Source organism: Mesoplodon densirostris, chromosome 19 (genome assembly GCF_025265405.1).
Source record: "Mesoplodon densirostris isolate mMesDen1 chromosome 19, mMesDen1 primary haplotype, whole genome shotgun sequence".
NCBI lineage: Eukaryota > Metazoa > Chordata > Mammalia > Artiodactyla > Ziphiidae > Mesoplodon > Mesoplodon densirostris.
In genome coordinates, this window is record NC_082679.1 from 31,318,908 (window position 1) to 31,895,623 (window position 576,716).

Genomic DNA, 576,716 nt, shown 5'->3' on the forward strand with positions numbered 1-576,716 from the left:
GAGTCCTTTCTCTGCTAACAAGCAGCCGAGGATACAAAGTATCTTCAGCTAATTAATTTGAGCGGTGTTTTCCGAGCAATACTTGCCAAATTAAAACTACCTCCCCATCAAAAAAAAAAAAACTAAAACAAACAAAAAAAACCTTCCCCCCTCTCCAAAATAAAAAAAGGGGGGAGGGACATATTAGATTTCAGCGGTTGTAAAGATTCAGATGGCGACTCAGAGGAGGAAGATACTTCACATTATACAGTGAAATGCAAAGTTTCTTTTATATAAATTGTAGGGAACATGAACATGAGGGTAAGAAACAATGACAAGGAGTCTCTCTTGATTACTGCCACTGGAATGGGGGAGGCGAGTTTATTTTTGGAAATGGGAGTGCGCAGAGATAAGCGGAACTTACTTCTCCTAGAGGAAACGGACAAAGTTGTCCGACCGCCGGGTGCGCACCTTTTACCCGGATACAGCTGGGGAACATGTAGGAAGTTTCAAGTCGTGCCGCTTTCTCGTCCTCTAAAGTTCTGCCTCTTTATCATTTTCCCCTCCTGCCTTCGCCCTCTCCCTGCCTCCATTCCCGCGATGAGCCAGTCAGAGGGGAAATACGAGGAATCCCGAGAAGGTCGAGTACTTCCAGCCCCCCATCAAGTTTCCCCGCTCCAGCTTGAGGTATGCTCGGTCGCCTTTCTCCATCTGGATTAGAACTCCGTTGCTGGCGGCTTCCCGGGTCACGTCCTGGTCACCAGCGAAGGCTGAAATCACCGGCCACCCGTTTAACATGAGGCTCACCTGAGAAAGAGACAGGCCCGCTTCAGAGGAGCAACCTAGGCGGGTACCGAAGCGGCGATAAAGCCGCGAACCTTCGCCGCTTGGCTAACAGCCGTAAGGCCTGGAAGCAGGGGGCGGGGGTGGGGCGGGAGAGCGGAAAGAAAAGGCGCTTTGCAGTTTACTGCTGAGGGTCCAATGAGGCGAAAGACGGCCCATCTGGGTGACAGGAAGGGTCTGCCCCCAAAACAGGAGTCACTTTCATTTCTTGGACGCGCCAATAGAATTCTGATTCGCTCTTTTATCCAGTTTAATGAACCCGTAGGTGGCTCAAGCGCCCAGAGACCTTCAGCCTCGCCCTCCCCCCCAGCCTCAAAGAGAAACTCAGGCAACTGGCGCTTCCGGGAACACAAACAAATAGAAACAAACAAAACGCCTGGCTCCTCCCGGACCCGGCTGCCAGGACACAGCAGAGACGCAATGGAGGAGCCAGGCAAGGCTTCGGCTGATGAGAAATCTCGCGCAGAGCTGCACTCTGCTTCATCCCCAAACCCCGGGCTCAGTTCCCGTCCCAGATCCAGCCTCGCCCGCCACCGCCTGGCTTTGCCCTTGCGGTGGCACCAGAAGCCAAAGGCCCTGCACCCTCTCCCCAACCGCGCGTTCCGCCTTCTGTCTCTGCCCAAAGGAATCCTGGACACCTTTGGGAACCTGGAGAGCCGGTGAGTGCTGGCTAAGGAAAGGCTGGAGCCAGGAGGGAGTGGCACTATGCCCCTCCCTTCTGTCTCCACCCTTAAAGTGCTATGGCTCGGCGCTGCTCGTTCAGAAATCCGGAGTCGGCCCCCATAAAGACGCCAGGAGAGCCCCCGTGAGCGTGGCGCTGAACGCAAGCGCACAGGCGTCTCGCGGGCTTCAGAGCTGGGATAGGGTCGGGGATACTGTCCGTGGTGCTGAGGGCGAGGACTGCGGAAAGCTTCCCGAAGCGGGAACTGTCCCTGATGCTAACAGAAACCTCTAAGGGAAATCCCTGGAGTCCCATAGCGGGAGAACCTCTCTGGAGGGTCCCAGAAGGCAGAGGCAGAAAACTGTGCCTGGGGATGGGAACAGGTTCCAAGAACCAATGACAGGGAAGGCAAGGGAGAGTCCAAGCCACAGAACCGTGAGAACCTGCTACCCGTCCCTCCAAGCAGCCCGGGCACATGCAGCTGCCCCTCATCTCCCACCCCCACAGGGCTCGCTCACTCCCGCGGCTAGTAGCCCCCTACCGGGGCTGGGGCCTGGCCCTGAGGCGGCAGCTGACCTGGATGGTCTGTCTGTTGTAGACTTTTACCACGTGGAAGTTAAAACTGTAGATCCCTTTGCGCGGGGCGATGAAAGTGCTGCGTTCTGAATCAAAGTTGTTCCCGATGTTCACTAGTACCTATAACGAGACGGGAACGAAGGGGAGTAGGCAAGAATCTGTCCCGAACTCTTGTCCCTGCGTTTCCGCAGAGACCTCGGAGACATCTACCTACCAACTCTCCCCTAACCTCCACCAATCCAATCTTCCCGGAGCACTCACCTGGTCAAAGTAGATGATCATGGTGCGATTACTCATCTCGGACGGCTCGTGGTTGGTGCTTCTGATGGCAGAGAAAGCCACCTTAGCGCTACCGGAGCGCACAGAGATGCCCAGAGCTGTGCCCGTGGGATCGGACGTAGGGTTGGAGTCGCAAACCACCAGGCACTTGCCCTCCAGCACGATGGGCTCCGTCTCATTCTGCCCGCGGGCCGGGCCCGCCAGCCATGCTGCCCCCAGCAGCAGCAGCTCCACGACGCCCAGCATCGCGGCTCCGGCGCCCACCCCGCCCCCCACCCCGGGGGCTGCCTGCGCCAGCCGCCCCCCCCGCCGCAGCCCCGCTCCGAAACCCCCTCCTCAGCTCCGTGCGCAGCTCTACCGACGCCGCTCTGGACACTTCAGGTCTTCGTTGCACTCCTGGGCAAGCGTGCCCCCCGCGCGATGCTCCCGGAGCCCTGCCCGGGCCTCAGGGGTACCGCGGCTGCCCAGCCGCACTTGGATGCATAGCCGCTGCCGCTTGATCCCCGCTGCTTCCGCCGCCTCCTTCCCGCACCGGCCGCTCCCGCCGCCGCCGCCGCTCTGAATTATTGATGCAGCCGGCGATGCAGCCGGAGCGGGCGGAGAGCGCGCGCCGGGCACAAAGGCGCGGACCGCGGCCTGGCCCCGCCCCTGCCACCTCCCTCTCCAGCCCCGCCCCCGCACCGGCAGAGGCTCCGCCCCCTGGCCAATCCTGGCGCGCCGCGCTCCCCGCCGAGCCAATGGCGGCGCCGTCCGCGCGCGGCCACCTGACCCTGGGCGCCGTTGTTATTAGGCGCGGCGAGGCCGGCGGCGCGCGGCAGCAGGGATGGGCTCTGGCCGGGAGTCGACGGAGAGAGCGAGGGCCGGGAGCGCGCGCGCGCCCGCGCCCGGACCATCTGCCGTGGCCGCTCGCTCTTTCGTTTCCCGCCTCCCGCCTCCCGCTACGGTCTTGTTCAGCCCCTCAGCCCTTCCGCGCACCTCCCTCGCCGGCCCTCAGGTAGGAGGCGGCGCGCGCCCAGGGTCCGGAGTTGAGTCGCAGGGAGCCGAGAGACGCCCGCGTGTGGGCGCGTGGGGCGGGAGGGGAGCGCCCTCCAGCGGGCAAAGGCGCGAGGGGCAGCGGGTGAGCCGTGGCGTGCGGGCTGACCGGGCTGTTGGGCTGCAAGGCGCGTGCGTGCGCGACGGGGCGGGGCGTGCGCCAAGGCCTTAGTGGGAGGAGGCGCACGTGCAGCCGCCGGGAGCTGGCGCGGCGGGGCCTGGAGGCCACTGTCAGCATCCCGGCCTCGCGGCTAAGAGCGTAGCGCTGGGCCGGCAGCTCTCTCTCGCTTCTCGATGTGCCTGCTCTGCGGCTCGCGGAGTCGGATCTAGCGTTCACTCATTCATTCGTTCGTTCATTTATTTGAGATAGATCCCTTGAACACTTACGAAGTGCCAGGCACAGGGCCACGCGCCAAGGATGTAGTGATGAGCAAAAACAGACGAGGCCTGTATTCGTGCCTCTTACATGAGGCAGTGACAAGTCCAGTGGCGTCGCAGGCAGGCTCATTTCCCTGATATCATTTTTATCTTTTGCACTTAAAAGTTATATTTTGCATCCGTATTTTTTTATTTACTATGCACCTTTGCGGCATGTTTTATCCACGTGTACTTGCATATTATTGCCTTGAGTATAGACACCAAATCTTGTGATTTATGGGCGATTTTTCAAGGGTGATTTTGAAATTTCAAGGCGAGTGAATTTTCGCCTCACGTATTAACTTAGAACTTTATACACAAATAGTCACAAACGTGAAAGTGAAAATGCAGCTTTGGTAAGTGGCAGAGAGAGAGGAACAGCTGACATGGTAAGAGGAAAGGCGCGTTCCAGCCTGGGAGCGAGAAGGCAAGAGACCTGGAGATGCACGCCGGCGGTTAACCCGGCGGAGGCTGGAGGGCGAGCGGACCTCTCCGTCAAGTCCAAAGCAAGAGCGCGGGCTTCGGACGCCAAGCAGAGGCGGGTCGGGATGCTGCCCACCGGGGTACCTGGAGCTTTGGTCCCCGCCGGGCGACCTTGAGCCTGCGTGCTCTGCCGAGCCGGAGCAGACGTGCGGCCGGCGGCGGCGGCCTGGTGCGAGCCCGGGGATCTGGAGAGACTTGGGTCGCGGGCTGACAGCACCTCCTTTCGGCTTCCGGGCTCGCCGCTGGCGGGGTGTGCAGTCGCCTAGGGTACGCTCTTCCCTACGCGGGAGGCTGCCTTGGAATCGCCAACAGCCACACCTTTCAGCTTCGCAGCCTCCTTTGTGTCTTTGTGACTTAGCTAGCTGTTAAGAATCACCTGGAGGTACCCCATGGCCGACCCTCGCTTCCGTTGGGACGCCTGCCTGCCGGGGTCACTGAGTTCGCCAGGAGAAAGGGAAGGAGCGGGGAAGAGGCAACAATTTTACTTTAAATTAAGTTGACACAAAACTATTCTTTCAACTCAGATCTTTTTGAGACATCCCCAGAAAACGTTGCCAGCTGTGATTACACTTAATGTGAGAGCATGAACTAATTGAAGAGGGGAGAGCTGAGTCATGAGACTGCACCCAGTACAGGCGCAGAGGCTGGCAGCTCCAGCGGTGGAGGGTACCTGGCGAAATACCCGTGTAGAACCAACAGCTGCGCTCAGTGCCCTGGCTCTACACAGGCATTCCACAGATATTTACTGGTTGCCAACCCCGTCTGGTGGGGAAGCCTGTTTTCATGGAGCTCACAAACAGGACTGAGGTTACCTGGAGGGACCCCCCTCCAGCCCCCTCCTTTTCTGTTCCTGGGGAGGCTCTGGCAGGCAGTGCCCAAGCCCGAACTGCCATCTGTATGCCAGGGATGGGGATCTTGTATGGGCAGTCGCCGCAGCCTCCCTGCATCCTAGACCAGTCATTCTAAGGGCCTGCTGGACCTCTTTTGTTTATATATCCTGCAGGCATCTTTAACTGACCCATAATTTGCCTCCTTCCCTTTGTCACCCAGACTGTCTCTTCCTTCTTTCCCTACCCCAGTGACAATAGCTACACCCACCTAGGGATCCCCACGTCTAACTTGACTCTATCTTTACGTCCTATTTGAGCCATTCTTGTAGGGCTGCCTGTTTGGGGTTCATCATCTCTGACCTGGGATACTGCAAAAACCTCCTAATTTTATCAGTCAGGGAATTTGTATAGGGATCACCTCCTGGCTCTGCTATATAGTGTTTATTCTTTCATTTGGTAGTTATCTATCAAGTGCCCTGAAATATGTAACCCCCACTTTTCTCCCATGTAAGGGAGACTTCCCTGGCCACCATACTTCAGAATAATTACTCCCCTGGCATTTCCTGTCCCTCTTCCACAGAGTATGCGTTTAAAAAATAATGAATTTAATGTTAATGGATATGTGCTTTCCTGAATTGGGAGGATTAAATAAAGTAATGCATATGAGGAGGCAAATTCATTAGAAACCTCAAAAGCAGTCATGTTTCTTTTTAATGTTGTCACATTGTTACACTCAGGATTCTTTTAGCTGCAAGTGACAAAACCAATTCAAACTGGCTTAAGTATAAAGGATTTCATTTAATTGATGAAAAAGCCTATAGGTAGGTCTTGCCAGTTAAAGTATGGTTGGAGCCATCAGTCAAGTTTATCAGGATCTGTTTCCTGGTTTTGGCTTCATTTTCAGACAAGTTGTTTCGATACAATAGCCCCTTAGAAGCTACTGCCAACTCAGAACAAGGAAAGGCGAGCACTTTTTCTTCAACATTTGCTGCAAAAGTCCCAGAGCTGTTCTTACAGGGGCATCAGTGTCACTTGACCCTCTCTGAACACGGAGAATGGACCGTTCTGCTGACTAAGCTTGGATTCAGATGTCTTCCTCCAGAAAGGGGTTTGATGTTAGCTCCACGTTATCTGGAGTAGGGGAGTTCTCCAAAGGAAAATTAGAGGAAGGTTGCTGGATAGGCAGAAACAACACATGTCTATTTTAGTCCCTCTCAAAGGGTCAACTGCAATATATTTCACCCGAAAAGAATGGTGATGAAGAGTGATGCAGTAGCCAGAACAATAGATATGTGTTTGTTTTGGTCCTGTGGGATCTTTAAGATCTCAGCTAAACATGCAGTCAGGTACTGGCAACATTGATGCTACCGAAGGGTTAGCTTTGAAGTCTGAATGCGCTTCGGATGGTAGAGCCAGATGATTATAAATAATTAAGTAATTTAACATTCTGTTCTAAAAGATTTCTATGGCAACATTTTGTTGGAGTTGATTTTTTTTCCTTTTCATTTCTTAGGCTCCTAAAAAAAGTGAAAATCTACTTTCTTGGTGGATAGGTACCTAAAATTCATCATTATTCACTGATTATTGAAAACAAATGAAAATTTGAGAGTCTAAAAATAAAAGGATTTAGTGATGTCATGTCTGAAATTTAAAACTAGAGGTTTTAACTTGCTGAGGCTTTTCAGGTGTTGAAATGTTGGTAAAGTATTATAAAATCATCTGTCTGAGCCTTTTTTTTTTTTTTTTTTTTTTTTTTTTGCGGTACACAGGCCTCTCACTGTTGTGGCCTCTCCCGTTGCGGAACACAGGCTCCTGCCCATGGCTCACGGGCCCAGCCGCTCCGCGGCCTGTGGGATCTTCCCAGATCGGGGCACGAACCCCTGTCGCCTGCATCGGCAGGCGGACTCTCAACCACTGCGCCACCAGGGAAACCCTGTCTGAGGCTTTTAAAGTCGTGTGTTATAGAGATTTCAGGAACTGCAAGATTGCAAGTAATGAACTTGTACTGTTGCTGTTGTATCCTTTACCTACTGCCTTAAATGCAGATTTATATTTTGGTGAAGTCAAGGTTTATTTCCCCACACTGCACTCTGAATTTCTCACCACAATGCATTTTGAGAAATAAACACAACAGCTATCTTTATCCCTCCACCTCCACCCTGGAAAAAAAATAACAATCCCCTATTGTAGGAATGAGAGCATTTTCAGGAAAGGGGGAATATTTTGTCACGGGATATGAAAAAAACTCATCCTTTTATAAACTCAAAATGGATTCTCTAATGTTTATACACATCAAATAGTATTTCCTCTCTTTTAGCCTTGGTTCAAAGGCCCAGGCAGTACCATTCCCTAGTATTTAGTTCATTTGCCCATGAAGCAGAAGAGAAAGGCTATTTTGTTCTGAAGAGTGTTAAATATAGGATTTCAATGGTCAAGGTCATTTCAAATTAACGTTTGGATCAAGACTATAAAATTTGGGAATAATTCTAAGTTGTACAAAGTATGAAATTATATTTTAACTTTCACCAAAACCTTGGTCTTCCTGTATATATCTTTTTTTTTTTTTGCCTATTCAGATTCACTTTGGATATATTTTTGCTGTTTAAGTTTAAAAAGTATGTTACAGGGCTTCCCTGGTGGCGCGGTGGTTGAGAGTCCGCCTGCCGATGCAGGGGACACGGGTTCGTGCCCCGGTCCGGGAAGACCCCACATGCCACGGAGCGGCTGGGCCCGTGAGCCATGGGCAGGAGCCTGTGTTCCGCAACGGGAGAGGCCACAGCAGTGAGAGGCCCGCGTACCGCAAAAAAAAAAAAAAAAAAAAAAAAAAAAAAGTTACAAAATTAACTTTGTAATTGGACACTTTCATTAAATGCAAAGAAATGCATGATTATTTTTCAGTGAAGGCCAAGTTTATGGTAACATTTTAATTCTTAAAAGAAACTTTGATCTTAAAAAAAATAAAGAATATATTCAAAATATCTTTAGCTCTTAATACCAAATTATGCATTTTCCTAGCCACTTGACAGTGCTAAATTGAAAGATGCTGGCACCATTTTTAAAATGATGCCTTGAATCTGCTGTGGTTGTGCTGGTAGGAATTTTGTATAAAGCTGTTATTCAAGTATACGACATTAAAGTGAAAGGAAAAAAAAACATAAAATAATGTAATCCTACAGAGCTGCTCCTGAGAGAGAAAGCACATAGGTGACATCAAACACTAGTTGGAATTTTTCCAAGAAGTAATTATCTGTGTGCTTTTGGGGTGGTGATTATGGGGACAAACCAAGGTTTGGCCAATTCAGCAAATATTTATTGAGTGCATGAAATGTGAAAGACACTGTTTTAGGGCCTTGGCTACTGAAAAGATGAATCGCACCTGATCCCCGCACCCACCACCCCAGACTTTATGTTTGAGGGTGGTCAGGGATGCATCCTTGGGAACCTCCATTTAAGATCCTTCTGGTTCTACTGAGAAGGCTTCTTAGTAGTGGTGCTACATAAGTTCTTACATGGTAGCTTTGATTATTCTCTGTATCTGTTTACAATTGCCCTATAATCAGAAGTTTCACAAAAATTATGCACACGTGCAAAATTAATAGATGAGAGAACATTCAAACAAATATTTCAGGTGTTACTTCAAATGCATTTGACATCTGTCAAAGAAATGGTGAATGATATCATCTGTGGGTGGCTGGATTGAGATTGCGGAAAAGTTGTCACCAACTTTAATGGGATCTTAGGGAAATTTACTGGATCTTGCATTCGTTGACAATTGTGTAAAGACTTCCCACAGTTCAGAAAGCTCTCAGGATGAGGTCTTAGAAAAAAGTCTGCCAACTGGAGGGCTGGTTGAACCAAACACCTCTGTGTTACTAGGAGGTAAATGAAAGGAAGGGTTTAAATAAAACTTGAAGGGGAAACAACGTTGAAGAAAAAAGAGGGTTTTGTATTTTTAAAAACTTATTTTCCCAAAATGATATTTCCTGGTAGACTTCTGAGAAATGAGATCAGAGAAACACATTTCATCCTGCCACCCTGTGTCAGGCCTCAGGGGCGGTGACGTGATTAGCTTCCTAGTGCTCTGACGCCCCCTCAACCCCCGCCCCAGAGCCATTCCCTTTCCTCTTTGCTGTTCTTGCCCCTGAAGGCTGACTCCTTCCAGCTGGCTTCTGGTTTTGGCCAACAGAAGGAAGGCACAAGCAGGGGGTCAGAGAGAAGGGACAGAGAGAAGTTGGGGGTATTTCTTCCAGATCTCTCCCTGCTTCAGGGCAGGCGGTGTGGACCAGTGACCCTGAAGAATCTCTGGCGGTGCTTCCCCTTTTCAAGATTGTAGCTCCTGCCCAGCACCCCTCCTCCCTTCCTGGGCTCCAGCTCTCACTCCAGTAATACTCTTTCCTCCCTCTGTATCTTCAGCCTGAGGATGGGAGGTTTGCCATTCCCTGGGTTCTCAGCATCTTGTGCTGATTCCTCAGACCCTGCCAACACCTCTGTAGGTTGTCCCTTCATTAAAATCCCTCCATTCGAACTATCTGAGTTTAATTCTATTTCCTCCTGGGATCTCAGGGATAGACTGTATTAGTACAAAATCTTGCTTCACCTTCAGAACCAACAGATTTGATATATTTTATCCTCTTGTGGAACCATTAGTTCTTTAATCACTAGTTGTATCATAGAAAAGATCACTATGAATTAAACCCTAATACATTTCAAATTCAGATTAGGTGCATGATGTTACCAAAGTTATATATTTCAAACAAAACTATTCATCATGAGTTTTACAGATTAACCGCTGATAAATGTAATTGTGCTGTTTTCAGAATATTAAAGTGAAAAAATCAAAAGAAGCATATTTTAAGATAGCAAATACTCCACATAAAATACATCCTATGCTTGCAATACAAGGATATATTAATATCTTGAGAAAAATACAATATTACTTTGTGAGTTTTTAAAATATAAAAACCTTTTAAAATATGAAAATGTGTTTTTCTTATTGAAGAGCATGATAATTACTGCTATTCCATTTTTTAAACTTGTAAATTTTATCTGTGCATGTTCTCAACAAATAAGGGCCTTACTCTTATTCTCTAAAACAGGTAATGTTTTAGATCTTAAAACAACAGTTTGAAAGCAAGCCACAATAAAGTATGTTTCAATAGATTGGTACTTATGAGGGAATCCTTTTAGTCATCCATTCAACTTAACTATCCATTTCACACCTACTGCCTAGCATTGTTTGAGGTCCTTACCAAAACAGTATTAAAGGCTAGTTAGGAAATAGAAAGCAGTTGGGAAGTAAGATTTGACCAGTAGGCTATCCACAAATGGCAACAAACGTTAGGATAAATTCAACTAAAATACCTATTCAATTCTAGTGTTCACTGGTCTAGAAGAACAGGCTGGTTAAATTCCTGTTTCTTTTGGTTGTTGTGGTAACATGCTGCATTCTGTAAGTGTTTTAAGTGATTACAGATGTATTGAGATTTATCTATGGTTTTGTCAGTATATTATAAAATTTGGTGAATACACTCTTCTGTCCTCATGATGAAATTGGTCCCAATATTTAATGCACCAACAATATCAAGATGATAGGGTATTAATGCAGTGAGACCTCTATGGTCTTTTTAGATAAATAAAGACCAGGATTTTGGATCTTCAACCTGGAGTATCTTGAACCCTAGATGTTGAACCCTAATTCTTAGCAAGTCAACTGCCTGCATTTGGCAGACGGAAGCCCAGGGAGGGTAAGTTCCTCTGAGAGAGTGGCTTTTGTGCAGGCTCCAAAATCAGAATGCAAGGGCCCAGATCCCATGCTGCTGCCTCGTAGGCAGGAACCCTTTGATAAGGTATGTCATCTCTCTGCCTTTAGTTCCCTCATCCACAAAGCAGGAATAACAGAAAGCGTTTACCTTAAAGGCTGGTTTTCAGGATGGAATGAGCTAATCCATCCATGTGATTAGCCTACACCTGGCCCAGGCTGTCCATGCATGAGCGCTGCTGCTTGCCTCCTCGGGTGCCCAGGTGGTCAGAGTGCTAGAATTAGAAGCCCAGGTGCATTCCCCATTGCCCCATGCTTGTTCCAGGCTCATCTTGAGGTTGGCCAGCCACTCCCCTGGCTCTCTGCCAATGTTTTCTCTTCCCTTGCTGCACAGAAGTCCAGGCCAGAATGTCTTTGTTTGATTTCAGTAGATATATTCCATTGAAAGTCCTCATTTGCAAATTTAAAGCAAAGACTATTTAATGTACCTCGATAATAGTATACACACAGTTGGCACAGTTTCACAAACATATCATGCACTCCTCTTTCTGTATTTATTTATTCATTCAACTAAAGTGTATTGACCACCTACAGTGTGACAAGTATTTGTTGTGGGCACCGGGGATACATCAGGGAACAAAACCGGCAAAACTTCCTGACGTCTATGTAAGTTATCTGAAGGAGAGATTTGATTTTATGACAACCATATTCTTTTCATTATGAATTTTAACACCTTGATATTAAAGCTAAATCATCCTCACCTCATTGGACCACACAATTATGAGGCCACAGTTTTTTCTGCTGAAACATCTCACGACTCGGGAGTTGGCTATCTTTTTTTTTTTTAATGACATCAAAATTTTTTTCTATCTTGAGATTTAATTGGAAAATCATCAACATTATAAATTTTATGTTGTCATTTCCATTTTGAAATGTAAGCAGATTCGAGGACTGTGAATCTGACTGCCTGTAAGTGAAAGTTGAAGGTAATTATTATGTTGCCATTTTTTGGGCACATTTTTGTCGATGGAGAATGGCTTGCTTGGTTTTCATCTGTGAAGTTTTTACAATAAATTTTAATGTGCCCTTTAAATATATATTGTTTTAAAGATATTCCATTTTAAAACATGCTAAGAGAAGAATTTGATATCTGTGCTTGAGGTAAAAAAAACAGGGTACACAGAGCCTGTGTTACTGCTTTAGACTCCTTCCTTCCCTCCCTCCTTTATATCAATGCCTTTCTGGTCTCACAGCACACTCTTGGGCTCAGGAAGTATATGTGCATATCCCCTTTGGAAGAGCTTCAATTTTCCCAGTCCTGTGACTACAGGAATACTTTTTGTATGCCTTTCCTCACAAAGGAACACTCTCCTCCCCACCCTCTTGGGGAACAGGAAAGGGAGGCCCTGACGTTGTGCTTGTGTAAACATCATTGAAAGCTTTCCCTGTCTCTCGCATCTTCATAAGTGATTTTTTGTATTATGCTGGGACAGTAGTTCTTTAAATAGAATATTCTCCCATGGAAATCACCCACAGTGCTGAGAGTACACCTTGCAAAAGGTGAGTCTGGCATATAGGGTTCATCCTCAGCATTGCCTAAGAGCTGAAGTTAGGGCTCTCTGGAATATCGCAAACAAATTTATAGCAGTTCATTAGTGTAAGGAATCAGGAAAACAGTGTGCCGCCATCCCCCGTGGAAGAAACAAAGAGCTTCCACACCAGCGCAGACATGAAGCTCTGAAGCTGAAGCTGTTTACATGAGCTTTCATTTATTCTAGAGAAACCCACTTGCCTATTTTGAACCTGTTTTCTTTATAGCATATGTCTCACTGTGGGACCAAAATGGTGTTTATATCCTAGTCACTTGGCAAAAATTCTGTCATTGCTTCGGAGAGATCCATTTTAAGCCTAAAGCATAGAGCTGGTCAATAGACGGGCTTTGGTAGTCTGAGGAAATGACCCTACTGCAAATTTACAGAGTTGTTTTTTTTCTTTTGTTCCCTGTAATGTTGTTGCTACGTGGGGCTACATTTTTTAACTAGATGATAAATAGAGGCCTAAATCAGTTTGGTTATTTCCACTCATTCTAAATAAGAACTTTGGTTTCTATTCAACAAGATGGGAAAAATTAGGGGCTCTTCATGACCTTTCCATTGTCCACTAAATTATTTCAGTTGAAACAGATTTTCCCACGTATCCAAGACAATTTCCAAATTATTGCTCTCTAAAGTCTGTTGATATTAAATGGGAAGACAGCAAAATGCAAAATTATATTTATCAGACATATGTACAGGAATTATAAAATTTATTTAAACTATTTATAGAAGATGACTGGTGGAGTATATTAATCAGCATATTAATTGATAGTTGTCTTTGGTTAGGATTATGATTTTTTAGCCTTCCATAAACTTCAATAAATGTATTTTAATACAGTTTTTTTAAATGCCTAAAAGAGAATTTCCTTTTAAGAATATTAAAGTCCATGCAACGTCCATTGGTACCACCAAGGCATTTTCCGCTCTTCCTTGACCTGCAAACCACACATGAGGATGCTCATAGCAGTGCCTCTCAGACAGGCTATGATATGCATTCATCAATAAATCATCTGTAACTAGAAGTAGAAATCTTCTCTTCCCAGCACAAATACATCTCTTTCAAAAGTAGTTCTCTTTTGTGAATGATGTTTGATGTCTTAGAAATGAGGATAACCTTTATTATGTGCATTGCTCTTATCAAAGCATTATTTTGTGTGGTGGACTCAAGGTTACATGTTTAAGAAAAGCATCAGGTGAATCCCAGTAGGAAAATCATCTTATTCATAAACCTTTAACCATTTAAAAGACCATTAGGCACTTATACGTATGTAAGTTGGATAGAATTAAATAGTATATTTGACAATTGGCAATAGAAAACCATAGCCTTCATTTGCACAGTGCTATCTATTTAAAAACCAGTAAACCTTTGATAGACACACCTCAACATGAGGCTTTCAGATAGTTATTATATCCAATTTTTGGATGTCAAAATGCAGTCTGGCAGAGATAAACTAATTTGCCCAAACTCATTCAGCTGGCAGAGGTGGGATTATTTTCTGTCCCCTGTTCTAAAAACCTGTCCACTTTCTCTGCAACATTGCCCCTCTAAAAAGGCACTCCCACTGAATCCAGTGACGGTGACGTAGTGCTTCTAGCTAGGAGTTAGCGCTATTAACTTTAAATGTGAATTTTTTTTTCCTATTAAGCAATGAAGTTCAGTTTTCAAAATGTCAAAGATGATAAACCTCTCTTTTTTTCTTCCTTTTTCTCTTTTGCCCCTAAATAGTGTTCCATATATATTACTGTTAGAAACAGATTATTGGCATTCGTGTTACGCTTTTCCATAACTTTTAATCATTTTTACAGCTGTTCACATGACAATTACATATCCATTTTTTAAAAAATATTAAAAAGATGTGCAGAGAAAAGACAACAGCAAAGGAATAAACTACAAGCAATTACCTAAGTGATATTTTTGTGATCTGACATTTTGGGGAATGAGGGGTAGCGTGTTACTGAAACAGCATTACCTTTTTTTGTTTGTTTGTTTTTTGTTTTTTTTGTGTGGTACACGGGCCTCTCACTGTTGTGGCCTCTCTCGTTGCGGAGCACAGGCTCCGGACGCGCAGGCTCAGCGGCCACCGCTCACGGGCCCAGCCACTCCGCGGCATGTGGGATCTTCCCGGACCGGGGCACGAACCCGTGTCCCCTGTGTCGGCAGGTGGACTCTCAACCACTGCGCCACCAGGGAAGCCCAGCATTACTTTTTAATATCCAGGTTTTAACCTTTTACTGGGTGAAGGTGAAATTCACATGCCATAAACCTGGTCACAACATAATGATAGGACATTTCTTTTTCTAATTTTCACACCATCCAAATTTTTTACCTGTAGGAAGATTGCTTACTTTGTACCAGGTTACATGATGGTACCTAGAAGGAGATGTGTATAATTTACAAATACGTCCTTTTGCAAAACGTATTAATAACATACTGAGAAGTGGACACTGTGCAAAGTGAGCCAATGGGTTTAAGTGTATAGACTGAACTCACTGCTCTTCCCAGTCAGGCATTTAACAGGATTTGACCCATTGGGTTTATTTGTGAATCATTTGTCTTGTCATTTTGAAGATTTAAGTTTCAAATATTTTTTAAAGCTCATTTTATTGTGATATGCTATTAATGTTTCTTTCTCATCCCTTAACAAGAAATCCTTTATTCTCTTGCTCCTTTCCCACCCCATTTCTGTACGTACCAGTGTTCTTTTTACCGTTGCAAGCTGATTGGCCTGACACATCTATGACACCACTCAGAGAGCTTCATCTTATAAATACCAAGCTTATTTTTCCTAGATGTTTTGAGCACATGGTATAGATATATAGAAACGTATGTGGAATATGCCCTTTCTTCCTGTGGTGTGTTGAGATGAGTAACTTTGGAAAGTGTCATTGTGATCATTGTGTAACATGGACCCAGAAGTCCCTCAAAGATCATGATTTGGGGTAGAAGCACCCAGGCATCCAAACTAACCTAATGAACTTAAAAAATTCTAAAATTTAGTTAATCATGAATTTGAGATGTGTAAGACTTTGCTTAAAGTGTGTTTTTGTTTTACTCCTCTTTTGTTTTCCAAAATGCATCTGCCTTATTTTCATACTATGTGAGAACTTTAGCATGAAGGAATGTGCCCATGAGGAGCGGTAAGCATACGTTAACAAAGTTACTGTTGTCACATACGTGCTTAGTTTATAATTTTATAAGTTTTTCGTTTATAGTGCTTAATATTGATTTGGCTATCATATAATATCCTTTTTTTGTTAACAAACTCTAAATCAGAAATGTACTTAACCGTGCATTTAGCAGACTGAAAGTAAGGGGGAAAGAGCATGGCAACAAAGTCTTAGATGTTTAAATCAGAATGATTTGATCATGAAAAATACCTAAAATAAAGTCCTCTCTCTCCCACTCAATGTTTCCTCATCAAGTAAAGTTCAGTTTGCTCATTGAATTCCGTGCCACCAGGTACAATGTTATAGTGAACCATGGTTTTAATATCCTTTGAGAAATGGTACATCTGTTCTGTAGTCAGTCTACCACTTTTAGCCTCTGTACAAAATACAAAGGAGTCCTTACCAACCAGAAGATCTAGAACCTGGCAATTCAAATACCATTCTGAGCAAATATTTAATCTAATAACTGGAACTAAATGTTAGGCCTCATGGCAGCTCAATATCCACTAAACAGGTTTTAATAACAGGGTAAGCCCACTGTATCCAGAGCAAAGAGAAGCATACCACGTTTACACAGCCAAATCATTAACCTTTTATGTTCTGACTTTAGCCCTCTGAAAGGGCTCAGGACTATTGCAGTAAGCAACAAGTTTATTTTCAGTGCCTTAAACATCTATAAAATACTCTGTATTTTACATATTGCTTTTAATAGCCAACATAATAAGTACCAAGGACCAGGCTAAATTCTCTACATGCATTGTTGCAATTAGTCATTGGGATGATCTTATGATTTTTTTTTTAATCTCACTTTCAGATGAGGAAAGCAATAGTAAATAGATTGCCCAGGTTGAGCTGCAATGTGTTGAACAGGGATTCAACCTATTCAGTCAGACAGTTAAACAACACAAATTTCCCAGGGACGCATCCCATGAGCCTCATAATCAACTCTGACATATGCAGGATGAAGAGTATTACCCCTGTTTCACAGATGGCAAAATCGAGGTCCATACACTGCAGGTGACCTACTCAGAATACAGGATAATGAACAGTGGCACTGGACCGTAAGCTCTATGTGTGATCCTTTCCTATACCACTACCACTACTTAGATTTCTTCTGACACTAATGAGAGTGTGTTCTCTACATTTGTGTTTCTGGCTTGGAATTTAACACTCTGTGGGTCTCTGTGTTGATCAGCAGGGATGGCATAGGATACCTCCATGTGCAGCATCTCTGTTCCCGCCCCAGCCCCAGAGCTGTAATAGGCAGAACTGTTGGCCAAACATAGGAGAGGGGCTTGGCCTTGGGCACTGCTGCCCTCCCCCTTCTCTATCTTTTGTTTGACAGGGACGTTCCTTCCTCTTTTTTAGTTCGTTAGTGCCTTTATGTTCCTAAGCACCTCCCCACCATAAAAATAGAAAAGAAGCTGTTAGTCATTTACATTTTAGCCTGGCTGTTTGTGCCTAACTTTTTCTCTAACTATAAAATGAAAGTCTCTGAAATATCCTGGTTTCCTCCCTGAGAAGAATGAGCTGGGAGTTGGTCTAGACATCAGGACCACCAGAGACCTATTGCCCAGAGATACTTGGACTGTGTAATTGTTGCAGATCAGGCATGTGGAGCAGCTTTTCCTGAGCAATGGGACTCTCTCTTCTCCCCTTTCTGCTCGAGCCAGGTGTACTCTCGCCCTCCACCCTCTTCCAAGTTGTCAGGAAGCCAGAGAACATTCTCCATTTTCCCAGTGATCCACCTCCCAACAGCAGACATCCAGCTATCAGAGTTGGAATCCACTGAAGGTGGTCCCAGGGCTGTGGACAGAGCATCCATAGACTTCTGCTTCAGGTGTCTTAGGTGGCAGAGGGAAGGCAGAGAGCCTTACCTGCTTGAGACTGTCTTAGTAAGGGTTTCTGTGTCTGTGCATTTAGGATTAAGTTATTCACAGCATCAGAGAAGCCCATCACCACGGATGGATAGAGTAGGTGTGAAGAATTAATAACTAAGAAGGGGGAAAATGCTAAGCATTTGGTTTGTCTGAACACAAGTAAAGGCTCTTACAGTCGTTGTGTATTACTTATTAATGTCTGATTACAGTGCTGCATAATAATGATTATGCATGTCATTAAATATGTCAAATTAACTTTGTCATAAAATTTATGACCATATTAAGTTTTATTCACATGCTCAGCCTTCATAATTTATTGCTTATGTGGCATGGTTATGACTTTTAAAAAAATCTCTAAGACACTGTTGCTTTGATGACTGTATTGCTTATCTCTGAGTCTAGTTTCTCCATTCATTTGGGAGTTTCATATTACATGGTAATAGTCACTGACTCTGCCTCTAGTGCTGCTGGTGGCAAAGCAGTTTCAGTTGCCCAGTTACTGTGGCTGAGAGTAACTCCCCTCTTGCTGTGAGTTCTCTTGCTGTATAGTACAGATTAATTCAGTGAACTTCTATTTGCCCCCAGCCATGTAACATTCATTGTGCCAGAAGATGTGAATTTAGATACGGATTAAAGCTTATCCTGTCCTCAGAGACTCATGGTCTAGTAGAGAATCACACCACCTGATAGATGATTGTTCAAAAAGGGAGCAAAAATGAATAAGTGACCGTGCATCTTCTGTTTCTCTAGGTGTGGGATAACAGAGCTGTTTCTGTATTCGGTTTCCAAATAACATCTCTAAAGCTACCAGTCATCGCTTTGTGCTTTCAGAAGTGAGGAGTGTTGTAGGATAGTACTCGTTGCATGGCCTTAGCTTTTTGTGCTGACTGAGAATTTGATAAATGAAAGCCATTCACTGGTAAAATGTAAGTGATTCCTTTAGCCAAGTGCACAGTGGTAGCACCTTTTTAGAATCGAAGTCTAAAGATGTCATCAAACCCCAGGTCCACACACTTCTTAACAAAAAGCCAACTAGAAGAACTTTACAGTTCACAACAAAGGCAAAATGCTGTCAGCAATGAGGCTTAGTACCACAGGGGGCAGAGCCGGATACATTCTTGAAGTTTGTAAGTTTACATAAAAAGGACATATTGGGAAGCCAAGCTTGCCACTGTCAGCTCTCACAATTGCACTTGGCAGGAGAAGCCAAGGTCAGGAATGGAATGGAGGCAGTCAGCAGCAGATGGACCAGAGAGAGGACTAGTGTTGGTCCTGGGGTCCAGTGACCTCCCAAATGTTCTAGTGTGGATCTGGCAGTGGACTAGGTAAGTGGATCTAGGTCACGTTTATACCAGAGCTGAGAAAGAGGTTAGTGTGGAGAGAATTTAAATAGCTTACTTTTAGCCCCTCTAAAGAATTGTATTTTCCTAAATGCCAACCCAGGAACATTCCAGATGATCATGCACTTTAAGGCTATGATATACCCATAGCAATTAGAATAGCCCCATAAATAGCAGGGAATAACAGAAACCAGATTTGAAACAACTCGATCCTTCCTTTGTTTGTAGCAATGATTAGAAGCAAAATCCCAGTGTATAAAAATGCATGCATTAGTACATCCTTAAGATAAGAAAGGGTATGGGCATGTCAATTTCTCCCTCTACACCAAAGCTGTGCTAATGGGCAAGTGTCCCATATTAGTAGGAAACTTTGCCACCCACCCACTCCTGCAAGCTAGAGCTTCAAGACCCTCTTGGAATCCTCGCTGGCTCTCCACACCCAACAGGAGAGGAACTCTCACTTGCATCTTTTTAAATGTTTCTCACGTCTCTACCTGCCTCTCAGTACCACAGCCTCTGCTGTAGTCATAGCCCTTTGTGAGAATAAGTGGGTTTCGTGCTTCTATTCTTCCCCCTCTGCAACCCATCTTCCAGAACCCATGGCTGTGGCTTCTCCTGCTTGCCTAGAGAATGAAGTTCAGATGGTTTGGCTGGTCCTTGGCTCACTTTCCCAGCCTCACCTCCAGTGACCCTTTGTTGTGCTCTAACTCCAGCCCCTCGGAGCTCACCTACATTCTCTGGACATGCCAAACATTTCACACTGTTTCTTACCTGTACTCATCCCTCTGTTCAGCTCACTACCTTTCTGAAACTTTCCAAAGCCCTCCCAGGCAGAATTAATCACTTCTGCATCTGTACTCCAAAAGCGAAGGATCCATTACAGTGTTTATCGTGTTGATTATGGTTATTTACTTTTCCATCTTAATTAGCCTTGTAACGCCTAGCACAGTAATTGAAACAGAGTAGATACTCAAACATGGATTTATTTATTATTAAAAAATATTTTTATGTTTTTATTTATTTAAAATGAGATGAGGATTTTAGGATGCCAGAAATCTCTGGGTCAAAAAATTAGCTTGATTTTTATATCAGGCAGAGTTCTTAGTCTCGAGCAGTATAACAACTCTAGCTCATTCAAGCAGGAAAGGGATGAATTGAAGGCTGTTGGGTTACTTGAAGGTCCTGGGAGGTCCACAGAGACAAGTGTCGGGTACCCCAGAAGCAGGAGCAATACCTAAACTTTCTGCAGGGAACCAACTAGCCACCACTGCTGGGTGCAGATTCCTTCAGATGCACCACCTGTACCTCGAGCCTGACACTAGGCTCCGCTGCTCTCTCTGGGAACTGATGTAGCTCCCAGTGCTGCTACTGCCCCAACCAGAATGGGTTCTCTGCAGTCCCCCTTCTCCCATGTCAGAGCAAGAGTCAAACTCTATCTGATTGGTTGAGCCTGGATCACATGTCTGAGCCCTAGCTGCAAGGGAGGCTGGGAAAGTGAGGATGTATCTTCCAAGTGGTTGTTGGTCTCCATCTCTCGTCAAGGGCCATGAGGTAGGGAAATCCCAAGACAAGAAAGTTAGCTCAGATTGGGGTGGGGGGGCCAGGGCAGGGATTTAGGGAAGGTGCAAAAAGAGTGACAAATGTCCACTAGAATTTTCAAGACACCAAGGACCTAATTAAGAGCTTCCTTTGTTGGTATTTCTGATTCTTAACAACAACAACAAAAATGGCATGATCAAATCGGGTTATTGGAGGAGAAATGAGTAAAGGGGATATTTACAAAGGATGGACGGGGTGTAGTGAAATCACAAGGGACAGTGCAGTGCTTCAGGCGTAATAACAGTTGTTACCGCTCCAGGCCTGAAGAAGCCAGGGGAAGGAGCAATTACCAGACACGGAGAGAGAGAGAGTAACCTGACAGGAGCCAAGACCACATAAAACAACAGACGCAGTCAGCCCTGGGCAAGCCCTCAGGGAGAGAACCAGAGTTGTAAATGCCCCAACTCTCCCCCTTCCTTTCCTGTGAACCCCTGCTGAGGCTCCCGCTGGCCCCAACCAGAAACCAGAGCCCCAGGGAGCCCATTCAGGCTGTTCACACTCATCAGTCTAGAGGGCACAGAGCATGTTGGAGAAGGGTGAGAGTGGGTCTGGAGGAACACACAGAGGATATGCAGCACATGAGACTTAATCAATACGTCACCAACATTTTTCTTTCTGTGTTATTCAGTATCTCCTTTGGGGATGTCACTTTACATTTTCAGTACCCCAGCCTACAAGATCGATGATCTTAAAGTGTCCTTCTCATCTTGAGTTTAACAAGATTCTATTTTCCCCTTGTTTGTTATTTAGAATACTCTACCGTATGGTTCAGTAATCTTCACCATTGAAGTTTAGCCAATGCCAACAGGTCCACTTTTTTTTCCTTCCCAGGCTTGGGGAGAAAAGGGGGGACTTGTGACCTGTGCACACACAATGTGAAGAACGTCCCTTGCCAAATCTTCATGCACACGTCCTCCTTCTGTGTTGTCTCAGCACAGAGTCCCTGCCGTTCATCCATCTCTGTCTCCTCCTCATCAGCATCTAGCCTTCTAAAGGAAGCAGGTGTAAGAGTTATCATTAAAATGAGTCCCATGCCATTGCCAGCAGTTATAAGCCCCTCAAGGATTTATGCAGTGTAACCCCTAATCCTTTTGAAATACATGATGACTTGTGCAAAAATAACCAGTTCTTGGCTGTTTACTCTGGAAAAGAATGTCGAGGGGAAAGCTTGATCGTTGTCTTTGAGTATATGATGGGTTCCTTCACAGAATATGGAAACCAATTGTTTTCCATCCTCCCAGAAAACCCTACTGCAAAATAAAAAATAATGCAGCCCACAAACTTGATGTCTTTCAAACAATGCCATCCATAACTTATGGAACGTATGCCTCTCTGATTTCAGAGTTCTCTCAGGGGAATTGAGGTATATCATGAGATATGTAGGTGAAAGAAGAATATTTTTTTTTTACTTAAGAGAATTACATTAACATAATTCTTATGTAAAATGCAAATGATAGAGAAATATACAGAATTAGGGCAGAAGATATCACCCTTTATGTGTCCACTTCCTCCCCCACCCTTGTCTCCACGCATCCCCCTAACAGCATTAGCAGTATGGCAGAAAATAGAAAGATTTTTTTCTAATCATGTTATTACAAGCTATGTCCTCATAGGTTGTTGAAGTTGAAGTCTTGAAGCAGTATTTGCTCTGCTGCTCTGTCAAGGCCCAGCAGCCTTGACAGAACACAGGACCTGCATCTCACTCTGTGAGTACAAAAACCGTTTGCAAAGCTGCAAACCTGGGCTGTGTCACATGGCACCCACTTCCAAGGGGTTCCTGAGATCCTTCTATCCACTTATTTATTTTAAGTGCTAATGTACATTTTTGACTTGCCACTTTCCTCCCAAAGTAGGGATTTGCTTTGTTTTTTGTTTTTTTAAGTTTGGATGAAGGACTCTACTGCTAATGAATACTTGAAATCCCTAGGTGTGGTTTTTAGCATTTGTAGACATCAAATACCAAGAGCATTTGCTTGCCAAGAGCAGAATATTTATACTTTTGTTGGAAGGAGGTGTCCAAGAAATGAGTATGGTTGATACGTAATATGAGTATAAGGATACTTGTTTCCAGTATTACACCAAATATACTGAGTTTTCCACATGGATTTTAGGGATGTGTCAGGAGGACTTTGAAAGCTGCTCATGTCCCTCATCCTGTAGAAAGAACTCCCTGACCTGGCCCTCCCTGGCCCTTCTCTAATCTGTCAGACTACAGTATCAACCTCCAAAATCTAACCACTTCTCATACCACCCCCCACTTCTACAACTATGGCCCAAAGACCATCATCTGTCCCAGGGACTGTTTGCTGTGCCCTCCTCCTGTTGTCCCTGCTCCCACCCTCCATCCCCTACAGTCTCTTCTCAGTACAGTAGCCAACATGACCCTTTCCAGTGTAAGTCAGATCCTATCACTCTTCTGCTCAAAACTACCCAGAGGATCCCATCTCCATCTGAGTGGAAGCCCAGGTCCTAGCGATGGCTGGCAGGTCTTTGCACTATCGCTTCCCCACCCTCCTTATCTCCGAGCTCTCTCCTCCTCCTCTCCTTCTCACTTATTCACTCTGACCTCTTTGCTGTGCTCTTGCCTCAGGGCCCTTGCACAGGCTGTTACCTCTGCCTCTCCAGCTCTTCTCAAATCTGCAATGTTCACTCTCTCACCTCTTTCAAGTAATTGCTCCAATGGCACCTTCTCGGTGAGCCCTAACCTACCTGCTTTTAAAATTGTAATCTGACCTCTCCCCAAATTCAGATTTCCTGTAGCTCCTCTGTTTTTTCCACGGTACTTATTACCTTCCGTCATGCTGTGTAATTTACTTGTATATCATGCTTCTTGCTTGTGTTCTCCATTAGAATATAAGTTCCATAAGGGTAGGGATCCTTATCTTTTTTGTTCTCGGACATATCTGCAGTTCCTAGAACAATGCCTGGCACATAATAGGCACTCAGTAAATGTTGAATGAATGAGCACGTTCTGAATTTCATTGGAAAAAGTTACCAAACTATGACTCAATGTTACATAAACATTCAGTGACATACTGTTTTTGGTATCAGGGTGATGCTGACCTCGTAGCATGAGTTTGAAAATGTTCCTTTCTCTGCAGTTTTTTGAAATAGTTTAAGAAAGATAGGTGTTAACTCTTCTCTAAATGGTAGAACTCACCTGTGAAGCCATCTGGTCCTGGACTTTTGTTTGTTAGGTGTTTATTGATTACTGATTCAAGTTCATTACTGATAATTTGGTCTGTTCATATTTTCTATTTCTTCCTTGTTCAGTCTTGGAAGATTGTACATTTCTAGGAATTTGTCCATTTCTTCTAGGTTGTCCATTTTATTGACGTATACTTGTTTATAGTAATCTCTTATGATCCTTTGTATTTCTGTGGTGTTGATTGTAACATCTTCTTTTTCACTTCTGATTTTATTGATTTGGGCCTTCTCTCTTTATTCTTGATGAGTCTGGCTAAAGCTTTATCAATTTTGTTTATCTTTTCAAAGAACCAGCTCTTAGTTTCGTTGATCTTTTCTATGGTTTGTCTCTTTTTTATTTATTTCTGCCCTAATCTTTATGATTTCTTCCCTTCTACTAACTTTGGGTTTTGTATTTACCTTTAATTAATTTAAATTTAAATAAAAGCATGTTGTTTCTTTACTGGACAGCTGAGCTCTAAACCACTAACTAATAGTGCATCTTAGATGTAACTGTCAGAGTGGCAAAGAGTTCTTTAACTCTTTGTTATAACTGTTATTTAAAGATGCATCTTTGTGAGATTCCCTGAAATGATGCAGCCCACAAACTTGATGTCTTTCAAACAGTGCCATCCATAACTAATGGAACGTATGCCTCTCTGATTTCAAAGTTCCCTCAGACAAAAAAAAAAAAAAAAAAGGGTATGTTGTCCAAATGCATTATGTTCTTTTTTGTTGAAAAAGAAATGGAGGATCAAAATGTTCTGACTCTGATTTTTTTCTTATTTAAGAGCATAACTGTGTAAGATAAAAATAAAGAAAAGCTAATGACAAGAGGTAGAGCGTGACACTGCAGGTTCAGCTAAAAATCACAGTTACATTTCTATTGAATTTTGAATTGTATTTTTTATTTTGGAAACTTGAAAAAATGTAAAACTATTTTTTTAAAGGGGGGAAGGAGCAACCAGCAATATTCCCACCACCTGGAATTAATCACTGGCATATTTGATCCAGTCTTCTTTCTATGTATATATTTTTTTAATTATACAAATTATATATGAGTGAATTCTCCCTTTAAAAAAATAGCATCTTATTGAGTTTAAATCTCCCTTTGCCTATACATCCAGCCATAGTCTCCTTCCCTTCCTCTCTGAACTTGGTGTGTATCCTTCCAGCCATTTCATATAGTTTTACATATATATATATATATATATATATATATGCATATACTTAGAGACACATAATGTTGTTTGCATGGATTTTTTGACATTTATATAAATAATATCACACTGTATTTTTTTCTGCTTTTTTCACTTTTATCGTTGTTTTTCAGCTTCATGCATTTTTGCTACGTTTAAATCTATATTAGTGTCCCTAACTATTAAATCAAATGAACATACCACAGTTTTAGTTACCCATTCTCTTGCTGATGGATATTTAAGTTACATCCGGTTTATTTCAAATAATGCTGCAATGACTGTCCTTGTTCATATTCTCTAGTGTGTCTACACAAGTGTTTCTCTAGGACAAACAATTTTAAGATTATAGGATTTGCTTATTTTCCCTTTCACTAGGTTCTTAATACCTCCAAATTGGCTGTGCCATTTATAACTCCCACCAGGTGAATGAAAGCATTCATTTTCCCACACTTATGCCAACATCTGATATTGACCAACTTAAAGTTTTGCTCATCTAAAATAGGTAATAGCTTCTTGTGGTTGCAATTTGTGTTCCCCTAATTACTAGTGAGCTCTCTCATCCATGTTTATTATCCACTTGAAATTCCTTTTCTGTGAAAGTCTTGACTTTATCATTTATGGTTTCTTCCTATTGAGTTGTTTATCTTATTGACTTGTAGGATTTCTTTATAATTTCTGCTTAACAATCTTTTGTTTACTAAATATTTTGTGAATATTTTCTCCCTTTTATAACTTGTCTTTTACCCTTTTTATGATTTATTTTGTCATACAGACATTTTAAGTTTTAGACTCTTAACAGTGGCTTCAAACAGGCTTTACTCATTCTTGTTGAATGGTTTGCAAGTCTTACTGGATCTTCATGTGTTAAGTTCTAGGAAAAGAAACAAAAGCTGACATATATGACTTGGTGATTTATTGGCTGACTGCAATTTCTAGGAAAAAAATATTTTCTTGTGCATATTTATAGCATTTTCCTTAAGGGACAAAGTTCATTTTTATGTCATCATGAATGTTATGTTGTTGTGGTAATGATCTTTTGATATCTAATAATAAAATGTTGACAGTGGTAAAATCCTTGTAATAGATTTTAAAGCAAGGGTTGATTTTGCCTTTCATTGTATACTCTAAAATTAGAGTGTTTTTTCTGGGCTCTTTTCCTCTTTCCCTTTTCTACTTATTGGGTTCTGCTATCTATAATTATGCTGCAAGTGATTTTAGATGTTTAAAAATTATTTTAAATAACATACCTTTTCAGACAGAAATCATGCAGACTGGAACTAGTCTTACCAGGTTTGAATCCCAGCTCTACCACCTGTTACCTAGAAACCTTAGGCAAATCACTTCCATTCTTTGTTTCTCAGTTTCTGCAACTGTAAAATGGGTCATAATACCACAGCCTCTCGTGACCAGTGTGAAGATTAAATGAGTCGTAACACGTCAGAACATCCTCGAGCAGTGGTTGGCACAGAGAAAGTACACTACAGATGAGGACAGTCATTGTCCCTCAAATATTTCAAGATTCTTATAATGAGGAAAAGCACTGTAAATTTAGTGCTCTCTTAAAAGTATACAGAAGTTAAAGAGCAGTTAATTTCTCTAATTGTCATGTTATATTCCATTAGTGATACAGAAAAACGGACAAATACAAACACTCCTGAGAACAACTGATCAATGCAGAACTATCTTTTATAGATTCTCCATGACACACTTTTTGTTGTTGTTGTTGTTGCGTTGATCCTTTGCTGCTGCGCACAGGCTTTCTCTGGTTGCAGCGAGCAGGGGCTACTCTTTCACTGCGGTGCGTGGGCTTCTCATTGCAGTGGCTTCTTGTTGCGGAGCACAGGCTCTAAGCGCATGGACTTCAGTAGTTGTGGCTTGCGGGCTCTAGAGTGCAGGCTCAGTAGTTGTGGCGCACGGGCTTAGTTGCTCCACGGCATGTGGGATCTTCCCAGACCAGGGCGCAAACCCGTGTCTCCTGCATTGGCAGGCAGATTCTTAACCACTGCGCCACCAGGGAAGCCCCCCATGACACACTTTTAACCACCCAAGCTCAGTGCTTGCCTACTCCAAACACTTAAAAATCAACAATTTAAAAACCAAAAACACAAAAGATATAACCTTGCACCACATCTCCAAAAGTCTGGCTCTTTACAAGTGCAATTGTACGGTTATCTGTGTAAATATTTGTTCACTTCTTCCTCCCCCGCTAGTCTGTAAGCCCCATGAAGTCCAAGGCAATGTAGATGCCGAATGCATAATGGTTAAATTCACTTATTAATATGTATTTAGAGTCAGGTTGGTGGACCCTTTGTTCTCATCAAATGTTTTGTAATTTGTTCTGCCCGCAGTTCCTGGCCAAACGCCCTTCCACCAGCTTACCAGAGAGTGCTGGTTTGAGTGAGAAGAGCTGAGTTTGAGACCTGCCCCCCTCAACACACACACACACAAATTGACCAGTAATTGACATAACCTCCCAACACTTCGGTTTTTTCAACTATAGGGGAGATGTGATGTAAAAATGTAGGGCTTTTAAATGTTGAAAGTGGAATTTCATCAGAAATTCCTTTGAGGACAGCACTGGATCTTAAAATGAAGACTAATGTATACACACGACAAAATATGAACTTGAAATATTTTATTTTTGCAATTTACACTCTCTCCTTACCTTGGTCAATCATTCTGAAACAAGTTCGCCCCTCCCCACCCTCCCCAGCTCCTCCATTCCAGAAGGATGCAATACTGGGCTGTGATGTTTTCAGAAGTGTTTTCTGAGCACTGGTAGCTTAACGAGAAGCATCCTCTCTATTTTGTTCTTGCTATTGCATATGGGATAACTGCTGTCACCTGTTAACCCCCTAGCAGAAAATCTGCCTGCCCAACAATAGCTTGCAAACACAGCACACCACTCTGTGTGTGAGGCATAAAGGAGTCAGTGGGCAGGGCGTGGGGTCAGCCGGCTGTTGGGGACAGGCTGGTTTTTGCTGGCACGTCCCTTTTGTGAAGGACGTAGTCCTTGTTCTACAGTCTGTACCAGGCTGCACATCATCTCTCTACTTGCTATCCTTGAACTAACGGGGTATTTTCCCCCAGCCATAAATGGGTTGGTGTGAGATAAGCTTCTCCTGCTGAGGGAATCACTTCTGCACCGAGTCCTCTTTGTTAATCTTTTGCAAAATAAGGCAGTTTTCTGTCGAAGAGAAAGCAATCATTAATTTTTCATAAGAGCAGCAAAGTTGTGAATAGCAGAGGACCTCTTGAATAAAGAGCTTAGAGGTTCCAAAGAGAGACAAATAACAAAGCCCAGGGGAAAAAGAAAAGGTATATTCTTTCTTATACTATTTATCATCCTCCCCAACCCCGTCTGCCCCGTTAAGAAGGGAGAAGCCATTTATGCAAGCTAACAGTTCTTCAAATCTCATGAACCTTAATTTTAATCCTTATCAGTACCTTTTTAAATGAATAATACAGTGACCTTCAGCTTTGTCCTATATTATGTGAGGTTGATTTGTAAAGACGGCTTTAGTTTTTTAAATTAAGGCAGAAGCTATATGTATTCTACTCAATTCTAGCATTAGAGTTATCCCAAGTGTGGCATTTATGTTCTTTCTCTTCTTTGGTATAAATAAATATCAAAGTAGGAAGACCAGTGTGAAGCCTACAAGGAATAATAAACTAAAATAATATGGCATTGATTTTGTTCAAGGTGTCTAAATGCATTTTTATGATTGTGTATGTTTTTGTTTTTGTTTTTGTTTTTGCGGTATGCGGGCCTCTCACTGTTGTGGCCTCCCCCGTTGCGGAGCACAGGCTCCGGACGCGCAGGCTCCGGACGCGCAGGCTCAGCGGCCATGGCTCACGGGCCCAGCCGCTCCGCGGCATATGGGATCCTCCCAGACCGGGGCACGAACCCGTATCCCCTGCATCGGCAGGCGGACTCTCAACCACTTGCGCCACCAGGGAGGCCCTGTGTATGTTTATAGCTTCACACAAGTGACATGAATTCTGGGCAATTAAAAAGGACATGAGGGCTTCCCTGGGTTCAAATCAAGGGTTCTTTGGGTCTTGTCAGTGAGGTCTCAACCTTTTGTCGTACTGAATGAGGGAGACATGGGCCCCAGGAGCCTGAGAGCCTGGCAAGTTCACAGATTCCTTTAGAAGGGAGGGGACCCCCATGTGGACAGCCTTCCACATAATGAATTAAGACAATTGATTCTCTCATGAATTTCAATAAAATAATAGACACACCCTACACTGCTGGCCTCACTTCTCTGTGCTTTGCCTCAGTCCTCCTTAGGGCATTACTGCTATTCTTTTAAACTTTTTTTTGGTATTATCTAAATTATTCAAGTAATACATAAAAATCAACTCCTTAAAAAAATTAAAACATTACAGATAAGTTAAAGTCTCCTTGGACCCCTACCACCAATACAGGTTCCTATTGCCCTCCACTCTCCCAGTAACCATGATCGGTTTAGTCTGTATCCTCTGAAGTGGTTTTCATACTTTTCAGCATGGTACCTGTGATTCAATAGCATTAAGCAACTAGACAGCATTGTTTTTAAAAGAGTTTTCCCCTATGTCAGTATAATATTGTATGTCTCTTTCTGCAAATAGCTCTTTCACTCGTTAATATTTCTTGGAGACCTTTTCATGTTAATCCATATAGATAGACTTCATTTGTTTTAATTGCTTCATAACATCTCATGGTATGCCTGTGCTATAGTTATTTAGCTTTTCTCCCATACAGGGGCATTTAATTGTTTTTCCAGTTTTCCACTATTAAAAATGCTGCAGTAGTATGTGACTTCTTGGGCACAGAAGTGCTTCTCTAGGTTTATACCTACAGGTGGAAATGCTGGGCCACAGAATATGCACATTTTACAGTTTAACAGCCTGGGCCAACTTGCTCTTCACACTGGAGATACCAGTCGAGAGCAGGGGACGAGGGCTGGTGTCTTCTGCATCCTCACCAACTCTTAGTATTGTCAGACGTTGGTAATTGCAATCATTGTTGCTTTTGTTGTGGTCATCCATTTACAGTGCTCGGCGTCAGTTTATTTATCTCTTGTAAAAATAAAATACAGTGTGTGTGTGTGAAAAAAATATATATTGTCAGACATTCAAACTTGTGCTACTTTAATGGGTGCAAAATGGTGTCTTGTTCTTTTAATGTACGTTTCTCTTATTACTAATAAGGTTGAACCACTTGTTTTATGTTTATTGGCTGTTGGCATTTCCTCCCTATAATTTGCTTATTCATACACTTTGACCATTTTTCTATTGGGTTATTTGTCTTATTGATTTGTAGGAGTTTTATGTGTGTATATGTGTGTGTACACACATATATATAAGCAATATAGATACTCTATTGTAATCTTTTATCTGTTAGACATGTTGCAATCTCCCAGAACATGGCCTGTGTTTCAATTTGTTTATAATATCTTTTTGTCACCATTGTTCTTGTAACTTATTTTTCTCAATCTTATTTTTCTTTTCCTCAGACTTCTTTGTAAACATGTAGCGATTATCATCCTGAGCTTATTGTATGCTGGTTACATTTGCAAATAATCATATTCAGATGAGGTTTAGAGCTGAGATTGCCATGGTGACCTTGCTGCCATCTACCATCCACAGCTGTAGGAGAGGCTCATGGGGGAAAGAATTGTGACTGGTACTAAAATCCATTTGCAGCCGCTTAGCTTTGATGTGAAACTTCTCTTCCACATGTTTATCTGGGTTGAGGGCTTGAAGTTTGAGGGAACATATACGTGGAGCTAGTGAGTGCAATCATATATGGGAGTTGGTTTTTTTTTTTTTTAGTATAATTGGAAAGGGAAAAAAAAAACAGCTCAGCAGTTTACCTGCCATCCACTTTTCAAAAACTATGGGCCCACAACTCCCAAGGCCATATTCTAGGTTTTATTGTACGCTTCAAATTGGGATATATGTCACAACAGCTGCATTTAATTGGGAGATTATTAAAAAGCATGAGAAAATTCAGAGTTTTTCACCCAGAAATTGCTGTCGATGTTCAGCCTAAATGAGACCATTCTTCCCTTCCTGTTTCTCTGTCCCGCAAGTAGCCATATTCAGAAGGTAAACCAGGACAGAGCTTTGATAGACTGGAGTTCCCCAAACCTCAGTGATTTGGAAAACACCTTTTCAAAGATTGCCATAACTTTCCTCCTGTGCTATTATTTACTTAACATTCTTCTTCAATCACCTAATTTTTAATTGTAAGTAAGTTTATTTAAAAGGGTAAATTTAAACTTTGTCCCTACCACAAATGTTTCACTTGTCATATATAAGATAGACAGTAACCATGGAAATAAATACAAACAATAATTTTGTAGTAGTGAAATACTCTGAGGCTGAGGTCTGCTATCTCTCGATTAAAAGGGAGATTTAGTAACTATTACAGAGAGAAAGGTATTAAATACATAACAGTACAAACTAAGATTTTCTCCTTGATATCAATAGAATTAAGAGAGAATTGAAAACAGAATAAATTTCTTTAGTTTGGGAGAGAGTGTATGACATTCTCCACCACCCACTTCCCTAGTAATTCTGAGGTCAAGTTGTCTCTTCCTCCGAAACACTGCCTTTGTCCCATCTCCCCTTAGAGTGCATTTGATTGAACATTTGATTGAGCATCATCTCAGGATGAGTTGACTGATGTACAGAGCTTGGGTGTGAGGTCACTGCTCTGAGTATCCAGATCATATACTCTAGTGGATTTAGCTTAGTCCTAGATCAGGTGGCTGCATATGTAAGCACTGTTCCATCCAGAAAGGCTGTTTGTCAAGGGGAATGAGAGGGGGTAGGGGGAGAGAGAGACAGAGAGGGAAAGAAGAAATACATTCAGTGGAATCCATGCATATTTTAGGGAGAAAACAGCTGCCTACTGGCAGTAACATAGGATATAATGGCCATATTTTGAAAAGTGCAGCCATGTTACTCTAGAATCCACTTAAGTTGCTCCACTTAACTTGCTTTGGGCTCTGATGTCAATATGTACCCATTGTATTTTTAAAGTAGTATTTTGAAATCATGCATGTGGTTTTAAAAATTAAGTAATACAAATAAGACTTTTAAATGATTGCATTTATTTTCTATCCCACCATCCTCTTCCTCCAAGCATACTCCCCGAGGCAGCCAATTTTAACCCATTCTATTTATAGGCCTTCTGGTGGAAAGCTCCACATTTCTATGTAATATGCTCATACATTTATTTGGTAATTTACCATAGTTTCTTGCTGTGTTAGATGAGAACTTAATTAACACCGTCACCACTTCCCTTTTCCTCTTGCTTCATTATGTTTTGACTGTTGAGAAGTCTAATGCCCGTGTGATTTTCAGTCCTTTTATGGGTGATTTGACATTTCAAAATGATGTACAAGATTTTACGCCTAAGTGTTTCAGATTTTTGTAAAGATGTCAATTCACTTATCTTCAGTAATCTCTCAGTATTTCATCTTTTAATGGTGTTATTAATTTTTTTAAATTTCAATTTCTGATGATTCATTGTTAGCTTATACAAATAAAATTGACATTTGCATGGTGATCTTATATCTTGCAACCTTGTTAAACTCACTTATTAGTTACAGAAGCATTTTTGTACATTATATTGGATTCTCTACATTGACAATCATGTTATCTGTAAATAAAGACAGTTTTAGTTCTTCTTTCCAATCTAGCCTTTTATTTCTTTTACTTATTCTATTGGCTAGAAACCCTGGCGTGCTATTGAACAGAAGTGAGAGTGGACATCTTTGTCTTGTTTCTGGTCTTAAGGGGAAACATTCACTCTGTTAGTGTTAAGTATGATGTTAGCGTATATTTTTGGTAGATGCCCTTTATCATATTGGGGAAGTTCCCTTTAATTCCTACTTTATTGAGAGCTCTTATCAGAAATGTATGTTAGATTTTGTCAAAGCCTTTTCTGTATCTATTAAGATGACAGTATTTTTTTTTCTTTACAGCTTGTTAACATAGTGAATTATATTGATCGATTTTTGAATGTTAAACCACTTTGTATTCCTGCGATAAACTCTACTTTGTCATGATGTATTATACTTTTTATATATTATTGCTTTGATTTGCTAAAATTTTGTTTAGAATTTTTCTACATTTGTGAAGAATGTTGTTCTGTATTCTTTGCTTGTAATGTCTTTATCTAGTTTTGGTATTGGGGCAATGCTGATCTCATAGAATAAATTGGAAAATATTCCCCAGCTCTTTCCAATTTCCTGGAAGAGTTGTGTAGAGTTGATATGATTTCTTCCTTAATAGTTTATATGATTAACCACTGAAGAAGCCATATGGCCTGGAGTTTTCTTCATGGGAAGACTTTTTTATTTAAAACTTCTTTAATAGATACAGGACTGTTAGATTGTCCATTTCTTCTTGAGTAATCTTCTTGATAATTTGTGTCTTTAAGGGAATTTGTCCATATCATCTAACTTGTCAGATTCGTTGGCATAAAGTTCTTCACAATATCACCCCTTATCTTTTTAGCATCTGTAGAGTGTATAGTGATGTCACTTCTCTCAGACCTATTATCGGAAATTCCGTCTTCTCGATCTTTTTTTTTTTTTTTTCCTGAAAAGACTGGCTATAGGTTAATTAATTTTATTGATTTTTTTTAAAGAACCAGCTTTTGGTCACATTGGGGTTTTTTCCTATTGTTTTTCTTTTTTTATGTCATTGTTTTCTGTTCCTATCTTTATTATTTCCTTCCTTCTACATACTTAAAGTTTAACATGCTCTTTCTTTTTAAGTTTTTTAAGTAGGAAGCTGAGATTTTTCTTCCTTTCTAGCACAGGCAGCTATGTACTATAAATTTCCCCCTGTGTACTTCTTTAGTGGCATCTCAAATTCTGATATGTTGCTATTTTGTTTTTCATTCAGTTAAAAATACTTTCTAAATTCATTTTTGAATTCATCTTTGGCCCATGAGTCACTGAAAAGCATGTTATTTTGTTTCCAAATATTTGAGTATTTTCTAGAGATCTTTCTGTTGTTGATTTTTTATTTAATTCCATTACGATCAGAGAATATACTTTGTGTGACTGGAATCCTTTCTAGTTTACTGAGGCTTCTTTTATAGCCTACAATATGGTCTATCCTTGTAAATGTCCGTGTGCTCATGAAAAGAATGTTTATTCTGCTATTGTTGAGTAAAATGTTCTATAATATCAATTAGATAAGTTGTTTGATAGTGTTGGTTAAATATTCTATTTCCTTATTGATTTTTCTGTCTATTTGGTCTATATATCAAGACAGGAGTATCAAAATACCTTACTATGTTTGTGGAGTAGTATATATCTATCTTCTTGTAATTATTCCAGTTTTTGTTTCTTGTAATTTGAAGCTCTGTTACTAGGTACATAGACATTTGTAACTTACGATTGTTATGTCCTTTGATGAATTGATCCCCTTATCATTAGGAAAGGACATTCTTCATCCCAAGTAATAGTCTTTGCTCTGAATTCTCCCTTGTTTGACATTAATATAGCTCTCTTTTGATTGGTGTTAGCATGGTATTTTTTTTAATCCTTCAAACTTTTAACTTATTCCTGCCAATATATTTGGGGTGTGTTACTTATAGACAACATATAGTTGGGGTCTTTCTTTTTTTATTCAATCTCTGCCTTTTAATTGTGGCATTTAGACCATGTATATTTAATGTGATAAGGCTTAAGTGCTATTTGTTTTCTGTTTATTCGATCCTCTCTTTGTTCCTTTTTTCTCTTTTCTTGCTTTATTTTGGATTACTTGAATATTTTCTACAATTCCATTTTGTGTCGTTTATTGGCTTATCAGCTATAACTCTTTGTTATTTTAGTTAGTACTTCAGAGCATGTGTGTGTGTGTAGTTTATCAGTCTGCCTTCAAGTGATTTTATGCTATTTCACATATAGTGTAACAATCTTGCAATAGTATATTTCTGTTTCTCCCCCTCCAACCTTTTTTTTTTGCCACTATTGCCAAACATTTAACCTCTACAGATGTTATAAATCCCACATTATGTTATTATTTTTGTTACAACAGTTATCTTTTAAAGAGGTTTTAATTAGGGGCAAAATTTATTTATGTACCCATTTCAGTGTTCTTCATTCATTTGTGTAGATTCCGATTTCCATCTGATATCATTTCCTTCTGCTTAAAGGATTTTCTTTAATATTTCTTGCAGTGCAGTCTGCTGGTAATGAATTCCTTTAGCTTTTGTATGTCTGAAAAAGTCTTTATTTACCTTTAAAAAAAAAGTATAATGTCAGATTTTCTTGCTGTAAAACTGAGGTGTCCAAATGAGTTGAAAACTATATACACACAAAACACTGCACGTGAATGTTTTAGCAGCTTTACTCATAATTGCTAAAACATGAGGGCAACCAAGATGTCTTTCAGTAGTGAATAGACAGACTGTGGTACATTCATACAATGGAATATTATTCAGGAATAAAAAGAAATGAGCTATCAAACCAGAAAAAGACATGGAGGAACCTTAAATGCATACTACTAAGTGAAAGAAACCAATCTGAAAGGGTTACATGTTGTATGATTACAACTATATAAAATTGTGGAAAAGGCAAAGCTATGGAGGCAATAAAAAGATCAGTGGTTGCCAAGCGTTAGCGGGGAGGGAGGAATGAATAGGCAGAACACAGAGTATTTTGAGGGCAGTGAAACTATTCTGTGTGATACTGTAACAGTGGACACGTGTTATTATACACTTGTCAAAACCCATAGAATGTACAACACAAAGGGTGAACTCGAATGCAAACTGTGGACTTTAGTTAATAATACTGTATCAATAATGGTTCATCAATTGTAACAAGTATACCACACGAATAATAGAGTAAACTGGTGTAAGGAGTGACAGGGTGTATGGGTACTCTCTGTACCTTACTCAATTTTTCTGTAAACCTAAAACTAATTTTAAAAGTCAATTAATTTTTTAAAAACTGAGTGAAGCAATATACATAATAGTTTTATAGTATAACTGTTATATAACTCTGGGTTCAAACCCTGACCTTGCCACTTAAAAACTTTGAACTTTTGGGCAAGTAGCTTCATTCGTGCCTCAGTATTGCCACATATAAAATGGGGACAATAATAGAATCCACTTCATAGAGTTCTTGTGAGGATTAAATGATATATGAAGGCTTTAAACAGAGCCTGGTATGTACTAAACAGACAGAAGTGATACCTACTGTTAGTATTATTTGTTCACGAATACTCACTTGAAGAAAAAGGTCTGGACGTATTTTGGAAACCACTTTACATGGTGAAGAGTGGGGTATTAAATATGGGAATTTTCATGTGTAAGGGTAAAAGTATGCCAATCTAATTGCCATTTTGCATGTTAAATCCTTGGCTTTGGTACTGCCTGATTTGGTGATGTTGACTGTGATGGCATTTGTTTTGGTGCTACTTAGTTTCATTTCCTTCAAGATAAAATATTTCTGAATTTTGTAAAGAAGTTTTATTAAAGCAATTTTTTTGTTAACAGCTGGAGACTTCCCACCAGATTCCTGCTCTGAGCAGGCACCAGGCTACTGAACATATTGCAGTCGTTGGTTCTGTCTCCCAGTGCCAGTCAGCTATAGGGGTCACAGCATGGGTGTTAGAGAGACCTCTGCAGGGGAAGAGGGGCATGGCTGGGCCCCATTCTCCATTCTCCACCTCTAGAGGCCACACCTGCGTGCTTGGACTCAAGCCGCTCGGCTGCACATGCCCAGCCCATTCAGCTTCTCTGCTTTCTCTTTCATTTTTAAAAGATAGTTTTGTAAATATAGAATTCTAGGTTGACAGTTCTTTTCCTTCAGTAGTTAAAAAATGTGACTCCACTATCTTCTTGAATGCATTATTTCTTTCTAGAGAGCTGCAGTAATCTTACTTTGATCCTCTCTATGTGATATGTCTGTTTGTCTGAAGCTGCTTTTAAGATTTTCTTCTCATCACTGGTTTTGAGCAAGTTAATTATGATGTACTTTGCTGTCCTTTTCTTCATGTTTCTTGTGCTTGGGACTAATTGAGCTTCGTGGATCTGTGATCTTATTGTTTTTTTATCAAATTTGAAAAGTTTTACCCATTAGTTCTTCAAATTTTTTTCTGTCCTGCCCTCTCTCTCCTGCATTTCAGGAACTCCAATTTCCTATGTATTCAGCCGCTTGAAGTTATCCCACAGCTCACTGATGCTCTGCTCATTTTATAAAATTCTCCTTCTCCTGGTCTTTTGTTCTGAATGCTGTCTATTGCCATGTCTTCAAGTTCAATAATCTTTTCTTCTGCAAGGTCTTATCTACCATTAATCCTATCCAATGTGGTTCTTATCTTAGATGTTATAGTTTTCTTTAAAGATGTGTTTGGTAGGAACAAAGAAATGTTTGGTTTGGGGGTAATTATTCCCCACGATTGAGGCAAACTGTTCTGTGTATGTACACACAGCCCAGTAAATCTTGAGGTTTCCAATCTGGTTTGGAATAGGGACTCTTCCCAAGTCTGTGTGATCAAACAGCACTGTTCTCTAGTCCTTTTTTAATGCTTTTTTACCTGGCCTTGGGTAATTTCCTCCCCAGCATGAACTTTTCAGTCCTCAGCTGAATGCTCAAGGAGGACCATCTTCCAGTCTCTGGAGTTCTCTCTCTGTACAGCTCACTCCTCTCCAGAACTCTTCTCTGTAAACTCTAGCTGTCTACATGTCCTCCAGCACTCAGCTTAAGCCACTCAACTCCAGGAGTCCACCAGGCTCCACCTGGGTTGTCCTCTTTGTGCCATGGCCTGGAGCCTCCCTCATGTATCATTTGGCTTTCGGCTCACCTCATTTGTTTCCCTTATCTCAAGGACCACTGGTTTTTTTGTTTGTTTGTTTTTTGGTTTTGTTTTTTGCTTTTTTTCTGGCCACACCATGTGGCATGCAGGATCTTAGTTCCGTGACCAGGGATTGAACCCATGCCTCCTGCGGTGGAAGCACAGAGTCCTATACCACTGGACCCCCAGGGAATTCCCAAAGACCACTGTTTTTGTTGACTGATGTCCAGTGTCTTGCATCCATTGCAAAGACATTGCAAACCATTGTTTGGTTGTTTTAGATGTGAGGGTAAGTCAAGTCCCTGTTACTCCATTTTAGCCAGAAGTAGGAATTTGGCATTTACTCTCATTCGTGGGGTTTTAGTCATGGGAGGAAATAATGCATGTCCTCATTCCACCATATTGACCCAGAAGCACATTGCACATTTTTTAAAAGATGCTGCTTCTTGTGGTATTGGAATCTCTGTTAACAGGAGCTCATGGCCTTGTAATTATTTATTTAAATTTATAATCTCTAAATGAATTTCTTAAGGAGTAGAGACTGTGTCTCACCCATTTTGGGATTATCTCAATTGGAGCCCTATAAATGTTTGATGAATGAATGAGTGAGAGGATGACATTCTTATTGGTAAGGTTGCAAATATAAGGAGTCAAAGCTGAAGGTAAGGGTGCTTATAGTTAAGACCTTTATAGGGAAATGCAGTTTACCCTTCAAGACATTATTCTTTTAGGCTGCAGCTTTTTTGGAGCTGTTAACATTAGCACCTTTGTGGTAGGAAACACTTCCTAAAAATGCTGTCACACAGTGTTCTGGTAGAATGTGTCTGCACACTTGGGAGAATTTTATTCATGGCCATTTATTTGGTCGTTTGCTAATCTGATCTCACTGTGAAAATTATTGTGGAATAACAGAAAAATATATCTTTCCAATTCATCTAGTCTCTTGTTTTATTTTTTTGTAATATCAATTTAATCCTTTAAAGGATCCTTCAGGTTCAACGTAAAATTAAAAAGACAAATGGACATATTATAAGGCCAAATTTCCTCAATTTTTTTCTTTGTATAGCATGTGGAGCTGTATCATATATTGATGAAATCTTTCAAAGATTCAGAAGCCGAGAAATTTGAGTGAGTTAATCAAAATATGTCACTTACCAATTCCTTGGCTTATAAAAGCAGCAAAGCATAGTGGTCTCATATACTGTGGAGCCTGACTGCCTATGTACAGCCTCACCTCTTACTAGCGGTGTGACCTTGGGCACTCAACTCCTCCAAGCCTCAGTTTTCTCATCTGTAAAATGGGATAACAAGAATATTTTCTCAGGTTGTTTTGAAGATTAAATTAGTTATTGTTTATGGAGTACTCTAAATGGTGCCTGAAATATGGTAAGTACTATATAAGCATTCATAAATTTAAAATAAGATAAAATGAAGTGAAATAGAATAAAATAAAGAAAAGGTTTATTCCATCTTACAGCATTTTATCTAATCTGCCTTTCCCAAGAAGTAAAAATTCTACTGTCTGTTTTATCGAAATATTTCCTACTTCAACAGGCTGCATTTTCGGAAATCAGTTGAATATTGAGGGAAAAAGAACCTTTCCTGATTTCCTTTTCTAGATCTTTTATGCAGCAGTGATTCCTGTCCCCCTGCCTGTTGCACTGGGTCATGTTTAGCAGAACTTTTCCTTGACACCTTCATGTTTCCTTTAGTAGCAACCTTCAGTTTTCCTCAATTCTACTTTAAATTCTGCCTCTGAACTGCCCACCTCTCATCAACAAGTTGATACTAGGAATTTTCCATCATAATATTCAGTATGTACTCTCACCTTTGTTATGTAGCTGTTACCTGGGCCACTTTAACACAATAAATATGTTTTCCAACCTCGTTGAGTTCCTTCCTAATTTAACATCTTTATTTTCTATAGTGTTCCAATTTCACAGCTATCTAAGGCTTGCAGAATTATCTCTAGTTGTTACAGAGATATTTTTTTTTTTTTTTTTTTTTTTTTTTTTTTGCGGTACGCGGGCCTCTCACTGTTGTGGCCTCTCCCATTGCAGAGCACAGGCTCCGGACATGCAGGCTCAGCAGCCATGGCTCACGGGCCTAGCCGCTCCGCAGTATGTGGGATCTTCCCGGACCGGGGCACGAACCCGTGTCCCCTGCATCGGCAGGCGGACTCTCAACCACTGCACCACCAGGGAAGCCCCTACAGAGATACTTTTGATTTATCATTCCTTTTCCATTTTTAAGTTACTTAGCTGTTGCATTATTTAGTTTGTAATTTACATTTATATTATATTTATATTATTTATATAATGATATAAGATTTATTATTTTAGTGCTTATTTAATTTAATAACACTTAATATTGTTTTATTCTTTAGCATCATCTGCCCACGTCATTATTGTCCTAGCATCTTATGTCCAGATTACCAAGAAGCTGTCAAGAAAGCTAAAGCAACAGTAAATGCTTGACTTTATTTTGTAAATATATGACTTCAACTAATGGCTTTTTGAAGTTTATATTGACTTATAATTTTTAGTCCATGGTCTCAGTCCATATAATGCCGTCTCTGGGGACTTCTGTGCACAATGTCATATTCTTATATTTGTTTCTGGCTGGATATTTGAGGCAAGGGAGGGAGACTCACAGGAGTTTACAGAAACAAAGATGAGTCTAAAATCCAAATCGCCTAATTAGACTTGTTGTCAATGCTGCCCAGTCCTGTTCAACATCAGGAGACCTGACAAGAGCATCTCAAACCACACTGTGCATACCTCTGCCTGCCTGCCCACACAGGGGCGGTCGCTGTTGTCTTGCGTGCGTTAAGAGCAAAGGCGCCGGGGGTGTCTGGCTAGAGAGCAGGCTGCTCTTCATCACACAGCAGCCCCGTGCAAGAGCAGTTACTTACTGAGCATAATGTTGTGGGTTTTTTTGATGAAAGTTCATAAAGACCATCTTTTATATGATTCTAATTATATGAAATGTCCAGAATAGGCAAATCCACAGAGATAAAAGCAAATTAGTGGTTGCCTAAGGCAAGGGGAGTAGGGAGGAATGGGGAGGTAACTGCAAATGTGTATAGGATTTCTTTTTGGAGTGATGAAAATGTCCTAAAATTAATTATGGTGATGATTGCCCAACTCTACGGATATACTAAAAACCACTGAATTGTATACTTTAAATGGTTGAAGTGTATGATATATGAATTATATCTCAATAAAAGTGCTTAAAAGATTTTTTTTTAAAAAAGAGCAGTTACTTATTACGAGGGTCAGAAAACGTGTAGATTAAATAGTCACATTGTGACCGGTCACAATCCCTAAACAAATCCTCCTGACTGACTGGGTCCAACACTTCCAAATCTCCTGTTATCACTAAACACGAACATATGGAAAGAATAAGTCATGACAGAATGGTGAAATTCTTGAATGGTTTTGCTTGAAAGTATTTATTCCCTTGTGTGTGTGTGTAGATACACACACACATGCACACACCCCACATCCACATCCATTCTTGCATACGTTAACTGTTCCGTAGGTGTGCTTTTACCATTTCATCCCATCTAACTTTGGTAGATCCTGCTGTGGTCCTTGTCTAGACTAATTCTCGAAGTATTTCGAGAAATAAGAGGGTCTTTTATGTGTGTGTAGTAGTTGATTTTGCTGGCTCTTGAGGCATTATCTTTTATAAATTCGTAAGTGTTAGAAGTGGGAAAACCATCTTTCTTTTAAATTTAGCAAATAGCATTTATGTGCATATGTGCTTATGCCGTCTACACACTTACACTGTAATAGAAATACCGTGGAAAAGCAAACCATAAGCTTTTAACACTGTCAGGCATGAGCTTTTTCCCTCTCATCTCCTCCTGAAGGATGTTTGGAGGAATGAGAGGCCTCTCTGCCTCTGTGTTTATAAGCCGCACCAGAAAAAATGTCGATTCTTTTTTAGAGTCAGGATCACACTATAATAAATGTAAATCTAAGCAATTGTTCCATCTATAATCACACAATATCCTTCTTTTATTTAGTAAGTGCCAATAAAAGCTAATAAGAAAGCAGTGCCATTTGCATGTTTCATATTTTTACTCAGTATGGAGACGAGTAGTTGAATAGTCTCACTTGGGAGCCAAGAGAGGCGAATAAAGTTGATTTCCTGCATCTCACATGGTCTCTGTAGATTTAGAGAGCAGTGTTTTTTGTGTGAGATAAAACTGAAAAGGTTTTGCTAGTACAGTGACCTGGGCATGCTGCTGGAGAAACCAAAAGTGGCCCTTGGGAAGCTAAAACTTCTCTCCTCTTTGAATGGGCTTTGTTCTAGGATATTTCATGTGAAGATATCGTACTTACCATGGAGTAAAATGTCAAAACCATCACATCCTTGTGCTATAAGCAACTAGGACAGGATTTATGTTTATAAAAATGTTTGGTTATTAAGGTAAGTAAATAGGGCACATGGAAGAAAGATAATGCAGAGACGTGGGTTCTGGAGTTAGAAAACCTGGTTTCAAATCTTAGCTCCACTTGCTGAGTGATCTTGGGCTAGTCACTTAACCTCTCTGAGCCTCAGTTTCTTTCTGTGTAAAATAGGGGGAAATAAAAGCTAGCCATATGTTTGTTGTGAGTATTTAATGAGTTAATATATAAAAAACGATTCACAGATAATAAGTGCTAAATAAATGCTAATTATTGTGATTTTTATTATTATGTATTAAGAAAGGATTTTCACAACTAAGATATCAAAAGAAGTGGAGATGCTGAGGAATTCTTTGGCTTTAAAAGATAAATTCCGGTACAAAATGAGGTCCTGACCACCAGATCCAGTATGACAATCAAAATGTTCCAGCACAGATATGTTACCTCAGGCTTTATCTGGGGGAAGCGTATAAAGGTGCCAAAAATTATTTTGGTTTTTTTTTTTTCAAATTATAACAAATGAACTCTTCATTCCCCTCTGTCCTCCTCTCCCTTAGCACTGTCTCTTACTCTGTGGTCTGTGAATGTATTTCTCTTCTGAGTTTGGCCTTTTTTTAGAACTAGTTGTGAATTCTTTATTCTCTCACATAGACATATGACAGTGGGGGAGGAGGGCATGTGTATTTCCTAAATTTTAGCAAGAAATCTGTCTTGCCATCTCCATAGAGTGGAAAATTCAGCAAGGAGAGTCTGTTAGTTTCATCCCCCTTTCAAATCACATTCAACAGTGTACTCAGTGCCTGGCGCAAGTCTATCAGACATTTCCATCATGAGTAAGAGTGAAGCTTCAGAAGTTTGGGGTGGGTGTGGATTTTGCATCTTCCAGAGGGAATCCTTAGCCCTTGGGGTGACTTTTGAAGATGGCTGTGCAGGTGCTCCACCCGTATTTGCTGCATCTTTGTCAGACAGGCTGCCCCTTCAGCTACTGGAACCCACTTTGTCCATAGCATGGGAAGCTGAAAGTACCTGGGAATTAACATCTCCCTGGAGGCATCCTTAACCAAGGGCTGTGGAGTATACGGGGATAAATATCCCAGCTGCCTCGCCTCCTTGACCAAGCTAATTCCAAGGCATGTGTTTTGCACAGTTTTCCAGTTTCCCTCTGAGGTTCAACTACAGTCACCCACCACGGTAGCTGACTTAGTAACGCCCCCCTTCTTGTCCAACCACCTTCCCTTCCTTGTCTCCCTTCACCTTCCCAGGCTCCCTCTACTTCCCAATAAACCACTTGGTTCTCACATCCTTGGCTCTGGGTCTTTTCTGGGGTTTCCAACCTAAGATGGTTCATACACTTAAAATTCAGAAGGGAATCTGCTAAGCCTGGTTTTGGCTTAAAGTTGGGCCTTAAGTTGGCTGGGCACACTTTGGCAGACCACTGCTTCCCCTGGGTTTGGAATTCTACCCACTCAGAGCTCAGCTCATCAGGGGTGCAGACCTGTCAAGGCTTAGACTGTTGGGGAAGTGGGCAAGAACCGTAGCCAGCCATTCACTCACTCAACTTTCCTTCTGCAGCACAGCCAATTTGTATTGGAGGAGGGAGATTTTAGCAGCAGTGGTCAGGCTTCTAGCATCTAGCATGCTGTGAATGCTGGCTGCTAAGCATAAGTGGGCCTCTACAAATGCTCCTATCCACTTCATCCACTCTCTTTACAGACCTATCAGACGAGTGCTTTACTGTTTCCCCAGTACCAATCTAGCTAAACCAGTCACCTTACCCACCAGTGTATCAAAGAAAACACCTGCTTCCCAGAAGGTTTTCTATCTAATGGGAAAGAAAAGATTGGTCCACATGGCCTCTCACTGCAAACCAGCTCATCCTTTGGCAATCTGAGACCAAGACTGCACATGTAGCCAGGTGGATCTCTTAAAAACATCTCCTTTACCATATTTTCCATTTCAGACTCTGATCCCTATCTACTTTGTTGTTTTGCTGTATCACCTTTGTGATGCTTTAATGCTTAGCCCACCAGCTGAAGCTATGTGAAACCTGTATCACAGTATATTAGCATTCCAGAAAACATGCAATCCCTTAGCAGACAGTAAATTTGATTTTGCACAAGTGGTGTCCTTTATACTTTGCTCATAAGGCAATCTCTCAAGTGTATCTGTTTTTCTGAAACACAACACAAATAGTCTGGTGGAGTAAAAATGGGTTGCGTGATGGGTTTTGTGCTCAGCAAAAAGAACTTGGACAAAGCAGCCATGCTGATGTTCTTATTTACAGAGGTTGCCGTCTGGGAAATTAATGTCTGTTGTTGCTCAGTAATTAGGAAAATTTAGGGCCCCTAGTGCTCCAACATCTTGCATTAAAGATTGTATGTCATCGGTGTTTTGATGAGAATTTGCTGGATTTCTGTCATTAATAACAGGCATAACAGCAAGCAGTAGAATATACATTACATTTAATCAATTTGCTATTTGTATTCATTATGTATGTCCTCCATTTTGAGTCATGAAAAATTGAAAGGCCGTTACAAATAGAAAGAGCATCGTGGATTACAAATGATGTATCGAGAGCATAAGTGCTATTAATTGGTCAATTGTGCTTGTCAGTACATTTAAAGTGATTAAGGCAGAAATATTAGAAGGGACACGAATGTGCTTAGGAAATAGAAGCCCAAGAACACTAGGACTCTCCCAAATCCCTTGTGCCCAAATAAATGCAGCAAAATCCAATGGCATTTATTCCAAGAAATTTGTTCTCCAAGTGTTTGTTGTGCCGGGGATTGTGCTGAGTGTTGGGAATACAGCAGAAAACAAAATAAATGAAGTCCGTGACCTCAGGGGCTTCTATTCTGGTGGGGAGGGAGAAGTGTGAAATGAGCAAGTAGATATATAATATCAGTAGTGGTCAGACCTGTAAAGACCACCAGAATAAGAGAAGGGCGTTGCGGGTGATGGGTGGTAGTGAGGACAGGTCTCTTTGGGGAAGTGATATTAGAACAATGAACTGGCCCAACACCCCAACTCCCATCCTAACACTCAAGAAGAAAAGAAAATTCTTGTAATTATTTCTATTGGCTTGACCCAGTGGAAGGACTTCCCCGGAGCTACAAAACTCACACGATCCAACCTTCCCACTGTAGCCCCCTTCTGTGGTGGCGATTCTGTTACAGTGAAAACTGATATCATTGACCGTTTTAATTGCATCCACCCAAACTCCTTACCACGGTGCGCAAAGCCCTACGTGATCAGACCTCACAGTTTGTACCACCCTTCCCTCACTTGCGAAGCGCTAGCCCCTGGCCTTTCTACTGCTCAAGCTGCCAGCTCCTTCCCGCTTACGCGTTTGCTGTCTCCCCGCCCAGTACAGTCTGCCCTCTGAACCTCAGACCTCACCTCGCCAGTCACCTCTCACAGAAGCCCTCCCTGGCCATCAGGCAGAAGTCGATCCCTGGTTCCTCACTATTAGATCCTCCTGCTTTGGTTTCATCAGGGCACTTGTTATCTGAACTGCATGCTGTTACTTGCTTCTATCCTGTCTAGTTCCCGCAATTGAATATAAGCTCCGTGAGATCAGGCGTACCTCGCCTGAGTCCATCCCTGTTTCCCAGTGCTTAGAGCAGTGCAGTGAAGAGGCTCAAAGGCCTGAGACAAATGAAGGAACATGTGACTCAATCATCAGTCAGCTAACCAGCCAAAATAAGGCCCCAAATTGACAATTCAGCTTCTGCTGTTGAATTCAGGTAGCTATCTCAAAAATTTTGCCTGGGGCTTCCCTGGTGGCACAGTGGTTGAGAGTCCGCCTGCCGATGCAGGGGACACGGGTTCGTGCCCTGGTCCGGGAAGAACCCACATGCCGCGGAGCGGCTGGGCCCGTGAGCCATGGCCGCTGAGCCTGCGCGTCCGGAGCCTGTGCTCCGCAACGAGAGAGGCCACAACAGTGAGAGGCCCGCTTACCGGAAAAAAAAAAAAAAAAAAAAAAAAAGTTGCCTGAAAGGCACGTGGAAGGAATGGGTGTTTATTCTGAGCAGTGGTCTCTACAGTTTTGGGCAAATGAAAGTAATTAGGTACTGCTGCTATTTGTGCTATTTTGCTTCATATGTCTAGGATCTATTGCTGTGACTTTTTAAATAACTTAATATTTCTTTTCAATATATTGACTCATTTTTACAGGCTAAATGCTATGTCATTGTCTTTGAGTGTTTGCAAGTAATGGAATGTGGGCCCAGAGTGAACCATGGCACATTAGTATGACAGCAATCCTGCTTCTTTAGAATTGATGACCATGAGACTTCTTGCTTAATATATAGCATCTGGGAAATACATCAGAAGAGGGTGATATTGTCATGTGATGGTATCAGGATTCCAACTTCCATTCGGAATGTAATTCATAGCAGACTCGTGAATGTTTATCATGTACCAGACTCCATGGTAGGTGCTGGGGTACCAGGTGAAGAAGGCAGTGTTGCTACCAGGAAGAGCTGACAGTCAACACTGGTGGTTCTAAACCCACCTGCATGCTACAGTCACCTGGGGGTCCACTATATATACTGAGGCCTGGGTCCCCTCCCAGACCAATTGAATCAGAATCTCTGATTCTATGGCCAGGGGCTTACACATCCATATATTTTTAAGCCCCAAGTGCTGGGCAGCCAGAGTTGAAACCCACTGGTCTCGTAGAACAGGCAGTGGGACGAGGGCCATAGTAACAGCTGGTAGGTCTGCGCTGGAAAATGGCAATATTTCTCTTTGGTGCATAACTCCAACTCAGAAAGAAATGTTTGCGGGGATCAGGTGGCTAGATGACCTGGTGTTGTACAATAGATAAACGTTGCATGTATTCACTCCCTCCCACAAAAAAACTGATAAAAATTGGCAGATGCCATCTGTTAAATGATTTTTTTTCCTACATAGGGCCAAATAAATGATTTTATTTTTCTATATAAGCCAGGAATTGGATATAACATCGTTAATCAAATAAAGAATAGTGTCTTTCTTAACTGGCAGACATGAGAGAAAGGAAAATAGAATCCACAGGGTAACCATCAAAGGGCAGGAATTAACATGTCCTCTAAAATTATTTTAAAATGTCAGAATTTCCTGAAGTGTGGTGGTGAAGGTGATCTGAAACTCTCTCCCTCAGACTACCTGTGCCTTTGATAGAGGGCATTCAAGTGTTTAGACTGGAGGGAAAAAAAGCAAATCTTTCTAGGTAATTAATGGAGGTTTATGTCATTCAGCTGAAGATCTAGTTTTGCTTTTTTCCCCCTTGAATATAGGTGAAAAGAACAGGAAAGTGAAAATGATTTTTAAAGGGCTAAATTGTTGTTCAGAGTGTCACTTTTGATGCCTTGGTAAAATATTCCTGTCTGATGTCTAAGTGGTAAACTGTGAGTTTTTTAAAAAGCAGTCTTTGTGATCCGATAAGGCAGCATGTTCTAAGAAAGTCTGTAAGCAGAGTGTCTAACCCTCCCTGTTAGGCCCTCCTTCCTGTAACACGCTCTCTGCTCCTCCTCACCAGAAAGACACAAGTTCCCGTCAAAGCAGGTGACGCCTGACACTGGGAAGGACACCCGTCTCCACATATGCGTCCTCGGACTCTGGCTCCTCGGATCTTACAGTTACCAACAGTTGGTGATCTTTAGAAATGCTCACAGTTTCAGATAAGCCCTATACTTGAATATTCAAAGAAAGAGGGATTTTACAAAGTAGAAGGATGACCTAAGAGAACAGCAGGAAAGAAGCCATGAGCATCCAGCAGTCTCTCATCCAGAACGAAGGTGACCAACCAGCCCAGGCGAAGAGAAGGCCGGCCCCTTAGGGGTGGCTCCCCAAGGACACGCTCCTTCCTGCAAAGCAGCACTTCTCGGTCCTGGCTGCACACTGCAGGTACCTGGGGGGCTAGAAAAATACTGACGCCTGAGGCCCCTGCCAAGCGATACTGCGGGGAGGACAGCCAGGAGTAAATGCATTTAGAAAAGCTCCCAGGGGAATCTAACTAACGTGCAGCCAGGATTGGGAACCACGGATGTCGTCCCAGATTAGTGACCGAAATGGGTAACCAGGGAGGTAACCCTGGTGGCACACTCCGCCAAGCTCAAGGTCTTGGCACGTTCCGGGGTCAGCAAAAGGCAAGGATTCCTTGTGAAGGGAGAGGCTTTGGCAGGCAACACTAAATAAGTCTGTATTGGAGCAAATGTCCCCTTCTTTCTGTGACTTCCTGACTGCTTCTTGCCCTGCAGAAACCGCAGGGAGCAGGACAGACATCACTGTCAGATAAATGCCTGGCTTTCAGGTCCCTCCTGGCGTTACTGAGATTATGGTGAGAAAAGCCACTTGCAAATGAAGTAAATACTTGAGAGAGAATCAGAGGCTGGGCAATAGCGGGCCTGGGCAGTTCCACCTTAAAGGAGGGCAGGAGGGGCAGTTAGGGAGGTTTGTGCCAAGATCAGGGGCAGCTGAGAGACCACAGGCTGGCCAGGGCTCCCAAGTACAAAGATGCCAGAGAGCCTTGCATGCCCTTCACACCTCTGCCAGGTGCGTGGTTCACACCTCCATCTCCTACAGCACTCCCAGGACTAAGCAGAGTGGGGGAGCAGCATGGGAAAGGGGAAGAAGCCAAGCAAGGGTGTAACTGAAGTGAAATCCCAGATGCAGCCTGGTCCCAAGAGGGGCTTAGGCACAAATTACATCTCAGGGTTTGTCCAGCCTTGGGACAGAGGGTGCGAGGCTTGTGTGCTTTCATGGGAGCCGGGCATTGGCTAAAGGCCACCCGGAGGGCTTTGGGCTCTCTGCAGAAGGGGTGCATCTCTAGGGCCCAAGGAGCATCCCCTGAAGGTCACAGGTGGGAGCTGGTAGGAGCAGAGCCTACAGAAGCTGCGAGATGGGTACACAGCTGATGAGGGGATCCGGGAGGTCTGGGCTGAGCACTGACAGTATTTGCCACGCAGGCCAGAGCACGGTCTCCTAAATCCATTAGCTTAGCACCCTGTATGTCTACAGTACTGACACACAATAGAGTGTATTTCTACATTTTCCTCCTCTGATACAGTAGATTTCCTCTTAATACCTTTCTCTTTCTTATTGCCCATTCCCTTGTTTTCATTGTTTTTTGTTTCTTGTTACCATCGGAGTGGAAATTCTAGAAGGTCGGGGAGAGAATGTGACTAAGGAGGCCACTTTAACCTGTTCTTCAGTTAGGATGCTAGTGGGAGAAAGAGACAAGATACCCAACCAAGGGCCTTTGTAATGGGAACCCTCACACACGAGAAGCCTGGCAGCAGGTGGCCCAGGTTTGACTCGCTTGTTCAACAATGTCAGGGCTCTTAGTAAGGGTGTGATACTGTGATTTATAAGAAGAAATTTGTATTTGGTCCTATATCTGGCACAAAGCTCCTAAAACTCTTGGAATCTCCCAAGAGATAAGAGCAATAAATGTGTTTTGTTATGTTAATGAGGTGACTTTTAGACCGCTCCTAAGGATGGAGGCTGGTTGCCAAGAGAACCACAGTCCCAACCCCGCCCCCGTCCCTAACTTCCTAGGAGGGGAGAGGGGCTAGAGATTGAGTGCAATCGCCAAAGGCCAATGATTTAATCAACCGTGCCTATGTGATGAAGCCTCCATAAAAACCTGAAAGGATGGGGTTTGAAGAGTGAGCACATGGAGGTTTGGGGAGAGTGGTGCACCCAGAGAGGGCATGGAAGCCCCGTGCCCTTTCCTCACACCTTGTCCTGCACATCTCTTCCCTCTGAGTTACATCCTTTTATAATAAACCTGTAATCTAGTAAGTAAACTGTTTCTCTGAGTTCTGTGAGCCACTCCAGCAAATTAATGGAACCCAAGTAGGGGGTCGTTGGAACCTCTGATCTACAGCCAGTCAGAAACAAGCTGGGCTTGCAATTGCCATCAGAAATGGGGGTGTGAGGGCAGTCTTGTAGGATGGAGCCCTTAACCTGTGGGGTCTGATGCAGCATCCAGGTAGACAGTGTCAGCATTGAGTTGAATTGTAGGATACCTGGTGTCAGAGAATTGTTTGGTTGTGTGGGAAAACCTCCCACACCCACTGGCATTGGGTGCAGGATTACAAAGGGCTGCTCTGCCATCCTCTTGGCCTTCCCTCCGTCGTGGTGGCAGGGCAGCAGGGCCGCAGCAGTCCCTGGCATCATGTCCTCACACCATAAAACCCAACATCAGGGAGGGAGCGACTGGCTTTCCTCATGCATCATTCTCCAATCAAAAAAAAAAAAAAAAGGAAATATTTCCCAGATCCAGGCAGAGACTCCACTTTACAGCTGAGCTGTTGGTCAGGATGGTGTCATTTTCCTATCACTTAGCCTTAGGGGGACTGAGAGAAAGGACTATCTGCCTGCTGGTCGCTGCAAAAGGAGGGTGCTGGTCATTCTCCAGTTGTCCCTTGGACCCATGCTCTGCCCTTCTGCACCCTGCGGCCAGCTCTGTGCCCTTGGAGGTGTTTTGGGTTTCATGGGTTTTGGGTTCCATGGGTTTCATCACCAGGCTCTGCCCTTGGTATCTGAGTGGGTTCAGCCCACAGGGGGTACCAGGAAGAGATGGGAGGGATCAGGGAGAGAAGCTGGGGCATTTCTTCCCTCTGCTCCAGCCCTGCCAGGCCACAGTGTGGCAACGGCTGCACTTCCCTACTGAAGACCAAGGTCAGGGAGATACTGCCTTTGAGTGACCTCCTGAGGTATCGTTCTGCCTTTCATACTTAGATCTACAGTCCAGTTGTGACTTTCTCCCTGTTTCTTATTTTGAAAGTTTTCAAATCTACTGAAAAGTTGAGAATAACTTAATAAACACTCATACCCTTCAGCTAGATTCCCCAGTGGTTAGTGTTATGTCACTTTTTCTTTATGTCTCTTAATATATAGATACAGATGTAAATAGATGGAGATATATGTATAGACAGATAATGCATTGAGCTGTACAATTTTGGGTTTTACTGAACGATTTGAATGTTCTAGACAACTTGACATTTCACTCCTAAATACTTTGGCATGCATCTCCTAAGGATAAAGACATAACACCCCCAAATTAACATTAATTCAATAGTATCACCCAACTGATTTTTTTTAACTTAAAAAATACTTTCTTGATAATCCTGACATTAGATAGTGCTTTGCAGCTGACAAAGCACATTCACCACCATTATTTTATTTCATACCCACAGTCACCTTCTTAAGCAACCGTTATCATCCCCATCTTATAGGGGAGGAAAATAAGAATCAGAGAGGCTAATGACCCACCCAGGGTCACACAGCACGACTGGGATTCAAACGCAGGCCTTCTGACTCCAAATTCTATGCACTTTCCGTGACATCACCACTCATTTTGGACAAGGTGTTAGTTTTTCTAGAACTTATGTCCCCAAACATTTCCCTTATTTTTTCCCCCCTCCAACCTTCTCATTCACCAGAAATAATGAGGATCCTTTTCTCCACCTTCAAATAGCGATACTCTAGATGTACTGGTTATCCACTTTGGCCTCTGCTTGGTGTGGAAAAAATGCTAGGCGACACGTTTGGACCCTGCATTTAATTTAAGCTCGCGTGATTGATTACATAGTATTTCTTAACTGCATTATGCTTGATTCGCCCCTTCCTTCCCTGGGCACAGAGGGAAAGAAAGCTTCCCTCCTGGATGGGAAGAACCTGGTCTATACTGCTCAGGAAGCAGGAGAGGACAGGTGTCCTTGACGCTCAACCAGGGCAGAATCTTGGACTCCCAGCTACCAGATCTCCTCCCGAGGACCTCTCCAGTCAGGCCCTTTCTCTCCTTCACCGCTGTCACTGTGCCAATCCAAGCCACCCCGACTCCTGCTAGGAGACTGCAGCAGCCCCTCACCCAGTCTGCCCATCTTCATCCCCTCCACTTCACCCTGGGAATAAAGTACAAAGTCTGTGCTGTGCCACCTCCTGGCTCCAGCTCCCACTGACCTCCCTGCCTCGTCTCCTACCATGCGCCCCTGCCCACCCCAAGTTCATGCCAGGCCAGCCTTGTTTTCCTCAAACAAGCCCAGGTCCCACCCCAGCATCTCTCTACCTGCTTTTTTCTCTCTGCCTGCGGTGCGTCCCCATTTCCACCCCCAGCTGCCCGATGATGCATCCTTCAAACCTCAGCTTAAGGATCCAGCCCTGAGCCCCACAGCTGGATCCCCCAAACGCCTGAATCACACCCTGTGCTTTTCCTGCATGCATCCCAGCATCTTCACATAAGAAGTGCTCAGCAAATTGGTCAATGATCGAATCCTCCCAATTCCTCTAGAGAAAGTAGTGAGGCCCAGAGAGGAGGGGTAACAGCTAAAGTTGGTGTCAGAGCCCAGGTGAGCCCAGGCCTTTCTCACCCAAAGCCTCAGCCCTCGCTCCCTCCAGAAGGAGCCCTTCCTGCTTTATCCTGGCTCCTTCATCCGGGAGGGGAGCAGTGGCCCCCTTGCCCTGCCATCATCACGGGGCATGCCCCACTGTTGGGGGATGGGAAACCCCCTCACCTTCACTTCACATCTGATTTTCAAACCATAGATGATCATTTATACACTCATTTGGTCACTATTACCATTCACTTATTCACCAGATATTTATTGAGCAAATTATGTGTGTGACATTATGCTATTCATAGGTGAGCAGTGAGCAAAACAGGTTGCTGCCTTCAGAGAGTCACCATGTAGAAGGAAGACAGACCAAATCGCATAAACAGACAGTGAGTGTTGAATGGTGGCCAGAGGGAGGCGCCAGGAAGGAACCCAGAGGGCAGAGTGACAGAGGAGCAGTGGTCCCCACCCAGCATCAACCCTCTCTCCCTCCTAACAGAGCCCCCGCTGTTGCATTCAGCTGTCCATGGCCTCAAACGTCCCCAAGCCGGGAGAAACCATCCTAACCCCCAGGCCCCAGGGTGAACCTGACTGGCCCAAGGGTAATTCTACCCCCTTGCCAGGGACAGGCTCCGAGAAGGAGCATGTGACCCATTTCAGGCCAATGAGACAAAGATAGTCCTGCTAGGGAAGACAGGGACCTAGGAAAGCGTCCTTGCTCTAAAGAGAAAGCCACAAGACGAGATGGTCATTTGTCTTCCTCTGGATGCTCTCATGTCTGGCTGTGACGGCTAGAAGCGCTACAGCCTTGTGCTCCCAGCCTGAGGGTGAAGCCAGCCCTGCGCCCGGCTGAGCAGAGAGGTGGAAGAACCAGGTGCGTGGTGCTGCCGTATTGTGAGGGTGCTGGAGCCCTCTGATTTCCCATCCATGTGAGATTTCCTTTGTTTATAGCCCACCTAAAGCACCAAAATCGATACAGAGATGCGGGCTGTATCTGCTTCCCTCGTTCTATCCCTAACTCCTGCCACAGTGCCTGGAACACAGTAAAGACTCAATAAATCGTTTTGGAATGGGTGGTATGTGTTAGGTCCGATTTCCCAGGAGCAGACTGGTAGACAAGGCTTCCTGTGCAGGTGTCATATTATGAAATGCTCGTGGGAGTCTCATGAGGGGGAAGCAGAAGTAGGCCAGGAAGTGGGGGCAGGGGGAGAACAGGAACAGGATCAAACAAAGCCCCCAGGGCAGCTTCCACCTGCTCCCCCAGGGAACTAGACCTAGGGAGCTGGGCTTTCTTAATCCCACTCCTCAATCTCTACCTGAGGGCCACCCAGCGGGATAGAAACTGCCAGTCCCTTCCAGCTCTCAGCTTTCGCAGTTAAAGTGGTTCCAGGAGCACAAGAGTGGCACCTGCCAACCCCTGGAGCCAAAAGTACAGTGAAGCTGGCACAGAAGTGATGAAGAGACCAAAGAGGGTCCGGACGTGGGCCAGCAATGGGGGCTACACGTAGATGAACGAATAGGCCTAGAGTGTGTCCACAATTGATGCTCAAACAGCAAAACCGAGGCAGCCTTCTGGTCTGCAAATGCTCCCACCATACCCCTCCTCCAGCCAGATGGGTCTTTTCCTGCTGCCCACACAGGATGGCCAGCAGAAGCCCCCAACTTTTATTAAAATGGAAAAAAAATCTTTGCATTTCAAAATTATTATTGTACTTTGTTATTCATCTTGAGATTCTTTTTGCAGAACATCAAAACCAGATCATAATTTTATGATGAAATATTGATTATGCATCTATATTTGTATGCAGAGCTCCATACTATGTAGATAGAACACCCACCCTGTAATATCTTCCATTTAAGTCAATATGAAGATGGATGTTCCCCCCAGGCAAGTTTTGATAAAATGCTTGTGTTGATATAAAAAGACATTAATGCCAATGCAAATCAATACCTGCTTATTGGTTTGGGTCTCTTCTCCTCCCCGCAGCAGCTGGCTCCAAGAGGGGCTTCCAAACACCAGTAGCTCCCAGCCAGTTTGCATATTTCTTCATTACACCATGTGAGTGGGAAATGTCAAGGGAATGTGGACTGGCAGGGGGCTGCCCACACCCGCTCCTGAAACGAGTCGGGAAGGGAATGAAAATAAAAGCAAACAGCCTGTAAACAAATCTGAGAGATACTTTATTACTGTCATTAGCAATGCGCTTATCCTGTCTCGCTTTCAAAAAGAGTAATATTTAAACAGCAGAACCAAGAATCATCTCCATCCTTGTCAGGTTCTCAGCATACAACAGGAACTAGGTCTCGTCTTGACTGTGGGCATCTGCCGTGTCTGCCTGCCCAGCACTTACTGTCACCTGAAACTCCATGTATTTAGTACTCTCTAAAAATCTCATTTATTCTCTGCCTTCCCCACTATGAAGTAAGGTCCCAAAGGGGCAGAGTTTTTTGTTTGTTTACTGCTGTATTTCCTATGTCTGGATGCTGAATTAATTTCTTTCTGTTTCATTCATTCATCCAACAAATTGAGCAACTACTATATGACACGACTCTACTGGGTTCTTGGTGAACAAACATTGGCAAACAAAACAGACATTCTAGTGGGCTAGAGGACAATAGAGATAATAAATATACAGGAAGTTAGAAGGCAGTAACTGCTATGGGGGGTGCAGAGGACGCGCAAAGTAAGGACTGGGAATGCTGGGGAAATGGATTCCGATTTTAAATCGGGTGGTCAGGTGCAGCTTCAGAAGGTAGCTTTGAGCAAAGCTTTGTAGGAGGTAAGGGAATGAGATACACAGCCATGGAGGGGAGGGGGTAGGGATTTCCATGCACTTGGAATAGTGCAGATATCCTAGGGCAAGAGTATGCCTGGTTTATTTAAGGAACAGAAAAAAGTGAGTGGCTAGAATGGAGTGAGTAATGTTTGGACAATTGAAGTAGATGGGTGATGCTGAGGCTTCCAGGGGCCACCTTGCCCCTAACAGCTGCCATATGGGGGACCCCACATGAAGAATAAACAGAGTCACACAGATCCCCCGGATCCAGCCACGCCTGAAGCAACTTCTACCCAACATCTTTTCTGTGCTTGAGCCAATATATTCCCTTTTTAAAGTCACTTGTAACTGAAAGAGACCTGAGAAAGCAGTCTGAAACCAAGCGACTAGGACGTTTGAGTTGCTGTGCCGATGGTGGGCCTCAAAGATACCAGCCGGGCTTCCCTGGTGGCGCAGTGGTTGAGAGTCCGCCTGCCGATGCAGGGGACACGGGTTCGTGCCCCAGTCCGGGAAGATCCCACATGCCGCAGAGTGGCTGGGCCCGTGAGCCATGGCCCCTGGGCCTGCGCGTCTGGAACCTGTGCTCCGCAATGGGAGAGGCCACAACAGTGAGAGGCCCGCGTACCGCAAAAAAAAAAAAAAAAAAAAAAAGATACCAGCCTACTGGCTGTGGGACAATGGGAAATCCAGCCTGGGAGGGCGAGGCCTGGAAGCCATCTGTGCAGGGGAGGCCCGGACAGCTGACAAGTGAGAAGGAGTCTTTCAAATTTGCAATTTTCAAGTGTCAGAAGGATGTTGTGCCGCTCCTCTGACACTCAGCATCTTAGCCAGATTCTCCCTGTTTCCATCAACACATCTGCTGTGTGAGGTACAGCCTTTGCACTCACATGACCCAGAACCCACAACTGAGAATGAGAACTCAAGGTGTTAGTTTGTCCAACAAGTCACATTCAAAGGACCAGACAGGCCCTTCTTCCTCAGTTACCAAAGTTGACATAATACTTTCAAAGGATTCTATTCCATTCAACAGGTGCTTTGAACAGCTGCTCTTCAAGATGCTGGGGAGTCAGAAACACACAACTTGGCCCGTCCCATCAAAGATAATCTAGTGGGTGAGGGGCCCTTTAATTCATTTCATTCACATTTATTCCATGCTAAAGGCAAGACACTAGGTGCTGGGGTAGAAACTCCCAAAATGGAAAGAACAGACATTTGCATGTGATGCTGGTATGTGATCACCCCACCGTTATTCGTTCAGCAAACTTGAAATCAGTACTTCCTGTGCACCCAGCACTCTTAGGCATTAAGGAAGCAGCAAAAGCAAGATGGGCGAGATCCCACTTCATGTGGACTTTATGTCCTAGTGGAGCATGACGGTAACAAAGTGAAACTAAGCTTTTAAAGAAAGGATGACTTCTGAAATTGTCAAGTGCAGCGAGGAAAATATATCAGGAAAATATATTCCAATAGAGAGATACCAGGGAGTATGGGGTAAGATGGAGAGGTCAGGGAAGGCTGAGCTGAGCCCACATGCTGGGAAGGAGCCAGCCTGCAGAGATGCCGGGGGAGTGCTGTAGGCAGAGGGAATGATGGGGGCAAAGGCCTGAGCAGAAGCAGGACCTGAGGACCAGACTCAAGGCTGTGTGGCCAGAGCTGAGCCCGTGACGAGGAGAGATGGGAGATGAGGTCAGGGTGAGTGGGGCCAGATCTTGAGGGGTTCGGGTTTTATCCTAAGTGCCATCACCTTTATTTCAGGCTGATGTTGGCATACTCCCACTCAGATAAATTAACCTTCTCGCCTTGGCAGATCATTCGGGTGGAAACAAGAAATATACCCAGCAATGCAAAAAGAAGAGGAGGGTTCTACAGTTTCTCAAGATCCAGACAATGGCACCTTGTGTTTGTTTTGTTTTAAAGAGAAGAAAGCCTGCAAATAAACAGAGCCCAAGACTGAAAGTAAAGGGGCCACAATAGAGGAGGGAACCACACAACGCACGTCACAAAGTGAACAGCAAGACCAAGGCAGGAGCAGTTCATCCCAGGCGAGGGACTTGGGAAGGAGTGGGTGGGCCTGGAAGGACGTGGGGACGTTGACCCCCCAGAGGTGGGAGAGATGTACCTGCTTTGGGGGCAGCATGGGATGGGGGTGCAGCGAGCTGGCCAGGAGGATCAGGGTAAAGGTTAGGCTTGAGAGTGAGGGAGGAATGCAGGGTGCTGGGAGCAGATTTAAAGTTAAGCGGCTGCCGTAGACCTTGTGTAGCCCTCTAAGCTTCTGTCCTTCTTGGGGGAGCTTCAGTCCTGGGCCCAGGGGAGACCTCACCAGGCCTCTGCTTCGCATCTGGGCTGTGGCAGCGTCAGGCTGCAGGAAGGATGAGGTCCCAGGCTTCCAGCAAATCACACATCTAGTCCTTGGCCGTGGCTGCTGTGTTTTTGGCAGTTGGAAACGCATGAAAGAAGTTCATTTTTCTGGGGCTTCCCTGGTGGCACAGTGGTTGAGAGTCCGCCTGCCGATGCAGGGGACACGGGTTCATGCCCTGGTCTGGGAAGATCCCACGTGCTGCGGAGCAGCTGGGCCCGTGAGCTATGGCCGCTGAGCCTGCGCGTCCGGAGCCTGTGCTCCGCAACGGGAGAGGCCACAGCAGTGAGACGCCTGCGTACCACAAAAAAAAAAAAAAAAAAAGTTGATTTTTCTCTAGCAGCTACAGTGATGAAGCAGGGAGAAGCGACTGGAAAGGTCAAACATGCCCTTCACCTACTCAGCTCATAAACCCAGGGAGAGACCGAGCCCTGAGCCTTTGGGAGAAGAGTAAGCCCTCCGCTGTGCCGAGGCTGCCGAGTTGGAGTCAGGGTCGGCGCATCCTGGGGGATACCTCCTCCTGTTCTAGCTCACCAGGCCCTCTGGCTGAGCTTTCTGAACAGGGTGGGCGAGGAGGAGATGTGCCTCTAGGGTTCAAGGGCCAGGTGCCTTAGAGAGGCAGGTTAGGGTTGTGGTCAAGAGAACGGGCTCTGGACTCAGAATGCCATCAGTTCAAATCCAGAATGGCTGTCATCCTAACTTGAGGGTGACCCCGTTGAGGCTGAAACCAACCAATAAGATATTACAAAAGGAGCCCAGCAGCATGAAGGAGGCCCTTGCTTCACCCTAAGAGAAGCTTCACTGAACCACAGAGCAGGTAAGAAGTGCAGCAGCTTGAATGTCTCAGGTGGGTTCCCTGGTAGCAGGCACGAGTCGGAACAGAGCCCAAAGGTACAGCGTTAGTGGTTTGCTTCCAGCATTATCTGGGACAGAGTGGGGTTTCCACTCCTGAAAGGGCCTGAATAGCCCTTTCTAGGAAGTTTTAGCCCAATAGCCATCATAGTTTGCAGACAATGTCATTAAAACTATGAACTCCCTAACTCGAGTTCTATGCCCACCAAGCATCCTTCTTATTTCAAATTAGCTCCCTATTTATGTGCGAGAGAGAACGTGTTGACAGAAAGAGGACCAACTGACTATCTCTCTTGGGCATGTTTTCATTAATAAACCAACTTTCCAGCCTCTCTCTCTCTCTCTCTCTCTCTCTCTCTCTCTCTCTCTCTCTCTGCCCATCTCCCAGACGAGCATTAAGCCAAACACTAGAGGGTGTCCCTACTGTTCCGACCCCCAAGGTACATACTGCTTTCCCACAACCCCCTCTCCTTCCTCTTCACCTGTGCCCACTGTGCTCCACCCCTCCTGGTATATCAGAGCTCAACAGGTCAGAGCTTGAAGGGTTCTGAGAGCCCACTGAAAGCAATGACTCCTGCACTGAGGTTCACAGAAGTAGCACTGGGTTCTGCGAATTCTTGGCAAAAATTCAGAAAACCTAAGGGAATCCACACATTAGCCAATAATGAAGCCACACAGGCTAACTACAGGCATCAGCCACTTCATTAAACTGGGAAGCTTAAAACTGTTTCTATCGCACAATCGCTTCTAAATGTCTTTTATTAATAAAATTGGGGAAATGAATTAGTTATTCCTTAATAAGTGCAGACTGTTTAGTTGACAAAATCTTTACAAAGAAGAGGATCCACGAGCGGTGAGAATGCTAAAAGCTGTCCTTGTTCTGTGGGGTCAGAAAAACTGAGCTGCCACCCGCCCCCCCTCACCATTTTACAAGTGAAGAAAAGGGACAAAAAAACCATACTTTTCCTCAAGTTTCAAATTTCCATTTCCCTTAAACTCTTAGAATATTCTGTAACCCTTTATAGCCTGTAGCAGCTAGAATCATGAGGGATAGTCTCTCTAGACTCTGCTTCCTTTTTCTGAATTCACTCAAACCTCAGTGGATGATAGATTTGACCCTTGAAGTCAATATTACACATAAATAAGAATCATCCTCAGTTCACCTGCTATTCTTGGTGGGAGGGGAGGGAGGGAAGGAAGTGGTTCAATAATTTTTAAGTGGGGGAGAAGGGTGTAAAACGACACTCCTACTACACCAGTAGTTTCTCCACATTATTTAATCTTCACAACAATCTCATGAAGAAAGTATAATTTTCCATTTCACAGATAAGAAAATTAACATTTGGAGAGGTTAAAAGACTTTCCAAGGGAACAAATGTTTAGAAGTAAAGCGCAGTTCTAATGTTTAAGTCCAAGTTCATTCCATAACAAGGCTCTATAAACGCCACTGGGTTCAGCACCATGGACAGAGGCAGAGCCCCCAGAGTCTTCACCGGGAAAGGACTGGGGGCAGAGAGGGTGGGAAGTTGGGTGCTGAGTCCCAGGGAAGAACTCTAACTACAGAAATGCCTGAACAAATAGGAAGGGGGCCAGAGCCAAGGAAAGTGGTATTATCATCATAGTCTCTTCACATCTGCATCAAACTGCTCTTCTGAGAAGCATTTTCTATCCTCCTACCAACTACTTAAGCTAGAACAAGCATTGTCATCTGTAAAATGTCATTCCCAGACTGCCACCCAGAGATTTTATAAAACACAGATGAATCAATGGTTGGAAAAGTTATCTGAAATTCATAAAAATTCGCTGTTAAGGAAAGAACTGTAGGTTTGGGATTCCCCCAATCCCAGTGACTTAACACAATAGACATTTATATCTGGCTTGTGTAAAGCCCCAAACAGGGATTCCTGATAGCCATGTAGCTTGCCTCCAAGAGTGATTCTGGTACTGGGTACCCTGGGGTCCTTCCTCCTCGTGGCTCTGACACCTTCCAACATGGCTTCCTGTGTTTAGGTTCCTGTGTTTATCTGCATCGAGCTAAAAGGAAAACTCATGAAGAATATCCAGGGAGATTTTTATAAGCTGAGTCTGGAAATGGCACACATCACTTCTCACATTTTATTGATTAGAACCCAGCTCATGGCCACACCTACCTACAAGAGGGGATAGGAGGTGTGGTCTAGCTGTGGGTACAGGAAGACGAGGAGATGAGTTTAGATGAACACAGAGCAGTTTCTCGCTCCTGTGCAAAGCTAAGTTGTCACAATCACATGATTCTTAGCCCCATTTGAGAGCTTGAAAGTGGGAATAAACTAAGGACAAACCATGTTAAATATCTTGACTCCTGGGCTTCTACTGGATGAATTCCACATGTGGATAATCTTGGATTCCCTAGCTGGGCATCTTGTGACCTCCATGGTACAAAAGCAGGGGAAATTATTACAAGCTAGAGCTGTTAGATCATTAGATTCCCCAGGAAGATATGTATATCTATATAGATAGGTAGGTAGACAGATAGATGATAGATAGATGATGATAGATAGATAGATAGATCGATCAATCTACATTCCTGGAGATTTTAATTCAGCTACCTGGCATGGACCTGGGATGTGTTTTTAACCACAGGGGATTTGTCAGGGCTCTTTCAGTTGCAAGTGGCAGAAATCCAACACACATGCTCTTAAGCAAGAAAGGAAATGCACTGGTTCATGTAATTGTGCCAGGGATAGGATTAATTTGGGTCATGGCTGGATATAGTTTCAAACAGTCTCATTGGGACACCCCAGCTCTCCGTCTTTTACCTGATCTCTTCAGTAGAGGATCCATTTTCAGGCAATCTCTCTTCATGGGTCAAGGTGGCCACCATCAGCTCCAGGCATACTTTTTTTATCCACAGCCCCAAGAGAACTGCTCTTTCTCAGGAAAAGTTCCATAATGTATCCCTTTGGAACTAATTGTTCTGGCTTGGATCGCATGCCTACCCCTAAACCAGTCACTGTGACCTGAAAAATGGTATCCACTGACTGTCCAGGTCATGAACCTGAGTCATGAGCCCGCCCTGAATCTGGGGGTGAGGTCTGAGCCTTACCACACACATGGACTAGTTCGAGGCGGGGGTGGTTCCCCAGGGACAACCAGGGTGTTATTCCCAGAAGAAGGGGGGACAGGGAATGGGTGCTGGGCAAGCATCAGCAACAGAGATTCTCATGCACTAGGCTATGGGGGGCTTTGAGAGATGTGGGTGCCCTGACCTTCATACTCCCCACAGGGCTGTGGGCAGGTCCCTCAGACCTGCAGAGAGGTCTCTGCAGGTCAAGCTGCCTGATGCCTTCCGTTCCTACTCGGAACCCTGTTGAGTACTCTCTACATTGAACACATGAAACTGGCATGACCCTCCAGTCTTCCTTTGTCACAGGACAGGAGTGTACCAGACCCCTTCACCCAGACCCTCTCAGCAGCCCTAACCCCAACAGGCTTGGCCTTCTTCCTAAGGCCGAGTGCTCGGTTAACAGTGGCACCAAGGACTTCAGCTGATGGTGACATTAAGCAGGGGTTTATGACCTGAGGCCTCTGGGTAACAAAGAACCCACAAACCCTTAAATCTGAAGTCAACACTCGAGTGTATGTACATGATGTATGTGCATGCTTCTCTCCACCTGGGGGGAAAAAAACCCCACAACTTTCATCAAGTTACCCAAGGAGACATCCTAAAGAGACTGAGAACCACCAATGTCAACTATGCCTTCTCTGGGCATCTGCTTCAAGTATTTAATGGTGAAGTTTCATGTACCATAATATGCATTCTGGAGAAGCAGGGAGCCACAGGCCAACTTGAAATATTCTTAGATTAATGTTTCCCAAAATGGGTTCCTTGGAAGATGGATTGATGTGATCTTATGTCTAATGAAAGAAACACAAACATTTCGTGTTCAAATAAGTTGGGAAAATGCTGGGATAAACGAGGTTAAACAGGCTTCTTTTCTGCTGGACTTCTCAGAGGCTTTAATGTTCTAATGTGTTTTGTGACTCTTCAGGAGGGGTTGTAGTAGGCAGTGTTTCCCAAACTTACATAACACAAGCACTGTCTTGAGTGGGGGTTTTTCTCTGTTAGCAGCGTCCTGGTAAACATGCCCTTGAACATGAACTCATGGGTTATCCATCTGGGAATCCCCGGTCCTCAGGGATGTATGTTTGTGGTGGTGAGTTTGAGTTTGTGCTGTAAAGAGGTCTGGCAGCAAGCATCTGAAAACTTCAAAAAGGGGGTGATACTCAGGAGAAATCACTCTCTGTTCTTTGCCTGAGTTAGAACAACCAAGGTGCCCGTACGTTTGCTAGACCCCCTGGCATCTCTGGATGTCTGTGAGCTGTGGAGTGTCAGGTGGGGAGAGTGAGGGACTGGAGTCAGCACGCCCTGGGAGGGCTCGTGACTCTGCCACTAACTGGCTGTGCAATTCAGGCGTGGACTTAACCCTCTGAACCTCAGCCTGTGATCTGTGAAAGGGTTTGATGTGAGGATTGAGTGAGATCGTGTAGGGAATGTCTGGCCCTCAGGAATGCCCACCCACAGGCAGCTGAAGCAGAAGACTGTTGGGAGGTCGGGGTCCTGCAGAGCTTCCTTTGCTCTGGCAGCTCCAGGAAATGCCCCACTTGTCCTTACCTACCTTCTCCTCTTACCTCACCTCTCTCCCGTCTGCTCTCGACAGCTCCCCATTCTCTCCCCCTCAGGCTCCTTTGCTGCCACTCTGGGGACCGTCAAACACTGCTGGCCCTCTTTCCTGCCCTCTTGTGGCAGCTGAGGGGGTAGCAATGGGACGATGACCTCCGAGGCTGGCTCCCTCCCACCTGCCTTGGCCTCTCCCCTGGCTCCACCTTGGGTCAACAAGCCACATGGAAATGGATGCAGAGTCCTCACTGTTGGCTGACACTCAGATTGAACTTGAGGTCACCCTTTGTGATATGTCACCAAGAGCGAACAAGTCCACGCCGCGTCTATTCTATCAGAGCTTGTTTCTATCTGCATCTGTCATTGCTGATTGCATTTGAATAGGTTTAGTCTCTATTTTAAATAAAAGATTTATGCCTTAGCTGTCAGAGCCTGCCTTCCTTTGAAAATTTAATCTTGTTTCTAGGAGTCTAAATTAACTTATTAGATTCAGGCGTCCCTCGTGTGTCTCGGAGAGAAAAGGAGTGGATTCTCCTCTGCATACGTCCCTGTACGTGCCACACAGTGGAAGCCAAGAGCTAGATGTGCTTCACCATCCAGCGAACCAAGGCAGGACAGAAGCCACCGTCTTGGACAGTTTTATTTGGTATCCTTGTGTCCAGGAAGTGTTTTTCTGGGTTCCCAGGTCTCTGGGCCAGCTTCCCGGCCATTAGCTTGGGGGCCTGTGTTCCCTGCACCAAATTTGCCCTTTCTCCAGAGTTTTGTGCGAACCCCAGCAGAGACCCCCAGTGTGAGACCAACTGGTCAACCTTAGCTGTGCGAAGAAGTTCTGAGTTTCCTTCGCATCTGTGTTGTATCTTCTACCCTCTCAGAGCGCTCACTAGTTAGACCACAGGGTCAGAAGACCTGGGTCTGAGTCCGAGCTGTGTGACCTTGGGCAGGCCACTTAACTTCCCTGACCCTCGGTCTCCTCATCTGAAAGATGGAGGCAACGTTAATGCCCATCTCATAGGGTTGCTGTGTCTCTGAGTGAGAAAATAGGGGGGAGGCTCTTGAGAGCTGCTCTCTATAAGTGTGTAGCTACTTCAGCAGGTATGGTAGGGGTGCACATCTACCTTCTTTGGAGGTGAAGATGTGGATGCTCCAAGGGAGAAGTGTCTGCTGGGGATCACAGCGAAGTGAATGGCAAAGCTGGCCCAGAACCAGGAATTCTGATCCCAACCCAGTGCCATGGGCTCTTCCCTCCTCCCCCCACCGACCCCACCCCCATCTCTGTCTCTGTCTCTCTTCCTCTCTTTCCCTCTCTCCCTGTCTCTCTCTCTCTCTCTCTCTCTCTCTCTCTCTCTCTCTCTCTCTCTCTCTGTGCAGTAGACTAAATTGTGCCTCCTAAAATTCATATGTTAAAACCCTAACCTCCAGTGTGACTGTATTTGGAGGGAAGGTCTTTAGGAGCTAATTAAGGTTAAATGAGGTCACAAGGGTGGGGCCCTAATCTGATAGGACTGCCTGCTTTATATGAACAGGAAGAGCTCTCTCTCTCTCCCTCCCTCCCTCCAGGAGCATACACTAAGGAAGGCCTTGTGAACACATAGTGAGATGGCAGCAGCCTACAACCCAAGAGAAGAGGGCTCAGAATGAAACCCTGCCTTGCTGGCACCTTGACCTTGGACTTGCCAGCCTCCAGCACTGTGAGAAAGAAATTTCTGTTGTCAAGCCACCCAGTCTATGGTGTTTTGTTATGGCAGCCCAAACAGACTAATATACTCTGTCTCTCTCTCTTTCTGTCTCTCTCTGTCTCTCTCTCTGTCTCTCTGCCTCTGTCTCTGACTCTGTGTTCCTGCGTCTGTCTGTGTCTGTCTCTCTGTCTCCCTCTCTCTCTCCTCCCTCCCTCCCCAGCAGTCCCTGACTTTCCCGTAGCACTCTCGCCATCTGCTGGTCAGTCTCAGGTTAGCAGGCAAGGTCCAGGGCAGCCGCTTCCTCTCTCTCTCTCTCTCTCTCTCTCACACACACACACACACACACACACACACACACACACACACACACACACACACACACACACACACACACACACACACACACACACACACACACACACACACACACACACACACACTCCCCAGCCAAGGATGAGAGCTGGACGGACTCTCACCACCCCGTCGTTTGCCCTCCCTCACACCCAGTAACCGGGCGCACCTCAGTTCCTGACACATGAACAAACATTTATGTTTTGTGTAAGCTCAGGGCCACAACTGACCCATCTCTTTACTGACCCTCGCGCCCACCTCCTCACTCATTGCCTGGCACACAGTAGGTGCTCACTAAATGCTCCTTGAATGACTAAGGGAAGACACTCCCTTTTGGGAATTTCACGAGTTCTCCTCTTTGGGGGCTCTGAGCTCAGGAAGGAGAATGTCTCTTCGTCCTGGTGGGACCCCTACACACTCATTCACACAGGTAGTACCCACAGTCACACCCTGCACACAGCGCCAGGCACCACCTGCCCGGGCTACAAGGTGACGGATTGGGAGCCCCGTCTCCTGCCTCATTAGGTGACCTCACAGCCAGCTCTGCAAGGGAACCTGGAGCAGGGGACATGCATCTCTTGGTTTGTCACTTGGCAAAACAATTCAAGGGGAAGGAAGATATAGTGACTGTCTCCATAATTCAGCTGCCTCAGCCTGGGAAGGAACCGTTATCTGAGGGGGCTAATTAAGATGAATCTGTCCAAGGGGAGAAGAAACCCCAGCTTCAGCTTTCTGACCTAGAGACTGCTCCATCACTCCAGTTCCTAAATCAGTCCAGGGTGGTAGGGGAAGAGGAGGCTCCTGGCCCAGCGCGCTCAGCCAGGGTCCTTTCATCCTCATCAGGCCAGGACAAGGGCGAGGAGAGTGAGGAACTGGCCTGGGGCACAAGATTTAAGGCGGTGCCACAAACAGGATCGTGCAAGGTGAGTATTACCCATCCTTCCCTTTGCTCTCCTGTGGCTCAGCACTGTGCTGTTCCTGATCTCGTCTTTCACTTTTTGATAGTCTATTCATAATGGACTTTTTTGCATGAATTTTGATTTTTTAAAAAGTATTGCATCAATGAAAGTGGGACTTAGATATCTGCACACCCATGTTCATAGCAGCACTATTCACAATAGCCAAAGGATAGAAAGCAACCCAGGTGTCCATCGATGGATGAGTGGATAAACAAAATGTGGTATATCCACAGTGGAATTTTATTCAGCCTTAAAAAAGAAGGGGCAACTATACTCCAATAAAAATTAATTTAAAAAAAAAGGAAGGGAATTCTGACACATGCTACAGCATGGTAGAAACCCAAGGACATTATGCTGAGTGAAATAAGCTAGTCACAAAAAGACAAATGCTGCATGATTCCACTAATATGAACTACTTAGTCAAATTCAGAGAGACAGAAAGTAGAGTTATCCTGGGGGCTGGGGGAAGCAGGGAATAGGGGTTTAGTGTTTAATGGATACAGAATTTCAGTTGGGGAAGATGAAGAAGTTCTGAAGATGGATGATGATGGTTGCACAACAATGTGAATATACTTGATGCTACTGAACTGAACACTTTAAATGGTTAAACTGGTAAATTTTATGTTAGATATATTTTACCACTATAAAAAAATACTGCATTAAAATATTGATCTTAATTGCTGAGATTTTTGGCGCCCTCTTAAATGTTATGTCAGAATTAAGTACCTCTTACCTCAGCCTTGTCTGACCCTGAATTCCTCACATTGTCCCCATCTTACAAATGGTGGAACAGAGCCTGAGGCATGTTATAGACCTGCCAAAGGTGACCTAGAAGATTCCAGGTAAGCCAGGAACTCAAAAGCCAAGCGCCCAGCTCCCAGCTAAGGATTAAGTCCGATACAGCTCCCCCTGCCTGCCCACCCCCAAGACACTTCCAGGGAGCTCTGTGTACACCACCATCCTTCTAGAGTCAGCTATTCCTTGGGTGGAGTCTTATCCCACAAATAAGGACCTCAGTGGACCCAGAGATCCTGCAGCTCAGCCCCTGCCCACTCTTCCTCTTGTAAAGACCTCATTCCCAGCAGCTACAACTCTCTGCTCCCTTGCAAAGAAATCTCTAGGACTGTGGTCAAGTCCATTTTCACACTCTGTAGCTGTAACAATGGCTGCTACTTTTTCCCCAACATCTATCCCCTCTCCTTCTTCAGTAACAGAACCCAAATTTAGCTGGCACAAGTTGCCTGGAATAAAGGCTTCATTTCTTAGCTTCCCGTGCTAGCTGGGAGTACCCACAAGCCTTAGATCTGGCCCCAAACATGGAAACTGAAGCGCCATGTACAGGTTCGGAGATGTGTCCTTATAGAAAGCAGCATCCCCTTTCTTCTCTTTTCCTCCTTTCTGTTGGCTGGAAAGGTAGGCATGATGGCTGGAGCCTGTGCTGCCATATTGGAGGATGGAGGAGCACAGGATAGAAGGGGACTGGATCCCTGACATGGTCAGGGCCAGGGCAGCCCTTGCCAACCCACCTGCACACTTCTGTGAGAGGTTCAGTTCCCAAAAAGTCCCAAGTCACAAGCCCTGGAGCAGATAAGCTGACCCAGCCTCCCTCTCCACAGGGCAAGGACTCTATGTAGGTCACTTCCCAGCCCCTGCTGGTCATTTCTGGAACATTTCCTAATAAATTACTTTCACAGGAGTCTTGGGTGCAGGGTCTGTTTCTGGAAACCCAACCTAGGACTTCCTTCCCTCCCCATTTGGTCTTTCATAGCCTGTATGGTGTCCAGGTGGGCTGTAGTACAGCTGGGCCTGAGGGTCATTCTGGACCATTCACCACATACTTCTTTAAGTGAGAGAGAAACTTCTATCAAGCTTAAGCCACTACTGTGTGAACTTGGGCAAATCTCTTGGCCCCTCTGGCTTAGGTTTCCCCGCTGTGAAATGCAGATAAAGCCCAATGAGAAAATAGACATGAATGAATTTAGTAAACTTGTAAGAGGTATGTTATGGACCGGATATCTGGGTCCCCGACCCCCACCCCGCCAAATCCATATGTTGAGATCCTAATCCCCATTGTGATGGTATTAGGATATAGGGCCTTTGAGGAGGGAATTAGACCATCATGGGATTAGTGTCCTTGTCAAAAGAACACCAGAGAGTTTGCTCCTCTCTCTGCTCTCTGCCATGTGAGGACACAGCAAGAAGACAGCCATCTGCAAAGCAGGAAGAGAGCCCTCACCAGAACCTGACCATGCTGGACCCCTGATCTCAGACTTCCTAGCCCCCAGAACAGTGAGAAATAAATGTCTGTTCTTTAAGCCATGCAGTCTGTGGTATTTTTGTTATAGCAGCCGAGCTGACAAGGTACTTACCGAATTATCTGGTGAGTGACCAATCCCATGAAAACCAAGAGCTCCCCCAAATCAATGACGACCCCCAAGCTCCAGATGTTTATTTCCAGCAATTCTGGCTGAGAAATTGTGTCCCTCTGACTTTGCTATAGGGAATGTGACCTGAATGTCCTCTATTCAGAGCAAGGCTGTGGGGACCATGCCCCTGCCCTCCACACCATCTTCACATCACTGCCGCTCCCCAGATCCCCCCACCCCCACCCTGGGACCACTTTGGCCTTCAGCCTCCCAGGCACCCCACACCCACCCCGTTCACAGCCATGTCTCCTCTGGGCTAAGAAGTGACAGGGCCTTGGGACAGGCTCCCACAGCAACACCTTCAGCAGGAATGCAGGCACATGTCCCAGCCCCAAGGGGAGGCAGGGGGTGGGGGAGGATACCAGAGGGAGAGATGGGGACTAAAGGGGAGCAGGGCCAACACCAAAGGGTAGAAACAGGCTGCTCCCTCCTAAACCATGAGCAGAGATAAAAGCAGTCATGAGTGGTGTGACTGAGCACAGTTTCCAAAGCACTTTCTCATGCTCTATGTCTCTTATTCCCAGCAAGGACATAAAGGTTCAGAGAAGGCAGAGATGTCGCCACAGTCACATGGCAGCCAGAGATAGCGCATTGACCCACCTTAAACATTCCTCAGAATTTGGAGAACATCCTAGACACTTGCGCCCTCAGCGGTGGACCTGGGGGCGACAGGGAAGGGGCACTCACCTGCTGACCATTTCCCAGCGATGGCCTGGCCCCTCAGGGAAGGGCCTGGACAGATGTTGGAGGCACCCCCTCCCAGACGTGGATAACACATGTCCCTCCTAGAAGCTGGACCTGGCTCCGTGAAGGGGGCGTATCTGTTGGTTTTGTCCTCTGTGATACTAGCACCCCAATATTGCTTTTGAGAACCATCCCTCCCCACAGGATACACGTTCGGAGTGCTTAGTCAAGGGTCCCACCCGGCAGAGGGGTGGTCATGTGACAGCGGCTCAGCCAATCAGATTGTCCCTATCACTTACACACAAGTCCCAGATGCACAGTCAATTTCTGGGAACCCAATCTCCCCACTTGGACTTTCACAGGCCATGTGATGTCCAACCAGGCTGCAGCACAGGCAGGTGAGGTCTCCCACCTCACACCAGTGAGGGGTGATGGCACCTGCTGTGAGTCATTGCTACCCTTCCTCCTCTGCCCAGCCTCACATCACTCTCCTCCTCACTCCAGCCTCCTAGACCTTAGTCAGCTCCGCGAGCTCCCCCAGCCCCTTCCCATCACAGGACCTCTTGCCAGGTTCACACAAGGCTCAGCTCCAGCAATGCCCTCTCAGGGAGGCCCTCCAGGACCACCTCGAGATGGAACTCTACCAAGCCACCCCCAGGCCAGCTGAAAACAGCGCAAGGAGAGAGATAGCAGAGCATCCCCGCGGAAGACACTCTCGAACTTGGTCTTGAAGGAAGGGGAGGATTCAGACTTCCAGAAGTGAAATGGGAAGAAGGTAGAGAAAGCATTTATCAGCCAAGAGCGTGGCAGCGTCGGGGTCTGCAGGCAGCATGGAGGTAATGAGAGATAGAACTGGAAACATAGGCTGGAGCAGATCAGGGGCGCATGGAAGTATGAGATGAGCAAGTATGAGCTTTTCCTGTTGAGTCAGAGGGAGTCTGGGGGCCAAGATTAAAGACGTCAAAGTCACAGCTACTTGCAGTCGTGTGGGGTCAGCCCGATGGGCAGGGTTAGAATCAGGAACGAGGGCACTGGGCCCAGGAGCATGACCAAGGTGCTAAACTACAGCCCCAGGGGTTAACAGCCTGGGGTACTCCAGGGAAACGCAGCTTCTGGAGCAGCCACTTACTTAGACTGCAACCTGTCTTTTAGTACCACCCCAGCCCTACCAGCCTCAAGGCCTCATGGCTTTTGAAGTTCCCAGCCTTCTCCTAGGGGAGCTGGGGGAGGGGTAGAGCCTGGTACATTGGAGCCAAGGTCACTTTTCACCTTCATGGCCCTTCATCTCCTTGCTCTAAGGAAGTAGCCTTCTGCTTCTAATAGCGCTCGGTAATATTTTTCACGTGCTTATTGTGTTAGAAATCTTTCACACAGATTAATCCTCACCACAACTCCTGGAAACGGGTATGGTTGTTAATCTCAGGTTTTACAGGTAGGGAAACTGAGGCAGAGGGGTCGAAACCCATGTCCACAGTCCCACAAGCAGTAAGTGGCAGAACCATAACTGAACCATTGTGCCACACTGCCCTGAAATGGACAGCGGTGTATCATCTCTCCCTCCCCTGAGCTGGCCCAGGATTCTGCCCAGCCCCTGTGGCCAACCCCCTCCCTGCCTTCCCGACATCCCACCGGGTCTCCCGCCTCCGTGGTTCCCAAATCCTGACAGCCCACACTCCCCTCCTCTCCAGCCCCACCCCATCCTTTGCAGGGATGTCCCTGTCTTCACCCTCCCCACCCAGGTTCCCTTTCACTCTTTCTCCTGGGAGCTTTAAGCAGGAGAGACACCTGGGAATCTGCTCTGCAAACTGCTTGGGACGTCTACACCGGGGCCACCCAAGCCTCCCGGGGCCACCGCTGCCCCAGGGCAGACATTTGGAGCTTCAGCTGACTCCCACAGAAAAGTCACCGCATCATTGCTGGCTGCCACCATGCTGTGATTAGTTAATCACTAAGTGCATGGGGCTTTTAATTAACTGCCAGCCCTGCACGGGCAGCTGTTCCACAAACCACATCTGATCATGGCTCCCCCGTTCCGGGCTAATGGAACACTTCAATCACGCAATTGATGCTTGGATATTTTGATGCTGCAGGGATGGCAGCTGCCAGTACTGCAGCCCTGATGGAAGCAGCCAGCCACAGGAAGGAGAAAAAAAAGACAGCTTTCAGTTGGGGGACAATTGGGTGCATAAGGCTGAGGGGCAAGTCTGCACAAGATCTGTGAGTGTGCAGATGTGGCTGGGATGTTTATCTATATAGTAGAAGTAATTGAACTCAAACAAATGTAAGGAAGAAAGAAATCTATAGGTGCCACATAACCAGTCATACTTCAGGCATGGCTGGATCTAGGGATACAAATGAAATTACCAGAGCAGATGGGGCCTGAACCATCAGAAGAGCAGTACTTGCATCTTGGATGAGTCAGCTGAGCACAGAGAGCTCATATGAGGCATAGAAGAGATTATGATGTTGTCACTTGTCCAAATAAGGACTTCCCTGGCTTCTCTCTAATTCAGTTATTTCTTCCCATCTCTGGACCTCCAAATAACTCTGACCCAACTTCTATTATAGCCTTATCACATTTTATATTAACCATTTGGCCACATGTCTGTGTTGTCCCAGAGACCAAGATTTCCCAACTTCAGCGCTATTGGCATTTGGGGCAGAGAACTCTTTGCTGTCGGGACTGACCTGTGCATTGTAGTATGGTCAGCAGCAGCGTTTCTGACCTCCACCCACTAGATGCCAGGAGCACCCCTTCCCCCAAGTTGTCACAACCAAAAATGTCTTCAGGCGTGGCAGAACGCCTGCTGCAGGGGCAGGAGCCGCCCCCATGAGAGCCCCCGGGATAGACGTTGTGGTACAAGCGTCATCTCCCCCGGTGCAGGCCCCGAGACCTCGTGGGGTGCCAGCAATGCTTTCAGAGCAGAAGCAAGGGTCCGGGGGAGGAAGGAAGTGAGAATGCAGGGAAGAGCTGACACGGGCTCCACCCTTGACGGAGGGGACTCGTGTGTCGGTGCGGGCACCACTGCCCGCAAGGGCTGAATGTCTGTGTCAGGTTGCTGAGGGACCCCGCTGGCACACCAAAACCCCAGACTCGGAACTGCAGGTGAGTGGGTGCTAAGAAAGTGCGGCAGGGGCAAGGAAACTCAGACCCAGGGAGGGAGGGGCCCAGTGTTCACCCCGTCCCCCAACACAGCCACTTACGTGCACCAAAATACCAGCAGCTGGCGCTTCTCTGTGCCAGGCAGTCGTAAGGCCTGATTCAATAATCCCTCACAGGAATCTATGAGATACATCACATAGTTTTACCTCACTTCACAGATGAGGAAAGAGAGGCACTGGAGGGTTTTGTGGTGGTGGTGGCTTTTTTACTTGTCAAAGATGCCAGGCGGCAGAGCCGGGATTCAAATCCCACTGGTCTGGCCCCTGAGTCCACTCTCCTGCCTGGGACGCTCCACTGGCCCTGCCAGAGGGCAGAGCAGCCCAGGCTGTCCTCAGCCTTTGCGGGGCTGCCATGGAGGAGATGCCTCTGGGATCAAGAAATGGAGAAAGCACCTGTGGGAAGCTCTTCAGGGAGGGGCCCGTGTTAGCACCCCGAGAACCTCCCCAGCCCAGCTACCTGGAAAGGGCAGTGGATTCCAAGGCTGAGGCTTGTTTAAAATCTTGTCCCTCCAGCACCCGACAGTGGGACCCTCCATTAACCTCAGGCTCTTATCATGGTCAGGCTGAAACTGCCCCCACTTGAGCAAGTTGCCCAGCGCCTGGGGTCAACCACCCCATGCCCACCTGCTGGGCCAGGCCTCCAGGCTGGCTTTCCGCAAGAGGCAGGAGAAGAGAGGAATGAGCCCTGAGCTGACCTTCTGGGCAGCAGGACAAGCCCTCCCAGAGCCCAAGCCAAACCCCCAGCTCTTCCTTGTGATTCTTGCCTCCGTGCTCCCACGGAGGAGAAAGAGGGGAAGGCCATAGCCTGGACTTGGCTGAAGTCACTTCTACACTATTCCCCCTGCATTGGGCCCCTGGACCAGCCAGGGTCATTGTTCTGTGGGAATCAGCATTCCTATACCACTCCCATCTTTGGCCATCATAGGCCCATTTATCTGTCCATGTTGTATATTCATGGCTATCATTTATTAAGCATCTACTGTATGCCTGGCACAGTGCTAGCACTTTATTCAGATAGTTCATTGAATGCTCACAATCGCTTGAGTAGGAACTATGATCGGCTTTATTTTACAGAAGAGAAAACTTTAGACCAGAGAGGTTAAGTGACCCGCCCAAGGACCCACGCCTTTCACATGGTAGATTCCACTCCAGAGCCTATACTCTTAATCATGATACTATAACCACGACACTATCTTCTGCCCTGAGTTTCTGCAACTTTGCAAAACCCTTGTCTCGTGAGCTCCTCCCAACATCCCCATGAGCGAAGCAAGGCTGAGGTTAGCCCCATTTTGCAGACGAGGAAACCAAGGTCTATGGAGAATCAGCCTCCCTGTGGTCATGTAATCAGGAAGCCTCAGGGAAGGGAATGGACCCAGTCAATCCCCTGACACCCAGCCTTGCACCCTGCCCACTGCCCAGCCCAGCCTCTCTGGGAATCCCTCATCACAGGGGTCTCCTGACCCCTCCTAGTCCTCTGGGGGAACCCCAGACCAGAGTGTCAGAGAACATTCCACGTGTTGCCAGCCCCTCAGCCCTTCCCCTCTCTCCTCCCAGTGGCAGAGAGGTGGAGTGTGAGGGCCTCCAATAAGGCCTGGCAGGACCCTTAGCCTCAGTGAGCCCAGGAAGATCCTAGGGATCGACCCATTACTTAATGCAGGCCTGGAAGGAGGGTGGGCTTGGGGGTCAGACAGGTGTGAGCCCAGCTGCACCACACAGCAACTTCATGTCTTTGAATCTTGGGTTTCAAACCTATAAAATGGGTTAAGAATCCTTACTTATCCAGATCAAGGATAGGAGGAGATAAATTTGTCTTTGTAACTTTGTAAAGTATTTAGAATTACTACCTAGTCTGGGGTCACAAACTCATGTGTCTTTAGGGGACAAGCGGGTCATGTAGGTGGATGAAGCTGGCCAGGTAGGGACTGTAGCAACAGAAGGCGTGTGCCCCATCTCAAGGGGGAAGGTGCCAGCCCAGCCATACCAGATCACCATTTATTAAACAGATTCAGAAATCTGAATTTTTTTAATGAAATGCCCTGATTTCTAAAACACTTTGCGGGCTGAATAAGATACACCAGTGGACCAAATATCACATGCACTGATTTGCAACTCCTAATGGAGTCCTAGTTGCTAGAAAAGCAAAGAGGCCAAACAGCAAGCCCAAGGTCACACAGCAAACGACGCAGAGCCAGGCGAGTCTCGGCCGAGGCCTCTGGCTCTCTGATCAGCCCAGTCTCCCCAGCTCCATGCTGCTCGGCATGTTAAGCACCTTCAGAGGCATCCAGCCCAAGGTCTGCGCCCCTGGGAAGCAGTGACCTCCTTGGAGCCCTGCAGAGCAAAGGAAGGACATTCCCAGGACAAAGGAGACCGCAGGGCTCTGAGTATGTAAATCACGGCACAGCCATCCTGAGGCCTAATTGAGACATTTGCTTGGAGTGTCCTCAAAAACTAGGGCAGATGTGCCACCCGCCGCAGCTGCCCTGCCAACACTGGGGACCAATGGCTGCTCTCTGGAACTTGGACCAGCCACAGGGAAGCCGGTTCTCACTAATAAGATTATATATTTTTTAAATGGCCCTTGTTTACTTCAAGGATACTGAGTAGTAAAATGCCGGAAAAGAAAACGAAGTAAAAAAGACAGCCCATCTCTACAGGAACCATGCAGAACCAGGCTGAAAACCCCCTGTGGATTTCGCCCCCTGGCATCCCCTAGCCTGAGCCCGGAAGGTTGGAGGTGTGTTCAAACCCATCGCAACACTCGAGGCCTCCTTGACTCTTGAGGTGGGGGCTGCTGCTTGAACCCTGTTTCTCAGACTCCTTTCTCTTGGAACCCCACAGTGCTCTCATGGGCTGGGGGTCAAGGGAACCAGGTTCCAGTCCTGGATGTCCTTATTCCCAGCTGAGTGGATTGAGTAAGTCACCTCCCCTTCTCTCTGTCTCAATTTCGTCCTCTGTCCTTTGCACTGACATAGCGCCCAGCTCTGGTGAGGGTCCAATGAGGCAGAGGCTACAAATGGGCAACCCCAGGCCTGAGCAAGGCCACATGGGTTTTGCCCAATCAGCATTTCCTTTTAAGTTTATTTCCAACTAATTTCACATAAACAGTTGGATTTTTGCCTTCTCTTTAAAAATCACAAGATCTGGGCTTCCCTGGTGGTGCAGTGGCTGAGAGTCCGCCTGCCGATGCAGGGGACACGGGTTTGTGCCCTGGTCCGGGAAGATCCCACATGCCGCAGAGTGGCTGGGCCCGTGAGCCATGGCCACTGAGCCTGCGCGTCCGGAACCTGTGCTCCGCAACGGGAGAGGCCACAACAGTGAGAGGCCCGCGTACCGCAAAAAAAAAAAAAAAAAAAAAAAAAAATCACAAGATCTGACCCCACGGGGCTGACATTCCCACGTGGCCACAATGGGCCATAGCTGAGGGACAGCTTGCCCGTTCCCCGTTTACCACCCACTCCCTACTGCCTATACTTCACTCCTTTATGTTACCTACTTCACACTTGAATTTGAGACCCCTGATTTAATGCAATAGATATGAAAATTCTTTGGAGGAAGTCTACAGATTCTGGGCTTCATTATTATCAATGGAATTTCCGGGTCTCACTATTTGGCTTTGACCTTGGGCAGGTGTCTTGGGCTCTCTGGGCTCTGGGCTCCACCTCATTTGTGAAATGAGAGCAAGTTCTAGGGGGCTCCAAGAGCATTTCCAGCTCTGACCCTCGGAATGTCTCAGGGGTCCGGTCTTGCAATCTCGGCTCTTCAATTGCAGTCCAAGAGCCTCTTGATTACCTAGGTTCTGCCGTAATATCTGTTAAAGGGAGGGAGGCAGAGAGGGAGGGAGGAAGCTGGTCAAGGCTCCCTGGGTACAGGCCACTGAGTTTCCATCTCTCTTAACCCACCCCCCACCCGCTGTCCCCAAGACAGAGCCAGGCTCTAAAGCCAGGAAGAGTGAGCCTAAGGATGGGCCAGCTGGGGACAGGACTGCATGTTGGTTCTGATGAGAGAAAGCATGAAAAAACACCATCTTCCCCCAACCACACTTTCTATTTCTTCTTTCTTTTTTAACATCTTTATTGGAGTAAAACTGCTTTACAATGGTGTGCTAGTTTCTGCTGTATAACAAAGTGAGTCAGCTCTACGTATATGTATATCCCCATATGCCCTCCCTCTTGCATCTCCCTCCCTCCCACCCTCCCTATTGCGCCCCTCTAGGTGGACACAAAACACGGAGCTGATCTCCCTGTGCTATGCGGCTGCTTCCCACTAGCTATTTTACGTTTGGTAGCATATATATGTCCATGCCACTCTCTCACTTCATCCCAGCTTACCCTTCCCCCTCCCCGTGTCCTCAACTCCATTCTCTACGTCTGTGTCTTTATTCCTGTCCTGCCCCTAGGCTCTTCAGAACCCTTTTTTTTTTTTTAGATTCCATATATGTGTGTTAGCATACGGTATTTGTTTTTCTCTTTCTGACTTACTTCATTCTGTATGACAGACTCTAGGTCCCAGAGATAAACCCACACACATATGGTCACCTTATCTTTGACAAAGGAGGCAAGAATATACAAAGACAGCCTCTTCAATAAGTGGTGCTGGGAAAACTGGAGAGCTACATGTAAAAGAATGAAATTAGAACACTCCCCAACACCATACACAAAACTCAACTCAAAATGGATTAAAGGCTTTCTATTTCTTTTGTACCACTGCTCCTAATGTCTTTTTATTAAAACCTTAATGAACATCATGTCACTAAATTGCCTTGCAATTTGTTTCAAGAAGTACTATTTGGTGGGGTGGGGGGGGAGGGGGAGGGCATTGTTCTCCATGCCACCACCAAATTCCCAAGCTTCATTTCTTTCACCCAACCCTCAACTCAATCCCAGGTCCAATCTGGACTTGGTATCCAGGCCTGCTGGCAAGAGTGCTCTATTTGATGCTGTTTCTATATATGCAGGGTGTCTTCCTGACTTTCTCCAGCTCAGCCTGCCCACTCTCCTCCCCACCTGCCCCTATTTCTGTACACGTCACTTAGAGGTACCTGGCCCCTCAGAAGCATTCAAGAGATGATTGTTGAATGAATGAGCTTTCTAAAGCAACAAAACATCCCTGTACTTTCATTCCCTGGTTCCAAACTAGTCCCCCACTCCCTGTCCCCAGGTTTCCACTCTTTAGACACACAGAGTATTACCTCCCCGTACAACTCCATGCTCTGGTCGGTGCAGTTCCCTCCATCTGAATGTAATTTTCCTATTGTCAAAATCCTCTGCAAAATCCTTTAAGACCTATCTAGCTCTAATACTTCCTGAGTGGAGTTTTCTCTCATCCCCCAAAGCAGACTTTACCATGCCCTCCCTTGTGCTCTCACAACACATTTTGTAATGTCACTACTGCACCCTCTCCCCTGTATTAGCTATTCATATCACACAAAAGATTTTGATTGCGAGTAACAGGAAACACAACTTAGGCTGAGTTACACATTAAAAGTCTGAAAAGCTCAGACACTGGTTCAATTTTTCAGTGTCTCTTGGCTCTGCCCTGCTCTTTGAATGGGGTTCATCCTCATGGTATCTTCCCTCCCTCATCAGAACAAAATGGCCACGACCATTCCAGGCTTTACATCCAAATGCCCCACCATTCACAGAGAGTCTGTTTCCTCACATCTCTAGCAAAAGCGTCCCATTCTATGCTGATTGGGCCCCTACTGTGCCAATCATGGTAGCCTGGGGAAGGCCACATATTGATTGGCTCAGACCAATCTGCTCCCTTCCCTCAAATTGGAGCAGTGTTTACTCACCCAAACTACAAGGGGCAGCAGTGGAGGGAGCATGGGGAGACACAACAGTGCCCACCAGCCTTTGTAAATGTCTCCCTAAGGAAACAACAAGCTCCATGAGGGCAGGGACTGACTCTAATTAATCTCTGGGTCCTCCTTCCTCAGTGCCCAGCACGGTGCTTGGCACCAGAGACACATGTGTAAACGTTCCGTGATTTGAACACCCTCCTGTCCCATGAGATGATCCTCTAGGACCTGGGTGGCCTGGCCTCTGGTCTCTCAAAATGACAGTGATGGCTGTCAGATGACCTAGAGCACTAATACTTATGTCCACAAGAGTAGAGTTCTGCTACCCCAATTTCAACCTCAGAATGGGGTTTCTAGAAACATGTGACCTCTACTGAAGATTTGGGGAAGAGAAACCTAGGATGAAGAAGCCTGAGATTAGGCGCCAGGTATTGTCCATTCACTCGCTTGCTCATTCACTCACCTGCTCACTGTACTGATGCCTACTTATCGTTGCCTCCCCAGCCCACAGCCCCTGCTGAATGGGGACAGACCGTGTGACTGTACCCTGCCTGCTTCCACCCATCCTAACCATTCTTGATTGATTACAATAGATCATTTCATTGGTTTTCAGTGGAGTTGTACCATTCCCTCAGAGGTGTTTGGAAAACTGGGGAGGCTTGTCTTCTATTTTTGTTGAGACCACACATTAAAATATTGACATACACCCAAAGGAAGACTATATTTTTTTAATTTCTCTTTTTTGTTGTTGTTGTTTGGAGGATTATAGTAATTTTTTAAAATATGTGTATTTTATTGCAAGATAGCAAAGGGGGTCTTCCAAATGTGTTATGTAAAGTGTGCATTGGCAGGGGACTTCTGCCTCTGGGTGAGTGAGAATATGGTAAATCCTCTCCCCAAAATGCAATTATAAAGCTGGGCAAAATTGATCAAAACAAGCATGCAGCACTCTGGACATCAACCAAAGACATACAACAATTAGAACAGCATTTGTGCTTGAGAACTGGAAATTTGGGCAATAACAGTGAGAATCTATGGCATTCTAGCCGGAGGCGGCTCCCATTTCCCTCCTCCCAGTTCAGTCAGAAGGGAGGTTCCACCAAGGTGGGGCAGTTTCTCTGGTTTGGTTAAAGGGTGCTCACTGGATTTGGATCAGACAGCAGCACCCACTCTTGGCAGCCTTGTTGATTTAAGTGAAAATCTCCAAGTCAGAAAAGCAGGTAGGCCAACAACTCCACTGGACAAATGTTGTAGTTGTGTTTGGACATATATATTTCTGGCTAAAGCTGCATGCATGCACCACAGAAACTAGAAAGGGCTCAATCAAGCCACAGGCTCCTGGCCAGCCCTGAGGCTGTGAATGTGTGTAAAGGAGACAAGAAAGAGCCCAGTAGAAAGTAAATGATAAGAACTGTGTGAAAATGGCCTGAATTTTGAATGTGCTCCTGGGATAGGCAGCTTCTAAAATGGTTCCCAATGATCCTCGCCTCTAGGATCAGTGCCCTGTGTAATCCTTCCTTTGGGTGTTGTCTGGACATAGTGACTTGCTTCTAATAAATAGAACATGGCAGAAGTGATAGATGTCACTTCCAAGTTTAGGTTAGAAAGGACTGACTTCTTTCTTGCTCTCATTCTCTCTTTAGTTCTTCTCCCTTGCTGTTCTGATGAAGCAAGCTGCCATGTTGTAAGCTTCCCTATGGAGAGGCACATGTCACAAAGAACTGAGGGTGGCCTTCTGCCAACAGCCAGCAAAGAAAGAACTCAGTTCAATGGACTGCAAGGAACCCAGTCCTGCCAACAACCAGATGATGAGCTTTGAAGTATATCCTTTCCCAGTCAAGTCTTTGGGGCCAATCAACCTGGCCAACAGCTTGAGTTTAGCTTGAGTCAGAGGACCCAGCTAAAGCACACTCAAAATCCTGACCCACAAAAACTGTGTGGTAGAAAATGCTTTTGTTTTAAGCAACTAAGCTTTGGGATGATCTGTCATGTAGCAACATGATAACTGATACAGCTCCCCTACCCACACACAGACTTATCAGCAGAGGACAGATAATTGAGGTGTTTGAGCACAATCTCTGTCCAATCTGATATGCAGGTGTAGACACAGAGACAATGCTTAGGAAGCTAGACTTAAATATACAAACAAGAATATAAATAATTTAATCAGAACTTCAGCAGCTTCATACCATAGGGAAGACAGGATTCCCAGATTCCCAGACAGGGATTGTCTGATTCGCAGAGCCTGAGGAAGTTACTTTAAAAATAAACAAATGAAAAAACAGTAACAATAAACCTTGGGGGCAGAGGGGTGAATCAGAATCTAAAGTTATTACTATACTTTTTAAATGTCCAATTGTCAACAAAAAGAAATTACAAGTTATACAAAGAAACAGGAAAGTGTGACATATACTCAGAAAACCAGCTGTCAGTAGAAACTGAGTGTTCCCAGACGTTGAATTGAAAGACTTTAAATACCTATTAAAATATGGTCAAAGAACTAAAGTAAACCATGTTTTAAATTTTAAATGAAAGCTTGACAACAATGAATCAACAAAGAGAGATTCTAAATAAGGAGAAAGAAATTATTTTTTTAAAGGGGATATTCTGGGTTTGAACAGTACAATTGAAATGAAAATTAGACTAGAAAGGCTCAGCATCAGATTATACATGGCAGAGGAAAGAAGGTTGAACCTGAAGATAGACTGATAGAAATTATCCAATCTGAAGAACAGAGAAGAGAAAAATTGAAGAAAAATGAACAAAGCTTTAGAGACCAGAGGGACAACATTAAGCCTGCCAACAGATGTATAATGGGAGTCCAGAAATAGAGAAAAGGGCAGGAAAAAAGTAATGGAAAAGAAAATGACCAACATCTTCCAGAATTTAATGTCTTTAATGTATTTAAAGACATTAAATACATATCCAAAAAATTCAACAAATCGCAAGTGGGATAAATACAAAGAGATTCACACCTAGACTCATCATAACAGACATTTGAAAGATAAAAACAGAGAAAAATCTGCAAGAGAAAAATGACATATATGCAGGAGAGTAACAATATGATTAGCAGCTGACTTCCCACATAAAACAACAAAAGGCAGAAGAGAATGAAATAACACATCAAAGTGCTGTAAAAAAAATGGTTAACCAAAAATTCTATTATCCAGCAAATTTTTCTTCAGAAATGAAGGCAAAAATAAAAGCACTTCTACATACACAAAGACTAAAGAATTCGTTGCTAAAATCCTGCAAATATATTGTAAAACAAATGAAGCCAGATACAAAAGACTACTTGTGTATGATGTATGATTCTACTTATATAAAACCCCAACAGACAAAAGAAATCTATGAAATTAGAAGTCAGAGTAGTGCTTACCTTTGGAGGGAGGTAGTGACTAGCAGGGACCATAAGGAGGAATTTCTGGAGCATTAGTTACTTGTGATTCTGGCACACTTCTTCATATAGTTTCCATCAAAAAAGTTTACTAAAACAAAAAAGGAAGCTTGATCATGTCACTCCCTCCCCTACGTTTGATTCCCTTTATTGTTTTCCCTTTGCTTCCCTTTCCTTCCCAGTCTCAGCAAACCTGTGACGTCCAAGGTGCTCTCTGGTCCAGCCTCTGCCCACCTCTCCAGCATCATTTCTCATTACCTAGTACACTAGCCACCTTGGCCTTCTGTTATTCCTCATGCGTTCCCTGCTTCCATCCTGCCACAGGGCCTTTGCACATGCTTGTCCCCCTGGTCCAGAGCCCCATTGAGACCAGCTTACCCTTTAACTCCAGCCACTCCCCAAGTATGATCTGCTCACTACCCATCCAAGTCTAGTTCTTTTGTTTTGTTTAGTTCTTAGAATTATATTCCTTTCCTTCAGAGCACTCATCTTCATTTGTCATTATGGATTCACAGGGTAATTATTTGACTGCTGTTTTGTCTTTCTCACTAGCCCATAAGTTTTAGAAGTTCTGACTATGTTTTTATCTTGTGTTGTATCTCCAGCACCATGCCTGGCACATAGTAGGCATCTGATAACTATCTGTTCAATGACTATAAAACTAATTAAGGCTATACAAATCTTGATTCTAATTAGAGCACATTGTGGAAAGCCTACCAGACTAAGAAATTTTAGATTTTTTTTATAAGCTACAAGGAGTCATTGAAGGTTTTGGAGAAGAGATATGTGAGCTGAGCTTTGTTTTAATAAGATCTCTGTAGAAATGGAGGTGGAGAGCCCATAAAGGAGGCTGTGGCAGAGTCCAAGTGATGGACAGTGCCTAAAGAGGGACAGTGGCCATGAGGGGAAACCAGTGTCTTGCTCCACTCTGACCCCCATGGACAGCCTGACAGTGACCTCACCATCACCCTCTGAATCTCCTACCCTTAAAGGTTAATATCCCGGCTCCAGCCTAACGCTGCCCTTTATGTTCACATTTATGTTCACATCTAGGGGACAAAACCCTACCATCTGAGTCATCCAGGCCAGCAACCAGAGGCAAAGGGTTCAACAAAGCAAGAGTGTGCCACCTTTCCGCCCAAGGCATGACCAAGGCTCCATGATGACAGAGCAATCAGAGGACCTGAGGATTCCCTGCCCACAGAGAGGAAGCATGTGTGGAGGACGGCCGAGGAGAGGCGGATGTTAGACCTCGCGCGGGTGTTGGAGTGGCTGGAGCGGAGGCAGGGGAAGAAGAAGCAAGCTCTCCAGGTGTGTACTGTCAAAGAAAATGTGCAAGGAAGCCTTCATTCGAGACTACTACCGTATGACGTGATGGGGTGGGGGAGGGTTTGCAGCACTGGGGTGAACCAGTAGAAAAGCACCAGAGGACATGGGGAGAGATTGTCGCTGTGATCAGGCCATCCTTGTTGGCTAATTATCCCTATGTAGTTAGGCTCCTACCCTCCCACAGAGACTGGGAGGTGGGAATGCTATCTCTCCTGATGATTGCATTTCAAAGGGATGGCTCCCAAGCTCTGGAGAAAAGCATTCCTGGATTATAAAACTGGGCAAGAGGCTGGGAGAAGGTTTACATCTCAAAGGGGCAGAGAAAGAATTTGCAGGTGTAAATTGTCTAAAGGAATTGTTCTAGGAAAAGGGAGGTCAAGGTCCTAGAGTCAGGAAGAAACCTACCTAGTTTAGTCGAGGTGAAGGGACCTTAAAGACATCTTGGTCAGTGTTGGAGAAGGGCTGAGAGGCAATAGTTTCTAGTGTCTTGATGATCTAAGAATGGGTCCTCCCACTGTTCCCAGGCACTTCTATCCACATGATGGTCCCAGGGTCAGAGGGCATTCTCCACCTCCACTATCCCGACTGGGACTCCTGCTAACATACCTCTTCCTTTCTATCCTGCATTAGAACTAGTTGTAACTGCCTGTCTTAGTCCATTTGGGCTGCTACAACCAAATACCATAGACCAGGTGGTTTAGAAACAACAGAAATTTCTTTCTTACAGATCTAGAGGTTGGGAAGTCCCAGATCAAGGTGCCAGCAGATTTGGTGTCTGATGAAGGCCTGCTTCATGGTTCATAGATGGCTGCCTCCTTGCTATATCCTGATAAAGAGGAAGAGTCAGGAGAGCTCTCAGGGGCCTCTTTTTTAAGGCCCTAGTCCCATTTATGAGGGCTCCACCCTCTGACATAACAACCTCCTGAAGTCCCCACCTCCTGACACCATCACAATAAGGAGTTAGGATTTCAGCATAGGAATTTAGAGGAACACAGACATTCAGTCTGTAGCACCACCCTTTCCTCTTTCTCCTGGAACTATGACAACCAATTTTGCCCCAGTTTCCCCCAGAGTTCCACTCTGGGCCCATCGTCTACAGAAAATTAGGCCATGTCCTTGGAAAGTGGTCTCCTCTGCACAGGATGCCACCTAATCTTGACTCCCCCGGCTCCCAGAGAAAAATGGGTGAAAATGGCATTACTAAGGACAATGATACCTTTTATTAAGCATTTTCTGTGTGCCAGGCCCTGTGCTTACTGCAATGAGTTGTCTGGTCAACTGCTCCCAGCAAGGCTACAAGGTAGGCACCATTCTTACCACCAGCTGAAGGATAAGAAGCTGAGATGAAGAGGAATAATTTGCTTGAGTTCACAAAGCTAGTGAGGGGCCGAGCCAGGGCTCAAACTCAGATTTATCCAGTTTCCAAGCTCGTGGGCTGTCAGGCCCACACACCATCACCACCTCCCCTTCTCCTGCTTCTCCCAGTTCAGCGACCCCTGCCTTTCAGGGGAGCTCCTGTTCTGGTTATGTGCTTACTTATCAATTATAGTCAGAGAGACCTGGAGTGCCAGTTCCAGCAGATACGCGTAAACACATCTGACAGACATATTTTACTCTAAGGCGTTAGTGATTTACCTACCCTCCCCCTTCCCCCCATTTTTAGGCCTCTCAGAAATCATTTGCAGAAATCATATTCAGTTCTATGATGAATATGTTTGATCCCATCTCTTTATACTAAGAGTATATTCCTTTTTTAACATTTTTATTGGAGTATAGTTGATTTACAATGTTGTATTATTTTCAGGAGTACAGCAAAGTGAATCAGTTATACATATACATATATCCACTCTTTTTTTTAGATTCTTTTCCCCATATTGGCCATTACAGAGTATTAAGTAGAGTTCCCTGTGCTATATAGCAGGTTCTTATTAGTTATCTATTTTATATACGGTAGCGTGTATATGTCAAGCCCAATCTCCCAATGTATCCCTCCCCCTCTTTATCCCCTGGTAACCATCAGTTTGTTTTCTACATCTGTGACTCTACTTCGTTTTTGTAAGTAAGTTCATTTGTACCGTTTTTTTAGATTCCACATATAAGCGATATCATATGATATTTGTCTCATAAGATTATACTCTAATAATGTTTTTACAGCTTTACCTTGTATGTGGCTTTTATTGTAAATAAGTTTGGACCCAGGCAGGGAACAATTTAATTTGAAAATACAGTTAAATCTTCAAGCATCATTACCCTTGCCAGGAGCGTTTGTATTTTGAAAGAAGCTCCTGAGAGAGAGGGTGATGCTTCCGTGGCCCGTCTCGTATGGCAGGTGGAGGGGAACCCTTTAGTGAAGATGGTTGGAGGGGTGCTGTCTGCAGCCTCCTCTCCCTTCTCCTGGCAATCCAGGCTTTTCTCCACTTCAGCACGATTATGGAGCTACCCAGAGGGCTGTGCCCCTTGTGATTCATTTGCCATCCATGAAGACCCCTGAGGTTCAAAGTCTCAGCTACAGAGGCCACTGAATCGTGGCTATTGCAGTTTCCTTGGGTCTGTGGTATCACCACATCCATTCCACTCAGCTTCCTCCAAAAATGGGGGCTGGTAGCTACTCAGGTGACTCTTGAGGAGAGGCTGAGGGTTGAGAGGAGAAGGTGGGAGGTGGGCCACCCCCGGGGAAGTTGGCCTTAGCCTCTCTCTAATCACCCTGCAGCATCAGCCCTGGCCCCAGCTTGCGCCTCTTCCCCCAACTAAGCTAAACAAAACCCCAAAGTTGAGTAGCACCCCATCCTTTGACGGCCTTAAGCAGGACCTTGGACAGCTTCCTTCCACACATCCAGATGGCTTATCAAAACCCTCCTTCCGCCCATACTGTGTCGCTAACATTCATGGAAGACTTAGCACTTCTGTGCAGTGATTCATGTATTTCCCACTATAACCCTAGGAAGTAGGTTCTGCTATCGTCCCCGTCCCCAGAGAGAGCCGTCCCTTGCCCAAGGTTGCTCAGCCACTCAGCCATAGAGCAGGGTTGCAAGCCGGGCCGTCAGCCCTGGAGACCAGTCTCAGCCATCACCCCGTGACTCCGACACCCTACGGCGCACCCGAAGAGAAGACCTAGTTGATTCAGCTTCCCCACGATGCTCCAGCGCCCCATGCCCACCCCTTAGAGATGGGCCTGGATGTGCGTCTGTGGGCCCCTCCCCCGATGGGCCCTGGTGCTCCCTAAGGAGACTTACTCTCTCCCTGGGTGTTCCTGGGGGCAGCTTTCAGGGCTGAGCACATGTGCTCTGAATGGACTTGCATGTGCCTGACCTTCCTTTCCCAGCAGGCAGACAGGAGCACCCGGGGAAATAGAAAGGCAGGAGGCATTGTGATCACAGCTCTGGGAGGACAAGGCGGTGTTGGAGCGGGGCAAGGAGAGGAGGGGTTCTGGGCAGAGGGGGCAGCCCTGGCTGGGCTTGAAGACTGGAGGTCGCAGTAGGGAAGTGGCAGCGAGAGAGGCCATCTGAGGGCCAGAAGGAATACCTACCAGGCTGGGGCAGGGGGCCCTCACGTGGAGGGCGATAGTGATGGATTTTGAGGTGGAGAGGGACAGCCAGACCTGGAGTTGGAAGATCATCCTGGGGGTGGTGTGATATGGACACCGGGTGCGTCAGGAGGCAGAGGGGCTGCGAGGGGGAACGGGAGCGCCAGAGTGGGTGCGAAAGCTGGGGGGCACCTTCCACTCTGCAGGGTGCAGGGCTGGTCTGTGCCCAGTGGGCCAGCCACAGGGTTTTTCTCCCTGTTCTTTCAGAAGAACAAACCCAAGGTGGTGACGCTCTCTGCAGCACCTGTGAAGGCAGAAAAGAAAGCCAAAAATGTCCAGAAACAGCGGGGAGGGAACCACCAGGTGGCATTCTCTAAGCAGGTGACACGGCCCCACCACGGTCTCCACGTGAAGGAGGGGCCCCCACTCTGCTCCTGCGCGGGATCGGCTACTTTTTTTTAAATTTAAAGCTCTAAAATTCACTCCTGCCCCCACACTAGCACCCAAATGGATTCCCTGCCCCCTCCACCCATCCAGCCCCCACCCAACACTCTGCACATCCCGGTGGGAAGACTTGCACCCCTGTGGTAGAGTTCATTCTTCCCGGGTGCCACCTCCCTCCCCTAAATCACTCAGGAGTGCCACTGGAAAGAGGAGACCGCCAGCGAAGGCTGTGGTTTCCAAGGTCCCTCATGGCCTCCCTCTGAGCTATAGGGACAGGAGGGAGGCCCTGGTGAGCAGACACCAGTGTGCATCCCTGTCCCAGTGTCCCGGCACCCAGAGCAGGACTCTCCTTAGGCCCCCTCGCCTGCCTTTCAGCAAGCCCTTGAACTTGCTCATTTCGGCAATGAAGGAGGCGGAGCCAGATCCCTGTTCTCTAGCCTGTAATGTCTCTCCAGCTCCCCTCCCAGGCCTCAGGGCAAAGCTCCAGAAAGGATGAGGAAGCCTCTGCTCTATACTGAAGCCTCTACAGAGTGGAAGCAAAGGGAAAATGCCTCAGCAGCATGACCCCGAGCAACTACCCCAAGGATGCACCTAGGAAATCTGGTAAGGGAAGCGCCTTGGTCCGGATGCCAGAACTGTCCTCAGAACTGCCCTCCTATCAGAGGGACCAAAAGCTCACAGCATCCTTAGGGCAGCACCATCCATGTCAACCCAATCTCTGTGTGTGCAGGAGCCCCACGTGACTGTTTGGGGAATCAGAGCGCAAGGGGGTGTGACCTGGACAGGAGGCGAGCGAATGTCAAGGCTCAGCTGGCACCAGGGTGTTCTCTTCTCAGGAAGCCAGTATAATGTCCCCCAGGTTCCTGAAGCCATTTTGGTGATATCAACCTCATGTCCAAATGATCTAATTAGTTTAGATGCTGTGACGATGTCAAGGTGCTACAGAAGGTACCACACCTGCTGGCTTGAAATCTGCCAGGCGATGCTTGCACCCAAGAAGAGGTGGGCTTGGGTTATGCCAGATACCTATTGCCAAGACTGCCTGAGTTCAAACCCCAGCCCCACCAATCGATAACAATTGTATATGAGATGTTATATAATCCCAAGCCACTCCAACTCTGGGGTCTAGTTTTCACATCCAGAAAATGAAACATAACATTACCTGCCTCACAGTATAGTTGTGGGTTGAGGCGCGGAACATACTTAGCCTGATACAGAGTAGGTGCTCAATAAATGTTAGCAAATGGTTATTTCTAAGTAAAACATTTTGCTAACGTTCTCTGGTGGTCTGTGTTGGAAAAACAGATGCATTTATTGGGCCTGGCCCCTTGGGATGGAGGCGTATGGTAAAAAAGAAATCTGGAAGGGATTCCAATTAGCCCAAAGGAAGAGGGGAAGGAGCCTTCAAGCAGGGGCTCGTTCTCCTGTACAAACTGCCCCCACTGTGCCCAAGAAAAGCTCTTTTTTTTCTATTTCATTGAAAAAGTCATTGTAACCAAACTGTAGTTACTTGCCTGTCAGAATTAAATATGATTGGCTCTAAATGCAAGGCAGGATCCTGGACTGAATCCTAAAATAGCTCTTCAGTGGAAAAACTGGTGAGACCCAAAAAAGCTCTGTAATGTGCCCATGTTAATTGCTTGTTCCCTGCTTATGTAAGATGTTAACATTAAGGGAAACTGAGTGAAGCGTGTATAGGAACTCTCTGTACCATCTTTGCAACTCTTCTGTAAATCTTAAAGAACTCCAAAATAGGGCCTCCCTGGTGGCGCAGTGGTTAAGAGTCCGCCTGCCGATGCAGGGGATACGGGTTCGTGCCCCGGTCTGGGAGGATCCCATATGCCGCGGAGCGGCTGGGCCCGTGAGCCATGGCCGCTGGGCCTGCGCATCCGGAGCCTGTGCTCCGCAACGGGAGAGGCCACAACAGTGAGAGGCCCACATACCGCAAAAAGAAAAAAAAAAAAAAAGAACTCCAAAATAAAAAGTTTATTTGAAAAGTAGAAAGAGGGCTTCCCTGGTGGTGCTGTGGTTAAGAATCCACCTGCCAATGCAGGGGACGCAGGTTCGAGCCCTGATCCGGGAAGATCCCACATGCTGCGGAACAACTAAGCCCATGCGCCACAACGACTGTGCTCTAGAGCCCACGAGCCACGACTACTGGGCTCGCGTGCCTAGAGCCCGTGCTCCGCAACAAGAGAAGCCACCGCAGTGAGAAGCCCGCGTACCGCAACAAAGAGTAGCCCCCGCTCACCGCAACTAGAGAAAGCACGAGCGCAGCAATGAAGACTCAATGCAGCCAAAAATAAAAAATAAATAAATTTTTTTTAAAAAGTAGAAAGAGATTGACTTATGTCCTGTGGGAAGCCCCACACCTTCCCCAAGTTTCCCGTCACTCTCAGTGTCCTGATCCTGCTGGGACCCTGAGCATCTCTAGGTCTCACTTCCAGTGGCTGTTTCCTTCTCCCGGCTCTCTGCCAACCCAAACACAGAACACATTCCCTTCACTTCTCCCCAAACCTTTCACATGAAGCCTTTATGTATAAGCAGACTTTACTGAAGGTTTCGGGCAACAAAGGGAAATAATTACATCACAGACTTACACAGCAAACATATTAGAAGTCGATTATGATCCCCTCTTGTTCTTCAAAATCCTTTGTCCCCTGCCACCAGATTTCCCTGGCTACATTTCCTGCAGGGGTGGCCTCCAGATGTTTTCCTCAACCCCAAGACTAGGGCTAGAGGCAGACAAGCCAGGTACCCAAGTCACAACATTTAAGGAGGTGCTCTCTCTCAGGTGCCAACCCTGCACTTTCATGAGCCTGAAAGCAAGCACCTCCTTAAATTTTGTCCCCTGGGTACCTCGTTTGTCTCACTCTAGTCCTGGTTCTGCTCAGCTCTCCCTCTTCTCTCTTTCCTCTCCCCTCCATTCCATCCTCTGCCTTCCTTGCCCCGCACATTCCCATTGGCTTCTTACATCAAGGGATCACTTTGTTTCCTTTGTTTCACTGTCTCATTCCACACTCAGTGTAATCTATCAAGATATTTTTCTAAACAAAGGCTGTTCCTTCCCTAAGAGAAACTCTCATGCAAGTCGATTCATTTTTTTCATTTCACGGAACAAGGACGCCAGCAGGGCAGGCTGACTCGCCAGCTATTTGGTCTTCTGCAGTTCCCCCTGCATCTGCCCAGCCCTGTCCCGCACAAAACCACCCTGTTGGAGAGCAGTCTTCCTTCTCCTAATGTAATACAACCAATGGCCACTGGGGGTCAGCAGGTGCTCATGCCCCTCAAGTGCAGCAGCTGCTCAGAGGTATCCAGGAACCACCTGGGCATCCAGGTGTGGCACCCAGGACTGAGTCAGGGCTGAGCCTGGGCACAGTAATGGGAACTTACTGCGAAGGCTGTCAGGAAGCCTGAAATGAGTGAGCAAGATCTGGTTTGGGAGTGAAGATCAAGACAAAGCAGCCTCTAGGAAGGGCGTAGAGGCAGTTAAGGGCTAAAGCAGGAGTCTAAGAGGGGATAAGTGTAGATCAAGGAAAAGTATTCTAGACCAGAACATCTGTTTCTAACCTCCTTCAGCCCCACTCAGCACCCAAATCATTAGCGTCATTTTAAAGAACCAGATCCCCTGTGTGTCCCAAGTTCCCTGTCGGAAGAGTAAGCTATTTCCACTCTCCACGTCATGGTCCTGTGTGACCTGGTGGGCGTGACCATCAAACATTCCCCACCACCTTCGGGACTGGAATGTGACAACTCAGCCTGTGCAATCACACCCACTCCTGCTCTTCTGTGTTTTCAGTGTTGTGATGGCCACAAAATCAGGATCTGCAAAACGTTGTGAGTGTTCTGAATGAATGATATTAACTGTCCCTGGCTCCAGAACACCGAAGCTAATAGAAACAACAGTGACAACACCCATGTGGAATACTTTTGCTTTTCAGAGCAGACTGTTTCGCCTTTGTCACCTCACCTAATTTTCACAAAAACTCCCACTCAGGGCTTCCCTGGTGGCGCAGTGGTTGAGAGTCCGCCTGCCGATGCAGGGGACGCGGGTTCGTGCCCTGGTCCAGGAGGATCCCACATGCCGCGGAGCGGCTGGGCCCGTGAGCCATGGCCGCTGAGCCTGCACATCCGGAGCCTGTGCTCCGCAACAGGAGAGGCCACAACAGTGAGAGGCCCGCGTACCGCAAAAAAAAAAAAAAAAACACACTTCCACTCACTTCCTTTAAACTGCTGAAATGCCCCTGTCCCTCCACTGATTACCATTTGGCACATTCAGGATGCCACAGCCTGCGGCCACTCCCTTCTCCTCCATTGCCTCTCCTCCCTTGAATTCCCTGAGCACACTTTCTTCTACTTTCTTTCCTCTTTCACCACCCTCTCCTGGTCCCCTCTGAGGGCTCACCCATAAATGTTGATTCCTTGTCCCCCTCCCAGTACAGCCTCTAGGTCAGCCCAACCCAGACTCAAGGCAGCAAGAGATCCATATGGCTAAGCTGAAGCTGCGGTCTTGGGTCACCTCACTTTCGTGAATAAAGGGTGCAAATATTCCCATTTGGTGGGCTTCTTTCCCCTGCTTCATCTGATTTCCATAAGGCTTCTCTGACCCACACATAATTTCCACTTAAATTTATTAACCTCATATATTTCTAACTTGCTACTAACCAACCTTCCCTTCTTTCCCCCTTCCCAGACCTAAATTTCCCCTCTGAACTCCCCACTGATCAGTACTGCCATTCCCATCCCATTATACGAGTTTCCTGGCTGATTCTATCCAAAGGAGTGGCTTTCACCACTGTCTAGTGAATTCCAAATCCAAATCTCCAGACAGCCTTTTCTCTTGAGCTCCATCTACATGCCTGCTCCCAGTGTTAGCTTGGATGTCCCTCAGGCTCCACAAACCCCCATGCCTCCCCTTCCCAGGGGCCATCACATGGGCTAGCACTGGCCCAGCACAGTGGCCCAAGTCAGAAGTTGTCTCCCTCCACAACCCTTTATGACCCGTTACCGGGTCCTGGAGATTGTACCTCCTTCATACCTTTCATCTCTTTCATTCCCTCTCCACTTTAACTACTGTTATTTTAGTTTAACCCCGATCCTGTTCCACCCTAAGAACCTCCAATAGCTTTCCTCCTCTATGGCTACCAAACTGGCCTTTCTAATCTATTTGGGTCTTTATATTTAAAGGGAGTTTCTTAGAGGCAGCAGATGATTGGGCCTTGCATTATTTTCAACCCAGTCTGACAATTTCAATCTTCCCATTGGGATATTTAGACCATTTACACTGAATGTAATCATTGATATGGTTGAGTTTAAACCTACCATGTTGGTATTTGTGTCTAATTTATTCCATCTATTCTTTGCCCTCCCCTTCCTGTTTTTCTGCCTTCTTTTGGGCTGAGTAGTTTTTGTGATTCCATTTTATCTTCTTTGTTGGCTTGTGAACTATAACTCTTTGCTGTGCTATCTTAGTAGTTGCTTTAGGGTTGACGGGATTCATCTTTGACATATCACAGCCTACCTTCACCTCATAGTCTGTATCACTCACATAGAACATACTTCCATTTCTCCTCTCCCAACCCTCAGGCTATTATTGCCATTCATTGTATTTCTCCACAAGTTATTATAAACCCCACAATACACTGTTATTACTCTTGCTTTAAGCAAGTATCTTTTAGAGAGACTTCAATGTTTATCCATAATTAACATTTCTAGTGCCCTTCATTGCTTTACATAGGTCCAGCTTTCTGCCTGGAGCCATTTCCTTCTGCCTAAAGGTCTTCCTTCAACGATTCTTATGGTGTGGGCTTGTTGGTGACAAATTCCTTCAGCTTTTATATATCTGAAAAGGTCCTTATTTCACTTTTGTTTCTGAAAGGTACTTTTGCTGAGTGTAGAATTCTAGACTGACAAGCTTTTTTCTTCAATGCTTTAAAGTTGTGCTCTGCCTTCTAGCTTGCATTGTCACCAGTGAGAAGTTGGCTGTCATCTTTATTTATATGTTCCCTGTAATGTATCTTTTTTCCTCTGACTTCTCTGGAAGTTTTCAAGCATCTTGATTATGATGTGTCTTGATGTCGTTTGCTTCATGTTTCTTGTGTTTGTGTCTGGGGTTTGTTGAGATTCTTAGTTTATAGTTTCCATCATATTTGGAAAATTTTGGACCATTATTTCTTCAAATATATTTTCACTCCTCCACTCTCCTCCTCTCCTTCAGGCACCACAATTACACATATTTGAAGTTCTGCAACTCAGTAGGGTTTTTTCCCAGTCTTTTCTCTCTGTGTTTCATTTTGTATAGTGTCTGTCGCTATGTCTTCAAATTCACTGATTTTTCCTTCTACGATACCTAATCTGCTATTAATCCCACCCAATGTATTTTTCATACTAGACATTGTAGTTTTCATGTCTAGAATTTCAATCTGGGTCATTTTCAGCCTTCTGTGCCTCGCCTTAGCATGCTCAAGCTTTGTTGAACATACAGAGCTATACAGTTATAATAGCTGTTTTAGTGGTCTTGTCTACCAGTTCTATCTATGTAGTTTCCTCTCCTGCATAACTAGTATTCAGCTGAGAGAAGCTGCTACAGATCTCTGCAGCTCTCCATGCAGTTTTCTCCTCTTACTCTGCCCTGTGAATTCTAGCTTCCTTGGCCCATTTAAATTGTCTATTCTCTCTCCCCAACTCAGGGAAATTGCTAGATACTATCTAGGTTTTCCCCTCCCTGTGCTGCAACCTGGAAACATCTCCCAGCTCTCAGCTGGGGCTCCCATGGGACTCACCTCTCCTTTTCTCAAGGGCCACTGCCCTGAGTCACCTGTTGTCCAATGTCTGAAAAAGCCTGTTTCATGTATCAGGCCCCACTTTATAGCTGCTTAAGATGGAAGGATAAATCCAGTCCCTGTTACCCTATCTTGGCTGAAAGCATAAGTCTCACATTGGCTTTTCCAAAGCACAAACCTGATTGAGTGCAATGGCAAGTCATTGAAAAATTTTAGGAAGGAACCTACCAAGTTAGATTTGAATTTTTAAAAGGTGACTCTGGCTAAGGGCCACTAAAAGATGCTGGGAAAACACTGGGAACACATTTCCAAAGTAAACCTTGACAAAGTCTGTGCATCTAGACTAAGGAAATGGAGCTCATTGGGTTTTCTGTCCTTGCCCACTATGCTCAGAGCATTCTGCCCATGCCAGGCACGGGTGTATTCCTAATGCAGAGAGTTGGAGGGCAGTTACCAACTCTGTCTCCATGAGTACAAAGTAGTCCCTGGAGTCCCAAACATAGCTCACCAGAAATCTTAACTTATCTGTTCAGCCATGGACTCAGGAACATGGGACATTTTGTCCAAGAGGGTAGCCAGGACAGGCTCCCAGAAAAAGGCACTGACAACCTGGGTTCACATTTTCCTGGATCCACCACTGTCTATGGCATCTTGGGCACATGACTTAATCTCTCCAATCCTCCACTTTCCCATTTGTTCAATGGATGTGACATGGTTGTGAGACTGTAGTTGCCCCCCTCCCTAGAAAGGCTTTAGAACACTGCCTGGCACATACATTATGCAATAAATGTTAGCTAATATGTAAAATTATCATTACCTTTTCTAGTACTACTCTTCTTTCCTACGTGAGACCTACCTTGACCCAGAAGAGGATCAGATGTCTCAGGAAAGGCTATGGCCCTTTCTCCAAGGGATTTCAATTTGTGTCAATGAAGACGTGTAGCTCAGGATTCTCCTGGAACATAGGACCAGTTTCCACCATGCACAACCAGACTGCTAACACCACCTGACCCTATCACTCTATTAGGGGCCAGCTGTCAGTTTAGAGAGCCATACTGGACATAAAGATTCCAGTTCAGTCACTGACTCATTATGAGAACTTGGGCAAGTCAAAGCTTCTCTCCAGGCCACTGGCCCTCCATTTATGTAATTGTAGAAGGCCTAGACTCCCCCAGACATATCCTGGTAAAATTCCTGAATTTTATTTATGAAATCTTGCAAGCTTACAGGAAGAACAACTTACGAAGGAAAAAGAGTCAGATTAGCATCAATCTAGAAGTGAAATGAACACCTATAGACTACTGAGAGCAAAGACTTATAGTCTCATAATCCTATCCTCAGCCCGTATATAAGTTACTGTCAGGGTGAATGAATGATATTTGCAAATTCAGAAATATTTAGGGACTTTCTCAGCCATTTATCCATTCATCTATAGAAAATGCCCTAGAAGAGAGCAGAGGCACCAAATTAGGAAATAATTGGTGTAAAAATCAAAATCTAGATACACACTTAAAATCACGTGATATAGGGCTTCCTTGGTGGTGCAGTCGTTGAGAGTCTGCCTGCCAATGCAGGGGACACGGGTTCGTGCCCTGGTCCGGGAAGATCCCACATGCCGCAGAGCACCTGGGCCCGTGAGCCATGGCCACTGGGCCTGCGCGTCCGGAGCCTGTGCTCCGCAACGGGAGAGGCCACAACGGTGAGAGGTCCGCGTACCGCAAAAAAAAAAAAAAAAAAAAAAAAAAAAAAAAAAAAAAAAATCATGTGATATAGAAAGAATGAAAAAAAGATAGGCAAAGAGGTAATAAGAAATGCAAACATATGAGGTAGATTTAAGGCTAAAAGAAACAACAGGGTAAAAGAGGGATATTTTAAAATGTTGAAGAGAACAAATAATAACAATAAACCTACACACAACAAAAAAATAGTAGTTAAATAGATAAACATTTAGAAGTGCAGAGAATCTGACAAAAATAAAGTTATAGTAGGAGACTGCAAAATACCTCTTTCAGAACCCAATAGACAGATCACAGAGACAATTACAGTAAGTGCCTAGAAGAATCTAACAATGTAATTAACAAACCATAACTTTATAGTTGAACAGAGAACACACATTTTTATATGGCCAAAGAATATTTCTAAAAATCATCTGCATGTTCATCAAAAGAAAACATTAACATTCAAAATAGTAAAGATTTTAGGGCCACCTACAGTATCCTAAAGCAATAATTAGAAATAAAATTAAAATTAAAATATAATCTCAACAGAAATTAAGAAACACTCCTAAAATACCATTATTTCAAAGAAAAAAACTATTGAAAATAAGTCTGTTTCATACCCAAATCCACGGGATGAAGGCAAAATCTATGCCCAGAAGAAAATTTACAGCAAAAACTAAAAGTAATCGTTCTTATCTGTATAAAACAAACAAAAAATTAACACTTTTATTAATTTAATGATATAGAAGAAATAATTAATACGAAAAAGAGAAATTAATACATTAAATACCAGCTAACTTTAATGAAATACAAGATTAAAAGTAGTTAAAAGGATAAATCCAAAGCCAGCTTTTTAGAAAACCAAGTGACAAATAGTATGAAATTATCATGAGCCTTGTCAAAAGAATAGTCAAAAATATACAAGATTTTATATGAGAAAGGATGCATAAGCAAAGGTAAGAAATACATTAAATGAATGAATTATAATAGAATACTATATGCACATCTACACAATACATTTGAAAATCCAGCATAAATGAATAATTTCCTATCAGACTGTAAATTATCAAAATGGACATAATAAAGAGTAGAAAAGTTGAATAGAGCAATTTCTGAGGTAAAAATTGAAAGATGGTAGACATTTTCCCACTACAAAAGGCACCAGGACAAATGATTTCACACCAAGTTCTACCTAACATTTAAAAAGCAAATAATCCCAATGTTACTTCAACTATTGCAGGCCATATAAAATACAGACATTTGTGCATTAATTTGACAAGCCATCATAACCTTAAACTTAAAAGATTAGGCAAAAAAGCAGGCCAATCTCACAATAATAGATGATTTTTAAATGATTTAAAAAATTTTAGCAAGTAGACTTAATGTATGAAAATATAGCAAATATATCCACGTATGAAATGAATAACAAACCGTGACCAGGTGGGATTTATTATAGCAGGTTACGAATGGTTAGGTTAATCAATATCAAGATATCTAATAACATAATTTATTACATCAAGAAATTAAAGGAAAACCATATGATCAGTAGATGATAGAAAAGCAATAAATAGAATCAAGCAATTATTACTAATAAAAATTCTATGTAAACCAAGATTAAAGCTGCTAAATATTATAAAACATATTCCAAAAATAGTGGCAAATATCATTCTAAATGAAGAAATGCTGAATCACTTTAATTAAAATCAGGAACAAAATGAGGCATGACTGCTATCATCATTATTGACATTGTTTTGGAGGGTCTGTCAAATGCAACATGTCAAGAAGAGTACATAATTTTTATAAACAGTAGGAGGGATATATTTTCATTTTTCTCCTGATATGATTGCCTTTCTACAAAACTCAAGAAATTCTAGTCAAAAAATAATAAAATCTGGTATGGTTGTTGGTGTACTAGAAAAAAACATTTTAAACAGTAGTGTTTTCTCTATACTAGTCACACCAGTTAGAAATAGAAATGAAAAGAAAATATTCCACTCACACACGTAAAAATCTGTAAAATACAGAGGAGTATGTTTAACAAGAAAATAGTTAAGGTCTCCAAGCTCTAGTCCCAACGGTATTTCACTCAGTACAAACCCCATATTTGGGTAACATCAGACCCTCACTATTTCATTTCATATATGTGTGTCTTTGTGCATGCTGTTCCTCCTGCCCGCCCATGCTGTTCCTCCCTTTTTCATCTGATAAACTATTTGTCCTTTAAAAATCCAGCTCAAGGGGCTTCCCTGGTGGTGCAGTGGTTGGGAGTCCGCCTGCCGATGCAGGGGACATGGGTTCATGCCCTGGTCCGGGAGGATCCCACATGCCGTGGAGCGGCTGGGCCCGTGAGCCATGGCCGCTGAGCCTGCGCGTCCGGAGCCTGTGCTCAGCAACGGGAGAGGCCACAACAGTGAGAGGCCCGCGAACCGCACAAAAAAAATCCAGCTCAAAGTTGATCTCCTCTGATACTTTCCCCTAACCCCCCTTTAGGCTAACGTTCACTTTAGGTGAATTTTCTCTGGGGAGGGAGAGAAGATTGAGAGAAGGAAATGAAAGAAAGGAGAGAAAGGGAATGAGTTGAGGAGATGAAGGGAAAGGAGGGAGAAAAAGATGAATGGAGATTAAACAAATACTAAGAAGGAGAACCTGCCAAAGCTTTGAAAAGACCTCATGTCTCAGTAATGTCTGAAGCCCTTGCAGCCTTCCAGGCCTCATCCCCTTCCTGTCCACCCTACTGCTCACCCCTACCAGGATCTAACTCCCTGGTGACATCTGTCCAATTTCAGACTTAGACATGAAGGATGAAATCACCCAAGAGTCCACTCAGCGCTCAACGCCATACTATCGACAAAGCATCATAGAACCCATGTTACAGGATGCTATATTTGTCCCATGGAAGTCGACCCTCTTGCGAGATTGGGTTGGCAAGACGCCCGACGCCTCCTACGAGCGTAAGTTGAAGAGCCTCATGGAGAAGATCAGCAAGCCCAAGATGGAGATGGTGAGGATGCTGAAGCCGGAGGAGGTGCTGAGCTGCCAGTGAGCAGCTCTGTGCAGGTGGGGCTGGGCGCATTCTGCAAGACCAGGCTTTGCTCACGACTGTCTGTGGTTCATACACCTGGGCTGAGCCCAGAGCAAGGGAGGGTGGCTGCAGCATGTCCGGGCTCTGTCTTTGAGTCCCAGAGGGCTGCTCCGGGGCTGAAGCTGCTGGGTTTCTGAGCAGCCTCACTCTCTAGAGGATCGTCTCCTGAATGGACACGACATTTAGGTGCTGCTATTTTGATGCCACGCCTTTGGACACATACACAACCTTTCTAAAATTTCTATTTGTTTCACAAAAGAAACCATGAATATTATTCACAAAGGAAAGAATGAGTTGTTTGTGGCCTTGTTTTAACAGGAAACTCCCCCAAGGTCCTTTACACTAATGGTGTTGCGTTGCTGATGACAGTAGCCGCCATTCCCAGGGCTACCTGCTGTGTGTTTGGGGTTTTAGACTCCAAAGGGACCATGAACAAAGTATGAAACCATTTGGTATTTACTGCTCTTACCAAGGGGTCTCACTTCTTGCTTGCTCTTTGTCATACTTATCAAGACCCACTGGTTTTCAGCAACACCAAACAGCTTGGTTTCTGCCCGCAAATCCAAGCATCCCTCCCCAGCCCAATGTTATTCTTTGCTGTAAAGATGTAACTGACAACACTCAGAAACTTTGGCAAAGGAGGAAATAGGACAAGAGACTAAGGTAGTCAGCCTTGTAGAGTTCACAGCAGTGAACTCACCTGTAGATTTCAGACGGCCTCAGATGCCTGGCATCCGAGGGCCCCATCACACCGTCCTGCTCTGCTGGCTGACTGGCTGGGGGATGGAGGGGTGGAATGGCTAACTGGCTGAAAGATGGACAGGCAGTCTCCTCGACTAGAGGGGGCTTCTGGCTCATGCCACCTCCACAGCTGGATGACTTTGGCTATGGGTTTCAAATTGATAAAATGGCTTTAATTGACTCTGGCCAAAGACAGCCTACCTGGGCTCCATGATGGGGAGATAAGAGACTTGGACAGGGTAGGGGAGAGAATATTTGGAGAGATGGCAATTAAAAAGCCATTAGAAAAGCACCCAAGAAAAAGATGAAATTGTCCTTTGCAATCTTAGTGAGCATCCACAGGTAGATATGTGTGAGATTGCCCCCTGGGGCTGGGCTGGTCAGGGAAGGGTGGGGCTGACCTGACCCATATCAGGGAAAGGTAGTACACGTATAGGGGCTGGTGAGTGAGGTCTGAGCTGCCTGTAAGAACAGGGAAGCTCTGGGCAGATCTTCAAAGAGAAGGGAAGTTCCCTGGTGGCCTACTGGTTAGGATTTCAGGCTTTCACTGCCAAGGGCCTGGGTTCAACCCCTGGTTGGGGAACTAAGATCCTGCGGGCCACAGGTATGGCCAAAAAAAAAAGAAAGAAGAAAAAAAGGAAAGAGTAGGGAGACCATTCCCAGTGGGTAGAAAAGCCAGGTTCTATCAATATGCAGCTCCTCCCCCCGATCTGTAGCAAATTAACCAACCAGAATGCAGCCGGAATCGGGGGCCTCCCTCCTTATACTAAAGCTGGGAGGAAGGTCAAAGTTGATGGTGGAATAAGGGATATGATGGCAGAGATACTGTCTAAATCACATAGACGGCATCAGTCCTATTCTTCAGTACAAGTCAGAATGGTGGGGCTTTAGCTAATATTTTAAATCAGTGTTTTCATTTTAATTTTTTAATTGAAAATTGTAATTGTTTGAATACTATTACAAATACTCACCTCGGGCTTCCCTGGTGGCGCAGTGGTTGAGAATCTGTCTGCTAATGCCGGGGACATGAGTTCGAGCCCTGGTCTGGGAGGATCCCAATGCCGCGGAGCAACTGGGCCCGTGAGCCACAACTGCTGAGCCTGCGCGTCTGAAGCCTGTGATCTGCAACAAGAGAGGCCGTGATAGTGAGAGGCCTGCGCACCGCGATGAAGAGTGGCCCCTGCTTGCCACAACTAGAGAAAGCCCTCGCACAGAAACGAAGACGCAATGCAGCAAAAAAAAATAAATAATTTTTTTTTAAAAAGTAACCACTTAAAAAAAAAAAAACTCTCTTCCTACAATTTTCTCAGCCTTTATTTCCACTGTCCTGGATTTCCCCCAGTCCTCGGCCTCACTCAGATTATACACACATGGCAGTGATGAGAGAAAACACCTAACAATTTGCATCCTGGTTTTTTCTCCCCATGTGGCAACAACATCACAGCCATATTGCATCTTCTTCTTCCTAATGACATTTTAACACTAGCAGAAGAGTCCTTGAAATGGATATTCCATTTTTTGCTTGACCGTTCCTCTGTTGATGGAATTTCCTATTTTCCTATTGCTGATATAACCCCAAAATAGACACTTTTGTTTATGTAGATTTTCTTTCCATTGAATTCTCTTCTTGGGATAAGGTGAGGACCTGAGTGAAATTACTGAGTCAAAAATAATAAACCTTGGGCCTCCCTGGTGGCGCAGTGGTTGAGAGTCCGCCTGCCGATGCAGGGGATACGGGTTCGTGCCCCGGTCTGGGAGGATCCCATGTGCCGCAGAGCGGCTTGGGCCCGTGGGCCGTGGCCGCTGAGCCTGCGCGTCCGGAGCCTGCGCGTCCGGAGCCTGTGCTCCGCAACGGGAGAGGCCACAGCAGTGAGAGGCCCGCATACCGAAAAAAAAAAAAAAAAATAATAATAATAATAATAATAATAATAAACCTGGTTTTTTGGGGGGTGGGGCAGGAGGTGCTTGGCATATATGTTGCCAAATTGATTTCCAAAAGAGTTATACCAATAAAAACACCCACCAAGTCTGTGGGGTGTCCCAGTCTTTTACGAGACCTCTGTCAGCTCCAGAAAGTCTGGAGGGCCAGTCCCTTACAGAGGTCCCACACTGACACTGTTTAACTCTAAGCTCTTTTCAATGAAGTTTGTGCCTGCAATGACTCCACCCTCAACTGACCGCTTTGGCCTTGTCTCGCACAGATACCTGAGGTTGTCCAAGAACAACATTCGAACTTTGCTCAAGCTGTGCAGGGATGCAGGGATGAACGTGGACATCCACCCCCACGTGGTCGAAGAAGAGATAGATGCTAAAAGGGTGTTCAACCGAAACATCAGTGTAGCCCTCTAAATAGCTCCTCTCCCCGGCCACCTCAAGCCCCCTCTGCTGTTCGACCCTCGGCCACCAGATGCCACCCTCTGGCACACCACACCTGGCTCTTCAGACCTGGGGTGTCCCCTTTCGACAGTGGCGATAAGGAAACAAGGCCAGACTGCTTGGATCATTGCACTGACGTAGTGTTTTGTCCTGTCATCCAAGTCAGAACCAATGCAGGAGAAACTGTAGGTTTCCTCCCCACCCCACAAAGAACACTCCTTGGAAAAGCCTTCTTAGAAAGGAAGTCTTAGAAGAAGTGAGAAATGGGAGCCCAGAGTCTCCAGAGGGATTTCAGGAGGGACAAAGTATCGAGGGGCTGCTGGGGACACATACACCCCAGGTCTTGCCCAACCATCCCCACTCCCTCCTGTGGTGGACACGGCTCTGTGGGGAGCTGGCCCTCTTGTGTGTAGGGTGGGGAGCTGATCGGGAGAGCAGGAGGGGGAGGACTCTGTCAACTCAGGTAAACAAGGATTACTCAGAGAAGTCACAGAGGGCAAGGAACTAGCTCAGAGTCACACAGGCGAGAAGCGGCAGGGCTGGGATGGGAAGAGTGTCCTCACCTTAGTCTCCCGTTCTTGCCTGACAGAGCTTCTGGCAAATCCTGCCCGACGGTTCGGAGATGCTGCCTTCCTCTCATGCAGCAACTGCCAATGGAGGTCCCTGTAAGCACTTCAAGTAAGTTCAAATCCCAACTGTCCCATTTACTAGCTGTGTGACTTTTGGCAAGTTACCTTCCTTCTCTGTGCCTTTGTTTCCTCATCTGTAAAATGGGGTTAAGGATGGAACCTGCTGAGCAGGGATGCTGAGAAGAGGAAACCAGAGCTTCCATGTGAAGCATGAAGCACAGACATTGACACACAAGAGCTCGATAAACGTGTGAGCTGTTTCCCTAGTTCCTGGGGTGGACGAGGAGATTTCCCAGCCCCGGCTTCCCCAGGAAGGGTCCTTAAAACTGGGCCTATCGATGTTGAGTCAAACCCTGTTGAGAAGCTGCTGATTCCAAATCAGTGCCCTTCATGATAAGTCCAAAAATTAAATGGTCCCTGAGCCCTCAAGAGCTAGTGAACACCCCCAGGGGATGAGGTGTAGCCGCTGGTCCAGCTGGGCCCCGCTAACCAGGTTTTACTTTCTGCCTCCATATACGAAAAGGGCAGGGATTCCACTGCCCCCCACCCCATATGCTTTTTAAATCTCCATGTCCCATCTTGAGGCTCCAAAGTGACCCCTCTGAGGTGAGTGGATCTCTCCACTGAGAGTCATTGCCCTTGGGAGTCAGAGCAAAAGTGTGGAGGTTTCCAATCCCCCCAGGCACCCACTCAAGTCACCACTAAGGGAAGGCAGAGCCCCTTAGGGTTGTGGGCAGCTCAGCGACGTGTGCCCGGAGCACGGCACCCTGGCGATGTTTTAGACAGAGCCCACAGCTAGAATCTCAAGAAACCAGCTGTGAACGATTAGGTGATAGTCCCTCTCTCCAGCAAATACCTGTTCTTGGGGAGAACCAGCTCTTCAAAAAGGGGAAAGAAAGGTATTTCCTGAGCATCACCAAGTGTCAGGCACTTTGTCGGTATTGTTGCATTCAAAATCAAAACCTAAAACCATCTTCAGAGGCATTCACTTCGTCCCACTGACTCAGTGGTCTGCATGAGTCACTGCCAACCTCTTTCCTGCACTGAGTGTTCGCACCTCCAGGAAGTCCTTCTGCCTATCTAATCTGCCTCTCTCTTGCTGCAGTTGGAGCCCATTTTCTCTCCTTTGAGCCACAGTGGAAAGGGAGGAGAAGTCAGTCTCCTTTGTCTAATAAATATTCATATTCAGGGAGGTTGTGTACTGAGGAAAAAATGCACAGGTGAAATGGCCCTGAGAAGTTAAACGTCAGCTACATCACTAAGAGCCGCTGTGTGATATGACCATGACCATTTAGCCTTTCCAACTTCATACTTGTTTTTTCAGTTTTCTGTCATGTAATTCCATTTGATTATTTCTCCAGTGTCCTTTCCACAACCCTCTTCAAATGCATCGATGAAGGCTGGATCTAGCCCAGTTTTCTAATAAGGTGCCAAAGACTGAGTTCTTTCTGGTAAGAAGGATTGACTCCAAGGTGACTATAAATTCCATTCATTCATTCGTTTTCTCTCCCCCCCACCAACTATATTGTATGGCAGGCTTGCTGTATTCCCCTTATTGTTCACCAAGACCACTGGGTCCTTTTCTGCAGGGCTGGAGTTTTACATCAGCTTTTTCTCCACAACTCACTAGGAGACCCAGATGCAGGGAGGTGCTCAGGGAGAGGGAAACCCAGCCCTGCTGATGTCACAGGGGAGCCAGGAGAGGTGCCACCTTTCCAACCTCTAATCTGGAGCTCTCCTCGCCAGGTGGAGTGGTCAGGTGATGCAGAGCAGGACGTCTGTGATTCTAACACTCCAGTAATTATCTCCACTGCACCACCCAGCTCCTAAAATCCATCACGGCCTACATTCTCTCTGACCTTCACAAGTTTGGATTGGGGAAAGAGCAGATCTTCAGCTCGCTTAGTTCATCTGCTTCTGATTATATCACATATTTACTGAGCCCCACCAGGCCCTATGGCTGGGCCAGGGACTCAGTAGTTAAGGAGGCCTGGTCCTGCTGGCCTGGGCCATATGGTCCTGAAGACAGAGGAGTAACCAGTAAATATCAGTGAAGTGCAGAGAGCATGTGGAGTGCCTGGGAGACCTGGCGGAGGAGGACCGCACCATGGGCTGGGAGTGGGGAGACAGAAAAGCTTCTTTTCTTTTTAAATTGAAGTATAGTTGAATCACAATGTTATGGTAATTTCTGCTGTACAGCAAAATGATTCAGCAAAGTGATATATACGTATACATATATATACTTTCTTTTCTATATTCTTCTCCATTATGGTTTATCACAGGATATTGAATATAGTTCCCTGTGCTATAAAGTCGGACCTTTTTGTTTATCCACTCTCTATATAATAGTTTGCATCTGCTAACCTCAACATTTTTGAGAAAAGCTTCTTGAAGGACGAAACTTCTGATATAAAACTTTTGAGAATAAGTAGTCTGCAGCATTTTTGTATGGGAAGGAAGAGCAGACCAAAGGAACAGTGTGTGCAAAAGCTTAGAGGCCGGGGCAGTATGATGGGGAAACTGCAGGTAGTTCCATCTGCATGGGGTGGAGAATTGACGAGAACAGTGGCAGGTAATCATATGCTTGCAAAGGATTTGTAAGCTATGCCACAAGGGTTTTTTTTTTTCCCCCCTTGGGCTTGTTATTCATTCATTTAACAAATCTTTATTGAGCACTTACTATATGCCAGGAACTGTTATAAACACTGGGGGTAGAGCAGTAAAACAGAAAAACACACGATTGCTGCTTTCCTGGAGCTTATATTCTAGTTAAAGGAGTTACTATGCTCCTCGACACCAATACATTCAGCAACTGATGAGAAAATAAAACCAGGATGCAATGAAAGGAAAGGACTGGGCAGAGGCTGGGGAGGATGTCTTTAGCTAGAGTGGTCAGGGCAGACCTCCCTGAGGAAATCTTTGAGTTAATATGTGGCTGAGGAGGAGGCAGCCAAGTGCATATATAGGAGGGTCTGCTCCAGCAGAGGGGACAGCAAGAGCAAAGGCACATTCACGGGACTGAGAGGATGGTCACTGTGGCTGAAGCAGACTGTGGAGGCAGGGAATCAGTCAGGCCTTGAAGACTATGGTCCAGAGTTCAGAGTCATTCAATTGCAACAGGAAACCATTGGAGGGTGATAAATAGGGGAGAGATCACTCTGGCTTCTGAGAAGAGAAAATATTGTGAGAGGGGAAGGGACAGCCTGGTGACTAGTTAAGGAGGTGTATCAGTTAGCTATGGCTGTGTAACAAATTACTCCAAAACATAGTTTAAAGAACATAATTCCTCAAACCATTCTGATCCAGGCCAGGCTTAGCCAATCTAGTCTGGGCTCATGTGTTGGTGGGTTAGCTAGTGACTTCACTGAGGGTTTGCTGGTCTACAACAGCCTTGACAGAGATGTCTAGTCTCTGCTCCATGCACGTCATCCTCTAACCGGCTAGCCTGGGCTGGTGCTCACGGTGGTGGCAGCATTCCAGGAAGTGCACAATGTCTCCTGAGACCTAAGTTCAAAACCAGTACACCATCACTGCATGTAGTTCTCAATGGCCAAAGCAAGTCCCAAGGTCAGCTCAGAGTCCAGGGTGGAGAAGTAGACTCTGCCTATAGAAGGAAGGCACTGCAAAGTCAATTGCCAAGGGCCTGGACATAAGGGGGAATAAAGGATTATGGCCATTTTTGCAATCAACCTACCACAAGAGGCTGTCATGTAGTTCAAGAAAGAGCAGTTGGAGGCTTAAAATACTATGATCATGGTGGAAGCAAAGAACTGAGAATACACTTTAGAGGTAGAGTTGATAGAATTTGTCACTGAATTGGAGGCAGGCATGAGGGAGAGGAGTCAAGGATAACACCTGAGTCATCCTTTGGCCAGAGTGACTGTTGGGTGTGCCTAAAATGAGCTGGTGGGGTGTCAGGGTCGGGGGAGGCAGGAGCCAGGGATTCAGCTGGGGCTGGTTGGGTGGGAGACGCAGTCAGCATCCGTGCTGCTGCTCCAGTGGTCGTGATGGGCCACTACTGAGAGGTAATCACAAGGAGAGTGATGTGATGAAGGACAGATGGGAGGAGCAAGCCCAGATGCCGGCTGTATTTGTCTCCTAGGGCTGCTGTAAAAAGTACCACAAACTCAGGGCTTCCCTGGTGGTGCAGTGGTTGAGAGTCTGCCTGCCGATGCAGGGGACACGGGTTCGTGCCCCGGTCCGGGAAGATCCCACATGCCGTGGAGCGGCTGCGCCCATGAGCCATGGCCGCCAAGCCTGCGCTCCGCAATGGGAGAGGTCACAACAGTGAGAGACCCACGTACTGCAAAAAAAAAAAAAAAGTACCACATACTGACTGGCTGAGAACAACAGACCTCGGTTTTCTCACCGTTTTCGGGGGCAGAAGTCCCAAATCAAGCTGTTGGTAGGGCCATGTTCCTTCTGACGCCTCTAGAGAAGGACGCTTCCCCCTCGACATCCAGCTTCTGGTGCCCCAGGTGTTCCTGGGCACGTGGAAGCATCACTCCAATCTCTGCCCTCATCTTCACATGCTTGCCTTCTCTGTGTGTCTCTGTTCTTCCTGTAAGGACACCAATCAGATTAAATTAGGGCCCATGTTACAACCTCATCTTAGCCTGATTATATCTGCAAAGACCCTATTTCCAAATGAGGTCCCAGGTTCCAGGGGGTTAGGACTTCAATGTATCCTTTTGGGGACACAATGCAACCCATAACACAGAGAGACCAAAAATGAGGAGTTGGAGGCCCAGAGAGGGGCAGAGAGTTTCCCAGGAGGCCCTTGAGCTCATGCCAGAGTTGGCTCTGGAACCCACGCTCCTGGCCCACTCCCTGACCTAGCCCTCCCACCACGCCCTGCTGCCCACACTGCCCATCTCTGCCCAGTGGACGATCCAGAGTTTGGGTCCCAGGCTGGTGGCCCCAGGAGCAGAGCTGTCACTCTGCTGGGACACTCAGAGAGCCAGGGCCTCCAAGAGATTGTCCCCGTGCCCCCAGACCCTGGTTGCTGGACTTGCTTACCAACATGCTACCCTCTACACAAAGTGAAGTAATCTTAGCAGGAGGTCAGGCCCAGCCCCTGCTGTGGTGAACGCCACATCCTCAAGGGACTGCTTGGGGCTCCCAGACCCTCAAGTGGTGAACTGCTGTGAGAACCCCACCTCTCAGACCCCAGATGTTCCTGCAGAGCCAGGTGCAGGCTTCCCTGTGGCCCAGCACAGTTGGGAAAAGGGAGGGAAAATGAATGCTGGGAAGAGACTGTGCCCCACCCCAGCTGCTGGGGTCACATGGGTGCTCTCTGGGGGTCCAGAGACCTCACGGGAACTGGGAGCATCCAAGTCAGCTTCCTGACTTTGTGGGCAAGTGAGCCCATGGTGAGCCTCAAGATAATGAAGAGAGGGAGATGCTTGTCAGCAAGCTCAAGCCAGGGTCCACTGGCAGACAGCCCCACCTGCTGCATACTGTACTCTAGGAGTTTAGAAACTCTGAAATGACCTCATGCATGTACCATTACATTGCATTTTCTGAAAGAAACAGACATACATACCAGGAACAGATTCACACGGGTATCATCCCCTGGTTTATGACCAAGGTGACACAGCAGTGCAGTGGGGAAAAGATGATCTTCTCCATAAATCAGGCTGGTCAGTTAAATATCCATATGGAAAAAATATTGATCCTCTGTCTGCCACCAGATGCAAAAATCAGTTCCAGATGGGTGCAGATTGTGAAAGCTTTTGGAAGAAAAGAAGACAATCTCCATGATCTTGACATAGACAAAAAAATTTTCAATAGAACACAAAATAATAAGAGAAAATATTAATAAATTATATTATAGTAAAAGCAGAGACTTCTGCTCATTAAAAGACATCACTAAGAGAGTGAAAAGGCAAGTGACCCAAGTGGGAGAAAATATTTCAGATGACATACTTTTTAACTCCTATGAACCAATAAGAAAAAAGTAGGCAACTCAACAGAAAAATGGCCAAAAGTCTTACATAGACAATTCACAGAAATTAGCCAAGTGACCAGTAAACATAAGAAATTTCATTAGTCATCAGGATTGCAAATTAAAAATACTATGCAGTACCACTAATACCCACTAAAAATACTATGCAGGGTACCACTAATACCCACCAGTACCACTAATATCCACTAAAGATACTATGCAGTACCAATAATACCCACTAAAAATACTATGCAGTACCACTAATACCCTTGGTGACAGTACCAAGTGTAGGTGAGAATGCAGACCAACCAGCACTCACACTGCCACTGGGATGGTAACTTAGCACAACCACTTTGGAAAACTGGCAATATCTACAAAAGTCGAATATACACCCTACCCATGGTCCAGTATTTTCATTCCTAGACACATACTTAACAGAACTGTATACATATGTGCACCAAAACTCTGTACTAGAATGTTCATAGCAGCTTTATTCAATATAGCCAAGTTCTGGAATCAGCACAAATATCCGTCAGCAGTGGAAAGGCTAACTTGCAGTATATTCATGTAACAGAACACTGTATAAAAGAGAGAATGAACGGATATGGATGAATGAACCACACAAACGACATTGTGCAAAAAGAGCAAGAGAGACAAGGCAACAGCTGTATACAGTTCCATGTAATCAGCAGTCAACCCAGCAAAGGAATCTCCGGCCTTAGGAGTCAGGATAGGGGCAGGAGGGGCTGGAGGGGGCACCTGGAGTGCTGGTTACACAGATGTTCACTGCTGAAAATTCACTGAGCTGTACACTTGGGATTTGTGTCTTTTATGCAGGTATATTGTACTTTAATTAAAGTCCCTTTAAGAAACAGTACACTAGATGTTTTTGTAAGAGAGTTCTGGTTTCGTTTGCTAAAAACAATAACAGCCTCAAAATGGAGACGGTTCAGGTCCCCTGCACCTGCAAGGTGAAGGTGACAGGGGTTCAAACTTCCAGTCATGAGATAAATAAGTCCTGGGGATTCGTGTATAGCATGGTGACTATGGTTGATGATGGGGTGCTGTATATTTGGGGGTTGCTAAGAGAGTTGGTCTTGAAGATTCTCATCACAAGAAAAAATTACATTGTACACCTGAAACTAGTATAATGTGTGTCAGTTATACCTCAATTTAAAAAATTTGAAAAATAGAAATCAAGGAGAGCCTCAAAAGTGAGGCGGTTCAGGTCCCCTCCCCTCCTGTCCTCTCCCGTCGCCTCCACAGCGGCAGTTCCCTCTCCGCACCACCAGGTGGGGCTCGATCACAGCGGAAGAGCTGCACCTGCACAAGTCTGACCCGGCAGCTAGTAGAACCCTCAGCCCACGAGGGGCAGTTGGACCCTGGCACCAGCTTGAGCCCAGAGTGGGTGGGTGAAGCCCAGCTGCTCACACACCAGCTGAGGGCCCCTGGGTACATCACTTCTCTGAAGCTTCCATTCTTCCCCACAGATGAAGGCAAGAAATGCAATTTAAAACAACAATGAGGTATTACTTTATATCTAATGAGACAGGAAAATACTAGTTAGCTGGGGAATGCCACAGTTGGCCCAGATATGGAAATGAAGGAAGCTTCAAACCTTGCTGTAGGTCGTGTAGGTCATTGCGGCCTTTCTTGGTGAAGTTACACACAGACGTTGCAGTGACCGGCAATTCTACTCCTGGGTGTATGTTCCAAAGAAGTTCTGTCGCAGGAGACACATTTGAGGATGTTCACTCAGTGTTGACAGAGGTAGATGAATGCTGGAGGCCGTCCATGCGTGGGAAGGTGGATGGCAAAACGTGGTGGGTGGAAAAGGTTGAAACCGGATGAGATGTGACACAATAACCTTCATACAAACTAAAAATATGTATGTGGAAACAGTGCATTGCTTATAAGAACACGTATAAATGCATTAGGACAGCTGGAATGGGATTAGGAAGGGAGGAAGGGAGGAGGGAGGGAAAGAGGGAAGGAAAAGAAAATGTGGCTGAGAATACCAAGTTTCCAGGGTGTTGTGAAAAGAATCAGGGAAGTTTCCATAAGTTTCTAGCACTTAGTGAGCGCCCTATTAATTATTTTCTACTAGTGCCTTTATATATTAATATTTATTGAGTGCCCACTGTGTGTCAGGCAATGTACTAGGCTCTGTAATACAATAATGAATAAAGAAAAAGAAAAATTCCCTCCACCATGGAGCTGACATTCTAGTACCTTTGAGTCTTATTCCACAAACTTGGGTGTAAAAGAAATGGCACATTTTCCTAAATTAAATTACTATGAACCCTTTTTGTGGATTAAATTTTGTCCCCCTGTCATGCTGGTCTGGTGGGAGATTCCATTTCAGTCATCTGTGGGGTTCCCTCCCTCACACCCGCAGGGGCCCAGGACATTACCCAGAGCAGTACATGGGGTGTGCAGGATTCCCGGCATCCGGTGTCAGTCTACACTGGTCACTGCTGAATCACTATGGGTCACAGCCCACAAAAGCCTAACTAACAGTCAGCTCCACTGGCTCTGCACCAAGCTGGTTCAAGGGTTTCTGCTGGGAGGCCCCATGGCTACAATCCTGCCTCCTGAGATGCGTCACACTGCCATCTCTCCCAGGAAGGGCCCAGCACCTCCAAGGCACAGCCAACAACAAAGGTACCTGTGCATCGCAGCTGTGCTGGCACCCTTTCCCCCGCCTATGCTTCCTTCTCCTCCCCATGCTCACCTCAAAGAGCCCAGGCTTCCAGGCCAAGGCAGGCTGGCTTGCTTGCTGCAGATACCTGCTGCTCCTGGCCTGGCCACAGGTGACCAGGAGCTGGTCTCCTCCGGAAAGTTGTCGGGGGAGGGGTGAGGGCGGGGAGAGATGCAGAGAGCCGGGCACAAAGAATTCTTGGCTCTTAACTTCTTCTCCAAGAGCACAAACAAGACACAAACTAAAATCACCATAGACAGCCCTGACGTCCTTCATATTTCTAGGTGTTTATCCAACACACAATGGTTGAGCACTTACTGGATGGTGGGTGATCTAGGCACTTGGAGGGGGTCCTTCAGTGAGTGGTGTGATGATGGACGGGACTGTGAAGAGGATGACCGCAAAGTGGCTGTGCCAGTCCAGGTTATCTGATTGCCAACAATAACTGACTCTGGCACACACACACACACACACACAAGTGTGTGTGTGTGTGTGTGTGTGTGTGTGTGTGTACATGTGTGAATATGAATGTTTGTATGGTAGGTATACATGTATGTATATAATGCATGAGTGTGTGTATGGCATCAAGTAGATTCTAGAATCAACCTAACCACTTCCAGATCTGGTATCTATGCCTGAGATACAAATTCCAGGGAGAGGGTCTGATCGTCCTCTCCAAGGCCAGGGCCCCATCCCTTGGCCCAGGGAAGATGGAGCATCCTTACAGACTGTTTCACCAAGTCCACATGCAGGGGGAGAAGGTAGTTCCCCCAAGGGTTCTGGGGTACTTATCGGTTATCTATTGCTGGGGGAGAGTTTCCCTCAAACAATAACAAAGACTGATTGTCTCACCGTTGCTGTGGGTCAGGAATCAGGGAGCAGCTTGGCTGGGATGGCTCCTGGGGTTACAGTCAAACTGTCTGTCAACTGTGGTCATCCGAAGGCATGGCCAGGGCTGAGGACCCGCTGCCAAGGTGGCTCACTCAGGTGGGTGGCTGCTCGGTGCTGGTGGCGAGGAGGAAGCCTCAGTTCCTCTCCACGCACATCTCTCCACAGGGCCGCTCTGGTGTCCTGATGACATGGCACCGGCTTCCTCTGAGCAAGGCAGGAGCCTCCCGTCCCTGATGCTTCCACCTCCGAAGTCACACACACCATCACATCTGGTCTGTCTAATGTCTCTCAGTCACACAGCTCTGCTTTATTCATCGTGGGAGGGGACAACACAAGGTAGGGAGTCGAGAGTCATGGGGGCCATTGTGGGGACCAGCTGCCACAGGGGCCACTCAAGGAGGTAAGACAAGCAGAAACAACAGATGTTCACACAAGGATGATGCCCTTGGAGCTCACCATCTAGAGGAAGAAGGTAAGATGGCAGAGCCAATGAGTAACTACTCAGCTGAGGACAACCGCCCCCCACCCCGTAATGGAAAGAGGAACGAAGAGGAGGGTAGGAACCCAAAGAGGCAGCAAGTAACCTTGGCTAGAGGAGTCAAGGAGGGCCCCCCAGAGAAGGCGACCTTTGAGTTGGACCTTGAGCATAAATAGAAGCTCACCAGGCAGAGATGGGAGGAAGGGCAGTCCAGGCAAAGACAGGAGGTGGGAAGTGAGTGGAGTCAGTTCTGCTGAAGAGAAAGCCTTTGAAACCACCCAAGGGCTGCCTACCTGTGGGAGATCTGCTCCCAGGCCTGCCTTGGCTTTCTGCTTGGATTCTCTGCTGGAAGTACCCACTTTCCCCAGCTAACTGGCCCCTCGGGGAGAGATCACAAGCCTGCCATTCCAAAAGAAAGGCTAGACTCTTTTTTTTTTTTTTTTTTTTTTTTTGGTATGCGGGCCTCTCACTGTTGTGGCCTCTCCCGTTGCGGAGCACAGGCTCCGGACACGCAGGCTCAGCGGCCATGGCTCACGGGCCCAGCCGCTCTGCAGCATGTGGGATCTTCCCGGACCAGGGCACGAACCCATGTCCCCTGTATCGGCAGGCGGACTCTCAACCACTGCGCCACCAGGGAAGCCCAGGCTGGACTCTTAATGGGCACTTCCCTCCACCCCAACTGAGAACTGGGTCGGTGGGGCTGTGTGCAGACAGTCAGGGCCCTACCAACCCACTGGGCCAACCCCGATCCCCCCACGGCATCCCCCAAAACACACACACAAATTCCCACTGGCTGCAGGCCAGCGGGATATAGCTTCAGCAGGGCCAGGGGAGCTGCTTTTCCTAAGGCATCCGCCTCCCCCAGGACACATTAGCCAGGCTTCGCTGGTCAGAGCAGGGTGAGTCTGCAGAGAAACAGGCTCAGGGGGGCCTCACATCTCCAGAAGGGAGGGGGCCATCTGGTCCCAGCTGTAGAAGCAACGAAAGGGGGGTACACAGTGGCCTTCTCGCCACCCCCCACCATGGCAGAAGGGAGGTGAAGGAGGAGGAGAGGAAATTAAGATGCAGACGGCGATGGTACTACTGCATCCTAAATAGTCAAGGGCCAGAGTCAAGTCCAGGCTTCCTGCCGGCAGAGCCCGGCACTTGGGAGCCGAGGGCCCCTCCCCACAGGGTCCCGGGAGCTGCAGGGGCTGCCACCAGGGACCCAGGCAGGAGGGTAGGGGCTGCAGCTCCGCCCACTCCTGGCACGTGTCTCCTGGGCCCACACTGAACACCAGCCCACTAGCTCCAAAGTATTAACCAACTCTCAGATGCAGGAAAAATTCCCGTGGCCACCAAGCTTGGAGGGACAGGATTTGTCCCAGATCTGCAGAAACCTCTGAGGTGTAGGGTAAGGCCTTAAACAACTTAAACACTTAAACAACACTGGGCACTGGCATGGAGAAGGGCAGGGCTTGCCAAACACACCCAGTTAAGAAGTTGCAGAGTCAAGACTCATCCCATGTATTGTGTCGAGGAAGCCTCGTTCCCTCTTTAAATCATTCGTGGCCTAAAGCATTCAGTCAATTTGCAGCAAAAATTTACTGAGCTCTTCCTACGTGACAAAGATTGCTCAGCTATGAGATTCTGTTATGAGCAAAACCAGACATAATTCCACTACATGGAGCTTGCAGGTTAGTTGGGGAAACAAGCCTTAAATAAGTTCAAAAATACATAATTGCTAAGTGTGATAAGCTTTGTAAAGAAAAGAATGGGTTTATTCATGGAAAACTATTGGGGAAGGGGTGACCTCCTTCGGAGGGTGACCAGGGAAGATGCTTCTGAGGAGGTACTTTTAAATCCTGCTTAAGTACAGCAGAAATGAGATTAAATGAAATTAGTCAGGATCGATTAATAATGTCTGCCATGGCCACTGAATTTGGAGGTGGTGGCATGCATGCCAGATACTTGTTTCACCTGCTTTATGCCCTCACCTAGGATCCTTGCTACCCAAAGTAGAATTAGATGTAATTCTAATTCTCCTGGAATTCACTGTGAGATAGAGTGGATAAACATTTGCAGAAGAAGCCATGATACAAGGCAGCTCACTAGTTTCATTAGTAAAAAAATCAAGGAAGTGAAATAGAAGCAGTGAGGGAGTGATCGATTGCCACTAGGGTGATGTTAGTGAGGCTTTGAAGGACATGGCATTTGGGAGCTTGTTGAAAAGAAGGCCCTCATTTTAAAGAGAAGTACTTAGCATCAAAGAATGTCAGAACTTCTCTGGCCTTGGTTGGAAGGACAGTTAATTCCTGCTCTGATCACCTCCACATTCAGAACAATCCCCGCTTGAAGATACTTCTCCACATGTGCTCAGAGTCTCACCACGGACCCTCAGTGAGAACCGACCTTCTTCCATCAGCCTCCCTACACTCAACATCCCATCAAGTGGTCCATCAAGGCAACTCAGGGCTCTCCACTGCTACCACAGCTGTGCAGTCAGCTTAGACCCCACCAGATGTAAAACAAAGTCCTTGAGAAGCCATTGTTCGGTCCATCTAAGCACTCCTAGAGCAGCCTGCACCTACCCTTCACTGTATTTGTCACAATTGCAGTCAAGCCTTTCTGTGGCTCTTGATTCATGGCCTGTAAGTCCTAAGAGAATGGGGACGATATCTTGGCATATCCACCACTGAATCCCCAGTGCCTGGCCCATAGCGGGCCACTTAACAATTCTTTATTGATTGAGTGAACTGTTACGAACAGAAAGAGTTGAGACAATGTTGAGAAGCTGAAAGTTTTGGTCTTGCCCCAGGGACCACCGGTCCTCGAGACTGGTTAGCAGAGGGTGATAGCAATATGGTGGCAGCTCTTCTTGAGTCCTGCTCGCCAGCCTCAGGCATGGAAGATCCCCAGGAGGAGGTGGTGAGCCCATATCCACTGCATTCTCCAGCCCACAGCCTGGCCACTTCGTACAGTTTAGAAGAGACCAAAGTTTCTTGGGTCATAGTTTAGAAGAGGCCAAAGCTTCTTGTGCCCACTCTGTGGGTCCTGTGCTATGTGCTGCTGCCTACGAGGTGGAATCCTTGCCCCTAGGAAGCTGACAGTCCATTGGGGAGTGTAGACTAGACTGACAATCAATGAAGTGGGTCGAATGCATATAGAATCAGTGTGTGAGAACTCACCAAGGAGTTTCATGAGGTTGGGCTAGCCTCAGAAGCCTCCTGGGAGTCAGGTCTACTAGGACGCATAGACCTTGGATGGACAAGTGGGGAAGAGACTACTCAGAGAAGGGGGTCTTCCGTGGGAGAAGGAAGAATGAAGTGAGGTAAAGAAGGACGTGGGCATGGTGGGAGAAGTCTTAGGTAGGTGTGCGGCCTGGGAAGAAAGGCAGAGTGGAGCCAACCCATGGTGGACCTTGGTTGCTAGCCTGGGATTTGGAAGTTGAGCCTATGGACAATGGAAAGCCACCATGACCTTCTAGACAAGGATCCCAGAGCTGGTTGTCTGGGGCTTCAGGGGCAATGGTCAGAAGACAGATCCATGCCCCCTTGGAGGCCAGACTTTGTACACAAGGGGAGAAAGGCCCCAGGGAGTCAGCCATGGATGACTCCTCTAGACCTTGGTTTTCAGAACGTGCCCCATCAAAGGAGCTGGTTGCCTTATTAGTTCCCCAAACAGCACGTCTTCCGTAGATCAAGACTCCAGTGGAAACACAATGGCCACAAAAGTGGTTTTTGTGTCTTGGTTTTCTGGGCCTCCCACTCCCCCCTCCCTCCAAAATCTGTTCTCCATTATTGGCCAGACAAAGCCCATCCCAAGATGCCTGCGTCTCCGTTGCAGCTATCATCTGTCCTTTCTCACCCGTGCACTTGCCCGTCTGCGCCTCCACGAAATCTTTCATCCCATCCACACTGTAAGAATTCAAAGTAAGGAGGTTCATGTTGTCAAAGAAGCCTTGATCTGAATGCCTTCCCCCCACTTTCTCCTTAAATGAGTTGTTAACAGGAACCCAAGTGTCTGTTGAACCTAAAATACTTTTTTTTTTTTTTTTAAATAACATTTCAAGGTAACTTACGGCGCGCACTTTAAGAGGCGAGGGCTCAGCGTGTCCCCGACAGCTTCCTCCTTGAAGCTCTGGTCTTCAGGGCTGTGGGAGGCATCCAATCAGACAGGCCGCCGCTGAGGGCCAGGGGAGGGGGCTGCAGCAGTTTTATCTCAGATTCGAGCCAAGACCATGAAATGGAAGGCAGGGGAAAAGTGAGTGAGCGAGCGAGCAAGCGTGTGTGCCTGTGTGTGTGTATGTGTGTGTGTGTCTGTGTGCGCACGGCCAGAATAATGAGTGGCACTAATTCATAGAATTCCATTTTGGCCATCACACACGGCTCCCTTTTCTCTTGAAGGCCACTTTGAAAAATCCCGTTTTCATAAGTCATTTACTTCCCCTAGGAGGGCAGGCCTTCTAAAAATATTCCCCATTTCTTACACCTCGGAAGCAAATTATTTATGTTAAAGCAGCTTCGTTATCCTGGCCCCACTGGGCCAGCTTGGAAATGGAGGTGACTTCAAGAAGCCACCACCGTCAACGGCAAAGTCCTCGGAGGGGTCTGTTCCCGACGAGGCAAGGCGAGGCTTTCCGCCGGACCTGCAGGGCCAAGAGAACATTCGCAGGTCGATAAGGAGAAGTTCTGTTCTGTCTTTCCACAAATATTTAGGCACCAGGCACGGTGCTAGACAGTGAACAGTGAACAGACATACGGGTCCTCAATCACATCTCAGTGAGGAGAGATAGATGCTTGATGAATACACATGTTAATAAGATATATTGAGAGCATGGGGGTGAACTGTGGGGGGAGGTGCCTCTGGAGGGTGTACTTGACCTTGTACGGGGTGGGTGGTCTGAGTCACTGGTAGCAACATCCAGATGACAAGAAGGGATGAGCCGTGCAAAGATCTAGGGGTTGTGTTTTGCAGGGAGGGGAACTGCCAAGAGTGAAGACCTGACGTGGATGATCTGGGCAAGCTTGGAGGGGAGCGAGGTCAGCGTGGGGGGCGAGGCTGGGGCGAGTGGGCAGGGAGTGGGCCGAGGTGAGGTCCGCAGAGGCAGGCACACACTCGCTGAGCCTGGAGGCCAGGGCCGAGCCAGTGAAGCTTTGTGCCACTGTTTCCTCTTCATGCTGACCCCGTCCACAGATTTACTAAGAACTCAAGCCCCACAAGGTACGTGCGCCCCACTAAAAAGGGATGCTGGGAAAGTGGCTGGGACTGGCCCACTTGCATCCCCATCTCAATGCTCTGACTCTACCTGGGAAAATGCAAGTAAAAAATCACCTCTGAAAAGTCAGGGAGGAAGGAAGTCACCGGGTAGGGCACGTGCTCTAAATGGAGGTGGAATCCATCTCGGGCCCCCAAGAGGGGAGCTCATCTCCCCTCTCTAATCATTCCCAGGTTCTGTCATTATCCAGCAGGGGAGAGAGAAGCGAGGAGAGGACCGCTCCCTGGAGAAGCCCCTCCATTCTTTCAGTGTCCATGAGCCAATTAAGTCTTAACGTTCGCAAACCTGAAGGCTTTCGTGGGCTGAGCCAATTGGTGCTTCTCCGTAATGAGGGGGGCCTTCTGCTCGCCAGGCGCGCTTTCCCAGCAGCTGGTCCCCGCCTCGCCGAGAAGCAGCCAGGCCGGGGGCTTCCCTGCGAGATGCACAGCCCCGGGCTCCGGGCTCCAAGGCACAGGGTGGGGAGAGGGCCGAGGCCCGGTTAACAAGAGGGTGGCTCTGACGCACAGACAAGGCGGGAGCTGTAGAGCAGGGGCCTGGGCCCAGGATGAAAGGCCGGCTGTGAATAGCCTCATTACCAACGAGCCCCCGATTAAGGCTTTACTATGGGCCTAATTGGAGAGTTGATTATTAGGTGCCATTGTGCGCTACAGAGAAGCCGATATGGCTCACCCAAATGCTGGGCCTTCACTAGGGGTCTCCCCGGTTACCTGGCAGTGCAGGCCAGGCAGGGGCCTCCCTGTACCAGATTCTACCTAGAAGTGGGGGATATAAGTAGGAGCAAAGCAGAGCCCCTGCCCCTGTGAGGCCTCTTGGGGGCTGGGAGGATGCAGGGGAGAAATAACAAGAGATAACACATGGGAAGGAATAGCTCAGGGCATGCTGAGGGTGGGTGGGAGAGGCCCCTGCTTCAAACTGAGGGTGAGGAAGCCAGGAAAGGCCTCCGGAGATAGAGTGAGGGGCAGTGTGCTCCAGGTGGAGGGAACAGTGTGTGCAAAGGCCCCGGTGAGGGACCAGAAAAATAGGGCTAGAGGGGCGACATTGCCAGGCACCAGGGTGAGACCCAGGTGGGAGCCAGCCTTGTGGAGAGAGACGGGCAGGGACCGGGGAGGAGAGCAGGAGGTTCTTGCGAGAGTGGCCATAGGTGGTGGCCGAGGAGAGGGAGAGAGCGGGTGACCTGTGCTGCTTTGGTGCTGCTAAGGCCAGAGATGCATGAACACTCAGCTCCCTCCCTGCCGAGCCCCCCAACTCTGTACGAGATGTCCAGAGAACTGTCCACACGAGCAAGGATGGAGGACCCACGTTCCTCTAAAACCCACATCTGCTCAGACACTGAGCCTTAGGGCTGGCAGAAAGAGGGCAGAGAGCCCAATCTGTGGAGAGCGTGGGCTTAACTTTACTTCTCAGGTGCCTGCCTGGAGGCACAGACGGTGAAGAGGAGAGAGTCACGGTAAGACTGTCCGGTGATGCAAAGATGATAACCCACCCCCCGGACCCTGAATATTCAGGAATCACAGGGACTGGACTTTCTATGGGGCCCAAACCTGTGTGTTTCAAGGCAGGGTTGAGTGATTCCAGGGGTCAGCATTGGCCGGGAGTGATGAGGACGGACCTCGAGGACCCCAAGGACCCTCCCAGGCCTTCAGTCCCAGGATGTCCCTGAGTCTGTGAGTCAAAGGGCCGGGATGCTCTATGATCACTCCCCCTCCCCAGCAATGGGGACAGCCCTGCTAAGGGAAGCAGCCCAAGCCCAGGCCCTAGGACCCTGAGCTTTTTCACCAAGATTTTGGTGGCGATATTTGCCACGTTGCTCTCCCAGGACTCCTGGGTAGAAGCAGCTCCTCTTTAATAAAGAGAGCAGTGGGGCTTCCCTGATGGCACAGTGGTTGAGAGTCCGCCTGCCGATGCAGGGGACGCGGGTTCGTGCCCCAGTCTGGGAGGATCCCACATGCCGCGGAGCGGCTGGGACAGTGAGCCATGGCCGCTGAGCCTGCACGTCCGGAGCCTGTGCTCCACAACGGGAGAGGCCACAACAGTGAGAAGCCCACGTACCGCAAAAAAAAATTTTTTAATTAAAAAAATAAAAATAAAGAGAGCAGTGGCCGACACAGAGGCCACACATGCTGCTTGCTACCCCCTTTACAGGCATCCTCAACCCCAGTTTACAGGTAAGGACCAGGCTCAGGAAAGTGGCGTGAGTTAACGGCAGCCCAGTGGTGAAGCTGTCTGATGCCAAATGTTAGGCTTTTAGCCTCCTGGTTAAGCCACAAAGGACAGCGTTTTGTGCCTGGTGGCACGTGTGCTGCAGCAGGGCTGGCCGTTTGCACTAAGGCAGCGATGGGTGTGTTCGCAGAGCCATCAAGGAGCTGGACCCCCACTCGATGGTCTCCTCCTGAGACTCCAGGGCCTGGCCACTCTGCAGACTCCCACTGTGGGCCCAGACTTTCATCACATCCACCCGACACCCCAAGAAGGCAGGGCCCTGGCTGGGTGTCATTGTCCCTAACAAGTTAATTGTAATGGTGGAAGGCATCTCCCCCATTCCCCCCAGCCCCATCAAAGCATTCCCGTAATGACACAGGACCATGAATGGAAGCTTGCACGTGGTTAAATGAGTTTCCTTGCCTCTGCAAGGCAGTGGGGAGGGGAAGGGCTGTTTAGTTTAAGGAAAGCAGCCATGCCACTTTGATGCGAAGCTCATTTTCTCGAGAAGATGCTTGTGAGTGAAGCCAGCACCACGGCGGATAGATGCTCAGAGCATCACTCTCCTTGGCCAATGGAGGCAACAGGCAGAGACGGACGCAGAGCAAGGCCAGGGTGGGTGCAGCCAGCTTGCTCTCTCCTTGTCCTAGAAGCACCTCTAGACATTGTCTAAAGTGAGGCTTAGGGCTTGCCACTCTTCAGCTCAAAAACGTGCAGTGGCTCCCCATGGCCCTCACAGATGGGTTTTCAAACTTCTACGGCGTATGTTGGAGAAGTTAGGAATCCTTTGGTTGCAAGTGACAAAAACCAGAACCCAAAGTGGCTAAGCTAAACGAGTGATGCACCAGCTCTTATTAACTGACAAGCCCAAGGCCAGTTTGCCTTCAGGTACAGCTTGATCCAGGAGCTTACTAGTGTTATCAGGACCTGGGTGATCTTTTCCCATCTCTCAGCTCTGCCTTTGTGGGCTTTGTTCTCTGGCAGGTTCTCCTGTCAGATGGCAAGGGAGCTGTAGCTGCTTTAAATGTATCCCTCCTGTCTTTGAGCCCAGGAGGAGGGAGACCCAGTGCCACTTCCAGGTCAAACTCAAGCAAACACCCCTTGATTGTCTCTGAGACCTTGGCTTGGATGACAATGACACTCTGAACTGATCATGTCGGCCAGGGCAATGGAGGCTCTAATAGTCAGAACTGGGAGCTGAGCTTGGAACTACTAGGCTAATGCTTGTCCTGGGACGTCCCCAGCCCTAACCATCCTACCTGCTCTTACTTGAACCCCAGAAGGATGCATCATCTGATGTTTACTCACAAACCAGTTTATGCTTTTAGCCAGGGCCACTGTACCTTAGGATAACATTATTTTCCATGGGGCGAGACGGGAGTTCTTTTGTTTGTCTGGATCAGTCCTCTTTCCCCTCCAAGGAAAAGGTTCCAAGGTGAGGCTACTTTCATGCTTTCACCTATCCAAGGCCCTATAGTGTGGACACCACCCCGACCCCAGGCACAGAGTCTCCCCTGTAAGTTAGCCCAGAGGAAAGAGAACAAGTGGTTGATCGCTCAGACTCTATGGTCAAGTCTCTTTTTAAAAAAAGTTTTTAATGTAATTTTTATTTTATATTGAGATATAGTTGATTTATCTACGGTCAAGTCTTGGTTCTACCAGGAAAAGTTATTTCACCTCCAGCAGCCTCAGTTTCTTCCTTTCTAAAATGGGGAAAATACAAATATCTAAGTTGTCGGGAGAATTCAATAAGATCACACATATGAAGCACCTAGCCCAATGCCAGTGTGGATTAAGCACTCAAAAAGTAGTACTCGTGGGACTTCTCTGGTGGTGCAGTCATTAAGAATCTGCCTGCCAATGCAGGAGACATGGGTTCGAGCCCTGGTCCGGGAAGATCCCACATGCCACAGGGCAACTAAGCCCGTGCACCACAACTACTGAGCCTGTGCTCTAGAGCCCACGTGCCTAGAGCCTGTGCTCTGCAACAAGAGAAGCCACCTCCATGAGGAGCCTGCACACCACAACAAAGAGTAGCCCCCTGCTTGCCGCAACTAGAGAAAGCCCGTGCGCAACAATGAAGACCCAATGCGGCCAAAAATAAATAAACAAAAAATAAATACATTTTAAAAAAAAGTAGTACTTGTGGGACTTCCCTGGTGGTGCAGTGGTTATGAATCCGCCTGCCAATGCAGGGGACACAGGTTCGAGCCCTAGTCCGGGAAGATCCCACATGCCGCAGAGCAGCTAAGCCCATGCACCACTACTACTGAGCCCGCGCTCTAGAGCCTGCGAGCCACAACCACTGAGCCCACGTGCCACAACTACTGAAGCCTATATGCCTAGAGCCTGTGCTCTGCAACAAGAGAAGCCATTGCAATGAGAAACCCACGCACCACAACAAAGAGTAGCCCCCGTTCACCACAACTAGAGAAAGCCCGCATGCAGCAACGAAGACCCACGCAGCCAAAAAAATTAATTAATTAAATTTTTTTAAAAAATAGTACTCGTGCAGAAGGATGTCTCTGCTGTGCGTCTCACAGGGCCAAAGCTGTCCATTACAACAAGGGAGAGTTGGCCAGAAGGGGCTGGAGGGTGAGCCCGCTGGGGAGCAGTGCCCCAGCACCCTTCAACCTTCTCCTGGTAACTGCTCCCCAATTTTATCAGTAAAAACCAACCCTCTGCCACTCTAGGGAGACAGTGGACTACAGGCCAAATGTGATCATTTGAGGAATATCTGTGAAGGTCCACCCCCCACCCCAATCCAGCAATAATGAATAGCTACTGTCTGTTGACTCCTAGGATGGGCCAGGTACTACACCCGGCATGGCACACCTATTACCTCACTTAAGCACAATGCCCGATCAAGTGGGGACTATCAGCCCCATTTTCTAGACTAGGAAACAGGCTCAGAGAAGTTAAGTGGCTTTCCCAAGTTTGCAGAGCTAATAGGGGCAGAGCTGACGTCCCCACCCAGCGCTGTTGGTCTCAGAACTGGGCTCGTAACCATCAGTGCTCTGCTGCCGGGCAGGACATCCACAAAGAGGAGGGGGCCCTGAGCCAGGTGGGCTGTGCAGCCAGCCCCCTGCCCTCTGCCCACCTCCTGGAGCACAAATCCTGCCCCTGCAGCTCCGACCTGCAGGAAACTCCAGGCGATAGATCCAGTCCTGTCTTCCTGACATCCCTGCCCCCGCTGAGAGCCACTGGGGGTCCCTCTGCCCATCTGACCACAAGCACAACATGCCATTCCCCCCAGGGTGCCTGACTCCCTGGTTGGGCAGGGAACCTCAAAGTCTGCTCAGCCTGGCCCGGGGCTCAGCCCAGCAGCAACACATTCCCTCGGGAGCCGTGGAGGGTGAAATGGCTGCAGGCACAAGATGCACTTAGCACCGCCTGCCCAGGCCCTGGTGTGGGTGCGGCCGTCAGAGGGCTGCTTTTCAAGAACATCAGCAACAACAGTATCTGTAATCCCCCTTCTGAGTTCACTGTGTTCCAGTCTCCAGTGCACTTTCTTATCTGTTCCCTCATCATTTTTATGGATAATTTTACAAGCTAATATTAGTAAGTATGTGTTATGTGCTAGGCTCTGGACTAAGTGCATTTTATACACTATTTGTTCACTCACGCATGAGGTCAACAAATATGTTTAGCTCTTCATTATGGAGATGTTCAAACCCACCCAAAAGAAAGAACAATGTAATTAACCCAAATGTACTCATTTTCTAGTTTTAACAGTTATCAACCTTTGGCCATTTTTGTTTCATCAACTCCCACTTTTTCCTTAAACTGGAATATTTTAAAGCAAATCCCAGGATGCCATTTTACCCATAAATACTTCAGCCTCTTTTTTTTCACCCTAACCTCAATACCACTATCACACTCAATCAAATTAACAATAATTTCTTACTATTGTCTAATACCCAGTTCTTATTCAATTCTTCTCCAAAATGCCTTTTCACAGTTAACAACTATTTTCAGGCACCAACTACACTCGAGGCTCAGTGGCAGGCACTGAGAGGGCAGCAAGCAAGAGACAGGGTCCCGGCCCTCGTGGGGCACACGTCACTGTTGGGGAGGTGGATCACACACTAGAGAACAGTCAACACAGTAATTTCAAATAGCAATATGGACCAGGAAGAAAACTAAAGAAGGAAGAAGGCATGAGACACACACATGGATGGTGTGCCAGGCAGAGGGATGGCAGGTGCAAAGGCCCTGTGGCTGAAATGACTGTGAAAGGCAGCAGGGAAAGTATAAGTGAGGAGAGAGGCTGCTGTGTATTGCTGAGTGAGATGGGCATCACAGAAAGATTCTGAAATGAGAAGGGCACTCCTTCCACTTTCTGGAAAGCCTAATCTGGTCACAGGAGAAGACGTGCACCTGGGTTCATTCCTATCCATCCTTAAATTCCAGGAAGCTGCTCCTCCCTCCAGATGGATTTACCAAAGGCAGGAAGCCTGTATCCCGAGGATGGCTGAACATTCTGATAGGTCCTGGCACACCTGGAGAGGTGAGCAGTTTAGAAGGGTGTTGATGGCAGTGCCCACCGTGGTTGAGCAGTGAGTGCGGGGACTCAGAAGGCCCTAGGGGTGATGATCCCCTTGCAGAAACAAGATTCAGAGGGGAGGGGAGGAACTAGACTCATCTGGCTTTCTCCAGATCAGGGCTCCTACCTGGAATTAGTTTGTTCCCAAATCTCCTAACAGCCCTTGAGGTTGGTACTATGACGCACACTTCAATATGCGGAGACCGAGGCTCAATTCCTTGGAGTTTGTGAGCGTGGATAGAAAAAAAGTGACATTTTTATTTTACTATATTAGTAACCTCTAAAGTCTACCATCCCTTAAATTACAAATGTAGGCAACAAATTACAATAGTGTGATCAGTCCCTGTGACTTTGTCACCAAAAGAAAGCAAGGCATTTTTCTAATCATGTCACAGTTATTGCAGATACATCAGAATACCGTTTCTGCTTATCACTGCTTCAAAAGACAGTCATCATTAGACCTGCCGTGAGTATTCCATAATGTGCCAACAAAGCACAGCACTAAATAACAATTTTTAAGATATTTTAATAACTGGATTTTAATATAATTGGCTGCCCTTGCAAGGCTGTATCTTCTATTTTATGCATTTAAAAGCATTATTCTGGGCTTCCCTGGTGGTGCAGTGGTTGAGAGTCTGCCTGCCAATGCAGGGGACGCGGGTTCGTGCCCCAGTCCGGGAAGATCCCACATGCCACGGAGCGGCTGGGCCTGTGAGCCATGGCCGCTGGGCCTGCACGTCCGGAGCCTGTGCTCCGCAACGGGAGAGGCCGCAGCAGTGAGAGACTCGCGTACCGCAAAAAAAAAAAAAAAGCGTTATTCCGAGACTGCCAAGGGGTCCCTGGCACAATAGAGGTTAAGACCCCCATCCCCAGTCGGGAGTACAGTGCCTGATGCAAAACCGGAGTCTGAAAGGAAGGGGGAGGCGGGCAGGGCTGTGAGTGTTAGGCAGGCAAACGTGTGTGCCGTGTACCAAGCAGACCTGGTAACATCCCCTCCGCCGGCACTGGCCGGCCCTCTGCTCACACAGCCTTTAGCGCCCCTGCCCTCCCCTGACTAGGCGTGTGCGGGCTCTCCTTCCTCCTCTTCTCTCTGGGCTTTCCCTTCTATCTCTGTTCTGTTAAAATTATCTGAGACTTCCTGTGCTGTTAGCTGACCCATATCCTTCTAGGAAAGTGATGGAATCTTTTTTTTTTTTTTGAACCAAACTTGTGAAGAGGGAAAGGCATTTTTAACCTGATTTTACTCAGAGAGAAAATGACAGTCAGAACTTGGGAATTGACTTGGTAAAGATCTCACATCAAGTAAGGACCCCCCGGACCCAGTGGTCCACCCAGGGGAGTGGTCCTGGTCGCAGCTCCACCATGTCCCACTGGAAGCAGAATTCAGCTGGCTACGGCCAGGGTCTAACTCAGGATAGCATGCCCCACATTCTCCCTAGAGTTGCGGTCCCAGAGCATCTGGGGTGGGACTAGCCAGCCACTGTCCTCTTCCCCACTCCCAGCACCAATTAATCCTCTTGCCACTACCTGAAGCCAGAGCCGATACCTGGCTAAAGGGTGGCTGTTTCTAAATCATTTCCTACTCCTCAGTTTTAAAATCATTGAGGAGATCTGACGTTACCTTTTCTACGACTCTGGGAGCTGCCGTAGCTCTTGCCACACTTTGACCTGGACCACGATGGGGGTGGGACAAGACAATGAGGTTGATGGACTGGACAAGAGTACGCAGAGTAGGACACCCTGAATCTCAGAGGCGCACAGTGGATGCTTAAGAGGAGAAGTGCGAGCTTTACAAGGTGGCCTCCGAAAAGCTTTGACAATTCCATCTCTCTGGGCTCACACTGGGGAAGTCTTCTATACTACCTAGATAATACTGTATTAAGAGATTTTGTATTTGGTGTATTTAATGAGCAAGCAACTCCCCAAAGACCAGTAAATTTAACAGGAGAAACGCATCAATTGGCTTTGCTGCTCTGGTAAAGAGGGCCACCGCTTTCCGCCTTTACAGACCCTGGCATGTATCATGCTAAGAAAACCCCAGAATCAATCTTTGAGAAGATAGTTAAAGTGGGGGTGCAATTAAGCAGCTAACTTTCAGCCCCCACTGCCCCAGCTGAAATGATTATTTTAATGTAAAAGCAATGAAGTTGATGAGAAGTCGCCCAAGTTAAGCAGCCGCCCACTTACCCTCAGCATGTCACTGCTCTGAAGGGTCTCTGAGCACAAGGCTGTTCATAAAGGCAGCCCAGAGACCAAAGCAAAGACTAAATACATAAAGGCATGTGCACCCCCAAACAGAGTGCTAGAGTGAAAACGATTTATGGAAAGCAATATTGTGGGTTTTGACGAGATGGAGAGAAGATAAAATATTCATATTCATCATCTCTTCAACATGAGTGCGTGCCACCTTGGTACCCTTGCAGAGAGGACTGGACGGAAGTTAAATATAGAGATGGAGGTCGAGGTCGACCAGGGCTCTGCTCTGGGACACAAGACCTGGGGCTGTCGGGTTCTGTCTTTACCCATAAATTGACTTAGTCAATTGCTTACTGCATCCAGCTCCCAACACCCAGCTGGAAGCCCTAGTGATGTGTGTGTGTATGTGTGTGTGTGTTTAATTAATAAACTTTATTTTTAGAGCAATTTCAGGTCCCCAGCAAAACTAAGAGTATGGAGTTCCCATATCCCCCCTGCTCCACACATGCACATCCACCTGTCCATGTCCCACACCAAACTAGTACATTTGTTAGGGTTGTTGAATCTACATTGACACATCCTTATCACCCAAAGCCCATAGCCTGGTGGTGTGTTTGTAAATGGAATCCACTCACTCATTCTTTCCGTAAACACTTATTAAGCACCTACTACATGCCGAGCTCCAGTTTAGGGGCTAAAAAAAGCAAAAGCAAGTAACATGTGCTTCCTACCCTAAAGCAGTTACCATCATAGACATCCCAAGAGGAAAGTCTCGTGAACTCTAATACAAACCTACAGATACACTGCCCACCACGAGAAATCTCAGTTACACAGAGTGTTATCATTTAGCTTTTTTTTGCATAACAAACCACCCCAAAACTTAGTGGCTTAAAATAACCGTTTATTTAGCTCATGATTCCTTAAACTGGCACTCTGGGCTGGACTCAGCTGGGCAGGTCTTCTGATTTCAGCTGGGCTCCATTGTTGTCCCTGGCTGGGACAATGTGGAGTAGGGAAAGGGACAGCCGGACCAGAGGTCTTTCATCACCCAGCAGGCTAACCCAGGCTCATGCACAGGTGTCTCTGGGTTCCAAGAGGAGGGAGAGGAAAAGTGCTTTTCAAGCTCTTGTGTCAGGTTTGCTCTTGTCCCACGGATGACAGCAAGTTACAAGCCAGCCTGATTCAGGAGATAGAGAAAAACTCTCCTTCTTGTGGGAGGAGCTACAAGATTGGCATGGATATGAAACTTCAGATGAGTTTTTTTTTGTTTGTTTGTTTGTTTTTTGTTTTTTGCGGTACGCGGGCCTCTCACTGTTGTGGCCTCCCCCGTTGCGGAGCACAGGCTCCGGACGCGCAGGCTCCGGACGCACAGGCTCAGCGGCCATGGCCCACGGGCCCAGCCGCTCCGCGGCATATGGGATCCTCCCAGACCGGGGCACGAACCCATATCCCCTGCATCGGCAGGCGGACTCTCAACCACTTGCGCCACCAGGGAGGCCCCAGATGAGTTTTATAAATATGAAACAGGGGAAGAATTTGTGGCCACTTTTGCCATCTGCCACACGTATGTGTCTGGTTTGAGAGAAAACACAGAAGCAGGAGAACAGATGAAACCCATCTCCTTTGTTCAGCATTTCTTTCCAGCCACTACTCTTCTTCACATCTGGAACTTCTCAAAAGACCAGCTGACACTTGCTGTCTTTGCCCTGGCTGCTTTCCTGTCGTGGAGAGCCACTGATTGCCAAATCTGGATAGTGCCCTCGATTTTTCATCATCCTGGCTCTCTCGGCTGTGTTTTACACAGTGGATCTTTCCTTTCTTCTTGAAACTATCTGTGGTCAAGTGTATCACTGGTCAGGGTATCTGTGCCTTCATTCTGGGGAGGATTATACTTCCTGGCAGTGTTGACCTCAGGCTTGGTCTGGGACTGACTTTGGTCAATGAAACCTGAACAGGACTGACATCTGTCACTTTGGAGTGAAAGTTTCAAGAGGCAGCTCACGGTTGCAATGTCCCCTTTTATCTCTGCCTTGAGACTGGTGATGTTGCAAGGACGGGCTATACCATCAACCTGGGTCCTGGCAGAGGGCAGTAGCTGACTTGAGCTGATCAAGTAGCTTATGCTGTAAATCTGTTTTGGCAAAAGCCACTGAGATTGGGGCTTGTTTGTTCCAGCTACAGCGTAACAGAGCACAACCTGACTAATACAGAATTCCCACGGCTTCTATAGCACCACTCTCTTTTTGTTTCCCACCTACCACTCTCGCTGCTCCTTCTTTTAGACTCTTCTCCCCTCTTCCTCTGTCCGCCCTAAAAATATTGGTGTCCCCACGGTTCTGTGTTTGACCTACTGTTTGTCTTACTCTCCATGCTCCCTGATTTCACCATCTCTCCAAAGACTCCTGGGTCCATATCTTCAGCCCAGGTCTATCCCCCAAGCTTCATTCTCAGAAGCTTAGTCTTCTAAACTGAGTATAGCCCCCTGGATGTTTCACAGGTACCCCTAAACCTATCCCTTCTCCCCACTTGAGATCACCACTGGTAGCTCCTTTGTCCATGTAATCCCCAAGCTGTCCTTGACTTCCCACTCTTCTCTGGTACATCCCAGCAATTGAACATCATAGCACATTTGATGTCCCCAATCCATCCCCTCCTCCCCTCCTATTGGTTCTACTGTCACTTCCTTGGTGCTAGCCACCAACCACTGTTCCCTGGATGTTGGCCATGACCTCTGATAATCTCTACCATTCCCCCAAATCCCACCTTCTGCTACCCAGCCCAGACCAGAACTCCTTCTGGCAATGGTGTGAGAACTAACTATCAAAAGTACACATCTGGCCAGGTTGATCTGCTTATATCCGCCAAGGTTCCCATTACCCACGACATAATCTGAACTCCTAACTAAGACCCATAAGGTCCCCCTCGCCACCCTCACGACTGCACATGCTGGGAACTTGTCCCATTGCCTCCACTCCTGTTGTCCCTCTATCTGGACTGTTTTGAACCAGTATCTTCCCACCTATGCCCTGAGTATGTCCTACTTGCTTTTTTTTCTTTCTTTTTTTTTTTTTTTTTTTTTGCGGTATGCAGGCCTCTCACTGTTGTGGCCTCTTCCGTTGCGGAGCACAGGCTCCGGACGCGCAGGCTCAGCGGCCACGGCTCACGGGCCCAGCCGCTCCGCGGCATGTGGGATCTTCCCGGACTGGGGCACGAACCCATGTCCCCTGCATTGGCAGGCAGACTCTCAACCACTGCGCCACCAGGGAAGCCCCCTACTTGCTTTTTAACATTCAGCCCAGATATCATCTCCTCCAGGAAGCCCTCCCTTGTCATCACTACCACACACACACACACACACACACACACACACACACTGCTGGATTGGACACCCATCCTCCAAGTTCCCAGTGCAAATCTCCAACACTGCACTCACCCCACTGAAGGCTACTTAAATGCCTAATATCCTTCTCTCCTTTCTGATCATGAGCTTCCCCTGCCATCCTGGCATTTCCAGTGTGTCTGCCACATGGCAATTAACACATGGAACTTATTAAATATATGTCTGAAAGAGTTTATAAAAAATTAACCACTTTCTACAATGTCTGGTTTTCAACCCATCTGTGAATTCAGGTTTCCATCCCTAGTTACTACTCTTTGCATACTTTCAGGTCGTGGTTCCTGTGGGTTGGTGAGCTTCGCACAGCATCCCAAATCTCATCATAATCACTATAACAAAATACCTCCAAGTATCCTGACTTACATGACCACACACACAAATGCCTGGAGAAGGCTAGTCACGTGTGCGAGTCCTCCTCTGGACCGATGGCAGGTCCTTTGTGGGCAGGTGCCCCAGTGCTTCATCCCCAATGTGTGTATGGTACTGGGCCCCAAGTAAGAGCCATGTGTATTGAGTGTTTTCTGTGGGCAACACTACATGGCTTGTTTCATTTAATCTTGACAGCAATCCACTGGATGAGCTATGATCAGTCCCCTTTATACATGTTAGGAAAGGAAAGCACAGGGAAGTTAGGTAAACTTCCCCAGGCTACACAGCTTCTAAGTGGTTGAACTGGGATTCCAACCCAGGTGGTCTGTGTCCAGCGGGCTCCCTCTCCACCACTTCACTGTGCACATGTATGAGCACAGAAAACACCTTAGGATTTGAGTAGGTGATAGATGGATTGGTCATGTAGATGTAATTTACACCACCATTTTAGCCTGATATCTAACCAGATTATTCTAAAAATTTGGCACCCCAAGATATGGGTTGTGATGGAAGGGGCTAGGACTTAGAGTCAGAAGAACCAGCTCCAAGTCTTAGCTGGACCACACCATCATGTGACTAACCTCTCTGACCCTTGGCTCCTGACCCGTAAGATGGGCTGTTGCAGATGCTTCAGGGAGGATTACCAGAAAGGTGTCAGGAGCCCCCAGTGGTACCATGTGGCCCAATCAGGACTGTCCCGGGAAAACTTCCGCTCTTCATTTCCACTAGAGAAAAGGCAGTGGCACGTTGCCTTCACCTCACCTGAGCTGTGTATGTGACACCCAATACAATTAAAAGGCAAAAGAGGAAAACAGTGACCAGATGCTCAGTCTGCGCAGCCCTGTAAATGGACTTGGCCATTCCTTTCTCACCCGAAGTGATTGACTGTTTTGGCATCATGGAGACAGCCCAGACTGGATGCCAAAGTATCCGATCGGTTCCATCAAACCAGGTGCTGGGCTGCCCAGAGCCAGCCACCGGCTCTCACATTGTGCCCTTCCTCACAGCTGGGTCAGGACCTGGTTGAACAGTTGATCTCTGTTGGTAACCACGTATGAACCAACTGTTGGACTGGAATCCGCTGTTTTTGCTGTTATTTCTCCTTCAGCGACTTACTCTGTGCCTTGCATTCAGCATTCCATGTCAAATAAAACCAGGCTCTTTCCCCAAGGAGCTCACCATTCAGAGGGAAACTAAGCAAATAAAAACCTGGCTGGGGCTTCCCTGGTGGCACAGTGGTTGAGAGTCCACCTGCCGATGCAGGGGACACGGGCTCGTGCCCCGGTCCGGGAAGATCCCACATGCCGCAGAGCGGCTGGGCCCGTGAGCCATGGCGGCTGAGCCTGCGGGTCCAGAGCCTGTGCTCCGCAACAGGAGAGGCCACAGCAGTGAGAGGCCCGCGTACAGTAAAAAAAAAAAAAAAAAACCTGGCTGATGCATGGACAACAGAAAACATCCAGCCCAGCCTTGCCCGGCTCTGGCCTCTCGCTCTGACCAGCCGGGCGTGTCCTCAGAGCCCAGACACGGACACACACTCCACGGCTCTGCTTTCCCCCCTCCCGACGCTTCCTCCTCACTCTTCCCAGAGCCTCCTCCTCCTTCCAATGGCGCTGCCTCCCCCCAACCTCTGTGCCACCCACCTTCACCCGTCGCTGACACAGATCTGCCCGGAAGGACTGCAGTTCACTCGACTGGTAAATCCATACAGGCCAGGCCCAGTGCAGGGGATCCACAGTGAGGACACACCATAGCCCCTGACCTCACGGGGCTCTACTTTGGCAGGAGAGTCAGACACTGAACAAATGATCTCACACATGTATCATTTAACACTCGGAAGAGCTCAAAGGGAAGATGAGGACGATACGGGAGTTTATCTCAGGGATCTAGTATAGATCATCGCTTGGGAAAGGAGACATTTTAATCCGAGGCATCACAGGCCAGTGGGAAGGAACGAGAAGAGGCTGGAGGAGTGTTGGGGTGGCGGTGGGGGCCAGATTCCAGGACAACACGTGCCAAGTCGCTGCCTTCACACCGGGAAGAGGAAATGAGTTCAAGTTCAGCCCAAACGCAGAAGCCAGCGTCCCCACCACCACCATGGAGGCCCGCCCCCCAGCATGGTCCAGTCAGGAGTCTTAGAAACATGTTTCTTAAAAGAAAGAAAAAGGGTTTGGGGAGGGCAGATATCTGCCTCAACACAGAGAAGACCACCTCTCACAGGCCTGGACACAGGAGCTGTTGTTCAGGCCCAGGCTTTTCCTTCCACTCAGAGGGTGGCCCTTCCTGAACCTCAGTCTCACCCTCTTTCAAATGGACAGAGAACATGAACTAGTAGCACGTATTTCATGGAGACAGAGTAAGGGAACGGCATGAACACACTTAGAAAAAGCACACTTTTAACAAACAGCCCAGCACTTGGAACCAGGAGCACATGGAGGCTGTGCTGTCCTTTAACGATGGGTTCCCAAACCTTCCTGCTGGTGTTCACTGAGCAAAGAAACCCCAACGGAGCAGAAATCATTGTAACGCAGACTATCTAGGAGCACACATTTCAGAATCAGAGCAAGGTCACTTTGGGCAAATGGCTCTACCTTTCTGAACCTCAGTTTCTGCATCTGTAAAATGGGGATAGGAATGGTACCCATCCCATGGGTTATGGTGAGGATTAAACAAAATGGTGCACATGGAGCCTTCAGCTTACAGTGAGGACACATCAATATTGGTGATGGCTATTATGATCTGATTCCCCCCCAGACCTGACACTTCTGAGCCTGGCAGAGGCCAGTCCAGAGCAAACAAAGTGCCCCCCGGCCCCACCCGCTGCATCTGAATTTAACAGCCAATGTACAGAATGGGGTAGGGGGAGTGAGGGGTGGCAGAGGGGCTTAGGCAAGCCTACCTCAAGAAAGCTGGGGGGAAGGGCTGATTCCACGGTTTTAGCTTATAGAGGACCCCCACTGCCTCTTATCTGGCTGAGCCTCACTGTGACACCCCAGGTTCTGAGCTCCCCGTGGAACCAGCCTCAGGCTAAATCTGCCGCAATAATTCCAGGAGCTGGAAATGGGAGGAAAATGTAGGCGGCGGTAGCAGCTGAGCCGGCCCAGCGGGCCCTGCTGAGGACGGTCTCAGCCGAGGTTGCATGCAAACCTCAGCGAAGAGGGCGGCGAAGGCAAATGGAACGACTCCAGGACCCAAGTTCTTGCTGTTTGTTAAAATCAAAATAAGAAATGCAAAGCCTCTTTAAGAAGACGGCACCTGCTCTCCAGATTGGAGCAAAAGAATTTCAAATACAGACGGTGCAAAGGAGGACAGGAAACCCAGGGGCACACGATCCTGGGTTTGGGGGGCCAGGAGTGGGACTCTGGGTGTGATGAGTGTGTTGATGCACACGTATGTGCAAGCGTGTGGCGGGGGAGGGTGCTGGATGCGGCAGTGAGAGAGGGAACTTACCCCAAACACAAGCTTGGAAGGGGGGATGTGCTTTATTTCAGACAAATGATAGGAGGCAAAGAGACCCATCAGAACTTTTCGCCCTTGACCTTCCCTCCTTGGTCTGTATTCGTCTCCAGTATTTCTCCTCTAGCTCTCCCTTTCTCTGTCTCAAGGTCTTTTTTTCTCAGTTTCTTTCTGTCTGTCTCTGTCTCTGTCTCTCTGCCCCCTCTGCCTCCCAGTCTCTGTCCCCATCTCTTTGTCTGTGTCTCTCTGTGTGTCTCTGTCTCTCCCTGTTTATCTCTCTATCTCTCTTGGACTCCGTTCCTCTCTCCCTCCACGCATCTCTTCTCATCTCTTCCCCTAACAATCATGTCTCTTCCTTCATCCCAAGACAACCTTTTCTTCCAGCGCCCCCCCCCCAGGCTGCTTCCTGCTCTTTGTGCTGGGAGAGGAGCTGTCTTCCAACAGAGTGGAATCCTCGGGAGACACGGGGTTTCCAGGTCTGAGCGTTTAATTTCACATTCCCGCTCCACAGGGGCGAAGATTCCAGCCACACTGTATCCTGGCTCATCACACGCTCCCCACCAGCCCTGGAGAAACCGCTCTCCTCTCCTCCCAGATGGGGGCTTGTCCATTCCGCCCGAGAAGGGGACATATTTTAGGGGTCTTCTCAGTGGTTTTCCTCCCTCTGTGAGGGATGCGTGGAGGAGAAGTTTGGGAAATTCTAGGCAGGACCCTCACCTCCTCAGCACCCAGAGAGTGAACCTGGGCTCCGGAAGGGTGGGTCAGCTCAGATTTTCTGAGGGTCCATCCATGCTCTTTATTTTGTTCTGTTCTATTCTAAGAACAAGTACTGGCTGGTTTCCAATGGTTTTTTGCTCTGTTAGAATTCGAAAAAAATGAAAACCTAAATAAAATATGTAAAAGTTCTTTGACTATTCATGTGAATGAATACACACACGCAAAATTCCAAGCAGTTTACAAATCTGAATTCATTGACTCCTTATAATGAATCCTCATGTTACAGACGAGGAAATTGTGGCACAGAGAGATCAGACAACTTGCCAAGGTCACACAGCCACCCAGTGTGGATTTGAACCCAGTCGTTCAACCCTGGAGTTTGGGCTCTTACTCCTATACTGCCCTCCAGCCCACCTGCAGGGACACAGGTACCCTCTGTGCAGAGCTGTCCCCACCTCAGGATGACAGGGAAACTGACCATGTCGGTTCCTACAACAGCCTCGCCCTTTCTCTCTCTGGGGCTCTGGGCCTGGGTTCCATTTCCCTCACTTTTCTGCAGGGCTGCTTCCTTCTCACCCTTCTCAGGCCTTCCCTGAGCCCCCTCAGTAAAGGAGACCCCCCTCCCCGGGATGCCCAGGACGTCACACTATTTATTTCCTCCAAAGCTGATCACACTGGGGCTTTCATGGCTATGCTTTATCTGTAGTCTTGGGCACTCTCTCTCTCTTTTCTCCCCAGATTACACCCCACTATCCAGAACACAGTCAGAGCTCCAGAAAGATTGAATAAACAAGTAAATGCAAAAAAGAGTGAGATTTGGGCTCATACAGATACGATTGAGAGAGGTGGTCAAGGGTGTTTCAGGAGGAAAGGACAGCTGAACAAGGGGATGGAGGTATAAGAGCCCAGTGCATATGCAGGCACGTAGACATTCTGTGCCACGTGCCTCAGGGTAGTGTTGGCTGGGTGGACTGGGAGGTAGACGGGCTAGAATTAAGGGCCTTGAATGCCAGGCTAAGGAGCTTGGGCTTTACCAGCAGGCAACGGGGAGCTAGTGAGGGAGCTGGAGAGGTGGCAGCCCGCCCGCTGTGGTTTGGGGAGAATGACCTGGCAGGGTGGGTGGGCAGGGAGAGGCTGGGGCAGGACGCCCCGTCAGACCTGGCTGAGGGCTCTTCTGGCCGGGGAGACCCAGGCCCTGGGGAAGAGACAGCGGCAGAGGAGGCCCAGGCGAGTCTGTAGCCCGCAGTACATGGGTGCGGACGAGACGCCAGCTGGGTGCTGTGACAGGAGCGGAACCGAGAGAGGAGCCTCCCGTGCTCTGAAATTGCCCAGATGCATTTTCTAAAAATCAGCGCCGTTCGGGACCTTTGTTTTCTATTTTTCCCCTGCCCGCTTCAGGGCAATGAGAAGCAGATTGTGTTTCCAAACACATCACAAGAATCTGCAGTGGAAGTTGGAAGAATAACCCCAGGCTTCTTGGTCTAATTCTCAAGGTCAACTGATATCATTAGAATAACATGAACTCAATTTGAGTTACAGCAGGGAAATCATGTTAGGAATATGGGTCACTCATCACCGAGGAATGAAGCTGTTACCTCACACGATCGCAAACGCGCTCAGAAGCCTGTCAGCGTCCTCGTCCCGTGGTCCTAAAAATGGGGCCGGCTCGGAACAATGGAGTCGCCCACGGAAACCAAAACCCACTCCAAGAAGGAGCCATGTGATGGAGCAGGGCCCGGCTTTGGTGCCTGCAGCTTCAGGGCCAGCCAGAAGGGCGGGGTGTCCCAGGACAAAGGGCCAATTTCCATCCTGTTGGTTTTCATCCAGAAGCTTTGTCTGTGATTTTTGAGATTTGCTTTAAAAACCACAATGGGAAACGGGCAGAGGGAAGGGCCCTAAGGTCCTGAGGTCATAGAACAGACAAAACCCGGTGCTCCATCTGCCGGGGAAGACAGGTTAAGGGGAGCAACAGCCAGCACTTGCCCAGAAGTCAGCTCCGACAGCAGCCTGTGTAGACAGTAAGAGTCATGACACAAGTGAGGAAGCCGGGGTCGTGGGTCAGGTGTGCGACAGTGGAATGGCGAGACGCCCACTTGGTAAAGGGACCACCGTTGCCCAGGCCAGCCCCCAGCTGCACAGCAGGACCGTGGCCCGGCTTTGAAAGATCTCCCAATGTTTCCGTGAAAAGTAGAAACTCAGGACTGAATGTGAAATCTCCTTAGTTAAGGATGGTGGCAACCAATCAAAAATATTTAGGGCTATAGTGTCTACACCACAAAACACGTCTTGGTGTTGCCAATTTGTGACTTACAGGGTCAAGAAAGGCTAACGGATACCCTGCTGGGGATGGAAGGCCCTGGATTAGGAGACCTTGGTCCCCCATGAGCTCCCAATACCACAGTGAGGGAGGGGCGGCTACTTGGCTCCGGAGCAGCCTGGGCAAGTGCTCGGGCCCTCACAGTGGATGCCCCCGTGCCTGTGCCCCCTCCAGGGCTGAACACTCAGCAAGTGGCTACTAGGAGTGTTGGCACTCTGCTCTCTGCTGGGCCGTCTCAGGGTGTCGCCTGGGCTGAAAGAGACACTTCACATAGGGACGCCGCCCCCCTGGGGTAGCCCACACTTATTGGCTGATGTTGTGGGAGCGGGCGGTATACGGGCCTGGACTTCTCACCCCAATTGGGAGCATCTCCGAAGGCCCACACCTGCTCCAGGGCTCCCAGCAAAACCATCTGAGGCCTTTGCTGTGATTGCATCATGGCCCAGTTTCTTCTTCTGCCTAGCCTTGCTTCCCTCATCCCCTACAAGTACTGATCCCACAAGCTACCAACCCCCCTCAGGAAACCCAACTGTGATGCCCTCTTAAACCCTAATTTCCTCATCAGTCCCATTGAGAGAATCACTCGTCTTATCATGTCTTACGAGGTTGTAATGAGTTGATGGAGGCGGAGGTGGAAGTCAGGAAGGCCCCGTGCATGCCGCAGGCGCTCAATAAATGCTCACGGTGCGTCGTGGATTGAGTGCATAGGAGAAGGCGGTACATATGTGGCTATTGTTACTAACCACACGGGATTTATTCCCTAAGGCAGAGCTTCACCTACCACGATTGGTATTCAGGGCCTGATCGTTCTCTAACCTGGGGGAGGAGGGGCTTGTGCTGTGTTGCAGATGTTTAACAGCCTCTACCCACTAGAGGCCAGTAGCAACCCCCAGCTGTGAGAACCAAAAATGTTTCTATAGGTGACCAAATGTCCCCTGAGAGGCAAAATTCCTCCCAGGTGAGAGCCACTGCCCAGAGCCATCAGAGTTCCTCAAGCTGCAGTTGGGGGAGGTCCCAGCTCCAAAAAGTTGACCAAGGAGCTTTTCCCAGGCCTCGTCCACAGGGAACAGGGAATCCAAGCCAAGGTGGAATGGGGCAGTGGGAGGGGCCCACACAGGGGCCGGAGACACTGCTTCAAGTCCCAGCAGCTCAGAATGCAGCCCAGAAAGGGCTCTTCTCCCCGCCTCAGTGGCCTTGTATGAAGGATAGAGATAGAAGTTCAGTCCTGCTGACCTCCCGAGGGTAGGGGGTATAAAAACGTTTGGCTCGGTGGGTGGGAAAGCATTTTGACAAAATAAAGTATTGTGTGGAAGTGCAATAAAATTGATTCATATAAACCATCGACTTACCCAAAGAGAGGAACAGAAAGGTAGACAGACAGAGGGGCCCTTACTTACACCATCGCTCTTCTTTTGTCCCCACTGCCCCAGGGAAGGGGAAGTCACTGCTAACATGCCCAAGAAACAAAATCAGTTAAAGTCTCAGGAGCCACCAGGTCCTACTGATTTACGGGATTTTCAAGGTAAATTTCACTTGGTAAAATTTACAGGAGATCTTGCCTTCTGTGGCAACTTTCCTAACCTTGAGTAGAATGCAGCTGGGCTTCTTTTTTTTTTTCTTTTAACTCCAAAAAAGTAAAACGCATATCAAAAAAAGTTATGCCAACTTGACAAACCCATTCCACCAGCAGTGGGCAGCAGAAGCAGGAAAAGAAAAGTTTGCTTCTGAAACACCTGGTGGAAGCAGAGACACACAGGCTCCGCCTTTCTCCACCGCCTGCCCTCCATCCTTCCCTCCCTGGGACAGAAGAGAAGCAGGGAGAGCCTAAAATAGTCTCGTTCCCAGTGGTGAGGCAGGAAGGCACCAGCCCCGCGACTGCCAGCTCTCATGCAATTGCCACAGAGAGCCAGCCGCTGCCCTGTCATTCACCTCCAGGGGCTCGAAGCCCCCCACCCAGCCAGGGAGGGGAGGCTGGCAGGGGTCCACCAGGGTGTGCTCCCTGGAGACATTTCAGGGAAGGCGGGATGAAGGCAGGGATCCGTTCTAGGGCAAGGGGCTTCTCCCCTGCCCCCACTGAAACCCCCAATTGTGGCTCTGCCATCCCAGACCCAGGGGCTCAGCTGGGTATACCCCATAAGGAGTGGAGTCAACAGATATTTCAGGGGCCATGAAACATGCTTGAGACCCGAGAAGGAAAAAAAAAAAAGGGCCTTGACTTTAAAATATGAGAAGAAAACTGTAAAATCAAAATTACTAATAATTTCACAAGCAAGATTCCAAACCCTTTTAACATTTTTAAGCAAAATAATTTTGGAAATAATTACATTCAATGTAAGCTGAGTAGATTTTAATATGTTGCTCTGCAGGAGGGACGCGCAGAGGTCTTAAATTGACCCCTGGAACATACTCCTTTCCCCTCCTGGGGGTAAACGTTCTCTTACCTTGCTGAGTGTGAATGGGACATGGAAGCAGAAGGTCTCTGAGCCCACTCAGCCCTCCTTCCCCGGAATCTGCAGGATAGCCTCAGAGACCCCAGGGCACAGGCAAGGTGGGAACCGGTGTTCTGGAGCTATGGAGAGCTTCAGCACGGATCTGAACTCCTAGGAGCATCCTGACCTGTCTCCCCAGCCCAAGTCCTCAGAGTCTTGTCATCACCTGCCTTCATCTCGGCAAGCCTGGTGGAAGGTTCCAGGCTGGGAGTCAGGAGCCGGGGTTCCTTTGCATTTCCTTATAGACAAAGGAAATGCAACACTCTCTGCACCAATGTCACCACCGAAAGCAGAGAAACACAGGATGGACTGAGAGGACCATTCTTATTAAATAAAAAATGGGAAATGTCACATTTCTCTGTGAAAGAGGAAACTCTTCTCGCTGATCTCAGATGCAAATAGGTGCCTGCCCATCCACTGTGACTCCCACTTCACTCATTCCCCTTACCTGACCCAGCAAGCCCTGTTTAGGGTTGGGTGCTTCCCAAATCTGACACTGTGATTCTCTCGGGCCCTGGTGTCCTCCGAGAAATCACACGTAGCCAACGGAGGTCAGGCGCCAGAACCAGAGGCAGCCCCTGTCCACTGCCTGCTGGTGACCCCAGTTGGCAGAAATCTCTTTTCCCGGTCGGTGGGCAGGGTTGTGTTTATTTTTCAATTAACAAAGAACAAAGGAAGTGGTATGGGGCTAGTGGCTGGCTTTGTGGGACCAAAATCCCTGCCTTGCCCCAGGTTCTGTTGATTGCAGGTCCGGGGGTGGGAGGGGTGTCCATGCCCTCCATCATTTCACAGCAGTCTGCATCTTTTTTGGCCAGGTCACCAGCTGCGGCAGATGGACCTATTCTCCAAGAGAGGCCAGGGGCAAGGCCCTGCTCAAACAGACCTCCAGGCCCACTCAGGTCTGGGGTGACAAGTACAGACTCCCCCTTATTCATCGAGGGTGCCATTGGGAGACCAAGGGACCAAGACCATGCAAGTCTCAGAGAACAGCCCCTACTGGTTCTTTGTCATGCCATCTTCAAAGTGGGAACCGTGTCTCTGTGTCCTACATGGGGATATGGCAGACCCCCACTAATGAAAGCAGGGAGATGTGGGGGGCACTGGAAGTGTTGATATAACAGATAGGGCTCCAAATTACCCATGGTAAACAAAGCAAATTATATTTACTTCCACGGGAGCCTGAGATTTTGACAGCAAAGAGAGACTTATGGTAGAGTTGTTGCTGCATTTATATTTAATAAATTTAAGAGAGAGATGAAATAGACTTTAGCAAGGCTAGTGAAATATTTATAAAAGCACACCGAAGCCATGTAAAGGAGAGAGAGGGAAATAAAACAGCTCACATGTGGGATCAAATGGAGCAAGCCAGCTCTTAACCTGACAGCTCCCCAGCACTGCGGGCAGAAAGCTGCCAATGGGCCACAGATGCACCACACCTGAGCTAGCCGGGAAGCAGAGGGAGGTTTGGGGAGGGAAGGCGGGGCGGGACTGTTGTGTGTGCACAAGGCACAGCCAGTTCCATGTGGTCCAGGGCAACTGTCACACCTGCCCGCCTGCTCAGGTGCCCCTGGCACCTAGCAATGCCAGCCAGAGCAGGTTCTCCTGCCCCTGGCCTACGTCCAGTCAAGCCCATGGCCTGGTAGGAGCATCCAAGGCCCCTAGGAGGCCTCACAGACAGATGGAGGCTGGACACCCCTGGGCTTCCATCTCTCAGAGAGAGTGGTCTGTCTTCAAGCTATTGTCCCTGGCAGGTCTTGGGATTATTAGACTGAAGGGAAACCAGCTAGTTTTGTTAGTTTGCAGATTCGTCACATTTTTGAAATGCACAACTAACATATAGTCATGGTGGAAAATCAGAAGAAAACAGATTGACAAACATGCAAACCCTGTCACCCATAATCTCAACCACAGTAGGCATTTCCAGACTGGTGGCACACCGTTTATCAAGGGGTGGTTTTCATATTATGCAGTTCTACTCCCTTCTGACACGATCTGGAACATGCTGGCCATTGTATGTCTCGTCCCTTACCCTCAGCTTGGGGACTTTCCCTCTGCCTGAAACATTCTTCTTTTCGTATCCTGATCCAAATCTAAGTTCGTCTTGTAGACCCATTTCAATCCTGTCTCCCCAGAAAACCACTTGTAGGGGCCTGCTGGCCTCTGGCCCAGTCTCTCCCTCAGCTGAATCCCCATATCACCACACTGTGGTTCATCTTTAGACCATCTTGTTTGCTGGCCGTGCTGCATGTTGACTCTTCCTGTCTTCTCATTCCCATGGAGGACGCTGCCTTGTCCTTTTTTGCCTCCGTCTGCCTCCGGCCGAGTGCAGACCCACAGTGGGCTCCAGAGAACACCCCAAACCCAGAACCTCCCAGAACATCTTCTGGCTTCAGCTGTGGGCTGTGAACAAGGTCTGGATGTCTGCTCTCCCTCAGAGAATCACATCAATGCAGGCCACTTCCTCCAGGAGCTGAGGGCTAATTTGCAGAAACCAGGTTGCGGAAGACCAGTTCACCGAGTGGCCAGCCGACCTAGTAGCGGAGGGGTGCTCTGGGAGTTTCAGTTCCCCCACCCCAGTCTTCACCCTGCCTCTGCCACTGCTCACGCAAACGCACCAGCTGTGCTAAACACTGCTTGCTGAGCGCCTGTCCCACTCCCTCCACCACGCACCCCTTTGGACTTGGTATTTCTACAGAGAACTCTGCTAGACCAAGTCTAAGAGGTATGTTTGACAGCTCATTCAGCAAACTGGACTTGTTAAATGAATTTTCCGCACATCGGCTTTTGTGAATTGATGTAGGTCCCCCCTGGGCTGGAAAAGAAGTTCTGAAGCCACGGTGGGACGTGGTCTGGGACCCATCTCCCTGACCCCTCAGGCCACGTCCTCCCGCCTCTGGCCTCCTGACCCGGGCACCTCCCATCTTCTTCTTTCAGCTGATAGCCTCCTTCCTTCAGGCCCTGCCTAACTATTCTGAGCTCTGACTTCCAGGATGGGGCTTATTTGAACATCTCCACAGAGTGGCCGAATGTCACGGGAATGTGTAAGAAGCAGAAAAAGCAGGGGCACAGTGGGCCAGGCCTGGGAACTGTCTGAAGCTTCCCAGAGACTCTTGAATGAAGCACAGAATGTATTAGAAGCAGATAACAAGGGACCAATAATCGCTTCATGTCTCCTACCCCGTTCTCCAGCCATGCTGAACCTTTTTCACTTCTTAGGAGCCCTCTCGTTCTCATCTCCAGGCTTTATACAGGCTGTCACCTCTGCCCGGAGCATTTTCCCCTTCTTTCTCCCTCACTACCTCCTTTTTTTTTTTTTTTTTTTTTTTTTTTTTGCGGTACGCGGGTCTCTCACTGTTGTGGCCTCTCCCGTTGCGGAGCACAGGCTCCGGATGCGCAGGCTCAGCGGCCATGGCTCCCAGGCGCAGCCGCTCCGCAGCATGTGGGATCTTCCCAGACCGGGGCATGAACCCGTGTCCCCTGCATCGGCAGGCGGACTCTCAACCACTGCGCCACCAGGGAAGCCCGTTACCTCCTTTTTAAAAAAAAAAAAAAAAAAAAACTATGATATTGAGGAATAATTTAAATGCAATAAACCACACACATTTCAAGTGTACATTGTGTCAAGATTTGACCCATGTATATGCCTCTGAAACCATTACCAGAGTCAAGGTAGTGAACCTGTCCATCATCCCCCAAGTTTCCTCCTGACTCTCTAATTCCTTCTACTCACCCTTGCCCCGCTAGCCAGGCAACTGCTGATCAGCTTTCTGTCTCTGTAGATTAGTTTGATGTTTCTAGAGTTTCATATACTTTGAATCATATGATATATACTCTTTATGTCCAGCTTCTTTCACTTGGCATGATTATTTTGAGATTCTGTTGTGTGTATCAGTAGTTCATTTCTTTCTACTGCTAAGGAATATTCCATTGTATGGATATACCATACTTTGTTTATCCCTTCACCCGACTGGTCGCTGCCAGTCTGTTGATATTAAAAATAAAGCTGCAATGGACATTCATGTACAAGTTTTTGGTTGGACCTATGCTTTCATTCCCCATGATAAATCTCTCAGAGTAGAGTGGCTGGATATTATGACAGGCACATGTTTAAGTTTTTAAGAAACCACTAAACAGTTTTTCAAATCAGCAATAGAAGGGAGTTCTAGTTTTTCCACATCCTCACCAGCACTTAGTATGTCAGCCTTGTTCATTTTAACCATTCTAATAGATGATTGGTGGTAGTGAATTTGCATTTCTCTAATGACAAATGATGCTGAGTATCTTTTCATTGGCTTATTTGCCATCCATGCATCTTCCTTGGTAAAGTGTCCATTCAAATCATTTGCCATTTTCTATTGGTTTATTAGTGTTCTTATTAAATTTTGGAAGTTCTTTATATATTCTAGAAACAAATCCTTTATCAGATATATGATTTTACTTTGTTCATTCTTTTAATGGTGTTTTTCAAAGCACAGAGGTTTTTAATTTAAAGTTTGATTTATCGAGTGTGTGCTTTTAGAGATCACGGTTTTGATGTCATTTCTGAGAAATCATTGCCGAACCCAAGGTCGCAAATTTTCTACTACATTTTCTACATTTAGGTTTATGATCCATTTTGTGTTAAACTTTGTATATTATGAGAGGTATGAATCAGAGCTCATTTTTTGCATATGGATATCCAATTGTTTCAACACTATTTGTTGAAACAACTATCTTTTCTCTACCTTTGCACCTTAGTCAAAAACCAGTTTTCCACATTTATGGAGAGAGCCCTATTTCTGGTTTCTCTGTTTCATTCATCTCTTGATCTTTACACCAGTATCACACTCTCTTCATTACTGTGGCTTTTTTGTAAGGCTTGAAATCAGGTCATCATAGTCCCCAACTTTGTCTTTTGCAAAGTTGTTTTGGCTATTCTGTGTCCTCCCTTTGCTTTTCCAAATGAATTTTAGAATTGGCTTGTTAGTTTCAACAAAAAAGTCTGCAGGATTTTAATTGGGATTGCTTTGAATCTGTAGATAAATTTGGGAAGATTTGACATTTTAAAAATACTGAGTCTTCTGACCTGTAAACAAGCCATATTTCTCTATTTATTTACTTCTCTAATTTCTCTCAGCAGTGATTTGTGGTTTTCAATGTATAGCTCTTGCATACCTTTTGTCAGATGGATTTCTGTTTCATATTTTTTGATATTACTATAAATGGTATTTTAAATTTTAATTTCTTATTGTTCCTTGCTAGTATACAAAAATACAATTGATTTTTGTATAATGATCTTGTTTCCTGCAACCCTTCTCAACATCTTTATTAATTCCAGTAGTTGTTTTATAGATTCCATCAGATTTTCTGTATATACAACTATATCATTTGCAATAAAGATATTTTTACTTCTTTTTCAATATAGATCTTCCTGTTCTCTCTCTCTCTCTCTCCCCATCTTCCCCCCTTTCTTTCTTTCTTTTTCATCCTTTCCCCACTATTTCACTGCTACAGCCTCCAGTACAGTATTGAATAGAAGCAGTGAGAGTGGACATCCTTGTCTTGTTCCTTATTTTAGGAGGAATGAATTGTCTTTCATCATTAAATATGATGTTAGCTGTAAGTTTTTCAAGATAAAGAAGTTGCCTTCTATTTGTAATTTGTTAAGAGATTTTTATCAGGAAAGGATATTAAATTTTATCAAATGCTTTTCCTGTGTCTCATAAGGTGATCATTTTCAGATCTGGCTTTTATTTTGTTGAGGTGGTTTCCTTCTATTCATAGGTTGCTGAATGTTTTTATCAAGAAATGGTGTTGAATTTTGTTAACTGTTTTTTCTACAACAATTGAGAGGATCATGTGTTTTTTTCCTTCATTCTGTTAATGTGGTGTATCACACTGATCTATTGTCATATGTTGGATCATCCTTGCAGTTCCAGGAATAAATACCACTTGGTTATAGTCCTTTTGATATGCTACTGCATTTGACTTGCTAGTATTTTGTTGAGGATTTTTGCATAAATATTCATAAGGAATATTGGTCTGTAGTTTTCTTGTAGTGATTGTCTGGTTTGGGTATCAAAGTAATATCAGCCTTATAGAGAGAGTTAGGAAGTGTTCTCCCCTCTTCAGTATTTTGGAAAAGTTTGAGAAATGTTGCCATTAGTTCTTCCTTAAGCATTTGGTAGAATTCACCAGTGAAGCACCAAGTCCAGGGCTTTTATTTGCCAGGAGATTTCTGATTACTGATTCAATCTCCTTACCAATTATAGGTCTATTCAGATTTCTATTTCTTTGTGATTTAGTCTTGGTAGGTTTGTGGCCCTAGGAATTTTTCCTTTTCATCTAGATAATCCAATTTGTTGGCGTACAATTGTTCTTTCTTATAATCCTTTTTATTTCTGTAAAATCAGTAGTAATGTCCCCATTTTCATTTCTGAATTTAGTAATTTGAGTCTTCTTTCTTTTTTCTTAGTCAATCAGAATAAAGCTTTATCAATTTTGTTGATCTTCTCAAAGAACCAACTTGTGGTTTCATTGATTTTCTCTGTTGTTTTTCTGTTTTTCAGTTTATCTTTGCTCTAATCTTTATTATTTCCTTCCTTCTGCTGAGTTTAGTTTGTTCTTCTTCTTTTAGTTCCTTAAGTTGTAAAGCTAAGTTGTTTGTTATTTTGAGATCTGTCTAGTTTATTTATTTTTTTTTTAGTGCAAGTGTTTGTAGCTATAAATTTCCCCCCTTAACACTGCTTTCACTGTGTTCCATAAGTTTTGGTATGTTGTGTTCTCATTTTTATTTGTCTCTCTATATTTTTTAATTTCCCCTGTGATTTCTTCTTTGATCCATTGGTTGTTTAAGAGTGTGTTATTTAATTTCCACAAATTTGTGGATTTTCCAGTTTTACTTCTGTTGTTGATTTCTGACTTCGTCCTGTTGTGGTGGGAGAAGATACCCTGTATAATATCTATCATTTAAAATCTATTGAACTTAATTGGTGGTCTAACATATGGTCTATCCTGGAAAATGTCCCATGTGCACTTGAGAAGAATATATATGCTGTTGTTGTTGTTGTTGGCTAGAGTGTTCTGTGTATGTCAGTTTTATCTAGTTCATTTATCATGTTGTTTAAGTCCTGTGTTCCCTCATTTATCTTCAGTCTGGTTGTCCTATCCATTATTGAGAGTTGGGTATTGTAGACTCCAACTCTTTTGTAGAGCTGTCTATTTCTCCCCTAAATTCTATCCGTTTTTTCTTCATATATTTTGATGGTTTGTCATTAGGTACATAAATGTTTGTAATTGTTATATCCATGTTAAACCTCTTAATATATAATGTACTTCTTTCTCTCTTATAACATTTTTTGTTTTAAATCTATTTTGTCCAATGTTAGTATAGCCACCCCTGCTCTCTTTCCCTTCTATTTGCATGGAATATTTATTTCCAGTTTTTCACTTTCAATCTATTTTTTTGTCTTTGGATCTAAAGTGAGTCTCCTGTAGACAACATATAGTTGAAACGTGTTTTTATCCATTTTGCCAATCTCTGTCTTTTAATTGGAGAGTTTCATTTATTCATATTTAAAGTAATTACTGACAAGAGGGACTTCTGTCGTTTTGCTTTTTGTATTCTATATGCCTTATAGTTTGGGGGGGTTGGTCCCTCATTTCCTGCATTACTGTTCTTTCATGTTTAATTGATTTTTTGTAGTAAAATGTTTGAACTCCTTTCTTATTTCCTTTTGTGTATATTCTATAGCTATTTTCTTTGTGGTTACCGTAGAGATTCCATTTAACATCTTAAAGTTTTAACACTCTAGTTAACACTCCAGTTTGAAATTATACCACCTTTAACTTCAATAACATACAAAAACTCTGCTACTTTTTAACTCCATCCCCACTCTTTATGGTTACTGATGTCACAAAATTACATCTTTAAACATTGTGTGCCCCAAAACATAAACTAATAATTATTTTAAATGCGTTAGTCTTTTAAGTCACATAGAATACAAAATATGGAGTTACAAACCAAAGTTACGATAATGCTACCTTTGTTTTTTTAATGCATTAATTTCTTAAATAAAATATAAAGCAAAAAGTAGTTATAAAAGTAATACTAGCTTTTACAATTTCCCATGTATTTACCCTTTATTGAAATCCTTATTTCTCCATATGGCTTCAAGTTACTGTCTAGTGTCCTTCATTACTCCTTGCAGGACTCCCTTGAGCATTTCTTGCAGGGCAGGTCTAGTGGAAAGAAACTCCCTCACTTTTTGTTCATCAGGGAATGTATAAACTTCTCCCTCACTTTTGAAGGACAGTTTGGCTGGATATAAGATTCTCAGTTGACAGTTTTTCTTTTAGCACTTTGAATAGATTGTTCCACTGTTTTCGGCATCCAAAGTTTCTGATGAGAAATCTGCTGATATTCTTATTGAGGATCCTTTGTATGTGATGATTCACCTCTGTCTGGTTGCTTTCTAGATTCTCTCTTTATCTTTGGTTTTTGAAAGTTTAAATACAGTGTGCCTTGGTGGGGGTCTCTTTGAGTCCATCTTACTTGGAGTTTGTTGAGCTTCTTGGATGTTTATATTCATATCTCTCATTAAATTGGAGACGTTTTCAGCCCTTATTTCTTCAAATATTCTTTCTGCCCCTCTCCCTCTCTCTTCCTTCTGGGACTCCCACCAACAGTGTGTATGGTATGTATGTTGATCTGCTTGATGGTGCTCCACAGGTCCTCTAGACTCTGTTCACTTTTCTTCACTCTTTCAGTTCCTCAGATTTGATCATTTCCGTTGTCCTATCTTCAGGTTTGCTGATTCTTTCTTCTACCTTCTCAAATATGCCTTTGAGTCCCTCTAGTGAATTTCTCATTTCAGTTATTGTGTTTTTTCAGCTTCAGAATTTCTTTTTGTTTCCTTTTTAGGTTTTCTGTCTCTTTTTGATATTTCTACTTTGTTTATACATCGTTTTCTTGACTTCCTCCACATCTTCCTTTAGTTCTTTGAATGTCTTCATGACAGTTGTTTTAAACTCTTTGTCTAGTAGATCTGCCTTCAGATCTTTTTCAAGGACAGTTTCTGCTGAGTTATTTTTTTCCATTGAACAGATCATACTTTCTTATTTCTTTTTATACCTTGTGATGTTCATGTTGAAAAGTGGATGTTTAAATCTAATAATGTAGTAACTCTAGAAATCAAATTCTCTCCCATCCTCAGGATTTGCTTTGTCAGTATTTTGTTTACTGGGTTTTATTGTTTTGTTTTTATTTGTAGACTGTATCTGTACCAAGGATCAGCCTGAGGTGAAAACTTAAGGTCTTCCCAGGTATTTTCTGAGGCTATGTCTTTCCCTAAGCATATGTGGTCACTTTCTAATTTTCCTTATATATGCAGTTGCTTATAAATGTCCTAGACTTTAATGTCTGGCTCCCAAAAAAGGAAAAAGAGAAAAATGAAGGCAGGAAGTGTGTTGGCCCTTTAAGTCCCCTAGAAGTCACTTCAGCTGGAGGGGAAGGTGCTTATCACAGTGGATTATGGTGCAACAAAAATGCCCACCTCTTCGTCTGCACCCCTGTGATTAAAAGCACCAATCAGCAATCAATCAGAGCACAGATTCCCTATATTTGGAGGATAGGTCTTTTTTGACCATCCTGACTCCCACAAGCTGCATTCAAGCTGTTCCAGGAATACAAGCATGGCTGCATGGGGATGAGAGGTAGAGAGCTGCTACCATGCTACAAGCTGAAACTGACCAAAATTAACTGCAGTTTACCACCAGAGCCTTCCCTTGGAAGTTGCAAGCTTTCAATAGACTCCAGAATTCCAAAATAATTACATCAGACAGATTCTGTCAATGTAATTATTGTCCAGGTAGAGAAACAGATTCCTGGTGCTTCTTACTCCACCATATATTCAGAATCTGCTCTCTATTTGTCTTCATTTTTGAAAAATATTTTCACTAGGTAGAGAATTGAGTTGACAGTCTTTCAGTGTTTTAAAGATGTTGCTCCACTGTTTTCTCATTTGCATTTTAGGCCACTGAATACTATCCCACAACTCATTTATGCTATTTACTGTCTTTATTATTTTTTTCTGTCTTTCTTTCCTTTTAGAAAGTTTCTATTGCTCCCTTTAAGTTCACTAATCTTTTATTCTGCAATGTGTAACCTCCTCCCTTAATCCCATCCAGCATACTTTTCAGTCTCAGTAAACGTAGTCTTCATTTCTAGTAGTTTGATCTAGGTCTTTTTCACGTCTTCCGTATCTCTAATTAAGTTTTTGAATATATGGAATATCATCAGAACTGTTTTAATATCCTTACCTGATAATTCTAACACCTGCACCAGGTCTAGGTCAGTTTTGATTGAGTCATTTTTCTCCTCATCCTGGGTCATATTTTCCTGCTTCTTTACATGGCTGCTCATTTGTAAATGGATGCCAGACCTAATAAATTTTATCTTTTTGTATGGTGGATGTTTTTGTGTTCCTGTAAATAATCTTGTGCCTTACTCTGGGCACAGTTAGAGCACTCTTCACTCTGACCCTTTGGATGGTTCATTCCTAGGTTTCAGTTATCTTCCCCACATGCATGTGCTGATGGATGTTCTGCTAAATACTTGACGAGGGCTCCCTGCAGATCTCCAGAGTTCTCTGTGCCACTTTCTCCTTTCAGCTTGTCTCTCCTGCAAACTCCAGCCACCTTGGCTCCCAGACTCTCATCTCTGTCTCCTCAACAGAGGGAGTCTACCTGTCTTCTCCAGGTTCCCCCTCCTGTGCCATAGCCTGGAAACTCTCTCAAGGCAGTAAGCTGGAGCAATCATAGCTCTCACCACATTTAGTTCCCATCTTTCAGGGAAAACTGCCCTTTATTTCTTAATGTCCAATGTCTTGCAAACCATCTTTTCATTGTTTCAGGCAGGAAGTAAATTTAGTCCGTATCACTCCATCTTGGCTGGAAGTAGAAGTTCCTTACTTACAGCAAGTGAATCTTCACAACTCCACTCAAATATCCACTCAAATAGGCTTCTTCAGGCAACCTTCCCGGATGGCCCACAGACCAGATTAAGCACTCCTGCTACAATGCTTCCTCTGTCATAGTTCTTATCAGTCTGCATTGTTATTGTTTATTTGCTCACCTCCCCAGTTAGACTATAGGTTCCTAAACATAAAGATCTGTGTCTCACTCACTAAATTTTATCTGGCACAGAATAGGTGCTTGATGAATGTTGACATTTTTTAATGTGTTTTAACTCTAGAAGGCTGAAACACCATTATCAGGGAGGTTCTTCTTGTGTCCAGTCAGATAATGGAGACAGGGAAGTTTATCTAGAAAAGTGTGGATGTAAGGTACACCTGTGTCCTCTGGGGGAGGATGCTAACTCACCTGTTCTTATCTTCAAGAAGTCAGAGTTGGTAGCCAGGTAAGCAGCAGTACACTAGCGGCAATTCAGATGCATCGGGAGGGTTCAGAACCAGGGAGAAGGCTGCACAAAAGGCTAAGCTTCCCAAGGAATCAGGAAGTCTGTCTCAGAATGAAATGCCTGTACAGATGCAGCCATGTGGTCCCTCCAAAATTCCCAGCTCCCTAAACCCCCAAGGTTCTGGAGAAGACCAGAAGACACCCTCCCCCACCCGCCTCAAGCCCTGGCAGTTAGGGAGTAAAGCAAGTTTGCAAACTAAAGAGATTTCAAGTCTGCACTCGGTGAGTGGAAAAAAACTCACTCTTTTTCAAAGAATGAAAAGGCTTCCCCCACCCTCCCTTTCCTTTCTCTTCAATGATGGCATTTCCATAAGAGAAACTGCTTGATAGGCCTGTTCCCTTTAAATTATTTTCTAACGATCCAGGCAGTCGCACGCACAGGCTGCCTCTCCTTGGCTCACCTTTCCTTTCAATTACTTTCCTTCTTAAGCTGAACAATGGCAGCATCAGGGCCCCTCCTTGCTGGGACTGCTGCAACTCAGCGCCTCTGCGGCCGGGTGCCCAGGCTGGGTTCCGGCTTTGTTCCCCTGGCCAGACGGCCGTTGTTTCATCTTCCCGTCTCCCCTTTCTGTGCCATTTAAACTTTAACCTGGTAGTAACTTTGCTGCCTTGATTCCCGATTCAAAGCCTGGCAGATGAAAAGCCCTCCCCTTGGATGTGGCTTGAAAACTTCATCTCCAGTCTCTCTCTGTCTTTGAACTGCCTTGGAGCCTTTTTGCCCAGGCTGTTTTATTCTCCCTGGGCCTCGAGCTTTCAGGCCTGGGGGCTCGGGAAAGGCAGCAATAGGGATTTTTCAGTTGGGACCCGAGAGGACCCCAAGTGCCCAGGTTGGGCAACTCATGTGCGCCCACACACATACCATCTCCCCCTATCCCCGAGGGCTGGGAGTCTGGCTCAGGAGACCATCTCTGGCCTTTGGGGCCAGTCCCTGCCTTCACCCAGCCCTCCCCCATTGCAGCTTCCCTTCACAAGCCCCAGACCCACAGCATTTCAAGGCTTCTAGCCCCAGGTGGGTCCTCCAGAAACTTTTTCCTTTTCAATGCCCGGCAGGCCACTTGCTGTTTCAGATGTCGGACAAGGCACAACGACAGAATTCTGCAATCACAGAAAAATTCAGGTAATCAAGACCAAATGGGACAGTGGGGAAATGAACAGGAAAGAACGTTAGAAGTAAACCCCAAAGCAGACCTAAATCTTCCTCCTCCAAGCAGGCTCTGCATGGCCGGGTGGTGGCTTCATCTCCAGGGTCTCACATGGATTCCCCTTTGTTAGATGCTCGGGTGTCTTGTTTGTCTACGAGGGCAGTTTCCCCACCACCCTTGTGGTGACACAACGGCTGACACAGCTAAAGGACATTAGAGTGGGTTGAATTGTGTCCTTCCAATAGATATGTCCACATCCCCCCACCCCTGGAATCTGTTAATCAACCTTATTTGGGAAAAGGCTCTTTGCAGACATAATGAAGTTAAGGATCTTAAGATGACGGGAGCATCCTGGATTAGTCAGGTGCACCTAAATGCAAGGTCTAGTGTCCTTTTGAGAGACACACAGAGGAGAGGAGGAGGCCGTGTGACCACAGAGGCAGAGAGTGGAGCGATGTGGCCATAAGTCAAGGAACACCTGGGGCCACCAGAAGCTGGAAGAGGCATGGAATGGATTGTCCCCTAGAGCTTTTCACAGCCCTTCTAACACTTTGATTCTAGACTTCTGGCCTCCAGAACTGCAAGAATCAATTCCTGCTGATTTAAGTCACTAAGCTTGTAGTCATTTGTTACAGCAGACTCAGGAAACTAATACAAGTATGCAAAAGTGTGGAGGGAGATTTTCATGAGTTTTCACTGTCTTCACCAGGGCCTGGTGCTTGTGGGATAGATGTGGTGGTGGCAGACACCTTCTTCTTTCTCGGGAGATGATCCTCTCTACCTGCACGTCCACACAGCCAGCCTGAGGATGATGGCAGCATAAAGAGACGGAAAGGGCCTGCACAAGGCGTGGCCGGAATGGACAATGATGCAAGCTAGAGAGGGACCTTGAAGGGACAGCTTGAACCTAAATCATGTCTCCTAATGGCAACCGGACATAGCTGGGTTTGGGGTAGACCAGAAGTCCACCTGAATGATGATTTGAGAAGCCCCTTGAATATAATTCCTTTTATTTGTTTGTTTGTTTGTTTGTTTAGGCTACACTGCGTAGCACGCGGGATCTTATTTCCCCGACCAGGGATCGCATCCGTACCCCGTGCAATGGAATTATGGAGTCTTAACCACTGGACCACCAGGGAAGTCCTTAGAATTCCTTCTAAAGGGAGAGCCAGAACCCAGCTTAAACTTACAGCCAAGGTTCAAGCATGAGGCAGTGAGGGGGGCAGGATTCTAGTGTCTGGCTTGTAGATATTTCTCCTGACTACGCCCCCTAGATTCATGTTCCCAATTGGGAGAGAGAAAAGCTGTCAACAAAAATGGAAAGAATGGTTTTTATGGAAACTCAGAAGACACCAAGACCACTGAGAGAGAGCAGCAGAGACTGGGGGAGAAGAGCCTGCTCGTCACTGCAGCTCAGGGCTGGGAGGACTCCAAAATGTGGGGACTCTTCGGCAGCTTGAGCTCAGCCCATCGGCATTAGAGACATGAGGCTCAGGGGTAGCTGTGGTACCAGCAAGACAGGACGGACCAGTCGAGGTGGCTGGGCCCAGCAGAGGGTCTAAGATGTGTCCAACTGACACCATGGTGCCTAAAAGGGATATAGGAGCCAGTGCAGGCACAGAGGGCAAGGGACTGGACAGCAGGGCTTCCAGACGCCGGGCTGGGGCACTCCAAACAGCTTCTCAGGCAGATGAGCCAAAGCATAATGGAGAGGCCTGTCCCACGTCACTTGGTAGCTGACAGGTTTGCTTATGAGCCCACGTGAGACAAGTCTGGAGAGTCCCCAAAACAATCGAGTGACAGTTTGACAGGGTTCTGGGAGCCCTGCCATATCAGGTGAGAGCAAAGAACAGGTAAACATATATCATTATTGTCCTTTATCCTAAAGGCCTTTATCATAAATGCCTCTGTATGTCCTTCATCATAAAAGCCCTTTTTTTTTTTACATCTTTATTGGAGTATAATTGCTTTACAGTGGTGTGTTAGTTTCTGCTGTATAACAAAGTGAATCAGTTATACATATACATATGTTCCCATATCTCTTCCCTCTTGCATCTCCCTCCCTCCCACCCTCCCTATCCCACCTCTCTAGGTGGTCACAACCATAATTTAAAGAGTCATGTACCACAATGTTCACTGCAGCTCTATTTACAATAGCCAGGAGATGGAATCAACCTAAGTGTCCATCATGGGATGAATGGATAAAGAAGATGTGGCACATATATACGATGGAATATTACTCAGCCATAAAAAGAAATGAAATTGAGCTATTTGTAATGAGGTGGATGGACCTAGAGTCTGTCATACAGAGTGAAGTAAGTCAGAAAGAGAAAGACAAATACCGTATGCTAACACATATATATGGACATAAAGGCCCTTTTATGGCCTTAGGCCGTGTGACCTGGCAGAATCCGATCACATCATTCATTAGCAACATCAGTTTCAGGCCAGAGCTACTCACTTTAACCACACTGTGTAACCACCCTGTGGTTCTCAGGTGCATATCGGAGTCACCTAGGGGCTTGTAAAAGAGACCCATGCCCAGGGCCCCAACCCCACCAACATCCCAGGGGTCTCTGGGCAGGACCACTGTGCAGCCAGCGTTGAGAAGCCCTCCTTCCTGGCATCCTCTGCCTACCCAGGCAGGAAGCAGGAGAGAACCCCAACCTCCTTCCAAGACACTGCAGTTTCTCCAGCTCTAATGTGGGAGGTCAGTCTCGGTGTCTTCCCAGGACGTGCTCAGTTCAGCGGTGGTAGGAGCCCCACCCCCAGCTGAGCCAGAGCCTTGCTGATGCCCCTCATCAGGCAAGGGGGCAGGGGCTGCAGAAGTTCCACCTCCCAGCCTCTATCGCAGTCACACCCCAAGCCTCCCGGTTGCAACAGCTGAGCCTTCTGCACTGTCCTGGGCCGGGGTGGGTGTGGGGAGAGATGACCCCCTCGAAGAGGTGGGAGTCACCTGAAGCCTGCCTGTGCACAAGCCCAAGAACTGCTAATGGGCCCGCAGAGTCATTAGGTAGAGGACAGAGCTTCTAGCCATCTAGACCCCATTTAACTCATCATTTTACAGTTACTAACAGATGTAAGCTCCTCTGACAAGAAAGAGATGGGCCATAAGCACCCGACCTCTGGCCCACTCTGAGGAAGCTGGGCTTCAATCTCCGGGTGAATTCGGAGAGCTCTGGGCCCTGTAATGGTCATCTGTCAGTGATGATTACAGGTAACACGGACAGCAGGTGGCCTCGTGCTCTCCTCATGAGAGGCATCCCCCATCCAAAGGCTCCCATGCACCCTGTGAAGGTCTAAGTATCCTTCACCACCGTGTGCCCCTATTTCCCCTGCCCCGTAGAGGCCCCAGCTCAGAAAGCTCTCCAGCCCTAAGGCAGTGTGGTGGCACCCAGCCCTCTGAAACAGACCTTGTCCTCTCCGATGGGAGAAGTGGGGGTCAAGGGGAGGCCTGGGCAGCCCATCAGCTGTGTCCCTCAGAGACTCAGCCCATAGCTCCAGGGCCCACTCAGCAGAACTGTAAGGGGCTGTCTGCAAGCTGCAGAGATGCTTTCTGCGGAGATGGAGACACTAGCCGTTTTGGAGCAGATCTCCTCTGTTCACGAAGGGGACTTTCAAGAGGCCCCCTTGGGTGGGCAAGCGTCCAGTGAATAGGCACCCATGGCTTAGGGAAGAGTGTGGCCACACCTTTGGGACCTGACCAAGGCTACCCTTCCACACCCCCCACTCCTGCGCTCCCACCTCCCCCATCCCCCAACCGCCCACCTCCCATGCTGTGGACACATTTGTCCCGGTGCCAGGGTGCCAGGGAGAAGAACTGACACTTGCCCTCATCTTCCTTAAAGCACAGGGCCATGAGAATTGACAGGGTCCTGACCACGACCCCTGTCTGGAAGGGATGCTGAGGACCCCGAAAGGGCTCACCCCAAGGAAAGGGGCAGTCTGGACCGATGAATGAGGCTTTTCCCAGCCTGGATGTTTGGGAGGGGAGGGGGATGTCAGCTTCAACACAGCCTGGAGCTACTCCTGGCCCAGCCACTTGGCTTGGAGGGTGGGCTTTGGGAAGCATGGCCGGCATGGGGGGGTGGTGAGCTCAATTTCTGGAATCAGGGAGGCCACACACAGGCAAAGGGGGTGTGGAGCAACCTTCTCCGAAGAACCCCTTCTACCTGCCAGGGGGCTGGAGAAGCGGGGGCATCAGCCTCAGCAGACGAGACACAACATCCCACAACACCCAGCACCCAGCAGCCCAACCTGTCCGCACCAGACTGATTTGCCCTGCTGACTTTTCTCTTCCCTCCACTGGGGACCTGGAAAGACAGTTACTGTGTCCTATTTGCCAACACTTGGCACATAACTAATAATTCATAACAGTGGATTAAACAAATGAATCAACGATACATCTGAAACCCGTTTCATGTGTGGACACACCTCGTTACCCACGTGCTGCCCACTCTGTGGATTTCCCACAGCAAACACCTCCTCCCAGCCTCCAGCCCACTCCGGGGCTGTCCCACCCTCACTGTCTGTGAGCTCAAGGATTACAAACTAATCCTAATATGTTTGCCTGCATGAAACCTAATTAGGAAGGTAAATCTGAAAAAAGTAAAAGGTAAAACAATATAGAAATCCAAGGAGGGTGGCCCCTGGCACCCCGAGCAGAAGAGAAGGTGATTTGGAATCATTTCATTCTGAGGTGTCCCCCTCTCAGCTCAAATAAGGAGGAGACAGGTCCCCCTTCTCTGCCGGGCAAGGCCAATGAGAAAGGCAGAGGATAATTTGCTTAAAAAGGCACCTGGACCTGGAATCCCACTATGTAAGGGGGGCCTTGGTGCCGTTTTCCCTGTCTTCCTGCTTCTAGGGCTTGGAATTTCAGATCCATCAGAGGCTCTAGCAAATGGCATTTCTGTTGCAAGAAATGAAAATCTAATTCCAAATGGCTTAAGGAAAAAAGGAAACTTAGGTACGCGTGTGTGCATGTGTGTGCGTGCGTGCGCGCGCGTGCATGCAAAATTCAATGGCTATTATAACTGAAAGTCCAGGGGTAGGTAGGACTCGCAGAATATGGTGACTTAACTCTCTTTTTCCCATTTGTCTTTCATAATTTGCAGGCAGGCTGTCTTCAAACAGTGCCCCTTCCAACAACCAGCTTCTATCCTCCCCTCTCCATGGCCAATGGCAGGAAGGGCGTCTTTCTGAGACTGTGGAGTGGTGGTGATTGGCCTGATTGGCTTCTCTTGGGCCATGTGGGCATCCACGAGCCAATCATGTGATTGGAAGAATCTGATGCTCTGATTGGTCAGCCCTGGGTCACATGTTTCACCTCTGGAAACAGAGGGTAACATCCATCCCACTTAAAGCCCAAGGACTGCAAGTGAGGGAGAGTGTGTTTCCCCAAAGGGAGACAGCAAAGGAGTATATTTGATCCCGCAAATGAGAAAGGAGGCTGCACAAGCAATGGGCGATGTCCACCATCAACTTGAATAGTGAGAAGGAGATGGAAGCTTTTAAAGTTCAATGGGCAGGACAGATAAAAACCTGGAGGTGGGAAATGAGCCACATGGGCTGGGGTGGGAGCTGAGAGCTGGACTGATTGCAGAAGAGGGCTCCAAAATGCAGATCCGGGGGTGTCACCGTGTAGGTTTCATGGGCATGTGGGCTGAGGTGCTCCTGGAGGCCCCCGGGCTGGATTTTGAAAGAAGCATCTGAAAATCCTCACTTTGGGGAACAGCAAAATGATGTTTCAGCTTCTTTATGTTCTGCTTTCTAGGGATAATAAAGGTATGCAAAAAGCAAAAGAGGAGAGGAAACAGGAGACAGACCAACCGTCTGATGGCTAGCGAGTGAATAAGTTGTTACTTTATGTGCATTCCCCAAACCACACCTACTCTGGGTTTTCTGGGGCAGCTGAGCTTACAGAAGAAAGCTTCAGGATAGAGTAGAAAGCTGCCTTTTGGCTTCAGGGCACTGGGAATTGGCTAAGTTGAGGGGAAACTTTCAAGGAATGGGCTTCTAAGGATCACTCTTAATTCATTTCTGGGGCATCTACTAGGCATGCACAGTGTGCAGAACATGGGCTGTGTCCTACAGAGTCAATGGACGAGAACCTTCATATGGCCTCTGAACTGATGGGATCAGTCAGGTCCATCGCTGCTGGCCCATGGGACAGCACCACTGCCTACAGGTCCATCTCATCCTTGACCCCTTACAAGGGCGGAAGTGTCCCCCATTCCTCTGGAGGCCTCCTGTGCCTGACCCAGTGCCCTATACATTACAGCCACTCAATCTTTGCATCCTTTAATGAATGAGTGAATGAATGAGTTTCTCAATGATAATGGACATGATAAAGAGTGTTGCCATCAAGTAAAGAATTCTATAAACCCAGTGATCCTTTGTTTATGGTAAGTTATTTGTTGAGCACCTGCTATGTACTTCTGCTGGGAATACAGCAGAGTGTAAGAAACGGAAAGCCACTCTCTCCTGGAGCTTATGCTACAGAGGGTATAGCCATCCCCATCTACAGGTGAGGAAAGTGAGGCTCCGAGGGGTTAAAGCTCATCCTCATGGTTGCATTGCTAGGAAATGGGAAGACTGGCACCTACCAAAAATTAGATTCAGTTCCAAATCTTCCTGCTTCCAAAGCCAGACCAAACCCACACTTGCTGCATCACTGAGTAAAATGAAAACTAAGTTCAGTCATACAACCACTGAAGAAGGTGTGATTAATACTTACTTGGGTTGGGGGAAGTGAAGGAAGATATCTCAGAGCAGGTGGCATTTAGCTGACCCTAGAGGGATGGAGGCGGCCTTTGGCATGAGGAGGACGTGTGGAAGAGGGACGCAGGAAGGGGGAACAGGGTCAGCAAAGATCCAGAAGGGGGCAGGCGCAAGGTGAGTCATGCCACCCAGGTGGCACCTTGTGAAGAGCGGATGAGGCTGGATAGAGAGCTAAGGGCCAGCTCTCCGAGGTCTGGGAGATCAAGGCTCTGCCCTCTTATAAAGGTACCATTCTTAATCCTCCGCTCTGCACTGGGCTCTGTGCCAGGTGCTTTCCATGTATCATCTGATAGTACTATTACTTATACTATGTACTAATAAGTACTTATGAAGTGCTTATTGCTATTACCTTAGAGTACTGTTACTTATACTATTAATAAGTACTTACTACTATTATCTTAGAGTACAACTGCTATTCTCATTGCACAAATGGGGCAGCTAAGGGTGCAAGTACCTGCCCAAGGATGGAAATCAGGCAGCCTGCCTCCCACCATGAAGTGTGCTGCTGTGTGGAGAGAGGGGAGGCCAGGGGGAGCAGGCGGCTGGGAGCCCTGCCGCTTTCTCCATCACACCGGCCCAGCTGGAGGGGGGCTGAAAAGGAGGCCACTGCTCCGAGGCCCGCACCCCTTCCAAGCCGACGAGCAGAGCAAGGAGAAGATGGGAAGTCGCCCACCCAGGGTCCAGCTCCAAACCTTCCAGAAACCTGCAAACATGAAACTATCATAGATGAGAGGAGGCTTGAAAGCCACCGTTTTTAAAATAAAAGGAAATCGTATTGTAAAAGCCCTGGCAAAGATGACAAAAAAAAAACTTGTTAAGATCAAAAAATGCAGCCAAACCTCAAAAAAGAGGTTTGGGATAAAGGGAGGGAGGAGGGGTTTTACCTGGGAGCTTCCAAGGGGGCTTCTGAAGCAGGTGAGGGCGGGGTGTCCCCAGCCTGCGCCCGGGCTGGCCTGCCTCTCTGGCCTCCCCTCCGAGGCAACTTTCATGTCCCCCCCTCACCTCCCCACCTCCGGCCTGCGAGGCTGACAATGGCGCCCAGACCCTGGACACACATCAAGTTTTCCAACTTGAAACTCATTTCTTTCCCTTTAAACTGAGGAAACTTGAAGTCTTTCAAGACACAGAGAATGGCAGGGATTCGCATGGGGCCTCCTCCCAGGCTTCTCATCCCACCTCCCTGCAGGAGGAGGGTCTCTGCGGGCTCTGCCCCCAAGAACATTAACTCTTCATCCAGGTAACAGAGGGCTGGCCTGGTGGGACGCCTGTGGCCAGAGTCCCGTGACCTGCCCCTCAGGAGGGTCTTTCTCGTCCTCAGGCCCCTGAAGTGCAGAGGACCAGACAAGGCCCCGTACAGCTCTCACTCAGGGCAGGCATTCTATGGGGGGTTATTGAATAACATTTCTCAGAAATAACTTTGTCACGCCACCCAGCGCAGAGGGGAGGTTGGCGAATGGAAGGAAGAAAGCGGGCACCAGCCTTGAGGCCTCCCAAGACTCAACTAATCAGAGTCTCCCAGCCCTGCCCAAGGGCCGGAGGGCGGGCAGAGCAGAGAGGAGCCCAAGCAGCTCCCACTCTGGGTGCCAGGGAGCAGGACGTGGGGTCCCAGAGGACACAGACTGGGGGACATCTGTGTGTGTCTGCTGAGGGAGAGTTGGGGTTCAGTGCCGGGATAGGGGCTGGGGAGGTGTGGCAGGATCCCCTCCTCAGGGCACACTTGGCTACAAGCACATGGACACAGGGGCCCACACTCCCCTGGACCACACAGGCTGGGGTCCTCATCCAGCTCCCCGGCCCCTTGCCAGCCAGTGACCACGTGCTCGTGACGGCACGCCTACCTCTGGGCCTCAGCCTCCCCAGCCAGGTAGGACGAGACCCCAGCCCTGCCTGCCATGTGCCCTGATGTGAGGGTCACACAGGGCCATACGTGCTGGGCTCGCTGAGCCTGGGAGGGAGACCATGAACGATACACACTCTCAGAGAGTTGAGGGGACAGATCCGGGCAGAAAATGGGAACTAAGGAGAGGAACTGAGAGAGAACATCAGAGAGAGACAGGGAGAGATGGAGGGGAGAGAGCGGGGGAGAGGGAGGGCAAGAAAGAGTGAAACAGAGACTCCCTGGGAGCCACAGACAGAGAGAAACTGAGGTCAAGGCAGAGCGACATGGTGGTGGGGGGAGCGGGGGGAAGGATTCAGACAGAACCCGCCCCAACTCACACACACATGCACATAGAGACGAAGGTGCTGGGGAAGCATGAATGCATGCTCAGTGCCGTCCATCTGTCTGTCTGCCCCTGTGCCCTAGCAGAGCCTTGCTGCCTCCAGGAGAGAGTTGGTCTGCAGGGCCCGGACCTTGGTGAGTCTGGAAGCAGAAGCTGTTGCAGCTAAGAGCACAGGCCCTGGGGTTCCACTGCCCAAGGCGGGTTGGGGGACGAGCAGAGGGCCCTTGCGCACGTCCCTGAGCCTCAGTCTCATCTGTGAAATGGGAATCATAACACAACCCACCTCAGGGGCTTGCCACGAGCTTCCGTGAGCTGCGGACGCAAACCCCTCAGCACCAGTCAGGCCCCCTTGAATATGGTCGTGGCTTTGGGCCTCAGCACCTCCTCCCCGGGCTTCCCTGTGTCCTTCTGTTCTCCTTCTCTTCATGAGGATCCCTTCCAGCTCTGGGACCCCTCAGCCTTCCCAAGGGACACAGAGGCACCCAGGTCAGTGGCAGTTTCCACTCTGATGGACACCTGCCCACTGCCAGCAATACCGAAGGCCTGGGACCTGCGCCCTCCTGGCAGGAGACCTCATCCGTGGTACAGACACCGGCCCAGTCTGTGACACACTCCACAGCTCCAGCCTCTTAAAGGCCAAGGAAATAAATATCAAAACTCTTATTCCTTCCTTAAAAGAAAAAGTCTTACGTTAATTGCCGGGAAGGGGGGTGGGCTGAATTGGGGGGGGGGGCAGGCTTGTGAGGCAGGTGGCTCTGACTAAACCTGATGAGCCACATTTGCTCCTAAAGGACTTCAATACTCCAGTTACAAGACAGCCGTCAACCTCGTGACTCAAACTTCCCCAGGCCCGCGGCCGAGGAAAGGGCCAAGAGGTCAGGACGGCACAAAAGCACAGATTTGAAAAAGCAAGGTAGGTGTTGAAGGACCTGCAGGGAGGTGGCAGCTTAAGTGTCACCCCCTCTGAGAGGCAGCCTCCCCTGTCTGCTTCCGCGGTGGGGGGCCCCATCGGTGGCCTTTTCTGAACCTCAGCATTTGGAACGCATGCACTTTGTACCTACTTGGTTTTCTGTCTCACACCTGACTGACTGTGGCTGGGAACCCCATCTATTTCATTCAGTTTTGATGCTCTGTGTCTGGCACAGCGTAGGTGCTTTTGCAATAGTTTTTGGAAGGAAATATGAGTTCCTTCCAGTCAACAGAGAAGGGGGCTGACAGCAGATTAGGAGGTGGGGGTCTGGGAAGAGAGAAGTGTTTGGAAGTAGGGGAGCTGGGTTCCAGGCAAGGCACTTCATTCCAGGGCGCAGGTCATCAGGGTCTCGGCTCTCTGTCACTGCCTGGGCAGCCTGGGAAGTTCCCCTCCCTCCCTGTGCCTGTAGAACTGGGGGATAGCACATAAGAAAGGGTGAGTCACTGGCCAATCTCCAACGAACTCCAGAGTTGGTTGGCTGTCAAGGGTACTGTATAATTAAGAACCTAAGGGTAAGACAGGAATAAGGACACAGACCTACTAGAGAATGGACTTGAGGATACGAGGAGAGGGAAGGGTAAGCTGGGACAAAGTGAGAGAGTGGCGTGGACATATATACACTACCAAATGTAAAATAGATAGCTAGTGGGAAGCAGCTGCATAGCACAGGGAGATCAGCTTGGTGCTTTGTGACCACCTAGAGGGGTGGGATAGGGAGGGTGGGAGGGAGGGAGATGCAAGAGGGAAGAGATATGGGAACATATGTATATGTATAGCTGATTCACTTTGTTATAAAGCAGAAAATAACACACCATTGTAAAGCAATTATACTCCAATAAAGATGTAAAAAAAAAAGAATTAGTATTATGCTGAACCAAATGAAATTGACTTTCTTCTTGATCAAAAATCGTCAATGTTGGCAATTTCATGTCGTTCAACCAAAAAATAACAATAACAATAATAATAATCGACTCTTACAGGGATCTTGATAATAGGGTCGATCTGAGGTCCATTCAAGACCAAGAAATGAGTTGGGTAAAAGGACACCTGAGTTCTCTTTTAGCCCGATCTATTTTAAGGTGTTGTGAGCCAGCCATGGGTGACACTAACCAAGTCACTCCCTCTCTGAGCCAAGTAAAGATGGTTCATCCACCTTGTCTGGTCCACAGGGCTGTTTCTAGGTAACAAAGGGGGAAGTGCCCTGGAGATTGAGGGGGCCGTCCAAATGCAAGATGAGATCACTGCCATCAAGTTCAGAGCACCCCTAGGCCCACCTCACAGGCAAGCAAAGTCCTGGGCACAGCCAAAAGGGCTGAGAAACAGCCAAATCGGGGAGGGAAGAAAGCATGAATTGTAGAGCAAATACACAGACATACCTGGGAACATGCACGGATACACACTCACACAGACACACTGTCACATAGCCAGGGACACACTGATACGCTTGCCAGTTCATTGTGGTGGTATGTAGGGTATTCAGAAAGGAGGGAGAAAGCCAAAACACGTAGAAAAGCTGAAGGAATCATTGAAGGGATTTGGGTGGCCCCATGCACAGTGCTCTAGCAAATGAACTAATGAAGGTGGCACAACAGGTTGAGGTGACAGGAAGAGTCCAGGAGATTCCAGATCCAGGCAGAGAAGCTGAGAAGAGGCTGCCTTTAGAGGAACAGGGGGGCTGAGATGGAAACAGCAGGTGGCAGGGGACAGGGAGGGTTGGGAGTGGGGATTGGGCAGGAGAGAGACTAAGAGGGCTGGAAAGCCCCTGAGAGCAGCCTGGGCATGGGGTGCCTGGAACTGAGGACCACATTCCATGTGGCCCTAGTCTGGCTTTTCCCTGCTGTCGTGGGGTCTGACCCCCCTGGCCAGACTCCAGAGAGCCCCTGGGTGCTGGAGAAGTGGGGCTGGACCCAGGAGTGGTGACCAGGCCAGTCCTGTGACTGGCCACTTAATGAGTCCATCTCACACCTGTCTGACCCCCTCCCACCTGCTGGTGGTGGAGGAAAGAGATCTTGGATGTGGAAGATCCTTGAGGCCTCTGTGAACTATATGGCACCTCATGGTGTGAGGTAGGGATTGCCTGGAGTCACCTACAGGAAGCAGAGGCTCCAGGCCTCCAGACAAGGGTGCCACTGCCTGCTCCAACCAGCTGGGAAAACAAGCAGTACTCTCTGTCCAGACCTCGTCTCTCCTTTGCAGGGACTCCTCCAACCCTAACCCCATGCTATGTGTAATTTCTTCAGGAGCCCACCCCAGCCTCAGTTGATGGTTTAGAGGAGTGAAACCCTAAGCAAGGACAGCCCAACACGTTCCAGCCTTCAGCTTCCACCAGTTACCACAAGACCCTGCAGCCAAACCCAACTGTGCCTGAGCTTGCTTCAGGTGAATTCTGTCACTTGCGTCCCAAACAGCACTGATTACTGCAAAATATACACATGTGCACACACACACACACACACACACACACACACACCAATAATAAATAAATAAAGCAAGAAAGGACAAATGAGAACAGGGTTTTAAGGGAAAGAGCACTGGGGAACCCCAGTTTCCCCACCCTCCTGCTGTGTGACCTTGAGCAACTTCTTAACTTCTCTGACCCCCAGTTCCCTTACCTGTGAAATAAGAATAAGAACACCTCTTTTGCAGAACTGTACAATACCCTGCAGCCAAAGAGCACCAAGAATGCACCTTTTGTCCAACAAAGTTGGGTTTACAGGCCAGCTGCTATGGTGGAGAATGTACACCCCTGGACGTCTCAGGAACAGGGCTTTAGAAAGATTATTTTGGGACTTTGGCTCATGTTAAGTGATTTTGGGGGCTTTTTCTCTGGGGTTGATGCTGTCGGGAAGTGGGGGTAATTGAATGACTAGGTATTTTAATGATTCTTACCTAGAAGACAGGAGGACCCAAACAAAGCTACAGCTGCTATTAGTAAAGAAAGATTTTAGCCAGGATGGGGGATGTTTGGGCAGTTTTGTGGTTTGGACGATGCTCTCGTTCTGTTTGTATCCAGACATGATTACAGAGTGGTCCTGTCTTTGTTTGACCCTCCATGGTCTTGCCTGATGCTGGTGTTCTGGGGAACAGTTTGTGGCCAACAGCCCCAGCTGACTGTCAGGCAGCTCCTCTATTTCTTGGTTGACAGGAGGCCGATACTTGGAAACCTTAGGCTTTCCAAGTATTGGCCTAAGGTTTCACTAATGGCTTTAGCTCTGCTGGAACGATAATGATCTGGAATCTGACATGTTATGTGGCACAGCTGCCTGTACCACAGAGGCTCCGAGGAGGGCAACGTGGGTGAGTGTGCACCGGGATGCTTCCGGCAGGAGTTAGGGCTTGAGCTGGGTTTTTAAGGATGAGTAAGAGTTGCAGGGGGAGGGCGGATGACTCCAAAAGAACCAGCAAGCAGAGGTTGGATTAGTCCAGTGTGGTGGGCATGATGCTTCTCTGCCCAGAGATGGCAGTCCCCACAACCCTGTAGTTGACTGGGGGTCTACTCCTCCCCAACCTCAGACCACAGGATCTGGGCTGCACCATGCTAGCTCCAGGAGGAGCACATGACCTGTCCTGGCCAATCAGCACATCACACCTAGTGGCCACCTGACTGTGTAGGTCAGGCCTGTGACTGAGCTGGTCCAATCAGAGAGCATCTCAGAGCTTTCAGGGGGATGCTGGGCAAGGCTTCCACTTCTTTTCCATGTTTTGGAGCCTGGACGAATGCCATCCCAGAGCTGCTGGTGGTTGTTATGTGAGCTTGGAGAAAACACTTGCAAGTGAGGGGCTCCAGCCCAGGACGAAGAGCAGTAAAGAACCAAGAAAGAGATAAAGAACCAGAGCCTGTGTGGTCACCTTAGCCCTGTGTCAAGCCGTTCCTGAAGCAGATCATCTTGTGACATTTCCATTCCATGAGCTGGTAAATCCCCCCTGGGCTGAAGGCAGCTGGGATTATATTTCTGTCACTTGCACCCAAAGAGCCTGACATTCACAGGCTGTCTAATTCCAATATCCGCATGAGACCCACTCCTCAGAGCCCAGTTTCCCAAATGGACCTTCCTCCAGCACCAGGTCACCCACCTTCCCACCCTCCTGGCCATCATGCTACTTCCAGGTTTCTGGGAGAAGAAGCCCACGTGGGCATTTGCGGAGCTCTTTCTGGGTGTTTTTACTTTAAGGCATCCTCGCAGCCACCCTGCAGGGAGGAAGGAGGAACCTATTTTACGGATGAAGAAGTAAGTGGAGGCTCACAGGTCCAAGGTCCCATAGCCAGTTAAGCGGTGAGGCCACATCTGTCTGATTTCAGAGGTTTGCTCACTACTCCAGGCTCTTCTCAAATGCCGGCTTCTGATCAAGTGAATTAATCCACAAATTATCCACAAACATTTGTCTACTATGTATGATGGCACCCAGGTTTGAGGCAGCCTCTGACACACCCCTAGATGAAGGGGCATCCTAGGATTAAGAAAGAGACCAGCTCACTCCACACAGGACCCCCATCAGCTCACGCCCAGCTTCTGTGGTGCCCACAGCAATGCAAAGAAAGCTTCAGTCAAGTCTGAAGTCAGGGCCTCTGCTTTGTGGTGAGGCACCTGAAGATCAGGCAGGATTCAAGAAAGGAGAGAGAGGGTGAGAGTCTGGACCTCACAGTGGAAACGGCACTGGTCTTGGAGTCAGGCAGACATGGGGCCAAGCCCATCCTTTCCTAGCTGTGTGACTTAGCCTGGCTGAGCATCGGGGAGGATGGTGGTACCCCTTTCTCCTGGCTGTTCATTCCCCCTCCCAGCACCTCCGTTGCCATTAACGTGCCCGTGGCTGGTGCCAAATCCTCCAGGAGGCATCTGCTGGCTGGTTTCCTCCCTCCACCCCAGCTGAACAGACCCAGCAGGGCTTTAGGTGCTGAGTTGATGGGGCAAGAGCCCAAGGCAAGGACTGAGCTTTCAGTCTGGGGCCTGACTGCGCACGCCCTGCCCCGCACCTGCCCAAGACCACTCAGATGGGAGCGCAGGAGGGTGGAGCTTCTCCATGGTGTGGCTCATCCATCAATCCCAGCACCTGGAGCAGGGTGTGACTAAGAGTAGGCGCTCCCCACCTCTTTGCTGAATGAAAGAATCAATGAGCCTCGCCTCTGGTGGGAAGGGGCTCTTTAGTAAGATAAAGAGACAGAGATGTTAGCGTAGCTATAACCAGAGCTTTCCCATGAGAGGCCATCATGAGGTGGCTTTAGGTAGAGAAGATTCTTCTCTGAAGAACTTGAAGTTGCTAAAGCAGAGAGCTAGAAAGCAAGTGCCTTCAGAAAGGAGGGTGGAGCCTGGCGTCGCCAAGGGGTGGGTGGAGACTGTGGGCAGACAGAGAAGGCCTGTCGCACCTAAAGGCATTCAAGCCATAAAAACTAACCACCATTTTTGCAGGCTAGTGGTGAGAGGCCAGCAGAGAGCCACATCCAGCTCAGGGCCCCATTGTGTGACTCCTAAACTCCGTCCCCCTCCAAGCCTAGAGGGAGGCCTGCTGGGACAGTGCCTTTCATAGGCAGGGCAGCCTTCCTGGTGACATCGACCTCCATCTGCGTCTTTCATGATCCCCAAGAGCCCCCCACCTTCGGAGAAGGGAGGATCCCCGGTAACACTGTGCCAGGAGACCAGCCTTCCGGTCTGCACACGTGCACCCAGACACGCACAGGTGTGAGCCCCCGAGCGCCTGCCCCCAAACACAAACTGAAGGGCTGGCTCCTGGGCACCTGCCCTTCTGTCAAGAGACCCCCTACTGCAGGGAGTCCTCCCTGATCATGGCCCGTCACCCAGCATGCCAGATCTCCCCTCCTTCCTCCAGACCTTGTGGCATCCCCTCCCCTTGGGACAGTGCCTCTGGGAGCAGGAGCTGTAGATGACTCACCTCTGTGCCCACAGCACAGGCCTGGCACAGAGCAGTGTCTGCCATGTGTTTGCTGAGCACCTGAGAGAGGGTTGAGGAGCATCATAGAGACAAGCAGAGGTCCTGGGTTCGAATCCCAGCACCACCACCGCCCAGCAGCACGACCTGAGCAAGTTGCTTAACATTCTCTGCCCTCCGTTTCCCTGGGCATGAAGTGGAGATAATCATAGTGCCTCCCTCACCACTCTGCTGAAAATAACGTGTGGGGGGCTTCCCTGGTGGCGCAGTGGTTGAGAGTCCGCCTGCCGATGCAGGGGACACGGGTTCATGCCCCGGTCCGGGAGGATCCCACGTGCTGCGGAGCGGCTGGGCCCGTGAGCCATGGCCGCTGAGCCTGCACGTCTGGAGCCTGCGCTCCACAATGGGAGAGGCCACAACAGTGAGAGGCCCGCGTACCGCAAAAAAAAAAGAAAAAAAAATAACGTGCGTGTGAGTTTCTGCAGCATGGCTGCAACTTGGCTCTATGTATGTGTGCTCGCCACTATTGCTGCGCTGGTTCCAGCTGGACCAGGGAAGATGGAGTGAAGACATGAAATATTCCCTGTGGCCTCTGCAGTGAGGCGCTCCAGCGGTAGGGCCAGACAGCAACCTCCCAAGCGTGCTGGCCCCATCAGCCAGCCTCCCCCAGACTCGGTATTGACCTTCTCCTGCCCTGGGGCCCATGGCCTCTTCCCTGAGCAGTGAATGTGGCGAGGATGGGCAGGTCCCGTGGGCCAGATTGATTTTGAAATCTTGTCTCTTACACAGGGAAAGGTCATGTTTGCAGGTGGGCATCCCAAGGCCTCTTTCCAGCAGGGCGCCCTGGCTGAGCCACGGGACTTCCATTAGCATTAACGGGGGGCTCTGGGCAGAGGGCTCTGGCTGGAGGTGCCAGGTGTCTGTCAATGTGGAAATCATTCCTAAAGAAGCTGCTCAGAGAAAGCTGGACTTCAGGGCAGGCGGGGCCATGAGGGCAGTTCCAGCTGCTTTGGCCTGAGTTTGCCAAAAGAAAGTGGGGCCGGGATGTAGGGCCCAGGTAAAGATCCTCGGGGTCACATTCAGCACCAGGGTCCCCAACAAAGCCAGAACAGAAAGCTCTCCATCCTCACATCCTCAGGCTGGGCTGCATCCAGCTGGCTTTTGGAACCTGCCAGGGGCCAGAAAAAGTGGGTCAGTGGGAGAGGTCAAGGTCCCACCCCAGGAAGTGGGACAGAGATGTGCCCCCTCTGCCAGCCTCTGCTCTCACTGGGGTTGGCCTGAGAGAGGGGTGTCCCTGGAGACAGGTGTTTGGACGAGCCCTCCGGACCCCTTAGGCCCTTAAATCAGGACCAGAGGACCCCCTGGCCCTGCCCAGACCCTCACCCCTGCACACCTCACTCCTGGCTGCCCACAGGGCTTGGGGTCCATGATCAGAATCGTGTCCAGTAGGGACCTCACAGATAGATGAATCGAAAGCTGCCAACTGGGTGCTCACAGGCTGGATCTGGCCTATATTAAGTTTTGTTTGGCATGAGTAGGGTTTTAAAAAATATTTTAAAATTAGCTTCCAACACTTCAAAGTTGGAATAGTCCACATTTTAAAAGATGATGATTTTAGCTTTGCTTGAAACATGAGATACATCGGCTGCTCCAGGCCTGCATTCCCTTGTCGCCAGCCGGCTGCCTGCTATAGACACGCCATGCTGCCACCCTCCTCGCCTCTCCCTATCACCTCCCTAACACCGATCTGGTGTCATCACACCAGCGCCTGGTTCTCTTCTCTCATGACCACTGCCTGCAGCCATGGGCGCTGGCATTCATGATCCCTGCTGGTTGTTGCTGTGACTGAGATCCAGATAGGCCAACCCATTCCTGCCTCAGGGCCTTTGCACTCGTCATTCCCTCCACCCAGGTTGCTCTTCTCCAGGATGGCACACAACCTCCCTCCCATTTTGTTCAGATCTCTGCTCCAATGTCAGAGAAGCCATCCCTGCCCACTCTCACCATTACCCCCTTGCTGTGACCTGCTTTGTCCTTCTTCATGGCTTGTTTCCTCCACACACATAATACAGCCATCTGTTTATTTGCCCTTTGTCTCCACCCCACCCCACCATTAAAACATCAGCTCCGTGAGAAGAGTGACTTTGTGATTTTATTCTTTGTCTTGTCCTCAGCCCCTGGCATTTGGTAGGTGCTCAATAAATACTTTTGAATGAATAAAAAGGAAAAAAGGTAGGATTGGACACAGACCGTGAAGAGCCTTGAATGCCATTCTGAGGAGCAGGAATGGGGAAACCTCCATGGGCTATAGGCAGCAGAGTAACAGGGTGGGGTTAGCATTCTTGAAGATCTTCTCCGGGACCTGCCTTTCAGGCACATTTATGTGGCCCTTGAGGGAGCTGCATTTCCATATTAGCCACATGATCTCTGTGACAAGAGCCACTATGTAGCCAGCATCTTGGGGAAGCAAAGGCCATGGCCCCTGCCTTCAGGGGGCTTTGGTATAATTGGGAAACAGAATAAGGCAAAGGCCACAACAGGGGTAGGAGGGAGGGGAGAGAGAGGGAGAGAATTCCCACTAGACTGCAATCTCTGTGAGGGCAGGGTCCCCTAAATCATCCAACAAAGATTTGTTGAGCACGTGCTATGTGCCAGGACCCTGCCCTAGTGGAGCTCAGCCTAGTGATGGGACAGGCATTTGTGCCACAAAGACACACGTAAGTAAATATAAGCTGAGGGAGGCTTTGAGAAAGGAAAGAGGCTTTGATGGCCTCTATCTTGTTCCTCATTGAGCACACAGTAGGTGCTCACATACATTTTCCAAATGAATGGAGGACTCTCCTGTGGAGCCACTGAGAGGAGTGAGACCCTGCAGAACCACAGGAAGGGTGCTTGAAGGAGGTGGAGGCAAGAGGTGGAGAAGCGGGAGGATGGCACCCCCGGAATGAGGGATTGCTGTTTCCTGCATGGGACACCACACTGGGTGATGGATGCTGGATGCTGGGTGCTAGGCCCTGGGCAGGGATCTCCTTGGGAGAAGAAGGGGGCTCCTTCTCCTTTTCAGGAATGTGCTCCGCCCCTACCCCTACCCCGGGTGGGCCAGGAGCCACTCGGTCTGCCATTTTGATGCTCTTGGCAGGACCAGGATGCTGTAAACACCCATACGCGACTCTCCTGCAGGGTCTCCGGGTTGCCAGCAATCATGGCCATCTGTTCGCATGGCATCGGGCCCGAGCCCAGTGCCCCGGGAACCGTGCCAGGCAGCGATTGGTTCTGAGGCGTGCCCCTTAAACCGGGCAGGGGGCCTCCTCTTCTGAGGAGCCCTGGGGGAGAGGAAGAACAAAAGACAGATTTCTCTTTCCTTAGAAAGAAAGATCAATTTCACTTAAGACTCAGCACAAAACGAGGAGCGGGGGAAGAAACAGAGAAGAGTGTCTGTGGGGTCCTGAATATTCACAAGCTGCCTCTGCCCAGCTCAGGGTCCTGGGTGATGGGCGAGACACCGAGGACACACCCCATCTTTAAAACATCCTTCAAAAGTCGCAGTTTCTTCTTGGAGGCACCCCGTTCTCCGTGACTCAGCCGCAGAACGGCATCGAGGGAGGGAGGCCAGTGGAGAAGCTACAGATAGCATTGGACTGGGGACCAGGACCTGAGATCCCACCCAGCCAGGCTATTCGGGGGCTGTGTGGCTTTGGGCAGTGCACTTAGCCTCTCTGAGTCGCCCATAAAACAAAGGTGGTGGGTGGGTTGTGCAGATTAGATAGGACAGGAGACACGGTAGCATGTCTCTCCAGAGCAAGAAAAGGTCCCAGCAGTGGGAGGTCACTAGGTGCTATGGTGCCTCTGGAACATGCGCACACAGTTGTGTGTGTGTGTCTAGCAAGCTCAAGTCTTTCTGTGTCTCTGTGGGCAAGCGTGTAGTTGACCATGCCCCCGGGTGGGCCCATCTGTGTTTGCACGTGAGACTCCAGGAAACTGTACCAGCGTGTCTTGGTTCTTGCTCACATATGGACCTGTGGGTCCTCTTATGGAGATCCAAGTGGGCACCAGTGTACATGTGTGTACACAAAGAGAGTCAGCCTGCACCCTGGGCTCACCGCCTCTGGGAGCCAGGTCGGCGGTGGCAGACAGGAGCCGGCTTCTAGTGAGGATTTGGACTGAGGGTTCTTTTCCAGCCATGTCACCTCCTTGGTGGCTTATCCCCAGCCTACCCCACCCATTGTCTAGCTGGCACACACCAGGGTCTGGCACTAGTTTCAAAGTCAACACCCGAAAGGGGCTGGCCATGGGAAATCACGCTGGACACCCCAGCACCATCTGGGCCTGGGTCTGGGGCTCTGGGTCTCTCCATACCAGGTCCTCGCTAGCAGACAGGCGACCTGCACAGAGGGGCTGCCTGGGCTCTGAGCCGAGTGGCAGCCCCATCTCTGTGCTCCCCGGAGCAGGTTGTAGAAGGGACGTGGTTATGGCTCAGGCTCCCAAAGGGAGGTCTGAGCAGGAGGAGTGGAGGGGAGGGGGCCAAGCTACCCCGGGCACAGCACCCAACAGTTTGCTGGGTTCGTTCCCATGCAGAAGCACTCCATCCTTGCCATCTTGCCAGGCACAGTGACTGTCAAGCCCATTCCACAGACAGGGAGTCGAGGCTCCGAGCGGGGACCGAGATTGCACCATGACGTCATTGGCAGTGGATCCAACACCTCGCCTGCAGCAGATGAGTAGGCGTGACCCAAGTCACTTTATGAGGAAGAACCACACGTGCAGGGCATGGCTTAACTGCTGGGCCAGGTGATTCTTAGCATTTCTGAATAGCACTGCTTTAAGCACCTAATTCATCCCCACAACAGCCCCATGAGGCAAGTACTCCCATTTACCCCTATTTTACCCACGAGGACACTGAGCACACATATGGGAAGAAATTTGTACCAAGTCACATAGGTAGCAGGTAGTATGCATGCAGGTGGCCTGTAGCCACCACACCAGGCTGCCTCCCATGCGGGCCAGGGCAGGTCGCAGACCCATTTAAAAGAAAAGACAGGGGGGCGGATGGAAGTCCTTCCGGCCTCCTCTCCCCAGGAGAAGTGAGCAAGGTGGCCATTCTGCTGGACAGAGGTGCTCCCCAGCATCCGGGTGCCCTTCCTCTGCCCCTGAGGCCAGGGTGGGAATTCCACCCTACCAGGAGTGGGAGACAAGGGACCCCTAAACTAACGACACCCAGGGGTCGCCCAGGACCACCGTCCCACGCCATCCTCCCTCAAGGCCTGGCCAGGTGGCCCTGTGGCCAAGGGGTCCTCCGCTCCAGAGTCCCGGACAAGGAGGCGGCTGGAGGAGAAGGGTGGGACTGAGACGGGCATCCAGCCGCGCCCCGTCGCCTGGCTCACCACAGCCGCCTCTGCCACCACTGAGCCCGCGCTGGATTATTCAATGTAACATTTAATTACACCAAGAGTCTAACGAACACAAGGAAAGTCAGATGTGGAACTTGCACCCCCCGCTGAGCCTCCTGGAAACCATGGGGGAAGGCAGGGTTGCTCCATATGCTGCTGTGTGGGTGTGTGTGGTACACGCACGTGTGTGTTTGTGAGCTAGGGGCCTGTCTCCATGTGTGCGTGTGCGTGTGCGTGTGCACCTGAGCAGACAGTCTAGGAGTATCTGCCTGACGCATACCTCTGTGTTTGTGTGTATGTGTGTGTGTGTGGTGCGTCTGACTGTGTCTGGGCTGGGTGTGTCTGTGTGTTTCTGTTTGCTTGCCTTTGTCATGCTGCTAAAAGCAGTTTTGCCTCTAATGATAAACAATGTTTTCCAGGGCCCCAGTAAGAGTGGATTGGTCAAAATCCTCCTCTGACACTGCATTGCTCTATAACATAGTCCAGCAGGGGGCCCCCTTTGGGGCTGTCAGCCCCCGCCCAAGGAATCCCTTTCAGTCCCATCTTCCTGTGCAGGTCTTTGCAGGTGACCAGGTGTGAGCAAGCTCCTCCCTTCTCCCCTCCTCTTACTTCCCTTCCTTCAGGGCTTCTCCCTCAGCACAGGTCTAGACTTGGGCAGCCCTCTTTCTGGTCACATTTTCTTCTTCTTTTTTTGTTGTTGTCCAGGTAATGTCTTTATTTATTTATTTATTTATTTATTTATTTAAACATCTTTATTAGAGTATAATTGCTTTACAATGGTGTGTTAGTTTCTGCTGTACAAAAAAGTGAATCGCCTATACGTATACATATATCCCCATATCCCCTCCCTCTTGCGTCTCCCTCCCACCCTCCGTATCCCACCCCTCTAGGTGGTCAAAAAGCACCGAGCTGATCTCCCTGTGCTATGCAGCTGCTTCCCACTAGCTATCTATTTTACATTTGGTAGTATATATACGTCCATGCCACTCTCTCACTTTGTCACAGTTTACCCTTCCCCCTCCCCATATCCTCAAGTCCATTCTCTACATCTGCGTCTTTATTCCTGTCCTGCCCCTAGGTTTTTCAGAACCTTTTTTTTTTTTAGATTCCATATATATGTGTTAGCATATGGGATTTGTTTTTCTCTTTCTGACTTACTTCACTCTGTATGACAAACTCTAGGTCCATTCACCTCACTACAAATAACTCAATTTCGTTTCTTTTTATGGCTGAGTAATATTCCATTGTATATACACGCCACATCTTCTTTATCCATTCATCTGTAGATGGACACTTAGGTTGCTTCCATAACCTGGCTATTGTAAATACTGGTCACATTTTCCTATATGCCTATTCTAGAATGTCACTTTGGACCCCAGGCTCCTCCACTGATTTCAGGCTTCAGAACCAGACCACCCAGGACTGAGTTCTGCATCTGCCGCTCACTGTTGTGTGACCTTAGACCAGACACTACACTTGGCTGAGCCTGCCTTCCTGCCTGGTAGGGAGCCCCAAATGAGCTGATGTGTAGAAAGCATGCTGTGTACTGCATGGTACAGCCAGGGGAGCTCCATCACAATGGGAAGGAGACACAGGAGGCACCCCTGAGCCTTACCAGGGCCATCCCTGCAGGGCAAGATCAGCCAGTGGAGACGAGGGTGTATATTTTCCCAAAATGGCCTCAGGGACTAGCCCTTCAAAGATGGCAGTCAGAGGGTGGTGCCTCCTGGACAGCAGGACCAGGCTGGGCCAAGGCCAGTTGAAAATTTTCCAGGGACCTGGGCAACACTGCCGACATACATTGGGGCATGTTGCTTGGTCTGCTTGGTCTTGGCACATGCTCCCTCTGGTCAGTCCCAGTCCAACTCACCCTCCCCCATTGTTCTCTTACTGTTCCTCCATGTGCTTCCCCACCAAAATCTTCTACCTCAAGAACCAACTTACCAAGTAAAATCCAATCTGCTCAGTCAACAAATTCTGGAATTGTTATATGCTCACACCAAAGCACAAAGACCTACATATAAAATGTTCGTTACAACATTGTTTATAACACAAAGGCTGGAAACAAAGTAAATGCCCAACAACAAGGAATAGGTTCAGTCAATGATGATCTGTTTATCTAATGGGATCCATCATGGCTATTATAAAAGAAAACTATTGGGGCTTCCCTGATGGTGAAGTGGTTGAGAGTCCGCCTGCCAATGCAGGGGACACGGGTTCGTGCCCCGGTCCGGGATGATCCCACATGCCGCGGAGCGGCTGGGCCCATGAGCCATGGCCGCTGGGCCTATGCGTCCGGAGCCTGTGCTCCGCCAACAGGAGAGGCCGCAACAGTGAGAGGCCCGCGTACCACAAAAAAAAAAAAAGAAAAGAAAAGAAAAGAAAACTATCTGGAGGGATTTCCACTTCCAGCACAGTGGAACAGACATTTCCCCCCACCCCCGTTTCTCATCCTAAGTTCAACTAAAAACCCTGAACACTTGCGCATTTTAAAAAATATGAAGACTCAGAAAGGTGAAGAAGTGTGGAGAAGTGGCTAAGAACCTCAGGACCCAAGAAACAACATGATGATGAATTCACTGAGTTTTCTTTTTGATACGGGTAGAGTGGGATAATTAAATAGTTAGTTTAGAAATCCCACTAGGGCAGCAGTCCCCAACCTTTTTGGCACCAGGGACTGGTTTCGTGGAAGACAATTTTTGCACAAACCGGGGTGGGGGGGGATGGTTTCGGGATGATGCAAGCGCATTACATTTATTGTGCAGTTTATTTCTATTATTATTCCATTGTAGTATATAATGAAATAATTGTACAAGTCACCATAATGCAGAATCAGTGGGAGCCCTGAGCTCGTTTTCATTTGCCACTCACTGATAGGGTTTTGATATGAGTCTGCAAGTGATTGATTTATTATGGTCTCTGTGCAGTCAAACCTCTCTGCTAATGATAATCTGTATTTACAGCCACTCCCCAGCGCTAGCATCACCGCCTCAGCTCCACCTCAGATCATCGGGCATTAGATTCTCATAGAGGGCACACAACCTAGATCCCTCGCATGCGCAGTTCGCAGCAGGGTTCGCGCTCCTATGAGAATCTAATGCCACCGCTGATCTGACAGGAGGCGGAGCTCAGGAGGTAATGCGAGCGATGGGGAGCGGCTGTAAATACAGATGAAGCTTCGCTTGCTTGCCCGCTGCTCACCTCCTGCTGTGTGGCCCGTTCCTAACAGGCCACGGACGGTACTGGTCTGTGGCTCGGGGGTTGGGGACCCCTGCACTAGGGGATTAAAGACAGAAAGGGAATTTTAAGGGAGTTTGGGAGACTGTTGTAAACTAATGACCACTCAAGAAAAGAATCCAGTAACCAAGCAACAATCTACACTACCTTGAAGGAAGAACAGGCTCATTCAAGTGCCAGGAGCACTCCAGCCACAAACCCAGATGGTTAAAACACAAAACAATAGATATGGGGTCTGAATCTTGTTACATGAAGTCAGGGAGTTAATGGTCCTTGAAGAGTAGTATTTCTGCATGGAGCCAAGACAGTAATATAGGTGGAAGGGGAAAGAAACTAGGTGAAAGGGGACATTATATTGAAACCTGACATGAATTACCATATTATAGTATATGTCGCCACCATTCTGCTAATATACATATGATTTAAATAGTGCCGTGACAGTCTCGGTTAGACCATATAGAGTCAGAGGAGGACGTCTACCCAAAAATGAGGAAGAAGGTGGTCTTCTCCCCTCCCCACTTTTTCTTTGATTATAAAAAGTAGCCCTCTTTGTTCTTGGGACTGTGCTCCCTTGCCAACACACTTGTATCTCTCACAAGTGTCCTATGCTAAAAAACTCACTCTTTACCTATCATTTGGCCTCTCACTGAATTCTTTCTGTGAAGAAACAAAAGAACCTGAGCTTCAGTATGTCCTGACAGCAGGTGAGTGGTTTCAATTAAAAGACAGTAGATTTGAGTCCCCTCCTAAGACAGGGATTGTGGGTTCAAGTCCCAATCTGAGTTTTGGCTGGGTTTGAGTCCCATCTGAGAAAGGAGTGCAATTTTATTTTTGCTTCATATATTCCAGACTTGGAAACACCAATGGGCACAGACAAAAAAAAATCCGCCCAACAAAGGCCTGACTTCTTTAGCTGAAGAATCAGTAAAGGGGCAGCCTGCCAAGACAGAAAGCTTCTAGACAATAACCATTCTACCCCAGACAAACACCACAGAAAAAACTGTGGCTCCACCCCCACAGTCTAGGGACCGTAAGGCTCAACCCTCAACAGTCTGTAATGACGTTCCCCAGTGCTCATCACCATGGTGGGGAATCCGAGAAACCAAGTAGGAAGATGGATTTTCAATCTTGCACTTTGGTAACAAGGCCCTTTTCCCACTCCACTGTGCCAGGCAGGGGAGCCTGGACTTCCACTGCCCAGCCAGCAGTAGTGAGACACTTCACTCCTTCCCTGCCCACCAGGGTGGTATCAGAGGAGGCCTAGTGAAGAGGCAGGCCTTGTGCGCCTGCCCAGTAGTAACAAGGTGAACCACGCTTCCATGGGATCAGTGGAGGCCACGACAGGAGCAGTAACGAGGCATTCCTCCCCTTCCCGTTCAGAGAGGTATCATTGGAGACCTAGTGGAGAGTCAGAACTCCACCTCTGCCCAGCTGTAATAAGAAACCCCCCTCCTACCAATGGAGGCTGAGTGGGGAACTTGAAATTCCACTCCTGATATTAATGAGGTATCACCACCACCACCTTCTGCTGCTGGGGCAGTATCAGAGGAAGATAGCTAAAAAAGAAAGTTTAAGTAAGATCCAGAGTCTCATTACATAATATACAATATGTGAAAGTTTCAATAAAGGATAAGATGTCTTACCAGGAACTAGGAGGATAGCAAACAGAATGAAAATTGACAATCAATAGAAAATTGAGATGACAGAGATGTTAGCATTATCTGACAAAGATTTTAAAGCAACCATCATAAAAATGATTTAATGAGCATAAAAATGCTTTAACAAACCTGCCTGGAACAAATGAAAGAAAAAAGTCTCAACAAAGAAATAGAAGATACAAAGAAGAATCAAGTGGAAATTTTAGAACTGAAAAATAGAGTAAGTGAAATAAAAACAGCTCAACAGCAGAAAGGAAGGGACAGGGGAAAAATCAGTGAACCAGACGGTAGAATAATAGAAATTATTTAATCTGAATAAAAGAGAACAAATAAACTGGGGAAAAAATGAACAAAGCATTAGGGATCTATGGGGCTTTAACAAAAATTCTAACATTAGTGTCATCAGAATCCTGAAAAAAGAAGGGAAAAAAAGTAGGGCCAAAAACTATTAATACTTGGCTTAAAAAATTCCCAAATTTAGCAAAATAAAATAGTAAAAAAGAAATCAGAAGTGAAAAACAGAGACAGCAAACAGAAAACAAAAAATAAAATGGCCAAAGTAAGCCCTAACATGTAAATAATTACATTAAGAGTAAATGGTCTAATACATCAATTATAAGACAGAGATTGGCAGGGTAGATGATCAAACTACATGCTATCTATAAGAAACTCACTTGAAATATAATGTTATAAGCAGGTTGAAAATAAAGAATGGAAATATATATATTAAGCAAACATTAATCAAAAGAAAACATAAGTGGTTACATTATATCAGGTAAAGTAGACTTTAATGCAAAGAAAACTACCAGAAACAAAGAAAGATATTACATAATGCTATAAGAATTGATCCACTCAGAAGACACAGCAGTTTTAAATATGTATGGACCAAAGAGTAGAGTGTCAAAATATGTGTAGCAAAAACTAATTGAATTGAAATTTTAAAAACAGACACATCCACAATTATATTTGGATACTTCAATAGCCTTCTCTCAACAACTGATAGAGCAACTAGACAGAAAATCAGCAAAAATATAGAACTCAACAACACCATCAACCAAGAGGATCTAATAGACATTTATAAAACAGTCTACTCAATGACAACAGAATACATATTCTTTTATATTCCCATGGAATTTATACCATGATAGACGATGTTATGGGCCATAAAAAGAACTCAACAAATTTAAAAGAATTTAAATCACAGAGTGTGTTTTCCAACCTCAATGGAATCAAACTGGAAATCAGTAACAGAAAGATAACAGAAAAATCACCAAACACTTGGAAATTAAACAACACTTCTAAATAATCCATGGGTCAAAGAGGAAAATCTCAAGAGAAATTTTTAAAAATACACTGAGTGGAATGAAAATGAAAATACAACATATCAAATATTTTGGGACACAGCCAAAGCAGTACTGAGAAGGAAATTTATACCACTAAATGTGTATATTTAGTCTCAAACCAATCATCTAAGCTTCCACCTCAACAACCTAGAAAAACAAGAGCAAGATAAATCCAAAGCAAGCAGAAGAAGGGAATAATAAAGAACAGAAGGGAATGAAGTAGAAAATAGATAAAATAACAGAAAAAATAATGAAACAAAGAATAGGATCTTGGAGGGAAATATCAGTAAAATTGATGAACCTCTAATAAGACTGAAAAAGAAGAAAAGAAGACACAGAGTACCAATATCCAGAATAAAATAGGGGATATCACTACAGACCCTGCAGACATCAAAAGTGCAATAAGGAAATACTAATTTCACAAATTAGATGAAATAAACAAATTCTTTAAAAACACAGACTACCACAACTCACCCAGCCTGAAACAGATCATTTGAATAGCCATATATATAGCTTATAACTGTTTAGGAAATTGAATTTGTAATAGAAAAACTCCACGCTGATCCCGAAAAGAATGAGATCTCTGTGTGCTAACATGGGGAGAAAGGAACAGTGTATTGATAAAGGAATGAAAAGTAAGTTACGGAACAATGTGCCCAATAACATATTTTTGTGAAAGAAAGGATAGAGATATATACAAACGTATGCTTTTATGTGCACAGACTATCTCTGGAGGAATGAGGCTGGAAAAAAGGAGTGTGTGTAGGAGGAATGGTTGATGTTTTTATGTTGTTTATTTTTATTTTATATACATCTGAATATTTTAAACTTTTTTTCTATTATTATTTAATAACTTTTTAGGTTGAATATTTTGTTTTAAGCATCCACAGGCCTTCTCTGGCTAGAGTCCAGCCTTACAGACAGATCACCTGTTTTCACATTTCAGCTTTACCACTCACTAGCTATTATAGCTGAGCCCCAGTTTCCCTTACTGTAAAATGAGAATGAAAATAATGAGAAGTAACTGTCTGGGAACGTCAGGACTCTGAATTCAGCAAACAACACCTTTGTGCCTTGCATTGTGCTGGGTGTTGTGAGTCAGGGCAAACCTAGCAAGTGCCTGAGGGGAGGTCAAATGGTGGCGCTGGAGTTAAGCCCTGAAGGAGCTATAGGACTGCTCAGGCCCAGGAGAGGGAAGAATGCTATTACAGAGATGCCAGAAAGCAGCACAAACCCATGGTGCCTGGGGACAGGGAAGCCAGGGCACAGGGCAGAGCCAGGAGCCCTCAGGCTGCCAGAGCAGGAAGTTCTCATGCCAGGGGCAAATCAGAGCTCTACTTTGGTAAAAGACAGAAGAACCAAGATATTTTCCTCCTCATATTCTCAGAGCTGATTTTCTTCCCTGCTTTCTATGGGACTCTAAGAACCATCAGCTAATAAAACTGTCCCCCAGGTGTTTGACATGCCACCAAAGTGCTGCCAAATGCAGCATGTCCTCAGGTCCTCTCTGCGGTCCAGGGTGCAGGCATTCTTGTCCCCATTTACAGATTCAGAAGCCATCCTTGTGCCCTGTTCCAGGTCCCAGGCCTCCCAAGAAAGCCTCATAAACATAGGAAGTTCTAAAGCCAAGATCAGCTTGGAGAGCTTCAGATTGAACACTCTCACTTCACAGATGAAGAAACTGAGACCCAGAGTAGGAAAGGGACTTGCCCAAAGTCACACAGGGCACTCCAACAGAGAAGAGTGTGGACTCCCAGCCTGGTGCTTGTTGCTCTGCATGAGATACACACAGCAAGGCCCCAATCCATGTCTGCTATTATGATGCAGGGATTACCATCCCAGAACTCTGAAATCCCCTCTATATTTGGGGTTGTCTATTACAAATCAGTAGCAGCAGCATCCCTAAGAAGTTCAGGGATAGAAACTGGTTTCCATATGGCTTCTCTCCTTCTGGGAGAGCCTTCTTGGTGCCCTGGAGCCCCAGCCTGTCTGCAGGAGTGGGGTGACCACCTCGTCTATGGGTGTACGTTACAGGTGGCAGCAGGAGCTGTGCTAATAAATGCCTGCTATGTCATCTCATCAAATTCTCACCACTCCAAGAGAGCTTGATTTTTTATCCCCATTTTACAGATGAGGAAACTGAGGTATAGAGAGCCCGAGGATCCAGCTCTACTGCTAGAAAAAAAAACAGACAAATCCCTCCCATGAGAAGAGAAGCGGGGGGATGGGGGGTGTGGGAGGATGGGCCCGGTGGGCACTCCCACTTCCGCCTCCAGCCCACAACTTGGGGGAGGGGCTAGCTTCCCTCAGCCTCCACTGGGTTCCTCAGCTCCTCTGCTCAGTCTCTCTGTGATTCAAAATGGGGTGAGTCACAGGCCCCTCTCTTTCATTTGGTGCCCAAAGTTCCAGCCCCTATAGTGTTCTCTCACATGCTCTCAAGAGACGTCTAACTGGTGGCCCCATGGCCAAACATAGCCCTCAGAAGTGTTTTCCTTAGCACATGTGTTTTTTGTTTTGGGGTTTGGGGTTTTTTTTTAAATTAAACTCTGGGGCTTCCCTGGTGGTGCAGTGGTTGAGAGTCCACCTGCCGATGCGGGGGACACGGGTTTGTGCCCCAGTCCGGGAGGATCCCACATGTCGCAGAGCGGCTAGGCCCGTGAGCCATGGCCACTGAGCCTGCGCGTCCGGAGCCTGTGCTCCGCAACGGGAGAGGCCACAGCGGTGAGAGGCCCACATACTGCAAAAAAAAAAAAAAAAAAAAAAAAAAAAAAAAAAAAAAATTAAACTCTGAAGTAATTACCAGGACTAAAAAGTTGGAACTTTTCACAATAAAATCTGGATTTCCTCCTCTTGAAAAATTGGAAGATCTGGCAACGTGGGTCTACGTTCTCACAGGGCAGCAAGGAGCTGGACCTCCTTGAGATGGGCATTTACTGCCCGCCACCACATCCAGCCCCCTCTCCCTCAGCCCCCTTCATTCATTCAGCTGGCCTGCCTGCCCTGAGTCTGTGACTCCTGATATGGGCTCTTAGGCATTCATTCAACAAATATGTATAGATCATTTACGGGATGCAAATAGTGATTTCACAGGGAGAGGAGGAAGGGAACTCTTCACCCCAGTTGATCCTGTCAGAATCTCCAGGGGCGGTGAGGGTAGCTAATGGGCAAATGCACTTTGAAAAACAATCATCTGTATTGTGACCTAATTTTATATTTGGAAAAATTTAAAAACCTACTACAATTAGGCTAGTAGTAATAATAGTGGAACAGCTACTGTGTTCAGCACTTTTCATCCATTCATTTATTCAACATCTGTTCATTTATTCTATATACTTATTGAGCATCTACTATGTTCTGGCACTGTTCTAGGTGCTGGGGATACAGCAGAGACAAAAAGGCAAAACTCTGCCCTCTTTTTTTTTCTTTTCCTTTATAGTTTATTGCAGGATACTGAATATAGTTCCCTGTGCTATACAAGAGGACCTTGTTGTTTATCCATTCATTATATACTAGTTTTAATCCGTTAGTCCCAAACTCCTAATCCAATCCTCCCATGCCCCACCTCCCCCTTGGCAACCACAAGTCTGTTCTCTATGTCGGTGATTCTGTTTCTGTTTCATAGATAAGTTCATTTGTGTCATATTTTAGATTCCACATATAAGTGATATCATATGGTATTTGTCTTTCTCTTTCTGACTTTCTTCCCTTAGTATGATAATCTCTAGGTCCACCCATGTAGCTACAAATGGCATTATTTCATTTTTTTATGGCTCAAAACTCTGACCTCTTGGAGTTGACGTTATCCTAGGATTCTTATTCCCTCCCCACAGCAGCCTGATGGAGGCAAGGGTAGCACAAACTCCATACACATATGGGGAAACCCAGGTCCAGGGGGGTTGAATGGCTTGGCCAAAATCACTGGCCCCGGCTCCAGCAGCCCCCAGGCCCTGCCTCTAAGCCCCATAGTCCAGGTAGATGACTGTGGGTGCCCCCCCAGCCCCAGCCCCAAGGGAAGCCCAGCAGGGTCTCTGGGGGTGTGGCCTCTGGGTGTGGAGCTTGAGAGCCAGAGGGCAGAGGATTTGGAAGGTGGCACAGGCTCTGCTCAGAGCTCTGGAACCCGCCATCCTGGGAATCCTTCAAGTGTGAGAGGCCAGAGGCAGACAGGATTAAGCTGGCACCTGCAGGTCCTGTGGCTCAGAAGGGAGCCCGAAAACTGGGGGGATGGTTATCTGCTGGAGACCGTCTCTAGGCCTCCCGAGAAACCCCAGGCCCTAGTACTGGGCAGCTGATCCCGCCTCCCAGGGATCTTGACCCAGGCTGGGCTGGCCTCTCAGAGGCTACATTGCTCCTTCCCCGCAGCATCCGTTTCCCAAGGTCGTGGGCGGTGTGGGCTGAGGAGCAGTAGGGGACCCAGCACGGGAGTGACAGGGCCTTTGCAAGGACCTTTCTGTTTTCAGTTCTTTCTGGGACTGGGGCTGGGTAGGGCCCGTGACTGGGCTTGGCGTTAAACTAGGAGCGGCCAGGGCAGGTGTAAATTATGCATAGCTATTTCTGGAAACTTATCAGATTTCTCAAGAGAGAGAAATTAATTTGCCTGTTTGGGCAAATAACACCAATTTTTTTTTTCCCTGCTTAAGGTCATTTTGTTAAAATAAAATTGATTAACGTTCTCTTTAAAGTTTAAGTAGAAACTGCTCAAACATATTTTTATGCACAGAAGCACGGTTTGCGCGCTTCAGTAATTAATAACTCCACAAATAAGTTCACACCGCGCAGCTCGCCCGAGCTCAGCCAGCAGCTCTCACTGGGCGCCGGGTGGGCGGGGCCGGTGCTGAGACAGGCCAATCAGGACTCAGGGGAGGGAGGGGGCGGGCCGAACCGCTGCCTCCGCCGCTCAGGTCAGAGGCTGGGCTGCTGCCGATCCCAGACTTTCCAGGACCACTGAAGTCCTGGCTCCCACCAGACCATGAGGTCTGTCCAGGTGAAGGCCGACCCTGGAGGACCAACACCTGGAATCAGCCCTAGTGATGCGAGTATCAGGAGCCACCATTTCCAATTTGCTCTGCTCAGAAGTGCTTCTGGGGGCACTGAGAAAAGGGCTCTGGAGCTAGACTGCCTGAATTAAAATTGGAGGGTGAGCAAGTTAGCCTCTCTCTCTGCCTTGGTTTCCTCGTCTGTAAGAAGGGGATAACAGTACTCACCTGATAATGTTGTTGTGTGGATTGAAAGAGTTAATACCTGTATGGTGCTCGGAATAATGCCAGATTCATAGTGAATGCTCAGATACTGTTGTGTAACATCATAATTTTTATCTCATTTCAACTTCACAACAACTTCATGAGATAAGCACTATTTATTCTTTTTCCTCCTATTTTACTTAAAACACAGGTGCACAGAGAAGTTAAGTGCCTTGCTTGACTCCACAGCTTTTAAGCTACAAGTTGTCTTCATATACATGCTTATCTTCCCCTGGACCTTCTTAATTGTCATTTATTCACTTTCTACTCAATTTCTGTATACATTCAGTAAATATTTATCTGCTGAAGATACTGTGCAGAGGCGCTGGATATACCCAGATTTGCTAAGAGTCAGGCTCTGCCCTTGAAGAGATTATAGTCAGGGATTGGTGGAGAGGCAGTGAAGATGGTCTGTGTTGATGGTCATTAGTGCAATTAGCCAAACCTTGCCAGTTTTTAGTTATTCCAGGCACATGGCAGAATTGCACTTCCTGGCTCCTCATCATGGAGTGGGGCCATGTGATAATTGCTGGCCAATGAGTTGTGAGTTAAAGTGCTGTGTGTGTGTAAGTGTGTGACTCCCAGGCAAGAGCATTAAAATTGCCAGCGTGAGACCCTCCCAAGTTCTCTATTTCTCTCTGGCTTGGTTACTGACCACATTTATGATAGTCTGCTCTCTCAGCCTGACTTCCCAAATGACTACAATGAAGGATGACCATGTAATATGAGTGAGAAATAAATCATTATTGTGTTAAGCCACTACAATTTGGGGACTTTTTGTTAGTGCACCATAACTTAACCTATCCTGACTGATACACAGGCCCAGAGACAGACGGTTATAAAAGTGTATAGCTGTCCAGTAATAGACTTATATGCCAACTATTATCAGAGTTGTTATTATCAGAGAATTTTTCCTGTGCAGGTCAGAGTAGGTTGCTTGGAGGATGAACAAGGCCATCACTAGGGTGAAATGAGTGAAACACTTGCCTTGGGCACAAAATTTAAGTGAATGGCAAAAACTCAGAATAATGCTTTAATTCAGTGGGGGTTTTTTTTGTTTTTTTTGGTTTTTTAAAATTTATTTTTGGCTGCGTTGAGTCTTCATTGCTGCCCGCGGGTTTTTCTCTAGTTGTGGCAAGCAGGGCTACTCTTCATTGCGGTGCATGGGCTTCTCATTGCGGTGTCTTCTCTTGTTGTGGAGCACGGGCTCTAGGCACGCGAGTCTCAGTAGTTGTGGCTCACAGGCTCTAGAGTGCAGGCTTAGTAGTTGTGGTGCACGGGCTTAGTTGCTCCACGGCATGTGGGATCTTCCTGGACCAGGGCTCGAACCCGTGTCCCCTGCATTGGCAGGCGGATTCTTAACCACTGCACCACCAGGGAAGCCCTGTTTTTTTTTTTTTTTTAGAAACTTGTTTAATTTCTTTTTTTGTTAATTTTTTATTTACTTATTTATTTTTGGCTGCGTTGGGTCTTAGCTGTTGCAGCAGGGATCTTTCGTTGCGGTGCATGGGCTTCTCTCTAGTTGGGGCATGCAGGCTCCAGAGCACATGGGCTCCATAGCTGCAGTATGCAGGCTCTCTAGTTGTGGCGCGGGCTCAGTAGTTGCAGCGCATGGGCTTAGTTGCCCTGCAGCTTGTGGGATCTTAGTTCCCCGACCAGGGATTGAACCCGCGTCCCCTGCATTTGAAGGCGGATTCCTAACCACTGGACCACCAGGGAAGTCCCTAATGCAATGATTTTTAAAAAAGCAAAATTAATGCAAAAAGTCCACAATGAACAAAGTAGCAAAATTTTTAATAATGACAGGATCCAATGCTACATTTGCACAGTTCTGCCTCATTGCCTCACCCTAATCCCAGCCCTGTTCCAATAAAGCTTTTTTAAAAACAGGTTGCCAGCCTGCTGGCTGTAGTTTGCCAATTTGATTTTTTTTTAAAAATATTGTGTTGAATATTGTTTATCTTGATTACTGAGCTTTTTGGTTCCCCCTTAGATTTTGTACCCAAGGGGAGTGCTTCACTCCCCTCACCCAGGTCTTGGCCCTGAAAATTAGACACCTGAACTGAGTTTAAAAGTAGAAGCTGGGCTTCCCTGGTGGCGCAGTGGTTGGGAATCCGTCTGCCAATGCTGGGGACACGGGTTCGATCCCTGGTCCGGGAGGATCCCACATGCCACGGAGCAACTAAGCCCAGGTGCCACAACTACTGAGCCCGTGTGCTGCAACTACTGAGGCCCACATGCCTGAGCCCGTGCTCCGCAACAGGAGAAGCCACCGAAATGAGAGGCCCGCACACCCCAACGAAGAGTAGCCCACCACAGCTAGGGAAAGCCCGCGCGCAGCAACGAAGACCCAACGCAGCCAAAAGTAAATAATAAATAAATAAATAAAAATTAAAAAAAAAAAAAGTAGAAGCTAACCAGGTAAAAAAGAAAGGAAGGGCATTTTAGGAAAAGGAGCATCATGGGTAAAGGCATGGAAGAAGGACACAGCCAGGGGTGTACATGGCAAACCACACCCTACTTGGTACTTCTGGAGAGAGGCCGAGCAAGGCAAAGTTGTAAATGTTTGGCTTTTGCTAATTGGTCGGAGTTTTCTCCCCTTCTTAGAAATTGAGGGTGCCATCCATCTTTGCTCACTCTCCGGGCAAGCCTGAGTAAACCAAAATCAACTGTAAATTGTAAAAATAGTGGCCCTGTGAACTTGCTTGGATAGCTAACAAGCATTTGGATGATCAGTCCTTTGCAGGTGCCTCTCTCTTCTCCAAAGGCTAGGTCCAACCCATCAAGACTAAGGTGAACCACCTTGGTTTGTTCATTTCCTAAGCTGTGGTCATAGATGGTACCTAATAAGTATCAGCAGGTTTTGCCTTGTGAGGAGAGAGAGGAGCCTCTCAGTTCTGTGGCAGATTAGTTATATTAATGACCCCAATGCTCCATCCCTCCCTGATGACCCCAATGCTCCATCCCAGCCCTTTGTGCTGGAATCTTGCAGCTCTTCCCATCAGCAGGTGGGGTATATTCCCCTTCCCTTGAGTCTAAGTTTGGGCATGTGAGTAAACATGATTCACGAGTGGAAGCTTGAAAGTGCTTGCACAACTGGACTTGCTCTGCTCTTGCCCTTGGCCAGTGCCATGAGAAGAACATGCTCAGACTACCCTGCCCGAGGATGAAACATGAAGAGCAGGGCTGAGGTGACTCAGTCATCTCAGCAAGGCCATCCCACAGTCACCCACAGCCAGACACCCAGATCAGATTAGCCAAGCTAAGCCAAGCCCAGACCAGATCAGCCCAGCCCCATGCACTTATGAGCCAAATAGATATTGATTATAGTATGTCACTGAAGTAGATCTCTTAGCCTTCAGATATTTTTACCCATCCCATACCCTTTCCTTGAAACTTCTAAATTTGCTCTTACTTGGAAGCCATCTATGTATGTATTCAATTCGTTTTAGTTAAGAATTGATTCAACTATAACAGAAAAACCCGATAATAATGGCTTGAACAAGAGAGAAGCTTATTTCTCTCTCAAGATCAAGAAGTCTTTTGGGAAGCAGGACAGAGCTCATACATATTCGGCACTGTTGGAGATCCAGATTCCTTCTATATTGTTGCTCAACCCATGTATGGCTTCCATTTCCACTTCACCTCATGATTCAAAATGGCTTCTGGAGCTCCAGCTATTGCATCTACATTCCAGTCATCAAGAAGAGTAGTGGATGAGCTCATTTCTTCTCTTTAAGGATAATTCTTAGAATTTACACGTACCGCCTTATTTATATCCCATTGTCAGAACCAATATGACCACCAGTAGTAATATGGCCATGCCCATCTTCTAGGACAGATAGGGTATATTATCTGACCCTTCTCCTCCCCAAGGTAATGTGTGCTCAGATAAAAATCAGAGTTAACTGACTAAGGAAAAGAAGGAGAGCCAGCAGTCTTTCCTACATAGTATGTCATTTTATTCATAATAATAATTATTATTCAATCAATTTGCCCTACAACAAATAGAAGATGGCCACAGAGGGGAGTCAGACACCCAAGGCTAGAAGGCAGGACACCCAAATTATAGTCTCAATTCTATGCTGAATTGTGTGACCTTGGACAAGATTCTGAATTTCTGTGGGCTTATTTTAATCCATCTAAAATCGAAACCCAGTACAACCAGAGATCCCTAAGGATACTTCCAGCTCGTTTCCAGCTTGGGGCTTTTGTGTTCCTTGCACTTTTCCCACTGCTCTTGGACTGCTGAGTTCCTTTCAATCTTCCGGCCGGAACACAAGTCACATCCTCAGCAAGGCCGTCCTTGATGTGCCCCTGCCTCTAAGGTGGGTCCCCCATGCATCTCGCACCGTCTGGCCCTTTCCCATCACAGCACTTGTGACCGTGCACTGCTGGATGTTTATTGGTATGCTTGTTTGTTAGATGGCTGTCATGTGACTGTGAGCTTCACATCACCCATCCATCCCTATATCCCTAGCACCTTGCGCAGTGCCTGGTACACAGGAGCAGCTCCATAAATATCTGCCAGATGGATGAATGAATGGATTAAAGTCTTGGTCCTATTAACTGAACACCTGTAGGTACAAGCCCCAGCCCTAAGAATGCATGCTTTAGAAGGGAATAAAAAAGCAGGTGGAAAGTTAAATATTAAACATACTATGAGTTTAGGAGGAAGATTCTCTATTGCTAGGGCAACTCGAGAAGGTTCTTCCTATGGCAGCTTCTCTACTGAGACCAAAACCCCTATCCACCTGCTTCCAGAAGCTCTAGGCAGGAAGCCAATGACAAGGATCTGTGGCCCAGGGGACCTGGTCCATTTCTCAGCCTGGGCTAAATTCCTCCAGCCCACAGAGCCACTAGAAACTGATGATTTGTACATGCAAACCCAGCACCAATGAAGTTAGGCCTCCAGCCACCTCGCCCACTTCCCACTGCCGAATCCCCTGCTCCAGTGTCCAAGCTGCTGGTGGCTGATTCCATCACACTCTCTGCTGAAAGGGGCCACGCCTATGTGGGATGCCTGGCTTCATCGTCCTCCTAACAATAACAGTGCCACTTCCAGGCCTTTCTCTGTACTCAGCCCTTCCTTTGCTGTAGGCATCTTTTCCTAGAAGCCTCCCAGTGACCCTCTGAGATCCCGCAGAACTGAGAGATAAAGTGGCTCATTCCAGTTCCAAACCATTTGACTAGAAGTGGGGGGCCCCCGAAGCACAGGTTTATATCCCTGCACTACCCCCCAACCCCGTACTTCCTGATGGTGACAAATACCAGTCCCAGTAAGGGTTGCCATGTCCCCCCCTACAAGCCCCCTCCCCGCACAAAGTCACGAGGGGCTCTCAGCTGCAGCAGCAGGGGCAGAGCCAGCCCGAGAACAATGGGGCAGGGGTGAGGGGGGAGTCGGTGGGGTTCCCCGGCTGCCTTGTCGTTGCCATAAACCTCATTACCTCGCGGTCCCCTAGGCTGCCTCTCTCCTTACCCAAGGCATCCGCCGGCTTCGCTGCTGATTCCCACATGGCGAGAAAAGCTCTTAAACCCCCCGCTGTATTTTTAATGGGGGCAGTGACTAATTTAGCCCTACGCCACCAACTGTCAAATCAAATCTTCTATTGGTACTTACTGAGGACTCACCTGGGTTCCACGGAGTTCGGGATAAACTGGGCCTGGACAGGGCCCAGAGACGGTGATCTGGGAAGCCCCCGGGACACGCTGGTCCTGCCCACAGTCACGGCATTGTCTGAAAGGCAGGCTTGGCTGTGGACTCAGGGCAGCCTACCCCAGCCCCAGCCTGTGGCCGGCCACACTTTGGGGAATACTGATGCCTACCCTGAGGTCTTCCCCTAAAATGGCCAAGTCTCTAGAGGACTAAAATTTGGAGTTCACCACCTTTGGCTTCCAGGAGGTAGGAGCCCACAAATCAAAGAGCAACTGGGGCTTCCCTGGTGGCGCAGTGGTTGGGAGTCTGCCTGCCGATGCAGGGGACGCGGGTTCGTGCCCCAGTCCGGGAGGATCCCACATGCCGCAGAGCAGCTGGGCCCGTGGGCCATGGCCGCTGAGCCTGCGCGTCCGGAGCGTGTGCTCTGCAACGGGAGAGCCCACAGCAGTGGGAGGCCCACGTACCGCAAAAAAAAAAAAAAAAGAGCAACTGCTTCATTCTGTCCAACACTGGCAGGAGTCCACTCTGAGATTCGCAGGCATAAAATACCTTTAGAAAAAGCAACGGCCCCACCCATGTCAGAACATTACATGTGGTGACAGCAAGGGGAAGCCCCTTGATATGGGTGTCAGAAGATGCTGGGGATAATTGCTCCAAATTCCACGCCATGACTTAGTATTACAGTATAATTAGGTGCAATCTGTCTGCCTGTTTCATTTCCGCTCTACAGAGGGTAATAACCGATTTTCCTGCCCCTTGTGAAAAGTTAACAAGGAAGGGCTTCCCCGTGCAGGTTCTGAAGCCCTGGCCTCTGATTGGCAAGTTGGCTGAGCACCAGCACGATGGAGCCATGGGAGGATGGGCATGTGGGAGGCTAAGTCTGCTGGGTCGGTCCTGGGGCGCCAGCAGGACCGAGAGGAGGTGAGGCAAGCAGGGCACCTAAGGGTGCAGTGTCAGGAAATGTCCATTCCCGGGGCCCCTGAGAGCGGCCCCCGCCCCCGCCCTGAGATTTTGCATCCTAGGCACCTCGCTGGCCCCAGTAGAGTCCTGGCTGCAGCCACTGGTCTCAGTGCTTCCACATTCCACTGATCTCTGTGATTGGGAGACTGCTGCTCCTCCCTGGCTCACTCTGCAGCCCTCAGCTCTGGAGCTCATGGGGCTGGGCAGCCCTCCCTAACTCCTGTCCAATCCCCCTGCCTGGAGTCCTGGCAAGGTAAGGGTTAACCACGTGACCGGCTACATCCAGCAGCCAGGAAAGCCACACCCAAGGGGGAGAGACGTTGTGGATGAACAGTGAGCCACCCTATCAACCGATTCCGTGGCCTCAGTGCAGTCGCTCGCTTATCCTTGGGCCTCCGCTTCTCCATCCATAAATGAGAAGATCAGAGTATTTAAAGGTTCTTCCCACTCTGACTTCCATGCCTCCTGCCAGCTCATCCAGTCTGTGTGCATTAGATGACTAGGTTTCTTCCTACCTGAGGGGAGCTGGGTCCATTGTGTGCAGGTCCCCACTAGCATGTGTGATCCACGGGAACTCACACAGGGACACACCCCGTAGGTGACGACCGCCCTCACACAGCCCTGGGCTGGGGAGGAGAGAACCAAGCAGCCGGATGCTAATCGCATGGATTCCCTTTATTGAACTGTACTAGTTACTGCAGTCAGATTAAGTCACATTTAAAAGCAGACCATCCAGTTGCACTGAAACCGATTATATTCATTACATAGTTTTAATCACTGTCCGGTGAACTGGCAAATCCAATCAAAGCATTAGTCTTTAATTAAAAAATTAAAAGGAAATATTCAGACAATAGCCAAGCAATCACATCACGATGCACAATTACCTAGAATTGCAATTAAAAAGTAGTTAACCAAAAGGGGGGAAAGAAAAACAAGAAAGAAAATAAAAGAAGCAAAGCAAAAAAATCACACTAATCCTTTTTTTAAAAACTATCAATATAATACATGAAGGAGCAAAGGACAGTAGGCTCAAAAAGCGGGTTTCTCTAACTCTAGAAATGTAGTCTGCGGCGGAAACTCTAAAAGCACACTAGCTGTAGCAGGACAATAAAAAATACTGAGCATGGAATACTTTTAATCTCTGCCATTAATATTCATTTCCAGCTGCTTATAATAGCAGCGCCTCATGGCCAAATCATTAGAGTTTTACATCTGGGTTGCAAATGACACTTTGATTGGATGTAATGTTCAAATGGCCCTCCCCACGGCGTCTCCGGCAAGCCTTCTGCGGAGAGGTGTCCTGTCGAGCGGTCCCTCACTGTGCGTGCTGGCTCATCGTGTGGTTCTGCAAAGGCGAAGAAAGGGGACACGCATGAGGGCAGAAGAATGGAGAGCGTGCCTGTCCCCTCCCACTCAGTGCATGTACGCCGAGAGCCGCAGAAAAGCATCTCGTTTATTACAAAACAAAATGCAACCAGGAAAAAGTGCTCCGGGGACGCAGCTGCCAAGACGCCACGTTGATTTGGGGCTTGGGGATCGGTTCCTGTTGCTGCCAACCTGGGCTCCCTATGAATTTTTGTTTTTAGACCATTCAGGTCATACTGTGGGGACTGGCTATATGAAGGGAGAGGGGAAATGCTGGGGAGGTAGAGGGAATTAAAAACATCCCTGTTCACCTCTCCATCTCCCTTTTGCTCTAACGATCAGGAGGAAATTATATCTGATCGCCTGCAGGCTTCCCCCAGATCTCCTTCTCGGGCCTTCCAGGGAGCTGCTCTGAGCTTAGTGCAGGGAGATAGCAGATGTGCCATGCAGTCCTCCAGCCAAGAAACACCCGAGTGGCACGGACATGCTGAGGAAGTGGGCGGCCTTGGCGCCTGTGGCCGAGGCAGGGGGCAGGTCACCCACAGGGAGGGCGCCAGGGGAGGGAGGCTGCCTGTGCCATCACGAGACAATGCTCTGGCCAGAAGACTGTTGTGTCATTTGTCCAAATCCACCTGGGAATCCAGGGCCCGGGTGGGCCCCTCTGGCCAAACGCTTCCCTCTCACCACAGCCCACGGTATCTCCTCCCTCACACCAGCCAGAGCAGGCCAGCAGTGTAGGTCTGTTTCCACGGGAGCTAGTGGCCTGGGGCTGGGGGTGGGATTTGGCCTCTAAGAGCCTACAATCTTTTTGTTTCTTTTCAGTGGTCTGTGTTCCAAATCCACACCAATCTCATCAAAGCCTCAGGTGGTATTCGACCTCATGACACCTGGAGAAAGGAAACAAAATCCACCCGGGGTAGGGCAACCCTGCTCGGGGGCAGCACAGGACCCCCAGTGACGGGGAGCAGCCTCCCCAGAAGTGGGCGCCCCGCCAGCGCAGCCACTCCTCCAGGGCTGGGAGCCGCACCTGCAGCTCTGCCGATGACCACCAGGGGTCAGGCGTGGCGCTGCGTCTCTCTCCCGGGCTCCGGGTCTGGGCGGCGAGGGTGACCAGAGGATGCCCGCAGCTTCGCTGGGAGGCCTGGGACCACCCCTGCTCCCCGGCCCAGGGCCCCGGTGGCAGGCCCTTCCCACGGCAGGCACGGCTGCTGCCCCCCGGCGATGGCACCAGCCCCTCCGATAAGCTCACGGCCAGGGAGAGGCAGCGCCCCGTCCTCACACAGCAGATGCCCGCTGACTCCCAGGCACACAGTACACCAACCACTGCCGCCCTCCTTCCCTGGGCTCCCGGGCACAGGCCACGTGGCCGGAGTTTGGCAAGCACACGTGCTATGTGTGGTTGCAGGCACATCTCTGTCGATCCTCACAGCAGCCTTACAAGGCAGGACGTGGTAAAATGAGGAAACTGAGGCTCAGACAGGGTAAAAGTACATCCAGCTAGGAAGCAGGAGGGGTGGCAACTAGAATCCAAGAGAGCCAGGGGCTTGGGCGAGAAGGCAGGGTTCCCACAGCGCCTTACACCCTCGTGGGCACCCAGTCTGCGGATCATCTGAACTCTCCAGACATGAGCACAAACTCTGCCAGCATTGCCTGGCACCTCGGTGGGGTTGTCAGGGACCCAGAGGCACAAGGCAGGTTGTCTGAGGCCACAGATGGGATGCGGCGGTTTCCATGGAAGCGCCCACCCTGCCGCCGAGGCACCTCTCCCTGCGCTTGTGCACAGCCAGCCAACCAGTCCTGCGGGGAGCTGAGCCCACCCTGTATCAAACCACCCTCTTAGCTTCCAAGCCTTTGCTGATTCAGCTCCTGCCTCCTCTCTCCTCCCAACCATGCTAGTCGTGAAGTCCTCTGGGACTTCTGGGACACGGCACCTCCCATCTCTGCAGCTGCTCCAGGAACCTCCAACCCACGGCCCCCACACCTATGTGCCTCCCGAGGGCCAGCCTGGCCGCCTCTGCTGAGCGGCAAGCAGCGGGGCATCACTTCCTTTCTTGGCCCCAGCACCTGGCCCAGGGCTGCACACTGTGCTGACCGGACCCCCGGGCCTCCCCTGCCCAGCGGTGGTGCAGCAAGTGCAGCTGCCAGGAACGACGTGGTGGTCTCCCTCTCCCACCCTGCCAACAGCCAGTGAGTTAACAGTGCCACGTGGCCCGGGTTCTCCGGGTGTGGTCCGGTCCTTCTTGATTTGTGGGGGGTTGGGGAGGAGGGAGAGGAGGGACATCAGGAAGGTAAACGTGTATAGCCCTTTCCTCATTCTCAAATTATGGTTCCAAGGTTCTGGCACCAAGGAGACACTGAGTAAATGTTTTTGAATCAATGGAAGGATAAATAAAGGAATAAATATATGGGTAGGACGTAGGTATGTGGAAAGGGGAAAGGACAGGCCAAGAGGAGGGCACAGCATAGACGAAGGTATGGAGGCTGGAGTAAGCTCGGCAGATGCAGGCACCAGTGGGGTGATCCCAGCACAGAGATCACAGGGAAGACTGCTGGGAGCCCCGAATGCCCCTGAATGTGGACTCTGTTTCATAAGCAGCAGAAAACCAGATGATTTCTGACCTTCACAAAGTCCTCAGGACCATCCACCAGCAACATGGGAAAAGGCGGATGTCCAGGGCTCTCTGGATAATGAAGCAGCCTCTTGCCAAGATGCCAAGAACAGGGCCAGTGTGGCACACATGGTCCACACTGGCTCAGCCAGGCACAGAAATCCTGGTGATGGAAACCTACACCTAGGACTGCTGGTTAGGACAGTTCAAGAATAAATGCCACTCCTCAGGTGAAAACAACAGTGGCCTTCTCTCTTAAGGGGCAGTAGCTGGCAGGTCTTCGGTTAGACTCAAGGAAGAACTTCCTCAAAGAGGGTGAAACTTCCTTACCTGAAGTTCTACAGGAACAAAAGCCTAGGATGTCACAGCAGATGGAAACGTGGAAACTCGATGCCCCGAGGGGGCCAGGCACCAGAATTCATTCAGCACTGCGCTGTGAAGTGCCTGCTGGATGCTCTGCCCTGGGACGGGCACAGTGGAAGGGAGAGGACGACTCCAGCTGGGCTCGGCCCTCGAGGAGCCTGACTGCGTGGGGTGGGGGGGATGCCTAGAGACACACAGACACCCAAACGATGGGTGTGGGCTTAAGGGTGCAGAATGGCGGCTCTGAGGGAGCCCGGTCAAGGCTGCCCAATAAGTATGGGGGTGGCTGAGAAGCCCCTGTGCTCGGCCAGGACGGCATCAGCTCCTCCACAGGCCCAGGGCACAGTCTCGAAAAGGGCAGAGGGGGTGGCAGGGACCGTCACGAGGACTCACCCATCGCCAGCACACCTGTGCGCTGAGCAGCTCCCGGCAGAGCCACTGGCGAGTGGCACAGTTCAATAAGCCTAAAAACCCATGGCTGCTTCCCCCAAGGCTTGAAGCCGCGGTTGGTTCGAGGGATGAGGGAACTTCATCAAGTCTTCTTAGAGCTCCTTCCACCCGGCATGGTTCTCACAAGGGCATTTTGGCTTAATGTCTATTTCTCTGTTTATGCCTGTGCTATATTTAGCCCCTTCAGAGAAGGAAGAAAATCGTTTTTTAAAGATGCTACCAACCCCGCAGACGAATACTTCCCGGCATCGTAAAGGCCAGGGCTGGGGCAGGGGTGGCAGCTGGCAAGGACCGGGAGGTCCCTGGGTGGGGTGGGGGGGGGCTGGCATCCACACGGGCCTCTCCGTCTGCCAGGGAGATGCAGGTGTGGGCCCAGGAGCAGGTGAGAAAAATAAAATGGGAGAACGGAAGGGGGGTGGGTGGCACTGGTTTGCGGCCGAGATCCATCCTCTCGGCAGAGCCAGTGCGGCTCTCCTGGTGGAGGTTTCTGGTAGCACCTGTTCCGAGCGCCTCTGCCTGGTGCACTGGGCCATCTGCCCCCGGGATACAAGTTAGTGACGGGCGAGAGGTCGGGCCCTAGCTGGGATCCTGGTGACCCCTCTCTCTGTGGAAGTCATCCGCAGAGGGCTGAGGCTGAGGATCCCTCTGTCACACCCTCACATTCATTTACATGGCTGTTCGTTCATTCATTCATTCATTCATTCATTCGTTCATTCAGAAAACCTTTACTAAATCCCTGGGTGACAGCCACCATACTTGTTGCTAGGAATTCAGCAGTAAAATAACCTGGATTTGGAGCGAAGCCAGGGTATATGTTGGGCAATGAGGGAGCATCAGGATCACGGAGTCTGTGGCTGGACCATCCTTCCCAAAGCACAGACACACCCTAGCATGGGCCAGTTGGAGATTCTGGTGGGGGGCCCATTCACTAGCCCCAGGAGGCATCCCTGGCATGCATACGCACCACATGCACACACACACATGCACACACACACACACAAACACACACACACACTGGTGCGTCCCCCCCTGGTCTGCAATCAGGATTTCTTCTCCAGGTCTTGGCTCCAGGGTCTGGGACCCTGCTTGGTCTCCCTTTGATGCGCACTCACCATAGAGTCAAGGAGAAAAGACTCGTGGTGCTTAAACATGCTGGCTGCCTGGTGGCCTGGAAAACACTGCCTGTGAGGCAATGAGAGACTGCTCTGCACATCCTGAGATGCACGGGCACGGGCTGGAGAGGATTTCTCTGCACTGCGGGTCATTATTAGCTGCCCCTCCTGTGCTCCAGCCACTCTGATGACAAAATATCTCTAAAGTCCTGGCACCTCGCCTGGTCCTTTGCAAGTATCCCATTTGTGCTAGCCACTGCCCTGAGTGATCCCAAGGCAGGGGGCAAGCCCTTATGGGCTGAGATGGGCTGAGTCCCGGGTTTGAATCCTGGCTCTGCCACTTACTAGCCATGTGACCTTGAGCAAGTTCCCTGACCTCTGGGGGCTTGGGGCGGGGGGCAGAAATAACAGAGCCCACTTCCTAAGACGCCCTGAGGACTCAGGAGATAATGTGTGTGTACTTATCCCAGGCTGGCCAAGAGTAAGTGCTCCATACATTGCTATAAACGGTGTCCGAGATACAGCGAGCTCTGTGAACGAGGGGCTGTTTGTTCCCTGCTTGTACCCCCATGGCACCAAACACGCTTGGGGGCTTGCAGTGGGGGATTCTTGGAGGTCTGACAGACTGATCCCTCTGCCAGTTCCTCCTTCTGTGTGTCCCCGGGGCTGGCGAGATCTCAGGACCGCTCCGGAGAAGGCAGCACCTTGGATGGTCCTATCTCTGGAACAGCAGCATCTAATAAAGGTCCTCCCCTCGTTGTCCCCTCCCCACCAGTCCCCTGGCTACAACCTCTGTACCCACAATTCACTGCTTTCCCTCACCCCAGGGAACAGTGGGACGTCTGGTGACTTTGTGGAGGAGGGGGGAGGTGTGCACTCATCCCATCATTCACTCATTCGCTCATCCCTTCCACAGCGGTTCACGGAGGCCCCAGCCGGGCACTGGACACACACAGGTGGAGCCCCAGCCTCTCCCTTGAGAAGCTCACAGTCCACAGTGAATGGGGGCGGCCTGGACTCACAGACCCTTACTCTCAAGGGGCACAAGAGAAGGCCTGGCCCCGGGGCCGGGCCTCACCTCCGTGTGGCAGACTTAAGGGCACAGGGACACAGCCCCCATACCCAGAGCATCCCACCCTCCCCGCTCACCCAGCCCCAGCTGCAGAGCCCACGTGGCTTCGCCACATCACCTCCCTCTGGTTCTAGGTTGGGAAGGAGGCCGTGGTTAATCCCCTTTCTCCCCGCTGCCTACCGCCGGGCCACTCCCTGGCGGCTGCAGCCCCAGTGGCTCTCACAAGGCTGGTGTCACCAAGAGCAGTCTCCAGGAGCTGGGACCAAGTCCAAGAACCTGCCTTAACCACGGGAGGATTCGTTTCCAGGGGAAAAGGCAGATCCTTCGGGCTAACGCTGCAGCCGTGTTCAGGCTAAGCGAGGTTCTGTTATTTGTTTGTTTAACAAACACGGAGCCTGGCTGCGTGTGGTAGACGGGAGACAGAGAGAGAGAGAGAGAAAGAGAGAGAGAGAGAGAGAGAGAGAGAGAGAGTGAGGCACAGCCTGGCCTGCTACCAGCTCATGGCTGAAGGAGGGGGATAGATTTCACAAAAAGGAACTGTGGGGGCTTCCCTGGTGGCGCAGTGGTTGGGAGTACTCCTGCCGATGCAGGGGACATGGGTTCGTGCCCCGGTCCGGGAGGATCCCACATGCCGCAGAGCGGCTGGGCCCGTGAGCCATGGCCGCTGAGCCTGCGCGTCCGGAGCCTGTGCTCCGCAACGGGAGAGGCCACAACAGTGAGAAGCCCGCGTACCGCAAAAAATAAATAAATAAATAAATTTTTTTTTAAAAAAAGGGAACTGTGGGGAGAACATTTCTGATTGGGGGGAGCTTAAGGAAAAAGTTGGCCTCCCAGCTGCCCTTTGAGGATGGTTCGGGTTAGGATTTGCACTGGTGTGTGTGTGTGTGTGTGTGTGTGTGTGTGTGTGTGTGTGTGTTCGCTTTCCAGGGAGATGGGACCACCCAGACAAAGGCTGAAGGTGTGAAGAATCCGGATAACGATCACAGCTAACACTCATCCTGAGCTCACTGTGTCATTCTTAACTCTTCACTTATATTAACTCATTTAAGCCTCACGACAACCCTGGGGACTAAATACTCTCATTATCCCTATTTTACAGATGAGAAAACTGAGGCACAGAGTGGAGTGCTACAGCTGGTTAATGGTGGTGCAGGAGCTGCACCTGTGCGGTCTGTAGGCAGAGCCCACCCTTCACCACAGCCCTCTCCTGCCTGTGAAATGTGAAAAGTGCAGCATATGTTGGGGGAACAATGAATAATTCAGCTTGGCAGAAGGACAGGGTATGTGCCGTGGAGACAAGCCTGGAAAGGAAGGAGGGGGTCTTATTGATGAGGCTCCTTGATGCCAGACGAGGCAGCTTGCCCTTAAATCTGGGCCACGGGGAGCCATCGAAAGTACTTGAGCTGCGGAGTTACACGAGAGGCAAGGAACAGGGAGATGCACGCACCTCCAGCCGGAAAGGTCTATCAGCAGGGCCCCCAGGCTCTCACCCCTGCTGCTCCCTTCTCGGGCCCCCACCCGTCCCCAGCACACGACTGTATCTTTCCCTTTGGGGAGGGGAAAGGTGCAGGCGGCCCTGCTTCCCTCTCGGCTGTGTATCACCTGGGCAGCCCCTCTCTGCTAGTGAGCGCTTATTTTTAGAAGCGTTTGACAATCGTCCAAGGGTCTAAGACGAACAGATGGCCTGTCTTAAAGGCTCGTATGTTCGCTAGTTTGCACTTCTGACAAACGGTAAGCGCACTCCAGAGCACACCATAAACAGCACTGAATGAATACTCGGAACACAATTTCGCTAATGCACGTCATGAAAATTAGGAGTGGGTGATGGCTGAGGTCCCCGCTAAATGCCTGCCCGGTGACGCAGCCGCTCTCCCGGGGACCCGGGCCCTGACGTGTATGCGCCCCACGTCCCCCCGGGCCCACCAAGCAAGCCGGGGGCTGCCCATTTGCACAGAGGGCAAGGAGAGGTTCGCCCGTGTGGATGGGAGACCCGTCCTTGGCATCGGAGCATCCTGAGTGAAGCTGGTGACCCACCGCCCTGGGACAAAGCCTACGAGGCCAAGGCAGCTCCTCCGCGCGTGGGGATGTGTGTGGGGCTTCCCTGACCCTGCCTCCCAGACAGCCAGACAGGCTGTCGTCTGCCAATCCAGAGCAGCAGGAAGTGAGCGTCGTACCCGCTTAGCTGGGGAAGTCTGTCTCTCACGTGAGCGCCTCAGTTCATCCGGAACTCCTGGCGTGGAGGGAGATTCCAGCTTCTAAGGAGCAGCGGGGTGGCCTGCGGGGCGGGGGGATCTACTGCTTTCTGGCAGAACCTAGAGCAGGAGCAGTTTCGGGGACCTCATCACCTGGGGCCATGTGAGGAAGAGCCACGTGACCCTGACTGCTGCTGCTGGATGTGTCCCAGAGGAGCTGACTGTCTGCTCTCTTTCATTCTCCTTGCTGCTCTAAGGACCCCAGGTGGGCAAGCGAGGACCCCCTCTAAACCCCTCTCGCCAGTGCCCAGCAGCACCCAGGACCCAAGAGCCCAAAGCAGGTGGCCTGGCCAACAACCAGTCCCGTGAATGGGAAAAAAGATCTTCCTTTGAGTGAAAATGTGGGAGAAAATGTTGTTGTGAAAAAAAAAAAAAAAAGCCCAATAAACTCCCAAGGGGGCAGGTTCTGTACGGCTGTGCTTCGGAAATAAAACCCACCAGAGAATAGATTATTATGAGGGAACCGAAGCCTTCTATTAGGACTCAGCCCGTAAACAGGCTCCCATTCAGTCACCCAACAAAACAAGGGAACTAATAATACCTGCCCAGAGGGCCCGAGGACTCCGGGGAACTGCGCTTCAGAATGCAAATGGGCCCAGTCGGTCTGTTTGTGAGCAGAGACTCGCAGGCCAGCGACTCAACTTTAGGTAGCAGCTGTGCAAGGGAAAACGAGGGCTTATGGCTGTGTCACGGGCAGAGGAGGGTGAAATCGTTCCAGGGCTGCTTATACATGTGCCCCTCCTCAGCAACAAGCCTGACGCCGAGTCCCGAGTTAACCTGGCCCCCACTGTTTCTGGTTCTCCAAAGGGAGGTGGGAGCCCCTCAGGGACAGGGTGCCCAGCAAACCTGGGACAAAGGACCGAAAATCGAGGGTTTTGGCCGTGGTGTGCCGGGCGACCCCAAGTTAGTTCCCTGCTGTGGATTCTGGCCCCTCCTGGGTGGGGACACTGCACTGGCCTGTCACGGGTCACTGGGAAGTCCATTCTAAACACATTAGCTAAGCGCTTGCTTGGAACCAGACCCTGGGGTTCATCTCAAATACAAATTAAGACATGGCCCCCTGCCCCCAAAGAGCCTGAGTCAGACCTCTGAAAGATAGGATTCCATCCTGCCGGAGCACAGCAGGAACCGAAGCATACAGGCCACCAGAGCCTGAGGAGAGACCAAGGCAGAGGTGCTGAAACTCCATTAAAAATGGTGCGGTAAGGGCTTCCCTGGTGGCGCAGTGGTTGAGAGTCCGCCTGCCGATGCAGGGGACACGGGTTCGTGCCCCAGTCTGGGAAGATCCCACATGCCGCGGAGCGGCTGGGCCCGTGAGCCATGACCGCTGAGCCTGCGCGTCCAGAGCCTGTGCTCCGCAACGGGAGAGGCCACAACAGGGAGAGGCCCGCGTACCAAAAAAAATGGTGCGGGAAGACTGGGCTCCCAAGACCAAGCGAGGGGTCTCTCCTCCCACCTCAGAACACATCTGCCAGCCTTAGTGACGGTCAGAGAAGACCAGGCACCCACACCCATGGAACATCCTATCAGTTGGGGCACCACACTCCAGGGTAACATAGTGAAAAACAGCGGCTGATGTCGGGGAGACCCGGCTGCTGTGGGCAGAGCTTCCCTACCATGTGCAGCTGGGCCCAGACTGGACAGAGGCCTCCGCTCAGGCGCCAGGTTGCTGTCGGGTCCACTCGACCAGCAAGCTCCACCCAGGCCAGGTGCAAAGCCATAAGGCACAGTGAGGACTGGTGTCATCCCAAGAAGCCAAGCCTCGTAGGAAAGGGGCAGCCCTCGTGGGCTCCAGGTTATGACGGCCCTGTGGGAATGCGGGCCCAGTGCTGCCAGCACTTCTGGTTCTGTAGGGCAAACTGGAAAGTCGAGATTTTTTAAAAAATAAAACATTTGATATTTAAAGCATGATGCAGCCAATGATAACATGTCTGTAGGTCAAATCTGGCCCACGGGCTGCCAGTTTGAGGCCGCTGGTATTTTGAGAGGCCCTCACGGTGCTCGAGGTATCTTCCAGTACACTGACTGGCTGATGCCCAGGGTGGGGGGAGGGTGGGCAGTGCTATTAGATGCCACGTGGCCCGTCATTATTTAGGGTCCTCACCTGAGTGAGTGGGAGGTGGGACCCTCCAGGGTTAGTTCTGAAGAAGAGGATGGAGCATAGAAGATGAAGCTCTGTTGAGGCCAGTGTGGTCCCCCAGGTCCCGGGTACCACTGCCTTGAGGGCGGGGCCCCCCATGCAGCCTAAGGGTTTCTGGGCACGCCAGGTGCTAGCAAACCTGGGAAACCCGCCTTCCCTGGGGTCACACAGGAGCATCCAAATGGCCATCTTGGGGAGGGGGGCCAGGCAGCCCCTCCCTCAACCACTCAGAGAGAACAGCACCGGTTTTCCATAAGCGCCTTGTTCAAGAGTCTCGATGATAATCCCCTCGTACCTCCCTTTCTTCCAAAGAACTTGAGAATCCTCCCACCCATCACCCGCTGTATCTCTCGGGGGAGAAGGAGAGAGCCAGGCATTGTGTGGGCACTGCCCTTGGGGGCACTTATGAACGCAGCGTGGCACGACAGGGCTCCTCTTCTCTCCGCACCTACGCCCACCCCCAAACGCACAGACACCCCGAGGTCACACCTCAAGGGAAGTGGGAATCTCTGCATAATCCCCCACTGGGTTCCAAACACATACACACACGCACACTCACAGGTACCCCAAAATAAAATGCAAGCAGGTACACACACACTCGTGGATAGTCCACAGGCACCTACACACAGTGTCACAGACAACCACAATCACACACACAATCGTGGACACCCCACAATCCCAGGCGTGCGTGCACACACACACACACACATTACACTGACAACGTGCCGCACGGTGGTTCAGGGTCGGTTATTGTTATTTTTGGCTTTTCATCTCCCCACACAGTGCAGATAACCTGCCCTCACTCACACCACCGGGGGGGACACCCCTGCAAGCCCCCGCTTGCCGACCACCCGGGTTCCAGCCAGGGCTTCCTCTTCATGGCCATGGGACACTGAGAGAACAAAGTGCCATGAGAGGAATGTCCCAGGTTCTCTCTTCCAGGGAGCAGGGAAGTGGGAGATCTCTGCTTAACCTCCAGTGGGTCCCAACCACACCCAGAAGAAATCCGGGCTCCGGACCCCAGGTCTGACAGCCCTACAAGGTCAGGCGACTGCTGGTCCCGAAGCCTCTACCACCTTCTCTCAGCTCCCCACCCAGGCCAAGCTCTTTCCTCACTCAGCCCTCGTGGCGGCCACTCCACTGCCCCGAGGCTCCCCCCAGTTTCCCCAGGCTCCTCCGCGTCTGATTGCCGTGCCCTGGGAAAGCCCTTCCTGCCCGTGTGATGAGGGGCCCCTGTCTTGGTGCAGCTCCTCACCTGCACAGGTGTCCTTCTAGCACTTTCCTCAACCTGCAGTGACCAGGCTGCTTCGCTGCCCCTCACTAGGCCATGAGCTGCAGGCAGGGACCTCATCTCTCCATTCTCTGCTGGGCCCTGTGTCGGCTCAGAGCCCGCGCTTGCTAAAAACTCAGTATTTCTGAAATGACAGCCAACGGGCAATGGTAGTGAGGCAAAGCCTTCACTGACAGGGCCGGGGAGAGGAGAAGAAATAGAGCTGTCCCTCTCCTCCATGTCCCCGGCCCCGCCCAGGCCATGCTACACTTTTCCCTTAGAAGTCCAGGGATCCTTTGAAGACACTGTGCTAAGTGCAACGAGCTGGTCACAGGAGGACAAAGACTGTATGACTCACTTCTATGAGGTTCCTAGAGACAGGAAGGAGAATGGTGGTTCCCAGGGGCTGTGGGAGGGAGGGGGAGTCACTGGCTCATGGGGACACAGTTTCCGTTTGGGAAGATGGAAAAGATCTGTGGATGGTGGTGATGGTTGCACAACAGTACCTGTGAAGTACCTGTAAAGTACCTGTGAAGGTACTTAGTGCCAATGCACTGTCTACTTAAAAATGGTTAAGGGAGGGCTTCCCTGGTGGTGCAGTGGTTGAGAGTCTGCCTGCTAATGCAGGGGACACGGGTTCGAGTCCTGGTCTGGGAAGATCCCACATGCCGTGGAGCAACTAGGTCCGTGAGCCACAACTGCTGAGCCTGCGCGTCTGGAGCCTGTGCTCCGCAACAAGAGAGGCCGCAACAGTGAGAGGCCTGCATACCTCGATGAAGAGTGGCCCCCGCTTGCCGCAACTAGAGAAAGCCCTCGCACAGAAACGAAGACCCAATACAGCAAAAATAAATAAATAAATAGAAACTCCTACCCCCAACATTAAAAAAAAAAAAAAAAAAAAGAATTTCAAGGCTCTTTACACCTGAACTCAACAAGATAGTGTAACAGTATATATATATTAAAAAAATGGTTAAGGGACTTCCCTGGTGGTTCAGTGGTTAGGAATCCGGCTGCCAATGCAGGAAACACGGGTTCGAGCCCTGGTCCGGGAAGATCCCACATGCTGTGGTGCAACTGAGCCCGTGCACCACAACTACTGAGCCTGCGCTCTAGAGCCCACGAGCCACAACTACGGAAGCCCACGCGCCTAGAGCCCGTGCTCCGCAACAAGAGAAGCCACTGCAATGAGAAGCCCATGCACTGCAACGAAGAGTAGCCCCCGCTCGCCGCAAACAGAGAAAGCCCATGTGCAGCAACAAAGACCCAATGCAGCCAAAAATAAATTAATTAATTAATTTTTAAAAAATGGTTAAGATGGTAAACTTTATGTATGTGTATTTTCCCACAACTTTTTAAAAAATTGGGTGGGATCTTACAGAGTAAGCGGGCAGGTGGGAGGATGAAATGTCTGTCGCAGGCTACAGCTGAATGCAGGGCCGATCCTGCGCTGTAATCCTCATGTCTCTTGTTCTACAGAAGACATCTTTTTTTTTTTCTTTTGGCCACGCAGCATCTGGGATCTTAGTTCCCCAACCAGGGATCGAACCCGCGCCCCCTGCATTGGAAGTGCAGAGTCTTAGCCACTAGACCACCAGGGAAGTCCACGTCTCTTGTTCTAGGGTTGGAAGTTGGAAGCTGGAAGTTGCACAGACTGTAGCAGCGAGACGAGGCGTGTAGAGGCCTTGGCTGGACAAGTGGGAGCTATAGCATCCAGGGGACGTATCACTGGCCAGAATTGGCTGCAAGGCCTTTTCCACCTCCGTGATGCATAGGGTTTCCTCTGCGGTGCCCGAGCCTATGGCTATCATCAGTGGCACAGCTCCCAGGGCCACAGAAGACCAGAGGACCTCTCGAGACCTTTAGAACCAGGGGCTTTATGCCCTGAGCACAGGGGCCTGAGCCACACGGCAGAGAGGCCTCCCTTGCAATTACTGCCAAGTCCAAAGGACTGCGGCCTTGACAGTTTTCAAACCCTACTGGATGGAAGTGTTTCCTCTGCTACTTCAGTTGGGGGACAGGAAGCATGCATGAGGTACACCCACAGACGTATTTTGCCATGTTGGGAAAAAAAGTGGGTGGAAATTTTCCCTTTAATTTTTTCTGAAATCTTTCCAGGCCTTTACAGCTTTAAATATTTATTCATTAAAATTTGATGAGAAAACTCAGCTCCGTATGTAGTCATCATATTTCACAAGCCAAAAAACCAGGACAAATAGCCAATAGCTGGGACAAAATACTTGAAATCAGGACTGTCCTGGAAAATCTAGGTCACACGGTCACTAATTATACAGAACACATATGTTCTGGTCCCTCAACTAACCCAGTGCTTTCAGGTTTTATAAATGACATTTTAAAACTTCCATCACATCCTTTTCTTCTTTCCTCCAAATTTTTGCTAAAAGGAAAACTTTCCTGCATCCTCAAAATTTCTAGAAAATTAACCTCTGCAGAGGGAGAGCTGTTCTGGCAGATTATTCTGAGGGTGGTCCTCCTCAGAAAACATGGCTCATCACCCCCCCCAGAATGGCTTCCGGAGCCCACATGGCCCAGCCCCCTCACTGACAGACCCCCAGGCTGCAGGGCCAGAAGTTCTGAAGATGGACCTAATTTGCTGTGATGAATTGTGTGCATGCACCAGCGATCAAAACTGCAGCTGAGACCGATTATATTTAATGATCGCGAAGGTTCTTATGAAAACACTTGGGCATATATCCTTGTCCATTCGGAGAGGACATCCAGCCTGGTACAAAGCAAAGGGCTAAGGGTGACCTCTACCCACCTAGAAAGGCAGAGCTCCTTGGGAGCTGGGCCCACTGATGGGGCTAAAGAACACTGTGGCCCAGCCTGCAATGCCTTGTCTGCCCTCAGCTTCCAACCACACTCAGCTTCAGTTTCCAAGCAAACTCTAGGCACATCATCACTGCCCACACACCTGCTCCACCTTGACCAAGTGGGTCTGCCCTGAGCCTTTGCTTCCACCACCAGAACTCGATGGTTTCCATGAGGCAAACAAAGGATCATCTAGATCTCCCAGCCCATCCTGTCCCACTCAAGTCATCAGAGGTGTGGGGGGGACGGGGGGAGCACAAGCAGTTGTAGGGTGGGAGGAGGGATGGGTAGTAGTTAAGCATGGAATTAAGAGCACATGAGGGAGGTGCCATGAAAGCTGTGTAGTTCCCAGCACTTAACACTCAATACTGACGGATGGCTGGCTGGATGTGCAGCTAGATGGATGGAAAAATGGTTGGTGGATGAGTGGGTGGATGATGGATGGATGAGCAGATGGATGGATGGCAAGATGGATGAATCAATGAATGTGTGGATAAGTGGACGGGTGGCAGATGAGTGAATGGTAGGGGAAAGAAGAGTGCACGAATAAGTAAGTGGGCAGCAGGGTAGAAGGACCGGTGGAAATACAGTGGCTTTTGGAGTTCAAATCCTGCCTTAGCCACCTAATATATGTATGTGACCCAAGGCAAGTCACTTCACTTTTCTAAGTACCTATTTACAAATAATACTGACCTCATAGCCTTGTTATGAGCTTCAAATCAGGTTACACATGTAAAAATGTTTACAATATGTAAAAGGTACACAGATGTTTGCTATTGTCATAATTACTACAAATCACAAGGCTTTGCTATCACTGTCAACTCCAAAGCATGGATGACCCCGCAGTTTGTTTTTTTTTTTTTTTTTTGCGGTACGCGGGCCTCTCACTGTTGTGGCCTCCCCCGTTGCGGAGCACAGGCTCCGGATGCGCAGGCCCAGCGGCCATGGCTCACGGGCCCAGCCGCTCCGCGGCACGTGGGATCCTCCCGGACCGGGGCACGAACCCGTATCCCCTGCATCGGCAGGCGGACTCTCAACCACTTGCGCCACCAGGGAGGCCCCGACCCCGCAGTTTTGATGTGGCAGCTTCAAAAAGAAGGGTGGGGAGACTGAGACGGTGCCATAGGGATGCAGCTGTTGGCCTGTGCATCCACGTCGGGTTTCACTGGGGGGACCAGTCACTGAGCTGGAGAGCAGGGAGCCCCACTTGCCTCCCTGTTCAAACACCCAAACCCAAATGGGTGGAATACACTCCCCACTCCCACCCTGGGCCCCACTCCTCCCAGCTTTATCGCCCTTTCCCAGCCTCAGTTTTCAGGTCTGCAAAATGGTGGGAGTAAAGAGAACTTCTAGTGGTTCCCGGTTGTTGAGGCACCAACAAGATAATATTTACAAACTGTGAAGTGTTGCAACAGGGCCGCAAACTCAGAGCCCAGGTGGGTAATGAACTGTGTCAGTCCGACCAGGCCGGGGGCGGTGCTGGACCAGAGCTCACATCCCCACGTCTGAAGAGGGCAGCTGATTGTTGCCATGCGGGACTGTGGTCCAGGGGCTGCCAGATGTCATTTGTAGAAAAATCAAGAAATCTAGCCATTTAGTGTGGTGGTAAAGAGACAGAATCTGGGGCTGGTGGCCTAGGCCCAGGACTGACTAGCTCTGTGGCCTCAGGGAGTTAGTTAAGCTCTCTGTGCCTCAGTTCAGTTACCTCAATAATAGAAGCATGGGCTTCCCTGGTGGCACAGTGGTTGAGAGTCCACCTGCCGATGCAGGGGACACGGGTTCGTGCCCCGGTCTGGGAGGATCCCACACGCCGCGGAGTGGCTGGGCCCGTGAGCCATGGCCGCTGAGCCTGCGCGTCCGGAGCCTGTGCTCCGCAACGGGAGAGGCCACAGCAGTGAGAGGCCCGCATACCGCAAAAAAAAAAAAATAATAATAATAATAATAATAGAGGCATTGTGAGGATAGAATGTCTTAATGTATAGAAGTGCTAAGAGCAATGTCTGGCACGTAATAAGCACTATATTAATGGTAGCCACTATAATTATAGGAAATCTCCATTTCGAAACATAGACAACCATTTAAAGGTTCCAAAATCCCCAGGGTCATGGGCTAGGAGTTTTTAACCTCCACCATAAAAATGCTCAACGTTACTATGATAATGACATTTCCCTGTGTGTGTCTTCTCCCTTCTATGTGAGGGGAGGCTGGATGGGACCCCTCTTCCTCATTCTGGAGACCCTGATGGGAAGGAAGGGGTTGGCATGCTCCCACTGGGAACCCCAATCCCTGCCCCAGACAATTTCATCTTTCTTCTTTCTTCCTCCTCACCCTCTGCCATGCTTCCTACCAATGCCGTCTTTTATCTATTCTAAGACCCCAGAGAATATAAGATGCTCCATATTTGATGTATTACAACAAGCAAACAAAAAAATGACCCATTAAACTATAACACACAAGTGAGGTATTCCAATGTGAGAGCCGTTATAATGAGAAAAGCTGTGCATCTTAAAATATGTCCGTGGAATAGGGTAATAGCTACCATATACTGTGCGCCTGTCATGTGCCAAAACTGGGCTGCCTGGTCTTCACACGTTCTCTTCACATGTCCCGATTTGACTGATGTCCCATTTTACTGATGAAGAAACTGAGGCTCAGAAAGACAAAGCAGGGAATTTCCTGGCGGTCCAGTGGTTAGGACTCTGTGCTTTTACTGCTGAGGGCCCAGGTTCAAACCCTGGTTGGGGAAATAAGATCCCGCAAGCCGAGTGGTGTGGCCAAAAAAAAAAAAAAGAGAGAGAGAGAGAGAGAGAAAGGCAAAGCAGCTTGCTAAGTTATGCAGCTGGTAAGAGCTGGTTGAGCTCAAACGGCTCGGTCCTAAGGCTACCCCCTTCCCCTTTCGCTGTCCCTCGCCCACCCACTCTGCTTCCTGACGTCACTGAAAGGAAACACCAAACTGAACCTGTTACCCACCCTTGCCCATATCACAGCACACAGTGAATCTCACTGCAGCCCTGGATGAGCCCCAGTCGGTCCGTGCTTGGTTTTGTCTAAACTCCAGAAGCAGAGCGAGTGGGGCCACATTCAGTATTGACGCAGCACAACTGATTCCTGCCACCTCCGCCTTCCCCCTGCACGCCCGGCCCCAGCCCCTTTACCTCTCCGGGGAATGCTGACGTGGGGCTGTTGACTGGCGCTCCTGAAATGCCAACTTGCATTTCTCATCATTAATTTCTTTCTAAATGTCATTAGTAATTGTTCCTGCTCAATGAAAGAGTGCAGCCCAGGCTTCCGCCGACAGCACCCGGTTCTGGTCTCTCCGCTGGAGGGGGCCAAGCACCCCCAGCCGCCCAGACCCTGGCATCTTGGCAGGGGGAAGCCAACCCACCCCCAACAAGTTGAGCAGACAGACCACGGTATCGCCACGGTATCGAGAGACAAAGCAGACCTCGTTTTTAACACGCTTGGGGCTCTGCAACGGGAAGAAGCCTGCCCACAGCATCAGGGCAGCAGTTCAACACTCGGGCTCTACAGCCAGGCTACCTGGGTTCAAATCTCATCTCTGCCACTGCTTCGTGTGCCTCAGTCTCCCCCTCTGCAAAATGGAGAGAACAACATTGGCCTCAAATGATGGTTGTGAGGATAAAACAGGGTAATCGATGCAAAGGGCCCCCCGCTGCGTGCCTGGGCTTGTTGCTGTTACTATTACTCCCCCACCCTTCCTCGTCCCTCAGGCTCTGCTCTGCCGCTTGCTAGCTGTGTGACGTGATACTGAGTCTCCCATCTGTGAAAGTGGGGCAGTGACATCACATCAATTCTACCCCCAACGCCACCCCCTCCGTTAGGCCCTCCTGGGCCCGGGCACTGTGTTCCGTGTTTCACAAACAGTACGTTGCATCCCCACATTAACCCTCCAGGAGAGGCGGCATTGGCCCGCTGTCCGGGTGAGGACAGTGAGTCTCGGGGAGGAAGGTCACAGGGACCTTGAAGAAGCAACTCTGAGAGTCACACCCTCTGGCCCCCAAGGCCCTGTGTCTTTCCTGTACGTCGGGCTGCCTCTGTGTCTAAGTCAGTGAGGGGGGCAGGGCTTTGTACAGTGCCCACCTCTGGGAGCCTTGGACCAATACGGCACCCACTGTTCTTAGTATTACCATTGTTCTAAGAAACTGAAGGCATTTGGTCCCGGCTGGGACAGCGCCGGTGAGGGGCTGGGCTCACAACACACACAATGGCCGCCGGCCTCAGGCTCCTGGCAGAGCCCCCATGCCCATCTGTCATGATGGCACGGTGCCCCTCTAAAGTTCGTTGGCCCCCCGCCCTAGGGCATGAATGACAGGCTCCAACGGGCAGACGGGCAGCCGGAGGCCGATTCCAAGTGCCATCTCTGCCCGGAGCTGGGCCTTGGGAGGAGCCCCCCCACCCCAGTCCCCACCTGGGCCTCCGCACACTTCATCGCTCAAGCAGGCAGAGCCCCGGGGCTCGCGAGGGCCTCTGAGCACAGCCAGGCATGGGCTCCTGCAGGGCCCGCCCCTCCCTTGCTCCTCTCTGTGGTGACCACGGCAGCCACAGCTCACCTAGAGCAAGACGTCCACGTGCCCCAGGAGCCTGGCGATCTCCGAGTCCCCTTCTGGAACTCTTACCCTCCTGGGAGGCGAGGCCTGCCTGCACCCAGCACCCAGAGGCCTGCCCTTGGCTCTTAAGGGCTTGAGAGTCGACTGCAAGTGCACTGCCCCAGCCTTGGGGCCGAGAACACAGACACTAGTGTCAGGCTGCTTGTGTTCACAGCCCTGCGACTCCAGCAGCTGTGTGACCCAGGAGAGCCTCAGTTTACCCATCTGTGCCATGGAGATCGTCACTGTGAGGTCTCAAAAGACTGCGCATGTGAAGAGATGGAATCGGGCCTCCAGCAAACCCTCGGGGAAAGCTGTCTCGTTTTTACTACTGTGGGGTGAATGGCTCAGGCCTGTGCCTGGGCCTCAGAAGGACAAGAAGCAGAGTCACTGCCCGCCCCTCAGTCTTCTCCAGACGTAGACCCTAAACCTGCACTCACGGCCCCTTGGGAGGCTCGGCTGACCCAAATGGTGGCAGTGGTGAGACGGGATGCTGCTGCTGAGGGTGGTACGTTTTACTGTGAGCAGGAAAGGCCTTGCCCCACTCAAGGGTAGATAAACTAAGAGACACAGACAGACAAGCCTGGAGACAAAGAGAGGAAGGGTCACAGCCCAGGCCTCCTGCGATGTCACATGGGGCCCGGCTGCAGGTTCTGCTGGGTACAGCAGTCCTGTTGTGTGAGACTTAGCACACCGCATGATCGCTATGATGCTATGCTTTAGTGCATACATTACACTAGGTTACACGGCAAACATGGAATCAGTACTCCGCCTGTTTGTCCTCAATGGTTCCCTATTCCTCTCCAGGCAGCACTTGAGGGACACAGGCCTTTGTGTGTCCCCAGAACCTGCACACACCTGGCACGTAGTAGGTGCTCAGCAAATCTTGTGGGCTGCACTGAGCACATCCACACATGACGGGCTGAAGGAACGAGTCGTGAAGGAGTGAACCGAAGCCCACGGGTCACAGCAGCGACGACAACACTGGCTGATGCTCACCAAACCTGGCCTCTGACCAGACCCGGAGCTGAAGGCTTTTCAGGCACTGTCATTACCCTCCATTTGCTGAGACCCAGAGAGGGTCAGTGACTTGCTCAAGGTCACAGAGCCACTCGGTAGTGGGGCAGGGGTTGGCAGCCAGGCTGTGTGGGCACGCCACACCATGTTGCCACGATTAATGGATATCGGGCTGTGCTGGGCTCTGGCTTCCTGACCTAGTGGGGAAGGCAGGACACACAAAGGGATCACACCCTGAAAAGCACAGTAATTACCTCCAGGAAGCTTTATATTCTAAGTGCTCACCAAGTGCTTTTCCGCCCATGAACTGTCCATCCTCACAAAACCTGAGGCAATAGATCCTACCCCATTGTACACTCAAGGAAACTGAGGCCAGAAAGGTGCAAGTGTCTGCAATAGAAAACAATGGAGGAGGGGCAATCTGGGGAGGACTCCAATGCCAGCAATCGGTTCTCACTGCCCAGAGCCACTGCTGGGTGTCACCAGGCACCTCCCTCTCGTTCCCCCAGGTCAAGCCCAGCCAGGCCCTGCTCTCCCTGCAGTGGTGGATGGCACAGACTGGGCTGTCTTTAAAACAGGAAAGAGGAAGACGCTGCCGCTCACGGAAAGCTCAGCCAAAGAGTCAAATGCTAAGTATGTGCCTAGAGCACTTTCAATTTTTAATTATTATTAGTTATAATTATCCGGCTGGTTCTGACAGCAGCAGTGCAAAGAGGCAAGGAAACTGGCTCCTTGGTTACCCATCTTATAAGGACCAGGAATTTAAAAAATGGGCTCCCAGAATCTGCAGTTGCAACTCTCCTTCTTTTACTCCTTTCCTTGTTTGTGTTCTCTTCCCTTTGTTTCCTACTTTCTAGGAGATAAAAACAAATACGGTAAAACATATGGTGGATGGATGGATGGATGGATGGATGAATGGATGGATGGATAGCAGAAAGAGGCTTCACCCTCCAAAAACTCACATTAGAATGGGAAGTCAGGTGTAGACATAATTGTTGTAGTCTGTATAGGCAAAGGGATCAGGGCGTTAAATGCAGGGCTGGAGCAGCCCAAGGAGGGAGAATCAGGGAGGGCTTCTCAGAGAAGGGACCACTTGAGCTGGGTCCTGAAGACCGAGAAGAAGGGAAGGGTGTTCAGGCAGAAGGCTCAGCAGGGGTACATGCGTCCCAGAAGCCAAGCCAAGAACAACCCAGAAGAATGAAGCAAGAAGGTGCTCACCCCTCTCCAGCCTGACCGCCCTTTTCTCTGTTCTTTGGACTCCCCAAATCTATCCGTGCCTCTGAGCCTTTGCACTGGCTCTTCCCTTTCCTGGAAGCTCCCCCGGCTCTTCCCTGCACTGGCTCTTTCTCAACCTTCAGGACTCAGTTGAAACACCAGCTTTTCTTGACCACTTGATCTGATTTTTCACCCCCAACGTCCCCTCCTCCTTGCCCCGACACACATGCACACAGACACACTTCACCTTCTGTCCCAAAGCAGTTTTACTGTCTTCAAAATTCCACAGTCTGAAACGACCTCGTTCACGTATTTACTGACTTATTGTCACTGTCTCCCGCAGACCATCGGCTCTGTGAGAACAGGGACCTTGTGTACCGGTTCACAGCTGCAGCCCAGGCCCCCGCGATGGCACCTATAATAGGTACTCAGTAAATGTTCGTGAAACGAAAATGGAATGAGGGAAAGGGTCAAAGCAAATGTTCACAAAGGCTAAGAAGGAGGGGTGCCCCGGGAGCTCAGACCGTGCCCCCTGGCTCACAGACACCTCCCCCTGGCTGGGTACCAGGATTCCTCCAGGCAGGGCCCAGCTTGCCCCATCGGAAGGGCTCCAGGTTGCTAGTTAGAATACCTAGCTTTGCTTTTAATCAATTGTAATCATTTAGCTGGCAGCGGCATGATTAGGCACACACAAGCAAACAGCATGAGCTAATCCTTTAAATGCGCCTGCTCAACGCCAGGCTGGCCGCTTTGCCGCTGCAGGCCAGCTCTGGATGCGCTTCCTGCGGCCCCTTGCTTTGTCGATGACGGAGTCTAGATTCCAGGGCACGGGGCAGGCCCGCTGCTCCCCGCGCCCAGCCCAGCCCCATCACAGAGGTCTGCAGGATGCCAGACGTTCCACCATCAAGAGACCTTTCTCTGGCTCAGCCTCCTGTGACAGCACCCGGCAAAGCTGCCGTAGGTGGGAAGGTGGCAGCGCCGGGAAGCGTGAGGTCTTCTGAGGTTCCTGTCTGCACGACTGGACCCCATCCTTCCTCTCCCCAAGCCTGGCCTGAGCTGAACTGACCCCCTTGCTCCTTGCAAGAAAATTTGCAGGTTCCTGGCCTCAAGCTCCAGCCTTACGAACACGGCTACAGGCCTGGCTCCGCATAACGGTCCCCAGGGCGCTTCTGCCTGGGTCCACCCGCAAGGAGTTTCTTTTGCATCCCCTGTTACCGCTATTTGCGCTACCTGCTTGGCCCAACTACTAAAATCGTTTCCGGGTCCCCTGACACAGGCTTTTTATAGTTCAGCACCGCAGGTCTCATTTAAATCTATTAGCTCATATAAATGGCAATTCATTTAAACTTTGGAGGGTTTCTGTTTGCCTTGGTGGCGAAGACAATTTGGTTTTGCATGTGGCTCTGCCATTTGCAAGTGACCCTGGGCAAATCACTTAACCTCTGAGAGTCTCAGTTTCCATATCTGTAAATGGGAATAAGGGTGCCTACTTCACGGGATTGTGTTGAGGCAATCCACACAAAATGCTTAAGACAGGACCTGGCCCACACTAGGGATCCACCCAGGGTGGTGGCTGTTATAACTACTTCTTGTCCAGTGTGGGGAGGAGCTTGTCCGCCTGTCAGAGGCCAGCCACGTATGGCTGGGAATCGGCGTGCCCCCTCATGGCTTCCCTCAGCGATAATGAAGAACGGGATGCAGTGAGGCTGCTGGGAAGGAGAGAAGGCGATGCCATCCCTGCCAGTGTCTGTGGGCACAGAGGTGTCCACGGGGACTCAGAGACAGCTGGGCTGGGCGGGCAGAGCCATTCCCTCCCCTCAGGTCAGCTAACCCCTGGCAAGGGGCCCACAGGGCCCCGGGCCTTCATCTGCTGAGGCCTGAGGCTGGAAACGCAAGGCCAACAGCCCTGACATTTTCGGGGTCTGTGGTTTACAGGGTTGTCTCACATCCCCAACCAAATCTGCATACCTCCCTCCACCAAGCCCGGGCACAGCTAAGGAAAACGGGGTCCAGAGAAAAGGCCTGGGACAAAGGCGCTCGGAAACATGTAGAAAGGGGGACTTGAAGTCCCCGCCTCCGGCCCCCACTCCGTGCCCTCCCCCCCTTGCCTCACTGCTCTGCACCCAGCACCTCCCATGCCCCACTGGGGGCCTCCGGTGCCCATGGCCTTGAGACTTGGCTGGGTGCCACAGAAGGAAGGATTTAGAATCTCACTTTGTTCCAACTCAGGCCAGAAATCATGAAATCACAGCAAGCCCCAAATGGAGGGGACCCTAAAAAGTCTTCTGATCTTAAAATGGCTAATGCTAGTAATATACTACTACTACTACTAATGCTAACAATTCTAAAAATAATAATAGTAAATGATACTAAAAACAGGTAGGTGTTAGTAATAACCAAGCTCTTCCTACGTGCCACCCACTGTGCCAAGGGCTTTATGACACGACCACGAGGTAGGAACTATTAATACTCCATTTTACAGATAAAGAAACTGAGACCCACAGCTGATGAATGATGGAGCAAGGCTTCAAATGCAGAGCCGTTCTCACAAAGAGTGTGCTCGCAGCCTCTCCCTCTGCAGCATTTCAGACAAGGGCTCTGTTTACGCACCTCTACTGACAGGGACTTCACCACCTTCCATTTCTTCCACGTGTAGACAGTTTTCCCTCGTAGTGGCTATCTGTGGTGTCTACCAGCCCATACTCCCCTTCCCCCGATGGCTGGCACTGAGTGGCCCCACCTAGGGCCACAGCTCACTGGAGCAGGTTTGGACAGCTGACCTGAGTGCAACCATCAGATTCCCGCTCCAAAGACCTAGAACCTGTTACCCACAGTCACCATTTCTGGGTGAGCTGGGTGTTGCTGCCGGCTACTTGTGTAACGACATCCCCACACTAAAGACACACCTGTTGAAATAACCAGGTGTGTCTGTCTCAGCAGAAACGACAGGAGCTGCGGCGGTGCTGGCCACCTTCCTCCTCGTATAGAGGAGCCCGGAGAGTCAGGCTGCAGAGAGAGAACACGACGCGAGCCAGATAGAGGCAGAGGCGGAAGGCCCCTGCCTTCATAAAGAGCACTTGGTTCCTGGGAACTGGACAGCTGAAAACTCCACACTTCCTGCTCTTGGCATCCAAAGCCACGCCTGTGTCCCTACAAGTTAAATCCCATCTTGCTTGAGCTAACCCTGGAGAGTGATGCCTGAGTCTGACTGTCAGAGAAGAAAATCCACGTCCCGAGTCTCTGCCCACTACCGGAAGTCTGGGGGACACTGGAAGCACGCTGAGGACCCCCTCATCCCAGCCGAACTTAAAACACTTGAAGGGCTTCCCTGGTGGCTCAGTAGTTAAGAATCCGCCTGCCAATGCAGGGGACACGGGTTTGAACACGTGTGGGACACAGCTTCCCTCCGGGAAGATCCCACATGCCGCGGAGCAACGAAGTCCATGCGCCACAACAACTGAGCCTGCGCGCTACAGCCCGTGAGCCACAACTACTGAACCCACGTGCCACAACTACTGAAGCCCACGTGCCTGGACCCCCTGCTCCACAACAAGAGAAGCCAACGCAATGAGAAGCCCGTGCACCACAACTAAGAGCAGCCCCTGCTCGTCGCAACTAGAGAAACCCGTGCGCAACAACGAAGACCCAACGCAGCCAAAAATAAATAAATAAAATAAATAATTTTTAAAAACCAAACGCCTGAAGACGACTGTCCCCACGCTCCCCCCGCAATCCAGCCAAGTCTTCTCCTGGTGAACTAGCCCCCTGAAAGCTCCTTGAAACCAAGCTGCATGCCCGGAGCCTAGCACCCTGCCTGGGCTGAGTGGGGTGGATATGTCTTTGTGTGTGCGTTTGTGTGTGTGTGTTTAGACGAACCTTGTTCAGGCATCCCTATTTCTTCTCCCGACCCCCAGCCCCTGGCAATTCTTGGTCTCTTTTCTATTCCAGTATTTTTGCCTTTTTCCAGAATATCATGTACATAGAACCACACAGTATGGAGCCTTTTGAGTCTGGCTTCTTTCACTTGCCATTTACCATTCACGCATGTTGTTGTGTGTATAAGCAGTTGCATTTTATTGCCAAGTAGTAGTCCATAGTATGAATGTAAATACATCTGTCTGTTCATTTACCAGGGAAGGGACCACTGCGGGGGGCGGGGGCGGTTCCAGTTTGGGGCCATTATAAATAAAGCTCTACATCATTCATGTAGAGGTTTCTGGATGAGCGTGTTTTCAGTTCTCTGGAATAAACACCCAGCAGCAGGACTGCTATGTCATAGGTTAACTATATGTTTAACATTGTAAAAAACTCAAAAACTATTTTGCCACATGGCTGTACCATTTTGCATTTCCCCAGCGACGTAGGAGAGCTCCAACTGATCCTCCACGCCCTGGCTGGCACTCGTCGGTTTTTTGCTTTTGTTTTAGTCATTCTACTAGGTGTATAATGGCATTATGTCATGGTTTTCATTTGTTCTTCCCTAATTACTAACGATGTTGAACATCTATATGTCTTCTTTGGTGAAGTGTTGAAATTTTTTGCTCTTTTTTTTTTTGGTTGATTTTCCCTCTCATTATCAAGTTTTGAGAGTTTTAAAAAAATATGTTCCGGATACAAGTCCTTTATCAAATATGTGATTTGCAAATATCTTCTCCCTGCCTGGGACTTTTCCTTCTCTTAATAGTCAGTGTCTCTCAATTTGGGTTCAGGACGTAAATCAGATAATATGTCTTCCCATTGTGATGTGCGGTTTCCCATCACAATGGGGACAAAATCCAAATAGCTTTGCTGTCCTATGAAACTTGCCATGACCTTGCCTCCACCCACCGGCCCCCTTCACACCCCCCACCCACTCACTGTGCTTCAGCCAATTGCCACCTTCTGTTGTTCCAGCAACACACCTGGCTTGCACTGGCCACAGGGCCTTTGCACTCATGCCTCTCTTCCACACACTCTCTCCCTTTCACCTTCCAGACCTCAGCTCAAATGCCACCTCCTCAGAGAGGCCCTCCCTGACCACACTCACCAAGCTGTAACCAACCTCGCTCCCATTATGCTCTAGCCTATTACCTGGTTTTATTTTCTTCATGTCATTGACCACTATTGGAAAGTGTCTATCAGTCCCTCCAGAATGTAGGCCCTATGGGTGTTTCTCTGTCTCACTCACCACTGTCTTGTCAGTTCCTAGATCTAGTGTCTGTACATAATGGGCCCTCTATCTACATGCTTTGAACAAATAAAGAGCAACTTGAGTTCCCTCTCAGGCACCTAATCAATGAATGTGCCCTGGTTTGTCCAAAGTTCTTTAAATTAATCAGTCACTGGGCAGAGCCAGGTGAACTCAGAATCAAACAGGACTTGCACCTCCCTCTTTCTGACAACTCCTATTAATGCATCTTAAGAGAACACTCCCTTTGGAGGCAGGCATATCACTCTGACACAGACCAAGCCCTCCAGAGACCAATCCTACCCCTATTACCTCTATATCCACAGCAGGAAGTCAGCTCCTACAGTGAGAACAATCCTAAATTTCACATCTTCTCAAGACCTCTCAGCCCAGAGTCACTTGTGCCTACCAACGTTAGCTGCCCTAGTCTCCCCACTGGACCTACATGACATACAGACTGGAGAGCCACTCAAGGCCCCAGCAAGGGCCAGGCCCTGTCTCCTGTTGCACCCCCCAAGCCCCCACATGTCACTCTAGGGAAATAACCCACTCGTCTGCCAGCCCCAGCTTCAGCGTTAATGACGATGAAATTTTCAAGGCCTGAAAAACCCTTCTCTCAAAACACCAGAAAATTGTTCCTCAAGTTACTTAACGAAAGCCATTATTTGCATAGATTTGGCATTGCTACAACACTTCCATATTTAAATGGTCTGTAATTAAAATCATTAATTGCAGAAAATAGTGACTCGTTAAGGCTATAATTTAGTGAGGTTCTTGGCATTTGAGGATCTGCCTTGAAGGTTGATGGGGTGACCCAGGGAATCATCAGCTCACACAAACCATTCTGGTGCCTGGGACGTCTGCAGCCCCAGGCGGATGCAGTCGAAGCAAGATCTGGCTTGAAACCACAGCTACCTACACCGGTGCATCACGAGCTAGGCCTCTGGCACAGGGATGCTGATGAAGCTTGAAAAAGGCAGGACTGGGAAGTTTCTCTGGGAAAAACCTCAAAGCCAACAAGCAGAGCAGTCATCCCTCTCTTGGCATCCAGGACAATGTGGGGGGACCAGAGGGCTGAGCAAGCCCGAAGTTTAAGTGAACCATAGTTTATGTGAGCTAGTGCGTTTAAAAGCGGCCTGCCATGTTGGGCTATAAAAAGCTTCAGTTGTCTGGGGACTTGGAGCCCATTTTGGTAGCTAGGCCAGGCTGGTAAGGCGGTTGGAGATAGGGTGAAGGGTGCATAGCCCGTGCACGAGCAAGGCTTCCTGGACAGATGCCGATCAGGACTGGCACCAGTCCCCTTGGTCAAATGAGAGGGCAGTTAGCTGTTCCCTCACAGGTCCCAGCACAGAGGTACACACTCAGCTTGTGGATCGATGGGGAGACGGCAGTGGGCCCTGGGTGTGGTCACTACCTTGCTGGTGGTCATTTCATAGCAGAACCCCCTCTCTGGGCCTGGGTCCATAATCCTGTCCCACACTGAGATGGAATGAACGTTGTGTGAGGGGTACAGGACTTACAGGAACTCAGAGGGGCTGCCCGAAGAGTGAAAAGAAATGGGCTTTCCAGCCATCCACCTGGTACAGTTCAAGGTCAGAGGCCAAGCCTGTCTGCTCTGTCCGCCAGGCCCAGGCCCAGGACCAGCCCATGGGAACAGGACCCTGACTGTCGGATGGTGAATCCCTCCTGTGCCCTCTGTGGGCCTGTTTTCACTTCCTCTGGGTGATGGCTGTCAGCAGCCGTGCAGACAGGATGGGTCCAGGCCTGGCTGAGTGCACGGGCTATAGCGCAGTGAAGCGGGCTACCCTGCAACAGGCATGGCTACACCCCTTCAGTCCCAGAAGAGGGCCACCACTGCTGCCCTCCAGCGACATTATGACCCTGCTGTGGCTGCAGCCTTGAAGCACGTGGCTGCAGCCTTAAAGCACGCAGCTGAATGCAGGATCAGCACTTGCATGGGGGTGCAGGCAAGGTGTACAGGGTGGGCAGACAAACCCGGTGGGCCGTAGTGTGTGCGAGTCCTTGGGGGTAGGGCTGTGAGGAACGCCAGCTCTCCTCTCCTTCCAGGCATTGGGGGATTCCCTCCCTCGCCCCTTTGACACTGGGCATGGCCACCTGAAGGGCTCTGGCCAAGACAATGTGGGAGCGAGATGTGGGTCGCTTCCCAGTGAAGCTTTGAAAGCGGTCTGCGATCGCCACCCCCTCCCCTCCCTGCTTCGGTGACCACGCAAACATGAGAGGAGATGAACCCGCCATCGGCCCAGGTCACTATCGTGAGCAGAGTTCCTCCCCCGCCACCTGATACATCACACAGGCAACAAATAAGTCCTTGTTACTTGAAGACAGGGCTAGAGGATGTTTGTTCCTGCAGCAGAACCTAACTTGCATCCCAGCTGAAAACAGTGTTATTTAGTGTTATTCTCAGTATGTGATATTCCGGCGTGTCTGTGTGTACGTGTGGTACTTCTGTGGATGCCTGAGTGTTAATTCTTTTGGGGTGTGGTGTTATGCTGTGTGTGTGTGGTGTTACTCTGAAAATGATATCTCTGTGTGTGTGCATAGGGACTGTGTGTGTGGAACTTTCCTTTGTGTGTGCAGTGTGTGTTTGTGTGTGTGTGTGTGTGTGTGTGTGGTATTTCTGTGACAGCATGTCACCTCTCCAGCGTTAAAAGAGTTTCTTGCAAAAACCAGTGCATGAGAAGGTGGTTTCACCTGCACACAGATCTAGGTCCCCAAAAACCAGTAACAGGTGGGAAGGGGCCCGTGGGATGCCGAGGGGAGTGGGCTACAGGAGCCCTGGGAAGCCCACCACAGCCGCTTCCTTTCCCAAGGGCCCTCTCAGCTACTGCAGGCCCTGGATGGGGGGCTGAGGAAGCTGTAGGGCTGTGGCGCCCCATCTGAAGGCCACATCAGCCTCAGGACCACTGGCAAGTATCCCTTCCTCTGAGTTGGGGCCCAACGGTACCCATTGCTCTCACTTTTCTAGCTTTCCTGGGCATGTTGGAGGTTCCAAGATCCCAGATCCAGCTTCCGGCCACACACAGCCCCAGGCAAGCCACACAGGCCACCAGCCATAGATCCAAAGTCCAGTGGAACATCATCATGTAATACCAGTGAGGAAATGAAATCCCTGAGAGGGGAAGGGACTTGCAACGGAAACAGCACAAATGTTAACCGTTCCGACTCTGGCTCCAGGCTCAGCTGCTATGGTCCAGCTCTCCTGAGAACACTGGACCAGCGAGGCCTGGAGGCCATACCCCATACCAGCCAGCCAGGAGGGCAGCCACTGGCTCCAGACCAACAAGCACAAGTCCAGGGCCTGTTGCTTTCGTGGCTGGGTGGGTGCTGAGTACAAGATCCCACCATCATGGATTCACCCCAAGATCCTCAGTGCCAATGGGAGCCCCAAAGAGCCCCAGGAGGGGTGTGTGCAGCAGACAAGGGCACTCACCTGCAGCTCGGTCTGGAAGAAGAACTTCTGTGGGCACTGCGAGCAGTCGTAGATCTTGTCCTCCTGCCCGTGCACAGCAAAGATGTGCTGCTGCAACTTGTTGGCCTGGACGAAAACTGGACATGGACATGGACATGGCCATCAGGGGACCAGACACTGGGAACACAGGCCCAGCCAACCAGAGCAGCTGCTCCACACCACTCCCAAGTGGGGATCACCCAGGCATGGACACGGTGGCCAAACAATGGGCTACTGGAAACACTGTTGGCACACGCTAGAGAGGGCTCAAGCCAGTGAAGCTGAACTCTGCCACTTACAGGCTGTGCAACACTGGACAAGTCACTTAACCTCTCTGGGCTTCATTTCCTGAAAAATGAGGATCATTAAAGTCTGTAGTTCACTGGGTGGCTGGGAGGATCAAATGGGTTAATACTTGCAAAACGCTTAAAAGATGGCCTGGCACATAATTAGCCCAATGAATGTCATCGTCTTCATCATCGCCATTTGCCAGATACCTTCCAAATGTGGGCTCCTTGAATACACATAGGCCTGCAAGGCGGGCACTGCTTTTATCCCCATTTTAAAGAAGAGAAAACTGAGGCACTGGGAATGTTGTGACTTGTCCTAGGTTTCACTCTGCAGGTGGCAGAGCTGAGATTTGATTTAAATAAGCTCAGCACAGTGTCTAGTACAGGAAGGTACTCAATTAACAGGAATCACTCATCTTGCTGAGGTTGTCAGCATCCTCGGATCCCCACACAGGGGCCCCCGTGTCCTGGATGGGCAGACCTGGCAACTGAGGCCCCTTGGTGCCAGCCCCCGACCCAGCTCACAGAGTGGGATGGTAACAGATGGGTGGGGGCTCCTGAGATTGAGGGATTGAGAGGGAAGAGGCACCAATGTGTGCCAAGACTCCCGGGAACCCCAGAGGGGTGTGAGCGTGCGGGGACGCTCCCCGCTGCGGAGCCCCTTCCTCGGGCCTGTCACCGAGCAGGTCACAGCCCCGGCCTCCCGGTGGCTGTATCCTCCATGTGGTCCGGACGCCGGGCGCACACAGGAGGTGGCCCTGAAGCAGCTGTGTGTCTGGGAGGTGAGCACTTCAGAGATCCCCTCCTGCCAGGCGCCCTCCCCAGGGTGGGCTTCCCGCCGTGGCAGACGACAGATGTCAGGGAGAGGCAGGGGAAGGCCAGCCTCCCCCACGCACACCGGCTGCCATCTGGGCAGCAGGAGGGGGGCTGGCAGAGCCCCTGAGACTCGCCTCAGGCCGGGACCGCCACTCGCCTGGGCCGGCAGCCAGTCTGGGGGCTGGGGACTTGGCCGGCAGAGCTGCCCTTGACCCCTCCAGCCTGGAGCATGGATGAAGCAGGGGCTGGGACAGGCCAGGGAGGAGGGGGAGACAGGAGGTGTGCGAAGGGGGAACCCCACTGGTGCAGGACGGAGCTCAGAGACGAGCCTGGGGCCCGTGAAGGGCCAACTGCAAGGAAGGGCAAGGCTGGGTGGGCAAAAGCGTGGCAGCAGCTGAGTGCAGGGGTGGGAGGAGGGCTAGGGACCCACGCTGCCGAAGAGGAGAGAGCAGAGAGCGAAACGGGGGGGGCCGGGGTCAGCTCTACGTGGAGAGGCAGGCGGAGCAATAGGGCTGCGGATCCCTCGGGGCTTCCCCGTGAGCTCCGGGGCCACGTTGGGCCAGATGCTGAGGGCCAGGGATTGAAGCGCTGGGCCCCTGGGTCCCTTCCCTCTCCCCACGTGCTCCCCGCCGGGCACACTTACCTGTGAAGCACACGGGACATTTGAAGGTGCCTCCCATGCCCTCGAAGCTGTGCTCGATGAGGTGACACAGGAGCTTGGCCGGGGAGTCGAACATCTGGTTGCACAGCTTACACTCATGGTTGATGCCTTCCTCTGCAAGGAGAGCCACGGCCAGTCAGCAACCCTGCATACCGTGTCCTCCTGCAGGAGCCCACATGCCCCCAGTACACCCCAGGCCAGCCCTCCCTGACCCCCAGAACCAGGGCTGGGGAGGGGCCGTGGATGCCCAGACCCATCCCAGCTCTAGATGGTCCAGCTCCCGGAAGGCTAACAGACCCCAGGGGGCGCCAGCCCCAAATATCTGGCTCTTGAATGTGTCATTTGCTGTGATTTCTCCTGCTGGCCTAGCAACAAGGCAAGTAGCTTGAATCCTAGATTGTATCATAGAGGAGAGGGGCCCAGGATGGGGTCCGCATGGGGAAGGGAGTCCAACCAAAATTTTAAAAAATCCAATAGACCATTTATCGAGCATGTACTGTGTGCCAGGTGGGGATTCTGTGGGGAGCTAAGCAGATAATGCACTTGCCCCCATTCTAGTGGTGGGGAGACAGATAATAAAGTCAATCAACACATAACTCAGCGTCAGGAGGTGACGAGGGAACACAGGGAGCTCTGGAGGGGAGAGTCGAGGGCGAGGCCCTGAGGTGGGCCCACGCGGGGCCATGTGGATGGTAGCAAGGGGACAGTGCCTGATGGTTGCGGGCGGCCAGGGACAGCATGGGACAGTGGGGACCCAGGGATGCACTTCGCAAAGGGCCTTGCCGGCCACTAGAGGGCTTGGGGATTTTACTCTAAGAGCAATGGGCAGCCCCTGGAAGATATTGCAGAAAACAATAAAGTGCTCTTTAAAAAAGTTTTAAACAGATGGTCTACCCAGTGCTCACGGACAGTGGGCAGACACCCTTTGCTGCTTCCAGATCAGAACACAGCTCCATCTCCCCACCTGGGAGCTGCTATGACCCTAAACCTTCACTCAAAGGTGCCCAGGGAAGAGAGGGTGCTCTGAGTGCCAGCTTCCCACCAGCAGAGCTGAGCTCTGGCACCCCGACCCAGGACCAGCAGGGCAGAGTTCAAATCCTGGCTTCTTCTTCAAGCCATGTGGCCTGGGCAACAGTTCACTTCCAGTAGGTGAGGGCCACCTGAGGCCCTGCCTCACAGGGCTGTGAGAGAATGAAAGGGGCCATACCAGTGACCAGTGCGGCCCACTGGTCAGTAGTGGTGACGCAGAATGGCCCCAGCTTGACTGTCACGTCATCCAGGGTTGGAACCTGACTCTGCTACTTACTGCATGATCTTGGGCAAGTTATGTAACCTCTCTGTGCCTCGGTTTCCTCTTTTCTAAAATACTCAATAATAGCTTCCTTAACACTACACACCTACGAGAATGGCCAAAATCCAGAACACAGACAATACCAAATGCTGGTGAGGTGTTGCTCCACAGAGCAACAGAACTCCCATTCACTGTTGGTGAGAATGCAAAATAACACAGCCACTTTGCAAGACTGTTTGGCAGCTTCTTATAAAACTAAACATACTCTTACCATATGATCCAGCAATCTCACTCCTTGGTATTTACCAAAAGGAGTTGAGAACTTATGTCCACACAAAAACTTGTGCATGGATGTTTATAGTAGCTTTATTTAAAATTGCCAAACCTTGGAAGCAACCAAGATATCCTTCAGTAGATGAGTGGACACATAAACTGTGATACATCCAGACAATGGAATATTATTCAGTGCTTTAAAAAAAAGACATTGAGGAACCTTAAATGCATATTACTAAGTGAAAGAAGCCAATCTGAAAAACACTACATATTATATGATTCCAACCATTCTGGAAGAACTATGCAGACAATAAAAAGCCCAGTGGTTACTGGCGGCGGGTAGGGAATGCATAGGCAGAGCACAGAGGAATTTTAGGACATGATGCCACTATGTATGATACTATGCTAATAGGTATATATCATTATACATGTGTCCAAACCCATAGAATGTACACCAAGAGTGAGCCCCAAGGAAAACTATGGACTTTAGGTGACTATGATGCTTCACTTTAGGTTCATCTTTGCAAAAAAAAATGTACCATCATGGTGAGTAATGTTGAAAATGCGGGAGGCTATGCACGTGTGGGGCAGGGGATAGAAGGAAAGTCTGTATCTTCCTCTCGATTTTACTGTAAACCTAAAACTGCTTTTTAAAAAGCCTTTGAAAAACAGGCTTGAAAACAACGTCAATCCTGGGACTTCCCTGGTGGTCCAGTGGTAAAGAATCTGCCTTCCAAGGAAGGGGATGCGGGTTGGATCCCTGGTCGGGGAACTAAGATCCCACATGCCACGGGGCAACTACTGAGCCCGCGCGCCTCAACTAGAGAGCCCACGTGCTGCAACAAAAGATCCAGCACGCCTCAGTGAAGATCCCACATGCCACAACCAAGACCTGACACAGCCAGAAAAATAAAGAAAATAAATATTTAAAAAAGCCAATCCCCCCCCATCAAATAGCCTTCCTCTTAGAGTTGATGTGAGAATTAAATGAGTTAATACTCCTTTAATACATGAAAAGGGGTTTTGACCAGCCCCTGGCACACAACAAGCACTCAATAGGTGTTTGTTGCCAAGCGTGCCAGTATCGGGGAGAGTATTATCTGGGACAGCCAAGGACACAGGCTCCCCTTCGGGCTCCCCCAGGGAACCAGCCTCACCAAAGGTGCCAGGTGCTCCGATTAGCCCTCAAAGGCAAGAATTAGGTAGCAGAGGGGCTCTGCCAGTGGCAAAACACCAACACAGATGGGCTGAGGCTCCTGGCGAGTCCCTGGGTCCCCAGGCCCTGGCAGGGGCTGGCAGGGACAGCAGGCATCCCCCTGGCCCAGCCTTCCCCCACCCCACCCCCGCCCGGCACCCCACCGCAGAGGCGCAAACACACACGTGCGTGTGCAGGTGGGCCTGCCCCACATAGCCCACTGGCTGGAATCTTCCGGGTGTTTGTCATGCCCCTGGAGCCCCGGCAACTAGGCCACATGCACCCGACAGAGATTCAAGCTGATCTTCCATTTATACTGGCGGAAAAGGAATTCATTGACAAGTTTTGGGACACAGGGCAGGCTCAGCACGCTCGCCTCACAGGCCCCAACGCACGTCCTCCACTTCCCTCGGGGAGGCTCTCATCATAATTAGAGATGGCCTCCAGTGTGGGGGGACTGCCTGAGAAGACCCCCCAACACACGCCCTGCTCACCCCCTCCCCTGCCCAAACAGTGCTTCGCAGAGCCTGGCACAGAGTAAGGAATGAGTGAATGAATGAATGAATGAGAGAGATACCACCCTTATATATGCCCTCCCTGCTAGGATGTGGGCATCTCGTGCACATTAATGAGGCAGAGTGTATGTGAAAATGATGACTGTACAGAGGTTTCTATATAGTTAACTGAAGTTTAAGTTTATAACAAATTGACTCTCAGAATTAACCCTGCTTGCTGGGAAAACCACATTTCTAGGAGAGAAAAAATGGGTTCAGAGGATTAGACCACTCGCTGAGGTAACACAACCAGCTGGGGGTGGTACTCCGAACAAGATACAAAAAGCCCTCCCTATCCTTACGCATCCCACCTGTCACCACCTCCAGGCAGCCTCCCCGACTATGCCAGCTTGCACGGTTGCCCCTGGCTGGGCACAGTGACCCTGGATTCGTCTAACCATAACCTATGAGTCTTCCTGATCCTGGCAACTAGGCTCTAGGCACAGATAATGTCTTCTCCTCTGGTCCCCAAAGCATGAGGCTCCACCTGGGCCCACAGGAGGGGCTCAGGAAATACTCATGGAGAAGAGATGCCCTGGCCGGTCTCCCTCCCTCTGCCCAGCCAGAGCGGGTTCCCTGGGCTGAGATGGCAAAGGAGGATTTACTGCTCTCTGCCGAGTGAGGGCCTTTATCCACTTGGCCGTGAAGGGAGACGTGCCCATCTGATACACAAATAGGGAGAGGACAAAGAAGGCTCCTGCAACTTATAAATCAGAGAAATCGTGTCTGACAGTCACTTTCCGTCCTCCGAGCGCTGAGCAATTCATCAGCCGGTCCCCCCGATTCATAGACGCAGCTACACCTTGCACCCATGTTCATAAATATGTGCACAGTCAGGCGGACTAGAGCTGCAAGCCGGTTCCGGGGCCTAAACAGCTGCCATTTAAGCAAATCACAGCCCCAAACCGGTGCCCATGTGAGGTTCCGGGATAATTAGATCAAGAGCCCGACAGACAACGACGGGAGCTGGTCCCTTTCCTCACTCCCCACCTAACGTGTTTAAGAGTCAAACCTGGGAGACAGGAGAGGGAAAACAAAACAAGCAAAAAAGTAAAAGTGGGTGAAAAATAATAAAGCCTGAGGGCTTCCCATAGACCTGGGAACCTCTCCCACTAGAAGGCAGACCTTCTGATTTGCAAATCTTCTTCCTCAAGGATGAGGCCCTCTCTCCACCGGTGGGGGCTAGAGGGGCTCCCTGGGGGGTGCTATTACGTGCACCTCTACCTATAAAGCCAATCCAAGAAAACAGTGGGGAGGGGTGGCAGGGGCTGCCCTAGTTAGTGTGCAAACACTCCTTTGCGTGCCCGTGACCCAATACCAGCCAGCCCGTGGCTATAGAGAGAACTCACTGTCACCATCACTCACACCCCACCGGCGCTGACAACCTCTCATTCCATCCCAAGTTGCAGGGTCTGAAGACAGCAGCACCCTCGGAGAGTAACTTTCCTGAATTATATAAGATCACACAGGCTCGGCGACACCTTGGAGCAGAATGACAAAGCTGTCTGGGAGTCCACAGGCCCCTCCGCCCCGGCGTGGGGCTGGAGGATTTTGTAAGTGAAGATGCACAATCGCCTCCTCTTCTTTCTGTTCTTTTTTTTTTTTTTCTTTATAGCACATGACAGGCATCCATAAGAGAGACCCAAGCTACTCAAGTGAATTATGCAGCCCCACTCATCTGTAAAGTGAAATGCAGATTTCACCTGCTTTCTGTGCCAAATCACGCCTCCCAGTCCCCATAAGTCAGGGCTGGCATGGGGAATCTATTGATTTATTGATTTTTAAAAAATAAAAACAGGGGCTTCCCTGGTGGCGCAGTGGTTGAGAGTCCGCCTGCCCATGCAGGGGACACGGGTTCGTGACCCGGTCCGGGAAGATCCCACATGCCGCGGAGCGGCTGGGCCCGTGAGCCATGGCCACTGAGCCTGCGCGTCCGGAGCCTGTGCTCCGCAACGGGAGAGGCCACAACAGTGAGAGGTCCCCGTACCGCAAAAAAAAAAAAAAAAAAAAAAAAAAAAAAAAAAAATTAAAAAAATTTAAAAAAATAAAAATAAAAAAACCAAATAAAAACCCAAACTGCCAAACAAACAACCCGACAAGCATGAAAATCCCAGAGTCCCTCTCTCTCTTTTATTTTTTTCCTCTGCTCAGGAATAATAAGTGTTAATTTTACACTTCATTTCTCAAAAAAATAATAGGATGTGCTTTTGCTTAAAACCAAGTCAGCCTGCTGGAACCTTTCAGGCTGAAACTGTGTCAGCCCAAAAGAGGAGCGGAGGGCTTTGTGGAAGAGCATCGTGCCGAGATGATAGCTCCCTGTAATGTCCTCGGTACCGACTTTTGTCTCCAAAAGCATTTGATCCCTGGCAGACACATACTTATTTCCATACAGGTCTTGGGGGAAGCCAGGAGGAGAGAAAGCTGATTATCAGAATCCTGAAGGTGAAGCTCAGGTGGGCCCCACTGATGTCAAAGGCAGGCCTGGGCACACACTCGGAGGCCATAATTTGCTGCCTGGGAGGGAGGGGCAGGCTGCAGTGGGGAGGGGACGGGGCATTGTTCTTGGACTCTAATGCACTGAGCACGACCCGCTCCCACCATAGCGGTGGGCCCTGCCTGGCCCTTCTCTAAGCAGGGACCCCACTGGGAAAAGCTGCCTCTGAGAGCAGTGTCGTTCATGCGTATACCCCTCTAGGAGAGAACCAGTGACGGCCACCTGTGGAGACAGGGGACATGATTTGCTACCTCCATTCAGGAAGCAGCAATTAAGGACACAAAAGTTAGAACCAGAAACACCTGGGTTTGAATCTCATTCCATCACCCACTCGCTGTGTGTCCTTGGATAAGTTCGTTAACCTCTCTGAGCTTTAGCTGCTTCTGCTAGAAAATGGGAGGCATCATCACAGGGTTTTGCAAGGTGGCCAAGCAGGCTTCTTCTGCCACAGGACGACTGCCCTCACGGAGACACCCTTCCTCCAGATCAACTCTTCATCCCCCTCCCCTCACTTCATCCAGGTGTCTGCTCAGATGATGCCACCACCGAGGCCTACCCAGACACCCCCCGGCAAAGACAGCACACACACCCCATCCTTTCTAGAGCCTCACCCACCTTGAATTTCCTTGAGAATGCTCACTGCCATCTGGCATAGTACAGAGATGATTGTTTATTTTAACTCACTGACTCTCTTTTTCATACGTACACACAGAACACACACACACAGAAAGAATAATATAAGCTCCATGAGGGCTATTTTGCTCATTGCTATGTCACCAGTGCCTGGAACAGGGCCTGGCACAAAGTAGGTGCTCAGTAAATAGGGAATGAATGATTTGTGTAAAGCACTTAATACCATGCTTGGAACATGGGGAGGGGATACTGGTACATGCCAGTTACCAGACACCAGTGGTCCCCCCGAAACTTTTAGGACTGAGGGCTTATAAAAGCTGTTCTTGCCTCCAGGAACTTGCTGTTTGGACCCTCACAAGATGGCCTGGTCCAGGAGTGCAGGCACCGAGGGGCTCCCTCAACTGACAGAAGAGGGAAAGAAGCTTAGAGGGCAGAGCCCCTACCAGGGAGGTGGCAGAGTGAAGCGGGGGTGGGGTGCATGCTGGTCACCACAGGCAGCCCTCTCCGGCTTTAGAAAATACCAAAAAGGCCACAGGACTTGAGACCTGGGACCTAGCAAGCCACCCTCGGCTCCTCAATCACCCAAAAACCTCTGGCAAGAAGGCGGACAGTCAGACCCACCCTCCACGTTCCACGTCTGAGCCAGGTGGGCCCCCCTGCCAGCACCAGCGCCAGCTACAAGTGGCAGGAGCGCAGGGGACTTTTCCCAGGTGCGGGGAGGTGGCAGTGCCCACGGTGACACAGCCTGGGCCAGCCCCAGGCTGCAGCGTTGTCCCTGCAACAGCATCTCTGCAAACGGAGGGAGCTGAAGAGGGGTGCACAGGCTGCCCGGCTGAGCGGAAATCCTGTCACCAGCTCGGGTAATGAACTTCACCAGACTTCAATTCCACAGTACCAGGGGCTGAGCCCACGGCCCACCCCAAGGATCAGGTCAAGTAAAGGGCCCTGAGGTGCAGGGGCCCAGGCTCAGTCACACGCAGGGCACATGGCGATAAGGAAGAAGAGGGGCAGGGGGCCCAGCATTCACCCAGACAAATGAGGAGGCAGGAGGAGGACCCTGGGAGAGGACCGCTCTGACGCCACGCCAGTACGTAACCAACCGCAAACAGACAGGTCGTAGAAACAAGGGCCGAGGGGGACCTCCGCCCTTTGTTCTCTATAAAGAACAAAGACCTCTGGGCAGAAGAGAAGAGGGCAGGCAGATCATAATATCTGGGCAGCCAGATCAGGCTGTTTATCTATTGATCTATCATTAAATACCACAGGAAATGAACCCAGGCAAGCCAAGAGGAAAGGGGATGGATGACATTTGGGCTGGGGTTGACGAGGGGCAAAGGAGGAAACAGGGTCTGAGGCGGGCTCCTTCGCCAGAGGCCAGGCAGAAACCAAGGAGCCTGGAAGCGGGGGCAAGGGCTGACCTTGGGATCCCCACCCCAGTAGGCCCCAGCTGCCCTCCGGGATCGACGTCCCTGCTGGGCAAGGTGTGGTCTCTGGCATCACCTGGGAGCTGGTCAGAAATGCAGAACCTCAGGCCCCACCCAGACCCACAGAATGAGAATCTGCATTTTAAAAGTGCCCCAATGATCTGGGTGTGCATTCAAGCTTAAGGAGCACTGAGCTCTATAAAAGGGCTTCTGGGGATGCTGAACTCACTAGAACCCTGTTGTGGTGAAGCTGTAGGTTCGTAGGGATCACACTGCCTTCACCAGGATTGTATGTTTCGGATGTCTAAAAAGGAGTACACTTTTCCACAGCTGCTTTTGGTCCACACTTTACAGAAGGCTGAGAAATCGTCGACAATGGGAAACACTTTCCTGTTGTCATGACCGGGATGAAAACGGTGAGGGTGTCTTTGGAGGGGAGACTCTGCAGTGGGCAGCTAACACTCCCCCAGGCCACCTCAGCATCCCCACGGCGCCAGACCCCCAGTGCCAGGGTGCTCGGGGCTGCCCAGTGCCTCCCATCACTCAAGAACACCCAACCATTGCTTGAAGGCATGCCCCACCACCGCTGCCCCCATTTGGGGCCCCCATTTTCTTAATCGATCCTGGAGGATGGGCTGTGCCCTCCCTCCTCCCTTCAGAGGCACCTTCCCAGACCTCTCTGGCCAGGAGGGACCCATCCCATGGTCCCCCATGCTTCAGAAAGGTTTATAAATGAGCTCTGGCAGCCTGAACTGGGGCCCCACAGGGGACCTGGGGCCTCTTCAAAACAGAACCCTGACAATTAGGCAGTCTGAGTTTTGAAAGGCTTGGGATTGATGGTGTGGACAGTAAAAATATCACCTGGGGAGCTGGGTGTAGTCCTCTGAGGGTTGCCTGAGGTCAGTTGCCATGGCGACGGAGAATGAGCTCAACCTTGTAACTGACCCTTATCTTTTTTTGATCTGTGGGCCACTTGGGGCCAAGGCTTGAAATCAACTGGAAAATAATCCGGTCACATATCAGAAAGAAAACTATTTATACTTATTTACCCAGGTACCCACCAACATCTGCCTTCGACAAGGATGCCAACGCCCCAATAAACTGACACGGCACGTCCACACGGAGGCTACCAGTTGGCAGGAAAAGGGGAGGCTGAATGCCCCATCTCGGCAGAATGCAGCTCTATCCACATGCTGGCAGGCATAGGCAGGCGGAAAGGGTTACCCTCCCCAACGTCTCACGTCATTCTAGCCGGAAGCGCTGGACCCTCTTCCCATCCGGTAAAAGTCCACCAAAGGAGTGGGACTCTGAGATTTCTACTCTCATCTGGTACTCAGGCGTTGTTTCAGCCTGGCTAGATCACTAGGCTGCCTGGCTTTATTCCAGGGTCGGAAGAGGCGTGGTCCCAGCCTTGAGGCGGGACGGGGATGTCGAGTAGATGTGCCTCGCTCTCTGCACCTGGGGGAATCGCTGACGTGGGGTTCGGGGAAACAGGCTGAGGGGACAACTACAGGCCCTTCTTCCTGCACACACACACCCCAGAGGGCCTGGCCGGATCAGCCGCCCGTGCACCCACTCCAGGGTTCCCGTGGCAAGACGGCCATCTGGCCAGGGCCCGTCTCCAGCACGCTGCTATCCTAAGTTACAAGTGCTCCCTCACTCTCTCCTCCGAAACTCAAATCAGAAGACTCCAGATGGTTCCATTGACCGACTGCTCCCAAGAGCCATGTCAGATGGATCTTAGCTAGGGGTCAGTTAAGCCTGAGCATGATTCCGGGTAAATTTCCCTTGAGATTTCCCATCACAGCAAACAGGACAGTTCAACTGACTGCCTCTCTCCCACCCTTGTTTCATCAAGATGATCTTTTGGGAGTGGGGGGAAAAACACGCCTGTGAACTAGGCAGCTCGGAGGATATTCCTGGCTCCCCTCAGACCTGCAGGGTGATTGGGCTGAGCACTTTCCCTCCAGGCCTCAGTCTCCTCGTCTGGGAAATGGGGAGAAAGTCACCTCCCTCACAGGGCTGCTATGAAGAGTAAGTGAGGAGGAGGATTACAGCACCACCGCCAGTGCTACTATCACTGCTTTGGTTCTTTCCCACATGACTCGACCCTGAAACTCCACACCCAGGGTCTTGTAACACAAGCCCTCTTCGGGAGTCACCAGGGCAGATGAATCCACCTTCGGTAAACATTTCAAGAGCGATTAGCGCCCGGCACATTGCAGGTATGCAATCTATGTTACATCCACCCACAAAATACCTCTGGGTCAATTTTCCTTGTCTCTATTCTCTTCCGCCTCCACACCACTCCTCATATTTGCGACGGCAAAAGCTGTGTCCAGATTTCAAACCCTTTTGCTCAGCGGTGGCTCGCTGCAGCTCCCTGCTTCTGACCACAGGAGTTTACTCCGTCTCCCCTCAGATGCTCCTGCGACCAGAGTTTCATATTTCTTCCTGGTTCTTCTCCTAGTTCCTATCTCTTAAAACTCTTTGGGATTTCTATGGAGGTCAAAGCAGAGCCTGAGACGAGGACACGACTCAGGTCCATGTGTCCCCCCACCCCCTGGGAATGGTCAGCCCTTCTTCATAGCTGGGCCCATGCAGAGAGCTCCCTAAGGGCCCCAGTGCTCTAAGAATCTCAAACAGAGGCTGGCCCAGCCGGACCGGGTCCTCGATGGAGGGAGGCTCCTTCGGGCGCTAGGATCTGCTTCCGCGCTGCCAGGGAACCCAGCCCTGGGTGGTTAATGAGAAAACACACGATCTTTGCAGACAGCTCTGCTTACAGACTTCTTTGGCAAAAGAAAAGTCACCAACCAGGCCCTGGACAGGTCCTCCAAGAGATGGGAGGTGCCGATCTCAGCTACTTTAAGGAAAGAGAGTGAAATAAATGAGTGAATGATCAAATCAACCCCAAACAGATCGGTGGGCCTTCAATGAGAACTCAAGGGAGAGAGAACTCTTGGCGTTCTAAAGAATCCAAACTTCTAGAACTTGAGACTCTGGGGGCTTGAAACATCCTACTGATGAAGACATTCCATGGCCCTCCTCACACACAGGCCCCCCCAACGGCAAAAGACAAAGACGCTCAGAAAATAAAGATTCTGCTACATCCCCTGGGGACCCACTTCTTAACACGCCAAACACCTACTGATGTATATCCCTGATCTTCAGATTCAAGTTTTCCACAACAAGGCAACTGCTTAAAAATCCATCATGCTGGGCTTCCCTGGTGGCGCAGTGGTTGAGAGTCCGCCTGCCGATGCAGGGGACACAGGTTCATGCCCCGGTCCAGGAAGATCTCACATGCTGCGGAGCGGCTGGGCCCGTGAGCCATGGCCGCTGAGCCTGCACTTCCGGAGCCTGTGCTCCGCAACGGGAGAGGCCACAGCAGTGAGAGGCCCGCGTACCGCAACAAAACAAACAAACAAAAAACCCATCATGTTAATAATCCTCAGATTAATGGCCTCTAATAACATACAATTAACGTGACAGGCAGGCTGCAAAACTCTTATTGTCACCGACCCTGCCAGGGACACATGAATTACCCCTGCTTCAACTACAAGGGTTGTCTCTGAGGCTGACATCGTTTTTTCCCCCTACCAAGATCATTTTTTAAAATGAGCAACAGCAATGCATCAAAAAACCAGACAGCTACCCACATGCACACAAACACAGGGCACCCATGCAGGAGGCTGGTAGCACCACTTTTTTTTTTTTTTTAAGTTTTCCATCCAGGTAGACACAGAATTGTCCCTGCAGCTCCTAATACTTAAAGCAAGAAGACCTAGTGCTCAGCCTGGAAACTGCAATTCACCATGAAAAAAGTGACAAGAGTAGAAAATAATAACTGATTGCTATTGCAAAGTTTTCAAAAGTATGCATCTGCTGGATGTGAACTGTCCAATATGGTCATTACTCAAGTGGCTATTTAAATCTAAATTAATTAATTAAAATTAAAAATTCAGTTCTGCACTTCAAGTGTGTAACAGCAATGCAGTTAGTGGCTGCCGAGTGGGATGCCATAGAAGGTTTTCATCCTGGCAGAAAGTTCTATTGGCCAGCGCTGTGCACACTGCAAGCGAGGCAAGGGCAGGGGCTCTCCCCGTCTTGTTCGACACCGTAATCCCAGAACCGACAACAGTGTGTGGCACACAGCCGGCGCTGGATAAATACTTATTGAGTTGTGGTATGTGCGTTCCCAAATGTTGTAAAGAACGCCTCGCCCCTTTTGCCTGTTAGTGTTTATTACAATTGCTCTGCGTGGGAAATGCTCAGATGTGAACTTCTCTGACCTTCAACTTAAACCCCTACCCTGATAATTATGTGGTCGCTTTCCCCGGGGCAGATAAGAACACAGTGGATGCAGGAAACTTTGAGTCACGAGGTTTCTCTGAAGGGCACAACCCAGATAAATGGGTAACTCTGACCCATAGGTTGTGAGGTGGGTCACTAACTAGGGGTCACTAGCTCGTCAGGGGCCCACCTGGCACCCCACCACTGAGCAACCCGCGTCTTCCGCTCCCTGCATCACCCCGAGAAACAGCAGAATGTCAGCAGACAGAGGACACCTGTGGGCGGTCAAGGCCAAGAGAGAGAATGACCGATGCAGGGAATTCCCACCTGTACACTGGCTCAGCCCCACTGCTCGTGAAGGAAGTGACTGCTCGAAATTGTAAGGCTTAACTGAGTGGTGTGCAGTTTCCCGGTTCTGCTTCTGCAGGTTACATCTCAAAGCGCCGGGTTTTTTCTGTGACCCGAGTAAAATGAAAATGGGGCATTCAAAGGCCACATGGAATAAATGAATACATTCAAATCAACAATACCTGCCTCACATCGTCACAATGAGCTGCCCTGGGGGAGCAGTCCTGTCTTCAGTTCGGCTGAGGGGCCCCAGGAGCTGGCAAAGCTCAGCGTTGCAGCCCGGCCCTCTAAGGCGTTTCTTTAGACGGAATTTTCCTCTGGTCCTCTCTCCCCGCGCCCCCTCCTCGACCATCAGCACCAAACCAGCACCCTGCTGAGGGCAAGCACAGCACGCCCGCCCGCCTTTCCTTCTTTCTCCAACAGACCCAGACGGAGGCCTGCCGGATCCCCCAGGCTCACTTCTGACATTAACGTGGGTTTCTTCAGCTCCCAGAGCTGAGCTCTCCCACACGGTTCTCTGGGATGCTTTGGGGCCAGCACCCAGAGACCAGGTGGGGCTCTGCCATCTCTAGGCAGCTTAGGTGCCACAGCCCAGCTCCCAGAGGCCGGCCAGTCTGCCTCTGCCCACAGTCAGCTCTGTCCACACCTGGTCACGCCTTCCCCACCTACAGGGCCCCAAAGCCTGAGGTCTGCTCCCATCCCACCCACCACCCCTAGCCCGAGGGGGCAGTTAACGGACAGCGCCTGATAGCCCCTACCCCCGGAAGAACAGGGGACACACGGGCAGCCTGTGCAGGAGGAGGAAGCAGGCGAACTGCTGAGAGGTTGGGGGGCGGGGGGGGGAGGCCACCCCCATGCAGCCCTCCACTCTCCACGCTGGCCCAGCAAGCGGAACAGCTGCCATTAGCTGTGATGAGAGGCAGGCAGCTCGAGGCCCACGCACCATGGCAGGAAAATGTCCCTCTGTACAGCTCTGGCTGGCATCTAGCCTTTTTGCCTCTTGGAAATGACAGCTTCATAGACGCTCTCGGAAAAAAGCACATCAACGCCTGGCAATTCACCCTTTGCTCTCCGCCCTCCTGGCCCGACTCACCATGCCTGCCCCAGTGTCTCCCCACACAGTCCATCCCGAGCACAATGACTGGATAATCCTCCCCAGGCTCGACGGCCATCATTTCACTCTCTTCCTCAAGAACCTTCAGTGACTCCCTTTCTCCTAGTGAAAGCTCAAGAGCCCAGGCCCCACTAACCAGCACCCTATTTTCAGCCACACCCACACCCCCTGCCACACTGGTCTCCTCACTCTCAGGGCCGTGCTCATTCCTGACTCTGCACCTTGATACAAACAGTTCTCCGTGCTTTGCCTCTGTCCTTCCAACCATGATTTTCCAAGAGAAAGTCCGACACAGGCATTCGAGTCTCCGGTTCTACTTGCACCAAAAGCTATTCATAGTTTTGTGAAATAAAAAGCAGTCTTTCGGGCTTCCCCGGTGGCGCAGTGGTTAGGAATCCGCCTGCCAATGCAGGAGACACGGGTTTGAGCCCTGGTCCGGGAAGATCCCACATGCCGCGGAGCAACTAAGCCCGTGTGCCACAACTACTGAGCCTGTGCCCTAGAGCCTTTGAGCCACAGCTACTGAAGCCTGCGTGCCTAGAGCCCGTGCTCCACAACAACAGAAGCCACCACAATCAGAACCTGCACACAGCAACGAAGACCCAATGCAGCCACAAATAAATAAATAAATAAATAAATAAATAAATAAATTTATTTGAAGAAGGGGGGGGTCTTCCCAAAAATTCGCCCCTTTGCTTAAGCTAACTTGACTTGCTGTCACCTGCAACCCAAACAGTCCTGGCTAATAAATTCTCTGAAGACAAAAACAGCATTTTTTTTTTTTTACTTGTCTGGTGTTTCTAATCGGGCCAAATGTGAGGTGCTCAATTCATGCTAATACTTTGGTTGGTCAGTAGATTTGTACCCCACCCTCGTGGCTCTGGACTCTTCCCTGGAGTATGCAGCCTGGGGGGTTCCCGTACTCAATGCTGTCCCAGACGCAGGAGCTCAGACATACGGCTCTGGGTCCACAGACACCCTCTCCGCGCCTAGGATGGAGTTCCGATAGCATCCGGACGGTGACAAAGCAGGACCCAGCCTGCCCTACGACCCCACCCTCACCCCAAGAAACGTGCAGTTCTCGGGGCTGGACACAGCCCCTCACTTGCTTACTCGGTGCACTCAGCCAGCACAGCTGAGAGAAGTGGAGAGAAGTGTAGGTTCAGAGCCAGTGTTCAAATGCCTCCTACTAGCTGTGGGGTCTTGGATGAGTGACCAAATCTCCCTGAGCCACAGTCGCCCCAAATGTGAAATGAGAACCAGCACAGTACCAACCTCGTCGGGCTGTCGTCAGGGTGAATGGGCCTCAAAGCACCAGTGTGGTTATTATTATCACCACCATCACTGTTGTTGACTGTGTCAGGTGCTGGGAGAGGCCCTGGGGTAACAGGTCAGTGAGACACTATCCGTAACCCCCAAGCTGCTCAGGGGTAAGGAGCTTGGGAGGCCAGATGAAGGGACCTGGCGTGTGTGGGACAATGCAGTCACCCAGAAACCCTGAAAATACCCCAAATTGGGCCCTTAAGGACCCCTGGGGTGGGGGGGTGGAGCTCTAGTGGAGACAGATGGTTGGCAGCCTCTGTGGGGGGGGGGGGGCAGCTGAGAGGAGTCGGGTGCCCAGCAGCCCAGCCCGGCCCATACCAGGGCCCCAGATCTTCCTCACTGGCCACATCACAGCCTTGCTGACCCAGCACCTGGGATGCAGGAGCATTTCCACTAGAGGGCAGAGGTTCGGTGTGAGGACACAGGGTCCCCCTGTCATTGAAAGGCTTGTTCTGGTAAGAGGACGCCTCCATCCCCACTGGACATGACCAGGAGATGGACACACACACACACACACACACACACACCCCTCCAGAACCCATTTCCAGTTCCCACAAATTAAAGGAGTTCTCAGAACAGTACTTCCCACTACAGCAAAGGCCATAGCCCCAATTTCACCCACAATGTTAACCTCAGAATCTGGGGGCAGGGGGGAGGGGAAGAAATCCAAAGCTGCTTTCTCTGCCTTCACTTCATGCTTTAATCCCACCCTGAACGTACAGAGGCCCAACCTTAATGACAACTCGGAAACCACAGCCAGATTCCAGCAAAGTACCTTGAATTCTGGTTCCAAATTCAAGAGCGTGTCTCCAACAAGACTCCTCCAGGCAGCACAGTGCCTGGCCCTATCCTTGTCTCCGTCTGGATGGCTCCCTTCTCCTTGTCCAGAGCTGAGAAAAGCAGGAATCCCACAGGCCTTCCGAGGGCTGCATACGTGTCGGTGGGACTGGGATCCAGCATGAAAACGGGGCCCGGGTGGCCTTCTGCCCAGGTCACAACAGAGCTCACCTCCCTGCCTCCCCACGGGCGAGGCCCTCCCCTGAATGCCCTCCGCCCCTCCCTGCCAACAGCAAGACATCTTCAGAGCACAGCTCAGGCTCCCACCTCGACAGGAGCGAGTCCTGCCACCTGCCCCCCTACCTCCAGACTCATACGGGACCCCTGTTCTCTGCACCCGAGACCTGTCCCCACCTCCTCGGTGCGCTCACACCTGTTCCCGCCTCTCTCCAGGTACCCAGAGCCCGCACACAGTGGGCAGTCAATCAGTGCTCTCTCAATGGAAGGCGGTTCTCGAGAGACAAACCAAAGTTAGTCCCCGTGTATCAGAGAGAAACACCTTCTCTAAGGGGACAGGGCGTTCTCACAGTCTCCCGCCTCACACCCAATTAAGTGGAAATAAGGAAAACCAGGTGGTCAACACAATCTTACTTTGGAAAAAAAAAGAAGGGGGGTATAACTATATTAGTGTGTGCTTATTGAAAAAATTGCTGAAAGGGCACAGGCAAAGGTGATAGAAGGTCATCTCTGGATGGCAGGATACATCCTCCTTATTCTCGCTTGGCTGTACAGGCGTCCCTCGGAATCCACAGGGGACTGTTTCCAGGAACCCCGCAGGTGCTCCTCGGATGCTCAAGTCCCTTACCTAAAATGATCTAATGTTTGCACATATCCAGTGTACATCCTCCCATAAACTATAAGTCATCTCTAGGTTATGTACAGTACCTAGTACAATGTAAATGCTTTGTAAATAGTTGTAAATACAATGTAAATGCTATTGAATAGTTGCTGGTGCCTGACACATTCAAAGTTTTGCTTTTTTGGAGCCTTCTGGATTTTTTTTTCCTGAGTTATCTCCCGTCTCCAGTTGATTGATTTCATGGAACCCATGGATAGAGAGGGCCAACCGTATTTTCTAGTTTTCCTGCAAAGAGCATGGACAGCTCTTATAATAAGTAGAATAAAAGCTTTTTTAATTAAAAAAATTTAATCCACTGATTAACGATTAAGACAATGACGGCAAGGCAGTGTCCCCTCTCTGGCCCCGGTGTCCCCATTTATGAGCCGAGGGGGCTGGAACCAGAGATTTCCATAGCCCCACTCAAGCCCTGCTCTGTGTTTTTTTCCATCAGAGACTCTGGGTGGCAGCCCCACGCCTCACTCAGGCAGCTTCTCACTGCCTGCTGGCCCCCATCTGGTCCCCGCCTCCATGGGGGCAAATCAGTCCTCTCACCTAGGTTTGGTTCCATCATCTGTCAAGTGGGATGGGCAGGCCATTTTCCAAGTCTGGGTTCTGCTACTGTGTCCTGGCAAGTCAACTATCTGTGCCCCAGTCTCCCCATCTGTAAAATGGGAATGAAGTTACAGAGGCATTGGTAGAGCTTGGAGGGCACCTCCAGGCTCTCACAAGCACCAGCTCCTTCACGTGGCTGTGAAGGTGCTTTGAAAGGTGTGAGTGACCACCCGCATGTGAGCTGGTGGTATCTGTTGCAGGCTCATGCCTCAGAGGCAAGGGGAATCTGTCTGATACGATTCGTGACCACAAAACCAGAAGCCGGGAGGTGTGGGGAGATGGGAAGTGAGGCTCCAAGTGGGCGAGAGATGCCAGGAGGCCTTATGACCCTTCCTGAGGAGGCCCCTGCAAATGCTCAGAAATGCTTGGCCGTGGCTGCCTTGGCCTGGGTCTAGGCTGGGCCTGGCCCACGGGGAGAGGCGGCAGCTCCAAAGGCTCGTCAGGCCAGAGGCAGCCGCCCAGACCTGCACCCTCCGTGAGACTGAAGATGACAGGCTCTGGGGGCCGGGAGGAGCTGGGTCAGAGGAAACTTGGCAAGGAGAAGGGCGAGGGGGGCGGCTGGGCTTACAGGGCCTCGTGGCCCCCAGCCTCTGGAGGGCCCAGCGGGGCCCCCCTCAACCCTCAGGTCTTTAAGTGAGTTCTAAATGCTCCTCGTCTGAGGCTACGGTCCTATCGCTGCCCCTTCCCACGGCGCCAGCTTCCAAAGAGAGTAGAAAGTTATCCAAAGATCCAATATTTGTACTTTGAATGCTAATTTGACATAGAGGAGTGGGCATGGGGGAGTGTTTATAATCAGCACTCCAATAAGCCCACAAATGACGCCCGTATTTTATAAGCTTGTTAGAAACAAATCACCCCTCAGCTGATATTTACTTACTGATGAATCATAAAAGGGCTCAATACACAAAGAGTAAATCCGGAAAGAATGTCTTTCTTCAGCCCCATCTTCGGCAACAATGCTGGAAGGTGGGCCTCGCCCAGCCTACACCCGCTCCCCACAGCGTGTGCCCAGCCTCCCCAGGGTGGCAAATCATTGGCACCAGCCCCGTCTCCCTGCCCACCCCCCACCCCCGCCCCCGCCCCACCCCCCATCGACTGGCCTAATCTGGGGCTCAATCCAACGCTCTGGAGGCAGCTCCGTCCTGCCACCCCCAGAGTCCTCTGCGGGAGCAGATCCAATCCAGCTAATTTGCATAATGATGAAGCCCTCCAGTGTGGGCTGGATCTTAAGAGGGTTGGGAAGAAATATGCCCTGTCCTTTGGAGAGGCACACGGAAGGCTCGGTGCAGCCCGGGAGGCATGGGGCGCCCGGTGGGTGGACAGGGGTGGCGAGGAACCGGCATCTCGCTCGCCAAGGACAGCTCAGCTCTGTCGCCCGCTGAGCCTGTGTCCAGCTGGCCCAGCAGAGAAAGGACTGCCCAGGGCTGTAAACCAGCAGGAAGTGAGGTGCAGAGTGCCAGCTCCAGATTCAGGCTGAACAGACCCAGGTCAGAGTGACTGCCACTCACCGGCTGGCTGACCTTGGGCAACTCACTGACCTCTCGGAATCTCAGTAGGACCAGACGAGGCAGCCCGTAAAACACTGATTAGAACAGGCTGGTAGAATGCAACAACAGCCAGCCATTGTTATATTCATAGCGTCATTATTCTCATCCCTGCATTATTGGGTCTATCCGTCCATTGCTTTATTCAGCAATGCCAGGTATTGTGCTGGGCAGGCCAGGAGACACAGAGACACACATCCTGCCTTTGAACTGCCTCCAGTGACAAAACCATCTAAGGGTCTGGAGGTGAGGGCAGTGCTTGCTAAGGGGGCACACGGGAGCTACCGGAGGGCCGTTCAGGTTCTTCTCCTTGGTCTGGCTGTGTTCCGTTTCTGGAAATTCCTCAAGCTGTACATTTGCAATTTGTGCATTTTCCTGGATGTACATTATATTTCAGTAAAGTGTTTTTTTAACGTCTTGTCTAGTTAGGAAGGGAGATCAGCCAGGTGTGTGCGTAACACAAGGCAGGAAAGGCCAGCCTCTTAAGAGAGATGGATAAAATATTTGGGATGCGAGTTGGGGCAACACCAAGAGGGAAGAAATTCCTTCTATGAGAAGTGAGGTCACTTTAGCAGGTGCCTGGCATAGTGGGTACTCAATAGATTCCTGCTGAAGGAGTGGGTGAGTGAATGAATGAATGACTTCCTTCCTGGAAGAGGGGGCCTTGGAGGAACACGTTCTGAGATACAAAAGCAGGGAGGGCATTCCGGGGGAGGGGGAGAGGCTCTGCAGCAGGCTTGCTCCAGCGGACAAATGCTCACCAGGCCAGGTGCCGCTGGCAGCCGTGATCCTGGGAGCGGGGCATCTGCCTCTGCTGGGCTCACAGTCTGGGGGAAACCAGGCATCCAAGAAGCAATTCCCAGGTTATCAGATCCCTTTTCATTCTGCAGAAACTGACTGAGCACCCAAGGGCAGAGTACAGTGCTAGATGCTGGGGACACACAGGTGAACAGGACGACAGGGCCCCTGACCTCACCGGCTCACTGCCTCTTGCAAGTTAAGTCGTTTTTTAAAAGATCTGGTGTGAATAATGTATCAAACCTGACACTAAGGCAGCTTCACAAACAGTTAAGTCACTAACCGTCACAGTGATGCTATGAGGCTGGGGCTATTTTTAATTCCCATTTTAAAGATGAGGAAACTGATACTGAATGAAGTGAAGCAACTCATCTAAGATCACAGGGCTTACCAAGAGGCTGACCCAGTTGGAGCACAGCTCTCACTCTCTGCCCTGTTTCTCGGTGGCTGATCAAGGAGCCAAAAATGACCCTTCCCCTTGGTCCCTACAGAACATCTGCATACCCGTGCCTCTTTCACAGCCCTGGGAGTAAGCTGGACAGAGGCACCATTCTTAGTTCCATTTTACAGATGGGGACACTAATTTTCTGAGCACTGGGTCACAAAAGGTAATAAGTGACAAAGGAAGTGGATCCCAGAGGCTCAACTCTGTGTCCATGCACTTTCCCCTGCCCAATGCTGTTGGGCAGGTGAGTGGAGACCATTCAGAAGAAGAGGGGCCTCTGGATAAGGGCAAGCCCAGCACCTTGGGGCACACGGTGTACAAGCCTGGGCCTTGACCCCCACAGAACAACCTGGTCCCATTGACCCATCTCAGAGCCCATGAACTAGAAAGGCATCATTCCCAGCTCTGCCCACCATGCGCCGGCCAGGGGGACCCCCAACTCCACCCACTCACTGCCTCTGGCCGCTTGAGAAGAGCAGCCACAGCTGGAGCGGTAGCCCAGGCTGAAACGATCCTCCAAAGCTGCCTGTGAGCAGACATGGCTGCTTTAAATGGCGATTTTGCAGTTTGGAATGCAAAATTATTTTCCATGGCACATGGGGAGTGGGCAGAATGGATCTGCTTGTGCTGAGTTGCAGTCCTGCAGCCAAGCAAACCTGGGCAGACTCTGGCCGTGACTGGGCTCACTGCCGAGCCTCAGCCGCTACAGCTCTGAGATGGGACAGGAGGCCTAATAATTGGTAACATTTACTAAGCGCTGACTATGTGCCAGACATTATGCTGAACACGTTCCATCTGGGAGGAGCACATAAAACCTCTACGAGGCGGTAACAGGAAGTGAGTGCCCAGGCATTCCAGCCCCAGAGGGTGCTCTTAACCCCCGGGGCTGTACTAACATCCTGACCATTATAAATTATCACCATTGGTAGTAGAGGCATAAAGGCAGTTAAATTCAATACTTAATTTCTGTTATGGTCAAAGCGTAGGGCCGGGTGTTGGGAATATAAGCATGAATAAGAGCTAAACTATGTGCCAGGAGTTTTACATGATTAAACCCACCAATGCAGGATGTCTTTTCACTAAGATGGTTGTAAATGATCAAGCATCTGCTCAGCGCATAGTAAGTCCACAGTAAATGTCTTATAAGAAAAAAAAGGTTAACCTTTTTTAAGGAGATCACATTTGCTTCTCTACTGGTTATTCTCCATTGTTTCAAACCAACTCCCCACATCCACTCAAACAGTGACTCCCTCCACTTCCAAAGAGTGACTTTTTTTTTTTTTTTTTTTTTTTTTGCGGTACGCGGGCCTCTCACTGTTGTGGCCTCTCCCGTTGCGGAGCACAGGCTCCGGACGCGCAGGCTCAGCGGCCATGGCTCACGGGCCCAGCCGCTCTGTGGCATGTGGGATCTTCCCGGACCGGGGCACAAACCCGTGTCCCCTGCATCGGCAGGCGGACTCCCAACCACTGCACCACCAGGTAAGCCCTAAAGAGTGACTTTTTAATGAAGAAACTACCAGCAGTGTGTCCTTGCGTAAGCTGCTTTCCCTCTCTGAGTTCAGAGTCCTCCTTTGTGAAAGGAGAAGGTGGGATTAGAGGACTCACAAGGTCCCTCAGGGTCTAGGGTACTGGGACGCTAGGGCCAGTCCCCATCCTGCTTGTAGAGGACTTTATCAGATAGTTGGAGGATATAAAGGAATAAGCATGTGAGAATTTCATTAAAAAGTTCAAGATTCAAACTTGAGGGCAAGACATCAGAGAGAGAGCACACAGTAGCAGCCAAAGAAATGTGACCTTGGAGGCTGGAGATCATTAAGAGGCACAGAATTAGGGGCTTCCCTGGTGGCGCAGTGGTTGAGAGTCTGCCTGCCCATGCAGGGGACACGGGTTCGTGCCCCGGTCCGGGAAGATCCCACATGCCGCGGAGCGGCTGGGCCCGTGAGCCATGGCTGCTGAGCCTGCGCATCCGGAGCCTGTGATCCGCAACGGGAGAGGCCACAACAGTGAGAGGCCCGCGTACCGCAAAAAAATAAAAATAAAAATAAAAGAGGCACAGAATTAAATGTCAAAGCTGATAGGCTAACGGCAAAAAGCTGAATTTTAATGCTTTTAGAACATTCCCTGCACTCCCCACCAATCCCTATTATTTTATAGTCCACAGCCCCACCCTTATCGGCCTGATCCTCAAAGGCAATCAAGTGTGTGACCCCTGTTAAAGAGAATTCATTTTTCAAAAGCAAAGCCAGAGGGAGGAAGGAGCATATCTATAACTGGGAGGCACGAATGCCTGATGCCTACAAGCTGTGTGACCTTAGGAAAGCCAGCGAAGTTCTCGGAGCCTTAGTTTCCTCACAGCCAATAGTGGGCACACATCTGTATCTAGCTGATATTCTTTCCAGGAAAAAAATCAGCCAGCTTTCCAGCACTCCCAGCACCCTGAAGAAAATCATAAAGTTTGGGAGACCCAGTGGAGCCCTGTATCAGTCAGGATAGGATAAGAAACGTGCAGTGCAAATCACAGGGGCTGCAAACAACAAAGGTTTAGTCCTCGTCTGCCCTTCACGTCCATTGCAGGGGGATCTGCTCATGGAAATCCCTTCAGACACCGCAAGACAGGAAGCACCTTCACTTCTGACACTGACAGTCTCCGAACCCCAGAGAAAGACGGAACTCTGGAGGGTCTCACCCAGGCGGGGCAAAGCTCTGACCTGGGAGTGATGCCAGCCACCTCCACGCACAGCTCTCTGGCCAGAATTAGCCACTAGTCCCCCACCCAAGACAAAGGGGCCAGGCTGTGTAACCCTAGCGCATTCCAAAGGACAACTAATGACTGCCACGTTCGCAAGCAGAACAATGATGCTCAGCAGAGAACTCTAATCTCAAGACAGGAGTCAGGAAGGGAAGAAAGAAAATGCAACCCGGAAAATCACAGTGGTGACAAAGGCTCTCAGAGAACATTCTAACTTGCCCAGGCCCAGGGTTTAGAGGAGCAAGAAATGTGCGCCATGCTCGCTGTCTCCCTGGGTCAGCCCCCGAGTGGCCGGTGGGCCCGGATCGGGAATCTCCAGTCCCCACGCCCTCTCCTGAAGGCGGAGGGGGATGCTCTCCTCCCGGCCACCGGCTCTCCAAAGAGCACCCCAGGTAAATGCCAGGTGCCGTCCTGGGGCTTTCTGCAAAAGTCGCTCTTGATGATAACGGCTTTCAGAGGTGATGCGACCACACGCCTGGCATCTGAACGTCGTCGGAGGCAGGTGTTGCATCTCTAATTAGGATGGGGATTTTTTTTCACCCCACACAGAATTTACATAATTGAGAAGGAGGTTACAACGAGGACCCTCCCCACCGATTGTGTGTTTTCCAGGTCCTCCTTCCACTTTCCCTTGCACACTTCAAATTTAAGGGAGAAATGAATCGATTTGAATTTTTTGAAATTAATTATCATCACTGCCACGGAAAATGTATCTGCTGCCTTCCTTCGGGAGTTGAGAGAGGAGGGGGGTGACCTCGTGTGGAGAGGAGCCCTGGGAGGTGACACACGTCCCTCGATGCACTCTTAAAGAAAAACCCCACCTCTCCCGACCTCACCAGCTGGCTCTCAGAGCACCTCCCAGTTCGTCCTGAGGATTCTTTGGAATTTTTTTAGCACCAAAATTAGTGCTTTAAAATGTTACTTGCTACAGTAAAATTCATCAACATTATTATATACCATAGAAACTGCCATCCCAGACAAACGCACGACCTTAAAATTTGGTCTAGAGCTCCCCGGGGGGAACGTTTGCAGCAATTTGTATAACAGTTTATATATTTATGCTATTTAATGGTACAAAGCAATAATTATGACTTCACTCGCTGATAAGCAGCGGCATTACATAAATCTGATGCAGATTTAGAACATACCAGCTCTGACACCAGTGTACTAGATTGTAAATTATGTTGCCGTTAAAAAAAAAAAAAGGTCCAAGCAAATAGGAAGGAGCAGCGGGAAACTAATAATGCATCTCCAGCTGTTCCAGTTAACCTGCAAACGTGGCCATCTGCACCTCGGGAGGAAGAGAAGGGGAGAAGATGGGGAGGCAGGGCAGGGAGAAGGGGGAGAGGGGCAAGAGCCGCCTTCTGGAAGCACAAAGCCTGCCCCTGACCTCGGACCAATGACCTTGCTCCACACGCAGGCCAACTGGGCCCAAATCAGGCAAGGTTCCCTAAGACCGAAGGGTCCTCCCTCTGCTCCTCAGGCGCCCACACCCAGACCCACACTCCTGTCCCCTGACCAAAAAAGTCTCTGGTGTCATCTTTCCTTTCCCTGCCCTTGCAGGAGGCTGAGCTTTCGCCTCAGGGTCCTATTTGCTGCAGCACCAGACTCACCAGGCAGCTTTCTTTACAACTTTTTTACTTCTTTTTCTTTTCCTTTTTTTTTTTTTTTTTCTTGGAATTCTAACACTTCTGCCCAGACTCATCTTGCATTAAGAAAAGGTGGGGCAGAGGTGGTGGCTGAAAAATGTAGTCAACGGCATAGAGAATCGTGTGCCCACTTCACATGGCTCCAAATGGAGCCACGGGCACAAAGGCTAGAACCAGCAGACGAGATGGGAATGCTGCGGCCACAGGTCACAGATCTGGGCAGAGACCGCCCACCAGGCTTCCGAGCGCCACAGACGAGTGGTTCCCATGCTGCCCAGGGAGTGGCACACGGCAGCAAGGATGTCCCTGCCCGTGGCTCACCCCAGCCTCCACCCAGACGGCAGAGCGCTCCCCTGGGCAGGCTGGAGGCTCTTCCCCGGGGCGGGGACTCCCCGTCGAGCCTGTGCGGCTCCCCGGGACTGTCCTTGGGCCCTGCTGGAGAATGAGGCACTGCAGACCACGACGGCTCTCCTCCCCTCCAGCGGCTGGCAGAGGAGGAGGGTCCCACACCTCGTCTTCTGTGTCTAAGAACGTAAGGATGGCTGCAGCACCAGCAGCCGGCACGGAGCATGTATTGTGTGTTCACACGCTGCACACTTCACATGACCCCCTCAGCTAATCCTCATAACCACCGCGCTGGGGACTGAATTATTCCCATTTTACAGATAAGGCCACTGAATCATGGAGAGATTTTCTATAACTTGCCCCAGATCAGCTCAGCTGGTGAACCACACTTATAAACCGTAAGGTTCAGAAGAATGTTTGTAGGCCATCGGACCTGTGTTTCAAATGTTTAAACTGCAACCCTCAGCACGAACTACATACACCATGACCTAGTCACACACTAACACATATATGTAACCCCGCCGCCACCGCCAAATTAATGAAATTACACTTAAGTTCACTAAGTGTGATGTACTCTGGCAGTTTCTTTCCTTCTGCTTTTGTGGGGTTTTTTGTTTTTTTTTGGTTTTTTGCAGTACACAGGCCTCACACTGTTGTGGCCTCTCCCGTTGCTGAGCACAGGCTCCGGATGCGCAGGCTCAGCGGCCATGGCTCACGGGCCCAGCCGCTCCGCGGCCTGTGGAAGCCTCCCGAACCGGGGCACGAACCCGTGTCCCCTGCATCGGCAGGTGGACTCTCAACCACTGTGCCACCAGGGAAGCCCTCCTTCTGCTTTTGCTTTTCCTTCTTCCTTTCGTTTACTTCCCTTCCTTTCCATTCTACTCCACTGCTGGGCTCTGCTCTGTCTAGTTCCTCTTTTATTTTGTTGGCTGTGACCGCCCAAGTTGATTCCATGATTTGCTAATGGGTTGCAGCTTACGATTTGAAAAGCACCGGCTCTTTCAACTCCCTCGTTTTACTGAAGGAAAGCTGAGGCTCAGAGAGGGAAACCCATTTTGTCCGGGCCACACAGCTTTGTGGCCCAGCCAGAAGCGAAGCCCAGGCCTCCTCCAGCTCTCTTTCCACCAAGCCCTCCAGTCCATGTCATCCCTAAGCCCTTCTGGGGCTCCCCAGCGCCCACTTCTGGCCACAACGGGGATAAGCGGGCCCCGGGCCCGTCAGGTCCCTGCCCTTAGTTGGGGACCGAGAGGCCACTGTGTACATACGAGATGAAGCAGAGGGGGAAACAAGGAGGCAGCAAGAGGACAGGGCCCCCAAGAGGGGCTCCCAATTCATTCAGTCAACAATTTGGGGGAGGGGCTGACCCAAAGAGTCTACCTTTGAGGGTGACAACCCACTGCCCCCACAGCCGGCAGGGCAGAGAGACAGGTGACAGTCCCCCGAGAGGGCTGGCACCCTGCCTGGCACATCAGTGTCCTCCACGAGGGCTAGCGCTCATTCTGCTGCCTCCTACTGGAGGCCTCCATGGCAGGGTGAGGGGAGCTGGCTGTACTACCACAGACGCAGAGGAAGGAGGGAGCAAGGCGATCCTTGCAGGACCGCAGGCAGAAGCAGCCCTACCTGTCCGTCGCTACATCCCATTTCCAGGTGGGTCCCCGAAGGAAGGCCCTCAGGCTGAGACAACGGGCCAGGGGCACGGTTCCGCCCTCCTTCCTGCTCACAACTCCCTATCACTTTGACAAAATGATTCTGCAACCAAGAAAACACCACTTTTGGCTGCTCCGATTTTCACAGACTTTCAGCAACCCCAGTTCCAATGTCTAGCCATCAGCTTTCCCACGGGAACATTCCCAAAGCCCCTCCCTTCCTTCAATCCCATGACATCAGTCCCTCTGGCCAGGTGTGGGGCATTGGGTCCTGCCAGCCTCTCAGAGCACAACTCCACCCGTTCCCCCGCACATCAGCTTATCCACAAGACACACTCTAAGTATTGAGGACACGGTCTTTTTATTTTTATGGTCTAAGCAGCGTCAATTCCAAGAACTAGAAAAACAGTCCCTCAGTGGGAACCTATTCAGTGACTCGCCCGGAAGGTCCTGGAGGCCAGGCTAGTAGCTCTGTATTCTTAGCAGCACGAGGACAAAGGACAGCCAGGCCTGAGGGCTGGGGTCAGGCCTGTACACACTTCAAAACACACAGGGTGCGTCTAAGCTGGAATCCAGACAGTGGAATTGGTTAGGAAAAGCCGACCCTTTCTCCACTGGAAGGGGAAGGAGACCCTCGGGAGAGCTCACCGGGAGGGAAGAGGAGAGCGGACCCCCAACTCTGGGGCACCTGGAAGGAAGGTGTTGGGGCAGGTGGATGGACGAAGTGGCCTCCAGCTCTGGCCACTTGACACAATGCGTGGCCAGTACACCCTCAGCCCACAGCTGTGGTTCTCTTTCAGGGGTCGCATCATCTGGGAGTTTTTTTGTAATTAGCTGCCAACGTTTAAAAAAAAACACACACACAGAAATTTTATATTAAAACCTGGAGTTCTGGTTTCTCTTGAAAACTCAGGACATCTGGGATCCCCACGATGCAATCCCCCTGGACAGCAATGGGAGGCCGGGTTCTCTGCTGGGACATGGCAGCCCCCACTGTCTCACACACAGGCCGTGTCACTTGCTTTTGTTAGTGCCTGGTGACACTTGAACTGCCAGGTGAAAAGAGAGCAAAGGGGACCAGGGTTTCAGCCCTCCCTTCCCCGACTGACTCACTGTGTGACCTTGGGCAGGTCCTGCCCCTCTCTGGGCCTCAGAGAAACCTGAGCAATGAAGGGGGTAGAAATCAACCACTGGCTCCCTCGGTGCCCCCGTGATACCATGGCAGGCACCACCTTCAAACGGGGCGAGCCGGGTGTGGTTTCCTGGTGGGGAGCAAGGCTGGGGGACAGGGAGGTGCCGGTGCGGCCCTCGCAGTCAGCACCACCGAGCCCGGCGCCATCCCTGGGGCTGTGCTGATGCCTCTCCTCGGCAGCTTGATATGAATATTGTGTCAGCGATCGGAGATATTAAGAATGACAATGCATTATTACTGCAGCAGGGAAATCTCCTGAGTCCTGGAGATAGGATTTCGAAATCCTCAGCCAAAAATCAATAGTAATGCCCAAGAATTTATAAAAGAAGCACGTCAGTCTGCATTTGAGAAGACACACTTTAGGTTTCTGGCTAAACCAAAGGGACAAGTGCATGTGTGTCATTCTGGAAGGGCAGGAAGCAAGAAGCAAAAGCCGCAAGCAGCGTCCCAGGTGGTGGAAGGTGCCTGGTAGGCTCTCACGCGGGGCCAAGATGCCACCAGGCAAACAGAAACCAGCGGTGCCCCCAAGGGCTCTCTGTGACCCCTCCCGGAGGGGACAGGGATGCAGGAGAAACCCACTTCTGCGACCACTCCTGGACCCACTCAGTCCTGGAAACCAGCGTATATGGAGAGGACAAGAACAGAGAGGAGGTCTAGCCTGGGATACCAGGTCTATTCCTAGCTGTAAAATGGGCATAAAATAGAGGTCCCATCTTTCTCGTGGTATTGCTATGAGACCAAAAATTAATTTTAAAAAATCAAACATGCTTTAGGAAGCATTAAGACCCAACAGAAAGGGCATTGGCTCTGAAGGCAGAAGAAGCTGGGTTAAAATCCTGGCTGCAGGGCTACCCTGGTGGCGCAGTGGTTGAGAGTCCACCTGCCGATGCAGGGGACACGGGTTTGTGCCCCAGTCCAGGAGGATCCCACATGCCGTGGAGCGGCTGGGCCCGTGAGCCATGGCCGCTGAGCCTGCGCGTCCGGAGCCTGTGCTCCAAAACAGGAGGGGCCGCAACAGTGAGAGGCCCGCGTACTGCAAAAAAAAAAAAAAAAAAAATACTGGCTGCATCCTGGAGGATGACGGTACAACACTTACCTTGCCCCATGGGGATGTTTAAGGGTTGGAAGTGAGACCTCACAGCATCCGCCACAATACTGAGTCTTGATACAGTTTCAATATTACGATCATTATTAAAAATATAAACAAATATCAGGTATTACAGCATTCCCATCTTAGATGTGTTTCTTAATCACAATCACTCTTAGTAGGTTTTAAGACTTTTCATGCAATACTGTCATTCCCTGGTGCAGGGCTCCCCAGATGACAAAATGTTTCCATAACTATTTTCTTGAATGATGCTGACTAGATGAAGTGAGAGAAAGATTCCCCATTTGACAGGACTCTGAAGCCCCCCAAATTGATGGGATGCACCAAGGGCACGAACCAAATCAGAGACAGGAGGAAGGATGCCTCCATCCTGCCTTGGAGGCAGGGAGGACCCCCAACCTCTGCAGTGACCGACCCCTACCTCCAGTGCCCATTCCTGCTCTGGGCTTCCTGTTCTCCCCAAAACAATGACCTCTTCTCTCTCCTATCACTGTCTCTGTAAGGACTTAGAATATGACACATCCAACTGTGAGAACACCAAAGGGGATCCCACCTGGCTCTCAACTCTGCAGACCCCAGAACTGAGGCCGCGAGAGGGCAGGCAACACCACAGCTGCTGACTCTGCATTCTCAGTAAATGGACAAGGAGTTTGAATACCTGCCCAAGTGCTTCCTCCTTCCCCCAATCCTAGACCCCCAGGGTGATGCAGCCCAGCACAGCAGGATGGGGAGTGCCGTGGGAAGAAAGTAAACACCCGCTTCTACACACCTGCCATATATGGGGGGCGGGAGCCAGGCCACCTCCAGCCTCCACAGCCTCCTTTGATGGCCATGCCTGAACAGTGTCTCCTAAGAGGTGACAGAGCTCCCCAGGTTCCAGTTACCTCCCGAACAGGTTGGCTGAACACCTTCTCCTAGCTCGCCCTGTCTCAACCATCTGAATTAGAGTGGGGTGCTCTAAATGCCAAGAATCAACAAGGCAGCTGCTGGTGTCCTGAGGGCCAGCCATTCAAAAGATACCGACTTGGGGGACTTCCCTGGTGGCACAGTGGTTAAGACTCTGCCTGCCAATGCAAGGGAGAGGGGTTCGAGCCCTGGTCCGGGAAGATCCCACATGCCGCGGAGCAGCTATGCCCACATGCCACAACTGCTGAGCCTGTGCTCTAGAGCACGCGAGCCACAACTACTGAGCCCGTGTGCCACAACTACTGAAGCCCATGCGCCTAGAGCCCGTGCTCGGCAGCAACAGAAGCCACTGCAATGAGAAGCCCGTGCACCGCAACGAAGAGTAGCCCCCGCTCACCGCAACTAGAGAAAGCCTGTGTGCAGCAACCAAGACCCAACACAGCCATTAATTAATTAATTAATTAATTAATTTTTTAAAAAAAAGAAGATACCGACTTGGGATTTTTCACTTGTTTTCAGAGATTACAGTTAAGTTAGTACAATCCTACAGCATCACCTTGGCCATGTGAGGGCAGAGGCTCTGATTTTGCTGGATGGTTGTTAGCTGGCTTTTCTGATGATACAAAAGCATTGTGTGGTTATTATAGGACATTTGCAAAGTACAAAAACAGATAAAGATCACCCTCAACTCTACGTCTCACAGAAACCCATAGTCAAGATTCTGATCCACTTCCCTCAGAAATAAATCTTACAAGAAGCTACACGTGCTCTTGACAAAACCACCTGGCATAGTGCCTGGTATACAGCTGGCACTCAACATATGTACACTGAAGAAATATGCAAGAAAGCAGTCAAAGAATAAGTGAATTAGAATGTAAGTAGCAATGAGTCCATACAGTCCAAACAGCATCTTCAAGTGTTAAGGGCTTTGTCAAGACAATAACTGGGATCTTAGATACTTCAACAAGGCGTTTCACTTTCTTTGGTGTTTTGTATGTTAATTTTATAATTAATTGTTTAAAAAATTGTAAGAGGCCTCATGGACATGAGGTAAACGTGCCTACATTAAAAACAGGGCAGGGGCAGATACGTGAGACAGGAATTTCCCCTCAAAACAGCGATTAAGGGCTTCCCTGGTGGCGCAGTGGTTGAGAGTCCGCCTGCCGATGCAGGGGACGCAGGTTCGTGCCCTGGTCCGGGAGGATCCCACATGCCGCGGAGAGGCTGGGCCCGTGAGCCATGGCCGCTGAGCCTGCGCATCGGGAGCCTGTGCTCCGCAACGGGTGAGACCACAGCAGTGAGAGGCCCGCGTACCGCAAAAAACAAACAAACAAAAAAAAAAAAACAGTGATTAAAAACAAAATACACTGGCCATTTCGTAATAGTCCTTAATGCCCACATCATAGGCTCCTCCTGCTTGAATCCCAGACCTTACTATGAGGCAGAAGCCCCTTGTTCCCAGGAGGAACCTCTCCAGCCTATGCCTGAAGCTCTAAGGAGTTCAGCTCGGGCTGTGGGACAGAGTCTGGCACACAGGTGTCCCGCAGTATGCAAAACCAATACTTACTGAGTCCTTACTATTTCCCGGGCCCCATGCTAAGCATTTTGCATGTACTATCTCATTTAATTTTAGCAACGTGCTTTTACTTGCGTTTGCTATTTTCCCCCATTTTACAGATGAAAAGGATTAATTCACAGGTTGAGTAGCTTGCCCAAGGACATAATGCTAATAAGTGATGGAGGTAGGATTTGAATTCGAGAACCCCTGCTTTTAACTCCTACACTATAATGTCTCAGGGATTATAAATGGATCTGTGGATGGATAGATGGTGGATGGACAGATGAATGGTTAACATGGATGGTAGACAGACAGACAGACACGTGAGTGGATGGTAGATGGATGGATGAATGAGTGGGTAGATGGATGGTTAAGTGTATAGGTAAACAGATGGGTAGATGGACGATGGGTGGATGGATGGATAGATGGATGGATGGTGGAGAAACAGGTGGATGGATGAATGGATGGATGGAATGGGGGTGATGTCAGATGGGCAACAGTCATGCACCAGTCCAGGTCTGCTTCCTTCATGTAATCTAATGCCTTGTCACTAGAGCGTAAACAAGGAGGTGACCCAAAAGACTGCTCCCATCAAAATGACAAGAACATGAGAGCCACAGGCTGGCTTCCCTCTCATCTCACCTAGGAATTATCTTCACTCAATGCACCCAAGGGCTGAGCTTCCAAGCGCACCAGGCCATTGACATCTCCCTGCGCCTGGGAGCTTTCCAGTTGTTGGGGGTGGAGGACTTAAATGACATCAGGGAGAAGGGGAGCCATGCACAGGGGCGGGGCGGTCAGTCCACCTTGCTCAGAATATTTGTTTTCACGCTGAAGACTGACTTGGGTTTTTGCTCATTTCCAAATACTCCCTGTGGCTCTCCTCGCCCTTCAAGACAGGGCAGAAGTGTTATTACTTCTTCTCCAAAGCCCTCCCCTTCCCCAAGGGAGCGCTAGCTGATGTCCTAGCTGTTCTCTCCCATGGGATTATAAACGTGAGAGGGGAGTCTTTGCCCCATCCACTCCGAGGCCCCAGCTCAGCACTCTGCAAGCAGAGGGGCGCAATAAGTGTGTGCAATTGACTCCAACGTCCCAAACTGAGACTTCCAAGGACTCCAGCCACCCTCCTCCCCTCCTGGCCATCAGTAAACAGGAGTCCGGCCACGAGGCTGCAGAATCAACCACCTGCAGTTACTTCTTTATCCACAAGAGAGCACAGTCTTGGAGCTCCACACAAATTCTTTTGTAAATGCCTGGTGTACTTACAGAACACTGTCTAACTCAAAAATTATAATTAAAATGTCTTAGCTCCCGTATTTATAGTAACATTTAAACTACTGTGCTTTCTTGAAGCCAGTCATTTACTTGAGAACCGCACACTTCATGGTGAACAGATCTTTGAAACAGTACCGCAGGGATCGAGGCCAGGCACATGTAACTCAATATATGTCAACAGCTGTAAAAATATTGGTGGGAGAAGGCAGGAAAAAAAAGCCATGAGCCCAGATCAAGTGCCCTGTCTCTCACATCTGACTGTTTTCAGCAGCTCCCTCTTCTTCCAAATAATTGGGCCATTTTGGTGCCCGCTGTCCCACAAGGCAGGCCCTCTTTGAGGCTGGATGATCAAAAAGGTTATAAATGAAAATGATTTCGATGTTGGCGGCCTGGAGAGTGACCAGGGCGTGCGCGGCGGCAGAAGGGCCTGTTCTAATCTTACCAACTGCACACCGCCTTCCAAGAGTCTTCCTAGGGCGCGAGCAGCTCCCCAGGGCGAGGCCACGGTAAATTCCGCCTAATCCCTTCTGCATACAAATGAGCCCCTGGCAGGAGGAGCCAGGCCAGACGCTGCAGCCCAGCGCCCGCTCCTCCTCCCTGGGCTGGCTGTCTTAGCTGAACAAACAATCGGGCAACGGTGGAGAGGGCTGCAGGCCGGGCGGAACCCCCAGGGCTGGGCACGCAGCGCCCTGACCCCATCGCCTGGCAGTGGGTAGACAGGAGCTTGGGTGTCGAAGGGTGGCATGGCCAGAGGCTGGACCAGATGAGGGAATGGGATGTCCATCAACCTAAGGGCAGCGGGAGGACCCTCTCTTACAGGGCCCAGGGAGCTATAAGGCGATGTGGTGCTTAAGTGGGCTCCCGGTCCTTCCAAAGGCACTGGATTCACCAAGAGGAGGGGGCTAATGTCCCAGGAAGGGCACTCGGGTGTCAGAGGGCTCCTCCTAACCCACCAGATGAAGGGAGGCCACAAGCAGGGGTTCCGGGGAAGGGCCAGGAGGGAAGAGGTTCCATCCTGAAGCTTCCCTCAGCTCTTCATTTCCACCCAGACAGGTTGCAGCTACCCTGCAGCAAACTAAGTCTAGTGCTGGATGCTAAATTTGAGCACAGGGCCCCCGGGCCTGGGAATCTGGGGGCCCCAAAGCAGTAGACGATGGCTCCAGAGGGGCCAATCCTCAAATGGGGAGACAGCCCAGAGAGGGGATAGGATGTGTGTCTGGTCATAGAGAAAGGGAATGAATCAGCCGGCACCAGAGTCACACGGGGTCACTTTGCAGTGTGACAGTCTCTGACATCCGTTGGCCTGCAGTACGATGGAAGCAAGGACTGTTCTTGAAATCAATTCCAAGCCCCGAAGTCAACTCTGTAGGGCAGGTGGTGCTCAGAACTTGGGCTCATGGATGGACCTCGCCGGGACAAAGCGCACGGCTGCACTGCATTCGATCCTCCCAGCCTCTGTGCTGTGCTAAGTGGCGATTTAAGTGAGTTAACGTGTGTACAGCATTTAAACTGTGCTTGGCATTTGGGCACCCAAGAAGTGTTAACTAGTGCTGTGTGATGTTCACTCCGCAGGGGGAGAAAGTCCCACGGCACCTCTACAGGTTCATGGTCATGGCTCCGGGCTGGTCTGGCTCTGAGTCCCTTCCCAACTTGGCTGATCCAGGATGAGAGGAGTGGGCCCAGGTGTGGCCCAGTGGACGCTTCTCAAAGTGGAGGGGACAGCATCCCTTTGCTCAGCAGTGGACCAATCAGATTCAGGCACATGTGCATATCTACACATCTCAAGAGTTATCATTTGCCCAAATTTGCAATTTGTGAATTCACACATGCACACATGCACACACACACACACCATCCCACATCCACATCTTCCACAAAAATCAGCAGGAACTGCACATTTTGAGGACCCAATTAGGCTCAGTGTGTATTTGACAACCTTTCAACCTCCAGAAGACATTTATTTTTACAACGCTCTCCAGCTGAGAAATTACTAGGTTCCCACACGTCCCTGAATCGTCTTGCCATCGGGACGCACCGAGGTGTACCTGGGAGTGAGGAAGGGGGACCCACTCGGCAAGGCTTGGCCATGGCTGTCGTGACCACTTGGAAAGTGGGTCTCGGGGACTGTCCAAGGTGGGCCCAAGTCCTGAGCTCCTCGGGAACCCGCTCCCAGCCCAGGCTGCCCCCAGGATGGGTAACTCTGGAGGTCTAAGTGCCTCTTCCACTGTCCATCATCCCCGTGCCGCTCAGCGCCACTCTGAGAGGCAGGTGTGTGTCTGGGGTGGGGTGCTTTCTGTCTCACAGATCAGGAAACTGAGGCCCAGCCCAGAGAGGTCTATGATCGGATCTGTGGCCTTGCCACACAAAAGGGCTCCACCCGGGGTATCCTCACTTCCTACTTTGTGCTTCCCTTCTCAGCACACATGGCCACACTCGGCGTCAGGTCACCTGAAAAGGCTAGGCCAGACAGAGAGGGGGTCTCTGAGTTGGGGGGTCAGGGGATGGGAGCTGAGCATGGGAAATAAAAAGAAAAGAAAGAAAAGAAAGACTTCCTTGGTGATGAGGTAAGGGGAGCGTGAGCTTCAGCCCAGGGTCGATGCTAGAGACTCCCTCTCATCTTCCCAGGAGGTCCCAGTCAACCTACTCATCAGGCTCTGTCTGTAGACATTTCTCTAACTCAATCACATCTCACCATCACCGACTTATCTCTCTCCCAAGAGCCTCCTCTTCCCACCCCCCCTTAAAACACTAGGACTTCACATCCTTGTCGAGGTAAAAGAGGTTGACAGTGATACGTTTTCCTGCAGATGGCACACCGTGACTCCTGGACCCACTGACATTTGTCAAGCCCCAGCATCTGTGTGCGTGAACCAAGGTCTCCTGCATCAGGACCAGCAGGACATTCCTGGGCAATGGCACCAAAGACCCTTGAATTTCACGGGTATTTCATAGTAGGGTCCCTCATTCACTAACATCTTCAGACAAAGAAGAGTGAAGTCAAGGCACCATGCCCGGTAAGCCAACCCGTGGACCTTCCCCCCAAGTAGAGACAGTGTCACTGATTGTGATTTACCAAATAAACGACCATGATTTCAATGTCAGTCTCTCTCTGACCCTCAGCCCCCCTAAATGTCATGGTGATGCTACCAGGGTGAAAGGTGTACGAAAAACACCACCCCATCACAGCAGCCTAGGTCGGGGGTACCAAGCAGGACATGTGCTCTGGGTGGCTCTATGTGAACCTCCAGCTCTGCTATCTCACAAGCAGCAGGTTGGCGATTAGCAGAATAGCAATAGCGTCGGAGCCGGTAACAACTGCCATGGCTTTAACAGTGATGATACAGCCGTCAAGCCCGCTCCTCCTCTCCGCCAGAGTCCCCACATAGGCAGGCGCGCTAAACGTTTTAGGGAAACGTGGCCAATCATTTCCGTGAATCTGTACTGCCTGGACAGATTAAACCCAGGCCCCAAGTGGCTCCCCCAGTTGACAAGTTTTCTTTCAAAAAGGCAGAAGTTGCTGTGAGCCAAGTTCTTGCAGCCGAATTCCTGGATACAGTTTCCAACTCTTCCAATCAGCCGGCTCTGCAGTGGGGCTGGGATTTCAAGCTTGCCACAGTATGAAGTCCAGTTTGGGCTATATTCCCTTCCCTCTCGCAGCGTGATGAAGGTTTCCCCGCAAAATCAAAAGGCTTACTGTCAAGTTTTCGATTGGTCTGGGCTCCGTGCTACCATGTGGATGGTGATGGGAAGGAATATGAATGTGGGACCGGCTCTACCATGGGGCCTGGAGGCCTCGTCCAAGCCATCCGGGGACCTGATGAAAGTGGAACAGAACTCTTTGCACGTATATTCCAACTAATGAAATTCCCCAGACGCGCCACAGTGTGCAAAAGCAGTGTAAAAAAGAACAACGGCTGGATAAAAACTGAGGCAAGTCCACTGGGCACACTGAGGACAACCAGAGGTGCTGATGCAAGGGGAGGCCAAGCCTGGAATCTGCCCCCCTCCGCCTCTTCTTTTCTTTCCGTCTTTTCTCCTCTTGCATTTGGAACCTAATGAAAATAAAGTCTCCATGTTTCCAGGGGAGGAGACCTGCTCTTTACTTGCATAAAATATATTGCAAGCTCACCCAGGGAGGCTGATGGTTGGGAAAAACACAGAGATGATACTCAGGGCCCAAACTGATGCATATGATTGACCTCTCTTTTTTCCCTTTAAGCCATAGACATGTATATGTCTATGTGTATGTAGTTCAGTGAAGTCAGACTGGGAGTCTGAAATCAGCCGTAGTCGGAGTATTTACACCACAGAAATCGGCAAACAGAATTTCCTTTTTTTTTTTTCTCCCGGACAGCTCATTGTTAAATATTTACTAGAATACCACACTACTGTGTGTATGGATGGATAGATGGATGGAGAGATAAATAGATATATAGATGTATATAGATATACACAGGTATACATAAATTTAATAGATAGATACACATACATATATATGGAGAGAGGTTACATGCACACATTATTCACATTTGTCTCTTCCCCCTAATTCATAACTTCTCTTTAAATATTCTTTGAAAGTAATACTAGAACCAGGGATCCAAGAGACTCTGTATGCTTTTATAATAAAAAAAAAAACAAACCAAACTGTTCTCCTCGAATATAATAGCAAGAGCTAAATTGATTCCTTTTTGCTGGGCATTAACTTTCTCCTGTGACTGCAAATTTGCTGCACTTGTATTTTCTTCCATCCCCAGAATTAAACACACTTCTAATTTCTCACTTCAGGTGCATTAAGTGTGGTATAGGGCACAAATGAATAATTTTATTGGTAATAAATTTTATAATCCATGCAGCACTTGCTGAAATGGATGTGTTCTGGATGCCTTCATTATTTCTCCTAATCTGAAGACCACAGGATTGCAGCTGCCCTGCTCACTGAGCCCCTGGTAATTGCTGGCTATTTTCTACTGGTTTGAGGCCCGAGTGACAATTCAGGCACATGGCTCTGCTTTATGTGGATAAATTACAATAACCAGTTTACCCGATTATTACTTTTATTAATTTAAGAGACTATACAACATTGGCGAGTGGTTTCTGTCTCCTGCAGACAGAAGTTACCCTGCCAGCTTAATGGTGCCGTGAGGAACTGGATATATGACACGTTGCTAAATGTAACAGCTCGACGCACTCTCCCCAAATCATGCAACTAAAACATGGATGGGAAGAAGCCATTGGGGGAAAGTGGGCTGACTGAGATGGAGAGGGAAGAAGCAGGGAAAAGACCAAAGAATTCTTGGTTGGTTTTAAGCTTGCTTGGATAGTTAAGAACAGGGTTTTGACATCAGACAGACCTGATCTCAGTCCCAGGCAGCCCACTAGATCCGTGTAACCCTTAAACAAGTCAACTCGCTGACCCCCTGTTTCCTCATCAGTAAAACAGAGGCAAAATAATACCTTCCCCTTAGGACTCAGGAGGATGGATGAGATAATGTATGTACAGTGCTTGGCACCTGGTAAACACCAAATGGGTGGCAGCTGTTGACCCTTCTTGGGTCTCTACACTGAAGAGGAAGTCAGGAAAGTCTTTGTACGGGGTAAGAACTGCCAAAATGTACAGAGTTGGGAAAGAAGCTGTCTGTGATTGTCATAGCAGACTGGGGTGAGTTCCCCACCATGGGAGGCATTCAAGGAAAGCTGAGCATCTGTGGAAGAGACTCGTGAATGGATTCTAGGATAAAATTAGATGACTTGAGGTTCTAGGATTCTTGTCAAATTACTCTAGATTAAAGAGGAATTTGACCAAATTGCTCACATTCATTGGGTACTTACAACTCATTGGGTACTTACAACCACATGTCGTTGTAAGCATTTTACATGCTTTCTCATTTAATCTCCACTACAGCCCTATGAGAGAGATGTTCATTATCTTGATGTTATAGACCAGGACACGGGACACGGGACAAGGGAGGTTAACTAGTCTGTTCAAGGTCATGCAGGCACCCAGAGGCAGAGCTGGGACAAACCGCGGTGGGCTGCCTCCCAGAGCTGGATCCTAGGCCCACATACTGTCTGCACCACTCTCCCCCACACCCGTGGACCACAGAGGACCAAGCCAAGGGCGTCTGCCCACACCCCCGCCTCGCTCAGCCTGCCACTAGACCAGCCCATCCCAGCAGCAGGGCCAGCTGGGGAATCCAAGCAAACACCTGAAACCTGATTGCACATCAGGAAAGAAGCCACCGTCTCCACGTCTGCTCAGGAGACTCAAATCATGCCCCCCCGACAAGCCGAACTCATTTCCCACCATCTGATGGGCGGCGGGGGGAGGTGGGGGGGAAGCCTGGCAGCTTTAGAAACCAGAACTCCTTCCAGCATAGGACCATCCCAGTGGATGTGTAACACAGCGGCATTTACCAGCAGGCTCTTTACTAGGGTTTGCGTTTCCCCAATAATTAAGCGCATCTGATACTTACACAAGCCCCCACCTTCCCTCACACACACACACACACACGCACGGCCGATGGCCTGCCCAAATGAGGATGCTGTAAATGTTTGTCAAAAGGATGAATTCAGGGCCTCCCTGGTGGCGCAAGTGGTTGAGGGTCCGCCTGCCGATGCAGGGGATGCGGGTTCGTGCCCCGGTCTGGGAGGATCCCATATGCCGCGGAGCGGCTGGGCCCGTGAGCCGTGGCCACTGGGCCTGCGCGTCCGGAGCCTGCGCGTCCGGAGCTTGTGCTCCGCAACGGGGGAGGCCGCAACAGTGAGAGGCCCGCATACCGCAAAAAAAAAAAAAAAAAAGGATGAATTCACCGTGACGTTATAGACAACTGCAACTGAATTATGGGCATATGCTGTAGTTGGATATATTCCCTTTTTTGCAGTGCAGACTCACCTGGCCCTTGCAGTGGGAAGCATTTCGCTCTTCTCAAAAATAGGAACATATCAAAGGCGGGGGGAGGAGAAGAAGAAGGGGGCAGGGGAGGAGGGGGTGGGGGAGGAGGGGAGGGAGGCGGAGGGAGGAGGGGGGAAGAGATGATACACAGATTTCTAACCTTGGCATTCTGAATTTTCTAATAATTGGGTGGTCTAGATGGGCCCCCAAGTGACCCTCCCCACCTCCAGCCTCGAGTTAGACTCAGGGGCCAGAGCCAGACTCCTGTCAAGAGGCTTTCTCATCACAAGAGAAGACATCTCTTAAAGACCTCAAAACTGAAGTCCAAAGCCAGGCCTCCGTGCTACAGCAAGGGGGAAACTGGCCGCAGGTGACCCTGACAGCAAATGTTTCCTGGGCAAAGACAGACCTAGGCAGCCCCCCAACCCTGAGAGCCACGCTATCATTCTAGCCAGGGAGCCCTGGGCACGGTGCAGTGGCACTAAGGTCTTGGGGCCTTTTGGACATCACGTGGAAACACCTCAGGGTCCTTATTCACCCACCCGCCAAGCCAGCTGTCTGGAGCAAAACACAAGAGAGGGGCTGGGATGCTGTGCCCTGCCCCGGGGCCCACACCTGCAGCAGCCTCTTTGTTCCTGGCCCCAGGAGTTACGGTTCTGCACACTTTCTGGTCTGGGCAGGACACCCTCAATCATCACCTCCTCCTCTTTTGTTCTAAATCCCCAGCATTCCGCCGGTCCCCCTCCCCGCTCTCCTGATTAACAGCCGGCCACCTCATTTAGAAAGCTAACTTTTCTCCGAGTTCCAGGCTGTTCTTGAGGTTTCGGTTGGAAACTTGGCCTAGATGACAGCTGTGTGGGCCTCTCCCCAGCTCGACCCAGCAGGAGTTCTAATACACTTCATTCTGGGGCTGGTTGCTGCTTTTAATCTATCAGCACGGCGCCACAGCTGCTGTAAGCTAGCTGAAAATTGTCTGCATACGGGGCGAACCGTTTGTAACCCTTTTCAGTGCAAACGTGCACTTTAGCAGAAATGCACCGCCCAGCTCTCCCATGCCTAGGAAATGTGTGGGTCCAGAGACGCCGAGGTCTTCCCCGCCACGGGAGCTTCCTCACCCTAAAAACCAGGACACTTTCAGAAGCTTGAACTCACTGGCTTGGAAATTCTACCCTCCTGACTCAACTTCTTCACAAGCTCTGGCCAGAGCACCACGGACCCCTGTCACCAGGGCCTCACCCCAGGACTCCTCTACCTGGCGCTTGGCTTTTTTTTTTTTTTTTTTTTTTGCGGTACGCGGGCCTCTCACTGTTGTGGCCTCTCCCGTTACGGAGCACAGGCTCCAGACGCGCAGGCTCAGCGGCCGTGGCTCACGGGTCCAGCCGCTCCGTGGCATGTGGGATCTTCCCGGACCGGGGCACCAACCCGTGTCCCCTGCATCGGCAGGCGGACTCTCAACCACTGCGCCACCAGGGAAGCCCCTGGCACTTGGCTTTGATGCTTGGTGAGAGGAGGAGCTTTCCTTCCCAAGGAAGCAGGTTCAGTTTTGCAGAAGGCCTCCCAAGGGCCGTCATCCCCAGACCCAAAGAGTCCTGGCCCAAGGCAACGCCACCTGATTCTCAATCTGCTGGTGCCATCAACTGTAAAGGGCCTCTGCTCAATCCACTCAGCAGCAACAGACCCAACAGGGCTCCACAAACATGGTGGGGAGGGAGGAGCTGAAACACTTGCCAAATATGAATAGTTCCCGTTCTTACAGACCAGCCAGTACCCTTCAGGCATTAAATACAATTTTAGATGTCAATAGGGAAAGAGAAAAAGGGGAAGAAAAATAGGGAAATAAAAAGGAAAGGGGAAAAACAGAAGGAAAGAGGAGGGGAGGGGAGGGGAGGCAGGGGACAGCAAGGGTGGCAAGAACAAGGAAGATGCTCCCACTAGAGAGCACCTTCCACCCATCTCCAGCTCTGTCTTTGCAAATCCCTTGGTGGTCAGTGGGAGGAGGCCCAGGCCCCTGTCCATCTGCGGTGGAGATGCTCAGCGGAGGGTCACTTCCCACCCCTCACCCCCAGACATCATCGCTAAGGAGGAGAAAGGCTCCCCGGCTTTTCCACCAGGCACGGAGCCCAGACGGCATTCACAGCCCCTGCTCCCCAGGGCGGGCACAGAAAGGGACCTTCCTCTCTACCGCCCGAGGACAGCCCAAGACTCCTCCCTCTCTGCTCATCAGCCATTAGACTTCTGTTCCCAGAGCAGCACCCACAGGAGTCTGGGTCACCAGCCAGGGCAGTCCCCACACCCTGTGCCTGGAGCAGACGGGAGCAGATTACCTGGCCCCAGCACTGGCTGGTGGAGGCTGTTATAGACTATGTGGTCCAGAGAAAAGAAGGGTTGGAGGGGGAGGGCAAGGGAGGTGGGCCCACCTCCCAAACTCAGTCCAACTCAAAACCCAGTCTTCCCTTAGAATTGATACGGCAGCAGCTGTATCTCTTTCATTTGAGTAATTATCATATAATTAAGTGCATGAATTACAAGAGAGCCAAGGCATTAAATTAAAATATTTAATGCTTGTAAATCTGAAAATGATTACTGTGCTGATGCGCAGCCAGTGAGAAGTGAGGCTAATGGCTCAGCGGCCAGCGCTGGGAGGTGGTGGCAGCGGCCGAGCTTCGCCTCAGAAGGCAGGGAGGGCGAGGGGGACAGCTCGGGGGGAGACGAGGTAGGGGGAGGACTAGTAGGGGGAGGATGAGGGGGGAGGACTCAGAGGGGAGATTGAGGGGGGAGGATGGGGGGAGGCCTGGAGGAGGACTGAGAGGGGAGGGGGAGGGCTGTGGGGAGGACTGAGATGGGAGGGGGAGGCCTGGGGGGGAGGCCTGGGAGGCATGGTGATGGGGGAGGATGGTGGGAGGCCTGGAGGAAGAGGACTGAGAGGGGAGGGGAGGGCTGTGGGGAGGACGAGGAGGGGGAGGGCTGAGGGGGGAGGGGGAGGGCTGTGGGGAGGACTGAGACGGGAGGGGGAGGGCTGGGGGGAGGCCTGGGAGGCATGGTGATGGGGGAGGATGGGTGGGAGGCCTGGAGGGGGAGGGCTGATGGGGGAGGGGGAGGGCTGAGGGGTGGATGGAGGAGGATTGGGAGGAGGCCTGGAGGAAGCCCGAGTGGGGGAAAGGAGGGGAGGACTGAGTGGGGAGGGAGAGGGGGTGACTGGAGGGAGGACCCAGGGGAGGACCGGGAGAAAGGCAGCATACTTGAGCAGGGGCAGCCAGTCTACAAATCTCACAGCTGATTCTCCCAGCAGAGAGAGGAGTTAGTCCTAAAATGAGGCCCACATGTTGTGAGGCCCCAAATCTCACAGGGTGTTTCGATGTCTCTAGGGACAGAAGGAAATAGGGCCAAACTTGATGACATCACTCACGTGTACACTTTTACCTCTGGAAAGTGTTCATGTTCCAGGGTGGACAAATGAGGAAACGGAGGCACGGAAACGAAGGGACACCTGCCCAAGACCACGCAGCAAGTCAGAGCCAGGCTGGGACTCGGGCCAAGGCCTCCGACAACCTTAACTTCCACACCTGGGAAGCTGTGATGCGCTAGCGCACCTGGCTTTGGCAGGCTTTGATGTGACCCAGGATGGCATTAGCTGACCCTTTCATTTCCCAAACCAACCTGTCTCCCTCTTGGGACAAAAAGGAGGTACAAAGCTTCCACAGCGATCCCCCAGGATGCTGACAAATAGTTCCACAAAGCAGGAACAGGGGTAGGTTTTGGGTTTCTGCCCAGAAAACACCACACACTACCCAGACAGAGCCAGGCTAGACAGATGTCCGCAGGGTTCAAAAGGAAAAGCGAGATCTGCCATCTCAGTCACCGCTCATGGTGGCCAAACAGGAATCAGACCACTGGTGGCCTCGAGCAAAGCTTCCAATCTCATCCTGCAGCGCTCTCCAGGGACAGCTGGGAAGGATGCAGAGTGGACATCCAGTCCAGGTGCAAGAAAATCAAGTGCGTGAGATGTTAGGAAACACTGCCTCTACCGGATTCATCATTTCCTGGCCCAGAAGACCCCTCTTCCCATGGAGCCACCCCTCTGTGGGTGGCCAGCTTCTGACCTCTCACTTGAGAGCTCGAATTACTCATGACCTGCAGGGCAGAGCTGGCCCTAACTCCCCCTGAGGCCGACTTTGGTTTTACTCCTGTTGGCATCTATTTTCCCTTCTTCTGGGAACAACCACCTAGATGTCCTTTAGGGAGCCTCTACCAGAGGTTGGCCACCTCCCCCAAGTGAGCATGTGACTCAGGCCTGGCCAATCAGTGTATTCCATGCTTCTGGATAAAGTGATTGGTTCAGGAATGAACATGTGACCCAGACCTGGCCAATCAGTGTATGCCATGCTTCTGGATAAAGTGATTGGTTCAGGAATAAACATGTGACCCAGACCTGGCCAATGAATCTTCACGTTAGGGATAAAAGACTCTAGCCCCTGAAGTTGTTGAGCTAATAGGATATAAGCCTGGAGGGGCTGGTGGCCATTTTTTTCCTACCTGGGGAGGCCATGTCCTGATGGTGGGCCCACCCGGGCCTTGAGAACTTCCTGTTTCAGGCCCAGTGAGCTCATTCCCTTGGTTCCTTCTTAAGCCAGTTTAAGGCAGGGTCCGGGCTCTTGCAACTCAAAGAGTCTTCACAAGTGTGCTTCTCATAAACCTTCGATTCCTCCCAGAGAGGGATTTGTCCCTTACTGGTCCATCTGTCTGTCTCTATTTCTCCCTCCCTCCCTCCCCCTGCCCTCCTGCCCTACAGTATCAAGTACAATGCTGGACTTCACTAATGTATGAACAGTGTTCCCTGTTCAGGCAGGTCCTTTGGGTGCAGTAAGGCTTCCCAACCACCTCCCACCCCCACGCCTGTCCCTGGTGGCCTCTCCTGAGCACTGAAATTCACAACCTGCCCTGACTCTGTGGAAGAGCTGGTATTGGAGGTCACTCTACTTGAGCCACTATGGGCCACAGGCATCTTGTCCCAAAACACACAGGGAGCTCCTTGAAGGCAGAGACCTCATCACAGCCTCCTCCTGTAGTCCCCACAGCTGGTCACAGGGCTTCTCACCTCCAAACCTTTGCTCTCCATGTCCCCTGCTGAAATGACCCCTTCCCTCCTTAGGGAGTCAGATCGAGCCCCACCAGCACCTTCTAGAAAGATTTCCCAGAACACTATCTCTCCAAAGACCCCGCTCCCTCCCAGGAACTCCCCCAGCACCTACTGTGCACACCATTGGTGAGTGATCACGATTTCTTCAGAACTCACCCACTGCTCTCCACCTGCCAGCAACCCCCCTTCAGGCCACCATCTTTTCTTGTCTACATGACAACAGCCTCCTAACCGTTTTCCCGTCTTCCAGGGACTGTGAGCCTGTCCTGAGTGAGCCTCTTATGGACTCCCTGGAGAAGGGAGCCGCTAAGAGTTAGACTGCTCCACAGGGAGCGCAACAGAGACGTTCCAAACTTCTGGACAGCCCAGTGTGACCGCAGATGAGAAAATGGTCTGCACAGAGCAGATGCCCAATAAGGGTCAGGTTGGGAAGGCATGTCTTCCTGAGTGGTGGCATGGCAAGCAAAAAGAGGGCAGCTTTGGAGTCCCACAGGCCTGGGTACAAAACCCAGCCCTAAAATGTTCTACGTCCCCCATAGGGCCTCTGCTAGGTGATATTAAGAGCCTCCATTTCTTCACTGGGAAGATGAAAGTAATAGCAAGCTTGTTGCAACAATCATGAAAAATGGATGCTAAGCACCCCCTCTAGGTCTTCTATGACACACAGTAGGCACCTGATAAGTGGCAACTACTATCACTGTCACGGTGGTTGTGAATGTCCCCAGCCTGACCAGGGAAGTGCCTACAGAAAACCCCGGCAACTTAAATGAGCCTTTCTGAATCGAAAACCTAAATAAATGAATAACAAAACCCGACATGTACTGGGTGCTTACTGTGTATCAGGCACTGTTTAAGTGCTTTCCGTTTATTAAACTCATTTAATCCTAGAAGAAGAGTAATAATTCTTATCCCCATTTACAGAGAAGGAAATGGATCCAGGAAGAGCTTAAGCACGTGCCCAAAAGACTCAAGAGCTGCCACAGGGCCAGCCAGGACTGGAAGCCAGCCTGTGCACTGCCCCTCCTCTCCTACTGAGCCGCCCTGAGCTGTAGACTGCAGGTGATAAAGAAGGGAAATAAAACAAGAGGCTCCTCACTCCTGCTCCCAGAACCTCACAAATATTCTGGGAAGAAAGAGCGCTCTGACGGGGGAGCTTCCCTGGTGGCGCAGTGGTTAAGAATCCACCTGCCAATGCAGGGAACACGGGTTCAAGCCCTGGTCCTGGAAGATCCCACATGCCGCGGAGTAACTAAGCCTGTGCGCCACAACTACTGAGCCTGCGCTCTAGAGCCCGCGAGCCACAACTACTGAACCCATGCGCCACAACTACTGAAGCCGTGCTCCTCAACAAGAGAAGCCACCGCAGTGAGAAGCCCGCGCGCCACAACGAAGAGCAGCCCCCGCTCTCCACGACTAGAGAAAGCCCGCGTGCAGCAACAAAGACCCAACACAGCCAAAAATAAATAAATTTTTAAAAAATTTAAAAAGAAGAAAAAAGAAAGAGCACCCTGAAATGTATGTCAGGCCCTGCCTTGGTAGAAAAAGGCCCTGACCAATAGAACATAGATCATCCAGCCTCCGTGTACCTCCATGCCATGGTGACCCTTTAAAGAAAAGCCACTGTATGCTGGGAACTGTGCTTTTTTATTTATGATACCATTTAATCCTTACAGCAGCCCTGTGAGGTGGGTATTACTAGCCCCACTTTACAGATGAGAAGGCTGGGGCTCAGCGAGGTTAAGTGACTTCGCTGTGGTCACATAACACAAGAGAGCTGGAAATCAAAGCCTGTAATGGTTACTGGAAATCATGCCATCTGAGTGGGGGTTATTTGGCGATTTATTTAATTTTTTCCCTCCTCTCTCTCTCTCTCACTCTTTTTTTTTTTTTTTTTTAGCTCCTGGGGAGTCAAGAGAGGTGCCTGTTAATGAAGAATGAAATAGTTTGCTACAATTTGCTCCAAAACAGTATGCTTAATTACCACAAACTCTTCCCCAACCAAATCACTTAATTGAATTCAGATAGCATGTTTGATGCTATATATAATATTTTGCAAGTTGGCCCTCTTTGGGGAGTGTATTGATTGAGGAGGAAAACACATGTTCTGGAAGATGTTTCCAGATTAGGGCCGGACCAGGTGGCTGCAGAGTTGAAAGGATTATACAAGTGCAAAACCAGTTGTGACCCCAGGGGCCAGAGGCTGGGGCAGGCTTCACCTTGCCTCTCTCCAGAAGGCCACCCCAGCCCATTCCCCACCCTGACCCCCAGCACAACTGTGTCAGCAGCAGCTTCCAGGGCCACTGTCTCTACCCCTCACACAGCTCCTGGCTGTGCGTGCTGGGCGAGAGGGAGGCAGGCAGGTCAGAAGGCAAAGGCTCCTGGAGCTGATGGGGTGAACACAGGAGGGCTGAAAGGACAGATACACAGTCTCCCTTATCTAGCAGGGCCCTAATTGGCCAGAGCTTTCCCAGGAAAGCAATGAGTATCCTTTCATAGTCACTCATTTGTTTGTTTATTCAACAAACATTTGCCAGGTACCTATTATGTGCCATTCATGTATTCACTCATTAAACATTTACTAAGTACCTACCACATATCTTTTTGTATTCATTCATTCAAAAAACGGATCAGAAGTCTGCAGCATGCAAAGCCCCAGGTCTCGGTGGCACCTGCCCACATGGAGTTCACAGTCCAGCAGGGAGGAAGATATTCACCATCAGATGCAAGGAGATAGCACCTCCATGCAACCTGAGGGATGGAGGCACGTGAGGGCAGAGAGAGAGGCGGCGGCTCGGACAGCACCAAGCACATCCAGTCAGAGCCAGGGAGGGGAAAGGAGAGGGACGGCCTGCCCAAAGGCCAGCCCCTGGGAGAGGAGAGAGAAGGCCAGTGTGGCTGGAATGGGGACAGAGTGAGGGCAGGTGTGGAGACAAGCTGGTGTGCACAGGGGAGGGGGAAGCACTGACCTGGCAGGGCCGGGGGGCTGCACTGAGGGTCTCTACCTAAGGGCGATGGGGAGCCACATTCAGAAGGCCTCTTCAGGTCCAACATAGACAACAGATGAGTGGTGGAGGGAACAGAAGAGATCCCAGAAGAGCAGGGAGGATGTCAGGTTCTGTGCCAGGCACTGGGGTTCATAAATGAATAAGACACAGCCCCTGCCCATTAGAATCCACAGTCACTCCAAACACACAGACAAGTCAGCAGGCGGCTGCAATCCTAGGAGGGCAGCACCTCATGGGGTAAGTTAGCTTTTGAACTTTTAATATTATTCCTGTTTTATCTGGTCAATATTTATTTTTAAATCACAAACCACATTAAAGGGGAGGATGAACATTTGGGTTCATTCTTTCATTCAAAAAATATTTATTGAGCACCAACTATGTGCCAAGTCCTGTGTGTCCCGTGGGGAAAACAACGAGGTTTAAGGCCTTTTAACCCCAAAGTCAGCCCCAATAGCCCTTTCTAGGGCTCTCACTCATAACATGCATCTTAGACACATGTAACTAAGTGATGGATTTGCCCACTTCCAAAGCAGCACCTACTGTGGGTCAGGTTCCATGTAGGCAGCTGTGCCGGAGATGACACAGACCTGCTATGGCCCGTGACCCACTGTGAGCATAAGCCTTGCAAACAAGAGCCAGACACGTGATGACATGGAACAAAAGACAACACAGGGTTCTGCAGAGGGACATCCCATCCCAGCAGAAGACAAAAGCAGATCTCATGAGTAAGACGGGGGAGGACACTAGAGCAGGGCACCGAGCATGGGAAGGGTTTTAATGGAGGATTAAGGAGCATCATGATGGCGAAGGCGCTTTAGACGAGGAGAACAGCATGTGCAAAAATGAGCCAAGACGTCTGCAAACAGCAAATTACTCAGGCTGGAGCACAGGTTGGGAACCAGAGGGTCATAAGGTTGGTGAATAGCCTGGGAACAAGCATGGATTGCATCTGATGGCAGAACAAAACTGTGGGCTTTGCTCTGTAGGCAATGAGGAGTCCTTGGAGTCTTGAGTGGAGAAAGGGCATGATCCAGGGGGGCACACTTGCAGAATATGAATCACAGCACAGACCTGGGAGAGGCTGGCTGAGGGGAGACCAGGAGATTCAGCACTACCATAGCTCGGAGGAACAGGGACGGAAGTATGCACGGAGGGGTGGCAGGAAGTCAAGCCTCCTCACGAGGCACAGTGGGGCCAGCTTGGCATTGGGAGGGGTGGGAGAAGAGGACCCAGGCAGAGCTGTGGGCGGACTAGGGCACTGTCAGGGTCCCAGCTCAACAGTATCTTAAAGCACATGGCCAGCTCATGTGACCAGATATAAAATGATAAAAAAAAAAGCTCCTGTGATTGAGAATGATAGAAAATGCCTGGTACATAGTAGGCTTTTCATAAAGATGGGGGGGGGAGCGGAGAGAGGGAAAATTGGGATCTATCGATGAGTAATAAAACGGATAGATGGATGAATGGGTGAGGATGGGTGAGTGAATGGCCACTTGAACACCTGGATGGATGCACAAATATGTGGACAAGATGTATGAGTGAAAGATGAGAGATTGATGGAAGGCAGGAGGGAGCAGTAAGACACTGCATGGATGGGTAGACAGATGGATACATGGATGGGTGAGTAGGTGGGTGCATGAGTGCGTAGATGGATGTGGGTGCTGACAGCAACTCTAGCAGAACACAACTGGAGGAGGCCGGGAGACTCCACACAGGTAAATATTTATATTCTGGGCTGATAACCCTTGGGCCTCTCCTTGGCTCACTCATCACTTCCAGCTGAAAACTCTTCTCCCCCAGCCCTGCCCTCAGCATTCAGAGAGACAGTCTAACAGAAAGATCTGGAATCAAAAAGAGCTGGCTGCTTACTAATTCCAGTTTTGCTCTGATTTGCTGTGTGGCCTTAGACCAGCTCCTTAACCTCTCTGGCCTTCTCTTTGTCATCCAGTACAATGAAGGAAGAGGACTGGGTCAGGGATGCCTGTGTGCTCTCTATCCCCATGCCCTCATGTATGCCTTACTAGCCAAGCCTTACCAACCTCTAAGGTTTCATTTGCAAGCTGAGCCCCATTTGCCAGGTGACCAAGGACAGTGGTCTATAACTTTAGCAAGCACTGGAATCAGATGGAAGATCCATTAGAACATAGGTTTCTGGTCTTCATCCCAGAGTTTCCGATTTAGTAGGTCTGGGCGGAGCCAAGAACTTGCATTTCTAGCAAATTTCCAGGTGACTCCGATGCTGCTGGTCCTGGGACCCCTCTCTGAGAACCACTGATCTAAGCATCTCCCGTCAGCCACTTCTCTGACAGTCTGTACTGAAACCTGGTAGGCATCCCATGTGAGGGCGGCTCACCCTTCCCCACATAGGGGGCTTCCTGGAGCACTGTCCCTCCGGTCGCCCAGGGACAACCTCGGACGTGGTGAGCAGGGCAGTCCGCAGCCCTGAAGTCATCCCTGCCCCAGGGCCCTGTGCCAACCCTCCCTCCACCGTGCACTCCCCGCCTGCTTTCTCTCGCGCGGAGCCTGTGAGAGCACCGTGCCTTCTGCCGCCTGCGCGCCGCCTGCCCCTGCCGCCCTCAGAACAGCTGTGGGCTTAATTATCAAAATAACATTTTAATAGTCTCATAACTGAACTCCCTTCAAAACATGCCAGCGGAGGAGGCGGGAAGGACTCTTTTTAGCACCTCTTCCCGCCCGACTTGCTAATCGTAGGTATTTAAGCTGCCAGGAGGCCCAGATGCCCAGCCCTGCCCACGGAGCACCTCCTCCCCACGCCACGTGGGCGTGGCTTCCCCACGCCGAGCACGCAGGTCCCAGAGTCAGAGCCAGGAGTCATCACGGGGGCCCCACCTCTCCCTCCTTATGAAAGGAAAAGCCACTCATTCCGGCACACACAGTCATCACTCAGGCAAGTGGATCTGCTAAGAGGACCTAGGCAATTCATTTGCGATCACCAGGGGTTTTACTTGCTTTTAACACCTTTTTTTATTTCAAATTTTAAAAATTGCTATCACAAACATTAACTCTGGCTTCCCCTTTCCCTGCTACTCTATGTAATAATTCTGCAGGGAGTCCTAGCTGGTATTTAGCTCCTGAGTTAAGCTCCACTAAACAAGCCCAGTGCAAAAACTAGCGTCACAAATCACAGTGTTTTTCCCTCCCGCTCGCCGCAGCCCCCTTCACTCTCTCATTCTTAAAGCTAGCTAACATTGCATTTATCTACCACTCACTATGCCTGGGCTGTGTGCTAAGGACGGAACATATGTTATACATTATTACATCGAATCCTTGTTCAGCAGCCCAAGGAGAAAGGCCTGACTGTATGATCCTCACTCTAACCAGGAGGAAACTGAAGCCAAGAGAGGATATACCCGCCCCCCCCAACCCCGAGGTATCCTGCTAGCACTGGGGACCTGGGATAGGAAGCCAGGAGGGCATGTTTTTAGCAAGGGCACTATCCTACGTTCCTTGGTGTTGGCCCTGGATGAACTGTTTTCTAGGCCAGAGCTTCTCAAACTTGGTTAGTATGTGAATCGCCAGGGACTCTTTAAAATGCAAGTTCTGGTTCAGTACGGCTGGGGTGAGGCCTGGGATTCTGTGTTTCTAGAACACTCCTAGGTGATGCAGATGTTGCTGGTCAGTGGGCCACACTTGGAGGGGTGAGGCTCTGGGAAGCAGGGCCCAGGGAAGGCCTAGACCAGCCCCCAGCATCGTTAGACCAGAGTGATCAAGCAAGGCCTGGGAATGCTGGGCCTCCTCCTGCAGCCCCGTCTTGGGCTGGTGGCCCGGGCCCTCTCCTGGCCCTCTCACCGTCGCCGCAGGTAGCAGCCCCAACTCCCAGGAGAGGCACAGGAGGAGGCATTATTTAAGAGGCCAGTATTCTCACAGTACCCTGTTCATCTGGCTTCTTAAACTCCACACCCAGCCATGGAACAAGAAGTCACCTTTGCTCTCCAAAGGAGATTGTCAGAAATTTTCAGAACCAGTCAGATCCCTTTGGCCTTCATCATATTCCCCGCTGCCTACACTGAACACCTACTATGTAGCAAGACAGGCACTGTGGGAACATGGGACAGGATGTGGTACCTGTTCCCAGGCACCTGACTAGTGGACAAGAAAGAGCTGCTGCCGTCTAAGGTTCCAGGTGGGCTCACAGTGGGGACCAGGGATACACAGGCAAGAGCGGAAGCTGGGCTGGGCACTGCCAGTCACTCTGGGCTCTGGGGAATTCAAGTCCATTTGACATTAGCCCCAATGCACTAAGCTTACTACCAGTAATAAAGGGGAGCCTCATGCCACTCCTGGACATGAGCCAGGGTGGGCACTCTTGTCACAGACTTGGGGACTCAGTAGGCTGTCAAGATTTTGGGGAAAAGGACTTGGCCCATGGCAACCCCCAGTAAACTGGCTACCAGCCCATCAGAAAACCAGTCCTACTCGACAACCCCCAGAGACCACACAGACAGACAGACAGTAAGGCAGTGAGTGACTGGGTGCCAAACCACTTGGGCAGACAATGAGAGACCTGGGGACAGGCCAGCTGGGAAGGCTCTCTGCAGAAGGGGTGCTTTGAGCCGTCTCCGGGAATGGGGAAGATCTGTAACCACAGCAATAATAATACCAGACTTTATCCAATCGTGACCACTCGGTGTCAACAGCGTTCTAAGCACGGTACATACTCAGCCCATTGAATTCTAAGGACCACCTGAAGGGGGCGGTACCACCGTCACCACTATCTTACTGAGGAGGAAATGGCACAGAGCTTCCGGGACTTGCCTACAGTCACCCCGCTCATACGGAGCAAAACGGGGATGCAAACCCAGGCAGAGTCCACATTCCCAACCACTTGGTTCTACAGAGGCCAAGGCCAGGCACAGACCAGCATCTCCGGAAACAGAAAGGGAGGTCGGGTACCCCACGTGAGCCGTGCCAAGAGCCGGCAGGGTGGGGGGGGATTTTGGAAAGGTAACAGTAAGGCCGTCCCACCCCTTGCAGATCGTGCAGCACATAAGTGCAGGGGGGCCAGGACCCCGAAGTGACTTGGGGCCTGGCAGGAAACCTTATCAGCAGCCCCCAGCTCTCCTTTGTCAGGAAGGGGGCTTCCCCTGTATCCCTGTGATGGCCCCTCTGTAGGAACAGCTCCCTCTGTCCTTGCACCACGGCAGGCGAGAGCGGCCCTTCCAAGGCATAATGTCTCTGGTTTCTATTTGCCGGTAGAGACCCAGCTCCCAGCAACCCTAGACCAGGGCTGATCCCGAAACTCTGCACTCACATGGCAGTCAAGGTCCATAACTGCTTGGCCGGGACTCCTGCCAGGCACACACTGTGGCGGGGAAGAGAGGGCAGGAGGGATGGGTGCCCGGCGCCTGCGTTTGGAGGGAAGGCACCAACACTAGGAGCTTTGGGAGGGCAGGAACTGCAGAGACAAAGCAACAGAATTCTAAGATCCTCTCCTCTCCAGGCAGGGAGCCGGGCAAGCCATTGTCCACGGCCTGTGAAGCCACCCATGTGGCACCAGTCCCAGCAAACAGCCCCTGGGACAGGACAGGAATCTGAATCTTTGTCTGCAAGTAGCCACCTGCCCGGGACCCCCCTCGGCCACAAGCCCTTCTCCTACCCCGGAGGTGGCCTCTCTCCAGCCCCAGCCAGGCTTCCCCATCCTGCCCGTTCAAGCTGGGGAAGGGCCTCTTCCATTTGTGAAGGATCTTCCTCATTTCCTCCACCTTCTCACACTGCACTTTCCAGAACAGGATATTATGGGAAGAGAAACCAAGGGCTTTCGGGGTTTTTAGTCTCCGCTCTAGGGAAAAACACAGACACTCATCCCTATCTGAAATTGCTTCACTCTGCGAGCCTGTGGGCCGCGGGAGCCCTCCCGCCACAGACGAGCAGAAAATAGAGTTTGTTTCTCCATCTCCCAGCCCCGCGCCCCCGCCCCCGCCCCCGCCGCGCCTCCCCACCCCCGCGCCTCTCGCCCGCGCTCCCTCCCCGCTTCCCTGCTCCTCTCTGCCTGGCACACCGCTGGAGGAGGGGCCTCGTGGCTCCACGCGGCTGCTTGGTGCCAGGAGCAGGGCACGGACTCCCACAGCTCGCGGCCCTGGACCGGAGGAGAAAGAGCAGAAGCCCTTCCCGCTGCCTCCCGCGCCCCGAACCACGTGGCCTTCAAATAACCCTGGACCGAGGCCCTTCTCAGGAAAGCAGACCCAAGGACCTTTTGTTCTCTGAAATATTCAGGTTTTCAGGTCACTCTCTGGCCTTGCCAGGAGTGCGGTGTGCTCCCGGCTTGAACAAGATGCTCTGGTGTTAAAACACTCATCTGGTTTCGGCTGGGGCAGAGGTGTCCGTGTGTATTATGTGTGGGTAAGTGTGTGTATGTTTAAGGGAAACAGAAACATTGTTTTCCCCTCATCTTCTGCTCCCTAGCCCACCTGGGAGGGTCCGCCTTGATTTTGGCAAGCTTTTTTTAGATTCCACCATCCGAGAGGGAGGCAGAGAGTGGGAAAGACACAGATGGATGGAGTCAACTAGTTGTTGCCTCTCCAAGGGAAAGGGGAGGGACAGATGTTTTCTTGGAAGTTAATTCAACCCAAAGCTGGGCACCGGGAATACTCTGCCCCAGCGATTAATCCCTGCCCCCTCCCCCCTGATCCACCGCCCCAGCCACAGCATCAGCAAAACGCCTGTCTACCCTCCAGAGGTGAACACATGTGCACTGAGCGGGGCCCCAGCGGGAGGACCCCTCTTGGGCCACTGGACCAGACTGGGGCCCTCGGGTTGCTTTAATTAGCAGTCACTCCACCTCCTTCCCTTCGCTCCTCAGCCACCATCACGGGAACCTGTCAAGCGTCCACCCCAAGGACCAGGAAATCAGCTACCTACTGGCCCTGGTCGTTAACTAAAGGCTCGAGCTCAATTATACCGCAGACCTTTGGGATCTCCGGAGTGGTGGCTGGAGGAAGGGCTGTCGGTGGGCGTGGAGGGAGGGGAAGGAAGGGTCGGGCACACTGAACACGCTTCCATCCCCTTCCCAAGAGGAGCTGGGGAAACCGAGGCCAGAGAGTGAGCAGCATAATGCATGTGGGGCAGGGAGAAAGGGATCCAGGAGCCCCCGCTCCATCCTTCCTCGGGGGACTGCCATGAACCGTTCCAAAGAGTCTAAGGGGAGAGAAGACAGACACCCGGGGTGGTTAGCCCTGGAGAACAAGAGGACCTCCCCACTGGGAGCACACAGGGGTCACAGATAGAGGCTGACCAACTGTAGGAACTCAGTGGCACAGAGCCATTCAAGTCCAACACATCTCCCCACCTGGCGTGTACTTTACCAGTGAGTTTGTCCAAAACATGTCCTGAATCAGCCCCTTCACCCCCTGCCACCACCGTGCCCATCTTCTCCAGCCAGGACAACAGCAGTGGCCACCCACCAGACTCTGATTCTCCCTGGTGATCTCATCTACGCCCAGCAGCCAGAACGATTTTTTTTACAATGTTAAAATGGGAAAATGTCATTCATGACTTCAAGCCCTGCACGGGTTTCTTATTGCAGAGGATAAAGTCCCAGATCCTGACCACACCCCGCGAGGCCCCACACTGCCCAGCCTCTCGCTTCGTTAGAGCCACGGTCCTGATCCCTCACCACCCTCCAAGCCCACACGTTGGCTTTCAGTTCCTGGAAGACGTCGCAGCATTTCCAGCCTCAGGACTTGTGCTCTTGCCCCAGCCTCTTCACCTGACTGGCTCCTTCTCACCCATTAAACCTCGGCTTAGCTGGCATCCTCCCCATTTTTCTCCACCCCCGCACTAGTGACACATCTCTCCGTTCGTAATTACAATTGGCTGGTTTGCCTGTCCAGTCTTGGCTTTCCCATCCAGACGGTAAGCTACATGAATGTGAGGGGAACACATTTATCCACTCACCAGAGCCCAGCACAACGCCTGGAATAGAGCAGTCTCTCCATACATGTTTGTCGAATGAATCAAAGAATACATGGCTGTGAGTTAGCTCAAAGCAGAACTTCCCTATAGTCAGAGACGAAGAAACATTCCATTACCCATCTAAACATTCCAGACGGGTAGAAGCAAACATTCTTCCACCCTGCAATGAATACCAACTTTCCGTGCTCCGTCTTAATTCCCGATCACATTTGGATTCAGATATTTAAGAAGCTAGAGAAGCAAATGTTATCCTGTGTCCTGAGAAAGCCCCTGAGGTTCTGCATTCAAGGTTAGAAAAGTTTCACTTTCATAAAGCCTAATAACATCTTGCTTCCACCAAGCAGGCCGCGGAGACCGTACTCAGAGAGCCTAAGGGGCGCTCTGGATCCTAAGCGCGTGGAAACTCGAACTGTGACTAGAATACGGAAGTCAGTGGGACGCTCCAGGAGAAGGGCCTGAGGCCTGGCCGGGTCCAAACGCAGGCACGGAGGAAGGGCCCCGAGAGATTATGAACTGAGCGGATCTACACCCCGGCCGTGACACTTATAACAATAAATGATTCTCACAATTGCCACAGCTCATCGCAGTCCTTAAGAACTGTGGCCAAAAAGCAAACACATCCTCACCCAAAAAAACCTAGGGGGGAGAGAGGCTGTCTGTGCCTCCAGCCCCAGTGATGTGGGTTTACCCATTACGCTCATGTAATCAGAAGAACATTAAACATTTCTAAAGTCTTCTCTTTTTTCCACGGCTGATTAAGCAGTTGGGAGTAGAGAGTTTACTGTGAAGAAAGCAAACAATTATGTGCTATCCGAGGTAAACATTACCTGAGGAATGGAAGCTGGGATGTGCAGCCCCATTGTCAGTAGGGATTATCATTATAATACTTAAAATAACATTTATAACACTTACTGAAATTACACGAATGAAGTCTGCAGAGACACAGAAATGAAATCAGCTCAATGTGTTTTTATAAGAATACTGAAATCTCTGTCCCTTGGAGGAAAGTTATAGGCATTAACAGTTTTTGCTGGGCTTCCATTAGCTGGTAAAATTTGAATACTGTTTCTTAGGTGAGCTCTAATCTTCTTTGAATCCTCCCAACACATTTTATCTGTAAAATATTGTAGTTAAAAATTTAGTTTGATGGAATGATATTTAAGTGCTTTTCCTCATCTAACTCCCTGAAAGCGCCCCAGAGAGTCTCCCTGTAATTTGTTCAAACGAAATAATATTTTCGTTTCCCCGTTTCTCTTTGTTGTCTTGCGTGATGAAAAGTAACATTTCTTTTCTTTCAATCCTATTAAGCGAGGCTCGAGGAATGCCAGCCACTCCATCCAAATGCGATCTTGCAGACAGGCACTCTGCTTAAAAAACGGGGCCTGCCAACCCGGGTTTCCTTCAGGGGTTGACATGTCACCAGGCATTGGAGCTGTGCAACATTTCCTGAGCAATAACCGGGGTTACTAGCAAGCGGAGTGGGTTTTTCCTTCTCTCTTTCTTTTTTTTAGCTGACACACTGGGCTGCTTGGCTCAAATATTCAGTCACTTGCACGTACTCTGTCTTCCCCCACTCTCACAGCTTACCATGCTCAAGTCTCCTGAGCCTGCCTGACAGCTACCCTCAACTGGGGAGGCTCTGGCCCCTTCTCCAACTGCAGGACTCGCCCTCTCGGGCAGCCCCTCCAGGCAGAAAGGGGCATGAGATCCTGCTCTAGTCCCTTCCTGAATCTACCGAGTCCCCCTATTCCTCTCCCCATCCTACGTGACTTCCCTCCATACCACTGTCATCAACAAAGGCAGTTCAACTCACAAACTCCAACTCACTCTTCAAAACCTGCTATGAAATGTCACCTCCTCTCTGAAGCCCTCCCCAGCATCCGAAGGCATCCACGCTCCTGCAAATGCTTTGACTCCATCCAGAAAGATGTGATTAAATAAATTACGGTACAGCCATCCGATAAAACACTATGCATACTCTTTTTTGCTTTTTTATGGCGTGAAACCAAGTGGGTTAATATGGAAATATGTCCATGGTAAAATGCTAAAAGTGAAGTAAGAAAGATGCACAATAACAAATATAATTGATCCTATTTGAATAATACATGTGTATATGCATAGAGAGCTCTTGGACAACACATAAAAATCGATGGGGGGTGGCTTCTGGGGAGTGGAAACTGGGGGAGGAGCCAAGAAGAAGGGAGAATGTATCTTTTATGTTATTTGAGTCTTTTTTCCATGAGCAGGGATTACTTTCCTGATTAAAAATAATAAAATCCATCTGTGTTGATGAAAAAGGCTTAGTAGTGCCATTTTGAATTTCTATCTTTAACTCACTGGAATAAATGCCACTGTAGGACCAATCACCATCACTATCAGTCTTATCACACAACGTCCGCAATGGGTCACACTCCCTGTCTATATGTGAATGTCTTGCCAACATTACAAGTACAAATTTATTGTATATAAGGAAACCTTCTAAAGATGAGATTCTCTTAGTTCTCTACTCAAAACTAAGCTCCGAGTTCCTCTCTCTATATCCTGCTTGCTAGAAAAGAGAAGGAAAGACCAGCCAAGAAGAACCACAATGTGACCTCAGAGGCCATTCCTGGGCTACAATCTCAGGCAACAGAAGAGGGGTGGGACCCTTAGAGCCTTACTGACCTGATGGCCACCAACGGTCAAGTCTTTGGAACATTCTGCCCAACTTCGGTTGATGGGTTTTCTCATTTCCTGAATATTGCCACCCTTGGATAAGAGAATAGCTAGAACAATAGGGCCAGGAATACCGTTAGGGCACTGACATTTGGGTTCTTGATAAAGCTGCCATTTGATATTAGAAAAATACATTGTGATTAGTGAATTACACCCTAAATGGGAAAAAAAAAAAAAGGCACAATGGCAGCAACATTTCTGTTCTGTATGAAAGGTCAATGGACCAAAATTATTTGAAAAAAAAATAAAGGACATTTAGGCACAGAAACATTAAACCTAAGAATTTTATTCTAATGACAAAACTGTCTTTACAAATACATTACTTACAAAAGTGCTCACGCGGGCCTCCCTGGTGGCGCAGTGGTTGAGAGTCCGCCTGCCGATGCAGGGGATACGGGTTCGTGCCCCGGTCCGGAAGGATCCCATATGCCGCGGAGCGGCTGGGCCCGTGAGCCATGGCCGCTGAGCCTGCGCATCCGGAGCCTGTGCTCCGCAACGGGAGAGGCCACAACAGTGAGAGGCCCGCGTACCACAAAAAAAAAAAAAAAAAGTGCTCACGCACTGTATATGCATTTCACACACACAGACGTATATCCTCAAGTTCAGCTGCCCAGAGAGTAAGGTAGTTGAGGCTGGAGACTGCACCAAATCCATACCCAGGAACACCAAGGTGGCCAGCACAGTGGGACACAGCACCAAGGAACAATCCATAACATACATTCATCATGTTTAGGCTACTTGTACAACCAAGTACAGTGACCCTGGGAACAGCAACAATTTGTCCAGAAGTTGAGAATACAAATGATTTCTGCTACCTTGTTTTGTAAGTCAAAGGAAAATTAAATTATTTTAAATTAAGGGCTGAAATAACGGGCCAGAGGAAGTTAGAGCCTGGGGTGCTGAGGACTGTGTCCATCCCAGACCTGGTTTGTTCACTGAGCAGAGACAAGGCCTAGAAGTATGCTGGAATGACCGCAGATGACCACATGCACGGTCTTGCAGGCTTAAACAGTCCCTTTCTTAGATGCTGGTTCGTAGGCACCAATACCCACATGCCCGGGGAAGTAAGACACGGGAATGCAAACCTCCCCCATGGAAATGGGGGCTGTAGATGGCTAGTGCAGATCAAATAACAAAGAAGATCCCTCCCCACTAGCCTCTGTGTCCCTTAGTACCTAGCTGTGGGTGTACAGGATAGGCCTGTCAATACCATATTAGGACCAGGGCCCTCTACCATGGAAGGATCTCTGAGTGGCTGCTATCTATTGCATAATCCTAGGGCATCCTTTCCTCTGTCCTAAAACTATATTTTTCAAAGTTGATGGAGGCTGCTGACCTTTGGTTTTCTTGGACTTTTCTAACAAATCCATACCACACCCTTCCCAACCCATTCTGATGGAACTGCTGGGATCATCCATATTAGTCAGCTCAGGCTGCCATAACAAAATACTACAGACGGGGTGGCCTAAACAATAGAAATTTGTTTTCTCACACTTTGGAAGTTAGAAGTCCAAGATCGAGGTGTCGGCAGGCTTAGTTTCTTCTGAGGCTTCTCTCCTTGGCTTGTAGATGGCCTCCATCTCGATGTGTCCTCATATGGTCTTTCCTCTGTGGGCACAGATCCCTGGTGTCTGTGTGGCCAAATTTCCTCTTCTTATATGGATACCGGTCATATGGTATTAGGGCCGCCCTAACAGCCTAGTTTTAACTCGCTCACCACTTGAAAGGCTCTGTCTCTAAATACAGTCACAGTCTGAAGTACTAGGGGTTGTGGCTTCAACATACACATCTGGGGAGATGTCGCAGGTCTCTGTCATTCCAGATGGAAAGAGGTCACCTCTCTCATCCAGGTCATCCCCTGCCCTCATCACTTCATTTATGGGATGCACCTTCCCCAGGCTTCTCCGGGTGGGGCATCAGAAACGGTGGTGGAATGCCAGGGAAAGATGACACGTTAGCTATCCCCTTTTCCAAATTACCTTCTGACTGTGCCTGAAGGAACATGAATATAACCTCACCCAGCCCCCTTCCAAGAGCCCCGCAGGGTGACAAGGCCCACATGGAAGACCCAGTGCAATTAGAAATAATCTAATCATGGTCAAAAGGACAGAGCCATGGGTGCCCCCAGATCACAGACAGCGGTGGGGTGGGAGATCACTCAAGATAGAGGCAAGAACTCAGCCTCTCAGCATCACCACCCCCCACCAACCCCGGAGGAGCAGCCGAAACCTCCCCTCCTACTCCCAGGTTCCCCTGAAATCCCACATCCTTCAGACCCAGGCACCCGCTCTCACCCCATCGCCCCTGAGCAGCCAGCCAGTGTTGCACAGTCGGGGGTGAGCGGGGGAAGAATTTGTTGTGGTTGGTTTTGTACGCGTTTTTAAAAATCTATTCACGTGTGAGATGCAGCCTGCCTCTGCCACAGAGGGCATGCTTTGCAATCTGAATCGGCAAATTTGTTAACTGACTGTTGAGTCTAATGTTATACCACTATTCTGCCTCTCGTTAGCAACACAAATTACCGGCAATTAGCCGGCTGACTGTTCAAAGGCAGTTCAATTTCTTGTATAAAGAGAACTATATAATGCTTAATGTATCTATCAAATGTAATAGCCCAAACAAAATTAATGATATGAATACAATGAGTGCTTATAAGGGATAATTACAAGGTGTCCGTCAAGAGAAGCTGCCATGGAGTCAGACACACAATTCAGGCAAACAATCACCCAAGTTGTCGAGAGGCTGGTCTAGGCTACTGGGAGAGAGAAAAGCCATTGTGGGGCCACTGTGAATTCACAGGCTCAGCCTCTTCCGGTGACAAGGCAGGAAAGGCAGGCTGCCATGGTGTCTGAAACACACAAGTTGTGGTTTCAAATGTGGAATAAAGGGAGACCTTGGACAAGTCCCTGAGACTCCATTTCCTCATCTGTAAAATGGGAACAAGAGCATATGCCTCTCAGATCCCTATCCTGGCACAACACTAGCAAATGAAGAAGAAAGAGCTTTGCTGACTCTGCAGGCCTCGCCCGGAGGAAGGTAGTGATTGCTGTCGATGTTACAATTACTACGTAAGAATTTTCACGGTGAGGCCCAGCAGACTTCACTGGGCCCGCGTCACTGATGGAGTAGCGTGGCATGATACAAACCACACTTCCATTTAATTACCACCTTTTTTTTTTCCTCCGGTAACTAAACATTTTCCTCTGCTCAGTATCCCTGGAATGGCAGGGCCATTCCCAGTGTATTACTTGCATATCTATAATTAAATAATTAAGAATTGTTCAAGCCCTTCCAAACACAACAAAAGGCGATGATTATTTCAAACCCACTTTAGGAAAAGTCAAGCCCCTATCAGCTCCATTTTTTGCTAATAGTTATGCAAGGCTGCACCAGCAGCATTCCCTCTTGCATGCCAGCACACCAATAAATTAAGATATTCCTGGCCGCATCTGCACGAGGGAAATTAGAGCATTACCTGGTCCCCGCCAGTGTGCCAGCTCCGAGCGGCAGGCGCAGCCCACGCTGGGCGACCAGCTGTCTGCGAATGTGGTGTGTGGATCACAGCTCAGAGCCAGGGGATCTCTTAGGAGGCCTGCTCTAATATCACAACTGCCTCGCTGCAGGACTGTTCCCTTCACAGCACAGTATTCAAACACTTCTTCTGCCTCTTTCTTTCCAGCTCCGGACCAGAGAGAACCAGGACCCAGGGCCTCCGAGCTGGTCCCCAGATGCTGAAACGTGCATGGCTGATTTTTTCCTGCTCGCCCTGAGTCCTTGCTGGAGAGAAGAGCAGTGAGGCACTTTGTTTTCTGAAAGCCCAGCCCCGGCTGCCGGGGAGGAGGAGCGACCTCGTTCCTGGTGGGTGTAGCATCGCCGGGCACAGCGTCTTAGGCTTTGATGGGAACAAGCGGCCCTTGTAGAGGTTTAAATGCCAAAATGATTCCAAGATGGTTCACACAAGCATAAACTCACTGTCCCAAAAGGAGGCAAAGACCCATTTTTCCCAGAAATGGGTAGAGGCTTCTGACCTGAGCGGCTAATTCCAAGTGTGTGTACATCTCAGGAGAACGTCTTCAGCCTCCAAAGTGTTCCTTTAAGTCTGAATCCTCCTCCCCCACAGGGCTCCCCAGACCCTGACCGTGACAGACAGGCCCTGGAAATGGTCCCTGGCTTTAGACAAACAAAAGCAAAGAATGGAACGCCTCTGGCCTCGGGTCTGGCAAATGCACGCACATGTATGAGGCATCCAGGATGCAGCCTCTATGGCAAACAGAGCTGCAGGTCTCCTGGACGAGAGCTGGAGCTCGGCTGGCCAGCTTACAAGCAATGGGGGTCCGACAACCGAGTGGGTAGGGGTCGCGGGGATGAACAGAAGGAGCTGCCACTGAGGCCAAGGACTGAGATGAGGGACTTTGATGCTGGGGTGCGGGAGAGGGTGAGGATATTTTCAGGCATGTTGAGCTGGCTGTGAGGGGGAACCATGAAAGAGAAGGAAGCTAGGGCTGGAGACTGTAGATATGGGGGTCAGATATGCATGAGGACACAGCTCAGGGAGTGGTCAACAGGGTCCAGTGGCCTAGTAGGACTATAAAAATCATCAGCTTCCACAATCAGGAGTCACTGGTGACCCTGGAAAAAAGAGTTTCAAGGAGCATCATGCTCTCTTTAATGCCTCTGAGCTTTTGCTGTGCCCACCACCTAGAATTATCTTTCTCTATTCCCTCTGGTAAACTCCTACTTGTTCATCAGAGGCCCAGCTCAAATGCCCCTCCATTTCAAACCTCCATGACCACTCCCTAACCTCACATATCTGCCCCACCCACACAATTCCCCAACCCATTCATTAGTATTAAGAATTCACACATTCGGGCTTCCCTGGTGGCGCAGTGGTTGAGAGTCCGCCTGCCGATGCAGGGGACACGGGTTCGTGCCCCGGTCCGGGAAGATCCCACATGCCGCGGAGTGGCTGGGCCGGTGAGCCATGGCCGCTGAGCCTGCGCGTCCGGAGCCTGTGCTCCACAACGGGAGAGGCCACAACAGTTGAGAGGCCCGCGTACAGCAAAAAAAAAAAAAAAAGAATTCACACATTCATGTGTCTACCTCTCCCATTGGACTGGAAATTCCTTTAAAGTGGTGTGGGGGAGTTCTGTTTGCCTTGGATCAGGGTCCCCAGCACTCAGTGCAAAGCCTGGCACAAATTTGGCAGATAAAGACTAGGCATGAGAGGAAATAGAGTCCAAGCCTGGGGCAGAGTCAGAGATCCTGTAGATCTTCCCCAAGGCAGGGGGGCTGCCTCAAGAGGTTGTGTCTGGGGTTGACTCTCTAAACCAAAGAGGCCAGTTGCCAGAAGGCCACAGGGATCCTGCATGATGTACTGGTGCACGGGGACGAACAACTTCCTACGGTGAGCACACCTGGCCTCTGCCCAGATGGGTGGCAGCCAGCTCCAATCTTGCACAAACAGAGGCTAAGCCTCATCCTCAAAGGACAGAACTCCCTTAGGGTCCCATGAGGACCATGCAAAGTAAAAATGGAATTCTTCTCCATTTCCCTCCATCTGGGTATGAGCTGCTGCAAATTGGGCTACACCCTTCCCATGGTTTCACTGGTAGGTTAAACTCCACCCAAGCTAGTCTCATCAGTGCCCAAACATGCTACATCCTTCTGATTGTCTTTTTGGACCACTCCATACTCCATATTCTCTTTCCTGATGAAAAAGTGTGCTCCATCATTTAATCATAAATTGCTTATGAGATGTTTTCTGTAGCTATGCCTGCCTCCCAAACATGTCAAAAGCTTCCTGCACCTTTCCAATATCTTCCTTGATCCAGGAGTACAGGAGTTCACCAAGTGTATTTGATAGACAAGTATCAGATAGACAGCCTCCCTCAGTATTCACCAGGGATTGGTCCCAGGACCCCTGAAGACACCAAAATCAGAGGATGCTCAAGTCCCTTATAAGATATGGCATTAGTATTTGCATACAACCTACACACATCCACCCTCTTGCTTTAAATCATCTCTAGATTACTTATAATACCTTATACAATGTAAATGCTATATACATAGTTGTAAACACTATGTAAATAGTTGGTGGTGCACGACAAATTCAAGGTTTGCTTTCTGAAGCTTTCTGGAATTTTTATTTCCAAATATTTTTGATCCACAGTTGGTTGAATCTGTGGATGTGGAACCCGTGGATAAGAAGGGCCGACTGGACAGGAACAGTGCCGCCTTGCTACCCGTGGCAGACATTGCCAATCAAGTGCCTATCTGCTCTCTGTGATGAATGATTCACTCAGGGAACTGGATAGCTCCCGCCAATTTTATCTGGTGGCTGCTCTCCACACAAAACAGAAGGAGCTAGGAAATGCAAGGCTCCCGGGCAGCCCAAGAAGGGACTGCTCAGAGTGGCAAAGTGCTCAGATGGTGTCCCTTTCTGAGGTTCTCCCCAGCCCACCCTGTCGAAAGCTGAAGAGGTCACAGAGAATCAGGAGAAACAAAAGAGGACCACCATCCCAATTCTCAGCATTTCTACCAAGAGTCACCGTGACCCTTCTTCCCACTCAACATTCTAGTTTTCAGCAGCTCCAAGTCCAGAGCAAAGAGGGAACCCCAATCTCCCTGGGACGTGCCCTTATCCAGGTTTCTGGCTGCCCACCCAACCAAAATCAGACAAAGAGATAAGACGAAAGGTGGGGAACTCTGACGCAATTCATTGGCTGCCTTTAATATTCGTTTATAAACATTCTTTCTTCCTCCTTTGCTACTTGCTCTTCTCTGGGCTAAGAAACATAGCCAAGCCCTGATCTGGGTATCACTTTTCAAATGCCCAAATCCCTGTAAAGGTTTAGTGTCTAGCTGTGTGCATTTTGCTCCATATCAACATGTTCAATGGAGTACTTTGATTTTTTTTTTATCTAGACGCCAGAAGCTGGTGAATATATGCTTCATAGCTTCAGATAAACCTTTTGTTCTTCTGGGGCTGATCAGCTGGTAGAGCAGCGAGAGGGAGAAGGGGAGGGGAATTCACAGGGGCTCAGCGGTTTCAAAAAGTCAAATTACCTCTGAGCCATAGCAAGGCTGATAATTTAAATGAAAAAATATATATACAGGCTGCAGCACACAACACCGTCTCTGGTAGGACTTTTAATGAAGCCCCAGTTGTGATGACACTGAAGCCGGGAACGCTACAGTGGGATAATTACTTGGCTCCCACACAGCTGAGTTCCATAGATGCATTATTAACGGCACATTCCTCGCCATAACGAGAGCTGAGCAGAGGTAAGCTTCGCAGACCTTGGTGTCCGCCATTAGCGGCCTGGCACAAACACAAATGAGTGTTTTCACAAAAGCATGCAAAGGTTGTGAAATTCCAGTGAATCCTGTGCTGGGAGGTGGAGATGGGGCGGGGATGGGGGGAAGGGAGGAAAGAGGATGTGTGTGTGTGTGTGCGCGCGCGCGTGTGTGTGTGTGTATGCACAAACACACATATATATTTGGTCCATACAGACGTGACCGGAGATGTCACCTTTCCGTGCACAATGTACTTGGAGTAGGGCAACCTGGGAAATTATGGAGTCAGAACACATTGATTTTCCTGCAACAGATCCAGGCGGCAGCCCTGATGAAGAATTACAGAAGAAATTCAATAACCTAATTCTCCTCCAACCTGGCCCTGCCGTGCCTGCAGCCCTGAGCTTACCTGGCTGGGGCCACGGGGCGGCGCCTCCTGGCCCGGGCGCGCTGCACAGCTGGGCTCCCGACTGGGACTACCAGGCAGTCCCCCTTCTCAACCCCGGTTCCATCCCCGAGCCACAGTGCTCTCTCAGGCCACATTCTCAGAACATGCAGGGAGAGCCAGCTGCCTCAGAGTCCAAGGGTCTTCTGCAAAGGGGTAAGCCACAAATATGGGTCTTCTTGCTCCCCGCTCACCCCCCTTAAAGCTGGGGACAAAGACGCACATACTGTTATTCAGGGCCAGAGGGACCCTATGCACGTCCCACACAGAGGCTCCAGGGCACGGGGGTGACTTAGAGGAGACTGCTGAGAAGCCGGTGCCCGGCCCTGCACTTCCCCGTGGTCTTCTCCTCGGTTTCACTTCCCCCTGGAAGCGTCTGTTTCAAGGTGACCCTGTTTCGCGAGTTAGCCCCAGCGTCTCCCGCCTGCTCACAGAACCAGGGGCCTCCCAGTAATTAACACCCGCACTTGATGAGGTCCAGCTGGCAAACTGAAGCGATGCCAGCATCCTCCACTCGACAACCTGGGCTCCTCCAGCCAGGCCCCAGCGAGGGCCCCTCCCTCCACGGCCATTCTGGCCACCCTGTCCCCGGAGGAGGTGAAAGTCCCCCATCTAGCATGGATGTTCACAGGAAGTTGTTTATAACAGTGAAAAGATAAGAGCTCCAACGGGGAATATAAATCGTGGCACTTTTGAAAGTGGAACACCAAGCAGCCACTAAAAATGATGGTGTAGAGGTGTGTGTGCTGACATGGGGCGTCATCACCATATCTTGTTGGGGAAAATGGTTACAAAATAGTACGGACATTATAAATCCATTTAAAACTAAACACGCGTACAAAAGAGTACGCAGTGATTCCATTCGTATAAAGGAACAAAAACAGGCACCAATGTCTTTGCTGTCAGAAGTCAGGATCCTGGTTATTCTGGGGGGTGGGACTACAAGGGGGCAGGAGGTGGTCTTCTGGGGTGTAAGTGACACTGCGTCACGATCCAGCACCATCTGAGCTGATAGGTTCAGTCTGGGAAAATGCAGCTAGCTATATGCTTATGACATGCGAGGTTTCCTGTAAGTTATGCATCAATAACAAGTCATTACCTATTTATTGATGTGTATACTTCTCTCTATAAATATCAAACTTCACAGTGTTTACATGTATGTGAACACAGAGTCAGGAAAGGTAAACAGCAAATTGTTAACAGCAGTTTTCCCCAGGCAGGTGAAAACGAGGGTGATTTCTCTCTCTTCTTTCTATTTATCAGCATTTTTTTTTCTGGTAAGGAAAATATATTACTTGAGGAAAAACAAAGAAAACAACTTAAAAAAGAGAGGGGCGACTCGCCCGAAATGATAAGGAACATTACCAATTAGCAAAATAAGTAATAACAACCACTACACATCATCATCATCTGCTCAACAAAGGAAGCACTCAAATGTAGTCTGGGACCCGTTCCGCTGAAGCCTTCTGGATGCTCCCCTAGAAAAACGGAGACAGAATTCTGCAGAAGTCACTTGCAGAGTGAATTGCTTTTTCCCTGGCCCGGCCCCTGAGCCCTGTGAACCAAAATGTAAATAAACAGCCCTACGTGCCAGTTCTTCGCTGCAGAGCTTATCACGGTCACCCACACACGGTCTAGGAGCCGCCACGTGCGACAGGAAGGTGGTTAGACAAAAGGCGAAGCACGCGAGAAGTTCAGACCCACTTGGCAAAGGTGGGTGACCACCCCACTCCATCCCCACCCCCGCTCAGCCAGGGCCCACCCACCCACAGGGTTATCCCCTCCCCACCCCTGCACCCCTCCTTGCTCATTTCAGATCACTTTCTAACAGATCGATCTCAACTCCTCTATGCCCCAGTTCATATGCCCAATTTCCCACTGATGTTCAAAGAAAAGGTGAGAAGATATAGAAGGTTAGCCAGGTATCAGACTAGACACAGCTCGTAGGGGAAGATGCCGCTCATCCAGGCCGACTAATCATTTGTCCCCAGCCCAAACCAGCATCTTTTAAATACCTAATCAAGATTTATTTAGAGGGGAAGGGAAGGTTGCATTGGGAGAGTGAAAAGAAGGGGGGACCCCTGGTGGCGACTGCAGGCTCTCTGATGCTATCCCAGAAATCCACTGCTGACCCCAGACCCATGTGCACGCAGCAGAACAAAAGCTCTGCCATGAGCAGCCCCCGCCCCTTGGAAGTTGTTAGGAAAGCTCATCCCTCAAGTCTGCTGGGACCTCCGCAGGACCCTCCCTCTAAGAAGTCCCATCTGGACATACTTCTGGTGGGGCTGTAGCACCTCCCACAGGTCGGCTCCCAGACTCGGCCCTGCCTCTGTGCTTGTTTCTCCCTGTGTCAAGTGGAAAAGCTAAATTGGAGCCCTAGCTCACATTCCTAGGTTACGAGGGGGCCTTGGATCTCCAAGGAGCCCGGAGACCGAGTGGAGATTATTTAGCAAAGCACAAAAGGAAAAAAATCACTTCCTACAAGAGGGGAGACCAAGAACTTTGCCAGGGACTCAGAAGGCAGCAGTTTCTATCTGAGATGCTCTCCAGGGTCCCTGGTAGAACGGTGGTGAGCTCATCACCGTACCCAGCAGAGGGCCTCCCACTGCGCCTGAGGGGCCCCCAGAGGCAGCTTCCCCTCCCCTGCAGGAGATCAGTACAAAATGTTGTCCTAGATTACTGTCTGACCCTGGATGGGTCAAACCAGGAGAAGAGAACCCCCCAAAATCACTAGCAGCACAAGGCAAGTCCTTGAAAAAAACCCTCCCCCAGCTGCCTGCCCTCAGCTGGGCACGGGGTTCCAGGTAGAGGCCCTGGTACTGGCCTCCCCCAGCATGAAAAAAGGATATTTTCTGGATTAAGGACCAAAAGCAGCAGACTTCCTTTCGCAGATTGCTCTGGGTGTTCTGAGACCAGGGTCCAGTTGTCTCTCTTTATTAAAAATTCCACACTTCCCTTCCCTTTGGAACCTCATCCCTGCCTCCCCTTCCACCAGAAAGTTTGGTGCAAAGAAATGACCACAGACCTGCACTGGCCCAGCCAGCAATTTCAGTGCTGAGAAGCCCCCAGGCCTCTCTCAAGGAAGGGGCTGGTTCCTCAACAGAAGGATGCCTGTCTGACTGTCTGTCTGTCTGTCTGTCTGTCTCTCTCTCTCTCTCTCTCTCTCTCTCACACACACACACACACACACACAGACTCAGAAACACACAGGTACACAGCAAAGGGAGCTGCCTGTCACACTCAGATACACGCACGTGCGCGCACACACACACGCTAAAAGAAATAGACATATACACACAGAGACATGCACAAAAACAGAGAAGAATCCCCACAGATGCAAATACATAGAATCAAGAAATAATACAAGGCCACAAACATACCCAAACCCAAAACACAGAAACAAACCCAGAGACAGCAAACACATTGACCCAAAAAACACACATCCACCAAGACACCAAAACACATAAACTGAAGACTCAGAAACAAACCCACAGGCATGCAAATGTAGAGACACACAAGCTACACACAAACTCTCAACAACAACAAATCAGAAACACAGAAACCAACACCCAGGCTCAGAGACACACCCTCAGATAAGGCTGTCAACTCAGAAGTCTCGGGAGAGCAAGGAGGGTAGAAGCAGGCTGGTTATTACAAAACTGGACCTCGGTCAGCTGCTCCAAGCGTGCAGGCAAGGCCCAGACAGGCTCTGTCGGAGCTCCTTGGTGACCTCTTTCTTGTTTAGGTCCTTAAACTCCCCCTCCCGACCCTGGCCATTTTCAGAGACCCCGACAGGACGCTTCCCATCACAGTGCCCAGCGGAGGGCAGGGAGTGATGCAGGGTGGCACCCTCCTGTGTCTCCTCTTGCTTTTTGTCCTCCCAAATAAGGACTGTACAAAAGAAGGGCTCCCTGCCACCCAGGCTCCAGATGGGGGTTCCCATGGGGCAAACCCACACCTCACTGGCTGCAGAAGGAAAGTGAGAATCAAGGTCAAATCTTTATAAACCCCAAGACTAAGTGAGCTCCCCACAGCCCTGGATCCTGCCTGCATCTGAATTCTGCTAAAGCACTCCATAGCATCTTCACACCCTCCCAGCCACAGACCCCTTTAGCCCGTCTGATTTATACAGAGAGTGGCAACTCTGCTATTTAGCACTCCACCAGTAGGACTCACAGATAAGAATTCTATTTAAAAAATACAATATCTATCAATATCCCTCCCCAACAATAGGCTGATAAAATTTTAATTTTTGCATCTAGTCAGTTCTTAACAAGTAAATTAGGGATGAACTCAAATACTGAACTCGGTTTCACTAATCTTGAAACATCCACTGAAAATAGCACCAAACTTTCATACCACACTCGCATCCTGGAAAATAAACATTTCAATTGTCTTTTTAAACCTCTATAGTATTTTGTCAATATTTTTTTATTACAGCAGAGAATGTATAAATATTTTATTATAAACCAAAGGCCTAAAATAAACAGTTTAGTAAATAGTTATTACATTACAAGGAAAAACATCTGTGGAAACTGCTTTCCATGTAATTATTCTTGCTATTTTACATTAGCGCTCAACGTGAATTTCTTTGGCACTAATGTTTCACTTGTTCTAAATCTTCCTCCTTGTTGCTATTATTAAAATCTTAAAAAGGTGCCAAATCTTAAATGAAGAAAAAAAAATGATTCACTAGAAATTATTCATATCACAGTGAGCCGCTACTAAACCTGGCAGGGGTGCAGTATTTTCGGTGAAATTAACATAAAATATACAACTGCAAATTATCCAGGAAATAGCTATGTTCTTTACAGCATGCTTTTACATTCAGAAAAAAATGTTCTCCTTCTCCATCTCTCCGTACAAAGCCACAGACAGCTCCATTCCGGCAAATTTTAAAGGGAAAGTAATGGATTTGTCAAAGGGGTAAGGGCGTTGAGAACAGACTAACAAATAGCTCATGGGTGGATCAGCCTTAGGTAATTACCAGAGACAGTGTCAGAAACGAAGAGAAGGCAAGAAAAACAGCCCGCAGCTTTCTTTCCCCTGGATTCCAGAGAATGTATTTCCTCTCACAGGCCTCAGCTCTTTCTCCTAAACACAAGAAAAACTGTAACACCGTGTAAAATGCAAATCTCGCTGTAAATATTTTATAAAATTGTTGCATACATCCCAAAAGCTATAGGTCTTAATTGAGAGCAGGCGATTTTTCTAGTCAATATATGGAAATGGAAAATGCTAATTTGTGTTTTTCTACTTATGAAAAACCCTGGAGAACAGCAAGCACAAATGCACTCACTTTAATATTATAAATATAATTTGGATCCCTCTTTACCATCCCCACAGCCCTGGTTTTTATCTCCCCGTGGCTGCAGCAGGAGAGATGGAGAATCACTTTCACAGCATCAGCCCGGGAAGACGGCCTCAGATGATGGCAGGAGGGTACTTCGGGCCCTGAGCTGTGTGCCCCCTGCACCTACCATCTGCACCACCCACCCCCAGGAACTGACAGGCAGGGGCCCCATGCTAGGAGACGCTGAGCAGCGTTCCGTTCCCCAAGGCTGAGTGAAGGCAGGAGCTTTGGCAGTGTGGCTCCTCTCTCCTCTGCTGGCCCTTCTTGGGCCTCGAGCTCCATCTGACCACCTCAGAGCTCCTTCTGGGTAAGGAGAAACCTCTCTGAGTGCCACCCCTGGAGCTGCCATAATCAACGGCAGCAGCTGGCAAGATGGCTGGAGTGCTCCAAGTTGGGAATGCCTCTTTGCAAACACCAAAGAGAGATTAAGGCCTCTGCCAGTGATCCCCAAGAGATGGTCCCTCCCAGCAAGGGGACCCCTGCTCCCTCATGGGCTCACAGCCTACACCTCCCATGCACATCCCATCAGGAATGCAGGGGTTCTCCTACCTAGACCTGCACTGTCCACTACGGCAGCCACCGGCCACAGGAGCACTGGAAATGTGGCTGGTTCCCAGCGCAAAATACACACCAGATTTTGAAGGCTTACTATGAAAAAGAGAATGTAAAAAATTCTCATTAATAACTATTTAAGTTGATTTTATGGTACAATCATAATAGTTTGGATATTTTGGGTTAAATAAAAATATTTTATTCCATCTGTTTCCTTTTACCTCTTTTCAAGGCGGCTAGTAAAGATTTAAAATTGCACACGTGGCTCGCGCCTTATTTCCCTTGGACGGCCAGCTCTGGAGAAGGCTCTGGCTTGCTGTGTATAAGCCCGTGTTGTGTTCACGCGTATCAGCGGCTCTCTCACGTGTGAGTAGGAGGTCCCCAGCTTCACGATCCTAGAGCTCTACAGTCCTCAGAGTCTGGGATGCTATGATTCCATAAATCCATATGTCTCCAGTTCTAAGAAAGTACTGTGATGCTAAGAGATTCTATGACTATTGCTCCCCAGCATTTAACAAAGGCTTTACAACGACAGTCCTCTGGCCAGGGTCTTGCCCAGTCCTCAATCAAAAAGAGCTCAAGTATTTGGCAATCACAGCCCCCTTCCCCCACCCCCTCATGAGCCCAAACACAGCCCAGCCCTCCCTACGCCACGCCCCCAGGAGCCCCCCCAGCGACTCCTGCCCTCCCAGGCTCACTCTGCCCAGAATGCAGAACAGGTCCTATTGGGAGAGCTTGTCAATCACACACAGCGTTTACCCGTGTGTTTTTCTCCTCCTGGAAACCATTCCTCAACTTCTCCTCAAATTTGTGTATTTGAAGAAAACATCCAGGAAGCAGAGGGGGGTGGTGAGCAGTGCACATTTGGAGTTAAGTGACCTGGATAAAACTCCAGGCTGTGCCCCCTCCCCAGCTGTGAGAGCTTTGGTACATTATTGAACCCCTCCCTGCCTCAGTTTACTAACATGTCAAATAGGAAAAATACACCTTAGATAATTTGGGGGGAAAGTTGAAATAATGCACGCAAGGAGCCTGGACATAGTACACACTCCATAAATAGTAGCTCTTAATATTTTTACTATTATTATCATTTTTTCACTCCAGAGCTGTCGCATGACTCAAAGTCCTTGGGTACTTGGACCATCATTCTAGGGGCAGAAACAAGGGCGGGGAGCTGGTTGCAAAGCCAGAGTGAGGCCTGTGCGGAGGAAAAAGGGCAGGGGCCTGGAAGACCTTTCCTGACCTCAGTGCTGGCAGACCCTGGCCAGTGAGCACAGACCTGGGCAGAGGTTCCACTGCACAAGAAACTCAGGGTGGGGGGGGGGTGCCCAACCCTCCAGAGACTCGGGCCCTGTACTCCTGGGTGTGCAGAGACACTCAGAAAGTCCAAGGGGAGGGCTGTTTGCTGAAGAAACCCACTGATTTACTTCCAAGCATTTTTGATGGTGTATCACCAGGGAAACATCCAGGGTGAGGGACGGCAATGTTAGGACAGGATGGAAATTATTTAAAATTAATGCAGCAACTGTTTGCTGTAAATGGCCACTTCTATAGGGTCCCCAAGTATTAGGGGGACCATCTGAAACTGCCATTTTCTGTAGGTCAAAAACTGGATGTTCAACCTAATAGCTTTAACATCTGAAAGCAGGTTGACCCCTGCAGGGAATGCAAGGCTGCATTGTTTTAAGGAAGTCCCAGTTTCTGAACTCCACCCTGCACACCTTGGGCTGAAAAGAAACCCCTCCCCAAATGTGTACAGACATGCACACATATTAGCTTGTTTGCCTTTGAATTCACCTACAGATTACAAAAAAAAGAAAAAAAACAAGAAAGGAGGGAAGGAAGGAGGAGGGAGGAGACACAGTCCCATCAGGCCCTTGAAACAGCAAACTTCCATGAGCCGAAGAAAAACGCTGGGATTCACTAGGCACTCTTTAAAAATCAAGGAAGCCCTTTCTCCATACACTGTCCCCATTGCAATCAGTGGACAGAGGTGCGGGTCCAGGCAAAACCAGCTAATAAGAGAAGACACTCCGTCACTGAGTGCTCCCTTGACAGGCCAAGCACTTGACGCTGGATACTTTAATCCTCTCATTTCACAAATGTGTAAACCAAGACCCAGAGAGGTTAAGGAACCTGCACAAGGTCACACAGCAGATGGATGGCAGAGCCAGATCTGAACCCAGATCCCAAGACCTCAGAGTCAAAGCTCATAGACAACACGCTGGGCAGAACACTGGGCTCAGACCTGGAGCTTGGGTTCCTGTCTGGACTCATCTCTTCATGCCTCATTGCCTCCACCTGTCAGATGGAGACCGTGGTCCTGACCTCATCCGCCACACAGGAATGTGGCTAGGATGCAAAGACAAGATACATGAGACATCTGAGTTTGAAAAGTTCAAGTCCACTAATTCTTCTTATTCTCATTACTGACACCTACTAAGTGCTGGACTCTGGTCCAGGCACTGGACAGACAGGCAAAAACGACATAGACAAGGCCCCTGGTCCACCTGGAAAGACAAACACCACACAGACACACACATGAGTACACGAGACGATTGCATATTACAAGAAGTGCTACGAAGGAAATAAAACGGGGTGGATTAGAGCGACGAGGTTGGAGTGGGGGTCAGCCCGGAGAGGAGGTGCCACCTGGCTGTGAAGGAGGCAGTGGTGTGGAGGGCTGGGGAGGAACATTCCACAAAGAGGGCACAGAGTGTCTGAGAACAGGAAAAAGTCGGGTGCGACCAGAGTGCGGTACGCAGGAGGAGCGCAGGAGGAAGGGTAGGAGGTGAGGTCGTGAGGCGGGCAGGGCCGGCAGCACCCTGGAAAGCTGGCTGCATCTACCCCAACTGAACATTTCCCTGCCCATGAGCCGGTAGCTCAGGAACCTCCCGGTTACGCAAGCAAAGGTACACGTGCGTGAGACCACAGAATACCCCTCCGCAGATACGACCCCTCTGCAGGTGGCCTTAGCAGCACTACTCATAATAGCCCCCACCAGGAGCGACCCAAACACCCAGCATCAGTAGGACACAGGGCAAACTGGGACATGTTCATATAGGGGCTATACCACGGCAATAAAAAGGCACAAACCCCTGATACGCAAACAGAGATGAACGTCACAAATGTAACTGAGCTACAGAAGCCAGACACAAAAACCACACAGCGTAGGATTCCGTTGACACGGCGTTCAGAGGCAGGTCCAACTACCCTCAGGTGGTAGAGGTCAGAGAAGCAACTGCCCTGGGGAAAACTGCTGGGGGGAAGTGGGCTATTGTTGATGGGGGTTGGGTGGGCACACGTATGTCAAAGAACAGCACTCGGGCTTCCCTGGTGGTGCAGTGGTTGAGAGTCTGCCTGCCGATGCAGGGGACGCAGGTTCGTGCCCTGGTCCGGGAAGATCCCACATACCGCGGAGCAGCTGGGCCCGTGAGCCATGGCCGCTGAGCCTGCGCGTCCGGAGCTTGTGCTCCGCAACGGGAGAGGCCACAACAGTGAGAGGCCCGCGTACCGCAAAAAAAAAAAAAAAAAAAGAATACTCAGAATGTTCGTGCCGTTGACTGTATGTAAGTGAGGCCTCAATTAAAAGGGGGCCGGGGCTTCCCTGGTGGCGCAGTGGTTGAGAATCTGCCTGCCAATGCAGGGGACACAGGTTCGAGCCCTGGTCTTGGAGGATCCCACATGCCGCGGAGCAATTGGGCCCGTGAGCCACAACTACTGAGCCTGCGCGTCGGGAGCCTGTGCTCCGCAACAAGAGAGGCCGCGATAGTGAGAGGCCCGCGCACCGCAATGAAGAGTGGCCCCCGCTTGCCGCAACTAGAGAAAGCCCTCGCACAGAAACGAAGACCCAACACAGCTAAAAATAAATAAATTTAAAATAAAAAAAAATAAAAGGGGGCAACAAGGAGGGATCTTCCCCAGATGTAGAGACAGCAGAGACCCCTCCCTTGGGGAGGCTCCTGCACCGGCCCTGCGTCACGCACGCCCTCTCCACAAGGACATGATGAGCTGAGGACACCCTGCAGGAAGACAGCCCAAAGCCAGACCAGCAGAACTGAGAGTCCTCAAACCAACCTCAGGTTTCTAAAATCTGGGTCAGTCAGCCAAAATTCTGGGCAACTTCTCACCTCAGTTCTCCAAGCCAAGAAGAGGTGTGATTTGGTATCTCCCACGACTGTGGAGACAAGGCCAGGCCACTCCAAGGCCCAGCAGGCCACAGTGCACTGAGGCCCCCTCCCTCTCCGGGAGCAGGAAGGGAACCAGCCGACGTTTATTATTCGTGGGCAGCGAGATTGACTGCAGGCCTCCTTTGCCCACACTGAGCCATTAGCTCGTAATGGCCCCGAAGGCTCCCTCAGTCACAGACCCAGGCCAGAGCTCGTGGGCTCCAACACCAAAGATACTAATGACTACCACATTGCCGAAATAAATCATCAGCACTCAGAAGGGGCTCCGGCCAGGCCGGCAGGTTCCAAACTTCATTTCACGAATTTCCCCTTAATACTCAGCTGCCTCGGCGGCAAGGCGGTCCTCGGGTGGACACATCATCAGCGAATTTCTCTGATACAGTGTTTATAAAGGAAAGATGGAAAAAAGAAAAACAGATGACTATTAATCTATACAACGCTGCAGGATTCCACATAGGTGGAAATTTGGAGACTGGAGCAAGATCCCCATTTGAGATTCCCCCAGGAGTTTGACAGTCCAGAGCTGGCAGCAGGAAGTGCCCACGGAACGCATCTGGAAAGTGTGTTCCAGGGAACACTGCTCCCTGTAGACAGATGCTCCATAACGAGGGGGCTCCGTGACCGTATGGGTACAATTTGGCATGGTGTTTGAGCACATGGAGTTTGTAGCCAGATCACTTGGGTCCTAACATGCTCACTTACTCCATGCTCGCTTCAGTCATGCTATGACCAGAGTGTGGTTCCCGGAAGGGCAAATTACTTGCTCAAGGTCACAAAGCACATGAGGGGAGCATAGACTGGAATCTAGACCTCCTACTTCCCAGGCTGCAGCTCGTTCCCATAAAAGGCTCTCACCCCACAGCCTCCAAAGACAGCACTCTCTACAAACATCAGTAATACAGAGGTCTGTCCAGGGAAGCTGTGAGCAGGCCTCTGAGTCCCAGAGAAGCTCCAGGCTTCTCGCTAGGCCCTGCTGCCCCAAGGGTCCATGCTCAGACCTTGGGACCTAAAGGCAACACTCAGGAACACAGAAGCAGCTGGAGAGCATCCTCCCAGCCTGCCTGACTTCTTGGAGGAGGCAGAAGCCAGGGTCTCTTTCCTCGACACTCCTGGGGCTCTCCCCAGACCCCAAGCTGCCTTCTTCTCCTTCCTCAGCATCGTCTCCCCTGGCACTCAACCCATCCCTCTGGTTGATCTGAAGTTCTCAATCTACAAACCTTAACTTTGGTCATCAAGTCTTGTTCTACCTCTGAATCAACTCTGATTCTGGCAATGCATCTTACACACCGTGCTCAGCTATTATTTGAGTGGGACTGAATTTCCAGGCCGTAATACTATCCCAGCCTAGCCTCCCCAGGCTTCCTTCACTGGACTAGAGATGCTCAGTATTACTCCCTAGAGGCCTCAAAAATAATAGAGAGAGGGGTCAGAGTCTAGTTCATCACTGCCTCTGCCAGGAAGCCCTCCTTGACTTCTCCAGGCCACCTGTTTCAGTCTTCCTTGAACACTATTCTCTCTGACAACCAACCCCACCAGCGTGCACGTTACCTAGCTGCCCTCACCCCCATCCTACTGCCAGGCCCTCGAAGGCAGGGTCTGATGAGGACTTATTCATCTTTTCCCTCCCCTCCAGCACGGAGTACAGAGCTGGGCACTGGGAGGTTATCGCAACGGAAGATGCCCAGAGCCTTGGCAACCCAGGCTGGGGTTGTGGGGGGTGTCAAGAGGGGTGGCACAGGAGCAAGTGGGTCAGCTGGCAGGCCACGACGCCATCCTGCAGACCACGGCGAGCCCAGTGAGGCTCGGGTGGGTGCCAGTCTCAGCAGAACCTTCCACTTCACCTATCATGGGAGCAGAAGCAGAACCCGGAAGCCCCACCCAAGTGCCACCCGCCCAGGAAAACAGGGGCCTAAGCAGAAGGCTCTGCAGGCTGGGTTTGGACCAAATTCCTCCTCAGCGGCCGTACATTTCCAGCATACAGGAATTGCTTCTGCCGATTCAAAACCAGGTCAGAGAAAACCGTCTCTCGTTTCCGGCAGGGGTGAGCGTTCCTCCCGGGGAAGGGCTCCGCAAAAGTCTCCAAACCGAGCACGAGAGACAAGTGGGAACCAAGCCTCATTCCCTCGGTGGCCCCGCGGCTGCCAAAATTACTGACAAACTGACCTACAAAGAGAGTTTCTATTTTATGAGCAAACCCCAAAGGTTAACAGCAGAGCCGCCAGCGGGCGATCCACACGGAGGAGCGGAAGCTTCCCCAGCAGCAGCCGCGTGGAGCCTGGGCACCTCAGCTTCGTGGAGAAATGTGTCTCTGAAATGCCAAGGAGAAAGGGAGGAGCGAAGGAGGAGCTTCCAGAACCGTGGCTCGAGGGGAGAATCTGGATGTGAGGACACCAGCCCATCGCCAAGAGAGCCTCTCTGTCCCAAAGCTGTGGGTCATGGCCACTGTCAAGGGCTGGCTGGAGGCACCGCCAGCAGGGCTGCCATGCAGACGGAATGGTGAAGGGTGTTCCCCAGAGTTGTGCAGTATACAACCTGCGCAACCATACCCTGCAGGCCTGAGCCCTGTGGGGTGCCTGCCACTCAAAGCATCTTGCGCCTACATAGTGCTGGTTTCGTGGGCATGTGACCCGTGTAGCAGCACAGGGGCCGGAATTTAGAAGGGCCCTGAACTTGGTTTGATATCCTCCTGTTGTCATCTTGAAATTCTTCATTTTCTAACACAGGGCCCTGCATTTTCATTTTGCACAAGTTACGGAGCTGATCCTCCCTCCATGTTTGAGAACACCAGGGCCACGCCAACAGTGTGGACACAGAGAGAAGGACTGAGCAATTATCCAGTGGATTCATCACTGAGTAACTGATAGAAAAAAGTAAGAAAATATCCAGCCTCCATCCCTCCTCATCCTCCAAGTCATCCAAATGTGGGCCCTACCTCTGAGGCTTGCCAGGAGCAGGGGCAGGGCTGGAGGAGCCCTGATGATGGGCAAGGGCACATGGGTGCCAGAAAGCTCCAAGGCTTGTGCCCTCATGCAGGAAGAAGCTTTTGATAGCAAGGAACCCATTTGAGACTAAAGGCCCTTGGGTTTTTTCATGTTATACCGATATCTGAGCTGCAAGAAAAGCTCCTGGATTTTGGCAGAGGATAAGTAACAAAAAGCAAGTCAAAGAATACAGGCAGGCAGGAAACAGGGCCGTGTTGGCAACCCACTGACTGAGCGAGCACCTAGCTAGGTCCCTCAGCACTGACCCTCAACCAAGACGTGAAGCACCAATTGCCACTGACATCTCATCAGAACTGCTGGCAACCTGGGACAGAGCGTCCGCCCCATCTAGAAGACGAGCCTGAAGTTCTTCAAGGTCTGGAGAATCACCCAGAACTGCCCACCAGCCCAGGCCTGACATACCACTCTCCTAACTCTGGTACTGGTGTGAGGTCTGAGGACACAGAGTGGCCCAGGGCAGAGGCTCTGACTTTCCCAGCGAAATCTTACACGAAACACCAACTTACACAGCAGAACAGAGCCGAGCTGCTCTCAACCCCCATGTCCCACCCTCTGGCCCCCACACCCAGGAGGCCCATGGCACGTGCTTGGAAAGCCAGGATTGCTCTGATCGCAGTTTGAGAACCAGTGAACTAGTGGCCTCATTTCTAGTCTCCATCAATACCAAATACCTGTGTCACCTCAGAGGGTCCCTAAGTCTCACTCCATTTCTGCATCCCTACAAGGGGCATACTGAAGCGCTCAGCTCCTTTGAGCACGGTCAGCAGCCCCCTTGTCCTGCAATTTGAGATTATTCTCCCATCCTCACGCCGCAGCAGCTATTCCCCTATGTCTGACCACCAGCACCAATGAGCACTGTGCATCCACCCCATTGCTGGGTGCCAGGACCATTGCACTAACTGGTTTGAGCAAAGCAGTACCCTCTCCCCACTACTGACCCCCAACTTCCCAGATTCCTGGGAGGCTAGTACCTGGGAGGATAAAATCAGAGTATGAAAGAACAATGGAAAATAAAACAAAACATGGAAGCATGGATAAGGTATTATTAGTTTCCCAAAAAAGTATTATTTTTATCTTGGATGCTGCCTGGCTCCTCTCTCCCCTTGCCAAGAGACTGGAGGGCTCCAGACCATTGTCCTGTTCCTGGGTCTGAGCCACAGTCTCCCAAAGTCCCAGCTTCAGGACTCCCGCCGGGTTGGACCCACCACCAGCAGGTGTGGTATAGACCAGAATTTCCCAAACTTCTCTGATGATACAAATCCAGGGGACGCGGGTGGAGGTGCTTGTCAACGACACAGTCTTCCAGGCCCCTCCCCTGGAAACTCTCACCAAGAGGCCAGTCTGGGGGCTCCACCTGTTGAATGAATGAGCAGGGTAATGTGTGTGCAGTGCACGCTCAGTGAGTATTTAAGGGATGAGCGGAGAGACGGCACCTGGGCACACGCAGGCCTCGTTTGCGTTCGCCCCAGCTTCTGGCCATCTGTGTGACCTTGGGCCAGTGCCTGCCCCCCTCTGAGCCTCAGCTTCTGGATGCGCAAAACGGGTCAGGGGGGAGGGAAGCCTCCAGGTCTGACCTCCTCATGGCTTCTGCAGAACAGCAAGACCTTCCCAGACACCGTTCCTAACAAAGAGAGAAGTCCAGCTCGCCTTCCCGAAACAGAACTGAGCCTGCCCCGCCTCCTTCCACTGCCCAGAGCAGACCATCGGGCCCATCTCTGGAGGGGGCAGGGTGGGGGGGCAGTGCGCAGACCCTCTCTCGGGAGAGCTAAGGTATCTAAAAATAAATGAAGGCTCCTGCGCAGCCCCAAGCCTGGAAGCCTGCGAGCTGGGCGAGGTGCCTTCCTGCAGACACTCACTTGTCAGTACATTGCCACTCTGAAAACAGAGTCATTGTCAAGGGCAGCGGGGATACTGGAGGAAGGCCCCGCTGACGGGCAGTGGAAGCCAAACCCACAAGGGTCAGTTTTCAGCTCACAGCTAAAGCCACGCCGCCCGGCTGTGAAACAAGGAAAGATGCGCTAACGACAACACTTTCAGAGTTGCCTCGCGCGGAAAACAGGGGGAGCCGGGAACACAGGCTCCGAAAGGTGTTTCCTCCACCCAGTATGGGAGGAATAAGAGAAACATCAGCAAAAGGCTGAGCCAGCGTCACTACGAGTGCTCGATGGAAATGAGCGGGGCCGCTGAACGGGGTCTGGGCACCACTCTGAGTGGGGATGGGAGGGAAAGGGCTGCTCTCACAGCTGACACACCCCCACTATTGTCACAGCAGTGACAAAAGTGCCAGGGAAAACCAAGCAGCTATCATGCAAGTTGTAAATGGAATAAAAACGTCAAAAGCAGGGCTTCCCTGGTGGCACAGTGGTTGAGAGTCCGCCTGCCGATGCAGGGGACGCAGGTTCGTGCCCTGGTCCGGGAAGATCCCACATGCCGCGGAACGGCTGGGCCCGTGAGCCATGGCCGCTGAGCCTGCGCGTCCGGAGCCTGTGCTCCGCAACGGGAGAGGCCACAGCAGTGAGAGGCCCGCGTACCACAAAAAACAAACAAACAAACAAAAGTCAAAAACATACATATGAGTAAACTTCCTACAGGAAAGTCCCATCATGTGGGGGTCAGAAGGAGAGCAATAGAAAGGCCTCTTTCGTCTCCTACGCAGCACTGGCAACACTCACCGGCGCCACAGAAAAGGGACACGTGGTGGGGACACAGCACAGAAGCAGGGGATGCGGTCAGGAAGAAAGGAGATGAGACGGGGCCAAGAGAAGCTGGCTTCAGTAAGGAAGCAGCGCATGTCAAGCACACGGCTAAGATCCAGGAAACACTTGCTGTCGAGTGGAGAGGAAGAGAAAGTACAAAGTGCGGCGACAAGCAGGGCTGATAAGCAAATGTCTTAATAGCCGGTGCACCAGGGTCCCCACCAACTCAATCATCCCTGGCTGTAGGCGGGTGGCCTTGAAGAACCAGGAGGTCTCCCCTTGGGCTCTGGATCTAGGGAAGGGCCAAGGCTCCAAGCACAGGGGGAGGATCTGTGAGCAAGAGGTTCAGGGCAGAAACTCTTTGCCAGCGGGTCAGGAACTATTTCAGTATTTTAAGAAACGGTACAGCAGTACTGGTGCGTACCATGTAAATCCCAGCCAACCCGCCACCAAGTGCCCACACACAAGTGTCCTGAGTTGGGTTAGAACAGGGTGAGGGACATGTTCCGACTATCTTTTTATTCATCCATTCATCTGCTTCGAGGAGCAATGCTCCTGCCACCCAGAGAGATAACCCCAAGCCTCCAAGCAGAGATGGTACAAACCCTGCAAAGGCCATTCGAACCCGAGCAGGGTACAAACAGAAGGGTTCTACAGGGGGTGAAGGCTGCCAACAGGTCACCAGGAGAAAAAGCTGAACTGCCCCAGGAGTGAGGGACAGAACAAGATATCTGAAACCAGATTCTGATCCCGATGCTGCAGATAGAAGCCCAAAAACGTTTTACAGTGAGATGCTAAATCTTTTTTTTTTTTTTTTTTTTTTTTTTGGTAAAACAGATCTTGAGGGCACATGCTGAGATAGTCAAAGCTCTTCATGCAGGTGATGCTGAGGGGTGTGTGTGTGTCTGTGTGTGTGTTTGTATGTGTGTCTGTGTGGGTATTTTTTAGGAGGCTACCCCTTATTAGAAATCCTTCATGAAACGTCACTCAGTGAAGTGCTTTTGCAGCACCCGTACACTTGAAAGGTGCCTCTTGTGGCTCACTGCAGCCCTGTGTGTGGAGAACAGCCCACAGAATTCCAAGCACGTGGACACAGGAAGATAACTGGGCGCAGTGTGGACAGAGGACCTTACCCTCAGCATGTTCTAAGGACTCAACGTTACCAGTAGAAACAATGATTTCTCCTAAAGCTACAGGCCCTTTACAGTGCTTGTTAACGTTTGATGGGACTCCAACCCTAATCAAGATCCTGCGGAGAGGGCTTCCCTGGTGGCACAGTGGTTGAGAGTCCGCCTGCCGATGCAGGGGACACGGGTTCGTGCCCCGGTCCGGGAAGATCCCACGTGCCGCAGAGCGGCTGGGCCCGTGAGCCATGGCCACTGAGCCTGTGCGTCCGGAGCCTGTGCTCCGCAACGGGAGAGGCCGCAACAGTGAGAGGCCCACATACCGCAAAAAAAAAAAGATCCTGGGGACAGATCATGAAAACTGAAGTGGCTGCTGGAAGCCCGGTTTGTGCTACAGAGTCTCTTGCATTTCTACCAGCCCCTAAAACTTTAAAAGGAGCAGCCCATGGAATCCTCTTCCCAGAGTGAAAGGGTTGGGCTGCAGGGTTGTTTTAGTCCCTGAAATGAAGAAGAATTCTGCTTCTTAATAGGTCCGTAATTAATTCACACATTCGACTGTTCGGTCCAGAAATATGTTTGTGTTGACAATTTTGCATTTGATGCTTTGAAAACAATGTCATGGTTTTATTTGCCTCACTGCCCCAGAAACATCACCACTTTCCAGTATCCACCCAAGTGCTACAATTCCACTGCAGTTGCCTGAGACTCTGCTGGTGGCAACTAGGGAGGGGGCTCCGAATGCCCAGGTGGGAAAAGTGAGGTCTGTGCAAGAGCTGTCCTCCTTTGAAGGGACAAGACAACCAGATGACCAGTCAAATCTTGGTCTGCTCCCTCCCAATTCCCATGACAGCTTCCAGCACTCGGCTGCATGGATTTGAGATCCTTCTACCACCCCACATCTCCAGCACTGCATCACTGCATCTCTCCCTAACCCTCAAGCACCAATACTGGCCCATATTTGCCAACTTTTGGTTCATACCATCAGTGCACCTAGGTGATATGTCAGATAGGACCCCACCCCAGCTTTCTTCATCACCTCCTAAGGAGATAAAATCAGAGTGAGAAGGATCATTAGAGGGAAGAAAATAAAAGGCAATGCTGGATGGATGCAGAAACAAGGTATCATTAGTATCAACTTTTACGCTGGGTGCTGCCGGGCTTGATTTAGGACTGCCACCAACCAGTGAGTCAAGGGTCTCACACAGCCCACTGTTCTCTCCCCTTGCAAAAGAAGAGGAGTGGGGGAAGGAGGAGGGTCCTCGAAATGGTCCTGGCCCAGGTCTGAGCTACAAACCTCCAGTCTAAGCTCCAATTTCCCCACAAGCCCTTGGACCCAGCAACCTTGCAAAAACGTCGCTGTGGAATAAAGCAATGTTTTCCAAATGTTCCCGAGACGCTTAGTTGCCTATTCAGTTTCCAGATTTCTCCCCTGGACATAATTTTCTCTATTCCTCCAGCTAAGTACAAATAAAAACCCTGGACCTTATGAAAGAAACATAAGAATATTCTGAAAGGTGGAGAAAAGAAGGCAGAATAGCCAGGGACACTGGGACCCAACAAATGACATGGTAGTGAGTACCTTGGGTTTTCCTTTTGCTTCATATATCTCAGATTGGAGCTCAAGCAGTTGGCAACCAGGAAACACTGACAGATAAGATTTTAAAAGCCCCAAGAAAAGCCTGGGCTCTCTAGCCAAAGGACCAGAAAAGGTACAGCCTGACAAGACAGAAAACTTGTAGACAATAATAGCTTGCTCCAACCAAACCCATAGAAAATGTTTTACCTCCACTCTACCCATTCAAGCAAAGGCTGAGCAGGGCACCTAGATTTCCATGCTCTTAAGGCTGTAACAAGGCATCCAATACCCCATATCCATGGAGTGTCAAAAAAGCCTAGTAGGAAGCCAGACTTTCATACTTGCTGGGCAGTAACATGGCCCCTCCTCATGGTGTCACTAGAGACCATCTGGAGAGCCTGGACTTCCACCCCAACCCAGCAGTAGCAAGGTGCACCTACCCGTTCTCCTGGTGTCAGGGAAAGTCAGGTGGGGGACAGGAATGAGGCACTCCTCCCACTATTCAAAGAGGTATCAGTGGAGACCTAGTAGGGAGACTAACCTGGAATTCTTCCCACCTCAATCAAAAATCATTTGTCCCACCAAGAACTAGGAAGATCTCAAATTGAATGGAAAAAGACAATCCATACATACCAAAACTGAGATGACTGAGATGTTACAGTTATCTCTCAAGGAATTTGAAGGAGCCATCATAGACTACTCCCAACAATTATGAACATGTGTGAAACAAATGGAAAAAGAGAAAGTCTCAGCAAAGAAATAGAAGATAAAAAGAAGCACTAAATGGGGGCTTCCCTGGTGGCGCAGTGGTTGAGAGTCCGCCTGCCGATGCAGGGGACACAGGTTCGTGCCCCGGTCTGGGAAGATCCCACATGCCATGGAGCGGCTGGGCCCGTGAGCCATGGCCGCTGAGCCTGTGCGTCTGGAGCCTGTGCTCCGCAGCAGGAGAGGCCAGAACAGTGAGAGGCCCACGTACCACAAAAAAAAAAAAAAAAAGAAGAAGCACTAAATGGAAATTTTAGAAATTAAAAAAAAAAGTTTTAAAAAATCAATGATGGGCTCAACATCAGAAGGGAGGAGGGAAACAGAGGTAAGAATTGGCAAACTGGAAGAGAGAAAAATAAAAATCACCCAATCTGAACAAAAGAAAGCAAATAGTTTTTTTTTATGAAAAGAGCCTCAGAGATTGATGAGACTTTAACATTCATATGGTCAGAGTCCTAGAAGGAGAGGAGAAAGGGGGTGAACTTAAAAAGTACTCAAAAGAAAAAAAAGACAAAGGAAAAAAATTGGGGAGCAGAGAAAGAAAAATGACACCTTACCACAGTGGAAAAATAATTAAAATGACAGCAGATTTCTCATCAAAAACCATGGAAGCCAGAAGAAAGTGGTACAATATTTTTCAAGTGCTGAAAGGAAAGAACTGGCAACACAAAATCTATATCCAGAAAAACTACCACTCAGGGATGAAGGGGAAATCAAGACATCCTCAGGTGAAGAAAACTAAGAGAATTTGTCACCAGAATGCCTACTGTAAAAAAAAAAGAAAAAAAAGAAAAAAAAAGCTAAAGGAACTCCTCTAAATAGAAAAGGAAATGATACAAGAATTCTTGTAAGTAGGAAGAAAACACAGTAAACAAAATTATGGTAAATACGATAATTTGTCTACCTCTTTTGAGTTTTCTAAATTATGCTTGATGGTTGAAGCAAAAATTTACCACTATCTGATATGGTTTTAAATATTTATAGGAGAAATGTTCTAAACAATTAGATTATAAATAGGGGAGAATAATGGAAGGTAAGGTTTCTACACTTCACTTGAACTGGTAAAATGATGACACCAGAAGACTTTGGTAAGCTATGTTTATATAATGTAATGCCTAAGTAATCATTTTAAAAGTTGTACAAAAAGAAACACAACAGGTTAACCAAAATGAAATTCTTGAAAATATTCAAGTAACTCACAGGAAGGCAGGAAGTAGAAAACAGAAATGAAAAGGAGAGAAAACTGACAGAAAACAAATTTTAAAATGGCAAACTTAAGCTCTAACATATAATTAATTACATTAAATATTAATGGTCAAAATATACAAATTAAAAAGACAGAGATTGGCAGAACGAGGACAGGGAGTAGCCCGCCTATATTCTATCTACAAGAAACTCACTTAAAATATAACGACATAGGGCTTCCCTGGTGGCGCAGTGGTTGAGAGTCCGCCTGCCGATGCAGGGGACGCGAGTTCATGCCCTGGTCCGGGAAGATCCCACATGCCGCGGAGCAGCTAGGCCCGTAAGCCAAGCCCACTGAGCCTGCGCTCCGCAACGAGAGAGGCCACAACAGTGAGAGGCCCGCATACCGCAAATAAAAGGAAAAAAAATATAACAATATAGTCAGGTTGAAAGTAAAAGGAATAAGATTATCCTTCAAACAATCAAATGAAAGCAGAAGGGCTATATTAATATTAGATAATGTAGGCTTCAAAGCAAAGCAATAAAATAAAATACCAGAGACAGAGAGGGGCATTACACACTGATAAAGAAGCTAATCTATCAAGAAAACATAGCGGGCCTCCCTGGTGGCGCAAGTGGTTGAGAGTCCACCTGCCGATGCAGGGGATGCGGGTTCGTGCCCCGGTCTGGGAGGATCCCATATGCCGCGGAGCGGCTGGGCCCGTGAGCCATGGCCGCTGAGCCTGCGCGTCCGGAGCCTGTGCTCCGCAACGGGGGAGGCCACAGCGGTGAGAGGCCCGCATACCGCAAAAAAAAAAAAAAAAAAGAAAACATAGCAATCTTAAATATGTATGAACCAAACAATACAGCTGCAAAATATGTGAAACAAAAGTTAATAAAACTGAAAGGAGAAATAGACACATTCACAATTACAGAAGAACATTTCAACACCTCTCACTCAGTGATTCATAAATCAACTAGGTGTAAAATCAGCAAGGATACAGAAAAACTCAACAACACGATCAACCAAAAAGATCTAATTGATTTGGATGAACATGTCACCCAAAACAGCAGAATATGCATTCTTTTCAAGTGCCTAGAGAAGATATATCAATATGGACCATATCATAAGGCATGAAACAAATCTCAACAAATTTAAAAGAATTAAAGTCATACATAGTGTTTTCTCCAATCACAATGGAATCAAACCATAAATTAAATACAGAAATATAACAAGAAAACCTCCAAACACTTGGAAACTAAAGAAGGCACCTCTAAACAATCACAAGTCAAAGATGAAGCTCAAAGGAAATATTTTTTTATGGAACTAAATAAAAATTAAACTACAGCATATTAAAATTTGTGGGGCACAGCTAAATCAATGCTAAGAGGGAAATTCATAGCACTAACTGCATGCATTAGAAAACAGAAAAGGTCTCAAATCAATAATTAAGTTTCCACCTCAAAGACCTAGAAAAATAAGAGAAAGATAAACCCAAAGAGAACAGAAGAAAGTGAATAATAAAGATAAGAGCAGAAATCATGAAAGTGAGAACAGAAAACCAATACTGAAAATAAATTTTTAAAGTTGGCTCTTTGAAAATATCAGTAAAATTGACAAATCTCTAACAAGACTAACAAAGAAAAAAAGAAAACACAAATTACCAATATCAGGAATGAACCTGAGGATATCACTACAGACCCTACAGACATCAAAAGGATAATAAGAGAATAATACTATGAAAAACCAATTCTTTGAAAAGCACAAACTATCACAACTCAGCCAACGTGAAATAGATAACCTGATACCTATTTCAGATATAAAATAGATATCAAGAACTTGAAATCATAATTAAAAACTCCCTAAAAAGAAGTCTCCAGACCCAGATTATTTTACTGGAGAATTCTAACAAATATTTAAAGAAGGATCAGCACCAATTCTACATAGTTACATAATTTCTTTCAGAAAAAAAGAAAAGGAGAACCTTCTGAATTTATTTATGAAGCTAATATTGCCCAATACCAGAACCAGGCAGACAGGACAAAATAAAACTACAGACCAATATCCCTCATAAATACAGAGAAAAAAAATTTTAACAGAACAGCAAAGAGAATTCAGCATCATATATTTTTAAAAATTATAAACTATGGTCAAGTGGAGTGTACACCAAGGATGCAAGGCTATTTCCATGTTCAAAAATCAATCAGTATAGGGCTTCCCTGGTGGCGCAGTGGTTGGGAGTCCGCCTGCCAATGCAGGGGACGCAGGTTTGTGCCCCAGTCCAGGAGGATCCCACATGCCGCGCAGCGGCTGGGCCTGTGAGCCGTGGCCACTGAGCCTGGGCATCCTGAGCCTGTGCTCCGTGGTGGGAGAGGCCACCGCAGTGAGAGGCCTGTGTACCGCAAAAAAAAAAAAAAAAAAAAAAATCAATCAGTATAATCCACTATATTAGCAGACTAAAGAAGAAAAATCACATGGTCATATAAATAGCTGCAGTTTTTAAAAAACTGACAAAATTTAACACCCACCCATGATAAAAACTCTTAGGAAAACAGAAATAGAGGAGAAGTTCCTTAACCTGATAAAGAGTATCTATAAAAAACCTACGGGCTTCCCTGGTGGCGCAGTGCTTGAGAGTCCGCCTGCCGATTCAGGGGACACGGATTTGTGCCCCGGTCCGGGAAGATCCCACAGCCGCGGAGCGGCCGGGCCCATGAGCCATGGCCACTGAGCCTGCACGTCTGGAGCCTGTGCTCCACAGCAGGAGAAGCCACAACAGTGAGAGGCCTGCGCACCGCAAAAAATAAAAATAAAAAAAAAATAAAAAAATTTTGAAAAACAACAATAAAAAAGGAGGATTCAGTCTGATTTCAAGATTTAAACAGCTATAGCAATTAAGACTGTGTCAGATTGACAGAGTAATAGACACATAGATCAATGCAACCCAGAAACAGATCCTCACAAATATGCCCAACTGATAATTAACAGTTCAATGGAAGAATTATAGTCTTTCCAAAAAATGGTCCAGGAGCAATTGGACATGGGGGTGGGTGGTACTCAACCCAAATTTATATAAAAATTAACTCAAAATGGATCATGGACTTAAATGTGAAATGTAAAATTATAAAACTTATTTGAAAAAAATAGGAAAAAATCTTTGGGATTTAGGGTTAGGCATAGAGTTCTTAAACGGAACCAAAGACATGGAGCCATAAAGGAAAAATTGATAATTTGGCCTTCATCAAAATTTAAAACTTTTACTCTACAAAAGACCCACTTAAGAAGATGAAAAGACAAGCTACAGACCAAGAGGAAACTTTTGCAACCACATATCTGACAAAGGACCAGTATCTAGAATATACAAAGAACTCCAAAAGTCAACCACAAAAAAGTAAACAATCCAATTAGAAAATAGGCAAAAGATATAAAAATGCTTTTCATCAAAAAGGATAAACAGGGCTTCCCTGGTGGCACAGTGGTTGAGAGTCCGCCTGCCGACGCAGGGGACACGGGTTCGTGCCCCGGTCCGGGAAGATCCCACATGCCGCGGAACGGCTGGGCCCGTGAGCTGCTGACCTGCGCGTCCGGAGCCTGTGCTCCACAACGGGAGAGGCCACAACAGTGAGAGGCCCACGTATCACAAAAAAAAGGGAAAAAAGTGTAAACAGATGGCAAATAAGCCCATGAAAAAATGTTTAACATCATTAGCCACTAGGGAAATACACATAAAACCACAATAAGATATCACCACCTACCTATCAGATTGGTTAAAATAAAAAATAGTGACAAACCAAATGCTGGTGAGGATGTGGAGAAACCTGTTGGTGGCAATGTAAAATGGCATAGCTACTCTAGAAAAGTTTGGCAGTTTCTTAAAAAGTCAACCATTCAAGTGCTATAGGCCCAGCAACTGTACTCCTGGAATTTATCCCAAAGATCATGTAGACTTACATATGATTCCATTTATATAACATTCTTGAAATGACAGAAATATGGAAATGGAGAACAGATTAGTGATTTCCAGAGGTTAAGGAAGGAGCGGGGGCAGGATGCAAGTGGCTATGGCTTTAAAAGGAAAGCATGAAGGATTCTTCGTGATGGGAATGTTCTGTAGCTTGAGTGTATAGGTGTCAATATCTCAGTTGTGATACTGTACGTCTCATTTTACAAACTGTTGTGGTTAGAGGAAACTGAATCTCCAGTTATCTCAAAATTAAAAGTTTAATTTTTTATAGTCAAAAATTTTATAAGAATGAAAAAAGCACCATAAAAAGCTTTAAAAGAAGGTGGGCTGGAGCACCACTGTGCTTCCCCAAGCTCACTGGCTTCAGGCATAGGGACTGTGAGGGAAGGGGCATGGGGTTGCCAGATTAAATACAGGATAGCTGGTTAAATCGGAACTTCAGATAAGCAACACATAACTTTTTTTTTTTTTTGCAGTATGCGAGCCTCTCACTGTTGTGGTCTCTCCCGCTGCGGAGCACAGGTTCTGGACACGCAGGCTCAGCAGCCATGGCTCACGGGCCCAGCCGCTCCGCGGTACGCGGGATCCTCCCAGACCAGGGCACGAACCCGCATCCCCTGCATCGGCAGGCGGACTCTCAACCACTGCGCCACCAGGGAAGCCCAGCAACACGTTACTTTTTAGCCTAAGTATGTCCCATACAATATTGGGGACATACTTAGACTAAAAAGTTATTTGTTGTTCATTTGGAATTCAGATTTAACTAGCCGGCCTGTATTTTTATTTGTTAAATCTGGAAACCCTAGGAGGGAAGAACAGGACTCAGGCATCTGGAGGCAGCTGGGGGCTGTAGACTGAAAGAGGTAGGGTGGACCCAGGGAGAAGTAAGAAAGACTTAAGGAGAGAGGCCAGACAGCAGGCAAAGGGATGCCGGGGGACCACAAAGATGCCCCAGACTGGGCAGTGCCTTAAGAGAGGGGGAAGGCAGACACTAGCATGGGAGGTTCCCAAGCTGCTGGGTTTATGGAGCTCTGGTGAAAGGATCCTTTGTGGGTGGTCCACAAAGAATCCAGATAAAGGGCAAAAGAGTGGATGCTTGAGTGCAGTGCTGATCCGGGCTGGAGGGAGCCTGACAGACCATCCAAGCTTGGCGGGGGGGGCCCTTTAGGCACTAGAAGCAGGACTCGATTAACCCCAGGCTGTCCCCTGGGCACCCGGGGCTGCTCTCACCGTGACGTGGCACCACCCTCTAGGATCTCCCCTTCCTATGGGGGAAGGGCATGCACACCAGCAGCCTCAAGTGTCCAGGTCAGTGGGCAGTCATGCATCTCATCAAAACTAAAACTAGTCTGAGCACTCGCTGTCAGCCAAAAAGTCACCTCCTAGCCAGGCCATTGCCAAGCATACGCTTTTACACTGCTCCTGGACACACGTGGTTGCCCCTTCTTTTCTTCACAGAACATATCATGTTCTGAAACAGTCTGGATTTTTAACTTGTTTTCTTGCTTAACAGTTGATCCCCACTAGCTCCAGGAATGCAGGGACTTTGTCTCACTGCAACATCTACGCCCAGTACCTGGCACAGAGTAGGTGTTCAGGAAAGAAAAAAAGTGCTGAATGAATGAAGGAGTAAATGAATAAATCCCTCTGACAGAAGCTACCCCTTCTGGAGCTGTCCTGCAGGCACAGCTCCTTGGAGCTCAGTAAAGGCAGAGGGCCCGTCTTCATCCTCCAGGAAGCCCTCAGCAGCATCCTCTGAGCCGCCATGGACTGGCACCTGGGATCGAAGGCTCAGCGTGGTCACGGGGGGGTTCAGTTCGTCCCCTCTAAACAAGGGCTCTAGCAGCAGCGTCATTGTCTTTAATGAGTCCCTGCCACAGGGACTAATAATAATAATATTAAGATTAATAGCTACCACTTACTAAGAACTTACATGTGCTGGGCACTTGTCACATATTTTAAGTCATGAATTCTTCAAACAGCCCCAGAAGGTAGGGGTGGTGACCCTCTACTGCTTGTGCTTCCCCCTCCTTGTGAAAAATAGATACCCTTTCTCTTTTCAAGAACGCCCTCCCCATTCCCACTGTGGGGGGACGAGGGGCAGATACTGGCCCACCGCAGCATCCAAGGAGGGTGGGTAGTGCCAGCACAAGCAGGCAACCCACTCCAACTCCCTGACTACAAGGATTGCCTCCTGGGCAGCTTTAGGACGCTTCTGAGGCAGTGAGCCTTGGTCCTGAAACCTTTTCTGCTGATGAAGAAGCACGTGCCCCTCTCTGCCGGGACCACTGAGTGGGGAGCTGCTGGCTGTCACTGGCACCAGGGGATCCCACCTGGGAATGAAGGCAACAAAGAGAAAGCAGAGCTGAGAGGTGGGAGAAAGATAGATGGATGATGACTTTCTTAGAACCCCTGGATCCAGCCATGCCTGAAGCCAGTGACCTAATGTATCCCCAGACTTTTCAGTTACATTAGCCAATAATTCTCTTTTGAATGTTGTAGTCAGTGTGAGTTGCATCCCTGACGTGTCACTGATTGAGACCTGCCTAAACTGCTATGTTAGTACAGCTATGTTAAGATGAGGGCATTTTTTTTTTTTTTTTTTTTTTTTTTTTTGGCGTTACACAGGCCTCTCACTGTTGTGGCCTCTCCCGTTGTGGAGCACAGGCTCCGGATGCGCAGGCTCAGTGGCCATGGCTCATGGGACCAGCCGCTCCGCAGCATGTGGGATCTTGCCGGACCGGGGCACGAACCTGCGTCCCCTGCATCGGCAGGCGGACTCTCAACCACTGCACCACTTAGGGGCTTAGGGAAGCCCCTAAGATGAGGGCATTTTATAGATGCGGAGCTGAAGCATACAAAAGGCAAAATAACTTAGTCAACCATGAGCTGGAACTGCTCTTAACCACTCTGATTCACTGTAGAGTTCTACATTCTATGTGTGTGTGCACACATGTGCACATTTCTAATTAATATTCATATCTACAGCAGATTGAGGAAACTATTGGTGCTTCATAAAGATCTTTTGGATAAACTAAAATCAGTAACTTCCTAATAAAGCGTCTTTGTTTAGAAAACACTCCCATCAGCAACCTTGGATTCTTACTGCAAGTCAGGCTCACAACTCACAGTGTGTCTTTGGGGAACCACTTCCCTTCTCCCTACCTCGGTTTCCCCAGGGAAGTGGGCTGGAAACTGCACCCGGTGGGGCATCTGTGAGACTGGTCAGACAGTGAGGGACACTCCGACTCCTTCAGGGCAGGGATCTGCAGTCAGAAGAGGAGGCCTCCCACTTCCTCCACACTGAAGCCCAGGGACCCACGAGGAAGGGAGCCCTGGACAGGCATCCACAGCCCAGTGTGAGACCCTGGCACCTACTAGGAGCTCAGGACAGAGCAGGCCAAGCCCTGGGGTTGCAGCGCCCTTGTTTTCTGCCGTCACTCCAGTGAGGCTCAGCCAGAAGCAGATGCAAGGGAAATTGCTCACATGTCAGCTGCTCCCAAGCAGCCAAATGACCATAAAGGGCATTCAACAAAGTCAACTCAGTAACACAGGCCTCCAAGTCCATGGCATGGAGAGCATGTGAAGAAGGCCATGCCTGTGGGCTGGCCCATCAAGATGGTGCCAGGGCCCCAGGCCCTGACCCTCCAGGACTGGCTCCATTGCTATCTCCTCTCCATCCTTCCTCTTCTCCCTGCTGGCTCTCTCCTCTTAGCCTAGAAACATACTCTGGTCTTTCCCTCTTCAAAATGCAAAAGCTTCCTCTGACCCTTGGACCCCTCGGCTCCTGTTTTCTGCCCTTCCTTCCCAGTCTGGAACCTGGAAATTCAAGTCTACACTGCTGGTCTCCTCACCTCTCCTCAACTTGTTCCTCCGTCTGATTTCACTGACGACGCTCATGCTCAGGACAGTCCAGCAGACCCCATTCAGCCTGCCTCCATGGGCCTCTCTGTGGCCCCTCACACTGCTGCCCAGAAGCACTTTGCTGTCTGGGTGTAGATGACCCCACGTTCCTCATGCCCCTCCCTTCTCCCAGCTGCCTCACCATCTGTGCTGAGGCCTTCAAACCTCTCCTCCAGCCAAGGCCTTCCTCCTGAGCTCCCCGCCCATGTGGCCAACTGCTATCCAGACACCAACATTCAGATAGGCCACAGGCAGCTCCTGCAAGGCCAAATTGCCAACAAACTCAAGCTAACTAAGTGTGATGGGCCTCCAGGTGTAGGAGTTAAGAGGATTCCAGGCTCTGAAATCACACTGCCTGAGTTCAAATTCCCCACCTGCAACTTACGGACATTGGACACATCCCCTCAATTCCCCATGTACAAAGTGGGGAGAATAACAATGCCCCTCTCATAAGCTGTCGTGGGGTTAAATGTGATAACATGTGTAGATATTGATAACAGGGCCTGATACTTAGTAAGTCGTGTTAGATGTTAACGATCCTTACTGGAATCATCATCTTCTTTGCTAACCCCCAACAGCTCTTCTTCAGGCATGGTATCATCTTCTACCTGTCACTCAGAACCTGGTCGCCTGAGACCTTGGAGTCATTCCTAACTTCTCTTACTTCCCATTTCCATTCAGTTCCCAAATCCTGCTGGTTTTGCCTCTCAAGTGTTTCTCCAAGCCACACCCTCCTAACCAATATCCTCATCTTCTCTCACCTACTCTAATGCAGCCTTTTCTGTGACCCACCTAACTCCTGCCTCAAAATTTATTCTGCAGTGATACTGAATTGTCTACAATTTCCCCACAAACTACATGGGCCTCTTCTCTATGAACTGGCTTATGCTATTTTCTCTGCCTGGAAGGCCCCTCCCACCTTATCTTCCACCTTCTAAGGTGTCACCTCCTCCTAAAAGCTTTCCTGGAATGCCCAGATTGGGCAACATGCCTGTCCTTTGAGCTTCTATATCTTAGACTTAGTGACATGATATTAACTTACCCTTTCAGGTTACCCCCTTCCCAACTTGGCTAGCGGTTCCTCACTGAGGACCTCAATCATGTTTACTGAACTGAGGTTACTATTCCAAGGAACCCACCTATGGAGGCCCTTAGAAAAAGGATGAAATCGATCAAAATGAGAAAATTTCCACTATTTTGAAATCCAGAAATGATGGATTCTTCAGAGACCAAAGTACCTGATCAACAGCCTCCTTAAACCAACCAACGAGATTCAAAGTCAGGGAAAGTGAGTCCTCTCATCCATGGGGGCTGTTAAGGAGGGAAGTGACTGTGCCCTACTTGGGGGATAAAGAAGGAGGAAGAGGAGGAGGAGAGAGGAGAGGGGGAGAAGAAGAAGAAAGAATTGGATGATAGGCTCTCTGTACAAGCTTGTTATCCTGACAGAACAGTCCCAGAACTTGAAACGTGATCTCTGGGGGCAGAGGGAGACAGTTTTATCACATATTAAGGTTAGACGGATGTTTTGGGTGTCTGGTGTTACCTGAATCAAAAGCACCAACAGAAGAACTAGTACAGCCCTGCTCAGCAAGACGTGTTCCCAACAGAAAGGCACAGGGACCTTTGTTTCCTTTTCCTTTTCCTTTTCCTTTTCACGTGTTTTTCTCTTCAGTCATATTTGAGGGTTTTGTATTTCCCTGGTGTGAGGGCAAAACACTGATTTCCACACCAGGCCTTCCTTCCTCTCCAAAAATACTGCAGGCCAGGTCTTCAGCAAGGGTCCTGGGTGTGGAAACAGCCTCAGAAAGAGGGGATACCTGGTCTGCAAGGTAGGTTTCAACATGTCTCCTGGGATGTGCTTCTTAAAGACTTAGAAGGCAGAAAACCTCCCTCTCTCTCCCTCTCTCTCAAACACACACACACACACACACACCCTGAGCAGGCCCTTCCCCTCTAGGTGGACCAGGGCCCATCCTGCCACAGTACCAGGAAGACAGACAAGGACCACCCGTCTGGCATGGGGGGCATTTTAAAGGCCTCAGCAGGAGGTGGGAGAGGCTGATCTTCTAAATGCCCCCCATTTCTTCACTGCCGACAGCAAAGCCCAGGCCTTAAGAGGCACCCAGGGAAAGAGGCTGACGTGACCAAGAAAATAACATCTTCAGAATGACTAATGCCCCACCGGGACGGGACCAGCTCTGGCCTGGCTGCCTGCCAGAGGGTCCACAGCCACTTTCCAAGGACACGGAGGGCAAACGTCCCTGACAAGTTCCCCAAAGGACTGTCCCTTCCCAGCTCTGCCCCTCCTCGGGGCTCCCCCCAGGGGCCTGTGAAGCCCTGAGTTAGGACACCAGGGCCCAGAGGCTGAGTCACTCCCTTGGGGCCAACCTGGGTCATAGCAAGTTCGTTATTTCAAGGACAAGTTCTCAGACCCCTCGTCCAGCCATCGGCCTGACAGAGACGGAGAGGGGAGAGGTCTGTGAGCGGATGAGATGTGGAGAGGGCAGGCGGACTAGCTTCCCGGGGCTCTGAGGCCCCAAGTGCCCTGGGGGGACTGTTCATGCCTTGTACAGAACATGCCCAACACACATGGGGAGACGCTCATCCTTCTCCAGCCATCGGGGGGCCCTGTCTCTGGGCCAGGCCCCCCATAAGCCTTCCTCAGCTTTCCCTCAGCAGGCCCCGGGGAGCCCAAGGCGGGGGCCTCCCGCAGAGCCATTTTCCAGGGTGTCGGCGGGGGGGGGGGGGGTGCGGGGGCGGGGAGCGGGGGATCTCGGGGGAGAGGGGTGCAGGGGGAGGTGAGGAAGGGGCAGCTGGGCGGAGCCAGGTCATCCCCGCAGGAGGTCACAGAACAGAACTGTGGACTGCTCCAAGGTTTTGATGTGCCTGCTCGGGGAGGGAGTGTCTAAAACCATTTCAAAAGCTGGGGGAAGCCCAGAGAAGGGGGGCCTCATTCTCTGTGGGGAGGGGGGATTTCAAAGGAGACCCCGCCACTGAAAGGTTTCAAAAGACCCTTGCCTTTCGATCAGCTCCAAATCACTCCCTTGCCAGCGGCAGCCAGGAGAGGGGCGCTGGGAAAATGTTTCCAAGGAGACATGTCCCTGAGTCATCCATAACTCCCGGGGTCTGGAGGCTGCAAAGCCACGATGAGGCACCCCCACCCCGCTATAAAAAGGTCAGTTTAGCGTCCCCCGGGGGTGGGCTCCCACAGTCCAGGTCCCTGGGGAGTCCTGCCTCAGACCCCCGGTGCCCCGAGTTTATGAGAACGCCACCAAGCTAAACAGCGTCACGTCTATCTGCCGAGTCCCCTCGGTGCGACTAAGGGGGGGCTTTTACCCCCGCCAGCTCCAGGCAGCCACTCTGGGCTCGGGCCATTTAGCAGGGGAAGCTGCCCACAGGGACACTAGACAGTGTCTACCGGGGCTGCAGCACCAGCTTCTCTTCCATTCACACCTCCACAGTCACTCCCGCCACCTTCCCCAAGCCACCGGGGCCAATAGGCACACAGCACAGGCCAAATATAAGTTCCATCACCTCCCTCCTCCCTTCCCTCCCTGTCTCATTCCCTCACCTCTGGACCAGACGGGGCAGGTCTCTGTTTTTTTTTGCTTTTTTTTTTTTTTTTGCATAACGCGTTTATTTTTTAAAGGCACACAGACAATAAACAAAGCAAACATTCCACCAGATATTAACTTCTCCCAAGTATTATCTGTCCTAGAATTGTTCCATTAAGTTCCAGTCTCTAGACATCTTAAATTCAATAATCATCTTCATCACAGTCCATTACTTTTCTTCTGTTGAATTTAACTATTGTTTTCTGTTTGTTGGCTTACTTTTTCAAGGATTTCTATTAAACCTTGTTCTGATACCTTCCCACTTAGTTGTCCATACCGTGCCCTCTCATCCCATTTTCTTCCCCCTCAACACTGCACCCAGATTAATCTCCCCAAAGCACCCAGCGACAAGCAGGCCACACTCTGCTCCAAAACCTTCCGTGGCTCCCTCGTGTGTAAGCCCAAGGTTGTACACTCAGGTGCCCGCAGGGACCAGGCAGGGGCCACAAATGAGCAAAGCACCCCCCCAACTCACAACAGGGACTGGTGGGGCCTGTGGCTCCAGCTGCTGCCCAGCTCCCATCAACTGTGCTGTGTGGGAGTATGGGCCATGGCTGCTACCTCTCCTGGTTTTTCAAGGGAAACCAAATAAAACACCCACCGAGGGGCCCCCAGATTTGGACCCCAGCCTACAGGGTCAAGTCCAAACCCGAATCCCTTAACCTGGCCTTCAAGGCTCTCCATGGTCCAGCCCCAAGCCACCTTCCCACCCTCACTGCCCATGATGTTACGACGTGTGATGCCTCCATCCTAGCCAAGTCGGGCTCGTCCATTCCCCAGTCACCTCCTCTGCCCCTGCCTCTGAGCTCTGCTCACCCCGCAGTCTTCACACAGATGCTGCTCCCCACCTTCTCAGCCTAACCACAACACATCCTTCAAGGACCTGCTTCCTCCTTACAATCAGCTCTCCGAGGGCCCTGTTCTCTAGCGACTGTCCTTCATTGCTAAGCTGCTCCCTTTGCCAGGGATGGCCCTAAACCACAGAGAAAACACCTCCTTACCCTTCAATACCCAGGCCTTCCTGATGGACTTATTTGGATCCAGCAGTCCCTGTTCTGGAAGCATCAACCTCACTACACTGTGCTTACTGGACGCCCATCAGCCTCCCCCATGGACAGGAAACCTCTGAGGGTAGGGCTGGGTCTCTCCCACCACAGGCCCTGGCAGGGGAGCCACACACAGTGGAGCGAGCCTGGGAGGTTTTTTTGTTGTTTTTGTTTTTGTTTGTTGTTTGTTTGTTTTGGGTTTTTTTGCGGTACGCGGGCCTCTCACTGTTGCGGCCTCTCCCGTTGCGGAGCACAGGCTCCGGACGCGCAGGCTCAGCGGCCATGGCTCACGGGCCCAGCCGCTCCGCGGCATGTAGGATCCTCCCGGACCGGGGCACGAACCCGTGTCCCCTGCATCGGCAGGCAGACTCTCAACCACTGCGCCACCAGGGAAGCCCGGGAACCTGGTTTTTATTCAGACCCTGGCTCTGCTCTTTCCTGGCTGGAAGAACTTGGGTAAGTCATTAAACCTCCTCTGTGAGGTGGAGACCTAGAAGCTACATAAGTACCCGGCCTGTGGCGGGGCTCAGTCCATGGCAGCTGTTAGCATCCTTACCCAGTGTGACCTCCCTCCACTGCACAGAGTGGTGCTGTGGTGTCTTCTGCGGGATGCTGTGAGGTCTCTGAGGGCAGGGGCCATGTCCCCTTCACCCTCTATCACCCACAGGGACCACCCCAGGTCTCTACATGCAGCAGATGCTCAGTGTTCTTTGATTGATGGAGGTGATGAGGCAAGAGAAGGAAGTGCAGGTGAGGGGGGCAGAGCAGAGTGAGAGGAGATACAGCCCTGCCACCGGAGGTGTAGCTCCAGCAGGTCCCTAGCCCACGCCTCATGGCCATGAGCCAAGGGCCTGCATGTGAGACCTCGTGCAGCTGCATACACGTCTTGCCTGGACGCTCGGGCTCTGAGACCAACAGCTCCTTGCTGCCTGCTCTCCAGGTCCCCATCCCCCGGGCATCCTGAGAACAGGTCAGCCCACAGCACTGCCGAGCCCGGTGAGGGGCCCTTTCCAGCCACCAGCCGGGTCTTCTTGCAGGAGCCCCGCCCTCTGCTCACACAAAGACCCAAGTGCCAATCAAACCGTCCTTTCACATCTTGCAGCACTCTAGTTAAGAGCAAGCCCTCGCCTTCCACCTGTGGACACACAGCTTCCAGGTGCTGCACAAAAGGAAAGGTGGAAGGGAGAAAGGAGGGGGGGAGAAACACCTTTGAAATCGCTGTGGTCCAATTAGCCAGCCTCTCGGCCTTCGTGCTTACAAACAGGAGCACACATTAACACCTACTACGAAAGCAAACATTTTTAGATATCTTCCAAACAGGAGCACACATTAATACCTGCTACGAAAGCAAACATTTTTAGATATCTTCGTCTTCACCGCCCCGACACTGCCGGGAAAGCGCGCTCAGCAGCCAGTGACGGACAGGGTAGTTTTCTTCTTCTCCTTCAGCAGGGGCCTCTCAAACAGAAGGAACTACAAAGTCACCAATCTTCCTGTCGGGCTGAATTCCCAGGGTCCCCTGCCCCTCCCGTGCTTCTCCCGTCCCCTTGTCATTGAGGGAGCCCCACCAGGCACCCAGTTGTGCTCAGTGCCTTCAGGGGACCTGCTCCGAGTCACTGGGACGCTAGGTACCCAAACTCACTGAGCAGCAGCTGGCGGGGATCAGGGGACCGCAGCCACCCTGAGCACAGCTCCACTGAGGAAGGGCCTTATGTACAATGGGGGTGATGGCACAGATGTGGAACAACTCTCACAGGCTGAGGTGGGAGGGAGACTTCATACAACCGGCCACTTCGGAAGTGTATTCATCTGTAGCTACTGAAGGGGAACCTACTCGTATCCTACGACCCACCAATTTCAGTCGCAGAGATATTCCTGTTAAAACTGCATGTGAGTGTTCACCGACGACTCATACAAGAACAGTCACAGCAGCACAGAATCTGAAACCATTCCACAATGGAAACTACCCAGAGGCCCATCAGGATGTGTATCAAGAACAGATAAATGGTGATGTGTTCACACAATGGAATATCATACACCAGTGAGAAGGGGCAATGTCCAAGCACAGGCACTAATATGAACAAGCAAAAGACACCAGACACAAATGTGCAGAGACGGTGTGATCTCATTTACATAAAATGCAAAACAACCACACGTAACCTATGCTGTTAGCATCAGGATGCTGAGGCCCTTTCGTTGGTGGGGGAAGGGCCTGGAGGGGGCCAAGGAGGGGGTTTCTGGGATGCAGGAATGGTCTGCTTCTTCACCTGGGTGTTGGTTACCCAAGTGTGCTCAGTTCATGAGGATCCACTGAGGTGGACACTTACGTGGACCTTTTTTTAATGTGTGCAATCAAGGGTTTTGTAAAACAGCACTCTGTGGGCATGGCTGTTAAGACTCTAATGAAAACATATTAGAGGCAGAAAAATGGAGAGAAAGTCAGGGTCGGGATGCTCAACCCAGGCCTGACCTTTCATCACTCAGACTGCGGGAGTCTTGGAGAAGGTGATCACGCTTCCGCCAAAGACCCAGGGCACCAAGATTCCAGAAGTTCTCGAGGCCCTCACTGCCAAACCCACCCCCTGGGCTAGCTCCATGCCACCAGAAATCTGCTGTGCCCTCTCTTATAGCAAGGGCCTCCCTAGCCGCCAGGGAGACCCCATCCACCCACAAAAGGCAAGTAAGACCTCAAGGCTTCCCTCCATCCCTCGGGACACCAAGTGGGAACACGATGGGACTTTGAAAGCTCCCTTCTTAAAAGGCTGAATTTTCCAAAGTCCAAGACCTCTTGAAGAGGAATGGGGAAAGCAGCGAAATAACTTTGTAAGCATTCTGTTTTGACAATGTGCCGGAGGAATTCCCCACGTTTAGCAGGGAAACGCGAGCAGTTAAATCTATTTGATGTCATGACATACGAAATTGAAGCATCATTGCCCCTGAGTGCTTGACAACTGGAAAGCACTTCATTTCAGAAATGGAGGGAAATGTATGCTGGGAAATGGAAGAGACTGTCAAAAGTTGGACTGCGATGTGAGCGGAGCCACGCGAAAAGAAGGCTCGGGTGGAGAAAGTGCTCCAGCTCTGACATTTTTAGTCCCATGTGAAATGTCTCAGAGACAGCAGCAGTGACTCTACCCTTTGAGCTAAAAGCCCGTGAAATGACGACTGGAACCACACATTTCAACCCCGAGCAGCAGCCGCAGCACGGGAGACGCATGCTCACCGATCATGTGGTTGGCAACGTGGATTTGGATCTCTCTCTCGTTCTCGAAGGTCATCTGGCACTTGATGCACTGGTACGTCTTCTTCTGTTTGGAAACCGAAAGGAAAGGAATTAGACAGCCAGGATGCAGAACAGAGCAGAAAGCAAAAGTTCCTGGAGGCCATGGCTCAAGACTTCCCAGAATGGCTCTGATCCGCTCCCAGTTCTCTCCAGGCCATTCTCTTCCCACCTGCCTCTGCATCCAGCTCAGATTCAGCCTGGGGAAGTGGGGACAGGCTCCACTGCAAGGGAGCTGCTCCTCTGCCCGAGCCGGGGAAACTGCCCCATCCCAAGGTGAGGGCACACAGCAGAACCACAGAAAGGAAGCTGAGGCACGCTGTTCTGCTTGGGGTGTGCTCAAATCCATCTACCCATCTTCCACCCATCTATGCCTGCTGCAGCCACTCATCCATCTGTCTGTTCATCCATCTGTCTACCCATCACTGTCTAACTGCCCCCTGTCTACCCATCCATCCATCTAAACACACACACACACACACACACACACCCATCATTCATCTAGCCACCCAGCCATCCAACCATCCAACCATCCAATCATCCATCCATCCATCCATCCATTCATCTCTCTTTGCACCCATCCAACTCCTCTCTCATCTATTTACCTACCCTAAGAACCAAGTGGCCAAGCAAGGGTGACTGCTTCCATCAGCTCTGACACTCAGGGGTGAATGAAGAATTCCTCATCTGCCCTAGACACACAAGGCCCCAGGTGATCCTACAGCTGGCTTCCACACACGGGGAGCTATTACCAACTGCTTTTGTGGGGAGGGGGGCAGAAAAATGGAGAACATGAGAAGTTTCAAAGCTTCTCGAAGACTGGTTCCAAAGAGTGGAGCTTCAGTGTGAAACCAGCCCACTGTGGACAGAGGTGTGTTGCCTGAGTGGGGGGAAGGGCTGTGGCTGTGCGTTTTGATGAAGAGGGAGGGGTGGTATGGGAATTCAAAATATCCAAGTTTTTTGAAGACTACTTTGGGTCCTGGGATGATGGGGCCTCCCTCGACCTCTGGAAAAGAGGGCAAGACTCTGGATTTCTTTTTTTGTTTTTTTTTTTTGTTTGTTTTTTTTACATCTTTATTGGAGTATAATTGCTTTACAATGGTGTGTTAGTTTCTGCTTTATAACAAAGTGAATCAGTTATACATATACATATGTTCCCATATCTCTTCCCTCTTGCGTCTCCCTCCCTCTTTGTGACCACCTAGAGGGGTGGGATAAGGAGGGAGGGAGGGAAGACTGTGGATTTCTTGGCTGAGCACTGAGGCCCCACCTCAACGATGTAGCCGGGATGAACCACCAGAGGGCTCAGTTGTCTCAGCCCCACCTCAGCCCCACCTGAACCTGCAGTTCTTCTGAAGGGCCTGGTCTCACCTCCAGGCCTTTATCTATGCCGTTTCCTCCACCTGGAAGACCCTCTCCATCCTTGAGGACTCTGTTCAAATGGCACCTCTTCTGAGAAGCCTTTTCTTCCCACCCCAGAGTGAGTTTAGGATCTCCCCAGGCCCCTGAGCTTATGCTGAAAGCACTTAGTTGATCCGCATACGATTTTGTCGTGGCCAATTGGTTTGTTAGCTTGCACTGCACTGTGAGCACCCAGAGGGCCAGGATGCGCTCTGTCCACCTGTGAGGTCCCAGCAAAGACTGCGTGCTTAGGAAGCACTTGTTGAACACATGAGCAAAGTGGTGAAATAACATGTGCCACGCCCTCTATGAGGGCAGAAGGGACAAAGAGAAGTCATTCCACGGTGACTAGGGATCCTGGATCCCCACCACCCAACACAGGGCCCAGCCCAGAGTGAGTGTCTAATAAGCACTGAACTTTCATCATGATTCTTACTGCTGCTGAGAGACTATTGAATAAGTGAATGGAGAAACAACTGGACCAGCTGGTGCTGGGAGCTCCAGGCTCCAGGCAGGGTCCCCGCTGGGGCTCCAGGACCCGTGCTGATAAGACCAGAGGGCCTTGCTCCCAGGGCTTCGGGAAACCTGGGCATTCAGTATGTCCTCAGAGCAGCCACAGCGCTGGGCCTGGAAGCAGGCAGGCAGCACGGAAACACCCGGGAATAATGGGTGAGTCTGGTGGGGGAACCGAACAGGGGAGCCTCACAACAGGCAGAGGAGATTTCAGGCCAGAAGAGATAGCAGGGACTGAAGTCTTCTGAGGGGCCCAGTCCCGAAGCACCCGCCGCGGCTCAACTCCTGGTCTGTGCTCATGGAGAGGAAGCACCCTGGGCTTCTCCACCAGCAAAATCATTCATTCCCTCTCACATGTGTCCCTCACCCACTCTGCCTGGCAAGTATAGGAGTCCTTGATGCTTACATGGATGATTGGATGAATGAATGAATGAACAAGGAAAGGCAAGAATGAAGCACGCCCCAGGAAGCTCCACGCGGAGGAAGCCCAGAGGAGCCTGCTGGACAAGGAAGACTGTGCCCCCCACCTCCTTGGTTGGAAGTCTCTAGAGGCCACGGCCACGGCCACAGCTAGTCCAGACCAGTGCGGGGGACAGTTCATGAGCAAAGTGCTGTTCCTCCTCGGGGCAGATGAATGAAGTAGGTTCACTGTGCTTGAAAGGTAAATCACCATGAGCCTGCCTGGGCAGGATGACAGGGTACCCCCAAATGTCCCCCTACCGTATGGCCACCCCTCAGTGGCAGGAAGAGGACCAGGCCCTGCCTCGTGGGGCAACAGGCTCCAGGGGAATCCCAGGGGAGTGGTCACAGGAGCTGCTGACCAAAGAGCCTAGGCGTTCACACACACACACAGAGTGCGTATGCACAGGCATGGACACGCATGTGAGGATATACACACAGGCTTGCAAACATCCTACATACCTCGCCCCAACTCATCACCAACATGCAAGACCCTCACACACACCCACAGCCCCTACACACAGCAACCCACTTGCTCCCTGTACACAGACACATAAGTGCAACACCCTCGGAGAAGTGGAGACATCCTCATGGACCACAAGTTCACAGAACATCCCCAGGAACACAATCGCTTTCAGTCCTCTCCCTGGAACCCTGGCAGCCACACCCATCACTCCCCAATGCACCCACGGATGCACAAGCAGCTTATGGCACAAGGGTGTGCACTGACCCTTGTGGACACACATACAGACTCATAGGTATACACACGCACATTCACAGTCGGGCATACACACACCTGCACACACACAGGTTCACCAGCACCAATACTCACTAAGGCACATGTATACCCATATGCCCCCACCCAAAGATGGCCCTTCGGGCCTTGCATGTGAGACCAGGGATGCCCAGGGTCTGGAGCAGCAGGCACCCAGGCCAGGCTGTGGGACACAGCACACGGAGAACAGCTGAGGACTCTCACTCTGTCTACCTCCTGCTGCCCTCCATCCTCACCCCAACACCTCCTCTGGGTCCGTCTCCCTTTTGCTATCCCCCAAAGACCCCATCCTCCTCTGGAGGTTCAGCCCCTGCTAGGAGACGTCATCACAGAAAAATAGAACTTGGCATTCAAAGCACCTCCTCTGCATAAGCGCCCTCCCCGGGGCCCAGCCCAGGAGAGCCAAAGCTGAACCCTGGCACCTTGGCCAGGGCTGCCTTCCCCAGCGTGGCCCGAGCGACCCCAGAGGGTCCCGGGGCAGGAAGAGAACATGCTTGAGGATGTGGAGAGGAAAAGGGAAGAAGAGAGGAAAGACAGCCACTGCCGCTGAATTCCCATGATCGTTATCGCAACTCACATTTACTGAGCACCTACTACGAGCCTACTATGTGCAGGCACTGTTTATTCAGAATACTCACGATGACTCTGCAAGCTCCACTTTAGGGATGGAGAAAGTGGAGTTTCAAGAGGCTAAATCATTTTGTCAAAGCCTAGCGCTGGTGAGCAGGAGAACTGGGGTTGGACCCCAGGCAGGTGCCCTCCAGAGCCACTGTCTGAGCTGCGTTCTTGGCTCCATGCCCCAGACCACCCCAGACAGTCCTGCTCTGGGTGACAGAAAGCTGTCACCTGAACAAGTCCGGGAACCTGGCTGGCTGTTTACCCTGCAGGAAGATAGAGTGTGAAAGCACCCAGTCTACCTCCCCACCCCACGCCGGACGGGGCACCGTGGCAGTCTGGTGAGTCGCTGAGGGCCGGGGTCTGCCCACAAGGGGCTGGAATTGGGGTGATGCCGTTATTACCCGTAAACAGAGGGGGAGGCGGAACCTCACTGCTTTGCTCCAGCCGACAGCAGCCTCGGCCCCATGGGAACCCAGTCCTCAGAGAGCTGGTTGCTATGGATACACTCCCGAGGGTCCCAGCCTGCCAGCCCCCAAGCCCCTGTGCAGCCCCCAGAGTCTGCTCTTGTATGCGTGAACCCTGGGGGAGGGAGGGGTGGGTGAACAGACAGCTGGGCCCCTGCCCCCAGGCGTGCCCAGGCAGGGGGCGAGGCCCCAGAGGCTGTGCCTCCGCTGGGGAGGTACCCGGGCTTTGTCTAGCTCCTTTCTGCAAATGGCCCATCTGCCCAGGCCTCTAGATGTAAGTTCCAGCTCCCTGCTCTCTCACAAGACCAGGGACAGGGAGAGGAAGGCCTTCCAGGCTCCCAGAAAACAAGCCCCCTCGGGTTCGTAGTTCCGCACTCCCACGCACAGCTGTGCGTCCTCGGGTACGCGGCTCCACCTTTCTGAGTCTGGGCCCCCTCTGTACCAAAGCCAAGGTCATGGCAAAGGTCCAGGGTGTTGCCATGGAAACAATATAAGAGTGGGTGCCCACACAGTAGGGGTTTCACGAATTAGTACTTGATACAGGATCCAGCCTTCAATAGCCAAAGGCTCTGGGGACGCTAGAAGCAGCCCCATGGCCGGCAGGAGCCCCAGTGTGGGCAGGGATGGGGCTGGAGCGCACCTGGGAGAAGGGTATGCAGGGGCCCGGCCGTGCCACACTGTCCCACCGCATGAGCACCAGGCTGACCACCCTGGACCCCACCCTTGCAACTAGGATGGGCTCCAGAGGTGCTGGCTGAAGGGCTGGTCAAGAGCTCGGGCTGGGGCACCACACACTCCCTGGGCTCCAACCCCTTCTCTGCTTCTTTAAACTGGGGGGCTCACAGCGAACTACCTAATTGTCCCTGGCCTCCTTTTCCTCATCTGTAAAGTGAGTGTTGTAAGGATTAAATAGATAGAAAGTGCCTGGATGTGCCTGGCACATCCTTATTCCTCAATAAATGTGAGGTGCAATTATAAACGGGAAAATAACAAGTGATGGTTGCTACATGCCCAGCACGTCTTTACTCATTTAATCCTCAGGGCAAAACACTAAGGTCAGCAGGGAAACAGTCACAATATTTGACAACTGAGGAGGAACACGCACCGGCCAACCAGAGCAGAGGCTGGTTAAAAAAGCAGAACGACCCCCCGGTCCCTCTCAGGCGATGCCAGCTTTGGAGGTAGACACTATTGCAATTGCTATTACCAGTGGTATTACTATTACCCTCTGGCTTTACAGGTGAGGACCGAAGCCCAGAGAGGTCAAATCATAAGTGGGTACTGGAAGGGGGAGATTTTAAGGCAGACCACCTGACTCCAGGGCCCAAATCCTCCCCAGTTCACCCACACTGGCTGGCAGCAAGCTGAGGCTCAGGGGGACAGAGCTGGGCAGCCGTGACTGCACTGTGCCCAGGACCTCTGAAGGGTGACCGCTGGCCCCTTACCTAGAGGCTTTGCTCAGTCAAAAGGCCTTAAGAAAGTGGTCCATTTCTGACTCTCCTTGGCTGCCAGGCACACCAGAAATAATGGGCGCGCAGGACAAATTTAATCAACCCATCAGTCACCTCTAAAAGGAGCTCTCTGCTACAGACGGGGCTTTGAGGAGAGGCCTCAGGCCCCAGCTGGACACACAGCTCTATCCTCATTCAGACGTTTCTCTCTGCAGCTGGGTGATCTTGGTCAGGGCCTCTGGCTCACTGGCCTCTGTGGAAAGCTGGCCAGGAGACCCCTTAGGGGCCCCCACTGCAGAGTCTCCCTTCAGCCTCTCCAGCCATTCTCTCACTCTCTCTCCCCCTCAAAATCCCGGAGTTCCGGGCCCCAGTTCTGATCCCACAGTGAAACACCCTCAGCAGACATCCCTGTCTTCTAGCAGGCACCTGTGGCAGGTGGCCCTTCCCCAAATCCTGCCCCCCTGCCAGTGGTACCAGCAGTGGCCCTCCAGGGAAAGATACCCCCGAGATCTGCCTGGCACCTCCTCGGTCTGGAAACAGACAACACAGACTTGATGGGAATCCCCGGGCCCGTTCTGACACCTGAGGGTCACGCAGCCTCCAGGCCCACTGGCAGGTGCCCCTTGGTCACCATTCCCAGGGCCCATGTGGACCCTCCAGTAGCTCAGACTTCCCCTGCCTCATTGAAACCCACTGGTTATGGGCCTGCGGCTCCCCCCGATCTGGTAGCCCCCAAGGCAGAGACCGTTTCTGACTCTGCTTAGCTGCCAGGCACCCCCAAAATAAAGGGTGCACAGGATAATTTTGACCAATCATCAATCAGTCATTTACGATAACAGTAACTGGAAACATTCCTAGGGCCTTCCATGTACCAGCAACTGCACTGACTATAGTGATGCTGTTGATGGTAACGGTGTCAGCTGGTGATAACTGCTAGCGTGACTGGGCCCTAAGTGCCAGGTTCCAAGCCCTGTATGTGTATATTATCTCCATAAATTGTCAAAGGATTCCTAAATCTAAAGCCTAGAGAACAGAGTGACTTGCCCAAGAAGACCCAATAAGCATGTGAATAAGTCCACTCCCAGATCAATGACCAAGATGACCACCAACACTGAGGGAGCACTCACTGCATCAGCCTTTTATCTACATTATGCCACGGGGCCCCTCATAACAATTCTATGAAGTCCAGACCATCATTATTCCCATTTTACAGACGAGCACTTGGCAAATGGGGCCCAGGAAGAAAAATGCCACGTCACACAGGAAGGGAAATGGCAACACTGGGGTTTGAACTCAGCGTCTACTGCAATCAGATGTGCTTAACCGCCGCACAACGGCGCTGCTTCTCTGGGCTACTAGAGGGAACGCCCCCGGGCAACACAGAGCTCAGCACGGGGGCTCCCCTGGGCATGAGCAGAGCCCCAAGGAGCAAGGTCCAGGCTCGGGTGGGCTGCACTTACCCGGGGCACTGGCGATGTCTGGGCGCCTTTCCGGGGCCCGCTGGTCTCTGGAGTGAGGTCACGGTGGTCCACCTGCATATGGCTCTCCAGGTCCTCGGCGCTCTCGAACTTGACGCTGCACTCGGGGCAGCGGAGGCCGGCGCAGGGCCGGTCGGCAGGCTCGGGCGGGGCCAGGCCACCCACCTGTCCGTTGGAGCTGCGGGCCATGCAGCCGGCGCAGAGGCCATAGGGGAGCCCGTTGACGTCGAGCTTCACCAGGTCCTGCTTGCTGCGAAACTCCTTGAGGCACAGGGCACACTTGTAGAGCTTCTGCAGCCCCTGGCCGCTGGGGGAGGACGCAGCCGAGCTGCCCGCCAGCTTCTGCATGTGGAAGGTGCCGTGGATCTTGAGCTCGAGCGTGGAGGTGACCGTCTGCATGCAGACCACACAGCGGAAGCCTGTGAGGGAGTTGCGCAGGTCGGGGTGCATCTGGCAGTGCTCGATGAACTCCTCCTCGCTCTGCAGGGGCATCTTGCAGATGCGGCAGGTGCCCGTGTCCAGGCTCTTGCTGTGGGTCACCTTGTGCTCAGTGAGCGTCAGCAGCGAGGGGAAGCGCTCGCCACAGATGGGGCACATGTAGTGCTTGGCGGGGCCCCGGTGCGTCTGCAGATGCTCCCGGAGGCCATTCTCCGAGAAGAAAGTCCGTGAGCACACGTTGCACTTGTGGCTGCCCTTGATGAACTCAGCCTTCTTCCGGGAGCCGTCGTCCTCGCCTGGCCGGATGTTGTGGTCCCGCAGCCTGTGGTTCTGCAGCAGCACCTCCATGGTGTAGGCCGCCCCGCAGATATCGCAGCCGTACATGGGTTCTGACGCGTCCACGTCATCCTCGCTCGCCTCGTGGCTGTTGGGCGCCTCGGGGTTCTTCAGCAGCATGCCCTGCAGGTCGGCCGGCTCGGCCTTCTTGGCGGTAGCCGGGGGCACCCCGTTGGCCGTGCCGTTCTCGGTGGCCGCGTCGAACACGCAGTGCTTCTCCCGCAGGTGCTTCTCCAGCAGGATGATGGCGTGGAAGGCCTTGCTGCAGAACTTGCAGTTGTACTTCTTGCTGTGCGTGGTGATGTGGCACTGCAGCTCCACTTCGGTGCTGAAGGTCTCCCCGCAGAAGATGCACTTGTGTGCCTTGGCCGGGTTGCCCAGGTGGCTGTGTTTGACGTGCACCTGCAGGTCGGCCTCCTTGCGGAAGTCCCAGTTGCAGGCCGTGCAGCGGTACATCTTCTTCTCGTTGCTGTGCTTCACCGCCAGGTGCACCTGGATGGACACCTTGGAGTCAAAGACCTCCTGACACAGGGTGCAGTGGTAGAGCACGAAGGTGTGCATGTCCAGCAGGTGCTTCTGCAGGTCGTCCACCGAGGAGAACTGCTTGTCGCAGCTCTCGCACACGTAGTGGGTCGACGTGGTCATGTAGTGCACCGTCAGGTGCTGCAGGAGGGATTCCTGGGAGTCAAAGTCCTCTTTGCACTGGGGGCACGCCTGCTTGCGCAGCAGCAGCTCCAGGTGCAGCTTCAGGTGGGTCTGGAAGCTCTCGAAGTTGGAGAACTTGAGGTCGCACTGATTACAGGGATACTCGCCGTTGGAGATGGAGTTGGCGCTCACCGAAAGCCGCTGCCGCTTCGGGGAAGACACCTCCACGTCAGATGAGACCGGGCTCTGCTCTGCCTTGGACTTCTTGCTGTGGGCCAGCGGGATGTTCTTGTGGTTCTCCTTGATGTGCTTGGTGAGCTTCAGGATGGAGCCGAAGATGGGCGAGTTGGTGCAGTAGGGGCAGGAATAGACCTCCATGAAGGACTGCGCAGGCTGCACGACCGGGGACTCCAGCTTGGCGCTGCCGACGCTGCAGTGGGCCTGCTGGATGTGCTCCGTGAGGGAGGACTCGGTCAGGAAGCCCATGGAGCACTGGTTGCAGAAGAAGGCATTACTGCCGTCGGGCGGGTTGGCGTTGGGGCCGCAGTGGGAGACGCGGATGTGCTCCTGCAGGCTGTTGATGTCGGCGAACATCTCGGGGCAGTAGTTGCAGTGGAAGGCGGAGATGTTACTGAACTGCATCACGGGGTAGGCGTGGTTCTTGTGCAGCTTGCGGACGTGCTCGTTGAGGTTGTAGAGGGTGGGCATGGAGTCTAGGCAGATCTGACACGTGTGGCTCTGCTGTGGCTTATCCGCGTGGATGGTCTTCAGGTGGATCTCCAGCACGGCCAGGCTGTTAAAGTCCCGCTTGGAGCAATAGGGGCAGCTGTAGACCACCTTGGACCAGCCCTGCCCGTCATCCCGCATCTTCTTCTGGCCCCGCAGCGGCTTCAAGGTGGAGTCCGGCGTGGAGCCTCGCTCCACGGAGGCGCTGGAGTCTGGAGTGGCGCTGCTCATGGAGGCCACGCTGCCCAGCACGGGGTCGGGGCTGACGCTGTGGTTGCTGGAGTCGGGCTGCCGGTGGCTGTCCAGGTGGCAGTAGACGCCCTCCACCGAGGAGAACTGCTCGGGGCACATGGGGCACTTGTGTTTCTGGTTGGCGTGGGCTTGGTGGATGTGGGCAAGCAGCGCGTTCTCGTCGACGAAGACCTCGGGGCAGTGGATGCACTGCAGGTCGGCCTTCTCGGAGAGCTGGGGGTGGCGGGTGAGCACGTGCTTCTCCAGCTCCTCAGTCTGGCTGAAGGTGTCCTCGCAGTAGTCGCACATGAAGTCGTCCTTCTTGGCCTCCTTCTCCGACTTGGCCAGGTGCTCCTTGTTCTTCTTGTGCGCCTGCATGTGGCTCTGCAGCGAGCTGGTGGAGGAGAAGCCGCGCTTGCAGACGGTGCACTTGAAGGGCTTGCTGGAGCTGTGGGTCTTCAGGTGGATCTTCAGGTGGTCGCTGCGGGAGAAGGCCGCCTCGCACTCGTGACAGTGGTACTTCTTGTCGCCCGTGTGCAGCTTGATGTGCCGGTCGCGGCTCCTCTTGTGCTTGAAGAGGCGGCTGCAGTAGGTGCACTTGAACGGCAGCTTGTCGCTGTGGATCTGCTCGTGCCTCTTCAAGTAGCTCAGGCGGATGAAGGACTTGTCGCAGAACTGGCAAGGGTACGGCAGGCCCGTGCCCCCTTCCTCCTCACCCAGGCCCAGGTCACACCCATCTCCGATCATCTGCGTGGGTGACGCAACATCCTTGCTGGAGGGAGACGAGGCCACCCAGGAGAGCTGTGGGTCGTCGTCACCATCTGCAGAGGGAAGGCAGAAGAGAGATTAGAGGCAATTCCCAGGGCCGCGAGAAACAAGGACAGAGCCAGCTTCTTGAAAGCTCGCGGGCTGAGGGTGTGCAGCTGGCCAGCTGCTGCAGGGGGAGTGGGGGGAGGGAGTCTGGGGGGCCGGAAGCAAGTGGACATGCGCGCCTTCCAGTCTGCAGAGGGGGTGGAAGAAGGGTGGCAGGATAAGCAGGGGACGTGCCTCTCCTCTGGGCAACACCTTCCTGGACCCCGCTGGATGCAGCACCCAGCCCCCCAACAGGAGGTGAGGTCTCAGTCACTTCCCTGATGGGGGGTGGGGGGTGCAGCCTGGGAAAAAAAGTCACCTGAAATGTCTTCAGAGACCGTCAGTCCCATAGGCCCAAAGGAGGTAAGTCCCATCACTTGATCAAGACACGGGGGTTGACTCCCCCTCCAACCCCTAGTCTGTGGGGGAAATCCCCCTGGTGCAATGGGACGTAAGCAAAACTCTGCAAGAAAATAAAATGCATTTTCATGAATTCGGCCACACCTCATACCGTGGGGAAGGGGGGACTGATAAAGCTGGAACTGCTGCTTCAGGTGCACACAGACATATGAGGCGGAAGTGACAGGCACATGGTATCAGCCCCGAGAGCACACACGGGGGTAAACGAAGGGCACTTGAGGAGGGGCTGCAGGGTTCCCAGACCAGACCATCCCAAGGGCGGTCGTTTTCTTTGCTCCCCCTCCACCCCTGGATTTGCCCCAAGTTCGCTCAGGACCCTGGGTGATGGCCCGACGGTGCGGTGATCAGAGATGGGGCCAGGACCCAGATGGCCACAGAGCTCAGAGCCTAGTGGGCCCTTAAATCCCCTGTGGCGTGTGAGGACGGGGCCTGCACAGACACCCTATGTGGCCCGCCCTCCCCAGGGAGAGGGGCCACCCCTGCACTAGGGGTTGGCCATTTCTGGAAAAAACAAAGGCAAACCGGACACAGCAAATTAAACCAGTGAAGTTTCCCAAGATACGGCGGGGGTTGAACCCAGCCAGCCTGAGCAGGGAGTGAATTCCATGGCTCAAGTTTCGTGTTGGGTGGATTTAAGACTTAATAATGAATGAAACGGACCGCAGGCTGCTACGGGCAGGGGAGAGACAAACAAAAGCTCAGACTCGACTGCACTGACCTTGCTCTTCTAACCCCCGAGGAAACAGACCACGGCCCCCGCCTCTCCGGCCCCCAGCCAAGCCAGCTTAGTCTTCGGAAAAGCCTCACAGATGGAACCCAGAAATTCTTGGCCAGAGGCAGCCCAGACCCTCTAGAAGGGAAAGGCAGGGGGACCACATTCCGAGGTTGGGCAGGCACCGGCACGCACAAACACACTCACACACACACAGGTCACACGTCACTCCCACAACTCACACGTGAACTCCAACACACCAACACACACTCACACACATGCAGGCATACACACTCATACCCACACACAATCACACACAGTCACATACTCTCACACAAACATATCCATTCCCCTGCAATCACTCCCACGTGCACACACAAGCTTGAACATACATGCACACTCACCTGCAGACACACACACACACACACACACCATCACGGAGGCACAGCTCAAACCGCGGGTCCCATACCCCCAGGCTCTCACAGCTGCCAACCCCAAGACTTGGAGAGACAAGCAAGGCCAGCTAAAGGGTCTTTCAGGGTCACTCAGAGCCTGCTCCTAGGGCCCACGCACCACCCTGGTGCCCGCCCGGGGCCTCTGGCCCCGACCGTGTGAAGATCTGCCTGACCCCAGCTACCACCGCTGGCAGAGCTGTGCCTGGAAGGCTGCCGCTCTCCAAAGCTCCCGGCCCAGAGTCCTACATCTCCCAGCAGCCTCCCTGCCTCTGAAGCCCAGTCACCCAACCCAGAGCAGGGTGTCTCCCAAAGTGAGGGCGCCCGCTCCCCTGGGAGCCTCACATTACAGGGCCTTCGGATGGGAACGACGCAGGGCTGCCAGTTCCTCAGATGAGATGCAGTGGGAGGCGCCCCGGCCCCTGCCGGGTAATTCCCAGCTCTTGCCAGCTGGGCTACGCGGGGCGCAGACAAAGGGACCCAAGGCAAGAGATGGCTGGAGCTGGGGCAGCTGGGGGACGTGCTCCGCCCCCGCCCCCTGGCCGGGCTCCACCAGCTTTTTATTATTTTGATGTCTTAGCTCAGACTCACGCAAGCTGCCACGGAGCCCTTCCTGTGTACCTCTGCTAAGGGCTGTTCTAACCACGAAGGAGGCGGGAACCAGGGCCCCTCCCTCTGTACAGATGAGGAAACTGAGGCACAACCACAGTGACGTCCCCCAGGGAAGGACAGCACCAGGCCTGTCCACAGTCAGGCCCCTTGACACAGGTCAGTCGTACAAGACTACACCTGAGTAGGTGAGACCAGGAGAGGGACCCCCGTGTCAAGCTCCCATGCAGTCATGGGCTGGCTCTCCTTTGAGCCCTGACAGGACCACCAGAATGGCCCATCGTCTGCATTGCAGGGAGGGGCCCCCGAGGCCCGGGAGGTACAGAAGCTGGCTGAAGCTCGCAGGGCTGACGAATGGAAGACAGGCCAGTTCATGGGTGAGGGGGGCAAGGAAGATGCCTTGCCAGAAAGACCAAGCCTGGACACGTCTTTCGTTCATGAGGATGAGAGGAGACACGTGCACTTGAACCCTGCTCCTCCCTTCATCTGTCCACCCCACAAGCGTTCCTCTAAACCCTCAGAGTCAGCTCACACATCTGCAAACAGGGACGTGTCGTGAGGGGTGGATGAGAAAACGTAATGTGAAGAAGCACTCTTATTCCATTTACATGAACTGTCCAGGCCAGGCACATCTGTAGAGACAGAAAGCAGATTAGTGATTGCCTGAGGCCAGAGGAGGGAGCAGGGATTGACTGCAAATGGGCAAGAGGCATCCTTCTGAGATCATGGAAATGCCTGAAAGCTGGACTGCGGTGAGGACTGCACAGCTCTGTGAATTTACTTAAAAGTCACTGAATTGCTCACTTAAAACAAATGAATGTTATGGTATGCAAATTATACTTCAATAAAACTGATAAACAAAAGCACTATTTGGCCAATAATAATAATTAGCACAAATGAGTACCACTAGTGCTAATAAAATTAGCAGCTACATTTAGTGAGCACGTCCCAAGTGCCAGCACTGTGCTAAGTGCTTCTGTTACCACAATTAATCTCTTTTCATCCTCCCATTGGTAACATCCCATTTTTGAGATGAGGAAGCTGAGGCTCAGCGAGGTGAGTAACTTGCCCTGAGTCACACAGCCGGATGTCCCAGTGGTGTTTGACCAGGATTGTGGGGTCTACTCTCACCCTGCTCCACCTGCAACCCCACCCAGTCTTTGAGAAGAAGCAGCAACCTGTTCCAGCACCACAGTCCCCGAGGTTCATTGCGGGGCTGCCTGGCTTTATTTTTCTGCAAACAGGTCTCAAAACTAAAGCAAAGCACATTATTTTGGGAACAACAAACTGAGCAACAGCTGAGATTATAATCATCTGAATTGAAACGAAAATAAGGCTCCTTAAACTGAAAAGATCCAATCAGGGGAAACGGGCATGTTGACAAATAAAGACCCAACTCAGATTGCCCTGTTTAAAGCCTTTTACCTTAACAACGTTTAACCTTGACTGCTGCCGCCCCATCCCTCCAAATGCGTTTTGTTTGGGGGGCACTTAGCTTACTCTTCTAGGAGCAGACTGGAGAGATGACTGGGGCCAGCACACTAAGGATGGATGGGCAGGGAGGTCGGCAGATGAAGGGGGGTCCTTTTCTTACAGCGGCAACACTCCCCTCATGCTGACTGTTAGACATCACACGGTGCAGCCGGTGCAGCACACGCCCTCAGGCAGATGTGCAGAAAGGGAAGGGGTGCAGAAACAGGATGAAGGCAACCCCAAGGTCCCCTTCAACTTGAATGTTTCAGGACTCAGGGAGAAGGTAGTTTCAAGGAAAGTCCAGCTCGACCAACCACCTTTTCACGTCCAAGTGAATGCTTTGACAGAGTCTACTATGGGCCAGGCACTCTTTTAAAAGCTTTACGTGTGTTAACTCATTCAGTCCTCTCAACAGCCCAATGAGATAGGCACTATTATTATTATTGAATATTTCCCTGATCAGGTGAGAAAACTGAGGCACAGAGAGGCTGAGTAACTTGCCTAAAGCCACACAGCTTGCAGGCAGGAGAGCCAGGATTCAAACCCAGTTAGTTGGTTCTGAGTCGGTGCTTTCACCCACCATGCTGCCCTGCCTCTCTCCTTTGGGAGGGGGCACTGTCACATGAGAATATCAGGAGGGAAACCCAGTGACTAATGCCAGATCCTTGGCCTCCCCCTCCCCCTAGAATGATTACAAAGAAATATAACAAAATAAATAGGAAAATCACTTTCAAAAAAGAAAATTAGAGTCATTTAAAAAGGACTAATCCTGAAAAAAGGCCTGATAGGAAATGGGTTATATGGGGCTGTTGCAGTCTGCTGCAGGAAGAGAACAAAAATAAGCATAAAAGAGGGGAGGAATTTCGATAAAAACTCAATTATGTAGAAAAAAGAACATTAACTGGGCTTCAGGATACATCAGTGGCAGAAAGAGTCAGGTGGACCCCAAGCTCACATGGCCACACTTGGTGAATTCCACAGGTTGAGGTCACAGCCATGACAACGTGGCCTCAGACACACCTTGCCTGGGCAGAGCAGAGTGGCTGCCACCCAGGATGGCTGGGACCCTCAGCTCCACGCTCCTCCAGTCACAGAGAATCAAGGTCGGGGCTGCCGAGGAAGTACCTGGATGCAGGAGAGAGAGTAGCTAGCCCACAGGCCCAGAGGAGTGAGCGGAAAGGGGGACCTTCCTGCAGCGAGGGGCACAGGCTGAGGAGGGAGGGAGCCCTCTGTCACTGAAGTTGTGCTAGAGGAATAAACGGCTCTGAAAAGAACAGGGAGGGGGGAGGTGTAAACAGCCAATGCCCAAGCAGCTCCAGGTTTCTAGGACATTCCTGGGATGGGCAGGTCCATTCAAGTGAATAAAAATGACCACCAGCCTCCAGAGGGGACAAAAGCTGAGTGGCCCCAGGAGTGAAGTTTCCATCAACTCCACAAGTGCCCCCAGTGTGGGGTTCTGTGCTGGGGATTGAGGGCTCACTCGAGTGCACCCCACCTGGGCGCTGTCCCATGGATAGTCCAGACCATGCACAGCAGGCAGACTTGGGACAAGCAAGGGGCCTGGGGGAGACACGCTGGGGCAGAGGAAAGAGCACTGGACAGAGAGTCCAGCAGGAGACCTAACCCTCAGCTGCCTCCACGTAATATGGGAAGTTGGAATTTGTGCCTCAAGAGTCCCCTCTGGATGAACATAAAAGTCATTTTGGACAATATTCCAATCATCCAGATTGTTTCCATAATAGCCACAAAAAGGCTCGACGATTCCTCACGAAGCCCCAAAAGGTCTCCTTGCTATTCACCCAATTCCTTGGGAAAATGAAAATTGCTATGGAGGCAAGTTCCCTCCCCACAAGACAAAGCTCTATGGTGCTCCAGGTAGAGCCTCCCCTCTGTCCCCGTTGGGAATTCCAGGAATGGGAATAACTGTGGCCCCTCCCCACGCTCGGAGAAACAGGACCCCAGACTCAGGAACCATCTACACCAATCCCGCTTGATATAGAGGAAGAAGCTGAGGCCCAGAGAGAGAAGAAAACTTCCAGGGACAGTAAATTGTTAGTGGTCACCTCGAATACTGTGCTCAGGAGGATTCTGAGGCCCTATCTGGGCTCAGAAGAAATGAGTGCTGAGATCAACTGGTAATGTCTGCCACGGGCAGAGGAGTGCACAAGTGGAATGTTCAAAGAGCGGGGAGCAAATTGGAGGAGGAGGTCTCCTGATTCTCAGTGCTAGAGAAGAAGCCTTTAACCATCAGGTTTTCTCTTTCAAGAAGGGAACTGTGTATCCCCTCTGAAAAGGAGGCTTTAGGGCAGGATCACCAAAATCCTGTAGTTCAAGCAGAGACAACAGCATTTGACAGGTACTGTGGAGCTGTGTTGTAGTCTGGAGAGGGGTCTCCAGCCAGGGATAAGGGTCAGCAGGTCCAAGCCTGCTGATGGCGAGGTCCACCCAAAGTGGGCACAAAGCAGCCCGGGCATCCTGGGAGGGCAGATCAATGCTCCCCAGAGCCCGAGGTGACAAAAGCTGCAAGACATGAATGTGCTTCAGGACACACCACTGACTGCACTTCCCACAGAGGCAGCCAGGACCAGACAGGTGGCTTCCAGACATGAAACGATGCAAATTCAGCTGGAGGAACATCTGGGTGAATTGCTGATCTCTTCTTAGGAAACTTCAAATCTCTACCCATCTGTCTCCCTGCGCTCCCCATAAACCTGGTGCAGCAGAGGGATCTGTGGGGAGCCTGGATCTGTGACAAACTCGGTCCCAGAGGTCACTCTGTTGCTGGCAGGGTCGGAGTGCTTCTGCCTCTGTGACACGGCTGGACTGGGCAATCTCTGAGGCCTTTTCCTGGGGCTGCTTCCAGTAAACTGTGGTGTGAGCTTCCTGAGAGGCCCAGCACAGTTAACCCCTGGACCAGAGTGGGGTCCTGGATCCCATGATATGAAGGCCCAGTAGGAGACGGAAGCTGCCAGGCCAGAGCTCCCAGCTGGGTGGGGCATCCTCACTGTCTCCATGCCTACCAGGGACTCAGCCCCCAGAGGCAGCATCCAGACTCAAACTAGGCCCAGGGGGGCCACCGACAAGAAGGCGACACGAGTGCCTGTCGTGGTCCTTACCTCTTACCAGGTGACAAAGCTGGCCATCCATCCCAGAATACTCTGCAACTCAGTTATATGCACACACGTAGGATCAGTGCAAGGGGGAGGGGAGGCAAGAGGAAGTTAACGGGCCATCACTCATCTTATTTAACACAGACGGGGAAACAGAGGCCACAGAGCAGGAGCAGACAGATCCAGAACTAAACTCATAAAAACCACAGTAGTTACTGTTTATGGAACATTTTCTATAAACCAGATCCTCTGCCAGCATTTTCTCGTTTGATTCTCACAATATCGCTATGAGGTAGGTGCTATTACATCCCCTTCTTTCTAACCGTGCAAACTGAGGCTCCAAGAAGGAAAGCAACTTTCTGAGCACATGGAGTTAGCAAGTGGCAAATGTACCACTACCTCCACCCCAAATCCGCTCACTAACCACTAGACTGCACTGCCTCTCCAGGCCCTGAGTGCCGGTTCAGGGCCTGCCCCACTGCAGAAGCTGCTCAGTGCCAACCCCTACAACTCAAGGACAGCCAAGAAGAGGTCCTCACACTTTATAACCCCACCCGCCACAAAGACAAAGACATGTCCCAAAGTGGGCAGAGTCGGTGGCTGGCTTTACCAAGCTGGATTACCCGAGGCTGGCTCTGATGCCAAGCACCAATGAATGTAGCTGGCCTCTTGCCTCACTTGGTGGCAGACAGAGCAGGATGCTTAAATAATCTGTGCAGAGGTTGTGGTAGGCAAGGTAATGCCCCCCCCCAACAAGATGTTCATATCCTAATCCCCAGAACCTAGGAATATGTTACATTACATGGCAAAGGTGAATTAAGGTTGCAGATAGAATTAAGGATGCCAATTAGATGACCTTCGGAAAAAGAGATTATACTAAATTACCTGGGAGAGCCCAATGTAATCAAAAGGGTCCTTAATGCAGAGGAGGGAGGCAAAAGAGGAAGTCAGAGTGACACAATTGTTGGCTTCAAAGATGGAAGGGGGCCACAAGCCAAGGAATGTGGGCAGACTCTAAAAAATGGGAAAGGCATGAAAACAGATTCTCTCCAGAGCCTTCAGAAAGGAACACAGCCCTGCGGTTTTAGCCCAGTGAGATCCATGTCAGACTTCGGATTTACAGAACTATGATATAATAATTTGTTCTTGTTTTAAGCCAGTTAAGTTCATGCTAATTTGTTACAGCAGCAATAGGAAACGAATACAGATATTGGTACCAGGAGAGGGGTGATGCTATTACAAATACCTGAAAAGTGCGGAAGTGGCTTTGGAATTGGGCAGTGACTAGAAGAATTTTCAGGAGTGCAGTAGAAAAAGCCTATATTGCCTTTAAAAGATTATTCATAGGGATTCCCTGGTGGCGCAGTGGTTGAGAGTCCACCTGCCGATGCAGGGGACACGGGTTCGTGCCCCGGTCCGGGAAGATCCCACATGCCACGGAGCGGCTGGGCCCGTGAGCCATGGCCGCTGAGCCTGTGCGTCCAGAGCCTGTGCTCTGCAACGGGAGAGGCCACAACAGTGAGAGGCCCGCATACCGCAAAAAAAAAAAAAAAAAAAAGATTATTCATAGAAAAACTGATTCTGTTAGTGAAGACTCAAAAGGAAGTAAAGAGTACATTTGAGAAAACATAAGTCACCGTAAAAAATACCTAAATCATCATGAACAAATGGATAAGAGAAACATGAACATTAAAGGCACTGATGGTGAGGGCTTAGAAGATGAGGAACTTGATATTGGAAACTGGAAGAAAGGGATCCTTGTTATACAGTGCCAGGAAGCTTTAGGGAATCATGTCCCACAGTTATGTGGAAAACAGGACTTGTGATGGATAAAAATGGATATTTAGCTGAGGGGATTTCCAAGCAACATATTGAAGGTATGGTCTGTTTTCTTCTTGCTGCTTGTAGTGGAGAGGAAAGAGATGGATTGAGAGAAGAACTGTTAAGCAAAAAGAACCAGGAATTGATGATTTTGGAAATTCTCAGCCTAACCAAATTGCAAAAGACATTATAATTAAGAGATTCACTATCAGCAAATCATGCTCTAGGGAAAAGACTGAGAGTGTGACTATACATTTTGCTAATATCTCAGAAGAATTAAAAAGTTGGAACACTCAGTCACACAAAAGACTCTTTGAAGAGATTAAGAATGTGACTCACATATCCTCTATGTCAAACCAGAGAGCATCTAAGAAATTTGGGGGCATTGCCCTGGAGCCATCCCAGAAGAAGCCAAAAGTAGAGATCAGATTATCTAGAAAAAAATCTATGTAGGGACCTCTTGTCCAACGGTGTAGATCCTCCATGACATACACAGGAGACCCACAAGCTTCTTGAAATTTTATACCAGCAGAAACACTGCCAGCTTGGACCAAAAAGGAGATGGAAGAAGGCTGAGGAACCCCCCAAATTCTACAGGCAGGAAATAGGCTAATAAAATTACTCAGCTGCAAACGTGATAATTTCCATTTAAAAAAAGAAAAAAAAAAGACAACTCAGAGGGCAAAGCCAGAGAGTAGAACTTTGAGCCCAGAGGGTGGTACCATGAGCCATAGTGGATGAGGTCACTACTGGACTAGGTTCAGGTTCTGGCACTGAATAACCATAGGGATGTACGTAGAGGCAAGTACACCCATCCCCTCTTGTTCTTTCATTTTCCCAACTCTTGAGAGTGGTAATCTGATGAACTGGTCTCTAAGAGGCTTTGTAGCTCTAAGAATCTGTGATCAACTAGTGATGGCTTTCCTGGGTACAGGAATGAGGAATGACAGATAGTAGGTATCCCAGCTTCCTGCTGGATATCTCCCAGTTTGTGTTCTTTCCCTCGGCGCATATTTGTTGAGTCTGCTCTATATGCCTGGACCTCTGAGGGCTGCAGAAGGTACCTAGCATTCTTAGGTTTCTCTGCTCTTGTCTGCCCAACCTCTCTGTCAATTAGTTACTGTCTCAAGTTTCAACTCTAAACCAATGCTTTGTCACTTTGAAGCACTTTAAAAGAGGGGGGAGGGCTTCCTCAAGGGGGGTGGCTCAGCGGTTGAGAGTCCGCCTGCCGATGCAGGGGACACGGGTTCGTGCCCCGGTCTGGGAAGATCCCACATGCCGCGGAGTGGCTGGGCCCGTGAGCCATGGCCGCTGAGCCTGCGCGTCCGGAGCCTGTGCTCCACAACGGGAGAGGCCACAACAGTGAGAGGCCCGCGTACTGCCAAAAAAAAAAAAAGGCGGGGGGGGGGGAACCTTTCATGTAAGCAGTAGTCAGTCGTGCATGTAGATATTTGATTTTCCTAAAGGGACATTTGAGGGTATGGTGTAAAGGTTGGAGGCCCAATCACTGAGAAATCAAGAGTCCACCCTGAGAAGAAAGGGGAAAGGGCAGCTGGAGGGTCTTTCCTCAGAGGTAGGCTAAGGAGCCTCAGAAAGGATACCAGGAGCTGACATGGCTCCACCTAAAATCTTGAATTAGAATTATGCTTTTAGTAAAAATAACAGCAATTTGTATTCACCCTTCCCTGCTCCAGGGAGCTCAGAGTGCCTTTGCAGCTATGATCTCATCATCACCAATAAGGCCACAGACAGGGAAAGCAGGTATCATTCTTTCAGCTTGGGAATAAAAACTAAGCAGGTTGGGCGGGGGTGGTGCTCAAGGGTCAACAGGCAGCATGAGGGTGGAGGCTGGCATGCAGAGGTCAGTGGCCCCAAACTGAGAGGAGGAGCTGGCCCTGGTGGGTGAAGGGTGGGGTCCTATTCTTTGACCCACCTCTAAGGGACACTTGGCACATATCCTTGAGGGCCCACAGAGCTCCCAACAGACTGAAAGCCATGGCCCGGCATCCCTTTTTCTAGCTGTCACTAGGGGCTGCTGAAATGCCACCTGACAGCAAATAACTGCCATCCAGGCCCTTAATAAACCTTCCGGGGAACCAAAACCATCAGCATTATTTTGAAGAGACTCAGCCAGTCTCAAGGAGACATCAGCCACTGGGAGACAGCAGAGCCCTATTTTGAGAGTATGGGGTCGCTTAGACCGAGCTGCCACTCACTGGCTGTGTGACGGTCGTCAAGTCACTGCACCTCTCTGAGCCCCCATTTCCTCAACCATTGGATGGGGATAATAAGAGTGTCTGCCTTACAAAATGGGTAATGTGTATATGCTGCTAAGCATTCAATAAATGAAGGAGGTTACTAGTGTAACTTATACTATTTTCATTAATTGCAAATCCCATCAACTGTATGGCATTTAAAATTTTACACAGCATGTTCACACCCATTATCCCTTTGACGTTGGAGCAGCTACTCATGGTTGAGGTAGTGGTGGTGGTTATTTCCATATTACAAGTAAGCAGGGTGCCACACACCCAGGGATCCTGGGATGGAACCCAGCATCCCACCCAGCCTGTGTCCCTCTTTCACACTCAAAGGATCTGGGTTTACACAGTAAGCTGTGTGGTCAACCCCACGGATGAGGAAACAGAACAGAGAGGTTAGATCAAACCCCGATGTCACAGAGCAGATGGTAAATGGAAAAGCTGGGACTGGACTCCCAGCTGGACTGAGAGAAATGATGACCTGAGCAGGGGGACACAGATCACCGTGACTGTCCTCTCACCAGATGGTCTGGGGACCACCCAGTTATCAGTTATTTTGTAAAAATGCCAACATTTAGAAATTAAGAGCACTCAAAGTTTTTTAAAACATCCACTTCTGAGTTTTCTGGAAGGAGAAGGCAAAGACCTGGAGACACAGGACCTGCATTTGGTGCAGCCATGACAGAGCAGAACTGCAGCTCCCCAGTAGAACCAGGTGCTCACTCTCCTGTTTGTCCAGACCCACAGGGCTCCCTTCCTCATCATGAGGTGTCCTGGGCCCCAAAGGCACTTGTGTTTGCTTGGCAGCTGAGTCCAGCAGCTGGACTTAGGAGCCTTAGACTCCCAGCTCCATCAAGTTAATGAACCTCCTCAGTTGTACAGAAGAAGAAACCTGCCTCAGTTTCCTCATCTGTAAGATGGGAATAATAATAATAGTCCCAATTATAGAGTTGCTATGCAGATGAAATAAGTGAATATTTGTAACAGCTTATATATGAGAAATGCTCTATAAAATAAAAATAGTCACTGGCTACTGGCTCCCAGCTCGACATAAGGTCACAGGGCAGAGAAAGGGAGAGAGAGATAGGGAAGGGAGGCAGGCAGTGGCCATGATGGTTTCAATGGGCACAAGACAGTGAGGGGTCCCACCTCCCTGAGTTCTGATTAACAACCAGGAAGGTCTAAGTTAAGGACAAGCAGTTACCCCCCTACAGAAGATGATTTTCTAAGCAAAAGACACTCAACCTGCATAAAGGCCCATCGGACCCTTGCCATTTACAACCCCAGGACATCAGAGAGGAAAGAAGCCTAGAAAAGCCCCCAGCCCAAACCCCTCATCGTATAGACAGAAAACTCAGGCACCAGCAGCCTCGCTAGCACTTGGACCCCGGTCTCCAGGCTCATGGTGGAGGGCGTGGGGGATGAGGCCTGACTCCCAGAGCACCCCTGCCCCTCACCCACTAGGCTGCCATCCCAAAGGGCTGCTGGACACCCAGGACAGGAAGGGGACATCTGCCTTTCCCCTTGAAGTCTCTGACCTCACAGAACACACAGCCTGCCCGGCTGCTCCATCCCTTAGACAAATTTACTCAGCACTGATACTGAAAATGCAATTGAGCTTGAGTTTTATTGCAGAAATTAAACACACCAGGAAAAAAAAAATAAGAGCACTCGTCAACTCGCCCGAGAGCTGGCGGTGATCAAACTAGCTAAGGTGGAGTGTCACGATAGGCTCCTGCCGGGGAAGAAGGGCCCCAATATTCCCCCACGAGCCCCAAAGATGGGGCTCTTGTTACTAGCAGAGGGGCTCTGGAAGGCTTTTCCATCAGCCCCCTGGCCGGGCCCCCTGCACTCCCCGACCTCACCCCACCAGCCTCCCACCGTCGCGGCTGCAGAGTCTCCCAAGTCACCTCCATGAGCTTTCACGAAATGACACCACCAAGGGCCGGAGCAAAGGGCTCTCTCCTCGACTCGAGAGAAAGCAAGATGCTTTCAGGGTTGAATCACTGTTTTTCTTTCCTCCCTTTGGAGATCGGCAGAGCCCACATTCGGCCGTGTTCGTGGACCTGGGACTGGAAACAGCTGCGCTCTAATTACACGTAAAGTGTACCAAAACATCCTTTTTATCACAGACTGGAAATCTGTTAGCATCTGTCTCTCCTTTGTTTCTTCCACAAGATACAAGCTTGTTTCTACATTTTTCTCACCTGTAGCGGTGATTAAAATTCATTATAAATGAAAGGAGTGAACAGAGAAACAAGTTCCTCTGTGTACCCTTCTAAACTCAAATTAGAAACAGCTGTTTGCTAATTCATGCAGCGATGTTTTGTCGTGCTCTGTGAATCAATAATAACTCACCTTATTGCTGCAGAAATTTTTGGATAATCCATATATTTAATTCGGCGTTGGGTTCCCCAGGCAAGAATGTGGTGGCAGAACCTCCCAGCTGCCCTCAGGTGGGCACGAGGGGACTCTGGTTCACTCCCTGGAGACGTCCACGCTGCCCCGGCAAAGAACCCCAAACTCGGAAGCACCCAGCACCTCTCCCCTAGACACGGGTCCTGGCAGGACCAGAAGGAAACCCAAAACAGTCTCCTCATCTCCTCCCCTCCCTGGAACCAGCCAAAAAAAAAAAACCAACTCTGATTAAACGCAAACCACACACATCCTCCAGCCACTGGAGGGAACAGCAAAATTAAACCTCTAATTGGTACACGGAACAATTTAAAACTATTAAGTATAGGTGAAGCTTTTCTGTAAGAAAATACTCCTTTGATTAGGATTAAGTTTATTTGGATAGCATTCTTCCCTTCCCTACGTTATAGCTGCAGATGTCAGAGTTGCAGTCTGGAAGTCCTCGAATTTTCTGAGAAGTGTTCAGGCATCTCCTCAGCCAACTTCAGAGGAAAGAGCATGTGGCATCCAGAGCTGCAGCCCTACCTGAGGCTCTGAGAGGGAGAGGATGTTCTTTCTCCTTTGTGGGGAGGGAGGTGAGCAACACGTTCAGAGGCCTGTACTGCCCCCACGGCACGCCCGGCCTGATCAGCAGGGGCCCCTCCTTCAAGACACTGCCCCCAGGAAGCCTTCCCTGACTCCCTCTGCCACCACTGGTGCCCTTCCCTGACCTTGGGGGCACTGCCATCAGGCCACTTTTCACCCTGCACTGTGGCACTTGGCATCACTGTCTATTTTGAGTCCTTGGGGAGCCCCTGCATCCCCCTCATTCTTTCAGGTCTGAAACATAAGTCACACTGAGCCACTTTTTGAACCTCAGACTGGTATCACTGCCCATGGCCCAGTCCCACCCTGCAGCCACCAACCGCAGAGCCCTCCGTGAGTGCCAGGCATGGCGCCAGGCTCTTCATAAGCTTTACCTCATTAAACCCCCACCTCCATCCTACGTGGTGCCCACCATCATTTTCCCTGTTCTACAGATCAGACACCCGAGACTCAGAGAAGGCAAGGGCCCCGAGATTCACAGCAGGTAGTGGAAAAAGCCTGGAGTGATCCCATATTTCTCCAGAAAGCCATCAAACTGAGGAGACAGCCGTCCAATGCGTCCAGGGGGTCTGCCTAGCGCAGCTCACACTCATCTGCAGGGCTCTAGGGAGCTTTCCCTTGGGGGAGGCCCGGACAGCTCCCTCCCGGGCAGCTCCCTCCCGGGCAGGATCAGGGAAGTGTGAGCAGGGAGGTGCCATATGCTGGGAGGCAGGGGCACTCCAATTGTGCTTTGAGGAAGGAGGAGGCTCTCCACTGACCCGCGTCCCCCAAACATGGGATGTGCACCATCGTTAGAACCCGTGGTGATTTAGGGGACAGCCTAACACTGATGCACAAAGTGAGAAAGTTCATGCGCCTTCAATTCCCTTTTCAGCCATCAGGCAGGACTCCACTTGGTGCCGTGTCCTTAATTTCTCTCTAACGTTCCAACAAAGAGAGAATAGACCCCAAGGCTCAGGGTTTTCAGAATGCCAGAGCTCTGGCTGGAATAACTTGAACGTGGGCTTTTCTTTGGGTCTGTTTTCAATTTACTTTTAAGGTCACTGCCTACTTACAGCAAATGATACTGATTTTCCATTGGCAGAATTAAGTAAATAAAGTACAAAAAGAGGACTTAAAGAAAACTACTAGGTAAATCATAGCACCAGTGATACGGAAATCTTGCAAAAATTATGGCAGAGGGATACAAATGACCAAAGCCTGGGACATCTAGTGTAGAAGTGAGCGTGGAAGTTGGAAACCTCAGGAACAGCAGGCTGAAGTCTGCATGGTCTCTCCAGGGCTTTGCCCCTGAAATGATTTTCCAGCCGCAGCTCCTCCAGGGAGAAGACATGAGAGACGGTGCCAGGTAGGGCCTGGGAGCTGAAGCTCAGGAATAGCTGTCCTAAGAGCCTGCTGCTACACCCGGCCCCACTCAGCAGCCCTCCACCCCTCAGGCCATGCCCCCCAGTCCCCAGAGACCTGGCTCAGCTCTGCGTTCACAGCAATCAGGGCAGGTGGCAGGGGGAGGTCACAGGCAGGGCATCTGGGCGAGGCCTGAGACAGGTTCAGGAGGTCTCAATGCTCCCGGAGGGAGGGAGGCCCCGGGGAGAATCAGAGCTCGTCCACACAGGAGCTGCCGCCTCCCCTCCAGGTCTGGTTGGCCCCAAGCAGAACAGAGCAAAACCCACAGCACTGGCCCTGGGCCTCTCCCAGCGGGCTGGACCAGCACTGGACCAGCACCTTGGTTCTGGGGCTGCTTCCAGCCCCAAGCAGCTGTGTGACCTTGGGAAAACCCCTGGCCTCTGGGCTCTCCTCACCTCATTTACAGAACACAGCTTGTATCCTGACTTTCTTACTGGAGGTGTGGACAGAGGAAGTATTCAATGAAGGTAAAGAATGTGAATAAATGACCAGATTCGTATTATAATTTTCACAAAAGCCAGTATCAGAGAAAACCACATGGTGCTTCTAACCTAGAACTTGAAGCATCTAACGTAGAGCTCAAAGACATGGAAAGATGATTAATAAGTATGTTATGTTTCATATTAAATATGTACATACATGCCATACATGCCTATAACATATGGATAATAAATGACATTTATTATGTGCTAGACATTCCTTGTTTGCTCCATGTCGCACGTTGTCACATTTAATATTCACAACAGTCTGAGGAGTTATTATTGCCAGCCCCCACTCTGCAGATGAGAAAACTGAGGCTTACAAAGGTTAATTAACACTTCCAGGGTCCTACAGGTCAGAAATGGCCGAGCTGGGCTTTGAATGTGGGTCACCTGACCTCACAGGCTGTGCTTTTAATCACCCTGAGATGCTGTGTGTGCGAATCACCATATGGGAGTGAAGGAAATTGAGTGGGTGACACCTGCTCAGAAGCAAGAACATCCCCGCCCCACCCTCCGGAGCCAGCTTCATGTAGAGCCCAGGCTGGACGCCCAATCAAGAACCCTGGGAGGATGTCAGGGTCGACTCCTCATTTTTAGCCCAGACACATCTTGGGGGACACTCTCCTTGGGCTGGGAGGGTCAGACTTCTGCAGACAAGGCAGGCGTGCTGTCTGACCTCGAAGCCCGGATCTGCTGTTTTTCACCTCAGTCAAATCCATAGAGAACCAGCTCAAGGATCCCCCCAGCATCTGGAGAACTGAGGAGCCTCCCACAGCTGGGGGGATGGAAGCACTCCCCCAAAATACTCGCTCTCTTTGCCCCGTGATGTGTCCGCGGCCCTCTTGGCAATCCCGCAAGACCGTCACAGCTTGGTCCCATTGCACAGAAGAACACACTGGGGATGGAGAGTGGAGGGGCTTGCCTCGGCAGGCGCGCCAGGCACGTGCATCACAGCCCTCGGCCGCTCGGTCCAGCCGCAGCTGCGGTGGACGGTCTGAGCACTGGGGCCTGAGCCCCAGCCTCAGGCTCTCACCTCCAGGGCTCTGCCTCTCTCCAGAAGGTGGTCCTCAACCAAAGGGGGACTGGAGCCTGCGGGGCATCTTGCACATACAGGAAGGTCCCAGCAGAATCGAGCCCGGGGGTCCGCAGCCGTGACCTTGACACTCCTCCTCGATACTGACCTTTCCCTTCCCTGCCTCACTCTCCCTGTCCCTCGCTCCTGCTTCCTTAGAGCACCTACCTCCCCATCGTAGAACCTGGACCCAAGTCCTGGCCTCAAGCTCTACATTCAGGAAACCCATCCACGACACTTACCTACGGTGGTGGCGCCAGATTCGGAAGCCGAGTCCATCCAGCGATTCCCCAGGCTCGGGTCACCTTCCAGACTTGTGCCCTATTTGTTTACTTACTTACTTTTATTACTGTCACTCAACTTTGTCCTTTCACCTGCTTTAGGCCTACCAGTGCTACCTACCTGAGCATAATCCCAAATAATTATCTTGATGGAATCGTGGGTATGATGTTTTGTAATGTCCATTAAAATACATACATAATTACCTTTTTAAAAATTGCATGGGGCTTCCCTGGTGGCGCAGTGGTTGAGAGTCCGCCTGCCGATGCACGGGACATGGGTTCATGCCCCGGTCTAGGAAGATCCCACATGCCACGCAGCGGCTGGGCCCGTGAGCCATGGCCACTGAGCCTGTGCGTCCGGTGCCTGTGCTCCGCGACGGGAGAGGCCACAGCAGTGAGAGGCCCGCGTATCGCAAAAAAAAAAAAAAAAAAATCACATGAACCATCTAAAATTGGGCTGCCCATCCCTAAAAGTGCCTCAGGCCCCCCACTGTGAGGCTCCTCCTCTGGCCTCCACTTCGCACAGGACTGCAGCTCGCGGTGTGCCCCTCGCCCCGCTCCAGAGGCTGGGAGCGTGCTGGGGGTGGTGGCGTGGTGTGCCCAGCACAGCACCTGGCCAGAGGCAGGCAGGGGAGAAGAGGCGGGCTGGGCCCCGAAAAGGAGGAAGAGCCCTAGGATTCCCCACCGATGTGCTGGTGCCAGCAACGCAGCCACTCTGCGGGCCCCACTCACCCTTTATACTCAGCCAGTCTGCGACTGAGCAGAGAAAATTTCAATTTTTCCTGCATTTTCATGTCTCAGCCTCCAGAAAAATTGCCATTGTGGGTTTTGTTGCTGAGCTGTCAACCCTCGATGACTGAGACTGCTCCGGCCCCACCTGGGTTGGGAGGAGATTAAAGCAGCCTGGGGAAGGCCCTGAGTGCAGGGGCAGCAGCTGGGGAGGTGGCCACCTGGCCCGGGACCACGGTGTGAACGAGGAGCCCCGGGTGGCTGGGCTGGCATGACAGGCGCCCCCTGGAGGCGGCTGTGGCCAGGCGCAGTCCCCTGACTCGACTTCCAAGTGTGGGGCAAGGCAGCTGCAGTCCCAGACATCACAACTGGGGCATGCAGTCCCCTGGTCCCTTCTCAGCATCGCGGACCCTTCCCTAGGCACCCCTACCCCCTGCTGCCACCTCTGCTTTTTCAGCCTGAATGGCCACCACGTCCTTATGCTGTAACCAAGCCCTCATCTTACCCTACACTGTGCCCACTGTCATAAATAGACTTGAAAATCATCATAAACTATGTTCACTGAGCACTTACTATAGGCCATGCTCACTTTTTTGTTTATTTATATTATTAAGCATAAATGTTTTGTGTGTATTAATGCATTTAAACCACACATAATCCTTTCACTAGACACATTTTACAAATGAGGAACCCGAGGCTCAGAGGCTGAAATAAACCTTTGGGAGTGTCCAGCTGCCACCCGTTGTGCACGTGGGGATACTGAGGGCCTGAGGTCTGAGAGAGGGACTTGCCCCCAGGTAGATTCCAGCAGAGCTAGGAGGATCTGACTGCCTGACTCACCAATCTCACAAAATGTCAGTACGTTAGAGGTGGAATTATGGGAACCCTCCCAAAACACACACGCACACACACCCCAGAGGAGGCTGAGAAGGCTGATGTAATGTAGAGGTATAAACAGAGAAAGACCACCCTGTGGAAAGTGATGAATCACCCAGGACCCTTTGCACAATGCATCACCCACGACATCCTCCCCCCAGGGCGTCTGGGAAGGGGAGACACTGCCCCCAACTCAGCATCCCTGAGGGTGGTGGTGCTATGCCCACAGCCTGCCGGGGCCCCTGTCCCCAGCAGGGCTAGCTACCAGCTCATGTCAGCACCGGCACAGAGCAGGTCGGCGACATTTGCTGAATGTTCTATGAACGAACAATGGATGAGTGAGTGTCTCAGCCAGGTCGTTAGTCAGTGCCGGGCGCAGGGCTGTGAACAAGCTGTGAATTTCCTCCTCCGCCATTCACACTGCATCGAAGCAGCACTTCACTCGTTCATCTTTTCCCAAGAATGTCATTCTTGGGTTATTCTGTGAGGGTCTCCCTGCAGGTACTCCTGGCTTAGAGCTGCCTAGAGACAACTCTGAGAAGCCCCAAATTTCTGGATCCCTGGGAGCCCCCACCAGGTGCCTGCCAGTACCTATCTGCTTAATGATTGAATAAATGTGTGAATGAATGAATGAAAGGGTACATTTCAGGTCTTGTCCTAGAGCAAGCAATGGGTAACTATAGCATGAATAAATGAATGACTGGATGGATGGATGGATGGATGGATGGATGGATGGATGGATGGAAGGAATGCTAAGCCCAGGGCTTGGTCTAAAAGGAGGCACTTTCTACCTGAAGTATGAATGAATACCTGAATGAGAGAATGAATGAACGAACCAACGAACGACAGAGCTAATCGCAAAGAAGGTGCCAGGAGCCACTCAAGGAGGTCTCCACCAGGTGGAGGCCCAGGGGTCAGTGGGTGGAGGCTCCATCTGGCAGCTGAGGGGTTAATGAGTTTGACCACTAGCTTGACCACCTGGGCCCAGAGGGGCCACCCCCTGCAGAGCCAGGTCCCTGGGGCGTCCACACATGGTGGCAGAATGCAACTAGTCCAGTGTTCAGTGTAGCCCGCATTTGTCATTCTTCCTTTTCCAAGAACCTCTTGGAACCAGGGAGAGAGCAAGGGTATGCAGGGGGAGGGGAGGGGGATGGCAGGGATGCAGGCAGAGCTCAGCCAGCCAGCCTTAGACTGAATCCCTGGAGGAACGGTATTAAAACAAAGGAGACACTGGGAGTGGACAGGAAGGGTTGGGGGTGGGTGGTTACAGGCCTTCTATTTATTCAGACCAGAGCAGAACAAATGAATAGATTTAATAAAATAATAAGCTAAGATTCCATGCTCTTAAAGGTACAGCATCAGCAGTGTGATCTGGGGTGGAGTGAAAGGTTTGCATGTTTCTCTGGTAAAACTCGGCAAGTAAATATCTCTTTCCACACAGCACACTGGAGGGGGTGTGTGTGCAAGCACCGGTATGCGTGTCTTTCCCTGCAAGGGACCTCCAAGACTCACCCAAAATCTCCCTACTCACTACCCAACCCCCGCAAATAAGCACACCCTCCCTCTAGGAACACACGGCCAAGTGGCCGCCTTGTAAGTTCTTCTGGGAGGAAGTCAGGCCAGCCAAGCACACACGGGTATCACCCTTTCCTGGCCATCGCTGCCCTGGGTTTCTCCTTCCCTGCCCAAATGGACCCAAAACGTTGATCACTTCCTGTTCATCTTGGGAAACTCCTTGCATTCATTCATTCATTCATTCATTCATTCATTCTCTGAATACTTACTGACACCTACTCTGTCCAGGCCAGGCTCTCTCCGAGTTCTGGGCCAGCAGACACACTGGCCCAGGGAGCCTGGTTCCAGGGGCACCAGGAGCGCGTCCAGGAAGGCTCCCTAGCCAGAGAGCTGGGTTCACGTCCCAGCTCCACCGCTGACCAGCTGTGTGACCTCGGATCCGTTACCGAACCTCTCTAAGCCTCACCAAGGGGGGAAATGGACAGAGAACACCTTCTGCCTCCTCTGGTTGTGGTGAGGATTAAATAGGATAATCCACTTTGGCCCAGCACGGGGCACACGGGAAATGCTCAATGAATGTGTCATTGCATATCGTTTCCAGATCGGTGGCAGCAAGGGCAGTGGCCGCTGGGAAGACCCCTGGTTAACCGCAGGGCTCACCGCCTTGGGGGCCGTACCTCCCACGCCCCGTTTACCCTTCCCGTGAGCATCCTCGATTTTCCACATCCTCACACACCATCCGGGGATCTGGGATGAGAGCCACGAACGGCACGGGATGGACAGAGCTGACCCCACTATGTGACCACGGAGCCCGTCACAGAGCCCAAACACAGAAGGGCCCTCGAGGGGACCCAGTCCACTCCCCACCGGCACTTCCATCCCCTCTGCCACTGGTTTGGTCCCTTGCAGTGACGGGGAACTCACTCCCTTCTGAGCTTCCTTAGCAAAAAGAAATGGATGTCATCATGAGCCCTAAGGGAGGGCCTGCTGACCACCTCTTCGGGACAGGAATAACGGGATCCCCGGACTCCCACCATCCTCTGAGAGGAGACAGAATCAGTCACCTGGTACGTGGCAGCCATTTTTTTAAAATAACATTACAATTTAAATTCATTTATTCCTTCAACAAGTATTACCAAGTGTCTACTCTGCAGCCCTGTTGCAGGCTCTGGGGACAGGGTAGTGAGCGCAACAAAGACCCTGCCCTCAGAGAGCCTCAACGTAATGAGAGGAGACTAACAATAGAGCAATAAATCCATCTGTAGTAAGTCAGGTGGCACTACAAAGAAATACGGAGCAGGATAAGGGCAGAGAGTGAAGGGATGGGGGGCGGGGTGCTACTCCAGACAGGCGACAAGGTGACAGTTGAGCAGAGGCCTGAAGCAAGCAAGGAAGCGAACCAAGGAATCTAGAGGAAGAGCATTCCAGGCAGGCGGAATAACACGTGCAAAAGCCCTGAAGCCGGAGCGAGCTACCTTGGGTACATTCCAAATCTCCATTTTCTGAGATGCCAGCATGATGCTCAGAGTGAAGGCACTTGTCCTGCCTTCAGAGATCACAGACCAAGCTATTCATTCCCACAGAGACCCAAATTCCAACCCCAGCGTCGACTCACTGTGTGACCTGATGCTGGTCTCTCAACCACTCTGGTCTTGGCTAAGGCAACAGTGAGTCGAGGCTGAGCGTCCTCCAAGCAGGCACTGCCAGGGAAGGGAAGCCCCTGGGGTCCTCCCCAGTCTGCCGCTCTGTGCCACACGCACCCACCATTCCCCTCTACCCCGTCATGCCATTCTCACACCCACACCAGCAACGCCACGCAGGATTGGCACGCCTGCCAAAATAGCTATTAACCCAGTAGCCAATAATAACACGTTATCCTATCAATTTGCTTCTGAAACACTGTGTAATTGCCGAACCCAAGTTTGCCATTTTGGTAGCTTGGTTACAACAATAAACAGAGAGAAACTCACCCGTTCCTTCCCAAGGAGAACAAGTGGCTGGCCCCGGGAAACACCCGCTTCACACCGAGCCCCCTACACCGTGGGGCCCCACGGAAGCCATTGGGAATCATGGTCTGGTGATCAACAGTCAGAGCCTTGTCTCGGTGTCCTCTTGGCATGTCCCCCTATGACTAGAGAGGAGACCGACGTCTGGGAGGTGATGGCTTGGGGCCACGGTGGCCTTGGGGGTGGCAAGGTCAGGCCCAGAAGGCAGCACTCAGGCAGCCTCCCAGCCGCCAGCCAGGAACCAGGCTGTAGGAAGTGAGACAGATGTGAGGGGGGTGGGAGGATGGGGGGGGCGGGGAGCCAAGGCACTTAGGGGCCAGCAAGCTCTCCAGCCCAAAGGGCACACAGACGATCGGGGATACAGGCCAGTCTTCTCGGAGGAGACGGGGGCCAGGAGGCCACCAGACGGACACTGAGAGAAGGGCACGGGGAAGCAAAGAGAGCAGCGCCAGACCCAGAAATCAGGGTGCTCCCAAGGGGCCACACCCTACTCCCACACTGCAGGACCCAACACAGATCTCACAGCCCGGCCACCAGTGCCTCCTAGGCCCTCACTTTTTCTCTCCCGGTCCAGGAAAACAGTTCCCTTCCTTCTGGATTAGAGTCCACTCTGAGCGAACATTCTGCTTCCCAAGGAGCCAGGAGCCTCTAATGGGACTCCTGGCATTCTGGTGCAGACACCAGCCTGCTTTATCCATTCGTCCCCTCCAGCTCCGCCTCTCCGCTTACCTCTCCCCCCTGCTCACCAGGGCGCCCCAGGACAAGTTGTTTGATGCCCTTGTTCCAGGCATTCAGCGGTGGGGCAGGCGAGGGCTGGAGAAGCGCTTCCCACTGCCCCACTGGTGACCTCAGCCCAGGGACGCATCCCCACCCTCAGCCTCAGCCGGGGAAAGGATGGGCCCAGCGTGGCTGCTCCTGCCGGCGCTTGGCGGAGAATCCAGCTAGTGGGGAGAGGAAGGGCCTCGGGGAGGGAGTGGGGGAGGAGACAGAGGAGGCCAAAGGCTCGGCCACTCGGCCAGATGCTGACCCAGTTGAGGGCCCCAGACCCCAGGGGCGCCCGAGAAGTTCCAACTCCCCCTCCGGCTCTGGGATTTCTGCAGAGATGAGGGGCCTGGGGCAGTACCGCTCCAAAGCCCGTCCCTGAGGTTGGGGTTAAAGAAGGAACACGGGGCTGCCAGGACAGGGTGGGGGACAGCCCCTCAGAGGCCCTGGGTGGGGTGGGTGCGGTGCCGTCTGCGGGAAGGAGCACTCAGCAAATGGAAACCAGGCCCCAGAAACGGGCCAGGCCACAGTGGCTGCACAGCTCCAGGGAAAACCCTGCTGCTCACTGAAAGGTGCCCCAACCCTGAGAAAGGCGCCTTGCAAATGAAAGAGCGGGGAGGGGGCTAGGAGGCTGAGGCAAGATGGGGGTGGCAGCTGGCTGCATCCACACATCCCCTCCTTTTCTGCGCTCCGAGCACCTCCACTATTGGCACATTATCCTCCAAGGCCGGCTGGCCCGCAAGCGCTGTAAAAAGCCAACTCACGGAGCAATTTTCCTCCCTTCTCCTCCCTCTGCGGCCTTCGGTCAGGTTTCCAGCAGAGCTGGGCCTGAGCTGCATCCTGGGCCTGGAAATCAGCGTCATGCTGGGCCGGGTAAGCGTGAGTTCCCACCACATTCATTTTTGGAGATTCAGCCCTCAACACTGAATCCTCTGCCTGCATCAGTGAGGAAAAAGGCCAGGCGGAGGGGGTGAGGCAGGCACACACAACTACGGATGACAATTTGAGATTGGTGGGACCCCAGGGACCTGACATCAAGAGCTTGCTGTGTAGTGAAATGCTGGAGAGGGTGTGGAGAAAAGGGAACCCTCCTACACTGTTGGTGGGAATGTAAATTGGTGCAGACGCTATGCGAAACAGTACGGAGGTTCCTCAGAAAACTAAAAATAGAGTTGCCATATGATCCAGCAATCCCACTACTGGGCATATACCTGGAGAAAACTCTAATTCAGAAAGATACATGCAGCCCAGTGTTTACAGCAGCACTATTTACAATAGCCAAGACATGGAAGCAACCTAAATGTCCATCAACAGATGAATGGATAAAGAAAATGTTATATATACACATATATTGATACACACACACACACACACACACACACACACAATGGAATATTACTCAGCCATAAAAAAGAATGATTTAATGCCATTTGCAGCAACATGGATGGACCTAGAGATTATCATGCTAAGTGAAGTAAGCCAGACAAAGACAAATATCATATGATATAGCTTATATGTGGAATCTAAAAAAATGATATAAATGAACTTATTTACAAAACAGAAATAGACCGACAGACATAGAAAACAAACTTATGGTTACTGAAGGGGAAAAGGGAGGGAGGGATAAATTAGGAGTTTGGGATTAACATATACACACTACTATATATAAAACAGATAACCAACAAGGACCTACTGTATAGCACAGGGAACAATACTCGGTATTTTGTAATAACCTATAAAGGAAAAGAATCTGAAAAAGAATATATATCTATATGTATACCTGAATCACTTTGCTGCACACCAGAAACTAACACAACATTGTAAATCAACTATACTTCAATTAAAATATGTTTTTAAAAAAGAGCTTGGTGTGTCGTGTAGTCCAGTAAGTGTAGATGTCATCCACCCATTCATTCATTCATTCATTCATTCATCTCTTCGACAGATGTTGATAATGTGCTTAGAACCCACCAGGCACTTTGGTGCTGGAGGTGTGAGGGGAGAAAACGCAGGCACAGTTCTTGCCCTTCAGAGTTCACAGCCTCCTGAAAGAGACAGACGTTCTCTATGTGCCGACATCTGCTACAACTGAAGAAGTCCCGGGGGCGGTGGGAGAACACGGGCTGGGGTGCAAGAGGGCTTCCTAGAAAAAGCAACCTCTACGTTAAGACCAGCAGGATGAATAAGAATTAGCCAAGGAAAAGAAGCAGGGATGGAAACAGAGGTCCAAGCAGCAGCCCCAGCACGTGCAAAGGCCTGGAGGTGAGACAAGTCTTTGACCGTTTCCACTAAATTTCATCTGGCTCCTCTCCCCGAGCCATGGTGGGTGGCCCATCCCAGCAGCTCCGCCCCCAGCTCCCCCCAGCTCCCAGACCCGGGGAGCCTCCCACTGGCACCTCTAGTGGCTAAGCCCGTATTGGAGACCTTCTTTCCCAGCTGAAGCTCTTGAGTGAAATGTTTTCATATGTTTATTTTTAAGAGGAGATGGGAAGAGAAAAGGGAGTCCTGAAGGTCTTTTACTTTTCAGGAAAAAAATTAATAAATAAATAGAGCCTCAAGAAAAGGGCATGGAAAGGTCTCTGCATCTGTAACCACTGAACAAATTAAAATTAGCTCATTTAATCAGCTCCTAATGTCCCGAGTGGGCCCTGGAACATAGCAAACTTCACAGCAGAAACGCACAGGCCAATGTCAGTTTATCCTACAACAAAGGGATTTTCTAAATAGCACGATCAAAACTCAGCAAAGGCCGGGGAGAGCTGGGGAGACAGAACTCGGCCCCCCAGATCCTGGTGGACCCCCACCTCCCGGCTTCGTCCCTTTGAATGGAATTGTTCTTTTGGCTTTTGTTCTAATTATCTAAACATATGTGTAACTCTGTTCTACAAAGTGTGTTTTAGCCGGCAAAGGAGGTAACGTTAGCCCCTGCCATAAATTCCTGGGGCCCCTGCCCTGAGCCCCACGCCGTCAACACCTCCCCCTTCCCACTACCTCCAGCCTCCCACACATGCACAAACAAACACACATGCAAGACAAACACACCTACACACACTGCAGTCACATACCCACACGGTTCTATACAGGGTCACAGGTCATGCACAGTCACATACGCATAGTTATATGTGTACAGTTACAGGCATGCACAATTACATACACACAGTTACTACACCACACACAGGCACACAGCTCTCCAGTTCCTGTCTAACAGCTGGAGGGGGGAGGTGCAGCTCACCAGACCCCCAGGGAGGGCCGCTGTGCACACACCTGAGGCCCAGGCTGGTAGCAAGGGCTCTCATTTCCCTGAGGTGGTTTCTCCACTCAACTTGCCACCTGGGCTGTCATTAGGGCAATTGAGGAGGGGGAGCAAAAGACCAAGGAAGGGGGCCCCGGGGCCAAGGGGAAAAAGGGCCGGGGTGCATGGTGCCAGGGCGAGCCGGGGCCAGTGGCCACTCCCAGGCCTGGCGGGGAGGCCTGAAGGCAGCTCCTCTGCCAATGCTGAGCTCACCTTCCCGTCCCGCAGCCTCCCAGCCGGCCGACCTGCAGCCCTAGAGTCCTAGGTGCTCAGCCCCACGGGACATAAGCCAGGCTGGTTTCAGATCCTGCCTCCGCCATTCATGAGCTCTGAGCCCTCACCTCCTCCTCCATAAAATGGGAAACAGCATCAGCCCCATGGAAATGTCATGCTGATCAAATTGGAGAGTGCCATACACTGTCCAGCACAGAACAAACTAAATCAACCTTTGCCATGGCTTCCCGTTATACACACGGGCGTGGTGGCCCAAGAGGGTGGTCAGACGGTAGGTTAGTGACATAACCAGACGAGAGCTAGTCATTTGCAGCTTTCACTTTCTTACCCAACCCCAATCCCCCAAGTGAGGAAGGGGAAATAAGAAAAAGTAAATCAAAGACATTGAACAGTGACTTCCCTGGTGGCGTAGTGGTTAAGAATCCACCTACCAATGCAGGCGACACGAGTTCAAGCCCTGGCCCGGGAAGACCCCACATGCCGTGGAGCACCTAAGCCCATGAGCCACAACTACTGAGGCCGCGTGCAGCAACTACTGAAGCCTGCACGCCTAGAGCCCATGTTCCACAACAAGAGAAGCCAGCACAATGAGAAGCCCGCACACTGCAACAAAGGGTAGCCCCCGCTCGCCGCAACTAGAGAAAGCCCTCGTGCAGCAACGAAGACCCAATGCAGCCAAAAGTAAAATAAAATTTAAAAAAAATTAAAGAGAAACTTAACTGGAAACTTAAAAAGAAAAAAAAAAAAAAAGACATTAAACAGGGTGTAAGGAGTAACCAACCAGGATGATGGGAGCTCTGGAAGGCTTCTGACCCCGAGTGTGACAACGCTTTCCAAATGCCTGCACCCTCTGAGTTCCACAGCAACACCCTGGGTACGTGCAAATGTTATGCCCAAGTCACAGAAGTGGAAACTGAGGCTGTCTGCAGCAACAGGCAGAGCTGTCTTGCAAACGAGTCTGCCTGGATCAAGACCGCGTGCTCGTGCCCGGCCCCTTCCCACCGCAATGGTTTCTGCCGCCCTGCCCTCCAAACTACAAACTCCTCCCGAAGGATTCCTAGAGGAAACCCACACCTGAGGATCATCTCCAGCATGCAGCTCCTGGCACTGTAAGAGCCTCAGGCCACTCAACCCAACCCAGACCCAGGAGGGCGGCCCTTCCCCACAGTGGCTCACAAAAGCCTCAATACCCCAAACCTCCCCATGTCGAGGAGGGGGTCGGGAAGGGCCCTCTCACATTTCACAGACTTGGAAACTGAGGCCCAGAAGTGGTGGGGGTGGGAGACTCAAGCTGCCACAGCTCCCAGGTGGCTTCCAATGGGAGCTGAGTCTGCAGGTCTGGAGTCCTCCCATCCTCCCAGCCCAGCCCTCACCAGGGCAGCACTTCTCCTCAGATCTGTCCTATAGGCAGCACACCTGGACCCCCAGGGAGTGTTCAGAAAAGGGACCTGGATATGGGTTCCAGCCAGCAGGTTCCACTGGATTGATAGTGGCTGTGACCAGTCCTATTTATGGATCCCCTTCTCCATCTGATTGGCAGGGCCTAAATTGTCCCCTTAGCTCCCTGAGACCAGTCAGGTGGCAGGAGACCAGCGCCACCTGAGGCACCCTCAGTATGGGCAGGGAAACCTGGGAAACAAGCTCCTTTGCTAAGTCACCAATCCCACAGATTGGATCCTACAGATCCCACATCCTGCAGGCTCCCCCACCCCTGCCCCCAACAAGCACCAGGCCACCCGGGAGGAAAGAAGCATGGGCAGTGGAGGTCAAATGCGTGGGCTCGGGTTGAATCTTGGCTCTGCCACATACATGCTGTGTGACCTGGGGAAAGTGATCTCCCCTCTCTGAGCCCTTCTTCTTTTGGACCCAGCAGGACAGTTGTCCCCACAGACTCCCCTCAGGCTCATACTCCCCTCAGCTGTCCCTGAGCCAAGCCCAGCAGGCAGTTGACGAGGCGGCCCAGAGCATGTGGCCCGGCCAGAGAGACACAGGAAGATACAGGCTCCCTTTACAGGGTCTGGACCCAGGAGGCAGGAGTTGGACCCAGATGCCCCTCAGAGAGCCCCAGACTTCACTCTCTTACAATAAGGATTCAGAAGAGAACCACAAGGGAAAAAAATAGTTGGCAGTCTTGCCCCCATCCGCCACCGTGTCACGCCACACACACAGACCCGGCTGGTCTTGCCTCCCGCTCCTAGGCCATGTGGCCCTACACTCTTCCCTGCACTGAGCCTCAGTTTCCACTCATTGGGCTCTGCTCACCTCACAGGGCCGCAGTGAGGGTCAGAGGAGAATAATGCCTGTGCAGATGCTCTGTAAACTGCCAAGTGCCAGGGCCACAGGTGGCATCACTGGGAACTCGTGGGACAGGAAGGCAGGAGACGCCAAGGACAGGCACAGCCTTCCCGCCCCCCTAAATCTGGGCTGTGGCCACAACAGGAGAAGAGGCCCATGCTGGGGCTGGATGGTCCCTCCAGGGCCCAAAGAGCAGGCAGAATGCAGGCAGTGGTTGCTCCAGCTGTTTGCCTCTGTCTTGGCCAGCACGGAGAGATGTGGCCACCCAGCGCAGCAGATAGCACATAGTAGGTGTCGGCAACTGGTTGATGTCAGGGTTTTCCCAGCCCCCAACCCTCAGACAACCTGCTTCTGCACAAGAGACCGGTGCAGATGACCACAGATCACAGTCCGAAAACGATGGCCCCTGTAAAGAAAGAAGACGTATCTGCACTCGTCCACGCTCAGGCATCAGACCCCTTGGGCTGTGGCCCAGGATGGATTGGGGGGGGCGGGTCTGCCCACTTCACAGGCCACCAGGGACGCCCCTACCTGCCTGACTCCACCAGCAGAGAGGTTCATGCGCAGGAAAGCACCCAGCTGGGGGGACAAGAGTCCGGGCCCGGACTTCCAGTCCTGTCTCACTCCGTGCCCTGTGCCATCTCCAACAAGGGTCCGCCTGTCTCTGAGACTCGGTTTCCCCAAGTGCTCCAGCTCCCTCTGCCTCAAGAGCCACGAAACTAGTGAAACTAGTGAAATGGCACACTGCCTCGCTCTGAGCCGATGTAGGCTACAATTAATCGGAAGCAGGGATTTTCTTAATTGCTGGGTTTTACAACCCAAACAGAAGAGATAAAGTACAGCTAGTTGACAACGCTGGCTTGAGGCAAGACAGTTAAAGCATCTTTTGGGTCTGGGGGGAGGGGGAGCTCTCTGAAAAGCTGGTGCGGTGTGAGTGGACTGCACCTGGAGCACAGAGCAGAGGCCTGCCCCCTGAGAAATGTTCAGTTCCCTTAGGGGGTCAGGCCAGAAACGCTGGGGGGCCGCGCATCTCAGAGGCAAGAGACGTGGGGACCTATGTATATGTATAACTGATTGACTTTGTTATAAAGCAGAAACTAACACACCATTGTGAAGCAATTATACTCCAATAAAGATGTTAAAAAAAAAAAGGCATGTCTTATCGGGCAGTAAAAGAGAAACATATAAATAAAGGGAGGTTAACCTCCAATTTTCCTAATTGCCTTCCTTCGAAGGCACATGAGGTTCCACACCCTGCAGCCCCTTCCGACTGTGGTGTCAGAGCCCACAGGATTCCCACAACTAGGAAGGCCAAGCACCCCTCGTTAGCTGCGCCGGGCCACCCAGGTGGCACTGGAGAAATGTGGCATTAGGCAATGTCCCTCCAACACAAGGATGACTGCCCCCTGGGAGAGGCGGAGGGACAAGGTGTGAAGGGGGTTCCTTCTGGCCCTATTCTTGTGGGCAGCTACAGACCTGGCAGCAGCCACCTCCACACCAGACACAAACCACGGGCATGGAATCCAGCGGCCAACTCCCGGGGCCGGGTCAAGAGCTGGCCCTTCTTCCGCATCCCAAGCACCAATCAACCTGCTACGGGGCATCCCATCTCCTGCCCAGGAGGAGTGGCAGAAGTGTGCCTGCACGAATGTACCTGCCACACCGGGACGGCCAAGAGGAAGAGGAAGGAAGGAAAGGGTAGAGATGGGTCAGCGATGTTCCGGCTGAAGAGCGTCAGCTCCGCCTGACGCCTACTGAGCACCATTCTCTGTGCGGTGCCCTTCACGCCTTGCATATGCCAGTCCACAATCCCCTACCCTAAACCCTCGAAGCCAGATGTGTTCCAGAATCCAGACTTTTTCAGCTTCTAGAAAAGTAATATCGTGTCTTTCCTTGGTATTCGGGAACACCTCAGAAGCAATCAAGCATATTGATACTTCTGCAGCACAACATAATTCACCAACATGAATTAAACAAACACTATAAATGGCTTCACATCAGCCAGGTCAAATTTTACTGCCAAATGAGTTACAAAAAAAAAAACTTTCCGGTTGCAGGCTTTCTGGAAGCCAGAATAGTGAATAAGGGATTATGGACCTATATTGTCTCTTTAATCTTCCTGGCGACACTGTGGGGAGATACTGTTGCCATTCCTCCTTTCCAGAAGAGGAAAGTGAGGCACAGAGAAGTGAAGAAGTAATTTCCCTGCAGTCGCGTAGCACATAAGTAGGGGAGCCCCACAGCCGTCTGGCCTGAGGGTCTGTCCTCCCCACCCCAGGAGGTCCTGAGCAAAGTACTGAACCGCAGTTTTAAAGCTTCCTGAAAAAAACACTCAAGCATCTGTGAAGGTCCCCAGTGTCCAGAGTCCACCACCACCCCTCCCCCGGCCAACGTGTGCGGTATTCCGGCTAACCCCACCAGGAGGCGCCCTACCTGGAGGCTACCCAGACCCTGGTGGCATCCCCACACCTCCCAGGGTCCTTGCCAGAGCCCAGAAGCCCAGGGGCAGGTTTCTACCAGCAGGTGAGGCTCCCCACCCCGTCCTGGTGCCCAGGTAATTACTCCCCACCTGACACATTCTGCACAGATTATTTTACCTACAGCAAATATGCTAAACACATCTCCTGCCTGGGAGAAACGGGCCGTGGGGTAATCCCATTTGACAGAGACCAGGGCTTCCAGCAGGATGCCCAGAGGGCAGGAACCCCGTCTCTTCCAAAAGACGTGGGAATCCCACAACTCCTCAGGTATACCCCTGGTCATCTCCGACTTCTCTTTCTCGGCAACTTTTTTCAGCTGCAGGGAAAGATTGCTGCATAGGCAAAATCCTGATGCTCCATTACCAAATAATTACCTGATAATTTTGTAGGCATTAAGACACTCCCACCAGCGCGAGCGGCGGTGTCCAGCCCAAACAGAAGCCGCCCTGGACTGTGAGTGCTTGTTAAAAAGAACTCCAGCGTTGAGAAAAACCTCCAGCTGAAGTGCTGGCCCATTCTTTCTCTGCTCTGATTTCTAATTAAAAATTAAAGCAGGCACCTTTCTTCAGAAATCCAATTAGAGAGGAACATCAAACTGATGGGCCAAAGCATGCACATGTGTGCACATACATATGGGTACACGTGTGTGGACTTATGCACACACATACACATATGCATGCACAAACTCTCCTTCCTGCCTTGGCTGCAAATCCCAATCCAGCCTTCCGTTCAATCACCATCAATGAGGACTCACCAATTTCTGGGCACAGCATGTGACCAAGAAGAAGAAACCCAGAGCCCGTGCCTTCAGGAGCTTATTCTCTAGAGGAGGCTGAGATAAGGGCACAAGACAAGGCAGACCATGGTGAGACCATAACAGGGGCCCCGTCAGGCAGGAAGCTCAAGTCTGGCTGGCTGATCTGGGACGCCGCCATGGGGCAGAAAGACCTTGTGCTGGGTCTTCATTTACGGGGAAAAAATAAAAAGCCAAGGAGCAGGTAGACAGAACATTCTGGGCAGAGGAAGTAGTTAGGGTAAAGGCAAGAAAAGACAGCCGCATGAGAATGGAAGTTATTCAGATAGATAGGTAGGTAGATGGATAGATAGATAGATAGATAGATAGGTAGACGTAGATATAATGGGAGTTCTATTACTTGCACTTTTAACCTATGTGAATTTAGCTATGCATTCAGCAAAAAGACAGAAATAATTATTGAAATGGTGCCTGTGATTCCATGCTATTTCCCTCCATGAGCAGGTGCCCAGGAAGAGTTGAGCTGAACTCTTCCTTCCATCGGTTTATGTCCCATCAGCCTCTCATACTGCGAGCGTATCAGTGTGCCCACAGGACTGCTGGTGTGTGTGTGCCAAGTACACAGAGTGCCCTCGGCTGGGTAGCAGCCCAGTTTACGTCTCCGACAAGCGTCAGTGGTCCTGGCCATGTGTATATGGTGAGTTGCAGCCGAGATGCATACAGTGCATCATCCCACTTTACAAGTAAGGAGAGCGAGGCTCTCTCAGCGGGTGACGTCACTCTGTTGGAATCACAAAGTCAGCAAGGGGCAGAGCCTACATCTGACCCCAGGCAGTGCAGCCCCAGAGTCCAATCCCTGGACCACTAGACAGGAGGGAGACGTGAATAAAGTGGTATTTCAGCAAAATCATCAGGCAGCGGCCCTTGAGTGGACTGGGACAAAGAGAAAGCAAAGACCAGACACCCAGGGAAGCACCCCACCCTGGAGGGGCCAAGGGGTGGACTGTAGGCCTCAGAACAGACTGGATGGCAGAGAGGGGGAGGTCTGAGGGGAAGTCTAGCATTTAAATGCAGAGATTTTCCTCAGTAAACTCCAACCTGTGAGCTACTGGTGGCCAATCTGTCTTAGGAAGGGACCACTCCAGTCCTTCCCCTCCAGCCATCCCCACCCCTTCCCCACCTCTCTCTTGATGGGAGAAAACACTACCATCCCAAGGAACCCTGGGAAGATGATCCTTCCCCACCACCCAGATGGACAGGCTGGTGGGGAGACAACTTAGAATGGTTCCAGGCAGAGGGTGAGGTGTGCACACCTGTGGTGTGAGTATTCACCTTCCCCTGAAATAATGCCATGCGTTTCCTCATGCCAACATTACAGGGTCATGGAAAGAGTACAGAAACAAAGTCAAAATTTCCAGCTGGTCTAGTAACTTGCTGTGTGACCCTGGAGACATCACTTAGCCTCTCTGAGCCTTGGTTGCCTTTACCTGTTGAGTCACACATGCAATAAGCATGTACACAGGCCCCATTATGCGCCAGTTGCTGGGCTGGGAATAGAGAGAGGACAGTCAGTCCTACATGGCTCATGGGCCCAAAACATGGGTCCATTGTCCTGGATACAATGTCAGGAGTTGCATGTCCCCACCCATGTGCCGGAACCATTACCCTGGTCATCTCTGTTTAGATGGGGTACAGAGGAGTCCCGGGAATTCTAGAAAGTCCAGCCACTCCCAGAATGCCCTCTCTGCTGGGCCAATGACCAGCAGCAGGGGCAGCCTGCCATCCCACCACTCCATGGTGCCATCAGCCGGGACTGGACACGTGGAAGCTCGGGAGCCTGGCTGCCACGGCCTCCGCCCCCCCTCCAGCTGCCTTTGCGCCTGCTGCCACCGCTGCTCATTTCCAGGCAAATGTTCTAGTTAATTAAAACACACCCAAGTGCTCACACGCACATGAAGCCAAGCTACAAAACCTGCTCTACCCAACAGCAGCTTCTCTTCTCCAGCCTGGGATCCATACAGGCAAGGGAGGTTTCCAAAGCTGTTGCTATTGGCATCAAGGCTTTGCTTGTACGATCCTACTGGGCACACACACTTGCACGCAAGGCATGTGCAGGTGCACACGTGTTCGTGCACACATACATTCATGGCTGCTCCACACAAACGTGTGTGCAGGTATACGCACACAGTCACATATACATGCACACATACCCCAGTGCTCCCTCCTCCAGGAAGTCTTCTCCAGCTACATTGGCCCTCCAGCTTATAACATCAGCCACAGTTAGTAAGTAAACACTCAGAGCAGGAGGGAATGAGAATGAACTGATAAATGAATCAATTGATCGTTGATGCCGAGAGCCATCGGGAACAGCACAGCTCTGGCCCCGAGTCCCGTTTGGGTGCCCTCTGGATCAGGAGACTAGACTAAATTCCCCAGGGAATGGAAAGTGCAGGAAGGTGCGACCTCCTGCCCTTCCACTTACACTGCGGAGCTCTGCCAGGCACTCACCGGGATCCGTGCACATGCATGTGAGTGTGCACCTGTGACGTGTACTGTGCATGTGACCAGAAAACTCACCTTCCCAGATCTGGACATCCATAACAACCAGGCGCTGGCAAGAGAGAGATCTGACCATCAAGGCCAGGAGATGGAAAGCAATTCCCTTCAGTGGGATCCGGCTCCCAGAAAGGAAGCAAGAGTGTCTGGCGATCCATGGGACTTCCTGGCATTCCGGGCCTAAAATGGGTACATAGCCGTCACAAGGCAGGTGACTCCAGATGATAAAACAGCCAGGATGAAGCAGCTAACAATCCTGCCCCAGCAAGCCTTTCTAGCGCATTCCAAGTCCACCAAGACCACCTTGCTGGTAGGAACCAGGAACAATCATGTTCTTGATGAGGGTTTGACAGTCATGCAAGATTCGGCCACTTAGAGCCCTGGATGAGGCCCAGCAAGGATTTCTGTTCACAGAGATGGGGGCAGCTGTGCTGGGTACCTCAAATCACATCGCATAGACCATCTAACTCATGCCGTGGGGCTGGCGAAGCTCTCTGCAGAGAGCAAAAGACATGGCTTTTGAAAGGATGCTTGGAAAGGAGTGAAGACAGTGGCCCAGCAGTCACCTCAGTCACCCACTCAAAATATGGTCCTGGACCAGCAGGAGTTTATGAGGAATGCAGAATTCCGGGCCCCACCTGGACCCACTGAATCAGAATCTGCATTTTAGCACATTCCACTGGTAACTGTGGTTATCTAAGAATGAAATGAAAATATACTTCTTCCTTTGAATTTATGTGTTTTATTTTTCAAACAGCAACTAAGTTGTCAGGACGTAAATGCTTGTTATTTGCACCTGACTCTTTGAACAAAGGGAGCTATTAGGTATTTCTTTTGGCTTAGGGGTGCCCTGAAAACAATTACAGATACTAAGGCATGTGCAACCAAGAAAGTTGGGAGCCTCTGATGTTTGTATGAGGTGTGGTCTGGGTGACAGGGACACAGCAGAGAAGAAGGCAAAGTCCTGCCTTCATGGGGTTCAAAGTCTGGTGGGGGTGATGGACAGTAACAGGGTAATCAAACGATCCTATGAGATGTTAGGTAACCAGAAGTGAACCAAAAAAACAAAGCAGAGCGAGGTAGCATGTGTGAGCCCTGCCCTCCTGCTCTGTTCCCTCCATGTCACCATGTCCCCATGCCAGACACCTTTCCTCTCTCTCTTCTCACGCCTACACAGCTCATCACCAAGTCCCGTCCATCCTGCATTCAGCCAGGTCTCAAATCTGCCCACCACCTCCCTAGTTTGCTGCCATCACTTGAGTCCAAGCCACCATGGCTGGCAGGTTGCTCGGTTGTTCGGTGGTTCAGTTGGTTGCCTAGTTGCTTGGTTCGGACCACTGCGTTGGCCCCTAACAAGCTTCCCCACGTCCAGTCCAATCCAGACACAGATCTCGAGGGCTCTTTGCAGAGCACAGATCTACTCACATCACTGCCCTGCTTAAAATCCCCTTGAGACCTTCCCATTGCTCCAAGTCAAGTCCCAAATCTGCCCCACAGGCCCAAAGTCATCTTTCCCTTGATCAACACACAACTTCTCCAACCTTGGAATCGGATTGGACCCGCCATCCTCATTTCTTTTTCCATATTGATTTTCACCTAGTACCTGCTTTTTATCCACAGTAACCACTGAAAGCCCAGCTTTGCAAAGATGTGATGTCATCAAAAAGGAATATAGAGTGATCTAATGTTGAAATGGTGGACAACCTCAAGCTAATAGCTCACATCATGTCCAACAGATGTTGAGTATTGCTGTGTTCCCTTGAAAATTTAAAATACGTCACAAAACTCTTGACAGATTAGCTGTGCCTTAGCGCACAGTTTGGGGAGACCAATTTATTGAATGAATGGATGGATGAATAAATGAATGAGGTGCATTATGAGAATCTGATATGAGACACAAAATTCAATCCTCACTCCATACAAATGTTCACAGATGCCTGTGAATACTGGTTCAAGAACACCACCCCCAGCTGCTTCAGAGCCCACTGGGTCTCCCTCTGGGTCTCAGTCTTCTCAGCAGTATTCAGGTAAGGAGCCATCGGTATACAGGTCAGGAGCCATCAGTATGCAGGTCTGGAGCCATCTTTCATTTGTAAAAGCACAACCTTTAAGCCAGACAAGTGCCAGTGTCGATCAAGGTCAGTGGGGCGAGACAGGGAGAAATAATTTTCTAAGAAATGTTCATGTCCTCAGCTCCAAGGAACCCCAGAGTTGGGACAACAGGCCTATCCAGTGAGAAAGCCAAAAGGCTCCCCAGATTTTGAGAGTCAGGGGTTTAGGCCTCAGGTGAGCGAAGCAGAAAAACCACGTGGGGGACTTGGTACAAGTAGGAAGGGAGGCGAATAACGAAGGGCGGGTTTGGGGGAATCGACCATGCACAAAAGGCCTCCTTTGTCTTGAGCAGTGGCGGCAGCTGCTCTAGCTTGGGGAAAATGAAATCCACCAGCATTCAGACTAAGCCGTTCCCAAGTTTAAGTGGAAAAGAGACATGGGTTCTCTTTCGGCACCTTCTTTCCCCCTGGGCAGCAGAGCTTTTGTGCTTTTGAGGGTGGAGAGAGGGAAGAAAAAACTCGTGTATATTAACATTGTCAAGTTCACGTCAGCGACAGACATCATAAAGCAAACGGGGCAGATTTACAAACCTCCGTGTTGGAAGGAAGGACGGGGAGATTGAATGGCAGGGTGCGTGCAGCAAAGCAGAGGCTAATGAGACCTCAGACCAGATCCTTTCACCGCAGATGTCAGGGACCTGAAAGTGACGGCTCCCCGGCCCGGCGTGCAGTGAGAGAAGCCCGTGGGCACGCCCAACCCCATGGCCTCTGCCACCACCTGCAAGTGCCTGCCTACGGTTCCTGAAGGTTGTGAGGGTCGTGAGCTGGGCCTTCTGGCCTCCACACGTTGTCAGAATCCTTTCTGTACCCAACACAGCACCCCCTCGGCACCCCCTCCATCTCTGCCCACAGTTCTCTCCTCCTTTCCCCCCCCGCCCCCTCCATTCCCCTCCAGTTTCTCAAGGTGGGGGACCACCTTGTCCCCCACCTCCACTTCCTCTTCCCTTGTCTGCCCGCTTTCATCCCATGTCCTTTCCTCTTCACCCGCAGAGGGTCTGTCCCACCTCCCTGCCTGCTCCCCCCCACCCATTCCCTTATCTTGCCCCTCCTTCTCTCCATCCCCCTTCCCCACCCCACTCCCCGGGCCCCTCGGGAACGGACGGGGCTGCTGGGGCTCGCTGCGAGCTCACGGGGCTGGCCGAGCACATCCGATCCCACCCGCTCAGGGGCGAAGGCTGGGCCGGTGCACAGAAGGCCCAGCCACAGGGAACAGCCTGGGGCTGCCAGAGCCTCCCAGGCCATACGTGCCCAGCCAGGGTCTGGAGCAACAGCGAGGCCTGAGAATCCCCCTCCCCTCCCTCTGTAGCTACTGCCCTGGCCTGGAATCCCAGGAGGGGCATTGCATCTGGCCAGAACAGAATTTCTGACAGATGGGATGTCGCTGAGCATGGCAGGAGGGCCTGAGAGATGGGAGGAGAGGAGAGAGCCAGGCTTATGGGGGTGCTGAGCTGGCGGAAGCCATAGGGGTTGGTCATGGACAGCATGAACTCTGAGAGAGGGCGGCCAGGCTCAAATCCCAACTCCATCGCCTCCTGGCTGCGTGGCCTTGGGCAAATTAGAACTTCTCTGGGCCTCAGTTTCCTCATCTGGAAAATGGGAATGAGGTCACGATGCCCACCCCACAGGGATGTGGTGATGGTGAAATGAGATGCTGTCTGTCATAAGCGCTCCACAAGCAGCAGTTATTACGTTGTAATGACAATCCTGACAGCTGTGCCCAGTGCTGGTGGCTCTGAGTAGGTGTTAGGACTTCAGCACAGTGGCCATCTAGGAAACACCCCCACCCGGGACTCCCATCCCAGGATCCCGACCCCGGCCTGTGTCAGGCAAGGGAGGGTCAGGGCTGAGGACGCACCCAACAGCTTGTCTACCCGCTTCTGACCCTGGTAAGGAAGGGGCCCCTCTCCAGGCTACAGAGCTTCAGTGCCCGGAGGACCAGGGAATCTCCCTGGCCATCCATCTGTATTCTCCAATTATAATCTTGGGGACAGGGGCAGAGGGGTGCTGCCCGGCGCCTGCCACTAACTCTGCTATCTGACTTCTGGCTCAGCAGTACTGACTGAGCTCTCCCGTGTGCCCCCACTGGAGTAGTGAGTGGTGGTCTCGGCCGAGGTGGCCCCTCACGGAGCTGACCATGTCATGCGGGAGACAGACAATGATCAGAAAATTACACCAAATACATGTAAAACCGGTTTCACTTACTGCACGCTTATTTTAAAGCTGGGGTGAGAGCTACAAGGAAGAACTTAGCATAAGTAGTATATTCTTATACTTAATACTCATTCTTAACATAAGTACATTCCTTCTTTGGAATCCCAAATCTTGGAATTTCAGAGGTGGGGGAGATCCACCATCATCTTTAGACAGGGAAACTGATGCCCAGGGGACAAAGGGCCAAGTTCACTCACAGCCACCCAGTGGCAACCCAGGGCTAGAACTCAGTTCTCCTGACCCCAGACTCAGAGTTCTTTCCTCTCCGCCACAAGGCACATTGAAAACAGTCCCCTCGAGGAGACCAGGGTCCAAAAGGAAACTCGGAAGAAGAAAGGCCTCCTGTGAAATTCCAATGTGCCAGGCATGACGCCAGCACTTTATCCACACCTCATGCTGGATCCTCACATGGTCGCTAGGAGCAGCTATCCGGACCACGGACCCCGGAGGCAGGTGAGACCATGAACTCACTGGGCAAAGGTGCAGAGTATGTTAGGTCCCCGCAGGTTGTAATCCTGCAATCCCACGTGTGCGTGGATAAGCACCAAGAGAAAGGATGCAAACAGGAAAATAGGGTGTTTTGAAAAAAAAATCCTCGTTATCCAAATTCTACCAACTGCTGTCTTTGATTCATCTATTGAGTTCTCAGGTTGTCAAACTATAATAACATGGCCAGATATAGCAGGGATAATTAGATTCTCAAACTGCCGTGGGGAAAATCAAGGGGACATTTATAAACTATCATGAGGAAGTTCATGCCATTCATTAGCCCAAAGGTTGGATGGTGAGAGAATAGGACAGGGATGAAAAGACCCCAGGCTACGAGCCAGAAAGCCATCTTACGTAGTGGTACATATGCCTCCCCATTGCCAGCTCAGACCTGGTCGCATTTCGCTTGGAAAGCCTGCTTCCAGGATGAGGATGAAGAAAGGGGAAGCTGAGTCCCCCAAGGTGACACCAGGTTCCTCGACCCCAAGCAGCAAATCTAGGGGAGCCGTCCTAGACCGACAGTAGAAATCCAGGTCCTGAGGAGTATGGAGCCCACCTGGGAGCCCTGTCTTCCCAGAAGAACCCCCTACGCAGAAGTCCTCCCCAACCTGAACCGCTTCTAGGCCCCTCCATCCAGGCTAAGCAGGAACCACTCGCCCCCCTCCAACCCAGCTGCAAGCGGGAGCTGCCGAAGACAGGGGGTCATAAATGAACAGGCCCTGTCAGGCGGGGGTGTCTGAGGGCTGGCCGCCAGGCTCTGCACACACCAGGCAAAGAGATTTGTGGACGGCAGGTGGAAATATACAGCCCTCCCACGTCAGCCCAGAAAGGCAGGGGCACACGCGCCATGCACAGAGCTGCTGGCCATCCAGAGGATTTACAACAGAACAACGATGCTGGACAGGCTACCTCCATCTGGGCATCAGGCAGCCCAGCCAGGTACGCAAGCCCAAAGGCTGGCAGGGGGTCTCCCTCCAGAAGGTAGAGAAGGTGGAGCTCAGGGAAAATCTTCAAGGATCGGGCAGCAGCCAATCCCAACATGTCTTAACTGCTCTGCGGCCTCACAGAGCTGGTCCCCTCACCATAGGCTAGGTGTGTGACAGGGCTGGGTGGGCCCAGCTGGGGATGGTGCAGGGGACGCCCTGTCCTCACGCAGGGGAGGGGGGTCTTCAGGGCTGAGCAGCAGCCAGGCTGGGGCTCCTCGAGCTCGAGCCCCACTGTCCTCACCAGATTTGCCCAGGCCCCTACCCAGCCCAGGGCTGTCAGAACAGGGGAAGGATTTCTCCACTCAATTCATTCTTCCTCCAGGCCTCCCCACTTCAGGGAAGACCTCTCTGCTCACCTCGATACCCAAGCCAGAAAGCCGTGGGTCATCCTGGCACCACACTCCCTTGCCGCCAATACCGAATCCATCTCCTAGTCCTGTCAATTTCGCCACCAAAACGAACAGCTCTCCAACACGCCCTCTGCTCTCCACCCCCACTGCCTGCGCCATCCCCTCGGCTTCCCCGCCCAGCCCACACCCACCCTCCTCAGAGCAATCCAAAGAGAAAATCTGATGTTGCTGAGACCCCTCCCCAGAGCTCCACCTTGGCCCACGAGGCCCTGTAGGGCCTGGTCCCCACAGTGCACCCCCTTGCTCAGCAGGCTCCCGAGACTGCCTGCTGACAGCCCCCCAATTTGCCAAAAAGCCTCCTGCCTTGGGGTCTTTGAACACTCTCTGGACTACCATCCCCCATTATTTCTATTCATCATTCCACCTTCATTTTCTTTTTCTTTTTTTAAATTAATTTTTATTGGAGTATAGCTGTTTTACATCATTTTCAACATCAGTTACTGGGAAAAGCCTTTGCTTGTCTCGCACGCCTTACACTCTTCCTTCCGGATATATATCCTCTGATGATATATGTAGTTATGCGGGGATTTGTCAATTGTCCTTCTCCCCATGACCCACTGTATGCCCAGCACCCGGCACATAGCCTGGCACACGGTAGGCACTCAATAAATATCTAGTGAAGCATCCAGTGCGTGAAAATCCTGGTATCCTGGAGCCTGGGGTAGATGGGCGGGAAGGCTGGCCTCAGACCTTCCCAGGAATGAACCATTAGCACCGCCCAAAGGACGAGGCAGTTCTCACAGGGACCTGTCCCCGTGGCGGCAGGATGGGTCCATGCCCTCATGAACACCAAGCATTCAGTGGAGGTGACAGGTGGCCTCAGACATCATGTGCAGAACTCTTCCAGCCCAGCAGAATTCATTGCCAGGAAGGCCTTTGCGTCCACCTAGGAGCTGGTCGCTTTCGGGTCACGGGCCTTCCCAGTCTGCCCCAGGCAGGGGCTGCAGAGCACGGGCCCTCCGGACTCTCCTGCTGCCCCCCGCCTTGCTCTGGCAGCCCAGCGACCCCCTCACTCCCTCCACACGCAGAGCTTTCCCAGCTCCCAACCACTGCCAGCACTGTCCTCTGAGCAAGAAAGTCTTCTTCCTTCTCATCTCTTCTGAGAGATTTCCCATCAAGACCCGAATTTCTGGCTTCTCACGGAAATTTGGAAGCTTGGGCAACCCCAGATCCAGCCTCCAGCAAGGCAGCTGATGACAGGAACTGGGGAGCGGCTGTTCCCCTTAGCAGGCACGTGATCTCCATCACCCAGCCCCACCCCGGCCCTCACCTGCCTGACCCCTAGCATCATCTGAGCCTGTGGTTTCTGCAGCAGCCACGCACATCCCCATCACAGACCTGGACCACGGGCGCCAATCACCAAGGCCTCGTCCTCTCACTTCTGTCCATCCCACAGGGCCCTCTGCCGGGAGGTCCTCCAAGTTTGCTCAGGAGATGAGGGTCAGGAAAGGACGTGCAAACGGATCAGACTCTGACACCCGCCCCTCTGGCTCCCACCTCCCGTCATCTGGCCAGACGTCTCCATTTTATCTCGGCTACCTGAGTTACCAGTTCACATACCTCCTGCTGTGGCCTGTCCCTTATAGTTTATTAACATCCACTAATAAACAGTGTGCAGGCCTCCCACGATGCCTCCAAGAAAAGCCCGGCTCTGCGCGCTGAGCCTTCCCTGTCCTGCTTGCTCTCGGCACATCTTTGGCCATAAGGGAACAATTAGGAAAAACTCCCTTCAGGTTATATTTAGAAAGGGGTGGAGGGGAAAGGCTTCCTCTAGTAATTTTCATTCAGTTGCACACGACTGCCTGTCCCCACCTACCCCCAGGCCAGCACCACGGGGCAGGCAACCGCCTCTCCCCAAACATGGGTTAAAATCAAGCCCAGCCTCTGCCAGGCCCTGATTATGCCCGCGTTTAAAAATAAGATGTGAAAGATGCATTATGTAAGACCTGTAACACTCTCCTGCCCACCTCCGACTCTGGAATCAAAGATCATCGTTTCTGCCATCAAAAAAGAATGAAAGAAAGGCAGGAACAATGAAAATAGCCGCCCAACATGAGCCAGATCAAAGACGTGGGCACAGAAAATGAGGAACCAGGGGGGCCTTTAATTACTGCCTGCATCCTCCGAGTCATGTGGCGAGAGGGGAGAAGAAAAGTTTTGAAGGCCACCAGGTTCCATCCTGCTGCGGCTCCTGTTTCCACCGCCAGCACCAGTTCCCGACAAACTCACGCCTTTCATTTTCCTCCCTTTTTTCCCTCCTTTTTCTCTGCCCCCCACATGCCAGACAGGACTCCCAGACTCCCCAGTGCTCGCCGTCCACCAGCAGCGAGAGCTCAAAGGGGCTCCTCGGAGACCCCGAAGAGGGGACGCAGCCCCCCCCCACCCCGCCTCGGAAGGCTGGAGGCCGGGTGGGCTCAGCCCCCAGCAGCAGAGGGGCTCAGGGAGGGATCCCGGGACCCACCATGGGAGCCGTTGCCGCAGACCACACCGACTTTTTTTTTTTTTTTTTTGCAAGTCTCCCTGGTTGAGAGGAGAAAAAAAACTCTTCAAATTCACATTGGGCAGGGCTCCGTGGGGCAGCAGATCAAACCTGAGGACCGGCTGTTTGAGCTCAGCGGCAGAAAAAAGGATTGCCCAGGGACTGAGCTTAAGTAGAAGCTGGATTAAACTTCAAACGCAAACTCCCCCTTTTTCTACAGAGCAGACAGTCATGGCTAATATTGCAATATGGACTCAGAAAATGCATTACAAATAACTTACTCTGGACCCGGACTTGGGCCTTTTGTATCAAGGGGAGGAGCCAGGGAGATAATTGCAACAGAAAAGACACATGGGAGCCCGCCCTCTTGCTTGGTGGAGGGAAGTCCGTCAGTTTGGGGCCCAGGAGGCTGACAGCGGGTCTGCATTCAAAGATGCCTTGCTGGCCAGCCAGGTGGCTCCCCCGGAGGCTGGATGAGGCTTGGGTCTTCCCCACGTATGAGAATCCAGGTATATTTCATAGATGAAGAAACGCCAGGACAGGGTGGCGAAAGCACTGACACTCTTACAGCATGTACTCAAACAATGGGGTATAATTGTGCTCTTCACGTGATAAATGAGTGACTCACTGAAACAGAAGAAAACTTACAGATTCACAGGTGATGTGGATGGGAGAAGACAGGTTTAAGTTGTAGGATTTTCTTCTTTCAACACCTTCAGGGTGGCCCTGTGGCCCCTGGGGGGTCGGGAGCCTGGCGATGGCTGGGCTCCAGACACCAGGATGAGCCTGTGCTGGGCTGGGACAGGCCAGCCCTAACTGGGCTCCTGCAGCCAGCACCCCGAGGGACCTCCTGGCTGTGAAAGCAGGTACAAAATGAGGACCTGGAGGCCTGGGTGCAGGATGAGGGGCGTTTGTTCCTGTTCGTGGGTGGTGGCTCAGGACACGGGTCCCAGATGGTGTTGTATAATGAAGAATTTGGGCAAGGATACACTGCTTTCCTAGAGAATTTTCAGAAATTCCCAAAGCCCACCTCCCTAGGATGACTCCTTCCTGTCGCCTGCAGGGGTTCGGAGGTGCCCACCATATCAGTGAGATGGGGAAGACCTGGTACCTCTCCCTTCACTCCAGAGCGCCCTGGAAGAGGCCAGTAGTCCCTAAGAGTGAGCTACCTCCATGTGGCACACAGGGGGGTCCCAAAGGCATGTGGCACCACTGCTGACATCTTCACATAACTTTACAAAGGGCAGCAACAGGCTAGGATGTCACCAGAGGAGGTGGCCAGCTAGAGATGGGTCTGTGAGGAGCAGCTGGGAAGGCTGTCCTTCCCCAGACAGAAAAACCAGGGCGGGTCCTCCCTCACAATGGCCACATCTCTGGACCCACAAGGCCCCACAGGCTCCTGGGGCAGTGATCCAGCTCGGCCACAAGTGATCACAGCTCGGCCTCAAGAGCCAAAGGCTTGTGGGTGGCACCTCTCCAGGGTCCACCCAGGCACTGCAGCCTGGGCTGCTTCGTGCGGATCCACCCACCACCCACCAGGGAAAGCTCCCTCCTCTACACACCTTACCCCACCCCCTCTGATCCCTTTGGGGTGTCCTGTTCCAGGCCAAAGGAAACAGAACCACCATTCACTGACTGCAGCACCAGTGTGCCAGGCGGTCTTCTGGCCCTTCACACACACAACCCCTCTGAATCCCCCATCACCATGCAAGTGAGGCTTCAACGGCCCCATTTCACAGAGGGGTAAATTAAGGCTCACAAATAGGTTAAGTGCTAAAGATCACAGACTTTGGGCAGAGAAAGAATTTGAACACAAGACTGTCAAGATCTAAATCATCTGCTTTTTTTTCCATGGTGTGGCGTCATCTCCCAAAGATTCTTCAGAGCTGCCACCCCATCACTATTAGAGGGGTGGGATAGGGAGGGTGGGAGGGAGACTCAAGAGGGAGGGGATTTGGGGATATATGTTTACATATAGCTGATTCGCTCTGTTATACAGCAGAAACTAACACACCATTGTAAAGCAATTACACTCCAATAAAGATGTTAAAAATAATAATGATGATGATGATGATGATAATAAATACCTCTCATGAAAAGGGGCTTCCCTGGTGGCGCAGTGGTTGAGAGTCTGCCTGCCGATGCAGGGGACACGGGTTCGTGCCCCGGTCCGGGAAGATCCCACATGCCGCGGAGCGGCTGGGCCCGTGAGCCATGGCCGCTGAGCCTGCGCGTCCGGAGCCTGTGCTCCGCAACGGGAGAGGCCACAACAGTGAGAGGCCCGCGTACCACAAAAAAAAAAAAAAAGAAAGAAAGAAAAGGGGCAGCCCAGAGAGGTTCTGGAGGAGGCAGCAATGAGGTAGTGTTGGGATAAGCAAATGATTTATTCATGCTCCCAACAGAACTCCTGGCAGCTCCAGTCGGAAGCCGTGCCCCTCCCCAGCCCAGGCACATGGACAGCAGCACGAAGGAGCTTTCCCAATGAGAACGGGGCTTGGAGGAGAGGGAGGTGGAGACTGAAACAAGGAGGCCCAGAGAACGGGCCTCTCTGCCTCCCTGCCAGAGCACAGGACATGTCAGCCACCAACTTGCAAAGGAGGAAAATGGAAAATCAGGGAAGCTTCCTCCCCACGCTCTCCACAGCCCAAGACTGAATTGTGTGCCAGGTCCAGACCCGGAGAAGGCCCAGCAGAACTACAACCAGCTGTGGCCTGGGAGAGCAGCCCAGGTCCACCCTCCGAGCACGGCCCGGCTAGAGACGGCAGGCTGCAAGGGAGGGGGAGGGGACGCCAGACAGGGGCAAGGAGGGCTTCGGGCAAACTTAATGAACTGCTGCCGGCCAGTTCCTGTCTTGCCAGACACAGGCCCTGGGGAGTGTGTGGAGACAGGAGGGGCCCCCTCCTCCAGAAGCCAAAGGCTCCAGCCTGAGGCACAGGTATCTGATCAGGGCCATTGATCACTTCCTTCTCGGAAGCAGACCCACCGCTGTTGAACTTTGGGGCTCTGGTCACCAGGAGGGGGTCTGCAGTGGCTGTTCCTTACTGGGGAAGGATCTGGCAAGATCAGGACAGGGACGTCCCTCAGAAAGGAGTGAACACAGCCCATAAAGATATCCTCTGGGTTGATCCATGTACGTATTAAGAGTATGTACTATGGGGCTTCCCTGGTGGCGCAGTGGTTGAGAGTCCGCCTGCCGATGCAGGGGACGCGGGTTCGTGCCCCGGTCCGGGAGGATCCCACATGCCGTGGAGCGGCTAGGCCCATGGGCCATGGCCGCTGAGCCTGCGTGTCCGGAGCCTGTGCTCCGCGGTGGGAGAGGCCACAACAGTGAGAGGCCTGCGTAATGCAAAAACAAGCAAACAAACAACAAAAAAAAAGGAGTATGTACTACAAAGATAAACTCTAGTCTACCAGGGCCCTTGCCCTCTCGGCAATTTCTGGTCTCTGAAATTTCCAACTTGTACAAAGAAAATCAGCCACCTTCTGGGTCTCTCCCAGCTGGGAAGACGCTTGAGTGTGTGCAAACATTTCCTCCATGGGAAAGCACAACTCGGTGGCCAAGAACTTAGGCTCTGTGGTCAGACAGGCATGGTGTTCCACCAGGCCCTGCCACATCTTGGTTGGGTGAGCTTGAGCCAGTTACTGAACATCTCTGGGCCTCAGTTTCTCGATAGGTAAAAATAAAGGATCCCCAAAGGACATCTCTAAGAGAAACGTTGAGGGTATTAAAAGATGGGGCATCTGAGAAGGGGTCGGCAGGGTGGCTGGCACGAGGTAAGTGTCGGTAAGGAGCCTTGGGATGATTATGGGCTCAAAGACAGGCACAGACTAATTGCTTCGCGTCTCCTGATGCCTAGGAACCAGGCCCTGCTGCTCCACTGCCCCATTTCTTACGCAGGGCACCTCACGTGTGAGTAGCCCCACCCATGAGCCGGAAGGGAGACAAGGAAAGGTTGTCTCCTTCCCCATCCTCCCCTCCTTTGGAATCCCAGCAGGCACCCCTGGAGCACAGAGCTAGGGGAAGCGATCCAGCAAGACCACAGCCAGGCCCAAGACTCACAAGGAAGCAAGCCCCAGTGGGCTAGGGAACAGGATCCACTGGACCCGGTGATGCTCACCAAAAACCAACACCTGGACGCCCCCTCTCCCAGCCAGAGCGGAGAAGACCTGAAGCCACGCCATCCATCTTGCTGGCAGCAAGCACAGAAGCTAAGGGGACCAGGCACACAGTGGGGAAGGCTCCAGAAAGGGACAAGGAGGGGGCTGAGCAAGGCTCAACTCCTAGGGTATACAACCCCTGACAGGTGGTGGATGCCCACCCACGGGCAACGTGCCAGATGAAAGGCGCCTTTCCGATTTTTAGCACATTTTCACATCTATTCTCTTTATGCACTCTCTCTGCAGAAGATATTATTGTCCATGCTGCTTACATGGGAAACAAAGAATTATTAAAGACACCTCAGCCCTGTGCCCATAGCCTAGCACTGTGTCTGGCACATAGTAAGTGCCTAATAAACATTTCTTGAATAAATGAGCAAAAAATAATCATAGAGGGGCTTCCCTGGTGGCGCATGGTTGAGAGTCTGCCTGCCAATGCAGGGGACACGGGTTCGAGCCCTGGTCTGGGAAGATCCCGCATGCCGCGGAGCAACTGGCCCCGTGAGCCACAATTACTGAGCCTGCACATCTGGAGCCTGTGCTCCGCAACGAGAGAGGCCGCGATAGTGAGAGGCCCACGCACCGCGATGAGGAGTGGCCCCCACTTGCCGCAACTAGAGAAAGCCCTCGCACAGAAACGAAGACCCAACACAGCCATAAATAAATAAATAAATAAATAAATAAATAAATAAATAAATTTTTTTAAACGCAAAATTCCTTTAAAAAAATAATCATAGAATCCCTCTGCGAGTTCCCTTATGGAACAGAGACTATGATTTATTTACTTCTTATCTGAGTGCAAGAGCGTTAATGAATAAGAGAGTGAACGAAAACAGTAATAGCTAACATTTATTTAAGTGCTTACTATGTGCCAAGCCAAGCACTGTTCTGAATGCTTTATATGGATTAACTCATTTGATTCTCATAACAACCCTATGAGGTATGTGTACTATTGTAGGTTCCATTTTACAGATGAGGAAACGAGGCCCGGAGAAGTAAGTAACTTGCCCAACATCACACAGTAAGTAAGAAGCAGAACTGGGGTTAGAACTCAGGCAGCTGGGCTCCAGAGCCTGTGCAATACATGAAAGAAGTTCAAAGGATGCTTACTGATGACTGAAGTGGGGTGATCCAGGTCTTTTAGCCTGTCCAGCACCCATGCCCACCTTCTGTAAGAACAGCCCTGTCTTCCTTGAGCAAACACCCCTTCTATGTGATTCAGGTACCTCAGGCCTGGCCAAATAGCACTGCATCCCCCAGACCCAGAGACTGGTTTGTGGATGGGCACATGACCAATCTGGGCCAATCAGAGTGAACCCTGAGACTTTCTTACACGGCAGGAAAGAGATGTTCTACCTCAGCAAGGAGGACATGAGGAGGATGTGAGCTCTGCGGGAAGGGGGATGAACTTCCCCTCTCAGGAAGAACCTGGCTGAGAATGAGGCCAACAAGAGGAAAGCAGAGATGAAAATACATGAGCCATGCCTGAAGGTTTATCCCGAAGCCAGTCTGAGATGTGCCTCCATTTCTTGTGACGAATGCCATGGTTCAGTTCAATGGCCCCATTTTGTATATGAGGGCTCAGAACAAGTTGGTGACTTGGTCAGAGTCACAGAGTGAGTTAGTATGAAGGCCAAGGCTACAGTCAACTCTCACGGGCACCCCTCTGCCAGTGTCCACTGCATTGTTCCTCCAGATCTGTCTGACACGGGAATCCCACCCTGTTCATTTCTGTGGACTCCTGTTATGAGCATAGGGAATAAGGATGCTTAATATATGAAGGAGGGAGGGAATGGAGAAGGGAGAAGGGGAGATGACTAAACTCCTGAGGTCCAGGACTCCTCTTATCCGTCTCGGCATCACCACGTGCCTGGCAGAGAGTGCGTTCCATTGAGTGGAACAGTGGGTGCCCGTCACAAAGGACAAGTCTTCATTCTGCCAAATGGCTACGGAAAGGGTCCCACTAAAGCTGACTGAGAGGGGCATTTTCAATAGGATTTGATTGTAAAACTCCCAACTGCACATAGGATTTTCTACCTGCAGCCACTTCTCAGAGCACTTTTTTGCCCACATGGCGAAGACAACCAGTCTCTGCTCCTCCACCGATGGGATGGCAGACTGTGCTACCTTTGGCGGGCCTTTCCTTTCTGTCTCTTTATACCCCGTGCGTTCCCAAGGGTTCAATACCCTACACCTTCCCCTCCCACAAAGGGCACTCCACACACAGGACCCACGATGGCCTCTGAGGGAAGGGAGGGCCTCCCCCCGGGCCTCATCCGTCCGGGAAGGACTCTGATGCTTTCTGGCCAGGGCAGGTACCTGGGCCACAGCAAGGGTAAAGGGAGCGAGGCAGCCAACTTTTGGCTCCTAAGAGCTACCTGGGGTAGTGTTACGAGGGCCTCGGGAAACCCTTGTATTTCCAAGATACAAAATATGGTCCAGTATCGAGTGAAGAAGTGAGTCTCTGCAATTCAGCAAAAGCTGGCAAAATACACCCAGCACCTGCCCGCAGCCCCACACCTGCTGAAGACGGAGAGTGTGGCCCTCAGAGGCACGTCTGGCTCCCATACCCATACACCACTCACCTGTGGCTCGTACCCCGGCCCTTCCCCTCCCTGGACACCCTTCCCCAACTCTACACCAGGCAGGTCAGACTAATCATCCCTCAGCAACCCTACAGGGTTTTCTTTTGTTTGGTCATGAAGCAAAAAGAGCACTGGCTCTGGAGTCGAGATTATCTGGACTAGAATCCAGGCCGGAGAACTTTAACAAGAGCACCAGCTCTTGTTTCTTGTGTGCTTACTGTGCACGCTCCAGACCCTCGACGCAGATTTCAATGCATCCTCCCAACACTCGCATGAGGTAGGGACTATTATTAGCCCCATTTTACAGATGAGGAAACTGAGGCATGGAGCTGTTCAGTAAATGAGTAAGAGTCACAGAGTTTGCAAGTGGTGGAGCTGTGTGATCTCTGGCAGGCTTGCTTTGTTTATTTATTATATTTGATATATACAATAAATAATAAATACATATTTGTTTTTAATAAATAACTATAATAATAAATATTACATTTATTATTTATCCTCTTAGCGTCGCAGTGGACTCATCTGTAAAATGGGACCAAATGCCCAACTCTCAGTGTCACTGTGAGAATTTAAAGCAAGCAGGAAAAGAGCCAAGGGTTGTACCCCAGAAACTGCTCTTCCCCTCCCTCCCTCCCACTTGAAAGACACAGGTGCTCATACCTGCTGACATTCCCACCTCACCAGGTAGGCAGAAAAGTCAACGGGCAGTGGGGGGACACCGTGCTCTGAATTCAGTAACATATGTCCTCATGCAAGGGATATTATTATCATTGTTATTATTATTATTACTGATTTGAAAGGCATTGATTTAAATAATTGGGCCACATTGAGTTCTGGCTACAAACACAGACAGTGAAACAAGGCTGCCAGAGAAAGACCCCATACCAAGGGCTCCCCAAGGCGCCAGATTCCAAAACCTGACTCCACTGGCCACATCCTCAAGGTGTTTTTCCACCTCCGGTGGCGGCGGCTTTGGGAGCAGGAGGCCCAGGCCCGCCCGGCCAGGCTGGCCTCTCCCCTCTGCCCCTTTGAAGTGCCCAGCATGGGGTGAGCTGGAAGGAAACCCTGGGCCGCCGAGGCTGTCTGTGGCGGCACCTACCCGCCCCCACCAGGCCCCCTCCCCCTCATTGTGCAGCCTGACTGGGCCTTTGTTGCCGGAGCCCAGGCAGGGGACAGCCAGGGACCTGGCCTCATTATGTGCCTGACCTCAGGCAAGCCCCCTCCCCCCCAGGGTGGAAGGTTAACGTGGCTGCCCGCCATGCAGGCCTGGGCCTCCGGGAGGCCTCCTTCCAGGGACAAAGGACCAGCCCCCTTCCTCCTCTCCAGGCCCCAAAACAGCTGCCGGCCTGCAGAGCCCATTCAGGAGAGGAGCTGAGGGGCCTGGAGGCGTGCTGGCCCAGGCTTTGATGGCTCAGAAGTCACCAGGGGGCCTCCTTTCCAAACCTCCTTCCTCCCACCCTGTGGAGAAGACAAAGCTCAGGGGAGCTGCCCCAGAGCCAATGCAGGAATGCCGCCAGTCAGTCCTGGGGGAGGAGGCTGGCTGCGAGGGGCTGGCCCACACCTTTCTCTGACTGCTTCCACACAGGGCCAAGGTCAGCCCCTCGCCTAGGCAGGATGGGGTGGACCCCACAAGGGGTGAGAATCAAATCAGAAGCCTCTCAGTCCTGCCCCACTGTGCCCCTCTGTCACCTGGCTTCTGGTACAAAATCCACGTCACCTAGCCAGAGATGGGCTCCCAGAAATAGGAAAGGCCAGAAAATGTGTGGGTGGGAGACAAAAGTCCCTCTAACTTACAGCATCACCTTCCAACAGGAGGGTTCCTTTCCTTAATACTAACTAGATACCAAGTACGATCCTGGGGTATAAGCCAAGCACCGGGTAGAATCACCGGCTTCCCTTATAGGATTTCCAGTTATTTGGAGGCCTATGCCTTGCACACCGGACTGACACACCGTTTTACTGTGCACTGATTTTAATTTCAAAAGACTCCAGGGAAAATTTTTGGAGTGTTTTATTTGCTTAAGATCCTGGAGCTGACACGGGGGCTCCCTCGGGCACAGCGGGACTCGTCCAGAAACCAGCAAGCCGGGCCGTGCAAAGGAGTGGGTGCAGTCCAGAGTTGTGCGTTCACGCGTGTCTCTGCAAGCAGGTGTGTTCCAGCACGCACACAACAAAAGGCCAGCTGAACGCCTCACCTACAGAGCAGGCGGGCAGCATGAACCCGCGGCAACAGCCAGGTTAGCCCATTGTTGAGAAGGGCTGCCTTTCAAGGGACAAAAAAGGTAGAGGGGGGCAGGACGACACATGCGGGAGAGGCAAGCGCATCTGTACCCGGCATAACCTGCTGCCCCATTATCGGCGCCGTCTTCCCCCAGGAGCGTCATGCGGGAGGCGTGTGTGTGCATGTGCATGTGTGCAGAGCCGGGCCCGACTCACATTGTCCTGCCCAGCCAGGAGACGCAGCGCCAGGCACTCTTACAAAGACATTGATTTTCCTCCTCCCCTTCCAGAGCAAGATCAGATGAGCTCCCGGAGTGACACATCCTTAACTTTTCAGTGGGGTTTTCTTTTCCAACTTGTTTGTTTGTAATATATATTTTAAAACCCGGTCTCTAATTGTGTCTGTTCTCGGCCGCATCTCCCTGGCTCCTACCCTCCCCAAAGCAAGGAGGGCATGGGCTGGTTATCTGAGCGAGCAGGCTGCTCACAGGCCATCCCGGGCTCTGCGAATGCCAGGGGGTTAGAAATTGGGGAGGGGGGGCGGAATTAATTGCCAAGAAAACACAAGGCTGTATTGTGACTTTGATTCCATCAATTACCATTATCTTTCTCCGCAGCTCCGCCAAGCATCCCCCGGAACCGGCCCTGTGTTTAACTTTCTTTGCCAGTCCTGATACCCCGTCAGATTTCTGGTGGTGCCACGCCGCCCGCCTGAGCTCCTTCTGGGCCCTTATCAGCCTCTCCCAGTCAGCCTGGCCCGGCACAGCTGTTCCAGGCCCTCAGCCCCTCACTTTATCTGCTCGCACAGACCTCAGCCTGGCAAGCGGCAGGCCCGGCGCCTGCTCCACATTCCCCAGGAAGCCGGCTGGGAACACAGCCGCCCTGCTCCCAGAATCCTCTGGGAGTTCATTACCAGCCAGGGTACCCCAGCCCAGCAGCCAAGGTGCGGGCCGCGCCGCCCAGCCTCGCCGCCGGCATCATTAAAACTCCAACCTTCTGAAGAGAAGAAAGAACAAAACCACAAATTTAGATTAATAAAGCATTTGTTGATTCTACAGCAATTTAGCAGGCCCCTAAGAAACCCACCAGAGACCCACGGAGCTCCAGTAATTTTCTGTTATATTATCTTTCTTGTAAAATACTTCCCCAGACAGAGTTCCCAAAGGGGCTCAAATATCACTGTGACTAACCAAAATCAATGTGCACTCACCTATTGACATTTTTACATAGTTTTTGGATTTAGTATCCAGCCGAAAACACAATCAACTCCTCTGCCAAGGAACCGACAGGCACTTAGCTAGTCAGCTATTAGTGTTACAAAGGAAAAAATGCAGGCACCCAGGGGAGCAGGGCCAGGAGGCACTGACGTCAGGGGGTAATTGGGTGTCTGAGAGAAATTGCCAGCGGCTGGCCGGCTCCCCTGGGGCCACACAAAGCTGAGCTGTAACTCTAATAAAGGAGAGGAAATTCTAGAAAAGGGGGCTTTGCTACAAAGGAGCTGGGGCAGACAAAAATAGCCCTTTGGAAATAAATAAATAAACGTGGCCAAAGCATATAGATCTAAAAAATAAAATAAATCACTGCCCAGAGGAGGCTTTCTGGCCTCCCTTCCCTGGACCTCTGTCAGGGGCTCATGGACTCCGCCTCCCCCAACCCTTCCTCTCTGGAACAACATGGATTTCAGTGCTGGAAGGCGGTTTGCCATCTATTTTGGCAAATAGGGTGGGTTTTCTAAAGAACCTAAGTTTGTAATGCCCTCTTTCCCAAAGGCAGCGTCTTCCATGTTCACTTTGAGACACACAAGAAGAAGGTATTTCTCTTGGTCTGTCTTGGGTTGTTTTTATGCTTTTGGTTTTGGGTTATCTGGGGGAGGGGATGCTGTTATAATGCCACCTTTATTCAGTGAAAACTTCACAGATTCTTGCCACATGGCCCAGGCCTCCCCCGGAAAAAAGTCTGTGTTCTTGGGAAGTGGGTTAAATTTTCTTCCTGTACCGCTCTCCCACCCACTGCTATAGCTCTCAACCCTGAGGTCAGGGGCTTTGGAAGCATTTGAGCAGACTTCACTGCCTCCCCCAAATGAGGCCAAAGTCTCTTAGAGGAAGGAGGACAGAAACATGGTGGCTCCCACCCTGCAGCTTGAGAACCAGGCCCCAGGCAGGGATATGGCCTCCCTTGGGAGTCTGCAGCCTTCAGAAGCCCCGGGGAGGGGGCGGGAGAGGATGGTCTGAGGCCCAGAGGCTGCTGGGAAATTCAGGCCTTCTTGGTCAGGCGGGAGAGGGTGGTGGCTTGGGGAAAGAGATGGCGAGAATGGGATTCCCAGGGTCAGATTCTATTTCATCGCTTTGAAAGAAAAATAAAAAATAGGCCCCGGATTTTTTTTAAAAAAAGAAGAAGAAGAAAGAAAAAGAAAAAAGCAGAAGGCACTCCAACCCAAAGCTACTTGGAAATTGGTCTGAACAAAGGTCTTCAGCTAAAAATGTCAAATCAGCGCCACAGGGCTCCTTGCCCTCTAGTCTCCCGGCCCCTGCTGAAACCCATGGGGCCTGCTGGGAGGAGAAAAGGCCCCTCCTGGGGTCTGCCCAGGGCTGTGAGCTCACAGCCCCACCCCATAAAGACACCCCAGGAGCCACCAGAGCTTCCTGGCTGAGGGTTGCGGGCGGCTGGGATACAGGGGGCCCATTTCCTTTCCTCACCACCCACCCAGGGTTGGCACGGAGAAGGAAAATCCAGCTGGAGGAAAAAAAAAGGGGGGGGATCCTACAACTAACAGCCCGGGGGAGGGAAGCGGAGCTCAGGAACGCGCCAGCCAGAGCCCTGGCACCAAATCACAAACCTTGAATCAATGATGCAATTGCTTAATTAATCAGCCCGCTCAGGGTGGGCGCATCGGATCTGTGTGAGTGTCTGACCCAACCAGCTCCTGATGGGCAAAGCCCCCGCCTCGGGCCCCCTCTGCTGGACCCACGGGACCACAGATGGTTGAGCACCGTCTGGGAGTCTCACTGAGGGGGGAAAATGTGAGTTCCCGAGTCCCTTGTGTGATCCAGTCACTGGCAGAGAGGAGGGAAGAGGGAGGCAGGCAGGGGGAGGAGGGTGGAGAGGGAGGGAGGAGGGAGGGTCTTATCAGCAACTTAGAATTTCTTGGCCTGGGCTGCTGTAAGTTAGCACTGTCAATGTTATTTTCTTATCCCAGTCAATGAGACTGTAATGGAAATAGAGCAAGGGACCTCTTTTCAGCAAGCCAGTGAGTGCCAGATTTAGAAGGGGGGAAAAGGCAGCTTAAATTAACCCTAAGGCTTAACATGCTGAAGTCTTGTAACTTTTAAAAACCGGTACCAAAGGTGATGGTAGAGGCTGGAACAAGTCACATGCAGAAACTGGTGTGTGTGTGTGTGGGTGGGTGGGTGTGTGTGTGTGTGTGTGTGTGTGTGTGTGTGTGTGTTGGGGGAGAAGAGGGCACCCCTTCTGTCTTTTCAAGACTTCGGCAACAAAATGCAAAAAAGTAGTAGGCAACCTCAATATTGCCTATTCTGATGGCCCCAACTGGGGGCGAGGGTTTGAAACCAGTTCGCACGGGGTTGGACCATCTCCAAGGTTGATTTTCTCATCTTTAATGCACAGAGAGGAGGGGAGGAGAAGGGAGGGGAGGGGAGGGGAGCAAGCGGGCCCACATCTCAAACCGACCCCAAACGGTTAATGATAATGCGGCGGAGTTCGACAGGAGTTTAACAGCTCTGAGGAAGAGGGGAGACCCGGGAGGAGGGCATGACAGCAGAGGTGCGTTCAATTACCAAAAAGAAAAATCATTTCTTTTTAACCAATACGCCTCCACACTGGGTGTTTAAAGAGAAGATATTCCGGCCCCTAAAATATCAAAGTGCGATTTAAAAATAGAAAAGTCATTTCCCCCCTTCCCCGTTGCAGATTTTACTGTAACGTCCTAGAAGGCAGATTAAATGAAGGAAGCTCAAACACACTCAATTTTGTCCTTTAGCAAATTCTTCTCTTTCACTCTTGCATGAAGAAAAAAAATCTCCCCACAGAGTTTTTCTCTTCTTCCTGGTGTGGATCTGGGCCCCTGCAGTGCCCTGTGTAATTTCCAGTTCCTCAGAATTCAGGTATTAATAAAGACCCCATGGGGACTTCCAACAATATAACCCTACATTTTGAGGCATTATGAAAGGAAACCCCCAGGGGTCTGTGGCTCAAATTTCTGAAATGTAGGCATTGTAAAAGGCACCCCAGGGGATGCCCGCAATAGAAATCTGCTGAATTCAAAGCATTTTGGAAGTCCTGGTGGGAGTCATTACTCCCACTGGAAGCTTTTTACAAAACATGTGTTGCTGACATGTTGACAGATTGCTCAGTGAAGTGTTTAGGTGCATGCACAAGGCGGGCCTTTGGAGACGCTCGGCGCTGCCAGCGAGTCTCCCAACGCTGGAACCGGTACCATCCATATTTCATAACAGGGGAGGCCACAGCAGCCGGGGACGGGAGGAGTGTTCTCCGAACCAGCAGCCAGCCTCGCACCCCTCCGCCGAGGATCCACTTCGAGTGGGCCGGCCCCGTCCTCGCCTCTGGAAGCCAGTCTGTGCAGCACAGCTGTGACGGCCCTTGTCTCCCTGCCAAGGGCTTTACTGAAGGAATCTTGAGGCGACCTCACCGATCACTGCAAGGCGTCGAGCAGACCAAACCGAGGAGGGGGCAGGGCAGGGGTGGGGGTCTGGCGGACCCGCACCTCCGCCCCCAGCCCTCCAGGAGCGGCTGCGCGGAGGCGGAGGCGGAGGCGGAGGCAGCGGCAGGGAAGGGGGTTTGAACTGGGGCGCGCTGGTCTTGACAGCGTTAAGCTCGGGAAAGTGATCTGTGACTTTAATAAGGCAGAAGGGCTCAGAGGAATTAGCTGCCTAGGTGATGGGGGCCGGAGATGGAAATGTATTCATGGCCTGGTGGGCCAAGGGCCAGGCTGGGGCCCTGGGGAGGTCCGCTCACCCACAGCCCCACGCGCTCCAGGGCTCTCCTCTGCAGAAGAGTTTCTCAGCCACTCGAGGAGTGAGTACCGAGCAGGCCTGCCGGTGCACGCACGCGCGCGCGCGCGCACACACACACACACACACACACACACACACACTCCATGGCAGGATAATGTGCCATATGCCCGTGTTCATAAAATTTTAAAGGTAAAAGCAGATGTAATTTGATAAATGTGTACACGTGTTGATAGGAACACACACGCCAACACACATGCACGCACATTCCAAAAGGCTGGGCCTTTTCCTCCCGCCATGGCTCTGCTTTTGCCTTCAGGACCTCCCCACACGCACACCAGGATAAGAGGCGGCCTGCTTCAGCACGCCATGGCCATGGCCGCTGGAACACACAAAGAATTCTCTTCTAGAAATTTCGTAGCTTTTTTAAAAAAATGTATTCTCTTTGAACCTGAACCATACTATCTGTTACATTGTCAGCTTGGGGTTTTCCTTTATTGAATTTTTTTTAAAGCACGTTAAGGAATAAAAATCATTTCTGGTCTGGCACAACAGCATTTAGAATCAGGGGTGAGGAGGGTCACGGGGAGCGGTGACCATGTATCCAACCCAGCCCTGCTTCTTCCCGGGACTTCACCTGCAAGCTGGAAACTGACCCCTCCAAGTTGGCTTGTAGGTCCCACAAACGCCTTCTCACCCTGGTGGCCCTTCTAGTCTTTTTTCCTCTTTTCCAGAGTAAATTGCATTTCAATGGACAAATGGCTTTTCCAAGAGAAGGGTGCAAGATTCCATTCTCTCAAGCACCTTCACAGACTTCTGGGGACAAAGGCTCCAGAGAGGTGCCTGGCAGGGGAGCCTCAGCCCCAGGTGTCAGCCCTGGGGGAGGCCAGCGGGGGGGGGGGGGCTGGAGAAGGTTCTGCTGACATAGCGCAGTCCTTCCCACCAGCAGCCCCAGTGAGAAATCTTAAAGCTTCTGGAGCAGGCTGGCTCCAAAGCTGCCTGAACCCGATGGGCCAGCAGGGTTGCGTACCTACCAGCTCCTAGGTGCCTGGCCCTGGGCTCACTGCATCACGCTGGACATAACGGATAATCAGGAACCACGTGTTGAGTGAAGAAGTGAGTGAAGAAATGGATGGATGATAAGCCCAGGCCATGGATGAGGCTATCAGGGTCGACCCCCTAGGTACACTCCTTTTGTTCAGTCCCAAGGCAGGAAGAACAAGGTTCCCCTTCAGAGCTGACTTTGGGGAACCCTCTTCCTCAAAGAGGAGATTTGGTCCTGGAGGCTGATTTATAGACGTGACTTAACCCAGACCCCAAGGATCCACAGTCCGGAGGGCTGCCTCTGTCCCGACACCGGGCTACAATGTGCCAAGAGGGGGACCACCTGAGTGGAGGAGTGGCCTGAAGAACTAAGAAGCGGGGAGAGGAATCTGTGCTAGAAGCCCCTTCCAGGACCTCACCCTTCTGGACATCACATCTCCACGTAAAGCTCCCACTAAGCATGCCAGGCCTGTAACTCCAGATCCCTCCAGGAGTTCCCCATCCCCCACGCCACCCCTGAATCCCCCAGTTCTGACCCTGGATAATGGGAATCTACATTTACGTCTGACTACAGTGATCAGCTTGTCCCAGTTTGGGACTTTCCCAATCTTAGCACTGAAAATCCTACATGCCAGGAAGCCCCTCAGTCCCTGGCAAACCAGGATAGTTGGTCACCCTACACCCACACCCCCTAAACTGTGGTCTCCGTGAGGGTAGAGCCTGATGTGTGATAGGTGTGCAATAAACAATTGTTTAATCCCTGCATGAATGAATCAACGCTTTTGTTCTTGGGTTCCAATAGGCCTGAGGGAGTATGAAGGTTTGTGCCTCATCACAGGGCAAAACTCCTCAGAGCACACGCGCCAGGCACCAAAGGCAGCAGCACGCCTTGGCTGCACTGGGGGCCTTCAAACATGGCTGCCGGAGCTGGGAGCCAGCTTGCAGGGATCTCCACCCCACCTTGGAGTCCCTCTTGCTCACCATCTGCAGCAGTCCCTTGACCACCTAGAACCTTCCAGCTCCTTCCTGGCCTGCAAGCCACTTATGGGTGGGCACCGACGCTACTGACCTCTAGGTAGCCTTCCTATCCAGCCTCTCCCACCCAACCTCTCTAGCCTCTTTGCTGCCTGAGCCTTCAGACTTGCCTTTTAAAGGTCAGACAATAGCTGACTGGGTTGTGGAGTCTCCTTTCTGGAAGAGGGTGGGAGGGTATTTGGAGCAGAAGAAGAAAATGGCCTCAAATACAGGCTCTGGTTATGTCAGGAAAGAGATGAGAATGCAGGATACATTCATTCAAGGAACACTTCCTATGAGCCCTCCAATCAAAGTCAGGCCCTGGGAGAACAAAGATGGAAAGTCAAGGTAGGTCCCTGCCCTCCCAAGGCGGATGTGCGGGATGGGTGTGTCCAGCTTAGCTACAGGGGACTGTAACACACACCTGGGTACAACCATGCAGTGGAACACTATCCAGCCAATTCAGGGACGCTTTAGGATGACATTTAGCAGTATGATAAACTGTTTACAATCTGTAGGTAAGTGAGCGGGGCGGAGGGTGGGAAGCAGACTGCAGAACAAGAATCGGGAAGGATGAATGCCAAAATGATTGCGCTGGATCTCTGGATTATGGCTGGATTTTATCTTCTTCTTTTGGCTTGTCTTTAGTTAATAGATCTTCTACAACAAATCTGTCTAACAAGCATGAAATAAGAAAAATGTACTTTGAAAACAAGGGAGTAGGCCAAGTGCTCCTGGGAGCCCCAGAGGAGGAGCCAGACAGCATCTGCTCAGAGGTCAGGGAAGGCTTCCGGGGAGGCCGCAAGGACGGGTCTGGCTTTGCCAAGGAAGCAGAGTAGGGGGTGGCATTCCAGGCAGAGAATGGCCTGGGCGAGGACACAACGGGCTTCAAGGACAACAGAAAGGTGGCGCATAGGGAGACAGGCTAGAAAATAGGGACAGACCCTGACCACAAACGGCCACTCAAGTAAAGAGGTGAATTTTAGTTTCATGGGCGTTGGAGGCTGGCGTCTCTCAGAGCTCTGACCCATCACCAAGCCCCTCCATACAAGAGGCTACAGTTTGCCTTTGAAGAACTGGTTTCCATCAAATAAGATGGGCAGGGCTGCAGTCCCAAATGAGGCGGAGCCTTCAAGTTCTCACCTCCAAGCCGGTCACTGCCACAATGTCTGGCCAAGCAGACACTGGAACCAGTCTCGTCCCTTCCAACAGGCACTGAGCCTCCCGTCCCACGTTCTAAAGGGGCTCCTTGTCTCAGCTGCCCCGATGTTCCTGACAGAGCAGGTGTGATGGGACCCAGAGCCCCACTTCCTGGAGACGGGCTTCCAGCTGCCAGAGGGACAGCTGCCACTGAACACAGAGTCCAGGTATCAGAAGGAAATTAAAACAAATCACCCTGCCACATTTGTTATCATCCATTCATAAAAAATACAGAGCAAGATGGAAGAAAAACAGGTCAGTTCGGGGAGATTTACAGTGACTTAGAAATCTAAACATCCGGGCTTCCCTGGTGGCGCAGTGGTTGAGAGTCCGCCTGCCGATGCAGGGGACACGGGTTCGTGCCCCAATCCGGGAGGATCCCACATGCCGCGGAGCGGCTGGGCCCGTGAGCCATGGCTGCTGAGCCTGTGCATCCGGAGCCTGTGCTCCGCAACGGGAGAGGCCACAACAGTGAGAGGCCCACATACCGCAAAAAAAAAAAAAAAGAAAAAGAAATCTAAACATCCCCCGAAGGTCTTTGGACTCCATCTGGCTTCTGAGGGCCAGGTCTGCCTGACCCAGAAGGGAAGAGGGAGTCCCGACATGCAGAGAGAGTGGGGTTATGGCCTGGGCACCAACGAGACAATGGTACCTTCAGCCTCACAGCCCAGGTGGCCCAGGCCACATGACTGCCAGCCCCAAAAGGAAAACTCATCATTAAAACCCAGACTGACCCACAGATGAGTCTGTTTTCCACACAGCAGCCTCAGTGATCTATTATAAACAAATATCTGATCATGCCATCCCTTGGCTCATCCCTTCAAATGGCTTCTCACAAGTCTTAGGATAAAATCCCCACTCCTTCCCATGCCATCCAAGGCCCTGTGCGATCTGGCCTCAAAAGACCTCTCAGCCTGATCCCACGTCCTCACCTCACCATTCACCGGGCACCTACCACCCTGGCCTCCTTGCTAGTCTTCCAACGTGCTGTATCACCTCTGCTTCCCCAGGGCCTTTGCATATGCTTTTCTCTCTGCTTGTAGCACTCTTCTCTGTAAGCCTTCACCCACTTATCGCTTACTCATCCCAGATCCAGGGCCAAGACTTTTAGAGGCTCTACATATAGAAAAGTGTAGGCTCCACATTCACATAATTCAAATTCAAAAGGGAAAAAAAAAAACACTAAACTATAAAGTGTAAAGAAAGCTTAAAAAAATTTTTTTAGCGATTCATTTATTTGTGCATCTTCTAATGCTTTTTAAAAAATATCCCAAATCAAATTCTTGCAGAAAAACATTTTTCTCATGTGGGAGTGGCCCTGCCCTACTGATACCTTAAGGACTTAACTTGGAAGAAATACAGTTCAGATCTCAGCCACAATGTCACTGCCTCCCGGAAGCCCTCCCTGACATCCCACTGCTGACAGCACCACCACGAAGACAAGATGCAGAGGCCCCTCTCAGCTGTTTCACAGCACCACCCTAGAAGCACTTGCCCCAGCTGTGATTTTCCCATTGGCTATATGATTCTCACAACGCTGCTCCTTAGCACACCATCAGCTCCATCAAGGGAAAAACGCCCACCCTGCTCAGCAGTGTGCCCCTGCCTTAGCACAGTGCCCAGAACATAGCAGGTGCTCAAGAAACAGCTGTTGAAGGAATAAATAGACTAATAACTGCATGAATGAATCAGGGATGACGGTTCACCTTATGAACCCAATTGTCAAAACCAAAAGGAGCCATCAATGAGCCCCTGGGATGAGCCGATTCCCTTCATGAATTCATATAGTTCTTCCAGCAAACATTTACAACATGCCTACTATGTGCCAGGCCCTGAGGACATAAAGATAAACAAGACAGGACTTATCTTCCAGCAACTCAGCCCAGAAAAAAGACACATCAAAAACCCAAATGCTCGCTATTTGCAGCAACATATCATACTAAGTGAAGTAAGTCAAACAGAGAAAGACAAATATCATGTGATATCACTTACCACTATATAAGTGATATCACTTATATGATACAAATGAACTTATTTACAAAACAGACACAGACTCGCAGACATAGAAAACAAATTTATGGTTACCAAAGGGGAAAGGGGGAGAGGGATAAATTAGGAGTTTGGGATTGACATATACACACTACTATACACAAAACAGATAACTAACAAGGACCTGCTGTATAGCACAGGGAACTATATTCAATACCTTGTAATAACTTACAATGGCAAAGAATCTGAAAAAGAATAGATAAATATATATATATATTACTGAATCACTCTGCTATACACCTGAAACTAACACAACATTGTAAATCAACTATACTTCAATAAAAAAGATGTTTTTTTAATGCTCAGTTGCTGTTCCATCCACTCCATCCAGCGGAGCCTCAGAGTGTTGGGAGAAAGCTGAGGAAACAGACATGAACCCCAGAATGCTGCGTCACTTCTGGCTCCCGTCTCCCCACGCTCTCCCGCGAGGTCAGGACGGTGCTGTCCTCAGCAGGTGCCCCCTGTCCGACGCAGCAGAAGCACATCACTGGGCTTTCTCTCCCTGAAGCAGGGAGGGACGATTAGAACTTGTGTCCAGGAGCCTCCCTCCTTCATACAACACACACTGATTAGGCACACTGGCCAGGCACAGTGCCAGCCACTGGGGACATGGAGACCAGGCCATGGTCCCTGCCCACAACAAGAGCCGAGTCCAGCTCAGTGGCTCAACTAGGTGCAGCACCGCCTGGCCTTCAAATGCTACAAGAATCAAGGAGGTTTCTACTGGCATCTAGTGGGCAAGGCCAGGGGAGCTGAATGTCCTGCAAAGCAAGGGACAGTCCCCCAGAATGAAGAATTACCCTATTCTAAATGCCTCCCTGACGTTGGAAATTCTAGTGCAAATCTACCAGCTGTAAACAGACCAACAAACCCTGCCTTGACTTGCATACAATTCCTGGAGAGCAGGGTGCCAAAAGTGCAAACTAAGATAACCTATGGCCCCAAGAAGTAAGATCTGCCAGATGTGCCCAGCTTTGGCCCCAGCTCCCATGAACACCCTCCTGCCCCACGCCCCACGTCCTCCTTGACTCCAGAGTTTGCTTAGCAGTCCTAAAGTCCTTGCCACTCAAGTATGGTCCCCAGACCGCAGCATTTCCATCCCCTGGGAGCTTGTAACAAACACAGAATCTTGGCCCCTCCCAGACCTGCTAAATTATAACCTACATTTTCACAAGATCCCAAGTGATCTATATGCACTTAAGTTTGAAAAGCACGCCTGAGGCCATTCCAGGACAACCTTCGAGCACTTTCTGTTTAAAAATCCCCAGGCGGCAGTTGGCAGAGAGACTCTATCTACCTCTAACACCTCCAATCCCCTGACCCATGTTTCTTGCATCCTTGGTGAGAGAAGACATAGCATCTTCATGGAGAGCAGACCAGGTGCCAAAGGACAGGTGGGGGCTCTTTTCTCCCTATTCAGCTGAAAGGTGGGAAAACAAGAGAGGAAACCCCCGTGACACTTCAAACACATGTCAGCCTTAAGAAACCCACTTAGGGAAGATTCCCATATATGCCCCAGGTAGGACAAGGGGTGACACATGTCAGCACAAAGGCATTCTTTTTGTTATTCCTGAGGGGCTTGCCAGCTTTAGAGGACCCCAGAATGAGTATAAAATGAAAGCTGAAATGTCTTCCTTGGAACCACACCAACACCTGTGCCCCTACCCCTAGAGGTAACTGGGGTGCTTTGGAGTTTTGATCCAAGTCTAATTTCATGCCTACTCTCCCAGCTGGACTCTAAGCTTCTGGGGAGGCAGGAATCAGACTCCCTTTTGTAGACACCTCAAGCCCCAAAACTGATCGGGCACATTACTTGATACCAAGTAAGTACTGGGGTAATTGTTGTGAATGGGATGAGAGGGGATGGGAGCGCATAGGAATGGGATGAAATGGGATGGGATGGGATGGGACAGAATGGGACGGAAGGGAATGGCATGGAATGGAATGGAATAAAGTTTGGGCCCAACAATGCCCCCCTCTTCTCTCTACCAACAATGGAAAAAGTGCTCCTATAGGGAGACGCATATAAGAATGTTTAGTACAGCAAACAATTGGCAACAACCTAAATGCCCATCCTAAATTGGAAACAACCATGGTATATCCATGCTATGCAATGCCACACAGAATCAATTAAAGAATAAAGGACGGGGCTTCCCTGGTGGCGCAGTAGTTGAGAATCTGCCTGCCAATGAAGGGGCCACGGGTTCGAGCCCTGGTCTGGGAAGATCCCACATGCCACGGGGCAACTGGGCCCGTGAGCCACAACTACTGAGCCTGCGCATCTGGAGCCTGTGCTCCACGACAAGAGAGGCCGCGACAGTGAGAGGCCCGCACACCGCGATGAAGAGTGGCCCCCGCTCGCCGCAACTAGAGAAAGTCCTCGCACAGAAACGAAGACCCAACACAACCAAAAATAAATAAATAAAAATAAATAAATTTATTTAAAAAAAAAAAGAATAAAGGAGATCTATATACCAGCATGGAAAACCCTCCAAGGCACAGTACTACGTGAAAAAAAAAAAAAAAAAGCAAGTTGCAGGATGATAGATCCAATACGGTATTTATTTTTTTAATCAAAAATCAATACAACATTGTTTCTATGGATACACATAGACCATATTTCATCGAATCCAAGGAACCATACATAGATTGTAAAATGCACCACTATTTTATGTACTACTAAAAAAGCGAAACAAAAAACACTGTCAATTAAACCGTGACAAGCCATTAATTGTAACATTCATCTCAATTTCAGAGATGTTCAAGTGTGTCTCAGAATCCCCGAAACATGGTATTATGTAAATCTGTAGTAGAAGGTCTGGAAGCACGCAAGCCAGAACGGTGACCGCGATTAACCTTGGGGTGGGGCGGGGAGCAGAAAGAAGATTTAGCCTTATCTGTATCTTTGAAATTTTTACAGATAGAATACACTTACGTGTTAGTGATATTTAATAATGCCTAAATTTTTTCCTAAATAGAGAGTGACAGAAAGCCTCATCCCCCCGTCACTTAAAGGTGAAGCAATGCTAACAGTACTGGACCAGTGCGTGAGTCATCGGAGAAACAGGGACTTTCCACAGTGATAAGTCAGGGTGGGGCTCGGGTGGACGAGCCAGGGGGATGCTGCAAAGCTTTGTGGAGAGAAGGAAGTGCTTTTGAATGTCCAGTGGGGAAAGTGTCATGGAAAAGAGAAACAACAGGAAGAGGACTGGATTCGGGGAAACGAACAATTCACCATCTACTCACAGACTAACATCGGGGCTACTTGGGGGTCTGGGGCTGTCCCCCGGAATGGCTCCTTCATCTACCCTGGTTGCCCTCTGCAAAAGCAGTTTGGAAAGTCATAACGCCATCCTGAATGCATCACTCACAAGGGATGGCCTCGGACTCAAGCTTCTAATTCCGCCTTAATATCCAATTCTGTGTGTCAGGGAGAACTGAACCTCGGCCTGCAGCAGCCGCATCACCTTGCCCTGCGCACAAATAAAAATAGCTTTGGTGCTCAGAGCCTAGGTTTCCTCGCCTTATCCTCTGGGGTCCCGGAAGCGGAGCAGCCGGCGGATGGAAACCACGTGCGATATAAATACATAATGAACAAAGAGGCTCCTCAGAAGCATCCTTGACCTTCCTGCTTTCCTTGACTTCTCCCCTGCCATTGTCCCCAGTGAAGCCGTAAATGGAATGACACTGTCGAGGGTGGTGACGGCCACAGAGCGCCCTCCTTGTCAATTTCTCCAATACTCAAGCAGTAAATGGCGTCAATCGGAATGATAACCTATTCAATTCTCCATCTATGCAAATAACAAAGTTTGGGCAGCTCAGGACGTGACTGGAACAGCTACACCCGCCAAGAGCCCAGCCTTGTGTCTGACAAATTTCCTCCTCTGTTCCCACAATCTGTAGCATTGCAGGGCAAGACCACATCACTGACTAGGCACCACATCCTGCAAAAAGGGAAAACCAAAAGCCGAACCCCACAGCCAAGGCCCCAGGCTCCAAGACCAACGTGTGGCTTGAAATCCCCAAAACAAATCCACACAGGAAACTTCCCCTTTTACAAACTGGGGGTAATCTCCAAAACATGGCTGCTCAGCAGCATGTAAGCCAGCCCCTGGAGCAGGGGTGATGCAGAGGGTGCTGGTCTTTGGCCCCTCCAGACCCACCCTCCACCTCCTCCGCCCGCTCTGCGCCCAGGGAGGATGCCCAACAGCCTCCTCAGCCTCCTGCTGGGTTCAGCTGATGGCTGGAGGCTGGGAGGGGCAGAGTTGGGGCACTAATTCCCCTGGTGAGTTCACAGGTCATGGGCACTCTCCTGCAGGGCAGCCCTGTCCGCCAGCTGCTCTCTCCAGGTCCCGGCAAACGCTCCCCCCGCTCTCCCCCTTAGGTCCTCTGAGGTCCCTGGGATGTCCCCAGTGTTCCCGATCCCAGCTGGCTTCCCTTGGCCCCGCTCAGCTCCATAACAGCCCTTTCAGTCACCCTGTTTGAGCGTGCCATCTGTTTTCTGTGGGGACCCTGACTAAGAGGGTATACTTTAAACAATTTTTAAGTAAATATGTTGACAAGGTGTTTGTAAAGACAGTGATAAAAAGACGTCAGAGGGAGCAGTGTAAAATATGCCATCGGTGACAGTAATGAGAGATTTTAAAAATCAGGGATGAGGGCCTCCCTGGTGGCGCAGTGGTTGAGAGTCCGCCTGCCGATGCAGGGGACACGGGTTCGTGCCCCGGTCCGGGAAGATCCCACATGCCCCGGAGCAGCTGGGACGCTGGGCCTGCGCGTCCGGAGCCTGTGCTCCACAACAGGAGAGGTCACAACAGTGAGAGGCCCGCGTACCGCAAAAAAAAAAAAAAAAAAAAAAAATCAGGGGTGAGACCAGCAGCCCACGGTGAAGGCAGTCAGAGGGCAGAGCCTTTTTCATTCCCCACTCCAGCCCCTACCCGCTGCGACCTGGCTGCACCAGTGTCAGTGGCCACTGCCCTTCTCCCTGCAACTCTGTCACTCCTTCCACGGGGGCACGACCCCACGAGACACGAACCCTTCTAAAACCCCCCTTCAGGCCTCCTATTTGCCACTCCATTAGGGTTCCTCAAATCCCACCCCAGGAGCCTTAGGACTTGCCCCTGCTCTGCACACCTGCTCTTTCCCCTCGGAGACAGTGGGCTCCCACGGCAGGAACCCAACTGTACTTATCCACTCCCGTGTGCATCCCAGGCTGTCATTATGCATTTATCTACTTACCTCGTCATTAGCTGTCTCTCCTGCAGAACACAAGCTTCCTGAGGGCGGGAATCTGCTATATCCCTGACACCTAGCCAGGGCCTGGCACGTACTAGGGACTTAACAACAAACTGAAGGTCCAAAATACAAAATGTCCCTTTCCTCTGGAAGAGCAGAAGGCACCCTCTGGCTTCTTCTAGGGTCCCAGGAAGCAGGTGGGAAGAACAGTTTCTGGGGCAGGAAGGGAGGGGGAAGGGAAGTGCGACTTGGAAGTATTTGAAAGGGAGGAAGCTTCTCTCCAGACCAGAGGAGACTGCCCTCAAGACTTCCTGGTCCTCGGCCACCCAAGAGAGTGACAAATGGAACAACCTGGCACCATCAGGGCCAATTCCAGCAAATCAAATTCAATAAATATTTCCTGAGCACCTACTATGTGCCAGGCCCTGTGCCAGGCCAGAGACAGATACAGGCATGAAAACGGTAGAGCAGGTCGCTGCTCTCAAGGGGGCCACCTTCTAGCAGCAAAGACACTAATCCCAAAGCAAATCAAGAAGAAAATCCGGGCTTCCCTGGTGGCGCAGTGGTTGAGAGTCTGCCTGCCGGTGCAGGGGACACAGGTTCGTGCCCCGGTCCGGGAAGATCCCACATGCCACGGAGCAGCTAGGCCCGTGAGCCATGACCGCTGAGCCTGCGCGTCCGGAGCCTGTGCTCTGCAATGGGAGAGGCCACAACAGTGAGAGGCCTGCGTACCACAAAAAAAAAAAAAAAGAAGAAGAAGAAAATCCGAAATAACAAGAACTGCCTTGAAGGAAATCAAATGGGGTGATTAATAGAGAGTGAAGGAGAGCAACTTTAGCTGGGGGCGGGTGTCAAAGAGGGTCACTCTGGGTAGGTGACGTTGGAGCACGTTGGAGCTGAGACCCAAAAGGAAGGTAAAGAACTTCCAGGTAGAAGGGAGAGTGGTGCAAAGGCCCTGTGGTGGGAAAAGGCATGGCCTGTTCAAGGCTCAAGATGGGGCGGTGGGTGGGGGGGATCGAGTGGGAGGAGGATGGCTGGGAGAGGCAGGACCAGGTCAGTGGGATGGATTCATTCCACGTGTAGCAGGAGAGGAGCACACGTTACAGCTGCCCCAGGGACAGAGGCCAGGAAGAGGCTGGGAGGCCACAGGCACAGGCCAACCACCTCTCCTCCCCAGGCCCCCCACGGCCTGCCCCTCAGCCTCCATCCTGCCACCTCCTCACCACTCGGCCCTACCTGCTCTCAAAGGGGTCGGACTGGCCCCAGCAGACCTGACCTCATCACCCCCTGGCACCCAGCAATGCTGACACACACAGACAACCACTTGGCGAGGCCAAGACGTCCAGCACCCAAGGGTGGGGGGAGGGGGTGGTGGCCAGGGAGCACGTGCTCCCCACAGCCAGCCGCCCTCCCCCACCTGCACAGCTGCCTCACAGCCTCAGTCTTCCCAGATGCCCCCCCAGGGCAACGATGTCATTTCCAAAGGCAGCCAAACTCTAACCAGTCAACTCCAAAATAAAACTGTTTAACACAAAATGAAGCATTTTATAATCCCCTGTGCAGTTTTTCCCTGAGCTGGCACACACAGTGCTCAAAAACACTGCCAAAACGCTCAACCAATAGTTTGGCTTTATTCTAGACCAGTGCCAGAGTTAAACTTCACATTTCCTTGCTCTTTTCCTGTTCCAAAGTCCCTACATCCCCCAAGCCTTTGCCACAGCACCAAAGCGGTTTCTCCCAGTCCCTGCCACGCCAGCTACATGGCCAGGCGAGGCCAGGGTTGGGATACGAGCCTGAGGAGACAAAGGCTGGTCCCCTGCTGGTTGCACTCCTTGAACCACACACCCAAGCCAGCAGCAGATAAATTTGGTTGGTTTGTCATCTTGTTTGGGAATGTTCTTTATTTTTCTGTATTAGGGTGTCGCTTTAGGGATGCCAATCGTAGGATCTTGGGGTTTGGAGGAACCTGAAAAACGGACGAGTGCCAGCCCCTTGACCCCGCCCCCCCACCAATCCCACTCGCCGGCCGTCATCTGAGGTGTTCATCTCCAGGCTTTTAAAGGCTCTTGCCACCAGGAAGTTGCTCGTTATATATGGCCAGAATGGGTGTCCCAGTGGCTTCTAGCATTGGTCCTCGCTCTGTCCCTTGGAGTACCAAGACTGACGGAGAGAGGGACTGGGGTGTCTCATCCCCCACTGCTATAGCGCACAGCTTTGACCAGAGCTTCCACTGGGCAGCCCTCTCCATTAATACATCTTATCCAGAGGTGACAGTAAAAATAACCACTGGTCACCATCACAGGAACAGACACCAGCTGAACTGGTGGGACTGGCCAAGCTCTTCCCCATCCCTGAGGTCAGGTCACCTACTCTGGGATCTTTGCTGTCTGGGATTAAATGGCTCAAGCTCCTTTTCTCTTTGGGCTGTTTCTGCCTGACAGCATCCCGTCCGCCGTCTTCTGCTGGCAACACCCTGATTTCCTCTGGAGAACACCTCTGGGTCTGCCATTCAGAGCACTTCACTTGGCCTGAGCCAAAAGCCAACCCAGCACTCATCAGAGCCAGAAGATGCAAGAAGACTAGGTCCTAAGGCTTTCGCCAGAGTTCCTGGATTCAGCCGTACCTGAAGCTAGTCCTACATCTGGAATGTCTATTTATAAGAGCCAATAAATCCCCCTAGTTGGTTTAAGCAAATTAGGGTTTGGTTTTCTGACACTGGCCACCAAGAACCCTAACTTCCCAACTTGGAAGCATGACTTTGAGGCTTCCTCTTCTTCCTCTCCCCCCGAAACCCTCTCCAATCGTGGTCTTTCCAGCAACACATGGGACAGAGCAATCGCCTCCTCATCCTGCTTTGCTGACACAGCCTATGAGCACACTAACTGTTTGTCAGTGAACCAGCTACTTGTCCTCCCCTCTCACACTGCTCACACCATAGTGACACCACAGAGGACACCAACCGATTCTGTAGAACAAAGTAACTACAAACAGGTCAGTTTAAAAATCTCCTGGCCAAAGTCAGTGAGAGCTAGGTGTTATAAAATGTAAGCTCCAGATGAGCAGGAACGGTTGTCTGTTTCACTCACTATGCCCCGCGTCTAGACAAGTTCCTGGCTCATAGTAGGTGCTTAAAAAAAAATTACTCTATGAATGAATGAATACATACCAGGGCTGCTAAAGTTCTAAGGAACATATTTTTCCTCTGACCAGTAGTTTGCTTTGTTCCTTTGGGTGCCTGGGGTCGTAGACTAAGGGACGTGGGACTAGGTCATCAACAGTTTTCAGCTACAATAAAGGACTATTGTAGAACAATTCCCCTCTAGTTGTCTCTTTTACCCCAAAACCAGGTCAGGATTCAGCTGGAGGCTATTCCCATCTTCACCTACAGGCACTTCGCAAAGCTTTTCAAACCTCAAATTGGAGGAAACCGAGTTGATGATTCGGGGAACACAATTTTCAGATCTTTATGCCCAGCAGGATCTGGAATTAGCACCAGCACTTCCAGGAGAAAAGCACCAGGGCCTCTCCCAGGGGCTTTGGTCTTTGTGTATCCTGACCATCGGGGATAAAAGTGATACGGAGCAAGGAGTGCTGGGCTGATGAAATTGTAGCTCTGGATGCGAAAGGAAAACTGTGACTCTTGACAAAAGCTCCACATAACTGGCCCTGAGTTTGCTCAGTAACACTGAGATTTTGGAACCGTACATGTACACATTGGGGAAAAAAACTTATTATTAAATACCTAAAGAATATAGACAAAATCTTGTTACTGTGACTCTGGAATACTTTGGCTGCACCCTCCTTCCCCCAACGCTGGTGAAAGGTGCGACTTTTGGTAACACTGGGTGTCCCAGAATGAAGCTGTAGGGGTATGTAGCACAGCAGACTGATTTCACGGCCGCCTCTCCACACTGTCTAACTAACCCGACGGCCGCCTGGCCGCTCCAGCCTGGCCCAAGGCCTGCGCACGATGTCCCGGGAGGCCCAGCAGCCAGTGGATGCCACGAGGGCGTGACACACCTCTCTCCCAGAGCTCCGCTGCCACAGGACCAAGAGGCAGAGGTCTGCGGGAGGGAGGGTGGGCAGGCTTCTGTGGGACCCCCAAAGAGGGGGCACAACTTCCACAAAGTCTGTAACAGTTCAAGGGCCAAAGTCACTCCGCACGAAGCAAAGAAAATATCCAGTCCAAGTGGAGTAAGGTTTGTGAGTCTGGAGACCTCAGCTTAGTATGGGATGGCCTCACAGACAGCCAGTGACCCAGGCAGGAACTGCATAAAGGGCCACCCGTCAGAGAACATGTGTGTGACCAGCAGCCAGCACCTAGGGGCTGTACTGCCTTCTAGGAACTATCACAAACCCCCTGGGGCCACTGGCTCTGCCACCACCTCCTCGTGTGACCCTGGAGAAGTCCCCTCTCATTAAAGAGCTTGGCCCAAGCAGTGCTTTCAGACCGCCTGGGGCTTGTGAAGAGCTGCCCTGGGACTTCTAGGAGGTTGAAGGGGACAGGACAGGGGGGATGGTAGGCCAGTAGGCAGAGCTCAGAATCCCCCAAACTCTTCAGCAGAGCACTCTGCATCCATCTGCTTTATACACTGGTTGTGTCTGAGTATAAGGGCTTGAGAATAAGGTTGGAAACCTCTGAGCTACATGATATTTGAGGAATCTGCCTCCCTAAAATTCTGGGATGAGATGACTAGAAGCTATCAAAAGCAGAATGAATGGATTTGATCATTGGTAGCTGTCAATCTGGCATTTGATTAAACTATTTCACTCCCTCATATGTACCTGCATATAATTCCCTCCTGCTGAAGAAGATGTCCATGTTTCCTGGTCACCATCCTGGGGAACCCAACTCCAATGCTCAGTCCCAGGGCTCTGTATGGAGCTGCCCCCGACCCCCCAACCAGGGGCCTGCCTAATAGGCACATCTGTCTCCCCCGGGCCACAGTGGCGCCTTCGGGGTGAGCCTTGGTCATGGCTGCTCCACTAGAACTCAACCTTAGGACTTGTGTCCTGATAATTCAAAAGAGGCTGTTCCTTCTCCTGGTGAGGCTGAGTCAGGAGGGTGGAAGCCCAGAGGCGCTGAGACACCTCTTCCGCTGCACACGTGGTGATGGGGTTTCTGCAGACAACCCTGGGGCATGGGGCATGTCTTGGAGGAGGAGCATGCTTGAAGCCAGCCTTACTTCTCAGCTCCTTGAGCCAGTGAATCTGCTTTTCTCTACTTGTCAGTTTGAATTGAGTTGTTATGCAGATAGCATGTTAACTGAGGACCTACTATGTGCCAGGCAACCAAAAGGACGATGGTGACTTCATCTTCCAGCTAGATTATACATTCCTTGTTGATGGGAACACTCGCTCACGATCTCTTTCTCTCTGTCACTCTCTCTCTCACACACACACACACATACACACACTCACACACGCAGCCCTGGCAATACAGTAGGTATGGCATCACTACTTGTTGACGTGACATGTACCCCCTGGAATCTTCTAAGCTGCAATGGATGACAGCAGACCAGACCCAGACTACACCAGGAATACATGTGCAACCAGCCTGAGGGCCAGTGTGGGGTTTTCTTTTCCTCCCAGGACCTTGAGGTCCTGCTGGGTGTACATTCTGGGCCCAACAACAGGAAACTTTGACAGCTGCCAGGAAAGGTGCAGAAACCAGAGTCCAGCCTGGGAGGAACAGCCCAGTCCTCCCCACTCCCCCAGAGCAGCTCCAGGGTCTACTCACTGAGGCTCAGCCCAGGGATGTCTGCAGCAGAAACATGTCCAGTGTCAGCCACCACACCTGGATTCCACTCTGGCCCACCCTTGGGCACAATGATCCAGAAAGTCATCACAGTGATCAAGCTGGCTACGTGGGAAAAAAGGAAGAGATTCCCTCCCCCTTGCAAAGCCCTCCGAAACCTCAGGGCATACCCAGAGACACTTATTTTCCAATGGAAACCAAAAGAAATGTGGATTCTTCCCACTTTGACCCCTGCCTTCTATATTGTTGGATTTGGTGTCTAGTTTTGGAGAGACCTACAGGCCCAACCATGCGATAGCAGCTCTTGCTCTGCATAGTCGAAGCAAGGGGGACACAGTGTGTAGACCTGCAGGCTTCATGGGAGGGGAATGATAACACCCGTCTCCGAAAAACAGTTCCTCTCCGTGTCACCGTGAGGAGCCAGGGACAGCTGCCCAGACAGAGCCACAGTCCCGCGCAGCCTGCTGCCTTCCCAGGCACCTTCTAACGGAGAACTCAGAGGGCAGGGAGCAGGCAATTTAGGGAAGGTTCCACCCTTGCCAACAGCCAGGAAGACCCAGGCTGGCCAGTCACCCACCCTCCCAAATAGCAGTGTGCCAGCAGGCGGACACACAGAGTACCTTCACAGAGAGTTGTGGGAATGACATCCCTATACGTGGAAACACCTCCTGAAGGCACTGGGGAAGGCAGCTAGCTATTTCAAGGGCACCTATTGTGCTTCATCTTACAAGTCAAAGAATGCTTTTGTGAAGTGAGCGCCTTCTCCAATGAGTTAACTTCTATTCAAATAAGTAGTTCCCACATCCACAGCACCCAGAAGGGTCCCTACCTATAGCATATGCTCAATAAATATTTGTGGAATGAATAAACCATCTCTTTCTTCCCTAACTCCCCTTCTGATTCCACATTAACTGAAGACCTACTATGTCCCAGCACACTTCCTGGAACCTTTATTTTTGCTATCTCATACTTCAGAGTCCTTCATCCATGACATTTGCACCATCTACCTTACTGAGGTCATCTCTTCCCTCAAGGGGGCTGTAGCCTCCTTGGGGACAAACTCAACAAACATTTATTGAGCACCTACTCTGTGTTCTAACCACAGGCCAAGGCACCCCTGGGGATACAGAGAACAGGACCCAAGCCTTGGCCTCAAGGATACACCAGCACAATGGGCTGGCAAACATTTTGGTCTTTGCCAATCGGATGGGATAAGAGTGGTGTTTTCCTGTGGTTTAAATTCACAGTTCTCTTATTATAAAGGGGGCTCTGAATCTTCCTGTTTACAATCCCTCTCAAATTTCTTTCTCTGGTTCCATTGCTGTCCTGTGCACATGGGAGATATTCAAAATATCTAAGGACCAGTGTGGGCTTCAACCAATCTGAGTGGGCGCTGGCCTTGGGTAGACTGGCCTTTGTTCCACTTTTCTGTTGATATATTGGATATTTTCTTAGTGTTGGTAGGAGCTCCTCACACATTAAGGGAGATATCTTTTGCCTGTGATATGCGTCTTTGGTTTGATTTACTGCAGTTTTGGCAATGCATAAATGTTTTATTTTAATGTAGCTGAATATTTCTGTCTTTTGTTTTATGACTTTGGGTTTAGGGTTATATTTAGAAAAGGCTTCCCCACTCTGATAATATTGTTGTTTTTTTAAAAAACTCATGTTTTCTTTCAGTATTTTTAAGTTTTCTTTTTATGTTTAGATTTCTTATCCATTTGGGATTTGTTTTGGCGTTAGGATGCAGGAGGGATCCAATTTCCTTTTTCAGGATGGCCACCATGCCATCCCAAGCCTAGTTACTGGGTGATCCATCTGTCCTCCACTGATCTGCAATAACACCTTTCTCACACACCTCATTTCCATTCGGATCCATTCCTGGTCTCTTTTCCATTCCCCCAATCTGTCCCCCACCACTTAGAATCCTACAGTTTCAGAACAGGTTTTAAAATATGATCTAGGGCTTCCCTCGTCGCGCAGTGGTTAAGAATCCGCCTGCCAAAGCAGGGGACATGGGTTTGAGCCCTGGTCCAGGAAGATCCCACATGCCGCAGAGCAACTAAGCCTGTGCGCCACAACTACAGAGCATGCACTCTAGAGCCCGCGGGCCACAACTACTGAGCCCACATGCTGCAACTACTGAAGCCCGCGCACCTAGAGCACATGCTCCACAACGAGAAGCCACCGCGATGAGAAGCCCACGCACCGTAACGAAGAGTAGCCCCTGCCTGCTGCAACTAGAGAAAGCCCACGCAGCCACGAGGACCCAATGCAGCCAAAAATAAATAAATAAAATAAATACATTTAAAATAAATAAATAAATACATAAAATAAAATATGATCTAGTTGCCAGCCTTCCTGTCATTCCTCTTTGTCGTAATTTCCCTTCCTATTCTTCCTATCCTTGCATGCCTATTTTTCCTCATGAACTTTAGAATCAGTTATTTCTAAATAACTCCTATGGTCACTTTCATTGGCTAACATTAAGTTACAGCTTAATTTAGCAGAAATTGATGTATTTATGATATTGAATCTTTCCATTCAAGAACAAGGTCCACCTTGTCATTTATTTAAGCCTCTTTTGGGTCCCCCAGTAGTTGATTCTGTTTCTTTGTCCGCTCTGAACATCTGAACGATGCTCCGTGGGTTTGCTTCTGGTCCTACACATTCTGTGGCTAACGTAAGTAGGACTCTTTCTTGCTCCATGCCTTCTGACCAGATGCTGCTGGCAAGAAGGAAGCTCTTGATGTGGGGGTATTAGTTGTGCTCGAGCCCCCTGGCCTTTTGCCCTGTGACACGCCGGCTGACACCAAGGCTCTGTGCACGCTCCCCACGGGCAGACGAAACGCGTGCCCTGCACCTGTGTACTTGGCAGTGATCGCCCAGCAGCTGGCCTGCGCCCACTCTGTTTCGCCCAAATGGAACCAGTACGAGGGGCGCCCCAAGCAATAAGGCAGGGAGGGGCCCCACCCACACTGTTGGAGTAAGAAAGGGCCTGAGCCGGCACACAAAGGCAAGCTCTGGCCAGCCGGTGGACAGGAGCGAGGCTGGCAAAGGTGCCAGCCTCCATGTAGCCCCAGCCCTGTAATTAGGGCCCACAGGTCACTCTGGCCACAGCTGAACAAACCAGGGTGTAATTAACTTTCCACCCGGCTTTTTACACAGCAGCATCTCACCTTTGCCAGAAAAGGAGGGTCTGCCTTTCCGAAAGGGCTGGGGAAACACTCCTTGGTCCCAATCCTCAGGAAAGGGGGGCAGCTGGGGGAGGGTGCTGGGGAGCCGTGAAATTAACCCACAAGGAGCACATTTTTTGCTGTTGCTATTTGAACAAATTCCCCCCTCTTATTTTTTCTAAAGTTGAGCATTCAAAAAAGCTGTGTTGTCTGGAGTTTAGTTAGAAACTGCTCACCGTCCCCAATCCGTGTTCTCAGCACAAGCTGTTGAGACCTCGAATTTTAGCTCAGCTCTGTAACCTTGAGCAAGATCCCCTAACTCCGAGCTTCAGTTGCCCAATGTGTAAAATGGGGAGGAATGATGAAAAATAGGACCTCAGGGGCTTCCCTGGTGGCGCAGTGGTTGAGAGTCCGCTTGCCGATGCAGGGGACATGGGTTCGTGCCCCGGACCGGGAAGATCCCGCATGCCACAGAGCGGCTGGGCCCGTGAGCCATGGCCACTGAGCCTGTGCGTCCGGAGCCTGTGCTCTGCAACGGGAGAAGCCACAACAGTGAGAGGCCTGCGTCCCACAAAAAAAAAAAAAAAAAAAATAGGACCTCAGGACGTCCCTGGTGGTCAAGTGGTTGGGACTCCACACTTCCACTGCAGAGAGCACGGGTTCGATCCCTAGTAGGGGAACTAAGATGCCACATGCCGTGACATGGCCAAAAAAATTTCTTTTAATAATAAAAATAAACAGCTTGTCACCTCTTTCTAGAGAAGTCCCATAGTTCTAAAAAAAAAAAAAAAAAAAAGGAAAGAAAGAAAAGAAAAATAGGACCTCCCTGCTGGGATGTTGTAAAGACAAGGTGAGATCATTCAGCAAGCATCTATTAAGCACCACTGTGTGCCAGGCACTGGCCTAAGACACAATAGGGAGCAAAACAGACATGACTCTTGTCTTCATGAAGCCTGATAGTAGCAGGGGAGATGGGTGATAAACACATCGAAAATGATCACGGAATAATTACAGAATCTGGTGAGCACTGGGGACTGAGTGGGGCAGGGGCTGCAGAGAGTGCAATGGGGGGGCTGCAGGGGGCACATTCCAGGGCGAGTTCCATAGGGCCTGTAACGTGACAGGTGCTCAATATATGAAGAGTGTCAGGACCGCAGCCCCCTGCAAGTCCCCAAGGGCAGCAGGAACCCCGCATACTTCAAGGCTCCTACCTGGTGCTGATGGCAATTCGTATTCTGTGGATCAAGTGCCTGGAGCCCAGAGTGAGAAGCCTGTTTCTAAAGAGACTCCATCTGCCTCTCCCCACCTATAATGAAACCCCAAATCATGCCAGCAGTGCCTTTGGCGAAGAGGCCAGGGACCTGCAAAAGCCACCGGTGCTCCAGCCCTGGGGACCCAGGCTGTTTCGAGACCAACACAAGGCACAGCCCTGCTGACAACTGCTCCTGACACAGTTAGGAAAGGTGGGTCTAAAGCATGATAGCAGCATAGATGCAGCACCCAAATGTCCTCAGGCAGTCGGCCTCATTAATTTGGGCCGATGTGCTGTCAGTATGGATCACAGAGTATCCTTAAAAGGTAGTTTTTATACCAGGACACAGGGAAACATTCCACCTGAATCCAGACTGAAGGTCCACGGGTGACCTGCTTCAATGAGCACATGAAAAATTGGAATCAGCCCCTGGGTAAATCAAACCTCTCATGTCTGCTTCCACGGTGCCCCAGCAAGTTCCCAGAGATACTTTCTAAGGCACTTGACATCCTCCTGGCTCCTAGAAAATGATGGAAAACCTCCCCTGCAGCCGTTTATAGGGCCCAAAGGTGCTCGACCAACACTGCACAAATTGTGTCAACGTAAACTTCAGCTCACTCCCTGTTCCTGATGTTATTCGAGTTGATAGAACCAAAATTAATGAGACTTTCTATCATCAGTTCAGACGGCCACCCAACATTTCCCCACTTGGTTGAGCATTCACAAATGATCCTCCATCAAGAACAGACAAGCCCATCACACATCGAGTCAGACTTTATCTATTCCACTGCAAAAGTCTTGATCTACTGGCATATTAGTCTACATTTAATATTTTTATAGTATATGGACCGAGTACCAGCAACCCAAGCTGCACAGGAGAGCTCCCCAAATGGAGAAGACCACGTGGCAACGTGGGAATCCACTCAGAAAATGTTCAGTAACACATGCCAAATAGAAGATGGTAAGTGCCCACGACTCCAAGCATGTAAACATTTGTTATCCTGTGGGCAGGGGCTGGAGGGGAACAAAGAGAAATCAGACAGCTGTTGGGGGTGGGAGCATCGGCAGAGAGAACTGGTTCTTGCTTGTTTCATTTTGTGTGTCATAAAGATGCAATGTCTGATACCTTGTGGATTTCAGGTCGGTTTCTCGCAGACACAAAGGAGAGAGAGACAGAGACAGAGACAGAGGGAGAGAGAGAGAAATATGAACAGGTCTCCATGGAGTTGTCTTGAGTTCTTGAAGTCCACACTTCAACAACTCCTCCTGGACCCAGCACTGCCAACTATTGCTGAGGGACAACGAAACCTCTGGAAATGAGGGTTCTTCAGTGCAGACAGTCCCAGCTCCAGGCTGGGGGACCTGGGGGCTTCCTGATGACTACCATCAACTGTCATTCCAGCAGGAGCCACCCCGTCCATGAAGAGCATCCCCACATCCCCACCCCAGAAACTCTTCAGACCTCACACCACTCTCCCAGATTCCGATGGAACGAGGCAGTGTCCTCACCCACACCCCAGCTGCCACAGCAAGAGCCCAGAGCTCACTCCGCTAGAGCAGTTCAAAGAAGGACCACATTCGAGGAATCTAAAATATGACACAAATGAACCTATCTATGAAACAGAAACAGAATCACCGACATAGAGAATAGACTGGCGGTTGCCAAGAGGGAGGAGGATGGGTGAGGGATGGACTGGGAGCGTGGGATTAGCAGATGCAAACTGGTGTATATAGACGGGATAAACAACAAGGTCCTACCGTATAGCACAGGGAACTATACTCAATATCCTGTAATAAACCATAATGGAAAAGAATATGAAGAAGAATGTATATGTATAACTGAGTCACTTTGCTGTACAGCAGTATTTAACCCAACATTGTAAATCAACTATACTTCAATAAAACAATAATAATAAAAGGGCCACAGTTGAGATGGCCCCCGCAAACACACCCACCCCCTCCACACAGCCTCTTCCCAACATGCTGACCATCTGGAAGGGCTGGGCTTCCCGGGCACCCTGCTTGGGGAGGGGTGTGCCGCCTTCACATTCCGGGAAGGCAGCCCTCTGCGGGGCATGAGTGTCGTTCACACCCAAAGCCAGATTCCGATGGACAGGTGGCACTGCCCTCAGTGCCCACATCCTCAACGGCAGGGACGTCCCACCTTCCCTTGAAACAAGACTCATTTGTTCCCTCAGAAACATCTTCCAAGCACCCAGAGCCCTCCCGGCCTCAGCGGAGCAGGGCCCTCTCTGAAATCCTTGTCTGAAATGGTCTTTGTTGGGCTGCCGAGTGGCCACCTTTCCCTCCAGAGTGACGCTCCATGGGGCAGCAATGCCCACCTGCATCATCCCTAGCACTGTGACTGGGTGATCAATGCTGAGCGTCCAGCAGACCCACGAGGCTGGCCTGGGAGGGCCTGCTGTTGCATTTCTGTACCAGTTCCAAACTTTTAAAGTAGAAGCCGATGTTTAAAGAGCTTACACTATAGCCTAATGCATAAAGCAGACTTTTTAAGGTGACAGCCCTGACTGAAGTGGGTGTCAGGGCCCCTCGATCAGACAGGCCCCAATACCGACCCCGAGAGCCTCAGAGACACCTCTGGAAACACAGTCTGAAAACCACTGCACAATCCAAGGAGGCGGAAGTGTCCTAGATAGGGACCGGTTTTGAAAATATGCACACAATTCCCCAAGGTGTATCCTGTCCCTGGGTAATCCTAAGAACTGGGGGAAAATAGCTCCTCACATATCTCTTCCACGTTAGGGAGACTCACCCGCGCTGGGTCACTCCTTTACTGGGTGGTAATGAATTTCTTGGGGATGCTATTAGACGAGGTCATTTCCTGTACTCTTTCAAGGAATCTCTGACTCCCATCCAATGCTCCAGGGCTTGGAGATATTTCTGGTTCCCATGTACCAGTGGAGGTTGTTAGTGGGGTCCTGTCAGGAAGCAGGCAGGGGAATCGGTGGATACCAGCAGCATCAATAAAGATGGCTTGAGACCCTGCAAATGGGGCTGCCATGATTTCAGCCAAAGTCTGAGGCTGTGGAGTGAAGAGACCACCACTGGGAAGAGAGTCCTGCCCAGGACCAAAGAACAATTAGCTACCATTTATAATTTCCAATACAGACCCCCATTTACAGCCCTAAAGTCTCACATTTTCCCTTCTCCACCTAGAAATACCACCATTCTCAAAAGTGTGGTAAGAGACGTGGGAATCTCCTTGATTCTGAAAAACTGGAGGAAGGAACAGCCTAAGTAGTGCCAGGGGTAGGACCTCACTCCAAGAGCTGCAGAGACTCTACAAAGCATCACTTAGCAGTGGTCCTGAGGGGCCCTGCTTTAACAACTAGATGAGAATAGTGTGTTCTTTCACATAGAATATGAAGAGAATAGCTTTTAATTAGAAGATCAATTAACTGATTGTTTTTAAAGTAAGTGACAATATTTCACTCTTTTATACTTAAGATTTCACCTCAGTTCTTGGCTAAATCAAGAGCTACACTAGCATCTATTGTTTTCTCGGGTCCAAGAATGAGAGTCCATAGCCCAGGGTCCTGAGGAGGTCCTGGCTCCGTCACCAAATTGCTATGTGACCTTGGTTAAGCAGTAACCTTTCTCTCTCAAAGCCTCAGTATTTCCCCCCAGCAAATAAGAGGACTGGAAAAGCCAACCCTATAAGTCCCTTCTAATTCTGATTCTAAGCTTGTAAGTTGGCCGTTGCCTCTGCCAATGATTGAAATTTCACAAATTCCAAATGACTGTGGTTTGGTTTGCTGAGCCCCAAAAAGTTCAAAACTTGGAGTCTTCCGGGTCTATTGTTTTTGATATCTATTCCCTCTAGAGGGCGAGAATGAAAACTTGGTCTACCCAGGGCTGTGCGGGTACAGATGTCACTAGAGGAAAAGTCATAGCAAAGTTCCACAAACACTTGGCTTTCAATCTTCCAAGATGGCATGAAAGGCAGGGGAAGCAAGACTTTGAGTCCCAACCTATCTCTTACCAGCAAATTCCCCCCACAAAACAGGTGTCAGGTCCTCCTTGGAATACTGGTCTGAGATTTTAGGTCCTCTTCCCACAAACCGGCATCCAAAGGGTTTCATCAACAATCACAATAGAAGGAGATGTCTCAGGATAGCTGTTTAAGGCACACACATGGTCTGGACTCCCTGCTCAGAGCCTGGAAACATGTCAACCCCTATCCCTATTGCATGGCTGCCATACTCGCGGGAATATGCATGCCCCCATTCTCCTACCCCACACACCGCATGTATCCCAGACACACAGACACACTCAACTCGTCAAGTCTTAAATCGCTCCTATATACTGTGGCCTTGCCCACCTTCTCTGAGGCAGCTGGTAAATAGAACACAGGGCTATAGTCAAACTGCTATAGTCAGAAACTGCTCCCAGCCACCCTTCTCCTACCCAGAGAAGCAGAAGGCCAAGTGCGGAGGTGGAACTGAGTCCCTTTCCATAGGGGTACTTCTTGGCCTTTGAAAGTCTCCCCATCCCATCACAAGCCCTTCTTCAGAGCTCACTCCTTCATGCAGCTTTCCACACTTAAGCTGCTTAACTTTGCACTAATAACCTCTTAATTGCTGGGTTTCCAAAAGGCCTTCCAGAAATCCAGGGTGCAGACCCACCCATTTATGGCCCACATACTATGGAATGCAGTTTGGGGGAGCAAGGACAGGGCACATCTGCCTAACTCCTGCCTGCTGGAAAGCTGTTGCTTTCATTTTTAATTTTATTTAAAAGGGTACCCAAGACACCACAATAAAATGACATTAACTGTAAAATTACATTATTAATTCTTTAATCTCACTTGAGGCTTCAAGCTGTTGCTATGTCCAATTATCCGTATAACCACCTGTCAGAATCCCGGTGCTATTTAGCATTACCTCCAGGACAGTGGTGGGCCCGGTGGTCCGTCAGGTCTGCCAGAGACTCGAAGTCCTGCTGACAGTGATCGCAGGTGTAAATTGACTCATCCTCCATGTCTTCATCGTCCTCATTTCTCTCCTCTTGACTTGTCACGCTGTTCCTGTCTTCCAGCACACGGCTGGTTTTTCGATCACACTCTGGCTCTCCTTCTAGGCCTCCTGCCAACAGGAAGAATACAGTCCATGTCAGCTGACGGGGTCTTGGGAAAGGATTTTAAAAGAATCACCCTGCATTTATGAAGATACATTTAATTACTCTACCTCCCAGGGTCCATTCTTCTTGACACCTCTCAGTATATTAAAATATGGGGGTTTTTGTAGCATGTGGTGCCATAATTCTCAGCTAGATTATTTAATTCTTGGTGCAAATCTTCTAGAGGGATGTCCTGTCATCTTCCCTCTGTGCATGGATGCTGGGGGTCATGACCCATCAGGGAGGTGAAAATACCTTAGCATTTTGTCTCCTAAAAAACCCAGTTCTCTCACACATTTCTCTAGAGTTTCCATCAGTTGTTCCTAATGCACCTGAACTTTTAGTTTCCCCCAAAGCCTTGAAGTTTAGAGCCGGGAGATCTCTTAGCCAGGCTCACCTTCCACATAACATGCCTCCCAATGTGGAGATGTTGGCTCAGTTCTTTGCAAAGATGTCCTGACTCTGGAATCAAGGAAGCACATGTATTTGCAGGACCACGGATAGTCAAATTGCTGCTTAGGGGCTTCCCTGGTGGCGCAGTGGTTGAGAGTCCGCCTGCCGATGCAGGGGACACGGGTTCGTGCCCCGGTCCGGGAAGATCCCACATGCTGCGGAGCGGCTGGGCCCGTGAGCCATGGCCACTGAGCCTGAGCGTCCGGAGCCTGTGCTCCAAAACGGGAGAGGCCACAACGGTGAGAGGCCCTCATACCACAAAAAAAAAAAAAAAAAAAAAAAAATTGCTGCTTAAAATGCCCCTGAGTGCTCACTTGTGCCCCGGTATCAGCCTAGACAGTGAGAACCAGGCTTGGAATCATTTGACCAATTTCTTTAAAATAAAATACCAATTCTGTGCTTAGCACTGTGCAGACCAGTGGTTGAACTTTACAGAAAAGTGAGTTAATGATCATGATAACGATGCTTTGCATTTGCATAGTGTTCTGTGCGTTTTCAAAGCACAAATACACACACGTAGCCCCATTTCACAGTCTCACACATCCTAGAGCTAAACGGGGGCTCAAGCTATCTTACGGTTCCGCCCCCTGCCCGCAAAGAGGGACAGCTTTGTTTTTCCCCTTTCATAGGTAAGGCACCTGGCCTCCAGACAGAAGGATGCAACATCCCCAGCACCCTACAGATGTTCACCTTGACATCCTGACTCCTGCCTAGTGCACAGCTGGGGGAAGTGGAGAACAACCTCAATCTGAGCGATTAATAGGACCCAACAAAAACTTGTAAACCAAAGTGCAAAAAATGCATGGTAAATATTACATACAGAATATATCAGTAATCCCGATAAATGTCAGTGGATTAAACTTGCCCATTAAAATACAGAGACTCAGACTGGAAAATCAAAGTGCCTGTTGTCTCTTCCCACAGTCTGTCCTGGAAAACAGATCTATCTGTGCACAAACTCGCACTTATTTAAACTAAAGAGAGAAATCTGTATTATGTGTAAAGATATTGATGCAAACATATACGCATATGCAAAGGTGTGTGTATGCACGTGTGTGTGTGTCGCCCATAACATCACAGTTACAGGAAAAGGCTTCAGCACACAACCTTTAAACCCCCAAGGACTGGTCGCCAAAGCAAGAAAGAGAAATGAAGCAAAGAATGCATTTCATTTGAGGTCGAAGCCACAGTCCGATAAATATTTCTATTCAGAAATAGATAATGTTATAAGGGCTCTGTTTCTCCCGTCTGCACAGAACATGCACCTCCAAGCACCCGACAGCAACAACCTACAAACACAAATCAGCTCATTGGAGAGCCAGCTGCCGCCTTCTGTGGCGGCGAATGTGGCATGACACGCCGCTTGGAACTGCACAGAGGCAGTAAAAATCAATGTTTCCATCTGTGGCCCATCAAAACATCTCTCTTCTTACCAATTAAGGGATGTACAATTTTTAGGTTCTTTTATCATCAGAACATGCCAACTCCCGGCAATACAGAAATCCCATTAAAAGTCAGGCAGCATATTTATCTCAGGAAATCTGATCTGCTGCTGTGGTGACGGCAAGAAATAGAAAGCAAAGAAATGAGAAATATCATTTGGAGCCTTCAATATTATAAGTCATCATACAACCATGGTTACACAGGCGAGCGCCCGTCTCTGAAATTCCTAGTTTACAGTCTCTTCCCTTAATTAAAAAAAAAAAAAAAATGTTCTGAAGAGGGGAAAAAGAACCATAATTCCCACTTTATCTACTATACCAACTCTCCAGATAATAAGTTACGCTCAGCACCACGCCTGTGCTACTTTACTTAACACATAGTTTAATAGACATATTTAAATTATCCCCTTGTTGTTGTTTTTTTTGCCATATTTACTTGGCAGCATTTTCCATAATAGCTCATCTAATCCACAACTGGAACCACAAACAGTACAATGCATTTGATCTCTTTAAATCTGGTACATCCTGTTGACTCAGGAGTAGATAAATCAGAATGTCAACTCTTGGGTTTTTATAAGGCAAAAACCCATAAAGTCATCCAAGAGGATAAATCTGTTTTAAGAAACTGTCACCTCCCCTGCCGCTGTCTCCTAATGGGAAGGCAAGGTGGCTGCACAGAAAAGGGGGGAGGGGGGAGGGGCGGGCGACGTGGGGACCTCATCGCCCGAGGTCCCAGGGGTCACGTGGGCTGAAGGAGTCTTAGGGAGCAGGACGTCCCTGAAGCTCCAGTCCCCGGGGGCCCCTCTGCTGCGTCATCAGAATCAGGACCGCTAGAGCAGGAAGCGCTCCATCAGCTCAAGGCTCTACTCTGTAAGGCACTCTCATGCCCCCCAGTCTCTGATCCTTACAGTCGGAAAAAAGAGTACATGGTGTTATTTCTCCATTTACAGATGAGAAAACTGTGGCTCTGAGAGGCCACCCAAAGCCACACAAGGGATTGAACCTACAAGTTCTGATGTGGAGCTGCTTGCCCTTCTCCAGGCCGGGGCCTGTCGGAGCCCCAGACTCCCAAGGCCGGGAGGTGGGAGCCCTGAGGACAGAGCTGAGGGCGCCAGTCCCCCCTGGAGCACCCTCTGGATCTCCTCTTTCCCAGGCCCACCCTGAGCAGCTGCTCAGTGAGCCCCCGGGGCCCTAATGAGAGCACCTTGACCCGGCTCTGGCTCATCGGGGGTGCCCCTGCTGGCCTACATCCTGCCCTCAACCAGCCCCCGGGTCCCTCAAGGGTCCTTGCTGAGCAAGCAGAGGACACAGAGCCCAGTGGCCACCACCAGCCCTGCCTGAGCCCCCATCCCATGTGCTGCCTCATGTTTCCAACGTGGTGACCGGCTGGGCCTGAACTACAGTTGACCCCCAGGTCCCTCCAACCACCCGGGCCCACAAGGCAAAGTCAGCAGAGCTCATTTCTTTTCCACCGGGGCTGGGAAGGATGTCCCGAAAATGGACCGCTGGTGCCTTTCCCTCCGGCCCCACCCAAGTTCTCCCGGGGGACACCCAGGGAAGGCCCAAAGTAAACAATTTCGAATAGGGCCCTCTCCCCCAGGGCCACGAGCGCGAGACAGGAAACAGAACAGGCACCGTAAATGCCAGCCTCTCCATCCATTTACAAAGCTCCTGACCTGCCCGGCCTCACACTCCACCCAGGACAACTCACAACCTAGTTGTTTTCCAATGTGCACACCCCCATCCTTTTGCCCAGGGGTCCACCAAGAGAAGCCAGCATTTATTGAGCACTAGCTGCATGCCAGGTACCTTCTGAGCCCACCCAGCCAGGCAGCCCTATGAGTTGAGCACCATCATAGCCCCATTTTAGGGGTGAGGAAACTGGGGCTCTGTGAGGTGACGATGCTTAAGCAAGGCCATAGTGGCAGGTTGCCAACACAGTTGTTCCTGACTCTTAACCACTATGCTACACGGTCTCCCCAAAGCAGAGCTTCAGTGGAAAAGTGAGTTGAGGGCTTCCCTGGTGGCGCAGTGGTTGAGAGTCCGCCTGCCGATGCAGGGGACACGGGTTCATGCCCCGGTCCGGGAAGATCCCGCGTGCCGCGGAGCGCCTGGACCCATGAGCCATGGCTGCTGAGCCTGCACGTCCAGAGCCTGTGCTCCGCAACGGGAGAGGCCACAACAGTGAGAGGCCCGCGTACAGCAAAAAAAAAAAAAAAGAAAGAAAGAAAGAAAAGTGAGTTGAGTGTCAAGGAATCTGCCAACCCTCCAAGGCCATCTGCAGGGGCCTGGTTGCAGCCCCAAACTCCAGCAAGGGCTCTGCTGACCTCTCTGACTTCCCACTTACCTCCACAGCCCCACAGACCTTTGTTCAATCCCTTGAACTTCAAGTTTGTTTAGCCAAGGGCTTCTTCACACTCCAGTTCTGCCGTAACTGTTCCCCGTGGGCCTGAGCACCAAGGTCACACAGGTCCCGATCATTTCTCCCCCATAGTTCCCTTCCCTTCTCTGTCAGAGCACTTGGCACAAAGTTCACTTACACTTTTATAGGCTAATTTTTTACTCTCTGCCTTCTGGTGGCAGCCACATTTGCCCAGGACAGCAGCAACAACACGTCCCATCCCATGTGCTATTGTGGAGGGGGACCTTGCCCTCACCCATCAAGAACAGGGATCCGGGCTTCCCTGGTGGCGCAGTGGTTGAGAGTCCGCCTGCCCATGCAGGGGACACGGGTTCGTGCCCCGGTCCGGGATGATCCCACATGCTGCGGAGCAGCTGGGCCCGTGAGCCATGGCCGCTGAGCCTGCACGTCCGGAGCCTGTGCTCCGCAACGGGAGAGGCCACATCAGTGAGAGGCCCATGAACCGCAAAAAAAAAAAAAAAGAAGAAGAAGAGGGATCTGAGTCGCCTCCACAATTCCCCTCTGGCCTGGCTGGCCTTGGTGACTTCCTCAAACGCTAGAATGTAACAGAAACTAGAATGCAGCTTCCCCTTTGTCTGTTGGTCTCTTGGGACACGACCCCTGAGAACCCAGCTGCCCTACTGTAAGAAGCCCAAGCCACATGGAGAGAGTGTAAGTGCTCCAGTCGACAGCCCCAGCTGAGCTCCCGCTGCCAGCGCCCACTGCCAGGCACGGGAGTGCAGCACCTCGGACATCCAACCCAGACAAGCCTTCAGAAGGCAGCAGCCCCAACTGGCACGTGACTGCAACTCTACAAGAAATGCTAAGTGAGACCACCAACCGAGTCCAGTCAGCCCACAGAAGTGTGCAAACTAATAATTGTTGCTTTAGGTCACCGAGTTTGGGGGTGGTTTGCTACACAGCAATAGACAGCTGGAACACGCCCCCGTAAGCTCCATGAGGGCAGGAGCTGTGTTTGGTTCGGCTTCGTACTGTCTCCCCAGCCCCTGGTACAGACGCACGGTAAGTGCTCAGTAAATGGTGAATGTATGGATTAATTGGTTTCAAAGAAACAAGACTCCAAATATCAACACAGGTAGGGGGAGGGGAAGTGCTTACAGTGCTGTTTATTGTGTGGTAAGTATTAGGTTGAACCATAGGAAGTTGCCATCTTCGTAGGTCAAAAAAGCCAAAAATTGGCAATGCCAAATGGTTCAACCTAACATATGATGGGGCCAGTCTGTCCTGCCAACTTCTTCTTCAAATCAGGAGGAAAAGGGTACACCTACACCGGTTGATCCCACTACACCACACCCCCACATGCCATAGTCCCTGAGTCCAAGATATGGGCTTGGGGAACTTTCTATGAGCAAAGAGAGACAGTAACAAAACACTCAGCCTTTATTGCTTATCGTTAGAAAACAGTGAACCTCCCCACCCCGGGCCACCTGCACCCTGAGTGATGCTGACACCGCAGGTACCCTCCTACCTTCACATCCTCCCATCCCATCATCACAGGAAGCCTATGAGGGAGATACAGCTGATACCTCCCCTCTGCAGAGGGGGAAACCAAGGCTCAGGACCACACACAAATCACACACACTGGGAAGGGCAGAGCGTGGATTCGAACCCAGCTCTTCTGACTACAGATCCTGACTCTTTTTTTTTTTTTTTTTTTGCGGTACGCGGGCCTCTCACTGCTGTGGCCTCCCCCGTTGCGGAGCACAGGCTCCGGACGCGCAGGCTCCGGACGCGCAGGCTCAGCGGCCATGGCTCACGGGCCCAGCCGCTCCGCGGCATATGGGATCCTCACAGACCGGGGCACGAACCCGCATCCCCTGCATCGGCAGGCGGACTCTCAACCACTTGCGCCACCAGGGAGGCCCCCAGATCCTGACTCTTAACCACCACACGGGAGGGCAAAAAGGAAATGTCTGTGAAAGCGCTGAGCAGGGGACAGCTGGCTGAGTCCACTGCCAGAAAAAAGGGAAAGGGGAGAGACGCCGGGGGGCCAGGCTGCCCACAGGCTGACAGGTCTGGGAACAGGACATTTCTCACCTTCTCAGCCAGGCTTCTTGAGCTCCTGAGTCAGGGCTGTCGGGGCCTCACCGCTCCCCAGGGTCAGCTGACAGAGGCTCAGCCTGAGAACACCCGCGAGGGAGGGTCTCTCCCCTCTGGCCCCAGTCCCCGGCCAGCACGCAAGTCAGAAAGAACCTCAGCGAGAAGGCTGCCTCTTCTCCTTCCTGGGAAGGACTGTGGGGATCACCCCGCCATCAGGGGGCCCTGGGCACCCTGAGAACCAACCAGGGACCACTGGGGGTCCCGCCTCTGGGGCCCCATGGCTGAGTACCTTCCCAACGGAGGCAGAAAGACAGGAGCAACCCCTACACGCCCGAGAAAGAAAACAAGGGCAGAGTATGAGAGGTGTGAGATATCCCAGAGGCTACAGTCACACGCCTTCGTCCATTCTCTCCTTCATTCACCCTACAAATACTGATTGAGCGCCTACTGTGTGCCAGGCATAACACGCATGTATTTGTTACAACATACAGGGTGCTCCACCGTCTCTTTCATCTTGGTGGCCTCAAAGCCACACAAGGCCTGGCACAGAAAAGATGCTTAATCAACATGGGGCGGATGAATGACTGCCCAGTGAAGAAATGAATGCCCCAAGGGAGGTATAGGTGGTACGTGCCTGCAGCCTGGGCCGGGTTACTCAGGGGACCGGGTTCCAGTCTTAGCTCTAGGACCCCCCCGCCTCGCCCCATGAGTGACCCTATGTCAATTCTCCCACCTGAGACCGATTCCCTATGTGTCAACAAGCTTAATCGTGATGGACACCGCCCTCCCCTGCCTCACAAGGTGGAGGTGAGGCTCCTGTATGGCTGGCCATCAATGCGAGAAGAATTGTGCCCACAGCTACACACAGATACGGGTAAGCCAGGAGCCCTGCAGGGTTTCAAGGAGCCCAGAGGAGGCTGGAGCAGGGGCAGGCAGGCAGAGGAGGATGTGGGCAAAAGTGCAAGACAAGGGTGCAGGGGAAGGACAGGGAGAGGTGTAAAGGGCAGGACTGGTGCCAGGTGACAGTGGGAAGCGGGAGAAGCAGTCCTGGAGGCCAGCAAGTCCTGGGCCGGTCTCCCCATCGTTTCCCGCAATCAGACCTGGATAGGAGACCGTACCAGCCACCTCCGCAGAAATCAGAACCACCAGACGCTGAATTCTAGGCACGTACAGGGATTGACGAGAGAATCCAACTGAACAGGGGGCACCGGGAGCACCAGTGTAGAGCAGTTCAGTGGGGCTGATGGAACCAAGTTGTTCCTGCAGAAAGATGGTCATGAAGCAATGACACACACAAGCAGCAGACAGCTGGAGTCATGTTCCAGGGACTGATGGGATGATAGAGAAAGAACCGAAAAGAATCCCAGACTTTGGAGCCAGCCAGTCTGGGTTCAGATCCACACGCTGTCACTTAACAGCTGGGAGACCTTGGATAAGTCACTTACCCTCTCTCAGAAAAATTTTAATGAAGTTAAATTATTTTAATGAGGTAGTATATACAAAGCCTGATACCTGGCCCACAGTGAGCCTGAGAAAACAGTAGCTACAGTTACTGTCTTATTTTGCTAACATCATTCAAACCAACACAGGCTGCATCATGGTTCAGACACAAGGGTGGAGACACCGTACTGCACGAGAGGTTCTGGCAGGAGGCCTCACAGGCTCCTGAGGATGGAGAATGTCAGGGCACATGCCCCCTGAAAGGCACAAAAATGTCCATACAGACAAAAGGATCCACTGCATCAGGAGAGGAAATTCCTGGCCTCAAGTCCGGGCTCCCTCCTCCCTCCCTGTGTGACCTTGAGTAAGTGACAAGCCCACCTCCTCCAGGAAACAGCGTGACCTCTGCCGGGGGTCTGTCCCGGGGGCAGATGATGCCGGCGAATTTACAATTCACAAGCCCACTTGCCCTGTGCTCTCCCCCTGTACGTAGTTGCGGGGGGGGCCTCCCAACAGAATTCACAGTCCAGGCAGGTGTCTAGCACTTGCAAAGTGTTTATCCTGGAGCAACATTTTGCTTTAATAGAGAACATGTGCTCCATCCTAACAGCCCGTATGTGTCCTACAAACGGTATCACCAGCAGCACGTATCCCGAGGGCCAGCGTGGAGGAAGCACTTCCGGAACCTGGGCATGAGGTCAAACCCCTGGCTGAACCTCACCTTGGCGTCTTGGCCCTGCTTGTAGAGAAGGACACGCCTCCATGAACACTTTCTCACACACACCTGGACTGGTGGGATGGAGCAAGAGAGGGCCTGGGCCGGGTCTGGGCAAGGAGCCTACCAACCCCAATTAGACACTCTGCTTGTGCATCCGCTGCTGGCCCCAAATTCCACAAGGCAGCCACTATTTATCTTCAGGTTTAAAATATGTGCAGTGCAGGCAGCAGGCTAACATTTAACACTCAGCCTAAAGGGTCCCCTTGGCAGCAGAGCTGTAGGCAAATATTTTAACACATAATTTGCTGTCCAAGTTCCACTTAAATAAGGAAGCAACTTCCACATGTTGTCTTGGGGGGTGGGGGGAGCGACTATTGCTCCCCTGTCAGCGTGGACAGCTCCGTGGATGGAATTTCAAAGCCATGGTCAGCCAGACACTGCACTTGACCTCGGGCTGCATCACACGAGCCTTGCTGGGATGCTCCATCCTGGCTGATGATACGAGACTGGGTACAGGGCCCCCTTTCCACAGGCCCGTGGTTAACCAGGAAAACAAGAACTTTCCAGAGGATGTCTCTTTAGTTGTCAGGAATTCTAGAACCCGAGGCCAAAATGGTTAGCAGTGTGATAGAAAAGTGTAATCACTTTTCTCAGACCAGATCTTCCAATTCATTTGCAGCCTTCCCCCAGTGACCCATGGCCCAACAAGGGAGATACAACATTAGGCTTATTATACAGAGGGCAAAACTGAAGCTCAGATAGCTCAGACAGCTCACTCTGTCACTCAGATCATGAGTGGACCAAAGCTCACAACTCCAAGGCCCCCACCCTTACACAAATGAGTAGAATGGACTGGAGGAGCCTGGGGGGAAGATGTACACCTGCCCAAGGGGGTGGTCCCTGCTCAAATCCTCTATATAGTTACCATACAGAAAAGCAAGGCCCAGTACAAACATTAGATGTTTTGGGGTTTTTTTAATGAAGGAAATCCATATTTTTATGTGAAATCTCTGGATTTTTAAGTGTTAACTTCAAATTTTAAGAAACATGGCATGGGGCTTCCCTGGTGGCGCAGTGGTTGAGGGTCCGCCTGCCGATGCGGGGGGACACGGGTTCGTGCCTCGGTCCGGGAGGATCCCACATGCCGCGGAGCGGCTGGGCCCGTGGGCCATAGCCGCTGAGCCTGCGCGTCTGGAGCCTGTGCTCCACGGCGGGAGGGGCCACAGCGGTGAGAGGCCCGCGTACCGCAAAAAAAAAAAAAAGAAACATGGCATGAGTGAAACAATAGGTCTTGGAGGGCTGGATGTGGCCTGGGGCATCTTTACCATGGGGCACACCCAGCAAAAGCCACTGGGCCCCCTTGGGTCAGACAGGGAGTTTAGCTGTACAATGATGAAAGTGCCGGTTCTCTGGAGATTTAGAACTGGGTTCAGGTTCCCTCCTGTGTGACTTTGGTTGCTTGCACTTCTAAGCCTCAGTTTCCTTGCCTAGAAAATGAGGAAGATATCACCTCCTCATGTACAGGTTGGAGAAGCTCCCTATGGGAGCTATCATCCAGGTGACCTTGCCCCAGGTCTCTGCTACCCAGGCTGTGGTGGGCAGTAAGCTCCCCCAAAGCTGGAGCCATATCAGACACAAATCCTCCACCTCTTTGGTCAGTCAACAAACATTTTTCTGAGCACTTACTATGCGCCAGCCACTGCTCTAAGTGATGTAGATGCCCCAGAGAACAAAGCATAGCTGCTTACCCTGCTGAGGCTAACACCGGTCACAAGCACCTTGCCCTGTATGGGCAAGTACCTGCTGAACGAATGCATGACTCTCCCCTCCAGGGGATGTTGAGGTGCTGAGCTGAAGCCACAAAGTCAGAGAGAGATGGCAGCTTCCACCCCCCGCCCCGCCCCCGGCTCCCAACTATGACGGGTAAGGAAGGAAAGAAAAGACGGTAGATGGGAGGGAGGGAAAGTGGGAGGATTAGAGGAGGAAGGGGAGAAAAAGCAATCACAAACACCCATACCAAAAAGGAAAAAAATGATGTTTTTCTAGCTGGTCCTTAACGGTGTCGCTCCTCCGAGCCTCACAATCTTAATAAAACTGATCTCGCCACATGCAGTAATGAAGCACAGTCGGACAAAGCCACCCTGGAACCATGAAAATTGTACACTGTTACCGCCTCATGACCTCCTGAGGCTATGACCACGCTACCCTCTCCTTGCTGCCATGCTTTGTCTCCGACGGCCGCTGGGAAGGAGGAGATGGAGAAGCCGGCCAGACCTAGGCAGGGGAGCGGGGACGGGACGTGGGGCGGCATGGGGAGCTCGGTAAATCTAGCTAATTTGTGGCCAGGGCCACGGCCTGGCGCTCCTAATTGCTCCCGGTCCAGGAGCAGAACTCAAGGCGCGGATGCTGGGGTGCAAATCACCCCCAGCAGCCATGGCAGAAAGAGGAGCTCCATGGAGGAGGATGGGGGAGCCGGGGACAGATGCGCACCCTAAAGACAGGACGGGTGGCCAGGCTGAGCAAGAGTGGCTCAAGGTCAAAGGCAAATACAAGCGGTGCAGTTGGAGCCCAGAGCCCTCAGGCCACACGGAGGTCGCTCGGGGATCCCGGCAGGTCCCGCCCTCTCTGGCCTCAGTGGCTCCATCTGTAAATGAAGGCATGGGCCGTGGAGCAGCAATTTTTAAAGAAGGGCACCTTAGTGACTCTTTGCTGTGCCAGGGGCAGGCCCAAGGGCAGAAAGCCGAGGGTTACCTCTCCACCAAGGAAGCCCCACTCTGTCTGCTGTAGACGCTGGGGTCCCACTGAGCAGTGCTTTACAGATGGAGTTCCACTGTGAAAGCAGGAAGTGGGCAAAAGTCCACCCAGACAACTCCTCCTCACCGTCCAGGGCTCAGCTCAATGAACCTTCACCCCAACAGGGTCAGCCCCCCACACGCACTCTGGGTGCTCACTGGGCACCCCGCTTTCCTGCTCTTACCACAGCAGTCATGGTCCTTCTCTTTGCAGAACGTCCCACTGTCCCCGTGCCAGTGAGCAGGCTCCAGGCAGGCAGAGTCGGCATCAATTTTGCTCATCTGATCCCCCCACCCCGCTCGGCCCCCACCATAAGGCCTGGCACACAACAGGTGCTCGATAAATGTATGCGAACCAAGCAGTCTGAAAGGGCCCTTCCTACCCTAGCATTTGAACGTCCAGCCATGGCTCTGCTCGTCTCTGGGGAAAGTCGAGACAGTGGGAACAAAGCCAGGAACAGGCCCCTGGTCCTGCCCGCTGCCCCAGGACTCCAGGAATGGAAAGGACTCCCTGCCCTTGGTCCTGAGGAGCCGCTGCTGTAACCCAGAGGCCAGCTGCCCCCCAGCGATACTCCAGACCAGGGTCTCCGGTCCAGCCCCGCGAGGGCCTGCAAGGCCAGAAGCCCCACTCCCTGCAGCCACAGCGAAGAGGCTGTGTAGAGCCTTTAGAAGTTAGCCGGCTGCCGTGCGTGGAGACAGCCCGCCCGGTGTGCGGCGCGTCCCGGGGAACACTGAAGTGGCGCCTGGAGGAAAGGGAACGTGTCTGACGGAGTGGCTTCGCCGCGTTGCTGCTGCTGAGGCGGAAGCCAGAGGGCACTGACAGCTTCCCGAAGCCCCTCCCCCCGGACCCCACGGCCCGCGGGCGGAGGCCCCGCCCCCTGCAAGGACCCTTCCCCTCCCTACCGCTTCACCTCCTGCGCTGACTGAGGCCTGCCCGCTTGCTGCTGACTTCCCTCCAGCCCCCAGGAGGGTGCCCAGTCCCGCAAGGGCGCTGTGGGGCATTCCGGAAGTCTCCAGAAACCTGGACCCGTGGGCAGCTGACAGGACAACGCCAAGGGCCCATACAGCACACTTGAAGGGCCTCAGGGAAAACACAGCCTTCACTCAGGCGGGAGCTCCCTCCGCGGGGGTGGATTTAAGTGGGGAGTGGGCCGGACCTACACCCGCCAATCAGAGCAAGGCCTGCTTGGAGCCTAGGAGGAGGGCAGACCTGGAAAGGATTAACCACAGATCAAAGGTCAAGTGGGCAGCGCAAAGGAAACTTCCAGACCCACTCCAGGGGCCCGGTGGCCACCTCGGATGGCCAATATCCGCGTGATCTATATGCGCACGCACACCCACACCCCATCACCACCCCCTGCTCATCCTCAAACCGTCACTTAACTAGGATTTCAGACTGCTCGCGTTGTTCTTTAATCAACACGAAGCAGAAACCTTTTATTAAATGCTGCTAATTTTTTATTGATCACACTGTGAATCATTTCATTTTCCATTACCACAAATGTCTCCTATCAGAGCTCTACGATTACGCTTCTTTATTCGGTCTCAAGCAACTTGTCACTTTTAATCAGTTTGCCATTTCAGTATTGCTCAAAAATTAGAAAGCAGGATCTCTGTATCATTACTGCTTTTTTGTTTAAAAAAAAAAAAGTTTCCGTATAAGAAGGGTTATTATACTTGGAATAAATATACATGAATCAAATTCAAATGAAATTCCTCCCTGACTCTAACCAATTTTAGCATTAGCTTTTATAAATTTTTTAGGTTTATTTTCACGGAAAGACTATTCATAATTATTGCTCGTACTCTCCCAAAACACTTATGTTACTAAAGTGTGAAATGTCTTCTAACACAAAGACAGATCTCTGGGAAGTAATTACAGAAATGCATTCAGGGGCAATAATTCTATATTAGCTGTCAGCAGCAGACATCCTCTGAAAGGCACTTGTTATGAAGGAATTATTTGTGTAACCATTGAAGGCATGGCAGGCAAGCCCACACTGAAAGGCTGTGTCCGACCAGAAGCTTGGGCTCCCTCATCAAGGGTCAAATTAAGTTTAAATCATTACCTTGAAGCCAAGCAAACGCGTACCTGACTGTCTATTGTGGAGACGTTTTTGAGACGCACTCAAGCGCAACATGGTCCTCCCATACCCAGCGTGGTGCAATTACCCTGAGTCTCAAAAGGATTCTGCCAGGAGCTTGTCACAATAGGGAGAGAGGAGGTGGCAGGGTGTCTGTTAAATGCTAACTCATGTCACCAAACAGAATTCTCAAGAATTATAAATTGCCAAGATGCCTCGCAGCTGACCCCCGCGCGTTAAGAAGAGCCCAGAATATTATCAGGAAAGTGCAAGAATTTACATCAAAGGCAAGAAAGGACTCTCTGTGGGGAGCCCACGGGGATGCAGCTGAGGGGATGGCGACTACCTCTTCGGCCCATTGAAGGTACAACTGGGGTCTGGGCGGTGACGCCAGCTCCCTCTGGGGTGGAAAAGTACCCTGAAATGAGGGCACGTGGACGCAGCATTGGAGGGGGACCAAGGAGATGCCTTCATTGTTGTCTGAGCTTTATCCCCAACTCTTGGCCAGTCCAGTTGCCTCTGCTCTCTGAGCCTCAGTTTCCCCATCTGTAACAACATCCTGCATCGACACTGTGTTGAGGGTATTAACAGAGTGACTAGAAACAAAGAAGCTGCAGCCTTAGCCCCCTCCTGTTTGGGGCCTAGTTCTCCCACCTATAAAATGGCAGGACTGATTCTGGAGCCATTAAAGGAGCCACCTGGCCTCTGAGTGTGGGGAGAAAGCATGGGGGTAAGGACAGAGTATCTTCCCAGTTCACTGGGTCCCACAGACACCTCGGGAATTGCTGAGACCCCTCGAGCCTCAGTTTTCCCGTCTCTAAAAAGGACACACTGAAGATCACTGCACTGAGTTGTGCTCAGAAATCAAAGTGTGAAACACAAACCTAGGCTTCTTTATTCTGCTCGGCCACTGTTGTTGCCAAAGAGACAGGTGCTTTCTAAGAAAACTTGGGGCAAAAGGCACAAGAGCTACTTCCCCCTAACAGCATGGGGCCCAGCTACCCTGGGCAGTGCCCACAGTTAGCTGTCCTGCCCCCGGCTATAGTACTCTGATCTTTCATGGGGCCAGCCCTCCCCATCCCCCACTCTGAGGCTCACTTGGGGCAGGCCCCACCTCCAAGCTCCAAGGACGGGCCCATGACCCAGGCCTGGACAACCAAGGATGGACATGTGACCCAAGTGGGGTTACTGAGACACAATCCAAGACATTTTCTGGAACCACTGGGAGAGAAGTTACCTAAAGTGATGGTGGGGTGAGCAGAGCTGACAGATGGAGAGAGGGGGCAAAGGGCGTCTGAGCCACGCCCTTTGACCCAGTCATTTCACATCAAGTTTTATCTGCTAGTAAACTCCTGTACCTAAGAATTCACTGTGAGAATATCCACCCCAGAATTACGTGTAATAGCCAAAAAAAACAAAAAACAAAAAACAGACCACGTCTACATTTCCACAAATGGAAGATGGATAAACTGTGGTACATTCAGAGAATAGACACCATGCAGCAATAAAACAGAGCTACACGTATCAACAAGGATTAATCTTCCAAACACAACAGAGATAGAAAAAGCAAGTTGCCAAAGATAAACTATGGTAATATGATAAAATACGACAACACTTATAGAAAGTCTAAAACATGTATACCAATACTATTGATATACCATTCATATGTATTTCAAGAAGAAAGACATACATGGAAATGATAAATGCCAGGCCCTGGGGGGAGGGAGAGAAAGATGATTGGGAGCACCGTTGGGTGAACGGAGCTCTGTTCCTTATGCTGAAGGGTACGTGTTGGGTGGTCATTATTCTCTTTTATGTATCTGAAATATTCCATGATAGAAAAAAACTATTGCTAAGCCACTAAAAATATTTAAAAGGAGGGACGGTTGGGCTTCCCTGGTGGCGCAGTGGCTGAGAGACCACCTGCCGATGCAGGGGACACGGGTTCGTGCCCCGGTCCAGGAAGATCCCACATGCCGCGGAGCGGCTGGGCCCGTGAGCCATGGCCGCTGAGCCTGCGTGTCCGGAGCCTGTGCTCCGCAACAGGAGAGGCCACAACAGTGAGAGGCCCACGTACCGCAAAAAAAAAAAAAAGGGAGGGCTGGTGAATGAATTGGGGAATCACAAGGAAGCACAGAATTTTAGGTGGAGAAGCAACCAGAGAAAGGACAGCTTTTTCAGAATTTGACTCAAGGTATTGTTCCGAGGCCATGTGGTCAGTTAGTGGCAGAGCCAGGGCGAGTCCTCAGGTCCATGGATCCTACCTCAGCCCTGTGCTCCTTCTCCTTCATCCAGTGTGACAGGGGTGGAGAGGGGGGAGCGGAGGAGGGAGGGGAGTTTCTGGCTTGAGAAAATAAATGGTACCTAAGCACTTGGTTCTACTTGGGCAGGAACTTGTCTGTTTCGTTCGCTGTGGAATCCCCAGCAATTAGAACAGCGCCTGGCACATAATGGGTACACAATAACCATGTACTGAATGAATGAATGAATGGATGGATGGATGGATGAATATAGACTGAGATGAGTTAAAGTCGTACACATCCATTCCTTAGAACAGACCCTCTTGGACAGGATCCCTTTGCTGTACCACAAGGTAGTCATTTTTAAGCAAATGCTGATTTTCTACCTTCGTGTCTTTAAAAAAAAAAGAAAATCAATGCTCCAACTCTGACTTCTCACCAATTTTCTGACCCTCCCGTGGGCAGGCTGAGATTGTGAGTCATGGCTGAGTCTGGAAAACCACCTTTGGGGAGATGAGAATGGAAAACAGTCTAATTTAAGGAGGAGCCAGGTACTGCCTAAAACGCATCCCTGCCCCCACCCCTTCCATGAATGAACATCGAATGGAAAAAATTACTCAGACTCTCTCTGCTGGAGAGCGTCTGATGGCTGGTCTGACCAAAAGGAGCCGGTTGCTAAGAAATCACACCGGGCAACGTCAGATGAGCACTTGCTACAGGTGAGATATGGGCAGGGTCAAAGTCCGAAACAGTTTCTGGAAATCTTTCCAGCAAAGCCCCCTTTCTGTGCAGGGAGAGGAGGAAAAGCAGCCATGTTGTCAGGGACCCACTGTGACGTCTAGTTTATGAGGCAGAGACTCTTAGCAGCCTCAATTACAGATAAGGAAATGGAGATCCAGAGAGGGCAAGGTCACAGAGCTAGAGGATGGCGGAGCAGGGATTCCAATCTCCAAGAGGCCGGTGCTCCTCCTGAGCACAGAGGTGCTTCCCAGGCTGCCAGCTCAGGGTTTCTCTGGGTTCACTCCTCTAGTGCAGAAAGAGGTAAACACAGAAGTCTAGGCCACCACAAAGACGGCCGTGACCACAGCCTGCAGCCCTCCCACTTGGAGAACACCAAGTTTCCATAGGGTCCGGGTGGTGCCATCCCATCTCCGCCACATTAAATAAAGAGATGAGGGAGGTGGAGTGTCACCTTCTTCTCAAGCCAAGGTACCACCCCAGAAGGGCAATCATTAGCACCAAGATCCACCAAAGGCAGGGAGTGAGGTCCCGTGGGAGACCCCAGCTAAGAAGGGCACAGGGACCCCAGGTGGCTGTAGGAAAGACTGAGGCCAGCCCAGAAATGCCCAAGCTGGGGGCTCCGCCCATATTTCCAATAGGAATCCACCATTCCTGCCCTTGGAGCTGATGCCAGGCATGTATCAGGCCAGCCAGTTGTCCCACCTAGCTTTCTGCCTGGAACTGTTTCTGTATTTCTGAGTTTCTTTCCCACAAAAATGAGGCTTTACTATTATTTCTGATTGCAAAGATAACTGCGATTAGTATCACACAGAAAAGTATAAAGAAACTAGTAAAAAATCACCTGAAATCTCACTCCCAGAGGTTTGTGCTGTGACCACTTTGATGAATAAGATCTCCCATTTCCGGAAACATGCAGCAGTCATCTTATGAGTGGGATCCTGAGCTGCATGCCCACTTGTAACCTTTTTACACTTTGTGCCGAGATCACCTCTTTCAGGAATCACTTCTTAGGGTCTACCTTTTTTTTTTTTTTTTTTTTTTTTTTTTTTTAATTTGACCATGCCACAGGTCAAACAGGATCTTAACAGCCTGCAGCATCTTATTTCCCCGACCGGGGATCGAACCCAGGCCCTGGCAGTGAAAGCACCGAGACCTAACCACTGGAGTGCCAGGGAATTCCCCTTAGAGTCTGCCTTTACAGCTTCCTCTAGAGGGAAATCTCACAGTTCCCAACACCTAGTTAAATACAAACAGGTCCCAGTAACAAACTTGGGAGAAGTGGGCTTGTTCTATCTCAGAAAAAGTTTCCTTGCTCTGAAAATGGGTTCACCCTGGAGTCCTGGGTTAACAACAGGGTTTCTGGAGATGAGGGTCAAAGGGCCACTTGGGTCAGCATCACCTGGTGGGGGGGAAGCCTGTTAAAATGCAGATGTCATGCCAGCAGCCCCTCTCTAAATATGAGGCCCAGAAATCTGTATTTAACAAGCCTCCGTATCCCCGCCCCTAGGTGCTGTCCTAATGTCTTTAAAATAGAATTGAAATGGTAACAATTCTCTAACACAATTTTTCAATCACCACACTAGACCAGAAGGCTGACGATGACTCCCAAGAAAAAGAACTTGCTTCGCGCACCAGCACTGATGCACGGAGTCAGGTCTGCTCCCCAGTGCTCAGCCCTCCTCTCTCCACACCATCCTGGCCCACCACTGCCTGCTGCATCTGTGCAGAGGACAGATGGCGTGTGGTGGAGAGTTTGGGCAGCCGACCTTGAAAGGAAGGATGCCCTCAGCCTGTGACCCTGAGTGGCCCTTGAGTCCCGTCTCTGGGCGTCACTCACACGTGTGCACACCCATACACACTCATGCACACTCACCATCAAACTCCTGCCCAGCAGGAGTGGAGTCAGGGCCTCTTTCTCACACCCACTGATCCCAGGGAAAGTTTAGGAAACTCCCACTCTGGGAATTCTCAGTTGGCAGCTTCCTTCCTCTCTTCACCAAATAGCAAAGGAGGTTTTTCCCCTCCTAGTCATGAAATTGGGATGCTTCCTGGGTTTCATCACTAACAGCTAAGCACAGGACCCAAGTCATTCCAACCCTCCAGGGGCCAAGCCAGGAGGGTTTCCAGGAAGCCCCTCATTCTTCTGTCCTTGGAGGAGCCTAGGTGGGGGAAGTGAGCTGGATGTTTCTGGGAAGCAGGCCCCCTGGGAGACACCTTCCCCTCTGTCTGCCAGCTGCTGGCTCTGAATCACAGAAGACGGCCACAGGAAGGAGGGCCAAGGCCCCTAGGGCCAGCCTCACGCTGCTTTCCAGAAGAGAGATGCAGGAGCATTTAAGACACATCCACTTATTCACAAAACAGTTACTGAGACCTACGACGCGCCAGGGACTGTCCTACAGCACAGCAGGGACGGAGGTGGGCAGACCCTCTCGGAGAGTTTACCCTCTCATCAGGGACAAAGACGGCAGATACACAGAGAAACAAAATCATTACTTTGAAGGAGATGAAATAGGTGATGCGGCAGGGACTAGAGGAGGCCAGCTTTAGCCAGGGTGGCAGGAAGGGTCCCTCTGTAGGGGGGCGTGAGCTGAGCTGTGGGGGACAAGAAGGAACCAGCCAATCAACACACGGAGAAGGACATTCTGAGGCAAGGAGCGTGAGCACAAAGGACCCAGAGGTGATGGAGCATCGGCTCCATTCCAGGAAGCGAGAGGACATCAGTATACCTACAGCCAGAGCAGGGAGAGCAGCGCTGGGCCTGAGAAAGGCCCAGGACAGCCATCAGATCCTGACTCAGACCGTGACTGAATGAGCGCGAGTGCCTCGATTCAAGGCAAACATGAAAAATCCAGAGTGAATTCTGATAGATTGAAGGTGACCGTGTACAAGTTAAAGATTGTGTGAGAGCCTCCGGACTTTAATTCAACTTGGTCACATCTTACTAGCAAACGTTTCCAACATCAGAGCGCCATGTCAGTGGCACACACTGGCTCTGTGCAAAGGGCCATGGCTGGGGCACAGGCTGCGAGGTCATACCTGGGTTCAACTCCCATTGTTGCCAGACAAGTCTTCTGATTTATCAAAGACGAAATTATGTTCAAAACCATGCTGGTCTTCCAAGTGTCAGACCACGCACACATGGCCTCTACCTACCGACACAATAACAAGATCGGCCTCAACAGCCCTGCCCAACTTTGAACCCCTGAACCACTGACTCTCAGCCTTGGAAAGATAAAGCGCCACCCAAGAAGGACAGTGATGAGGCTTCTGCTCCTTCCCAAGGGCAAGGGACTTAGCCAAGACCTCACAGCAAGGACGTAGCAAATTAAGAGCAGCAGGCTCATCTTGGGACCCCTAGTTTTTTTGTTTTTTGTGTTTTTTTGCGGTACGCAGGCCTCTCACTGTTGCGGCCTCTCCCGTTGCGGAGCACAGGCTCCGGACGCGCAGGCTCAGCAGCCATGGCTCACGGGCCCAGCTGCTCTGCGGCATGTGGGATCCTCCGGGACCGGGTCACGAACCCGTGTCCCCTGCATCAGCAGGCGGACTCTCAACCACTGCGCCACCAGGGAAGCCCGGGACCCCTAGTCTTGCCCCTCAAGCTATCCTAGCCCGTATCAGGATGCTCACCTCCAAATCAGGCTCGTAGAAAAGAAAGCTGGACTGAGGGGGCTATCACTGTGTGACAATGTCATCCACCCAGACCATGATTCATTAGCCCAGGAATCTAAGAATTTGGGCCAGTGTGGCAGTGACCTAGCCCAGGAAGGCATTTGAAACAGGTGGCCTGGGCTTCCCTGGTGGCACAGTGGTTAAGAATCCGCCTGCCAATGCAAGGGACACGTGTTCAAACCCTGGTCCGGGAAGATCCCACATGCCGCGGAGCAACTAAGCCCGTGCGCCACAACTACTGAGCCTGCACTCTAGAGCCCACGAGCCACAACTACTGAGCCCGCATGCCACAACTACTGAAGCCTGTGCGCCTAGAGCCCGTGCTCCACAACAACAGAAGCCACCACAATGAGAAGCCCGCACACCACCACAGAGAGTAGCCCCTGCTCGCCACAACTAGAGAAAGCCCGCATGCAGCAACCAAAAATAAATTAATTATTTTTTTTAAAGTGAATCTGCATTAAAAAAACAAAAAAGAAAGAAAGAAACAAAGAAACAGGTGGCCTGGTGCATCACGCAGCTTCCACCCAGCCAACAACTACACACATGGGGACCACATCGCTGACCCTCTCCCAACCCTGCCCTGCCAGGCTCAGGCCTGGTGGGCATTCAGCAGCCCTGAATAAGGAGCCGCAATGCTCGCTCCTATCTACACAGCTTGTCCTGGACTTCCCAGCACCTGCACCAGTTGTTTGAAAGACTCAAGGGCCTGGGAGTCCCTGCCAGGACCGATCCCTACCTCTGACAATGGCACCCTCGTCAGAGAACTCTAGCCCTGGATATCTCTGCAAGCATCTCACCCTTTAAAAAAGGGAGCAGGGGGCTTCCGTGGTGGCGCAGTGGTTGAGAGTCCGCCTGCTGATGCAGGGGACACGGGTTCGTGCCCCGGTCCGGGAAGATCCCACGTGCTGCAGAGCGGCTGGGCCGTGAGCCGTGGCCGCTGAGCCTGCACGTCCGGAGCCTGTGCTCCGCAACGGGAGAGGCCACAGCAGTGAGAGGCCCACGTACCGCAAAAAAAAAAAAAGGAGCAGGGCAGGAAAACTGTCTCCAGACCACTGAAGGGGAGTACACAGAAGAGCAGGCTTGTTCTGGGATATCACAGGGCACAGAACCAGAGCCCGTGGGGCCATCCAGGAGGAGGAAAAACCTGCTCCAGTTCATCACGAGGACTGAGAACGTGGTCTTGACCTCCAATGAGCTGGAGATGCACCCCTGTTTCACAGCTCATGAGCTGTGTGACCACAGGCTAATTAGTTAACCTCTCTGAACCTCGGTTTCATACGTCCTCCTTGTCCAAGAGGACAGTGACACTGCACACCCCACCCCTCACCCTATCTACTTTTAGTTCACGTTTATTGAGCACTTACTCAGTAGGCGCTCAATAAACATGACGACCGGGGCTGCCACTAGGGTCCAGGCAGCTTTGAAAGGAAATGAGCCTCCCATCCCTGGAGGCATTCAAGCAGAGCCTGGAAGAAAACATGTTGGGGAGTGGCTTAGAGGATGGGGGCTTCCAGGCTCCCTCCTATTCCCTGAGCTGCTGAATCTGCCCTCTGCCCAGTGCCTGGGGCCATCCAGCTCCCATCACCACTACTGGAAGGCTGAGGACAGACATGGTCTGTCGGGCCAGGACACATGTGCCTGGGGTTCAGACAGCTGCCTTGATTTCTGGATCACCAGAGGTTTATTAGCACCACAAAGCGCAGCCCCTTACAATGCTTAATGAGAGAAGTAATCATTATGGGGGGCTGGGGGAGGCAGGCAGGGGTCGGAAGGAAAGAAGAAACTTTTTGCCAACATTGTGAGTTGAGTGCCAGGCGGGATGGACTTAAATCCTCCCTCAAAGGCCCCCCTGGGCAGGGCACTTCCTGCAGACAATTGGAACTCAGCCTGTAGGGTTCGACTTCCTTTGTGTTAACTAATTTCTGACTCTGGGTTTTCAGCTATTTATTTCTAGAACAATACGCTCACTGCAACGGCCGTCCAGTGCGGCAGTCTTCCTGGCGGTGACAGCGTGCTTGCTCTCCCCTGCTTTTCTCCGCGGTAGGAGGGGGGAGGTGTGAAAAGCCATCTAAAAGAGGTGGGGAGAAGAGGTCCAGCCCTGTCCTCCCCAAGGGCAAGTCTCATTTTCAGCTCTCTGGAGCCAGAAAGCAAGACAGGACCCCAGAGGGGTCTTGTAGACCCAAGATTTCAGGCCAGGCAAGTGACAAGGAGGGGGAAAGAGGGTCCAGCCCCCAAAAGGAACTCTTCCTCCATACAGTAATTAACCGAGGTTCCCAGAACCCTTCCGCAAGCCAGCACGGCACTCGCCTGCTTTTTCCCTCTCTGTAATCTTTTTCTAATTTGCGTTGCCGCTTCCTGCCTCCTCCAAGCCACCTTAATTGGAAACTCTTTTCGTTCACACGGAAAGTTCCTCTCTGCTCTCTGAGGACACCTATCGAGGGTGGAACCAGGCTCTTCATAATAATTCTTAGCAGACATGGCTAATAATGACCCTCTTTCGCTAATGAAAAAAACACACACATGCACACATCGTGACTGCTGTAATTAAGCTTGTGACGAGTTAGGTTGGAGGGAAATTAGATTTATTTACATGCTGTTCTGTTGCTGATGAAGCACTAGCTATAGGGAGGACTTCTAATTAACCCTAGTTTAGAGGCTGTGCTCTCTGTGCCTCCTTCCCTCTACATATACCCTTTGTAAATTGCATTTGGTTAAAAATAATAATAATAATAATTAGCCATTCTTAGAGTTCATTCTCTCCCGTAACTCTCCTCAATCCTTGCGCTGTGTTGCCCAGACGCTGACAGTCATAAAATGCCTGAAAGGTTTCAGTTCTGAGCTGTAGTCACGTCAAATTCATCAGCCAACGAGTGCTGCAGGAGAGCCTGCCCACATCCAGGCCCTGCCTAGGCACCCAGTGGATCAGAAATGGAGCCAGAGACAGGCCTGCCTCGGAGGAGGTTAGGATGATCAGAAAGGACCCTGGGGAGTGGCCAGTGAAGGCAGAAATCACAGCAGAGGGGCCTGGCTGGAAGCAGGCTGCTTTGGGGTTTGAGGTGGAAGAAACAGAGAGACACTGAAGGGTTGGTGAGGGAGTGAGGACAAGCAGATGCAGCATTTAAGCGAGATCCGGGCAGAGCCCACAGAGGCGACTGGAAGACTCGAGGTCCAGGATTTGCAGAACAGACTTGCTGTCCGTTGTTGACTGCTTCCTCCACCTTGTGTGTGTGCAGCCATGTCTGGGAAAGAAAGAGGCCCGGGACGGCCAGGGCTAGAAACACACACAGGTCCAGGGCTAGACGTTCACATCCTGGAAGGCCCAGGTTCTTAGACCCTGGTTTCCAGGAAGCAGCGTGCATCAGACAAGGGCGTCTACCACCATTTACCATAGCCCCTTGGGTCCAAGAGGCCGCCCGATGCAGGACACCCATGAACTTAATGATGGCTTTCTTGGGAGGAGGGAGAGTCATTTCATTAGACATACACATGGATATTAAAATGCACCCCCGGGCTTCCCTGGTGGCGCAGTGGTTGAGAGTCTGCCTGCCAATGCAGGGGACACGGGTTCGTGCCCCGGTCCTGGAAGATCCCACATGCCGCGGAGCGGCTGGGCCCGTGAGCCATGGCCGCTGAGCCTGCGCGTCCGGAGCCTGTGCTCCGCAACGGGAGAGGCCACAGCAGTGAGAGGCCCGCGTACCGCAAAAAATAATAATAATAAAAAAATAAAATAAAATGCACCCCCAATTTCAAAACTATAAGACAAGGATAAAGATTCACGTCTTAGAATCAAAGCAGGAGGATAAGCAAGGCTTCAGAGGACAGCCTTGCAGGAGGTCGGCCCCTACCTGAAATATGCAGAATCAGGCAAGTTCCCCACCCCCACCCCCTCCCCCTCCCCTCCTCCAGGTCCCACCTACGGCCAAGGCAAGGAGCATCTCGGCAGTCACAGGCGACTCCGGGTGCTGCCACCTCTCAGGGTCGTCCTTCCCTCCCGCTGTAGGGCGCAAGGGGCCCCTGCCCTTCCCTTCAGGGCCCCAGGGAAGCTTCAAGTTGGAAGAAACCTCAGAGGCCACCTCATGCAGCCCAGCTCTTAGCTGGCCAAAGCCACCCCCCTCCGGCATCCCTCCCGAGGGCCGTCAGGGTCAGCCGGCGCACCTCCCAGGGCACTGCCAGGCAACGGGATGCGATGATGGAGGGAAGCTGGCACGGATGGGCTGGGACAACGGGGACAACGCCCATCCTGAGTCTGCTTACTTGTGAGCACCTCTGACAAGTGAGGAGTGGGGGAGGGCAGGCATGAACATGCACAGGCTTCAGAAGCCACGTCTAGGTAGCTGCTCAATTACTTGAGTTTTCTTCTAAAGAATGTGAGACTTGGGGCCTCCCTGGTGGCGCAAGTGGTTGAGAGTCCGCCTGCCGATGCAGGGGATGCGGGTTCGTGACCCGGTCTGGGAGGATCCCATATGCCGTGGAGCGGCTGGGCCCGTGAGCCATGGCCGCTGAGCCTGCGTGTCCGGAGCCTGCGCGTCCGGAGCCTGTGCTCCGCAACGGGGGAGGCCACAACAGTGAGAGGCCCGCATACCGCAAAAAAAAAAAAAAAAAAAAAAAAAAGAATGTGAGACTTTTTCAAAGCCGAAGTCCTGCTGAAAGACAGCACAGCTCTAGGCTCCAGAGTAAAGTAGTAAAGGGAATTTCATTCCATGTCACCCACATACAATTAACCTGGCTTGTGCTTGGGTGTTTTGTCTTTCTTCTAGACTACTAGCCACGCTGTACAATGACCGTTATTTCTTTTTCCTTAGGCTGTGCAACGTCGGGCAAGGCCCTCGTGGCCCCTCGAGGAGAGGGACCAAATCCAGCACTTCCGCATCCTCCATGCCAAAGACAAAACAGACCTTCCATCAACGTGTGTCCATAAATCAGGCCAAGAATTTCCAATCTCAGAATCCCCGGGCTGTCCAATGGTTAAGACTCGGTGCTTCCACTGCAGTGGGCCTGGGTTCAATCCCTGGCTGGGGAACTAAGATCTCATAGCCGCATGGCACAGCCAAAAAAAAAAAAAAAAATCTCCAATCTCAAAAATCACATTTTCCTTGACTTTCAATATCCTATCGCGGATTCCATGGGTTTGTGATGCTTACTATTCACCCAACTTACTGACTTGCCGTATAACATCTCCCACATTCTCTTTCTATTTACCCTCGCTCGGGAGTTCATGAACTTGTAGCAAAGGCAGCCCTTTGTAAGGTGTTCACACAATCACTGCCACCTTCCCTGGCCCAGGGGAGAGGCTTCATTAGTGTGAAGTGAACAGGGAAACCAGCCCCCAGCTCCTGTCCAGGAACTGGCTTGGTCATCCACTTGCTTGAAGTAAGTTTCCAGGACATGAGGAGGCCCTACACGCTAAGCACTGCATGGCCCACATCAAAGGTTAACACTGTCTAATTACCCTGCGTTTTTAAATCACCATAGCCCAATCCCATAGAACTCATGCCTGTAACTTCCAGAATTCAACACCGTTGTGCAAGTTATTGGGACTTCTGGGAACTCAAACCAAGCCAGATGCATGACCACCTGCCTGCGAATCCCCCCTTGGGTGGAGTGGTGAGCAGCCTGACTCAGCAGGAAAAGCCCCCTTGCCATCCATTCTGAAGAAGAATGGCCTCGAAGACACACACCCACGTGACCGGGACGCCCCAGCAGCAAACTCGGGTTTACCTGCTGCAGCAGGTGCGAGGAGATTAATTTCCCCAAATGCTCAGAAGGGGAAATATGTTACAAATGACAAGTCAAAGAAAGAATGATGTACGACTCCTTGCTCAGGACCTTTCATCAGCTCCTCCCGTCCACCCCGTTGGTCCATTCCAGCCATCGTCACCCTGGCTTAGGACCACGTCACCACTTCCCCTGACGACCGCAAAACCTTGGTGGCTTACCCAGCCACTCGCCACACCCTGGGTGGAGGGTGGGGGGGACAGCTGCTAGATGGTAGGCACCAGAATATTCTTCTTGCTCCCCCTTCGACTGCCAACAGTGGAAAATGTTTTATCCAGGAGCCTAAACATCAGAAGGATCCACATCAAGGATTTCTTTTAAAGGATGTTTAAAATAATCATCCTTTCAAAAAATATTACGCCCTCAAACTCCTTAAAAAGTGACACTCCAAGTCTAAATTGTAGTGGCAAGGGACGCGACCTTAGGTGGCAAAATTAAAGAAATGCAAGGAAGTGATGGCCATAAATGTCAGGCTAGTGGTTACTTCTGGAAGGAGGAGGGGGCTGTGGCTGGGATGGAGAACACAGATGGGGCTTCTGGGGTGACTGGCAAAGTTCTCTCTCCAACCACGGGAGGTGGTTTCAATGATATCCCGCCTTAAAAGAATTCACTAAGTTCTACATCTGTTTTGTGGGGTGTCTGGTATCTGTTTCAGTTTACAATAAAACAGTTCAAAAAAATAATAAAAGGAAAGCTTGCTATACCATGGAGGTGATGCAACCTAAGGGCCAGCAAACGGCTGGAGGGTAACATGAAGGCAGCCCAGGGTCAGCTTACAGGTGGATCATGGTAGACTCGCCACCAGCATGTGGCTCGTGAAAGTTCTCAGTCTGGAATAAGCTTTGTTGGGTAATGGATGTTTTAAAGAATGGAATTGCAGGGCTTCCCTGGTGGTGCAGTGGTTGAGAGTCTGCCTGCTAATGCAGGGGACACGGGTTCGAGCCCTGGTCTGGGAGGATCCCACATGCCGCGGAGCAACTAGGCCCGTGAGCCACAACTACTGAGCCTGCGCATCTGGAGCCTGTGCTCCGCAACAAGAGAGGCCGCAATAGTGAGAGGCCCGCGCACCGCAATGAAGAGCAGCCCCCGCTTGCCACAACTAGAGAAAGCCCTCGCACAGAAACGAAGACCCAACACAGCAAAAATAAACTAATTAATTAATAAACTCCTACCCCCAACATCTAAATAAATAAATAAGCTGGATGTTTAAGTCAATATTTTTTTAAAAAATGGAATTGCACTTTTGCAAACACATACACCTTTGTCACATACCAAAATCTCCTGTTTTCAGTCACTGTGCTCATATGGAATTAAGATCCCCAAACTCTGGAAGTGTCATTGGTTTGGAATGAGTTGGGGGCCAAACATCCCCACATCCGCCTTTAGGCATCAGGGCTCCCCGAAGGAGCCTAGGCGGGGCCAGGAACCTTGCCCCTTAGCCCTGTTCTCTTCACTGTGCTGAGTCTGTAAAGAGAGGTTTCTGGCAGGGACACCCCACTGGGCTGTAAGCTATTTAAGGGCCAGGATCACTTCTGACTTGCTTACGCTGTAACCCCAGGGCCTGGTGTTTGCTGAATGAATGAGTGAGTCACCATTGTACGAGAGCTTTCCTCTCTTTCCTCTCTATTACATTCCAGGGAGCAGGAACCACACCTGCCTCACTTGCCATGGAACGGTCAGTGCCTAACCCAGGGCTCAGCACACAGAAGGTCCCCCATGTATTCTTATAAAATAAATGAATGAAAAAAAACAGCTGTTCTAGGGATGGAGGATACAAAGATGACCAAGACGCTGTCCTTTTGTCAAGGACCTCCTCATCTAGCAAGGAGAGGCACAAACCAGACCATGTGATGAAGGCAAAGGCAGAAAATGAGCAGGTGGTGATGGGAGCACAGGAGGGGGCTTCGAACTGTGAGGGGAAATCAGGGAGGGCTTCTCGGAAGAGAGGACATGGATCTGATTCTTGAAGGAAAACCCAGAAAGTCTCCCCACTGGAAGGCAGGCAGCACCTCCTGGGAAGTGTCCAGGGCCTCCCCATCCACACTGAGTTCTCTGCAAACCATCTGCCATGTCTGCTGCTTCCACCAAGAGTCACCTCCCCAAAGTCCTCTCATCATGCCATGATCACCACCTCCCCTCCAGCATACACACACACACACACACACACAAAAGAAAGCTCTTGGCCTCCCAAATACAGTGTGACCTGGGGCAAGTTACTTAACCTCTCTGAGGCTCTGGTTTCCTCAACAGTAAAAGGGAGATGATGAGAGTGGTGCCTGAATTAGAGGGCTATTGGAGGATTACATGACATAAACGATGGAAAGTACTCAGCGCAGCACTGGGTACTGTCCCTGAGAAGAGCTTGCTTCTGACTGCCACTGTTATTACTAAAGAGGGCATGCTTCTGAGGAAAGTAAACCCGGGTATGTCCCCAGCCATCTCACACTTCGCTGACATGGGCCTTGGATGTGCACACAGATCTCCTTTGATCTTGTTCAAAGGCAGCATCTAATTCAGCAGGTCTGGGGAGGGGCCCGAGATTCTACATTTCTAGCCAGCTGGTGAGTGATGCCGGTCCGTGGACCACACTTTGAGTAGCAAACACTTAGTCCAACTGGCCCCCGGTCTCCTCCCTTGGAAAGTGGGAGCCATAACCACCACTGCACAGTGTTGTTACGCTGATTAAACGAGGCAATGTGCATACAGAAAGCCCTGGCGCTCAGCTGTGTACATGGTTGGTGCTGAGAAGATGACGCCCCCTCCCAACCCCCACCTCCCTCCCCTCCTCCCACCAACTGGCTAATTCCAAATAGTATTCTTCTTGGCATACACTCACCCAGAAACAATGTTCAAATAAGGCTTAATGGGGGATGAATGAGTGAAGAAATCCCTATTTAAAACCCACTCGGGGGCTTCCCTGGTGGCGCAGTGGTTGAGAGTCCGCCTGCCGATGTAGAGGACACGGGTTCATGCCCCGATCTGGGAGGATCCCACATGCCGCGGAGCGGCTGGGCCCGTAAGCCATGGCCACTGAGCCTGCGCGTCCGGAGCCTGTGCTCCGCAATGGGAGAGGCCACAACAGTGAGAGGCCCGCGTACCGCAAAAAACAACAACAACAACAACAACAAAAAACCCACTCAGCAGGGCTTCCCTGGTGGCGCAGTGGTTAAGAATCTGCCTGCCGATGCAGGGGTCATGGATTCGAGCCCTGGTCCGGGAAGATCCCACGTGCCGCGGAGCAACTAAGCCCGTGAGCCACAACTACTGAGCCCACGCGCCTAGAGCCCGTGCTCCGCAACAAGAGAAGCCACCGCAATGAGAAGCCCGCGCACCACAAGGAAGAGTAGCCCCCGCTCACCGCAACTAGAGTAAGCCCACGCACAGCAACGAAGACCCAACGCAGCCAAAAATAAGTAAATTAAATAAATAAAAAATGTTTAAAAACCCATTTGGCAAAGAGGTTGAGATCCAGAAGCTGAGCCTGCAGGGCCCAGACCCCTGGAGATGCAGTACGGGTATAACTGCTACATGTGTCAGGAAAGACCTGTGACCGGGTACCGCCCCACAAGGAAGTGGCCACCACTGAGGACATCCACCCAGGCAGCACCTGCCGCTCCCCACGCCTCCCCTCCCCTCGGCTATGGGAGACGTACAGTTGCCAGGACAGAACTCCCCACTCGGAAGCCTTTGCACAGCGCTTCACAGGTACATGGACCCCGTGCACGCTTCCCAGCACCATGAGGCTGTCCTGGCGTCCAGACCAGAGGACCGAGGCTCAGAACACTTTCCCGGCGGAAGGCCTGAACTGTACTTTCCAAGAGTGGTGGGGAGCAGTGAAGGGCTCGCAGCCCCCTCCCTGTCATGCAGCATGTCTAAAGGACACATTGGGCCCCCCAATACCCTCCACCCTAGGAACCGCGTGTGTTGACCTGTGGTTCTTATCTTTACCCTCGGTCTGAAAGGCTGGCTAGGCCAAGCCCAAGAGTGGGTCTTGGAATATATCACCTTAATAATTTAGGGGGAAATGAACTAAGTAAAGAGCCCACAACCTTCACATCTCTGAAATGAAGACGTTTTTACTTCCGGTGTTTCTTTTCATGTCCCTTTTTTATTGAGACTTAATTTACATGCAGTAAAGTGCTCAAATCTTAAGCAAAGGGGGTGACACGTTTTTACAGAAGACCTTCCCAGGACCCCAAAGTCTCCCACAGGCCCCTCCCAGCCATGCCCCAAGGCCAGTTGCTGCCGGACCTCTGTCACCAGACACCATTCTGCCCAGTTCTGAATGGTACATAAATGGACACACATCACGCTCTCTTTTGTGTCTGGCTTCTTTCACTCAACATTAGGTCTCAGAGATGCATCCAACACTTGGGGATGGCATTGCGTCATTTGTCCTCACTGCTATGTTCATACTTTTTTTTTTTTTTTTTTTTTGCGGTACACGGGCCTCTCACTGCTGTGGCCTCTCCCGTTGCGGAGCACAGGCTCCGGACACACAGGCTCAGCGGCCATGGCTCACGGGCCCAGCCGCTCTGCGGCATGTGGGATCCTCCCGGACCGGGGCACGAACCCGTGTCCCCTGCATCGGCAGGCGGACTCCCAACCACTGAGCCACCAGGGAAGCCCCCGTGTTCATACTTTTAAGTTTTGCTTTCTTAAAGGTCAGGTCCAATCCTGTCCTTTTCCTCCCCCATCGGAGTCACTGACTAAGGGCACACCTTAGACCACAGAGCAGCTCATCCCATTATTTCTGTTCTGCCATTTGTCTGGTTGCTGGTTTGAGGTTAAAAGCATTTCCATTACCGCATGTGGCAACCAAACTTCACTGAGCAGAGAGCTCCCTCTCTCTTCCGAGCACCACTGATGCTGAGATGGCCTGCCTTAGCGGGGCGGGGGAAGGCGGGAAGGGGCTGCGTCTGCCGGTCACCTGCTCCAGTGGCCAGGCGGTGGCAGGTAGGAGGGCAGAGCTGTCTCCACTCCACCGAGGGAGCTTCACCACACCCTCGCCCCTGAAAGCCACTCCCAACAAGCCTCTTGCCGTTATCACACACATCTCTGGTGTCCGTTATCCAGGTAGGGACAAGAAAAGTCCACGCCCTCCACTTTCCTTCTCGTCTGCCAGCAGACAGATCTTTAGGAGAGGGTGTTGTGACATGGTGAAGCCACTTGGCAGTTTTTCCAAATAATTAAGCAACCCACATCTCCAGTGACTGATGAATGCATAAACAAAACTTGGAGTATACATACAACAGAATATTATTCAACCTTAAAAAGAAAGAAATTCTGACAGACGCTACAACATGGATGAGCCATGAAGACATGTTAAGCGAAATAATCCAGACACAAAAGGACAAATACGGTTCGATTCCACTTCCATGAGGCAAAGTCACAGAGATAAAAGTAGAAGTAAGGTTTCCAGAGGCTGGAGGGAGTGGGGAATGAGGAGTTAGTGTTGAATAGGTAGACAGTTTTAGTTTGGGAAGATGAAAAGAATTCTGGAGATGGATGGTGGTAATGATTACATAACAATCTGAATGTTCTTAATGCCACTGACACATTTGACAACAGTTAAGACGGTGAATTATATGTTATGTATATTTTACCATAATTTTTTTAAAATTTTATTGGGGAAAAAAGTAAAATGCTGAGAAAAGGCAGGCAGATGCAAGAAAATTAAGGCAAAAGTCATGATATTAATATGAGACAAAAATTCAATTCAAGGCAAATACCATTAAATAAAACAATGAGAGTGTTTTATATTTTTTTAAAATTCAGTGGGCTTCCTTGGTGGCGCAGTGGTTGAGAGTCCGCCTGCCGATGCAGGGGACACGGGTTCGTGCCCCGGTCCGGGAAGATCCCACATGCCACGGAGTGGCTGGGCTTGTGAGCCATGGCCGCTGGGCCTGTGCGTCTGGAGCCTGTGCTCCACAACGGGAGAGGCCACAACAGGGAGAGGCCCACGTACCGCAAAAAAAAAAAAAAAAATCAGTTAGGGTTTGCAGCCATGATAAGTCCAAAGTAGAAGCAAGATGCAGAAGGGTGTACAATCTGCAACCAGAGGAAAGAGGACAGTAGAAAACTCTTCTCCCTTCTCTCTCTTGCTCCCAACATCACTGCCGGAGGAAGCAAAATTTGTGGTGAGCAAGAAAACACACAAGCTTTCATCAGACACAGCGAGTTCTGATCCTGAAGGCAGTGGGACACCCTCCCCTGGACGTGTTGGTCCACGCTTTTCTCAAGTCTTGGGACCTTCAGAGCAAGTCCCAGGCTCTGAATGACTCCTTCCTCCAGCTTCTTGTAAAACGAGGTTCTGCACACTGGAGGGCCCAGGAAACTCAAAACAGCCAGTCTCCAACCAAGGACCCATCTGGAACTGACACACAGATTCCTCTGCTTCTGAGCAATAATCAAAGCAACAGCCCCCAGCACTGCACACCATGCCCCCTCCCTCAGAGCCCAGGCTCTCTACAGCCTTTTCTCTCTTCACACTTCACAGCAGTGCTATGAGGCAAGGGCACTGGCTACATTTTACAGATGAGGAGACTGACGCCCATAGAAGACAAGTCACTGAGCTTAGGTTCCAAGCAGGAGGCAAAGCTTGGATGCAAGCTGATGACCTGTCAGACTCCAGAGCCCAATTCTTAACCATTAGGCTATGGTGCCCTTCTGAGACATGTAAACAACCTAGGGGACTTCACAGCCTAAGTCTCCACGGACAACTGAATGGGTAAACAAAATGTGGCCTGGAAAAGCAGAACTCAAGAGTGGGCCAAGGCTGGATCAGGTACATAAAGCCCAAACCATCCCTTAGCAATAATCTCACTGATTCACATTGAGAGTTTAGAGTTTTCAAATCATTCATATCTAAGAATCTTTTTGCTCCAACAGACCATGGAGGCAGATAGGAGAGATTTCGTTGTCATCCACAACTGATAAGAAAGGAAACTTAGAGGAATGATCAGAGAGGGCCATGGATAGCTAAAAGTCACACAGCAAGTTCCTATCAAGTTAGGCCTAGCATCCAACCAGGCCTCATCCTTTGACCCCAGACACAGTCAGACCCCACTAGGCTCCCCAGAATGTGCCCCCAGATACAACATTCCAGAAGCACAGGGATACAGATGGAATTCTCTGAAGTCCGTGCAGCCTTCCTGCCAAGCCACCACATAATGCCTGCCTGCCAGCCTGACATTCAGCCCTCCGTTTTTTTTTTTTTTTTTTTTTTTTTGCGGTATGCGGGCCTCTCACTGTTGTGGCCTCCCCCGTTGCGGAGCACAGGCTCCGGACGCGCAGGCTCCGGACGCGCAGGCTCAGCGGCCATGGCTCACGGGCCCAGCCGCTCCGCGGCATATGGGATCCTCCCAGACCGGGGCACGAACCCGTATCCCCTGCATCGGCAGGCGGACTCTCAACCACTTGCGCCACCAGGGAGGCCCAGCCCTCCGTTTTTTATTGCTAATTAATTTGGATGGAGATGTCTTTAAAACGAGACTTAACGTCGGGTCCTCCCCACTGTCTGTGAACCAATTTCATTACAACAGAAACCGTGTTGCCAAAATGAGAAATCCCCTCCTTTTCAGGCCTGTGCCCTTGAAGGCATCTTATTAGAAAAGACCATTTCTTAATTAACATTTTTGATCTTTAATCCATTACACATCCCTCTAATCCTGTACGGAGGTGCGGCTGGCCCACTTCCACGGGCTGGCTCTGGGCTGCGTGAGGCTGGCAATTTCAGTGCTGAGGGCTCGCTCACAGCTGGACTCCGCCGCGGACAGTCTGCCGCTCCCAGACACCACCTCTGGTCCAGCCATGGCTACATTTCCCGAGCGGGAACCAGGAAGGGGGGCTCGGTGCAGACACCCCCAGATGGGCCAGTCTGCAGACGAGAGTTCATTTCATTAACCCCTGAACCCTATCTCTGCTCGCCCCAGAATGGTTTCAAGCAAAGGCTGTTTTTAGCAGCTCTGGCTCCCACCAAGCCTGAGAGCCGCGAGGCTAGTCTTCCTTCCCATTTGCACAAATCTCAAGCAACTTGACCACATCTATACGAAGAGCTGGTCCCAACAAGGTCATAGGACCCCACTTCGTAAAGCTTTGGACCTGCTCAGTGACTCCGTCCTTCCAGAAGGACTTTCTTCATTGGGTTGTTTTTTTTTTTTTGCGGTACGTGGGCCTCTCACTGTTGTGGCCTCTCCCGTTGCGGAGCACAGGCTCCGGACATGCAGGCTTAGCGGCCATGGCTCACGGGCCCAGCCGCTCCGCGGCATGTGGGATCTTCCCGGACCGGGGCACGAACCCATGTCCCCTGCATCGGCAGGCGGACTCTCAACCACTGCGTCACCAGGGAAGCCCCCTTCATTGGGTTTTGAGGACCCCACCCTCTCCTGGGTTTCCTCCTACCCCCCTGACCATTTGTCTGTCTCCTCAGTCTCACTTCCTCATTCCAGCCCTCAGTACTGATGCCCCCTGGACCCAGACCTCAACTCCTTTGTTCAACCTGGGCTCACTCCCCTGGCAGGTGCATCCATCCCAGTTTTAAGGACCAACTACACACTCATGACCCCCACATACATCCCCAGTCTCATCCTCCCTAGATCGCAGGACCACACACTCATAAACACATAAGAGGCATCTCAAACTTATGGCCACAACCTAACTCTTGAGCCCACGGCCACCATCTGCACCAGAGTGGCTCTTCCCAGGACTGCCATCACGGTGAAAGGCCCCTCCAGCCACCCAGCTGCTCAGCCAAAAACCTTGGAGTTGTCCATGGTCCCCCTCCTTTTCTCATCCCCGACATCCAATCCGGGAGCAAATTCTGTTGGACCTCCTCCAAAAGGAATTCCCGATCTGAGCTCTTCACCTCCCACCTGTGGTCCCAGGGCTCCATCTCTCACCTGAATGAGTACACGGTCAGCTTCACTGCCCACACACGGCTAAGGGGGCGCCTCCCCAGCTCCCCTTCAACTCAGAATAGAACCCGTGTGCCCACCATGGCTCAAGGCCCTCCGTGAGCTGCTGCCTGCCTGCCTCCCTCCTCAGCGCCCCGACCTCCCTCTGTGCGCCCCCTGCCCATGGTTCACTCTACTCCAGCCACAGTGATGCTACGTCCCTTCCCTGTCCTTCAGTGAGCCCAGCTCCTTCCCACAGTGGGGAACGTCTAGAACACTGCCCCCACCCCCTCTGCATGGCCCACTCCCTCTCTGCTCAAGCACCCACCCCTTGGCAGAGGGCTCTGACCGCCCTCACCTCCTCCCCGCCACCCTATCATTCTCCAGCCGGCCACCCTGCTGGTCCCCTCCCAGTGAAAACGTATGTATTTACTGGTTTATTTTGCTGCTGTCGTCTCCCCCACTGGACTCACAGAAGGAATCTTGTTGGCCCTGTTCACCACCTAGAACAGTGCCCGGCACTTAGTAGGTATGTGCCAACACTTAACGACATTTGTGACTGACAGAATGAAGCCTATCGGGACCTTGCCAGTGGTGACCCAGGCTCACAGCCATCACTGGCCATCAAGAAGTCCTGCAACACCAGCATTGAAGTTCATCCAGCAGCAACTGAGATGGTGGTTAGACGCTCAGTAGAACTTCCTGGTGATGTATGTTCTGAAAAATTGTCCATGAGTGAATAAAGCACAGCTTGAGCCTCATGCTGGATTACTGAGGGCAGGAGGAAGAGAAAGCATCCATAGTGACAGGGGAGATGGAGCCTCTGAACAGTTAAGGGAAAGAGACAAGCTGACACGTGGTCCTTCAGAGACTCCAAAGGGCGGGACCAGAGTTCATGGAAAGAGCAGGCTCCCGGGAGACATATGTGCACAGAGGGTGGGCATGGGGCTGGGCCTTGAAGGACATGCAGCTTTGGGGTAGGTGGCGGGGGAGGACACTGCAGGAGGAGGACACAGCCCAAGCAAACGCACGGGGTTGGAATGAGGACGCAGGACGCAAAGGGGGACACCCCTATAAGAGACAGTTTCTGGGACCTGTGGAGTCCTCCACCCATCTTGATTCTCCCAACAAAATGCGCCAGTGAGACCCTCCACGGGACCACCTGCCTCAGGGCACCACGACCTCCCAGGCTGCTGAGGGCCCCTGAACCTGGCAGCCACAGAGCCGGCCCGGAGCATGGGGCTCCAGGCTCCCAGTCTAGTACTCCTGCCATTCAGCACTCCTCAAGCTCCCCCTTCATCTGCATCCCCAGAACTTGACCTGAGCCCTGGAAGCCATTGTGCTTCAGAGCATGAGGACAAGGGCCCTTCTCCCAACAGCCTCAGGGGGCCAAGGTGGCCAAACTGCCCTTCCCCTCCCCCAGGCCAGGGGTGGAGGGTGTTGGCTGGCCAATCTCTCCCTGAAACCAGACAAGCTCCCTTTAAGGAAACTCTGCCATGGCCCAAGCAGGCATCTTCCAGCCAGGCAGGCCCCAGGACCTGGGCTGGGGACAGTGCTCGGGGCAGACCGAGGATAACACCCATGATGGAGACAATTCAGCACCCACCACACAGGCTGCCCTTGCACACTGGTTCATGCACCACCTTCACCTTGTGATCCCTTCACAAACCTGTGGGTCAGACTCAGGCCCAGCCCTGGTCCCTGGGTGGGGTCCCAGCTCGGGAGTGGGCTGGGGAGGGGAGAGGGGGGTGCCAGGTTCTAAAGTCAGCCTATGAGGCGACAATGCCATCTGCCCTGAGATACAGCTGCTGTGGCTTGGGATACACGCATGAGGATGCTGGCCATGAGGTGCTTGGCTCCTATGTCAGGCGTGAGGGATGAAGACACACATCTTAAAATGCCAGAGTCACAGCCACGTGACACATGAGGGCCACGCAGACCACCACCTGAGGGAGGAGGAGATTCTCCCCCGCATCTCAGGCTCACCCAGGCAGCGCCCCCATTGACTGCAGTGGCCAACCCTCTTTAAATGGTTATTGCCGGGCCTCCCTGGTGGCGCAAGTGGTTGAGAGTCCGCCTGCCGATGCAGGGGATGCGGGTTCGTGACCCGGTCTGGGAGGATCCCATATGCCGCGGAGCGGCTGGGCCCGTGAGCCATGGCCGCTGAGCCTGCGCGTCCGGAGCCTGCGCGTCCGGAGCCTGTGCTCCGCAACGGGGGAGGCCACAACAGTGAGAGGCCCGCATACCGCAAAAAAAAAAAATGGTTATTGCCCTCTTTTCTTGGCAAATGTGCATCTAAAGTGGGAGAAGTTAAATGAGCTAATGATGACCTACAAGTATGCATAGATTGCTGTCAGCAAGGGCGGGCTGGGGGAGGGGGGCATAAGATGCTGCAACGCAGCTCTGCCACAAACTTGCTGTGTGACACTGAGCGAGACCCCTAGCCTCTCTGAGGCTCAATTTCCACATATGGGAACAGGAAGGATAACAAAACCTATGGTCAAAGTGCTACTTCAAGGATTCAGTGAGATAATGCTTGCGGAAATGCCTGCCTGAGGGGGGCGAGGGGGCACAGCGACAAGCACAATGGGCCTTGGTGACAGAGAGAGCCAAGTTCGAATCCCGACCAGCCACTTACCAACCAGTTGACCCAATCTCTGCAGGAACAGGCTGCAAATGCAAGCACAGACGTGCACAAACTCAAGGCCAGAACTGCAGGGGCACAGGGCAATCAGCCCCCAAAGCGATCCCACAGTGTGGAGCTGGGGCCCGGCCTGGGCTGTGCCTTCCCTAAGGGGTGGATCCAAAGCAGCCCAGCCCCAGGTCCCTTGGGGTGTTCAAGCTCTGTGGCTTTGCAGGAGTCGGGGGCTCTGGCTGGAATCCCAGGCTGGCTGCCTCTCTGTTCTTTTTCTCTCCACATTTGGGGAAGGCATTTCCTCCTTCCCGGGGCCTGCGGGTCAGGTTTCCACCCAGATGGAAAGTCCCACCCAGGGGCCCCCAAAGGAGAGCTTACCATGGAAACTCCATGGGGCGCCCGCCAGACACAGGGGCAAGTGGCTACTGGCAGGCCTTACCGGGGCCAGGGCCACAGCCCTGCCAGCTGGGAGGGGAGAGGACAGAGGGGGGCTCCAGCTGGACATTCTATCTCAGGCACAGAACAATGTTCACACTTACATGCAAAGCAAAGAGTGGCTGCGTGTGAGCATGTCTCGGTATGAGCGTGTGCATTTAGGCGTGTGTGTCTACAGAAAGACTCTGAAGTAGCAGCCCCGGCCCTGTGTCCTCTTAACCGTTCTGAGCCTCAGTTTCCCTGGCTGTGTCCCTCCTGAAGGCTGGACTCTACTCAGATAAGTAAATACAATAATCTTGCAAAAAGTGAACAAGGGGTGGGTACTGCTGGATGAAAGCCCTCAGATTCAACCACAGCCTGATTATAATCTGGGCAGAGAAGGTGGGGACACAGTGGGCGAGGTGTCTCCTGGGCTTTGGACCTCAAAACACAAAGATGTAAATAGAGCTTCCAAACTGTGTTCCAAGACTCCACGAGCTGGGGATACGTGGTCCTCAAAAAAGGGAGAAGAGTTTCTAAGGTCAAAAATAGCAAAAAAAGAACCAGACCCACAGATACAGACAACAAACTAGTGGTTACCAGTGGGAAGAGGGGCAACATTGAGGTAGGGGATTAAGAGGTATAAACTATTAGGTATAAAATAAGCTACAAGGATACATTGTACAACATAGGGAATACAGCCCATGTTTTATAATAACTATAAATGGAGTAAAACCTTTAAAAATTGTGAATCACTAAACTGTACACCTATACCTTATCTAATATTGTATAGCAATTATACTTCAATCAAAAAAATTTTGACGAGTCCTCCCCAAGACTCACAGCGACCACGGACGGACCAAGGGCTCTTTGAGGTCCTGCATTAACGGAACCCGTTTGATTGCACTTAACCAGGCACTTAGGAAGGTAACCTGAGCAGCCGTCCCAGGACGCAGCCAGCTGAGGCGGCCTCATCTTTGCCCGGCTGCCTCCAGGCTGTACTGCATGTAACTCCTCGGCTGTGGTGTGCACTTAGGCCCTGAGCATTTTCCAAGGTCAATTTAAGAAAGAACTCGAGGAAAGATGTTTCTGTATCGTGTGCCAAATTGTTACTGAGACAGGGCTGTTGTTTGTTCAGTGATTAATGAAGATCCACACAGTAAATTCCTCAGCACTTAGTGCCAGGGGAAAATGTTTGTCTGTCCCAAGTACTTGAATCAGACAGAGGGGGCCACACTGCCCTTCATCCTATTTCTCTTTTGCCTTAGGCTGCCAGGAAGCTCACCTGCCTGATGACCCTGACCTTAGGCTGCTGACATAATTAGTTCTTTCATCAATTATTTTAGCTGACCAATGACACCTGGGCCCCTCATCTTGTTTCATTAATAATCCCCAGAGCTGGTGTTTGTCGGTTGCTTGCTGTGTGCCAGGCACTGTGCTGAAGGCACATCTTTCCTCTCACTCATTCGCATAACAATGTCACAAGGTAGGGCTTCAGTCTTCCCACTTTACAAATCAGGAAACTGAGCCATGAGGAGGTGAATAAGTGCATCAAGTCCAGCCTCACAGCTAAGAAGCCAAGAGTGTTGCTGTGTGTGTTCACCTGCTCCCTGTCTCCTCGCCCTAGAATGTGGGTCTGGAGGGCACACGACCATCCTAGGCATCCCTGTGGCCTAGACGGCACAGACAGACACCTGATAATTAGGTGATGAACAAAAAGGTGATAAAGCTAGGACAGAAACAAAGGTCAGTCTGCTTCGACCTCATGCAAAACTCCTGTCTTTTTGGTGTCGAGGGATGGTAAACCTCACGCTAACCTTAACCTTAATACTAAACCTAAGCTTCCTTCTAGCACAATCCCTGAGGAATTTAGCAATAACCAACCCAAGGCTCCCTGCCCTACCTTGTCCTCAGTTCTGAAGGGCCAGCACTCTAGCCACAAAGGCTGGGGGGGCAGACACACAGCCTCCCGCACAGATGGTGGAGCACGTGGGGTCTGCATCAGGGAGAGGGCAGCGGGGATGGGGTCAGGTTTCCCGTCCAGGAAGCCCAGGCAGATGGGAGCAGGGCAGGCCTCAGCCAAGCAGGCTCCGAGCGGGGTATGGCGGGACAGGCGGGCCGCTCTGGCCCGGCTCACAGAAGCAGCTCCTCTGGCCTGAGGGCCAGCCTGGCGGGTGGGGAGGAGATGCCCTGCCCTGCTTCCTGCCCACTGTGGCTGGCCAGGAGCCCCGCAGCCAGCACAGGAAATAACAGGGGCCCCCAGAGGCCGCCCATGCAGGCCCTGCTCCGAGGCCGCCCAGGGAGGGAAGGAGGCCATTGTCGGCCTTTGTTTCAGTTTCCACAGCATTGCCCGGGCTCCAAGAGGCCCCTGGGAGCTAACAATTCTCCCCCAGCCCGCAGCTGTCCAGCCTCCCCCAGCCCGACCCTGGGGACAGGCCGACTAGGCCCTGGGCTCTTAAAGTGGCAGGTGCAGAGTGGAAATGAAGTCATGTCCAAATTGGGGGTGGGGCGCACGTGGGCCAGAGCAGGCTGGGCAGGCACACGGATGGATGGGCACTGGGGTCTGTGTCTGCACCCGGCTCCGCCCAGGCCCAGCTCCAACAGCAGAGGTGCAGATCTTTGGACGGAAAGAATGTCTGAAGCCCTGAGCGTACAACAAAGGAACCGAAGAGAGGAAACCCAGGGTAAGGAGGCAACCTGGACATCTTGGGCACCCACCTGGGTGGGGAGAACTGTCCGCATCCTTGAAAAGAGACGTCCCAGAAGCAGCTCTTTCTACTCATCTGCAAGCCTAGGGGTGAGGATGGGTGTGTGGTGCACATGTGTGTATGTCTGTGTATGTGCTCATGTCTGTAAGTGTGTGCATATGTGCCCTGTGTACATGTGGGTGCATGTGGGCACACTCAATGCATGCACGTGCACACGTGCGTACATGTGTGTGCATGTGAGGTATGGAGGAACACGTGAACGTATACGTGTGCTGTGTGAGTGTGTGTACGTGTGCACTGTGGGGGTGCATATGTACGTGTGTGAATGTGTGTGCACGTGTGCTTATGTTTGTGAGCAAGTGTACATAGTGTGTGTGTGCGCACGAGCATGCACAAAATGACTTGCCATTGTTACATGTCACCGTTGAAGAACACTCCTGGGCCTGTGCCCGTCAGCAGTCACTCATTCCCACACTGGCCCTGGCGGCCTCTCACTCGTGGTGTGTCACTACCATGACCTCTTTAGGGTTCTTAGCACATCCTCTGGGATGTCATCCCACAAAGATGCATTACATCTCCATTGGGTCCTAGGTCGCTGTGAACTAGCAACTACAGAAGGGTGGGCCCTGGACTCAGACAAAACCAACCCAGGTTCAAATCCTGCTCAGGCCCGGACCAGCTGTGAAAGCCTGCACCTGTCTCTCAACCTCTCTGAGCCCCAACTGCTCATCCGTGAGATGGGAGTGATACTACTTCCTACCAGCTGTGGTTAAGGAGAGTTAAATGAAAGACGCATGTCAGGTACATGGCCCCCACCTGGCCCCAGCGAATGCTCACTAGATGGTTGTTTTTTGTTATTGTTATTACAGTTGCTTATAATTACGGTAACTGAGGATACAACAGTGAGCAAAGCAGGCACTGCCCCTGCCTCCACAACCTTGCACAGTTTGCAAAGCATTTAGCCCAGAGAAGTGGAACAGCAGAAGTAAAAGTGTCTCCTATTTACTGGATTCAGTATCGGTCTGATGAGCTAACTACTACCAAGTATGGCCAGTAGCCATCAGTTAAAGCACCAACCACAACAAAGGAAAAAAGAATTATCAGTGTGGGCAAAATAATGGTTTTCTGAACCAGGCAGGCATCAACTAGGCAAGCTCAACCTAATACATGCATGGAGAGAAAGAGAGAGAGACAGAGACAGAGAACATGCGCACATACCCACACCTGCCTCATGCTCAAGCATTTTAAGAGAGTGTCAGCTGAGATGACAACCGCCAACCCCTGTGGGCTGCCCACAGCCTACAGCAGGACAGTGGCTGACACAGTGCTCACCATACCCATCCAGAAGCTGGGCCCTGCAGAGTGCCCATCCAGGAAGCCAGGACCTGCCAGGTGGCACAACTGGGCTGACCTTGGCCATTTCCTACTGGCCATCCATGGCTGCACAGTGGATGCATCAAGCTCCACCCAGGGAAGGAGCCTGATCATATGACAGCCTCAGAGCCTCTGCCTTTCAGACCAGACCCTGCCCACCAACCCCTGCCAACTCCCAACCACACCCAGCCTTCCTCACTTGGGAAACAAGCAGCACCCCACCAGCCAGGGTCAGCTAAGTGAGGGTGGTCCCCTGAGGACTCAGTCCCACCCCAACCCTGCATGGGGATGAAGGCGTGAGTGCCCTGCCCACTGTGACAATGCCTAGAGACTGCCAGTTGAGACAAGGGGAAGGAGGAAGGGAGGGGCCCATCAGAGCCTTCTCTGTTGACCACACAGATCCAGGCTGAGCTAAGCTCCAAGCCAAGCTTCCCTTGATGTATTATCAATGTGTTATCAAGAATAAAAGTGGAGGGGCTTCCCTGGTGGCACAGTGGTTGAGAGTCTGCCTGCCGATGCAGGGGACGCGGGTTTGTGCCCCGGTCCGGGAAGATTCCCACATGCCGCGGAGCGGCTGGGCCCGTGAGCCATGGCCGCTGAGCCTGTGCGTCCGGAACCTGTGCTCCGCAACGGGAGAGGCCACAACAGTGAGAGGCCCGCGTACCACAAAAAAAAAAAAAAAAAGAAATAAAAGTGGAGAGCACCAGGTGCCACCCTCAGGGGCAAGGCTAACCTACAGGCCTTCCCTCATGTAATCCTCACAATGGCCCTAGGAAGCAGGATAAGTATCCCCATTCCATCCACATGAGGAAATGGAAAGTACAGAGAGGTTAAGTCACTTACTCGAGGTCACACAACTAGTAAGTGTCTCGACCTCAAACCTACTTCTTGCTCTTAACAAAGTGAACCAAAATGTGGCCCTGAACTGCTAAGGGAAAATACAGATGAAGAGGGAGAAGTGACGTTCTCCACCTTGGCCAACATTCGCTGGGTATCCGTCAGTTACCGAGCCAGAGCTGGGGTCTGGGAGCACAGAGAATCAGACATGGTCACTGCCCGAAGGAGTGAGCAGAGCAGCAAGGGAACCGGGCACGTACAGAAGGAACGTCATAACCAAGCAAAGGGCAGTGAGGGCCAGGATCAGGGCGGCCCCCGAGGCCCAGGGGCAGGCACAATAATTACAGCAGGGCTATCATGGGATGCTTCCTGGAGGAGGCATCATGTAGGCTGAGCTTTGAAGGATGAGCTCCCCAGGCAGAGAGTCCGGCCAGAGCAAAGGTCAAGGGGAGTGGGCGAGAGGGCTTAACTCATCAAACCCTCTAAGTCCTGGCTACTCTGGGTGGTGTGTGAGCCATCAACACCACTCTAGAGCTGGGTACAAATGCAGAATCCCAGGCCCCATCCAGAACAGCTGAGTCAGAATCTTCATTTTTAACAAGATCACCAAATTTGCCTACATGGTCGAGTTTGAGCTGAGCCAATATAAACCACGCCTGGAAAACATGGAGAGACCTCCCCAAAGTCCTAAGGAACAAAGTCATCATCACCCACAGGCCCACACCCACATACACACCTGACTGTGGCCCTGGTTTATAGCCAGGCTTCCAGTCACCAGAAAACGGCTGATTTCCACCATCCACCAGTGGAGTCCTGGACCTTAGGGAGCACTCAAGGCTGGAGAAAGTAGGACCAGCCCGTCCAACATTACAGTCCTCATTACTGATGCCCCCAAAAAGCCCAGGAGCACCAGGAGAGGAGAAGGGGGACACCGGGCTTGGTGGAGTGGACAGTCCTCAATCAGCGGGGCTGGGAGCAGGCAACCTCGCTACAAAGAGCAAGGGTACAATGGCAGAGCAGCTGCTGTGCGCCAGCCTGCAGGTACAGGACAAATGACACAGAGTCTCTGCCTCTGCGGAAGCTGCAAGTCCACCCAGAGAGGTGAAATCAGCAAGACAAGCCCCACTCTGGTTTCACTCCAGCGAAACCATCAGCCAGGCCATGGGGGAGGAAAAAGGGAATCAGAAGAGAGACACCACACACACACACACACACACACACACACACACACACACACACACACACACACACACACTCCCTCACCCGTACCCTGGGTACCAGCACACACGTGCACATGCACATGTGCACAGCAGACACGGCACAGAGGAAGCGATGTACAGTGCAGCCCAGCAGGGGCCCCTGGCTGGTCCAGAGCCAGAGGAAAGGGTGGGCAGGAAACACCACATCCCCCTCGGAGAACTGGTCCAAGTCAGCCCCAGGGGCCCAGGATGCTGCACAGAGGGATGCAGAGGCCCCAGAGCCCCCAGGGGTTTGAGTCAGGGCCGAGGCACCTGGGCACACTCACACATACACACACACACACACAAGTGCATGCCTCCGTGTGCACACAGGGCACAGACGCCCTACCTCGTGGACTGCTCACCATGGTAACAGAATGGCCACCTCTCAGCTCCAGTCACCACCTGAAGGTTTCTGAGGCCTCCTGTGCTGGGGGAAGCAGCTCTAACAAAGGCACAGCCCGGCCAGCCTGGCCAGGGGTCCACAGTGCAGACCAGCCGGCGCATGCCTGCCGCGCTCCCCCCAGTGAGCTCGGGGCCACCGCATCTTCCTACCCAGCCTGCCTGGCTCCACTCAGCTCAACTCCCCACAGACGCCCCAGCCGAGCTAATGAGAAACTCCCCAGCTGGCCCCATATAAAAACGCATTTCTTAAGTCTTTAAAATGCTAAGAAATTCTACATCTATTCAGGACTTTTCTACTCCTTTAAAATGTCCCCTGGTCCTCGTCGAGGAAATGACTGGGTTGGGGGCTCGAGCACAGGAGGTGGATAGCGCCAGCCAAGCCAGCCGGGAGCCAAGGGGCACCTGGAAGCTTCTGTCGCGGGCCCCGGGATCGCGGGGAAAGGGGCTGGGACACCCTCACTGATGAGCCAGGTTACGACGGTCACTCAGGAAAGAATTCAGGGTGAGGGGCCCCAGGGGAGAGGAGGGGAGAGAGGGAGACAGTCTCTCCAGCCTTGATTTGAGGATGGAAGAAAAAGTTTAAAGGTCCTGGGAGCCCCTGAGAAAAACTCCAAAGGGGAAAAGACCACCTACACAAAGACATTGGTCAGAGCATGGTTTATGATTCCAAAACTGAACGCAGTCCAAGTGTCCAGCAGGGAGGGGCAGTTCAGAAAACGAATGCCCATCCACCCAGAGAGCCCCATGTAGCTGCTAAGAAGGGCAGGATATGTGGATACAGGGGTTCCAGGAAGCTCGGGGCTCATGGGGGCTATACGGACCCCACCGGTGCACTCACCCTGCACTTCATCTAGAGAGAAGGGTTTTATACACGGATGGAGCTGGCAAAGGGGCCAAGAGAAATGTAAACAGCAAGTGTGTAGAAGCACAAGGTAGTGGGTGGAGTCTCTGTGAAGTAGTTGAAATAATAAATACATGCTCTAGGAAAACACAAGTGGGGTGGGGAGGCAGCTCTGAGAAGGTTCAGAAGTGCAGGCTGGGCTGCACCGAGGGGGCTCAACTCCCTGCGGTGAAAGGCCCAGTCTTCCAGACATTTCCGTCCACCCCACTGGTCACAATGTGGATGTAAAGGGCTGCAGGGGGTGAGGAGGCTGCCACCTTTGTCCGTGGTGGGCGCACTGACCACTGCCGCTACCCCGCAGCTTACCCAGAGTCCGATTAAAAGGAAAAGGAGGGGCTTCCCTGGTGGCGCAGTGGTTGAGAGTCCGCCTGCCGATGCAGGGGACACGGGTTCGTGCCCCGGTCTGGGAAGATGCCACATGCCGAGGAGCGGCTGGGCCCATGAGCCATGGCCGCTGAGCCTGCGCGTCCGGAGCCTGTGCTCCTCAACGGGAGAGGCCACAACAGTGAGAGGCCCGCGTACCGCAAAAAAAAAAAAAAAAAAAAAGAAAAGGAAAAGGAAAAGGAAAGCCTTCCAGCATCCCTCCCCCAAGAGGCCCCCCAGAAACCAGACACCCAGATGCCACTCTAATCTCCCTGCTGAGCAGGTCTCAGAGCCTGCAGCCCTAACACAGCCTCCCCCTGACCCCACAAAGCGCACACATGCCCCACACCCAAGGATGGTCATAAGCAGAGGCCCAGGGGGAGGTGGGCTGGGGTCAGGCTGGTGGGAGTCTCTAAAGAGAGCCTGACCCAGTGTTTTCCAGACCTGGCCTTTGAATTGGGGAAATGTGCACAAGGCCTTCAAAACAGGCACCTCCTCTCCTTCCGGGCAGCAAACCAGGAGACCTGGTCCTAGTTAGACTCTCCCACCTGACCCAGGAGGGACCTGGGCACTGAGCTGACCCCCCCCCCAAGCCTCTAGATCCCCTGAAATGAAGAGCCTGAAACAACATTCTCATAGGCAGATCTGCCATTTACAGTTTAGATGCTACCTTCATGCCTGAGCTGCCTGGGTTCAAATCCCAGCTCTGCCACTTCCTGGCTGTGTGACCCCGAAGCAGGTCACTAGCGTCTCTGTGCCTCACTTTCTATATGTGAAAAGCACTGAGAAGGAGGACTGGCTCCTAGAAGTGGCTCATAAATTGGAATGTTGGTTTCATTAACCAGAACAATGAGACCTGTAACGTGGCAGGAAGGCCTGAAACTCCGATCACACCAATAAGGTCTCAGGCTGCTGGGCCATCACAGTTGATTATATTGAGTGTTTCTCTCCAACCACAAGTGTGTGTGTGTCACCACGCCAGAAATAAACCTGGCTAACCTGCCCAGGCATTGACAATGAGCATTTGTCAACAAATTAACTGTTTTCCGTCTCCAGACCACCCCCAGACCCTTCTGGCACTGCATCCCCAGCTTGGTCCAGAGCAGCCATGGTGGAAGGAAGCCCAACCTGTCCCGAAACCTGGTCCAGGGAGGTGGGAGGTTCCAGTGAGACTGTGATTAGACATTTACACAAAGATGAGCCCCTTCATCTCCCAGCTCAAACTTGGTGACCAGGGGAAGGGAGGCAAAGCTCAGTTTGGTTGGGTTGGTTCCCTGAAACCCCACACAGTAAGCTTACGATCATCCTGGTGCCTGCCACTCGGACACCTCATTGCAAAAGGGATCGAGGGAAGGGAGAGGAAGCACTGAAGGGAGGAAGGGCCTCCCCACTGAGCTGGGCTGGGGGCAGGTGACGGGAAGCAGAGAGGCCTGGAAAGTCAAACCTGGGAAGTGGAACCTTGGTAAAGACACACTGGGCAACCTTCTAACGGTGGCCAGGCTGAAACCAGCTGGCAGAAGGACACCCTTTGACCTGAGCAGTGTGTTTCGGATATATGAATTGCCCCAAATGAGATACCATTCCACATCCAGGAAGCCTAGAATCCCCCCCAAAAAAGATAAATTACACGTATTAGTGAAGATGTAGAAAGATTGGGACCCTCATACTATACCTCAATAAAGCTGCTTTAAAAAGATACGCGTTGTTCATTTTTTAATCTGATGATATCATATGAAAATCCAGCTTTCTGGCTTCTCTTTTAAAAACTCTGATGATGTGGAGATTCTGGGGCCAGGTGCCCTGTCACAATCAGCTAGCACTCAGGGACGGCTGCCCCCATAGCAGGGCCTGGGTCGCAATTCACAGTGCCCCCCAAACCTGCCCGCTCACCTGTGCTACCAGCCCACTTCGGATGGGCCTTTGAGCTTGGGACCCCTGTGGGGCTTTCACAAAGGACTCTCACACTTCTAAAGAGTTTGAACCCATGGCCCGGCAAGAAGAAGAGCTTGGGAGTAATCTGTGACGCCCCCACCCCAAATCACATGCAAAATGCTCTGTGCATTTGTGAAGAGAATCCACACGCTTCCTTCCCTTGGATGCTCAAAGGCATCTGTGGCTCAAAACAGGTTAAGAATTTCTCTCACTTATAAAATAGATAGCTAGTGGGACGCAGCCGCATAGCACAGGGAGATCCCCTCGGTGCTTTGTGACCACCTAGAGGGGTGGGATAGGGAGGGTGGGAGGGGGACGCAAGAGGGAGGGGATAAGGGGATATATGTATACATATAGCTGATTCACTTTGTTATACAGCAGAAATGAACACAACATTGTAGAGCAATTATACTCCAATAAAGATGTTAAAAAAAATTCTCTCACTTAAATTGTCTCTTTATAAGATATTGTCCCTTCATCCCCCTTTTTATGGATAAGAAAAAACAGGACGCAACGGGAAATGATTTAAAACCCCACATCTACTAGGCACCCCCGTCCCTCGGCTCTGAAAGCAGTGCTTCTTCCCCCGGTTCCACTATCAGCAGCCCCATGTTCGCCAGCAGAGGGGCAAGAGTGGGCTCCCTCCTCCCGTGACCCCATGGCCAGGCGGGAGAACTGCTGTGAGCCGATCACTTTACTCCCCTCCCTGCCAAGCCGGGCTCTCCGTGACTGTCAGGGCCCCGACTCAAGGGCACAGACAAAGCAGGCCAGGTTGTTGCTGGGGGCAGTGGCCACAGGGTCCCCACGGGTAGCGGACGCCACTGTGCATTCTGCTTCTTTATTGGGGTTCTCCATCACATTCCCAGAGCCAGGAAAAGCAGGCAAGGGGAAGTTTGCACCCCAGGCAGGCTGGGTCCCCACAAAGAGGAGCTGCCTGGTACTCAAAGCTCTGCACTCCTGCTAAGACGCTCTCCGCCCACCCTCTTCACCTCACCCTGCATTCCTCTGGACTGATGAGCTAAAAGATCCTCCATGGCCACCTTGGGTCCTGTGCCGCCAGGGACCTTCCCAAAGCCCCCAGGATGCCTTCAGGTGTCTGCTCAGCTGTCTACCAGCCAGTGTCAGGTGGTGCAGAGGTTAAACCCCAGGCTCTGGCTGCAGGAGGACTTGGGTTCAAGTCCCTTCTCCACAGCATCCTGGCTGGGGACTGTGGATCCGCTACTATACCGCTCCAAGCCTCCTTCCCTTATCCGCCAAATGAGGACAGCAATTCTCAGTAACGGTGCCAAGGGTGGCTTGGGAGGCTTTGCTCCCCCATAATCTTCTTTGGCACCTGCCCCCATTTTCTGATGCAGCCAAGTGACATTTTCTCAGCTTAATGAAAAGCATTATACTAAAGCAGCTTCAACCAGGCCTTTGGCCCTGTCCTCTACCAGATGGCGGCCCCCAACCAGCCCAGGGAGAAATTCTGGAGTTGCTGCTGGAAATAGCACCCACCTCACAGGGTTGTCATGATGGCCCAATGAGATACTGGAGGTAAAGCTTTGCTCCACGCCCTGGCACATACCACGTAAGTGTTCACTAAACATCCATGCCCGGCTCCAGGGCTGCCTCCCAAACCAGCCTCATCCTGCCACCCGGGATTTGCTCCATCTCACAAGCCCCGTGCTCAGGGAATACGAGCTGACTTTAATAGCCCAAGCCCAACAGAATTGGGAAGGAAAATTTATCACATGAATGCACTGTAAGAAAATCTTCAGAAACGGGCCAAAGAAAACAAAACAATCCATTGCCCGGCTGTGGACTATCCAATGCCCGGGATGCTTTGCCCTCCCTTTCCCCATCTCCGAGCAGATGATCCAAAGCTGACTGGCACCAGGGAGTCCCTGAGGGCCGGAGAGACTCACAAGGAGCGGTGCACCTCTTCCCGCACACGCGTGTGGGGCGTGCTCAGCTCTTGGCTGGAAACGGGCAAGTCCCACAACCTTCGCCACTCCCGAGCGCCCCCGGAGGCCCGAGGGCTGGCCATTCCACTGTGGCCTCAGGGCACCGCAGAACGCAGGCCCCCGTGCAGCCCCTTGGCACTGCCCTGCCTTCTGCAGGGAGGCCCTAGGGATGCAGCCCAGGCGCCTGACGCTCCCTGCACCAGCCTCTCCATCCACCGCAACACTGCCAGCGCCCTCCTGGCACCCCGCGGCTGTCCTTGACTGTCCTATCGCCACTGACACCACTGGGAAAACAGCTGGGAGGGACGACTTTATAGGGACATGACCAGGCTGGGTGCTTTCCTGGTGCGGGGGCTCGGAGCAGAGTGGGGACCCTCTTCGGAGGTGGCTGCATGCCTGAGCACGTGGACCCCCAAGTCTGTCAGCGCGCCTGGATGAGATGTGGAGCTTTATAACCTCACTGTGTTTCCTCCAGCCATGGGGAGTGCATCTCTCCCGCACAGAAGGCCACAGGGCAGGGACCGCACAGCCCCTTCCCCTATCCTACCCAGTGTGGACCCCAAGGCCTGTCCTAACTCTGGACCCTCCTCCCAAGAATTTGAGCACCTCCCCATTCTGCCTTCAGACAAGCCCCTTCAGGGAGCCCCTGTCACCAAGGGCCAGGCACCTGCAGACACAACAGTGCCCAAGCCTGGGTCAGCCAGGACCCAGCCAGGACCCTTCAGACTCTCCAATCAGCCCAGATCCTGCTGCAAAGAGCACTGGACTAGGAGTCCGGGAACCTGGGTTCGCGTGCTGGCACCCACTCCCCTTCTGCCCAGTCTATACCAGCATTTCCCAAATTTCAGTCATCTGGGAACCATCTTCATGATTTTTGCTGACTCCAAGCATTACATACTATTACTTAAAACTTTGTCAACTCAATTTTCTCAATTAAATGACTTCCGCATCATCTTAAATCACACACGGCCATAAAATCACAAATTCAATGTGTAACCATTCAAGTGTTAAATGTTCATATGCCTGTTGCTTAACACCTCGTTCTTGGAACTACTGACCCAGATCATACCTCCCTCCTTGCCTCAGCTTCCACACCTAAAAGAGAAGGCGGTGGGACTAAATGACTCCCTCGTAGGTCTTCTCAGGCCCAAGATTCTCCCCTGTGGAGCCGGAGCCAGGTGGTCAGGATCCTGGGACAGGGGACAAGGCAGGAGAGCCTGGCACCTGCCAGACAGGAAGCCAGAGCCCTGGTGCCAAGGAAGGTGCTAGCTGGTGCACAGCCAACAGGAGCACCGTGCCCTCCACTCAGGAGCTCCCAAGGACCCCAAGCCAGTTCCCATCCCAAGCTCCATAGGCAGCTCCCAATTATAGAACTTTACAGTGAGAAAAACCTCATTCATCACCTCTTTTTATAGCTGGAGAAACTGAGGCACAGGAAGGAACTTAGCTAGGGCAGAACTGAGCTGCAAAACCCAAGTCCCCTGACTACCAAGTCACCCCCACCACCCCCCAATGGCCAGGCACCCCACAAGTCTGACCTCCCCCTGTTACCAACTCCTGGAGGCCTGGGCTCGGGTCTGCATGCCCGAGAGTGCAACGCAGCCCCCTCCCGGAAGGCAAATACAGGAATTCTGATTTTGATTGGAGTTTAAATGTCCTATTAAAATGGCTTTTATGCAGTTAGGTTGGAATGAATGTGCAGCGACGCCCATGGCAGGGAGCTTCAAAGCCTGTGTAGTGGGGGTGTGGTGGCCCATCTGAGTGTGCCCACAAGATGGAAACACGGTCCCCAGGGGAATAAAGGCATAGTAGTCTCTGTATGTAATAGATTTTATTGACCATATGGAACTGATATAAAAATTGTGTTGCACGGGGTAATCTGGACCGGAGATAGGAATGTGACAGGAAGAATATGTTCCATAACCAGCGGGGTGGCTTTCTGAGTTCCTGAGCCTGCCCCCCGGGACCCCCACCAACTCTCCCACCAGCCCCATCAGGGCACTTACCTGATGCTGTCACGGAGGACTCCCAGGGAAGCGAGAAGTCCGAGGCCTCCCCCTCTTCAACTAAAAGAGAGAACAGAGACGGGCCTCTGAGTTTTAGATCTGTGCAAACAGGTCATTGGGGTGGGGCACAGGACAAGGAGGAAGGATCATTTGTGGCGGTCCCTATAATACCCATGATCAGGGGGCAAAGGGGTCAAGCCTACAAAGAGGCCTTTGTTGGTTTCACAGAGATGTAAAATAATCAGAACAAAACATAAACAGCAAATAAGTGCTATATCTGTATGGTTCCCCCATCCTTGTGCCCCTGGCAGACATCACAGATCGATCACAGCACTGCCTCAAACAAGACGCAGTATAAGAATCTTTCTCTACACAGTGCTACAGGCCATTACTATCTATAATCAGAGTATCCACTTGAGATAAAGCCATTTGACACTCACAGGAGTAGAGTGAAGACTCAGTCCTCCCCCTGGTCCTCCAGACACTGACCTCCTACCAAGAGCCCTTAGACCACCACTGAGATGTGAAGGCTTTCTCGATTATTCCAAGAAACAAACAAGTGGCTCTCAGAGGTTGGCAAAGCATGGTATGCCATCCTCTACACTGAGAGCTGACCCACAGACAGACCTCAGGACGCGCTGGGGTAGACTCCCCCGTGGTCAGTAGTCCTGGGCCAGTGACATCAGAAAGCAACTCACCGGACTTCCCTGGTGGTGCAGTGGTTAAGAATCCACCTGCCAATGCAGGGGACAAGGGTTCGAGCCCTGGTCTGTTAAGATCCCCCATGCCACGGAACTAAGCCCGTGTGCCACAACTACTGAGCCTGTGCTCTAGAGCCCGCGTGCCACAACTACTGAAGCCCGTGCGCCTAGAGCCTGTGCTCCACAGCAAGAGAAGCCACCACAATGAGAAGCCCATGCACCGCAATGAAGAGTAGCCCCCGCTCACCGCAACTAGAGAAAGCCCGCGCACAGCAACGAAGACATAATGCAGCCAAAATAAGTAAATTAATTTATTTAAAAAAAAAAAAAGAAAGAAAGCAACTCACTTCTCCACTCCACCCCAGAGGCCACAGAATGAAGCTGGGGAGGGATGGGGTGTTCCCACTACCTTGAGGCCCAGTGTGTGAAAACCAGGCTGGTGGCCGTGGAGGCCATGCACTAGGAGAACACGGGAGAAATTCTATACAGCATAATAAAGCTCTTGTCCTGGAATTAATCCCAGTCTAGGGCATGTAATAATATTAAAGCTGGGTTATGGACTTTGTAAAATGGAACTTTGTTTAAGCCAAAAATGTGCATACACAGTATTTTTCAGATTTAATGGGCTCTGAAGTTCTACACACGTGCAGGCTGAAGCCACCACGTACCACCCTGTTCTCTTTGCAATGTCGCTGTCTCTACACGGGCACACACTGTGAGCCAGGCACCGCTCTCAGTGTGTTTAATCCCCATCAACACACTTCGAGAGGTGATGTGACGTGCCGGAGGTCCTACAACTAGAAAGAGTCCACACAACGCTGGGGCTGGAACCCAGGCCTGTCCATCTCGAAGGCTGCTCCTGTGTCCACCTGAGATACAGAGGATGCTGTCCAGAATCCTAGCAACTCAAGACTGGAAAGCAGCAACCCCAACCTGCCCCTCAGAAGGCAGGTACACAGCATGCTGGGCAGCCGAGCTGGGAGAGGAACAAGCAGGTTGGCCTGTGGTCAGACACCGGCTTCAAACCCCGATTCTGCCTCCAATTATTATGACCTTGAGCAAATTGTTTAACCTCTAGGCTTCAGTTCTCCCATCTCAAAAACGGAGGTAAAAATGGTACCTAAGCCACAGGGTTATTGGGAAGATTCAGTGGGATGATGGCTGTCATCCACTGGAACAGTGGCTCAAGCACTCAGGTGGGTTTGGTGCCAGGGCTGGAACAGCTCTCGGAATTAACAAGTCCTGCTCTGCATGACTCTGACCCTCTTTATTGTCCACCAGTGATCTTACACCAGCCCCCCCATAGAGCCTCAGAGAACATGTTTTCTTTCAACCCTCAGAAACAGCTCGCCCAAGAGGGCACATCCACGTCACCGAGCAGAGGCCAAGGAATGCTAACCAAGGGCTCTCTCTTTCCCAAGTTGCATTCTGAGAGTAGAAACTCGGCATCAAGACAATGAAATGCAGAGACGATCTGGGTTGGGACCAAAGCTATTGTTTGACTTAGCCAGTTACAGCTGGGGTGGGGTTTTCAAATATGCAGCTTTGTAAATACGCATCGAGACCTCGAGTCAGGCAAAACTGATATTACTCACCAAGCTGATTCCAGCCAGACAGCCTCCGAAACACAGGCGGATAATGCTTAAAGCGATCAGAGGCAGGCCATGCATGAAAGGAGCAGTCGTTAGCAGCATTCAGGGCCACACCTGAAAATCAGTTTCCTTCACATTTCACCGTTTACTTCCTTTAAAATGTAATCTATACATTGCTTCTATTGAGAGGTTGCTGCCAGTTTGTAAGGTCATCATGCTACCATTTCACCGGACACTGTCAACAAGATCTGTGTGGGTACCGAGGACCGAGACGTGATGCACGACCCTCGTTCTCCCTTGGCCCTCAACGTACTCCAGGTATCAGGGCAAAAGTCCCCACACTTGGGTCCACTCGGTTCTTTGGTTGGGAAGCGTGACCTTCCTTCCAAGTCCTTGAACCGGAGGATGTCCCTAAGATGCCAAGTCCTTCCCTCCCGAAGATTTGGCTTCAGCCATTATGGGAAGGAGAATGAGGAAACATCTGCTATTCTGGAGCTCTTGGGAGGATTCAAGGCTCTGTTTCCTGGGACGATAAGACTGCAGAGGTGGGAAGAGGAGGAGGGCGACCCGCCGCCGGCGGCTGGGGAATTCCAAAGTGACAGACATGATTACAGGCAAACGGCCGCATCACACACCAGCATCCCCAGGACCACGTCCCTCACAGCGAGGGCCAACTCGCCTAGTGACATGGGCACGAATGCACTTTCTTACAACTGCTGGCATTCACCCCACTGACATCCCATCCCCTGGCCCACATTATGTTTTTTGAAGGTATAAACACACCATCCTTTATACACTCCTGATGAGAAAAAGTAACGCCCAACCGCCCACCATAACCATCACGAGGCCCTGTGCTACCCAACCCTGAACATGAGAAGGCTCTCCTCCCCTCCAGGAGGCCTCTTCTGTCCAGGCTGGTCTCTTCAACAATAAGATAACTGGCAAGGGCAGCAGGCAGAGAGCAAGGAAGGCCTCCCCTGAAGCTGGAGCCAGGCACTTGCTAGGGGGCCCAAGCCACCCCCAAAGCGGAATTCTGCTGCACAGGCACGATGGACACCGAGGGGTGAGCATCTCAGAGAAAACTTGATCAGCACAATGGCCGATATGGACAACACCCTAAGGGGCTGCCCAGGCAGCCAGGGGAGCTAGGGGCTTTCTGGGGACTCCCCCAGACTCCACCTCTAACTTTGTAATTTATAAGATACTTGGCACCACTGAGGCCAAAGTACACACCCCCGCCGTGCCCAGCCTCAAGGGGAGCACAGGGAGACCCACTCCTGTGAATGATGGGCGTTGTAAGCACAGAGTGGGTGCACAAGGCCAGTATGTACACAAAGGGAGGGCGCATGGTGTCAAGTGTATACACATGGGGAAGGGGCACAGGGTGAGTGTGAACACACAGGGTCGGGGTGCAGCAGCAAACGAGGGGATACGTGACAAAGTGTGTATGCAAGGAATGGAGGTGCAGGGCCTATGTTCACGTGGAAGAGTGCACAAAGTGTATTCACCGTGGTTCCTGGGGTGTGTTAAGAAAGATTCTGAGGCTCTCTCAGGGCATCAGGCAGATCAGAACTCTGTGTTCCCTCTCTACTCTGGGATCACATGTTGTGATGGCTGACTGCCCCATGGGTGTATACACCTGTGAGCCCCACCAGATGCTGTCTCCCCAACTCAGCAGTGGGCTCATAAGCGACCACACCCCCCTTACTCTGGGAGTACCCATAGCTTGCCCGTCTATGCACCAGGATGACCTTGCCACCATCAATGAGATGCCAGTGAGATCCAAAGCCTGTGTGCTGGGCCTCTGGACTTACAGAACCCTCCAGCAGGGGCAGGTGGTGCTAGGTGAGCACCTGTATAAGCCACCTCCCCAGTGCCACTTGCTCCTGGCCTGGGGAGGAGTATCCTCTCCTCGGGGCTCCCCATTACCTTGAAAATGCAGAGGAGATGGAGCTGCGGAAGGGAAAAGAAAGGGGAGGCAAGGGGCTGAGGTGGGAGGCTGGAAACGGGGCCCTAGAACCAGGGCAGGACTGGGGCCGCACATGGAGGTTGATCAAAGTCAGGCAGGATCTGGGTTGACGGACAAGGTGTAGGTTAGAGGCAGGAAAGCTCAAGCACAAGTGCTAAGGCAGACGGTGTCAGGAGGTGAACGAGAGAGACAAACAGAGGCAGGCATCGATCCGAGGATCAGAGGAGGCCTCCAGCAGGGCAGCAGGGCCCCAAAAGCCCCCTTTCCTACTGCAAAATCCACAACAGGCCAGCTGCTCGGCCTGTCTTTTCAAGGATCTGAGAAGGCCCTGCTCCTGGATGTAAGCCTCTGGACATGTGTGCAGCCAGGCACTTCTCTGGGGAAAGGATCCATAGTTTCCATCAAAAAGATCTAGAATCTGGGCTTCCCTGGTGGCGCAGTGGTTGAGAGTCCGCCTGCTGATGCAGGGGACGTGGGTTCGTGCCCCAGTCCAGGAAGATCGCACATGCCACGGAGCAGCTGGGCCCGTGAGCCATGGCCGCTGAGCCTGCGCGTCCAGAGACTGTGCTCCGCAACGGGAGAGGCCACAACAGTGAGAGGCCGGAATACCGCAAAAAAAAAAAAAAAGATCTAGAATCTGCCCCTCCAAAAAAGGCTTTATTTGAGGAATCTTCTCAGCTGGCCCCACCTCTGGCTGGTGGTCCCAGGGTCTGAAGGGACCACTCCATGCTTTTCTGGCTTTTGTCCCAGGGATCATCTTACCCTTAGGAAAGGGTTGCGCCTACCCTGGCCCGACAGAGGCTCCCTAGAGGCATCCCTGCCGCAGCAGAGGTGGTACGAGCCCGGCAAGGGGCACATGGCTGCTCTCCTCGGCTCAGCCTTGGGGAAACGCTCTCACCCACACCAGGCCAGGGCCCAGGAGAGTAAAGGACACATTGAGAGCCCAGACTCATTGTCAAGCGTGAAATGGAGCATCACTCCTGACTTAGTACTAAGCAAACTCAAGGAACGAAAAAGTGTAAAGCAGGAAAGACTATTGTGTACGGCTGTGCAGGTTTGCACTGCACAAGAGGCCCAGCAGAGGTGGTGAGAGAGGGTTGAAATTTAGCCCACAGTCTATCTGTTCTGGTGCAGGGCTATGAACGTCCAGAGGAAGGGGTACCCATTGTTTTTGCACAAAGGCACAACTGGCCTTTTTTCTAATTCACACAGATGTGCTATAAAGCATAGCCCATGACCATCTCTGGCATCAGGCTTCAGGGCAAAATGACCAGAGTCGGGGGCAAACTCAACCAGTGGGCCCACACTTTCCAGGCTCCTCTCTGGTGGGGATGGGGGACAGGCAGTGGATGGGGTTGGGAGAGTCATGGCATGGAAGAGTACAGGCCCTCTGCAGCCAAAGTTAAAACTACCGAAGCCCCCCAACGCCAGCCCCCTCACACCAAGCTCAGACCCTCAGAGGAACCAAGACCTCGCGACAGGGTTACATCACAAACCCATTCATTTAACTCCACGATTCCCCGGCCATTTGCTGAAAAGAGAGGAAACTAACACTTTAAGTGATGCAGGTAAGACCACCTGCCATTCTCCTCCAGGCGCGCCTGCCCAGAGCCAGGGTGCGAGAAGGGCTGAGACTCTGTGCACCCTCCCACCTGTCTGTGCACACCTCTGTCACCTGAGCACCTCACCACCAGGAAGATGGGTCTAGGATTTAAAGCAGTCTAATTTTGGACAACATGGTTCCTAACCAGAAGCCTTCTGCCATCAGATCTAGTGCTTTTAAACACGCACACGCACACACACAATGGTGGTATGTCCCAAAGTTGGAGGAAAAACTGTTGCATAGACTTACTGAAAGATAGTGGGTGGGTCCACAAGTCGGCTGCTTTGTAATATATTTTTACAGCAATTTTGGTAATATTTAACTTTCCCCTTAAATGCGTGCTTTAGAACTAGCACCTAGGAAAACATGAAAGGTTACTGAAGATTTTTCATAAATTGTTCCCCTGGTCTCTCTTGGGCAGAGGGGTAGGAAGCCTAGATCTCGCTCGGCCACTGGCTTCCCTTTCTCTCCTTGCCTTGCTTATCTACAACACAGGGAGCACACAGGGCTCTAGGAGTAGTCCAAGAACTCCAGAATCGAAGTTGTTCCATCCTCACCAGGAAAGTGACTATTCCAGAAGTCATCCACGGAGCTCACCTAGCAGGACAGACGAGTGGGATGAGGGTATCTGGAGAGAAGCCATAGAATGAAGGGATTCGGGGAGTGGGCCCTGAAATAGGGCTCCCCAGGACCATCCCGAGCTCTGCCACTTACAGGCCGTCAGATCTGGGGCGAGATGCTCGCCCCGCTCTGACCTTCGGTTGCCTCCTGTGTAAAATGGGGGTGTAACACCAGTACCCACATCACAGGAATGTCGAGAAGACTAAACGCAGTGGTATTCCCGAAGCACGTGGCTCGAGGCGAACACGCAGTCAATATGAGCGTTACTGCGACAACGCAAGCTGCCCCTTCTCCCCGTGCGGTGGCTGGCCAGGTTTCACGCTGCAGGTAAAGAGGGAGGGCTCGAACAGTGAGATCAAGTTTCCCACCGAGATCCACCCCTACCCCCCCGCAGGAAGGGCTCAGTGAGGGCCACGGATCTTTCGGCATCACCGCCTTCTAGTCCCCGCCACGGTGCAGGGAAGGTGTCCCTAAGTGTGGGACCATCTGGAGATCACAGCCAAGGGCTCAGCTTCTGCGCCAGCTCATCTCCCTCTCCCTCCCGGGTCCCCCCGTCTGCAGCCCGCACACCCCAAAGGAGAACTGGGAGATATCTGCAGAAGGAACAGAAGCTACAAGCTCAGCAGAATCTATATTTTGGGGAACACTGCAGAAATTTGATTCCTTTCCTCCACCCTTCCCTAATAAAATGAAGGTGATGGTGATGATAATGATGGTGATGGTGGAAAACATAGGGTAATAAATGTGAAACATTTCCAGTTTTCTTCAAGTACTCGAAAAATGGGTTTTTCACTAGACCAGGGATAGAACACAAGTGACACACCTGCCCCAGCTCCCCTATCCTGCACCCGTGGTCGGCACTGCTAATTAATCAAGGCACTCCTTCTCACTAGGCACAGATGCAGCTTCAAAAGGCTCAACAGGGCTTCCCTGGTGGCGCAGTGGTTGAGAGTCCGCCTGCCGATGCAGGGGACACGGGTTCGTGCCCCGGTCCGGGAAGATCCCACATGCCGCGGAGCGGCTGGGCCCGTGAGCCATGGCCGCTGAGCCTGCGCGTCCGGAGCCTGTGCTCCGCAACGGGAGAGGCCGCAGCAGTGAGAGGTCCGCGTACTGCAAAAAAAAAGGCTCAACAAAGTGGGTTAAAATCTATTGGCCTTCTCTGTCCTGGTCCATAGCTTCCCTTCTGTTGAAACACCTCTTCACGGCACACACATACCACACACATACCTTACACTACTCTTAGGGGTGTGTCCAACTGGAGTAGACCTAGGCCAGAGCCAGGACTCTCCCCCAGAAGAGCAACCCTCACTGAGCCCCAGTGGCCCCAGGCGTCATGCCAAGCATCCCACCTACAGGCTCCCATTTAATCCTCCCCAACCCCGCCTAAGGGAGGCCTCAAAATCCCCACATTTCTGATGAGGTAATAAAGCCCGGGGAGCCCAAACATTTGTCCAGAAGTCGGCCCATGGGCTCACAAGGCCAGAGCGATGTTTCCAAGTGTAGCTTTAGCTCAAAGCCACAAACACCCAGCACCAGAGGGCGCTTACAGGTACTTCCTCAGCTGCTACCTGAAAGTCAAGGCTTTACTCATCCATTTCACAGAAAGGGAAACAAAGTCCCAGAGAAGAGAAACAGCTCACCCAGGGGGGCAGACAAGGTAACAAAAGCCCTGAACTCGAATCCTCTAGCTCCCAAGCCCTGGAGTCCTCATAGACAATGCTCCCTACAACATGGTTCTTCTATGAATCAGCAGCTACATGTTGCTGAGCTCTCAACAGTGCTGTGATGAGCGCTTTGTACACTTTTAATTGCCCGAAGCAGTGCTTCTCTGAATGTAGTCCCCAGACCTGCAATAGTAGCATCACCTGGCAGCTTGAGAAGGATGCAGAATCTCTGGGAGTGGGGCCTGGCAATCTGTATTTTTACAAGCATTCCAGGTGATTCTGATGCCTGCTAGACTCTGAGAACCATTGGCCTACACAATCTTATAAGTACCTTTGTTAACCCCCTTTTACAGATAAGGAAACTAAGCAGTTTGCCGAAGGTCATGGAGAGGTGGAGCCAGGACTGGGATTCTTTACCCCTTTGTTTTACTTCTGCAGGCAGCAGCTCCGGTTCACGTTGAGTGCGGTCAGCCAATGAAAGGGTAAAATCTGATTCATTCTCTCTCTCTCTCTCTCTCTCTCTTTTTCTCTCTTTCCCTAGGGATTGGAATTTACAGAAGATTCGGTAAGTCCCTCCCTGTGCCAGCTCCAGGGGAACCCAAGAAGAGAATTCATCCTCTGGGGTCTCCTCCCAAGCACACAGGTCCTTGGGGAGAGAAGGAAAACCATGTGAGACAGTGGTGTGTGGTAAATCTTTAAGAAGACAGTGGTCCAGGGAGGAAAAGGGCTCTCTGGTCTGCAGTGTTTGCCACTTTCTGTAGTGAAATACTCCCACCACAGCCACTGTCAAGCGACCGAAGAGGACGCTGCTGAACGTGGAGCTGGGAAAAGATGTGCAGAGTCAGCACACCACCAGCTAAAGAAGCAGTGCCACGGAGGGGCGGGCACCCAGCTGGGGTGGGGCAGGGGCACCTTCCTGGCTCTCCTCACCTACCCCATTTGTCTTGCTGGGGCTCAGGCCCCATGTCCCAGAATTCACTCAGCGTTGCCCTTCTCTTACTGTGTCCTACATCAAGCATCTTTTTTCTTGTTATACAAGTTTCTGAAATAAACGCTCCATGTACCATGGAGAAAACTAGGAAATAGTGAGTGAGTTAAAATGGGGAAACTAAAAGCACAACTTTCCCTGTATAAATGCACTGTCACAACTTTATAGAAAGTTGAAACAATACATGCAATTGAACAACACAACCAGTTCTGGAACCTGCTTTCCTATCTCAGCAATATACAATGAACATCTTTTCACATCAAAAACATGGACCAACACGGATGTTATTAATGGTGGCCTGAGTCCCATCATAGGAGGCTCCAAGACTAATTTAACCAATGTCCTGTTGTTGGACACCTAGGCCACTGATAGTTGTTTTCAGCTGTAAGAGAAGCCACGTTGCAAAGCCATCCACACACATAAAACACGGCCGCAAGCCTGCTCAATGATTTTTCATAGAATTAGTTCCCCAAAACAGGATTACTAGGACAAAGAGTTTGACGATTTTCAGGCTTTTGAGACACACCGCCAACGTATATTTGGCCTTTTCCTCCTTAAATAAGCACTGAGTGCCTCAGGTGACCTAGCTCTGAGCTAGATATTATGAGAAAGATGAGAAAACGGACTTGGACTTTGACTTTCAACCTTCACACCGTGAACTCCATGGTGACAAATGTTACCACTGCTGTGCCCCTTGGGGGCTGGCACATAATGACAGCTGAGTGAATGAATGAATGAATGGATGAACAAACTACAGTATCACGGAAGATGCTAAATGAATCCCAATCTCAGAGACAAAAACAAGTGGACACAATAAGGACCCAGAATGTAGCATGAAGGAGGGCGTGGGAGCTAGGAAAGGCGAAAGGACAGCAGGGACCAACTCCCACCCACAGTCCACAGCTCAGCACTCTGACATGGGGTCTTCCTGTCCACAGTCATAGCTCCAGAGAAGCCTCCAGCCTAGAGCTAGGATGAGTTTCTACTCCAACAGCAGATAAAATTCTGATTTCCTTTTACACTGACATGTAAACCTTATTTTAGGAAGACTGATATTCATGGATAAAAATTTCAAAAGTCTGTGGGTCTCTCTTTTTTTTTTTTTTGCGGTACGCGGGCCTCCCACGGTTGTGGCCTCTCCCGTCGCAGAGCACAGGCTCCAGACGCGCAGGCTCAGCAGCCATGGCTCACGGGTCCAGCCGCTCCATGGCATGTGGGATCCTCCCAGACCAGGGCACGAACCCGTGTCCCCTGCATCTGCAGGCAGACTCTCAACCACTGCGCCACCAGGGAAGCCCGGTCTCTTTTTTAATGTAAATAAAACATTTCCTGTTCAAAGATGAAGTTCAGGAAAATCAAATCAAATTGCATTTGCCTAAGCAAGGAAATATACTGATATAAACTCGGAGGAATCTGAGGCAACCCCACCAGGCCCCACCCAGCCCTACTTTGGATTCTGCCTGTGGGTACAGGGCTTCAAGCTTCTTGCCCAAATTTCCAGGGTCAGCCTGACCACCAGCTACATAACCACCCTTCTTCCCTGGTCAGAAACACTGCCCAGAGCTCAGGCTCACCTCCTCCAAGAATCTCTCCCTGACCATCCTGGCCCCGGACTTACGTTAGCCTCATTTGCAGCAGCCTATTGCCAAAGAAAGACGCCTTAGGATCAAATCCCCATGTGCCATGGTTTGCTGTGTGACCCTGACAAATTAAGTAACCTCTCTGTGCATAACAATCCTGCAAGGTAGCTCTGAGGATAAAATAAGAAGATGTTTATAAGGCACATGGTCCTGAGCCTAATACTCAGGTGCCTGGCAAAGAAAAATGATCCTACAGCATAATGTGTTGCCCCCAACTGTACTCTCAGCCCCTTTAGGGAGACCCCCTATGTCTCCTGCTTCTCCAGGGTCAGCCTGACCACCAGCTCACTTGGCACAAGACTACATATATCAGTGACACTAGAAACAACCATCACCTAACACTCTTCACACACATTATCACATTTATGTTTAATCCTCCCAGTGACCTGACAAAGGGTGATGGTGCCCATTTCACAGATGGCGAAACCAGGACCTAAATGATTTTTTTTAACTGGGATAAATTATACAAGCAATGGGAAGTAGAGCTCAAATTTGCAGCCAAATCTCACGTGGCTCCAAAGCTCACACGCTACCACCAACCCAACATGCCTCTCAGCCTGTGCTGAACAAATGGTAACTGATGGCCTGAGGTTCCCAGGCCCTCTGTACTGCCTCAGAAAAGCCACAGCTGATGGGGAAGGTGGGGTTGAAATGACTCCTCTTTTTGCAACCCTCCAGAGACCAGTCTGCGAGGTCAGTGTTGGGGGTGTCAGCCTAGGTCATTCCCCCACACTCCCCAGGGCCTGGGTTCGGCCTCTCAGTCTTGGTTCCACATCCATAAAGTGGGGGTAATAAAATTCCCATTTGTTTTGAAGACAAAGTGAAATAACACATGTAAAGTGCTTAGCCCAGTGCCCGGAACATAGTGAGAACACTAAAGAAGACTATTGTGTCTATGCCCCCAGCAAAACCATTCAGGGTTGGGATGTGTCCTGAAAGTTCCCTTTCTGGGGACCCACCTGCCTGGGCCTTAACACTTGGAGGGCTCCAGGCCCCCCAGGCTGCCCTCATGCTTAATCCCATCTCTCCTGAGGTTAATATCCCTGTTCATATATATATTTCATTTCATACAGTCGCCCCTGCACGGTCTCATTAACCAGAAACATGCAGCATATAAATGTGAATTTACGATGGGGTCTGGCTCCACATCCTGTTTCGGTGGCAACGCTGGGTTCTCACCCACCAGCTGTCCAACTCTGATGGAAGGTGACAAAGCTGAGGGCACGCTCTGCTGTGCACAGAGGGGCCGAAATAACACCCTACACAAAGGGGTGCATGGAAGCGGCCCACTGAACGCTGGGGACGTGAAGGTGGGCACCAGGGCCATGGGGTCAGGGAACATCAGCCTGGGGCCCCCGCCCCTCACTCGGGGGAGAAGGGAACGGCATCTGCCCAGTTCTGTTTGCTGTTTAGGGTGGGAAGAAAGGAGGGGGTGAGACCAGAATCCCCCTCTCGTGCCTTTTTTCCACTTTCACTTAAAGCGTAGCACCATAAAGTAGAGACTAATATTTTTTTACAACCCCTTAACAACTTATCCTCTGTGCTAACATACTATAAATAAATGTCAGTACCTTGTTATACATGTGGTTTATCTTAGACACAAGCTAAGAAGAAACCGACTCTGTTACTGAAAACTGGTGTGTGTGTACACGTGCATGTGTGCATGCGCGTGTGTGTGTGTTAGTGTTTTCATTACATTTTGGACACACAGACCAGCCTCCATCTCTTTCTTCATATCAAAAGCCCCAAGTCTTCCACAGGAATGAACTGTAATGGCCATTTCCTAACGTGTTGTAATTCCACAGGGATGTCCCTGGGGTAGGGGCAATCATAATACTTTGCAGTTGAAAGAGTCAATACTTTAAATAAGTCTGATTTGGGAGGGGGACGTTTCATTGGCACAGATGTGCCCCTCAGCTCAGCCCCGCTGCCCACCCACCATGGTTGGAATGCACATGGAGGCCTTCAGGGGGCCCTGAGCACCTCCATCTGGCAGCTGATCTCCCCAAGGCAGGCCTGACATCATCCAAACTTGCCCAAAGTTCCTGAGAGGATGACCATCTCAGGGTAGGGCAGGAGTCTCCCTGGACTCGCCCTCCTGAGCCGTCTGGTCCCCAGAGCTGGCAGGGCCTCCCCAGACCTCCCCTGGGAGCTTGGCCAAGTCACACTACCTGTCACACCGAGTGTGACCGATGCTTTTCTTCACATCAACCCCCTTCTTTTACTTAAATACCTTATCTTCTAGCCTCCTTCTAAGCAGCGCTACTCATAAAATCACACATTTGGTGTGCTAGGAACAAATTTCTAACAGCTATTAGAATAAACATATAAAGTAACATTTTCCTAATCATGGAATAAATATATAAGTATGGACGAAAAAAACTCATTCACCTATCAACCACCTGTATCACCACAGGACTCAGGAACGCAGAATGTCACTTTCTGAGGACCACAGGCATGCGCAGTGCTGGGCGACCTTTGATAAATAAATGAATGGGGGGGCACACCTGTTCATTTCCTCCCACCCCAAAAGTGCATTGCAGTTGTCCTTCGTGGAACCCCAGAAATCCACCCAGCCCATTTAAGCTCATTTAAGGGTCGTGCTGAGCAAAGGGTGGCAGGGGATACGCCAACTACAAACTCTCCCTCAGCTTTTAGCTCGTGGGCCCACCACGGCCTTGAGTGGGGGACAGAAAATCTGGACAAGTAAGCTGCTTCCCAAGTGTGCCCGGTCACCCCCTGCACCAGGCAGAGCCCGAGCACGTGGGCCACACCAGCCTGAGACCACTTCCCAGTGCAAGCACCCAGCTGGGCCAGGGAGCACCAGCCTCAGGAAGACGCAGGGGGAGCCCCACCAAAGGCAAGGCCCCAGAAAGGGCCAGGTGGACAGCAAAGGACGCAGCAAAGGATGAAGGGTAGCGGCCTGCAGCCCCCAGGCCCCAGGGCCGGCACAGAGCCCTGGAGAAAGGCTCATGGCTGGGTAGAGGGGATACTGAGCCCTTCCCACCCGCAACCACATCTGTCTCATCCCCCAGTCCTGAGAGGCCCAACACTTGCCAGATGTGGCCGCCCATGGGGACCGAGTTCATTTTCCTCCCGTCCTGTGATAATACTGGACTGTGTTTATTTAACTTTTTGCTTTGGATGGAGGAGAGATGGGCCAGGAAAATCAGTTTGGCTCCCTTGGATCAAAACATAGCAGCCCACACATCATGCGAGGACACCCACACAGAGAAGCTCCCCCGCCCCACCCGAAAACGCACATCTGGCCCACTGCTGGCAGGGGCCGGCCTGGACCCTCGGGCAGCTGCTCCGTGCAACTCAGGGTAGGCTGAGTTGTTGCACACGCCCCACGTGCCCTGCCAGGGCCAGGCTCCTCGCAGTATCCCAAGCAGCTCTCTCAACCAGGCCGAGAAGCTCAGAGAGCTTTCAGGTGACACAAGGTGCAGCTCGTGGGTAGTGGAGCCAAAATTCACAGCCAGGTCTCCCTGCCCCCAGACCCTGAGGAAGGTGAGAGAAGGATGGATGGCAGGAAGAAAGGAACGTCCATGAGAAAGGCTCCCGGAGCCCCAGGTCTCCATCCTGCACCTGCGTGTACAGATGTGACTACTTCTCCTGCCTCTGCACGCGCCCTGGCTCCTGGGTGGGAAAGGGGGCCCTCTTGGTGGGTTCATACAGCCAGAGAAAACCACCCATGCTCCCTGTTCTTGTGGACTAATTTCAGTGCCTCTACCAAGGCCCATGGCCCCTGAAGCATGCTCCCAAGGCTGGCAATAAGGTCCAGGAGTCTGGAGTGGGACTGGCCACCAGGGCCTCATAGCAGGGCAAACACGGGAGCGCCCCCACTGCCCGTCAGGCTGGCAGGACCCGGCCGGCCCTTCACTTGGGCCCCCTCTCACATTCGCCCACAGCCCACAGCCCACCCCCTTCTCTTCCACCCGTGGCTCCATCCCTCGCTGAGAGAGGCTCCCACAGGTCCAAACCCTGCCCCGGTCCCACCGCCTTCCTTACCCCCTCGTTGACCCTGGGGATGTGCACCCTGAAGGCCCCCGTCGACCCCAGGGGAAACAAACACGGGAAGAGTCCCAGGGATGCCCAGGGCAGCCTGGGGCCACTGGGACAGGGGGAGTCCTGGGGACCTGCAGAGTAGTCTGGAAGCGGGGGCACATCCGCTTGCTCGCAGGCTCCTCGCCCCACTGTGGATGGCCACTGAGGGGCCTCTACAGTACAGAGCTCAGCCCGAGGGCCCCCGGTCCTGCCCTGCCACACCCAGCTCTCTGGTCTAGGTGCTTCGGTTTCCATTCTTATTCATGCTTCTGCAAGGAAGCTCATCGCTGTATTTGGCCTGGGAGGTCTCCCCATAGGGAAACTCCAGTAGTTGAGAGCACAGGGTTGGTAACCGGGCAGACCCTGGCTCCAAGGCCGGGCTCTACCGCCAACGAGCTGGGGTAGAACCCAGCAGTGGTTTACGGCTGTTCTCGGTTTTCTCACAGGTCAAATGGGGTGGTGCGAATATCAAGCCCTCAGAGGTACTGCAAGGCAATGAGATCACACAGGAGGATGCAAAGCATGGCATCAGATGTTCAGTAAAAGCCCGATAGATGGTGCCCACCAAGGGGCAGGGGGGGTGGTGGTCTTAGCTTAAGAGACCTCTCCACAAGGTCTCTCCACGAACAAAGCCGTGGCGCTCGCATGGAGCTTTACTGCATTTGACACATCTTCACACCATGAAGGAATCACATTTTCTTCTTGAGGGTGTTGGGTCAGGATGGGCAACCCCGTGTGTCACATGTCACAGAGGAGAAAGCTGAGGCCCAGGGAGTGGAGAGCCTGCGGGTCACACGCGGGTGTCCCGTCCAGCCCGGACTCCAAGGCTGGGCTCTTTCCAGGGACCTGCCAGAGTGCACTTGCTGTTAGCACTGCCCACCGTGCTAGCCACGGCTGATCACACACTCCGGTTTGGGGGTTGTGGAGGAACAGGCAGCGCTCCGAGAAGCTAATGCAGCCGGCACTTCCTTAGTGGAATGGAGAATTGGGCAGTGGTCATTTCAACGGTCCCCCGGGCCCCTCTTCAAATCTGGAGGCCCCAGAGCACCCCCAGGACAGGGAAATCACCCTGAAGCCCAGCCCGGCCCTGCCAAAGAGATGAATGTACCCAGGCCAAATGGGCACCAAAAGACCTGAGGGCCAGGCAAAAACAGAAGCCTGCAGCCCCTCTCCCCAATATTCCAGCCCAGGGAGCCCCCCATGGGAGCCGAGGTCAAGACTCCAACTTACCTGCCCATGACGGATGCTAGAGCTCCTAACAGAAGATGGTGCCAGTTCTCCACATGGCCGGGTACCCACCAACAGACCCCCACACCCGCCCTGCAGCCCCTCCTCATTAGGTTGAAAAGAGTTCTCTGGAAACCAGATGCTCTGGAAAGGCATCTGGGCCAGGCACAAACCCGAAGATAGGCAGCCCACCCCCAAACCTTCTGAGAGGGGGGCAGTGTAGTGGAAAGGGCCCAGACGTGGAACCCAACAGGCCTAGGTGTAGGTCCTGCACCTCTGACCCAGTGTACACATCTGTAAAATGGGAGAAATACCAGCCCCTACTCATCGTCAGACAGTTATAAGCATGATAAGCTCAGTATAAGGCTTAAAAGCACCCAGAAGCCCGCTGAAGACCCATGATAGGTAGAGAGCAGAATATCATCAGGGCGCCCCAGGTGCCAGGCACAAGGCTAAGCACTTTGGGGGCAATCGTTTGTTTAATCCTCATAGCCCCCTTATCCTGTTTCCCATGAGAACACCGAGGCTTAAGAATCGTAAATGACTTGTCCAAGGTCACACAGCTGCAGATTAGGAAAGCCAGCAGCCCAGCTCTGTCTCCAGAGACAACACACCGCTGCTGTTCCAATCAGCACCACTCTTGCTGTCGTGCTGTTACCTTCAGAACAACCTTCAGAGTCCTCTGTCTGCATCCAGGGCCTGCCACCAGCCAGCCCCAGTCCCTCTGCCCCTGAAGACCCTTCCCTAGCTTATGCATCCACGCTCCAGCCCATGCATCCACACGCCCTCCTGCTCCCATCACCTAGAACGCCCCCCTCCACGTTGGAGGCCCCACCTGACCTCTACTATCCAAGAGGCCTTTCCAGACCCCTGGGTAAATAGACCCTCCTCCTCCCTCCACCCCTCCTCCTCTGGTCCCCCCAGTCCTCTCTCGCCGCACTCAGCTGGGGTACTTGAGCACGCGAGGTTGCCCTAGGTTGTGAGCTCCTCCAAGCCAGGGCCCCACCCTGCCTCCTTCTCTGTCCTCACCCCCAGCCAGGGCCTTGCCTCGGCAGGCAATCACTACCAGCTGGTTAAAGTGAAGTCACCCCAAGCCCTTGGCTTTTTACCCTTTTTAACTCCCCAGACTGTAGGGGGAAAAAATTTAAAGACAGTGGGCGTACAAAGAAAAATAAAACTGTCCCAGGATGCCCCTCCTTGCAAATGTTGCAGGTATTCTGGGGCGGCTGGCCTTATGGAACACTTTCTGTGCATTACATTTCCCTTTTTTTTTAAACAGAAGTGGAACCCCAGTTGTGTCCTCACAGCCCTCGGCTGTGCAGGGTTGCTCTGGAAAGCCGGCTGCAAGAAGTCCACGGGTCCACGGGGAGGTGGCCAAAGAGGGGCGCCAGGGTAATGGGGGGTCTTGAAACCACATCTTAGGAGGGAAAGTGAAGGAACAGACACTATTCAGCCCAGAGAGGCAGGCGCAGGGGGACCCCAGAGCTGTCTTCAGGCAACTGAAGCGCTGTCACAGGGAAGAGGGACAGAGCTTGCTATGTGGCCTCGAGGGGTCAAACCGGGACCAACCAGTAGAAGTCACTACAGGGAGATTTCAAGAAGGAACAGATAGGATTCTTTCAGCAGAGGCTACGAGGGAAGGTCTGCTCAAGAGGTAGTGAGGCCACTGGCATGGGAGGGAGTCAAGCAGATAGAGAGACCCCCGGGGAACTGAAGGCTCAGATAGGAGAGGAGGTTAGAGGTGACCTTGACCAGCTTTTCTAGACAAGGATCTCAAATGGCCAGAGGGGGACCAGAGGTGACTATTGGGGGGCAGGGGGAGAGTTGGGTTGTGGATGACCCACCTCCCAGCCAATCGAAGCTGCCACCCAGAGTATGCTCAGTGGGTCAGGTCGGATCTTCTGGCTTTTCTGGGAAGGCCAGAGATCTGAATGTTTATATGAATCACTGCAATTTTCAAACAGGCCCAATAAACTTCCCACAGGCCAGACAGCATCCTTGCACTGCATGCTGGAGACCCCTGGTCTAACAAGGAACTCACAGGGCACGAGGCAGTTGAAAGGAAGGGGCCTGGAAGAGCAGCCGTCCCCAGAGGAACAGAATGGGTTAAGGCATGGTTTGGCTCTCTGCTCCACGCTAGGGCTGCAGCTGGCCTCCTAGCTCTGTCAGCTGCCCAGCCCCCGCCCAACCTGCCTGCCTTAGCCACCCAGCCTGGAACCCCAGATCTGGGAACAGGACAGCTGCCCTGGGGCCGGCTGGCCACAGCCAGGGAGAGATTCCGTTCCCCAGGCCCCGCTGAGAGCCATTTGTTCATTTGGGATGGATGCCACAGGGGCAGCGGACCTCCTAGCCTGAGAACAGGGAGAAGACCTCCCTGTGGCACAATCACTAAAACTGTGACCAGCATGACTGTTCACTGAGCATGAGCACCAAGGACTGGACTGGGTGTTTAACACACAGTGGGCTCACAGAATCCTCACAGTAACCCTTGGGGGAAGTTTTTAACCATCCTCACTCCACAAGTGAGGAAACCTATGCTCAGAGAGGTCAAAACACTTATCCACGGTCACACAGACAACAAGTGGCAGAGGTAGGATTCAAACCAGGCTCATTGGACTCTCTAAAACCCCACACCACACCACTGGGTCAGAGGGTCTTGGCCCCCAGGCATCCACGTACCCCCTCCACCTGGTTATGTTCTACAGGGTCCAAGTACCCAGTGCCTGACTGGGAGAGGGCAGAGCCAATGTACTGGTATAGACGGACCTACTAGGCTAAGATGTTGAGCCATTTCCCTCAGTTTCCCTGCCTGTCCTACGGGGGCTTCCAGACCAGATGACCAATGTCTCATAGGAAATGGGTGGGGGGGGCCCGCTGGGGTTAAGGGCAGCAGCTGGAGGAGACAAGGCCCCCATGGTCCCGGGGTAACCTCAGGCTTGTCCCATCATCACTCCTGGAATTGAGCACCCCTGTGATTCTGATGTCTCCCCAAGTCAAGGGCCTTGGGTCTAGCACAAGACTCTTTATCCAAAGCAATAATCCCTGGGAAATCTCAAGTTGGATGGGCTGGTTTAGTTTTTTCAAAAACACATTAAAATAGGGCTTCCCTGGTGGCGCAGTGGTTGAGAATCTGCCTGCTAATGCAGGGGACACAGGTTCGAGCCCTGGTCTGGGAGGATCCCACATGTCGCGGAGCAACTGGGCCCGTGAGCCACAGCTACTGAGCCTGCGCATCTGGAGCCCGTGCTCCGCAACAAGAGAGGCCGCGATAGTGAGAGGTCCACACACCGCGATGAAGAGTGGCCCCTGCTTGCCACAACTAGAGAAAGCCCTCGCACAGAAACGAAGACCCAACACAGCAAAAATAAATATAAATAAATAAATAAAAACTTGTCAGTAACAAAGTGTTATTCCAGTTTACAACAACAGTTTAATTCTAAATATATATATATATATACACACACATATATATATATATATATATATATATATATATATATATAAATACACAGGTATTCAAACCTAAAATGTCCATGTGAGGATGCCCGTTACCCTTGGTGTCCAAGGGGGCATGGGGGCAGGGGACAGGCTCCAGGGAGCTGGCCAGGTTGCTTCCTGATCTGATGCTGGTTACACAGATATGCTCACATTATGAAACTTCACTGAGCTGAACACTTACGACTGGTATGTGAAACTTTAACAATAAAAAGCTAACTTAAAAAGCATTGAGGGCTTCCCTGGTGGCGCAGGTTCGTGCCCCGGTCCGGGAAGATCCCACATGCCGCAGAGCGGCTGGGCCCGTGAGCCATGGCTGCTGAGCCTGCGCGTCCGGAGCCTGTGCTCCACAACGGGAGAGGCCACAACAGTGAGAGGCCCGCGTACCGCAAAAAAAAAAAAAAAAAAGCATTGAGGAAGCACTAAATTAACTGATTTGGAATCACATCTAACAGATTGGAAAGTGAGAAAAGTTGAGGAGCTGTATAGTGTGCTTCTATTTGCATAGAGGAGGAGAGAGAAAATGCATACATTGCTCACATGTGTGCACATACACGGAACTGCTCCTGAACTAGACACAAGAACCTAGTAACATGAGTGGTCTCCAAGGAGGGGAAGTGGGTGGCTTGGGGTGTATTTAACTTTGTGCCTTGTGCATTCATTAGCAATTAATTTTTTTTCATGTTTATATGTATTCTACTTAGAGTCCCCTGCCACACCACCGGGGGTACCCAGACGCACTTTGGGAAGCAATGCTGTATCATTCCCTCTTGGTCGCCTCCCTAGGTCGCCTCCCTGATAGGCTGTGGGACTTTGGGGAAACTCCTGTCCTTCTTGATTTCTCTGTCCCTTTATGCACTGCTACACGGGGTTTCCCCCAGGAGCCCTCCCATCCTGATGCCCTAGACATCATGACTGGGTGAATCCGACCCCATGACCCAAAGCCAGCCTAACGGGCAACCGCCTATTCCGCCCTCCGCCACCCTGACCCTGACCCCGGACTGCTAGACCTTCCAAGACAGCAGGACAACCCACCAGGGCCACATGAAGTCAGGCAGGGTGTTGCCCACTAGGTATCTACTGCTCCAGCCTCTAATTCAGCATGCTTCTTATGCCCTTAGGAGCTATCTCTCACCCACTTGGACCTCGACGGACTGTCAGTCAAAATGCCCTGCCTTCCCCTGGCACACAGCCAGGCTAGGTGCTCAGATCTTCTCAGAGACGGATCCTTGAGCAAAACGACAGTGGAGATAGAGCCAGCGGAGGCTCTCTGACTGCAGGGGCAGTTCCCTGAAGAGAACAGCCATTCCATCTTGCTCTGCTAATCTCCGAGGCTACCCTGCCTGGGTCCTGTTTCTCCTTCTGTTCATTCCCCTTATCCTCCCATTAAACTCCCTTCTGACCTGAGCTGTCCAGAGTTCATTTCTGTCACGTGCAGCCACTGAACCCTGATGGACGGGAAAGCAGCACAGTAGCTGAGATCATCGGGATGGTCCCACCAACGTCCCCCACCCAGACACCCACCCCCAGAAAGACCAAGCGCTCTCTAGACAGGAACCAGGGCTCCACACGCCTCCTACCCACCCTAAACGACTTGGAAAGTCCAGAGGAGGCCTCACTTGGGCTTCCCCGGAAGAAGCTGAAGGAAGCAAGCAAACACCTCCTCACTCAAGGACATCAGCAGGGTTAGCTGAAGCCCCACCCCTTCCTCCTGGAAATCCCGGAGGACGCAGGACGCAACACAACCAGGAAAGGTGTGAGGCTGTGCCCATGGTCTAGCTGAAGGCTGCCAGGGGCTGAGATCTGGGGCAGAGAAGGCCCTGGGCCATGGTCACAGCCTGACCCTCAGCAGCTGTGGGACCTCGGGCCAGCCTCGTAACCCAGCCCTCTTTGAAGCACCACCTGTAACCTGGGCGTGACTAATCTGCCTCCCCATGGTGTAAATGAAGGGCCAGCATGTCGTGAGCCCTGCTAAGTTATACTTAAATTCTGCCAACCATGGTGCAGGGTCTGGAGGGCAACCAAGGACAGAGGCATGAGTCCCTCTCTCGGGTGGGCAGCCTAAGGTTCAGGCAGGAAACACGAGTGGTCCTGAGAACTACCAAAACCTCCCCCCAAACCTCCATTTTTCTCCTCAACAACCGAATTAACTGGCTTGGCTGTACAATTTGATCCAGACAGTTTTGTAAGCCAATATTATAAAAAATTTTAAAATAAACACACACACACAAAGAGCTCACAGACTGACAGGCTCAGTACCCCATTGCTCCAAGCACTTTGAACCCAGGAGCATGGGCCAAGACGGGGCTCTGACGGCGGGAGGCATGGTGTGTGAGCAGGGAGCCAGGAGGAGGCCAGACTTCCCTGGGAGTGTGGATGGCCAGGGAAGGGGATGGGGCAGGAGGGGGCTGGGTCTCTTACGAAGCAGCCACAGAGCAGTGGTCTCCATTCTGCGGCGGGGCATCTCTCCTTCCCATGTACAGAACGCCCCCTCCCCAGCCAACGCAGGTAGAGCAGCACGCTGTCAGGGCCTCAGGGTCTGGAATGAAACAAACCCAGGCCCACAGCCGGGTGACCTTTGGCAAGTTATCCAACCTCTCTTAACCTCAGTTTTCTCGTCTGCAAGACTGTGGAAGAGCACCTACCTTGGAGGGAGAATAACGTTGCTTGGTAAAGGTAGCCATTATTAGTTTTCTTAAATTAATTTTTATTGGAGTATAGTTGATTTACAATGTTGTGTTAGTTTCTACTGTACAGCAAAGTGAATCAGTTATATCAATACATATACGTATATCCACTTTTTTAAGGTTCTTTTCCCATACAGGTATTATTAAGAAAACTATTATTATCCCTTCCCTGCCCTGACACCTCTGCCCACTCCTGGGAAAAAAAAAAAAAAAAAAAAGAAGCCCCTGGGCAACAACTGGACAGAGACAGATCCTGATACGGAGTCAGAACAGGAAGTACTCTGGGAGTTTCCCAACCTTTGTTAAGCAATGGAGCTCCCTGACCTTTCCAGGAGGCTAATGCATAACCTTAATTCATAAAAGAGGAAAGAGAACTGGGGGCCCAGCACCCCACTTCTCAGCCTCTGTCTGGCTAGTTCATCCAGGAACAGTGGGAAACCACTGATCCAGTCTAATGTCCCACTGGACAGATGAGGAAGCTAAGGCACAGAGAGATGGTGTAACTGGGGCAAAGTCACACAGCAAATAGGAAGCAAGGCTGGACCAGGAGCTGTCACTGCCACAGCTCATTTAACCCTTAGAGTGCTGGCACTGTTGGAGGCCTCCAGGGCCAAACAGGTAACTGAGAGGGAGGAAGAGGGCTCATTGTGATACAAGAGGGAGCAGTGGGAACCGTGGCCTTCTACAGCACACGTGAGCTTGTGGAAACGCGCAGAGCCAGCCAGTCCCTGCTGTGCAGAGACCAGAGCCAGTGCTTCCAGATCTTTTGATTACTTTGAAGAAATAGTCTAAATCTGGATGTTTGTACACACTTTCCTGAATTTTAAGTGTTACATTCTAATTCCAAACAAGTTTTAAACCTGAGCAGCCAAGAAAACAAAATATTCTGGCCCTGGATGTGGTCCTTGGATAACCAGTTTGCAACCTCCATTCCAGCATTTCAGTGTTGGTCCTGAGTATGTTTTTTGGCATTGAGTCAAATGACATGAGCGGACTTCCCTGGTGGCGCAGTGGTTAAGAATCCGCCTGCCAATGCAGGGGACACGGGTTCGAGCCCTGGTCCGGGAAGATCCCACATGCCGCGGAGCACCTAAGCCTGTGCGCCACAACTACTGAGCCTGCGCGCCACGACTACTGAAGCCCGCGTGCCGAGAGCCCGTGCTTCAGGACAAGAGAAGCCACCGCAATAAGTCCATGCACTGCAACGAAGAGCAGCCCCTGCTCACCACAACTAGAGAAAGCCCACGCACAGCAATGAAGACCCAACGTAGCCAAAAACAAATTAAATAAATAAATATTTTTTAAATAAAAACATTTTTAAAAGACAGCTTATCCATGATACTGCTGGGAATTGATTTTCACATTCTTTAAAAAAAAAATGACATGAGAAGTGCTTGGAAGGTATCTTCCCCTACAAATCAATGTCATACCCAGGTGGTTAAAATTCTACCATTAGCTATTCATTCCTTTGAGTAAACAGTGCTTTCCCAGGATATTCTTTTAAAGAAGATTCCAAACAGTTCATTGTAAATGTCTTTGTCTAGAGGAGAGACCTGAGCAACATTTCAGTCCTGGAAAAACAGAAATTAATAATAACCACAACAATAATAAAAAACAACAACAGCAATAACTAACCCAAACTGAGCAATAGCTATGCTCGAGGCACTCTCCCAAGTGCTGGGGGACACAGTTGTCTGGAAAGGTTTCTGAGAGGGAAGAGAAGCACATGTGTATTTTAGATAAGAGCTGCTAAGGTCCCCCCAAAATACCATCCCCTCGCTGAGATCAGACATTTGGTGTCTTTCCAAAAGCTAAGTATCCACCACATTTGTGATCTCGAAATAAGTCTGGCATCTTCCAGGGACAAAACTGTCAGCTGCCAAATAGCTGGGGCTCGGCTAAGGCTCCAGCCACCTGACGTTCTGTGCAGGGAGGGTGCATGGAGTCCCGGCAGTGGGGAGGGGAGGGCAGGGGAGGCAGGGGAAAGTTTATCTCAACACTTTTCCCTAAAATGCTGATCTTAGGTCTAGACAACAGAAAAGATGCTGCTAAAATTACTATGAAGTCTTTCCCCCAAAGGCATTTGGTTACATCTGATTTTAAAACACACTTGCAGAAGTCCACTCTCTCGGCCCATCCTGGGCTTCCAGATGAGGGCTCTGGTAGGAGCCTCCAAGATTACCAACTCAATAAAGAGAAGCGGAGGCCTGGAGAGGATTTCCCAGGAGGCAGAGCTGGAACATGGATTCCCGACCCCGAACCAGGGTGTGGGCCCCAGAGCCACAGGGACCACCACGTGCCTTAGCCTGAATGAGAAGAGCTGGGTAGAGCCATGCTGGCAGGGAAGGAGATTCTCAGGCTGAGCTATGACCCTGGAGGTAGGAGAACTGGAGAAAGAGTAGTTCAAGAACAAGAGAAAATAAATTTAAAAGAAGACGACCAGGGGACTTCCCTGGTGGCGCAGTGGTTGAGAATCTGCCTGCCAATGCAGGGGACAAGGGTTCAAACCCTAGTCCAGGAGGATTCCACATGCCGTGGAGCAACTAAGCCCATGCACCACAACTACTGAGCCTGCGCTCTAGACCCCGAGAGCCACAACTACTGAAGCCCGCGCACCCTAGAGCCCATGCTCCGCAACAAGAGAGGCCAAGACAATGAGAAGCCCGCGCACCGCAAAGAAGAGTAGCCCCCACTCACTGCAGCTAGAGAAAGCCCGGGAGCAGCAACAAAGAACGAACACAGCAAAAAAAAAGAAGACCACCAGGCCATCCACTTACCCCAGTGGTTGTTATCTGCACATGAAGTTTTAACCCAACTGTCCTCTAACCCTATTAGATAAGTACGTAGCAAAGCATGGTTATCTCCATTTTTATCAAGGTTCAGAGAGGTTAAGACACTAGTCCAGGATCACACAGCTGGTAGTACCAGCTCTTCTATCCGCCAACCTCTCTAAGCTCAGTTCACAAACCTCCCTTCTCTGTGCTCCAAAACACTGGTCAAGCCCTCCTGGGGGTGATGAACTGTACACCACTATCAACATCACTAACATCCTCCCACATGCCAGGCCCACCATCTCCACCAAGTTACTCATAGTTCACTCTCAGCTCTATCATCCCTTTTCCTGGGAAGCCTTCTATTAATCTGAAGTCCAATTCCACTACTCCATGACATATCCTCCCCTGAATCGCATCATAGCATCATATCCATAGCCACCTTCCCTCTACAGCAAGGCTGCATAAAAGTCACCTGGAGGCATTGTTAAAACTCAGAGTCTTGGGCTCCACTCACAGAGATTTCTGATTCAGCAGGTCTGGCGTAGGGCCTGGGAGTCTGCATTTCTAACAAGTTCCCAGGTGATGCTGCTGATGATCCTGTGCTATCCAGTCCAGAAGCCACAAGCCTCCAGTGGCTATTTAAATTAAAGTTAATTAAAATTAAATAAAATTAAAAACAGTAGTTCTTCAGTCATACTAGGCACATTTCAGGTGCTCAATAGCGACACGTGGCTCATGGCTACCCTACTGGACAGCACAGACCTAGAACATTTCTTTCAAAAGTTCTGTTGCAGGGCCTCCCTGGTGGCGCAGTGGTTGAGAGTCCGCCTGCCGATGCAGGGGACACGGGTTTGTACCCCGGTCCGGGAAGATCCCACATGCCACGGAGCGGCTGGGCCCGTGAGCCATGGCCGCTGAGCCTGCGCGTCCGGAGCCTGTGCTCCGCAACGGGAGAGTCCACAACAGTGAGAAGCCCACGTACCACAAAAAAAAAAAAAAAAAAAGTTCTGTTGCACAGTGCTGGTCTAGACACCAAAGAGCAGGTATTGCTGTTAATCATAGGCTCATCTGTGTGAGTATTTGATTACTAGTATCTCTTCCATAAGACTACATTCCACGAGGACAGGGCCTAATATTGGATGAACGGTGGATGGATGATGGATGGATGGTGAGGACTCTGGAAGGGGCAGGGACCCGCCCCCCCCCCCACAGTGGCCTAACCCCACTCTGGGGGGCAGGCTCCATCAGCTGATGGAATGGCGAAGCTTTACACTTCACCACCCCGACTGTCCTGCTAGAGCATACACCCTCCACTCAATCCCATAGCCCATGTCCCTAAATATGAGCAGCAGAGGATGGTCCCCCAGGTGCCAGATAACCATGCCTAACTGAGAGCAAAGCTGTGTTGGAAAAAAAAGTCAGCTCTTAGCTGCCCTGACTATTTTGAGTTCTTCGATGCCTAGCAAACAAGAGCCAACAATCTGCCTTTAATAGCCCCAGTTCTGAGTGTCTTAAAGACATTTCTTTCCAACTAAGTAACCCAAATAAATTTAGCGACTTTTTTTATAAGGAGAAATAATTAAAGAACAGATGGTGTTGCTTACTTTGAAATTTTTGCTCTAAAATAGATTTTGTGGGCACCTTGGTTGGAGTTCAACTCCCCCCGCTTCATCCGTGTGTCAGAAAAGGAGATCAGCTCACTAATTACCTGGCTGTCTTTTCTCTACAAGATCCCAATTTAAGAATCTCGTTTCATTCTAAGAAAATTAATTCAAAATGCCAAATAATTTAAAAATGTATTAAGATTCCCCTTAGACTAGAAAGAGGAAAGGAGCTTTCATTTGTCTGCTAAAAATCACCTTGGGTAGTCGGAGCGAAGTTTAGCTCTTAAGACTTGATCCCCAGAATTGAGATTTTGGCAAAAGCTATTGGTTCCATACGTCCAGAAAATGTTTCATTTAAAATATATGCGCTTTTAAATTGGTCTCTGACCATTTCTATGCCATGGTCTCTAACCACTCCATGCATTTTCCCAACCCTTGGAGCCTTTTTCTCCTCGGAAGCTAGACTCTTTTATTTGCATTGGAGGTAACCTATTTCCAACATGCCAAAACCTGTTCACTTTCAAAGCCACTTTTGGAGACTTTATAGCCTGAAATGGAATAAAATATTAATTTAATAAAATTTGAGACCCGAACCAAAAAAAAAAAAAAAAAAGAACTGGTTTAAAAGCCAGCTACCCAGACGTTGAGGAAAATATTCTGAGAAAGCCCCACAGGGCGGAGGGGGAGAAAACCAGACCATCGTTAGCCTGCCAAATGTCATTTGGGGCTGATTTTAGAGGAGAACCAGAGCTGGGGATGCAATGCAATTATTTAAATCCAGAAAGAAAAATGTTTGCTCCGAAATTTGGCACCAGCTGACTGCCTCTGATTCTTCTCGTTTTCAACCAATTCCACGCACGGGTGGGGAAGTTTCCATCCAGAAGGGCATACCGGACAAGGCTGTTACACCTGGCCTGGACGTGCAGCTTGCAAGCTGCAAGGTCCTGGTATTTTTTTATCAGATGGAATGAGTTTCGCGCTAAAGCATTGTGGGGTAGCGAATCACATTTTTCTTTAACTCACAGGTTGTAACAAGAGGGGATTTTCTCCCTTCCTTTGTTTCTCTCCGTCTCTGCCTTTGTCCCTGGCTGGCAGCCCCCCTCTGCCCCTACCGCGCGCTCTCTCTCTTTCCCTCCCCCTGGCTGCCGGTGTGTGAAGCCCTCGTCTGGCTGTCACTCAGGCCCCTTTGTGGGCTCCACAGGCCTCAGGGTATTACAACCTCCCACAGCCCCAGGCCCTCTGCAGCCTTGGAGGCTGTGCTCAAAAGACACGCTGCGCTCCAAAGCCGCCGGCTGGCTAGGAGTTTGCTTTGACACCCACAAAAGGGCTCCGGAGGATGCACCAAATGCCCTCGGATGGTTTCCTCCTACCCCAGAGATGGTTCCGTGGAGAAAACCAATCAGCACCACGTCCCTGGTCCTATTAGGGGGAGAGCTGGGAAAGAAGAGCAAGACAGAGCGCTCCAGCACTCCCTGGCTGGCAAGCTGATAAATTAATTCCAACAAGAGTGTGGCAGAAACTCTGGGGTGGGGGGCCAGCACCCGATACACAGAATCATGGGTGCATTTGGGCTGAAAGGTCATTCGTTGGTCTAGGTCATCCCTGCAGGAATCTTTGAAGACAAGTTAGTTCAGGCCAAGAGGCTGCTCACCTTCTCTCCTGCTCGGCCCCCTGCTAGGTCAGAAGGGATGAGACCCACGCCGTTAGTGAGCACAGCTTTTCTAGCACCTTCCATCTCCCTGCGTCCCTTGCTCTCACCCCTCAGCCCAAAGCTCTCCCCTGCTCTCCTTTCTTCTCAGCTATCCACGTCTTTCTTCGCTTAGAGGGTCAGCGCCTTCCTTCTCCAGGAAGTTTGCCTGGGAGAATAACAGCAGGATTGTTTGCTGCAGGCTGGTCATCCTGTTCCATCTCACGGCCTCCTCAAAGCAACCTTCCGAGATGAGATACCTACTGCTACCCCCATTTAGCAAATGAGAAAACTGAGGCTCAGATTGGTCAAACGACTTGCCCAGCTAGTCAGCTGCAGAGCCAGGATTTAACTGTTTCTCCAGAAACGTGAATGGATCCTCAATCCCTCTGGATGACCGACACTGTGGACCCTCTGCCAGCAAGGCCTTGCCCTGGGGTGTGGCCCAGAAGAGGGGACCGGCAGCACTGCGTTACCCCCACTCTCTCATCAGGCCACCCTGGTGACTAATGACTCGGCAAAGCAGAGAGGCCCCCGTGGGGGACAAGGCCTGTGATCGACCTTGAACTTAAGAGGCTCCAAGCTCTGACCAGCATCACTAATGGGCCGAGAGTAACCTGAGCCAGCCCTTGGATGGAAGCTCCGGGCACTATGGCTGGCTGGCCTGCCGGCGGCTGGCAACACTACCTAGATAAGAGCCTCACTTCTCCATTTCACGGGGCCTCTGTTCAGCGCTACCTCTTCTCATACAACAAAGCAGCTCCCGTTTATCAAGCGCTGACTGAGTGCCAGCATTCTGCTAAGCACTTTACACACATTATCTTGTTTAATCTTCACCACTGTGCAGAAAAACCGTGTTAATGCGGCATTCTCGGCAAGGAAACTGAGGCTCAGGAAGGACAAGAGCACACGGCTAATGAGCCCCGAGCTGGCATTTGAAAAGTCCTGCGTTCTTCGCCACAGTCCCGTGCCACCTTTGGAAGGAGATTATGGCTGATTTATCTTCCTTTCATTTTAATATATTTTCACAGCACACTGCATCACGCCAAAAGGGAAAAAAAGTTGTAACTTGATAGGAAGAGAAGAGGGGGAGGAACAAAAAAGGTCTGGAAGAGTGTTAATATTTTACCTGATGGGAGAACTTCACACACACATGTACAAGCACAGGTGCATACATGTACCCATACACACACACACACAGGCACCATAGCCTTAATCTGCTGTTTATTGGGGATTTTGTGATTGTCAAAAATTAAAAATCTCAAATGCTCATTTTTCGCCTCTAGTAGATCATCAGTTTCAAACTGCGCAAAAGGACCCAGACACAAATTCTTCCCTATCATGCTTCTAAGCTACCCAAGAGGCTTCTGAGCAGACAGCGAGGCACCATAGCCCTGGCCCAACATTATACAGGCTCCTTCACGTGTTTCTTCAGAGCCCTAGCATTGGTCCTGGAGGTGGAGATTAGAGCCCCCCTTTCCCAGATGAGGACCCTGAGCCTCCCAGGGGGTGAGGACCATGCCCACTGTCACTCAGCTTACAGGCGGCAGAGCCAGGTTGCCAGCCCAGGTCCATCTGCCTCCAAAGCACTTCTAACCTGCTTCCAACGTCCACTCATTCCAGTCCTAAAGGAGGGCGGCTGCTGGGTGGTCCTGGGATCATCTGCAGAGATGTCTACCCAGCACTCGAGTGATGGGAGAGCATCACTGAAGTCCTCAGCCCTGGTCAGATTTCAGGGAGGCAGGAGCACTGGGCTGGGAGACCTGGGCTCAAGGATAAACCTATAGGAGGCTCACTTCCCCTCTCCGAGCCTTTCTAGTCATCAGATCTTACATTTTCCTACAGAACAGGAGCTTTTCTGGGTCTCCTACACAGAAGGAAACCTGACCCCTTGCTCTCTCTCCCTGGACCCCATCTCTCCAGCAGACACCAAGATGCCTAGAAAAGGACCACGTTCTAGGTGCCCTGTAGCAGAGGCCATGAAACTCCGCCAGGCAGGCACCCTCACCCACCAGCAGCTGGCCCCATCCTTGATGGAAAAGAAACTCATGGGCAGGTTTTTAAGGCTCGAAATAAAGTTCAAGTATTACGTGGAAATTACTAAACAAATCAAACCACTGTTAAGTGGATGTCACGGGCTTCCTCTAGACAATACGTTTAATGAAGATTATTGTCCTCTTGGTTATAGTTTTAGATTTGCATTTTATTATCAGAGAACCACTTATGCATTACTCCAGGATTTTCATTAGGTAAATAAATTTTTATGTGGATTTCATTATATTCCCTTGGCTGAAATCCTGATCACTTAACAGCAAGAATGCTGCTCTGACATCCTGTGTGTCAATCAGGATGTAACTGTTTCCTCTGGTTGTTGAAAGTACTTTTTAAAAACTCTGGTGTTGATGGCAAAAGGAAAAGGGATAGGGTCAGAACTCAGGGTAGAGTCTGTGTCCAAGTTCTTTCACTGAAACGTACACACACAACTAAAAAGGAATTTTCTGTTTAAAGAGATATGTGCATGTATCAAGATATATACATATATATATGATATATATAAACTTCATATTAATATGTTTTATACATAAAATATACATATATCTCATATACAATATTGTTCTGGTGTCTTCTTCACCCTGCTTTGGCCTGTCCAACATGAACTGCTGCTATAGCACCGAGACTAACAGGACTGAGGTGTAGGCCAGTCCTGGAGAAATGAAGTTGAAAGGAACAAGCTTGGGAGAAGGCAGGAAGGAAGACAGTGGGGGTAGACATTCCTGGAACCGCAGCCATCAGCAGGAAAAAAAATCTTTTCTAAGAAGTCTAATATGAAGCAATTAAGCTAATTGGAATCTAGATTGTACCGGGTGCCTCCGGAAACTTGAGACCAGGGGAATCTCCTTGATGAAAAAAAAAAAAATCACACCACTATATGAATGAATGAGGGAATGAATGAATGAAGAGGTTAGAAACTGACCCTAACATCCAGGTCTCATCCACCAGGCCCTTGAGACATAAGGGTCCCCAGGTGTTCCTTTTCTAAGGCCCAACAGGGTTTTAGAAGAATTTGCTAATAATAAAAACTCAGCTTATTAAAAAGGGCCGCCACGTGCCAGGGACTGGGCTGAACTGATGTGCATGATGGCATCCACCTCTGGTCCATCCAGCCCAAAGGACCAAGAGAGAACCTTCCAAGATGCCTTTCCTGAAAGTACAGCAGAGAGGCAAACATCTCGAAGTAGCCCAGGGAAGAACAGCAGCAGGGGCCACAAAGCAAGTCTGAGGGAGGGTGGACGAGTCAGGCTTCTTGCTATGAGGATGCCCCGAATACCTTCACGTGGGTTTTCATGAGGATGGCCTTGTGGCATCTTGAACCTTAACTCCTGCCCAGAATCGGGATTCAAATGTTGAGGTCCCATTATCAGCTCTGATTATCTATGTGATTTGGGGAAAGCCAGTAACTTCCCTGATTCTCAGTTTCTTGTCAGTGAAAATAATGGCACCAACTTCATAGAGGTATTTTGAGATTAAAAGAAAATTGACACAGACTGAAAGAAAATATTTGCAAATCATATATCCAGGCTATATGGAGAACTCCGAAAATTCAACAACAAAAAAACAAACAGTCTAATTCAAAACTGGGTAAAGGACGTCAACAGACATTTCTTCAAAGAAGACCTACAAATGGCCAATAGGCACATGAAAAGATGCTCAACATCACTTATCATTAGGGAAATGTAAATCAAAACTACAATGAGATACTACCTCATACAATAGGATGACTACTATCCAAAAAAAAAAAAAAAAAACAGAAAATAACAAGTGTTGGTAAGGATGTGGAGAAATTGGAACTCTTGTGCACCGTCGGTGGGAATATAAATTGGTGCAGCAGGGCTTCCCTGGTGGCGCAGTGGTTGAGAGTCCGCCTGCCGATGCAGGGGACGTGGGTTCGTGCCCCGGTCTGATCCCGTGCCCCGGTCTGGGAAGATCCCACATGCCGCGGAGCAGCTGGGCCCGTGAGCCATGGCCGCTGAGCCTGCATATCCAGAGCCTGCGCTCCGCAATGGGAGAGGCCACAACAGGGAGAGGCCCACAAAAAAAAAAAAAAAAAAAAAAGGTGCAGTCACTATAGAAAATGGTATAGCCATTCTCAAAAAATTAAAAGTAGAATTACTATGTGATCCAGCAGTTCCACTTCTGGGTATATATTCAAAAGAATAGATAGCAGGGTCCTAAAGAGATACTCATACAGCCATGTTTATAGCAGCATTATTCACAATAGCCAAGAGATGCAAACAACCTAGTGTGTATTGACAGATGAATGGATAAACAAAACAAGGTACAACTATACAGTGCACTATTATTCAGCCTTTAAAAGGAAAGCAATTCTGCAATATGCTACAGCATGGATGAACCTTGAGGACGTTATGCTAAAGACAAACACTGTATGATTCCATTTTTATATGAGGTACCTAGGTCAAATCCATTGAGACAGAAAGGGAAATGGTAGTTACCAGGGGCTGGGAGGAGGAGGGAGGTGGGGGTTATTATTTAATGGGTAGAGAGTTTCAGTTTTGTTTTTTTTTTTTTTTTTTTGCTGTACGCGGGCCTCTCACTGCTGTGGCCTCTCCCGTTGCGGAGCACAGGCTCCGGACACACAGGCTCCGCGGCCATGGCTCGCGGGCCCAGCCGCTCCGCGGCATGTGGGATCTTCCGGGATCGGGGCACGAACCCGTGTCCCCTGCATCAGCAGGCGGACTCTCAACCACTGCGCCACCAGGGAAGCCCGAGAGTTTCAGTTTTAAAAGATGGAAGAGGGCTTCCCTGGTGGCGCAGTGGCTGAGAGTCTGCCTGCTAATGCAGGGGACACGGGTTCGAGCCCTGGTCTGGGAAGATCCCACATGCCCCGGAGTAACTGGGCCGTGAGCCACAACGGCTGAGCCTGCGCGTCTGGAGCCTGTGCTCCGCAACAAGAGAGGCCGCGATAGTGACAGGCCCGCGCACCGCGATGAAGAGTGGCCCCCGCTTGCCACAACTAGAGAAAGCCCTCGTACGGAAACGAAGACCCAACACAGCAAAAATAAATTAATTAATTAAAAAGATGGAAGAGTTTTGGAGATGGATGGTGGTGAGGGCTGCACAACAATATGAATGCACCTGTTACCTTGAACCGTACACTCAAAAATGGTTAAAATAGTAAGTTTTATGTCATGTGTTTTTTACCACAGTAAAAACGTTGGTAAAAATAAGAGAAGTGAACAAAGACTACTTATGTCTAGTGCCACTGAATGTTGTCTGCACAAAACCATCAGCCCTCCAAAGGCGCCCTTTGCAACGATTTTTTCAGCTGTTGAAAACCACCTAAAACTACCTGCACTCCAATTTCAAGTTTTTTAAGGGCACAGCAAAACCTCCTGAATCTTCAATCCCCAAACTAGTCACCTGTGATACTCAAGCAGGGGCTTGACTGAGCATTTCTCAATGACCTTCACAAAGGCTGGGAGGAAAGAAGCTAAAGGACGTGATACAATGAGGAGGACTGAAGTGAGAGTCCCCCAAACGAAACAGTGGCCCCCTGCAGGGGGACTTCAGGGGAGTTTTATTTTCTTCTCTATATTTTTGTGTATTATTCATGCCATCTGCCATTGAGCAAGTGTTGCAAAATGTTAAAGTCTTTTTCATCCTCGGAACTAAAGGAAATAGCTAAGGAAGTAGGAGAGGACAAGCATCTCAGAAGCATCTTCGTGCATATAATAAAAGACATGATCACATTTCCCCGCCCTCCAATCAGCTGCCTAAAGTCATCACTCACGTCTCCCCATCACCTGCTCAGCCCCAGGCATGCAGGCCTTCTCACCTTCCTTGGACACCAGGGCACTCTTCTGTGCAGGGCCTTTGCACGTGCTGTTCCTGCTGCCTGGAGAGTCCTATCACCTCCTTCACATCTTCGCTCACAGTCGCCTCCTCAGGGAAGCCTTCCATGAGCCAATCTAAAACCGCACCTGCCCAGCCAGGCTCCCAGCCCTCTCCCCCTTTATTGTCTCCCTGAGCCCTGATCACTAACACACCACACACTGTGCGCCCACGTACCATGGACACCGCCTCCCCGCCACCAACAAAAACTAGAGGTGGGCTGCAGGGGGGACATGGATGTTGACATTTTAGTGGCTGCCACACCCAGAGCCCTACTCCGGCACCATCAGGTGCTCAGCAATAATAGATTGGAGGAATGAGTGAATGGATGAAGGTTGACTTTAAATTATCCTTACCTACTTATTAAAGCAGCCCCAAGACTCTCTTTTGTCCACACTTTCTTAGTAACCCTAGTATAAACTGCTGAAAGAGCTTGACTCTTCTCTGATTCAGACTTTTCACTAATTCAGAGTGGCCTCCTGCCCACAGACTTTAATAAGAGCACCACGAGATGGCCCATCTCCAGGGTCCTGACCCCACATTCCAAGTCCGGGGCATTTTTCTTGAAGAGCATTTATCACTCAATCAAGCCACCCACCCTGCCAACACTGCTGAACACCACTTACAAGAGGCTCGGCCATCACTGCTTCAAATCTCACTTGTCCTCAAATATCTCCTGTTTATCTTGGGAACGGTCTACATGAATAGTCCGTTTGTTGGAAGAACATAATATTTTCCTTGGCTTTTAGGCAACAGTCTGGCAAATGAGCTTTCCCCGTGTAACTTTCTGACGGCTTTATGCGAGCAGTTAATTAGAATTATACAGACATGTTTAGAGAGGTTTAAATGAAGCATAGTTCGAATTTGTGAAAATATATATAATTACTCACACCGACACTTCCCACTGAAAAAGCAAAGTCAACGTAAGCAAGATCCCTAAAAGCAACAGCAGGCACTAGGAGAGCCTCCGCCAGCTTCAATGGCTCCACTTTGGGGGCCTTGGGGAGACCAAACCCTGGCGGGGAACCTGCAGCCCCACCACCTAACACTTTCCTCATCAGGCTCAAACTGCAGCCAATGTGTTCCCAAAAGGGTCCCTGGGGTGGGCGCCAGGACCCAGGCGAGGCTCGCATGGACACGTGTACACAAGCTGGGACCCACCCACGCACGGGAGCAAGGCTATGATTTGTCATACAACCAGCTATGCAGAAGAGGTCTGCAGACCCAAAGAGGTTCTTTCTCTGCCCTGCGGGAGAGACCTCAGCACTGAGCAACATCTTTTGTAGCCTGAGGACTTAAATAAGGGAGAGCTTCGAGGCGGGCTCGCCTAATCTGGTTCCGTCCATCTTTCAGCCGACTCCCCCATCCCACCTGTGCCCCGGCTCACGTCAGTGTTACCAACCCGGCCAGGGCCTGCCCTTTTCTCTCCCCCTGCCCAGTCCCATGGTGACAGTGTGGCAGTGTCCACATCATGTGGGTGTGTCCCCGAATCCACTTCATCTGACCCCTGTCAACAGTCAACCTGACTATTCGGGTCAAAGAATTCCTCAAAATTACTCAGATTCCTTGTCTCTAAACTTCAAAGAACTACAGCCAACCTTCTTCACCTTTGTGTTGCCTAAAATAACCAGCTGGCTCCCACGCCTGCCTTACAATTTAGCAGCAGCAAAACTGAAAACTGAATGGCTTTCCCAGGAAGGGAATGGGCTTGACAGCCACCCCCCATCCCCCACAGAGGGGTTGACCTCGCTGTCTCACGGGCAGAGGGAGTTCCCAGCCATGAAAAAGAAACGTCCTTGGGGCAAAGCGACTGGGCACGTATGGGCAAGGGTCAGATCCAGACGTCCAGACGTACATCCATGCTGCCAGCTGGTTTCAGCCACTAGGCCAACCAGCCACACAGGCTGGCCCATAGCTCTACCCTCAGCCCACCCCCAACAGGCTCTCCACTGTGTGACCCACCTCCAGATTCAGATGTTTCCACAGAACCAGCCCTTGGAGAAGCCCTCCCTGCCAGCAATCCCGTCACTGTGAAGAGAAAAGGGTCCACAGACTCAAGGAGATATTTTGTCCCTCCTCTTCCTCAAAGAACCAACAACACGGGAAAGGATTGGGGGCCCAGGGGAGAGGGAGAGAGAAGGAGATGAGGCAGAGGAAAGAGACAAGGAATTCAGGTAGGTCCTCCATTCAGTGCATATTTACTAAATGCCTGCTCCATGCCACACACTTGCTGAATCCCTCCTCCTCCCCTCCCATCTTTCTCGGAAAGCCTAGGGACACAGGAGTGGACAAGTCAAACCCGGTCCCTGTCCAGATAGAGCTGAGAGTCCAGTACAGAAGGAAGACTGTAAACAAGTAAACACATAAATAAAGTCCTACTGAGAATAACTAACATGACATTAAAAAAAAATAGACACCAATAGCAGTGGGCCCACTTTGGGGGAAAAGTAGGCAGGAAAGGTGACACTGAGCTGAGTCCAGAAGGATGAGAAGGAGCCAGCCAGGCAGGAAAGTGGGGAGAGTGATTCCGTCAGAGGGAAAGACAGACAAAGGAATGGTGTAGTCCTAGAAAAGGAAGCGAGAAAAGAGGGACTAGGAAGATTAGGATATGGGAGAGGGCCATAATGAGACGAGGGAGGTGTTTCAGAACCTTGTGTGGAAAGAGATACAGGCACTGGCACAGGCCTCCTAGAGCCTGCCTATGCCCAAACAGCACTAGGTACCTCCCCAGCATCCATTTCTTTCTTGCTGACCAAACTTAAAATTTGTTAATATCCCCAGAAGCCACTAAATCTAAGGAAAGCTGGGGCTCTCTAGAGCCCCAGGAGTGATGCTCCATACCCTAGCCTGTGTTGGTCTAGGATGTGCAGGGGAGGCCATTCTCACCAATGAGACACAAGGGAGGGACCAGAGGGCCATTTAGGAAAGGTATCCTTCCTCTGAAGACAGACCCATGTAAGGGAGCTTCTCTCTCCTGGTTTTGGGACATTGATGTGTGGGGATGTGATGTTTGGCACCACAGCAGCCATTTCTTCACCATGAGGAGACAAAGCTGAGGGCAAGAGCCAATGTGTTAAGCAGGACACAGCATAAAGACGGAAGGCACCTGAGCTGCTGCTGATGGTGTTGACTGCCTCACTAAGTACTATGAAGCCACACTCCCTCCAGACTTCTTGTCCTATGAGATATTACATCCCCTTATGCTTGTTTTGAACTTGGATTTCATGTCTTCCATCCCAACTGATAGGATCCCTTGTCAGCCAGCCAGTTCTATCAAAACTGGATGTCTGGCCTAGCTGCTTGCTCTTCCTCTTTACAGAAGACCATTTAGGTTTTTCCGTGCCACTCCCTGCCCCAACCAGTCACAGGTACAATCCTCTCTCTAGGGGAAATTCACAACCTCAGGATCTTGGAGAAAAATTCTATCCAGAGCAGTGAAATGTTCAAAAAATAGATCATAAAGATCAGGGAGGGAGAAAAGGGGAGAAAGCATTATGCTTTATGACACCGTCCAATAATAGTTAAAAATAAAGAACCTCACCATGCCTGAGTCCGTGTTTCTGCTCTAATCAGTAGAGGTTAGAGGTCACAATGAAATCTTTCTTAGGTCATTTTATCCTTGTAATACTCCTAGGAGGTGGGGACATTTTCCCTATTTTATAGTTGGAGAAACTATATATATATATATATATATATATATATATATATATATATATATATATATATATATATATATATATATATATATAAATGGAGAGAGAGAGAGAGAGAGAGGGAGAGAGGGCTCTAGAGCCAGAAGCCCTGTGTTCAAATCTTGACTCCTCCTTTCACCAGCTGTGTGACTTTGGGCCTCAGAGCCTCAGTTTCCTCATCTATAAAATGGGGATAACATAACTGCCTCTTAGAGCTGCTGTGAGGATAACATGAGTCACTATATAAAGGACACCAGAGCCCTGTCTATAGTTTCCAACCAGGGTTGTACATGATGAAGGCCTGGAGGCACAATGGGATTTACAGGAGCTATTTTCATAAGCAGCGCTCAAGATACCCAGGCTGGGACTTCCCTGATGGCACGGTGGTTAAGAATCTGCCTGCCAATACAGGGGACACAGGTTAGAGCCCTGGTCCGGGAAGTCCCACATGCCGCAGAGCAACTAAGCCTGTGCGCCACAACTACTGAGCCTGCGCTCTAGAGCCCGCAAGCTACAACTACTGCAGTCCATGTGCCTACAGCCCGTGCTCTGCAACAAGAGAAGCCACCGCAATGAGAAGCCCGCGCACCGCAACGAAGACCCAACGCAGCCAAAAATTAATTAATTAATTAAAGACAGAAAAAAAAAAAAAAAGATACCCAGGTTATGGGACAGAGCTCTGCAGAGTGAAGAAGTTGCTGGCATTAATCAGTTTCACTCACTTTCTTTCGTTACTTCTGACTTTTCCTCCTACAATGTGGAGGAGGGTCCAGAAAAGCCACCAAGCATCTGAGGGCTCTGCTGCTGAGGCCAGGTCATCGGGGAGTGTGGGGCAGGCACCATTCCTTAGCTCTAAATCCAACTCCAGCCCAGATCCTTTGTCAAACTATTTGCAACTATACAGGTATTATTCTGGGCCCACCCAACACAAGTAGATTTAAAATATATTAGAATCAGCTAAAAAGTCATTCGGGCCAAGCCTGCTGACCAAGCTGGGCAATGCTGCTTGAGTCTGAAAAACAGAGTGAGATCATGAAACACCTGTCTTCTGGGGGCAGTAGGCTCTAAAGGGAGCCACTGAGGAGGAGGCCAGGAATGTTCTGAGTGAAGGCAAGCTCCTGGGAATAAGGAGTGTAACCTCCCAAAGTGACTCCTTTTCCAGATCTCTGCTCCTGGCCAATACGGACATCAGGAGGCCTGGAACCCAGAGCCCCTAGGGCAAAGCCAGGGGCCCCAGGGGAAGCTCCTCAAATAGGCAGAGCCTGAGCAGACATCTCAAAACAGATCAGCAGGGACCCAGAGGGCGTCCCAGTGAAACACTGAGCCTCAAGCTTGCAGGACACTGGGTAAACTGACCTACTGCAAGTCCCCCAGGGCCGGCAGGCTCATAAGTGGGCGACTTGCGCAGAGGGGCCATGATGAATATATCCCACCTGCTGGAGCAGCCTCCGCCCCTCTCCACCAGGATTGTCACCAGGCAGGACGATGGGCCTAGCAGTCCCAATTCTGCCCATTTGTTACGAGAGAGAAGCAAGAAATCTGAATGAATGCTTCTGTGAAATCTCCACATTTTTAAATGTTGGTTTATTTCTTTTAAACACTGCACAACCCAATCAAAACATAGCTGTGGACAACACTGGGCCTCGGGCCACCAGTTTGCAACCTTAATCAAAAAGGCTGAAAGAGTAACATAAAGGAGTAGATACTGGCGTCTGGAGATTTCCTTATGCTCACCTCGGCCCTCCCCGGGCCCGAGCCCCTGACCTGAATGGGGTCCACAAGCTCCACCCACCAGGCAATACCCACAGCCCTGCAAACAACTTTCCACCAAGAAAATCTTCCTCACTTGGCTCTTCCTGGAGCCTGAGTTTCCTCCCCAAACTGGATGGATGGATTTCCATGTGGGAAGAAAGGCCTGCGCATGCACCCAGCTCCAGACCCCAGTATTTATAGTTTCATAAACTGCAAGCGATTATTTTGTTTCATAAGAACAATCACTATGCAAATGAAACCTCCAGCTAATACAAACAGGGCTGTTAAATTCACTTGCCAATGTTTATGAAAAGAAACTCAGTGCAGCCCTGACCAAGCTTGCTAAGAAAATGTTTAATCACAAGATACATTTAAGTGAGGAAATTAGGCAAATAAGAAAAGATGTCCTGACTTGCTCCCAGAGCCCCACCACTACCACCCACCCCCTCCTCTATTCAGCAAGACAATGAAATGAAAAGGTTTCCAGAGGACGGACAGATGTCAAGACTCAAGAAGGAAAAGACAGAAAAGGCAGAGATTAGAGAAGCACGGTTCCCAAATTCGAAGAGCACCTTCAGGGTCTGCCCCCCGTTTTTTTTGTTGTTGTTGTTTTTGTTTTGCGGTACGCGGGCCTCTCACTGCTGTGGCCTCTCCCGTCGCGGAGCACAGGCTCCGGACGCGCAGGCTCAGCGGCCATGGCTCACGGGCCCAGCCGCTCCTCGGCATGTGGGATCCTCCCGGACCGGAGCACGAAGCCGTGTCCCCTGCATGGGCAGGCGGACTCCCAACCACTGCGCCACCCGGGAAGCCCTGCCCCCCATTTTTTACATTTGTCTTTTGACAAGGCTGTGGGAAGGGAGAATGGGAGAGCGTGCAGGGGGTTCCACGGGACTGGGCTGGTGGTCACGCGGGGCAGGCATGAGGAATTTCCCGCTGGCTCATGGCTCCTACAGTTGGCAGCACTGGAAGCCAGGACACGTCCTGTGCTCAGGAGTGATCACACGTGGGGACAGGCCCCTGGACCACAGAACTAGGACTCAGGATGGAGTGAGTTCCCAGTTGGCAGGGCATCCTGGGGCTGTGGCTTCCGCAGCCTGTTGCAGGGCAGGGGGACCCATGCAACACCCGAGCAGGATGGAGTGATGGGGGACTCAGGCAGGACCCCTGGCGGAGGATCTCAAGTCCTTAGACAGCCATGCGATAGTCTAGGAAGAGTTAACAGCCCCAGTATCAGGATGGATTCTAGAATGTTAGGGCGATGAAAGTTCATCGCATCAGCCTGTGTGACTTCAAGCAAGTTCCTTTCCCTTTCTGTGCCACAGTTGCCTTATCTTTAAAATAGAGATTAGGAAAGCATGCCCCACGACGTCATTGTGACAATGCCACGAGATCATAAACATAAAATGCTCAGCTGAGTCCTTGGAACATAGTAAATGCTCAGTAAAGGTTAGCTATCTGGTCTAAATCCTGCGTCCCATAGATAAGGCCCTGAGAAGGTTGGTGGATTTCTCCAACTCACACAAATCAACAGCAGACACGGAACTTGACCCCAGCTCCAGTCTCCCCAGCAGAGATTTAGAAGAATGGGTGGAGGCTAGGGCCTGGCCCTGCCCCATGTCCCCTCGGGGAAGTGCGCTCGGCCAGGAGACAGTGGTAGGAGGGACCTCTGAAGCAGCAGCTCCCTGGGGCTGGGGGAAACCAGAGCCTGGCCCTGGCAGGGCCTCCCAGGGGCCCGGGCAGGGGCAGCTGTCCAGAACTGTCTGTCCACGGAGGGGGCAGGGAGGCTGCCACTCGGAGCACACCGTGTGCCAGTCCCTGGGGCCGGGCCGGCTCAGCCTGCTGGCTCCATCCAGAGCCCGCCCCAAGGGATGCTGGGGGAGGCATCCAGGATCAGAGCCTCCGGCTGCACACTCCCCTCCCCCAGCAACAGGGGACTAAAGTGGGTCAAGGAGGAAGGAGGGGGCCCAGGAGGACTGGGGGAGGGGCCCGAGGAACTCGGAAGGCACCCAGAGGGAGGGGACCAGGGAAGGATGCCTGGAAAAGCAAAACCATGTGTGCAGTGGGCCTTGGGGGGCCAGGGCAGAGCTGCCAAGGACCTGGGGGCTCTCAAAATCACCTCAAAGTTAACTCCAAGGGGCCTTAGCCCAGGCTCCTGCCCCCAGAGGTCTTTGCCTTTCTGCTACCCGCTGGCCCCGAGGGCTCTGTTTTCCCCCACCCCCTCAGCTTCTTCCAGAGCCCCACCTCCCCACCAGCCCGCAGCCAAGGGGTCTGTGAGGAGCCCTCTCAGTCAGCTCTGACCCCCTCCCTGGCTCAGAGCAGAAGGTGGGCCCAGCTTGGCGCAGCAGTCCAGCCAGGAGGTGCAGCCTGGGGAAAAGCAATCTAGTTGACCCCATCCTGGGCCTGACCTCAGCAGGACTGTGGCGTTACCAGGTCAAGTCAGGCCCCAGTCACCAGGGAGAACAGTTAGAGTGGGCCTCACAACCTCGCAGGGGTGTCCTTGGGGAGCCCAGTGCAAAATGAAAGGGAGGGAGGCAGGAAATGCCAAACAGGGCTGGTCCCAGCTCGGAGGGGAAGCCGGGCTTCAGGCTCCTCAGAGGTAGGGGCTGGGGGAACACAGCTCGACCTTGGGAAACACGGACTCTAGTCGGCCTCCACCCCTGGCTGGCCCTGGCCCAATCACCGGCTTCTCTCCCAGCTCCTCCACCCTGCATGGCCCAAAAAAAAAAAAGGAAACAACCACCCAGGCAACTCGATATGGTCCAGAAACCTCCAGGGTCCCTGGGTTCCAGGAAGCCTGCGCAGGAGGGGGTGGAGGGCAGGGAATGCAGAGGGTCGGTGCCCAGGGAGAGGGACTTCAGGAGGGAGGGGAAGAGCTGCTGCTCCTGGGCCTCTTGGCCAAGATGGGCGTCAGCTGAAGGGCTGCCTGGAAACCCAGCCCTGGAGGGGCTCCTGCCCTGGGTTCAAACCCAAATTTCAGGGAAAATGTTGGTGGGCAGGAAGATGCAGGCTCACCGGCCACGTCCTCGGCTTAAGGGACAGTTTGCGTGGAAACAGAGCGAGGCCCAGAGGACAGGGCCCTTTAAATCTTTGAGTTCCCTCCGCAAGGCCACCCACCCCAAACCACCACATCCAAGATTCCTGGGCTGAGCCAGCTGGACTCTTGGGGCCTGGGGGTGGGGTGGGGGACAGTAGAAGGGAGGACTCCCCACCCTAAATGCATCAAGTAAGCACCTCCCACCTAGCAGAACAGAGGGGCTGGCCTGGCTGTGCAGTTCCTAAGAAGCCAGGAAGCAGGTACAGCTCTGTCCGCCAGCCACCCCGAATGTCCCAAGGGCCTGGCCTCACCCTCCCACCCAAGCCTGTCCAAGCTGCTTCTCCCCGAGCTGAACTTGAGGAGTAGGCCCAGGCAGGCAGGAGAAGGGGAGGGGAGTGGGGGAGTGCGGACTTGGCCACCGGCTGGGTCCTCAGGGGGAACATGGTGTTACCAGCCTCAGAGTTCATCACTGTTTATGGGTCTGTCTCCCAGCCTGGCTCCTGGGGGAGGGGAGGCCGTTTGTCTACCAGGAGTACAGAAGGTGGCTCTGAGAGTGACTTGGGCAGGCACATGGGGTCAGGCAGCCTGGTTGTGACATGTGACCTTGGACCTCAGGCTGACCCTCGATGCTTCCTCACCTGAAGGATGGCAAATGTATGGTACCAGCCTCACAGAGCTGTTGAGGGGATTCATGAGAAAATACGCACAAAGCACTCAGCAAGCACAAAGCACTCAGCAAGCACCAAGCCTCAGTAAATATTATCCCCTCCTGCCTTCCCTGTGGCCCGGGCCAAACCTTTGTCCACAGAGCAGAGCAGACTTGGAACTCTCCTAACAAAATGACAAAATGAACAGAGAGGTCTGAGGATAGGCCAAGCCTTACCCAAAGCTCAGACCCGGAACCTACAACAAGCCTTGAGCTCCCAGGGCAAGCCTGAGCAGTGGGTATTTTGAGGCAATGGAGACATGAAGTTCAGGATAAAGCCCATTCCGACACCCAGTTCAGACTGAACTGTGGGTACAGTAGGCGCTTGAGGGCTGCTGTCTTCTCACTGGTGGCCTGACTGGAGGTCAGAGGGATGGGGACAGCTCAGGGATTTGGGTGCCAGTGACAGGGCATCAGGGCCTACCCTCCACCTCCAACCCTAACGGTGTGCAGAGGAAGCCCTAGGCCCTAGTGAGCCAGGGCCTGGGCTGGGGGTCAGGACCCCTGTCTATGGGACATGGGGACCTTGGAAATGAGAAGCCTAACAAGTGGACACCAACTCTGCTACGTATGTGCAGTGTGAGCCATGGCCAGGCTGTGGGCTTCTCTGGATCACCCTTTCTCATCTGGAAAATGAGGAGGGAATCCCCCCAACCTACTCCCTGGGTACTTGGAGGTGCCCGTGAGAACCTCTGGGACCACTCTGTGCTCAGAGGTTGTGCAAACCTCCAGGGTTTTCAAGTTTAAGGTCCAGGGGCCTGCCCCAGGACTCCCCAGAAAGGACCTGTGGGCCACCCCACCTGCATGTTGGTGTAACAGTTCACTGGTTGTTTGTTTGTTTGTTTGTTTGGGGTACGCGGGCCTCTCACTGTTGTGGCCTCTCCCGTTGTGGAGCACAGGCTCCGGACGCGCAGGCTCAGCGGCCATGGCTCACGGGCCCAGCCGCTCCGCGGCATGTGGGATCTTCCCGGACCGGGGCACGAACCTGTGTCTCCTGCATTGGCAGGCGGACTCTCAACCACTGTGCCACCAGGGAAGCCCAACAGTTCACTCTTTATTGTCAGGCTCGCTACCCTGCCCGCGACTAAACTTCAAGCTCCGTGAAGGCAGGGACGCAGCTTTTTTCACTTGTCACTGCGCACCCAGCAATAAGATCTAGCACAGAATCAGAAATATGTATCCAGGGAATGGATGAAGTCAGGAAGTATCCGTTCAGTGAATGAACGAGTGAGTGAATTTCAAGTGGCAAACCCAGAATCACTAGATCTGTTTGTAAATCTTCCGTCTGTAATTTCTTGAACATATACAGATACAAATAAACTCAGAATTGCACTCCTACGCCCATAATCCCCATACATGTGCGCCTGGGCACCAGGCAGGGGCAAAGCGAGACTCCGGGGTCAGAGTGCCTTCGTTCAAATCCTCTCTGGTCCCAGCTGTGAGACATTGAGCAATTCGTTTTGCCACCGTGTGCCTCGGTTTCCTCCTCTGTGAAACAGGGATAATCACAGTACCTACCTCATAGGGCTGCTGTGAAGCTTAAATGTGAAATGCTCAAAAGCAATCAAGGACATTTATTTTGTATTTGTATCCACTCAGGGATCGGCCCTACTGCGGTCAATGGCCCTCTCCCAGCCCCGCCCCAAAGCTGCGGGCTAATCACCGCTCCAGTTGGCACTGGGCTCCCCTCCCAAGGCGCACATCTGGCCAGCGGGGGCCCCAGCCCACCCACAGGCCGGCACCCGACTGTGGGCTAGACGCAGCCGCCGCCTCCTGCCCAGCCCCCGCCCCCGGCCCCCCGGACTCAGGAGTTCTGGGGGCGCCAGCTGGGCCCGTTCAGCCCCAGACTCCGAGGGGCGGGCGGCGAGGCGGCCCGCGGTGCAGAACAAGCCCCGGCCCCACCCGGGCAGCGCAAGCGAGCGCCGCAGCCCGAGCCTTCCCAGCCAGCCCCCCGCCGCGGCCGCTTTGTGCCCAAACCTGGGCCTGAGTTATTGCGCCGCAGCCATGGAGCCCTCCGGGGCGGGGGCCGGCCCGACGCGTTCCCAGGACAGCCGCCTCAAAGGGGTCCTGGGGCCGCCCTGCGGGGCGGGCAGACGAGGGCCCGGGGAAGGGCCGCGTTCCCAAGCGCCCGGCCGGCCGGCCTGGCTCGCTGGGCGGGACGGGCCCCAAGGTCCCTCCCCCATGCCCCCTCCCCATCTGTTCTCCCGCGGCTTCCCCAACCCCGGATCTCCCGGATGGCCTCGCCCTCTCCCACTGACCTTGACCTCTTCCCCCTTCCCCACCACTTCTCCGTTCCCCTTCCCTCATCTCCCGGGACCCAGATCACACCAGGCAACTCTGCAGACAAACGCCAGGAGGGTCCTTGAGGCCCCCAAATCCCACCTCCCGTCCTAGAAGTTTCTGCACTCCCCACCCCATCAGCCTCGGGTCACAGCCCTGGCTTGGAAAAGCGCTGGATTCTGGGCTGGGCCTCTGAGGGAATGGGCTGTGGGAGCCTCCTGGCCTCATTTTCCCATCTGTCAGATGGGGATGGGAATGTGGGTCCGGTGCCAGGCACTGGGGACCCGGCAGTGACCGGGACAGGCAGGGGCTCTACCAGGTGGTGCTCAGAAGCCACCCTTGCTCAGAAAGAGCCCCATCAGACTGACTCACCACCCGGAGAAGCATCTCTCTGCGCACTGACTGTGCTATAGAAACCACAGAGGTCTGGGCCAGTGGTGTGTCCTTCCAGCTGAGAAGGCAGAGGCCCAGGGAAGGACCCCCACCTCCCACATAGCCCAGCCCCTCCAAAGCACCAACTGCAAAGGCTTCCAGCCCGCAGCTCCCCTCATGACCAACCCCCCATCACCCTGGGCTTAAGTGTCACATACCAGATGGCCCAGGCTGGACAGCCTTCCCCACCACTCCCTGCCTATCCCAGGACCTGCTTTGTTTCTCAGACATTATGTTATTGACTCATGTACTTGTAGATGGCCTCTCTCCACCACTAGAATAAACTTCTGTCTGTTCACTGTTGTGGCCTCAGCACCTCGAAGAGTGCCTGGCACATAGTAGGTGCTCAACAAACGTATGAGATGAATAAATAAACATATGAATGAATGAGCAAACCAGTAATGACAGTAGACCTTCAAAGGCTAGAAGCCTGAACTGTACCCAGGTCATAGGATTCCGTGACAAGTGATCAAGTAAGTTTGAAAATCAGGAACTATTAACAGGTCTGAGAGAATCCCATATTAGCATCTGAAAGACTCTGAGAAGCCCTGAAAGTTTTAAAAACTTGTAACTCTGTTTAACACAGTGTTTGCCAAATGTGTTTGGCCACAGAAAATATTTTTTATTCTTTTGGTGGAACATCAACGAAATCCTGGAATACATTTTGGGAAACAAGAATATAAACTCATTTCTCACCCTCACAGCCATGACTTTACAGATGTCAACTCAATCTTAGCACGGAGAAAGGACTTGCTTCTTTGTTTTAGCAAAGTCAAGTCTAGCATAGTCCTTGGTGTGTAGTAGGTGCTCCAAAATTATCTCAATGAATGGATATAAACTAAATTCACAAACAAAGTCTACCACCCATGTGCATTTTCTCTACCTCCCTACTCATGGTCTGAATCATGAAAGCAATGACAAGAGCCTCTTCCCCATGGAGGCTGGCGCTCACACGTGTACATCCGTGCACATGCACACATGCATGCATACATGTGCACACGTAGACGAACTCGAGCTCATACACACATGCACAGACTCACATATGTATGCACCTAGGTACACATACACACACATTCACACCCATCTGGGGCATACGCCAGCCCACACAATCCCCTTCCCTGTGCCTGGCCAGTGCGCCCCCCTTTAGAAAGACAGCTGTCCTTGGTGAGGTGGGGAGAATGAGGGATGCAGAAACCTCATGCACAACCTGGCACCTCGGGGCGGGGGGTAGGGCAATCCCAGCAGGTGACAGATTAAAAGCTAGGTTTTTCCCAAGCATTTTCCTCTGGCACTGCATTCAGAGCACAAATGTACAGGAGAGAGAGAGAGAGAGAGAATGAATGGCAAAGTTAGGCTGCTCCAAAGTGTGAGCAGCCCAACCCTCCGGATGGCCATTTCAGTTTTACAAAGCTCTTTCTCACACCTCTCCTGGGAGGGGAGCCCCTATTTCATAGAACATGAAGCTGAGGCTCACCGGTAACATGAGGAGGAAGTGGGTGGGTAAGAAGTGGGAGTCCAGGGCTTCCCTGGTGGCGCAGTGGTTAAGAGTCCGCCTGCTGATGCAGGGGACACTGGTTCGTGCCCCGGTCCGGGAAGATCCCACATGCCGCGAAGCGGCTGGGCCCGTGAGCCATGGCCACTGAGCCTGAGCGTCCGGAGCCTGTGCTCCGCAACGGGAGAGGCCACAACAGTGAGAGGCCCACGTACCGCAAAAAAAAAAAAAAAAAAAGAGAGGGCCTCCCTGGTGGCGCAGTGGTTGAGAGTCCGCCTGCCGATGCAGGGGATACGGGTTCATGCCCCGGTCTGGGAGGATCCCATATGCCGCGGAGCGGCTGGGCCCGTGAGCCATGGCCGCTGGGCCTGCGCATCCGGAGCCTGTGCTCCGCAACGGGAGAGGCCACAACAGTGAGAGGCCCACGTACCGCAAAAAGAAAAAAAAAAAAAAAAAAGAGAGTGAGAGTCCAGGTCTGCCTGCTCAGAATCCCCCCCCACACCCCCACAGCTTGGGGGGGTCCAGGATGTTCCCAAGGCAGACCCTGGCCAGGGTCAGTGACAGCAGCAAGATCCCCCCAACTCATCCTTGCCCTGCCCCCAGGCACAATTCTGCCACAAGGTCATCATATGACCTTGGACATCTGATTTGCCCTTCTGGGAAAGTCTGACCATTCACATGACAAGGGAGTTCAGCTAAGGAGTCTCTAAGATCTGTTATTTCTTGTGGAAAAAAAAAAGTCTAAGGCTCCCACCTGAGCAGTGAGAAGTGTCAAGATGAGATACTGCCTGAAAATGCACACTCCAGTGCCTGCATACAGGGGGAGCTCATTAAATGTTAGCTGCTCTGGGTGTTGTGATTCTATCTTTCTGGACAAAATCAAACATTACCCAAATCAACCACTACCCCCTCTTCCAGGCCTTGCCTGATTCCCCCTATCAAGGGAACCCCTCCAACCTCTCTTCAGCCTTCAACCTGCACCTCTATCTTGGGCCCTGTGGTTAGGGTTGTGTGTCCTCTCCAGACGGTGGGCTTCCTGAGGGCATGGCCTCCATCTGGTTCATCTCTACATCCTCCTTGGAGCCCAGGCGAAGATACTCACCTGGGTAAGATACTCAGGGTATGGATGGATGGATGGAAAGGAAGGAAAGGGAAGGGAGAAGAGGGGAGGGAGAGAAGGACGGATGAACGACAGATGGATGGATGGACAGATGATGAATGACGATGGACAGATGATCAGTGGAGGACAGATGATGGACGGATGGTAGACGGGTGAATGGATGGATGATGGATGGAAGAAGAACATGACTAAAGGACTAGTTGAGGGAAAGTACTGCCCAAACCCCCAAGCTCCACATTCAGAGTGCAGTTCAGTTCCCCTTTCTAAAGAAGAAATACAAATGTTCTACAAAGATGAGAAAAATGGTCAACCTCACTAGCAATCCAGAAAGTACAAATTAAAACAATGAGCTACTTCTTGCCTGCCAGATTGGCAAAAAGGAAAAGGGGGGAAAGGAGGAGGAGGAGGAGGAGGAAAAGGAGCAGAAAAAAGGAATGCATCATGTGGGCAAGGATTAGGAGAAACACGCATTCACACACTATTACTGAAGGTACACCCTTTGTGCAGGGCAATTTGGAAATATCCTTCAAATTTTATGTGTCTACCCTTTGACCTAATAACTCCACTTCTAGGAATCTAGCCTAAGAAATACAAAGATTTATAAACAAGGATGCTCCCTGCATCCTTGTGTATAACAGTGAATAACTAAATGTCCATCAACAGAGGACTGTGTATAAATGCGGGTACACCCATTCTACAGCATTATGGTTATTGAAGTGGAGTAGTCTGTAACACTAACATGATGATGTCTCCTACGCTAATGGTTCTTAACCCTGGCTGCACAGTCAAAGTACCCCGGAAGCTTTAAAAAAAAAAAAAAACTGACCTAGGGGCCCATCCTCAAAGAGTTTGGATGATTTGGTCCATGGTGGGGCCCAGGTAATGTTATTTCTTTGAGTGCGAAGATGATACTAATGTGTAACCAAGATGGGAAACACTGTTTTGTGAAAATAGCAAATAAGAGAAAGTGTAGTCAAGCACTATACGATATTATCTAGGTTTAAAATTATGTATGCATGGGTGTCTATACATATGTTTTTGTGTAACTCCACCACAGAAGAGGTCTGGGAGGAAAATAACTGTGGATAACAGTGCTCATCCCTGGGGGAGAAGGGGGAAAGATTAAATTATTTTTTAAGATGTGTAAATCGTTTTTTTTTAAGATGCGGATATGGACAGCCCAAAAGGAGAACACAGATGGGTGGGGAGCAGGACAGACCTCCTGTGCCTTCACTTGTGACCCTCTCTCCCAGCCCAGAGTCCAGGCACTCCTCCAGCCCCTGGAGAGAGCATGAGTTTCTCTGTTATCTTTTTGGGTCCCTTGGGCTGTTATCGGTAAAGGGAATGGCTATCGACTCAGGCTCTGGAGTTGGACAAGCCCTGGGCTAATCCCAGCTCTGCCCCCTCCAGCCATGTGACTTTGGGCAAGGTACTTCTGGGCCTCAGTTTGTGCATCCATGAAACTGAGGCCCAGAAGATAAGTCAGAGAGCTGTTGTGAGAAGTGACGGGGGGGACAGGTGGGAGGAGCTGAAGGCAGGGCCTGGCATAGGTGAGTGCTTGGTCACTAACCCTCCATATCCTCCCTACAATCAGGGCCGGCCATGATGGTGACTCTGGATGGGCGTATGTAGGACCTGGACATTCTCCGCCCACGTTGCCCCTGGATTAGAGGAGCACCAGGGGGCTTGCTCCAAGGATGGTTAGCAAAGGCCCTGGGGCCAAAAGAGCCAGGGGCATCTCAGACTGAACTGTCAGACACGTGAAAAGATACCGACATCACACTCAAGCCCTTGACATGTTTTCTCTTATCCAATGTATCCCCTCGATCCTCAAAAGGGCCGGGGGAGCCAGGGAGGATCCAGCTGCCCTGCTGGAGGATCCCCCACATCTGCCACTTCAGAGTTCTCGCTCTGTGGACCCGTCACTTTAAAAAATACCTTGAAAATATCTGACATCTTTTTAGTCTGTATTATTTTAAAGCCAAAGCATCTTGTACTTTCCCATTCCTATGTTCCAGGAATTAACATCTTAAACCATCTAAGACAGATAGCCAAACCAACCAGTTCCATCCCATTTCACGGACAGGAAAACCGAGGCCCACAGTGGGAGCTGTCCTGCCCAAGATCACAGAGCATGCTTCCTCCAAACCACAACCCTCCCCTTCCAGAGAAATATATCAATGTTGACTCAGACCTTCAGTGAGTAGGGGGTCTTTCTTTTTTACACTGTGTTTTATTTTATTGGCAGTTTTCCCCACAAACGCATCCCATTTTTCTCCTTCCTCCTTGCTTCTCCCAACCCATCCCTCACCCCTAGTGCTACTGAAGGGCAAACCATCCCTGAAAGATGCAGAAGGTCCTGAAGGCAGCTTAATGGAGGCTGGACTGCAGAGTCCTGGCCAGCACCAAGCTGGGTCAGATATGTCCACTTTGAAGCCCCCTCGGGATTGTGGCAGGAACGGGGAAGAGGAAGGGACTTTACTCAATTAAAAGTTCTGTTTTATTTAAAGTTAGTATGTTTTTTCACTTGAAAACAATGTTTTACAATCCAGCACAATGCTTGGCACGGCAGCTTCAATACACTAGCTACAATCTCATAGCAGAGAGTACTACACACACCCCTGCCCCTATCTGGGCTGAGGATAAAGGGGGAGAATGGATGCAAAGCATCCCAACCCCAAGGGGCATGAGGGCTCCCAGTCCTCCAGAGAGAGCATGTCCCACCTCCTGAACAGAATAGAGACTGGGGGAGGGGAAGGGGGGGCAGGAGAGACCACCAGAGATGTCAGCTGTGAGCCCGTCACCCATGAAGATGATCTGTGCTCCCTCTCAGTTCACCCACTCACTCATTGCCTCATTCATCTAGGAATTCATCCCGTCATTAACCCATCATTTGTTCACTATTCACTCATTCACTTGTCCACCCGTTCATTTATTCCCTCAACAGTTTACACACTTACTCGTTCACCTAATAAGTCCTTTTTAAACACAAGGACCCAGAAGCCCAAGTCAAGGTCATCTGCGAATGACAGTGGCGTCCTGGAAGCCCACGAGGCTGACTGCATCCTATATAAAGAAACCCTCCCCCTGGACAAGCAGAGCAAGGCCAGTTTTGCCAACTCTCAACAGGGCTGCTCTGAGGACTGGAGATCTGAGTTACTCCCTGTTGCCCCAGGAGACAGACCCAGAACCAAATGCACCTAAATTACGGGAGGCGGACGGCAGCTTCACAGAAAGAAGAACACGTGAAATTCAAACTGAAAATGCACAGGTGTGCCGCAGAGGTCGTGAGCTCCCTGAGACAGAAAGTGTGTGAGTCCAGGCTGGATGGGAATAAGGATGCCATAAACACAGTCCAAGAAGTCTGAAGGAAGTGGCCTCCAAGGTTTCTCTTCAACATGGGATTTTCAGGATCCTGAGAAGTTCAAAGGCAAAAATAGTAGAGTCTTCCCAACATGGGTGCCAGGCCCCCAGCTGGTCCCTCTCTCCCTGAGGGGACAGGGCACCTGCAGAGGTGTCCCGGGCGCTGAGAACACGTGCTCTGCTCACGGCTCCCCAGAGAACCCAGCGCTCTCTGCAGCCTCCATCCCAGGCGACAGGAGCCTGCCCCCTCTTTCCATCCCCCTGCCCTGGGAGCCTGCTCTGCTCCCTCACCCTCTCCCTGGGGACTCCCTGGAGCTGGTGATTGTCTTTCCTCTCCCCAAGTTCAGACCTGCAGCCCCATGGGGCTAGGGACAAAGCAATATCTCAGGTTCAGGAACCAGAAATATGCTGTATGTTGCTGGTGGCCATGAGGTCCTGCAGCCCCCAGGCCAAGCGGGTACACCCAGCCAGGGTGTGACAGCCACTACCATCCCAGCTCCCTTATCCAGCCATGCCCTGCTCCCTAACCAAGCCCAGATGGCCATCACTCTGTCTCAGGCAGGTAAAATGCAGTGCAACAGGAGTTAGGTGGACAGTATGTTTTATTTAATTAGGATCAACAGAAGAGATAACCCTCACAGCAGGATAGGGAATGACAACGTTGCAAAAAATAATTTATGCCCAGGTAACGAAAGGGCAAATTTCAATTTCAGAAAAAAAAAAAAACGGGGGAGAAAAAGGTACCTGGCACCTCCAAGGAGAACAGTATAAGCATCTGCAGCACCCAGACCTGCGGGCCAGAGGTGGTGGGCAATCTGCGACTGGAAATCAAGGCAACGAACTGGCCATTTCACAACAGCTGTCCCTCCCCTTCCCCATCACAGACAAACCAGCCTGAAGTGTGCAGGGCTGGGTAAGTCAGAGGGGCTATCTGGGTCCTGGCAGGCAGGTGTGAGGGCCAAAGGGCAACCTCACACCTGCCAGTCTCAGTCTCCAGAGGGACGGTGCCCCCAAAGGAGAGAGAACAAATGTTCTCATCCTCAGAGTGGTCACCAGATGACTCAACAGCTCCTAAGCACCCCTCCTGCCCAGCCCCCAGCCCACCAGCCCTGATGGAGCCCTAATCTGCCCTGCCCGGACTTCGGGCACTCCAGTCTCCCCTCTCTCACCAAAGCAAGGAAAAGCATCACCAGCTCTCCAAGTCACTTCATCTTCGGAGCCTCTGTTTCTCACCTCTCCCTGGAAAATGGAGGTCTTGAACTGGATGGCCTCCTCCAAGGATGATGGGCTAAGACCACACCCAACCCACCACCACCCGGGCGTTGGCTAAAAATGAAAGTTCACAGTGGTGACGGTTGCACGACTATGCGAACGTACTTAATGCCACTGAACTAGACACTTAAAAATGGTTAAGATGGTAAATTTTACATTATGTATACCTTACCTCAATTTTTTTTAAGGGAAAAAAAAAATGAAGAGTTCTGAACCCCTCCCCAGACCAGCTGGGTGAGTATCTCTAGGATCTGGACCCAGGAATCCACAATTTTAACCAGCTTTACTCCAGGTGAAGGTAACGAACCCAGCGCCAAGGATCCTCTAACCTGTAGGAATCCACTCTCTTCCCAAACCAAGGTTCCCTCACCTTTTCCAGCATAAAGCCTTGAATCATCTCAATAAATATCTCTTGCACAAATGAGTATTCAAATTAATGAATTCTCCAGGTTTCATAGCCCCAGGAAATATTTTTATGTACCCTGCTCTCTCCCCAAAACGAATGCTCCCCCCACCTCAGACAGCACAACTGGTACAGCCGATGCTCTCATCTCCCAACCCCGGCCTCAGGTAGCGTCAGCCCAACACCCCCATTAGCTGCGAGAGGGAAATTACTGTTAAATTAGTGAGCCCATCTACAGAGCCCCATTTTATATCCCAATTCAGAAGATGACATGAACATCTGCTTTCACTTCAAGACATTAATTTTCAATTATTGGAGAAAAACAAAATTAGTCCTGACAAATTGCTGGCGAACACGGGCTCTTGTCTGGCAGTTTATAATAACAACTTTGGGGGCCCACAATTAGTGTCCTCGGCCGGAGTTTCCTGAAGCGTCCTTGTCGTCTGGAGTCAGTGGCAGAAGTCTCCTTGCCCCGAGTTCTGTCCGCTCTCAGGTGGCTGCCTCTTTGGCAGCCAGGTTCAGAGAACTAAGGAATTTCTGGTTTTCTCTTCCTGGAGAAGGCAGGGAGGGAGGGGGAGGGACATAAATAAAAACATCCACCCTGACCATTTTCAGCTTTGGACATTTCAAGCTTGCCTCGCCTTCGGCAGCAGGATTACACACACTTAAGACGGGAATGAAAATCACTCCTGAGTTCAAGGGCACCCAGTATAGGTACCTTGCAGAGCCTTATAATTTCGCATTGGCCGTCTGCAGTGGGAGAAGGATGGGTTACAAGGTCCTCTTAAGAGACCCTTCCATCCCTACCATGATGTCATCCAGGATTCTAAGTCTAAAACTCACCAGGCCTGGGCTCTGAGATTAGAATACTTATAAATCTTCTGCAGCAAAGAACTATTTGCTGGGGGTACCATCAACCCAGGAACTTGGTTCAGCCCTGGTCAGGAAAAAAAAGGAAGAAAACCTGGAATCTGCCAACCTTAAGGACCCCAAATCCAGAGCAACCCACTTGATAAGAGATTATCAACACCGTAATCTCATTTGATGGGTTTTTTATGTATCTTGGCTGCTGTAGTCACTATATCAATAAGAAGCCACTGAAATGTGAATGAGCAGAAGAATTCAGAGATAATGATGTAGCAGTCTTTGAATCTGACTTGCCACCATTGCAACCAGAGTGTGTTTGCCTAGCTAACACGTCCTGACTCTTAGTGGGCAGAGGGGGTGGTCACCAGAGGGAAGCAGGTCAAAAAGAGAGAGAAAAAGAAAACAAAACACAACAACAACAACAAAGGAAAATTATATCTTTAAGAAGAGAATGAAAAGACATTGCTAGTTCCAAAGTCAACTGGTAACTGAGCTCTGACATTGTGTAATTGACTTTGCAAGTAGAACAACAGCAATGTAACAAAGAAAATGTCAGTGTTTTCACAGCACTAATCTAAAACACTGGGAGGCCCTCCCGCTGTCAGCCAGGGCTGACAATACAATAGCTTTCAAAGGGATATTACCATCATGCTTTTATTCCTGACAGCAATCAAGACAAAGAGAATGCTTTTCACAAGACATTAAAAATCAAACCTTTGTAAAAGAAGATAGGTAAAACAGCGTTCTCCTTAAAGACAGCCACACGGAGCAATCAGCTAATTGGCGCTCCTTGAAAGAGGTAAAGTATTTTTATTTACTGAGTGTACAACCCCAGTCGTTGGTGCCACCGATCCCCGGCAGGTAAGCGATGTATCAGAAGTTTCCACCAGCGTTTCCCCCGCTCCACTCCACCCTACCCTGTCCCACAGTCAGAGGGAGCTGACGGCGCCAAAAACTTCAATCGGGATATAACCAATCCAGGCTTAATTAGTCCATTTTGGGTGCAAAACTACTCTGATTACCGACTAACATGCAGGAATTTGCAGAAACTGTCAAATCCACCAACCAAGGTGTATCAAGGTTTTCCCCAGCTACCCACAGTAACGGGGAGCCCACTAACAGTTTTCAAGGCATTCTGTTGTAATTACCCTGGACCCTCAGATCAGAAAGGAACCCTGATATCTATTGCAAACATTTTCGAGACGTGAAGATAATATTCTTTGCAAATACCAGTGTACCATGGACAAGGTCCAGGAAAGGTAAGTCCATTTTAACCTCGGGCAAACAAAGAGTTAATTAAACCCACCCATCCACCTCCAATTAAAAAAAAAAAAAAAAGATAGGGCCAAGAGGAAAGCTAGCCTTCCTCTGCTTGCTCACCATCAAGACAGTTTTAGATGCCTGCATGTCAGAAGTTAGTGACGCTTACAGAAACCTGCAGGTCCAGGAGCAGCGAGTTAAGAGGTGCTAACGTTTGCGACCTACCCACTCTCCAAGCCACTGCCAAGGGGTCCAAGATACCATGTCCCCACACCTCTTCAGGGCTTGACAGAGCTGCTGTGGTCTAGGTGACCCCAGGCCTCTAGGAGGGGGAGAGAGAACTAACTCCATTTCGGGCAAGAGGTCCCTCTGGAACTCGGAGCCGAGGTGTTGTGTGACTTTTCCCTCTGGTACCTAACAGACCATCTGCCGAAAATACGCAAGTTGAGTCCCGTCACTCAAAGACAGAAATGTTACTCTATACACATCTGCAGAAGAGGATGTTTTTACTTTTCAGACAGAACTGGACACCGTTGTTTATTTTTAAACAGTATCTGAAAAACCGGTGCTGTTCACTTTACTGCAAAATGGGCTGAAATTTTAAAAGAAGAGGGAACTGGCCCCAGCACTGCCTTGAAATATCCATTCTCCTACCACCACCTCCTAAATCAGCCTTGTTCCAAGAGCCAGGCGGCCCGTCTCCATCGGTGGCAGGTTTCTTTCGTTTACACATCCAAATGAACAGTTAAGAGAAATCAATGCATCTAATTGCCAGACTATTAAATCCTACATCAGGGGAAGAATTCCACAGCCACCAGCTTAAGAGTTGGCTACCGATACAGCAATTATTGCAACTTTCTATTAGACTGAACCAGACCCGCAGTTGTAGTCTCCAGCTAGGAACGCTGTATCAGACGCTGCACTCCACTTTCCTCCTCCCCCTCCCCCTCCCCGTCCCCCTCCCCCTCCTCTGTTACCATACTGTAGCAGGCCACAACAGTGCCAGGATGGTTCTACGCAATTACTTCATGACTGGAAAGTCACCAGCATTTTGCACCTTTCGTGCGATGCACACTCAGCACCTTATGGTTAAACGTTTAGCAGGGTCCTCCTGTCCAAGACACATAGTTATCTTATTGCTTATTAAGTTTTTGCAAGGAAACAAGTGGAAGAATCTAAACAGTAATTACTAGACATAAAGGATGTTTTCTAGAGTGAGACAGGTCCGCCCAAAGCTGGGAGTTGGTGACTTAATTGAGGAAGGGGGGATTAAATGTTAGCTGCCCCAATCCACATAGAAAGCTAAAGAACCTATAAAGGATTTGTTTTGCCCTTCCTACAAGATCATGTACATTTAGCCAAACAAATCTGGACAATTTACACCTGTATGTGGTCTCAGCTGAATCAAGAAACCTGTAACCTCAGAATGCCTCTTTTTATTACAACTCAATTATTTCCATGGAAACACAAGCAGTGGCAAACTACACAGTTTCCAAGTCCCTAGACCAACAAATTTATAAGATGGACTTTGGAGGAGCTATGGGCTGGCAGGAGAGGAAGACAGAGAAGGGGAGGGGAGCACAGAGAAGTCACTGGGGGTAGTTTTGGGATGTTGTGGTTGGCGGGTCCATGCACAGAGCCTGAGTGCTAATTAACATTAAGAAGTGTAATTAACAGGCAGTTGCTAGATAGAGGAAATCAACAGTATTACCAATTATTCAAAAGTTTTAAGCTGAGCCTGGGAAAAAAGATGTATTAATTTTCCATAAAAATGGAGAGGCTGTTTTGTGGATCTGAGGAGGCAGTGTGGGTAAAGCGAGTAGGTTAACAAACCACCTGATATCATCGGCCAAAATAACATCAGTGAGATGTGATGGGAACAACCCCGGAGAATGAGGCTGAGATTATCAAAGGGAACAAATCATCTCACAACAGCCACACCACACCACCAGGAAACAGAAAGGGAGAGGAGGGTGTCGGGAGGGAGAAATCGGTCAGAAAATGTGACTTTTGTAACACTGATATTTTTTTTGGTGTGTGTGGTTCTTTTTTTAAAAAAATCACAAGGCTTCTGACAACCAACGAGGCTATTCTCCCCGCTGCCCTACTGCCTAGCACCCTTCTCTATTTGTTGGGTGTCCTCCCTGGGAGCTGGGTTTTCCAAAGAAAGACAAACATCCAGAGGGGACAAGTGACCCCACTCCACAAGGGAGGTTGTGTCTGTGAGTGGGAAGTGAGACGCCCCCACTAAGACCTGTCATGCCCTGCTTGCAAATCACACTTTCTGAGCACCCATTAGAAATTGTTACATTTCTGTCTTTCCTTCCTGCGATGGGCTTTCACGTATGCTAGATCAATTATGAACTATACAGCCAAAAGCAACTTTCACAGCATATAATGTGTGGACTGGGGAAGTCCACAATGCCTCTACGTTAGCCCTGACACACAGCAGTGGAGGCAAAATAAAATAAAATAAAATTTAAAAGGTACCACTGTTCCTTAAGAAGCATCTTTAAAGGTGAAGACCTTGTCATTTTAAACACTTGATACGGAGCTGTCCACACTCAAGCACACACTTTTGAATATTGCTTGAGAAGGGGCGGGGGAGGGAGGCAGTTCTTGAAAAGCAATAAATCCATCACCTGCTGTAACTCTTATCTATTCAAATTATCTTCTCCCTTAATTCCTCCCCCATAAGTGGCGGCATCTCCACCCTGTTCACCCCAGTAAACTGAATAAATGGCAAAATGGTGAGAAACAAGGTCTGGAGCTGCTTTTGGAAAATGCAAAGAACAGCGAGAAGAAACAGAGGATATCACACTCCAAGGGCCGAAAGGCGCTGTGTGGTTGATATCTACAACGCTTCTCAAAATGCCTACACTAGTCTTGTTCCCACTTTGCTGTCTTCCCCCCATCAATTAGCTTGAATTCCCTGCTATACATGTACATATACACATTGAGAGAGACATTCATTAAAAATCATGTCCAAGCTCATTCCATGAAAGGTTGAAGACTGATCCTTGAGTCTTTCTCAGAGATACACAGAGTGGTTTTAGAACTAGGTTCCAGCAACTCTGAAACACCCACCCATCTGTTCCCGGCAAATTGCTCTACCTTTGCTTTCTGTGCCTCAGCTTCTAAAATAAAGAGGTATGGAGGCATGGGTTCAGGTTAGAGGTAGGTAAGCTCTGCAACTTCCTCTATGAAAAATCTGCTTCTATATGTAGATTTAACTCAAAATCAACTGCCCAAGTTAGATAAAACTGTTTTTCCAACCAGAGACTCCAATTGTACATTTTCCTCTGGGCCACCTTAAGTGGCTCTTGAAGGAGTGAGCAGTGAGCCAGGGAAAGAGAAAAGAAATCAAATATTATTTCAAACCGAGAACCCTTCTATTCAGCAAAAGGACAAACATCTAGCGTTTTCCTGTCCCTTTATTGAGGTCTCCATTTTGGTTTCAACCAGAACACCCTCTAGACCCTCCAGTTCTGTGGAATAGGTCAGGCTATCCAGGACCGGGATGCCTGCCAGGGTGAGGGGAACAAGACCAACTTATCTCAAGGAAAAAGAGGAAAGGGAGCAAGCGGGCTGCTGAGTTTGGACTGAGTTGGTCCGCTTCTAAGATGACAGCGAGAATCTCTGTTGAGCCGAGTGCCCGCGATCTCCTGGGACTTTGGAAGGAAAGCAATGGCGGGTGTCTCAAGACCCTCCTTGCCAGATGCAGTCCCAGCCATTCCAGCCAGGAGCAAGGCTGGCAGGAAGGGAGCAGGGGCCCCTGCGCCTTCCCGCGCAGGCCTCCAGGAAATGAACTTTTCAGAGCAGAACTGGGCTCGGGCCAGAGGTCATCAAGGGAATTGGGAGAGGACAAGGGCCTCGGGACTTTTGGCTCCAGAGACGTAGCGGCTCTCATCCTGTCCCTCCTCTGTCACCTCCCAGCATGGGGGACGGGGGAGGCCGGGCACCCACCCAGGGGAGACTGGAATGGGGACAAAGCAGCAAACGAAGCCAGGAGAGGGCAGCGGGTGGGGAGAGGACAGGGGAGGGGCTCAGTTGCCTTCATGCGGCATCTCCCCGGGGCCTCTGCTCTCCAGGGGCCCGCTCGGCCCGCGGGCGCTCGGTAGAAATAGAATGCGAGACAAGGACAAGAAGAGGGGGGTGTGGGGCTGTGTGTCCTCACAAACGTGTGCACTCCGGGGACCCAAAACGGGAAGCCGGCCTAGGTGACGACGGTGTGGGTGCCCGGGGTCGGGTCGCGGGAGCTCTCCGCGGAGAGGCGCGCAAGGCAGCCGCTGCGCTCCCCCGGGGACCGGCGTCCCGCCGGCGCTGCGCAGACAATGAACTCCTGACGGAGGCTCCCGGCCCGGTTGGCCTCGGTGGAGGAGGCAGGAAGTGTGGGGGCCCGTGCCGGGAGGGCGGCCTGGGCAGGGGGCGGGGAGGGGGCGCCCGGCGGCCAGGGCCGGGGCCCGGGGCGCGCGCAAGCAACGCCCGCCGCCCTCGGCTTCCCGGGGCGACAAGGCGTGGACCGAGGAAAGGCGCAAGGCCCGGGGCCCAGCGAGAGCGGCCTCGGAGCTACCGGCCTCCTGGGCGCCCATCCTCACCGCCTCTTCCTTCCTCCCGCCGCCCGCCCGCCGCCGCCGCCGAGATTCGCAATCCCCGCCAAGTCGGGCCCGCACCCCTTGATTGGCCACGTGGGCCCGGGGCCCGCAAAGAGGGAGCAGCGAGGGCCCCTCAGCGGCGCCCCCAGGCCCGGGTCCCCCACGGGCGGCGGCGCCGGGCCCGGAGAGGGTCCGGGCGGGTAGGGTGTCCGCGGTATGCCCCCCTCCACATCCACTGCCTCCGCCTCCGGCTCGCGGCTTCCTCCTCCCCCTCCTCTTCCTCCTCCTCCGCCTCCGCCTCCTCCGCCTCCTCCTCCTCCTCTCCGCTCGCTCGCTCGGGTCCCAGGCCGCCCGCCCGCTCGCCGGTCCCTCCTCCCTCGCTCCCTCCCTCCTCGCTCGCTCGCGCCTCCGCCGGGCCTCGCTCGCTCACCTTTCACCGAGCGCGGCTTCGCCTGCTTCCGCCTGGACATGTCCGGGGCTCCCGGCGCTCCGTCGCCCTCCGCGGCCGGCTCCCCCCGCCGCCCCCCGCCGCTCCGGGCTACCCTTCTCCCCCTTCTCCTCCTCCTGCCTCTCGGAAACTTTTTTTTTTGCAGCCGGGTCGGCAGCTGTGGGGAGCGGATCGCAGGTCCGGGGCGGCCTCCCTGGGGGGGGCGGCCCGGGCCGGCCGAGGCCGCTCCGGGGCGGGGGGAGGCCCGGGGGGCGCGCCGGGGCCCTGCCTGTTGCAATGCGGCAGCCGGGGGCTCTCGGTCCCAGCAGCGGTCCCAGCGGCGCGGGGAGTCCGGAGGCCACTCGGCCGAGCCGAGTTATGCAAAAAAAAAAAAAAAAAAAAAGCCGCCCCCCTCCTCCTCCCCACCCCCCGCCGGCCCCCGGCCCCTGCGGCCCCCTCCCTCCCTCCCTCCCCCACCCCACCGCCACCCTCACCCTCCTCCTCCTTCTCCTCCTCCGCCCCTTGCCGGATTTTTGTGCAAAGTTTGCAGGCGTCCGGCTACGCAACCCGGTGCGGAGCTCACAATGAACCCATCTGAGGAGGGGGGACGGGGCTGGAGTCGAGGGGGTCTCGGGGGGGAGGAGACCGGGAGGCGGTCGGGAGCGCGGAAGCTCAGCACCCCTCGGAAAAAAAAAAGCCTTCAAATTACCCCCTGCCGCACAAAAAATAATAATAAATATTAATGGTTTTTAAATGCCCAAACGCTTGGTTTGGAAATTATGATGGATGGGGAAGGGTATCCCTCAACTCAGCCTACTTGGGGGGCTCGAAACGGCCGCAGCTGCTCGGAAGCCGCAGCTCGGGGCCCCTGGCTCACGCCCCCTTCTCTGGCTCTCGGCTCGGTCCGGCGCCGGCCCCCCGGAGGAGGAAGGGGCGCGCGGGGGCGCTCAGGCGGCGGCGGGCAGGCGCGCCCGTGCCCCGGGCATCGCTCAGCCCGTGCGCCGGGCCGCCGCTGCCTGCCCTCGGGCTACGGTGCTCAGCGCGCAGCGCTCAGCGGATCCCCAGGCCGGTGCCAATTCGCCGGCCCCGCTAGCTGCCTCCATGGGCCAGGGGCTCGGAGAGGGGGGAGGCAGCTGCCGCGGCGGCGGAGGAGGAGGACGAGCAGGCGGCGGCCGGGCTCCCGTCCTCCCGGGCAGCGGCGGCGGCGGCTGCGCCCCGGCTCCTCCGCGCTCCAGCCGGCGCCGGCCCGCCCGCCAGCCTCCCTTGCGCTCCTGTCTTCTTTGTGGTCGCTGGCTCTCCTCCTCCCGATCCGGCTGCTGGGGCTGCACTGCAGAGACACATAATAAAGCCAGGCTTGGCTGGAAATGTAGCCGGGTCCCAGCAGGAGGATGTGAGGAGCGGAGTCCCGGCGGGGGAGCGCTCTGATCCCGTGGGGCGCCCCGCACTGCTCCGGCTCGGATCAGACGGAGAGAGGGCCAACAGCACCGAGCGATGGACAGCGCTGGAAATACAGCTCCGGCCGCCCGCAAAACCCGGACCGCGGCGGCAGGCACGGCGCGGGCGCGGGCACCGCACCCGCACGCGGGGCCCCGATTCCGGCGCTGACGGCCCCGGGGACGGGAGGAGGGAATAGACACAGGGCCCACGCGTACTGTCAAACTCGCCAAGGTACATTTGCATCACAAACTGCAAAAAGTGAGGGGATTGGGGGGAGGGGGACAAACTGCGGTGAATTGCCCGGGCACTGCCACCTCCGCAAATTATGCCCCACACATATGCATATCCCTGAACCTGGGTTTTCCCTCTCGGATTCTGCCCAGCGGTCCGTGTTTGAAGACCATTCCTGCCCCACATCCAGAAAGTCTTCCACGTCTGGGCTAAATCTGTTCGCCCCCAACACCTGAATCTGGGGGGTTCCCGCGCCTGGTTGCACGCTTCTTAGCTAAGACTATAAAAGAAACACCCTAGCCCCCAAATATTGCAGTAGCACCGCCTCCCCCCCACGACTGACATATAGACCAGCTCCTACTTGACACAAAGTTTTGCCCCAGCCACCAGGGGGCGCCTCGGGTCCTTGCAGCGCTTGAACCAGTTGAGGCTTGGGTCTCGGAGCCGGCAGGCGAAGGGCTCAGACTTAGGAAAACTCTTCCCCAGGCGGCTCCCCTAAACAGTTCCTTTGCCTCCCCATCCCCCACCAGCTGCAGGAGGCCAGGCCCAGAGTGGGGAAAGGGACCCGACATCGCCCGCCCACCCCGCCCTTCCCTGGGCAAGTGGCGCCACCTTGGGCCGGCTAGCCCCAGAGCTGGGAGAGCGGAGCGGGTGCGCGGCGCGGCGCTGAGGGTTATCAATCTCACGGATCGATAAGTTGCCACTTGGAGAGGGGAGGGCTGTGTCCCCTCGGAGACGAGTTACCCAGGGCAACCTTTCACGGAGAAACCTGCTGCCCGCCGAGAGCCGCGCCGGGGCCGGCCGGGCAACGGCGCCCGCCCCAAGCAGGACGCCTGCGCCCCGCCGTTTCCCAGCCCGCCCGCCAGCCCGGCCCGCGCCCCCCTCGGCTAGCTTCGCGGTCCCACTCGGCCCTGTTCGCCTCTTTGGGCCTCCAAGTTCCGACCCCGTGCTGGGCTGATAGCAGAGGTAGATGCCATCTCCGCCCCCGGCCCCCCCCCGCCCCCCGCCGCCGCGGCTGGGGAGCAGGGATAGGCCTTGAGGCAGGGTCCAGGGAGAAGACCAAGCTAGCGCTCTCAAGGCCGTCTCCGAAGTAGAGTCGGGCGACCAGCGAAACGCGACGCCGCCGAAGCACACACCCTGCCACCTGGAGACCAAGAGCGAGGATCCCTAGAGGAGCCAGGACTAGGACAGAGACGTCCTCTAACTGGGACTCAGGCCCTGACAGCCGCCTCCTCCCCCCATTAGGGCTGCCACCCCCCGGGTCACCGCCCTCCCCAGCTCCCGCGTCCGAGAGGATCCAACGTCTCGGCCTTCGCGGAGGGAAATGGGAGCCGCCTCCCGCAGCTCAGGGATAGCCGGGGTAAGGATGAGAAGGGGTGCCAAGGGCCAAAGCGAGGGCAGAGGCCGCAAGGCACCTGGGAAGGAGCCAGGAAGGAGGGGCCGAATCAGCAGCTCCCCACCCCCGCCGGCGCCTGGGATCGCGGCCCGCGGAGAGAGGCTGACAGGCGGCAGATGGCACACGCTGGGGGAGGGGGGCGATTGGCCTCGGCTCCGGGGTGCCCCCGCCGCGGGCTGCCTCTCCAAGGGGGAGGGGGCGGAGAACAGCCCCCGGCTCGCCCTCCCAGGCTCTCTGGGGGGCTGGAGACTGCGGATCGGGCCCAGCCGGGAGCCGGGAGAGAGAGGGGGCGGACAAAAGGAGCACGGTGGGGAAGGGGTTGCTGGAGGATAGGAGGGGTCGCCGGGCCGGAGGGCTGGTTGGAGACCCGCAGCGCTGCCCCTTTTCCACCCTTGGGAACTGCGGAAGGCCCAGAGGCCAGAGGAGGGGGGTAACAGGATGGGGGGCAGGCGATAGCCTATCCACAAGGGAACTAATCCACAAGGGCTGGGGTTCCTGGAGAAGGGCACAAAGTTTTTTGGACCCCGTCCCGAGTGTCGCCGTCGTACACGTTCGCGTCCCGACGCCCCCCCGCCCCCCCGAAAGACCTGGCTGCCGTCTCCCAGTTCTGTGGCAGTCAGGGTGCAGAGGGAGCTCGACCTCGTCCCTGCCTCGGCCCGGCCAGCTTTCTCAGAAGCTTGTTTCATTTTTAACTCCTTCCAGAAATATGCTGTTTTAAGGAAAATTCCAGAGCAGCAAAAATCCGGTAGCTCCTACTGAAAGGGTCTCAAGGGGCACTGGGTGAGGGCAGGGCTAGCTGCCTGCCGCGTGGGCTTTGCTTCTCACCAGCCTGGCGACCTGAGACCAGAAAAAGGACATTTTCAGGTGACGCTTTGTATCCCACCTGCCTACTTCCGGCAGGGGATCCAAGAGTCTGGGTCCCTCCCACTATGAGAAAGTCCCCCGGTGGCCTCTTCTTCCTCATCTGCAAAGGGGACAGCTGCTCCTCCCCTACCCAGAGGAGAGGCTGGGAAAAACCCTTTGTAAACTGTAGGGAGCCACCATCATAAATGCAAGAGAAATTACAAGTTAATGTAATTTTTGAAAGCAAATAAGACCTTGCTCACATAAATGGGCATCTTCCTTTCGAGTCACAACTTCACTGGAGAACAGGGCACCTCTCACCTAAGGTGTTGCCTTTTCCCATCCAATTCTGCTTGCTTCTAATGATGTATATCCCCAGACACACAGCAAGTGAGGTTCCTCTGAGTTTCAAAAAGAAGCAGGCGTCATCCAGAGCAGTCCGGTGAACGCAGAAGGGGCTGTAGGTGGCAGCTGACAAGGTAGGACAATGAAGTAAAGTGACATAAGGTTCCTTTTGTGACCTCTAAACTAGTATCCCCAGAAAGTCTCGAGAGTTGTTCAAGAGGTGCTTTTCAGGAAGTGACCAAATGACCGTCTTCTCCCCCGGCACGTGCACACACACACTTACTTTAAATGACACTTGAATATATACAATTTGGAATTTGTGATCTTTGTTTACCGTTTTAATAACTTGAGAGTCACACTCTCCACTGGGGAAATTTGCATCAGCCAATAAGAAACAGTCATTTCAAGGAGGGAAGATGAACTCCCAATTTCCCCCCAGGAAATAAGTTCATTCCTTTGTTATTTGTTTATTCAACCTTCATTTATTCATTGTGTGCCTACTGTGTGCCCAAACTGAGGGAAAGACAATGAACAAGAAGGACCACAGTCCCTCCCTGCTGGGGCTTGTTCTCTGGTGGGGAGGCTGACTTTTAATAAATGGCCACATAAATAATTATTTAATTACCGTTTTGAACAATCCTGAGAAGGAAAAGTATAGTGTAAATGAGGCCAAAAAACAGAGGGTCACAGTGGTGGTCTGGCTGAGAGCCTGAAGGAGGAGGAAAGAATCGGGGAAGAGGACAAAGAACAGAGTTCCTGGTGAGGTGAACAGTGTGTGGAAAGGGCCTGAGGTGGAAAGGAGCTGGGTGATTACGAGGGGAAGTTGTCACAGTTCCAAGCAAAGGGCCCAAGGAGGTCACCAGGCTTAGAAGCCAATCTGATCCATCTTCCAGTCCAGCCTCCCTCATCGCCTCACTGGAGAACCTCGAGAAGGGACTCTGTGAGTCCAATTTCTCATCTGCAAAATGGGAATGCAGAGAACATGCATCTCACGGGGTTGTCCTGAGGATTTCATGTTAGTTAAGTGCTGCCGGTCTGGCCCGGAGCAAGGCCACGAGGCCTGACAGCCATTATCAGACCTTCACTTCCTTCCTTCCTGTCTCTCCCTTTCACCACCCTTCAAGGTCAAAAGTATCTCTAGAGGGAGATGCCAATCACACAATTGCAAATTCCCTCCTTGCACTGACAAGTCCCTCCTTCCCTGGGCTGCTGCTTTCTAGAAGTTTTCTAGCCCCTTTAGGTCTATTGAGAAGGCTCTGTGTTCGAGAGGACTTGATTTTTCCTTTTGCTCTTTTGCGTTTTTGTTTTATTGTAATGATCCATCTAGTAGTGGAATCCAGGTTTTCCTGGGCACTCCTGTCCTGGGGGTACTCAGGAAGCAATGGCTGTGCCCTGTGGTTGAACCTGTCAGGAGATAACTGGCCACCACCCACCATCCAGGTCTTCCCGCCTCCACAGAGGTCTTTGCAGCATTGAGGATTCCTTTCATATGGCTTGGTCTTGAAACTTCTGAGACTTCAGAACAGGGTAAGTCAAGATAGAAGAGAGTCCCTTTCTCTGCTCTTAGTTCTCAGCCTGGTGTTTTGGGGAGGGAAATCCCTACAGATGCTCCTGCAATTCCCCAAGGGTCCCATGACCGCAACTCAAAGAGGCCAGCGGCAGGCCCAGACATCTGCGTCCCTGGAGCTGTGGGAGTACAGTGCCAAAAACAATAAGTCGGGTGTGGGAACCTCCTTGTCTTCTCCAGTTTCTGTTCAGCTGGGAAAGCCATTTCTATTTTATCATCATTATTATAATTATTTAATTCTTCAAGCATCAGCAGTCTTTGCAGGGAACACCCACAAGGCAGCAAAGAAACCAACTTGGCAGGAGGGTCCCGGTGGACTCACACCCTCAGAAAGCTTGAAACTCCTGACCTGGCCCTGAGACCTCCACCCAGACCACCTCCGGGTGCCCCAGGGTGCGGCACACACAGACCTGGGGTCCCTCTTAAAATGCTTCTTTTACAATGTTTGTGATTCACTTTGAAAGAAAAAAACAAGCCAGTGTATAATGAATGTGATAGATGCCCAGTTTTCTAAGCTTGAACTAGGAATGGTCATATCAGGCAGGGGCACATTTCAGAACTGGTCACAAGGCCTGGCCACCAATGTTTTGCTAATTAGCAAACAGGGTATCCAAAAAAAGTGATAGACTTAGAAATGGGCACTCACTGGTGGAATTAAAGGCATTTAAGGTACAGTTGAGCAAAATGATCTAGAGACACTCCCCACCTTGCCTGCACAGGGAGTGTAAATCTGGTGAGGCTGGGGTAACCTGTCCCCTTAGGGCAAGCCCCTTCCCACCACCACCCCCAGGCTCTTTCCCTTCAGGGTCCTGTGTCCAGCCATCAGGTATGATTTCTGACTGCATGGTGCCCAGCAGAGGACACAGAATCCTGCCTGGCAGTATGATGGGGCTTGTCTGGAGTGTATCTCTCACATGGGAGGTGGTCAGATACCCTTAAAGGACAGAATGCCGGGCTTCGTTGACCTGACAAAACTGGTGGTAGGACCTGTTTTGTCCTTGGGGTGATCCTGCTTTCACAGCTTTCTCGGCGTGAGGCAGAATTTGGCCAGAGACTTGCCTTCACCATCACCTGGTAGAGAGGTTAGGCAGCAATAGCAAATGCTTACCCACCTCCAACCTCTTTTGTGACCACAATTATTTACCAAAAAGATCTAAGAGTGTGCAGGACCAAACTCACTAAGATAATTTTGCCCAAAAAAGTGATATTAGGTTGTTACCTGTGCACATATCCTTTCCCCTCCCATTCCCCCACCATCATGAACAGAACCTACAAGGCCTAAGAGAAACGCCATGAAGATTTCAGAAGATCATGGCATGTGGGGTCCCTGTGCTGGCACATACAGTCGAGGACCCAGTGCCCACAGGCAGGTAGGCGGGAAGTGAGATCATCTGGGCTAAGCCTGCCCTGCTCCCCATTACATCTCTGGTGCCCTGCAGATGCTCAGAACTTAGGACATCGGGAGAAAAACTGTCAATCTGTGCCGCATATAGAGGAGGTCCCCACTACACCTCTGTGCAATCAGCCATTTTCACATGGTTCATATGGTGGACAGCAGAGGCCAACTGGTAAAAACCTTTGCCTACCCAGCTAGGTCGAAAGCTATTTCAGGGCAAAGCCCCAGGTTTTGACAAGTATCCCTTTCACGCCACAGTGCCCACTTCATGCCCAGTGAATGGTGGTGACTGGAGAAGCAAGCTGACCCAAGAAGCCAGAGGCAGACTCTAGACAGACTGGGCTACTGCAGAACACAGAGGCCGGTCTCAAGGAATAGGGCTCAGCCTCTCAAGCCAGACAGGCCTTGATGTGAATCCCAGGGCAAAGCAACCTCATTTATAAGATGAGGAGAATAATGCCAATGGCATAGGTGCTTGGGAGCTGTAGGGTAATCTCGCCGTTGACTTGCCTCAGTCATGTGTGTAGGGCATGAAATGAGCAATGCTGTCACACGCCTGACACACAGCACTTGGGACACAGTAGATGCTTGATAAATGTTATGTTTTGATTGTGTTCCTTCAGTGAGTGGTATGGCTGTGACCCTGCTGAGGGGTGGGCTGACGGTGGGGAGAGCTCATTGGCAAGGCCCAGCGAAGGCAACAAAAGAGAGCTGGTCAGGCAGCTTCCCTGAGAGGGGCTCTCTTTTATCTGCCAGTTCCCTGGATTCATTACCAGGTCCTTCCATACTGTACGTGCTTAATAAACGTCAGCTATTGTTAATATTCATAGGCAAAGCACACACACAACAGCCACTCGATAAGTTTAGGTTCTCTGGGTGGCCTCAGACGAACCCTCTCTCTGCCTCAGTCTCCCCATTTGTGAAATCTCTCTGGTTCTCTGACTAAATGAAGAAGCAGATCTGGGTTTACTCCCATCCTCTGGCCCCACCAGCACCCGGCCAGCCATCAAAGCCAGAGGGAGAAGAGGAAATTCAGGTGAAAGGGCACCAACAAGAGGTGGTGGGTCTCAGGCTGGGAGCAGGGGGAGGCCGGGCTCGGACCCCAGTGGACCAAGCCTGGGGTAGTATTTCCCAGAGCCTGCTGCGGCCTCCTCTGAGTGCCCCCTGGCCCCATCCTGGTCATGCACATTGGGACATGCCAGGGCCTGGCTTCCCAGGGGCCAGAGGGAGCTCCCGCAGGGGACTTCAAAAGCCCAAATGCCTTTCAGAAAGGAACTAAAACTTTCTGCTTAACCAAAGCCTCCACAGGAGAAGAACAGCCTAGCCCTTTTCTTTTTAAGTCTATTTTCCAGCCGGCTGGCCTGGTCATTCTCTTTTTTTCCTATTATAAACGGTCCCAGCTGCAACACACAGGGAAAAAAAACCATCTCCCAGGCCTGGACAGGGGCCGGTTGCAGCCACAGCCGCCTGGCTGGCCTCCTGCGGCAGACAAAGGCGGCTCCAACCTCCGGCACCCACTGGGAGAGGCCCTGGAGCCCCTGTCCAGAGCCAAGGCCACAGCAGGAGCAAGGGGAGGATTCGGGAAGTTTCTGCCAGCGCTCCAAACCTTCTGCCCCGGGGATCAGAGCTGCCATCCAGCCAAGCCAAGGACTTCTGAAGAGCCTGTTTGTTAGGGCAGAAAATGAAAGAATATAATAGCCACGGGATTCAGGGCTTTACACCTGGAAGGGCCCTATGAGATGATCTAGTCCAACCACCTGGCTGGAAAGATGGGGAAACTGATGTCTGGGGGGACTTACCCAAGGTCACATTGCCAACTAATGGCAGAGCTGACTCTTGAAGCCATGGCTCTCAATTCCAATATTAGGTAGCAAAGAAATGTTCCAGGGGTGCAGGGGTCGGGGGGGGGGGTGTCAGGAGAGGGACCTTAATATCCTGAGGTTACCAGATGGGGTGGGGATGTCCTTTCTTTTAGTAATAAGTCAGACTGACCTGGGACGACTCAAAAACAGACAACCTGCTTTGGACTCTCCACTCCCCTGCCGCCCAGCAACTTATTTCATTTCTCTGTGCCTCTGTTTCCTCATCTGTGAAAAAATGGAGTGATGCTGGTACCTACCTTGTAGGGCTGCTGTGAGAATTAAATGAGCCAATATGTAAAGCACTTAGGAGAGTACTCAGAAAAGTTATCTGATTACCTGTAAATGTAAAGATTTGTTTTCTTCACCCACTCAACAAAAATGTATTTGCAACCTCTGGGGCCTACTCTGTGACAGGCTCTGGACCAGATGCTGGGGATCCAGCTGGGCAAGGCAGACAGGTCTCTGGCCTACTGGAACTTCCAGTCAAGGGGAGTTAAGAAGACTGATCATTGTGGGCTGTCTAGCCCAGTGCCTGATGCAGCACACCCCAGTTCCTCAGTTCTCCCGGTGAGCAGGTAGCAGATGTCACAAACCGTTGTCTCCAGAGCAAAACTGACCAAGCAGATGAGGCCAGGAGACTGGAGAACCCAAGGGGGCTCCAAGGAGAACACCCTTGCAAAGAGGTGAGAAGCTACCACGCAGCTTTTTGTGCCCTAATGTTGAAAATGAGTTTTAAGTATTCTAATTATGTTTTTAAGTGGGATTGAGCTCCAGGTGGATAGTTAGCGACCTCCCCAGCCTGGTGGGTCTGGTTCATCCTCAGAAGAGCCCGGGCCCCCTGCTGCCTGCCTGGGGTACCACGGAGGCAGAGGTGGTGCACAAGCAAGAGGGAGCCCTGGTCCCGTACCCTTAGCTCATGCTCCATCCCGGGGTGGGGCCCTGGAGCCCGCCGCAGGGCTCAACTCCCCCTCTCCTCGCCATGGCCCGTGCGTAACCTGCCTCCCGGGATGGGTTGGAGCACCAACCCACCTTCAAAAATCCAACAGACCTGCAAACAAACTGTCCTTTGCCCTCCAAACCCCAAGGATTTCCCAGAAACTCGGCCTCAGGTTGAAGGAGTGGGGGTGGGGGGGCGCAGAACCACGCTCCCCTCAGCCTGAGGCAGGAATAAGCTCCCCCTCTTCTGCACCTTTCTCCCCAGTGCCCCATCCCCAAGGCCCAGCCCCACATCCTGCAGAGAGCTCTTCCTACAGCGCCTAAGCTGATGCCCACGCGCTGTGATTATCTCCATTTTACAGGTGAGAACAGAGGCTCCCAGAGGCTGTGTCAATCACTGGTCCAAGGTCACACGGACCTTAAGGGATGGAGCCAGGATGGAAATTAAGGTGGATGTCCCTCCAAAGCTGGAAAATTTCCCCTGCCCTATCAGTTAACTTCAGTTTCTACACCTTGCCTGAAGCATAGTGTTGATGTATTGATTTTAGATTGATGGTTTAAAAAGACATAGATAGGCAGATATAGAGATAAAGATGGTATTTGGGAACCACAGACAATTGTATCAGGTGTCAAGTTTGTGGAGAGGGATATCCTTCCCCCAAATCTCCATCAACTCCCAAATTCTTTTGTTTTAATTTTTAACTAGGGAAGATTTCAAACAAGCAGAAAATAATATAGCAGATCCCCATAGGCCCCCAATACTTGCTAAAAATTTACCACATTTGGGGGGGCTGTCTTTGATAGGGACAAGTGATGTTTTTTCAATCTTACTCAAATGTAGCTTCAAGTCAAATGTCCTAGGTACCCTCTACCCTCTCCAACTAGACCCAAGCCCCTCCTATTTAAAAATGCTGCTACATGGTCAAGGGGGCTCCCTGGGTAACCAGCAGGGCTGGACAAGCTTCCAATATATAGGTATTTCCACTTCAGGAGGGAAGCTCCAGGGGCTTTAACTGAAATATTGTATGTTGAACACTTCAATCACCATTTGACCCTGGGGGAAGGGCCCCGTGAACAGGCAGTGGAGGTGGCAAGGGTTGCTTTTTTTGGGGGGGGTACGCAGGCCTCTTACTGTTGTGGCCTCTCCCGTTGTGGAGCGCAGGCTCCGGACGCGCAGGCTCAGCGACCATGGCTCACGGGCCCAGCCGCTCCGCGGCATGTGGGATCTTCCCAGACCGGGGCACGAACCCGCGTCCCCTGCATTGGCAGGCGGACTCTCAACCACTGCGCCACCAGGGAAGCCCCAAGGGTTGCATTTTACAGGGATGCCATCTGAAGCTCAAGGCCAAAGTTCTGCCCTCTCTTGCCCCTCCCTGGCCCTGCCTCCCTGTTTACATGCTGCTTTCCTTGGAAGAGTGGGTGCAGAAAGGAAGGGGTGCCTTCAGAGGGAGGGGCTGCAAAGCCAAAGCTCCTGGTAAGAGGGAAGGAGCCAGGCTGTGCCCACCTCCCAGAGTGAGGGCTGCAGGGCCCTGGATGGTCAGCTACCTTGCCTGCTCCACAGGGGCCACAGGGTGCTTGCTGGGCCCCTGCAGAGAGTGAGCAGAGACAGCCAGTAGGGCATCTGGGAGTTGAAAGGCAGGGATCTTAGGTCACCTTGGGGATGACAGGCATCGAATCAGGCAGGTTTGTATCTCCAGGCATGATGCAGGGCTCACCTGTCATGGAGGACCGTCCACCAGGTCAGGTGGTAGACGCTGGCTCTTGTACTTAGGTGTCTTTCAACATCCAGAAACATGCACAGAAAAACACACACCTTTTGGGGACCTTCCTCATGCAAATGTATCTGTCAAGCTAATCCCAGGGTTTGGGGAAATCTAAAGCCAGAAATGCTGTGTCTCTTCTTGGGCAGGTCCTTGGCCTCACTTGGGCTTTCAGCAAAGTCACAGAATAGAAGCAGTGAGATAATAACAACAACAACAGTATATTTGGTTTTGTTTAATGTCTGTCTTTTCCACTAGATTAGAAGCTCCGTGAGGACAGGGAACTTTTGTATCTCATTAGCTGCCTGTCCCCAATGCCTAAGGCAAGCCTAGAACAGCCTAGCCAGCTAAAATAATTACTTTTTGGAAAGAATGCAATTTTACCCTCCCAGAAATAGGGAATGGGCGTGTGGGGCGGGTAGACAGTTGTTCTCACTCCCTGACCAGCTCAATTTTTAGCCAGTTTCCCAACAATGAAGGATGTCCCATCTTATCTCTGTTCAAACCCCTGAACTTCCCATCCCCCAGACAGAATTAGCTGCCCAGTATGCAGCTGGGGATAATGTTGCTATTACATGATCTTTCTCTATTTTTGAAAGACTGAATAAGAAGCACTATAATTGAAACTACAGGAGTGCAGAAAGAAAGTTACCCACAGACCCACCCAAGATTAAAGCAATGTTTTCCTTTGCCCGTGACATTAGCTTCTCATTGTCTATGTACAAATTTGATCTCACAGATTTACAGTAGTACCCCACATAAACATTAGGTCACATATTTTCCGTCAGCATTATGCAGTGCATACCCTCCTTGTTTTGCTGTTAACCAAGTTAACTTCTCTTTCTTATCTATCTCTTTCCCAGTCCCCAGTTCCAAAGATGGCTGGTGCATAGCCTTCCAGAGGATTCTCCATGTTCACAGGTCATATACAAGCAAAAAGTACTTAAACAGGAAGGGGCAGGGCTGGTATTAGTGTTCAAAGGTGCATCATGGGGCTTCCCTGGTGGCGCAGTGGTTGAGAGTCTGACTGCCGATGCAGGGGACACGGGTTCGTGCCCCGGTCCGGGGAGATCCCACATGCTGCGGAGCGGCTGGGCCCGTGAGCCATGGCCACTGAGCCTGCGCGTCCGGAGCCTGTGCTCCGCAACGGGAGGGGCCACAACAGTGAGAGGCCCGCGTACCGCAAAAAAAAAAAAAAAAAAAAAAAAAGGTGCATCACATTATAGACATTGGACATTTGTGCACCTCTGGCTCTCCTTACTTGACCATATATCATGGAAGCACTCCAGGGCACTTAGAATAAAGCCTTTTTCATGGTCACATACTATCATATGTGTAGGCGTATCACAATTTGACCTTTCCTCTTGGAGGTAAATGTTTCCAGGTTTTTATCACTTCAAAAAACATTTCCGTAAGTATCCTTGTATATTTATCCTCAGGTCCCAGGATGGAATCTCAGGAGTGTGGTTGCTGGACAGAGGCTATGTTTTCTGTTTTGTTTTGTTTACATTTTAATATATATTGCCAAATTTCTTTTCCCTCAAAACTGTAACAACTCACATTTCCACCAACTACGTAGGCGCCTGCCTCCCCTCTCCAACCCTTTATCAACCAAAACAAAGTGACATCACCCATTAAAAAGATATATTTATTTATTTATTTGTTTGGCTGCGCTGGGTCCTAGTCGCCGCTTGCAGGATCTTTAGTGGCAGCATGTGGCATCTAGTTCCCTGACCAGGGATCAAATCTGAGCCCCCTCCACTGGGAGCATGGAGTCTTAGCCACTGGACCACCAGGGAAGTCCCCACCCATTTTTAATTTTGCTCATCTGATGGGCATAAAAAAGGCATTTCATGTGGCTCTCATTTGCATTTTTCTAGACCAGGAGTCAAATTTCTCTTTCTAGACTGGATACAAACTTCTTTATATGTGTTTTTGGCTGTTTCGGTTTCCTCTTCTGTGACATGTCTGGCTGTATCCTTACCCTTTTCGAGGGGCCCTGTGATCATGCACTTATCTCAGTGCATCATAATTATTTATGTTCCAGAATGCTGTGAGCTCCACCGGGGAAGGCCTATATCTTATTCTTGGCAACATCACCAGCACCTAGCACACAGTAGGGCTTCAGAAAACACTGAGTGAAGGAAGCAGTCCCTACCATCCCTGGGAGACTGCAGTATGCAGCCCTCAGGCCCAGTCACCTGGGCAGCCTGGTGTGTCCTCCTGACAGGAGGACCTGTGCATCGTCTCACATTGGGCTATTTGTTTATTTCTCTCAGCTCACTGTCACGGGAACTCTTCACCTGGAATTTTTTTTTTTTTTCCTGCATCGGGTCTCAGCTGTGGAGTGCGGGCTTCTCTCTAGATGCAGCGTGCGGGCTCAGTTGCGGTGCGCGGTCTTAGCTGTCCCGCGGCATGTGGGATCTTAGTTCCCCGACCAGGGATTGAACCCCCCTGTCCCCTGCATGGGAAGGCGGATTCTTAACCACTGGACCACCAGGGAAGTCCCTCACCTGGACTTTTGAAGAGCTCCTTGGCAAAGCCAAGTGGAATCACATCCTAAACGCTCGGAAGAGCAGAGGGCCTCGGCTGCCTCCTTTCTCCTCCTTCCCCGAGGGGACGAAGGTCCATCCCCCCACACAACTCCTGGAGCATGTGGCCCAGGAGTGTCAAGTTCTTCTCCTGCAGGAAGCCATTCTCACACTCCTGCCCGCTGTGAGTGAGTGGGTCAGAGGAGGAGGGAAGGTACGGGGACCCCCCCCAAGAGATGACCCCAAGTTGCCTTTCGCGGGGGGCGGGGGGCGGGGGCCTGCTCACGTGGTTTGGCTGCATAAAAAGAGCTCACTTGAACCAGGTATGTGAGTGCCTTACCTAAAGTAAGGCTTACGTGGGCAGCAGGTTTTTTTCCCAGCAGCCAATCTGATTCCTTGGTTCCCCCCTGAGAAGCACGGTGGTGGAGGGGACAACTGCCCCTTCTGATCTCCAAAGGAACATCTGCTTAAATTACTCCGGACCCCCATGTCAAGTTTAGGAATGTTGGCACCCTACCCCACCATTGCCTAGGGCCATACTCATTCATGTAACGTATAAGGCACCTATTATGTTCCAATCACTAGGGAAACACTAATGATCAAACAGGTAAAAATCCCTGCACCTGTGGCGCTGACATTGTCACAACTGCTTAACTACTTTGTAGTGTGAAAGCAGCCCTAGACAATATGAAAATGAATGGGCGTGGCTGTGTTCCAAGAAAACTATTTATGGACACTGAAATTTGTATCCCGTATAATTTTCAAGCATCCTGAGATATTAGTCTTCTTTTGTCCCCCCCCCCTCACTACCACCACCATTTAAAAATGTACCAACCATTCTGAACTCGAGGGAGGGCCATGTAAAAACAGGTGGTGCCATCCCCTGTTCTAGATAATAAAAACTGAAACTCACACAGCCCATATATGTGGCAGGAGTGTTGTAGTGCTTATGTAAATTAACTCATTTCATCCTCATGATAACCCTGGAAGATATGTCACTGCCACTGGCTCCACTTTACAGAGAAAGAAAGAGGCACACGGAAGCGGGTAAGTTGTACAACTGCGGGGTCAGGATTTGAATCCAGAATCCAAAGTGTATGCCCTTCTACACTATTCTATACCTCCGCCTGCAAACCCCCAACAAATATACAGTTGTCTTTGTACCTACTATGCATACAAAGAAAGGTGTAGCCACTAAATGTACCATAAAGGAATTTTAAACTCCAAACTTTATGAGACGGGTGTTAGCATCCCCACTTGGAGGGGGTGTGCTTGCCTTGAGGGCCCTCACTCTGCTCCCTTTGCTATCAGCTTCTTCCCTTTGCCCACCTTCCCCTCCAGACACCCTCCAATGGCACGGCTCCTCAGCCTTCCCCACACACTGGCCACATTGCAACTTGAATTCCGCAGCCAGAGTGACGCTGGCATCATTTCCCATATACTTGAGGGGGTAAGATTCAGAGTTAAACAGCCACAGGAGAGAGACAGACTGAGGAGCTTGGGGTCCCAAGAAAGGCTTTTGGGGGGAGGGATATGAAGGGCTGGGGGGGTGGGGTGGACCTCAAAAAGAACCTTCTCCTCAATGCAAGGAAACCTCAGTCTACGTCCCCTCCCAACAGAAAGAGCCTCTGCCACCAGGTCTTTAAGGAGGAGAGGGAAGCAGGTGAGTATTCCGTGACTCCCAGAGCGTAGGGGAGATGCTTCTGGCATTAAACAAAGCCTTTTTATATTTAAACTACCAGCCCAGGGTTTTCAGAAAAGTTTCCCCAAGTGTCACTGAGGGTGTGTGTACAAAAAATTATACACCGGTGTATAAACACAGTGGGATGCAGAAACACGTGTGCACGTGAAAACACCCCAGCTAGGTCTAGACACGGCCACGACCGCCACGAGCCACTTGCCCCTCGGCGCCACAGCGCCCGCGCAGCACACTTCGCGGGCTTTTGCGCGCCGGGGGCAGGGCCGGCCGGGGGAGTAGGTTCCACCAGGAATTCCAGAGCCACGGGTGGTGGGAGGAGGAGGAAGCCGCCGCAGTAGGGGTGGAGGCGGGGACAGGGCGGGCGCCCCTGAGCTGGGAGAGCAGGGCCCGGGGCTAGGGGGCCGGGGTGGGTAGAGGTCGCGGGGGAGGGGCGGGAGAGCGAGGCCCCGACCCCCCACTGAGGGGCCGCCCAGCTGGCGGGGTGGGGGAGGGAGGACCTGGCGGCGGGAGGCCGGGGCCAGATCCCAGGGTCGAGGGGCCAGCGCAGCGGGCGGGGGTCGGGGGCGGGAGGGGCTGAGCGGGGGGAGGGGAGAGGCCTGGGTGCGGCCTGGCCCGCGAGGGGCGGGGACGGCTGCCCAGGGTCTTTGGGACGAGGGGCCCGGAGACCCGATCTTGTGCCTTGGGGCAGGCGGCTGGAGATGCGGGGAGCGAGGACCAATGGTCAGTGCGCTGGTCGGGGTCCCCCCACGCCGCCGGGCCCTGGGCGGTGACTCCGCAGACCCTTGGGTTCCTTTCTCTTTTCCTGGGGTCGGAGAAACCAACCAGTCGAGAGCACGCTGGCCAGGTTCGCTGGGGCTACGAGGCTCGTCAGCCCCGGGCCTCATTAGCCAGGAGACTTGTGTACGGTTTTTTGTTTGTTTTAATGTGAGTCTGGGAATCTGGTCCCTTTAGTTTAGGGGAGCAAAGAAGTGCGAAAGTCGAGCCCTAGTTAAAAAAGAGCTCGGAAAAGCCTGATTAGAGTTTGGTCTTGGAGAGAATCTTTGTCAACTCCTGGCACACCCTGACTATAAACGTAGCCCTTCTCTCTGTTGCTTGCCTATCAGTCCAGCCCCTGCCAGCATCTCCCACCCTAATCTTGGGAGTCAGATGCGCTTAGGTCCTGGGTTCCAAACTAGCTCTGCGCCTCCCAGCCTGTGTCTCTCTGAGGGAGTCATACTACCTGACCCTCAGTTCCCTCACCAGTCAAATGGGCCGATTATACCTACTCTCTAAAACAGCCTGAGGATTCCCTAGGGCAGTGCCTGCCCTCCACACACATGGAAGTTTTGATTTGTGTCAGTCCATGCCCCACCCCCAAATCAGTCTGGAGTGAATCTTTGGCATTTGCAATGAAAAGAGAGCCTTGGCCAACACATTGCTCAAGAAAATAGGTGGGGCTTCCCTGGTGGCGCAGTGGTTAAGAATCCGCCTGCCAATGCGGGGGACACGGGTTCGAGCCCTGGTCCGGGAAGATCCCACATGCAGCGGAGCAACTACGCCCATGCATCACAGCTACTGAATCTGCACTCTAGAGCCCACGAGCCACAACTACTGAGCCTGCGTGCCACAACTACTGAAGCCCGCGCGCCTAGAGAAGCCACCGCAGTGAGAAGCCCGCGCACGGCTCGCAATTGTGCAAAGAGTAGCCCCGTCTTGCCGCAACTAGAGTAAGCCCGCGTGCAGCAACAAAGATCCAACGCAACCAAAAATAAATAAATAAATTTTTTAAAATAATAAATAAAAGAAAGTAGGTAATGCCGAGCTCCGGGAACCTCTCCCCAGACTCCACAGCTGGCCACAGGTGGAGCTGGGACCCTTGTCCCACAACCTCCAACCCTAGGCAGTTTTCCATTGTCTCAGTTTTGAAAGCAGATGGACTTGTTTTCCAAGGCCAGATTCAAGCTACTAAGTCAAAAGCAGCTACCAATTGCTTTTTCACCTTAATTCACTGCACACCATTTATGTGCCAAGACCTTTCCATGAATGAATCCTTCCTGCATTGTCCACAAGTCCCATTGGTCAGATCTGTAAGAGGAGGCTCAGTGGTGATGTGATGTAACTTACCCAAGTCACCCAGCCCATCCACGGCACAGACAGGATTCAGTCCTTCACCTGGTGCCTTGTGTTCACCAGGGTGCCCCCACCCCAGACCTTAAATCAGAATCTCTTGGGACTTCCCGTCTGGTCCAGCGGTTAAGACCTCGTCTTCTAATGTGGGGGGTTGCAGGTTCGATCCCTGGTCAGGGAGCTAAGATCCCACATGCCTTGCGGCCAAAAAACCAAAACATAAAACAGAAGCAATATTGCAACAAATTCAATAAAGACTTTAAAAATGGTTCACATCAAAAAAAAATCTTAAAAAAAAAAAAAAAAGAATCTCTAGAAGGAGTGGTGGCGGGGCGGGGCGGGGCGGTGTGGGCCTGAGCTTCTTCCTAATCCGCAGGTGATTTTAGTGTGTAACCCAGGTGAGAACCACAGCACTAAATGTCAGGAAATTCTCCAGTCCAAAGCTAGCAAGCAAGGATCCCTGGCATGTTTTCTTTGGCCCTACAGTGTTTTATAAAATTTTGAATTCTTTGCTAGCAGGTAAAAATCAGGAAATTTCACACCAAAATCCAGATTTTTTTACTCCTTCAATAGTTGGAAAATCAGACCACATAGATGTATTTACACAAGGTAGCCACCTACAGTTGACTGGAGCAGAGAGACAGTGTGGAGCTGCCTTAGGGCTGGCACAAGCCACCAGGTCATCAGGGCCCCATCCACTCCACCACACCGGCTATGTTCCCTATCTGACTTCACTCGTTGCACAAATGGGGAAACTGATGTCAGAAGGGCAGAGGATTGTCCAGATACCCACAGGTCAGGTTCAAGGGATAGAACTGGGACTGGGAAGAAACCAGTTCTCCCAGCTTTCAGTCTTGTGCTCATCTCTGACCCTACTCGACTGTCTTGGAGTCATTTTAAGAGGAGGTCACTCTGTGTGTGGAAGACACCCCTTAACCCCTGGGAAGCAGGAGACATGCATCTGTACATCAGCCTGGGAAGGCCCTGCTCCCAGCCAACCCCTCAGCCTCTGCTACCGGGTGCCCATTTCGTGACCCAGAAGCTTGCAGGACTGTGTAACTCAGAGGCTCCAGCAAATGAGTCCACATCTACACAGATAATTTAAATATTCTGATAATTACAGGTGGGTGCATATGAGCTGGATTCAGCTACCTGCTGGGAGCTGTCAGGGGTCCGAGTGGAAATCCATAAGTGGAAGGTAATGTTCTGGGGTGCGAGCTGGGTCAGACCTGGAGGAAACAGAGGCCTAGGTGAAGACGGACAGTCTGATTCACATTCTCAGCCGCTTAGAATGAGGGAGTAGGCAGAGGTCTCCTCTCCCATCCTACAGAAGGGCAAACTGAGGCTGGAACTGACTTAGAAAGCAGCAGGTGAGAGCTGGCAGACACCTTGGGACCTGAACACATTCACGGGCGGCAGATGAGTTTCGTCTCACGCGCCATCTGTGATTGATTGGTACTGGTCCCCAGGGCATGGGGTCTCCACGTGGGCCCAGCAGGAAAGAGGGCCAAGATCTATGGGTCTGTCTGCCCCTGGCTGGGTATGGGGAAAGGGGCAGGGAGATGATAGAAGTGTTTTAAGCTAACAGGATATGCCAAGACCTGCAGGGCCCGTAGAGAGTAGCATGCATTAGCTGTTGGGGACCAGGTTACACATGCCATGGGGCCAGTTAAGAAGCTTCCATTCATCAAACCCCTTTAAAGGATTTTAGAGGGAAATGACCAACTGAGGCCAGAGAACTCTCTCACGCAGGCTTCCAGAAAGGCCAAGACCCGTGAAGAGGCTGTCCCAGCTCTTCAGGCCGAAGAGGACACTGCTAAGGCAAGGGCAGGGTGGGCAAGGAGACCCAGAGACGCCCCCTCACCACAGCACAGGCCAGATTAGAGATCTGTGGGTCGTCTGGGAGTGATGTCCTCCGTCTTTGCAGGTCAGCCTGGGAGCTGCTTAACCCTTTCTTGGTCCCCAGCTCTCTTTCAAGGAAAAATAAAGACACAGCACTCAGGATGCCCAAGACCAATGTGGGAAAGGAGGCAGGAAGCACACGAGGAACACTCAGTCCCGTTTCAGTCTGTGGTCTGGGGAAACCTGTCCCCACCTTGCAGTCCTTAGTGGGTGGAAGGCTGGCTTTGGGCCCTCCAAGCAGGCTAGATTTGCTGAATTTTCTCATCTCTACCATAAACCGCTGAACTCAGAGCAGAGGTTACAGTTAGGCCCTGCAAAACGATGCAGGAAATGTGGTCTGGACCGCCCCTTACCAGGTGAAGAGATAGATCAAGTTCACCCCTTGAGTTTCTGGACACAAGTCTCTCCAGCGAGGGCCGCAGATCCCCTGAGAGGTCCCTTGAAGCCCTCCTCGTCCTGCGGGTCTCTGAGCTCACAGGCCTGTGATACCCGTGGCTGGTACAGGCATTTCGGGGTGCTGGTACAGGCCAATGCCCAGGACAGCAGACCACTCAGGGTCAAGAGGCTTTGTCCCCTCCCGGGACCCCAGACACAGTCTCATCTCCTTGTGGGGGTGCCTGGTACGGTGAACCAGGGCTGGGATGTGGGGCTGTAGGAAGAGCAGGGCTCTCCTCCCAGCCCTTCTGCTTCCCCGCTGTGTGTCCTTGGGCAAGCTGCTCTCCTCTGGGGTCGTCACGTCCCCTGCCCCGCCCACTGCACAGGGTTGCAGTGAGGACCAGGAGCCCGGAGACTGAGGCCTTAGGCTGCGTGCCACTTGAGTCTGGTTCCCAAATATCCACAGAGGCCTGTGTTCAGAGCTGGGATGCTCCAGCACACGAGATAAGGCCCAGCCCCAAAGACAGACTCAGTGTGGCAGGGGAGGTAAACCCCAAACAGATGGTTTTCGTAGTGTGGCAAGACTAACTTCCGGTGGTGTGGCCGACTGAGTCGCAGACGTGGGCGTTGTGCTCTCTGGGCTGCAGGGGGTAGTAGAGTTCACTCAGGGTCCGCTTCGCCTGGATTCGAATCTTTGCCCCACCACTTGCTGGCTGTGCAACCTTGGGCAGGTTACTTCACCTCTCAGAACCTCCATTTTCACATCTGTAAAATGAGAAGAACAATAATGGCCAACATTTTGTGAGCAGCAACTATGTTCCTGGAACTGGTCTAAATCATTCCTTAAAACCACCCTTGGGGGGCTTCCCTGGTGGCGCTAGTGGTTGAGAGTCCACCTGCCGATGCAGGGGACACGGGTTCGGGCCCCGGTCTGGGAGGATCCTGCGTGCTGCGGAGCGGCTGGGCCCGTGAGCCATGGCTGCTGGGCCTGCGCATCTGGAGCCTGTGCTCCGCAACGGGAGAGTCCACAGCGGTGAGAGGCCCACGTACTGCAACAAAACAAAACAAAACAAAACAAACAAACCACCCTTGGATGTAGGTACTATTCCAGCACCAGTGGACAGACAAGGAAACTAAAGCCCAGAGAGGCAAAGCAAGTCACGTGAGATCACACAGCTGGTAAGTGGCAGAGCCAGGCTGCTCCAACAAAGTCCCTGATCTCTACCTTCCAGGGTTAGTGAGGAATAAGAGTGACGACACACGGGTCAGGCTTGACGCCGTGCCCGGCACACCGTAAGCTCACCACAGTGTGTGTTCATTGCCGTGAATGCTGTGATGGTAGGTACATGAGTTTGCTAGGGCTGCCGTAACAAAGTACCATAGACTGCATGGTTTAAACAACAGAAATTTATTTTCTCACAGTTCCAGAGGCTAGAAATCTAAGATCAAGGTGTCGGCAGGGTTGGTTGCTTCTGAGATGTCTCCTTGGATTGTAGATGGCTGTCTTCTTCATGTATCTTCACCTCATCTTCCCTCTGCATGTGTCTGTGTCCAAATTTCCTTTTCTATTATGACATCTTTTTAACTTAATTACCTCTTTAAGACCCCATCTCCAAGTACAGTCACTTTTTGAGGTCCTGGGGGTTAGGACCTCAACATATGAAATTTGAGGGGACTCAATTCAGCCCATCCCAGTAGGACATATGGTAGCCTATCACCATGGCAGCGGCAGAGAAGGAACAGGCTGGAGGAGAGATGGTGGCTGCCCAGATGGCCCCTGGCCCTGTCAGTCTGGCTGTCAGCTCCCCAGAGCCCTGGTCAGTGGTAGGAGGGCCAGGGCAGGCTTGGGCCCTGGACACAGTATCACGGGTCCCTCCTTGAGGATGGAGCCTACAGGGTAGGGTCCCCTCCCTCAGGCTTCACACACACAGCCCCTCACATGGAAGTTGGTGCCCCAGCACTGCGGACGGCACTCTACAGACCCTGCCCTGATGAGGGCATCATCTCGAGGGCCAGAAAGGACATCTGGGCCCCAATTACCACCTGGACAGCTCACCAATCCTCCCTCCTCCTGCCCAGATGCACCGCAGACCAACAACATGCTCACAGGCCAGGAAGCTACTTCCAGCTCTCGCTTTTCCTCAGGAAGGCTTTCCTAAACTTCCTTGGGAATCATGCCTGCAATAAAAAATGACAACGAAAACAGATCCCTTAACCTCACTCCAGGATTCAGGCCTTTTCAGCATTATTTGGCCTTGCACTTGGCTGGGTTAGGCCAGGCCTGGACAGTGGGCTGAGTGCAGCCCCAGGTTTCAGCCTTAATGCCTTTGGGAGGCAAATCCTGAAGCCACGACCACAGCCAGGTCTGGGTTCATTCTGGGTGAGGGGGCTTCCCACCGGCTGTCAGCTGCCCCCTCTTCTCCCAAAGATGTCCCCCTCCTCTCCAGCTCATCGTCACCACTCTAGTGCCGGCCACCACGTCTCTCACCTGAACAGCTAGTTCCCCTCCTAGGTGGTCTCCTGCTTTGTTCCCCGCCAATCCATGAGCCACAAAACAGCCAGAGCTGCCTTCTGGTACATAAATCTGATGATAATCAACTTAAATGCAGTTAGGCAAGTCCAGCTCCTTCCTGACCGGATGTTGACCCTGGCTTCCTTCTCCCCGCCAGGCCTTTGCCCTTGCGCTTCTCTGCCTAGAATGCTGGGTGCTAAGCATGCCCTCACTCGCTGTCAGCCCCCTCGGGCTCCCACGAGCCCTGCCTTCTCCAAGGGCTTTGAACTTCTCTGTTTTCTGAGGCCCCGCTGCATGGCCAACTCTGGGCCGGCATGCCTACACTCCTAGCATCCTCTGCAGCTAGGGCTGGGGTCCGTGTGGCTCAGGTGGTGGAGAATGCCTGCCTCTTGCACTCACCTTAGGACTGCAAAGAACTAGGGAATAATTTGTTCTGCCCGGATATCTCTGAGCTCCAGGACCTCCCGTCTCCCAGCTGCCCCTGTGACCTTGGGAATATTTCAGCCAGAGCCTGGTGGCTGAGCCTGGGGCAGGGGACAGGGGAGTGGACACTCTGCCAGGGTTCCACCTGCTCTGACTCAGTCTGCCCCAGCTGCCCCTGGACACCCTACAGCCTCGCTGGCCTCAGACATACCTTCCAAATGGGCTTGGGTCAAGGTCACCTGTATCAGTTTCCTACAGTTGCTATAACAAATCACCACAAACTTCGTGGTTTAAAACAACAAACATGTATTATCTTACAGACTTGGAGGTCAGATTCTGAAATGGGGTAAAATCATTGGGGTAAAATCAAGGTGTTAACAGGGCTGTGCCTCTGAAAGCTCTAAGGAAGAACCTGTTTCCTTGTCTTTTACCTGCATTCCTTGGCTGTGGCCCCTTCTTCCATCTTCAGATCCAGCAACATAACATCTTCTACACCCACTTCTTCTGCCTCCCTCTTCCACTTTCAGGGACCCTTGTGATTGTATTGGGCCCACCCTGATAACCAAGGATAATCTCTTTATTTTAAGGTCAGCTGATAGAAATCTTAATTCCATCTGCAAACTTAATTCCCCCCTGCCATCTTATGTACCATCTTCACAGATTCCAGATATTCGACATGAACAGTTTTTTTGTTTTTTTTGGGGGGGGAGTTGGGGAGAGTGCATTATTCTGCCTACCACAGGGAAGGGCATCATGGTCCAGTGAGAGAAAATGCAGAGGTGGCAGTTCAGCAAGCTGGCCCTGGAGGCAACCACCAGGGTTCAAGCCCACTGCTTACCAGCCAACTGACCTTGGGCAAGTCACTTCACTTTTCTGAACCTGAGTCTCCTCATCCAAATGGGGGATGATGTGATATGTCTACACAGTGGGGTACTACCCATCAACGAAAAGGAATGGACTATCAATACACACAGCAAGGTGGATGAATAGCAAAATTATTACAAGTGAATGAAACCAGACCAAAAAAGTACATACTGTATGATTTTGTATAACATTCAAGAAAACGCAGGGGCTTCCCTGGTGGTCCAGTAGCTAAGACTCCACGCTCCCAAAGCAGGGGGCCTGGGTTCGATCCCTGGTCAGGGAACTAGATCCCACATGCCGCAACTAAGAGTTCGCATGTCAGGACTTCCCTAGTAGTCCAGTGGTTAAGAATCTGCCTTCCAATACAGGGGTTGTGGGTTTGATCTCTGGTTGGGGAACTAAGATCCCACATGCCTCAGGGCAACTCAGCCCGCACACTCTAGAGCCCACCCACCACAACTAGAGAGCCTGAGCGCTGCAACTACTGAGCCCATGTGCTCTGGCGCCACAACTAGAGAGAAGCTCATGCACTGCAATGAAAGATCCCATGTGTGGCAACTAAGACCCGATGCAGCCAAATAAAAATTAATTAATTAATTAATCTTTAAAAAAAGAAAATGCAAACTAATGTAGTGACAGAAAGCAGATCAGTGGCTACTTGTGGACAGAGGGACCTGGGGAAGGGCAGGAGGGAGGAATTACAAGGGGGCACAAGGACACATATGGGAGAGATGACTATGTTCCCTGTCTTGTTTGTGTTGATGTATGTGTGTGTGTCAAAATATCAAATTATATACTTTAAAAGGTATAATTTATTGTATGTCAATTATACCTCAATAAAGCTGTTAAAGTGGGAGATGATTATAGTCTCTCCCCATAGTGTGGTCAGGTTGAGTAAATGAATTAATCACGGAAAACCATAGGACAACCCCTGGCACAGAGTAAGTACTCAAAAAAGCCTTAGCCAGGGCTTTCCTGGTGACGCAGTGATTAAGAATCAGCCTGCCAATGCAGGGGACACAGGTTCGAGCCCTGGTCCAGGAAGATCCCACGTGCCACGGAGCAACTAAGCCCGTGAGCCACAACTACTGAGCCTGCGTGCCACAACTACTGAAACACACGTGCCTAGAGCCCATACTCTGCAACAAGAGAAGCCACTGCAATGAGAAGCCTGTGCACCACAACGAAGAGTAGCCCCCGCTCACTGCAAGTAGAGAAAGCCCACACGCAGCAACAAGGACCCAACACAGCCAAAAATAAATAAATGAAAAAAAAAATGACATGCATACATTAAAAAAAAAAGCCTTAGCCAGCATCATCACTAATGTTGTTGTCATGGTTAAACAGCAGTGCTTTTCCACCCTGGCTGCCTGTTTGAATCACCTGGAAAGTATTTTTAAAGCACCAATACCTGGGCCTCCCCTGCACAGAGTATGATTCAGTTGACCTGGGGTGGGACCTGTGGCTGAACATTTTTAAAGCTCCCCAGGTGATTATATAAGACTTGAATAAGTCAGGATTTTTCTTCACTCTACCAATATTTATGTAGTCCCACAGTGTGGAAATTATGCCAATATCTTCCAGATAGTTCTGCCATGCAGGTCAACTCCTGTGGAGAAAAAGCTCTGGCCTCATTCATTCATTCATTCAGCAAATGTAACCCACTACATTGTACAGCCCTGACCAGATGCTGGGGAGATAAATGTGGACCTAAGTTCCTGCCCTCCAGGATGCCTGGTCTAATGATAGAGATGGATGAGAAAACAGATTCACACAGTGAGGAAAGGGCGGGGAGGAATCAGAGGAGCCTTCACAGAGAAGATGACATTTTTTTTCAGGGTCCTGAAGAATGTGCAGGAGTTTGCCAAGGGGAAAAGAAGAGCATTATGTGTGTATTGGTTATCTATTGCTGTGTAATAAGTTATGCCAAAATGTAGCAGCTTAAAACAACCATTTTATTATGTTCATAGACAGTAGGTTGGGGATTCAGACAGGGCAGAGCGTCTCTGCACCTCAGTGTCTGGGGCCTCAGCTGGAAAACTTGAGGCTGGAGCAACTCAGAGTGGGGGGTGGAAATTGTCTGAAGCCTCATTTATTCACATGTCTGGCACTGGACCAGGATGACTCACAGACTAGGGCTGCCAGCCAGAGTGCCTGCACGTGGCCTGTCTACGCAGTTTGGGCTTCCTCACATCATGGCCACCTCGGGGTAGTCAGACTCGAAGATCAGGGCTCTAATAATGAGTATTCTTTTGGAAAAGACAGAAGCTGCACCACCTTGTATAACCCGGTCTCAGGAGTCACAAACCATCACTCCCACTTCATTCTACTGGTTGAAACAATCTTAAGTTGACCCAGATTCAAGGGGAGGAGCCATGGACCCTGGGTCTTGATGGGAAGGCATGTTTTAAAACTGCTCCGGTGGGGCTTCCCTGGTAGCGCAGTCGTTAAGAATCCGCCTGCCAGTGCAGGAGACATGGGTTCGATCCATGGCCCAGGAGGATCCCACATGCCGCGGAGCAACTGAGCCTATGCGCCACAATTGCTGAGCCCCTGCGCCCAGAGCCCATGCTCTACAAGAGAAGCCATCGCAATGAGAAGCCCACGCACAGCAACAAAGGGTAGCCCCTGCTCGCCACAACTAGAGAGAGCCCGCGCACAGCAACGAAGACCCAATGCAGCCAAAAAAAATTAGTTAAAAAAAAAAACTGCTCTGGTGTGTTTGGGGAGTAATAATAATGATGATGATGATAGACATATAGACATATTGAGACAGAGACATATTGAACAGTCATGATGCTCCAAGGACCATTCCAAATTCTCTTCATGCATTAACTCAGAGTCCCCCCACTCCAAGGCATATCATTACCCATGTTTTCCAGGTGGAGAAACTTGTGCAAAGTCGGAGAGTTGACAAGTAGGAGAGCTGTGATGTGAACGCAGGCAGACTGGCTATAGTGCTCGAGCACTAACCACTACGTACACTGCCTCCCATCAGCAGAAACAGTGTGGCTGGACCTGTGATGCCTGTAGGGAGAGGCTGGAGCTGAATCTGGAGAAGAAGAGGTGCCAGGGCTTGCAGGCCCTTGCCAGACTCATAGAAGAGTCTGGGCTTCATCCCGGGAATAGTGGGGAACTATTGAAGGGTCTTAAGCAGGAAAATAACATGACGAGATCTATGTCACAGAATGGTCCCTCCAGAGACTGACAGAGGATGGATTGGAGGAGGTAAAGCCACAGATGGGAGATGAATCAGCAAGTTGGTACAAGGGGTCAGTCAAAGGCTGTGTGGGGAGAACAGGGAATGGTTGCAAGGAGAAGTCAAGAAGTGTCAGTCCTTGGGATGTTCCACAGCCATTCAATGCCATGATTTTGAAGACTATGAAGCAACTTGGAAAAATTCTTACAATAAGCAATTTTAAGTTTAGTTTAAAACAAAGAGAATTCAAGCTCATATAAGAACATGACCTCAGGCTGTTTTAAGGGCACCTGTCCGCTGTGCTACCGACTCTCCGTTTGCCCCCCTCTACGTACACCCTTCACCCTTCTCCTCCCTCCAAATCCTGGGTCTGACAACTACAGCCTGCATCACATCACCACAGCTTCCCACCCGCTGATTTCCTGTGGTTCAGTCAATGGGGGTGCACCAGGGGAAGTCAGAGGGTGGGAGGAGGCCAGGGTGTTTATTTCTCTGGCTCCCTCCCTGTCTCTCTATGGTTCTGGCAGTGGCTCAGTTGAAGGCCACAGTCCCTGGCAGCCCTCCTCCCACTGCTCCAGCACTTGGTGGGTCCTGGCAACACCACTCCTTCCCCCACCTGATAATACAGCTGTACACAGAGAAAAGCCTTCAGGGAAATGCCCCAAATTGTAAGATTATTTTGGTGGTAGGATTGGAGGTGTTTTCCCCTCTTTCTACTTTTCTATATTTTCTTAATTGTTTGCAGTAAACCTGTATTAACTTTTATAATTAAAAAAAAAAAAACCAACATGTTAACCAATGGGATTTGAGGCTAATCCGATGTCAAAAGGACAGATGTGGCAAGAAAGTATCTGCAGCAATTTTAAAATATGTCCATTAGCCCTTTGACATTCCTCCCTCCAAAAGGTGGAGGCTAACTCCGTCCCTTTGAGGGCAGGTTGTCCTTAGCGGCTTTGCTGCCAATGAATCGAATATGGTAAAAGGGATGGTGCATGTCAGGTCATAAAAGGCATCACAGCTGTCTCCTTGCTCTGTCTTGGAACACTGGCTCTGGAGGAATCCAGTTGTCATGTCATGCAGATACTCAAGTAGACTTCTGGAAAGATCCACAAGTGAGGAACTGAGGCCTCCTGCCAACAGCCATGTGTGTGAGCACCTTGGAAGCAAACCCTCCAGCTCCAGTCAAACCTTCAGGTGACTGCAGTCCTGTCCAGCATCTTGATTGCAACCCCCAAATATGTGTGAGATAGTAAATGTTTATTGTGTTAATGGTGCTAAATTTTAGGGTGATTTGTTACACAGCACTAGACAACTAATACAGCATTAGGACAGTTCCCTGGATTCCAGCTTGGATATTAGAAGAGATGAGACACAAGCTAGGGAGCTGTCACAGGGGAAGAGGGTACTCTCCATTTGGGAGATGTTGAGCTTGGGGGTCCTGGGTGGAGGTAGCCCAGGTGCACCAGGCAAAAAGTTTTGGGAGGAAGATCTAGATAGAGGAGAGAGATCTAGAATCATCAGCAGAGGAGGAAGTGAAAGAAGAAACTTCAGGAGTGGGAAGATGACCCAAGAAGAGTGTGAAGAGTGAAAATGGTAGAGAGCTAGGTTGGCGCCAAGGGGAAGACCACCATGGGAGGGGGGTCCCGAGTGGGGAGTCTGAGGAGGAGCCATCAGAGAGGTGGGAGGAGACCAGGGGAGAAAGCAGCGTTTGGAAGGCCAAGAAAGAGGGAGAGCTTTCCAAGGCCACAGGAAACTGGATTAGGACTGTGATGGAGCCCCTTGGCGTGGCTAGGTGCCCTCGGCAACCTTGCCAGGAGGGAGAGGTTTTCTGGCTTCAGTCCTGAGTCCCTCCAGCTGAGGGTTTCCACATTCCTGCAAAGGTTGGGAACAGCGCAGCCCCATCCTGACCAAGCTTGTTCACTCAAGTCCGCCAAGCTTGAGACACCAGTCACCAAGAGCTGGTGGGAGGGGGACCCTCATGTCTGCGGTCCAGCTCCTAGGCCTTACTCTGCTGAGAGCAGGTGGCTTTTTTTTCGTTCCTTTTTTTTTGCGGTACACGGGCCTCTCACTGTTGTGGCCTCTCCCATTGTGGAGCACAGGCCCCGGACGCGCAGGCCCAGCGGCCATGGCTCACGGGCCCAGCCGCTCCGCGGCATGTGGGATCTTCCCGGACCGGGGCACGAACCCGTGTCCCCTGCATCGGCAGGCGGACTCTCAACCACTGCGCCACCAGGGAAGCCCTTTCGTTCCTTTTGAATACTTAGTTTCCCCCTTCTTCCTCCACTCTCCTGTCAGGAGACCAAAGTGCATACACTTGACGGAAACACACTCACAAGTCTGTACTTTCAGACTGGGGAGGTTCCTCTTAAGATCCTGTGTCTTCTCACGTAATTTCAGTGGCAGCAGCTTCAAGGCGAGGAAAAGGATCCTTAAACACCCTACACAGCGTCCATGTGGGACTCACTCCGCTTCCCCAGGTTCTCAAAGCCCAATTTAATCCAAGCTTATTAACACATAACATTTTAATTTGCCTTTTCAATATGCTCTGCACTGTATAAGCGTAACAAATTTAATAACATCAGAAGTAAGGATTTTGTATGTTAATTACAATGTTTCCATTTCTTTGAGAAGCTCTATCCATTTGGGGTAACCCCTGTGGAAAACAGACCACTGGAAATCGAGGCAATTTCTGGTCCTCTCCCTAACCGACCCCCATCCCAATTGCTGTATTGAAAGCAATCAAAAAGGAAAAATGGGTTTCCCAGGCATGGAAGATTAGCTGAAATCTAATGTTTTCCAGTGTCTTAGGTTGTGTTCCTCCAGACGCAGAGGCTGAGACAAGGGTTCTGGTGTAAGTTGTTTACTTGGGAGGGGGTCTCAGGAAGTACCCGAGGAAGAGGAGGTGTAGATGGGGAGGGGACAGCAGCTAGCAAAGGGTGTGTTTATCAAGCCTGTTACCACTGAGGGCAACTGAGGCTCAGTCTTGCTGGGGAGCCCTGGAAGCCAGTGTGGACCATGCACCACCTCAGAATTATCCTACCCGAGGGCCGAGGGGGATGGGGCATTTATCTACCAACTCCGTCAGTCATTGGGTAAAAGCTATTTCCAGGGGCTATTACTTTTCTGGCACTTCCAGTCTGCAGTGTGGGTGGCAAAATGGGCTCAAGTGCCCAGAGGAAGCCAGCAGGCAAAGAAATGCAGGGGCTGGCAGCTGGAGGTCAGGCTGAGAACACACTGAAGGGGTAAGGGTGAGGGAACATGGGCGGGGGCAGGCGGTGATGATACAAGCAGGCTCCAGGGGCTCAGGAGGGACCCCAAGTCTCAGCACAAGTTGGTGGGAATGTGAGTTCCAGGACTGTGCGGGTTGTTGAGGGAGCACAGCTCTGGCTTCCCCTGGCCCCCAGACCTATAGCAACCAGCAAACAATTTTGAGCATCTCTAAGGCACCAGGCAGTGGCTAGACCTGGAGACTCAGCAATGGATGAAGCCTGGTTTTGTGCTGTAAATGCTCACAATGTTGCCCAGAGTAGCTTGTGAACCCCTGGTGGCAGGCAGCATCACTTCAGGTGGTCCCAGACACACTTTTCTTTTCTTTTTTTAAATTTATTTATTTTATTATTTCTTTGGCTGTGTTGGGTCTTAGTTGCAGCACACAGGATCTTCGTTGCGGCGTGTGGGCTCTTCGTTGCATTACGCGGGCTTCTCTCTAGTTGTGGTGTGCCGGCTCCAGAGCGTGCGGGCTCAGTAGTTGCGGCACGCGGGCTTAGTTGCCCCGTGGCATGTGGGATCTTAGTTCCCCGACCAGGGATCGAACCTGCGCCCCCTGCGTTGGGAGCATGGAGTCTTAGCCACTGGACCACCAGGGAAGTCCCCACTTTTATTTTCTTCTTTTGTTAGTTATAGATTTATTTCATAGGTATTCAGAGCAAAGTTTACCATCCAACTCTTGCTTTCATGGATATTATTGCTTAGGACGTAGTCGAATTTAAAAAGTAAGCCAACCCAAATGTCCATCAGCAGATAAATGGGTAAGCAAATGTCGTATATACATACAATGGAGTAGTAGTTACTCATAAAAAAGTTAAATTATGACACATGCTACAATATGGATGAACCCTGAAAACATACTAAGTGAAACAAGCCAGACACAGAACAAATATCATATGATGCCACTTATATGAGGTACCTAGAATAGGGAAGTTCACAGAGACAGAAAGCAGAATAGAAGTTACCAGGGGCAGGGGGAGAGGGGCACTGGGAATTACTGCTTAATGGGCACGGAATTTCAGTTTGGGATGATGGAAACGTTCTGGAGGTGGATGGTGGTGATGTTTGCACAACTGAATGCCACTGAATTGCACACTTAAAGTGGCTTAAAATAGTAAATTTTGTTACATATATTTTACTGCAGTTTATAAAAACTGAGCTGATTAAAACGTTGATTTAAATTAAAATATGGAAGTAATAGCACACCCTGAATCCACTGGTGACAGAGGGAGATTGAGAAACTGGCAGGTGTGTTTAGGGGAAAAGAGACAGGCTGCCGGGCCTGGAAGCAGAGCCAGGAAGTTTGCCAAGGGGAGGAAGGGAGGAAAGACATTGCAGGTGGGAGGGGTGTGGCAGGCGGTGAGGCGAACCAGGTGAGACTTGAGGACGCAAAGCTAAGCTAGCCCCTGCACCTCCTGGTCATGAGCTGTTTTAGCCTGGGTCCCGCTCCCACTCCCCCAAGGAGATTCCAAGATGAGGATTCCAGGGCAGGGAGATTATTTAGGAGGCAATGCCAAGAAGCACTTAAACGAGTGGGGAAGTGAGGCAGGGAAGAGACAGCGGCCTCTAAAGGAGGCGTTATTGTGGCAGTGACCACTGGGGGCACCCGCTGGGGCCCCTGGGAGGCAGCTGGAATGCTGGTCCTTCTACCTGAGAGTCCAGGAGGCTGGCCACACACTGCTGCCGGGAGTGCGACCATCGTATTCCTACCTGCTGGCCTGGCACCCTGAGGCACTCAGTAAACATCCATCGAATAAATGAATGAAGCACCCACATACAAGGCACGCACTGTGTGCCCAGCACTGAAACAAGCGCTTTCTGAGAATTCTCTCATTCAATCTCACAATCATCCTAGGAGACAGGGCTTCTTACTTATTTTTTTCCAACAGGATTGCTATTATTATCCCAATTTTACAGATGAAGCAACTGAGGCTTGGGCTAAGTAGCTTGCTGCAGCAGACACTTGGGTATCCCACCCATATCTCGCCGCATAACTTCAGTGCCTGAAGGTTCGACTTCCAACGGCCAGCACCTCCATCTCTTTGCCTGAGGTCACCTACACTGACTCTGCCCAGGCACAAGGTGGACCTGAGTGCTGCAGAGTTAGTGTCCCTAGGAGCCGCCCTCGACCAATGGTGATGAGAGTCGGTGTATAAATACCCCAGCTCCACCCCTCTCGGGCACACGCTGTACACTGATTCCCAGGGTGCCTCAGAGGGGATGAGCGCGAGTTGCTCAAAAGCCCTCTTTATTGGCTTCTTCTCCTTCCCTGCCTCATCTCCCCCCTCCCCTCCTGTGCTCGCTAAGTAAACATTTGCACTCCAGCCCTTGTCTCTGAGTCTGCTTCTGACTGAGCAGCTCTTCAGTGTCAGATTCAAACACAGGAGTGCCCTGCTCAGCATACACACTTCCCACCTCGATGCTGCCCTGAGTCCATTAATAACCCTCAGGTTTCTCCAGCCAGAAGCTTGCAGGGCTGGCTGACATCTCCAACCAGCCTCGTGAATGCAGAAGCCAGAGTTTTAAGCAAATGTAAAGGGGCTCTTTGTTACTCTATCCCAATTTTCCCAGAGCCTTTGGAAAAACGAAGGCTTGGCCTATCCCTCACCTTTTCCAACCTTCTCCCTCTCCAGCTATTTCTCTGCCTCTCACCAGATCTAATCTGAGATTTCCCCTTTGGAATTCGCAACCCATAACTGAAGAGAGATGGGACCATCCTGGTGATGGTCTGGAGTCTGGGAAGAGCTGTTGCCCCAAGTGCATCCCTCAGAGAGGATTATTTTTTTTATAAATTTATTCATTTTATTTATTTATTTTTGGCTGCGTTGGGTCTTCGTTGCTGTGCACGGGCTTTCTCTAGTTGCAGTGAGCGGGGGCTACTCTTCATTGCGGTGCGCGTGCTTCTCATTGCAGTGGCTTCTCTTGTTGCAGAGCCCGGGCTCTAGGCACATGGGCTTCAGTAGTTGTGGCTCATGGGCTCTAGAGTGCAGGCTCAGTAGTTGTGGTCCATGGGCTTAGTTCCTCTGCGGCATGTGAGATCTTCCCGGACCAGGGATCGAACCCGTGTCCCCTGCCATTGGTAGGTAGATTCTTAACCACTGCGCCACCAGGCAAGTCCCCCTCAGAGAGGATTATTAGTGGTGAGAATAAAGATCGCAGCAGCAAGCTTCCATCTCACTGGGTGCTGGCCCAGCTAAGTGCCCCCTTTCCACTCTGGGGGGCCGTGGGGAGATCAGCCTATATGCTGCCTTCACTGCCTTGCCCCGGGGATGGGGCCCATCGTGCGCCCACTGACCAGCTGCCAGACCTTGGCCTGACCTTCTCCAGCCAGAGGTGAACTCTTGTTCCTTCTTGTTCCTCACATTCTGGAACCTTTTTTTCAGTAATTGCCTTGGCCCCTCTTCTAACCCTACAATGGCCACAAATAGTAAATTTCAGTGCATGGTGGGGCTTCCCTGGTGGCGCAGTGGTTGAGAGTCCGCCTGCCGATGCAGGGGACATGGGTTCGTGCCCCAGTCTGGGGGGATCCCACATGCCGCGGAGCGGCTGGGCCCGTGAGCCATGGCCGCTGAGCCTGTGCGTCCGGAGCCTGTGCTCCGCAACGGGAGAGGCCACAACAGTGAGAGGCCCACGTACCGCAAAAAAAAGAGAGAAAATGCACGGTGAACCCCAGTTGCAAACAATTCCACAGGTGGCACTTTTGTTACCTTAAAGACTGAAGTGGAGGGGCTTCCCTGGTGGCGCAGTGGTTGAGAGTCTGCCTGCCGATGCAGGGGACACGGGTTCGTGCCCCGGTCTGGGAGGATCCCACATGCCGCGGAGCGGCTTGGCCCGTGAGCCATGGCCGCTGAGCCTGCGTGTCCGGAGCCTGTGCTCCGCAACGGGAGAGGCCACAACAGTGAGAGGCCCACATACCGCCAAAAAAAAAAAAAAGACTGAAGTGGAAACCCAAGCCTTGCTCCGAGCACCTAGAGAAACTCAAGGTTCCCAGGGAGCCCCGCAACCCATCCTCCACCCTAACAGGTCTCCCCCAAACCTCTTGCCCCCCCAAACTGTTCTCCTTGTAGCCTCCAGAACAATGCTCTCCAAATGCAGAGCTGATCACATCAGTCCCCCATTAAACCTTTCCAGTGGCTCCTCTGATGCTTAGAATAAAAGTCAACTTGCACCCACAGGCAGCCTGGCCCAGCATGACAGGGCCCTGCTGACCTCGGCTTGCAGCTGCCCTCTGACCCTCCGGCCACCCACCTGCTCCTGGAACTCCTCCGCCACCTCCTGCCTTGGGGACTTTGCCCTTGCGTGGGACCCCAGTGTACCGACGCCGTTTCACATTCCCGCACCTCATCACCTGCTGTCAAATCATTCTGATTCACTGTCACCACAACCCTTATCACTTTCGGAAGACGTTTCATTTGTCTGTTATTCACCTGCTCACTGGCTGTCGGCTCCTTGAGATCAGGGACCCTGTCCCCTTGTTCAGCACTGTACCCCTGGCTCCTGGCACCTGCCTGGCCCAGGAGGTGCTCAGTAAACCTGTACTGAGTGAATGACCCCGTGACTGGACTCCATGTGGTGAGACCACCAAGCGGAGGTGGGAGAAGCACAGGAAAGAGCCGCGGTGGGGGGCGGAGGCTCCCTTCTTCCGCTTGGAAATGCAAATAACCACACGTGTGTTTAGGAGGCGCCGTAAGGTATTCCCGGAGGGTCCTTCTGCCATCTGTAGCTACCTGCATATTTCCTTTTCCACCCAGGCCTCTCGGGGCCCAGGGGAGGCCCCACCCTCCAAGAGTGCGGGGAAAGCGGGGGCCTGGCAACTGGGTCCAGGAGCACCAAATCCTCGGGGTTTTCTCCAGGCTTCTCTCGGTCCCCAGAGCCTTTGGTGGCCTCTGCTCAGCAACCTGGGCCCTGGCCTGGGAGGGAACACGTCCCTGAGTGAAAGGACTGGAAAGAGAGGCTCCGGGGTCAGGGGCTCTCCTGGGAAAGGGCCCTGAGGGGCGTGTGGTTTGCTTGGGAGTTGCCAAGCTCCAATCACCCACAGACCCCTCCCCAGGCCTGCACCCATGGGAGACAGAGCCCAGAGGAGCAGCCGGCCAAGTCCTCCGAGGAAGCCTCCTGCCACTGGAAAGTTGCTTGGAAAAGTTTGCCAGGGCTCTCGCTCTCCCCTAGGTGTGCTCTGGGCCCCCTGCTGCTCCGGGGAACACGGGGACATGGGTCCCAGGAGGCCTAATGCCTGGCTGGCCTCACTCTTTCCCAGGTGGGTCCCCAGAGCCAGGAGCTCATGGAGAGTCAGACTCTGGGCCCAAGAGACCTCAGATCTCACCGGTTCCAGGCCCTGCTTTCCAGCGTGACCACATCTAACCTGCCCAGAACGGTGTTTTATCATCTATAGTCAAGAAGTGCTTTCTTAAGTCTGACTGCTCTCTCTCCTGCTTTCACGTAAAAACATATTCTGAGAACGCGGCATCTAAAGGAAGGATCATAAAGACCAGATATTTGAAGACCCAGCATTTGGAGGAAAGGAAGTATCAGGAGACTAGGAAGGAGCTGTCTTCTTCCTTTCTCATCTTTCTACTTGAGCAAGACTGGGCAGGAAATGTGAGGCCCAAGAGCTTGGGCTCCAAAGTCAAATACATATGGGTACCAGTCCCACTCTGCTCCTTGCCCTGTGACTTCCGGAAGGGGCAAGAGCTCTCTGAACCTAGTGGCCCACACCTCTAATGCAGGTGGAGTCTAGGTACCCACCTCATGGCTAGGATTACCGGAGACGAGGCATGAACATTGAGCCCAGTGCCAGCTGCCATTGCCGTCACCATTAGCACATCCTGCAGAGTGTGCTGGGGACAAGCCTCCCGCGGTCTCCTCCTCTAGACTTGCAGACCCTGAATGTGCATATTCTGCCCTGTTAGATTGGAAGGTGTGGAGCCTGGGGCGAGAATGAGCGTCAGCCCTCTCTCCTCCTCCCCCACGTGGTGGGTGCTTATTCATTCAACAAACACCACTGCAGGCAGCCTGTGTCCAAGGTGCCAAGGCTGGGAGCCATGCCCACTGGCAAGTGGCTCACAGCCAAGGGGGCCACCAGCAAGTCACCAGGTCATGGTATGAGTAACGCTAAGAAGGGAGTACTGGCGAGGGAAGGGGGCTGCCTGCAGGAGCCTAGTGAGGTGGGGTCAGGGAGGAGGAGGTGTGGAGCTGAGTCTGGGGATCAAAGAGAACCTCACTAGGTCAGGGAGGGGCCCTAGGCTCCAGGACCCTAGTGGCTTCTGTCCCAAAGCCCACTTTTTTATGTCATTTATTTATTTCATGATGTATTATCTTACTTAATTTTTAAAACTGGTATGGCTTATGGTCACATGACCCTATCTTTGTTGTACAGCTCAGTGAATTTTACACAGGTTTACACCCATGTAACAACCTCCCAGGTGTAGACATAGGACACCTCCAGCACCCAGCAGGCCCCTCATGCTACTCCTGGTCTGTGACTCCAGCCTAAGTTCCTGGTTCTGATTTCTGTCACCACCTGTGATGAAAGCCTTCTATAACATGTATTTTGGGGTTTTTTTTTTGTTTTCCCCTTTTTTTTGGCCACGCTGTGCGGCTTGCAGGACCTCAGTTTCCCGACCAGGGATTGAACCCTGGCCACAGCAGTGAAAGCACCAAATCCTAACCATTAGACCACCAAGGAACTACCTATAATATGTATTTTGTAACACACCTTTTACTCCCCTAAAATTAAATCCACAGGTAAGCGCTAACCTAAATTTAGGTGAAAAATAAAGTATAGCATAAGCATATGTATTTATAGTAAAACAGCCAAGTAGAGTGGTGCAGGATGCAAATGTTCCTGTAGGAATATCCCAGACATAAACCTTCCCAAGGGGACACTTAGGTCCTGGAAAACTACGCCCTAGATTGTCAGAGCTCCAGGGACTTGAAACACTCAACCAACTGCCCCTGGGGTCAGAAGGAGCTCCAAGCAGGACATATCCAAAGTCACAGAGTTGGTTACTGGCAGAGCCAGCGCGGAACAAGGGTCTGAGGGATGGTGTCACGCAGGGTTCAACAGCATGAGCTGCAGAGTCAGACATGAGATTTCAGTCCTCAGACAGTTTAGTTGTCTCCCTGATGACAGAGGAGCTTACACAGGTTAGATGAGATAATACTCACAGAGTGCTGAAGATTAGTACAGATACTCACATTCGCTCATCTGACAGATATTCACTGTGTACTTACTATGTTCCAGGCACTGGGCTGGGTATGGGAGGGGACAAGGAGGGAAAAGCTTCAGGAAGCTTACACTCTGGTGGAGGAGACACAATACATACACAAGAAAGCTGTGGATGGTGAAATATTATAAGCAGATATTAACATAAGAAGTAATTTAGGGTTTCATAGATGGAGGGGCTCAAGGAAGTCCTCTCTGAGGGGGAGGCACTTGCGCTGAGACAGGATGGGACGTTACCAAGGGGGAAATGGGAGTAAACGGCATTCTAGGTGGAGTAGCAGCAAGTGCAAAGGCCCTGAGACAGGAACTGGCTTGAGTCCTAGGAAAGGAAAGATGGTATAGAAAGCAAAAATGTTAGGATATGAAGTTGGCCAGGAACATCGAGTCAGATCGTGTAGGGCCTTGCAGAATTATATTCTGGTGGCAAGGGAAGCCTGTAGAAGGTTTTAACCAGAGATATAGCATAATCTGATCTACATTTTTTTGTTGTTGTTACGGTACGCGGGCCTCTCATTGTTGTGGCCTCTCCCATTGCAGAGCACAGGCTCCGGACACGCAGGCTCAGTGGCCATGGCTCACGGGCCCAGCCGCTCCGCGGCATGTGGGATCCTCCCGGACCAGGGCACGAACCCGTGTCCCCTGCATTGGCAGGCGGATTCTCAACCACTGCGCCACCAGGGAAGCCATACATTTTTTTTTAAACATCTTTATTGGAGTATAATTGCTTTACAATGGTGTGTGAGTTTCTGCTTTATAACAAAGTGAATCAGCTACTGATCATTTTTTAATGTAAATCTTACCCCCTGCTGCTGTGTGGAGAAAAGACTGAGGAGGCAAGAGTGAAAGGAAGGAAACCAGTGAGGAGGCCACTGTGGGTGTGCAGGACAAAGGCACTGGAGGCTTGAGTCTGGGAGGTGGCGGGTGGACAGAAGTGGACTGGTGGAGGCTGCACATAACTCGATCAACAGCAGGGTGATCAATATTTCCATCCAGTGCTCTTCCTGTTGTACATTCAACAAACATTATCCTAGTGCATTTCACTACTGCCTTGCTTATTCCATGCGATCATTATTTATTCGGGACCTACTGTGTGCAAGGCTCAGCATTACACTGAGCCGAAAGGAAGTAGCAGAGGCCCCTTCCACCCAGCCTGCTAGCAGAAACCAAAGCAGCGGAGCCCCAGGTCCAGGGCGCCTATGATTCCTAGCCTCTCCTCTGCCTGCAGCTTTCTCATTTTGCGGCTGAGCTTCCGCCTCTGTTGCACCATAGGGCTCCCCCAAACCACCACCACCACCTCCTCCAGAAGTCCCTCCAGTCAGCAGTTCACGGTCCATCTGCCTCCAGCCCAGCAGGGATGCCGCAGGACACACTGCTTCCTCCACGGCCACCAGGCCTCCGTCTACCCTCTTGGCCTGGGAGGGGCTGCGGGCCTCCTTCCTCTTGGGCAGACCAGGGACAACATCTTGGCCTGTGTATTTTTTGTTTGTTTTTTTGCTCGCGCCCCGCGGCATGCGGGATCTTAGTTCCCTGACCAGGGAATTAAACCCGTGCCCCCTGCAGTGGAAACACAGAGTCTTGACCACTGGACCGCTGAGCACTCTTAATAAAACAGGTACAGTAGCTCTTGTGGAATCTCTGGTAGAGTAGAGCGACCCGTCAGAGGGCAGCAGGCACACCCAGTCCCTCCAGCTCCTTCCAGCTCACGGCCCCTGCATCCGCAATGGTAGCACCCCGTCAACTGCTGCATCTGTACTAACAGCAGCACCCCACCGACTGCACACGCGGTCTACGCCACCCACTTAACTTTCACAGCTCTGAGATGTTGGGCCCCACTGCCTCCATTTTACAGATGGGGAAGTAAAGGCCAGGAGTCACACAATCACCTGTCAGAAGAGACCTGGGCTCGCGCTGCCCCCACGTGGACGTCCAGTTCTCCTCTGGCCTCGACCACCCACAGTCCCTCCCTGGGTGTTGTTCCAGACTCTGGTTCCACGAGAGGACCCTGACTCTTTGGATCCCACCTCCCTTTCCACACGCCTCCCCACCACAGTGTGCTGGGCAGAACCTGTGCCAATCACTCATCCCCCCCACCCACATCTGTGGAGCAACGCCCCGCAGTCCAGCCGCAAACGCAGCTTCACAATCCACCTAGAATTCCACCACTTACCCCAACTCTGTCCCCTGGCTCAGCTGCCATCCCCTCTCACCTGGGTTATGGCCATGGCCTCCCAAGTGTCTCCCAGTTTCTGCCCTTGACCTGTACTGTCTAGAACAGTGCTGTCCAACAGAAATAGAATATAAGCCATGTATGGAGTTTTACCTTTTCTTGTAGCCACATTTTAAAAACTAAAAAAAAATGGATTAAATTGTAATAATAGATATTTTAAACACATATATCCAAAGTATTATCATTTCAATTTGTAATCAGTGTTTTAAAATAGTTAATGAGACAGTTTCTCTCTTTCATAGTAAGTCTTCACCGTCCGGTGTGTACGTACACCTGCACCGCATCTCGAATCAGACTGGCCACATTTTAAGCACTCGACCACACGTGGCCAGTGGCTTCACTGGTGGACAGCAGCTCTATTCTCAACACAGCAGTCAGGGCAATCCTTTAAAAAGTAGGCCAGTGCGCACCACTCCTCTGCTGGCAGGCCCACGGCAGCACCCAAGTCGCAGAGTCACTTCAAAGTCCTTGGAAGGGTGAGCAGGCTTGCACAGCGCCCCTTCCTCCACGACCTCCCCCAGGGCCCTTGCACTCACTTTTTCTTCTGCTTGGAACACTTCCACCCAGACAGCTTCATGGCTTGCTTCCCGGCCTCCTTCAAATCTTTGCTCACCTGCCACGTTCTCAAGGAGGCCTGCCCCCACCCTCTCCTTCCTGTCTCATCTCGCATCCCAAATTAGTTTTTCTCCAAAGCACTTACTGCCTTCTAATATACTGCATGGTGTTCTTATTTATCGCGTTCATTATCTCTGTCTCCCTTGTAAATGTCAGCCCGAGGAAGGAAGGACTTTTTGTCTGTTTCACTCACAGCTCTATGTGCACAGAGTGTGGCAGCCTGACTGGAATAAAGAAAGCCGGGTCCTGCAGGACACAGGAATTAAACATTGTTTCTAAACACTGATCACCTTCTGAAGAGCACAATTGCACTGTGTGCTATTTTTAGAATGTGTTAAAAGCATTAGCTCGTTCAGTGCAAAACTTTTAAATACACCACAATTTTAAAAAGCCTACTTGGGCATTTCTCTACTTGCTTCCATCTATCTGGAGTCTCAAAAACAACAGTGTCTGCATCTCTTGAGACTCGCGGAGGACTCAGGTGCAGAGTCTGAGCCTGAGCAGACTCCTGGGTCCACAGACACTCAGTAGGTACTCAACTAATAGTGTTTGGTTAGATGGATGGATGGATGGATGGATACAGATCAGCTACATACCAGGCAGCTGGAGTGGGTGGAAAGCCATTATTCGCATAGCCCTGCAACCGGGGCGAACTGGTCAGCCTCTTGCTTCCTCTTGCTGCAGCAGGCCCTCCAGCTCTGCTGGGCACAGTGGCCACCTTTCCTGGAGGACCCCAGATGCAACCAGAGGGGCCACAGGGGTGGGTTGCTGCCTGGGCCACCCTCTGGAAGTTTATTTCCTCAGGCCATTTTCTCGTGGTCTGGGAGGTTTTAAAATAGCCCGTGATTTAAAAACAGAAAATCTCCCAGTCTGCTCAATTAATGCTCACAGCTCATTGTTTGTAATTGCACATAAAATTTTATAACAGGAAATTACAAGAATCCTCTTTGAAGACTTCCCCCAAGGAACGGACTGGGGAAGAAAAATCCCATTTCTGCTTTCAAGGGATAGGTCCTATTAGCAGAGCTCTGCAACCCTCCCAAGAGATGAGCTTATGGGGACAGAGGGGTGGTGTAGAAAGAACAGGAGCCTTGGGGTAGGATCCTGGCTCTGTGGATGAAGCAGCAGCCCGCACGGCTGAGCACTGCTCACGGTCATCCTCAGCTCAGCCCTCTGGCGTACAAAAGAGGGTACCCATATTTTAGATCAGCAAACTGAGGCTCAGAGGGATTCTGACCTGGGCCTGCCACAGGGAGGCTGTGCAGCCTTTGCCTCCCACCCACAACAACACAACTGCAGAGGACGAAGTGTCTCCTAATGGGCCTGCAGAGTCACAGAGACCAACTGGCAGGAATAAAGAAAGACCACCCCTGCAGGACACAGGAATTAAACATTGCTGCTAAATGCCGATCACCTTCTGAAGAGCACAATTGCACTGTGTGCTATTTTTAGAATGTGTTAAAAGCATTAGTTCGTTCAGTGCAAAACTTTTAAATACACCACAATTGTAAAAAGCCTACTTGGGCATTTCTCTACTTGCTTTCATCTATCTGGAGACTCAAAAACAACAGTGTCTGCATCTCTTCAGACTTGCGGAGGACCCGGGTGCAGAGTCTGAGCCTGGGCTGACTCCTTCCATAGACACTTGCTGTGGCCCAGGCCCCACTCTGAGTCTCAGTTTCCCGATCTCAGCTCTGACATGCTCAGATTCTCGCTGCTGCCATGAGGATGCTATGGGGGTGATGAAAAGGGACACCCCAGGCCTCACCTGCAGCCCACCCAGCCGATGATACTCCGGGCCCAGTGGCCTCTCCTCACAGGGTCTTACCAGTGCTGTCCCTGCACTGGTGGGCTTGCACATCATTCTACATATGGATGCTTTGGGCCACCCTGGAACCAGCAGACATTTCCGCAGCCTCAGAACAAGCAGCCAGGCCTCACCCCCATCTGACGTTTCAGCGGGCAGCTGTACCAGCGCCCCCTCCCCTTCTGCCGTGCCTCCCTCTCAGAGAACCTCCTTCCCAGCACCCTTCCTCTCAAAAGTCTCCTCTGGGTCAGTCACCCGTATATGTCACTTTTCACTCATTCTTTAAATAATTATTGAGCACCTACTAAGTGCAGACTATGAGGGTACAGCAGTGAACAGGTTAGGTCTCTTCCCTCATGGAGCTTAACTGCTAGGGGTAATATACACAAAAGCAGAAAAGTAAACCAGCTGATTCTAGAGGGACATGAGTGCTATGAAAACAGGGTCACAAGTGAGCAGGGAGGCTACTTGGAGGAGGTGACTAAGAGCTGGAGAATAAGAAGGAAGGAGAACTATGAAGACCTGGGGCAGAAGCAGCAGAGCAAAGGCCCTGGGACAGGGTCACTGAGCTTCTGGGAGGACTGACAGGGGTTTGAGCTTGTAGCTCCTGCTTTTGATGTGGTAGAGGGATAGAAAGCAGTGTGACGTGGGAAGGGGAGAGAGTGCAGATCACGTGATGCCTTGTATGCAGCCATTGTTTATCCAAGGTTTTAGGTTGTTTCACTACAAAACTCATCATCTGGGCAGACCAAGGAAGGGGCAATCAGAGAGGTCCAAAGGGCACTGGTGAAGTTGGGTTTTGGAGCCAGCTAGACATGGGTTCAAATCCAGTCTCTCTCTACCAACAAGCCAAGTGGCACAAGTTACCAAACTCTCTGTGCCTCAGTTTGCTCATCTGTAAAGTAGGAGCAGAGCCCACACCATAGGCTCTCACTGAAAGTATGCGCCTCGTGGGGAGGGTTGAGTGGCCTCCAGAGACTGGCTTGGGCTGCTTATGCTCCTTCTCCAAGCTCCCCCAGCTCTGAGTCACTGCAGTTTCAGAGCAGAGAAGCAGAATGGTAAGACAAAGGAGTTGGGGCTTTAAGACAGAGGCTGCAAACTCATGGCTCTGCAGGTCTTTGCAGGGAACTGGGTGATGACGCAGCCCGCTACACCCCTTCCCACCACTGCCCTCTTTACAAAGAGGTACTCCTACCACAAAAAAAAAGCGTGCCCTTTCCCTCTTGAAATCTGCTCTCTGTCCCTCTAGCTTTCTTATTTCATTAGTCACAAGAAGAGATATTTCACTTTCCCACTAACTCCATTCTAAGCAAAATGACAGTGCAAACCCAATTATAAATGGCAACTAACGGTTGGCTTCCAGGCCAGAGAGGCAATAGGGAATAGTAGGGTCTGCAGCAAATTGGGGTATGCGCCTCTATCTTGAAAGGCCAGCTGCTACTTCTTGATTCCAGCCAATCGATGCCAACAAAAGCGCAAGGGCGTGTAACAAGATGGTCTGATCTTCCAATAGAAGATGTCCTGAATGCATGGGAAATCTCCTGATTTCTTAATGTTGGCAGCCAGTTCAGACGTTTTACAGTTATCGCTCAGGCCAAAGAAAACACATTTGTAGGCAGGATTGGGCCAGCATGCCACCCTAAGCAAGTGGGGCAGACATACTGTTCCAGAGCACAGAAAGGTGGGTTCCCTGGGGCCTCCTGGGGAAGACTCAGGCTGGAAACCAAGGGTCAAGGCAGAGAATATAGCTGGTGAGATGGGGTGCTGGGAGATGGGAAACAGCTGAGCAAAGGCCTGGTGGCCAGACCGTGACTTTTGTGGCCAGGGCTAGCCAGCTGGCCATCGGTGTGGCTGGGACGGTGACTGAGAGCCCAGAACTGGCTCCAAAGATAGGCCCAGGAATCCAGAATGTACTCTGCCGAGCTTTTGCCTTCCCTGGGAGGGTTCCTAAATCTTTAGGTTTTAGGAGAAACAGCCTCATAGACTTCTGCTAAATCCTTAGCCATGCCCCTCCTTCCCCCACCAGAAATTCAGGCACCCCTTCCCTCTGGTAATCTCCATAGCTCACTCATAAATTATGAGTGCCTTCATTTGCATGTCAGAAGCTCGGCCAAGAAATTAGATAAAATTGATCCGCCACAATTTATTCTCTCTATTTTTCCAAGAAATGGCCTCCCTCCCATGTTTTATTCATGGAGACACCCAGCTCTCTCTTTTATCTCCAACCCTCAGTAACATTTTCAATTTACTCAATTTATAGCTGCAAGACGCCCTTGGGCGGGGCAGGAGGGAGACCACCCAGAATAGGCCGCAGCACTCCGGGCGGCTCACACAGCAGCCAGGGTCATCACCTCCAGGCAGGCGCTCAAGCGAGAGGGAAGGTGGTTCCATCAAGATCTCAGCCCAGCCTTGGGCTGGGAAGAAAGGCTCCTGGGGGCAGCCTGCAGGGCCGGCTCTGAGCACTAAAGAGGGGCCTCCGCTCCGAGGTGAGCCGAGGGGGCCCA

The 576,716-nt window shown here is 50.6% G+C and overlaps 3 protein-coding genes across 3 annotated transcripts; 1 reads left to right on the plus strand and 2 right to left on the minus strand.

Annotated features, from left to right (window-relative positions):
- Positions 1-588: 588 nt before the first annotated feature.
- CBLN1 (cerebellin 1 precursor) lies at positions 589-2,584 on the minus strand. Its single transcript, XM_060084546.1, has 3 exons — positions 2,321-2,584; positions 2,060-2,179; positions 589-786 (listed from the first exon to the last, which is right to left on the minus strand). Exons 1-3 carry the CDS (start codon positions 2,582-2,584, stop codon positions 589-591), a joined length of 582 nt encoding a protein of 193 aa, XP_059940529.1.
- Positions 2,585-15,565: 12,981 nt separating this feature from the next.
- On the plus strand, positions 15,566-101,455 carry C19H16orf78 (chromosome 19 C16orf78 homolog). The gene is given in 6 exon segments (XM_060083154.1): positions 15,566-15,591; positions 82,657-82,798; positions 86,607-86,720; positions 87,251-87,386; positions 98,070-98,322; positions 101,308-101,455. Coding segments are annotated over 6 exon segments (819 nt in total).
- Positions 101,456-219,629: 118,174 nt separating this feature from the next.
- ZNF423 (zinc finger protein 423) lies at positions 219,630-470,838 on the minus strand. Its single transcript, XM_060083156.1, has 7 exons — positions 470,787-470,838; positions 419,080-419,280; positions 332,966-336,180; positions 325,768-325,852; positions 223,687-223,818; positions 221,920-222,035; positions 219,630-219,674 (listed from the first exon to the last, which is right to left on the minus strand). The coding sequence occupies exons 2-7, from the start codon at positions 419,174-419,176 to the stop codon at positions 219,630-219,632; spliced, it is 3,690 nt and encodes a 1,229-aa protein (XP_059939139.1). The 5' UTR covers positions 419,177-419,280; positions 470,787-470,838.
- Positions 470,839-576,716: the final 105,878 nt, after the last annotated feature.

Excerpts from the sequence above, each read along its gene's own strand:
- CBLN1 (XM_060084546.1), bottom strand. The coding sequence starts at position 2,584 with ATGCTGGGCGTCGTGGAGCTGCTGCTGCTGGGGGCAGCATGGCTGGCG. Across the intron at positions 2,180-2,320 it reads TGATCATCTACTTTGACCAG|GTACTAGTGAACATCGGGAA; the intron begins GTGAGTGCTCCG and ends GTCTCGTTATAG. Across the intron at positions 787-2,059 it reads ACAACAGACAGACCATCCAG|GTGAGCCTCATGTTAAACGG; the intron begins GTCAGCTGCCGC and ends TCTCTTTCTCAG.
- ZNF423 (XM_060083156.1), bottom strand. The coding sequence starts at position 419,176 with ATGGAGGATGAGTCAATTTACACCTGCGATCACTGTCAGCAGGACTTC. Across the intron at positions 222,036-223,686 it reads ATGTCCCGTGTGCTTCACAG|TTTTCGTCCAGGCCAACAAG; the intron begins GTAAGTGTGCCC and ends GTCCATGTCCAG. Across the intron at positions 219,675-221,919 it reads TCTTCCAGACCGAGCTGCAG|CCTGGCCTAGCTACCAAAAT; the intron begins GTGAGTGCCCTT and ends CCGCCTTACCAG.